The following is a 576,716-nucleotide window of genomic DNA, read 5'->3' as shown; positions in this document are numbered from 1 at the left end:
AGGTGAATTTGAGGTTGGCCTGGTTGTTATTGAGATTAGTAATAAAATCCTTAGCACTGTCATCATTTCCATGCCATATGATAAAAACATCATCAATAAATCTTAGCCACAACCTAACATGCATATCATATTGTTCTTGATGTTTCATCTTTAGGGTCTGCTCCTCCCACCAGCCAACCATAAAACAGGCATAGCTGGGGGAGAAGCAAGACTTCATCGCTACACCCCTCTGCTGTTTTTACATTTGCGTTCCAAACATAAAGTAATTGTTGTTAAGGCACCATTCAATGCTTTTCATGATGGTTTGGTTGTGTTCATAACACTCCGCTGGTTTGGTGTTGAGGAAGTGTTTGATATATATATATATCTATATATCAGACTGCACAGTACAGTTCAAAAGCAACAACACCACAAGTTTGGGATGAGCCACCTGATAATGATGAAGAATGTAGTACCCCCCGGGACATGAACAGCTTGTACGGGATTTTAACAGCGAAACGCCACGCCAAGGCGTTCTTCACCATTATCAGGCGGCTCATCCCGAACTCGTGGTGTCATTGCCTTTGAACTGTACTGTGCAGTCTTTGTACTTTGATTCAAGAACTTGTTGCTCACCGGGAACTACGCTTCTTTATGCTGTCTCAAATATAACAGTTTTTCTCTGCTCTGGATACAGTGATCCATACAGATTGAGTACCACAGACCATATGGGACCTTTTTACCAATATAGGCAGCGAGACTTTGTACTTAAAGGATTTTACTCACTTTATTCTGTTTACCATATTTGGAACAGATTTCGACTTGAACACCTTCAATTTGTACAGAAGCCTGGTTCTCTTTATACCGGTCTCTTTTCTACAATTCAGGAAACGTCGTGGAAGCATACGCCAATACAGTTTGCTATAGCCTTCAAAAAGTCGTCCCAAGACGAAACACGTGTCGGCTGTGAATATCTCTACGTCTATGTGTCAACTGTGATGAAGACCTGAAAATAAAAGACCTGTTTGATTTTGGACAATACTCGAGTTGTGCCATTTATATCACGTGTGCCTGACTTACTTTAGTCACTGTGATAACAAACTTTTGGGTTGTGCTCTGTCTAACAACGTTTTTCATCCAGATCTCTGTCAGGAAAGCGGCGCCTGGGGAGGATGAGTCAAGCAGGTCCCAGAGTTCGATGGCATGCCTGTGGACGGAGCGGGTGTTGAGCAGTATGCATCTGAGGTGGTTGTTGCCTGCTTTGGTGGGGGGGCAGGATGTGCTGGTGTACACTGGCTGGTGAAGTTGCAGTATCGGCAGGTGAATGGTCCGTGGGTGTGGGTAGATCCGCCGGTGTTGAGTGCATGGAGGAGGTTGGCGTTGTAGCGCCGACTGACGTCGTAGTGCTTGTGGGGGCAAGCGGTCCTGGCGCTGGTCACGGTCCGGTCACGGACGGGCGCAGAGGGGCTTGCCTTAGGCGCGCCCGCTGCGCGCGACCACGCAGCGGCCACCATTAAGTAGGGGAGGGGTCGGGACAGTAGGTAGGAAGGCAGGAAATGGGGCTGAGACAGGGTGGGGCCACAGGGAACAGTGGCAGTAGAGGGGAGAAGGGGAGAGATACAACACGAAACCCAAGTAGCAGGGTACTAAACAGCAGGATAGGGTTGAGACGCACCAGTCAAACAGTTTATACGCCTGAGTACTGAAGTAGAAGGGTGCAGCAGGGAAGGGTTGAGACGCACCGGTCAATCAGTTTATTGGCCTGAGTACTGAAGTAGAAGGGTGCAGCAGGGAAGGGTTGAGGCGCACTGGTCAAGCAGTTTATAGGACTGAGTACTGAAGTAGCAGGGTGCAGCAGGGAAGGGTTGAGGCGCACCAGTCAAGTGGTTTATAGGCCTGAGTACTGAAGTAGCAGGGGGCAGCAGGGAAGGGTTGAGGCTCACCGGTCAAGCGGTTTATAGGCCTGAGTACGGAAGTGTCAGGGTGCAGGAGGGAAGGGGTGAGGCGCACCGGCCATGTGTTTCATAGCCCTGAGTACTGAAGTAGCAGAGTGCAGCAGGGAAAAGTTGAGGCGCCCTGGTCAAGCAGTTTACCCCTAGGGTGTTGAAATATCTCTCTCGTATCACCCCGCCTTCATATATACCTCTAGTGTGTTAGAATGTCTTTCTCGTATCACCCTGTCCTTCATTTATACCTCTATTGTGTTAGAATGGCTCTCTCGTATCACCTTCTCCTTCATTTATACCCCTAAAGTGTTAGAATGTCTGTCTGGTAGCACTCCTCCTTCATTAATACCCCTAGGGTGTTAGACTGACTGTCTCGTATCACCCCTTCCTCCGTTTATACCCCTAGGGTGTTAGAATGTCTCTCTCGTATCACCCCCTCTTTCATTTCTACTCCTAGGGTGTTAGAATGTCTAGCTCATATGATCCAGCCTTCATTTATACCTCTAGGGTGTTAGAATGTCTCTCTCATATCACCCCGCTTTCATTTATACCCCTAGGGTGTTAGAATGTCTCACTTGTATCACCCCCTCCTTCATGTATACCCCTAGAGTGTTAGAATGTCTCTCTCATATCACCCCCTCTTTCATTTATACCCTTAGGGTTTTAGAATGTTTCTCTTGTATCACACCCCCTTCATTTATATCCCTAGGGTGTAAGAATGTCTCTCTAATATCAACCAATCCTTCATTTATACCCTAGGGTGTTAGAATGCCTATCTTGTATCACCCTTCCTTCATTTATATCCCTAGGGTGTTATAATGTCTCTCTCGTTTCACCCCCACCTTCAGTTATACGCCTAGGATGTTAGAATGTCTCTCTTGTGTCACCCTGTGCTTCATTTATACCCCTAGTGTGTTAGAATGTCTCTCTCATATCGCCTTCTCATTCATTTATACCCCTAAAGTGTTAGAATGTATCTCTTGTATCACCCCCTCTTTCATTATATCCTTAGGGTCTTAGAATGCCTATCTTGTATCACACCCGCCTTCATTTATATCCCTAGGGTATTAGAATGTCTCTCTCGTATCACCCTCTCCTTCATTCTCACCCCTAGGGTGGTAGAATGCCTATCTCGTATCACCCCTCCTTTATTTATATCCTTAGGGTGTTATAATGTCTCTCTCGTATCACCCTTCCTTCATTTATACCCCTAGTTTGTTAGAATGTCTCTCTCGTATCACCCTGCCTTCATTTATACCCCTAGGGTGTTAGAATGTCTCTCTTGTGTCACCCCACCTTCATTTATTATCCTAGGATGTTAGAATGTCTCTCTCACATCACCCCTTCTTCCTTTATACCCCTAGGGTGTAAGCATATCTCTCTCATATCACCCCATCTTTCATGTATACCCTTAGGGTGTTAAAATGTCTCTCTTGTATCATACCAGCCTTCATTTATACCCCTAGGGTGTTAGAATGTCTCTCTCCTATCACCCCGCTTTCATTTATACCTGTAGGATGTTGGAATGTCTCTCTCCTATCACCCCGCTTTCATTTATACCCCTAGGTTGTTAGAATGTCTCACTCGTATCACCCCTTCCTTCATGTATACCCCTAGAGTGTTAGAATATCTGTCTCGTATCACCCCCTCTTTCATTTATACCCTTAGGGTGTTAGAATGTCTAACTTTTATCACACTAGCTTTCATTTATACCCCTAGGGTGTTAGAATGTCTATTTCGTATTACCCCGCATTCATTTATACCCCTAGGGTGTTAGAATGTCTCTCTGGTATCACCTCTCCTTCTTGTATACCCCTAGGGTGTTAGAATGTCTCTCTCGTATCACCTCCACCTTCATTTATACCTGTAGTGTGTAGAATGTCTCTCTCGCATCACCCTGCCTTTATTTATATCCCTAGGTTGTTAGAATGTCTCACTCGTATCACCCCTTCCTTCATGTATACCCCTAGAGCAGAGGTCTTCAATCTGTGGGGCGCGACCCCCAGGGGGGTCGTGGAGTCCTTGGAAGGGGGTCGCAGATTCTGCAGAGTGCAGTTCCTGGCGGTGGGCTGATCGAGGGTGTTCATGGCAGAGGCCTAATTCACACCGAGGTGTGAAACATCAAAGCCTCATTAGCAAGTAAAAGGTATTCTAAAGACCTGTCAAGTACTCGGGTGTGGCTGTGTGTGTGTGTGTGTCCCTGAAGCCGTTTCGAGCTGGGGGAGGAGGAGAGGTGGGGGGGGGGGCGGAGGGGGGCTGGGGGAGCAGGCTGTAGTGTAGCCCTTTGAGGTCAACGCATATTGTGCGCCTGGAGCTGTGAGTCCCGTGACACGTCCCCCGCCCCCAGCAGGGAGGCACAGAGATGCCCTCCCATGATCGGGAAAGAAGGAAGAAGAGCAGAGAGATACTGACCACCCCCCCTCCCCCATGAGAGAGGCGCAGAAAAGGTGGGTGGATGAATGATGGGTGGATGGATGGATGTAAGGATGAAGGATGGATGGATGTGTGAAAAGGTGGGTGGATGAATGATGAATGGATGGATGAAAGGGTGGATGGAAGGATGAAAGGATGGATGAAAGGGTGGATGGATGAAAGGGTGGATGGATGAAAGGGTGGATGGATGGAAGGATGAAAGGGTAGATGGATGAAGGATGTATGGATGGATAAAAGGTTGTATGGATGGATAAAAGGTTGCATGGATGAATGATGGATGGATGGATGTGTGAATGATGGGTGAATGGATGGATGAAAGGGTGGATGGATGAAGGATGGATGTATGGATGGAAGGATGAAAGGGTGGACGGATGAAAGATGAATGGATGGATGAAAGGGTGGATGGAAGGATGAAAGGGTGGACTGATGAAGGATGGATGGATGGAAGGGTTGATGGATATATGGATGGATAAAAGGTTGCATGGACGAATGATGGATGTGTGAAAAGGTGGGGAGATGAATGATGGGTGGATGGATGGATGCAAGGATGGTCTGATGAAGGATGGATGGATGGATGGAAGGGTAGATGGATATATGGATGGATAAAAGGTTGCATGGATGAATGATGCATGGATGGATGTGTGAAAAGGTGGGGGGGATGAATGATGGGTGGATGGATGAAAGGGTGGATGGATGTATGGATGGATAAAAGGTTGCATGAATGAATGATGGATGGATGTGTGAAAAGGTGGGTGAATGAATGATGGGTGGATGGATGGAAGGGTGGATGGGTAAAGGATGGATGTATGGATGGAAGGATGAAGGAGTGGGTGGATGAAGGATGGATTTATGGAAGTAAGGATGAAAGGGTGGATGGGTGAAGGGTGGATGGGTGAAGGATAGATGGATGAAGGATAGATGTATGGATGTAAAGATGAAAGGGTGGACGGATGAAGCATGGATGGATGGATGGATAAAAGGTTGCATGGATGGATGAATGATGCATGGGTGGATGTGTGAAAAGGTGGGGGGATGAATGATGGGTGGATGGATGAAAGGGTGGGTGGATGGATGGATGAAAGGGTGGGTGGATGGATGTATGGATGATAGGGTGGCTGGATGAAGGATGGCTGTGTGGATGGGAGGATGGGAGGATGAAAAAGTGGATGGATGGATAAAAGGTTGCACGGATGAATGATGGATGGATAAAAGGTTGCATGGATGAATGATGAATGGATGTGTGAAAAGGTGGGTGGATGAATGATGGGTGGATGGATGGAAAGATGAAAGTGTGGATGGATGAAGGATGGATGGATGGATGGAAGGATGAAAGGATGGATGGATGTGTGAAAGTGTGGGTGGATGAATGATGGATGGATGTGATGAGGTCTAACAGGCACATTTATGGTTGTCAAAACATGATGATGAGGAGTACCAGTTTCTATAAACTTTTGTCGGAAGGGGGTCCTTACCCCTAAAAAGGTTTTACAAGGGGGTCTCCGCATCAAAAAATTTGAAGACCTCTGCCCTAGAGTGTTAGAATGTCTGTCTCGTATCACCCCCTCTTTCATTTATACCCTTAGGGTGTTAGAATGTCTATCTTTTATCACACCAGCTTTCATTTATACCCCTAGGGTGTTAGAATGTCTATTTCGTATTACCCCGCATTCATTTATACCTCTAGGGTGTTAGAATGTCTCTCTGGTATCACCCCTCCTTCTTGTACACCCCTAGGGTGTTAGAATGTCTCTCTCGTATCACCTCCACCTTCATTTATACCTGTAGTGTGTAGAAGGTCTCTCTCGCATCACCCTGCCTTTATTTATATCCCTAGGTTGTTCGTTTGTCGTTCTCGTATCACCCACCTTCATTTATACTCCTAGGGTGTTGGAATGTCTCTCACGTATCACCCCTCCTTCATTTATACCCGTAGGATGTTAAAATGTCCCACTCGTATCACCCCCTCCTACGTGTATACCCCTACAGTGTTAGAATGTCTCTCTCGTATCACCCCGCCTTCATTTGTACCTCTATGGTGTTGGAATGTCTCTCTCATATTACCCCGCCTTCATGTATACCCCTAGGGTGTTAGAATGTCTCACTCGTATCACACCCTCCTTCATGTATACCCCTAGGGTGTTAGAATGTCTCACTCGTATCACACCCTCCTTCATGTATACCCTAGAGTGTTAGAATGTGTCTCATATCATCCCCCTCTTTGATTTATACCCTTAGGGTGTTAGAATGTCTCTCTTGTATCACACCAGCCTTCCTTTATACCCCTAGGATGTTAGCATCTCTCTCTCGTATCAGCTCCACCTTCATTTATACCCCTAGGGTAATAGAATGTGTTTCTAATACCTCTCCTCACGCTCCTCCCTTACATTTAAACTCCTAAGGTACTTCAGTGGCTCTCTCATCCCTCCCCTCCTCTCTTCAACACTCTCCTGTCCTCTCTTCAACACTCTCCTGTTCGAAACACCTGCATCTCTCTTCGTTCAGATGTATCTCAATCCTGGCAGCTCCGCACAGCAAGGGGTGCTTTACAAGAGCACCTTTGGCCTATGCAGACAGGTAAGGTATGCTGGAACAGGGTACTAGCTGCCTTATTTTACCACAGGATTTAACATGTTCATGTGTTTTGAACTGCAGTAAAACCGAAGGCATTGCCACTAATGCGGCAAATATTAATGCTGATTAGTAAATATTTAATTGAAGCCTACACCATATCAACAGCCAACCCATGTTTTCAGGCGGACTCAGTGGATGGAGGCGTAAACTAAATTTCCTGCAAAAGAGCTTGAGTGTAAGCACTAGAACTAAGCTTTCAGTGATAACGCTGATAGGGTGGAAATATTCATGAGAAAAATTAAATACTACAGAAAGGAAGCTAAACTCCACGGACCATGTGTCAGTTTTCCAATTATTTTACCAACTCCGAAACTATAAGATAATTCAATATCACAAATTATTGTGTGTGTGGGGGGGGGGGGGGGTTGTATAGAAGGACTTTGAGAAATGTACTGATTTCAAACAACCTCAGTGTTATGGTGAATAAAACATAGGTACATATCAGTAATTACATTCAGTAGAAAAGAGAGCCTGGTCACCCTCCATGACCCCCTGGGATCACCTGCAGACCACACAACCCTCTGTCCTGGGGTCGTGTGCCAGTAGCAGGCAGAACATTTTAAATAACACAAACATGTGCATACCACAGGTTCAGTGTGTCCTGATTCTAGGGCGACTCTTCATAAAGGGAGTGAGGTGGCTATGTTCCATGTCAGGAAAGCTTCCTGTCTGCTGCACGTAACCGTGTTTTCCCCACATATTTTATTCTCTTCCTAATATCTAGAACGTAAGGTATCAACTGAAACTAAAATCTGTTAAATTTGGTCAGGTGTGGTGATGGGAATCTCCACTTTATGCTTGGAGAACTGAAAGTGGCTGTGGCATAGGCCTGGGGGTGACCTTCACCACAACTGTCTGGTTATAGAGATTTTTAGTTGTCATAACTCAACACCTACTACAATGTATGCTTTGTCAGTGAACTGCAGATGTTTTCCTATGATATAGTTTAGCAGCTCACTTTAATCTGACATTCTATCTTTTTTGGCACCCTTAAGAGTGTAACTTTACATTTTTACTTTTTTAAGTATTCCTAACAAACCCACACGAGATGGTTTGCAAATAGGTTTGTTTTTTGTAAGCTTTCTGGCCCACTTATTGATTACAAAGACGTTCTAAGCTATTGGTCAGAGCCTGATGGGTTCTTGAACTTGGAACCATTTTACTTAGCTTTCTTTCTTGCTTTGAGAGTATTTTGCCTTTCTGGGTGAGTCCACCGCCCCTGTTGAAGTAGATTTACCTTCCTCCCACAATGTTCTCAAACATAGTTCTCCCAATTTGAGAACTATGCAATGGCGCCACATTGAAAAATCTAATTTGTCTTTGACTAATGAGAGATTCTGTTGTTCTCAAACCGGCATTGTAGTTTGGAAATTGCAAAGAAAGTCTTGGTCAATCATGTTCAAAGTCATATTCGAAAATATGGGTAGCCAAGCTAACAGTTCTGATGTACATTAAATCCTCCACCTTTTACTTTAATGTCTTAGACACTATTGAAAAGATTTAGAGCCCCCCCTGCTGTACAAACCATAACTGCTCCCCCCTAAATGCATTGCTCATGACCTCTCACAAGATGTGACAAATTGCATCACAAATGACATTGATTACATAATTGGTGCCATTGCATATCACCTTAAATTTGGCACCAAGGATGAATTTATTGGTACAGTATTCATTCTTTATTTGGATATGTGCTTTTATGTAATGTTGTTGTGTTGATAAGTCCTGTTATTCAGTGGTACAGAGTATATATGCAGATGCGCTGAGTATAACATACTATATTCCTTACCATTGTTAAGTGTAGACAGTGGCCATGACTCATCAGAGGCGAAGCCTTGAGGGGTTTATGATGTCTATTCCCTGGATATGACATGAACAGCATATTACACTCCGATCGTCTTTATATATGATTTATGAAATGGTGTTTTTTCATGCATAGTTGTTTTTAAAAAGGCTGTTTGTCTAAGACCTGGATGCAAGGAGTTAAATTCATGCAGTGAGGTAAACTCATAGTTTACCAGCCTTGTGACTATTAGCAGAGTTGTTTCAATGTGTATGCCCAGACGTGGATTCCATGCTCACTGTGCCACTGGAACCAAGCTACACTGACTGATGATGAGCCAAATCAGGGAAAACTGGTCTTGGACGCTTGTTTTCAGGTTCAGGAAGGACCAGGCCCTGCAGTTCGGGCTGGACTATCCATACTGCAGCTGCGTCAAGACAATTTGCATCTGGCTGAGTCCAAATTGTGGTAGCATTGTGGGCAACAAGAATGATGAGTTGCAGTGCTACCCAGGGTGATTCTCAATTGTTGGACTTATTGCAAGCATCCCTTCACCACCTTTTGTGTATTTGATGTGCCGCCCTGAGTGGCAAGGGTATGCCCAGAGATGTTACCATGCTCACTGTGCCACTGGAACCAAGCTACACCCGACTGACAAGTCCCAACCAGGGCAAAACCAGTCTCAGGTTGCTTGTGTTCTGAATCAGGGTGGATCTGGCCTGGATGTTCGGGCTGGACTGGTCCTATTGGAGCACCGTCAAGACTGATTTGAATGTGGTTGGATTCAAACTGAGGTGGCATACTGGGAAAAAAAACAATGTCTTGTAATGCTACCCTAAGGGTGTCCCAGTGGTTCTACTTACTACTAGCATTCCTCCCATCACCTTTTGTGAGTTTGATATACCCACATGGAGGTGGCATACCTACAATGGTGTTCCTCAGACCTTCAGAATAATTGTTCCTCTTCTTCATTTCTGATTGATATTTTTACCTGCAGATTCATCACCTCATGAATCTCCCAAGGTGTCACACTGATTCCAGAAAAGTTGTAATAGCTTTCCTTCACCAGTAGGTGGCATCATGCCTCCCACTCAACATTGGTGTATCCCCTTACATGGCTTAATGGAACCGTATATGGAGTCACTCAGGTCTGACTTTTCCGTGCCATTTGATGAGGATCTGGAGTTGTCCGCTGTTCCAAATTCTTCTGAAAATTGATTGCTTTGCAGCACTTGTGGAACAATGTCATGAAAGGAAAAGTAAGGTTGCCATATAAGCCGCCCCTACCTCTCCTGCCATTACAGAGGTGCCTCTACAAATTCCCACATTACCTGTCCATGGACTCTGAACTCAGCCGCCACCATGTCCATTGCCAATTGTGACAGTTCGTTTTCGGCAATTGACAAGAACATAGTGGGAATTTCTTACACATCTGGAGGCACATTGAGCTTTAGCATTGGAGCCTGTTCAGATCCTACATCCAGGATCAGTAGATACTGGCAACCCTGCTTCCGAGGAAAGCTTCTGATTCAAAGTTCAGGATTTACCATATGGAGGATTCACCTTCATCCCAATGTCGGTCCCAGGACAGGTCTTTTGGATGGCTGATCCATTCCCCAATTTCAACTTCACCATCATTTTCAGACCCATGTCCTTCTTTGGTGGACATTAGTACAACATCAGTGCCAAGCTCAATTTCAGCTCTACATTTGGAGCTGTTGGCTCAACTTCCAGCTTTTCTAGCCCTTGATGATGACCCCGCTGTGGTGGTGGCTTTCACCCAGACTTTGCTGACTATGCTTCATCCTCCTCTGCCTCCCTCTCGTGCCTTTGGGCCCTAAGGTGCCTGTAGGTTTTTCAATAATGACTGAGTTTTACAATAATGACTCAGTAGCTCCCCGGAGTGCCGTTGGCACTCCGGGGAGCTACTAGTCTACTCGCGTTTAGGAAAGGCCTAAAAACCTGGCTGTTTGCCCTCTAGGTTTTTTTTCTGTTTTCTGCCTTCCACTTTGTTTTTATTACTGTGTTGTGTTATCCCGCTGCAGGTCTCATTATTAAAAGCGCCAGGACACTCTTTTTGAGTAGCCGTGCGCTATATAAAAATAAATATAACATAACATAACAGTTTGCTGCTTCTTTCCTATTGTTGTAGATCCCAGCAATACTTATAATGTAGCTTCAGCATCAGCCTCTGTTATTTGCCATCATTGGCCTCACTATCTGTTTTACGGCCTCCGTCTATGATAGCGGCTCTGATTCAGTGTTTGGCATATGTGGAGCAGTCCTACCTTGAACTTCCCAAGAATCTTGCTTGAGCCTTAAATCAAGAACTTTCTGCAATAAGGTGAATTAATAGTGAAGACACGCTCAGTGTAGGTAAGATGAAAGTAGTTTATTTACTACAAGAGAGGTCCCATACAGCCACTCCAACTGCCCTGCCCCTCCTCTTTAACCGTCTCCCAGTCTTCTCAGATTTCATTACACGCTGACCCATCAACATTTGAAATCACTATCCCTATGACATCTATTATATACATTAACCCATATATTACACACTTCTCTTTTACAAAAACAAATACTCATCTTAAAACAAATTGTACAACAAACCAAAAGAATAAATAAATACATTTCAAAGAAGGAGAGGAGAAAACACAACATTACTCTTCTTAAAGCAGTGGTTGAAGCACACACATTTAGTAGACCTTGATTTTCTTTCATAATCTTCCAAATAAACAGAAGCCCTGATATCTCGGTGAGACCTTCTCACCATGCTTCCATCATTGTTCTCCCCTTTTATATCTTGATTATCTAACACGTTATCTGTGATAACGATTCTTTGAAAAGAACAACCCTGTTAAGATTTCATATGCGAGAATCTTCTGTTTGCACTGCATTTGTGAAAATCTTTATATCTTTTATTGGTCTGGAGAGCTTAACTCTTCCCTCCTTACTGACTGGTGTCTTTATCATAACCCAGTCATCATCCTTCACTTCCGTCTTCTTAACAGACTTTCTTTTATCTTAGTCCTTCTTATGTTCTTTCACATTTTTGTTTCTCTCAGTCTCCAATCTTCATCTACAACCATTTTCCCCAATTTATGTTCCAGATCATTGACCCACATTGGTGCTACAAGCATATTCTGTTGCCTCCGCTTTCGAAATAACTTGAATGGGGTCTTTCCCATGGAAGAGTGTGGGGTAACTGTACTCTTCAACTCTTTTGCAAAGTTCCTCTTTCCACACCAAACCATTGTCTTTAGCCATATGTATGGTCTCCTTTAAAACCGTGTTAAAATGCTCCTCCATTCCATAGGTCTCGGGTGATATAGTGCACACTTTTTATGCTTAATGCCACACTCCCCTAAGGTCCTTTACATTTCTTTAGAAACCAACTGTACTCCATATCAGCAAGCAATAACTTTGATATGCCTTTGACACTAAACATGTCTTTCAAAACTCCCATCACATGCCTTGTTTCAGTACCTCTAGTAAAGAAAACTTCGTCCCATCTTGGGTGCATGTCCATCATGACCACTAAAAAAGTTTCACTCCCTTCTCTATGTACTAGACCAAGAATGTCTAAAGCAATTTCAGACCAGGTCCCAGCTGGGTGGTCTCTAACCACCATGGGTTGCACTCTCGGTTTCATAGTCTTCTCACTCAATGCAAAATGCATAAATTCTCTCACCATTCTTTCCACTTGAAGTTCCATCCAAACCACCAATAAGACAATCTAGGTCTCTCCTTAGTCTTTGGCATTCCTTGATGACCACTATGAGCCAGAGATATCAATTCTTCCCTAATAGTACTTAAGATACTAGCCTAGTGCCTCTGAACAACTATCCTTGGTTCTTTGACAACTCCTCCTTAAATCTCCAGAAATGTTTACTTTCCTCTCTTTCTTTACTCCTTGCACCCCATCCAGCTTTCAACAGTGACAGAACTTCTTGTATTATCTTATCAGTCCCCAATTCTGAAGGCCAACTTTCTTCTTAGACAATGGCGACACCAATTTTACAAACCATCTCGTGAAAAGTAATGTCACTATTCATGTTCTCACATTGCTCACCTAAATCAGGTGACATTATTCTTGACAATGTGTCAGCTATGTTGTTATCTACTCCTGCTGTGTATTTTATCTCAAAATCGTATTCGTGAGAGCTACCACCCATTAAGGAATTGTACTTGTGACAGCGTCTATTCCTTTCTTCCTAAATATGTCACACAATGGCTTATGGTCCGTCCTTATCTCAAACTCTCCACCTCACAAAAATGTTCTACTTTTTTTATGGCCCAGTACACCGCAAGTACTTTTCTCTCTATAACAAAGTACTGCACTTTGGCCCCTTCAAACTATGTTACATAAACAAGATAGTTATTTCTTAATTTCTTTCACCTTGCTGCAATACAGCTCCCAATCCCTTTAATCTTGAATCAGTAGTAAGAATCAATGTATTCTTGGGATCAAAAAGATCTCAATTTAGGAGACAAACTTAGTCTTGCTATTACTTCCTTACACTCAGCCTCACATAGATCATCCCATACAAATTCCAGACCCTTCTCATATTTGTACACATCTCAGTAAAACCTTTTACTAACTTGTTATAGTACTCTGCCATCACCGAGAATCACATCAGTTCTTTCTTATTAGATGGCGACTGTAAATTATGTATTGATTTAACCAAATCCTCCTTTGGAATAATCCCTTCTCCAGTGATGGTATGGGCCAAATAATCAATAAACTCCTTCCTTAATCTACATTTCTCAACTTCAACAGTGAGATTAAAGTATTTAAGTCTTCAAGCACTTATGTCACCATCAAGTCATGTTCAATTACATCGCTATCAAACACCAAAATATTGTCCTCATAGACCCTTCCTCCATTTAGACCCTTCAATACCTTTTCTAGAGGTCATTGAATGACTGACGCAACTGACACCAAACCAAAAGGCGGTACAAAAGGGGGTGGTGATGGACAGAGCATCTGAATCAATCAAACACTCAAACCCAGTCAAAAGATCTGGGTTTAATCCATCACCGTTCTTTAGCCCACTCTGCCACCCCAGTTCAGACATGGCTATATGCAATTCAGTCTGACCCTGTGCCTCATGGGAACAGTCCAGCCCGAACTGCCAAGCCATGTCTTCCCTGGACCGGAAACAAGCTTCCGAGGACCGGTTTCTGGCATTCCAGCCGTCTTCAGCCCGGCTTGCTTGAATCCAGTGGGAAAGTGAGCAAGGGACTCACGTCTGAGCATACCCTGCCACACTTATGGCGGCCAAAAGCGGTACAAAAGGGGGTGGTGATGGACGGAGCATCTGAATCAATCAAACACTCACACCCAGTCAAAAGATCTGGGTTTAATCCATCACCGTTTTTTAGCCCACTCTGCCACCCCAGTTCAGACATGGCTATATGCAAATCAGGCTGACCCTGTGCCTCATGGGAACAGTCCAGCCCGAACTGCCAAGCCATGTCTTCCCTGGACCGGAAACAAGCTTCCGAGGACCGGTTTCTGGCATTCCAGTTGTCTTCAGCCCGGCTTGCTTGAATCCAGTGGGAAAGTGAGCAAGGGACTCACGTCTGAGCATACCCTGCCACACTTATGGCGGCCAAAAGCGGTACAAAAGGGGGTGGTGATGGACGGAGCATCTGAATCAATCAAACACTCACACCCAGTCAAAAGATCTGGGTTTAATCCATCACTGTTCTTTAGCCCACTCTACCACCCCATTTCAGACATGTCTTTATGCAAATCAGTCTGACCCTGTGCCTCATGGGAACATTCCAGCCCGAACTGCCAAGCCATGTCTTCCCTGGACAGGAAACAAGCTTCCAAGGACCGGTTTCTGGCATTCCAGCCGTCTTCAGCCCGGCTTGCTTGAATCCAGTGGCAAAGTGAGCAAGGGACTCACGTCTGAGCATACCCTGCCAACTTATGGCGGCCAAAAGTGGTACAAAAGGGGGTGGTGATGGACGGAGCATCTGAACCAATCAAACACTCACACCCAGTCAACAGATCTGGGTTTAATCCATCACCGTTCTTTAGCCCACTCTGCCACCCCAGTTCAGACATGGCTATATGCAAATCAGTCTGACCCTGTGCCTCATGGGAACAGTCCAGCCCGAACTGCCAAGCCATGTCTTCCCTGAACCGGAAACAAGCTTCCGAGGACCGGTTTCTGGCATTCCAGCCATCTTCAGCCCGGCTTGCTTGAATCCAGTGGCAAAGTGAGCAAGGGACTCACGTCTGAGCATACCCTGCCACACTTATGGCGGCCAAAAGCGGTACAAAAGGGGTGGTGATGGATGGAGCATCTGAATCAATCAAACACTCACACCCAGTCAAAAGATCTGGGTTTAATCCATCACCGTTCTTTAAAAAACCTGTCTCATGCGTACCAACAATATCCGCCTCAAAAGTTTCTTTCAACATGCTTGAGGGAACATTATTGAGATCAAACATTAACCTCCAGTCCCTTTGATCAAAAAACTTAAGGAGCTGTTGCCTTTCTGTGACACATATATTTAAGTATTTGCATATCGTCGTTCCTACTCTATCAAACCCAGAAAATACCCATGGAGTTTAATTGGCGTTCCACCGTAAGGTCTAATATCCGGTGTCAGCAATTCGACTGTTCCTAGAGTTTGTCATTTTATAATTTCTTTGAGATAAGTATTATTTTTGCCCCAGAATCAAATAATACCTTGGTTTTCTCACCATACACACTTATGTTATCAACTGGACTGATATATTTATTACCACCAACCTGCAAAACAATTTGCCCACACTCAAAATCAGTGTTTTTATCGTTTTTATCAGCATCACCATCAATTTCATATACCTTCCCCTTCTATTTCTTTACTTGCACACACTGGCAAAATGTACCTTTTATTTTTTACAAAAAAGGGACCAGCCTTTTCATTAGCTAAATGTCTCATCTTTCCACATCTATAACATTTCCTTTGGAATTCACATTTTTTTCTGTTTTGAAATACTTTCCTTTTTCTTGTTTTTTCAAAGTGTTACTAGCAAAAGGTAGACTACCTCCCTTAGTCCCGTCTGTTTTTATTACCTCTACACACTTAATGGAGAGTTCAATTTTCTTAGCTATTAACAAGACCTCATCAAGACTCGGATTATCCTTTTGCCGTTGTTCTTCACACACCTTTTCAGTGTTGTAGTCTAGCATGAACTGATCCCTAATTCCTTCCTACCTACAGAGCTGTAAATTTACAAGAGAAAGCTAATCTTCTCAAATACTTTACATAGTTTTCCACTGATTCCCCTTCTTTTGTATTCCTTTTGCCAAAATGGTACCTTTCCAAGACGGTCCTTACTTTAGGAAGATAGTGTTTATCAAACTCTATTGTACCGAGTTAATATACATTAAGACCTATTGCATCCTCATCTGTAACATCTGGTAGATTATCAAACACCTCCTGACCTTCAGAGTCTAAACAATGCAATAACACAGCTGTCTTTCTTTCAGAGCTTAAATGTGCACCACATACCCTAGCAGACCTTTCAAAATCCTTTTTCTATTTCTGCCACTTTATTGGTGGCACTCCTGATTTAGTAAAAAAAACGAAGGGGCAGTTACATTTTGCGTTTCACAGGTATATCAATACCAATAAGAACGCCTCACAACAATAATAATAATGTAATATATGATAACCAAGTACAGTTCTGTTCTAATAAATGACAGTAAAAAAAGTTCCCACAAAATGACACTCCTGAAATTAAAAAAGTTATGGTTAACAAAATTAAGTAAACCAACTAATGGAATAAAATTAAGTGAACATGTAGTTCCAACTTGGTCGGTGCAGATTTGTAACAAAGAAAGTTCTTCAGTAAGCCTCTCCCCACACCCACCCGTCTAAAAAAAATGAGGTCGTTTCTCCACTTCAATAAAGTGCCAACGTTCCCTCGATGCTGAGAAAGAATGAGCGGTCTAGTTTATGCCCAACAGGAAGTGCCCCGGACAAGACACTGGAATGACGGTTTCTCCACATGTCTCAGCACTGCCTCACATCACGACAAGACTTGGAGCAGATGCTTGAAATCCGAACGTCAGGAGTTTCCATGCCAAAGGAAAGTAAAACTGTTGCTGCAGAAGAAGCACTGTACCAGGTAACACTTTCAGCGAAAAGCTTTGGGTAGAGGCGCAGGGCACACTGCTTCCACATGTGCACAAATGCTCGCACGCAGTTTCCTGTTCGTACACTTCACGACGCACTCCTTGAAGAAGTATATATTGATTTAGAAAATTATTACAGCCGCCGGCTTGCTCAACTAATAAGCGCCGCACTCCGGGGCAGATTTACAAGCCCCTTGCACCACTTTTGCGTCACTTTTGACATGAGAAAAGTGACGCAAAAGTGACGCAAGAGGCTTGTAAATCTGCCCCTCCGTTCTTCAACCAAATAATAATAATTCCAGGTCTTAAAAAGCGTGTTCACAGGGAAATGAATAGTTAATTCTCTCGACCAAAAAAAAAAAACTTAACGTTCAACCCCGCCAGTATCGTGGCAGTTAACTGTGGCCTCATGCAAAGGCCTGCTGTTTTTTTTTTAAACAGTAACTATACATGTAACGCAAATCAAATTTGTTCCTAGAAGTAGCTGAGCACATCCAGGTATCATAAAACAGAGTTACTCCTATCGGACTATAAGGTTGAAATGAACCTGGGTGAAATCCTCGCGCGCACAGATACTATCAAACCTCACAGTGTTGAGACCTTTCCGGCGCATCCCATCCTTATCGCCTGTGTAACAAGGTGAATTAATGGTAAAGTCTCGGTCAGCAGAGTTAGGATGAACGTAGGTTACTCACTACAAGAAAGGCCTCATCAACCGCCTTCCAGTCTCCGGTGATTCCATTCCACGCTGACCTATCAACATTCCTAATCAGTATCCCTACGACATCTATTATGTACATGCACCCATATATTACACTTTCATTTTCAAAAGATGGGCACTGAAGCAAAATCTTACTGTTCCTGTTCAGACTCTGGAGACGTCCCTTGTTTGGGCTATCAGGACCATTGTGAATTTGCTATTCATAAGGTTATTTCTGATAAGCCTTCATCAGTCCCTTCAGAGGACAGTCTGAGGCAGAGGGGAATGAGGTCCCAGAATTGCCTTTGCCATTTGTAGCAATTAAGGCTCATATTCTAACAGAAATACTTCATACTGGTACCTCAATGTTGGATACCTTGTTGCCTTATAATGAGACATTGTTAGAATCTGTCAGGTTCATATGGGTAAACCAGCTTCCACACGAGGAATTGACTGTGAGCTTGCTCTTCATCATAAAGTTGCCTCAGATAAACAAACATTTTTGTCTGGTCATCCATCAACCGGAAGTCTAAGGATCCAGGCTCCTGGATTTACAGGTTTTTGACACTGGCTTGTCTTCCTCCTCATGTAACACACACTTCTGTGTGTTACTCATTTGCCACACCATATGAAGGGCCACTTTGCTTAAGTAGTTCCGGCTCGTTTTGGAACTGCTAGACAGTTTCTTAGATCTGGTCTTGACACTGTGGATACAGTGGCCAAGCCATTGTACAACTCTGATCTCCTTCGGGAGGCATGCTAAGTTGAATTTGTTGGTCCTTAATGGAGATGTTCAGGCAAATGCTTAGATGACATTGCCCAGAGGCACACCTATACCCGATCATTGGGTTTGGAATCTGCTACAAGTGTGTCCCATTGGTGTACTGATAAGCTCAGAAACTTTACAGAGCTGAGGCATTACCAGCATCCCCAACACTCCCACGCTGGTCATCAGCTGCATCTACCTGCCTATGACTATGGGTGTTGCGGCGTCTTTTGAGGGCACCAAGACTTAAAGCAGCAGTTTTTACGCCTATCCTGTCAGGCCATTTTAAATGCCGCCTTGTGAAGGGAACATATCTGAGAGGAGGATGGCCCCCTTTTAGACACTGTGACAGTTCAGTCTGCTGGGACTTCGTCAGCTGCTCACCTTCTTGTCCATCTCTTGGTGCCACACAGTTCCTAGGCAGAGGGCTGTAGCAACAAGTCTTTAATCGTGAAGTAAACCCCTTTTCTTTAGGAGGGTCTCAAATGGTTCCTAACAGAGGTTGTGTCCTGTGTATGGGTATGGTTGATCTGGGACATTTGTACTTGATTTTTCAGTTTCTCTAGCTGAGGGTTGGCACTTACGTTCTGTCCTAAGATCAAACTGGTCCACGGTGGCTGCATTGAAGCTTCACGGCGTCTAGCAGTTGTTGCTAGCTCACAAATACCTATGTCCATGATTTGGATTGCAAAGGCAAGCTGGTGGGACCACAGTGCTTCCTGGGGCATTATACTTCATGAGCTGGCAGAGTTAGGACTCTGGGCCATCTCCTGTCAGCATACGATGTATAGCTCTTGTGTTGAATGCTTGTGACAGAGTATTTCAGTTTTTGTGTTAACTTTCCTTGCCCTAAGATGAATTGGTGCTTTAGGTTGCCACTGGCAATTTTACCTGGGCTGTGATAGATGCCAGAGTACGGATATTTTCCTTCATCCTGCAGGCGTTTGGTATATCAGTCTCTGTTTAAATCTGCAGCAGCACCCGTTGGTGTTTGTCCTTTCAACAACACTGTCGATTGGTTTTCTTTTGGTTTTTAAATCACTGGGAGTTCTCCTTCTGAGCAGCCCTTTTCTTCTGTCTACACAGCTTCGGCCCTCATCACTCTTATGTTGAAGGTGTTCATCTGAACAGGATAGGGGCTTTCATTGTGGCAAGAGTCAATGTATGTGATAACAAATGACAGTACTACCACCTGTTATTAGTCTCACGCTCCAGTCACCTAGGATTACCCCTTATTTGGAGGGTTGTTTTTTCCATTGATGCTTTGTCTGGTTTTCTTGCAACTGGGTAGGGGCAGACACTCCGTTGGGTGTTTTACGAGTCTCTTTGAATATGGGTCGACATCTTGCTACTGACTATATGCAAGCGGGGTGAGTGTTGTAATAGGTCGTGCCATTTGGAATGCCTACGTGGGGCATTCTTCTTCAAAGGCATGGCTATATGTCGCAACATCCTCCATGTTCCCATATCCTCAAGTTTTCTGGGGTGTCTTAATATCTGCCAAGAGTTGTGTTTACTGTTATGGGCCTTGCGGTGGGCTGCTTGACCCTAGTGTTGTAGTGTCCTCAATTCAAATCAAGTTGAGTGGCCTTGTTAGACTTTTTTCTGGGCTACGGGTTTTGTCGGTGTTCTACCTGTCTATCTTCAGCCTCATGCATCAGTGCTACTATTTTGGCATCTTAATGTTACTGCCTTTTGTCGGTTCCCATCTCTGAGAGGGAGGGAATGTACATTGGAAATATTCTGTTGGCCTCTACCTGGTGTTGCTAACCTCAGCAATGTTTTAGTTCACATGTATTTTTGAGTTGCTGACTACACTAGTAGCTAGCAGGTATTGTTGACCAATCTAAGGTCATTTTTACTACTGCATCATTCACATAAAAATGTCAATTATGGCATTGTTTCTAGGTTTATGTATAGAGTGGACACCTTAGTATCTTTTCTTAAACATTTTGGGGATATCTGATTACTTATCTTCGGTGTGTTTGTTCCTTCTGCATACTTTATAGACCTACAGATTCCTCACAACCTACATATCTTCCCATTCTGAGGAGTATTGTGTTTTTAATAAGGTTCCAAGTTAGTTTTGTCCACTGCAGTTCTTCAGTTTCGTCAATCTCATCACCGACTCTAAAGGAATGGGCATAATGGACAGTAACTGACGTCAGATCGCCATGGTGGCGCTTATGTGATATCATATCATGGGAGGCACCAGTGTTGAGTGGGTGCCATGGCACAAACTACCGGCACGGGAGAGCTATTTCAGCTTTTCTGGAACCAATCTAGCGCCTAGCCATATTCGTCAGGTGCTGAATCTGCAAGTAAAAGCATTGTTACCGACAGTACGTAATCTATTCTTTAAACTGGTGAAGGGAAGGAGGTGAAGATGGCATAGAAATGCAGTCAGACTAGGATCCAGTGCACAAGGATAACTTATACAAACCATCACATAGCCCCATCCTGGTAACGTGGGTTGCACACTCGTATTCCCAAAAGATACGTGGGTATTCCTGAAAAGAAAAAGCTCCTGCAACGCGAGAGGGGGTGCTCATTTTTTGGCAATTTACATTATTTTGGAAACCACTATTTTTGGCACACCATATAACCAAAATTAAAGCTATGGGTTACAAGCGCCACATGTCGCTAAGGTGGAGGTGGTGGGCTTGTGTTTTTTATTAATATAGTGCTTCATTTTGAAATGTTGCCTTCACTAAGCGCTGTAAATTACAGTAGCTACAATTACATGAATTGTTACTCAGTTTACCAACTTAAGAAGAATAAAAGGCTGCGTTTTCCTCTAACGTGATTTAAACGTGTGACCCCCGGCTGCAACAAATGCCAACTGCTGAAACTAAACTCTGCGCCACTTTGTCAACACACACACAAACCGCCGAAAGGGGCCTACAAATTGCACTTGCTGCTAGGTGGTGGTGGGGCAATAATGGGGCTCGTACCTCCTAAAGATCTTCCCCCGTCATGATCATGATATTGACTGGGTTTGGGGGGCTTATTTACAAGCCCCTGGCACGTCACTTTCCCCCATATTAAAAGTGACGCATCTGCGGCGGAAGGAGCTTGTGAAAAAGCCCCTAAGTGTTTTCTTGAGTATATATTGTAAAAAAAAAAAAAGAGCGCCAAGCCTCCGCGCGGGTTTGTCATGTCCATGGTGCGATAAATAAATAACGAGGAAACACAGAAATAGTCAAATTTGAGATTTCCTCTCAGTGATGGTGAAGAGAGAGCTTTTACGTCGGCCCCCGCTTTTTCCCTCAGTCGCGGCGCTAAAAAAAGCCAGCGGCGTTGCTATAGAAACGAGAACCCTATGTTGCAGGCGCGGAGGGTTGGGGGCGGGGGGGCAGGCGTCAAAGCTGAGGTGCGTAATGAGAGACGGAGGGCGACAGAAAGAGGAGTGGTACCGCTCTACCTCAACGTCTACCAGTCTAGGTCCAGAGAAAGTAGACGTAGTGGAGGCCATTCGGCAAGGGCTCTAACTCTGAGGTATGTAATGAGAGAGGTACTGAAAAGGTACCTACTGTACCTTGCTACCAACGTACCGAGAATACGCTTACTCCTTCCTTGTCCACTTGTCCCACACTGAGAGCCCCAACTCACTACAAATGAACCCAAGCTTCCCAGCCCCATATGCTGGGTAGCTGTGAGGCAGAATGCTGTGTGAGGAGGGAAGGACACGAGGGGAGTAGCTGCTGCTACCCGTCTTCTCCTCCACACTTTCCTCTCGGCCTCGTCAGCTGCTTTGCTAGGAACAGGCCTTGTTACTTAATTAAACTTTATTTTTCCTTACCTTTTCTCTCCACTTATTCCAGCCTAGATGCCTTCTGATGATTCTGAACTCGTGGCTAAGTTTCACTTTAACCTGAAATATCACTTTGTAGCTCACTAATGACTTTGGCCGTTATTGACAATCGAAAGATGCCCAAACTAGGGTGAGGTGGTGCTAAAGGAAAATAATAACTGAGAGAATTAGGTGACTAAACACGTTGTGATGTTTTTTTTTCTGGTGAAGACCAAGTAATTCGAGTCTGGTCTAATATTCAAAGTCTGAGCCAAAGTTTGGCGGTAGGATAGAACAAGCATTGGCATAGCCAATAGGTCTCGCCTTTGGGGCCTTGCAAGTGTTTAACCATGCAGCATATTGTCCTGGGTGCTGTGCCGCTAGGGATTGAATAGCTATACAATTACCAAACACTGGGTCATGTAGTCTGATTCAGGAATATTTTCCTGCCTGTGCCACTCGCTTCTTCTTCCTTGCTGGCATTTGGGAAATAAAAGCAACAACGGGAGGGAAGGTGGCGAAGGCGGGTAGATTGAAAGCAACTAAGGGAGGGTTAGAGAGAACTAAAAACAAATTTAAGAGGATGAGAGAAATTGAAAGTAGCAATGGGTGGATGGGGGGTAATTTATAAAATAATGATGAGAGGGTGGGAAGGGTTGTAAACATGGTTTCCAAAACTAATGTTTTCCAGCCTGCAGCAGATAACACCTTCATCAGGGCAACCTTGTGATTGGCAGATAGTGAATTACAATTAGTGCAGGGTATAGATTTTAGCATACAGTCACATTATAGCATTTATCTGTACATTATCAAAACTATAACGGTGAGAGGGTACATGTGCATCACTATAAAAATATGTGGTTAATATAAAAGGATCACAACCAAATTAAAACAAGCAAATGTGAGTTACAAATCATAAAGCCAATGGTAAGCAAAGGGCAGAAAGAATTCCTAGGGTAACTTTCTGAATGTCGCCAATATGGTTTTAGAAAACCAGACAGCTGTGCTGTCTGTTAGGCTTTGACCTAAAAAGAGTGTGGAAGACAGACGTAGAAAAGAAGGCTAGAAGGGTGAAAGAAACAGCAATGGAGAAGAGAGAAAAGAGATAGGTGAGTCAGAGGGAGTGAAGAGAATGATGTACCGAGAAGCAGAAAACCCAAAAGCAGAAAACCAAAAGCTTAAAGTCGCAGCGAAACAACGGCTTTTAAATAAAGTCCTCCCAACCAAAAAAATATATTACTAAATTCAGTGCTGTTGATATATATACCTTATTAAAAAAGGGACTGCACTGTATAGATGGTTTCAAGTTGTTGCCAGATACAATAAAAAAATGTATACTTTTAGGAAGCTTGCTATCACCGTGCTGCCTGAAAGCAAATAGCACAAGGAGCAACATGGTGATATTCTAGAAGAGAAAAAATGCAAGCCCCCCCCCCCAACCCTCCTCCCTATTGCCTGTAGTCCTTGGCTTATGACCATAAATAATTTGTGCTGAACACATATTTATCAACCCTTAAAAACAAGTTTGTATATTTCATTGCAGATGCTTGTTTACACTTTTTCCAGTGGAAACAGGGCTAACCCACACAAACAGGAAGTAAATATCAGTGAATGAGTAAATCCAATCCGTTGCCCGCTTGCTCCTCTCTTAGTTTGTTTGGATCAACATATTTTCCACTGATTTAGGTCCCCGCATTCAGTGCTGAGCCTGCCAGGCAGAAGGCAACTCTGTTCTCTCACACCAGGGGGCAAGGCATGGGCAGGACCTGTAGCTCCCGCAGTGCCTGTCGGGGGAGGGGGGCAATCTTTCCTATGATGGAGGGGGCCCCGAAAACACATATCCAGTGACAGTATAATCTGGCTAGATATGAAAAGTTGCCCTCTGCTGTCTAACTGCAGCCTGTGTGCGAAGTCCTCAGCAGTAAACAAATAAAACAACAAAGTTGCACAATTTTAATTTATTGTTGCAATATACGAGACCGGATGAGAAGGTGCCCATGTGACTCTCCCTGAGCATATCTGGGGGGAGAAAAAACAGAGAGTGAACCAATGGGGAAAAACAGGGGAATAGAAACTAAGAGGACAAGAAGGAAACCCCAACAGAGCAAGGAAAAGGAGAGAGGTTATAGTGTTGGGTGTGCATGCAATTGAAAGAGGGACAGATAGCAAAGCGAGCAACCTGATATGTTATAAAGCGACCAGGTGGGGAAAATGCTGAGCCAGAGGAGATGAGCAAGAGACCCGATATGTAAAACAGGGGAGATAACCAGTGCAACCAGGAAAAAGAGAAAAGGCGAATGAGGAGACCACCGTCAGAGAAGTGTGCGAGAGAGAAGTTAACAAGTATTTTGAAAAACAAATGGACCCAGCGCGCACCGCTGTTTAAAACAAGCCCAGCAGTGGTGCATGCGCGCACGCTCAGTCTGCTCATTTTCAAGCACAGCACTCGTGCTTGTGGCGTGCCCCTGCTTGCTCCCGCAAGGTGGATGCCGCCACAAGCACAAGTGTGTGCTTCAAAATGAGCAGAGCGACGGCTAAAGGTCCTCCTATGCAGCACATGCGCGCTGCGTAGGCGAGACCTAAAAAGTGTCTTCCACCAATTCTCGCTTTTATAATCTTCGGAATAGTGAATCAAAAGCCTGAGAAGGACAGTGAGGAGTGATATGAGCTCTAATGTCTGCAGGACCTTTACCAGAGAAGGCCTAGTGCCAGATACCCAGATTTACTAATATCACAAAAAGGACTCAAATCAATCAATCAAACAGCATTTGTACAGTACAATACTGTCATCCCTATGGGTATCTGGGCGCTTTGTCTCAGTCGAAGAGCCAGGCCTTGAGTCTCTTTCTGAAGTCTAAAATGAGAAAAACAAGGACCCCCTGGGTAGTGGTTACTGAAAACTCCTAGGGCAGGGTAATAAAATGTGTGTAAAAATTCCTAGGCAATCTTCATAGTAGACAACAAATAATATGAATCAAGTGATGATGGGAACAGGCAGACTATTAGAGAGGAACAAGCAAATTCATAAGTTAAAAATAAACATGTTTTTAATGTAATAAATAAAAATCATATAAAGAACAAGAATGTTCAAGTTATATGACAGTACAGTAAAATATACAATTAATACATCCAATAACATAATAAACAATCCTTATGCATAAAAAGACACCACATAATAATAAGTGGTGCCAACAGGGAAGTTGAAGAAACAATACTCGACGCGCGTTTCGGCGAAAACGCCTTCTTTAGGAGCCACCAATTAATTATCTGCAATTACATATAAAGAACAATTATACAAAACAGACAATAAGTTGGCTTTTCATTGTAGACATAGTTTACATATATTCACAATACAGCTTATAATAACAATACAGTGTTATTGAACAAGTATTAAAATCAAATGCTGCCTATAGCCAACAGTCACAGGACCCAAAATCCATATTTTGTGTCTACTCGTTGAATGATCAACACATATAAATTGTAACGTACTCCATTGTTCTGGTTGGAAAACACTAGCTTGGAAGGGTGTGTCTCTATACATATGAGACATTTTCTGATAACAAATACACAAGCTTGCTGATAACACATGCATTGATCAGGTATGAAGAAATACAATAATTTTATTAGAAGATAATATAAACTTACTAATAAGAACAGGAAAAAGCAACCTACTGATATCTTCAAATGGATGGCGAAAGCAAAATGGACCTATGAGACGAATGAATTGTGATTAAAATGCAGTACATGATAAAATGTCTCATTAATCTAAACCAGATAATGGCCTGTATGAAATGCTCATTGACAACAATGGTAAACAGAGACATAACTGATGTGTCAGCACACAGACATGTGGAAAACTGTTTCTATGTCTGAGACAAAAGGCACATTCTATTGTAAGAATATATCTGAGTGTAAAACATGATTTCCATTACTTTTTTTTTGGGAAGGATTTGGTAACATGAAAAATAAAAACAGAGCATAATGGAGTATACAAAGCATAAGATGCTATAATACAGGAAGAAAAACCTAAATACCTCTTAGGCTAGGTGCATAATGTCTTGATAGAAGGAATGCCGGGTAAAGATATAAATACGTCACGATTCTCATGGAAATGTGCTGATAGATTTCTGCAAGATACATAGTTATATCTATAATCAATAATAATGAGCAAATCCTGTGCACCGATTAAGACAAGTGTAGATATGATCCCGTCATGGCTGTGAAAGAAACTAATTACCTTGTATGTAAATTCACGATGTTGAATTCTTATTAAGCATGCCGTATAAATAAAGTAGCACGCGTAGACACTCTACTGAATCTGAAAGTAAATGAGAATAAGAAACGGAAGTCAAATATCTATTTTTATCTATTTTTTTGTATCTTGCAGTAATGGAAATCATGTTTTACAGTAGGTTGCTTTTTCCTGTTCTTATTAGTAAGTTTATATTATCTCCTAATAAAATTATTGTATTTCTTCATACCTGATCAATGCATGTGTTATCAGCAAGCTTGTGTATTTGTTATCAGAAAATGTCTCATATGTATAGAGACACACCCCTCCAAGCTAGTGTTTTCCAACCAGAACAATGGAGTACGTTACAATTTATATGTGTTGATCATTCAACGAGTAGACACAAAGTATGGATTTGGGGTCCTGTGACTGTTGGCTATAGGCAGCATTTGATTTTAATACTTGTTCAATAACACTGTATTGTTATTATAAGCTGTATTGTGAATATATGTAAACTATGTCTACAATGAAAGGCCAACTTATTGTCTGTTTTGTATAATTGTTCTTTATATGTAATTGCAGATAATTAATTGGTGGCTCCTGAAGAAGGCGTTTTCGCCGAAACGCGCGTCGAGTATTGTTTCTTCAACTTCCCTGTTGGCACCACTTATTATTATATGGTGTCTTTTTATGCATAAGGATTGTTTATTATGTTATTGGATGTATTAATTGTATATTTTACTGTACTGTCATATAACTTGAACATTCTTGTTCTTTATATGATTTTTATTTATTACATTAAAAACATGTTTATTTTTAACTTATGAATTTGCTTGTTCCTCTCTAATAGTCTGCCTGTTCCCATCATCACTTGATCCATATTATTTGTTGTCTACTATGAAGATTGCCTAGGAATTTTTACACACATTTTCTTTCTGAAGTCTGCCAGCCAGGGGGCTGAACGGAGTTGGAGGGGAAGGTCGTTCTAGGTCTTGGCAGCGATGTAATTGAAAGAGCGGCCCCAGCTGTGATGGATGCAGGGTGTGTGTGTGAAGGTGAGGGAAGAGGATCAACTGTGTCTCGAGGGTTGGTGAAAGTTCAGTCGCTGTAGGCAGGTCATAGGACGTGTTTGGCTGTGTAGGCATATGTGAGGATTTTGAACTGGCATCTCTTTTGGATGGGAAGCTAGCGGAGGTATCTCAGGTGATGGGGGCAATATGGATTCACTTGGGGAGATCCAGGATGAGTCTGAGTGCCGCATTCTGTATAGTCTGGAGTCTTCCGAGGACTTGGGTGGAAAAGCCAGCGTAGAGGGCGTTCCCATAGTCCAGGCTGCTGGTGACAAGGGCCTGAGTGGCAGTCTTTATGGTGTTGGTTGGGATCCATCAAAAGATTCTGCGGAGCATGCAAAGTGTTTGGAAGCAGGAGGAGGCGACTGCGTTGAATTGTCGTCTTATGGTCAGTTGGCTGTCGAGGATAATGCCGAGGTTGCGTGCATGGTCGATCAGTGTGGGTGTACGTCCGAGTTCTGCAGGCCACCAGCTGTGGTCCCATGTGAAGGTGTTCTTCATGAAGATCAGTACTTCAGTTTTGTCGGAGTTGAGTTGAAGGAAGTTGTCTCCTCCATTTAGCTACGTTGGTCAGGGCGTTGTAGAAGTTGGTTTTGGCGTTGGAGGGGTCCTCAGTGAGTGAGAGGATCAGTTGAGTGTCATCTGCGTAGGAGATTATGTTGAGTCTGTGGGATCTCACTACGTCTGCAAGGGGGTGATGTAGATGTTGAACATGGTGGAGCTGAGGGATAATCCTTGTGGTATGCTGCATATGAAGTCTTTGGGAAGGGAGGCAGTCAGATTCTCTATGTGCGTCCTGTAAGGAAACAGGCGATCCACTTGAGGGCGTCTTGCTGTATGCCTATGTTGTAGAGTCTGTTGATGAGGGGGGTTGTGGAAAATGGTGTTGAACGCAGTGGAGAGGATGAGGAGGATCAGGGTCACAGTTTCTCTGCAGTCAACAAGGGTTCTGATGTCGTCTGTAGTGGCAATCAGTGGGGTCTCAGTGCCGTGGTTGGCATAGAATCCTGATTGTGAGGTGTTGAGTAGGTGGTTTTGTTCCAGGAATTGGGTGAGCTGCTGGTTGATAGCTTTCTCTAGTACTTTGGGGAGCAGGGAGATCCGCCAATAATGTTTGAGATCGCTTGGGTAGGCGGAGGCTTTCTTTAGGAGGAGTCTGACGTCTGCGCGTTTTCATCGGTCCAGAAAGGTAGCTTTGGAGACGGAGGTGTTGAGGATGCTGGTGAGTTGTGTGCTCATTGGGTTCATTGTGAGGTTGTAGAGGTGGTTAGGCCAGGGATCGGTGGGCCCCCCATAGTGGATGGAAGACATGATGGCTGAGGTGGTCAGGGCGGTGAGCGGAGACCACGTGGTAATGTTTTGTCTGATCTTTGCAGGTTGGTTGAGGTCATTGAGGTTGAGGGTGGCAAATTGGATGTTGAAATTGTTGTAGATGGTAGATGGCGGCAACTGCAAGGTCCACCACCACTTCTTGTCCATGAACCTTGTTATACATAATAAAACATCTGTCCACATGGGACAGGGGCGCACCTATCAATAGTGCAGCAGGGACAATGACACATGGGCCTGTGGGTGTTAGGGGCCCACTGTAGCCAATTAAAACATTTTTTTACTACAAAATCAAGGGATGGGAGGCCCATTGTTTTTTCGTTTGCAATATGGCCCATAGTAACTTCGTTACATCGCTGTGGTAGGGGCAAGTTAAGCCCACACTGGCCCCAGGGATACTGTGTCCATTGTTTACCACAATGAACCGCTACCAGTAGGAATATTACGAGTGTAAGTGAAGTGTTATTTTGTGAGTGCTGGCATCTCACAAAAAGTGAAGGACTGGTCTCACACACCACCGGGTGTCATGCTTCATCATTGACCAGTCCTCGCCCTCTAAAAACTTAGTTTGATAGAAGGCGGGCATACACCTGACGACAGGGATGCACTTCTAAACTAAGTGGGGGCCCAAAGAAAAATGTGCAGTGAGTTAAAAAGCCATTATGGGTGTCTACTTAATTTTAATAGCGTCGACATCCATATGGTAGCTTAAAATAAAGTGATCGGTGCCATGGGGATATTAGTGTAACCCCACCGCTGTATGTGAGATCAACATGTTTCTGCCTGTAGGCCCAACTGGGTCCGCGGCATTCATCAGGATCATAGTATAAAGGGCTCTACTATTACCGAACTTGGGTGAGAGCGTTCAACTTGGTGGGGTGATCAATACTCACACTCCACTGTCTGTAATGATAGGTTTAAATGATTCATATGATGAGGTAAACTGCGCCTCATAGGAGGGAGAGCAGATGGACCCTTTAGGTCCTGGAATAGTAACTGCAGTGATCGCCGCCTTTCAGCCTAGGTCTTTATGCCTCCGCTCCTCCTCCTTGTGGTTACATATTGTGTCCATTCTCACAGAAAAAAGATGTACAAAATTGTGCACATTTCACAACCACCTAAACTGTTTCTGAAACTACCTAGACAAGCTACCCTGCCAGGGATAGCTCCTCTGTTGGGGCATGTGGGTTCCACTCGACAAAAACCCGCCCACTACTCTCTGGTTATGCTCCATAATCCCGCCACAGAATTGTAGATTGAGGCCAGTTAGGTGGCTTTCTTAAGCTGCAGACTGACAGCGCAGTCAGTCAACTTTATGGATAAGAGCGAGTGGCAGAGCAGAGGCCGAATGGTGTGCGCTGCTGCAGTTTTACACTACTGCACATGTCCATGGCTCAGACAGGGGTGAATAGTGATGCCGACATGCTGCTTCAGCGTAGGGTCTACAGAGACAGATTCTTTAATGGCTGGGGCCCTTATATTTGGAGGCATATTTACTAAGATTTCACGCTACGCAGTCCTACAAGGGAAGTTGCTGTGCTGCGTTGTGTGATAGGGAAGGAGTTGTACTGTGCCATATTTACAAAGATATGGCACAGTTCAACTCTCTCAGAGTGATGGCACAATTGTGGCTGCCTAGTGCCAACACAGGCCCTCTTGCGCTATGGCCACAGGGGTGCCTGCAATATGGGAAGTATTGTTTTTGAGGAGTAGGAGACACCTTCTTGCGTAAAACGAATCCTAAAAGGCATATTCTTTTAAGATGTGCTGAAGAATGCAGCACACATAGAAAGAGGAACTAATTAGGAGACATTAAGATCGTTTTCCTTGTTCCACCTCTCTCGAGTAGGCACCCATTTTGGCACAAACCCAGGTTTACTGCCTTTAGTTAATCTACGTTTGCGTCAAAATCCGTGTGTGGATGAGGGGCAACGCAAATGCTGCATCCATAGAACACTTCCTGGATGCAAGGTAATTCAAGGCAGCTCTATGCTCTGCTTTTTTGTTTATTAAACCATGCAGAGCCATGCAAATCAGGCTTTTCGTGGTGTAGTAAATCCCGAAATACATTGTGCGTTTGAGCTGCGTCTACAAAGTGACGCAACCCTGACGCAAAATGTTAGTAAATCTGGGCCTTGGTCTTGTCCTGTTGTCTTCCTGCAGTGTCCCCCTTGTGTCTTTGTCCGACACCTCATATGTCACGGCTTAGGGTAGGGTCATCCCTACCTGTGGTACATGAGTCAGCTCCTTTCTTCAATAGTTTTCGCTTCTTTCGGTTTCCCTAAGTATAAATGTTATAAAAAGAAGACAGGCGGCACACCAGCATCGTGTAGGTTAGGGTCTTTTATTGAGCAAAGACATAGGAAAACCCAACCATCAAGATCGGGACCAAACGGGCAACTGACAGCCGTTGGACCGAACACTGGACATGTCACCGAGTCAGGCAGCACGAGCTCAGCGCGCGACATAGGCAGCGACACAGAGCACAGGGTGAATATAACACATCTCTTTTCCTTAAACAGAGAATGAAAAGAATGCAACAGAACAAATTGGACAAAAGCTTATAGCAACCTTTTGCAAGGAAACAGGTGAAACACAAAGAAAAAACAATGCAGCATTGAATACACTTCTTTCTCTTGAGAATGCAGGACCAGGTAAAACAGGCCATTCAACCCCACATCCTCCCTTAAACAAACAAAATTACACATAGGGCCAGATGTAGGTAAGTAACATTTACCGAATCTTAATTACCGAAAATTACCGAATTTTACCGATTCGGTAATTAAGATTCGGTAAATGTGAGGGGTTGGTATGTAGGGAATCCAGATGTTCCCTTTTACCGAATCGGTAAAATTCGGTATTTACCGATTCGGTAAATACCGAATCGGTAAAGCCTATTGATTCCTATGGGCTTCAAAGCCCATAGGAATCAATAGGCTTTACCGATTCGGTATTTACCGAATCGGTAAATACCGAATTTCACAAGGGTGCAGGGGTTGTCACTTTGACACCCCCTGGCACCCCCTAAACAGGCGTGGGTGCCATGTGGCAGGCATACCTGCCCTAAGGGCAGGTCTGCCTGTCACATGGCATAGGTGTGCATGCACACATGTGCATGCACACCGGAATCGGTATTTTACCATGGATTTGTATTCCATGGTAAAATACCGATTCTGTAAGCCATGTGCAGGAGGTACATTGCCTACCTACATTGCATTTTCGGTAATTTTACCGAATCGGTAAATATTACCGAATCGGTAATTATTTTACCGATTCGGTACATATTACCGAATCGGTAAATTTACCGATTCGGTAATGATACCGATTCGGTAAAATTACCGAACATGTGCCCCTACATCTCAATAGCCCTTTACCGATCGGAAACGGCAGAAAATCGGTATTTTCGGCCGATTCCGATCGGTAAAGGGCTACCTACATCTGGCCCATAATCTTTTAAATAGGCAGGAGCAACCCTACGGCGAAGAGGTCTGCAAACCCCATCAGCAACAACATTCTTAGAGATTTGCACTGAAGGAACAGACTTAACCCTTTTCTGGTAAAGTGCCACCCGGCGGAGGTTCCACGTTTGGCCATTCTGCAACTTAATGTAGTTGCCAACTACCGACTTTACTTGGTAGGGCCCCCTAAATTTGTTGAACATCCTCTGATTACCGCCAGGTTTCACTTTTACCAGGTCCCCTTCAGCTATTTTGGTAGAGACACGTTTTCCCGGGATGTTGCCTCCCACCTTGTTTATTCTCTCATGTAACCAGGTAGGAATTAGTTTCGTACCCGCCGCCCTCCCCCTCATGAGCTCAAAGGGTGTTACGGACATGTTGCTATGAACCGTTGTGCGGTATGCCCACAGCATTTCTTTAATTTCCTTCTGTACTGAGCGGCCTGATGCTAAGGCAAGCTGCATAGTGCCCTTAACAAGTCTATTTACCCTCTCACAAAGTCCATTCCCTTGTGGGTTGTAGAGCGAAGTACGCAAATGCTTCAAGCCCAGAAATACAAAATAATCCTCCATAATGGCAGAGGTAAGCTGCGTTCCATTATCTGTTAAAACCATGGAGGGAATCCCCTCACGTCTAAATATCTCATCAAGTACCTTGACAGTGGACTCAGCAGTGATACTTTTCATGATGGCAACCTCCACCCACCTGGAAGTTGAATCCACCAATACCAAGGCGAATTTCTCATAATCTAATAGGTCATGAAAAGGACCTATGAAGTCAATGCAGACCTTCTGCCACACACCAAAGCGCCAGGATGCCCTTGGTGGTGACAGGCTGCGCTATATAAGTATACCACAATACAATACAATACACCATCGTCAGAAACAATTTTCCCCATGCCATCCTTACTTGCACAAACCTGTAACCTCTTTTCAGACTCCTTGCATAGCTGGCATTGCTCAACCCAACTCTTCACCTGTGCATCTACCCCCGGCCACCAGAAGTCAGCTTTGATGCGTTTACCAGTAAGGGTTTGGCCTAGATGGCCCTCATGCGCCAAGGCAATGATACGGGGTCTAAGGGATACCGGAGGTATATATTTTTCGCCCCGCACAAGAATATACTCGCCCTGTAAGGAAATCTCATCCTGTAACTGAACATAAGGCCTAAGAGCAGGTGAGACCGTACTTTGCCTTGACACCCCTTCCTTGCACATCTTAATTAAACCATCCATGACAAGATCTTTCCTCATTTCCTCAATCCATTCCCTCCTAGATATAGAACTGGGTAAATCACTTTCTAAGTCATCTAAAAACGCGACCACATTCTCGGTCACCAACTCTTTAGGCAGCTCTTTAGTGTCGGGTAATCTAGATAAACAGTCCGCAACACTGTTGCACCAACCAGGTAAGTATTCTACATTGCACGTGAACTCTTGGACACTAACAGCAAGTCTCGCTAACCTCCCTGAGCAATTTCTAATTCCCCCAGGGGCTAAAACCTTCAACAGAGGCTTGTGGTCCGTTCTGAGTGTGAACGTGATTCTCCATAAATACACTCTGAAGTACCGGGTTGCCCATGCAGCCGCCAATGCTTCACGCTCTATGACCGAGTAATTCCTTTCGGTCTCAGTCAGAGAACGCGAAGCAAATGCAACTGTGTTTTGTTTACCACCCCCTTTTTGTGTTAGGACCGCTCCAATCCCAACAGAGCTGGCGTCAACAGTGAGGATGGTGTGATATGACTGCACAAAACTTGAGAGAACGTTAGCATCTAAGATGTTTTGTTTGATCAATAAAAAGGCATTCCTCTGATCTGCACCCCAAGTGAAACCTTTCCCTTTCCGCATGATGATTCGCAAGGGTTCTACCTTTTCTGCAAAGTTTTTTACGAACTTCGCATAGTACTCAACCATGCCCATAAAAGACCTTAGTTTGTCTTTGTCATCAGGTTCAGACGCATTACATATTGCGCTTACAAGGTCTTTTTTGGGTTGTATACCAAGGCCAGACACGTGGTACCCCAGGTAATCTACTTCCTCAACAGCAAATACACATTTTTCCCTTCGCAATGTTAAACCAGCCCTTGAAAGAGCAGTGAGAACTTTATCTAGAATAACATTATGGTCATCAATGTTCAAACCATGAATCAGGATGTCGTCCTGGAAAAATACTACCCTTTCAATGTCTTTAAGGACATCTGTGATGATTCTTTGGAATGCACTTGCTGCCGAGCAGAGGCCAAAGGGAAGTCTCTTGAATTGGTATGTACCCTCCGGAGTGATGAATGATGTAAATTGCTTTGAGTCCGGATGAAGCTTTACCTGGTGGTATGCGCTGCGGAGGTCCAACTTTGAAAAGATCTTTCCTCCACCCAAACTCAGGACAATTTCGTTTATGTTTGGAAGTGGAAAGTTATCCATTATCACGGCTTTATTAAGACTCCGCATGTCCACACAGAAGCGCAAGGATTTGTCCGGTTTCTGTGTGATCACTACTGGACTCAACCACTGTGTGGCCTCCACAGGTTCGATTATGTCATCCTCCAATAACTGCTTGATAATCTTTCTGACCTCATCCCTTGCGGATAGGGGTATCTTCCTTGCGGTGTGTTTCACAGGTGCTACACTCTTCTTGGTTTTAATAACATGTTGGTAACCAATGGCCTCCCCCAATTTCTCATTGAAGATGTTTTCATGTTTTTTAAGAATGGCTTCTAGGTTCTCATGAACTATATTGCACACATTTTCTCCCTCCACACACATTACAGGTGGATCAGCTCTCGGGTTCACCCTTATATTAAGCTCATATTGGTGTAACCATCCCAAAATTGCAGGGCCATGTGGGGATACATAAACCTTTCCCTGATTAGCTCTCCCCTTAAACTTAATATTGGCCTCAAAGAATCCAAGGACACCAATGCTCACCCCTTGATAACCTCTTAGAGTGATGTCAGATTTCACTAAAACAGACTCGGTGCAAGATGAATTATATAATTTCTTTGGGATGATTGTGTAAAGCGACCCTGTATCCACCATTAAATTGACAACAATCCCATTCAACTCAAAATCTGCTTTAGGCCGAGATAGGACAACACCCTCTGTTAACTCCAGGCTGCCAGCAGACGTAATCATCATTACCTCCGCTTCATCATCAGTAGCTTCACTCTCAACCATAGCAACCTTTTTTGAGCTATTTGTTCTACACATTCGTGCATAATGCCCTTTCTTCCCACATTTTAAACAATCTCTAGACAAAGCCGTACAATTCTTTGAATCAGCTAAGTGAAAAGGGCTTCCACATCTATTACAAGACCGTGTGGTCTGTTTAAACTTGCTTGTTGTTCCACTTCTATTAAAAGAGGTTGTGGGTTTCCCCCCCTTATTTGTTTGTCTTCCTTGTATTAAACCTATGCTTTCTGAAGCATCTGCCTGCAAACTTGCAACTTCCTGACTACTTGTGTGTCCCAGTTGTATTCTTTTAAGCTCCTTCATGCACCTATCGCTTTCTTCAGCAACTTTAGCAATTGTAATTGCCTCAGTGAGGGTGGGGTTTTTAGCTGCCCACAACTTTTCTTGTGTTTTCTTGCTAAAACATTGTACAATTAATTGATCCCGAATCATCTCATCCTGTATGTTCCCAAACTGACATTTCACAGAGAGTTCTCTTAGCCTAGAGACAAATTCATCTATTGTTTCATTTTCCCGTTGAGGGGCAGTGTAAAATTTGTGCCTGTGCATTACTACATTCTCCTGCTGAGCAAACCTAGTATATAGTCTAAATAGAGCATCTTTGTAAACATCATCAATGTCAAGAGGCGGGTTCGGCAAGTATTTAAATACTCTTTGTCCCTCTTTCCCTAAGGCACCCAGTAACAAAGCTTTCTTCCTGATGGCAGAAAATTTTGTACCATCCAAGGCTATGATGTAATTCTCAAATGCCTCACACCAATCATCCCATTCCATGGATGGTTCACCTGGGGCACTTAGAAAAGGGACAGGGGCTTGAATGGCATTACTCACATTCATATTGAATACCCAAGAGTAACACTTACAGATATACTTAACACAAATCTCATAAAAACATAAATCAGAGAGGAAAATCACTCAGCAAGGTTCGTAATATCCCAATTTAAAGTGTGTGTGTCACTGTCGTTTATGTTGTAGATGCGTGACACACTGTGACAAGGTTGACTTTAAAGTGAGTGTGTCACTGTAAATTGGGCTTTTCTCCAAAATCGTCCGTCTTTAACGACAAACGTGTTTATTTAAAGTGCAGTTCCCTTTTGGTTGCGTGACACACGGTGACGAACTTGCTTAAAAGTGAGTGTGTCACTGTAGACTGAATTGCGCTGGTATCCGTTTAAAATGCACTTTCTTTGCTTGAGTGCGTTTCCCTTTTAAGTTGTTCCCCCCCAGTGGTGGGGCTCACTGGTACTGCCTTTCTGTTTAAAGTGATAATTTCCCCTTTAAGAGCAATGGCACCATGGGGGCGCTGTTGCCTGCGTTGACGGGCTGAAGACCAACAGTTAATGCTCCGTCACGCCTCATACGAAGACAGTTTACAGTTTCAGTTCCCTTCACAGTGAGCGATTACTCAACATACCTTCTCTTGAGGCTTACGTTATTGGTTTTAATTTCAATCCGCTTTCTCCGGTCTGTGAGTATTTCCTCTGGTCGGGTTTTCTTTCTCGCGTCGTCTTTTCCGCTAAACTCTGTTTTTTCTTTCTCGCGTTACCCTCCGCCTTCAACTGTCGCCAAAATGTTATAAAAAGAAGACAGGCGGCACACCAGCGTCGTGTAGGTTAGGGTCTTTTATTGAGCAAAGACGTAGGAAAACCCAACCATCAAGATCGGGACCAAACGGGCAACTGACAGCCGTTGGACCGAACACTGGACATGTCACCGAGTCAGGCAGCACGAGCTCAGCGCGCGACATAGGCAGCGACACAGAGCACAGGGTGAATATAACAATAAATGTATCTGTTTTTTGTATGTCAGAAATAGTTTCATCCGGCAGAAAGTGAAAGAAGTGAAAGCATCTCTATTTATAGACAACCAGTGCTTTAAATGGGCCAGTACTGTGCAGTATTGAGTACCAACACTTTTTTTATTTTGAGAGGGAGAGTACCTGCATTTTTTCAAGAGTGACGTAATACTTTTAATTGGAGAGTACCGGTACTTCTCTGACACAAGCAGGTACCTGCACTTCTATTTTTCAATTTCAAGTACTGTAGATAACGACATATTCTTTGACATGGCAAACAAGCATTTTATGCACCATGCTGAGGACCATCTATCTACTGCTGCACCTGCCTGTCTTTCCTTGCTTCCCTCTATTCCAATCTATCTGTCCTTTTGACTATACAGGAACATATTTGTCCTGCCTTCCCTCTGCATCCATCCATCCATCTATCCACAGAGAGATACAAAGGTAGGTGCAGGAAATGGTATGTGTGTACACCTCTCCACTTACTACATACCAATAACCATTGGATTATTGGATAAACTCAGTGAAAAGGCAGCCTTTTGCCAGATATTACATCAAACAAAACAACTCACTGCCTAAACAACAGGATTCAAACCAGGAAAAGCACAAAACCATCACTAATCAGTTTGCGACATGACGTCAAGTACTCCATTGATACTAACAGAAATGCTGCCATGCTCCAACTTAACTATTCAACAGAGTTTGATTCTACAGACCATTAACTACTAACCCAAAGACTAAGTCACAAAGATATTGTTATTGTTATTGTTATCGACATTTGTATAGCGCATGGCTACCCGGAAGCATCCTGCGCTGTGTAGATACGGGTGGTTGGGAAGAGCTCTAGATGAACAGCCAGGTTTTCAGATGTTTGCGGAATTTCAGGTAGTTGGGTTCACCACATAGCTGCAGAGGGAGAGTGTTCCATAGTCTGGAGGCGTTGAGTGAAAAGAGCCTGCCACCGCTTCTGGCCTTCTTAGTCCTGTGAATAGTTGCTAGTTGAAGTTCATTCGAGCGGAGTGCCCTATTTGCTCTGTAAGGTCGGATCATCACCCTGATGATTGGTGGTCCATGGTCGTTGATGGACTTGTGTGCTATGCAGAGTGCTTTAAAATGTACTCTCTGCTGCACAGGGAGCCAGTGGAGCGAGCGCAGTGCTGGTCTTGCTGAGCAGCGAGTGGTGGTATCAGTAAGCAGCCTTGCAGCACAATTCTGTATGACCTGTAATTTAGATATGATCTCCTTGGGGGCCCCTAGGTAGAGGGCATTGCCGTAGTCTAATCTGAATAAAATGAGGGCCTGGGTGACTAATCTTTTAGCGAGAGGGGGTAAGAGAGGGAGGACCTTACAAATAATTCTGAGAAGGCCGTAACATGAGGCAGCTGTCTTTCTTGCCTGGATTTAAAGGAGAGGTTCTGGTATTGCCATCTTCCTAGACTTTTTACTTTTTATTTCTGCTTGGGAGGGGGGAGGCTGAGGGGGGGGGGGGGGGGGGCAATGGACCCATCGAGACTGGCCAGAGTGTATTTGTGGAGAGGCTCTGTCGGTCACCCAGGATCATGAGTTCTGTCTTCTCCCCGTTGAGTTTCAGGTGGGAGAGACTCATCCAGTTTACTACCTCCTCCAGGCAGGGTTGGAGGCCCGTATCCTGTTGGCCGGGGTGTCTCAGTGCTACGACCGATTGGGTGTCATCCACATAGTTAACCACATGTATTCCAAATAAGGCTACTATATCCGCTAGTGGGGCCATATATGCATTAAAGAGGGTGGGACTAAGCTAGGAGCCCTGTGGTACTCCGCACCCTAATGACATGGTTCGTGAGGTGAGGTTGTTTTGAAAAGACCTGAAAAGATCTTCCATCTAAGAAGGATTGCAGCCATGTTAGTGCTGTTCCTGAAAATCCTGCTCTCCTAAGGTGGTGGATCAGGACACATTGATTAACTGTGTCGAACGCCGCACTTAGGTCTAGGAGGATGATTGCAGCTGTACCTCCAGCGTCCAGGATTTTCCTGGTTTCCTCCACTACTGATAGTATGGCGGTTTCTGTCCCCTGACCGGAACGGAAGCCCGTTTGAGAAGGGTGAAGGGCTCCGCTGCTTTCGAGGAAGGCCGAAAGTGCTCGGTTGGCATGTTTTTCTGCTATCTTGCTTATGCCCGGTAAAAGTGAAATGGGTCGGTAGTTGCCTAGATCCGCGGGATCTAGGTTGGATTTTTTTAGCAGGGCCCGAACCATTGCCCTTTTCCACTCGGGGGGAACCGTACCAGTGTCGAAGGAGGTATTGATAAGTTGAGTTGCCATAGGGTTGATGGTAGGTCCGACTAAAGCTAGGATGTTGGGGGGTGCGGGATCTGAGGGGGAGCCACTTTTTAATGATAATAGAGAGGAGAGGAAGGATTCCTGCGTAAGAGGTGGGAAAGTCCTTAATTCTGGTCTGTCCGATTGTATCCTAACAGAAGTGTCCATGCTAGACGTGTTAGTGTCCGAGTTTTCTTGAGGCAAGTGTTTGAGGATGTTCTGGATTTTAGTGGAGAAAAAGTTGTCCAGTTCGTTGCAACGGTGGCTGGTAGTGTCAGGGGGCCACGGGATCAGGGTTCTTCCTAAGTTTAGTGGCAATATGGAAGATTTCTCTGGAGAGTTACTGGCTGCTAGGATTTTGCCTTCGTAAAAGGAGGCCTTGGCCGCTCTAATTTCATTTTTTTATTGGCGTATTGATGCTCTATTTTTTGGTGGGAGAAAAATCTCTCCTCCATCACTCTGCTTTTTTACACTGTTGCCTTAAAGTGCGGAGTTTGGGGGTGTACCATTGGGAACGTGTGGGGCCCGTTTTCTTATGGGTAGATACTTTTGGGAGCGCCAGGTTGAGGACTGATATCCAGGGACAGTTTTCAACTGGATACACCCTTACCTTTAGGATAGATGCTAATTTGGCATATTACCACCATTCAGCTCCTCACACTTCACCAGGTGTTTAAATGCTCTACAGGGCCCAGCGTCTGTTCAGTGTGTACCTATGCCCTCTCCCTGATCCTGTGAGCTTCAAAGACCTTACCTGCTACAGCTGTGCTGACAACACATAGATCATGCTAAAACTGAACATACTATTGGAGGTTTAAGACAGCAAGCATTGGTGAATACCTAGGGGCAGAGGAACACTGGATGCTGTGCAGTAATTTTAAGCTTAAAACTGAAATACGCACCATCTGAGCCTCTCAAAATCATGACCCTACAGCATCCTGGTCTTCACAGATGGGACCATCACCACTCACATCAACTGAGATGAATAGCTTCCGCGTGATCATGGATTCAAACCTTTCACTCCAACCCCAAATCAAAAAAGTGATGGGATGCGTTTTCCCAGAGAGAATACTTCACAGTGTATTGCCTAACCCAGGGTTTAGCTGGAGAAATCACAAGTACTATATCAGTCGTAGCCTTCACCAATGACCTCTTCATAATAGCCTCAAAGAAATTAACACGCAAATTACAGAGGACAGGATACAGCAACAAGGCAGGTTCTAAACGCAGACAAACTCTAGACATCAATAGACAGGACCACATCACCACTGTGCTCAAGACCTTCAGTGACTATGAGATGCATAAACAACATCCTTCAAAGTCCTATACATTGCTCACTCAATGGTCCAGGGGACAGGGCCAACTTTCCGTCAATCTAAACAATGGGCTCATTTATGAGGCTATACCAACTCTTGCGCTGCCGAAACTTTTTTGATGTTCCGGTGGCGCAAAGTGCCATAGCATATTTATAAGGCTACGTAAAGCCACTTTACGTGGCTTTTCCTGGCCTTATATATATATGCCCCTTTCACGCAGAAAGCTGAGTGAAAGGGGCGTTCCATGGCTTTTGCTGTGGCTGTACCCCCGCAACACCCATGGAACCTGAAACATTCACAGATTTACGAGAAATCGTAAACCTGGGAATGCGTCAGAACCAAAATGTTTTAATTTCTCCTCGTGCTTTCCTTTTTCTATGTGTGCTGCGCAGCATACATAGAAAAAGTAAATCGCCTGAATTGATTGATTTTGTGTAATATTCCTTGCGGCGCTGCCATACGTCAAATCCGTATAAATGAGTCCCTCTGTCTATACAGCCAATAGAGAAACCTCAGATCCAGAATTACTCTGTTTCCTAATAGCATCCCTTTTCAAAGACGTGTAGTAGGAAGTTCCTTCTCAGCACAGACATCGCAACTCTTCAATACACTGGTAAAGAGAATAAGACACATCAACCACCATTCAGAAAATCAATAATGGCCTAGTTTGTCCCTAAAACGGGTCCCAAGAGACTCATTGTCCACAGAAACAGCATGCAACACTAACTCCGACATCCCCTTTGCACGTTGTCCTATGCCTACAATGTTCCTATATGCTACGACACCAAATCTGGAACATACTGCCATGTCTTCACACATGACACGAAAAACCCACCAATATCGGCACTGCCGCCTACCCTTTTCTCAAGACATACACTGCAAGAGGGGTGTCTAGTATCTACCTAAACGGCCAGTTGGCGAGGACTTTGTGACTCTGCAACAGGTAGGAAAGGGCTATAGACAGGATACAATACAATATGGTCTCTAAGCTCACAATTTATGGCAGACATCGAGGACATTACTTAATACATCTTTCCTTTTCTATTCCCTCCACCTTCAATCCCAGCCTGAGTCTCCTCGGGGTTGTAGCTTCGGGCCGCAGGAGGTGTTGAGGTGTGAGTGGGTCTGGGGGCCCTGAGCCAGGTGTGTTGTGTTCTGTGTTGCTATTTCTCATCTGGGCCAGGAATTAAAGACACATTAGTGACCTTTGATGTAAACGGAGAGCGAGTGGTGGAGATACCCATCTGGTGGCTGAATTTCAAATGTCTTAACCAGATATCCTGGAGTCATTAACTTGCCTTTTAGTTCACTAATGGCATTGTGGGTGGGTGGCGAGCTATGGACATTTCTAAAAACTATCACTTTTAATAAATGCCTATCTATGTAGTGATATCATTTAATGTACTAAGGGGAAACACTTCTGCATGTTAAAGAAATACACGTTCTTCTTAATTTTGAAGAGATTGTATCATAGTTTTCCATTATGTTTATTGCATGATATACAAGCCAAACTTTTTCATTTCATGGCTCATGTATGGACTCTTGAGGCCAAGCCAAATGTATGACTCTGCTCTGGCAAGTCTTGCCCTATTAATTTGCCTGCACACCCTCCTCTATCAATTCAATTTATTTAAATATGTTTTGGAACTCAGTTGAGATCCACATATAAACAGAACAACAAGAATCAACAAAAAATACAAATCAAAAAAGAAAATCATCAAAATACATTCCATTTATACAAAAATTGAAAAATAGGGATTATACCTATTAATATAATTCTAAAAAACATTTAAAAAAATAAAAAATTCTGTAACAGAACATTTCATTAGGAGGGATGAGAATGGCATTGAGGAAAGATTTAGCAGAAGAAATACCTAGCTTTAAGCATATTGGTCTCACCCACTTTCGACGATGGACCATTAGGGCAGGGCATATAAAAAGGATATGGGTGATATCCTGAGTTGAGCTATCAATGTTACATAGATTACATTTATCGGAGCAACCATGCCATCTAGCCAATAATTTATTTAAAGGGAGAAGATCATGTCTCAAGAGGAACCAAAAACCGCGTAAGCCATGAGGGAGAATCCAGGATGCATAAGGTTGTATTTGTTTGAATAAGTAGGAATTAACAACCTTAGTAACACCTTTCTTTGCAATACGGGCATCTCTATCCCTCTTAAAACTTAACTCCCATGTAGCTCGTTTTAATGACAACTTTAGCTGATGTGAAGATAATAGAAAAAGAGTTGATTCCTCCAGTTCTAATAATGTAACAGCCTTTCTGAAATTCTTTATAAGTAAAGAATATTCTTTCATAGGCCCCAATAATTCTTTTTTAATGAGGGATCTTAAAGTAGCCGGTTTGCCTTTGGCTAAATAAAAGACCCAACGTATTACTCCTGCTAGGGCCTGAACCCAACTACTTCGTATGCCCAATTCCAGTCTGAGGGATTCCACTGTACAGGCATTATTGACCGACAATAAATGTCGCAAGAGTCTACCCTCGACAGTATCTAGGAAACCCCATTGCCTCAAATCTATTAACTCAATGCCATAAAGCAGGGATGCTGGAATTTTTGCACGAAAGGCCTCCAGCAGATAGACAAAATGTCTTCTGCCGGTTGCTTTATAGAGGGCACTCAGTCCATTTCCCTGAGTCATGGCTTTCCTAATGTTACTGTCTATGTGAGCCTTGTCGCTCAAGTTACCACATATTATTTTCCCAAGGAAAACATAAAATTTTACAATTTCCAGTTTCTCACTCCCTAGAAACCAACTGAAATTACCCAATTTCGTTTTTTTCTTCCCTGTAATGCACATTACCTTGCTTTTGGACATGTAAATCTTCAAATGGTGGCGCTCAGCGAATAAATGCAAGGCATGCAGACGACTATTGAGACCCTTTGGAGTAAGGTCTAAAAGAAGTATGTCATCTGCATACATTAAACATGCAATCGGTTTATCTCCTAGAGTGGGGGCGATGCCTTCGCTCAGGGATAGGGTCTGGGGGAGATCGTAAACATAGAGAGAGAACAGCAAGGGGGCCAATAGACAACCCTGTTTAAGACCATTGGCAGAAGGAATTACTTGCGATAAGCCTCTCTCCCCACCCAATAATACTCTACACCACGTCTCAGAGTGGAGTTCCTGAACCAAATTCAACAGCCTTACTGGCATACCCAAAGTAAGTAATTTCTTCCACAACAGAGGACGGTCAACTTTATCGAAAGCCGTGGAGAAGTCTATGAAAGCGGCATAGACTCCCCCACCTCTGACCCTGATATATTTGTCCGTTATTACCTGTAGAGCCGTTGAATTATCCAGGGTACCATGGTGCTTTCGAAAACCTGTCTGTTCAAGGGGAAGTATATTTTCTTGGTCCACCCAATCATTTATTTGCTTTAAAAGGCATCTTGCAAATACTTTGCCGATTGCATCTAAGAGGGCAATTTGGTGATAGTTTTGGGGAGCATATCGGTCACCCCTTTTGAAAAGGGGCACTAAGATGCTCCCTTTCCATGAGGGGAGAATCTTTCCGCTAGAGAAACAAATGTTGAACACAGGGCATAACAATTTGCTCCATTTTTTTTTTTTCATTTTGGGTGAGGAGCCAAGATGGCGGACGGGACGGACGTCTGAGCTCCCGGCTCCGTAAGCCATCTGCTTTTGCCACGATATCCTGTCTTTAATCCTGGCTCACACCGTGTCAAAATGCCGAGACGAACGCGCAGAAGCTGCTTGCTTCCCATCGAGATCTCCGCCGCCTGAATTGGTGCAGGACTCACTGATTTCTTCGACCTCCGGAGCTGCCCGGGCAGCTATGCTGATCGCTACTGCCGGCCATTACGAGACCAAGCTGGTGGGACGAGCGGGGGTGGTGCCGCTGCCTACGGGAGTATGGCGATCTCGGCAATGGACTGGTTAGCTCTCTCCCGATGCAGAGTGACTCGCCTTGGCTGAGGTACGTCTGTATGCGAGTGTTGCCTCCAACGCGGCGCTTCCCCCTGCTCTGCTGCTTCTTGTCTGGACCTTCCCCATCTTGAGGCGAATTCCGGCTGTAGAACACTTGCATTGGTGGGAGAGGCAGGGAGACTCTCGTACTGTGCGAACCCCTTGCTGTGGGCTGCACTTCCACCGGCGATTTCAATGCCTGCTTCCCGGATGGTGTGATCGCCTCCCCTTTCATCACCGCGGATTACCGGAGTGGCAGCAATGGCGCTTGCCTTTCATGACGGGGGTCAGACTGCTCCGCCATCCCTGTTGCGCGCTGCCCTGCCTGCTCCCGGACTAGAGGCGGACCCCGGGACATCGCCGCCCGCTACGGATCGATTACTATCCCAGGGCTCCCTGACTTATAGGGACATTCTGCGCGCCCTTGCGGACTTGGGGACAACATGGCGGCGGAACGTCCAGGAGCTGACGGAGAAGATCGAGGGAGCTTCATCCTGTGTATCCCGACCGGGACTGGCTGTCCCCCCGCCACCCTTAATATTGTCTGGAAAGACTACAAAGTTGCAATCTGAGAGGGAAGAGGTGTGCAGTGTCCCTGGCTACAGTGTTGGTGGTCTTCTCCTTGGTGAGGCTCTTGATACAATGTTACCCCCCACTCTGGGAACTGTGACTCTGTCTCCACAACGGCTCTGTCCATCGACCTTCCAGTGCCTGACCCCCCCTAGAGTCTTTGCCTCTGGAGCCGTTTTTCTACAGTTGCGGAGACGGTGCTGTCCGGCGGCGGAGGGGGTGTTTTACAGACTTGTTGCTGGATCTGGTGGTGTTCGGGGACGCTCCTCTTCGTCTCCTGTGTTCCTTCCTTGCCTGGAGCGGCCATTTTACCCCTTTGTTCTACCCGGGGAATGCTCGCAGCGATGGCCAGCCCGGGCCGGAATTTGCCGTTCAGGACAGGGCTGAGTTTCTTTCTTGTGATTTGCTCTGATGGCGGAGACCCGGACTGAACTGTACCTTGATTAGCTGACTGCGTAGAATGTTCTCCTTTTTCCCCACTTCGATTTATAATTTCTATGTCCTGTCTTTATTCTGCAGTGGGGATTTTGATTGCTGAACTGACCTGTGACCCTGGAGATGGGTGATTAGAATTTTTCTTGGCTGTAATGTCTTTTGTATTTAGTGATACACGGTGTGGGAGTTGCACAGGGCTGTGTGAGTTCGGGAGACCTGCTTTTGGAAGGAAATTATGGCCCTCCCCCGGGGTTAGGGTTTTTTTTGGGAGGTTTAGATTAGACTTGTCTTTTCTGGCTCCCTATATCAATGGTGACTTTATATTTTCTTCTTTTTCTTTCTTTACTACCTCTGCTATATTTCGGGTTTATGGGGCGACAGACGCGCTGCTGGGGGGTGGGTAGGCCGTAGCCTTTGCATGCGTGTAGGGTGGGGGTTGTGGGATGGGTATTTTGTTTCTTTTTTGTTCCTATGGAGCCTTGTTATTTCTTCTAATTTATTTCTTCTTCTTTCTGTCTTGGGTGCGTGCTGACGTTACTGCCGGGTGGGTGGCGGCGAATGCTGATAGGGCCTTGAGTTTAATATCCTGGTAACGTACATCCTGGCCACCATTCTGCCTGGTGGATTTGTCCCCTGGGTTGCTGGGCTGTGTATGCCTGTGTTGATATCACCATCTTACGTCTTCATGGACCCTGTTCTTTCTTTTGTTTATGTTCGATTTATTGAAACGGAATAGTTGGACATCATCGTTTGCTATGAAAACTTTGAAAATTAACCTTCAGAACTCCTGAGACGTGACAGGAAGGGCTCTATAGTGTACCTGCTGAGTGCTTATTAATTATACTGCTGTACTGTTGCGTCACCGTCTTGCATGTAAATGTGCTCAATCGTATTTGTGGCCGGCCTGAAGGTTGTAGGCCACTATTTGTACTTTTCTAGATGCACCAATAAAGGTTTTCAAAAATTTAAAAAAAAATAAAAAAAATTGCTCCATTTTTCACTGCTTTGCTTTAAAACAGATATTGGAAGTTCATCCGGCCCCATTGCCCCAGATGAACGTATTTCCTTTACAGCTGTTACAATATCATTTTCAGATAAGAGATCTAAAGGCTGACCACTTACAAAAGAACCTATAGAGGGAACCACCGCTCCATTTTTTGCATGTAAGGATGTGACATAATCCACCCATGTTTGTTCTTCAATGGGGATAGGACGCGGTCTTGTGCTTGATCCACACCCCTCACCTATAAGCGACCAGAACTGTCTCATTTGTCCTTTAAAAGCTGCCTCTCTTAATTTTATCCAAATAGTATCCTGCCCTTCTTTCCGTAATTTCACTTTTAACCTTTTCCTCCTTCTTTTTAATAAACTTACTTTGTGTGATCCTTCTACCGATTTACACGAGTATTGTTCCCTCACTAGTTTATTTATCTCTATATTGAGTGAACGTAGGGGACAAGAGGGTATTACAAAACACCTTTTCTTATTTGGTTTTTTAGCCACCGAAATCACTGACTTCATTAGATCTTGAAAGCATACAATTTCAAAACTTTGCCACATAGCAAGGTCATCAATTGCGGCATCAAGAACACTCTCCAGATCTTGTTCAGCTTTAGTGTTCCAATAGCATCTTCCTGATTTCGCTCCAAAGCTTACCTGGGCACTATCAAGAGACCATTGGTCAGATTTTGGAGGATTTATATTCATAGAAGAAGAAAGTAATTTATGGTCGCTAAAGACCGTTTCAGTAACCCTAAGATCCTTTAATAGGGCAAAGGTGGAATTCTCAACTATTACGTAATCTAATATGGATTCTCCCTGATGAGATTTATGAGTAAAATTTGCAGGAGAATCTGAAGGGAGCCTTCCATTCGCTATAATCCCGTCCATAGCGGACAGTTCTATAAGATGTTTTTTCCCTCGCTTGTTTGTTTTAATATTCTCAGGAAGGAGGGCTTAGGGGATCTGAAGAGATTCTTCTTTATATTTATCGCGAAACAGACTCATGCTTAGATTAGAGATTTTGCAATTCAAATCCCCTACTAAAATTATATTAGGAGAAGGAGATTTCTCTCTAAGACTCTGAATATAGACGAAAACCTTTTTCAAAGTTGCATTAAAACTAACTTCAGGGGGAATATAGGCATTAATCAATACTAGGGGTTTAGATATCTTAATATTGTCATGGCTGAACAGTGTTACAGCTTGAAAAAGGTTACAAGGATCCAAATAATGGGAGTAATTCCATTTTATCCAATTGGATAAAAGACATGCAATTCCCCCTCTAGCGTGGCCTCTCCTGGAGGGAACAGCGCGACCCTCCAGAACAAAATAGTCCCTTCCTGTCTGAAGTGTCTCTGAATACCAAGTCTCCTGGAGACAGATCACACTGGCCTTTAGGGACATGAGGAATTGGATTTTTTTTGGACAATTCTTCAGCCCAGCACAATTCTAAGATAACAACAATATATTGTCGCTAAAGATGAGGATTGGAAGGGTACTTAATAGTCAATTTCTTTGAAAGAACGCCAGGTAACCAGTTCCAGCGAAAAGTTTCATCTTCAACCTTATCCTGAGAAGGGGGAATTGGTAGGATAGGGTAAGATACAAGACGAAGATCTTTTGATAAACAAATTCTCAAATCATCGAACCTTGCTGCTTCTTCTACATTATCAGGAGCTACCTGCAAGAGAGATAGGGAGGACCCAAGAGGCCTTAAGGATTTAAAGGGTCTAACAGAGGGGAGATTCCCCCAGAAAGGCATAACATCAATTCCTCTACTCTGAAAATCTGCTGACCGTTGTAAGATTAGGTTCACCACTAATTTGGAGTAAAATTTTACCCTTGTTAAATTTCCACCCTCTGTCTTCAAAATCCGTACTAAATCTATATCTGCTGTTAGTAGCAATTTCAAATTTGCTGATTCCTGGAAGTATTTAAGAAGCAATGATCTATTTAAAATACAATCAGCATAAAATAGAGGGAAGAAGTCCAGAGGGAAGGTATCAACGCTCTCCTCCATAGAAATTACAGGAGGATTTTGACGAACCGCTACTCCCTCCCTTTTAACGGAGTAGAGGTTGGCCAGAGGATTTAGAGTGGAGGTTGCATAGCCAATAGAAATGATCTCATTTTTTGGCGGAATTGGATTTAACAAATCCCCTTTAGCCTTAAGGGGCCCACCAGAAGAACAGGGAATTGATAGTAGAGAAACAGAACCCTGTGCTGTAGTAGGGGTAGGGGTATCCTCCGCTATTTTTACGTCCACACTTTCATCTTTTTGTACCAGCGGGGAAGCCTGAAATAATTCTTGATTTGAGACAATTTCCAAATTTTATTTCCAAAGAATCTTTCTCCGTCTATTTTTTTCAATTCTTCTAATTAGTCTCCTCTTTTTTGACCCCTTCTTTTTAACCTTCCCTAAATTCTCCTTTTTCCCATCTCCTTCCAGTTCAGAAGCCTCCTTATCACCTACATTATGCTGTTTAATAAAGATCGGAAAAAGTTCCTTTTCTTCCTTAGGATCCGTTTCATATAGATACTTTATTATTGGGGATGGTTCTATATCATCCTTTAACACCATTTCTTGTAAAACCTCTACTTCAGGTACTATATCAACTACACAATTTGAAATAGGGGTTTTCAGGGGAAGGACTAATTGTTTGCTATCATTAAGGGGATGGGAAAAATTCGGAAGTCCAATCTTTGACCCAGAATTTTCCTGCTCTACGAGATCTCCTCCCACGGTATCTAAATTTAGCGGTATTTCTTCTCAATTTTATCTTGTAATAAAACCTTCAGAATTTGGGTTACAGTTTCCAATACGCAATCAGAACCCCCAACAAATTTCTCCAATAATGATAGAATGGAAGAGAGCAAATATTCAAGAGAGGATAGACAATCAGAGACAGGTTTATCCACCCTAGGAGGAGGCATAGCGCTAATACCTGTTATATTGAGATAAGAGCGCGTTGAGATATTTAACTGAAAGATATTCGAGGGAGTGAAACAGCCCCAGACCTATTAATAAACGTTTTAACAAGTACAGTACTTTATACGGGGGTGGGCACAGCACAGCCTTCCTCAGCCTCTGAGGCCCCGCCCTTTGCCCGGGCTTAGCCCCGCGCTTTGACCCGCACGCGTCCCGCGTATGCGTCAATTGATGTCAATATAAAGCGGGAGGGGGGCGGGAAGAGGACCAGCTGCGGCGAGTCTTCAAGCGCAGCGCCCGCTGGTCCTCGCAGTCCCGCTGGGGTAAGAAGTCTCTGCACAGCTCCACAAATAGTCCTTTACGATGATGGCTTCGAGCGGCACCCGCGAAGCGAGAGTTGGTTGAGAGGCAGTGAGATAAAAGGCAGCAGTTAGACAGCAATACCGCTTCGTCCCTCCATATAAAAAACAATGCACAAGACTCCGCAGGACTCCAATTATTATCCAACCTCCATGACCCAGGGGGTACCATCTCCGGCCCCCTTCACCGCAACAGGGAGAGGCGTGACAAATGCGTGTGAGGAGCGAGGAATGAGGCTCAGATAGCAGCGTTTAAAAACTTGAACACCGCCGCCGATACTCTGTACTCCGTACTCCGTAGCACTCCGATGGCAGCATTTGAAAACTTGAGCACTGCTGCTGATACTCCGTAGCACTCAGTAGCGCTCCGGATCAGAGGAGCAAAGGGGGAGGAAAAGCCGCAAGAAGAGGCAAGTCGTAGGAACGGAGAACCGGCCGGTAGCCGACAGCCGACAGCCGAAAGCGTAATCCGCCTCCTGCTAAGCTCTCTGCTCCCTGCTCGCAGACGGCTCACCAGGACCGTGCTCGCTTGTCTTCTTGCGGTCTTCTTGCGGTCTCTAGCGGATTTGCGGTCTCGCGGGCTCGCTCAGGCACAAGCTCGCTCCGTAATGCAGCTGGGAACGCTCCGGGACTGCTCCGCTCCGCACGACTGCTCACGACTGCTCCCCAGCAATTCGCTGTAACTCGTTGGTAGCTCACTGCTGACCTCTACTGGTACAATGTACACCAACTGTAGCACCCTCCTCTATATAAATCTCGTTCTTAATACATGGGGCTGCCAGTCAGTTGCTAAAATGATTTGTAGAAGGTGAGGACTCGAAACATGGAGCCCTGCCCACTTGCACTGATATGACAATTCTACCATCAAGGGTTGTTGTAGTAGAGACGAGGAAGAGTGTATGCAGTGAAATAAGTGTTCAAAAGTCAGAGACTCCAGGTCATTGTGTTGAATGTGACCATAGTCATGAGTTCCTAGGGAGAACTACGAGGCCCAGGTGGGTGGACAGGTGCATTGACTCAGCGAAGGTGTTTGGGGTGTGACACACTTCAAATACATTCTTGATTTGGTAATTGGGTCTGGGGGCCCTGAGGTGGGTCTGCTATGTCTCTGGCAGTTTTTCTGGTAGTTTTCATTGCACAAAGAGGTTTTAAATTGTTCATTTTTTTGGATTGAATCTTAAATATGTGACCAGTTTATCAAAAAATAGTAAATCTGCACCTATATAAGTACTCCTTGAATGGGTGCAAATGTATTACTTTTTGGAATTCACAAACATTTGCAGTGGTTGGCTTGGCAAGCTGCACCAGTCTCAAGTTTCCAGGCATACTACTGGCAATCAAACACCCAAAAGGTGATGGGATAAATGCCTGCAAATAGTCTAACCAGTGGCAATCATTCAGGGTAACATTCCAACCCATCGTTTTCCGCCACTCTAGACAGAGGCCCACTTAATGCAAATCAGTTCTGACTTAGATCTTCAAGGAAAAGGTCAATTTCATACCCTGGCCATCTCACACTTTCACCATGCAGCTGCTTTTTTAGTTGGGAAATTTGAGATTCACCCCTCATGCCTCGCTCACGGAATCACACTGACTAGCCTATGCCGCTGAGTATCCACTTCGGTAGGTGCCACAACCATTTGAGCTGTTTTACTACAATCTAGGTTGGGAACCTGTGATATACAACAGTGGCGTAGCGTGGGGGCGCAAAATTCTTAGGGACATTTTTAGGGGCTCAGAACTTTAATAAGGGCACAACATTTTACAAGAAAAATGGAAGGATACTTGCCTTGCCCCAGGCGCCGGCAACCCACGCTATGCCGCTGACCTACAAGCTATGCAACAATCTCTTCAGCAAATGCAATAACACCCCCTCTCCCCAACCCCCAGACAGTTTACTGGGATCTAACATGGAAACTGTGACCTGGTGGTTAGACAGGGAACTCTGTAAAAAGTGCATTAACAGCCCTAAGATATTCTGTACCAGCGGCATTAACCCCCTCAGCTATTTTATATTGGAACCTGGGATTGGAGGCTGGGTCCTGAACGGTACGCATTGAACTCTGCAGCAGGGGCATTATCCTTCTGATATATCCAACAAGCACATCCCGAGTCCTGGTCTAATCCTCCCCAACACACTGAAAGTGTTATTCTTTACTGCACCCTCTCGTGGGTGTTAATGAGACAGAGGACGTGAAAAAAGCGGGTTTACCGTGAATTTGGGGACTCGATGATAATTAAAGTGGCAGTAGAGAATATAAGTGTATAATTTATGCCTCTGTCTCCTCATTAATGGCGCGTCTGACCTTTCAGACAGTCGTGTGTTCAGTCTGTGCCTCTCTGTGCTTTTGTTGCTCTAAATGTGGAGCACTGAGGGGGAGGAACAACCACTTTGGAACTGCCTCTGTCACAGCTTTCATCCAGTGAAACGGGGTAACTACGCACTCACACAAAGCTCATCGGGCCTTATTTATGAAGGACTTGCGCCGCCGGTGCGTCACTTTTAACATGGGAAAAAGTGACGCATCGGCGGCGCAAGTCCTTCATAAATAAGGCCCATCATGTGCAGATTTCAGGGCCCATGGTTCAAAGGTAAATACCGCTGTGTGACCTTGGCTATGCAGCTAGCGCTACACTTTGGACTAAAATAAAATTAGGACCAGTCCATTGAAATCAAAATAACCAAAGAACCCTTTAAGACCCGTAGCAGTATACAAGTGCGTTTTTCAACTCCTCTTACCACGTATTCATGGATAGCCTTGCTGACACGTGTTTTGCATGTTCTTGCACTTTTTAAAGGTTTTGTGTTCAAGTTTTTGGGACTTTATATTTCTTCAGTTTGGCTTAACTTACAACTGTTGCCGATTATCTAGACTTGTTCTTTTATCAGACGAGGGACCCCCAAGAGCTGAGCAGCAAGAGTGATGGCCCCATTTTCTTTGTAACTTTGGACACAAGCTGCATTTCAATGACGAGTAACAATGAGGACCAAACCCGTCCACACCTACCCCAGTGCTGATGCATGTGGGACTTGCCCTAGCAGGTAAGACTGCTGCCTTGGGGAATGCAGTTGTACTGATTTGATTATTATCTAATGCCAAATGTAAGCTAAAAAAGAAAGTGATGGAGGACTGGCTGCCTGTACCACCCCCAATGGTACGGAACCATGAACCCCGGCATTTTCATACATTTTTTGTTGTTGTTTCCATTATCCTGGTAATGTGTATATCTATGGTGACCAGACATGCAGGATTTAACAGGAGCCCCCCCCCCCAAAGAATCCCAATATTATGACAGGAGGCAGGTACTGATGGAGTGAAAATCACAAGTGTGACAAGAATCGGAGGGGAGACCAGGGGGAAATAAAATATGCTTTAAAAAATACTAAGGAGCAAAACCTCTGACCTCCTTATCAGAGACACTGCTCTGCGCCTCCGCTGTTGTGCCGCTGCCCCCTACACCTCTCCAGGTAAGTTTTCAAGGCCCTCCTCTACCAGCAGGCTCCTGCCTGCTCCCCATCCCTGGTTGTCCAGTGGGAGAGCCTTGCTCTTCTGCTGGTCCGCTATTGTGTGTCTCTGTGTTTGTGCATGTGTACTGTTTTTTGTCAGTCTTTTTTAATTATTGTGCCCTTGTGATTTTGATTTATGTATTCTTGTTACTTTTGCCTGTTTTGCCTGTTTTCCTGTCTTCTTGTTATTGTACCTGTGCCCTTTGTTCTCCATGCCTGTTTTCGCCTCCGTTTTCCAGCCCCTGCTATCCCCGCGGCCCCTCCCCCCAGCCGTTCCCCGCTCCCTCCTCCCAGGTGGGCTTCCCTACCCTTCCTTATTTAATGGCGACCACGCCGCAGGCGTGCCAAATGCTAGCCCATCTGCACCTGTCCACGACCGACCGCGACCAGCGCCAGAGAACCTGTGTGAGAAGTTGGCCTAGCATATGCTGTCCACTATTCTAGTGGGCACCTTGCACCAGTCCAAACGACCCTTATTGATGGTAGGATAAAGACAACCTTTATAGAAAGCTATCCTAGTGGTAGCTGTGGAGAGCAGCCTTCAGGCTAAGTCTTGGAGGAATGTAAAGCAGGTTGTTTTACCAGTCTATAATCTCGTGAATGATCAAATGAAAGATGAACCACACCAGGTATATATATATAAAATATATGTATTTATTGTAAACACATCCCACCGCTGTAGAACCTCTGGGGCCACCAGGAACCATCCAAGGTAGTGACACAGGGGACTCATGGGGGACCCGTGCAGTGTCTGAACACAGCCGCGAAACACCGTTAACTTCCATGAGGAAAGTTGCGGTTGGAATTTTAAAGATGAAGGACACTTAGAAGAGGACTTGGAGCAAACCCTTTTAGAATTAGGAGGTTCTAGAGTCAACACCCACGGGAGCACCAAAGTACTCGAGTTACCTCACCCAGGGAAACCGGGTGCATAGGTGTCTTTTCGTGTCGGGTTTCGTCGTCGATTTCAATGGCGATCTGCTGCAAAGAGCTGCTGGTGTCAGGAACCAGGCTAGTCAGGCGCAGGGGCGACGTTTCCAGGTCCGTTTTTGTCCCTGAGTGCAATCCGCCAGAGAAGAGCAGGCCAGGGTCGAGTCCAATATGGCCGCCACGCTGGCCCCAGAAGAACGGCAGGTCAGCATTCTAGGCATCCCAGAGATTCCAGAATGTACCGGTGAGATGCGCTGTAAAGTGCGCACTTCACCGGTACCGTCAGCGGAGCAGGAAGCAGGAGTCTTGTCGGAGCGTTTATTCGTTCAGGCGAGGAAGAGAGCAGCATTGTGAAGAGACCGTTTTCCGAGATTAAACTAACAAGTTTAATTAGTCGGAATTTCAGAGTTCAGGAGTTTCGAGGAACTGTGGAGTTTTCAACGACAAGTGGAGACAGCGAGAATACGTACTACAGTGAGGAGTTAATGGTGGGAGGTTGAACTATAGTTTTTTGAAGCAGATAGTAAGTGCCACAAAATCAGAAATTTTGGAATAAGAAAGAAGTTTTCAGAGAGAAAATAAAAGTAAATGATTTAGAGCGAGCAAACACTAAAACAGTCATAGTTATCAGCGAGGTAAAGGAATAGACTTACCTGAGTTAATACTTACACTGGCCAGGAGTCAGGTAGACTAGTTCAGTCCCGGAAAGTAGCGAACCTATTCACGAGAAAGAAAAGGAAGCAGAGTCAACGTTGAGGAACGAGAATAACACAGCAACTACAGACATTCAAGAAAAGATAATACTTACCAGAAAATAATCAGAACCCCCAACAAACGAAGCTTCAGTAAAACAGGCAGGTGAGAGGTCACTGAAGAGAGAAGAATAAATACATTAGTAAGGGTAGAAGATAGGAAGGGATAATAACCGAGTATAATATATTCCTTACAGAAAAGAAGTTGCCTTAAAAAGATAAAGAAAAGAATAGCTGAAGCAATAGAAGAGGACCACAGGCGCTCGCAGAATCGGGTAGGTTACAGTCAAGCGAGCAAGGTTGCAGAAGGAGATAAGGAGGGATCTTAGAATAAATTGTAATAACCCATTTAATTGCAGCTACTCAGAGACGAATCAGAAGAAGACCCAAGGGTTAGAAGAGAGAAGACATCGAGGGGTTCCAAGTAGCCGAAGAAGACGGGCGCAGTCTCTTCTCTGTCCAATTCCCCTTTCCACTTGGCCACGCGCTTAGTGAATAGCGTGGGCTGGGGGGATAGTCGCAGGGAATTGGGTAAATAGGCGTCATTCTGCTCCTGCGCAAGAAGACTGGAATTGCGAAGCTTCTCTGACAGCGGGCGACCAAGTGGGAAGTGTCCGGGTGGATCCAAGCCTGGATAAAGGAAGAGAAGAACCTGAAAGCAGAGGGGACAGAGTCTGGGTCACTTGCTAGTGACCAGGAAGGTGATGAGCGGATGCCCACCGATGTCGGGTGCTTGCAGGTGAAGAAGGTGAAGTTTGACTCTTCCGCCACGAGGACCAAGAGGTGTCAATGACAAACAGGTGCTGGATTCGAGCTGTCCCATGAAGGATGTCGAGTACTGCGGTGTCGGTTTCCAGATTGGACCCAACAAGCCTTGGCAATAGCAACCCACGCAGAAAACAGAGATTGACTTCGGTGCAGACCAGCAAGGTCTGAGGGACTCACCACTTGGTGGGGAGTCAGGGCATGTCTGGAGCAACCAGAGAAGCCCAATCAAAAGAAGAGTTACCTTCGTGGGGACCCACCAGTCGACGGACCAGGGATCGCGAAGGGGCCTCAAACAGAAATGCTAGAAGCAGGCTCACGTAACACTCGTGGAGTGTAGACCCACAATCTTCGGTGCAGATGGTGCTCTGGGCTTTGACTACAAGCAGCCCAATGCACAACTTCGGGAAAGCTTGGGAAGTTGATGCACTAGCATATGTGGATGGTGTCCAGGAGTTCTGGTCCCACGTTACTCGTGAGGACTGCAGGTCTCAGCTTTGCTGGGATCTCGTGTTGGCCTCTGAGAAGTCTGGAAGTCCGTGTCCTGAGTTGCAAATACTTCGGAGTCCGGCGGGAGCTTCGAAAATGCAGGCCGGCAACATGCTTTGTTGGTGCCTGTTTGAACAGGGGAGTCACTCCTTGACCCCAAAGGAGATTCTTTCGTCTTCTAGTTGTGTAGAATGTCGAAGTTCCAGGATATATGTATCAGAGTTTCGTCCAGGTGTAATCTAAAGTCCTGTTGCCAGGGGTCTTATACTGAAGAAAGGGCTTGGGCATATTCTGGGGACCCACCTATGTGAGGGTCTCGGGAGAGGGGTGGCTACTCCCCTTTCCCTTTGTCCTGTTTCGCACCAGAGCAGGGGCCGAGTGCCCTTGCAACCAGTTTGAACTGGGGTATGCACTGGGACACCAAGTGTGCCCCCAGCACTGTCTGAAAAGCATTCTCTGAATGCACCGACCCAGCGCCAATACACTAAAGCCTGTCTGGGAGATGGTTACACCTCCCTGTGACAGGAAACCTATTGTCCAGCCCTCCCCTGCCGGAGGAGTTTTGTCCAGCAGCAGGAGGTCAGACCTGTGTCTGTGGATGCAGCATCCATTTTGTGATGCAAGGGTTCTTTTAAACTATTACTGGTTAGGTTAGTGTGTACATGTCTCTCCCTCTAGAAGGGTGGAATTCTACCCCCGCTGCCAGGACTGGTGGGGGGGAATAGGATTTTAAAGTGTTTGACACCAAACACGACATGTTTCCATGCAGCCATTCCAAAGTAAGCATTTACCGCAAGGTTATAATGCACTTAAGAGTATATGGTCTGGCTGCATCACAGAACAGCTTCAGAAAATAGATTCCGAAAGCTGCAGAGGGGTCCTGCTCATGCATGGGCACCCTCTCACACAAAACCAAGCACTCTGTCTTCAGGATTGATAAGGCCTGCCATGGTAGTGACTGATAGGTTTATATGTGTCAGTGATTAAAGGTAGATATAGGTAACCTATCTCTTAGTAAGAGGTGCATGCACCACCTTACCCAGGCTGCAATAGCAGACCTGTGGTGTCATTTTGGAAGGCTTCACAGGGGTGGCATAATACATGCTTCGGCCCCTGGTAGTCCTCTGGGGTACCTATGCCCTTAGTACCTAAGGTACCATATACTAGTGACTCACAAGGGTAACCCAGTAACCAATCTGGAGTGTGCTTAAAGTACATGCAATCATTTTAGAGAGGAAGCAGCTAGGCTGGGGACCTGAATAGCAGGTTCCCAGCCTAACTAAGTCAAAAAAACATCAAAACACCAGGAAAAAAGTGGGAGCAGCCATGTAGTCAGATTCCACCTTCCTACACCGTGGTTCTCCGGACATCCACCGCTACGACTCAGCTGCCCTCCTCTCACTCAACCCCTGAAGGAACAACAACTGCCAGATGTCTACGCCGAACACCAGCCATGGCCAGCTCGCCTGCCGACACTGCTGTCAAACCTTCACCACCCTCCACACCCCCAGGGCCGCATTACCCACGCTGGACACCAGCAACCCGAAGCCCTGATGTGCATCCTCCACAACGGGGGAACAGTCACAATATCGAGAAAAAAAATATTGACTGGGCAGAATATCTAATTTTTTATATAGAATGGACAGAATATCGAATTGCAAAAATATACTGGTGCAGAATATCGAAATTCAGGTAAGAAATATCGATTTTTATAATGCCGAAGTTAGTAATATCGACAGTCATAATATAGTTGTTAAAAATATGTATTTTTTTTGGAATGTATGGTAATGAATTTTATGTTATTTAATTATTGCGTAATTTAATTCTGTAGCGGGTTGTGGGTTTATAGGGCAATAGGGTGGGAAGTAATTTAATTATAGTGAATTAAATATTAATTTTTAGGAATTATTAAATATTTTTAATTAAATTTTGCATTTTAGTTCTGCAGCTGGTTGTGAATTTATATGGGAATAGGATGGGAAGTAATTTAGTTGTAATTAAGTAAGTATTTATTTTTATTTATTGGTATTGATAATTAATTTCTTGTAAATTAATTATCAATTGGTAATTATTTTTTATTAATTGGTAATTAATTTTTATTAATTGATTAATTTATAATTATATATAATTGTATTATTTATTATTCAGAGTGGGTTTTGGGTTTATAGGGGAATAGTGTGGGAAGTAATTGAATTGTAATTAAATAATTATTGAAATTATTTTTGTGGATTGCTAATTAATTTACTGTTAATTATTAATTGTTTTTATTACTTAATAATTTTTGGTACTGAAAATAATTACATTAATTATTGATAGGTAATTAATTTTTAAGAAATAATATTTCTTGGTATTTGTAATTATTTAATTATTAAATACTTTGTAGTTGGTAATTAATTGTAAGTAATATTTTATTGGTATTGATAATTGATTTTTTTTAAAATTATTAAATCATTAACGCTTTTCCTACTGTTGCACTCACTGGTGTGGGAATAGTAATTTTTACCCCTACGCTATCCAAGGCTTTCCCTACTGTTGCACTCACTGGAGTGGGAATAGTAATTTTTACCCCTACACTATCCAACGCTTTCCCTACTGTTAAACTCTCTGGAGTGGGAACAGTAATTTTTACCCCTACGCTATCCAACGCTTTCCCCACTGTTGTACTCACTGGAGTGGTAATAGTAATTTTTACCCCTACGCTATCCAACGCTTTCCCTACTGTTGCACCCTCTGGAGTGGGAATTGTTTAATTTTTTTTACTTACCTTAATTATTTATGAATTTTAAGGTTATTTAAGTATTTTTAAGTATGTTTTACTTAATTTTATGTATTATTTCATTAATTTCACATTACTTTTAAGACATTTTAAAAATTCGATATTTTAACAAACTATTATTTACAACAATATTTTGGATTCAATATTTTTGTACTTACCTGTTTGTAGATCAATATTTTGTCACCAATATTTTTGCAGGTCGATATTTTGCTCCTCGACATTCTATCAGTGATTATCCAGTATTATGGGTATCTTTCATAGATTCACATGCCTGAATCATTCCCCGTCGTCGGGGTAGGAGTCCCCGGTAAATAACAATAGTAATGTCACATAGACATATACTTAGTACTAGGCCAGAGGCCTCACATTAGTAGCCTATCTAGGTCCTTATGTAAAAAGGACCAAACTTTGGCCAGGAGCCAATCAGCTACCATCACCCTTCTCACCTTCCTGGAAGGAGCCCTAGTCCCTCAGATTTTCTACTGCACGTCGTGCAGAGGAGTCTCCACTGAGCTCTGCTCAGGTTTTTTCCTACATCTTTGGTTTTTTGCCTACTATTTCTTCAGGTTCAGTTGGAAAAGGAGTATTGTTATTTAATATGTCTACTACTCCTAAAAAAGGACTTTTTAGGCCATGTGCCTCATGTAGTAAAATGAGGCTACACATAGAGGACAAGCATGAAGAATGTTTGTACTGCCTCTATCCACAGCATTCTGCCAAGGAATGTAAGATTTGTCGCACTCTCCCGGTCAAGACATTGAAAGACAGGGAAGGGCGACTGCTTCTGTGGCTCCAGAGACTGAAGGACAAAGACCAAGTCTCCTCAGGTGAGAGTGAGTGTTCCTTCAGAAGTTTCCACTCCTCTCCTAAAAGGCCTCGACAGACATCTCCAGGTCAGTCTGCTGTGCCTCCTCACAAGAAGCCAAAATCTGTGGAGGGTCATCCTAAGGTCAAGCCTTCTCTTCAGATGACAGCCTTCAAAAACCCTGCTGTGGTATCTTCTGGCCTGCCTGTGACGATGTCGACAGTATCCATTTCGACATCCACGGCGTCTACTTTCTCCATGGCTTCAACTACTACAACGTCGTCGACGATGGGTAGGTCAATACCTTCTGTTATTCCTCTCACAAAACCGTCGACGACGCTCCCGTCGACGTCTGCTTCATCGTCGACGAAGGCAAGGCTTCCAGCGTCGACGAAAAACCCATCGTCGACGTCGAGTTCATCGTCGACGAAGACTTCATCGTCGTCGAAGCCACCGTCGACGATTACACCGTCGACGTCGAGACCGTCGACGAAGACTTCCTCGTCGACGAAGACTACACCGTCGACGACGGCTCCGTCGACGAGGACACCGTCGACGACGGCACCGTCGACGAGGACACCGTCGACGACGACACCGTCGACGAGGACACCGTCGACGACGACACCGTCGTTGACGACACCGTCGATGAGGACACCGTCGACGACGACCCCATCGTCGATGAGCCCGTCGACGACGACACCGTCGACGAAGCCATCGTCGTCGACTTCTGCAGTGTCGACGCCGCCGTCGACGAGGGCATCGTCGTCGACGTCGACGAGGACATCATCGACGTCGATGCAGTCGACGATGAAAATGTATGATAAAATGTAAGCAATTGTAGACGCTCCATCAGACGCCACAATGAATCTACAATCAAAGGGCTCTCCATCACTGAAGTATTCCTATACCCATTTTAAGATGTCATCATGCATGGTGACACCAGAGATGACTTCACCTAGCAAAGTCCAGCAACTGCTGCCAACGCAGTTTCTAGAAGCAGAAGACCCTGACGTGGAGAACATGTTTCCCATAGCATCCAGTCCCTCTCATCTTAACATCAAGGTTCATGAGAGTTCAGACTGTGAAGATCTTGAAGAGGTGACAATTCAAGAAGAAGTTCGACAGCATACCACTGTTCAGCCTATGGTATGCCTTCCGGCGTCAATTGTCTCTGACCTACAGTTTCTGATTTCAGACTATAAGCAAAGATTTCCGTCTTCTGCTCCTGCTTCAGGAGTGCCAGCACAGCAGGAAGCTCCAACTCCTCAACATCGCCAGCGACCACCTCCGCTGGTTGTGCATCAGGAGCAAGAGAAATTGCCTCCTCAAATTTCTTCTGATGAGGATGAATATGAGGAAGAAATGAGACATGATGAAGTCCAAGATGAGGAAGGTGAAATACATGATGAGGATTCTGATGATAACGCCAACCTGGATCCGGCATCCCCAGAGCAAGTACAGGATGATTCACCCCCTGAAGATTTAGGGGGATTCCATAATATAGTAGGGAGAGCGGCTGCAAGATTCAACATCCAAATAGCTTCGGAAACGCAGGACTGTTTCCTCCATGACTTTAAGGAATCCTTCAAAAGATCTGTTCGATCCATCCCAGTAATCGATTATATATGGGAGCAAGGACTTAAGATTATGAAAAATCCTTCCTCTCTCATTCCAGTGCCGGCTAGACTTGAAAGGAAGTACAAAGCCCCGGACACTGCTCCCGCATGTTTAACTGGCCAGACTAAATATCACAGGCCACTCAGCAGAAGTCTAGCAACCCGTCAGCGGCAATAACAGCGCCTCCTGATAAAGAGGGGAGAAAACTTGATGCCATCGGCAAAAGATTTTCTTCTATGTCCGCCCTATCAGTCAGGGCTGCAAATTCTCTAGCATTACTAGGTCGCTACAATCGACAGATATGGGCAGATATAGCCCCATATCTAGAGGCAATCCCAGAAGACCAGAAAGAAGAGGTTAAGAAAATTTTGCTGGAGGGCGAACGCTCTGCCTCAGAAATGATCGATGTGGCCTTGGATATTGCTTCCACAGGATTTCGTCAACTGGCAGGAGCAGCGGTTTTGAGACGCCAGGGCTGGCTAAAAGCCACAGCATTCCGGCCTGATGTGCAAGCCAAAGTTCTAGACATGCCATTTGATGGAGAACTGCTCTTCGGTGAACATATCGATGATATGCTGCAAGGTATTAAGAAGGATACCGACACGGCGAAAGCCTTAGGCACCCTACAATACAAAACTAATTCCTTTCGAGGATCCAGAGGTAGAGGGCAGCAGAATCGAGGCAGCTATCAAGGTTACAAGTCCGCTTATAACTCTTCTCAGCAGTACATGCCTCAATATCAGCAGAGACAGCAACAAGGACGAGCTTCCTACAACAAGTCGTCCTTTCGAGGGAAAGGAGGAAAGAAGGATAATTACAGACGCCAATGACTGCTTTCTCCAGCATGCCTCCACCTCTTCTCCACAATTCGAAGTTGGAGGAAAAATTACCAACTTCCTTCAAAATTGGAAGCAAATTACAACAGATCGTTGGGTGCTGCAGTTAGTTCGCTTCGGACACACTTTGGAGTTTGTGGAACATCCTCTTCCGAACCCACCATGTCCTATGCAGCACAAGAATCTACGCCTGCTTCAACAGGAGCTCTCTCTAATGCTCCAGAAAAGAGCAGTGGAGAGAGTTCCTCAAGGTCAGAAGGGGAGAGGATTCTATTCCCGATTCTTCCTGGTCAGAAAAAAGGAGAAGAAGCAATGGAGACCAATACTGGATCTGAGAAACCTAAATATATACCTCAAGAAGCAGTCCTTCCGTATGGTTACCCTCCAGGAGGTATTACACCTACTCAATCCAAAAGACTATATGGTATCCTTAGACCTCCAGGATGCCTATTTTCATGTCCTCATTCACAAGAGTCATCGACAATTTCTGAGGTTTGCAGTGGCAGGCAGGCACTATCAGTTCAGAGTTTTACCATTCGGCCTGAAGTCAGCTCCACGCATCTTCACGAAGTGTCTGTCACCAGTAGCGGCATACCTTCGCCAGCATCATCACCAAGTCTTTCCCTACCTAGACGACTGGCTCATCAAAGCTCCGACTCGGTCAGGCGTAGCCAAGTCCTCTTCGGCCTGCCTTCATCTATTCAAAAATCTGGGCCTAACACTCAACCAGGAAAAGTCAACTCTCCAACCGTCACAACGTCTCAATTTCCTGGGAGCAACGTTGGATACACAACAAGAGAAAGCCTTTCCTTCCAGAGAACGTCAGGTCAAGCTGAAGACCCTGGCTGTCCACATTCAGGCCAAACAGAGAGTCAAAGTTCGACTATTCAAATCATTGCTAGGAATGATGTCTTCCAACATTTTTCTCATTCCTCACTGTCGCCTACACATGCGGCCTCTACAGGAAGCCTTAACAAATCAGTGGATCCAATCTACAGGGTCTTTGGACGACTGGATCAGGATCACTCAGGTCATGAAGAAAGCTCTGAGATGGTGGCTTCTGGGCGACAACTTAAACAAGGGTCTCCCTTTTCTTCTCCCAGTCTCTCCTCATGTGATAACCACAGACGCTTCACTGGAAGGATGGGGGGCGTTCCTGCAGGAACTGCAAGTACACGGTCAATGGTCAGTGGCAGAAAAACAACTCCACATCAATCTGCTAGAGTTGAGAGCAGTGCGCCTGGCACTTCGAGCATTTCTGCCCTGAATCAGGAACTCCCCAGTGCTTGTGAGGACGGACAACACCACCACAATGCACTACCTGAACAAGCAGGGGGGTACTCGATCCAGGACGTTGTCTCGAGAATCTCAGCAAATTTGGATCTGGCTGGTACAACACGACATTTCTCTGCAGGCAGAGTATGTCCCAGGAGTAGACAACACCCTGGCAGACTCGCTAAGCAGGCAGCGTTCACTTTGCCACGAGTGGGAGCTCGACCAGCAGACGCTCGACTCGGTGTTCTCCCGGTGGGGCAAACCTCACCTGGATCTCTTTGCGACGGAAGTGAACGCGAAATGCCAACATTACGCAAGCTGGCTTCCCCAGAAAAGGTCCCTAGGGAATGCCTTTTCGATGACATGGTGCAACGTCTTTGCTTACGCTTTTCCACCGTTTCCCCTGATCCCCAGGGTTCTCCGGAAACTGAAAGCAGAGAGTTGTACCATGATCCTGATAGCCCCAGCGTGGCCGCGCCAACACTGGTATACGGAGCTACACCTTCTATCGCTGGAACCTCCAATTCTTTTCAGGACATGCCCACATCTCCTCACAATGAACCAGGGACAAGTCCAGCATCCGGATCCAACATCTCTAAAATTATCAGCTTGGCTCCTGAGTTCAGAGAGTTCCAGGATTTAGATATTCCACAGGAATGCAGGGTCGTCTTAGCCCGGGCTCGGGCTGAAAGTACTAATAAGACGTATTCCCTCAAGTGGAAAAGGTTCTGTTTGTGGTGTAGAGCTCAGAATTTGCATCCGTTCACTTCTACTCCAGCACAAATTCTGCCCTACTTGCTCCACTTAGCCAATTCTGGACTGGCACACGCTTCAATAAAGGTTCACCTGGCGGCCATATCCAGGTTCAGACGATCTTCGTGTGGAGCTTCATTATGGACCAACAGACTAATCAAACAGTTTCTGAAGGGATTATTCAGATCTTTCCCTCCAGTTAGAGCACCTCCACCTACATGGCAACTAAATGTGGTACTAGCTCAACTAATGAAACACCCGTTTGAGCCAATCCACAGAGCAGATCTAAAATATTTGTAATGGAAAACAGCTCTATTGCTGGCGCTCACGTCAGCAAGGAGAGTGAGTGAACTGCAGGCTTTTTCTGTGCAAGACCCCTTCATCCAGTTCAAGAACGACAGGGTCATTCTACGGACTAACCCTAAGTTTATACCGAAGGTTCCGTCCTCTTTCCATCTCAACGAACCTATTGTCCTACGATCTTTCTTCCCGAATCCATCATCTGCGGCAGAAAGATCTCTTCACTCATTGGACCTCAAACGATGTCTCAAATTTTACCTTCACAGGACGGAGCAATTTCGAAAGTCCAACCAATTGTTTGTTGCATTTGGCAGACCCAGGAAAGGCTTAGCTTTAACAAAACAGAGCATTTCCAGATGGATTTCAGCGGCCATCGCCTTCTGTCACCAACAGGCGGGCCACCCTCTGCCTTCAAAAGCACGAGCACACTCCACTAGAGCGGTTTCCACCTCCATGGCGCTCTTTGCTGGGGTATCCATTGTCGACATTTGCAGAGCGGCGACATGGAAGACACCACATACGTTCACGAAGCACTACTGCTTGGACTCTGAACTTATGAAGGATGCAGCAGTGGGGCAGGCTGTCCTACGTCATCTATTTCATTAGTGGTGAGCCTTCTTCCTATCATCCCACCTTCCAGGTAATTTATCGCACATTTCTTATCAGGTTGTGAGTATCATGTAAACTGTGTAACAACTTATGATAAGATTACTATGTCTTTACAAATGTATTATGCGAAATGTGCTCATTATTGCTTGCTATTCTGATTCAGGCATCTGAATCTATGAAAGATACCCATAATACTGGATAAGAAATGCGTTACTTACCTGTAACAGCAGTTATCCAGTATTGGTATCTTTCATAGATTCACATGCAACCCACCCGCCTCCCCTGGAAGGGCTCACCTTCTCCCTCTCAGTAGGTACTACTTAGCACTGTGCTTACGAAAATCTGAGGCACTAGGGCTCCTTCCAGGAAGGTGAGAAGGGTGATGGTAGCTGATTGGCTCCTGGCCAAAGTTTGGTCCTTTTTACATAAGGACCTAGATAGGCTACTAATGTGAGGCCTCTGGCCTAGTACTAAGTATATGTCTATGTGACATTACTATTGTTATTTACCGGGGACTCCTACCCCGACGACGGGGAATGATTCAGGCATGTGAATCTATGAAAGATACCAATACTGGATAACTGCTGTTACAGGTAAGTAACGCATTTCTTCCTCCTCAAAGTGCATTCCCTGCACAGACACGCTGTAGAGATCAGGGACCTTCTGGACACTCTTGCCAGACGTTCCTTTCTTCACAGGAACTTGGACCAACTCCACCTCCTCCCCCAACATCACCACAGCCATCCCCGACAGATACAAGATCCTGGGGAAGGATCGCCCCAACCGCTCAGGAGGAGGACTGGCTATCGCACATAAGAGCTCCCTCCGACTCACCACCTCCAGCACGAGCGGCCACCCATGTCCACCACCGAACACCTTCAATTCCAGATCCAGACCAGCCCCAGAGCGACCTTGCGAGGCACCCTCGACTACAGACCTCCCGGACCTCAAACTGCGTTCCCCACTACCATCGCCGACCTCATCGCACCCCACGCCATTGCCTTCTTGGACTACATACTCATCGGAGACCTCAACTTCTACCTCAACAGCCTCTGCAACGCCAACTCCCCCACACTCCTGGACAACCCCGGACTGACACAACTCGTCACCACCCCCGCCCACAAGGCAGGACACACCCTCGACCCTATCTTTGCAGTAGGTAACAACATCCACTTCAGCCACACCACGCAACCCCCTGGACGGACCACCACTGTCTACACACCCTCCACCCTAAAATCTGCACTCCGCCCGCAACAAACAAACTGGAGCAAGGTCACTGAGGAGCACCTCAACTCCACCCTCAAACATGATTCCTCCCCCATCTCGACCGACACCAACTTTGCAGCCAAAGATCTTCACAGATGGAACACCAACTGTGCTGACAAGCCCGCTTCCCTCTGCAAATCCGGCAGACAGCGCCCCAAAAAGTTCACCTGGTTCACCGCCGATGTTCCGAAATCCAGATCCCCTGCAGACGTCTTGAGAAGAATTGGAGAAACACAAAAACTTCGGAAGATCGCACCACATACAAGAACGCCATGACAGAATACCACCAACTCATTAGATCCACCAAAAGGACCTTCATGCAGAACAAGATCCTCACCAACTCCAGCAACTCGAAGGAACTCTTCAGCATCATTCAGTAATTCACCAAACCCCCCAGCGAAACCTCGGATGTCACTCCCTCTCAGAACCTCTGCAACAAACTCGGCTCCTACTTCCATCTGAAAATCAAGTCCCGCTACGACAACTTCAATGATCATACACCTGACTCCGAAACCACCCCCTCCTCCGACAACACCAGCCAGCCCACCATCTACTCCTGGACCACAGTTACCACGAAGACACCACATTGACCATGAAAGGCATTCACTCAGGAACCCCCACAGACCTCTGCCCTCCGCACATCTTCTATAGAGCTGCCGCCGCATTCGCACCAGAGTTATGACGCAGAATCAACGCCTCCTTCAAAACCGGCACTTTCCCCGACAACTGGAAATGCGCAGAAGTCAAGCCCCTACTCAAGAAGCCCTCAGCAGATTCAACAGACCTCAGAAACTGCAGACCCATCTATCTCCTCCCTTTTGCGGCCAAAGTCACTAAGAAGACCGTCAACGTCCAACTAATGTAATTCATCGAATAGAACTCCATCCTTACCCCTCCCAATCCGGATTCCACAGCAACCACAGCACCGAGACCACCCTACTTGCTGTTACAGATGATATCCGCACTCTCCTCGACCAAGGCCACACCGCGGCTCTGATCCTACTCGAATACGCTCTGCAGCCTTTGACACCGTCTCCCACTGTACACTCACCGCCAGACTTCACGACACCTACATACAGGGAGCTGCCCTCGACTGTCTCTGCTCCTTTCTCACTGGCAGAGCCCAAAGAATCAGACTTCCACCCTTCCTCTCTGAACCCACAGAGATCAACTGCAGAGTACCCCAAGGATCATCGCTCAGACCTACGCTCTCCAAAATCTACATGGCCCCCTTCGCCACCATAGTCAGACAGCACGGACTCAGCATAGTATTATACGCCGATGACACCCAGCTCATCCTTTCCCTCACAAAGGACCCCACCACCACCAGACTCAGCTTCCAGGAAGGAATGAAGGACGTTGTATCCTGGATGAGCAACAACTGCCTGAAGCTTAACTCGGAGAAGACAAAAGTCCTCGTCCTCGGACCCTCCCCCTCTGCATGGGACAACACCTGGTGGCCCACCGCTCTCTGCAGCACTCCCACCCCCACAACCATGCCCGGAACAACTGCATCATACTCAACTCCTCACTCTCCATGACCCGACAGATCAACGCCGTCTCCTCCACCTCCACCTGCTTCCACACCCACTGCATCCTTAGCAAGACCTTCAAATGGATCCCCCCAAATCAAGAAAGATCATCACCCATCCACTCATAACCAGATAGTGACTTTCAAGATACTCACCCACACCTACAAATACATCCACAACACAGGACACCAATAGCTCAACGAAAGTATCTCCTTCCAAGTACCCAAGAGAAACCTCTGATCCGCCCACCTCACTCTCACTGAGGCCCCGCATATCCGCAAACCAAGAACAGTTGGAAAAGCCTTCTCCTACATCGCGGCTAAGACCTAGTACGAGCTCCTGATTGACATCAGATGCACCCCCATTCTATACATTTTCAGGAAGACCCTCAAGACCTGGCGCTTCAACTGTCCAGAGCTGCTCCCCCCATGGCCTTGATACCCTCACAGGTGAGTAGCGTACTTCACAATTCCCTGATTGATTGATTGAACAGACAGTCCTGTTTTGTTTTACCATCTGTCCCTGCAAATTGTAGTAAATTTAGCATGTCAGTTAATGCAGAGCAATGCATGTTTTCATTCGTCCCAGTGCAGAATAAGTTTACAGCCACCAACAGAAAATAAAGTATATAACACAAATGACATCATTCGAAAAACGTGCATTTATTTTCCTTTAGTGCATCATTATCTATGTTGGAAAATTGTAGTCCTACTTCTATGTTTGTGGAATGCCCTTTTTTTGGTTTTCAAGATTTGGGCACAATATATGTACTGGGTACTTTAATCTTCTATACGTAGTCATGTGTGCATTCTCCCTGCTCCCACATCACTTCAGAGAGAGTTTCTCAAACTCACAGGTCTGTGATGAGGTCACATAGGGCAGTCAAATCACATGAGTTAGTAAAGTTGCAAATACAGGTAGAGGCAGGTGCGCAACGCGGGAAACGACCTTAACAACGTGGTCAAAACACCGCAATACATTCACATCGCTGCTTTTACAACGCAAGTCGTTACCACGACTTGCACTGGAGTGCGCTCTAGACTAAGGAATAGTGTGATTTACTATTCCAACACCTTCCCTACTGTACGTCGGCTGGAGTTGGAATAGTGAATCATATTATTCCTAAGTCCAACACCCTACAGCTCAAGTCGTTGTAACATCAGCGATATAATGTACCGCGATCAAAATGATCGGGTGGTAACACCATACATCTGCGCAACGCTCATAGGGCTAAAAGGGCTTCAGCCCCCAATCCTCCCTCCCCCTCCACTTGGGCATGTGTCTCAGCCCGGACTGGTGCAGCTTGAGCTGCTGTGTGCTCGACTGGGCAGTGTCTGGAGTCTTATATCCGGCACACCCGAGTTTTTCAGAGTTCTTTAAAGACTATTTGTATCATTACATACCTTTGTAAACTGGTTACCTTGGCTTAGTTTTTTTCTGGTTTCAGTACCCGCTGGCCCCCACTCTGCCTATTCCTTACATTTGTATTTAACTTTTACTGCCGTAGTGTCACAGTGCATTTCATGAAAAGGAATATAAAGTAGGGATGACAAAATAAAAATGCCAGCCATGTGTTGTTTAAAGAGCCTACAAAGACCTCCTTTTGACACTAAATAGAGTTATAAATAAAAAAAGTGCGTATTCATTTGTAATGAGACTTTTCTTTCTTTGTTCCCTTTAATTATCATTAATCTATCGTTCAAGCAGCCCTAGAACATAAGAGTGCTTTCTATTTATATTTGCTGTTCGAAGCATGCACAGATAAGTGCTGAAGATACGGCTTTAGGTGACTTTATTTTCGTACCGTCTGAGCCACCAAAATAATGAGCTGGCAACCCTAATCCTAAGAATGGAGGTTTGTTGCAGGATCAGACATTATTTATAGGCATGGGCGTAAAAACCGTTCCGCTCGCGGATTTTGCGGATTTTCGGTAAATTCGCAATCCACGAGATTCGCGAATTTCCCTCAAAATCCGCGAGCGGAACGGATTGGGTCAAAATTTCAAACTGACTTTTGTAACTCTTTTAGAATGGCGCCGGCAAGCTGCCAGAGCCATTCTAAAATAGTTACAAAAGTCAGCTTCAACAGGAAGCTCTAATTGATAAAGTAAAGCAGGTGCTGCTCAAATTCAGTTACACAATCATTAATCACCCCAAAACTTGGGGTGATTAATGATTGTGTACCTTAATTTGACCTTCAACTCGAGCACCTGCTTTACTTTATCTATTAGTGCTTCCTGTTGAAGCTATTTGTAGCTATTTTAGAATGGCACTGGAAGCTTGCCGGCGCCATTCTAAGTGGGGCTGAGGGCAGAAGGGTACAAAAGTGGGACAGAGGGCAGAAGGGGACAAAAAATGAGTGGGGCAGAGGGCAGAAGGGCACAGAAACGAGTGGTACAGAAGGCAGATGGGCATAAAAAACGAGAGGGTGGCAGTGAATAACCAGGCAAAAAAAAAATTTGGGAAAATGCAAAGCGCCTCGCGAACACGCAAAGCGCCCCGCAAACACGCAAAAATAAAAAAATTCGCACGAATTTGTGAATTTTGCAGATTGCAAATTCGCAAATCCGCAAATTCACCAATGTATAAGGCCATGCCCTCCGTCACAAATGTAGAGGGACATGCCCTCGTCACCAATGCCTAGTGACATGCCCTTGTCACCAATGCATAGGGCCATGCCCTTGTCCCCAATGCATCGGGCCCTGCCCTCGTCACCCAATGCATTTGGCCATGCCCTCGTCACCAATGCATCGGGCCATGCCCTCCGTCACCAATGCATAGGGCCATGCCCTCCGTCACCAATGCATAGGGCCATGCCCTCCGTCACTAAATGTATAGGGCCATACCCTCAGTCAACGTCACCCCCGGGGCGTGCTTCCAGGCCGCGGAACGGGCTCCCACGAAGTATGACCGCACTGAAACGAGGCCGTGCCCTCTCTCTGGCTCCCAGGGCCCCCCCCTGTCAACACAAGGCCTGGGAAGTCGCCCAGCGCCTGCAGGCAGTCCGCCGAAACCGGCCGTCCCACCAGTGAGAAACCCTCCGGATGGTGCGTCCCACACCGGAGCCCGTCCGCCAGGAAAAAAAACCTGCCGCAGTGCCCCCAACACCCCCGTCACCTACCTACCCCGCTGCCCCCGACATGGCTTCGTCACCGTTCCGCGTCAGACCCCACCGCGCGTTGCGACCCCCCTGTCCTCCGGCGGGCGTGCTCCCTGACCTGGAGGCGAGCTCACTACGGAGAATGACCACACCGACACGGGACCGTGCGTCCTCTCTGGCCCCCAGGGAGAAGTCCTCCACACAGTGCGTCACCCCCTAGAGCCTGTCCGCCAGGAAAAATCCCACTGCAAAGAACGTACCTCTCACCCACGCACGACCCCCAAATGCCCCTGAAATGCCCGAGGCCTAACCGAGACGCTTCCCCTGCTCACGCCTCTAACGCCCGTACCGTCCGCCCGAGCCCCCGAAACCTGCACCTAGGCCGACACCCCACAAAGTAGTCCACACCTAAAAAATGCCCCATGCTCCCATAACGGCAAGAAAAGGATCCAGTACGCTCTGCAAAAAAAAAACCCGCCCTGCGAGATGGGTAGACTCCACCCCCTTCAGAAACCCCCAGGTTACCGACAAAGCTGCACCGGAGCCCAAATGAGGCCCGAACGACTCCCCTATCAATGCCCCCCATGTCCCTACATACAACTCCAGCCCCCCCCCCCCCCAGCCTTCCCCCCAGGCCGCCCCCAAGCAACGTGTAGTCCTCCAAGACACCATATCCCTCCCAGACCCCAAGACAATCTACCCCTGCACTTGGCCCCCCCATTCTAAATACCAATATGTGCCCAGCGTACTGGTATGTTGCTGCTTCCGTTATTGCCACCACCTATATTATACAAGTCACCTTTCACCTACCACAAGCCATGACTATTGCCTTTGTCAAAGTTGTTGTTTGGATAAGATAAATATACCCCATGCATACATAGCACCATGGCTTCGTAGTAATACCATTGAAAATGCTTCGGGTCTTGTGCGAGTGGTTGTGGCGTAATGGCCAGAGAGCTACTAACCTTGGAGCTCAGGAAGCAGGTTCGAGTCTCAGCATCAGCTCAAGGTACAGTGTTTCTGAGCAAATCACTTAATCGCCAGTGCCTACCAAAATTAAATGAATATGTCCTTGTTAATGCTCAGGGAAAGCCCTTCGAGTTTTACAATATATAACTGCAAACAAATACAAGTTACGTCAAACAGTGCACTGCTGCAGAGGTAAGATTTCTTTCCATTCAGAGATCTAGGCCGAAAATGTTGAGCCCGACAGGGGCCCGTCTCGGTACCTGCCTTTGAAGCATTGTCAGTGCTGGTTACCGGCCGGACCCGGCCCCCCTCAAAGCTGTGGGGGCACGTTGCCAACTGTGTGTTCTTTAGCCTGCGTCACTATACATTTCTGCACAGGAAGCAAAGGTGGGCGCTGGGGATGAGAACTGCTCATTGCCACTGAGGCGACCTGTCGACCCCCCAAACCAAACTACTCGTAGTACCATCGCGCCCCCGACGGAAACAAATCCAAATGGAATGGGCAGGAAGCAATACCGTATCCAGAGCCGGGGGTGCACCCCATTCTGCGATTGAAGGGGAGGGGGCGCATATTGTATTAAGCCCCTGGCCTAAATATCATCAATATACCTGTGGCGGGCACAAAACCCATGCAAGGGGCTTGCGGGAGTGATTTAAATGTGCGAGACCGCGGCAAACCGCAGAACTCACAGGGACGCGGCAAGATACACAACCCGCCGTCCGGGCCTAAACCCAGACAGGGTGTGGCCAGCCCGCCCTGTTGACAATCCGCAGCAAGTTGTTCGTGTTTATGTATCCCGCCTACACTCTGGCACACTTGCGGCCCGGCCACTGTCTTCAAAGGCGGTGTCTGTGACCCGCCTCGGGTAAATAAAAGGCACACTCTGCAAACAGGTGTTGGGAAATGAGCAGCTGCATTCGGGGCCCGGCGAGCAGAGCGCGGTGTCGGCTAGGGCCGCTACAAAGGGGAGATTCACAGAAACATCGCGGTAGTAAAGAAACGCCACTGTGTCCGACCGGTGTGTTGACTGTGTAGCCGCGGTTGTGGCGGTGATACCCGCAGTCATTTTGCGTTTCCTGTCGGATAAGTTGGTCAATCCCGTCTCCTAATTTCGCACTGGCAACCCCCCCCATTTCAGGGGCCGTCGCCGCGCTAAAAACACTAGCACAATGTCAATGGGGTCTAGCTTCCCTATGAACCACACGCGCCGGATTCAATTCTATAGTAAGCGCGTCCCCAGAATTTATATATATTGTTCGCGTTCTACATCTCTGCCTTAATCCTTCTGCGTGTCACCATGTATTATACACCGACCAGAAGCAGTGGCCAGTGCGAATGCTGTGATGCCGAAAAAAGCCGGGATTGCACATCATTCAAAGATAATCCCGCTCAGTGTCAGCGATCGGAAGAGCCACGTGCTGGAAGGAAGCAATACTCCGGCACCTTTTTGCACATCCCCAACCGTTGTTTGTATCTGTCTTTCAAATGTTCGGGCTGTGCTCAGAAAGGAAAGCGCTCGCCGTTTAGTCCACAGAAGGTGCACATATAAATGTGATAACTGAGTTCTCAGTATCCTGAACTGTTCGGTTGTGCTGTACTGCCGCCTTCCTTCTTCCAAAGTAACTCAGATTGTATACGCAACCGCTGACCTGAAATGCGGTCGAGCAGGTTTAAAAACGGCTTTAACAAAAGGACCATGTACGCGACGGAAAGGTTCCTCGGAGGCCTGGTTCATTGCGCCCCAACTACCCCCGCAGGCGATGCATAACCGGCGCTTGTGGGTCGTCTTTCAACGCGCCCCCCAGCAGGCATCCTCAGGACAGTGGCGCGCGCCACGCTAGGCCATGACCGTGCGAAGAGCGCGAAATGTGTGCCCGCGGCAGCGGAGCGCCGCTCTGCCGCCTCTGGCATGTGGCTGGCACCGCACCCTGTCTGCTGCCATGCGATGTAGTAATACGCACATGCGCTGTAGTAAACGCACATGTCAGCAACCCCCCCCCACCCCCACTTCCAGGGTGGCAAACCTCCCCCACACCCCTACCGATCCATGCTCCCGCCCGGGATTAGCCGCTGTAAACATGAAATACCTCCCCCCATTGGGAGCAGCAGGAAGGGCCCTCTAACTCATGCCTACACATCGCAACTTCTAATGCACAGGCACCTTAACACCCATTCCTCCCGTCTCTCCTACCACCAAGAAGTCCATACCCCCAGCGTACCATCCTAACATTTTTCACCCCTCAAGAAGCACATCAGTCTTTCCCCCCCCCCCCCTTGGCGGCCGTAGGGACCCTTCGGGTAGAGGCAGCTGGGACTCACCTAGTCCCACGTGGGAAACCGACCGCCCGCACCAGGCAGATCCGGTCCATCCGCTCGGCCGCGTGGAGCCGCATGCTGCTCTCCCGAGCTCTTCCTACATCCAGCGATGTGTCCAGCATACCTCCTGCCGCGGAGCGAAGTGTCCGGCCTGCCGGGAAAGTCTTGTTTCACCCAAGCCCGAAATGTCCCATTGTATCCACACACATTCCGAAAACCATTCTTCTGCAGGCTATCTACTCCTGCCATTTTGTGCCAATGGGTGATTTTGAAAATTTGTCCATGAAAAATTGTCCATCCGCCACCCCCCACCTGGCGGCCGAGACACCCCACCTAAAATGGTGTCTCTGCCGCGTCCCGGCCGGATACCAAAACCCAGCCTAAAAGGAGCCCAACCAAGCCCAACCCCCCAGCCCAAAAGCTACCAGTCAACCCAAAAACCCGTCCCCGGGCGGCGCCAGCTCCACCCCCCCCCTTTCCCCGGCCCCCAAATTCCCCCGGGCGGGGCAGGCCTCCCTTTGGTCAGCCGCCCCCCCAGGACCCCCATTAATAGAGCACTTGGGGCCAGATGTAGGTGTCCAAATACCGGTCGGAAACGGTCAAAAAATACCAATTTTCGGCCGTTTACGACCGGTATTTGGACATTGGTATGTAGGTGTAGCAAAAACATACAGGGCCAGATGTAGGTCGGTCGGTAACGGCCGAAAATCGGTATTTTCGGCCGTTACCGATCGGTAAATAGGTGATCGCTATGTAGGGGGCATTATTTTACCGAATCAGTAAAATTACCGATTCGGTAATTTTACCGATTCGGTAAAATAAAAAATCGGTAAATTTTCCGAATGTGAGCCACCCAGATGTAGGTGGGACTCTTCAGAGTCCCAAAGGCCTTACCGAATCGGTATTTTACCATCAAATCCAATTTGATGGTAAAATACTGATTCCGGTGTGCATGCACATGTGTGCATGCACACCTATGCCATGTGACAGGCAGACCTGCCCTTAGGGCATGTTTGCCTGCCACATGGCACCGAGCCTGTTTTGGGGGTGCCAGAGGGTGTCAAAGTGACACCCCCTGCACCCTTGTGAAATTCGGTATTTACCGATTCGGTAAATAGCGAATCGGTAATGCCCATTCATTCCTATGGGCTTCAAAGCCCATAGGAATGAATGGGCATTACCGATTCGGTATTTACCGAATCGGTAAATACAGAAATCAGCCGATTCGGTATTCCAGCACATCTGGAATACCTACATGTCCACCCCATGGTTTTACCGATTTTTAATTACCGAATCGGTAAAATTCAGTAATTGAAAATCGGTAAATCTATTTCACCTACATCGGGCCCACAGATTCTATAAATTTACCGAATCGGTAATTTTACCAAATCGGTAAAATTACAGAATCGGTAAATTTACTGATTCGGTAAATTTTACAGATTCTGTAAAATTACCGATCAGTAAAATTACAGAATCTGTAATTTATTATGTAGGTAGCACTTTATACAGTGCTACAGGGCCTTTAGAATTCGTTATTTACCACCTAATACCATTGGGTGGTAAATAACGAATTCCTGTGTACATGCACATCTGTGCATGTACACCTGTGCCATGTTACACACATGCATGCCCTTAGGGCATGTATGTGTGCCACATGGCACACAAGCCAGAAGACAGGGGTGTAACAGGGTGTCAAAGTGTCACCCTGTCCCCCTTGGCAATTCGGTATTTTTACCGATTCGGTAATTACCGAATCTGTATTTCCTATTGGTTCCTATGGGCTTCAAGGCCCAAGGAGCGCGAAAAAAGGGGCAATGAGGTGTTAAAACATTAAGTCTAATGATAAAGGATTAAAACAACTCTAATCTGGAAAGTCAGACAGAGGCAGGGACATGAACAAGGCAATTGCAAGATGACAGGGGTTCTACTGCTGGTATTGCCTTAATGCGCACAGCTCTGTGCGCCCCTCGGAAGACTGGCGCACTGGGCTTGGGCCCAGCTCGCCCACACTATACGCCGGCCCTGTTCACACCCTGACAGCGCAACAGCACAGGAAGACGTGTGGTTTGACAGCTAGAGCTCTCGACATTGGAACTGTCGCTCTGTCAGTTTTAGGTTGAGGTTGCAGCGCTAGAACAAAACTTGCCATTGTCTGTCTGAGCACCTAACGCACTTCAGCCAAGTTTGGCTCGTGTGTGCAGGGCACATTGGTCAATTTTTGCAGTTATATATAGCACAGACTTGGCAGGAGGGCATTAAAGTGATTTACATGAGAAGCACAAGTTCTACATGAACGCATAATTTTTTGTTTTTATGGCACAGGTGAAATCCCAGCGTGGGCTCAACATCCTGTGATCCAGGGCAAATCACTTAAATCTCCTTGTGCTATAAAAAAATAATAATCTACTTTCGAGTAAAACTTCTGCTTCTCAAGTTAATGCCCTTGGGCTAAGTTCACACTATATATAATTATAACAAACACCAATTACACCCTGCAGCTATGAGCAGAACTTGGCCAAGGGCACTGGGGCACTTTACATTGAAGAAAAAAATGCTGATAGTGTACAAGGCTACCTCAAAGCCACCTCCCTTAGACCCCCCTCCCCCACACACACGCCCCTCCCAGGCCCACCCCAATCAATTTGGTGAGTACCTGCACTTCTCTTTTTTAGGTCTCACCTGTCAATGCGCTTGCGCATTGAGCTTGCCATTGAGCTTGCGAGAATATAGGGGCTTATCCAGAGTTTAACTATCAGGCGATTCCATGCAGTGCCCGTGAAAAGCAAGCTTAATGCGCAAGCGCATTGGCAAAAAGCGTGTGCACATTAAAGCCACCAGCCTCCCTCCCACAGGCATTTGAAGCTGTGCGCTGCACTTCAAAGCCACCAGCCTCCCTCCCACAAGCTTCCCCCAGTGTGCGCTCTGTGAGAAGGTGGCCTGATATGCAGTGCTCACTATTCTAGTGAACACTATGTATCAGTCCAGCAACCCTTATTGATGATTGGTTGTAAGTCAACCTTATAGACCAGCTATCCTAGTAGCGTGGATACGAGCAGTCTAAGGCTAAAGACTCGAGAGGGCGCGTTAAGCCAGCTGTTTACCACACATATACCCCTTGAATACCAAGTGAAAGGACACCACACAAGTGTTATGAAAATAAACAGTTATTTATTTAAAGATCACAACAGCCCTGTACTCTTTATGAGGACAGGGTACTGAGCACAAACCAAAACTCTTACAAAAATACTTAAGTTAGCACAGTATATACAAATGCCCGAGGGGCACGGAAAACCATATACTCTGAAAGTGGAATGCGAAATTCCTAGCAGGTAAGTACAGTACTAATAGCTTTTGGAATCGCTAGGACTTGACTAGGGAATCGTTAGATTATGTCTAGGAGGCCTAGGGGACTCGGGTGCAGTGTGTGCACTCTCACGCGAGATGCGGGACAAAAGTCTATGGTAGCTAGGAATTAGAAAGTTAGTGTTCTCGGGCGAACCCGACCTGGTAGGGAGAAAACGAAAGTAGATTCTGACCCTTGGATAGTGAGGCTATGCTGGGGCACCGAAATGCCGAAGTTACCTAGCCCAGGGGCTGCAGCTGCATAGGTCTGAAAAGACGTCGGGAATCCTCGTAGACGGACCAGGAGCCGGAAGAAAAGATGCTGGCCGGTGACCAGTGAAGAAAGTTCAGTCGGATCCAAGCCTGGATCTTGAAGATAGATGACACCTGAAAGCAGAGGGGACCAAGTTCGAGACTACTAGCCAGTAGTCAGTGGGCACCAGGAGGGCACCGGATGGTAGCCACCTCGACTAGGTGAGTGGGTGACGCTTGACTCGAAGATCTCACGGACCAGGAGGCGTTGTCGGCGACCAGGATGGAGGATCGAGCTGTCCCACGAAGATAGAAGCTGTCGGCGTCGCTGGACCCAGGATTGGGCAACAAAGCCTTGGCAAATTCAAGCCCACGCGGTGGACCTAAAATGGCGTCTGGAGTGGACCAGGAGGGTCCGGGGTGCCTCTCTTGAAGAAGGAAGCAAAGGCCAGCCTGGAGCAACCAGACCAGCAGTCGTGAAGTCGTTGGGCGTCGTTCAGAGGGCCACAAGCCAGCCGGCTAGTAGCCAAACAACGCGGTGCACAGCAAACAGCAGAAGGGCCCCACGCAGATCGTGGAGATGCAGGGGGGCTGATCTTGGGTGCTGGAGCTGCGCAGGGTCGGGGCTTCTCGGACCCCAAAGCACTCACCAGTGGAGGACACGGTGGGCTTGCAGTAAAGATGTCGTGCAGTCTTGGCGATCGTCGGTCCCTTGAGGTCTCGTCGCACTCACGGTTCTCAGCTGGGCTGTAGAGGTGAGTAGAGGTCAGAGGGGCCAGGGAAGCCGGGTCTCGTCGAGCTGGGTCGTCGGATTCGTGATGAAGGACTTGCAGCAGACCGCAGTGTTCTTTAGGATGGTGCCTGCGGATGCAGGGTGACTACTCCTTAGCCACAAGGGAGAATCTTGAAGAAGAAATCGTGAAGTCCTTTCGAAGAAAGTGGTATCTTGATTCCAAAGATGATCTAATTTTAACAGGGGGCCCGCTCCCATCTTTATACTAAAAAAGGGGGCTGACCCGGTGACTAGGTCCTGCCTATGGGTGGGACTAGGTGGGGGGTGGTTACACCCCTCAGCCATGCCGGACTTCCCCAGGCCAGGGGCTGGTGTGCCCCTGGAACTGGTTCAGACCGGCCTATGCGTAGTGAGCACCGGGGTGCCACTCAGCAGTCACCTTCCTGTAAAGCCCTGCCTACCCAGGATACACAAAACCATGTCTGGGACGGTGCTAGCACCGCCCCTGACAGGAAACCCTTTGTCCAGGCTCCCCTCGCTGGAAGGACTCCCAGCTGCAGGGGGTCAGACTCGTGTCTGTGGTGGCAGCATCCATTTTGTGGAGCTGAGGCTTCAGTTAACTTTAACCGGGGTTCACAGTTACATACATGTCGTGTCCCTCTAGAAGGGTGGAATGCTAACCCCGTCGCCAGAATTGGCGAGGGGTTAGTATTCCAATTCGTATGACACCTTACTCGACATGTTTTGATAAAGCAATACCAAAGATAGCATTTAACCGCGAGGATTATAATGCACTTAAGAGTATATGGTATGCGATATCATGGAACAGCTATTAGGACTTGATTCCGCAAGCTGCAGACAGGCTCAGCTCATGCCAGAGCACCATCTCACACGATTCCAAGCACTCTGCCTTCAGGATGGTCAAGGCCTGCCATAGGAGTGACTGATAGGAATCTGTGTGTCCATTTTAGGGTTAGGTATAGGTATACTACACCTACAGCAAAGGGTGATTACACGACTTTGCCCCAGCTGTCATGCAGCCAGTTGTGTCAAATTTAGGAGGCCAGCCAGGGGTGGCATAATACATGCTGCAGCCCCTGGCAGCCCTGGGTACACCCATGCCCTGAGTTACAGGGTCTGATAGGGTGGCCCAGTACCAATTGGAAATGTACCTAGGGTACATGGAATCCATTTTAAAGAGAGAGCAGTAGGCCTGGGGTCCTGATTGGCAGGATCCCAGGTCGACTATGTCAAAAACCAGCTAAAACACAGGGCAAAAAGTTGGGGGCAACCATAGTCAGGAGGTACCTTCCTACACAACCCCCCCCCAAACGAAAGGAGATAAGGCTATCCTTGTCCAGGTAAGCCTCTATTACCTAAGTGGCCATATAAGGAAGGACCAGCTCTGGCTTGGTTTCCCCCTGTGTCATGGTCCACTAGGCAACCCCTCACCCTAAGGGTATCTGAGGGTCTCCACCATAGGGAATCTCTGTCTCTGGTGTGTCTTGGGAAAGTAAAAGGCTGATGCTGGGATGGAGTACTGAAGTGAGGCTCCTCTACCTTTGGGCTCAACTTCCTCCAATCACCATTCATCATGTGTGCCTTTCTTTCTTTAGCTGAGATGCACTGAGCTCTCAGGGTCAGCCTCTGGCTACCTAAAGCTGGAGGCTGAGTCCCTCTGTTTGGCTTACTGGAGGGACAGGTCAGGTCTGGGGTTTTTAGGGCCCATGTTTGGCTGTGCCCAACAGTGTCCAGCTGTGGGAGTTCCCTAACTACTTTTAAGGGGGATCCCTCAGGAGTCTGTTCTATTTTCACTTGGCTAGGTTTACCAGCTTCAGTGATCCTAATCTGCTGATTAAGGGGTTCTTTAGGACAGGGGGCCCTTTTGGGTCCACCACTGGCCTCCCTGATCTCTTCAGCCCTGGGCTGACTGAGGCAGGGTAGAGAGGTGCAGGTTACCTGCTCCAGACTGGGTCCCACCTGGGAAGGGTCCACTGCCATCAGGGGCTCTGCCAGGCTAGGCCTGACTACCTCTGGGGCAGTTCCTTCAACAGGGGTAGAGTCAGTTCCCTGAGGAGGCTGGCTCTCACCTAGTGTCTGGGAGGGGGAAGACTCTTCTTCCTCCTCAATGCTCTCTGTTTGAGTGGAGTGAGCCATTGTTTCAGGCTTCACAACCTCACTATCTGTTTGAGTAGAGGCTGAGACCATTTCAACCTTGCCAACCTTTTCAGGAGGGCACTCAGTTTGTGTTTGGGCTGTGACTGTCACAGCCCTCCTATCCTGTTCTGGAAAGTCTGTCTGAGCCTGGGCAGTGGCTACCACTGCCCTTCCAACCTTTTCAGGGAGGAATGGTGCTTGGACGGGGGCTGTAGCTATTACTGCCCCACTAACCTGTCTGGATAGGCCTATCATTCTGGAGTGAGTTTCTTGCTCCACCTCAGCCCATGCTGAGAGTTCCAGGTCATTCCCCAGTAAGCAATCTACAGGTAGGTTATCTGTCACTGCCACTCTCATGGGCCCTGTGACATTACCCCAACTGAGCTTGACTACTGCCATGGGATGCCTTCTCTTCACTCCATGAATGTCTGTCACCTGATAAGTAAAACCAGGGGTCAGTTGAGCAGAGGGGACCAGATGGTCACTCACCATGGTGAGGCTGGCCCCTGTGTCTCTGAATGCCTCAACTTTCTGACCATTCACTAAAACTTCTTGTCTATACTTTCCCAAAATGTGGGGTCCAGTAGTGAAGTTGGCAAACCCCATGCCAGTCTCACAGACAAGAGTGTGGTCAGGGAACCTGGCTAGGCCATAGTCCTCCTGATTGCCCAAAGTAATGCCCACCACATTCTTGGGGGCACTCCCACCACCTGGGGGATTACCACTAGTGGTAACAGGAGGTTTAGGAGTATTACCTGGGGGTATATTTCCCTTATTACCATTTTTAGGGCAACTGGCATCACTTTTGTAATGGCCCACCTGTTTACAGGTATGGCAATAAGGTTTCTTCTGTTCTGAAGGAGTGTTCTGGGACCCACCACCCTTGTTGGAGTTTTGGGGCCCTTGGGAAGTCTTCTCTTTGGATTTATCCCCACCCTTCTCTTGAGGCTTGGTTGATTCCTTTTTCTGGTCACCACCCTGGTTTTTAGGCCTAACCCTGGTTCTGACCCATTTGTCTGCCCTCTTACCCAATTCCTGTGGAGAGGTCAGATCAGAGTCTACCAGGTGCTGATGTAATAACTGGTTCTGACAATTATTTAAGATTTGCTCCCTCATAATTAGATTATACAATCCTTTAAAATCAGTAACCTTACTACCCAGTAGCCAGCCTTCAAAAGCCTTAGTGGCACAATCAACAAAGTCAGTCCAATCTTGAGACTGAGTTTTCTGGGTGTCTCTGAACAGCATCCTGTATTGTTCAGTGGTTAAACCAAACCCATCAACCAGTACATTCTTCAAGACTTGGTAATTGTTAGCATCCTCCACCCTTGTGGTGAGGAGCTTATCTCTACCTTTACCATCAAAGGAGAGCCACAAGATAGCTGCCCACTGACTTTGGGGAACACCCTGCACAGTGCAGGCTCTCTCCAAAGCAGTAATCCATTTGTGGATGTCATCCCCTTCTTTAAAGGGGGGCACTATCTTATTCAGGTGCTTTGTATCAAAACTCCTTTCCCTATTGCTAGGTTTATTGCTGCCACCAGTGGGAACTGTCCCACTCAATTGTTGCTCTCTAGCAAAGGCAAGTCTCTCTTTGGCCAGGGCAAGTTCTTCCCTTTCAATCCTTAGTTTGACTGCCCTTTCTTCAGCTTCATACACTCTCCTCTTAGGGGAAGACATTCCTCTGTGAGAAGAGTTGAGAGAGCCATTGGTTCGAAAGGATCTGCTAGAGCCTCTTGATAGAGACCTAACTCGTCCATTCCCAATGTTAAGCTGACCTGAGAGTGGGCCCAGGGGTCCCCCAGTACCAAGCTCATGTCTGCTTAAGTTGGACCTGCTTAGTCTGCTGACTTCTACCTGTCCCTTATCTGCCTCATCCCCTGATAACTCATCCTCATCCTCAGCAACATCTGCCTCAAGGAGGGGATGGATATCAAAGGGACCCTGTAAGGAGGGCAAACTTCCATCTGGATTAGAAGGGTCTGGGTTACCAGCCCTACTGGCATCATAAGCCTCTAGGAGACCAATCAGAAAGGAAGTGGTGGGGTTAGACCCCTGTTTTAGTTTCCTGAGAGTACACACTTGTCTCATCTCATGGAAGCTAAGAGCAGCATATTTAGAAGGGACCTGTGGAGGGTCCACTGACACAAGGGGATACTCAGAGTTTCCTCCTTTGTCTGACATGCTGCTTCTAGTGTGGTGTAAGTGATGCACCTACCTACACTATGTGTTTACCTACTGATCCCTTGCTAAGAGTTGCAGCCAAGGTGTGCTAAGCCTTGAGGAGCTACAACAGCTGGTTCAGTAGAACTCAGAGTATTCTAAGCTTTAGTTATATGTACCTAACAGTACTTATGTGATCTTTCAACAAGATATTCTTAGGATACGTGTGGTAAAACAACAGCAAGCTCAAATCCCAACCGCTGCTCACCAATGTGAGAAGGTGGCCTGATATGCAGTGCTCACTATTCTAGTGAACACTATGTATCAGTCCAGCAACCCTTATTGATGATTGGTTGTAAGTCAACCTTATAGACCAGCTATCCTAGTAGCGTGGATACGAGCAGTCTAAGGCTAAAGACTCGAGAGGGCGCGTTAAGCCAGCTGTTTACCACACATATACCCCTTGAATACCAAGTGAAAGGACACCACACAAGTGTTATGAAAATAAACAGTTATTTATTTAAAGATCACAACAGCCCTGTACTCTTTATGAGGACAGGGTACTGAGCACAAACCAAAACTCTTACAAAAATACTTAAGTTAGCACAGTATATACAAATGCCCGAGGGGCACGGAAAACCATATACTCTGAAAGTGGAATGCGAAATTCCTAGCAGGTAAGTACAGTACTAATAGCTTTTGGAATCGCTAGGACTTGACTAGGGAATCGTTAGATTATGTCTAGGAGGCCTAGGGGACTCGGGTGCAGTGTGTGCACTCTCACGCGAGATGCGGGACAAAAGTCTATGGTAGCTAGGAATTAGAAAGTTAGTGTTCTCGGGCGAACCCGACCTGGTAGGGAGAAAACGAAAGTAGATTCTGACCCTTGGATAGTGAGGCTATGCTGGGGCACCGAAATGCCGAAGTTACCTAGCCCAGGGGCTGCAGCTGCATAGGTCTGAAAAGACGTCGGGAATCCTCGTAGACGGACCAGGAGCCGGAAGAAAAGATGCTGGCCGGTGACCAGTGAAGAAAGTTCAGTCGGATCCAAGCCTGGATCTTGAAGATAGATGACACCTGAAAGCAGAGGGGACCAAGTTCGAGACTACTAGCCAGTAGTCAGTGGGCACCAGGAGGGCACCGGATGGTAGCCACCTCGACTAGGTGAGTGGGTGACGCTTGACTCGAAGATCTCACGGACCAGGAGGCGTTGTCGGCGACCAGGATGGAGGATCGAGCTGTCCCACGAAGATAGAAGCTGTCGGCGTCGCTGGACCCAGGATTGGGCAACAAAGCCTTGGCAAATTCAAGCCCACGCGGTGGACCTAAAATGGCGTCTGGAGTGGACCAGGAGGGTCCGGGGTGCCTCTCTTGAAGAAGGAAGCAAAGGCCAGCCTGGAGCAACCAGACCAGCAGTCGTGAAGTCGTTGGGCGTCGTTCAGAGGGCCACAAGCCAGCCGGCTAGTAGCCAAACAACGCGGTGCACAGCAAACAGCAGAAGGGCCCCACGCAGATCGTGGAGATGCAGGGGGGCTGATCTTGGGTGCTGGAGCTGCGCAGGGTCGGGGCTTCTCGGACCCCAAAGCACTCACCAGTGGAGGACACGGTGGGCTTGCAGTAAAGATGTCGTGCAGTCTTGGCGATCGTCGGTCCCTTGAGGTCTCGTCGCACTCACGGTTCTCAGCTGGGCTGTAGAGGTGAGTAGAGGTCAGAGGGGCCAGGGAAGCCGGGTCTCGTCGAGCTGGGTCGTCGGATTCGTGATGAAGGACTTGCAGCAGACCGCAGTGTTCTTTAGGATGGTGCCTGCGGATGCAGGGTGACTACTCCTTAGCCACAAGGGAGAATCTTGAAGAAGAAATCGTGAAGTCCTTTCGAAGAAAGTGGTATCTTGATTCCAAAGATGATCTAATTTTAACAGGGGGCCCGCTCCCATCTTTATACTAAAAAAGGGGGCTGACCCGGTGACTAGGTCCTGCCTATGGGCGGGACTAGGTGGGGGGTGGTTACACCCCTCAGCCATGCCGGACTTCCCCAGGCCAGGGGCTGGTGTGCCCCTGGAACTGGTTCAGACCGGCCTATGCGTAGTGAGCACCGGGGTGCCACTCAGCAGTCACCTTCCTGTAAAGCCCTGCCTACCCAGGATACACAAAACCATGTCTGGGACGGTGCTAGCACCGCCCCTGACAGGAAACCCTTTGTCCAGGCTCCCCTCGCTGGAAGGACTCCCAGCTGCAGGGGGTCAGACTCGTGTCTGTGGTGGCAGCATCCATTTTGTGGAGCTGAGGCTTCAGTTAACTTTAACCGGGGTTCACAGTTACATACATGTCGTGTCCCTCTAGAAGGGTGGAATGCTAACCCCGTCGCCAGAATTGGCGAGGGGTTAGTATTCCAATTCGTATGACACCTTACTCGACATGTTTTGATAAAGCAATACCAAAGATAGCATTTAACCGCGAGGATTATAATGCACTTAAGAGTATATGGTATGCGATATCATGGAACAGCTATTAGGACTTGATTCCGCAAGCTGCAGACAGGCTCAGCTCATGCCAGAGCACCATCTCACACGATTCCAAGCACTCTGCCTTCAGGATGGTCAAGGCCTGCCATAGGAGTGACTGATAGGAATCTGTGTGTCCATTTTAGGGTTAGGTATAGGTATACTACACCTACAGCAAAGGGTGATTACACGACTTTGCCCCAGCTGTCATGCAGCCAGTTGTGTCAAATTTAGGAGGCCAGCCAGGGGTGGCATAATACATGCTGCAGCCCCTGGCAGCCCTGGGTACACCCATGCCCTGAGTTACAGGGTCTGATAGGGTGGCCCAGTACCAATTGGAAATGTACCTAGGGTACATGGAATCCATTTTAAAGAGAGAGCAGTAGGCCTGGGGTCCTGATTGGCAGGATCCCAGGTCGACTATGTCAAAAACCAGCTAAAACACAGGGCAAAAAGTTGGGGGCAACCATAGTCAGGAGGTACCTTCCTACACGCTCTGCCTCTCCTCCCCTAATTATTCACTGCCACGGCCGGCCGGCCGTACTTTCACTTTCACCCCTCCCTCCTCCCAAACAACATCGAGTGGCCGGCCGGACGTACTTTCACCCACGTTCTTCAATTTTGATTACATTTTGTAATTGATTATGGCTAACTGCAACTTTCAAGCTAACTTCGGAGGTAAGAGTTTCAGCTTCAAAGAATGACTTTCACCGAGCCAGTTGAATTCAGCTCCAAGCAGTGTCTGTGAGCGAAATTTTAAGTTTGTGCGTTTATGAAAGCCACCTTCATGCCGAGTTTAGGGTTTGATTGGCTGCAACATTAACACAGGCAGACGGTGCATGTTTGAAATACTTTCTATAGCTAAACGAGCAATGTCGCCCAATGACTTGTCTGACTCTGTTTACTTGGCTGGGCCGAATTTGTACACAGTCACGGTAACCGCGTGTGTTGATGGCTTCTTGTTTTCACGGCCGCCATGCCGTGAGCTACATCAAAGGGTTGGCTCCCCGCCCCCTGCTTCACGGACGCTTCTCAGGCCACCAGCCTGCCCAATACTTTTTTTTGCCGCGCAGCCCCTCTTCTCCGTAATCAATGAGTCTATTGTTGGCTATAAAAGCGCTATATTAACAAAGCATGAGGCCGTCTTCCTCGCAGCCATTTTCCGATTGCACCATCACCTCCGTGATAACTATATATTACAGCTACACATACGCTGTATCAGTGTCGGGAATCGGTATTTCATTACCGCACCACGACTTCACGCCTCCAGTATTGTTGCCCATTCGGTGAATCTAGGAGCAGGAGCATATTACTGATAATTCATTTACCAACTCCTTTCTATTGCTCACCAGTATTACATGTCACGTTAACGTCACACATACGATGCAATGCCAGCTGCGATGTAAAATTTAGCAGAGCATCATATATTACATGAACACCCTGTTAATGTCTTAAACACACTGCAGGGCTAGCTATCATGGAAAGTTCAGTGCAGCATTCCTTTCTTCTGCTACTCTTGTGCAGGGAACTGAGGGCTGAACATACGCCATGCCGAAAAATCATTTCCGAGCAACATCTGGGGATGCTGTGCCGCACGTGCATTTAAACAAGTGTAATTTTAACTTGAATACAGTGTCTACAATACTTTTTCGACTGTATATGCATTAAACCATATTGTACAAAAGGCCTGGCCATATGATTTGTCAGCTTGAAAGTACCACGCGTACTGCATTATTTCAAACTTGATTGGTAAAGGTCCCTTTAAACAAACATCTAAACGATAGGTTTTAAAGGGCTGTAAGAATCATGCATTCCAATACAAATGCGGGTGGAGTCAGCATGCTCGGATTGGATAGCCAGAGCCCTCCATATAAGCAGCATAATGGTCTTTTTAGGTCGAGCTTGCTTGACATTTTGTACAGGGGCATTTCAAATTGCTACCCCTGTTTTCCATGGCTGCAAGCTTGCGTGCATGTGCGCGTGGCCAGCTTCCTCCATTTCACCGTGTTGCGCCCCTTTTCCCCACGCATTCCCAGCCCTTTGATGCTTCCGCCGCACTCCAATTGCTCCACTCTCCCGTGGCGTTTGTAATCCTCCCCCCTGTGTTGCCCCCTCACCCTCACACTGTGCTTGCGTCTTTGTTTGACTAATACACCCCAAAGCTTGCTGTAGTCGCTGTGTAAATTGTACTGCCTCACACTGAGCATGCCACTGCAAAGCACTTGGCTGCTCAGCAAAAATGTGCCTGCCAAACTTAGCATTATCCTAAATGTTTATTTACAGTGTAGCTTTATTGCGATATATAACACATATCTTAAAAAGCATTACAAAAGCACATATATATTTAAAACACAGTACAATGTCAAAAGTGCCCCCACGACCTTCTTGTGTACCAGCGATGCCTTTTGCAGGTGGGGTTGCCAGCTCATTGAATCACTTAAGCGGATGCCCAAGTAGTCGAATTCCTTTACTCTTTCGAGTGGGACAGGGTCCAAGGAAGGTGGGATGACAGTTTTCTTCCGGGCATTCAGAACCAGGAACTTGGTTTTGCTCACATTTATTGATAGACCCCTTGCGTCGCAGAAGTCCTTGAAGCCAGTAAGTAGGCGTTGCAGACCTACTGGTGTTTTTGAGATCAGGAGGGTATCGTCTGCAAAGAGGAGAGTTGGGATTTTCCTACCAGCCAGGGAAGGTGCGTCAGCAGGAAGTTTAAGGAGATGCTCCACCACTCCATTAACGTATAAAGAGAATAGAGTGGGGGCAAGCACGCAACCCTGGCGGACTTCCCTGTTCACAGGAATGCGAGATGTTTTTTGTCCCTGGTCTCCCCACCTGATCTGAGCGAAGTTGCCCTCGTGTAGTTTTATGAGCAAAGTTAGTAAGTGCTGAGGAATGGCCATTGTGTCCAGAACTCGCCACAGTTGGTCTCGTGGGACTAAATCGAACGCAGTTCGTAAGTCTATGAAGGCAAGGTACAAACTGCCCTTACCAAGGACAGCCACTTTCCAAATGATCATTAGGAGCCGAAATGTTTGCTCGATAGTGCCAGTCCCTGATCTGAACCCCGCCTGATAGTCCGACAAGATTTTCCCTTCCTCTATCCACTGTTGGATCCTCCCTAGGACTACTTTACCCGCTATCTTCTGAGTGGAATCAAGCAAGCTTATTGGGCGATAGTTCGCAGGGTCGTCCCGGATCCCTTTTTTAAAAATAGGAACGACCTCGCACCCTTCCATGAGTCCGGGAGGGACCCGCCCATCAGAACGTCATTTAGCAGTGCAGCGATTAAACTGCTCCACTCAGTTGTACTGACCTTTAGTAAGTCACCTGGGATCATTTGCAGTGTACTACCTGCATGGTAAATTTTCGGATTCAAGACTGAAGTGTATTCCGGAATATCATTTGTTTGACCTAATTTCTCTGCCTACACCCAGTTATGTTGTATTCACAACTTCTACAGTGTAATGTTGCGTGGCGGAATCCCCTTAATTCACAGTTCCTGACCCCAATTAAAATCTAGCCTGTAAGGTTCCCCGTTTCCATGAGGATTGCTTCCATTTATTTGCTTGTTTTTTTTTATTATGCATCAAGCTCCTAAACCAAACGTGCCTTCCTGGTATTTCATGGTGCTGGAGTCGATAACATGGTTCTCACTCTCTCCTCCTCTATCCCTCTCACTGCTCTCCTCTCTCTCTCCCTCTCTCACTCCACTCCCTCTCCTCTCCCTCCTTCCCTATCGTCCTCCCTCTCTCTCCCTCCCCTCACACTCTCACTCTCCCTCTCTCCGTCTACCTCTCTCACTTTCCCTCACTTCCCTCTCCCTCTCTCCTCTCTCACCCTCTCCCTCTCTCTCTCCTCTCACCCTCTCCCTCTTTCTCTCCTCTCTCCCTCTCTATCTCCTCTCTCCCTCTCTTTACCTTCCCCCTACTCTCCTTTTTCTCCCTCTCCCCATCTCCCCCTCTGCCTGCTTTCCTCTCTCTCACCCCCTCCCCTCTCTCTCCCCTCCGTCCATCGCTCTCGTCCTCCCCCTCTCTTCTTACCCTCCCTCTACCCTCTCTCCCTTTCCTCTCTCCCAGTCTCTGTCTCTCCTCTCTCCCCCTCTCTCTCTCCTCTCTCCCCCTCTCTCCCTCTCTTTACCCTCTCCCTCTCCCTGCTCTCCTTTTTCTCCCTCTCCCCATCTCCCACTCAGCACCACCACAGCATCACTCAGCACCACCACAGCACCACTCAGCACCACCACAGCACCACTCAGCACCACCACAGCACAACTCAGCACCACCACAGCATCACTCAGCACACCACCACAGCATCACTCGGCACCACCACAGCACCACTCAGCACCACCACTCAGCGCCACCACAGAACCACCACAGCACCACTCAGCATCACCACAGCACCACTCAGCACCACCACAGCATCACTCAGCACCACTCACCATCACCACATCACCACTCAGCATCACCCCAGCATCACTCAGCACCACCACAGCACCACTCAGTATCACCACATCATCACTCAGCGCTACCCCAGCATCACTCAGCACCACCACATTATCACTCAGCACCTCCACATTATCACTCAGCGCCACCCCAGCATCACTCAGTGCCACCCCAGCATCACTCAGCACCACCACAGCATCACTCAACGCAACCACAGCATTACTCAGCGCAACTACAGCATCACTCAGCGCAACCACAGCATCACTCAGCGCAACAACAGCATCACTCAGCACCACCACGCATCACTGGTTCAAATATGTTCTTTCAGTGTTTTAAGCTGTTTTCAAGCTTCATTACAAATCACAAAAAGATGTTAATATTTCACTTCTGTTCTTGAATTTTCGTCACAATAAAAAACACTGAACATAATCTTCACAAAAGTTAATTACAAAAGTTTAAGCTATTGCCATTACAAATTAAATAAATTATTTAAGTATTAATTATTTTAAAACATCAAAAACCATTGTTATTTGTAATATCAATACATCTAAGTCACGTAAATACAAAACATGTTGCATTACAAATGCTATAGGTGTCACATTTGCGAAAGTTATAACTATTGGCATTGTAAATGACAAAGCTATTAATTTAGCTATGTTAAAAAACAAAACATAAATAAAAAAAAGTCATTTATAAGACCAATAGCTCAAACTTTCCTAATGCGAGACCTATTGCATTTCCAATGCTTGTCTATTTAAAGCACTGATTCTGAATACCGAAAAGTTGTAAAGTTCGGTGACTTACAACTGGTTGTGATGGCAAGGCCCTGAACCTATACAAGGAACAAAAGATCTAACCCACTAGAGGCAGGTGAAACCTGGTGGGATTGGTGCACTGTGTGTCTCCTCTGCGGGTAGGTGCGCAGAGCTGGGGTAAAACTGGTGCTACTTCGAGGTAAACTGAGGTCTCTCCGCCAGAGCTCTCAAGTTCCCCGGGTCCATGCATCACCAACTCGTCTAGTTTAGGTTTTTACTTTGCATTTTCAGACAAGCCCATGCTAGTATGCAATGTGTGTGCCATGCATGTTGTGTGTTGTGTGTGCACTTGACATGCGAAGCAAGCCTGTTTTTCTGCCTCTGTGTGATTTGGAGCTTTGTATATGTCCTTACATTCTAATGCATCTGTGTGGTAAGTGCTTCTATTTATGAGCTGTACTTCCGGGTGACGCGTGACATGTCCCTTTTTTATGCTGCTGTATGAGTGTGTGTGTCACATGTCTAGGTGTGGCATGTCTCTATAGTGTGTGTCTATGTCTTTTGGGTGTCGTGACTGTATGAGGCATGTGCCGCCATGTGTCGTGTGACATGTCTCCGGACACCCTGTACCTATGTATTATGTATTTCATATACCTTTGTGCGACATGTTCGGCTCTTTACCGCTCTCCTTCTGTCACTCGACACTGAACCCTTGATGGACAGCGCCCCCTGCTGGCACCGTTCTTGCGCTTCATGTCGTGTGGAAAGGGTTGTTCACGACACCCCCAATGCCTGACACGTCCATGATGAGCCCCCAGTTCACCCACCCTACCACGTTCAAGGCTGAGACTTCCACCCCAGAGCGATCTATCAGCCACCGGGAGCTCTCCCGACACCTCACCTGCCAGGCAGCGCCGGAGGGACGGCATCCAGGAAAGTAGGTCAGCGCTGCCTCACTGCGAGGGGAGCGTGGGAGGGTGGGGGGATGCCTGACGGCAAAGAAAAGACGGATCACAGAGCTGCACTGAGGGAATAAAGGGCGAGGTGCACCCGAACTGGAAGCCCTGTCACTGGAGATGGCAGCAGGACCCCACGCGGCTGCCATTTTGAATAAGAAGGAACAAGGGACGGAGGCTTTCCTTCTGCCTGAGAGGGTTGAGTTCTGGATGTCTCTCTTCATATCAAGCAGATAGGAATCAGAACAGGGGCCTGAAAGTAACGGTGACAGAACATGGGCCTGAAAGTAAGGCTGCCAGACAAGGGCCTGGAAGTAAGGGTGCCAGAACAGGGGCCTGGAAGCATGGGAATCAGAACAGGGATCTGAAAGTAAGGGTGCCAAAGCAGGGGCCTGAAAGTAAGGGAATCAGAACAGAGGCCTGAAAGAAGGGTGCCAGAACACGGCCTGAAAGTAAGGTCACCGTAACAGCAGCCTGAAAGTAAGGCTGCCAGAACAGGGACCTGGAAGTAAGGCTGCCAGACAAGGGCCTGGAAGTAAGGGTGCCAGAACAGGGGCCTGGAAGCATGGGAATCAGAACAGGGACCTGAAAGTAAGGGTGCCAAAGCAGGGGCATGAAAGTAAGGGAATCAGAACAGAGGCCTGAAAGAAGGGTGCCAGAACACGGCCTGAAAGTAAGGTCACCGTAACAGCAGCCTGAAAGTAAGGCTGCCAGAACAGGGACCTGGAAGTAAGGCTGCCAGACAAGGGCCTGGAAGTGAGGGTGCCAGAACAGGGGCCTGGAAGTAAGGGTGCCAGAATAGGTGCCTGAAAGCATGGGAATCAGAACAGGAGCATGAAAATAAAGGTGCCAGAACGGGGACCTGAAAGTAAGGGTGCCAGAGCAGGCGCCTGAAAGTAAGAGAATCAGAACAGAGGCCTGAAAGAAGGGTGCCAGAACACGGCCTGAAAGTAAGGTCACCGTAACAGCAGCCTGAAAGTAAGGCTGCCAGAACAGGGACCTGGAAGTAAGGCTGCCAGACAAGGGCCTGGAAGTGAGGGTGCCAGAACAGGGGCCTGGAAGTAAGGGTGCCAGAATAGGTGCCTGAAAGCATGGGAATCAGAACAGGGGCATGAAAATAAAGGTGCCAGAACGGGGACCTGAAAGTAAGGGTGCCAGAGCAGGCGCCTGAAAGTAAGAGAATCAGAACAGAGGCCTGAAAGAAGGGTGTCAGAACACGGGCCTGAAAGTAAGGTCGCCGTAACAGCAGCCTGAAAGTAAGGCTGCCAGAACAGGGACCTGGATGTAATGGAATCAGAACAGAGGCCTAAAAGAAAGGAGCCAGAACACGGGCCTGAAAGTAAGGGTTCCATAACAGGGCCTGAAACTAGTAAGAGTGCCATAACAGGGGCCTGAAATAAGGGTGCCATAACAGGGGCCTGAAAGTAAGGGTGCCATAACAGGGGTCTGAAAGTAAGGGGGCCTGAAATAAGGGTGCCATAACAGGGGCCTGAAAGTAAGGGTGCCATAACAGGGGTCTGAAAGTAAGGGTGCCAGAATAGGCCTGAAAGTAAGGGTGCCAGAAAGGGGTCCTGGTAGCATGGGAATCAGAACAGGAGCCTCAAAGTAAGGGGGCAGAAGAGGGCACGGATACAGGCGAGCAACAGTCGGTTTGAAGCAAGGACAGAGCTAGAGACAAGTCATCTCAGTGGCTTTAGTGGAAGCAGGAAAGGGCCATTATTGTATGCATATCTATGAGGCCCACTGCTTTCTCTAGAGATTTCTTGAGGGAACTACCAGGTTACAAACGCCCTATTTGTTTCGCATTAGTAATCCTAGGAATTTCCTCTTGATAGTGCTGCAGTCCTGATCATAAATGTATACATAAGTTTACAGACAAGGGATCGATTGGCTTTCTTTTTGAGAGATCTCAGCCATTCATATACTCAAATGAGAATTCAATGTAGCATAACTTAATATTTTACTAAAATCACGTTTCTTGGAACGGAACAAAGTCTGCATATTGTGTTAGATGCAAGCATTTTTTTTATTTTTGAAAACACTGTTTTAAATTCATTTTTAAAACGATTTTTTCACAACTTATATCTCTTAGGGAGTCACAGTCACATTTTAAAAATTAAAAGCAACCTAGTCAGTAGTACACTTAATTTTATGTGGCACCACTTAAAACGATTTTATATCGTTTTAAAAAGACAGGAAATTAATTTATAGCGAAATCTACAATTTATCTTTTGCAATTATAGCCAAAACAATTTTTTCTTATTTATTTGTAATCTTTAAGCTTCCTGTTGTGGCGAGGCGGTATTATACTATTCTTTAGTACGAGTATGGAGCACACATTTTGATATTGTTTTGAGGGTCGAATAAACAAAATTCCTAATTCAGCTTTAGGCTCAGCCTTTGCTCGTGAGACATACTCGTCATTTGTGTTGGAACAGAATCCCTCAATAATTCCATTGTTCCAAGTTTATTTGCCTTGTATTCAAATGGTTCTGGTATCAACACGTCTTTTGTAAAAAAATGACTTCTCTGCTTGGAAATTGATCTGTTTTCATCGCCTGATTTATATGATCCAAAACCAAGAAGGACATCTATATAGAATATCCTTGGATTTATCAACAAAGGTAGACAGTGGTGTCTATGTCGAGATAGATACTGGCAAGCAGGGGCAGCTCCTCCGCTGTGGCTTAGGAGCGTCGCCCCACTGCTACTACCCAGCAGAGGCAACAGTGAAAAATCAAATGATGATAAAATATTTTTTTTAGCATTTTATTTTTCACTGTTGCCTTAGCTGGGTTGCTGAGTCACAGGGTGGTCTGGGGCTGGGCCATCCTGGGCTTTATCGAGGACGAGTAATTGGCACTGATAAGTGCGCTTGTCGATTGGCCAGCCATCTTAGGTCGGCCAAACCGACATGCGCACTTAGCGTTTCTGTGAGAGTCTGGCTTAGTATATGGTGTTCACTTATGTAAGTGTAGCACCCTGCACTAATCCAGACAATCCGTATGGTGATTTTAGTGGTCTTAGACAACCTTAGGAAGCTCTCTAAATGGGAGCTGTGGAGAGCAGCCTTCAGGCTTAGCTCAGAAGGAGTGTAAAGCAGCTTGTTTAACTAGTACTTAATCTTATGGTATGAGTTGAGTGAAAAAGAACCACACAGTGTAGTTATAAAAATAGGTATTTTATTACAAACACTCACTAATAACATGTATTATCTCCTACACGAAGATATAAACACAATACACACAATAATTAGGGAATAGAATAGGAGGAGACCAAACCATATACTAAAATAGTGGAATGCTAAACACAACTCAAGACAAGAATGGATACAGAAGACGTAAAAGAGCTGGGGACTCAAGGATCCACCCAAGGTGAGTATCTAGGAACCCCACGGTGTCGTGTGCACAGTGGGAACATGATAGCGTGCTCAATGTTAGCCAATGGGTAAGTCGCGGTTGCAGTTTTTAAGAAAAAGGACACTTCCCAGCAGACCCTGAAGACACCCCGTGGAAGATGGAAAGGTTGGAGAGCCACCCCACCCGTGGATACCCCAGGCACCGGGATACCTATACCAGGGAAGCCGGGTGCATAGGTGTCAAGTGACGTCGGAAACCACCGTAGACCGCAATGGAGGACTTCAGGATAGGGGCTGTTGGAGAAGAAGACGAAGGAGTCCGGTGGGACCCAAAGGTGGATTCAATGTGAAAAGAACCTGAAAGCAGAGGGGACAGACTCTATGCCACTCAGGAGTGACAAGGAGGCACGGAAGACGAATGCCCGCTAATGTCGGGGATGCAGGAGAGTTTGACGGTGCCCTTGAAGTTGTAGCCTGTGGCCCAAGCAACGCTGGGGAAGGCCAGGAGCCGTTTATGAGCTGTCCCACGTCGGATGTCGAGAGCCAGGGTTTCAGTGTCTGCCAGGGGCACCAACAAGCCTTGACAGCAACAAAGAACATAGACTATGAAAATGGTGTAGTGTCGGGACCAGCAAGGTCCAAGTGACTCACCACTAGCAGGTAAGTCGGAGCAGGCCACTAGCAAAGAGGGGAGAACACTGGAGCCAAGAGAAGACCCTCAAGAGGACCAATGGCCCGGAGGCACATGAGTCGCCAGAGGACCTCGAGCAGCTCAGCAAAAGTGATGGGCAACGGTGCAGAGGATGCAGTGCAGGTCAAGATCTTGGCTGCAGGTGATGCTTGAGGTAGGAGCTTCTTGGAGCCTGAAGATCTCTGGAGGGGAAGTCATCAAGCCTTGGCAACAGCAAGTCGACGCAGTGCATAGGGGTTCTGTTCCAGCTGTTCTGAGGAGGGAAACTGGCCTCAAACGTGGTGAAAAGACAGTGCAGGCCTTGAGGCAGTTGCAAAACCACCACCTGTGTTGCTGAGCCTTTCGGAGTCTGTGGGAGCCCAGGATCAGCAGACCGTCAGCTGCGTTGCGGTGCCTGCAGATACAGGGGAGTGACTTCTTCACTCCTAGGGAGATTCCTTCAGGTGTCTTTGGATGTCCACAGGCCAGGTGAAGAACCTGCACGGAGCATGGACCCAGACGTTGCAGAAGACCAGCAGGATGACGAGACCAGGAGCAGCAGGAATCTTCCCCATTACAGTCTCCGTTTCCAAAGCGAAGTCCAGTGAAGTCCAATGGGTCCAGATGGTCAAAGTTGATGTAGTATGTGATCTGAATTTTGTCCCACAACGAATCTAGGGACCCACCCACAGGTAAGCCTTAATTACCCTTAGGAAAGGGCTGGGACGATTCAGGGTCCTTCCCAGAGGGGGGGCTGGACAGTGGGGAGGATACTCCAATGTCCTTTGTCCAGTTTTGCGCCAGAGCAGGAACCAACGTCTCCCTGGACTGGTTTGAACTGGAGTATGCAAGGAGGGCACCAAATGTGCCCTTCAAAGCAGTCTCAGTGGTGCTGGCAAGCACCTCTACCCTGACCCAATACACTTAACCCTGTCTGGGAGATGATCACACCTCCATGTGACAGGATATCTATTGTACTGCCTTCCCCCTGCTCGAGCCTGGCTCAGCAGCAGGAGGGCAGAAACATGTCTCTGGTCAGCAGCAGCCCTAGCTTGCTGTCTGGTTCTGGAAGACTGGTACCGGGAGCACTGAAGGCCTCCCAGAGGAGATTTACAGTGCATGGAATCATACCTCCCACACCGTCTACAGTGTGTGGGTATGATTCCAGCATGTTTGATACCAAACTTGACAGGGTTCGTTAAAGCCATTTTGGAGATGGTCACCACGTAATGATGCATGAACACTCTATATATTATAATGGCTGGTGCACTTCCAAGCCGCGAGAATGGACCCCGAAGGTTGTAGGGGTCTTCTGCTCATGCAGGGGCATCCTCACACATAGGACCCAGCACCCTGCCTTCAGGATTGAAAGGCCAACCTTAAGGGTGACTTGTAGGTTTTAAGTGTAGTGACCTCAGATATAAGAAAACTTAAATCTATCGTAAGTGGTGCTAACTATTATAAAAAAGTTGCTTACAATTTATTACAAGTGTTGTATATATATAGCAACTCTACAAAATTAAAAACACATCGTACAATATAGCAATAAAATTTAAATAACATATTTGTTAAAAAAATGGGACAAAAAACACAGCAAATAAAATAATTCCAAGTCAGGAAACAACACAGTACTTTGATATATAAATAGGCAATATATATGCACACAGCTTTTACGCAAAATAAATTCTTGCTAGATAGTGGGAAAGCAGATATATGCATTTATCAGTTATCCGTGAAAGTTCCCATAAAAACTAGAGCATCCACGCGTTTCGGTGGGTCCAACGAAAATGACTCCCCACCTTCTTCAGGAAAGACAACTTCTTCCCACTTCGTATATTTAAAATTCTAATGAAAAAAATATTTTAAAAAATACATGTATATATTAAGATTTGCACTGATTTAGTTCAATGGCTACCACTACAAATTTAATCACAAACCATACTCTCACCCTTCTCTCATCATAAACCCAAACTTTATCTGACATTCCTCAATTGTTACACCCAGAAGTCACTCTATTTAAGACCATGCCTCGAAAAAGGAGTACTAATAATATTATAAATTGACTTCCTTTATAGAAACATCACATGGTATTGGTGTCTTTTCAATATAAACTTAATACCATAAGAAAGCGACCCCCTGCTCAAAACTGTACTATGGGCCAGATAATAAAGCTATAAAGATAGCTATCGCTATTTAAACAATGTTTGTTCATTGTGTATATAAGGTAAAGAGCTTGAGTATAATAACAAGACACTGGGGTCAAAAACCCTGAATAATTGCAGGAGTAAAAATTTGGTCTATTTACTTCTGTGCCCTTGTGGCCTCGGCTACGTGAAAGTAACGAGTAGAGAATTAAGAGTAAAAATTCAAGAACATAGGTCTGCTATTAAACCTAGGAAGGAAAATGCTCCTTTGGTGTCCCATTTTTTTAGATAAAGGATACAAAGAGAATGATTTTCGATGGTCATACTAGAAAGGGTGACCATCGGTAGAAGTGGGGGAAACCTTGAGACTAAGAAGAAGAACCGTGAACAATGGTTCATTTCCATCCTAGTTACTGTACGTAAGGGCCTTAACTCTAGAGAAGAATGAGAAACTCTAGCGGAAAATGATAAAGTCCCTGTGGCACGTTAGTTTAGTATTTAATGCTTTGTAGTCAGAGGTTCAGTTTCCTTGTTAACACAATGTGGATATTTATTTATTTATTTATTTATTTATTTATTTATTTATTTATATGTTCACAACTTACTTGTTTGCCCCTTAATTAATAAATATATAAAAATAATTTTTGAGAAACTGTTTTAAACCAAAATTAAATATTTTTCGTTTTCCTCCTAAATGTATATTTTTTTCTTTTGAAAAAATAGGCCTCCCCTAAAATATGTAGCCAGTGCTGGTTGCGGATCGATTTAGTGATTTGACAAGCTTTCTATTGGGAGATCGCGTAGGTTGCCAATGGTAGGATGGCGGGATCACATATGCAGTTGGTTATCTTTTGGCCTATGCCGTAGACCGCCAACCACAAAATGGTGGACGTATTTACTCCGAGTCACTTTTTTTGTGTTTTGTGCCACTACGGGAATATTTTCAAATATTTGGCAGTGTGGTGCTTAAAACAATGCTTTCACTCGGGTAGTCTTTTGAGTTTATCCGGCACTTTTGTTACTTTTCACGTTTAGTTAGGCTGTTATCTACGAGACAGACAGGCAAAGATGGCGCCTTCTTTTTAGAATCCGTATCACGTGATTTCGCCTTCACAGCTGTTTCTTATTGATGAATCAGAGTGTATGTTAATTCAGCTATATAATGCGCATTGAATTCGAGAGCTGGAGAGACGTGAACGGAGGAATTCCACCCCGTGTCGGACTCCCAGTTTATCCTCTACATTATCGAGATTCCGGGTAAGTTTGGAGACGCCAGACGCGTTTAGAAGGTGTAAGGATCTAGATTCTGGGCATTAGTTTATTTCTACGTGGCAAGGTGTAAGCGTAAATAGGGTATTGGGGCAAACGTCTTAATGTTGTCTACCGCGTCTTTGTTCTCAGAGAGAAATTATCATGAAATACGTGAGAACGAGGGAATATTCGTTTACTTGAGAATGAGGAAATATATGTTTACTGGAAAACAGCGACAGGGATTTTCAGTCTTTTACATTCTTACAGGTAAAATACGTGTTGGATGTATGGCTATACTTGTGCTCATAATATTGGGGATATAGTCTGGTGTTAACCTCCACGGTCCTCTTTTCTTTAGATTGATTACATCGCTCCATTTGGGCGGTATGAGAACTGCGGCCGTTTTTAACTTAGAAGGAGAAACTCGTTGGCCACTGCATTCGCTCCATTAAGACTGCGAAGGTACATTACTGGGAGTTTGCTATGAATGTGTCTGAGCGTATTTGGCAATGTAGGGAAACTGATTTCTGTTCCTTATTGTGCTTCTATTTTAGTTGAGAGTGGCGACAGCTTATGCTCTGCCAAAATGACTTAAATTATACACTTTTTGAAGGATTGAAAATATGAGGTACTTTTGCCCTATTTTTCTATCATGTTTAAATAACGATAGCTATCTTTATAGCTTTAATATCTGACCCATAGTACATTTTTGTGCAGGGGGTCGCTTTCATATGGTATTAAGTTTTTATTAAAAAGACACCAATACCATGGGATGTTTCTATATAAAAGGAGGTCAATTTATAATATTATTAGTACTCCTTTTTTGAGGCATAGTCTCAAATAGAGTGACTTCCGGGTGTAACAATTGAGGAATGTCAGATAAAGTGTGGAGTTATGATGAGAGAAGGGTGAGAGTATGGTTTGTGATTAAATTTGTAGTGTGAGCCATTGAACTAAGTCAGTCCAAATCTTAATATATACATGTATATTTTTTATATTTTTTCATTAGAATTTTAAATATGCAAAGTGGGAAGAAGTTGTCTTTCCTGAAGAAGGTGGGGAGTCATTTTCGTTGGACCCATTGAAACGCGTGGATGCTCTAGTTTTATGGGAACTATCACAGATAACTGATAAATGCAAATATCTGCTTTTCCACTATCTAGCAAGAATTTATTTTGCGTAAAAGCTGTGTGCATATATATTGCCTATTTATATATCAAAGTACCGTGTTGTTTCCTGACTTGGAATTATTTTTCTTGCTGTGTTTTTTGTCCCACTTTTTTAACAAATATGTTATTTAAATTTTATTGCGGTATTGTACAATGTGTTTTTAATGTTGTAGTGTTGCTATATATACAACACTTGTAATACATTGTAAGCAACTTTTTTATAATTGTTTTTTGCGCTGATTAGTTTCCTTGGTTCACATTGCAGTTGCCCGTGTGTGAGTTTAGCATGATCAGATGGTTGTTGTGGCTGACTGTATTACCGAATAGTTCAACGATTGCCAAGGGGATTCTTCTTGACACTAGTCTTCTGGTACCTTACCCCTGTGGTGATTTGGGTCCCTCTCTCTTTTTTCAAGTAAGTGGTGCTAGCGCCAGCTTACACAGGCTGCAATGGCAGGCCTGTAGTCACAATTTGAGTGGTCTCTCATGGGTGGCATAATACATGCTTCAGCCCATGGGAAACCTCTGGTGTACCCCTGCCCTGGTATTTTAGAACCATATACTCTGCACACTTTCAAAAAGTGCCTCAAGACCTGGCTCTTCGACTGATCAGGAGGTGCACCCTCTCCCCTCCCCCAGCGCCATGAGACCCTCACAGGTGAGTAGAACGCTTTACAAACCCTTAATTGATTGATATACTAGAGACTTATCTGGGTACACCAGTAGCCAATCTGGAGTGTACCTAAGTACTCACCATGTCCAATTTAGGTAGGAAGCACAGAGAGTGGGGTCCTGGTTTGCCGAATCCCAGTCAGACTAGTCAGAAAAACACAATGACACCAGCAAAAAGTGGGTTGACCATGAAAGCAAATCCTACTTACCTTCAGTTTCTCCAACCTGAGCTGTGTTGCACAGTCGGGTGGAGAACTCACAGGCTCTGTCTGAGCTTGGCAGCTCAGACCAATCCCAGCACTTCTCTCATGCTGGGTAATAGCATTCCCAGCATGAGAGCAGCGTCGGGATTGGCATCTGGGAGCCTGCGCAGTATGCAGCAGTGTGCGATTGGAAGAGGAGCAAGACGGCGGATGCCGCGTCAGGTAAGTGGTAATTGATTTTTCTTTTTGTTTGTATTTTTGTATTCCCCATGGTGTCCCCCTACCACGTTGCACTGGGAGCAGCGGCCGCATGCCTCTTTCACCTTCTTACAAGAATTCACCACAGTAATGTAACGAAACTTGAGGGGGTCCCCTTGCAAAGTACACAGAGGACTCCACCCACCAGTCAGCTCTTCGAACAGGGACATGCCGCACGTGCACAGTGCCGGAGGGGACCTCCCCCCGAAGCTCGAGGCCACCCCACACCACGGGGAATGTGGGGGTAATGTTACAACTGGATCACCATAGTCATGACCCTCCCCTCCCACTCCCTGCATTGTGACCTCTAAGTAGATTCAAAACAAGGAGACAAGTCAAGAAGGAATATGCATGGGGGACTGGGAATTGAAAGCAGCCCTGGCACATGTTGTCAGACCAGCCACCATACTGCATGGAGCGAGTGTACAAAGCGAGTGAGCCTGGCCACCTGAAGAAGGGTTTGGGGGGAAACATTTTGAACAAATTTGCAAACAGTGCATTTAACGACATATTTTACATTAAGGAATGCTATATTCTTGCTCATTACTTTCCCTTTAAGTGTACTGCTGTGGTCGCATGCCAGTGCATGAGACATGTTTATCTTTGAGAGTGTTCTGTGTTCCAGAGCTGGTTAGCTAAGATTATTAACTGTTGAAGTGGAGAGTACAGCCTGAACTAAGATACAGATGGATGTTATTCGTGCTGCTAATAAATCAAGACTTCTTTTATCTTAAATCTGACTGGATTATTACTACAATTTTGGCGACGAGGGAAATCACCACTTGCAGCACGGATTTATTTAAGTGGTGCTTTGAACCCATTTTATTCAATTTTCTTCAATTTCGAAAATTTTCCATGGTATGTACAACATTCTTTCTATGCATTTTGATTGTGCCAGCGGCTGTTATTTATCCATGTGCTTCGATTGCACCTGCAGCAGTATTCGTGATTTGTTTTTAGCTGTTTTTAATTGGATTGGATCGAATAAGGATTGAATAAGGATTGAAAATAAATTTTCACCGTTCCGCTAAATATTCTGTTTTCGATTTATTTTTCCTTCTGCTTTGTTTGCCCTTCTGCTCATTCTCGTAATTTTTGTGCTTTGAATTTAAACTTTTCAGCGCATTTCAACTTTATTTGTGACCACACATTCTGGTTTACTTTTAAAAAACTAGCTCGCGTCTTACCTGAGTTAGAATTCTCATACGCGATCTTCATGATGTCAACTGTACAGTCCTAATGCGCATGCATGAAGACGCTCATCACGCACGGCGTATTACGCATTACGTCCGGCAGCCATTTTCTTCAGGCTTGTAGTTACCATAGTTACATCAACGGAGTTCACAACAACGGAGACATCGTTTGTGGACATCAACTCCGATCGTACTTTCTTTTATAATATTAAGCAGAAATGAGCGTTCTGAGCAGAAGTAAGCATTTTATTTACTTTCTTTTATAATATTAAGTGGAAATTAGCGTTCTTAGCAGAAGTAAGCGTTGTATTCACATTTACCTACAAGTTAACACTCTCATTATTTTATGACTTTCCGTTTTGAAACTCTTTTATATATTCTCACCACGGATTTTCCATTCAATCCCCAAAGGAAAATTGTTTATTTATTTAGTATTTTAAAACTTGTTATTACATTTTATTCTATTTACAAGCAACATGCAGTGTGACCCTCCCGCCAAGTTTCTACAAACAAAAGGTGATCCACCTATGCCATGGACAAGGTGGAAAGAAGAGTTTGTAAATTACATAACAGCTATTGATGGTGAGAGGATGGGCGCGGAAAGAAAGAAAAGTATTCTTCTTCATTGTCTTGGTTCAGAAGGCCAAGACATTTTTAGATCTTTGCCCCAAGTTACTTCCAGCAATGAAGGTGGTGGAGATAATTTAAACCCTTATACTGAAGCTCTTGCAAGACTTGAAAAAAGATTTAAACCTAATTTAAGCATTGCACTCAAACGTTTCAAATTCTATACTAGAATGCAGAAAGAAGATGAATCTTTTGAAGATGTTTTGACCCCACTAAGATCTTTAAGCCTACATTGTAACTTTGGTACTATCACTGATGAAATGATACGAGATCAGATCATTGTTCATAACAAGTGTAAAAAAACTCAGGATAAACTATGGGTTATCAGTGATCCGAATTTAACCGAAACTATAGCTGTAGCTAAAGCACAAGAACAATCTGATTTATGGATGAATACCGTTAAAAGCAACGCTGAGAAGAAACAAGTTGATGAAGAAGTTTGTGTTGTAAAACATAAACAAGGGATTAAACAAGATTCTTCTTCCTTCAATAAGACAAAACAATTTTCTTCTCAGAGGTCTTTCAATCAGAATTTTCAAGGAATGTGTTTCAGATGTAATAAATGTCACATTGCTTCTTTTTCAGGTTGTCCAGCTTTAAAAAGGGAATTGATAGAATTCACTTTTCGAGGCTCTAATTACCCTATGATGACGTGTGAGTTAGCATCATATGACTAACTAACGCATTTACGTAAACGCACTTATGCTGAATTCATATTTTTACTTATTGCTTATATTCAAATGTATGCGTGACCATGTTAGTTTCTTAGCTTAGCTTGTGTGCCACCATTTTGTGTAACTCTCTGTGCCTGCGGGTTCTGCTCGCTCATGCCCCTCCCGCAGGAATACAGAAATATACTAAGACAGCAGTTTTCGTTTCTCGGCTTACTGTGGCCGAAACTAACAAGTTCCGCTATCTACAATGTTCTCATGCCCAGAGGCGCCGAAGCCTAGCTCCATGGCCTTGAGCAGAGATAATAATGTATCCCTCGCAGGTGCAGATGCCTGCTGTATGAGAGCATTGTTCACTGGTCTGGGGCTCAGTAGTTTTCCACAAGGGGCGTACCCTATTTACTGTATTGCATTATAATGTATTGGTGTGATGCAGAGAGTCAGTCCTCTCGTTCGCACTCCTAGGAGTGAGGTCGGACAGGGCCCTCTCATATGAGTGTTATTTGGCCTAATAAAGACTTTTGTTTATACTTCTCCACTGTCCGGCTGACTTCCTATAAGGTAATTATAGGTGAGTGCTGTAAGTCACTCGGGTGGATTTGAGCCACGCTTATCAGATGGCGCCCGAATAGGGACCCCGCGATAAGGATCTTTCTCACCCGTAAGTGGGTAGCAGAAGACCGGGGACCCGCTGGTCGGCACGGTGGGTCCGGGATCCCATTTGATGCCGAGCTTGGTTCTCGCAGCGCTGCCCCACCCTGCTGATCGGGAGAGGTCCCGGTTCGGATCTTACGCCGGGGTCCAGAAGGCGGAACTTGAAGCTGACCGTGTTGGTCCTGGCAGCCGGAGGTGGAGAACGGTAGAGGTCGGTGCCGCCAACGGAAGGTGAGTGGTCCACCTGTGATTGCTGCAGGAACAGGAGTGTTCCGGGAGACTAGAGTGTCTCCGATGGTTTGAGGAGCTGGTGTGCTCCTGGGGCTAGTGTGCTCCGGGGAACTCAGAGTACGAGTTGGTGCTCTGACAGACTTGACGGGGTTGGGGACGTATTTCGAGGTAATTGTTTGTAGCGATCCGACCGGATGGTACTGTGGTGACGGCGTGGCTCATTGTGGGTAGACTCTGGTGCGCTTGCCCTGAACTCCTAGTGTGGTGATTCAGTGGAGGTGTGATCCGGGTTTCCCGCGGTAAAGTGCGCAGTGATCCACAGTGCCGCACGGGTGGCGGATTTGTTCCCCTTCCTCAGAACAGTTAGTGTACTGTTCGGTCTGCGGTAGAGTCCAGGTTCCCCAGGACTTGGTCGACGGGCCTTGTCCCATTTGGTAACACGTGTTTGGAGATATTGTATATGTGTACGTGGTTCTCTGATGTACGTCTATATGTTTGTGTGTGAATGAACTCGAGTTGAGATTCAAGATAAAGTAAAGATGCCGTGTTTTAGCAAGTTGCGATGTTTTGGATGTTGTTGTCGACCCTCAGATACTAGACTGGCTGAGAGCCAACCTGCACCCCCTGAAGGGACACCGAGTTTTGATATGTATGTTAAACATGGACTGGTCCCGATTTTGTTTGGCACTTTGTGGCATCGATACACAGCTGATAATGTGGATTTGCAATGGCCTTTGACGGGTTCTTTTGATGAAGCTAAGTTGGATTATTTGCAGGACAAACTGTTTGCTAGGCGTAGCCGTCAGAGTATGTTTGACTCTTTGCGAATATGGCAGAAAGAGGTCAGGAAACGTAAGATGCGAGAGGAGAAAGAGGAGTATAAAAAGTCCACCCAGACTATGGCGCAGAAAGCGAGGGAACAGGTGGGGAATGAGAATGCATTACGCATGGAGCGCGCAGATAGACTTTGTAGGTTGAAGGAAAATAAAAGTTACGTAGTGAGAGAGGACGACCCAGATGAGATGGAGGACATTTTGAATGCCCGGCCCCCTCCCCCTTATGCCCCGCAGCCATTGTACCCCTCCTTGCCACTTTCGGCCCCTAGTAGTGCCGTTCCAGGTCTTTCGGCGAGTGCCCCCCAACAATCCTTGCCCTCGACACCCCTCGTTTCTCTACTCCAGACAACTTCACCTGCCCCCTCACCATTTTCCTTAGCACTCCCTACTGTCTCAGCTAGTACCACCCCCAGTCAGGAGATGCTAACACCGAGTCGCGGCGCAGGTAGCGGATTGCTTTCACAGGTGCGGAAGTTGCTTACACGTTCTACAGTTGGTTTAGATGAAAAAAGTATGGTAGCTAATCAGGCATGCCAATGGGCCAGGAATAATATCTATTCGTTCGAAGACATTTGGTCCACCATGAAAGATTTTGAGCCCTTGATGCAGCAGCACGCTTTGTGGCACATGGCTGGTGTATTGATACCGCTATGGGAGCAGGGATATGGAGGTGTGGCTCCGGCGGTTTTACGGGATATACAGGCTGGGGCGTACAGAACGAACACGGGGGTTGTCACGAGGACTAACCTGAACTCCTATGGTCTGTGGGGGCGATCAAGCGAGGGTCTTCAGAAGATAAGTTCCCAGCTCCCAATTGCCCCTGCACCCAGATTCCTCTGAGCCCAGGAACGAAAGGGAAAGGGGAAGTGGATGACAAACAAGAGAGGCTGCCACACCCTGGTGTCGTCTAGGTTTGGTTGAGTTGAGGACACCTGCAAAAGTAACCACAAATTAATACGTCCCTTCAAGGAGTGGAATTCAGCATTCACAATACACAGTCTAGCTACTTTACTCTTCTACGTTATCACTGTTTCGAGCTGTACCTGATAAGAGTGTGGAATGAGCTGCTCTCCTTGGTTGACTCAGAAGACAATGGAGAATGACGTCTTACTCTGCAAATGCCAGGACCTTCTTGGTGTGTGTGTGTGGATAAGGGTATAACCTATATGCGCATATATTATAACCCCTAAACACTTCTCCGACTGGATACAGTTCTAGGATGAAGTGGATACACCTGATGGATATGAGAAATCCCAACTGGAGGTCCGCAAGAACAATTCTTAAAGTCTCTGAGGGGAAGAGTTGAACGCTCTAATGAATTGAACAAACAAAGTCTCATATGACTCTTAGCACCAGAGTTCAAAGGTACGCTCATATGAAGAGTTCAAGTACTGGCCGCTGACGGAGAAGCTGAAGGAACTGAACTGGTACGATTACTGACGAGAACTGACTCAGCAACCAGTTCCACTTTAATCCAAAGAGTAATATATGTTTGACGTACTTGGTCGAGGAAAACCAAAACTGAAGGATCATCCGCTAGGAGCTGTCCGTAGCGGCTTACCTCACAACTGCTGAGGCGGAGGGTCAAAGCAGGACAAAAGCTGCGACTCCGGAATGACCCGAAACAGGCTGTGAGGAGCTGACAAAATCGAATCCTCTTCGGAATGACAAAGTCCAAAAGAACGGCAACCAGAATGAGAATCTGAGGAGACTCTCCGGAATGCTGCCGCTCGCTTCAGTATGACGGTTGAAGTGCGCAGTACTCAGGAATGGAGCGCACAAAATGGCCGCTCGAATCGTGAAAGGCTAGAACGCTAACCTTGCGCTAAAGCGGCACAGCGCTGCCTTGAACTGCCGGGTATACCGTTCTTGCCTCAATGAATTTCTGCACCCACAGGAACGGTAATACCATGGAAATTCTTTGAGTCTTATTCCTGGCAGTGGGGCACAGCGTGTAGACACCAGAGCGGGCTTGACAGTACCCCCCACCAAAACCCCCCTTCCAGGTTTCAAAGGGAACATCTTGTGGAAAGCTGTCACTAATCTGGGAGCATGCACGTTATCACTAGGCTCCCAAGATCTCTCCTCAGGACCATAACCTTTCCAATCTACTAAGTAGAACAATTTTCCCCTCTTAATCTTAGAATCAAGGATTCTTTTGACCTCAAACTCTTCAGAAGACTGGATCGAAATTGGTGCTGGAGGAGTTTCCTGCCTTAATTGGGGCGGACTTTTCTTGACCAACGAAACATGAAAAGTGGGATGGATTTTCATAGAGCTGGGGAGTGACACTCTAACACTGACAGGGTTTATCATCTTGACCACCGGGAAAGGGCCAACAAACCTCGGTTGGAACTTCTTAGTTCCCCCAAGCCTCATGTGTTTAGTAGAGATCCAGACCAACTCTCCCGCTTTAAACTGAGGACTGTCCCTTCTTTTACGATCAGCTGACCTTTTATAATTAGCTTTGGCTTTAGAAAGATTAGCAAAGGCCATCTGATAAGCTTGTTGCAAGTTTGATAGTACCTCTCGAGCCGCTGGGACCTCAACCTCAGCTTTTCCTACTCTCATGTTTGGATGCCTACCGGAGTTCAAAAAGAACGGGGAGAAACCTGTGGCTGAATGGACGGAATTATTGTACGCAAATTCCGCAGTACTGAGTAAGGAGGGCCAGTCGCCTTCCCGATCCATAAGGTACAAACGGAGGTATTGCTCCAAATCTTGGTTCACCCGCTCAGTCTGTCCATCCGTTTCCGGATGAAAACTGGTGGACAGGCGAGAATCCACCCCCATTCCTTTTAGAAAAGATCTCCAAAAACGGGACACAAATTGAGGTCCACGGTCCGAGATCACCACCTTGGGAATCCCATGTAACCTGACTACATGTTGGACAAACAACTCGGCTAGTTGAGGAGCTGTTGGTAGGGATTTTAGCGGAATGAAGTGACTCATCTTGGAAAACTGATCTACCACCACCCAAATAGTTGTGCTACCTTGACTGGAGGGGAGATCGACAATAAAATCCATGGAGATGGTATGCCAGGGGGAAGGGGCCACAGGGATGGGTTGGAGCAGGCCTTGTGGGAGTTGTCTCATGACTTTGCCTTTGACACATTGCTCACAAGTGGCTATGAACTGTCTTACCTGAGCTTCCATGCCAGGCCAAATGAATTCTCTCTTGATCAACTCCGAGGTCTTAGCGACTCCCTTGTGGCCGGCTAACAGATGGTCATGAAATTGCTGAATTATCCGGACTCGAAGATCTTCACTGGGAACAAACATCTTCCCTGACTGGTAAGGCTTCCCTTCTTTGACTTCTCGATCAGGACCTTCATTCACCCAATCTTCAAACTTCTGCTGTGAAAATTCCACCCGAATCTTGTTTTCCAAATCGTCTTCAACGGAGGTGGCCACAATCTTCTCGGTGGGAATAACAAAACCTTTTTCCTGATGCTCAGCTTCACTTCCAAATTCCAACCGGGACAAGGCGTCTGCTTTAGCATTAGCGGCTCCAGGCTTATAGGTTAGGACAAAGTCATAGTCTGCAAAGAATAGAGACCACCTTAGTTGTCGAGGGGTCAAGGTTCGAGCTGACTTCAAAAACTGGAGATTTCGGTGGTCTGTGAATACAGTAATGGGATGTTTGGCTCCCAGAAGATAATGTCGCCAGACCTGAAAGGTATCCTTCACTGCTAATAACTCTTTATCAGCAATTGAATAGTTAGTCTCTGCAGGGGTGAGTTTTCGTGAATGATAAGCAACTGGATGGAGCTGACCCGTGTTCTTGTGTCGCTGTGATAAAATTCCTCCTATAGCCAGATTCGAGGCATCTGCCTCCACGAAGAATGGAACATTTAAATCAGGATGCTGAAGGATCGGTGCGGTGGTGAATGCCTCCTTCAAAGATTGAAAGGCCTCTTCCGTCGCTGAATTCCACACAAATTTTTCGTTCTTCCGTAACAATTTAGTGATTGGGCTCACCTTGCTGGAAAAATCATGGATGAACCGTCTGTAGAAATTTGCAAATCCAAGGAAACTTTGTATCTCTTTGACGGATCGAGGAGCTGGCCAACCCTTGATGGCTTGCAATTTGGTGTCATCCATGAACACTCCTTCTGGAGACAGAATGAATCCCAGAAACTCTACCTTGGATGAGTGGAAGACACACTTCTCAAGCTTCACAAACAACTGATTTTCGAGTAATCTGTTCAGAATGGCTCGCACATGGTTTACATGTTCTTCTCGACTGTTTGAAAAAATCAAAATGTCGTCAATGTACACGACTGCGAAACGATCCAAATATTCCCGAAGGATGTCATTTACAAAATGCTGGAACGCAGCTGGGGCATTACAGAGCCCAAAAGGCATCACTTGGTATTCAAATAGTCCCAGCCGGGTGCGGAATGCCGTCTTCCATTCTTCTCCTTCTGCCATGCGAACCAAATGGTAAGCTCCTCTGAGATCGAGCTTTGTATAAATACATGCTTCCTTGACCTGGTCCAAAAGCTCCGAAATGAGGGGCAAAGGATAGCGATTCTTTTTTGTGACCAAATTGAGTGCTCGATAGTCAATGCAGGTCCGCAGAGATCCATCCTTCTTAGGAATAAAAAAGAGCGGAGACGACACTGGGGACTGGGATGGCCGTATAAATCCATTGGCTAAATGTTGCTCTATGTATTCCTTGAGGTGTTCGTTCTCTGGTTCTGAAAGGGCATAAATGCGACTGCACGGGAGTGCTGCTCCAGGCTCCAATTCTATGCGACAGTCGTAAACACGATGAGGAGGTAACTTCTGCGCCTCCTGTTCATTGAACACCTCCTTCAAGTCTAAATATTCTTCCGGAATCTCAGGTATCTCCAAGGAGCAAATTGTTTGGACTTGACCCGCCAGACTAGAGGACAGGGACTGCTGAAGTTCCCCCGGAGAGGATGCCTTACAGTGTTCTTGACAATATTCCGATGACATCTCCAGTGTGCGCTTGGCCCAATCGATCTTGGGATTATGTTCAGTGAGCCAAGGCAGACCAAGAATTAGCTGAAACTGCGGAGCGTCAATTAAATTAAATCGCACCAAACTCCGATGGCTCCCAGGACCAAATATGGTAATGGTCTCTGTATCTGCTACGATGGGCCCCGAAGACAGGTTTGTTCCGTCAACTGCTCGCACCAACTCCGGCTTTAATTTCTTCTCAAATCGAATTCCCAAGGCTTTAGCAAATTGAATATCGCAAAAGTTCCCAGTGGCTCCGGAATCAATCATGATTGAGACGTGATGGTGAACATCTTCTCCAAACTGGATCCTACTGGACAGAATGAGATGAGGTGCTGCACATTGTAAGGTGTTTGCCAAAGACTGCGATTTTGGGGCTGACTCTTGTGTCGCTTCCACCAGGGCAACCCCGTCTACTGGTGAAGCCGATCTTTTACCATCGTAGACTTCTTCTGTCTCTTAGGGCATTCACGAACAAAATGGCCCGGCAGACCACAATACATACACAGTTTTCCTGCTCGACGCTTCTCTCGTTCTTCCATACTGAGAGGACCCCGTACTGAGCCGATTTGCATTGGTTCCTCAGCCTGGGTGACTTCATGACTCTTACTGACCTCGGTTCGAGCTCGATCCAACCTTGGCGGGACTGACCTGAAATCCTTGCGTCTCTCACTCCGCCTCTCAAACTGGCGCTGATCGATGTGTAAGACTAAGTCGATCAACTCCGACAAATCCGTTGGTCTCTTAGGAATTTGAGCTAGACCATCCTTGAGCTCATCTTTAAGTCCTCTGTAAAAGATGGCGGCTCTCTTGGCCGCGGGCCAGCTGGTCTCGACAATGAGTTGATTGAATTGTGCTATGTAAGCAACCAACTCCTTATTGCCCTGCCTAAGATCCAGCAATTCGTTATCGGTGGCCTGTGAAATGGTTCTCCTATCGAAAATGCGTAAAAATTCTGCTTTGAAATCTTCAAACTTGTAGAGTACCGGATCGTTTGCTGATACCAAGGGTAGAGACCATGCTGCTGCATCTCCACTCAGATAAGACAGAACAAAAGCCACTTTGGACTGATCCTCCTTAAACAAAATGGGTTTGCACAAAAAATGCAACGAGCATTGTGTAAGAAAAATTTGGGCCTTATGTGGATCCCCTTGAAACCTCTCTGGAGGAGCTAATGGAATAGTGGGTGACATGGCATGTACCACTTGGGTTGTTAACTCTGAGGAAGATGAGGAAGAAGCAAAACTCTGAAACTTCGATCTTTCAAAACTGGGATTGGAACTAGTAGCTAACTCGTCTAATCTTTGCCGTAAATAACTAGTCTCCTGATTGGATTTCTTAATCTCCTCCTGAGTGTCGCTCAACTGTTTTTGCATTCCCTCCAGCACTGAGGTCAAAGCCTTCATATCCCAACCCTCAGTCATCTCGCCCAGACAGAAGGCACAATGTGTCTATCGGCACTTCAATCTGTCACGAGGACTAACCTGAACTCCTATGGTCTGTGGGGGCGATCAAGCGAGGGTCTTCAGAAGATAAGTTCCCAGCTCCCAATTGCCCCTGCACCCAGATTCCTCTGAGCCCAGGAACGAAAGGGAAAGGGGAAGTGGATGACAAACAAGAGAGGCTGCCACACCCTGGTGTCGTCTAGGTTTGGTTGAGTTGAGGACACCTGCAAAAGTAACCACAAATTAATACGTCCCTTCAAGGAGTGGAATTCAGCATTCACAATACACAGTCTAGCTACTTTACTCTTCTACGTTATCACTGTTTCGAGCTGTACCTGATAAGAGTGTGGAATGAGCTGCTCTCCTTGGTTGACTCAGAAGACAATGGAGAATGACGTCTTACTCTGCAAATGCCAGGACCTTCTTGGTGTGTGTGTGTGGATAAGGGTATAACCTATATGCGCATATATTATAACCCCTAAACACTTCTCCGACTGGATACAGTTCTAGGATGAAGTGGATACACCTGATGGATATGAGAAATCCCAACTGGAGGTCCGCAAGAACAATTCTTAAAGTCTCTGAGGGGAAGAGTTGAACGCTCTAATGAATTGAACAAACAAAGTCTCATATGACTCTTAGCACCAGAGTTCAAAGGTACGCTCATATGAAGAGTTCAAGTACTGGCCGCTGACGGAGAAGCTGAAGGAACTGAACTGGTACGATTACTGACGAGAACTGACTCAGCAACCAGTTCCACTTTAATCCAAAGAGTAATATATGTTTGACGTACTTGGTCGAGGAAAACCAAAACTGAAGGATCATCCGCTAGGAGCTGTCCGTAGCGGCTTACCTCACAACTGCTGAGGCGGAGGGTCAAAGCAGGACAAAAGCTGCGACTCCGGAATGACCCGAAACAGGCTGTGAGGAGCTGACAAAATCGAATCCTCTTCGGAATGACAAAGTCCAAAAGAACGGCAACCAGAATGAGAATCTGAGGAGACTCTCCGGAATGCTGCCGCTCGCTTCAGTATGACGGTTGAAGTGCGCAGTACTCAGGAATGGAGCGCACAAAATGGCCGCTCGAATCGTGAAAGGCTAGAACGCTAACCTTGCGCTAAAGCGGCACAGCGCTGCCTTGAACTGCCGGGTATACCGTTCTTGCCTCAATGAATTTCTGCACCCACAGGAACGGTAATACCATGGAAATTCTTTGAGTCTTATTCCTGGCAGTGGGGCACAGCGTGTAGACACCAGAGCGGGCTTGACAGGGGTGAAGGAAGTGATGAGTAGTTTGCGCGCGCTATTGCAATACAGGAACGAATTGCCCTCCGCTGGTACACCCCATTTCCCAGGTCTCCACCCAATGCGAGAGGTGCACCCTATTTTCCACCCTGAGGTCCCCGAGTTGTTAGACCCAGTCACGAAGGCTGTCACACGGAACAGAATTGATGCGCATTTTCAGGAGCAATGGGTGTATACGCCATGGAAGAGAAGTGAGGTGTTGTCATTGGCTCAGCTGCCGGATTCTAGAAAGAATCCGACTGCCTATTACAAAGAGCTTACAGAAGCGGCGTCTTCTACCGTGATGACGTTGGCCGATGTTGAATTGTTTTTCGGGCTTTTGGTCCCGGTTGATGTGTGGCGACAGGTGAAAGGTACGGATCATACGGAGGAGCTGGGAGGTACATGGCAGGAGTTGCAGGATTGGGACAAGGAGCGTAAGCCAGGGGAGAAGCCGAGGGCTGAGATATTAGCTTTGCCAGGACGCATTATTAAGTATATGCATTCTCTCATTCCCCCGAAAAAGGTAGATTGGGACAAATTGACGGCTTGCAAGCAGAAAAAGGATGAGGCGGTCTCAGATTTCTTTACGAGGTTTGAGGAAACGTTCATGGATTTTAGTGGGCAGGATGTGTCACAGGATGGAGGGTTACGGCTCTTCGTTAATAGGTTCGTCACTAATTTATTGCCTGAAATATCGGCTAGACTGCAAGCGTCCGAGAGCACGTGGACGACGTCCTCTCCTTCGGGAATACTAAGTATGGCGCAATATTACGAGCACAGGGAAAATGAAAATAAGGACAAGCAGGAAAAGAAGGCTAAAGATTTGAAGACGAGGGTTTTGTTGCAGCAAGTGGCAAGAGGCAGAGGAAGAGGTGCGGCGCTGAGTCGCGGAGGCGGTTTTGGCAGAGGGGAGAGTAGGGAAAGGCTGGGACAGAACCAATGCGCCAAGTGTAAGCAGGAAGGGCATTGGTGGCGAGACTGCCCGCTGCTCCAGTCAGGCACGGGACGAGGACGAGGACGGGGTAGTGGTGATTTTGGAAGACAAGCTGGGCGCTCAGAAGAAGGCGGGAGACGGGGAGGTAATTATTTTGACAACGGGGCAGATAGACAACAGTCACAGAGGAGCGGGGGCCAGTATTACAACGATGATTATTCAGTGGACGATTTGACAGGGTTCTCCCACAACTAGGACAGCGTAGGACAGAGCATGGGACCAGTACTTATGGAAGTTGATCAGAGGGGACCTTATGTCGAAGCCGACTTACTAGGGTCTCAACAGAAATTTCTAGTGGATACGGGTGCAATGAAAAGTTCAGTGGCTCGTTCTCGGGTCCCAGGGGCGGCTATGTCTGGCAAGAATAACATATCCGTGGGTTTCGCAGGAACTCCGGTGATTAGCCCCATTTCTAAACCTCTCACGTTAACGATTGGCCCTTTTACTGTTGATTCACCGTTTTTATTGACATCGAATTGTGGAGAAAATTTGCTGGGTTTAGATTTATTGAAGAGATTGCATGCCACCATTTATTGTTCTCCGGATGGCGTGTACCTTACTCTAGGCCCCAATGTTGCCCGCCCACTACAGTGCTTTTCAAAGGACGACCCGTTGCCACCTGAGTTTCGAGGCATACCCGACAGCTTGTGGGCTGAAGGTGGGAGCCAAATTGCCCAGAATTCCACAATACAGAATACCTAGAGAGGGTGAGAAGGCCTTGTTACAGATAATTCAAGAATTGATACAGTCTGGAGTTGTAGAAGAGACTGATTCGAATATATGTAACAGTCCTATTTTGCCTGTACTTAAAAGACGGTCACCTGATGCAACTGATAATACTCCTGATGTCTATAGATTTGTGATCGATTTGCGGCAGGTGAATAAAGTAGTGGAGCCACAGTATCCGGTGGTTTCGGACATCACTACGATATTAACAATGATCCCACCTTCGGCCAAATATTTCTCTGTCCTTGATTTGAAAAACGCTTTCTTCAGTATTCCAGTACATGAAGATAGCAGGTATCTCTTCGGATTCTCATTGGCTGGCCGAAGTTTCCGCTTCAAGAGAATTCCTCAGGGGTACACTGAGAGTCCTAGTATATACAGTCAGGCTCTAAAGGCACAATTGGATGATTTGGAACTTCCACCTGGCAACGTGATGTTGCAGTACGTGGATGATATCCTGATAGCATCGGATGACGAACAGGGTTGTCGGGATGCTACTGTGAAATTGTTACACCATTTGGCTAAAAGGGGGCATAAAGTGTCCCTTCCGAAATTTCAATACTGTCGAACGGAGGTCACCTACCTCGGTCACCTCCTTTCGAAAGCGGGGAGGAGATTGACGCCGGAGCGCATAAAAGCGATCACTAACATGCAAGTACCTAACACGCAGCGAGAGGTGCGCGCGTTCTTAGGTATAACATCGTATTGTCGTCAGTGGATACCTAACTATGCGTTACTAACAAAACCCCTATTGTATCTGACTACCAAAGAAGTGCGCGAACCCCTACCCTGGACCCCCGCATGTCAGGAAGCGTTTGAGTCACTAAAATCGTCTTTGTGTTCTGCGCCAGTGCTTGGAACACCTGATTACCAGAAGCCTTTTGTTCTTTATGTGCACGAGGCGGAAGGTTGCGCGTTGTCTGTCTTAACTCAGTGTTTTGGGGGGAAGCAGAGACCGTGTGCGTACTTCTCTGCAATGCTCGATAATGTGGCAAGAGCGCTGCCGAGCTGTCTGAGAGCCACGGCGGCTGCTGCGGTCTCTATAAGACAATCGGCAGGGCTCGTGCTGGGATCAGACCTCACAGTAATGGTACCGCATGCTGTGGATATTTTGCTGAACAGGACACAGACGCAGCATTTAACAAGCGCTCGTCTGACGGGTTACGAGATGACTCTTTTTGCGCCCCATGTAACAATTAAGAGGTGTGCCACATTGAACCCCGCCACCTTGTTACCTATCCCCACAGATACTGACACGAATGGTGACATACATGACTGTTTGTATAGGACTGAGGAGGAGACAAAGGGGAGGGTGGATCTGACAGACAGGCCCATGGAAGAACCAGACGGGGAACTGTATGTTGATGGATCCTGTTTTAAATTACCAGACGGGACATCGACAGCAGCATATGCAATAACAACATTACAGACGGTGGTAGAGACTTCTAGAATACCTTACAATTCCGCTCAGGCTGCTGAGATTATTGCCTTACTGAGGGCATGTGAGTTGAGTGAGGGGTTGGATGTGAACGTTTACACTGATAGCCAATACGCCTTTGGCGTGGTTCATAATTATGGGCGACTTTGGGCAGAACGGGGATTCTTGACCTCCCATGGACAGCGCATCCAACATGGTCCACTGATATTACGACTGTTAACGGCATTGACATTACCCAAACGATTGGCTGTGATAAAATGTAGCGCACACAAGACAATAGTGGACGATGTCGGGCGTGGCAACGCTTTTGCCGACGAGACAGCTAAAGAGACTGCTAGAGAAAAATTACCACGAATGTTTGTGGCAGGGCCAGCACGATGGGTCCGAGATATTCATATGTTCACAGACACGGTACAGAGTGTCAAGAACATACAGAGTAAGGTGACGGATGAGGAATTGAGAGCATGGAAGGATGGGCAGGGACGACTGGATGCGGATGAATGTTGGACAGATGTGACAGACAAGAGAAGATGGATGTTACCGAATGCGTATGTCCTTCCAGTAGTGACGATGGCACACGGGCCTGCCCATGTGAGTGCAAAGGGTATCTGCAAACTGTTAGACCCGGTGTGGAGCAATAAAAACATCTCTAAGATGGCCACCAATTTGGTTCGTCAATGTATGGTGTGTTTGAGACACAATCCTGGAAAGGGTACCCCTGTCCCAGCTGGAAATTTTGCACCCCCCTCTTTCCCTTTTGAGGTGATTCAGATGGATTACATCGAAATGGAAAGAGTCAACAACTTGAAGTACGTCCTTGTAGTCGTATGCGCCTTTAGTAGGTGGGTGGAGGCGTTCCCAACGAAAGACTGCACAGCTATGTCTACTGCAAAAATGTTGATAAAGGAGTATTTCTCCCGCTTCGGATTACCTAGGGTGATTTGGAGTGATAATGGCACGTCCTTTAATGCTGAATTAGTGAAAAATATATGCAAAGGCTTACACATCACCCAGAAGTTCCACTCGGCCTTGCATCCTCAGGCGGCAGGACTGGTGGAACGATTTAACGGGACGCTCAAGTTAAAAATGGCCAAAATATGTGAGAGTACAGGTCTCCGTTGGCCAGACGCACTTCCCTTAGCCTTGCTATCCACAAGAGTCACTGTAAATGCAAAAATGGGCGTCTCCCCGCATGAGGTGGTATTTGGCCGCCCGGCCAATATCTGGGGAGTGCCCCGACCAAAATGTTTTTCCGAAGTTCCTTACCCTCTGTTGACAGACTATCTGTATGCTTTGACTAAAGATCTTCGTTCTATTCATCAGCAGGTAGCAGACACTCTGAAGCCGTTGCCGGAGGGGCCTGGACACACCATCCACCCAGGGGATTGGGTCGTGGTGCGACGATACCAGCGGAAGTCCTGTTTGGAGCCTAGGTGGTCAGAGCCTCGTCAGGTGCTCCTTACAACGCGCACTGCACTACGAATTGACGGCAGAAAGGCGTGGACCCATGCCTCTCATGTGAAGAGGGTCCCGCTCCCGTTGCCCTATGATCAATGGGTACAAGATGGCATCGCTGACCAGGAGTTTGAACATATCCCGAGGTATGTTCCTTTCTCGGATGCTTCACTGATTGGAGAAGAGCGAAGCGGCATTGAAAATACTGTGAGCTCTACCACTCCTCTTGTTGCTAGCAAAGAGATACCGGAAAGTTCAGCATCTGCCACGGAGACACCTGCTTTGTTCTCCGACCCCGAAGTGCCAGGGAGTACTCGTTATAATTTGAGGCCCCGAAAGAAATAAGTGCAGTGCTGGAATATAATGGACTAAATACTGGAAGAAGGGCTTAGTGGACATTCTGAAAAAGAAGATTTAGTGGTAGGGATGGACTTGTAAGAGCCCTGGTGTTTAGCCGAAGATTGTGTTCTTTGAGACTATAGAGTGGTGCGGGGCCCAAATTAAGTGCTTCCCTTATTTCAAAGTATTGACCAAGCGACGTTGGAGTAGGTATGAACGGTAAAAGCCTGCCTGTGAGGCTTTGCAGGACACAGGGAGAAGATCCCTTTTTAAGGGTTGAAGAACCCCTCTGGCCGGTGAAGGATTGTCTGGGACTATTTTTTTAGTAACAGTGTGATTTTTATTTTTTCCTTTGATTTTTGATATTTTTGAACGATTATTGGAAATGTATCCCTTTGGGCGGCCAATTCCTGATGAGGAGCAGCCTTTTGCAGCTCCCCCGAGACGTGAGCCCGATTCCCCCTGGTTGGCCCTTCCCCGAAAGGGAAAGATTGTAGTGATAATAATTGTTTTAATTGCCTTTCTGGTGACTCTTGGAATACTGTTTTTCGTAGATAAACATTATCCCGTTCATACATTTGCACCCACACCTACTGCTGTACCGGAACATAAAATGTTAACAGTTGAATATGGTGAGAGAATGATACGTAAGAATTATAGGGATAACGTTTTTATTAAAACACTGCATCATGCACATGCCACTACCAACATGACAGATTGCTGGGTATGTGGGCTTTTGCCTTCTGCTGCCTATAAAAAAGATAGGTTCCTCGCTCTCCCTTTAACGCCAGTGAATAGCTGTGTGGGGTGGTATACTCTTATAGGTCTTGTTAAATATTTCCAGCAGCCAGATTCCTTGACTCCACTCCTGCAGAATAGGGGGTGGACAATGACAATGCGAGTGCGGCCTTTGCTTTCAGCTTCCCTTGGACGAATATACACTGACGGACGTTTTGACCAGACTTTTATACAGACATGTGAGAAAAAGTTGGGTCGCTTCTTGACACCTAATGATACTGATCGACTAAGGGATAGTTTCATGAAATTGAACGCCACTTTGTCTTATAGGCATCCCCCTAGGAGTAACGACAGCTCCAAAAGTTTGATACCCTTGGCTGTGGTGGGCCCTCCTCCATTTTTCTGTATAGAGGGAAGGGGTCCCATCAAGGTTGGAAATAGCTCTTGTAACGTGACTGCTTCAATACGCCTGCCCGTTAGCCCTTCCTTGATTGCCCCACCCAGTGTCTATTTTGTTTGCGGTGAAAATGGGTACTTATGGTTGCCCGAGGGTTGGGGTGGGGTGTGCTACCTGGATTATCTGATTCCTCCCGTGTATGTGGCTCCCTCTGATTACCACAGAACTCATCGACGATTCCCCAATACTCAAGAGCAGCCGCAGGGGCAGCGTAAAAGGAGGGACCTTCAGGTAGAGGACGTTGATCAGACAGATACCTCGTATCAGCAGTGGACTGACTTTTCTAAGGGTCTGCTTCCTTTCTGGGGTCCTATATTCAACAGTAGAGCTATCAGACGACTCTCTAGGGTAATGGAAAAGGTGGTTCTGGTTGAGGCTGACATTACGACTAACATCTCTGTTGAGGTTCAGGCTATGAGATTATTTACGATCCAGAATAGGATGGTCCTTGACGTCATATTAGCTGATAGGGGCGGGGCCTGCCGCGTCATCGGGACCTCTTGCTGTGTTTATATCCCTGACTCCGCCCCGACTGTTAACTTAGCAGTACAAAAATTGCATAGATTAGCGACTGAACTACACCAAGATAATGGAACATGGTCTCTCCAAGGGTGGCTCTGGGGTGCCTTTTCTTCCTGGGGCTGGAAAATACTGATGGGTTTGGTTGGAGTGGTGAGTGTAATTCTGTCATGTTGCCTTTGCATATATTGCCTTCCTCCATGTTGTTCAATGTGTGCTGCAAATATACGTCCGAAGAAGAAGTTACATGGTCAATATGCCACTTCTATGATTACTGAAATTCCTGCTGATGCAAGTTTTTTGATGTTTATTGCAGAAGATGTTCTCGACTGAGGTAGTACAGTTCTGCCCCTAGAATGGATGTCGGCACTACCTTTGGCAAATAAATGAGGCTATAGTTAGCCAATGATGCTAAAAGGAGGGTCTGATAGAATTCACTTTTCGAGGCTCTAATTACCCTATGATGACGTGTGAGTTAGCATCATATGACTAACTAACGCATTTACGTAAACGCACTTATGCTGAATTCATATTTTTACTTATTGCTTATATTCAAATGTATTGTATGCGTGACCATGTTAGTTTCTTAGCTTAGCTTGTGTGCCACCATTTTGTGTAACTCTCTGTGCCTGCGGGTTCTGCTCGCTCATGCCCCTCCCGCAGGAATACAGAAATATACTAAGACAGCAGTTTTCGTTTCTCGGCTTACTGTGGCCGAAACTAACAAGTTCCGCTATCTACAATGTTCTCATGCCCAGAGGCGCCGAAGCCTAGCTCCATGGCCTTGAGCAGAGATAATAATGTATCCCTCGCAGGTGCAGATGCCTGCTGTATGAGAGCATTGTTCACTGGTCTGGGGCTCAGTAGTTTTCCACAAGGGGCGTACCCTATTTACTGTATTGCATTATAATGTATTGGTGTGATGCAGAGAGTCAGTCCTCTCGTTCGCACTCCTAGGAGTGAGGTCGGACAGGGCCCTCTCATATGAGTGTTATTTGGCCTAATAAAGACTTTTGTTTATACTTCTCCACTGTCCGGCTGACTTCCTATAAGGTAATTATAGGTGAGTGCTGTAAGTCACTCGGGTGGATTTGAGCCACGCTTATCAGGAATGCAATTTTTGCAAAAGAATTGGACATTTTAGTAACATGTGCAGGGACAGACGTGCTCCAGTACAAAATAAACAACCAAGTATCTATTGTTTCTGAGGAGACTGTAAGCAACTCTAGGAATAGTGAATCTGTTATTGAATCTAACTATGAATCTGGTTTTGTAGTTTCAATTTTAAATAATCAATCAGATTTACAACGTAATTCACCAAAATGTGTTTTTACAATTTGCAATATTGATTTATTCCTTATGGTAGATTCTGGATCTCCATGGACTATAATTACTCAAGAGTATTATGAGAGTATGTTGTCTCATTCTACAAAGTTAGGCAATATTAATGAGTCCGATATTTCTGCTGTGAATTTTTCTGGTACAAAGATTGATATGATTGGATTTTTCAATGTTGAAATTCAATTTAGGAACAGGAAAGCTTTTATTAAGCTATATATTTCTGTTAAAGGAATCAATGTGTTGGGATGGTTTGACCAATGGAAGTTAGGCATTACTTTGAATCCCAGGGCAAAGGAACCGGTGTCTTTGTGTGATGATAGCTTGATGAATACCATTTCTGTAGTTGAGCTATCCAATGACCCCATTCTAAGTAGTAAAGGATGTGATCTTATCAAGCATGTTGATACAGTGTTTTGTGAAAAGCTAGGGAAACTCAAGAATTTTTCACATAACATTGTGTTAAAAAAGGATCATACACCGGGTATTCAAAAACTTAGATGTGTTCCCATCAACATTAGAGAAGAACTCAAGGCCATGTTAGATGATTTATTGAAGGAGGGGATTATTGAACCTATAGAATCATCAGAGTGGGTTTCTCCCATAGTTTTAGTGAGAAAACCTGACCAAAAATTAAGATTATGTGTGGACCTGAGAGCGTTGAATTCCAATATTGTTATTGATTGCCATCCTTTGCCAAATATATATGAGTTAGTGTCACTCTTTGATGGTGCAAAAATTTTCTCTACATTAGACTTAAGATCTGCCTACCATCAGATCGAATTAACAGAAGAGTCTAGAAAACTTAGGGCATTTATAACACCTCAGGGTCTTTTTCAATATGTACGCATGCCTTTCGGACTTGCGTCCGCTGCATCGGTTTTTCAAAGGGTCATGTTTCATATATTCAGAGATATAGATACATATGTAAAATGTTTTCAGGACGATTATTGGTGTTCTCAAAAAATACTAATGAACATAAACATCATTTGCAAGAGGTATGTAAGAGACTACAGAATAATGGTCTAACAGTGAAAGCACGTAAGTGCAAACTCTTTCAGGAGTCAGTGGAATATTTGCGACATACCTTATCAGGTAAAGGTGTGTTTCCAAAAAAATCCAATGTGGAAGCTATCACCAAAGCTCCAGTTCCAGAAAACAAGGATCAATTGTTATCCTTTTCTGGCATGTGTGAATACCACAGCAAGTTTGTAGAAAATGTTGCTAATAAAATGGAACCTTTGAGAAGATTGTTGAGACAGGGTGCAGAATATATTTGGTCTGATATTCAACAACAAGCATTTGATGAAGTTAAAAGAGACATTGTTAAAGCTCCAAATCTAAAACCTTTTAGAATTAACAAAGAATGTATCATCACAGTTGATGCCAGCTTGTATGGTTTGGGTGGAGTGTTATCTCAAAGGGAAGGCAGCGAGGAATGGAATGTAGCATTTGCGTCGAGAACATTAAATGAGTGTGAGCGTAAGTATTCCGTGATAGAAAAGGAATTGTTAGCGTGCGTTTGGGCCATTGAGCATTTTAGACTTTATGTTTGGGGATCAAAATTTACTCTAAGAACGGATCACAAGCCTTTAGTCAATATTTTATCTGTGGGAGGGGGATGGAATTCCACAGCCAGAATCGCGAGACTAACTTCTAGGTTGCAAGAATATAATTTTGTCACAATATATGTTCCTGGAAAAAAGAATGTTACGGCAGATTGTTTGTCACGTTTGCCATGCAAGGTGGAGAATGTCAGTGTAGTTGAGGAGTGTGATTGTGATGGTGATTTTGTTTTAGCTATTCAGGATGTGTTACAAGGGAAATTTAAGAACGTTTCTGAATCTGATTGGCAAGAATGTGTTAGAAAAGATTCCAGGTGGGAAGATTTAGTGAATTATATTCAGAATGGTTGGCCAAATAAAAACATTATCAAGTCAGAATTGATGCCATTTTACAATGTTTTGGATGAATTGGAATTGGATTGTGGTTTCATTTTCAGGTCTGGCAAATGTATACCGCCAGAGGGCATGCAGGACATCATTTTACAAATTGCGCATGACACACATCCTGGTATCTCATCCATGAAACGGTTGGTTCAATCTGTGTTTTGGTGGCCAGGTATTGACAGATTTGTTGACAGGACGGTTAGGGAGTGTCAAGAGTGTGTGTGTAAAGAAAGAATGCTAAAAGTGTATACTCCACCACTCAAAATAGTTAAATGGCCTTCGGAGCCATGGCACAAATTGCTTTTGATATATCGGGTCCTTTCAATATTTTACCTGAGTCTTCACGTTATGCCTTAGAGATAGTGGATTATCATTCCAAGTGGCCTGAGGTGAAGTTCGTCCCTAAGGCTACCACTGAAGCTGTCATTAATTTCTTCAAAGAGGTATTTACTAGAGAAGGATGTCCTTCTGTTTTGGTTTCTGACAATGGTGTTCAGTTGACATCTGGTGAAATGGCAATTTTCTTAAGAATTGTAACATTGTTCACAGATTAACTTCATTATACGAACTACATGAGAACGGCCAAGTTGAAAGATTTAATCGAGTTCTGAAGAATTTTGTGGTGGAATCAGTCAAATCTGGAGTATATTGGGTAAGTGCTTTGAGGGAAAGGCTATGAACTTACCGTATTACACCTCACACTATCACTGAGGTAAGTCCTTTTATGTTGTTCAAGAGTCGCAATCCAGCATCAAGAATGTTACCATGGTGGTTAAAGGAGCAATGCAATCAGTTTTTTGTGGACCAGGTTAATATGGAGGATGTTGCCAGACGTGTGGAGAGTAAGCAATTTAAGACTAAGGAGTGGTATGACAGAAAATGGAACACAAAATCTCAAGAATTTCAGGTGGGAGAGTGGGTGAGAATACTCAGACCGGGTTTGTTATCCAAAGGTTCCGATAAGTTTAGTGATCCCATTCAGGTCAAAAAAGTATTCTCTAATAGTGTCATGACACAGGATGGCAAATTTTGGAACGTTAAGAAATTAGCAAAATGTACTGTCATGAGTGATAAGAGAAACCCATCTAATAAGCAAAGTGAATTGTTTGGAGATGATTCTATTGCTCATAGAGTGAAAGATACCAAACGTGTAATCAATATTCCTAAAAGATATGTTAATTGACTTTATGTGTTAAGACTTTATCTTCATGTCTTAAGATATGTTATTTAGTTTTTTTTCTTAAGTTTCTTTTTCCTTTTTGGTTTTGTTTTGGTAATGAGGGAGATGTGTTATATTCTTGCTCATTACTTTCCCTTTAAGTGTACTGCTGTGGTCGCATGCCAGTGCATGAGACATGTTTATCTTTGAGAGTGTTCTGTGTTCCAGAGCTGGTTAGCTAAGATTATTAACTGTTGAAGTGGAGAGTACAGCCTGAACTAAGATACAGATGGATGTTATTTGTGCTGCTAATAAATCAAGACTTCTTTTATCTTAAATCTGACTGGATTATTACTACAAGGAATCTTGTCCAAAAATTGATGGATGGATGGAGACTAGCTGCGTTGCTCAATTAATAAATAGTTTGGCTGCTCTGGTTTTCAGTTTAGCATCTGCATTAAAATATCACCCTCAAAAAATACTACTATCACCAATCCTTATGAAACATGCTTAGACTGAATGTATTTAACACAGTGCACTGACATAGTGCCTCGAAGAATTAAACACAAAGGGGGTCATTAGCCCGACCCCCATCCTATCGTGAAATAGAACCGCCCGCCATAAGGGCAGGGATCCCGTGGGGGCCATTAGGGTGCGCCCGCCACAGTGGCGGGCACATCCTCCATTCCTGACATTGTGGCGGGCGGTGCACTCAGCATCGCCCGCTTCAATGCCAGGAAGGCATGTCGTGCACTTCCATGCACAACATGGCAGGCACCGCGTGGTTCCTGCCATGTTGTGCATGGAACTGCAGGGGGGGTACCATAGGTAACCCCCATGTGCACCCCCTCCCCCCGGAGTCCCTGGGGGCCTGCAACGGGCCCCTGCAGGCAGACTTCTCATGCCTTTCCGTGGCGGCAATGCCGCCACGGAAAGGCATGTCCCAGCACGCATCCAAATATGTCTGTCGGTGTCTAACAGACACTGCTACCATATTGAACCCTTTTCCGCCCGGTCGACGTGTCGACAGGGCGGAAAAAGGGCAGACGGTCTTTCCGTCTGCCGCAGACCCCCCAGCCATTGTAATATTGCGTGGGGTCTTTGCTGAGAGGATGGCGGGCGGATCAAAGTGGCCCAAAGTGTTAAGCTTTGATCTGAAATTAAATAGAATTATCGAGGGCCACATTAAAGGTTTGGGTCTCCTCAGCGATTTAGAAAAATGAACTTAATTTCCTCGCGCTCCACGCCGCTATGAGGAAAATGCACATTTACACCTGTCTATCACCAGTAGCTAGAAGGGAGATGTAAAACACTATGAGATGTTTGATCAGGAAGAAATTAAGTAATTTGAGCTTTTTAAGAAACAATTTTTTTGGGCTCTTAGGGTCGAAACACTTGTACAGCTGCGACACTGGTTTCATGACTCAAACAAGGGGAAAACCGGAAACTGACAGCTTTTGAGAAATACCTGCTTACCTGTAGTAGTGAACAACTTGCCCTCTCTCTCATTTATGAGATACTCAATAATAGGGAGGGGGCAGGGGGGGGGGGGGGGGGTGAAACTTCCATTTGAACGGGCATGGGAAAAAGAATTGCAGATAATTCTAAATGAGAATCAATGGCAAGAAATATTCCCATGTACAGATAACTTTGCCACTCATGTAGGGAGAAAGGAAATAATTTTAAAGGTAGAGTACAGATGGCATTATACCCCTTTAAGGTTGGCGAATATGGAGTATACCAGGGAGGGGCAAATTGCCGGGCGGGACGTACAGACAAGGAGCAATGACACGCACCCTCTGGTCGTTTCATCAGGTCCAACCCTTCTGGGGAATAACAACAGATACAATTGAAGAAATAACAGAATCAGGGATGGCACATGCCCACAGGTGGTACTGGTTCTACTGGGGAGACGGCAGGTGATCTATTCGCCACATGACATAAAAGAACAGCTTTGCGCCTTTGTATAATTGATGGTGAAACACAGTCCTGATGCTCTGGAGGGGGCATTTATAGACTATCTCTTGTGGATTCTAAGGATTGAGGAAATGTCAAAGACGGCCCAATGAAAAGAAAAATCTTTTAGGAAACTGTGGGGTATGCTGCTGGAGTTTTTTGGTAGACTTTAGGTAACTGCTGCGCCCCAAGAGACGCAGATCGCTTAATAATCTAAAAGGTTCTAAACATGGGGGGTACTACTTAATTACCAATGGAGAAAAATTGGCTCTTGGGCTGCTGAAGTAAGTCTCATTGTAACAGCCAGAAGTAGTGCAGGAAACAACGGCATTGATGCGAGTGGTAGGGGGATGGTAGTGGGGGTGGGTGTAGAGGAGAGTGACTATACGATGCATGGGGGGACAAAGGTATGGGAGAAATGGAAATGTTATAATAGTTCCTGAAAATGTAATAAAAATGTATTTCGACCTAAAACAGGACAGAGAAAGAGATAACCATGTACTGACCGAGCTGCGCACGTGTAACCAAGAAACCTTGCATCAATCCCTGCTTCCACATGCCACATTGTGTGATCCTAGCTAGCTAATTTTGTTTTACAGCGCCTCCTTTTCCTTCAACATCAAATGGGAGTTCCTTGAAATACATCAATTTGGGGTGTACGCTGCACAAAGCAAAAGACTGCAATGCTACTCCATCTATAGTAACACCCATGGCCACATATAAGGCGCAAAAGACAGCTGACTTTCCTCTTAGTTCACTAATAGCATCTTCGTCGGGGCCGTGGCAGTGGGGGCATGAATATTTCTAAGTTCATGATTAGAATATATAACTTCTAACAATTGCCACTCAATACAATGGTATAATTTAATACACTAACAATAAATGTGTTGCACAGATCACATTATAAATAAATACACTGTTTTGAACTTTGAAGAGTCATTAATATATATGTAAGGGACTCTCTGAGCCAAGCAACTGCAGACCCCTCACCCTCTTCCTGAAGCTGTTCTGCTCATGGCAACCATTCAGGAAACAGAAACCACCTAAATTGAATGGCAAATCATTTTGAAGCACACTTTCAAACCATTTGTTTTGCATTAATTATTTTTAAAAAAAATGTTTTAAATCTTTTTATTAAAACATCAACAATAAATAAACATCAGGTGACAATTTAAACCGTTACAGGCTTCATCCTTTCTTTCCATACATCAGGAGATACAATACAGAATAGTGAAAGTGGATCAAGGGGACTCGTGCACCTCTTTGTCATCTTGGCTCATCAGGAGCTCACAGATCTCCCCACGGTAGTGGTTCCAAGCCTCCCAAACTTTCCCCCACTTTGCAGGACACCCCTTACCCCCTATATACTGCGCGTTCTCGAAACATGCACCAATCCAAGTCTTCCGCCCATTTCTCTACTTGGGGCGACTGGCTTGCCCCCCACAGCTGAGCAATATTAAGCTTCGCTATCATATATGCCAATGTCACCCACTGCTTTCTGTGCGTATTCGGATCTGTGGGCTTCCAGACATTTAGGGTACATCTGCGGGCCTCCGGCCTCATCTCCACCCCAGGACCTTCCGCATCTTATCGTGGATCTTCTCCCAGTATGTCTGTACCCCTGTGCAGTGCCACAAAATATGCATGAACGTTCCAAGTTCCCCGCATCCCCTCCTGCACACCCCACCTTCCGAACGGCCCATATCGATCAGACTTGGTCCCGTAACATATGACCTGTGTAAAATCTTTAATTGCACCAGCCTGAGCCGCATCTGTATCGCCACCACTTGTGGAGAGGAGACCGCCTCCCTCCAGTCCTCCTTATCGAATTCCAGCCCATCCTCATTCCAGCACGCTTTAATAAGTACCAGTGGAACCTCCATGTTATTTATGAGTTTCCTGTAAATTAAAGAGATGGTCTTTTCAGGGAGGTGACCATCCAACACCCGGTCTTCAAGGGGGGATGCGTCGGGAAACAATGTCTCTTTGGGAATATGTGTACGCAGTGCATGACTGATCTGAAGGTAGCAGTAGTGTTCCCGGTCGTGAAAGTGGTACTGCTGCTGAAGAGATTGAAATGTGTGGACCGTGACCCCTCCCCAGACATCCTTAATCTGTATGATCCCAATGATGTCCCATTAATCGAAACCCTTAGACTTCCACAGACTGTCCAATTTCTCCGAGCTCCACAGCGGGGGGGCGAGTGTAAGCTTCCCCTCCCACTTCAGATATCTGTTAGTCGCATACCACACCTGAACAGTGTGTGCTGTGGGTCCCGCTAGGGGGAATCGACAGGGCTTGTCATAGAGCGCTACCCAGAAGGGAGAGCGGCAGCACCTTCCAGCGCGCCACATCTCCCCTTAGGCGAGTAAGGGGGGGGCCCAGATTGTTGGCAAATCGTAGTTTCGGTTCAAGCGTTACGTAAATGCCGAAGTATTTAAACCCTACTGGCTCAATCCGTATCGGGCAAGTATGAGGAAGTATCGGCGAATCCCCCCTGAGTACATAAAGAACTGATTTTGACCAATTAATTGCGAAGCCTGAGTATCTACTAAAAATCGCAAGCACATCTAGGAAACATATCAGCGATCCCCTCGGATTAGTGAGATAAAGCAAGATATTGTCCGCATATAAAGAGATCTTGTCCTCCCAGTCCAGCGTCCAGCGCAGACAACGAATCGATCAATCCCACCAAACCCAAGCCGAGTGCAGCTCCAGGGCAAAAAGGAGCGGGGACAGGGGACAACCCTGTCTTGTACCCCTGCCATGGGGGAAGTCGGAGGATTTCTGATTGTTAACAACAACTCTGGCCAGAGGAGCCGCATATAGGCGACGCATCCAAGTAATAAACTCAGACCCAAAACCCATCTTTCCCAACACTGCAAATAGGTATTGCCATTCAACCCTATCAAAAGCCATAGTGGCATCCAAGGATACCAGTACCGCTGGCTCCTGGATCGTGGGTGACCTGCCCATCACCCCATGTAGGCGGCGCGAATTGAGGGCTGTATTGCGACGTGGCATGAAACCGGACTGGTCCGCATGTGTCAGGGAAGTGATAACTTTGACCAGCCTTGTCGCCAACAGCTTCACCAAGACCTTAGGCTCCGCATTCAATAAAGAGATGGGCCTGTAAGACAAACAACTAGTTTTGGATTTGTCAGCCTTGTGTATCACTACAACGTTGGCCACTTGCTGGTCATATGGGAGCAGTCCCTCTTCTCTGCTCTCCTCATACATAGAGCGGAGGAATGGAGCAAGACGGTTGGTGCTCAACTTATACAGCTCTATGGGAATTCCGTTCGGACCCGTGGCCTTCCCTGATTGCATACCCCTTATGGCCTGCGCCACTTCGTCGTCCGTAAGTGGCGAGTCTAGATATTTCCTGTTATCTTCTGAGAGTTCAGGTAATTGGATGTCTCTAATCATTGCTGTATTCTCAGCCTCTGTATACCTCTCCTCAGAGGTGTATATCCCTCTACAGTACTCTGCAAAACTATCTGCCACTGCATGCGGGTCTGTAATTTTACAGGCATCATCATTCAACAACTCCGGTACCAGCGCAATGCCCACTCTCCCTTCTCAAGCCAGGCTATTAGCTTTGTGCTCATACACTTTACTCTGCATCTCCTCATTCTGTTCTTTGGCCTTGTCTCTGGCGAGGCTCTGAACTCATCCTGCAGCAGTTTTAACTGGAGCAGACCCTTCGGTGTGGCTGCCTGGACCACTTCTCTTTCCAATCTCAACACTTCCTCTTCCGCCTTTTCCAAGTCTGCCAATCGTTCCTTCTTCTTCTAGGCTATCAGGGACAGGGCCTCCCCCCGGACCACTGTTTTATATGCTTCCCACAGAGTCTGAGCTGAATCCACCGTTTCCCTGTTTTCCTGAAAATACCTGTCTGTGACCTCTAATTTATTCCTTCTTAGTGGCGGGGTCTTTCAGATGCCAAGCACTATTGGGGGCAATTCTGCCTATATTAAAATAGTCTATCTCCAATTGGAGCCAAACCGGAGCGTGGCCCGAGATGTCTCTCCCTGAATGCTGCACCTTCCGAAAATGTTGTGAGCCTGAGCCGCTGGTACTAGCATGTAATCTATCCTAGACAGGCTATGGCGTGCAGCGGAAACATGCGTGTAGTGTATCCCATTCGGATTGCGCAACCGCCAACTATCCACCAGCCCCGTCGTCTCGAGAAAGTCTGGGAACTACCTCTGTGCAAGCGGCAGCACCCGGGCGGGTTGTCGATCCACCTCACTGTCCATGACTGCATTAAAGTCACCTACCATCACTAGGAGGCATAAAGGTAGAGTATGTTTCAGAGTGCAGACCTGGCGGGATATAAATGGAAACAAGGGTAAACATCCTCCCCTCCCACTGCCCTGATATTCCAATGTATCTGCCTCTCTTGTCAAACCAGGTAGCCTGAACAGTCAGAGGAAAGGAGTTTTTATTCAAGATACCAACCCCCCTTGACCCTGAAGTGAACCCCGCATGCGCCACCAACTTATAGCCCCCTTTATGCAAAGCCATGCAACGGTTCCCAATGAGATGCGTCTCCTGCAGCAGCGCCACATCTGGGGAGTGCCTTCGGATAAATTGGCTTACCATCCCTCTCTTAATCTTGTCCCCTAGGGCATTTACATTCCAGCTAAGCACACTTATCCCTGATCCCTGTCTAACTTTTGACATTGTGTTGGTATGAAAACAATACACTCACATCCTTGTCACCTGATGAGAACAAAACCGAACAAAACACAGACAATCCCTTGAACCCCCCCATCACCTGACATTAACCAAACTAAACCAATCACAAACAATCCCTTGGACATCAGATTCACAATATCCCTCACCCCCGCACCAACTCCCTGCACCCCTGCTCATGGCTTCTGCCCATCCCCAACTGGCAGTGTGCCTGTCGCCCATAAACTAAACTACTAACTAACTAAAAGTAGAAAGGAGGAGGAAACGAGAACCCCGTCTCCCCCCACCCCATTGAAAAACTACCTCACTCTGTGTCCTTGACAGTACGCAGCTCGGGACCAAAACAAACAAAGTACACGTGGTTCAAGCCCACTACCTGACAAATGTCAAAAGCCCCAAATAGTCTGTGGTCGCCGTCATTCCTGCTCCTCCAGTCCACCACCTCCATCACGGTCTTGCCGCTCCGATCCGCTCGGGGGACGATTTTCTAACCAGTCTGACGTCACCTCTGGATTATTGAGAAACCAAACCCTCCCTTCGGCCTCCACTCTCAACCGGGCGGGGAACATCATTGCATGCTTCAGACCTCAATCTCTGAGCTTCTTCTTCACTCCGAGGAAACTTTGACGCTGTTTCTGGACTGCTTGGGTGAAATCCAGGAAAAAGGAGATAGTACAGTTTTCATATTTAAGGGGGCCTTCCGACCGAGAGGCCTCCAGGATAGCGTCCCTGTCCCTGAAGTTTAACACCCTTGCAATCATTGGGCGAGGAGGGGACCCAGGTCTGGGCCTCCCCCGGCACTCTATGCGCTCGTTCAATCGTAAAGAAGTTACCCAGTCCCTTGGGCTTAAGATGATTGAGGATTATGTCTTCGACGAACAGGTCCATGGCCGGGCCCTTGGCCTTCTCGGGAACGCCAATAATATGGACATTATTACGGCGAGCCCTTCCCTCATAGTCGTCCAACTTCCGATTGGTCAGTACGCTGGAGGCTTTAAGGTCTTGCACTTCCTGTTGGAGCTGTGCCACGTCATCTGTTAGGATGGCGGTCTTAATATCTAGAGACTTGACTTTTTCACATGTATTGGTAAGATCCGCCCGTATGAGATTGACCTTGATGGTAACAGTGTCCAGTTTGTGGTCCAGCATCTCCATCTTTTGTCCCAGGGAAGACTTGACACAGTCTATCGCCGCCATCACATCAAGTAGCATTGGTTCAGCTGGCTGGCCAGAAGAATCTCCTCCGATCGACTGAATCCGTCTTGAATCCGGCTGTGACCCCCGAGGCATCGTATAGAGATCCAGTTTATTAGACTGGACTTGTCGTTACTCCTTGGAGGTACTTGACTGCTGTCTGTCAACCTCGGGCTTAGATGCCATTGTAGATGCCACTTCAATGGATCCCTGGCCACACTACTCCGCCCAGGCACAGCAATGGAGCACAGCTTCCTCCGGTTGGATACCAACGAGCAACTGAACAGCACCACCAAATGGCCCGGGCCCCAGAACGGACCACCAGACAGGCCCAGTTGCAAGGCCGCTGTCGCCGAGAATCACCTGGACCCCCGGAACTCCGATCCTGGGCCACAGGGGACCCACCGGCACAGACAGGCGCAGCTGCGCCCACGCAGGACAGCTGCGTGAAGGGCCAGACCCAGCCAGCTGACCGCCACGCCCAACGAAGGATGTTCAGGGGCGTCCGCAATGTCTCACCCTCAGAAGGGGACAGCTCTGCAATCCAAGTGCACAAAAGAAGTAGTCCAAGGAGAGGGAGTGGAGCGCTCCTCCACTCATCCAGTATCCAGATGGAGCCACTCCACCACCTCCGCCGTACACGGTGACCTTTGCTCACTCAAGGATCCAGGAGTTTGGGGGCCCACCAGGTCAGTGACCAGAGATATGCGCAGGTCTCACCCGCGGGGCCCCCAGCCGCCAACAGCCTGCATACATTCAGGGCTGGGCACTCAGGCAACAGCCCTCACTCTGAGGACCAGTAAGCTGGTACACTGCCCCCTCAAGCGCTCCACAACCAAAAGGGCACCTCTGGTAGACGGAGGTGGGGCTCGCCTCACCACCGATGATCCCTGGGCCAAGGCAGACAAACGGGCGCCCACCACAGGCCACACAAGCTAGGGGCATCAGACATTGCACAGCGCTGCTCCTGGGCCGTCAGCCCCTGCCAATTCGTCTCCCCTGCTCCTCCGGGAGCCAGCTGTTCTGGTTACCTTCGGCGGGGGGGGGGGGGGGGGGGCACCCGCAATCCCCAGCAACACCGCCGCTCCGCTCACACAGTCCCGGGCGGGGGAGCAATCCACCGCTCACTATGCCGCCACAGCTCCTCTGATATCGTGGGCAGTAGACAAACACTACCGGGGCCCGACCGACGACTTCCGGTCTGCGTCCCCAGTGTTGTTGTCCTAGCGGCCGCCCCCCTCGCCAACTCGAGTCCCCGGCTCCAGACAGGAGCCAGGCCTCAATCAGCAAGAGGCATAGCTCCGCCCCCGATGCCCCAGGGGGCCGGAGTGGCTGGAAAGTGCACCGCTAACCCTCCGCTAACGAGCGGCAGGGTCTACGACCGGGATGACCTTCAGGGTGTTAGGGTAGGGGGACAGGTACGGCAGAGCTGGATTTTCACGCGGCCATCTTGGTCCAACGTGAAGCTCCTCCCCTGCATTGTTTATTTTTAAAACACCAAAGCACTGCAGGCAAGAAACCCAGTCGGTCCGTCCCCAGCAACAAAACCAGTCCCCACCATGCCGATACCATCGGGAAAACGACTGGTGCCTTGTAACTCCAGTCCTTGCCTGGGTACTTTGAGGTAGCTGGATAAGGAGACATAGGAGCCACCTTGAATCCACCAATTGCATCATGTAGAACTGTCTGCTAAAGTGCACAGCCATCTTAGAATGTTTTCTCTATAAAGAGCACCTGCAAAAAGCATGCATCGCTCCCCGTGCGGGTGCCCCTTAACTTACATCAAAAGTCACATCCCCGTGGATAGCAGTAAAAGCTGCTTTGGCTCAGAGATAATCCGTACTTCACTTACCAGAAGGGAAACCCCATGGTTGTGTAGCTTTCAAGGCACTTGACTGGTGGGGCAATTTCACCACAGGCGACTCTGAGTCTAGGTGGTTAACTAGCTTCAAGGAAGCCGATTTAACAATGAATGGGGATGTCACACACCCTTTGACCTCAATGACCGCAAGATCACATGACATCGTATGATCTTTGACCCCCGAATCGTCCTACAAAAGGATGTCACATGGCTTTAACCCTGGCAACCTAACAATAATTGATATAGCTGAAGTTTCATAATAAGCGCATGATTAATATAACAAACCCAACACAGATAAATGCCTATTTCCAGTAACACCGAAATTTAATTAGGGTGCTGACATGATATGCCAGGAGACAGAATTCTCATTTCTCTTTACATTACATGGAAAAAGCATGTGTTTATTTGAACAGGAGGATATAGTGCCACAAAACAGAGCGATATTGCGAACCTTCATTATTTATAACACAAACTGACATGATTTAATTATTCACCTAGTGTACACCTCAATGAGAAATGTATTGATAAATATAAGGAGAGTCAAACGGGAAATAAAAAAAACTGTTGTTGAATTCATCTGCATTAATTGACATGGAATATATGTTTAGTATGAAATGTGTTATTGGCCTAAATTATTCATTATCAATACATTTTTATTCTGCTCATTTGTAAACACATGATTTTAATATATGTTATATATATTTTATATATATTTTAATATATTCATATTAATAAACATGCCAACAACTTGTTTAGAAATGTGTTCGTTTTTTATTTCATGTTTTATTTAATCAGAAGTGTGCTCACTGTAATGCTGAATGTATTCATTTTGCACAACCTAAAGGGTATTGTTCAGTCCCAGTGGAGGCTGTAGAAAGTAAGCACTGCTCATAAAGAATCTGTGTACTTTCTGTTCTTGGCACGAAAGTAGCAGCTGTGACCCCTGGCGATCCGTGAGTCCTTATAATAATGATAATCCAAGCAACATTTCAGATTTCTTTTCACATGCAAGTGTTTTCTCTGTTTTAGTGGTGCAAGGGCTAGGGAATAAGTAAAGGAGATAGATGGTGTGCTTAATATAAAAGATTGAGAGTACAATTAAGTAGGCAGGAAAGTGCTGGCGAAAGCATTACAATGCCCCGGAAAAAACTGGAAACACTCCTATAAATTCGCTCTAGCCAAATATAAAAATCTCCTCATCAAAGAAAAAACGAATCACTACACTTATATGATTGAAGCCTCTCCAGCTTCACTGAGGAACTCTTTCAGGTGGCCACAAAGCTCACCTCCGCCCCCTTATATAACACTGTGGCTATTCATAGACAACTGTTCTGTGACACCCTAGCCTTCACCTTTAAAGACAACGTAAACCAAATCTTCAATAAATTCGACAACTCCCATGCTGTGGCCTTCAATGACCAGATACCTCAGATGGATCGGGATTACCATCTTCTTTCTGAAATCTCTCCCACCTCTCGTAACCAAGTGGCTTCCCTTCTGATCAGAGCAAAAACACGACCCTTTCACTCCAGGATATTCAAGCTTGCACCTGAACTGATTACCACCAACCTCTCAGACATTTTTGAAACCATGTTCTCCACTGAATTGTTCCCCTCCTGATGGAAACAAACTGCCATTCTCCACCTAAAAAAAAAAAACTGTATCAGCTTAACTGACGCCAATAATTACCGCTCCATCTCACGTCTTCCCCTCCCTGCCAAAATTGTGGAAAAAATCATGAACCTGGAACTCGCCAAATGTATTGAAGAAAGCCTCTTACTGGACCCACCCTAGTTTGGTTTCAGACCATGGTAAAGCACATAAACAGCCCTTATAAAAGCCACGGAGAGGATAAGGTCTGTCTTAGACAAAGGGGGAATCTCCTACCCTCATTCTCCTCGACCTATCTGCCGCCTTTGATACAGTGGATCATATTAGTTTGATCAACCACCTAGCCATTATAGGGGTCAAGACAAGGCCCTGTCCCTGCTAACCTCCTTCCTCTCAAATGTTGGCCTTGGGCCAATTTGAATCCTCACCTTTTACTCTGCCTCGCGAGGCACCACAGGGGTCCTTGTTGAGCCCCACTCAATCCAATAACTTTTTATATGTTTTTATGAACTGTATAATTAATTAAAATCATTACAGTAGAAACAATCAATGTAAAAAGCTAAAAACAATGTTTTCGAACCTCAGTGCTGAGTAAAATTTAACACCCCTCCCGGAGTCCCACATAGTCTTTCCCCGGCATATAAGGACGTGTTCTTGGAGCCCCCGTTTGTGCCCTGAAGATAATCCACATTACGGAGCTCTTGAACTGCCCTCTGTGGCACACTATGTGTCTCTCGAGGGGCGATGCTCTCGTCGAGAGCATGCGAGAGGAACACTGTTGGTGCATCATTAAGAAAACCGATCAGCTTTCCTCCAAGGAGATTACCATGCTCTTCCCCAGGGCTTCGCTGCTTTTGTTGTCGACTTTTAAGGCTATCCTGATTTGGTGGCTTAATTTCGCCAATCTCGCCAGTGCTATGGTGTTGGTGGTTGAAAAACACAGGGCTGATGCTCCGCTGCACGCCTTTATACCTTTGTTGATACAGATTGGGCAAAGGAATCGCCGACGTTCGTTGTTGAAGTTGGGGCAGTAGCATAGAAGATGCAGCCAGGATTCCCTCTTGTAGGGGCACAGTCTACAGGTTGTGGATTCCCCTCTTCGCATGCTATAACATCACGTACTATTACAATGCGATGTTTACATCGCAAGTCATTACACCGACTTAGGACTTAAGAATAGTATTAATTACTATTCCTACTCCAGTTTGCACAACAGTAGGGAAGGTGTTGGAATTTATTTCCAATACCTGAGCGCCCCTAGTGCAAGTTGTTGTAATGACTTGTGATGTAATTGCCAGAACCGGCCCTGGCAAAGTGCTCGGCCGGTCCCCCTAGTCCCCCTATTACCCCCCCTCCCCCAGGGAGGGAGGCGGGGCGCGACCGCGCCCTGTGCCATACCGTCCACCCAGCACTGGAATGTTGAACGTTTATGTTTTCTTTTTTATGCGTACTAAATGCTCTGTTCTATAAAGTTTGTTCGGTTGTTCTTTGCTTTTCATTAGCTTTGGATAGGCTTTTATCTCTGTACCTTAAATATTCTTACTTTACATACTGCCTGTGATTATTCTGCCCTATGTATTCATGCTTCCACAGTGCCACATTCATTATATGGAATTGTTTGCGGCACGTTCTACCTCTGGCAGTTGTAGGAAGTCTCTTGCCTGGCCTGCTCTCTAATCGTGGGTCAATTTTACTGGAATTAAACTTTTATAGAAACCTACCTGCTTGTCTGTGATTGTCTGCGTACCACAGAGATCTTAATGTCTGACAGCCCTGTGAAAACAGTAGATAATGACCAAATAGTGCATTAATAACTGGGCGGATAACCAAGTATAATGCAAAAGTACCCTTCCCAGATGCATTACCTATTAAGTGTTTTTAGAACTTCTATACTCTAACTTCACACCTTTTACTTTCACTTTCCTTTGACGTGCATTGATCTCTCGGTCATTCGCTGTGTCAAGTAGGGGCCGGAACATGTCCCTCCTCTAGCTGGTGAGGCTGTGATGTAGGCGTAACCTGGCTCTGCTTCTAGCCATCAGCACCCCCTCTGCTTAACTGGGCCGCAAGAGCATGGATTGCCCCGCGTGGTACGTGGGCTGATTCAGAAGAATGGCAACTGGCTTCTCGCTCGGGGCCAGTACCACCATCCTGGTTGTGACCACAGGTAGCACCTCCTCAGGTGGAGGGGGCTTTTCCTTTGGAGCGGTGGCGCCGAAGCAAGGAGATTCATTGAATCTATCATATAGTTTCCTGTGTTTCGAAGATAGATAACCCAAGGCTATTCAATGCTGAAGTACGAAACCAGGGCGAATCCCTTTGCATCACTTTGGGATATGCACTGAGAAGCAAAGGAAATAGCATTCTTACCGGTATTCAAGGGCATGGGTATTGCAGCATTTCCTGATAAAAAAGAGTGGTGTGTATACACACCCACACACAGAAATATATATATATTGCACGTGTGCACTGCACGTTGTTTATCAGTGCAACAGACCAGCTGAATGCCTACCCTCGCAGCACTCCGCAGAATCTCGCAGAGTTTCGAGGTAACTTCACGGAATTTCACAGAGTAAAACTCCGCAAGTTCCGTCCACCCCAACTAAAAACACTCTTTGAAAGGCCTTAATTAGATGATCCTAGTTTAAAAACTAGTAACGCAGCACACCTCCAGCAAAAATCAGTTCGCAGAAAAACAGAAGGCAGGCAGCACTGCATGGGGTGAAACTTGTCAGAGAGAAGTGTGCATGGCTCTTTGGCCACACTAATACTGTAACTGGAGAATGTCTTCCTGCACTGTCCACAAGGCGGCAGTGAAGCAGGCAAGCAGCAGCAACCCGGGAAGGGAATTCCGTGCCCTGAACAATAAAATTGGAGAAATGGGGAATGGCATTAGAGACATGGTGGAAACCAACAGGGAGACATCCAAACACATTGGTGACTTAGCTGCAGGAATGCATGAAATGAGCACTTCTATTACCCTGCTGTGCTCTAAACTGGACAGCCTTGACCAAACACGGCGCAGGGACGCCCGTGTTACCAATAGAGCAATAAATCGCCTAGCCACTGCCATGCAGGAAAGCCTGAGTCAGAACACAGCTGAGGTCACAAGGGGCATGGCTAGGATCACCACTGCCCTCGAGGCAATGATTATATCCAACACTGCAGTGGATCCAGCCCTGGATGCGGCTGAGGGAGATGATAGCAGCAGCCGCAGCCGCATGTCTAGCGCTGTGCTTCACCCACGTAGGAGCAGAAGGTGTCCAGCTGAGCCTTCAGGCAATGAGGGAGGCAGTGAGCAACACCCCAGTGGGTCTGGGAAGCGTCTGCGCAAATAACTTGGCCGTTGTGGGTGATGTAACCCAGGACATGTTTTCCCCATCTTTCATTTGTTTGATTTATTGCACTCATGTGGATTGACGTTGTGACTACATAAACATACGTTGGTTCCATACACTGCCTGTCTGTGACTCATTACTTACTCAGAAGTAGTTGTTTGTAATTTCATCACGTTTGTATCTGCCGTCACTTGGTGTTGTCACTCCAGCAGGTTGTCTTTCAGGCACAGCATTGTCGTCATCATGATCCTCGTAGTCAGACAACTCCACCTCAGTTCCCTTCCTCACAGCCAAATTGTGCAACATGGCACAGACAGCAATTATCTTGCAGCAGGTGATGGGGTTATACTGCCTTGCACCTCCGCTCTTGTGAAGGCATCTGAATCTGCTCTTCCAGATGCCAAAGGTCCGTTCTACCACATTCTGTGTACTTTTGTGGGCCCGGTTATACCTCCTTTGGCTGGGTGTTGAGGGGTTGAGGTAGGGAGTGAGGATAAATGAACGTAGGGCATATGCACTGTCTCCTACATGGGAAAAGGGAATACATTACTCACATGCATAATTGTAATTAGTACTGCAATAGGTGTGGATGGGGATGCACACTGTCTCTTACCTAAGAGGTATCCTTCGCCAAATTCCCCTGCAGACAGCGGTGCATAGATGCCGCTGTTCTGGAAGATATAGGAGTTGTGGGTACTCCCGGGGAATTTCGCTATAATGTCAGTGAGGACACACTTGGCATTGCAGATGACCTGAACATTGATGGTGTGTGTGGACTTCCTATTCCTGTAGATGTATTCCGTGGCAGCAGGGGGACAGATGGGGATATGTGTGCCATCAATGCATCCGATGATATGGGGAAATCTGGCCATCTGGTAGAAATCAGATTTGGTTTGAACCAGTTCAGCATGAGTGGATGGAAAAGAAATGTAATGCTCCATCCTCTGCAACTGTGGCGATTCTGAATTCCCGAGGGCGGAATTCCAGATATGCAGTGAAAACGGGAAGAGTTCTGCCAACTACAAGTCCCAGACTGCCCTGGGGTTTCCTCGTGGGACATAAGCCCTTCCTCTCCAAGGGGAAGGTGCTTGTCAATTAACCTGTTGGAGAATCAAGGAAGGGCGGATGGTGTTCCCCGCCGGATCCCAGCGTGAAGATTACAGCCTTTTTGGAAGCCTGTTTGTCCTGGACTCGAGTGCTTGAATACCGGCTGGTATTGTAACCATTTTCTGATTGTTCGTGAGGAAAGCGCGGGCTCGCCTTTTCTCTACTTGTACTGAGATCCTTGAAAACTGGATACATTGTTTCTGCTCGTTAGCTAGTGTAGCCGCGGTATCATTGTGAGGCGCGAGACGCTTCTATTCGACCCGCGAGAACAGTAAAAGCGTGTCAATTTCTGTAACGCGACCGGATTCCGGACGCGCTCAGGGAAAAACGCTTTTAGTAGTAAGGTTCTTTTTGTGTAAATAAGCAGATACTGAACTAAGAAGTATAATCGCCTGCTCTTTTTCTCCGAGACATTTGCAGTGCTATAAAAGCCAACATTATCTTTTCTTTGTGCCGGAGACACTTAATCTGGTTGTGGATAATTCAGCCCCAGTATTGTGAAGGAAACAATACTAGGGAGCACGAGGGAAAGAGAAGTGACTTTCTTGAATGGGACTAGTGCTGTGGAGAGGCACGTGTTTTGGTATTAGCCTCCTGAACCTGCATTGTTTGGAGTTTCTGATTTTGGCATAAGTGATAAAAGACTGGGATTACACTGGAATATAAAGGAAGGGAATAGAGGAATCCTGGTGAGTGAAGGAAAGGCACGTGCTCAATACAGAAAACAGGGGTCATTGAGTATATGAGTAATTGTGTGTTTTGTCATCCCACTTGCAGCCTTGAAGGTATACTAGACCCAGCCCAGAGAGTGAATCAAGTCCCTGAGAGAAGTCGGGGGAACACACCTTCATCCTCTTTCCCTTTTTTCCTCTGGGGCGCGGAGTCTGACAGAGTATTTAATATTCTCTGCTGGGTTTCATGCTGTGAGGAAATAAGGGACTTAGCATCAGATATAGTCTCTGCTTGGCCTCAGGAAAAGGTTAGTGGTGTTCTTGGTTCTTGCGCTACTGCCATTCACGACAGATTGACAAGCCCAAGTGTACAAGCCCGGCCTAGACGATGAATATAGAAAGTGTGTTGAATTCTGTGGTAGAGAGCCTTGCGGCTCTGCAACAGGAGGTCACTACTTCTAGAACTGAGAATCAGGTGTTATATAAGGAAGTGAGTGTACTTCGGAAAGAAGTGGCAGGGTTAGCACGTAAAAACACGGGAGGGGCGTCTTATATTAAGCCAGCCACGTTGCAACCCCCTACATCTACGGTTACTCAGGGAGCTGAAGGAGGGGGGTTCTCTCTGTCTTCCCCAGACACTTCCCCACCTTCTGACACTGTACCCACAGTTCATGTGATACAAAACACTGGTATTCCTTTAGCGCCCTCTGAAAGGTTCTACGGGGATCCCCGTAAGTTCGAGACTTACTTGAATCAGTGTAGGTTGCACTTCCTGTGCAAACCGGGGGTGTTTCAAGAGGATGCTGCAAAAACGGCGTTCATGATGTCGTATATGGGAGGCAATGCATCCAGTTGGACGATTCCCTTGGTGGAGAGAAATGATCCTGTGCTACACAATTTTGAGGACTTTTGTTTAGAACTACGAAGGCTTTTTGATCGGAAGCTACATATGTTGTCCTTGGATAGAGAACTATTAACATTGCGCCAAGGGTCTCAAGATTTGCTTTCCTACATCACATTGTTTAATCGACTAGTGGTTGAAACAGAGTGGCCCACCGCAAAAAGAATATCCATCTTCTATCAAGGGCTAAGAGGGGAGCTTAAAGACGTGTTAGCCCAGGTAGTACAGCTCCCTTCAACCTGTGAGGCACTGATCGACTTGACAGTCCAATTAGATCACCGACTCCTGGAGAGAAGGGGTGATCGGAACAGAGGAGAAGGACGTTTCTTCTATCCCCGGTTCAAGAGTACCACAGAGGAGCATCCGAAAATGCCTGATGGGGTAGAGCCTATGCAGATCGGAGGTATACGGGGACCCCTCTCTAAGGAAGAGAAGGAGAAGAGAAGAAGACTGAAGCAATGCCTGTATTGTGGCAAAGGAGGCCATTTCATTAAGGATTGTAGAGCGAGAAACGCCTTGCCGGGAAGATCCCAAGGGCCACCTAACCAAGCGATGATTCAATCAGAACGACCGGCGGAAAACTAGAAAGCCCAAATCAGGAAGAGGTCTCTGCCTTGGGTTGTCAAATACAAACGATCTCACCAATGCTTGCGAACACCTTGCATCCCGCTGTAGCTCATATGAATCTGAAGGTCACCCTGTGGGTCAATTCTCGTGAAGCCATGGAGATCGATGCGTTACTTGATTCCGGTGCTACCGGCAACAACATCGATCAAGAATACGCTATGAAGATAGGAATCATCTGCGAGAAGAAGGACAAACCGGAGCTAGTGAAGGCCGTAGATGGTACTGTCTTGTAATCAGGTCCTGTGTCCTATCATACTCGTGCATTATTGATGCAGACGAACCAGAATCACCAGGAACATATACAATTCGATCTGATTGATGCTCCTCAATTCCGGCTCATCCTAGGAATGCCATGGTTGTTCTTCACGATCCTAAGGTCAGTTGGGCTGCGCGTACCATCACTCTGTCATCGGACTATTGTAAAGAGAATTGTAGACAAGCTTTGCCTGACCAGGAAAAGAAAAACATCACGCCTTCTGTGTGTTTAGCAACAGAGTGTACCAGAGGACATTATTGTTGCGCCACTGTTCTTCCTGAAGAATACAAGTCTTATCGATCTTTGTTCGATAAACAAAAGGCAACGGAGTTACCTCCACATCGGGTGTACGATTGCCGTATCGAGCTCATTCCGGGAGCAGACATACCGTGTAGTCGAGTATATGCCCTGACTGAAAAGGAGACGCGGTATTTGAGAAACTACCTCGATGAGAATTTGGCTACAGGATTTATTCGGCATTCAACATCTCCTGCCTCATCCCCTATGTTTTTCATCCCGAAGAAGGACTGCGACGAGTTACGACCATGTATCGATTACAGATCCATCAATAGAATGACCATAAAGAATCGATATCCGCTCCCTCTTATACCGGTGCTTTTGGATCAATTGAAGGGTGCCCGTTTCTTTACCAAGCTCGATCTTAGAGGGGCGTATTGTAGGAAGGTACCTCCTGACTATGGTTGCCCCCAACTTTTTGCCCTGTGTTTTAGCTGGTTTTTGACATAGTCGACCTGGGATCCTGCCAATCAGGACCCCAGGCCTACTGCTCTCTCTGTAAAATGGATTCCATGTACCCTAGGTGCATTTCCAATTGGTACTGGGCCACCTTATCAGACCCTGTAACTCAGGGCATAGGTGTACCCAGGGCTGCCAGGGGCTACAGCATGTATTATGCCACCCCTGGCTGGCCTCCTAAATTTGACACAACTGGCTGCATGACAGCTGGGGCAAAGTCGTGTAATCACCCTTTGCTGTAGGTGTAGTATATCTATACCTAACCCTAAAATGGACACACAGATTCCTATCAGTCACTCCTATGGCAGGCCTTGACAATCCTGAAGGCAGAGTGCTTGGAATCGTGTGAGATGGTGCTCTGGCATGAGCTGAGCCTGTCTGCAGCTTGCGGAACCAAGTCCTAATAGCTGGTCCATGATATCGCATACCATATACTCTTAAGTGCATTATAATCCTCGCGGTTAAATGCTATCTTTGGTATTGCTTTATCAAAACATGTCGAGTAAGGTGTCATACGAATTGGAATACTAACCCCTCGCCAATTCTGGCGACGGGGTTAGCATTCCACCCTTCTAGAGGGACACGACATGTATGTAACTGTGAACCCCGGTTAAAGTTAACTAAACCTCAGCTCCACAAAATGGATCCTGCCACCACAGACACGAGTCTGACCTCCTGCTGCTGGGAGTCCTTCCAGCGAGGGAGGCTTGGACAAAGGGTTTCCTGTCAGGGGCGGTGCTAGCACCGTCCCAGACATGGTTTTGTGTATCCTGGGTAGGCAGGGCTTTACAGGAATGTGACTGCTGAGTGGCAACCCGGTGCTCACTACGCATAGGCCGGTCTGAACCAGTTCCAGGGGCACACCAGCCCCTGGCCTGGGGAAAGTCCGGCATGGCAGAGGGGTGTAACCACCCCCCTCCTAGTCCCACCCATAGGCAGGACCTAGTCACCGGGTCAGCCCCCTTTTTTAGTATAAAGATGGGAGCGGGCCCCCTGTTCAAATTAGATCATCTTTGGAATCAAGACACGACTTTCTTCGAAAGGACATCAAGATTTCTTCTTCAAGATTCTCCCTTGTGGCTAAGGAGTAGTCACCCTGCATCAAGCGGGCACCATCCTAAGAACACTGCGGTCTGCTGCAAGTCCTTCTTCACGAATCCGACGACCCAGCTCGACGAGACCCGGCTTCCCTGGCACCTCTGACCTCTACTCACCTCTACAGCAAAGCTGAGAACCGTGAGTGCGACGAGACCTCGAGGGACCGACGATCGCCAAGACTGCACGACTTCTTTGTAACAAGCCCACCGAGTCTTCCACTGGTGAGTGCTTCGGGGTCCGAGAAGCCCCAACCCTGAGCAGCTCCAGCACCGAAGATCAGCCCTCCAGCATCTCCACGATCTGCGTGGGGCCCTTCTGCTTTTGCTTGCTCACTGCGCTGTGTGGCTACTAGCCGGCTGGCTTGTGGCCTTCTTCACGACGCCCGACGACATCACTGCTGCTGGTCTGGTTGCTCCAGACTGGCCCTTGCTTCCTTCTTCAAGAGAGGCACCCCGGACCCTCCTGGTCCACTCCAGACGCCATTTTAAGTCCACCGCGTGGGCTTGAATTTGCCAAAGGCTTTGTTGCCCAATCCTGGGTCCAGCGACGCCGACAGCTTCATCCATCGTGGGACAGATCGCTCCTCCATCCTGGTCGCCGACAACGCCTCCTGGTCCGTGAGATCTGCGGTCACAGCGTCACCCACTCACCTTGTCGAGGTGGCTACCATCCGGTGCCCTCCTGGTGCCCACTGACTACTGGCTAGTAGTCTCGAACTTGGTCCCCTCTGCTTTCAGGTGTCATCTTCCTTCGATCCAGGCTTGGATCCATCGAACTTTCTTCACTGGTCGCCTGCCAGCAACTTCTTTCTTCCAGGCTCCTGGTCCGTCTACGAGGATTCCCGACGCCTTTTGAGACCTATGCAGCTGCAGCCCCTGGGCTAGGTAACTTCGGCATTTCGGTGCCCCAGCATAGCCTCACTATGCAAGGGTCAGGATCCACTTTCGTTTTCTCCCTACCAGGTCGGGTTCGCCCGAGAACACTAACTTTGTCATTACTAGCTACCATAGACTTTGTCCCGCATCACGCGTGAGAGTGCACACTCTGCACCCGAGTCCCCTGGGTCTCCTAGAAGTAATCTAACGATTCTATAGTCAAGTCCTAGCGATTCCAAAAGCTATTAGTACTGTACTTACCTGCTAGTAATTTCGCATTCCACTTTCAGAGTATATGGTTTTCCGTGCCCCCCGGGCATTTGTATATACTGTGCTAACTTAAGTATTTTCATAAGAGTTTTGTTTTGTGCTTAGTACCCTGTCCTCATAAAGAGTACAGGGCTGTTGTGATTCTTAATAAATATCTTGTTTATTTTCATAACACTTGTGTGGTGTCCTTTCACTGGGTATTCAAGGGGTATATGTGTGGTATAACAGCTGGCTTAACACGCCCTCTCGAGTCTTTAGCCTTAGACTGCTCATATCCACGCTACTAGGATAGCTGGTCTATAAGGTTGACTTACAACCAATCATCAATAAGGGTTGCTGGACTGATACATAGTGTTCACTAGAATAGTGAGCACTGCATATCAGGCCACCTTCTCACATTGGTGAGCAGCGGTTGGGATTTGAGCTTGCTGTTGTTTTACCACGCGTATCCTAAGAATATCTTGTTGAAAGATCACATAAGTACTGTTAGGTACATATAACTTAGCTTAGAATACTCTGAGTTCTACTGAACCAGCTGTTGCAGCTCCTCAAGGCTTAGCACACCTTGGCTGCAACTCTAAGCAAGGGATCAGTAGGTAAACACATAGTGTAGGTAGGTGCATCACTTACACCACACTAGAATCAGCATGTCAGACAAAGGAGGAAACTCTGAGTATCCCCTTGTGTTAGTGGACCCTCCACAGGTCCTTACTTCAAAATATGCTGCTCTTAGCTTCCATGAGATGAGACAAGTGTGTACCCTCAGGAAGCTAAAACAGGGGTCTAACCCCACAACCTCCTTTCTGATTGGTCTCTTAGAGGCTTATGATGCCAGTAGGGCTGGTAACCCAGACCCTTCTAATCCAGATGGGAGTTTGCCCTCCTTACAGGGACCCTTTGATAGCCAGGACCATCCCCTCCAGGAAGCAGATGATGCTGAGGATGAGGATGAGGACCAGTTGTCTGGGGATGAGGCAGATAAGGGACAGGTAGAAGTCAGTAGACTAACCAGGTCCAACTTAAGCAGACATGAGCTTGGTACTGGGGGACCCCTGGGCCCACTCTCAGGTCAGCTTAACATTGGGAATGGACGAGTTAGGTCTCTATCAAGAGGCTCTAACAGATCCCTTCGAACCAATGGCTCTCTCAACTCTTCTCACAGAGGGATGTCTTCCCCTAAGAGGAGAGTGTATGAAGCTGAAGAAAGGGCAATCAAACTGAGGATTGAAAGGGAAGAACTTGCCCTGGCCAAAGAGAGACTTGCCCTTGCTAGAGAGCAAGAATTATGTGGGCTACAGCCCACTGGTGGCAGCAATAAGCCTAGCAATAGGGAAAGGAGTTTTGATACAAAGCACCTGAATAAGATAGTGCCCCCCTTTAAAGAAGGGGATGACATCCACAAATGGATTACTGCTTTGGAGAGAGCCTGCACTGTGCAGGGTGTTCCCCAAAGTCAGTGGGCAGCTATCTTGTGGCTCTCCTTTGATGGTAAAGGTAGAGATAAGCTTCTCACTACTAGAGTTGAGGATGCTAACAATTACCAAATCTTGAAGAATACACTGGTTGATGGGTTTGGTTTAACCACTGAACAATACAGGATGCTGTTCAGAGACACCCAAAAAACTCAGTCTCAAGATGGACTGACTTTGTTGATTGTGCCACTAAGGCTTTTGAAGGCTGGCTACTGGGTAGTAAGGTTACTGATTTTAAAGGATTGTATAATCTAATTATGAGGGAGCAAATCTTAAATAATTGTCAGAACCAGTTATTACACCAGCACCTGGTAGACTCTGATCTGACCTCTCCACAGGAATTGGGTAAGAGGGTAGACAAATGGGTCAGAACCAGGGTCAGGCCTAAAAACCAGGGTGGTGACCAAAAAAAGGAATCAACCAAGCCTCAAGAGAAGGGTGGGGATAAATCCACAGAGAAGACTTCCCAAGGGCCCCAAAACTCCAACAAGGGTGGTGGGTCCCAGAACACTCCTTCAGAACAGAAGAAACCTTATTGCCATACCTGTAAACAGGTGGGTCATTACAAAAGTGATGCCAGTTGCCCTAAAAATGGTAATAAGGGAAATATACCCCCAGGTAATACTCCTAAACCTCCTGTTACCACTAGTGGTAATCCCCCAGGTGGTGGGAGTGCCCCCAAGAATGTGGTGGGCATTACTTTGGGCCATCAGGAGGACTATGGCCTAGCCAGGTTCCCTGACCACACTCTTGTCTGTGAGACTGGCATGGGGTTTGCCAACTTCACTACTGGACCCCACCTTTTGGGGAAGTATAGACAAGAGGTTTTAGTGAATGGTCAGAAGGTTGAGGCATTCAGAGACACAGGGGCCAGCATCACCATGGTGATTGACCATCTGGTCCCCTCTGCTCAACTGACCCCTGGTTTTACTTATCAGGTGACAGACATTCATGGAGTGAAGAGAAGGCATCCCATGGCAGTAGTCAAGCTCAGCTGGGGTAATGTCACAGGGCCCATGAGAGTGGCAGTGACAGATAACCTACCTGTAGATTGCTTACTGGGGAATGACCTGGAACTCTCAGCATGGGCTGAGGTGGAGCAAGAAACTCACTCCAGAATGATAGGCCTATCCAGACAGGTTAGTGGGGCAGTAATAGCTACAGCCCCAGTCCAAGCACCATTCCTCCCTGAAAAGGTTGGAAGGGCAGTGGTAGCCACTGCCCAGGCTCAGACAGACTTTCCAGAACAGGATAGGAGGGCTGTGACAGTCACAGCCCAAACACAAACTGAGTGCCCTCCTGAAAAGGTTGGCAAGGTTGAAATGGTCTCAGCCTCTACTCAAACAGATAGTGAGGTTGTGAAGCCTGAAACAAGGGATCACTCCACTCAAACAGAGAGCATTGAGGAGGAAGAAGAGTCTCCCCCCTCCCAGACACTAGGTGAGAGCCAGCCTCCTCAGGGAACTGACTCTACCCCTGTTGAAGGAACTGCCCCAGAGGTAGTCAGGCCTAGCCTGGCAGAGCCCCTGATGGCAGTGGACCCTTCCCAGGTGGGACCCAGTCTGGAGCAGGTAACCTGCACCTCTCTACCCTGCCTCAGTCAGCCCAGGGCTGAAGAGATCAGGGAGGCCAGTGGTGGACCCAAAAGGGCCCCCTGTCCAAAAGAACCCCGTAATCAGCAGATTAGGATCACTGAAGCTGGTAAACCTAGCCAAGTGAAAATAGAACAGACTCCTGAGGGATCCCCCTTAAAAGTAGTTAGGGAACTCCCACAGCTGGACACTGTTGGGCACAGCCAAACATGGGGCCTAAAAACCCCAGACCTGACCTGTCCCTCCAGTAAGCCAAACAGAGGGACTCAGCCTCCAGCTTTAGGTAGCCAGAGGCTGACCCTGAGAGCTCAGTGCATCTCAGCTAAAGAAAGAAAGGCACACATGATGAATGGTGATTGGAGGAAGTTGAGCCCAAAGGTAGAGGAGCCTCACTTCAGTACTCCATCCCAGCATCAGCCTTCTTCTTTCCCAAGACACACCAAAGGTAGAGATTCCCTATGGTGGAGACCCTCAGATACCCTTAGGGTGAGGGGTTGCCTAGTGGACCATGACACAGGGGGAAACCAAGCCAGAGCTGGTCCTTCCTTATATGGCCACTTAGGTAATAGAGGCTTACCTGAACAAGGATAGCCTTATCTCCTTTCGTTTGGGGGGGGGGGGGGGGGTTGTGTAGGAAGGTACCTCCTGACTATGGTTGCCCCCAACTTTTTGCCCTGTGTTTTAGCTGGTTTTTGACATAGTCGACCTGGGATCCTGCCAATCAGGACCCCAGGCCTACTGCTCTCTCTGTAAAATGGATTCCATGTACCCTAGGTGCATTTCCAATTGGTACTGGGCCACCTTATCAGACCCTGTAACTCAGGGCATAGGTGTACCCAGGGCTGCCAGGGGCTACAGCATGCATTATGCCACCCCTGGCTGGCCTCCTAAATTTGACACAACTGGCTGCATGACAGCTGGGGCAAAGTCGTGTAATCACCCTTTGCTGTAGGTGTAGTATATCTATACCTAACCCTAAAATGGACACACAGATTCCTATCAGTCACTCCTATGGCAGGCCTTGACAATCCTGAAGGCAGAGTGCTTGGAATCGTGTGAGATGGTGCTCTGGCATGAGCTGAGCCTGTCTGCAGCTTGCGGAACCAAGTCCTAATAGCTGTTCCATGATATCGCATACCATATACTCTTAAGTGCATTATAATCCTCGCGGTTAAATGCTATCTTTGGTATTGCTTTATCAAAACATGTCGAGTAAGGTGTCATACGAATTGGAATACTAACCCCTCGCCAATTCTGGCGACGGGGTTAGCATTCCACCCTTCTAGAGGGACACGACATGTATGTAACTGTGAACCCCGGTTAAAGTTAACTAAAGCCTCAGCTCCACAAAATGGATGCTGCCACCACAGACACGAGTCTGACCTCCTGCTGCTGGGAGTCCTTCCAGCGAGGGAGGCTTGGACAAAGGGTTTCCTGTCAGGGGCGGTGCTAGCACCGTCCCAGACATGGTTTTGTGTATCCTGGGTAGGCAGGGCTTTACAGGAAGGTGACTGCTGAGTGGCACCCCGGTGCTCACTACGCATAGGCCGGTCTGAACCAGTTCCAGGGGCACACCAGCCCCTGGCCTGGGGAAAGTCCGGCATGGCAGAGGGGTGTAACCACCCCCCTCCTAGTCCCACCCATAGGCAGGACCTAGTCACCGGGTCAGCCCCCTTTTTTAGTATAAAGATTGGAGCGGGCCCCCTGTTCAAATTAGATCATCTTTGGAATCAAGACACGAATTTCTTCGAAAGGACATCAAGATTTCTTCTTCAATATTCTCCCTTGTGGCTAAGGAGTAGTCACCCCGCATCAAGCGGGCACCATCCTAAGAACACTGCGGTCTGCTGCAAGTCCTTCTTCACGAATCCGACGACCCAGCTCGACGAGACCCGGCTTCCCTGGCACCTCTGACCTCTACTCACCTCTACAGCAAAGCTGAGAACCGTGAGTGCGACGAGACCTCGAGGGACCGACGATCGCCAAGACTGCACGACTTCTTTGTAACAAGCCCACCGAGTCTTCCACTGGTGAGTGCTTTGGGGTCCGAGAAGCCCCAACCCTGAGCAGCTCCAGCACCGAAGATCAGCCCTCCAGCATCTCCACGATCTGCGTGGGGCCCTTCTGCTTTTGCGTGCTCACTGCGCTGTGTGGCTACTAGCCGGCTGGCTTGTGGCCTTCTTCACGACGCCCGACGACATCACTGCTGCTGGTCTGGTTGCTCCAGACTGGCCCTTGCTTCCTTCTTCAAGAGAGGCACCCCGGACCCTCCTGGTCCACTCCAGACGCCATTTTAAGTCCACCGCGTGGGCTTGAATTTGCCAAAGGCTTTGTTGCCCAATCCTGGGTCCAGCGACGCCGACAGCTTCATCCATCGTGGGACAGATCGCTCCTCCATCCTGGTCGCCGACAACGCCTCCTGGTCCGTGAGATCTGCGGTCACAGCGTCACCCACTCACCTTGTCGAGGTGGCTACCATCCGGTGCCCTCCTGGTGCCCACTGACTACTGGCTAGTAGTCTCGAACTTGGTCCCCTCTGCTTTCAGGTGTCATCTTCCTTCGATCCAGGCTTGGATCCATCGAACTTTCTTCACTGGTCGCCTGCCAGCAACTTCTTTCTTCCAGGCTCCTGGTCCGTCTACGAGGATTCCCGACGCCTTTTGAGACCTATGCAGCTGCAGCCCCTGGGCTAGGTAACTTCGGCATTTCGGTGCCCCAGCATAGCCTCACTATCCAAGGGTCAGGATCCACTTTCGTTTTCTCCCTACCAGGTCGGGTTCGCCCGAGAACACTAACTTTGTCATTACTAGCTACCATAGACTTTGTCCCGCATCACGCGTGAGAGTGCACACTCTGCACCCGAGTCCCCTGGGTCTCCTAGAAGTAATCTAACGATTCTATAGTCAAGTCCTAGCGATTCCAAAAGCTATTAGTACTGTACTTACCTGCTAGTAATTTCGCATTCCACTTTCAGAGTATATGGTTTTCCGTGCCGCCCGGGCATTTGTATATACTGTGCTAACTTAATTATTTTCATAAGAGTTTTGTTTTGTGCTTAGTACCCTGTCCTCATAAAGAGTACAGGGCTGTTGTGATTCTTAATAAATATCTTGTTTATTTTCATAACACTTGTGTGGTGTCCTTTCACTGGGTATTCAAGGGGTATATGTGTGGTATAACAGCTGGCTTAACACGCCCTCTCGAGTCTTTAGCCTTAGACTGCTCATATCCACGCTACTAGGATAGCTGGTCTATAAGGTTGACTTACAACCAATCATCAATAAGGGTTGCTGGACTGATACATAGTGTTCACTAGAATAGTGAGCACTGCATATCAGGCCACCTTCTCACACGTATCATCTGGTCAGAGTCCAGAAGGGAGATGAGTGGAAGACGGCGTTTCGAACAAAGTTTGGGTTGTTCGAATATAGAGTGATGCCCTTCGGGCTTTGTAACGCCCCTGCCGCTTTCCAGTATTTCATGGATGAAGTGTTAAGAGGTTGTCTGGAAACATTTTGTATTGTGTATATTGATGACATTTTGATCTATTCATCGACACTTACTGAGCATGTGGAGCATGTGAAGATCGTACTCAGTAAGTTGCAGCATAATTCCTTGTACGCGAAGCTCGAAAAATGCCTGTTTCATGTCACGGAGGTTGCATTCCTTGGATATATCATCAATGCAAAAGGATTTCAAATGGACTCTAGTAAGATCAAGGCTATTATCGGATGGAGTACTCCTCAAAATGTTAAATCAGTTCAGAGTTTCCTTGGCTTTGCCAATTATTACAGACGATTTATCAAAGATTTCTCAAAGATAATCCATCCAATCTCCAGCTTGTTGAGAAAAAATACTCCGTTTGTATGGAACCAGGAGGCTGCTATCTCATTCCAGTTTTTGAAAGATCAGTTTACCCGAGCTCCCATCCTTCGCCATCCGGATCCTCAAATACCCTTTGTGCTGGAAACGGATGCTTCGCAATATGCGATAGGGGGTATTCTATCACAACGCCATCCGGACACTGGTCAATTGCATCCTGTTGCCTTTTTCTCCAAGAAACTTACGCCTTGCGAGATTAACTATTCCATTTCGGATAAAGAACTCCTGGCAATAAAAAGGGCATGTGAGGAATGGCGTCACTACCTATTGGGAGCTGTTCACACGGTTGAAATCTACACAGACCATCGAAATCTTCTATTCTTGAAAACAGCGAAGGCGCTTACGCCTCGGCAATTGAGATGGACATTATTCTTCTCAGATTATGATTTTGTTATCAAGTATAGACCTGGGCCACAGAATGGTAAAGCGGACGCCCTGTCTCACATAGGTGAAACTGAAGACCAGTTTGCAGGGACCGCAGAAGAACCCCCGCTAATCCTGAAAGAAACATGTGGTCGACTACCCTCAATAGCCTTGTTGGCTACACAGGACTTTTTGGACGATGTGAGAGTAGCTCTTGCGGAGTCGGACGTACAAGAATGGATACAAGAAGATCCTGAACATCGAATGGAAAAAGACGATCTTGCCTACCATGGGTCCGCTATCTATGTCCCCTCTGAGATCTTGCAACTACAAGTCTTGAAATGGATACACGACTCCCCTCTTGGAGGCCATTTGGGTATCTACAAGACTATTGCTGGTGTGGAACGTGAGTTCTGGTGGTCCAACCTTAGGGATGATGTGAGACAGTATATCAAAAACTGTACTGTTTGCATGCAAGGGAAATCCGTCCATGTCAAACCCATGGGACTTCTGAGACCTCTGCCTGTTCCTCCTAAACCCTGGCACACTTTGTCTATGGACTTCATAGTAGAAATGCCACCCTGTAATGATAAGACCGTGATCCTAGTGGTCGTCGACCATTTGACAAAGATGGGTCATTTCATTCCGTTGACGAGTCTTCCCACTTCAGCTGAACTGGCGCAGGTGTTTCTGCAACATATCGTTCGAGCACATGGCATTCCTTGCGTGCTCATTACGGATAGGGGAACTCAATTTACTTCCCGATTTTGGAAGGCTCTTTGTAAGACCATGGACGTCGATGCTCGACTCTCTTCCTCCTATCACCCCCAGACTGATGGCAAAACGGAACGTCTGAAACAGACGTTGGAACAGTATCTTCGCTGCTTTGCTCTGCAAAACGGTATGGACTGGACTATGTTAATTTGGATGGCTGAGTTTGCCTATAATAATGCCATTCACTCCACCTTGGGTTGTTCTCCTTTCTTTTGTTTGTATGGTTATCATCCTAATGCACTTCCCTTTGAGGTGCCCGTGCATTCTCCTGTACCCAGCATTCATGAACATCATGCCCATCTCAAAGCGGTGCTGGTAGCGGCACGGAACAGCTTGGCAAGTGCTCAGTCTTCCCAGAAACGCTTTGCTGATAGGAGGAGATCGCCAGCTCCTGATTACGGGGTGGGAGACAGGGTGTGGCTTTCCACTAGGCACATACATTTAAAAGGGGAAAACAAGCTGAAACCTAAGTATGTGGGGCCTTACAGCATAGTGGAGGTTATTAACCCTGTAGCTATGAGGTTGTCCCTCCCTGATACCTGGAAAATACATCCTGTATTTCATGTTTCCCTCCTCCTTCCTTGTCCAGCTAGTGCTAGAATTCTGGATAGGCCACTTCCTATTGACATTGATGGGCAGGAGGAATATGAGGTGCAGGCTATCCTTGACTCCCGGATGGTTAGGGGTAGGATCCAATACTTGATAGGGTGGAAGGGATACGGACCTGAGGAGAGGACATGGGAGCCTTTGGCTAATCTGAATTGTCCTGAGTTGGTCGCTCAATTCCATGAAAGATATCCTGGGAAGCCTGGGCGACCGCCGGGACGGCTGTCCTCGAGAGGGGGTTCTGTGGCGATTCTGAATTCCCGAGGGCGGAATTCCAGATATGCAGTGAAAACGGGAAGAGTTCTGCCAACTACAAGTCCCAGACTGCCCTGGGGTTTCCTCGTGGGACATAAGCCCTTCCTCTCCAAGGGGAAGGTGCTTGTCAATTAACCTGTTGGAGAATCAAGGAAGGGCGGATGGTGTTCCCCGCCGGATCCCAGCGTGAAGATTACAGCCTTTTTGGAAGCCTGTTTGTCCTGGACTCGAGTGCTTGAATACCGGCTGGTATTGTAACCATTTTCTGATTGTTCGTGAGGAAAGCGCGGGCTCGCCTTTTCTCTACTTGTACTGAGATCCTTGAAAACTGGATACATTGTTTCTGCTCGTTAGCTAGTGTAGCCGCGGTATCATTGTGAGGCGCGAGACGCTTCTATTCGACCCGCGAGAAAAGTAAAAGCGTGTCAATTTCTGTAACGCGACCGGATTCCGGACGCGCTCAGGGAAAAACGCTTTTAGTTTGTAGTAAGGTTCTTTTTGTGTAAATAAGCAGATACTGAACTAAGAAGTATAATCGCCTGCTCTTTTTCTCCGAGACATTTGCAGTGCTATAAAAGCCAACATTATCTTTTCTTTGTGCCGGAGACACTTAATCTGGTTGTGGATAATTCAGCCCCAGTATTGTGAAGGAAATAATACTAGGGAGCACGAGGGAAAGAGAAGTGACTTTCTTGAATGGGACTAGTGCTGTGGAGAGGCACGTGTTTTGGTATTAGCCTCCTGAACCTGCATTGTTTGGAGTTTCTGATTTTGGCATAAGTGATAAAAGACTGGGATTACACTGGAATGGATCACTGAAATAATATCGACTGACAAAATATCGACTTGCCAAAATATCGTGGACAAAATATCGACAGTCAAAATATCGAGTTTGTATCTACAAACAGGTAAGTACAAAAATATCGAGTACAAAATATCGTTAACAAAAATATAGATGTAAAAAATATCGACTTTATTAAAAACAGTGTTAAATTAAATTAATATTAAATTTTAATTACTAAAATATACTTAAAACGACTTAAATTAAATTATAATAATAAAATAATAAATGAAAATAATAAAAATAATTTTTTTAAATCTTATTTGTTGACCCTGAACCCTAAAAATACCCCTTTACCCAAAAACCCAAAACTGACCCTGAACCCTAAAAATACCCCTTTACCCAAAAACCCAAAACTGACCCTGAACCCTAAAAATACCCCTTTACCCATGACCTGAAAACTGACCCTGAACCCTAAAAATACCCCTTTACCCATGACCTGAAAACTGACCCTGAACCCTAAAAATACCCCTTTACCCATGAACTGAAAACTGACCATGAACCCTAAAAATACCCCTTTACCCATGACCTGAAAACTGACCCTGAACCCTAAAAATACCCCTTTACCCATGACCTGAAAACTGACCCTGAACCCTAAAAATACCCCTTTACCCATGACCTGAAAACTGACCCTGAACCCAAAAAATACCCCTTTACCCATGACCTGAAAACTGACCCTGAACCCTAAAAATACCCCTTTACCCATGACCTGAAAACTGACCCTGAACCCTAAAAATACCCCTTTACCCATGAACTGAAAACTGACCCTGAACCCTAAAAATACCCCTTTACCCATGAACTGAAAACTGACCCTGAACCCTAAAAATACCCCTTTACCCATGAACTGAAAACTGACCCTGAACCCTAAAAATGCTCCTTTACCCAAAATGTATCAATATTATTTAATTACCAATTAATTATTAATTAACAATAACAATAAAGTAAATATATTACAACATTAGGTGTAATTATTTTAATAATTAATATTATTTTATCAAAATTAATTACTTAAAAATAACACAAAATTATATATATAAAAAATGTACTCTAATTAATGTAATTAACTAATTACAATTAATTAATTAACAATTATTTACTAATACAGAATATATTCAAAATTATATTAATTAATTAACTAATTAATATTAATTAATTATCAATTAATTATTAATTAAAAATATTAACAAACATATATTAATTAATTAATTATTATTAAATTACTTCCCACCCTATTCCCCTATAAACCCACAACCCGCTACAGAATTACATTACGCAATTATTATCAAAACAAAATTCATGTAATAAAATATTTTATAACATTAATACACACTATTCACACATATTATTACATAAAAATACACTATAAAATATTATATATTATTAAAAAATCGATATTTTTGCTATCTATATTTTATACAGTCGATATTACTTCACTTACCTGAAAAACGATATTTTTGTAGTCGATATTATGTCCAGTCGATATTTTGTCCAGTCTATATTTAAAACTCGATATTATGTCCAGTCGATATTTTGGAGTCGATATTTTGTCTCTATACCCACTGGAATATAAAGGAAGGGAATAGAGGAATCCTGGTGAGTGAAGGAAAGGCACGTGCTCAATACAGAAAACAGGGGTCATTGAGTATATGAGTAATTGTGTGTTTTGTCATCCCACTTGCAGCCTTGAAGGTATACTAGACCCAGCCCAGAGAGTGAATCAAGTCCCTGAGAGAAGTCGGGGGAACACACCTTCATCCTCTTTCCCTTTTTTCCTCTGGGGCGCGGAGTCTGACAGAGTATTTAATATTCTCTGCTGGGTTTCATGCTGTGAGGAAATAAGGGACTTAGCATCAGATATCGTCTCTGCTTGGCCTCAGGAAAAGGTTAGTGGTGTTCTTGGTTCTTGCGCTACTGCCATTCACGACAGATTGACAAGCCCAAGTGTACAAGCCCGGCCTAGACGATGAATATAGAAAGTGTGTTGAATTCTGTGGTAGAGAGCCTTGCGGCTCTGCAACAGGAGGTCACTACTTCTAGAACTGAGAATCAGGTGTTATATAAGGAAGTGAGTGTACTTCGGAAAGAAGTGGCAGGGTTAGCACGTAAAAACACGGGAGGGGCGTCTTATATTAAGCCAGCCACGTTGCAACCCCCTACATCTACGGTTACTCAGGGAGCTGAAGGAGGGGGGTTCTCTCTGTCTTCCCCAGACACTTCCCCACCTTCTGACACTGTACCCACAGTTCATGTGATACAAAACACTGGTATTCCTTTAGCGCCCTCTGAAAGGTTCTACGGGGATCCCCGTAAGTTCGAGACTTACTTGAATCAGTGTAGGTTGCACTTCCTGTGCAAACCGGGGGTGTTTCAAGAGGATGCTGCAAAAACGGCGTTCATGATGTCGTATATGGGAGGCAATGCATCCAGTTGGACGATTCCCTTGGTGGAGAGAAATGATCCTGTGCTACACAATTTTGAGGACTTTTGTTTAGAACTACGAAGGCTTTTTGATCGGAAGCTACATATGTTGTCCTTGGATAGAGAACTATTAACATTGCGCCAAGGGTCTCAAGATTTGCTTTCCTACATCACATTGTTTAATCGACTAGTGGTTGAAACAGAGTGGCCCACCGCAAAAAGAATATCCATCTTCTATCAAGGGCTAAGAGGGGAGCTTAAAGACGTGTTAGCCCAGGTAGTACAGCTCCCTTCAACCTGTGAGGAACTGATCGACTTGACAGTCCAATTAGATCACCGACTCCTGGAGAGAAGGGGTGATCGGAACAGAGGAGAAGGACGTTTCTTCTATCCCCGGTTCAAGAGTACCACAGAGGAGCATCCGAAAATGCCTGATGGGGTAGAGCCTATGCAGATCGGAGGTATACAGGGACCCCTCTCTAAGGAAGAGAAGGAGAAGAGAAGAAGACTGAAGCAATGCCTGTATTGTGGCAAAGGAGGCCATTTCATTAAGGATTGTAGAGCGAGAAACGCCTTGCCGGGAAGATCCCAAGGGCCACCTAACCAAGCGATGATTCAATCAGAACGACCGGCGGAAAACTAGAAAGCCCAAATCAGGAAGAGGTCTCTGCCTTGGGTTGTCAAATACAAACGATCTCACCAATGCTTGCGAACACCTTGCATCCCGCTGTAGCTCATATGAATCTGAAGGTCACCCTGTGGGTCAATTCTCGTGAAGCCATGGAGATCGATGCGTTACTTGAATCCGGTGCTACCGGCAACTACATCGATCAAGAATACGCTATGAAGATAGGAATCATCTGCGAGAAGAAGGACAAACCGGAGCTAGTGAAGGCCGTAGAGGGTACTGTCTTGTAATCAGGTCCTGTGTCCTATCATACTCGTGCATTATTGATGCAGACGAACCAGAATCACCAGGAACATATACAATTCGATCTGATTGATGCTCCTCAATTCCGGCTCATCCTAGGAATGCCATGGTTGACCCTTCACGATCCTAAGGTCAGTTGGGCTGCGCGTACCATCACTCGGTCATCGGACTATTGTAAAGAGAATTGTAGACAAGCTTTGCCTGACCAGGAAAAGAAAAACATCACGCCTTCTGTGTGTTTAGCAACAGAGTGTACCAGAGGACATTATTGTTGCGCCACTGTTCTTCCTGAAGAATACAAGTCTTATCGATCTTTGTTCGATAAACAAAAGGCAACGGAGTTACCTCCACATCGGGTGTACGATTGCTGTATCGAGCTCATTCCGGGAGCAGACATACCGTGTAGTCGAGTATATGCCCTGACTGAAAAGGAGACGCGGTATTTGAGAAACTACCTCGATGAGAATTTGGCTACAGGATTTATTCGGCATTCAACATCTCCTGCCTCATCCCCTATGTTTTTCATCCCGAAGAAGGACTGCGACGAGTTACGACCATGTATCGATTACAGATCCATCAATAGAATGACCATAAAGAATCGATATCCGCTCCCTCTTATACCGGTGCTTTTGGATCAATTGAAGGGTGCCCGTTTCTTTACCAAGCTCGATCTTAGAGGGGCGTATTGTAGGAAGGTACCTCCTGACTATGGTTGCCCCCAACTTTTTGCCCTGTGTTTTAGCTGGTTTTTGACATAGTCGACCTGGGATCCTGCCAATCAGGACCCCAGGCCTACTGCTCTCTCTGTAAAATGGATTCCATGTACCCTAGGTGCATTTCCAATTGGTACTGGGCCACCTTATCAGACCCTGTAACTCAGGGCATAGGTGTACCCAGGGCTGCCAGGGGCTACAGCATGTATTATGCCACCCCTGGCTGGCCTCCTAAATTTGACACAACTGGCTGCATGACAGCTGGGGCAAAGTCGTGTAATCACCCTTTGCTGTAGGTGTAGTATATCTATACCTAACCCTAAAATGGACACACAGATTCCTATCAGTCACTCCTATGGCAGGCCTTGACAATCCTGAAGGCAGAGTGCTTGGAATCGTGTGAGATGGTGCTCTGGCATGAGCTGAGCCTGTCTGCAGCTTGCGGAACCAAGTCCTAATAGCTGTTCCATGATATCGCATACCATATACTCTTAAGTGCATTATAATCCTCGCGGTTAAATGCTATCTTTGGTATTGCTTTATCAAAACATGTCGAGTAAGGTGTCATACGAATTGGAATACTAACCCCTCGCCAATTCTGGCGACGGGGTTAGCATTCCACCCTTCTAGAGGGACACGACATGTATGTAACTGTGAACCCCGGTTAAAGTTAACTAAACCTCAGCTCCACAAAATGGATGCTGCCACCACAGACACGAGTCTGACCTCCTGCTGCTGGGAGTCCTTCCAGCGAGGGAGGCTTGGACAAAGGGTTTCCTGTCAGGGGCGGTGCTAGCACCATCCCAGACATGGTTTTGTGTATCCTGGGTAGGCAGGGCTTTACAGGAAGGTGACTGCTGAGTGGCACCCCGGTGCTCACTACGCATAGGCCGGTCTGAACCAGTTCCAGGGGCACACCAGCCCCTGGCCTGGGGAAAGTCCGGCATGGCAGAGGGGTGTAACCACCCCCCTCCTAGTCCCACCCATAGGCAGGACCTAGTCACCGGGTCAGCCCCCTTTTTTAGTATAAAGATGGGAGCGGGCCCCCTGTTCAAATTAGATCATCTTTGGAATCAAGACACGACTTTCTTCGAAAGGACATCAAGATTTCTTCTTCAAGATTCTCCCTTGTGGCTAAAGAGTAGTCACCCTGCATCAAGCGGGCACCACCCTAAGAACACTGCGATCTGCTGCAAGTCCTTCTTCACGAATCCGATGACCCAGCTCGACGAGACCCGGCTTCCCTGGCACCTCTGACCTCTACTCACCTCTACAGCAAAGCTGAGAACCGTGAGTGCGACGAGACCTCGAGGGACCGACGATCGCCAAGGCTGCACGACTTCTTTGTAACAAGCCCACTGAGTCTTCCACTGGTGAGTGCTTTGGGGTCCGAGAAGCCCCAACCCTGAGCAGCTCCAGCACCGAAGATCAGCCCTCCAGCATCTCCACGATCTGCGTGGGGCCCTTCTGCTTTTGCGTGCTCACTGCGCTGTGTGGCTACTAGCCGGCTGGCTTGTGGCCTTCTTCACGACGCCCGACGACATCACTGCTGCTGGTCTGGTTGCTCCAGACTGGCCCTTGCTTCCTTCTTCAAGAGAGGCACCCCGGACCCTCCTGGTCCACTCCAGACGCCATTTTAAGTCCACCGCGTGGGCTTGAATTTGCCAAAGGCTTTGTTGCCCAATCCTGGGTCCAGCGACGCCGACAGCTTCATCCATCGTGGGACAGATCGCTCCTCCATCCTGGTCGCCGACAACGCCTCCTGGTCCGTGAGATCTGCGGTCACAGCGTCACCCACTCACCTTGTCGAGGTGGCTACCATCCGGTGCCCTCCTGGTGCCCACTGACTACTGGCTAGTAGTCTAGAACTTGGTCCCCTCTGCTTTCAGGTGTCATCTTCCTTCGATCCAGGCTTGGATCCATCGAACTTTCTTCACTGGTCGCCTGCCAGCAACTTCTTTCTTCCAGGCTCCTGGTCCGTCTACGAGGATTCCCGACGCCTTTTGAGACCTATGCAGCTGCAGCCCCTGGGCTAGGTAACTTCGGCATTTCGGTGCCCCAGCATAGCCTCACTATGCAAGGGTCAGGATCCACTTTCGTTTTCTCCCTACCAGGTCGGGTTCGCCCGAGAACACTAACTTTGTCATTACTAGCTACCATAGACTTTGTCCCGCATCACGCGTGAGAGTGCACACTCTGCACCCGAGTCCCCTGGGTCTCCTAGAAGTAATCTAACGATTCTATAGTCAAGTCCTAGCGATTCCAAAAGCTATTAGTACTGTACTTACCTGCTAGTAATTTCGCATTCCACTTTCAGAGTATATGGTTTTCCGTGCCCCCCGGGCATTTGTATATACTGTGCTAACTTAAGTATTTTCATAAGAGTTTTGTTTTGTGCTTAGTACCCTGTCCTCATAAAGAGTACAGGGCTGTTGTGATTCTTAATAAATATCTTGTTTATTTTCATAACACTTGTGTGGTGTCCTTTCACTGGGTATTCAAGGGGTATATGTGTGGTATAACAGCTGGCTTAACACGCCCTCTCGAGTCTTTAGCCTTAGACTGCTCATATCCACGCTACTAGGATAGCTGGTCTATAAGGTTGACTTACAACCAATCATCAATAAGGGTTGCTGGACTGATACATAGTGTTCACTAGAATAGTGAGCACTGCATATCAGGCCACCTTCTCACATTGGTGAGCAGCGGTTGGGATTTGAGCTTGCTGTTGTTTTACCACGCGTATCCTAAGAATATCTTGTTGAAAGATCACATAAGTACTGTTAGGTACATATAACTTAGCTTAGAATACTCTGAGTTCTACTGAACCAGCTGTTGCAGCTCCTCAAGGCTTAGCACACCTTGGCTGCAACTCTTAGCAAGGGATCAGTAGGTAAACACATAGTGTAGGTAGGTGCATCACTTACACCACACTAGAATCAGCATGTCAGACAAAGGAGGAAACTCTGAGTATCCCCTTGTGTTAGTGGACCCTCCACAGGTCCTTACTTCAAAATATGCTGCTCTTAGCTTCCATGAGATGAGACAAGTGTGTACCCTCAGGAAGCTAAAACAGGGGTCTAACCCCACAACCTCCTTTCTGATTGGTCTCTTAGAGGCTTTTGATGCCAGTAGGGCTGGTAACCCAGACCCTTCTAATCCAGATGGGAGTTTGCCCTCCTTACAGGGACCCTTTGATAGCCAGGACCATCCCCTCCAGGAAGCAGATGATGCTGAGGATGAGGATGAGGACCAGTTGTCTGGGGATGAGGCAGATAAGGGACAGGTAGAAGTCAGTAGACTAACCAGGTCCAACTTAAGCAGACATGAGCTTGGTACTGGGGGACCCCTGGGCCCACTCTCAGGTCAGCTTAACATTGGGAATGGACGAGTTAGGTCTCTATCAAGAGGCTCTAACAGATCCCTTCGAACCAATGGCTCTCTCAACTCTTCTCACAGAGGGATGTCTTCCCCTAAGAGGAGAGTGTATGAAGCTGAAGAAAGGGCAATCAAACTGAGGATTGAAAGGGAAGAACTTGCCCTGGCCAAAGAGAGACTTGCCCTTGCTAGAGAGCAAGAATTATGTGGGCTACAGCCCACTGGTGGCAGCAATAAACCTAGCAATAGGGAAAGGAGTTTTGATACAAAGCACCTGAATAAGATAGTGCCCCCCTTTAAAGAAGGGGAAGACATCCACAAATGGATTACTGCTTTGGAGAGAGCCTGCACTGTGCAGGGTGTTCCCCAAAGTCAGTGGGCAGCTATCTTGTGGCTCTCCTTTGATGGTAAAGGTAGAGATAAGCTTCTCACTACTAGAGTTGAGGATGCTAACAATTACCAAATCTTGAAGAATACACTGGTTGATGGGTTTGGTTTAACCACTGAACAATACAGGATGCTGTTCAGAGACACCCAGAAAACTCAGTCTCAAGATTGGACTGACTTTGTTGATTGTGCCACTAAGGCTTTTGAAGGCTGGCTACTGGGTAGTAAGGTTACTGATTTTAAAGGATTGTATAATCTAATTTTGAGGGAGCAAATCTTAAATAATTGTCAGAACCAGTTATTACACCAGCACCTGGTAGACTCTGATCTCACCTCTCCACAGGAATTGGGTAAGAGGGCAGACAAATGGGTCAGAACCAGGGTCAGGCCTAAAAACCAGGGTGGTGACCAGAAAAAGGAATCAACCAAGCCTCAAGAGAAGGGTGGGGATAAATCCACAGAGAAGACTTCCCAAGGGCCCCAAAACTCCAACAAGGGTGGTGGGTCCCAGAACACTCCTTCAGAACAGAAGAAACCTTATTGCCATACCTGTAAACAGGTGGGTCATTACAAAAGTGATGCCAGTTGCCCTAAAAATGGTAATAAGGGAAATATACCCCCAGGTAATACTCCTAAACCTCCTGTTACCACTAGTGGTAATCCCCCAGGTGGTGGGAGTGCCCCCAAGAATGTGGTGGGCATTACTTTGGGCCATCAGGAGGACTATGGCCTAGCCAGGTTCCCTGACCACACTCTTGTCTGTGAGACTGGCATGGGGTTTGCCAACTTCACTACTGGACCCCACCTTTTGGGGAAGTATAGACAAGAGGTTTTAGTGAATGGTCAGAAGGTTGAGGCATTCAGAGACACAGGGGCCAGCATCACCATGGTGATTGACCATCTGGTCCCCTCTGCTCAACTGACCCCTGGTTTTACTTATCAGGTGACAGACATTCATGGAGTGAAGAGAAGGCATCCCATGGCAGTAGTCAAGCTCAGCTGGGGTAATGTCACAGGGCCCATGAGAGTGGCAGTGACAGATAACCTACCTGTAGATTGCTTACTGGGGAATGACCTGGAACTCTCAGCATGGGCTGAGGTGGAGCAAGAAACTCACTCCAGAATGATAGGCCTATCCAGACAGGTTAGTGGGGCAGTAATAGCTACAGCCCCAGTCCAAGCACCATTCCTCCCTGAAAAGGTTGGAAGGGCAGTGGTAGCCACTGCCCAGGCTCAGACAGACTTTCCAGAACAGGATAGGAGGGCTGTGACAGTCACAGCCCAAACACAATCTGAGTGCCCTCCTGAAAAGGTTGGCAAGGTTGAAATGGTCTCAGCCTCTACTCAAACAGATAGTGAGGTTGTGAAGCCTGAAACAAGGGATCACTCCACTCAAACAGAGAGCATTGAGGAGGAAGAAGAGTCTCCCCCCTCCCAGACACTAGGTGAGAGCCAGCCTCCTCAGGGAACTGACTCTACCCCTGTTGAAGGAACTGCCCCAGAGGTAGTCAGGCCTAGCCTGGCAGAGCCCCTGATGGCAGTGGACCCTTCCCAGGTGGGACCCAGTCTGGAGCAGGTAACCTGCACCTCTCTACCCTGCCTCAGTCAGCCCAGGGCTGAAGAGATCAGGGAGGCCAGTGGTGGACCCAAAAGGGCCCCCTGTCCAAAAGAACCCCTTAACCAGCAGATTAGGATCACTGAAGCTGGTAAACCTAGCCAAGTGAAAATAGAACAGACTCCTGAGGGATCCCCCTTAAAAGTAGTTAGGGAACTCCCACAGCTGGACACTGTTGGGCACAGCCAAACATGGGGCCTAAAAACCCCAGACCTGACCTGTCCCTCCAGTAAGCCAAACAGAGGGACTCAGCCTCCAGCTTTAGGTAGCCAGAGGCTGACCCTGAGAGCTCAGTGCATCTCAGCTAAAGAAAGAAAGGCACACATGATGAATGGTGATTGGAGGAAGTTGAGCCCAAAGGTAGAGGAGCCTCACTTCAGTACTCCATCCCAGCATCAGCCTTCTTCTTTCCCAAGACACACCAAAGGTAGAGATTCCCTATGGTGGAGACCCTCAGATACCCTTAGGGTGAGGGGTTGCCTAGTGGACCATGACACAGGGGGAAACCAAGCCAGAGCTGGTCCTTCCTTATATGGCCACTTAGGTAATAGAGGCTTACCTGAACAAGGATAGCCTTATCTCCTTTCGTTTGGGGGGGGGGGTTGTGTAGGAAGGTACCTCCTGACTATGGTTGCCCCCAACTTTTTGCCCTGTGTTTTAGCTGGTTTTTGACATAGTCGACCTGGGATCCTGCCAATCAGGACCCCAGGCCTACTGCTCTCTCTGTAAAATGGATTCCATGTACCCTAGGTGCATTTCCAATTGGTACTGGGCCACCTTATCAGACCCTGTAACTCAGGGCATAGGTGTACCCAGGGCTGCCAGGGGCTACAGCATGTATTATGCCACCCCTGGCTGGCCTCCTAAATTTGACACAACTGGCTGCATGACAGCTGGGGCAAAGTCGTGTAATCACCCTTTGCTGTAGGTGTAGTATATCTATACCTAACCCTAAAATGGACACACAGATTCCTATCGGTCACTCCTATGGCAGGCCTTGACAATCCTGAAGGCAGAGTGCTTGGAATCGTGTGAGATGGTGCTCTGGCATGAGCTGAGCCTGTCTGCAGCTTGCGGTACCAAGTCCTAATAGCTGTTCCATGATATCGCATACCATATACTCTTAAGTGCATTATAATCCTCGCGGTTAAATGCTATCTTTGGTAATGCTTTATCAAAACATGTCGAGTAAGGTGTCATACGAATTGGAATACTAACCCCTCGCCAATTCTGGCGACGGGGTTAGCATTCCACCCTTCTAGAGGGACACGACATGTATGTAACTGTGAACCCCGGTTAAAGTTAACTAAACCTCAGCTCCACAAAATGGATGCTGCCACCACAGACACGAGTCTGACCTCCTGCTGCTGGGAGTCCTTCCAGCGAGGGAGGCTTGGACAAAGGGTTTCCTGTCAGGGGCGGTGCTAGCACCATCCCAGACATGGTTTTGTGTATCCTGGGTAGGCAGGGCTTTACAGGAAGGTGACTGCTGAGTGGCACCCCGGTGCTCACTACGCATAGGCCGGTCTGAACCAGTTCCAGGGGCACACCAGCCCCTGGCCTGGGGAAAGTCCGGCATGGCAGAGGGGTGTAACCACCCCCCTCCTAGTCCCACCCATAGGCAGGACCTAGTCACCGGGTCAGCCCCCTTTTTTAGTATAAAGATGGGAGCGGGCCCCCTGTTCAAATTAGATCATCTTTGGAATCAAGACACGACTTTCTTCGAAAGGACATCAAGATTTCTTCTTCAAGATTCTCCCTTGTGGCTAAAGAGTAGTCACCCTGCATCAAGCGGGCACCACCCTAAGAACACTGCGATCTGCTGCAAGTCCTTCTTCACGAATCCGATGACCCAGCTCGACGAGACCCGGCTTCCCTGGCACCTCTGACCTCTACTCACCTCTACAGCAAAGCTGAGAACCGTGAGTGCGACGAGACCTCGAGGGACCGACGATCGCCAAGGCTGCACGACTTCTTTGTAACAAGCCCACTGAGTCTTCCACTGGTGAGTGCTTTGGGGTCCGAGAAGCCCCAACCCTGAGCAGCTCCAGCACCGAAGATCAGCCCTCCAGCATCTCCACGATCTGCGTGGGGCCCTTCTGCTTTTGCGTGCTCACTGCGCTGTGTGGCTACTAGCCGGCTGGCTTGTGGCCTTCTTCACGACGCCCGACGACATCACTGCTGCTGGTCTGGTTGCTCCAGACTGGCCCTTGCTTCCTTCTTCAAGAGAGGCACCCCGGACCCTCCTGGTCCACTCCAGACGCCATTTTAAGTCCACCGCGTGGGCTTGAATTTGCCAAAGGCTTTGTTGCCCAATCCTGGGTCCAGCGACGCCGACAGCTTCATCCATCGTGGGACAGATCGCTCCTCCATCCTGGTCGCCGACAACGCCTCCTGGTCCGTGAGATCTGCGGTCACAGCGTCACCCACTCACCTTGTCGAGGTGGCTACCATCCGGTGCCCTCCTGGTGCCCACTGACTACTGGCTAGTAGTCTAGAACTTGGTCCCCTCTGCTTTCAGGTGTCATCTTCCTTCGATCCAGGCTTGGATCCATCGAACTTTCTTCACTGGTCGCCTGCCAGCAACTTCTTTCTTCCAGGCTCCTGGTCCGTCTACGAGGATTCCCGACGCCTTTTGAGACCTATGCAGCTGCAGCCCCTGGGCTAGGTAACTTCGGCATTTCGGTGCCCCAGCATAGCCTCACTATGCAAGGGTCAGGATCCACTTTCGTTTTCTCCCTACCAGGTCGGGTTCGCCCGAGAACACTAACTTTGTCATTACTAGCTACCATAGACTTTGTCCCGCATCACGCGTGAGAGTGCACACTCTGCACCCGAGTCCCCTGGGTCTCCTAGAAGTAATCTAACGATTCTATAGTCAAGTCCTAGCGATTCCAAAAGCTATTAGTACTGTACTTACCTGCTAGTAATTTCGCATTCCACTTTCAGAGTATATGGTTTTCCGTGCCCCCCGGGCATTTGTATATACTGTGCTAACTTAAGTATTTTCATAAGAGTTTTGTTTTGTGCTTAGTACCCTGTCCTCATAAAGAGTACAGGGCTGTTGTGATTCTTAATAAATATCTTGTTTATTTTCATAACACTTGTGTGGTGTCCTTTCACTGGGTATTCAAGGGGTATATGTGTGGTATAACAGCTGGCTTAACACGCCCTCTCGAGTCTTTAGCCTTAGACTGCTCATATCCACGCTACTAGGATAGCTGGTCTATAAGGTTGACTTACAACCAATCATCAATAAGGGTTGCTGGACTGATACATAGTGTTCACTAGAATAGTGAGCACTGCATATCAGGCCACCTTCTCACATTGGTGAGCAGCGGTTGGGATTTGAGCTTGCTGTTGTTTTACCACGCGTATCCTAAGAATATCTTGTTGAAAGATCACATAAGTACTGTTAGGTACATATAACTTAGCTTAGAATACTCTGAGTTCTACTGAACCAGCTGTTGCAGCTCCTCAAGGCTTAGCACACCTTGGCTGCAACTCTTAGCAAGGGATCAGTAGGTAAACACATAGTGTAGGTAGGTGCATCACTTACACCACACTAGAATCAGCATGTCAGACAAAGGAGGAAACTCTGAGTATCCCCTTGTGTTAGTGGACCCTCCACAGGTCCTTACTTCAAAATATGCTGCTCTTAGCTTCCATGAGATGAGACAAGTGTGTACCCTCAGGAAGCTAAAACAGGGGTCTAACCCCACAACCTCCTTTCTGATTGGTCTCTTAGAGGCTTTTGATGCCAGTAGGGCTGGTAACCCAGACCCTTCTAATCCAGATGGGAGTTTGCCCTCCTTACAGGGACCCTTTGATAGCCAGGACCATCCCCTCCAGGAAGCAGATGATGCTGAGGATGAGGATGAGGACCAGTTGTCTGGGGATGAGGCAGATAAGGGACAGGTAGAAGTCAGTAGACTAACCAGGTCCAACTTAAGCAGACATGAGCTTGGTACTGGGGGACCCCTGGGCCCACTCTCAGGTCAGCTTAACATTGGGAATGGACGAGTTAGGTCTCTATCAAGAGGCTCTAACAGATCCCTTCGAACCAATGGCTCTCTCAACTCTTCTCACAGAGGGATGTGTTCCCCTAAGAGGAGAGTGTATGAAGCTGAAGAAAGGGCAATCAAACTGAGGATTGAAAGGGAAGAACTTGCCCTGGCCAAAGAGAGACTTGCCCTTGCTAGAGAGCAAGAATTATGTGGGCTACAGCCCACTGGTGGCAGCAATAAACCTAGCAATAGGGAAAGGAGTTTTGATACAAAGCACCTGAATAAGATAGTGCCCCCCTTTAAAGAAGGGGATGACATCCACAAATGGATTACTGCTTTGGAGAGAGCCTGCACTGTGCAGGGTGTTCCCCAAAGTCAGTGGGCAGCTATCTTGTGGCTCTCCTTTGATGGTAAAGGTAGAGATAAGCTTCTCACTACTAGAGTTGAGGATGCTAACAATTACCAAATCTTGAAGAATACACTGGTTGATGGGTTTGGTTTAACCACTGAACAATACAGGATGCTGTTCAGAGACACCCAGAAAACTCAGTCTCAAGATTGGACTGACTTTGTTGATTGTGCCACTAAGGCTTTTGAAGGCTGGCTACTGGGTAGTAAGGTTACTGATTTTAAAGGATTGTATAATCTAATTTTGAGGGAGCAAATCTTAAATAATTGTCAGAACCAGTTATTACACCAGCACCTGGTAGACTCTGATCTCACCTCTCCACAGGAATTGGGTAAGAGGGCAGACAAATGGGTCAGAACCAGGGTCAGGCCTAAAAACCAGGGTGGTGACCAGAAAAAGGAATCAACCAAGCCTCAAGAGAAGGGTGGGGATAAATCCACAGAGAAGACTTCCCAAGGGCCCCAAAACTCCAACAAGGGTGTGGGTCCCAGAACACTCCTTCAGAACAGAAGAAACCTTATTGCCATACCTGTAAACAGGTGGGTCATTACAAAAGTGATGCCAGTTGCCCTAAAAATGGTAATAAGGGAAATATACCCCCAGGTAATACTCCTAAACCTCCTGTTACCACTAGTGGTAATCCCCCAGGTGGTGGGAGTGCCCCCAAGAATGTGGTGGGCATTACTTTGGGCCATCAGGAGGACTATGGCCTAGCCAGGTTCCCTGACCACACTCTTGTCTGTGAGACTGGCATGGGGTTTGCCAACTTCACTACTGGACCCCACCTTTTGGGGAAGTATAGACAAGAGGTTTTAGTGAATGGTCAGAAGGTTGAGGCATTCAGAGACACAGGGGCCAGCATCACCATGGTGATTGACCATCTGGTCCCCTCTGCTCAACTGACCCCTGGTTTTACTTATCAGGTGACAGACATTCATGGAGTGAAGAGAAGGCATCCCATGGCAGTAGTCAAGCTCAGCTGGGGTAATGTCACAGGGCCCATGAGAGTGGCAGTGACAGATAACCTACCTGTAGATTGCTTACTGGGGAATGACCTGGAACTCTCAGCATGGGCTGAGGTGGAGCAAGAAACTCACTCCAGAATGATAGGCCTATCCAGACAGGTTAGTGGGGCAGTAATAGCTACAGCCCCAGTCCAAGCACCATTCCTCCCTGAAAAGGTTGGAAGGGCAGTGGTAGCCACTGCCCAGGCTCAGACAGACTTTCCAGAACAGGATAGGAGGGCTGTGACAGTCACAGCCCAAACACAATCTGAGTGCCCTCCTGAAAAGGTTGGCAAGGTTGAAATGGTCTCAGCCTCTACTCAAACAGATAGTGAGGTTGTGAAGCCTGAAACAAGGGATCACTCCACTCAAACAGAGAGCATTGAGGAGGAAGAAGAGTCTCCCCCCTCCCAGACACTAGGTGAGAGCCAGCCTCCTCAGGGAACTGACTCTACCCCTGTTGAAGGAACTGCCCCAGAGGTAGTCAGGCCTAGCCTGGCAGAGCCCCTGATGGCAGTGGACCCTTCCCAGGTGGGACCCAGTCTGGAGCAGGTAACCTGCACCTCTCTACCCTGCCTCAGTCAGCCCAGGGCTGAAGAGATCAGGGAGGCCAGTGGTGGACCCAAAAGGGCCCCCTGTCCAAAAGAACCCCTTAACCAGCAGATTAGGATCACTGAAGCTGGTAAACCTAGCCAAGTGAAAATAGAACAGACTCCTGAGGGATCCCCCTTAAAAGTAGTTAGGGAACTCCCACAGCTGGACACTGTTGGGCACAGCCAAACATGGGGCCTAAAAACCCCAGACCTGACCTGTCCCTCCAGTAAGCCAAACAGAGGGACTCAGCCTCCAGCTTTAGGTAGCCAGAGGCTGACCCTGAGAGCTCAGTGCATCTCAGCTAAAGAAAGAAAGGCACACATGATGAATGGTGATTGGAGGAAGTTGAGCCCAAAGGTAGAGGAGCCTCACTTCAGTACTCCATCCCAGCATCAGCCTTCTTCTTTCCCAAGACACACCAAAGGTAGAGATTCCCTATGGTGGAGACCCTCAGATACCCTTAGGGTGAGGGGTTGCCTAGTGGACCATGACACAGGGGGAAACCAAGCCAGAGCTGGTCCTTCCTTATATGGCCACTTAGGTAATAGAGGCTTACCTGAACAAGGATAGCCTTATCTCCTTTCGTTTGGGGGGGGGGGGTTGTGTAGGAAGGTACCTCCTGACTATGGTTGCCCCCAACTTTTTGCCCTGTGTTTTAGCTGGTTTTTGACATAGTCGACCTGGGATCCTGCCAATCAGGACCCCAGGCCTACTGCTCTCTCTGTAAAATGGATTCCATGTACCCTAGGTGCATTTCCAATTGGTACTGGGCCACCTTATCAGACCCTGTAACTCAGGGCATAGGTGTACCCAGGGCTGCCAGGGGCTACAGCATGTATTATGCCACCCCTGGCTGGCCTCCTAAATTTGACACAACTGGCTGCATGACAGCTGGGGCAAAGTCGTGTAATCACCCTTTGCTGTAGGTGTAGTATATCTATACCTAACCCTAAAATGGACACACAGATTCCTATCGGTCACTCCTATGGCAGGCCTTGACAATCCTGAAGGCAGAGTGCTTGGAATCGTGTGAGATGGTGCTCTGGCATGAGCTGAGCCTGTCTGCAGCTTGCGGTACCAAGTCCTAATAGCTGTTCCATGATATCGCATACCATATACTCTTAAGTGCATTATAATCCTCGCGGTTAAATGCTATCTTTGGTAATGCTTTATCAAAACATGTCGAGTAAGGTGTCATACGAATTGGAATACTAACCCCTCGCCAATTCTGGCGACGGGGTTAGCATTCCACCCTTCTAGAGGGACACAACATGTTTATAACTGTGAACCCCGGTTAAAGTTAACTAAAGCCTCAGCTCCACAAAATGGATGCTGCCACCACAGACACGAGTCTGACCTCCTGCTGCTGGGAGTCCTTCCAGCGAGGGAGGCTTAGACAAAGGGTTTCCTGTCAGGGGCGGTGCTAGCACCGTCCCAGACATGGTTTTGTGTATCCTGGGTAGGCAGGGCTTTACAGGAAGGTGACTGCTGAGTGGCACCCCGGTGCTCACTACGCATAGGCCGGTCTGAACCAGTTCCAGGGGCACACCAGCCCCTGGCCTGGGGAAAGTCCGGCATGGCAGAGGGGTGTAACCACCCCCCTCCTAGTCCCACCCATAGGCAGGACCTAGTCACCGGGTCAGCCCCCTTTTTTAGTATAAAGATGGGAGCGGGCCCCCTGTTCAAATTAGATCATCTTTGGAATCAAGACACGACTTTCTTCGAAAGGACATCAAGATTTCTTCTTCAAGATTCTCCCTTGTGGCTAAGGAGTAGTCACCCCGCATCAAGCGGGCACCATCCTAAGAACACTGCGGTCTGCTGCAAGTCCTTCTTCACGAATCCGACGACCCAGCTCAACGAGACCCGGCTTCCCTGGCACCTCTGACCTCTACTCACCTCTACAGCAAAGCTGAGAACCGTGAGTGCGACGAGACCTCGAGGGACCGACGATCGCCAAGACTGCACGACTTCTTTGTAACAAGCCCACCGAGTCTTCCACTGGTGAGTGCTTTGGGGTCCGAGAAGCCCCAACCCTGAGCAGCTCCAGCACCGAAGATCAGCCCTCCAGCATCTCCACGATCTGCGTGGGGCCCTTCTGCTTTTGCGTGCTCACTGCGCTGTGTGGCTACTAGCCGGCTGGCTTGTGGCCTTCTTCACGACGCCCGACGACATCACTGCTGCTGGTCTGGTTGCTCCAGACTGGCCCTTGCTTCCTTCTTCAAGAGAGGCACCCCGGACCCTCCTGGGCCACTCCAGACGCCATTTTAAGTCCACCGCGTGGGCTTGAATTTGCCAAAGGCTTTGTTGCCCAATCCTGGGTCCAGCGACGCCGACAGCTTCATCCATCGTGGGACAGATCGCTCCTCCATCCTGGTCGCCGACAACGTCTCCTGGTCCGTGAGATCTGCGGTCACAGCGTCACCCACTCACCTTGTCGAGGTGGCTACCATCCGGTGCCCTCCTGGTGCCCACTGACTACTGGCTAGTAGTCTCGAACTTGGTCCCCTCTGCTTTCAGGTGTCATCTTCCTTCGATCCAGGCTTGGATCCATCGAACTTTCTTCACTGGTCGCCTGCCAGCAACTTCTTTCTTCCAGGCTCCTGGTCCGTCTACGAGGATTCCCGACGCCTTTTGAGACCTATGCAGCTGCAGCCCCTGGGCTAGGTAACTTCGGCATTTCGGTGCCCCAGCATAGCCTCACTATCCAAGGGTCAGGATCCACTTTCGTTTTCTCCCTACCAGGTCGGGTTCGCCCGAGAACACTAACTTTGTCATTACTAGCTACCATAGACTTTGTCCCGCATCACGCGTGAGAGTGCACACTCTGCACCCGAGTCCCCTGGGTCTCCTAGAAGTAATCTAACGATTCTATAGTCAAGTCCTAGCGATTCCAAAAGCTATTAGTACTGTACTTACCTGCTAGTAATTTCGCATTCCACTTTCAGAGTATATGGTTTTCCGTGCCCCCCGGGCATTTGTATATACTGTGCTAACTTAATTATTTTCATAAGAGTTTTGTTTTGTGCTTAGTACCCTGTCCTCATAAAGAGTACAGGGCTGTTGTGATTCTTAATAAATATCTTGTTTATTTTCATAACACTTGTGTGGTGTCCTTTCACTGGGTATTCAAGGGGTATATGTGTGGTATAACAGCTGGCTTAACACGCCCTCTCGAGTCTTTAGCCTTAGACTGCTCATATCCACGCTACTAGGATAGCTGGTCTATAAGGTTGACTTACAACCAATCATCAATAAGGGTTGCTGGACTGATACATAGTGTTCACTAGAATAGTGAGCACTGCATATCAGGCCACCTTCTCACACGTATCATCTGGTCAGAGTCCAGAAGGGAGATGAGTGGAAGACGGCGTTTCGAACAAAGTTTGGGTTGTTCGAATATAGAGTGATGCCCTTCGGGCTTTGTAACGCCCCTGCCGCTTTCCAGTATTTCATGGATGAAGTGTTAAGAGGTTGTCTGGAAACATTTTGTATCGTGTATATTGATGACATTTTGATCTATTCATCGACACTTACTGAGCATGTGGAGCATGTGAAGATCGTACTCAGTAAGTTGCAGCATAATTCCTTGTACGCGAAGCTCGAAAAATGCCTGTTTCATGTCACGGAGGTTGCATTCCTTGGATATATCATCAATGCAAAAGGATTTCAAATGGACTCTAGTAAGATCAAGGCTATTATCGGATGGAGTACTCCTCAAAATGTTAAATCAGTTCAGAGTTTCCTTGGCTTTGCCAATTATTACAGACGATTTATCAAAGATTTCTCAAAGATAATCCATCCAATCTCCAGCTTGTTGAGAAAAAATACTCCGTTTGTATGGAACCAGGAGGCTGCTATCTCATTCCAGTTTTTGAAAGATCAGTTTACCCGAGCTCCCATCCTTCGCCATCCGGATCCTCAAATACCCTTTGTGCTGGAAACGGATGCTTCGCAATATGCGATAGGGGGTATTCTATCACAACGCCATCCGGACACTGGTCAATTGCATCCTGTTGCCTTTTTCTCCAAGAAACTGACGCCTTGCGAGATTAACTATTCCATTTCGGATAAAGAACTCCTGGCAATAAAAAGGGCATGTGAGGAATGGCGTCACTACCTATTGGGAGCTGTTCACACGGTTGAAATCTACACAGACCATCGAAATCTTCTATTCTTGAAAACAGCGAAGGCGCTTACGCCTCGGCAATTTAGATGGACATTATTCTTCTCAGATTATGATTTTGCTATCAAGTATAGACCTGGGCCACAGAATGGTAAAGCGGACGCCCTGTCTCGCATAGGTGAAACTGAAGACCAGTTTGCAGGGACCGCAGAAGAACCCCCGCTAATCCTGAAAGAAACATGTGGTCGACTACCCTCAATAGCCTTGTTGGCTACACAGGACTTTTTGAACGATGTGAGAGTAGCTCTTGCGGAGTCGGACGTACAAGAATGGATACAAGAAGATCCTGAACATCGAATGGAAAAAGACGATCTTGCCTACCATGGGTCCGCTATCTATGTCCCCTCTGAGATCTTGCAACTACAAGTCTTGAAATGGATACACGACTCCCCTCTTGGAGGCCATTTGGGTATCTACAAGACTATTGCTGGTGTGAAACGTGAGTTCCGGTGGTCCAACCTTAGGGAGGATGTGAGACAGTATATCAAAAACTGTACTGTTTGCATGCAAGGGAAATCCGTCCATGTCAAACCCATGGGACTTCTGAGACCTCTGCCTGTTCCTCCTAAACCCTGGCACACTTTGTCTATGGACTTCATAGTAGAAATGCCACCCTGTAATGATAAGACCGTGATCCTAGTGGTCGTCGACCATTTGACAAAGATGGGTCATTTCATTCCGTTGACGAGTCTTCCCACTTCAGCTGAACTGGCGCAGGTGTTTCTGCAACATATCGTTCGAGCACATGGCATTCCTTGCGTGCTCATTACGGATAGGGGAACTCAATTTACTTCCCGATTTTGGAAGGCTCTTTGTAAGACCATGGACGTCGATGCTCGACTCTCTTCCTCCTATCACCCCCAGACTGATGGCAAAACGGAACGTCTGAAACAGACGTTGGAACAGTATCTTCGCTGCTTTGCTCTGCAAAACGGTATGGACTGGACTATGTTAATTTGGATGGCTGAGTTTGCCTATAATAATGCCATTCACTCCACCTTGGGTTGTTCTCCTTTCTTTTGTTTGTATGGTTATCATCCTAATGTACTTCCCTTTGAGGTGCCCGTGCATTCTCCTGTACCCAGCATTCATGAACATCATGCCCATCTCAAAGCGGTGCTGGTAGCGGCACGGAACAGCTTGGCAAGTGCTCAGTCTTCCCAGAAACGCTTTGCTGATAGGAGGAGATCGCCAGCTCCTGATTACGGGGTGGGAGACAGGGTGTGGCTTTCCACTAGGCACATACATTTAAAAGGGGAAAACAAGCTGAAACCTAAGTATGTGGGGCCTTACAGCATAGTGGAGGTTATTAACCCTGTAGCTATGAGGTTGTCCCTCCCTGATACCTGGAAAATACATCCTGTATTTCATGTTTCCCTCCTCCTTCCTTGTCCAGCTAGTGCTAGAATTCTGGATAGGCCACTTCCTATTGACATTGATGGGCAGGAGGAATATGAGGTGCAGGCTATCCTTGACTCCCGGATGGTTAGGGGTAGGATCCAATACTTGATAGGGTGGAAGGGATACGGACCTGAGGAGAGGACACGGGAGCCTTTGGCTAATCTGAATTGTCCTGAGTTGGTCGCTCAATTCCATGAAAGATATCCTGGGAAGCCTGGACGACCGCCGGGACGGCTGTCCTCGAGAGGGGGTTCTGTGGCGATTCTGAATTCCCGAGGGCGGAATTCCAGATATGCAGTGAAAACGGGAAGAGTTCTGCCAACTACAAGTCCCAGACTGCCCTGGGGTTTCCTCGTGGGACATAAGCCCTTCCTCTCCAAGGGGAAGGTGCTTGTCAATTAACCTGTTGGAGAATCAAGGAAGGGCGGATGGTGTTCCCCGCCGGATCCCAGCGTGAAGATTACAGCCTTTTTGGAAGCCTGTTTGTCCTGGACTCGAGTGCTTGAATACCGGCTGGTATTGTAACCATTTTCTGATTGTTCGTGAGGAAAGCGCGGGCTCGCCTTTTCTCTACTTGTACTGAGATCCTTGAAAACTGGATACATTGTTTCTGCTCGTTAGCTAGTGTAGCCGCGGTATCATTGTGAGGCGCGAGACGCTTCTATTCGACCCGCAAGAAAAGTAAAAGCATGTCAATTTCTGTAACGCGACCGGATTCCGGACGCGCTCAGGGAAAAACGCTTTTAGTTTGTAGTAAGGTTCTTTTTGTGTAAATAAGCAGATACTGAACTAAGAAGTATAATCGCCTGCTCTTTTTCTCCGAGACATTTGCAGTGCTATAAAAGCCAACATTATCTTTTCTTTGTGCCGGAGACACTTAATCTGGTTGTGGATAATTCAACCCCAGTATTGTGAAGGAAACAATACTAGGGAGCACGAGGGAAAGAGAAGTGACTTTCTTGAATGGGACTAGTGCTGTGGAGAGGCACGTGTTTTGGTATTAGCCTCCTGAACCTGCATTGTTTGGAGTTTCTGATTTTGGCATAAGTGATAAAAGACTGGGATTACACTGGAATATAAAGGAAGGGAATAGAGGAATCCTGGTGAGTGAAGGAAAGGCACGTGCTCAATACAGAAAACAGGGGTCATTGAGTATATGAGTAATTGTGTGTTTTGTCATCCCACTTGCAGCCTTGAAGGTATACTAGACCCAGCCCAGAGAGTGAATCAAGTCCCTGAGAGAAGTCGGGGGAACACACCTTCATCCTCTTTCCCTTTTTTCCTCTGGGGCGCGGAGTCTGACAGAGTATTTAATATTCTCTGCTGGGTTTCATGCGGTGAGGAAATAAGGGACTTAGCATCAGATATCGTCTCTGCTTGGCCTCAGGAAAAGGTTAGTGGTGTTCTTGGTTCTTGCGCTACTGCCATTCACGACAGCAACATGGCGTCAATGAATTTGTGAAAAATCCTTGACAGGCTGCTTTGGGTCACACCACCCACCGCAGCAACCACACTCTGGTAGCTCCCAGACGCGAGCAGGTGGAGGCTGCACAGCACCTGTACATGGGGTGGTATTGCATGTGCCCTTGGGGTAGTGTGCTGCAGCAGTGGTTGGAGGTCACTGATTAGGTCCTTGATGGTGTCTGGATCCAACCTGTACCTCTGCAGTATCTCTGCCTCTGTGAGCATGAACAGGGTCACCCTCTGCCTGTGGACCTGCTCCTGTCTCTGCCATTCCCTCTCTCCTTCCTCCTGTAGCCGTAGCCGTCTTGCGATGACATAAAATGCCGCCATTGTGCAAACAGCATTGCATTTTGGGACTATTTTTATAGGCTGCACCTGGTTACCACCTGATTTGAATCCATGGTAAATACCGACTCAGAAATACCGATTTTGGAGCAAAATCGGTATTTCTGAGCTTTCCTACATCTCAATCTTCACTTTTTTCGGATTTTTCTTTACTGATTCGGTTTATTTCCGATTCGGTAAGTTTACCGATTCGGAGATATTACCGAATCGGTAATTTTTCCGAATCGGTATGTTAACGATTCGGTATACTTTCCGATTCGTTAAATGTTCCGATTCGGTATTTTACCGATTCGCTACATTTAACAATTCGGAAAATTTACCGATTTCGCACGATTTCAGACACCTACATACCGATCACTCTGTACCGGTCGGTAACGGCCGAATATACCGATTTTCAGGCACGGGCCACTGCTGAGGAATAGTTCAGCAGGACCCTCGGAGTAGGCACTGAATGATGACTAAGATGTAAGGTGTGGGTACTGGTGGCACAAAGTTCACTAGCACCCTTAGGTCCTTTTATGATGATGATGAGTTCAGCGGCTCCATCCAAACACGTTAATGGTGACAAATAGCTGAGCAGCACCCTAAGAGTACGTTTCTGAAGCTGGATACTTTAGCAGCTCCGCCAGCCATATTTACTGAGGACTATCTCAGCAGCACATTCATAGCAGTTACTGATGACGACTAGTTCAGCAGTGCCATTAGAGTAGGTTTATGATTATGATAAGTTAAGCAGTACTGTCAATGCATGCTGCTGATGGGGTTAATTCAGAAGCACCATAAGCACACGTTTCATATGTACATTTCGAAGTGATGTGACCACAGGGTCCTGGCGATGACAGCTTTACTAGTTATCAGTGAAGCCCTCAGCAACACCATCAGCACAGTGCCCTAAAGATTAACAGTGCAGTGCCCGTATTAGCTCAAGTTTCAGATGATGATAAATAGGCCAGCTTATTGATGATCATCAGTTCAATGGCACCACCACCACCGTTTTATATTCTGAAATAATTTAGTAGCATCATCAACACAAGTTCCACAAGATGTCATCAAAAATACCCATCAACAGCTCACAACTCAATTGCACCTCATTCTACCAACAAGGTGCTTTGGCAAGGAGAGGAAAAGCAGATGCCACAAGCTTCTAAGGGGTGGGGGGGAGCTGTGCCAGGTCAGGTTTTCTTTCAAAACCACCAGCGTTAACCTACCTGACCGTTACCGGCTTCTGAAGATGTTTTCGAGGGAACAGCAATGTCCATCTGATGAATGATTTAGTAGCGCCATCAATCCAGGTTGCCGATTACGAACAGTTCCTTCAGCAGCCCCATCAGCAGATGCACTCTCAGTGCAGGTTAACGATGACAAATGCCACAATAACACTTATTAATGGGGGAAACATTAAGTTGAGTGAGTGTTGCTTGTTCCTGCTTATAAACACCCCATCTCCTTTGTAGACAGTTGTTTATACGTTGGTTCAGGAATAGTTCATCAGCAGTCTATGCTCAGGTTGACGATAATGATTTCCCAGCATTGTTAATTGACAGGATGAGTAGGCCTGCAGCATTGATCAACCCTAGAATCCTATGATTGCTGGTCAATGTTGTCTTCCCGGGTTGGCAGTTCGGGCTGAACTTTTCCCATGATGCACAGGGTCAGACTAGTTTGCATATGACCGTGTCTGAACTGGGGTGGCAGAGTGGGCTAAAGAACGGTGATGGATTAAACCCAGATCTGTTGACTGGGTGTGAGTGTTTGATTGGTTCCGATGCTCCGTCCTTCACCACCCCCTTTTGTACCGCTTTGTTCGCCATAAGTTGGCAGGGTATGCTCAGACGTGAGTCCCTGCTCACTTTGCCACTGGATTCAAGCAAGCCTGGCTGAAGACGGCTGTAATGCCATAAACTGATCCTAGGAAGCTTGTTTAGGTCCGGGGAATGCATGGCTTGGCAGGTCGGGCTGGACTGTTCCCATGAGGCACATGGTCAGACTGATTTGCATATGGCCATGTCTGAAATGGGGTGGCAGAGTGGGCTAAAGAACGGTGATGGATTAAACCCAGCTCTGTTGACTGGGTGTGAATGTTTGGTTGGTTCAGATGCTCCGTCCATCACCACCCCCTTTTGTACTGCATAGTTTCTTAATAGTTAATCTCTAGTAACCTGTGCTGGTGGAGCTGCTGAACTCCCCAGCAGCCACCACCCCACTCCAATCCCCTATAAGGGTTGGAAGTGCATAACTCGGACAGCGGCAGGCAGATCTTGGGAACTGAGATTTCAGAACGGAGTTGGTGAAGACACCCTCTCGCGATCTTTCTGTCCCTCCCCTCTGCTGTCTCGGCCTGGTGACCTAACGCCCCAACCCGCTATAGGATTTAGGTTGAGATCCTTCCCTCCTATTTCACGCCACTCGTTGCCCCCTCTGTTTCCTCTCACACATTCTGTTCTGCTCCTCAACCTCTCACATCTGACATCCCTGCTCCCTAGATCACCCCCTCAGGTCCCATATCCCTCTCTTACCTACCCTTTCCGGTCTCCCCTTTCTTCTTACTCCCCTCTCCCCTGGCATCTTTCGTACACTTCGCGTGTTGAGATCGCCCCCTGCCCCTGTGCCCCCAGAGATCCTGGCTGGAAGTCTGCAATCGCCGGAGTCAATCAGAGAACAGAGCTCTTCGGCGAGGCTACAGATAATCAATAGCTCTGTCTGCCAAGTCTGCTGCCACCTGTACACCCCTCACTGCTCCTGTCTGGAGACGGGGGCTGACGGCTCACTATCGGGCTCCCACAGGCTCCCCGCGCCACCTCACAGCCCGCAGTACAGTCCCCCAGAGGCCCGCAGTGAATGACGGCTGTAAACAGACCTCCTACTGAAGGCACGATTCTCACAGGTTACTGAGATCTTAAAGACGGAATCATCCGAGGCCAGAGTTAGCAATATTACAGGATCATGCTTCAGAATGCAGTACTGTCCCTCAAGTTTCAGAGATGCTACACACAACAGAGGCATCTCACAGGCTGCCAAGATCTTACAGGCCGCGGACTCAGATAGCAGTTTTAATCACAGGTTCAGAAATCTTAGCCTAAAGCCTCATACACCAAGCTAGCATACAGGCTACAGAGATCTTACAGATGCAGGCCTTGGAGAGTAGAGCTTCTTCTCTGGTTACAGAGATATTATAGACTCAGGCTTCAGACTACAGACCTAGCAATATTACAGCCTCAGGCCCGATACACCAAGGTATCGTACAGGTTACAGATGTCGCACAGATGCTTGCCTCGTAGAGTTAGACCTGCTCCTCTGGTTACAGAGTCAAATTATTTTTATTTCAATGAATCTAACCCATAAACATTTACAGATCAATGCAAAATAACATTTTAAAAAGATAGAATCACGGCTGCCTGGGCCAAGGCCTTTCGGGTACAGAAATTTAGCATAGAGGGTAATGTGGAAGATCTCTCTGAACAAGCACCTCAAACATCTGATGTTGTTGCGCCCAGTTTTCCATACAAAAGTGCAGAGGATTTAGTGCACACCGCGCTGTAAAGTGCAAGGGTAAACCGTCATGGTGGTCTGCCGCTACTGGCCCTGCCATTCCCTCATGTTCTCCTGTTCGAGAATCCTGTTGGGCGTACACCTCTGACATTTTATGTTATCACTTCCGTGCTTGCAAGCTGGAATGTAGAGGTATTAGTGCAAACCATACTGTAAAGTGCAAGGGTAAACAGTCATGGAGGTCTGCAACTACTGACCCTACCATTCCCTTATATTCTCCTGTTTAAGAATCCTGTTGGGCGTACACCTCTGACATCTTATGTTATCACTTCCGTGCTTCAAAGCTGTAATGTAGAGGTGTTGGTGCAAACCGTGCTGCAATGTGCAAGGGTAAACAGTCATGGAGGTCTGCAACTACTGGCCCTACTACTCCCTTATGTTCTCCTGCTTGAGAATCCTGTTGAGCGTACACCTCTGACATCTTATGTTATCGCTTCCGTGCTTGTAAGCTGGAATCTAGAGGTGTTAGTGCAAACCACGCTGTAAAGTTCAAGGGTAAACAGTCATAGCGGTCTGCCGCTACTGGCCCTACCACTCTCTTATGTTCTCCTGCTTGAAAATCCTGTTGGGTGCAAACCTCAGACATCTTATGTTATCACTTCCGTGCTTCCAAGCTAGAATGTAGAGGTGTTGGTGCAAACTGGTAAACACCCCTTACAATAAATCCATCACCATGCATGCAATTACAAAGTGGTTGTTACAATGACAGCTTTGTAACAACGCATATCATTACCCCACAAGTCGTAACAATGGCATGCGGAGGGGGGAGAAGGTGTTGGATTCAAAATCCAACACCTTCCCTACTGTCTGCACAGACTGGAGTTGGAATTTTAAATTATACTATTCCAACATCCAGCGCCCCCCTCTGCAAGTAGTTGTTACCACTTGCAGGGTAATCGTATGCGTTGTAATTGCATGCGGAGTGAAGGCATGGGTAATAAGGAGGCATATTTGTGCAAACCATGCAGTAAGGTGCAAGGGTAAACAGTCATGGAGGGCTGCCAATACTGGCCCTACCATTCCCTTATGTTCTCCTGCTTGAGAATCCTGTTGGGAAGTGCACCTCTGACATCTTATGTTATCACTTCCGTGCTTCCAAGCTGGAATGTACAGGTGTTTGTGCTAACCGTGCTGTAAAGTGCACAGGTAAACAGTCATGGAGGTCTGCCGCTTCTGGCCCTGTCATTGCCTCATGTTTTTTTATTTCTTTTCATTTATAAAGTTTTATATAGCTCTAGCTAGACCTGTGGGTATCAGAGCGCTTTACATACACAAAGGAAAAATTGCATAACATCGCAGGACATGTGGATGCATAAAGATAAAAGCAAAGACTTCTGTATCCGGTAAAGGGAGAATGACGCAGGTGGTTGACACAGTCAGATAATCACCATCCTTGAGGGTCAGAGTGATGGGGGGGGGGGTCCATTAGGTTATTGATGCCTAGGTTGGTTGACTTGGTCGGTAAAGTATTGTTGAGGAGAAGTGTTTTTAGGTCCTTTTTGAAGCAAGAGAAGGAGGGGTTGCATCTGAGGTAGATAGGGAGTGTGTTGTTCTCCTTCTTGAAAATCCTGTTGGGCGTGCACCTCCGACATCTTATGTTATCACTTCCGTGCTACCAAGCTGGAATGTAGAGGTGTTAGTTCCAAACAGCGCTGTAAAGTGCAAAGGTAAAATTATAATACCCTGATGCCGGTGAGGCATACAGTCTCACTCCCTTTTCCGGTCTAGAATGTACAAATGAATGCAGGCCAGCCTCTAAGGAGCATGGATTAAGAGTTGTGGTTAGCCAGCCCGTGCTGGCAGCTAAATTAGAGGTTGTCGTGACCTGACAGTATGGGCAACGGACAGTAGGGCGTTAGGACCCTGTGGGTCCTCAGGCAGGGTGACCAGGCCACCGGACACCAGATCCGGTGACGACACGGGGAAGGGGACAGACGATGACCAGGACAGGGACGAGTAAGGACGTGCTGACGGGACGCTGTATGATGTGCAAATAAAAGGAATACCTGACTAACCTGTGTCCTGTGTTTTGGTGTGCCGCCCAGCAAACGGCATGAACACGACAACTGGCGACGAGGGTCAAGAGACGGATCGACGCGTGTCCACCGAGGCGCCATCGGAAATAAAGGAACGCCGAAGGATGCGCAAATAGTGTGACTTAAATGGAAAAGGAGAAGAAACATTGGCATACACCTCGACAGCCTCCGAGAGCAAATCCAGCCGACCACGGTACGCGCTGAAAACAAGAGCGCGACTAGAAACTAGTGGAGCGAGCTCTCGCGAGATGTGTGGAAGAGGCTGGCGCAGGCCGTCGCGAGAGTATCAAGAGCACCGGCGGCCATACTTGAATGGGGCGAGTTAAGAGAACAGCGCTGAGAACAGCGGTGGGCCGGCCCCGGCGAAAAGGATGCAGAGATGCTGACTCGTTACGAGTGGTTGGCTGTGCGTTAGGGGAGACCTACGTGTACACGGCCAAGTGATCTCGTATGTCTGTGTCAGCCAGGGCCCAGGCTTGAGGACATCTAGAATACAGCAGTGACTGGATAATTGATGAGAGCATCATTGACTGTTGATGCGAAATGAAAATAATAACGACAAACGAAAAAAAAGAGAAGAGAAACTATATTTAAGTGGCGGCCATCTTGTGAACAGGCAATGCAATTGTGACCGCGAAAGTGCACGAAAAAGGTGGCGGCCATCTTGGATGAGGAACGAAGGACAAAAAGAATGGAGCGGCCATTTTAAGGCCAAATAATGTCGGAAAGGAAGGAAATGAAAAGAACATAAAGACAAACTAAGGAGACGAAATAAGGACGGAAAGAACAAAGATCTGGAGCTTGCTAGCTGGAGAGAAGAGCCAGAGAAGTGACAGGGCAGCTGCAGGTTACCGCAGTTTGAACTCACCCAGCGAAAGACAGTTGTGGCAAGGGGTGTAGCTGCTACAAGAAGACTTTTATGATAAACATTTATGAATGGGACATTCAAGAAAAGAGCAAAGGGAAACAACTGAACAGACATTTCAAAGCCAGGCAAAGGGCAAATAAGAAGAAGAGCATAAGACAAGGTGAATTAAGGAGAACGCGAATAATAAAAAAGGAACAGAGAAGAAAAGACAGAAAGAAAACGAAAATAAGAATGGAAAAGGTCTGAAAAGAGAAAGAAAATAAAAGTTTGAGTGAAGAATAAAGGATAAATAAAGTGAAAAAGTGCGCACAAGTGACAAAGGGCAACAAGAGAAAGAAAGAAGACAGTGCAATAAGAAAAAGGAAAACAATAAGTGAAAGGAAGAGAAAGGACATAAGGAAAAAGACAAATCGACAAGGAGAAAAGAAGAAAATAAAGAGTAAGAAAGAAGACAAAGAGAAAAAGAAGAAAATAAAGAGGAAGAAAGAAGATAAAGAGATAAGAAGAAAATAAAGAGAAAAGAAGAAGAAAAGAAGAAAGAAGATAAAGAGATAAGAAGAAAATATAGAGAAAAGAAGAAAAAAAGATAAAGAGAAAAGAAGAAAATAAAGAGGAAGAAAGAAGATAAAGAGATAAGAAGAAAATAAAGAAGAAGAAAGAAGATAAAGAGATAAGAAGAAAATAAAGAGAAAAGAGAAAGGAAGAGAGAAAAGAGGACAAAGAAAAAAGACAAAAGGAAAGCAAAAAAAAAAAAAAAAAAAAAAAGGGAAGGAAGAAGAAGACTAGAAAAGCCCAGAAGAGGCCGAATAAAAAAAAAAAAAAAGGACGAATAAGAAAGAAGTAAAAATAAAAGAAAAGCCAGAGATAAGGCCAAATAGAGGAAAGGACAGAAAAAGAGAAATAACAAGGAAAAGAGGGACAAAGATCACCAAAGAAACAGAAAAGAGAAAAGGAGAACATAGAAGAAAAGAAAACAAAGGAAAGACACAAAGACAAAGAAAATAAAATGGATAAAAAGGAGCAACGTGACAGGACTTTGGCGCAGGAGAAACAGCAACAAAAGGAAAGGATAAAGACATACAATGAGCAGAGCGGACAGGCGCTACCAAGGAAGATCAAGGCAAGGGACACTGCACGGCCAGGACCAAAGGTGGTGAGACAGAAAGAAACAAGGTCGATATTAAGACAACCGGTTCTCCAAGGATTCACTGGCGGTGACGAAAGTGAAAGGATTGATGATAATGGCTGTCTCCGACCGACAACAAACAACAAGGAAAAGATAGCGTGTCAAGGAGCTAAAGGCGGATGAAAGAAAAATGGCAGTGGCAACTGCAGCCACATAGAAGGAGGAAGATAGAGGACAAGGAAGCGATGGAGACACTAGATCACGAAGGACATTCAGTAAATAGCAGAGACTAATTGAAGAGATGTAGAGTGACAAGCTCTCTCTCTCTCTCTCTCTCTCTCTCTCTCTCTCTCTCTCTCTCTCTCTCTCTCTCTCTCTCTCTCTCTCTCCCTCTCTCTCGTTCACCTCCATCAATATAACTGTGAATGGGGACTATGGTAAATGTGTCACGAACATTTGTTTGCAACAAGGGGGGAGATGTCGTGACCTGACAGTATGGGCAACGGACAGTAGGGCGTTAGGACCCTGTGGGTCCTCAGGCAGGGTGACCAGGCCACCGGACACCAGATCCGGTGACGACACGGGGAAGGGGACAGACGATGACCAGGACAGGGACGAGTAAGGACGTGCTGACGGGACGCTGTATGATGTGCAAATAAAAGGAATACCTGACTAACCTGTGTCCTGTGTTTTGGTGTGCCGCCCAGCAAACGGCATGAACACGACAGAGGTTACACTGGATACTGGGTGACTGTCAGCCCTACAGCTGTCAGCATCCTGCTTGCTTAAAACACGAATTTTATAAAGGATGCAATCACTTGGGGGGCGTCCCCTTTCAGAGAGAAGAGTAATGCATAACCACACGATCTAATGCCATGTTAGTTGATACCATTCTGCAGCGGAAATTTGTGTTCATCTGTGAGTCAGACTTTCTTCCTGTTGATGGCAGAGTCTGCACTTAGTTGTAGAAGGTCTAGGTGGCCATTTAGGCAGTCGGTCAATCACTGAAAACAACCTAAACCGTAGACGGAGCAGCTTGATTTTGTAAAAGTTTTTGTGTAAAGCTGTTAGGTAAAATTGTGGGTGGGCTATTTTTAGGAGTTAATGGACATCATTGTGTGGCTTCTTTTGCTGAATTTTTGTTTGTCCCTATTCCATGAGACCTTCTTTATTTTTTCATTTAAGGCTAATTTAAAAGAATTATGGGGAGGGCCTGTTCCCATAGCTGGGTTGCTTCTTTCCATATCAGGGAGCGCAATGTTGCCTGGTCTAAATTCCTTAATAGTGACGTGTACTTCGTTGTAGAGCTTTTTTGAACTGCTTCTTGGTTAATTAGGCCAAATCCAACCGGATTTGAGACAGAGATGGATTTTGAGGAAGGTGGAATAAAAGACGGAATACCTTGCCTAGTGCAGAGTTAAACAAGCATCTGCAATGCAATAGGTCTTGCATTTACGCAAGTTTGAGCTATTGGCATTGTAAAAGAAAATGCCTTTGTTTAAGTTTTGGTTTTTAAAACATAAATAAAAGGCATTGTCATTTACAGTGCCAATAGCTTAAACTCTCGCAAATGCAAGACTTATTGCATTCCAAATGCGTGAAGGCATCTCTGAGATGCCCCCTTCTGTCTCTCATGGCCCCTGAAGAGCTCCCCATTTACTAAGAGTTAAATAAACAAGTCGGTAGGCCCAACTGCGCATGAGAGACCCTCTTGCAGAAAAAGAAACTCATTAAAGAAAATAGTGCTTACTGACTAAAGAAGCCGTACTGTGTAACAACCGAAGTAAAAGGGCCGGGCAGTCCTCATGGGAGGTTACAAATGAAGACAAGGCGGTACTAAGGAGGGACTATCAATCCTAATAACGAATCGGAAGCCAGCATTTACGAAGGACAATGACACAAGCTAATGACAAATGTGGATGGAAAGTGGGTGGGGCTTCAAGTACATACTCAAATACAGCATGGCTCGCAGAGCAGTGCATGCGCCGCCTAGGCTCAACCTAAAATGGACTCAAACTTTCCCGTAAAAGCTTCTGTTCCTAAGCTAATTGTTGGAATCAATTTGGCCTTTATGACTGTAAGAAGAGGAGACAACGTTGGACTGTGCAGTTTACGTGGCAAGAATTAAATTGCTGAAATCAAAGAAGCGATCCTTGGCTTCTCTGAATTCAGATATAAATGGTCAGGCAGGTAGACTTGCAGCCAGACTCTGAGTTATATATAGTTTGTGTTTCTGGAGACGGGATTTCCACCTAGAGACCAGCTACCTTTCTTTTTGATCTTTCGTCTAAGCAACACAAGCTGAGTTTTTGCCAGCTTGACAGCCATTTTCTTTTCAGTGCAGTAGGTGTGCAATTTGTTTAATAACCTCTGCAATCCTATTCCGGTCAAAATGATGAGAACAACATCATTCACATATTGCAATGAAGACACATGGCATTGGCCAGACTCTGCCAGTGAGATTTGGCTGCACCAGGTGTGTGCTTAGATCTGAGGTGAAGAAATTGAAAAGCACCGGGGCAAGGGCACACCTTTGCTTCAGATCCCTCTTGATTGAGAATTTGGATGACAGACCATGATTCAGGCCAAGTTTGACCTTTGCCCAATTATTGAAATATAATAGTTGAATGACACGTAGCAGCTTGGTGGGGATATTCCAGCCTTCCACCTTTCTCCTGAGAGGGTTTCCAGTTACGTGGTCAAAGGTCTTTGTGAAATCTATGAAACAGGTGTACAACAGTTGTTTTTGAAGTGAACCTGTTACCTCTGGTTACAGAGATATTACAGGTTTAGGCTTTAAAAATCCTATCCTATATATTAAAATTGTTTTGCTGGGATTGACCTCAGCATGCAGAACTAACCCACAGATCACTGGGGTCTGGCATGCTAGCCTCAGGCAGCAGATCTGTCCCACAGGTTACCCAGAGTTTACAGATGCAGGCCTCAAGCAACTGAACCGTCCCAAAAAGTATGGAGATGTAACCGGATATGTAACCGTCTCAAGCCTCAGACTGCAGAGCCATCTCATAGGTTCAGCACAGAAAACCCATATGCTGGGCACATCTTTCAGACTGGGGCTTCAACAATATGGCTGTTGTGCAGGTTACATGGTTCGCACATGCTCTTCCCTAAAGCAAAATACCAGACCCTGGCTTTACAGAGATCTTTCGGCTCAGGCCTAAGAAAGCAGGGCTGCACATGGGTAAAACAGCTCTCAGTGCCTCTAACCCCAGATAGCAGAACAATTGCTCAGGTTCAGATATCTTACTGACTCAGGCCGCAAACAGAAGACCGATCCTAACCAGTTACAGGGATCATAGAGGCTCAGGTTGAGTAGCAAGGCTATTCCTTGAGTTGAGACAAATGTAAAAAAATTAAATCCCCTTTGGACAGTTAACAAACACATATATTCATTCCACAGTTACAGAAAACCTAAGTTCACACAATATATTGAACAGAGAGGAAATGCAAAAAAAATTCAGTTAAAAATTCTAATACAATTTATTTAGACAAAGTTAAATACAATATAGGTTTTCTAAAATACATTAATAAAAACCTATAACACATACAGTGCAGATAAAACAATATCAATGAACACAAAACTAAACAAGCATTTGCAATGCAATAGGTCTCGTATTAGGAAAGTTTGAGCTCTTGGCATTGTACATGACAAATTTTTTATTTAGGTTTTGTTTTTGAAAATAGCGAAATTAATAGCTTTGTCATTTACCATGCCAATAGTTATAACTTTCGCAAATGTGACACCTATAGCATTTGTAATTCAATATGTGTTGTATTTACGTGACTTACATGTATTGATATTACAAATAACAATGGTTTATATTTTTTCTTAATAATTAATACTTAAATAAAAGTTATTGTAATTTATAATGGCAATAGCTTAAACTTTTGTAAATAACTTTTGTGAAGATTATGTTCAGTGTATTTTATTGTGACGAAAATCCAAGAACATATGTCAAATATTAACATCTTTTTCTTACATTTGTAATAAAGCTTGAAACATTGAGATAACATTTTTGAACCAGTTGTTGAATGGTTGCACAGATTGATGCTGTGGTCGAGCTCAGTGATGTTGTGGTGCCACAGAGTGATGCTGTGGTGGTGCTGAGTGATGCTGTATGCTATGCTATGTTTTGTTTTGCTATCCTATGTTTTGTTTTGTTATGCTATGCTATGCTGTTTTGTTATGCTATGCTATGTTTTGTTATGCTATGCTATGCTATGTTTTGCTATGCTATGCTATGTTATGCTATGCTATGTTTTGTTATGCTATGCTTTGTTATGCAATGCTATGTTTTGCTCTGCTATGCTTTGCTATGCTATGCTATGTTTTGTTGTGTTTTATTATGCTATGCTTGTTTTGCTATGCTATGATTTGTTATTCTATGCTATGTTTTGCTGTGTTTGGTATGCTATACTGTGTTTTGCTATGCTATTATATGTTTTGTTATGTTTTGTTAAGCCATGCTATGTTTTGTTGTGTTTTGTTATGCTATGCTATGTCTTGTTGTGTTTTGCTAGGCTATGCTTTGTTATGAGAAGTTTTGTTATGCTATGCTTTGTTATGCTATGCTTTGTTTTGGTATGCTATGTTTTGTTATGCTATGCTTTGTTATTCTATGTTTTGTTATGCTATGTTTTGTTATGCTACGCTAAGCTTTCTTTTGTTATGCTATGCTATGTTGTGTTTTGTTATGCTATGCTATGTTGTGTTTTGTTATGCTATGCTATGCTTTGTTATGTATGCTATGGTTTGTTGTGTTTTGCTATGTTTTGTTTTGCTATGTTTTGTTATGCTATGCTTTGTTATGCTATGCTTTGTTATGCTATGCTTTGTTGTGTTTTGCTATGTTTTGTTTTGCAATGCTATGCTTTGTTATACTATTCTATGTTTTGTTATGCTATGTTTTGTTATCCTATGGTATGTTTGTTGTGTTTTGTTATGCTATGCTTTGTTATGCTATGCTATGTTTTCCTATCCTATGCTTTGTTTTGTTATGCTATGCTATGTTTTGTTATGCTATGCTGGTGAGGGTGAGTGAGGGTGGGTGGGTGAGGGTAGGTGAGTGGGTTAGGGTGGGTGAGTGAGTGAGATATATTCTTACAGCGCCACGAAAGGCAATAGCGGGTCAGCAAGACTCTGTTTTAACAATTGTGTGCACTATCTGTTGTATTACAAAAATGATAAATGAACGTGCCCGGAAAGCATAGGTTAAAAAAAAATACCCAGTTGCCTTTTCAGGTGACTGTAACAGATTCCTCCCCTCCTGTTTGTGGCCTTTTTGGAGCAATACATACTTGTATTTGCGAAAGGAGATGGAGCCCTTTTTAGGTTTTGCCTAGCCAATGCTTACAAAGTAAGCATTCGCTAGAAAAAACCTAATGAGTATAGTATAGGGGTTGGAATACGCCCCAGTCATCCATTGGTTAGCTCCATAAATGGAGGCTAGCCATTGGAAGACTGGCCTGTCCGTCAATGCAGGACCAGATTCGGGGGCGTTCCCGAGAATTTTTGGCTTTTGGCGACGTCAGCCGAAAGCCAGTTCTCGGGCACGCCCCCGGATCTGGGCCGGCATTGGAAACACCGGAAGAAGATGTCCGGCCCGCCGCCTGGTTGTGGGCGGGGCCGGGAGGACGTGGTTTCCGCTTTCCCCTTCCTTGGAGAAGCCATTTCCTGCCTTGCCGGTCTCCCGTGTTGTGAGGGAGACCGGAGATGCTGCCCGCAGCGAGATCCGCCCGAAGGAAGCAGCCGGGTGCCTCCAGCCAGGGCCGCGCTGGGATTGGCCCAGCCGGCCGAGCCTTTGCCACGTCTCTCCTGCGCTCTCAGCGCTTCCGGTCACCTTCCCCGTGATGCCCTCACAACAGTCGGGGATCTCTGGTGACGAGTTCGCCACACTCGCCACAAGCGGGGTAGGCAGCAGTCACGCGAGGGCCCAGGGGCTGGCAGGAGGACTTGCCCGGCGGTAGCGCCTCTTCTCGAGGGGCACAGGCGCGCGTCCAATCCGTGCGCGGCTCTCGAGACGAGCCCCTGATGACGCCGCAAGCCTCTCCGGTCCTCGGCCAATAGGAGCGCGGCTCCTTCGCGGTGGACCAATGGCAGCGCGTCCTTCTCAGGCGAGCCTCCCTGAGCGAGCCAATCCCAGCGCGGCCGCTCCGATGCTGCTCACGGGTCCCGGGCCGCTGGCGGTGTGTTTGCTTGCATATTACCCTGCTTCTGATGTTGATCTCACCAAGGTGGACGCCCATGGCCAACTCAAAGTGTCCACAAATGATCACACAGAGCACCAAGATTCCCTCTTTAACCTGTACGAGTAGACGAGAGGATCGTTGCCATGAGATGCTGCAGGTAAAGGTGAGCTAGATGATGACTCTGCCTCGCAAGCAAACTCCCTCCCTTTGCCCAGAGTGACTTGCTTCAACTCTGCAGGACAAGCTGATGTTGCCCTTTCTTGGTAACTACTAGATCAGGCCAGCGGGCAAAAACCAAGCCCACTACTTTTCTCAGTGGCCTGCAACCCAGTTGCGGGGTTCAACTCACAATTCATGGCTATGTAGGAGTCCAGTGAAGTGCTTGTTTGATTCCTAGCCTGATCCAGAGCTTGAAGAAACTCCTGACTGGTCTTTGTGTCCCCTTTGCTCTGCAGCCATAGGTAAGAACCCATTCTGTTTCCTTCAGTATTACAGCGTTTCCTTCCTGGATGTGGAGACATTGACCCAATATAACCAGCAACTATTGAGTTTAAATAGCTATAACTTTTGAGTTTTGAAGATACTTTGAAAACCCTAACCCAAAATTGGAAGGCAGAGCAGATTTCCTGGAAAAAATATATTGAAAGAAAACATGGAATATCTTCCCACAGGTCGTCTATAGGACATTGTATTGGGATTGTAATTTTACCTGTGATCTCGTTCAACTGTTGATCCACAACAGTGTAGCAGGAGGTATAGTTGTTGGTGGCAGTCTTGGTACTCATTTAGGATAGTGTTATTTGCTTCCTAAGAAAGATGCTGTGATTCATGTAATTAAGACCACTCAATCACAAACAGCAGTTAACATGCTCATTAAAATAATTAGGAATCGTATTTGTGGATGCTCAATGATATTGCTACTTTGTATTAATTGCTGATGTGCTGTGGTTTTAATGAGCGTGTTGCTTTATATTATTTGTTTTTACTTTAGGTGCCACCAACTCGAAGAGTGCCACTGTGTTTTCAAGGTGAAACATTATAATAGAGGTGAAAGTAGAGCTTTACGGCGACAAGTGAAATGCATGTAAAGAATGCCAACATCTATTGCTGACATTTCTGCTTACCGGCATCAGGATCTCAATTAGAACTGAAGTTCCATGGGTCTCTTAAACACAAGTGCATTCACATTTTAGCCTCTTGCACTCTTACACGTAGGTACATTTTCAGAACAAAGAAAAGGGCGTGACAGTTATTTATTGAGGAGAAAAGATAATGGGCCAGAAGGTGTGTGGGGGGGCTCAGTGTGGGTGTGTGTGGAGGGCTCTCTGTGGGTGTGTGTGGGGGGCTTTGTGTGGCTGTGTGTGTGGGGGGCTTTGTGTGGCTGTGTGTGTGGGGCTCTGTGTGGCTGTGTGTGTGTGGGGGGGCTCTGTGTGTGTTTGGGGGGGCTCCCTGTGGGTGTTTGTGTGTGTCATTTGCGAGAGATAAAGCTAGTGGCATTGTAAATGACAATGCCATTTATTTATGTTAAAAAAACATAAATAAAAATAATGTCAAGAGCAATGCCAATAGCTCTAACTTTAACAAAGGCAAAACCATTGCATTGTAAATGCTTGTTATTACTCATATCTTGACTTCTGTTTACATTTTGGATACCTTTCTATGATGTTATTTCAGTTGGAGAAGCAGTGCTGTGCCCTGTTGAGACTGTTTTGCTCTGCCAGTGAGCGCTAGACAGATGTTAACAGCTCGATGTGTAAAAATCAACTACTGGTGAAGATCTGCAGCTACACTATTTTAATAAATGTATGTGGTTGGGAAGTAGCGTGTTAGACAGCGATGCTCGTTCTCTAGCTATTGGGGTCAAGCTGGCTCTCCCACGGGAGGGGTGGATGGAAACCATGGCAGGGTAGGTGTGAGAACTTAAAACAATGATGGGAGAGTGGATTAGAATTGTAAACAATGGGAGGGCGAGGAGAACTGATAACGACAGGAGTGTGAAGATTGAAGTCAGTCTGCTATAAACTCATCTCAAGCATTTGGTGAAAGGGAGGGACCATGTGAAAATAACTGGTGATCACGTGAAGTGGTCCAATATATTCGGATCAAATTTGCACTATATAAAGCTGCAAAATAAATGTTCTAAAAGCACTGCCAATGTTTTTCTAATGAGTTGGGAGGACAGTAAGAAACGATGGAAGGCTATTTGGGAAAAGGACGGGCAGCAGAAGGGGGAGGGAAACAGCAAGTTGGGGGAAAGGCAAGGAATAGCGGGAGGAAGGGGATTGTGTGCAGGAGAAACACAAATACAAGAGAGAAGTGTGATTACGTATGTGGTATTCAAACAATTGACCTGCTTGAATATGCCAGGCAACAACCACAAGTTAATAGCCTCCCATTTCCCCCCCTCCAAGGTTGTGCTAGTTAAACTAGGGCGAGGGGAGCCAGGCAAATACGTTGTAATTAAATAAATCATGTGCCCCGCGTCCCAAAGGGCGCATTTAAAAAACATCAGGAAAATTAAAGATGGTGAAGTGATTTGCTGTCCTCCCCTCCGACAAGGATAAACTAGGGCGAGGGGAGGAACATTGGTTGAATAAACGCACAAGCTCCTGCCATGGATGTTTCTTCTCAATGAGAAGCCAGATCAACTTAACAAGGAGGGGGCTGCTGGGGGGGCTAACAAGATCAGGCGGGCGAGTGGGCGGTGAGAGAAGGTCAGGGAGCCCCGGGGGTAGTGGGAGAGAGCGTTTCGGACGCAGCTAGGAAAACAGTGCATCACAGGGAATGGAAATGGAAGGGCATACGTAAAGGAAGAGATCAAGTAAGGGAGGGAGTGGGGAGGCATGCTAGCAATACAGCAGCAGATGCAGTGGTACCGGGCCCACTGAAACGGCTCTAACCCGCTTGTAATGCCCGCTCTATTTAAATCTGCGTAACTACGGCTGCATTTTCTTTTTTTTAAACCACAAACGGAGTGGGCGGGGCTTGGTTGCACCAGGTTTTGCAGCAGCCATACTGGCCACAGGTAGAAGATGGGTTGATAAGGGATAAAGTAACATTGAAAAGCGAGGAAACTGGAAGACGAATGCTGCGAGGAGGACCGCGAATAAGCAATCAAAAAGATAGGGAAGAATACAAAATACACAGCTCCAGTCAGGCGTGCACGGAGCAAAAGAGGAAAACAAACCGTTTTGTCAGAGAGCCCAAACTGCTGATCGGCCCCCTGTGTGGCGGGGGGAGTAGGGACAAGCTGCGGCCGTGAATAAGTGACGGCGGGGGGGGCGGCAGCGGAAGCCTTTAGCTGGGGAAGTAGAAGGGAGGCATGGCCGTGCAGCAGGGGGCGGAGCGGGAAGAGCTGCTGGTGTGGGAGGGTGATTGATGGGGGGGGGGAAGCAGATCCCTTTGAAGCTGCTGCCTGCTTGTGGGGACTGGGAGGAAGGGTGACGATATGGGAGGAGAGATGCTGGCCTGAGGCAGAGCGCACCATATGGAGAGGGAGGGGGGTGGGCCGAGTGCAGGAGAAATGCTGCTGGCAGGGGGAAGCCTGTGGGGAAATGCAAGCTCGTGCACGAAGGAGCTTGTGGTCACGTGATTTCATGTGAACTGTTGAGAATCCTACTCATAAAAAAGTGGATGGATAGGAAAAGGTCTCTCTACGAGACCTAAAAACGGGAATACAGCTAAGGAAAAATAATTCCTATTATAAAGGGAAAATACAGAAGTCTACAAGAGATCAGTCCTGATTAATATCACAATTTTTCCGTCAGGATTATTGTCTCAATGGACTTAGAGTAATGATCCCTTGCTAGAGCATCGACGCGTTTCGGTGGGCCATAAAATAAGCAGCCAACACCTTCTTCAGGAAAGTAATAATATGTTCATTCCCATTAAACCATAATCTTTGATTCAATGTTCAGAAAATGGAGCATATGCCTCCGAGTGCCTCACAATGTTCTAAAAGTCACGCATGGCGTTTTTGTTGAAAAACCGGACAGAATTCTTATAAGTAAAGTATCCAATGCACGAGAAATACTGCTTCGTGGGGGAACAAAGTAGTGGATTTTATTCAATACCAGGCCCAATATTCAGCCAGAGACGACACAGCGTTCTCCGAGATTTCGTCATATGGGGCAAAGCACCTCCAACAATTCCAATTCCAACTCCAATTTCCGAGGCGCGTTTCGGCGCTATACCACTGCCTTCTTCTGGGGAATCGAGCCACAGCTTCCTGAGGGTGATGAGAACAATGTCTATATTATAATTCTCTTTAGCTTGACAATTGCTGCAATCAATATAACAACAGTAACAATGTAGATTTAAAGAAATAGGCTAGCATGACAGTAAGACATAATGATTTAAAAAAACAAGCACTGGCGTTGCCAATAGGTCTCGCAGTAGGAAAGTTGGAGCTATTACAATTGCAAATAACAATGCCTTTTATTTTTTTTTTCATTTTAAAAACATAAAGGGCTTTGTCATTTACAAAACCAATAGCTCCAACTTTCCTACTGCGAGACCTATTGTGCACTGCACAGTGTGGGTGAAAGTGGCACTGCGTGTGTGTGAGTGGCTTTGAGTGAGTTGCGTTGCGTGGGTGAGTGGTGTTGCATGTGTGAGTGGCGTTGCGTGTGTGAGTTGCGTTGCGTGGGTGAGTTGCGTTGCGTGGGTGAGTGGCATTGCATGGGTGAGAGTGGCGTTGCGTGTGTGAGAGGGGCGTTGCGTGTGTGAGAGTGGGCTTGCGTGGGTGTGAGTGGCGTTGTGTGTCCTTAGTCATCAAGACACAATTTGCAGGGTGTGGGCTTTCCTCCAGCAACCTAATGCGTTTTTGGGCATTGTAATGCTGGTTAATTTCAACTGAACCAATTGAAACTACTGGTGGCTCAGGACTTGAAGCGGGCATCCATGGTGATATTACCCATCTGGTAACCTTTTTTCATTCTAATCGCTTTTGAACAGACTGATTTATAGTGCATAGGGAAGCAGGGGTGTAGCTACAAATAGTGCAGCAGGTGCTGTGGCACCGGTACCCAAGGGACCACTGAACCATAGCTATACCCTAGCTGAACCATGGCGATAGTTGTATACCTTCTCTCCTTGCACCAGGGCCCATAGCACCTTTGATACGCCACTGTAGTGCAGAGATGGTGTATGTTTGTGTGTATAGTGTGTTATATCTCAAGGGGACAGTCGCGTTTGAACGGAATGTGTGATTTTTCTCCGGTTGTGTTTTTTTCAGCGGGTTGCTGATTGTGCAAGGAGACAGCTGGTTTGGAAGGGGCGTGAGGGCGTTTGGGAAGGGTGCGTCTGTCCGCAGTGGGTGCGGTTCAGCCCTGTGACTACAGGGGCAGTGGTGCATGGTGATGAGGGTCGTGGGAATCCGGCAGTTCTTCTAGAAAAGAGGGCGAGGGGAAGCATGGTGCGGAGAGGGCATGACCTTTGAAAAGATGGATGGTGTGAGTGATGTCTGACTCTGACGCTGGAGTAAATGGCCACTCTAGCTGAAAGCAGCCACAGACGGGGAGGGGCTCTTGGGATTTGAAAAGGTGAGAGGTTGTCAAAATGTAAGAAGGAAAGTGAAAATTCAGATTTTCGAACAACCTTAAATCAACTCTTGTTTGCCCTCCTGTTTCTTAGTTAGGGTCCATAGCACCAAGAGGTCCCATTCAGGGCGCTGTATCGCGCTGCAAAATTGCTGGTGGAACAGAGGCTTTCGAAAGTGACCCTGAGAGACTGTGGGTGGAGGAGGTAGGGCGTCGACGAGGGAGGCTGTGATGACAAACACTGTGGCGATGGCGAGAGACATTCTGGCGGCATGGGTGGAGGTGCGAGTTGAGGTGCGAGGACCTTTGGAGATTGGGGGCAGAGACTGTGGCGCTGTTGAGATGGCTGTGGTGGTCGTGGGTAGGCTGTGAGTAGTAGCGTTGGAGGGTGAGGGGAGAACTTGGGCTTCGGTGGTGGGGAGACGCTGGGGGCAGGAGAAGACGAGAGCGGGGTTAGTGGAAAGTGGGAGCGGTGGTTTTGGGGCAGGGGTTGGAGAAGTGGTGGGGTGTGCGAGGAGAGCGAAAGTGGGGTAGCTAGGAATGGTAGGGGAGCGGGTCGGGTGGCGAGATGTATCGAGCGCCAAGAAGCAGTGGTTAGGAGAGGTGGTGGAAGAAGAGCAAAGCAGAAGCCATGTGACGGAGCTGGGTTGTGTTGTTGGGACAGGCTCGGCAGTGTATGAAGGGAGAGGTCGGGGTTGGAGTGGGAGAGGCTGCTGCAGTGCATTGTTTGAATAGCACAGAATGAAAACAAGGCTGTGTTTGCGGGGAGAGAGAGGGGAGGTGCTGGTGTGGGAGGTGCTGGTGTGAGAGGAGTGCTGATAGGGCAAGGCTGTGTTTGCGAAGCAAATTAAATGGAAGTAAACCAGACGGCAAGGCTGTGATTGCTTGGAGAGAGAGGGGAGGTGCTGGTGTGGGAGGGGGAAGGTGCTGTCGAAAGTGACCCCGAGAGACTGTGGGTGGAGGAGGTAGGGCGTCGGCGAGGGAAGCTGTGATGACAAACACTGTGGCGATGGCGAGAGACATTCTGGCGGCATTAAGCGGGGCTGTGGCATGACGCACAACGTTGCCCCCACTGCTGACTATGATGAGGGGCCACTGAGTCTTCCGTTTCTCATAGTGTTAATTGTGCGTGTGCTGCGTGGGGGCTCCTTACTGTTTGCCCCTTCCTCGGCCGGCCTCACCCCCGGGCCTAGTTTAACCTCCTGGGTTTTGGCTATGTTGGGGGGAGCCTGGAGCGTGATGAAGGCTGGGGGGGGGGTGCTTTTGCTGGGGAAAGTGATATGCCCGGTCGATAATTTGAGACTTTTGATAAATCGGGCATGAGTATGGCACTTGACATGGCGCCGGCGTGTGCCGTGGGTGGAGGTGCGAGTTGAGGTGCGAGGACCTTTGGAGATTGGGGGCAGAGACTGTGGCGCTGTTGAGATGGCTGTGGTGGTCGTGGGTAGGCTGTGAGTAGTAGCGTTGGAGGGTGAGGGGAGAACTTGGGCTTCGGTGGTGGGGAGACGCTGGGGGCAGGAGAAGACGAGAGCGGGGTTAGTGGAAAGTGGGAGCGGTGGTTTTGGGGCAGGGGTTGGAGAAGTGTTGGGGTGTGCGAGGAGAGCGAAAGTGGGGTAGCTAGGAATGGTAGGAGAGGGGGTCGGGTGGCGAGATGTATCGAGCGCCAAGAAGCAGTGGTTAGGAGAGGTGGTGGAAGAAGAGCAAAGAAGAAGCCATGTGACGGAGCTGGGTTGTGTTGTTGGGACAGGCTCGGCAGTGCGGCAAGGCTGTGATTGCGTGGAGAGAGAGGGGAAGTGCTGGTGTGGGAGGGGGGAGATGCTGGTGTGGGAGGAGTGCTGCTAGGGAAAGGCTGTGATTGCGTGGAGAGAGAGGGGAGGTGCTGGTGTGGGAGGGGGGAGTTGCTGGTGTGGGAGGAGTGCTGCTAGGGGAGGAGAAGCCTGATGCCGGATGGGGGCGGGAGAGCCTGGGAATGCGAGAGGCTGGGCTTGCGAGAGGCTGGGCTTGCATGCGATGCGCGTGCATGTACACGTGAACTGCATGAAAACCGCGGGGCTGAAAGCCCTTAGTTTGACGATGTTTTCGCCACTTGAATTCTTGCTCCGCTCGATGCGCTTGCGCACATCGATAGGTCGTGAGACCTAAAAACCATGAAGTGCCTTGAAAGGAAAAAGTGAATACATTTTGATGATGCCTAATATAGCATAGAAAAATGGTGAGGGCAACCCTAGAGCCTCATCGTGACTGATGAAGCTCAAAACAGTTGTGTTATTAGAAATAGATGGGGTGAATATAAAATAAGAAGAAGATAATAAATGAAAAGGATTATAGTGCAATGGTGAGGTGAAAATCGAAAGTCAGAGGATCACTATTACAGAAAAGAGATAAACCAGAAGAAATTTAGTTAAGATACGTGGATCTATAAAGGCCAGCGAGTTTTGGAAATTTAAAACTCTTCTAATCTCTCGAATATAGGAGCGATCGTTATTCTACAAAAAAAGTGGTATTTTAAATGAATAGGGTAGGTATGTAAAAAGGTGTGACTCAAGTATTTTAATATGGGTCACTGGTCTGAAGATAAATGTATGTTTGCTAACCTGAAACTGAAGTAGGGGGCTACCTCAGTAAATTCTGTAGAAGTTCAGGTACTTCTTAATTGGAATCTGTAGGTGTACTTCTGTTTTATATTATATTGATGTACTTGTACATTTCTCCGATAGGATAAAGCTGTGAGGCAGTTTCTAAAATATATAAACAATGAATATACAAGAAGGTATTTAATGTTCATGATGGCCATGATACCTGTTATATTGTCAAGCTCTCTAGTCACTAAATACATAGAGAGGCTGAACGACATGTATTTAAACAAGCATTTGCAATGCAATAGGTCTCGCATTTGTTAAAGTTGGAGCTATTGGCATTGTAAATGACAATGCCTTTTATTCATTTGTTTTGAAAACCTGCAATCTGCAAATAAGCTTGCACCTTGTATTTATAGTCCTTGCTTACGAGAAGCAAGGCTTGCAGTAAAGGAGACTGCCAGCCTTGCTTCTCATAAGCAAGGACTAGAAGTACAAAGTGCTTGCTTAGGCACAGCTTCCAGGTTTTCAAACGCCTAAATAAAAGGCATGGTCATTTACAATGCCAATAGCTCAAACTCTCGCAAATGCGAGACCTATTGCATTGCAAATGCTTCTCACTTTTGTCAGTGCATACACATCTGTAACACAAGTTAAATTACATCTACAAGCAGGCATAACTATTGGCTTTGTCAACGGTTGTTCCTGCACAAATAAGTAAAAAAAAGTAAGGCTTTGCTGTAGAAAGAGTAAAAATGGTGTAATGCTTGCAGGGAAGGTTGTATGAGCGAAGGAGATAGGCACGGCGCACTACAGAAGTGTAGGTGTGGCTGGTTCAAAGATGGTGAAGTAAGGTAACTGGTTTCAAGGTGCTCCGACAGGAGACGCAACTGTTCAAGTGCGTCCTGAATCCAAGAAGTTGAGTGCGCTACAAAGATGTAGGCGCATCCCTGTGGTGGGCACACTTATGGGGGTTCTGTGTGTTAAATAACACCCTAGATTCCAAGTAAGTTCAAAAGCAAGTTCCAAGTTGAAACGTGGTGAGGTTTATTTTAAAGTAATTTCCTCTCAATTTTCATTACTGTTTCGATTTAAACATCAGATCATCAATTAAGTCTTCATCATAGAGTTAGAATGGCTCAGATGCATTTCGGACTAACATAGTCCTTTCTCAAGGAGCACTGCAACAGAGGGAGAACATGACCCAAATCAAAAATATAGCTAAACAAGCATAACTAATAGACATGAGTGGAAGGGTGGGTCAACCACATGCTACCCATTATTCATAACACGAAGGTGATATGGTTTCCAGGATTATAAACGGGGTGATAAACCAAAGGGTGCTCGTGGGGTCAAAGGAACAAGAAAGTGCACTGTGAACGGTGAACTGACAAGAGTATCCTATAATCGGAGGAAGGTGTTGGGCGTATGTGAAACGAAAACGTGCCGGCAGTGTCAAGGGGGCCGGTACGTGATGGTGTAGAAGGTAACAAAAATCCTCAATGAGGCTTACGTGGTTATTATCGCTAGGGTGGCGGAGGCTGTCGAAAGAAGGGGGGAAAGGAGCGTTAAACCCAGGGCGGGTTGTGCGGTAATCAAGAAGTAAACCGGAGAGACCGGTGGAGGGACTTACGATAAGGGATGGTGATGTCCGCGAACGGGATGCCAGTTCAGGAGTTCGAAACGCCGCGGAGTGAACGCGGGGTTCTAGAAATCAAAAACGGAGGGTGGAAAATAAAAAAGGACTGCGAGAAAGGTGAGCCGATAACGCGGCCATCTTGGAACGGGAAAAAGTGGATACCGAGTGGGTTAGGAGAAAGGCAATAAACGTTATACAGTTTATACATACAGCAGAAAACATCGTACAATGCATCAATGATATGCCACTGGGGCATTATAAATAACAACTGAGTTCAGTCCGGTCATTAAGACCGAATGGTTTCTGAGCTTGCAGTCTATATATCCAGGATGTTTCTCTTTGTAAGAGAACTTTATTGTTGTCACGTCCTTCGGTTCTGGGGACAATTTCAAGAACCATATATTTTAGTTGGGCCACATTATGGTTAGCCTCATTGAAGTGGGTGGCTACGCTAGACTTGGTGTTCTTGGTGCGAATATTAGACTTATGCTCGTTCAGGCGAGTCTTTATCTTCCTGCTCGTCTTGCCCACATAGATCTTGCCGCATGGGCACTTTAAGAGGTAAATGAGGTTGGAGGAGTCACATGTGGCATCCACGTTAAGCTTGATATTGAAGCCTCTCATGGGGTGATTGATGTTATTTCCCTGAATAATGTTATTGCAGTTGTTGCAGTGGTAACACGGGCATGTACCTGTGTGTTGATCAGAGCCAGTATTGAAAGTGGTTTTGGATAGGATTTCTTTAATGTTCATAGGTCGTGTGTATGCGAAAATGGGGGGTTCCTTGAAAAGATCATCAAAGTCTGGTTCAGATGCCAAAATTCGCCAATGTTTCAAAATGATGTTCATGTACTGTTTGCTGGAAGTGGAGTATCTGGATACGAGGACCATCCTCTGTGAGTCTGTTTTGGGAATACTCCGAAGGGTGTCAGGGCGAGGCGTCGCAACTGTTCTTTTGATTGCTTCCTTTAATATTTCATCAAGGTAACCCCTATTTCGGAATCTTGACGCCATGGTTTGAATTTGGTTCAATCTGGTGTCAGGGTCAGAAACTATGCGAGTCACTCTCAACATTTGGCTGTAGGGTAGGTGTCTTTTCAGGGAGTTCCTGGTGGAAACTACTATATAGTAAAGTGTTATTCCGGTCCGTCGGTTTCCGGAATAGATCAGTCTGAATTCCCTCGGGGGTGATCTTGACTAAGACGTCCAAGAAAGTGATTTCTTGGTGGTTGACGTTCCATGTGAACTCTATCCGGTCATCTTTGGTGTTGAGGTTGGTAAGGGCAAGTTCGAGGTTCTCCTGTGAATTCTTCCAAATGAAGAACAGATCATCTATGTAGCGCACATAGAGTTTGAGGTTGTCGGTCCAGGTTTTATCTCCATAAATGTGGTTGGATTCAAAGTTACCCATATACAGGTTCGCGTAGGTGGGAGCCGCACAATTGCCCATGGCCATCCCGGACATTTGAAGGTACCATTTCTGCTCATGGGTGAAATAACTGTGGTATAGGGTAAATATCATCAGCTCAAGAATGAGGGATTTCATGGGATCGTTGATGTCGGATTGAAGTAGAGCTTGTTCCACTGCAACAATCCCACCTTCGTGGGGGATGGAGGTGTACAAGCTTTTAACATCTGCTGTGCATAGGATTAACTTCTCATTTTCGTTGATTTGTATAGAAGACAGTTTATTGATAAACTCTGTGGTGTCTTTTATGTAGCTTTGTAGACGTGAGACCATGGGTTGTAAGTAGCGGTCTATGAATTTTCCTGTTGGCTCATGTATCGATCCTCGAGTGGAAACGAATGGGCGGAACGGGGGATCCATCAGATTCTTATGTATCTTCGGAAGCATAGTGATGGTGGGGCTTCTGGGATGCTCTACTGACAGGTATTTCTTAGTCCTCTCATCGATGATGTCATCAGATGCCGCTTTATCGATGATTGCTGCAAGTTCTGTTTTAAACTCCCTAGTGGGATTCCCTTCTAGGAGTAAATAAACATTGGGGTCCGTGACATGTTCAGCGATCCGTTGGTCATACAATTGCGTGTTGAGGATGACAAGGGCACCCCCCTTGTCTGCTTTCAAGCATTTGATGGATGGATTCCTGGCTATGTTCTTGAGGGTTTCCAAATCCTTGTTGGTGATGTTTTTGTGAGATTGCTTTCGATAGTTGATTTTGGCGATATCTTGTTTCACCAAGGTCTCGAAGGTATCGATGCTCTTGTGGCTTGCGGGAGGCATGAAAGAGCTGAAGGGTCGTAAGCCCAACAATAAGTCTGGTTTTGGATCTTTAGGAGGTTCTAGGATTTTTTCAAAGAAATGTTTTAGTCGTAATTTTCTTGTAAGTTTAAAAGTACTGACTTCCAGTTCAAGTAAATTCGTGTTGTTTGTGGGAACGAATGACATTCCCTTTTGTAGGATCTTGGTTTCATAGTTCGTCAACAGTGTGTCAGAGATGTTAATCACTAACGATTCCTCTTTTGTTTCGGTTTGGTTTTGGGGGGTTGTTGTTGGGTACCTTGGTTGTCTTTTTCCTGCCCTTTTGCCCCGTCTGGGTCGTCGGTTCTGTCTGGGCTTACCTCTAAAAAAGGCTCCGTGATGGTTGATTCAACGTTGAGTGTTGAGGGTGTTTCCCTGGGTGTAGTCATAGAAGACGAGGCTCCAGTTGGTGTTCTCTTTGTTGGACGGTTGGAAGTGTCGCTTCCAGAGGATGAAGTGTCAGTGTTAGGGTTAAAGGGTTTATTCCTACGACGTTGGGCGTAAACATCCGCCCACGTGTATACCTCCCCTAACTTGTAGTCCAAGGTGTCCCGACGAAATTTTCGAATTTTGCGGTCATTAATCTCCTTGGTGTGTCTCTCTAGTTGTTTCTGAATGTCCTCGAGGGTTGCGGTCAGTTCTTCAGGTGAAATGGAGTCTTTGAGCTCGTTCTCAATGGTGGTTATTTCTTGTGTTAGTTCGGTGAGAATTCCTGAAAGCTCCTCCACAATTAGTAGTATAAGATCCAGGCTGCATTTGTTGAGGATAACACTTTACTATATAGTAGTTTCCACCAGAACTCCCTGAAGAACTGACCGCAACTCTCGAGGACATTCAGAAACAACTAGAGAGACACACCAAGGAGATTAATGACCGCAAAATTCGAAAATTTCGTCGGGACACCTTGGACTACAAGGTAGGGGAGGTATACACGTGGGCGGATGTTTACGCCCAACGTCGTAGGAATAAACCCTTTAACCCTAACACTGACACTTCATCCTCTGGAAGCGACACTTCCAACCGTCCAACCAAGAGAACACCAACTGGAGCCTCGTCTTCTATGACTATACCCAGGGAAACACCCTCAACACTCAACGTTGAATCAACCATCACGGAGCCTTTTTTAGAGGTAAGCCCAGACAGAACCGACGACCCAGACGGGGCAAAAGGGCAGGAAAAAGACAACCAAGGTACCCAACAACAACCCCCCAAAACCAAACCGAAACAAAAGAGGAATCGTTAGTGATTAACATCTCTGACACACTGTTGACGAACTATGAAACCAAGATCCTACAAAAGGGAATGTCATTCGTTCCCACAAACAACACGAATTTACTTGAACTGGAAGTCAGTACTTTTAAACTTACAAGAAAATTACGACTAAAACATTTCTTTGAAAAAATCCTAGAACCTCCTAAAGATCCAAAACAAGACTTATTGTTGGACTTACGACCCGTCAGCTCTTTCATGCCTCCCGCAAGCCACAAGAGCATCGATACCTTCGAGACCTTGGTGAAACAAGATATCGCCAAAATCAACTATCGAAAGCAATCTCACAAAAACATCACCAACAAGGATTTGGATACCCTCAAGAACATAGCCAGGAATCCATCCATCAAATGCTTGAAAGCAGACAAGGGGGGTGCCCTTGTCATCCTCAACACGCAATTGTATGACCAACGGATCGCTGAACATGTCACGGACCCCAATGTTTATTTACTCCTAGAAGGGAATCCCACTAGGGAGTTTAAAACAGAACTTGCAGCAATCATCGATAAAGCGGCATCTGATGACATCATCGATGAGAGGACTAAGAAATACCTGTCAGTAGAGCATCCCAGAAGCCCCACCATCACTATGCTTCCGAAAATACACAAGAATCTGATGGATCCCCCGTTCCGCCCAATCGTTTCCACTCGAGGATCGATACATGAGCCAACAGGAAAATTCATAGACCGCTACTTACAACCCATGGTCTCACGTCTACAAAGCTACATAAAAGACACCACAGAGTTTATCAATAAACTGTCTTCTATACAAATCAACGAAAATGAGAAGTTAATCCTATGCACAGCAGATGTTAAAAGCTTGTACACCTCCATTCCCCACGAAGGTGGGATTGTTGCAGTGGAACAAGCTCTACTTCAATCCGACATCAACGATCCCATGAAATCCCTCATTCTTGAGCTGATGATATTTACCCTATACCACAGTTATTTCACCCATGAGCAGAAATGGTACCTTCAAATGTCCGGGATGGCCATGGGCAATTGTGCGGCTCCCACCTACGCGAACCTGTATATGGGTAACTTTGAATCCAACCACATTTATGGAGATAAAACCTGGACCGACAACCTCAAACTCTATGTGCGCTACATAGATGATCTGTTCTTCATTTGGAAGAATTCACAGGAGAACCTCGAACTTGCCCTTACCAACCTCAACACCAAAGATGACCGGATAGAGTTCACATGGAACGTCAACCACCAAGAAATCACTTTCTTGGACGTCTTAGTCAAGATCACCCCGAGGGAATTCAGACTGATCTATTCCGGAAACCGACGGACCGGAATAACACTTTACTATATAGTAGTTTCCACCAGAACTCCCTGAAAAGACACCTACCCTACAGCCAAATGTTGAGAGTGACTCGCATACTTTCTGACCCTAACACCAGATTGAACCAAATTCAAACCATGGCGTCAAGATTCCGAAATAGGGGTTACCCTGATGAAATATTAAAGGAAGCAATCAAAAGAACAGTTGCGACGCCTCGCCCTGACACCCTTCGGAGTATTCCCAAAACAGACTCACAGAGGATGGTCCTCGTATCCAGATACTCCACTTCCAGCAAACAGTACAAGAACATCATTTTGAAACATTGGGAATTTTGGCATCTGAACCAGACTTTGATGATCTTTTCAAGGAACCCCCCATTTTCGCATACACACGACCTATGAACATTAAAGAAATCCTATCCAAAACCACTTTCAATACTGGCTCTGATCAACACACAGGTACACGCCCGTGTTACAACTGCAACAACTGCAATAACATTATTCAGGGAAATAACATCAATCACCCCATGAGAGGCTTCAATATCAAGCTTAACGTGGATGCCACATGTGACTCCTCCAACCTCATTTACCTCTTAAAGTGCCCATGCGGCAAGATCTATGTGGGCAAGACGAGCAGGAAGATAAAGACTCGCCTGAACGAGCATAAGTCTAATATTCGCACCAAGAACACCAAGTCTAGCGTAGCCACCCACTTCAATGAGGCTAACCATAATGTGGCCCAACTAAAATATATGGTTCTTGAAATTGTCCCCAGAACCGAAGGACGTGACAACAATAAAGTTCTCTTGCAAAGAGAAACATCCTGGATATATAGACTGCAAGCTCAGAAACCATTCGGTCTTAATGACCGGACTGAACTCAGTTGTTATTTATAATGCCCCAGTGGCATATCATTGATGCATTGTACGATGTTTTCTGCTGTATGTATAAACTGTATAACGTTTATTGCCTTTCTCCTAACCCACTCGGTATCCACTTTTTCCCGTTCCAAGATGGCCGCGTTATCGGCTCACCTTTCTCGCAGTCCTTTTTTATTTTCCACCCTCCGTTTTTTATTTCTAGAACCCCGCGTTCACTCCGCGGCATTTCGAACTCCTGAACTGGCCTCCCGTTCGCGGACATCACCATCCCTTATCGTAAGTCCCTCCACCGGTCTCTCCGGTTAATTCTTGATTACCGCACAACCCGCCCTGGGTTTAACGCTCCTTTCCCCCCTTCTTTCGACAGCCTCCGCCACCCTGGCGATAATAACCACGTAAGCCTCATTGAGGATTTTCGTTACCTTCTACACCATCACGTACCAGCCACCTTGACACTGCTGGCACGTTTTCGTTTCACATACGCCCAACACCTTCCTCCGATTATAGGATACTCTTGTCAGTTCACCGATCACAGTGCACTTTCTTGTTCCTTTGACCCCACGAGCACCCTTTGGTTTATCACCCCGTTTATAATCCTGGAAACCATATCACCTTCGTGTTATGAATAATGGGTAGCATGTGGTTGACCCACCCTTCCACTCATGTCTATTAGTTATGCTTGTTTAGCTATATTTTTGATTTGGGTCATGTTCTCCCTCTGTTGCAGTGCTCCTTGAGAAAGGACTATGTTAGTCCGAAATGCATCGGAGCCATTCTAACTCTATGATGAAGACTTAATTGATGATCTGATGTTTAAATCGAAACAATAATGAAAATTGAGAGGAAATTACTTTAAAATAAACCTCACCACGTTTCAACTTGGAACTTGCTTTTGAACTTACTTGGAATCTAGGGTGTTATTTAACACACAGAACCCCCATAAGTGTGCCCACCACAGGGATGCGCCTACATCTTTGTAGTGCAGGGAAGGTTGTAGCATAAATCTAAATTTGCCGACTTTGGAGTTTGCAGGAAGCAGGTTCTAATCACAGCGTTGGCTCCCAATTCAGTGATTGTGGAGAAGCTTCTGATTCCCGTTCCTACGGAAATAAACATTGACGTTGTTTTTGTGTAAAGTAACTAGTGCCTATGTTAAACGCTTTAATACATTAGGTCTTAGTGAGCGTTATCTTAAATCTCCAAAATGAAAAAACTGTTCAAACATTGAACTGCTGCAGATTTATTGTTGGCCCTAGGGTGAAGGACAAAATGGAGACTCTGATCGGCACCAGTATTAGCAACGGCTTAGATCCGGCTTATTTAAAGCCCTGTGTGAAATGTAGTGCTACTAATGCTAAACATCTAGTTTTTACCCCAGGGTGACGTTAAAAACGGAGAGCCCGATTGGCATCCGTTGCAGCACCCGCTTGGATCTGGCCCACTTAAAGCCATAAGCAAAGTGTAGTACTATTAATGTTTAGGGCTGGTAGAAAGTGGGGTTGCAGAATCCCTTTCAGGCTAATGGTGTTGCACGTCTAGTTAGCAGAAAAGTGATTCTATATGTTTCTGCAGCACTTGAGCAAAATCAAAAAGTGAAATGACACCTAAAAGCAGGAGGCATAGCATTGGCTCATAAAAAATACATAAACGTTGCGTTTTATAAAATGTAACTAGTGGCTATGTAAAACAGTGAAATACATTTGGACTGAGTTTGCGAAATATATACAATATATATAAAATCCAAATGATATTTAAACCCTGACCTGCTGCATAGTTAAAATCTTGTTTTTCCCCGAGGGGGATGGTAAAAACGAAGAGCCCGATCGGCACCCTTTGCAGCACCCGTTTGGACCCGGCACACTTAAAGCCAGAAGTTAAGTGAAGTGCTAAAAGTGTTTGAACTTGTCAATAACATACATAATTAATAAAGGGCGCAGATTGAAAGACTTACGCAAAAAATTAGGTTTTAGTAAAGTGTGCCGCCGAACTGGTATTTTTTACTTGTATCAATGCATCCACATATGTAACACAAGTTAAATTACATCTACAAGCAGGAATAACTATTGTCTTTGTCAATGGTTTTTACTGCATAAATAAGTAAAAAAAAGTAAGGCTTTGCTGTAGAAAGAGTAAAAATGGTGTAATGCTTGCAGGGAAGGTTGTAGCATAAAGCTAAATTTGCCGACTTTGGAGTTTGCAGGAAGCTGGTTCGAATTACAGCGTTGGCTCACAATTCAGTGATTGTGGACAAGCTTCTGATTCCCGTGCCTACGGAAATAAACATTGACGTTGGTTTTGTGTAAAGTAACTAGTGCCTATGTTAAACGCTTTTATACATTAGGGGATAGTGAGCGTTATCTTAAATCTCCAAAATTAAAAAAAACTGTTCAAACATTGAAGTGCTGCAGATTTATGCATTTATTGTTGGCCCTAGGGTGAAGGACAAAATGAAGACCCTGATCGGCACCGGTATTAGCACCGGCTTAGATCCGGCTTATTCAAAGCCCTGTGTGAAGTGTAGTGCTGATAATGCTAAAAATCTCGTTTTTACCCCAGGGAGACGTTAAAAACGGAGAGACCGATTGGCATCCGTTGCAGCACCCGCTTGGATCTGGCCTACTTAAAGCCGTAAGCAAAGTGTAGTACTATTAATGTTTAGGGCGGGTAGAAAGTGGGGGTGCTGAATCCCTTTCAGGCTAATGGTGTTGCGCGTCTAGTCAGCAGCAAAGTGATTCTATATGTTTCTTTAGCACTTGAACAAAATCAAAAAGTGAAATGACACCTAAAAGCAGGAGGCATAGCATTGGCTCATAAAAAATACATAAACGTTGCGTTTTGTATAATGTAACTAGTGGCTATGTAAAACGGTGAAATACACTTGGACTGAGTTTGCGCTATATACAATCGTCCAAAATCCAAATGATATTTAAACCCTGACCTGCTGCATAGTTAAAATCTTGTTTTTCCCCAAGGGTGACAGTAAAAACAAAGAGCCCGACCGGCACCCTTTGCAGCACCCGCTTGGACCCGGCACACTTAAAGCCGGAAGTTAAGTGAAGTGCTTGAAGCCCATAGGAATCAATGGGAAATACCGATTCGGAATTTACAGAATTGGTAAATTCCGACTCCTGCAAGGGTGCAGGGGGTGTCACTTTGACACCCTCTAGCACCCCAAGTACAGGCTTGTGTGACATGTGGCACACATACATGCCCTAAGGGCTTGTCTGTGTGTCACATGGCACAGGTGTGCATGCACAGATGTGCATGCACACCTGAATTCAGTATTTTACCACACAATAGGATTGTGTGGTAAAATACCGACACTTAAGGGCCTGTGGAACTCTTAGGAGTGTCAGCTACATATGGATTTACCAATGCGGTAAATATACTGATTCAGTATTTTACTGAATCGGTATATTTACCGAATCGGTAAAATTACCGAATCGGTAAAATTACCGATTCGGTAGGCCCCCTACATCTGAAAAGCCTAATACCGGTCGAAAATGGCCAAAATCGGCCGTTTCCGGACGGTATTAGGGTTACTACATCTGGCCCCAAGTCTTAGTGAGCGTTATCTTAAATCTCCAAAATGAAAAAAACTGTTCAAACATTGAACTGCTGCCGATTACTGTTGATGAAATGCTTAAGACGATCAGTTGGCACCGAACCCCGGTGGTAACAGTGAATGTAGACTATGTTAAGCAATTTTTTTCCAACAATGAAATGGCTAATAGGGGACGAAATCCACCATAACTCTGGGGCCAAGAGCAGGGCATATTCCAGAATGGACACCCCCTGAGCCCGAATGATAAAAAGAGACACGGCCTGGCGGCCGTGAAAGTGAAAGTACGGCTGTGGACAGCAACAGCAGGGGTGAATAATTAGGGGGGAGGAGAAATGCCTGAGGCCGAGCGCACGCTGGTGGAATCTTCAGATGCCTGTGGGAGGGAGGCTTATGGACGCGCTTCCCGCATGAGTGCACCTCACGAACTGTACGAAATCAGTGATGGTTTAAGACCTTGGTTTGCCCACTATACTCTCGTCTATTATCCCTTGCGGGATAATAGGCAAGACCTAAAAAGGGAATGAGGAGTTTTACATGATAGATAGTGAATGCCCACCAGGAAAGGTCTTCTGTTGAGCATTAATGGTTCCGGCAGGCCAATAGTGTCTGGAGACTCTGATAATTTTCCTGTAGGTAGAAAATTCAGTGATTTTTAGAGTGGTGACAAAGTCCAATTTCAAAATGGATAAGCACTTAAAATATGCTGGAAATAGTCATGTGGCACCAAAGAGAGTAAGTAATCCAGTCGGGCAGCTTTATCCTGCTGCATTGCTGTGAACTGTGCTCCATTGAGGTCCGCCTGGCAAGGTCGAGCCGTGGGGCGATCAGGACACACCCACTGGCCGACTGAGTGGCCGGCATAATCGCCGAGAGGAGAGGAAGCCAAAATACGGTCTTCACGACGGATGCCCCCTGCTTGATGGGAGCGGCTGAATGCAGCGGTAAGCCGAGTGGGCCCTCCCTACGAGACGCTGAAGCCCCGCTGGGAGCCAGGGGAAGGGCAGGCTCCCCTCGCTGCAGCCCCCGCTACTGAGTCCGATGCTTGTGGGAGAGGCGGGCTTGAATCTCGGTGAAAGCGCCTGACCACTGCGGGCCCTGAGAATACCCGTGTAGGCGACCCCTTCCTCCGGCTTGCTGCGGCGTAAGGCTGGCACCTCCCTCGGGGTTGGGACACTTGTGTGGCATCTGCTGGGATTCGATATCGGCCCGCTACGGACTGAACCGGCATGAGATCAGACCGGCACTACTGATACATGACGCCCTGTGTGCGGCCCGACGGGGCCTGGGCTTCCCTCCCTGTGGTCTCTGCCACCTGCCGATCTATAAGGCACCATGGAGGTGAAGAATCGAGGGGGGCACAATCCATAGAGCCTCTGCATCTTCTGCCTGGCCCCTGTCTCCCTCACCAGAGAGGACTGGAATGCACGGCGTGCCTGGATCCCGAGACTGGGTGTGAGGTGTGCCTGGATCTCGAGACTGGGTGTGAGCTGAGAGGTTCCGGCCAACACAAGAGTGGACGATGCTACCACCAGAAGAATTTGCCCTGAACCAACACCAGATCCTGATACACTGGGGTTTGTACTTGCTGGACCAGAGTCCGTGGTGAAGAGTGAGCCCTTGCGCAGAGCGGTGAGAGGATCGAAGCGACATAAAGGCCTAACACAGGACAGTCACAGGTACGGACACTGAGCAATACATTGGGAGCAGCTTGAGACCTACAATGGGGAGCGCACCTTGATGGGGAAGTTGGCCCCCTAGCGCTTGAAAGCGTGCAGTACACTAGCAGGGAACACTGAGTTGGAGTTCAGCCACAATTACACCCCTAGAATCCTGCAAGAGTCTGCCGTGAGCAGATCCCGATCGGAGTACTATTGGCTGCCTCACCATAACTTGGATATAGTCTGTCAGAAATGAGAAGCATTGCAGCTGAGGGTGTGGCTGCACCAGGCCACGGAGGGGTGAGCCTGGATTCCGGTCATTTACTGTGCACTACGTATATTGCCCACACCAAAAGCAGGGCTGAACGTTGGAGACGTATACTTTATAACTTGCAACCAAACTGAGTATCCGGTCTATAGTAGCTAGTCTGGACAATCACGGTGTGCAGGAAACAACCTTTACAACGCAGTCATTAGATCACACTACCTTTACATAACAGTCATTACATCACAGCATCCTTTACATCGCATGTTATTACAACACAGCCATCACATTGCATGCCACTACAACGCATGTTATTACAATGCATGTCACTACAACGCAGGCATTACATTGCAAGTCATAACAACGCATACCATTACAACGCATAGTACCCTTACACTATCCGACCCTTACCCTACTGTTGAACTCACTAGAGTTAGAATAGTAATTTTTACCCCTACAGTATATAACACTTACCCTACTGTTGCACTCACTGGAGTTAGAATGGTAATTTTTACTCCTGCACTATCCAACACTTACCCTACTGTTGCAGTCACTGGAGTTAGAATAGTAATTATTACCCCTATACTATCCAACACTTACTTTAAATGCAATGTAATGGTATGCACTGTAAAGGTAAAGTGCGATGTAATGGCATGCTATGTAAAATAATGCGTTGTAAAGGATGTTGCGATGTGAAAACTGCGTTGCAAAGGCATGCATTGTAAATGTATGCGTTGTAACATCATACATCCACGGTAAGGAAACAAAAGCAGCCAGCTGTCGAATCGCTAACTTTGTGTCAGAGGCGGGCCCAGGGAAAGGAATCAGCTAGACATCATGGGGCGCCCCAAAGGGAAAGTACCAGAGGCAGCAGCTAACAATACGCAGCATATGGAAGACCCGAAACACACTACGTTCCCACCCTCGCCCACCTGCAAACCGCCCACAAATGAAGAGACACCTCTGGATAAGCTAGATCTAATACTACAAGAAGTCAGGGAGTTAAGAAAGGCCATAGAGCAGCAGATCGGCTCACTCATGTCCGGTTTCATGCTGCTTAAGGCTGATCATACTAAACTTGCAGCCAAAGTGAAGGACAACAGTGTTGTACTGGAAGAGATCCTACATCAGCACAAGGAGCACACGTCACAAATTCACCTATTGCAAAGACAAGCCACTGGCCTGCAAGACAGAGTTGAAGACGCAGAAGGTAGAGCCTGGTGGAACAATGTGTGCATTATCGGACTTCCGGAACGCAGTGAGGGCTCCAACGCCGCCAACTTTATGGAACAATGGTTCCATGAGCATGTGGCCCCAGACAGATTATCCGATACTTCTGTGTGGAAAGGGTCCACAGGATTCCCACTGGAAGACCCAAGGTGGGTGCCACACCGAGGCCACTGATAGCCAGGATCCTAAATTATAGGGATCGAGACGTTCTGCTTTAGAAAGCGTGGGCGCAGCCCCAGATACAATTTGAAAATTGCCGAATATCACTGTACCCTGACTTTCCCCTCATGCTCCAACGAGAAAGATCCTCCTTTCCGGCAGTCAAAAAGAAACTATGGGCTATGGACCTTCAATATGCGCACTCATTCCCCCGCCCGACTGAAAATCATTCATCACCAAAAGACTTATTTCTTTGAAAGTCCAGAAGATGTAGAGGAATGGCTGGAGATTATGGATCCAGCCTTGCAGCCCCATACCACTTCCCAAAGTCTACCAAGCAGCCCCACTGAACGCAAGGTTGGCGGTCACGCCTCAATGTGAAGACTGCCCACAAACTGCAGGTAACCAGCCCCACTCAAGAGCAAGTGCAGCGGAGCAAAGATGAAGCATTGGCGACAGCAAACACGTTTAGAGGCTGTCCCCTACACACAACCTCTGAATCCTCAGAGGGCAGCACTATGTGCTCGGACTCTGAGAGCAGCCTAACCTTATTCCCCACGGTGACGCCTCAGACAGCAGACGATCTAGGGGTCTGAGGAGCCATTAGAGAAGTTGCCTTGATTGATCATAAGGATATAAAGTTCGATGGAGATGGCACATCATTTCTTATTCCTGTATATCCGTTTATGTGGTTTGAATGGCAATGCAACAACATTATTATTAGTGCTGGGCCCAGCTGAGCTCATATATGTATTTGTTCACACCATTGGTGACATGAGCGACAACCCCTACTTGCTTATGCACCATGTAATTGCAGCACAGTTAAACATGTTCTGTTTTTAGTTTGGACCGACTTAGTTCACCGGCTGGGTCTAGTATTTGGAGTTCAGAGGGTGTTCAGGGGTTCTGACATAATACTGTTGACATGTCCTAATTTATGGTCTTCATCCTACGATCTTGGCACACGTACCACAAATGCTTTGTTCCTTTAACTTAATCACTTGGAATGTTCGGGGTCTAGGTTCAGTGCAGAAGAGACATAGTGTATATGCACAGTTGATCAGATGAAAGGCGCAGAGAGTGTTTCTGCAGGAATCACACCTTACAGAGTTGGAAGTAGGGAAAATGCATACGAAATGGAAGGGGTAGATATTCTCTACTAATTACTCTTCCTTCGCCACAGGGGTGACAATTTGGATCATGGTTTGGGGTCCCGTTTGTTGAGCTAGAAAGGCGTATAGACGCACAGACTAGGTACATATTCCTCCATGGGACACTTGACGGATCACACATCATGCTGGGTAATCACTATGACCCAAACTTCGATCAGGATAAATTCTTTGTGGGGCTAAACACAATACTAGTGGATTGGAAGGCATACCCGTGGATTGTAGGGGGTGACTGCAACGCGGTCATGGATATTAGACTTTACCGCTCACACTCCATGGAGCGGGAACTGACAAACAGGTGGAGACCCTTTGTGGATGGGTCGATGGGTGGGCACTGAGAGATGTGTGGAGACTGAGGAACTTGGTAAACAAGGAATACTCCTACTCCCCAGTCCACCATCCTCACACAAGAATTGACAGAACTTTATGCTCTCTTCCCATAGCCACGCAAGTGACACACGCCACATATTTAGCACCACATCTCCAGACGTCGCCTTCCTCACGTCACGGAAACTTGGATGAACGCCTCCTCAGCGCCCGACATCGCCATCGCCATCCTGGACGGATACAAGATCACCCGGAGGGACCGCGTCAACCAGACAGGAGGAGGCATCGTCATCGTCCACAAGAACACCATCCGCATCATGACCAACTCCGACGACACCCTCACAGCCGCCGAACATCTTCACTTCCAGAAACACACCGACCCCAAGACCACACTCAGAGGCACCCTCATCTACATACCCCCAGGACCCCGCACACAATTCAGCGAAGACATCGCAGACTTCATCAGCCCACACGCCCTCCCCTCCGCTGACTACATCCTCCTAGGGGACCTCAACTTCCACCTGGAGAACAACAACGACAACAACACCACCACCCTGCTGGACAACCTCGCCAACCTCGGACTTAAGCAACTGGTGAACACCCCCACCCACTATGCCGGACACACGCTTGAACCCAGTCTTCTCCTCCAGCAAGTACATCTCCTTCAGCCACTCCACCGGACTCCACTGGACAGACCACAGCTGCGTCCACTTTAGCTTCAGAAGGACCACGACTCACCACCACCCGCAACAGGTTCCCTGCAGGAGCTGGAACAAGATCACCACCGACCAGCTCACCACATCACTGAACCAGAACCCTCCCGCCAGCTCAACAGACCCCAACCAAGCAGCCAACAACCTCACACAGTGGATCACCAACTGCGCTGACGACTTCGCACCTCTGAAAAACCATCCCAGCAGGCCCAGCAGCAAGAAATCCTCCTGGTTCAACGACGACCTCAAGAACTCCAAGAAGAACTGCCGTACCCTCGAGAAAGCCTGGCGAATAAACCCGACTACAGACAACATGACCGCCCTCAAGCACGCCACCCGCAAACACCACCAGCTGATCCACACCACCAAGAAGACAGCATTCAAGGAACGACTAGACAACAACACGCACAACAGCAAGGAACTCTTCAGCATCGTCAAATAGCTCTAAAACCCCAAAGCCGGAAACAACGACATCACTCCCTCACAAGACCTCTGCGACTCACTCGCCTCGTTCTTCCACAGCAAGATCGCAGACATACAAAACAGCTTCGGCGCACAGACCACGCACCCAACCACCAAACTGACACCCCCACCACCACCCTCCTCACCTGGACCCCGGTCAGCACCGAAGACACCATCCACACGATGAACACCATCCACTCCGGATCACCAACCGACCCATGCCCCCACCACGTCTTCAACAAGGCCGACTCCGTCATCGCACCCCTACTCCGGAACATCATCAACTGCTCCTTCAACACGGCCACCTTCCCGGAGAGCTGGAAGCATGCCGAACTCAGCGCCCTCCTGAAGAAACCATCAGCAGACCCCACCGACCTCAAGAACTACCACCCCCTCTCACTCCTCCCGTTTCCTGCCAAAGTCATCGAGAAGACTGTCAACAGACAGCTTGCCGCCTTCCTCGAGACAAACGGATCCCTCAACCACTCGCAGTCTGGCTTCCGAGCCAACCACAGCACCGAGACCGCCCTCATTGCAGCCACTGACGACATCCGAGCCCTGCTCGACAATGGGGAAACAGCGGCCCTCATCCTCCTGGACCTCTCCGCAGCGTTCGATACTGTCTGCCACCGCACCCTAGTGCAGCGCCTCAACAACATCGGAATCCAAGAGAAGGCACTATAGTGGATCATCTCGTTCCTCGCCGGAAGAACCCAGAGAGTCCGCCTCCCCGTTCAGATTCGAGGCCACCGAAGTCATCTGCGGCGTGCCTCAAGGATCATCACTCTGCCCCACCCTCTTCAACGTCTACATGAGCCTCCTCGCAGCCAACGCACGCCAACACAGCCTCAACATCATCTCCTACGCCGACGACACCCAGCTGATCCTCTCCCTCACCAACGACCCAGCCACCGCCAGAACCAACCTACACGAAGGGATGAAAGACGTAGCCGAGTGGATGATGAACAGCCGCCTGAAACTGAACTCGGACAAGACGGAAGTCCTCATCCTTGGATCATCACCCTCTGCCTGGGACGACTCCTGGTGGCCCCCTGCCCTGGGCAGCGCACCCAAACCAACGGACCACGCACGCAACCTGGGCTTCATCCTGGACTCCTCCCTCTCGATGACCAGACAAGTCAACGCCGTCTCATCATCATGTTTTAACATCCTACGCATGCTCCGAAAGATCTTCCGATGGATCCCCACCAAAACCAGGAAGACGGTCACCCAGGCACTCGTCACCAGCCGACTGGACTACAGAAACACCCTCTACACCGGAACCACAGCCAAACTGCAGAAAAGACTCCAACGCATCCAGAACGCCTCCGCACGACTCATCCTGGACATCCCGCGACACAGCCACATCTCCGGACACCTGAGAGACCTGCACTGGCTCCCCGTCAGCAAGAGAATCACGTTCCGACTCCTCACCCACGCACACAAGGCCCTCCACGACCTGTGCCCCAGGTACCTCAAAAACCGCCTGACCTTCTACACTCCCACCCGCCAGCTACGATCGACCAGCCACGCCCTCGACGCCATTCAACGCATTCGAAGAGCCACCATGGGAGGAAGATCCTTCTCCTACCTGGCAGGCAAGACTTGGAACTCCCTCCCCATCCACCTCCGTCTGGCCCAAGACCACCTCTCCTTCAGGAAGCAACTCAAGGCCTGGCTGTTTGAGCAGTAGCGGACCCCCCCCCCCAAGCGCCTTGAGACCCTCCGAGTGAGTAGCGCGCTATACAAATTCTTGATTGATTGATTGAGCAAAAACCGTTTCGGACCATAATCCTTTAGAAATTACAATCACATGGGGCAGAATCCCCACTTCTGTCCCTACATGGAAGCTGTGGCCTCAGTTGTTAGAAGATACTGCATTTTGCTCCACCTTGTCCAATACCACCACAAACTACTTCTCAGAGAATGGTAACACTGCGTATCTTAATTGAATGGGATGCGCTCAAAACAGTTATACGGGGCACTGCGATCAGCGCTACGGTGGGTGCAAGGCAAGAGGTACATAAAAGCCTGCAAGCGGTAGACAGCAAAATGAATGGGTTAGAACAGGAAGCGGTGAGCGGCCCCGTGAAACAGGCTCCCTTGCAAGAGGCGGGTGTCCAAAATGTGCAGCTGTTAGAGACCCTCTGGGTTATAGATGACAGGGCATACACCAAGTTAAAGCATACAAAAGCAGACATTGCGGCGAAGATACTAAGGGAGGATCCCCGACTATTATAATTAGTGAAATTACCACACCAGGGGGAGACACAGTAAACACTCAGCAAGATATAAACGATACCTTCTGTACATATTACGCCACACTCTACGGTGAAGCAAGCCCGCAAATAGATGCATTCTTAGCTGATTTACCCTACCCTCAGCTCACTGCAGAAGCACAAAAGTCTTTAGCAGGCCCTATCACAAGAACCGAAATAAAAGCTGCCATCAAGGGGCTCCCACGGAACAAGGCGCCGGGGCTGGACGGCTTACCAGTGGAGTTTTTTTATACCTATGCTGAGGCTTTAATTCCCCAATTGGAGAACCTTTATACCAAATCACCAGCACTGGGTCACCTCCCCCGTACTACCACACAGGCTTTAGTAGTTTCCCTTCCCAAGCAGGGGAGGGATATGTCAGACATATCGGGGTACCGCCCGTTATCACTGTTGGCTACAGAGTATAAAATACTAAGTAAAATCCTTTCGAATAGGCTCCTTCCCTACTTAAGTAAGCTCATACATATAGACCAATGTGGGTTTCAGCCAGCGCGCAGCATGTCCTTAAACATTAGGAGATTGCATCACATCATGGCAACTACCCCTTAGCATTATGTAAATGCTGGTTGTGTCTTGTTGGACCTGAGGCAAGCGTTCGATACGCTCACATGGGAATATATGTTGAAGGTGATCCAGCGGCCCTAAAGAAATTCTGTCTCAACAAAACTACCTAACACCATGATACTCACCATTAATCATAAACTCTTCACAAGGCCCATAAATAATTGAGACAAGTATTGGCCAGCTGAATCATGTGACCAAATTAATCGGAACTATACACAAAACTATTTACATTAATATACAACTGCAGTTTATCTTTATCATGTTTATAAAAATGAAAACATTTAATTAAGTCACCTAGGTAAACAAGACCAGCTTGTCATTTCAAAATCAATTTTATTAACTTTATTTTCAAATAAAGAGCATTTTTAATTATGAAATCATTTTTATTAGCATTTAATAAGCATCATCTTATTAAATAAAGGCACATTAGACTGTCAGTTCAAACCGAATCAGCATGAGAAGTATTTAAGCAGAAAGAATCTCATTCCCTAGACCCTTTTTCCCTGACTAAACTTAATAAAACCTAAAAGAAAAAGACATTAGTTCAATTTCCCTTGCGTGAGTCAAAAGTCCGACAGCATCTCACACCCTTCAGGATTCAGGAACGAGCCAGACAAGCTCCTCCCAAGGGGCCAAGTTTTATACCTTTTCTGTATCTAAAACTAACTAAAAGAATACTTTTTTAAAGACATCCAGCGCTTTCATTGGCTGACAGCCGTCAGTCCACATGAGATCATTGCGTTTTCATTCCAAAATCGTGCCTTTCTAAAACGTCTTTGTCTATTGTCTACAAGCAACAGTAGCTTCCGAGGTTATTGCAACAACTTATTAAATCACAGTTCGCTGCTTCCTCAGCTTGGCTTTTCTGCCGCATCCTGTCCTTGGAATTTATTCAACACAGAGCACATCCTGCACAGTTCCTCATATTTGTTTACTGACGATTATGAATGTGACAAACTTTTTTCATTCTTTTGCTCTGCTCGGCTCATCACAACAGGATTCCAAACACCCATTTAAAGCTAGGCCTCAGGCCTCTTTTTCGAAGAACTAGTATGCAAAGAAACACAAAACATTAATTAATTTGAGTAATGAAAGTCGTTCTGTTACTCACCCCCTTTACTAATGTTAACCCATTAGTTTATGTTATCTAGCTTTAAGCACGATTAAGCAGCTTTCATAAAAACCTTCTTCTCATGGGTCTCAGGATTCTCCACGAGCCTTTTCCACATCTGGTTTGAATTAGTACAAATCATGCATAAACTCATTAATATTATTAATTCATTATGGAAGTTTAACTTCGCGAGTCAAAACGCATTTATTTCAAAAACTCGCTTCATCAACTCCCTCATCTGGTGATTTTTAAATCACCAAACAATACCCCAAAATTTTACCAAAATTTCAACTTTTGAAGACAACATATTTTGAACACTCTCAGTGTTAGTATTTCTAAACTCCTGTCTCAGCAGTTTGTCTGCAACTCTCATATTGTGCTTTCCGAAATTCTTCCATTTCTATCTCCTTCTCCTGTGCCTTTCTGAGTTTGTAAATCCTTCTCTTTTCCCTCACATGCTTCTTTCTCTTGTGAATCATGCAACTAATTTTAACAAAAGAGTCACTATAACTATGATTATTACAGGATAAAGTATTTTGCCAATGATTGAACTGCCAATTTCTCGAAACTATTTTCCAATTGCCTCAAACCTTTTGCTTAGACGTTCTGAAAAATTGTCATTTTCCATGGGTTCTATTTCTGAGTAAAATACAGTGATATTTTTGATAAGCATCTCTATATTCTGGCTCTTGTCTGGGATATAAGTACAGCAATGCTGGACATGTAAAATCCCACAAACTCCTCCTTCTTTTGCTAGCTGAATGTCTAATGCAAGACGGTTCTGCATAACCGTGCTTCTTGTGGCAACAAGTTCTGTGTTAACTCATCGAAAACTACTTGCAGTATCTGTTGACAATCTGTCTACAATTGTGGAAACCTTTCTGATTTTGATTGCATTCAGGGTTATTCCCACCATAGGAATTATTGCACCAAATATGTCACCCATGATTTCTGAAAAACTTTCTCTCCTGTACCTGTTCAGGTGTTTGCCAATTTCGAATGAACCTTCTGCATTTCTGTCCACATGAAACTTTTTGGGAAAAACCAAACCAAGGTAGCACGTCCCATACCAATGGTCTGGGAGGCTAAAGTAAGCTGTGTTCCCATAAACAAAATAAATTCCAGGAAAAATTGGATCTTTGCCACCTTTAAAACCCCATCCCCCTATGATACAATATATATCCTCGCATTGACTAGCTCCCACAAAATAATTATCATATAATGTGTTATCTCTCCTAATACAGAATTTCCCACTAACAGGATCATCTATGTGAATAGCAGCATAACTATTTCCACCATTAAGCTTCTCATCCTCGAGCTGCCAAAATCTGGATTTAGTTTGTTTCAGCATCTCATTTCTCTTATAAATCGCCCTTCTCTCCTCAACCAACTTCAGAAAAGGTTTTTCCTCATCTCTCATTTTGCATGTTAAATTGATCTTGTAAGCATATTCATAGGTAAGTTCATTAGTCACTAAAAAGAATTCCCTCATCTGTTTAGTAGGTCTAACTTTGTCTCAGCTATTTACAACTTTCAGGTTAGCAAAAATTGCGTCATAGTCTGAGTAATAGTACTCCAGACGACCTGTTTGATAGAACAAGCTACCTATAACACTGCATGTAATGACATAAGTAAGGGGAAGCATGTTATACTTAACCCCCTCTGAAACTGAAGCAGGAAGCTTCACACAGACGTAACAATCCTTCACATACATGACTTTTACATATTCTGACAAGAGTCTTGAAAAAGAATTAGTAGAAAAATCACCAACAGATCTATCTTGGTGGATCTCTGGTTTATGCTCAATAACTCTATTAGTTCTGCCTGCAACATCATGAACAGCTTGTTTAGATTTAGCTTTGCTTGTCATGTTAGCCTTATAATCCTCTTTATCTATGCCAAAAGGAAAGATGACTGCCAAAATTAACCAAACCAAGATTATTAGAATCACACAAATAGAAGACATTTTACAGCATCTTCTAAAAATAGCACACCTTGAATTGTCAGTATTAGGCATCTTTATTATTTTTTTTTTACAAAGTTTTTACTTAAATCAAAAAAAGTTTTTACTTAAATCAAATTCAAAACCAAAAATTTTAAAATAGTACTTATACCTCCCCTTTTTAGTTTTTTTTAGTAACCCTCTAACAGCTTTTCTTCGACCTTGCGTCTTACATCAAATGTGTTTTTCCAGCTAACACAATTTCTTCGACCTTGTGTCACCTAACACAATTTCTTCAGCCTTATGCCAAAAATAAATCGCCACCTAAAAGAAAACTACTCTAATCAATGTCACTGGTTTCTTCCAAATCCTTCTGATACTACTACTGATTTCCACTACTGGTGGTATAATAATGTAGGTCCATTCAGGGGACTTGTACTTTTGGTTTGGCTTTAATGGTCTTTTTCCCCTACTGCTAATCACTTCAATTTTCTTTCCTGCTTGACTTTTCTTATCAGAGTCACTCTTTTGACTTTATATCTCATTAATCTGCTCCTTTGACTTGTTCACCAATTTGAATTTTAGATTTTCTCTTGGCCAATTATCTCCTTTTCTTATGAATTTCTTCTTAGGCTCAGTTTCGTTACATTCAGCTTTCCAAGCTCTTTTTCTGAATTTTCTTATTTCAGACTCTTCATCACTCTCATCTGAATCTGTCGCGGAGATTTAAAATTTATGTCTAGGATCTTCTTTACTCGGCAGCTTCACTCCGTTAGGAACATCATCCTTGTAGCTGGTTCTCGGTAATTTGTCTTCTTCTTCTTCCGGAATTACTTCTAACTTCCCAGTTTCAGAATTCTTGTTCCTGCTTTCAGAGTTCTCAATCTGCTTTTCAATACTCTCCTGATCTTAATTCTCTCTTGACTCAGATTCTTTTTCTGTTTCTTTTTCTAGAACATGTTCATCATTTTCTGAATCTAGAATCACAATCTCTAGATCCTTTTCATTCAGTGCCTGATCCGCATCAGAATCTTCCAGATGTCGACCTTCTTGTCGATCTTCAGAATCTGGATTCTCTTCAGGTTCTTCTTCAGAGTCTGAATCAGTTGTTGTGTCACTATCCTCATCAGGATTATCTGGAGGTGGTACACGAATAGTGTGACTTGCATGCACCCACCTTTTCAAACCTTTGCATTTAACTGCATTTGTTGTGACTAGTATCACCTGTCTTGCTTTCTGCCACCTGGGTACTAAACAGTTTCTTCTTCGATGAACTTTTGTCCTCACCCAGTCACCTGGTAACAAATCATGAGCTTAGTCCTTTTCTTTTGAAATCACATCAGTTCCCACCTGATGGAATACAGAAGTTACCACATCAGATAAGTTCTTACAGTATTCCATAATTGCACTTTCATTGATACTTAGAACTTTTCCAACTGGTATAAATGCTTGTCTCATTACTCTCCCCATAAGTATGTAATGAGGACTTAGACCTGTCTTTTTATCTGGTGTGTTTCTCAAAGACATTAAGACAAGTGGAAGTGCATCTGTCCACTTCATTCCTGTAGCTAAGCACATTTTTGCTATTCTATTTTTAATTGTCCCATTAATTTGTTCTACAACACCTGATGCTTCTGGTCTGTATGCACAGTGTAGCTTTTGTTTTATGTTCAGAGCTTCACAAATCAATTGTAGCAATCTGTTTTCAAAGTGTGTGCCATGATCACTTTCAACTGTGACTGGAAATCCATGCCTCGGTATGATCTCCCTTAAGAGCAATTTTGCCACAGTAACTGAGTCATTGTGACGAGTTGGGAACGCTTCCACCCATCTTGAAAACAGACAGACAATCACAAGGACATATCTTAGTTTATTGTGGGGTGGCATGTCAATGAAATCCATTTGCAACCTGGTAAAAGGACCACCCTCCCGTCCTATGGTTCCCATGCTCACAACTGTTTTTCTGTTTGGATTGATCTGTTGGCAGATCAAAAATCTCTTGCAAAGGGATTCTGCAATAATCCTAAATTTTGGATTATACCATGTCTGTCTGAACATCCTAATCATAGAGTCTCTTCCTAAATGTCCTGGACCATGGTACATCCGTGCCATGTCAGCAATCATGTAATTTGGCATTACAGGTCTGTCATCTTTGTAAACCCAAACCTCATCTTCCTCCCTCTGTCTGTACCCTTCTTTCAGCCATGTGTTTTTCTCATCATCATCTGCCTCGTCTTGTAGATCTTTCACTCTCTGCCATCTTTCAACTACAGATATTAGCATGAGAGAGTTCAGAACATGTTCATTGTCTTTTTCCCGATTAATTGAAAAATTGTTTTTCGCACAGTAACGTGCAATTTCATCAGCAAAAGAATTACCTTTAGTAATATAGTCTTCACCCTTTTTATGAGCTGCACATTTCACAACAGCAATTTTTTCTGGTAACTGAATGCCATCAATCAATCTTTTGATCAATTTTGCATTCCTGATCGGTGTTCCCCCAGAAGTTAAATAACCTCTTTGAGACCAAAGCTGGCCATAGTCATGGACTACCCCATATCCATACTGACTATCAGTCACTATGGTAACCTTTTTTCCTTTTGCTCTTTCACATGCACAAATTAAATCAATTAATTCTGCAACTTGAGCTGAACGAATTCCTTCAAGAGATGAACCTTCAGCTACTCCTGCAACTGTGCAGACTGAATATGCTGCTCTCAGAATGCACTCATCTGTTCTTAGGCAGGAGCCATCAACAAAGTAAACAAAGTCTGACTCTGGCAAGGGCACATCTTTTTTGTCTTTTCTAGGTTTGGTACAGTATTCTAAAACATCCAAGCACTCATGATCAACATCAGTCTCATTTTTTATTTCAGTAATAACACCATCAGGCAACAATGTGGAAGGGTTTAAATTCACACATCTTGCTATCGAGACATTATCTGATCCCAGAATAACCTTTTCATATTTGGTCAATCTGTTACTTGATAAGTGCTGTGTCTTGCTTCTTGTAAGAAGAGTTTCAACTGAATGAGGTACATACACTTTTACAGGAAACCCCATTATGATTCCTTCACTCTGCTCAATGCTTACACTTGTTGCAGCCACTGCTTTTAAGCAACCTGGCAATGATTTTGCAACAGTATCAAGAACAGCTGAAAAGTAAGCTATTGGCTTTCTCAGTTTTCTATGTCTCTGAATCAGAACTGATAATGCACAACCTTCCCTTTCACTGCAGTACAGCTCAAATTCTTTGTCATAGTCTGGCATCCCCAATGCTGGAGCTTCACACAGACTTTTCTTTAGCTACTCAAAAGCCTCTAACTCCGTTTTTGTCAGAATAATCGGGTCTTTTTTGTCTTCTTTTGTCAGTCTCTGCAGTGGTTTCGCAATTACTGAAAATCCACTAATCCATTGACGACAATAACCTACCATTCCTAGAAACATTCTGACCTGTCTCTGTGTTGTTGGAGGTTGTATTGCTCAAATCATTTTTATTCTCTCAACTGTGACCTGTCTGATTCCCTTTGCAATTCTGTGACCAAGGTATTTTACTTCTTGCTTGGAAAACTGTAATTTTGCAGGTGACACTTTATGTCCCTAATCTGCCAATCGATTCAAAAGTGTAATGGTGTCTGTTACACAATTTTCTTGTGTTTTTGCAGCCACTAGAAGATCATCAATGTACTGGACCAATGTTGATTTTCCAGGCAAATCTAGATCTTCCAAAGATTTCTTTAACAACTGATTAAAGATAGATAGACTCTCAGTATACCCATGAGGGATACAACACCATGCTAAGATGCGATCTTGGAATCTGAACGCAAAAATTTGTTGGGTCTCTGGATGCAGTGGAACTGTAAAGAAAGCATTACACAGGTCTATGACCGTGTACCATTCTGCATCATGCGGAATCTGATATAGAATTACCGCTGGGTTTGGTACAACTGGGCAACAAGGAACAACTATTTGATTAACCTTTCTTAGGTCCTGAACTATTCTGTAAGTTCCGTTTGGCTTTTTGATTCCCATAATCGGTGAATTACATGGACTGCTCTCAATTTCTTTTAAAACACCTTGTTTTATGAATTTCTCAATCACAGGTATGACACCCTCAATAGTTTCAGCTTTCATTTTGTACTGAGGAATGTTTGGAAAACCTATTCCTTGCTTTACAGTAATTTTTACTGGGTCCACATGTTTAATTAAACCCATTTCATCTCCAGATAAATCCCAGATTTTTGGATTAATTGCCTCTTTCAACTCTTCAGGTAAATTGTTTTTAGCAAAAGCAGGAAACAGTTTATATTCTTCTTCAACCATTAGCATTTTTAATTTGTACAGACCATCTTCTTCTAAAGTTTGGAGCTCAATACCATCCGGTGAGCAATATATTTTACAGTTCATCTTACATAAAATATCCCTCCCTAACAGGTTAACAGGACTGCTGTTACAGACTACAAATCTGTGTTTATCTTTGTAATTTCCAATTTGAATTTTAACTGGTTCTGGTAAATCTGTTTTAATCTGTTGATTTGCTACACCTACTACTTGGATGGACTCACCAGAGAGAGGAAGGTTTTCAATTTCCACTGATCTAACAGTAGAACGGGTAGCACCAGTGTCCACAAGAAAAGTGATTTCTACATCATTCACTTTACCATTTACAAATGGACCTGACTGATCTCCCTCAAGAGTGGCTCCAAGCACACACTCTTCTTCCTCTCTCAGGCACTGTCATTAGTAATCCTCTGAGTCACTGCCTTAATTTACCTTTAACCAAAATTGTTGAGAAACTTTTGACACATTCACTCTTTGTGATCTATTTACCTGCTCACCTCCGCAGAATCCAGTCTCAGGACTGAACCTTTGCACGTTCACACAATTTGGAAGTGGCGGTTGTGGAATTTGTCTCTGCTGATTCAATTGGCTCTGCTGATTCACTATCTGTCGCTGTAGCTGTTGCTGCTGACTTATTTAATTTAACTGTCGCTGTAGCTGTTGCTGCTGATTTATCTCATTCTGCATCTGTGGATTTAATGATGTATTTTTAAAATTTCTGGGCGGATTCTTACACTCACGCTTCCAGTGTCCAATCTCACCGCAATTAAAACATGGGAGCTTCTGCTTAAGCTCTTCAATATTTACATTAAATTTCGGTTTGTTAAAGTTCCCCTTAAATTTGCCTTGATTCTGCTGAACATTTTTATTTTCTAAGGTTGCTATTTGCTGTTCAGCTACCTCCACTTGTGCCCACATTGCCTTTTCCTTAAGCTTCTTCTGCTTTGCATCTATCTCATCACTGCAGTATTTTGCTTTTCTCAGAATGTCATCAACTGTAAGTGATTGCCAGCCGACAATTCCGTTTCTAATCATCTCACCAATTTCAGGTCTCAAGCCATAAACAAACCTGTATATGAAATGGCTCATGTCCTTTTCACTTAATTTTTCGTAACCACTGTATTGTTTAAATACCAGCAGTAATCTTTCATAAAATGAATGTACTGATTCTTTTGGTTCCTGATTTGTTCTGTCAATTTTAACCCAATCTACTTCTTTTGAAGGAATCTTGTTTTTCAACCACACAATTACCTTGTCATAGAAATCCATGACATCAGCTGAAGGAGCACCTGTTATTTTATTTCGAGCTGGTTCTACTTTAGGCCAACCTACAGAAATTTTACATTGTCCAAAGATCTGATGGGACAACAATGTCAAAGAATCCATCAAGATCAATCCACAGAACTTTTGAAACCTTAATGAATCTGTCTACCTGACGATACCATTATTCTGGCTTCTCTCTCAGCCGAGGAAAATCATTGGTAAAGAGTAAAATGTCCTGCCTTGTCCATGGAACATGAACATAACCTCCGCCAGCTATTTCCCTCATAGGAAACTCATTTACAACTTCCCCTCTTTCTCTTTTTTCTCCTTCTCCTTTCTTTGTCCATTTCACTCTCCATTTACTTAATTCACCTAATCTTTTTAGAAACACAATTAATTCTTTTACATGGGTTATCCTTGCTGTGGTATTTAAATTTTCTATATCTTTTTCAGAAAAATCCACTCTGTAATTTTTTTGCAATTGTTTCTGTCTACTCAAATCTATGTCTAAATCAGCAGCCACTTCTTCAAATTGATCGTATTTATTTTTCGTTTTCCATTGTATACTCTTACAGATAAATAACAATTCATCATCCTGATATTGCTTTAAACAGTCAGTTCCAATTGTGCCAATAATTAATTCCTCTAAATCTGCTTTCAATTTTGCGACATCAAGTTGTTTAGATTTAAGGACTTGTGGGGTTAATGGAGTCCGTGTTAAATCTATTTTGTTCATGCTTCTTTCTGAAGATCCAGAATCAGATCCTGCAACAGATGGTATCTGACCATTTGACAAACTTTGATTAAAAGTCAAATCTGGCATTGTTTTTTCTCGATGAATTTCTGATAATTCTGAATAAAATTTTTCAGCCACTTCCTGATTTTCCGCATTTAATGGAACAGTCAGAGCTGAGTGTCTATTTTCTCCTTGATCAAAAACCGGTCCAACAGGACCAATTGTTACTGGTACTGTTACTGCTTCCATCCCTTTTGTTAATTGCCGTATTAATTCCTCTTTTGCTCTTAAATATTCTGAAATATTTGGTATATTTTCAAGTCCCTCTGCTCTCTTTTCATTTCTCGGGAATTCATTTTTCTGCTCTGGAATCTCTGGATTATTTATGTTTTCTCTTGGAGTATTAGATTTACTTCTCGACCTTACTCTTTCAGGTAACCTTACAAATTTAGGTGAATTTTCATCAGCTTCTCTATGAGGTGCACTAGGAGAGGTTCCTGAAGAAACTCTCGGGGTAGACTGTGAACAATTTAGCTGATAGGGTGGCGGATTACGATTTGTAATAAAAATTTCTTCTAAAACCGCATCATCTAACTCTTCATCAAGATGACCTCTCTTTCGAGTATTCTTTTGACCTGATGTTTCAGTAACCATCTCTCTTACTGGATACAAACCATCATACATGTCTGCTTTTCTCCAACGACGCACTCTATCCTGATGAGTTTCCCTATTTATGTCTAATTTTGGGCCTCTTGATATGCCTCTGTTTTCTCGTTCAAGTTCCATCATTTCAACTTCCCATTCAACTAAAGCTTCAAATTGAGTAGGTCTAGGCTTTGGCATAAGAGCCATCATTTTTTCTCTCAGGTTGTTCTAAACTTTAACATTAAATGATCCATCTTCCGGCTATGCTAATACACCATCATCTTTGGTATATTGCATCCAATTTTCAAACCAAAGAACAGTATGATAACCATATTCACCTTCCATATATGCTGCAGGTGTTTTGTACTTATGAAGTAAATTTCCACCACGCGTTTCAATTTTCTTATCGGGGCTGAATAAATTTTTCAAATTCTGAAACCATGATGGCTTCTTTTCCTCCTTTCCATACCAATAACTCATGTTTTAAAACTATTTTGTTTAATTTGGAAAAGATTGTAAGTATTTCTTTGTTGTTCCACTACTCTAGCCAATCCGTGCGCGAAACTCACCAACAAGTCAATCAGGTTAAGCCACGTCACTACCTTGCTCAACCAATGGTAGTACTGTTTTCAGAAAGGACCAATCAACTAACAGCTCATTTCGGTCACGTGAACCAATCAGTGCGCTTGCTGTGACGTATGTCAACCAATCGCAGCGCGAACCCTGTGACGTATACTGCCGCTGCAGCTTCGCTGTCTCCGCTCCGCAAACTCACCCCTCCTTTACAAAATATTTTCACAGCGCCATTTTAAAACAATTCTTTTCAATGAAATTCAATTAGTAACAACAGAAAAACCAACCATTTGTCTGTTTCGCTAAACAAAGTGATAGTTTTTTATGAATCATTCGAGTTCTCACTGTCGTGAAATAGACGACGCTATTTTCACAAAATCATTTATACACATTCAAACGGAAAACCCTGACCATGTATACATGAAATCTTCAGCAGGACTTTAACCTACCAATAGAAATCCTCAATCGCCAGTAAGAATAGACGACGCTTCCTTACCCTTCACTCAAGCTTGGAAAAAATCCTACTACTCTTTTCACAGCGATTTTTAAAACAGGTTCCTAGTCCCTATACTCAAAGCTACGATTTCATAGGCAATCCTCACTATATATTCAACCTGTCATACCTAAAATCCCTAAACTTGTGCTGTATGTCCACAACACTAGTGATGTGTCAATATCACTAATTTGAAACAGAACAAATGAACTGTGTAACTTCACCTGTTACACTGCTCTGCCGGCAACTTAACCAGGAATTTTCACACTGCTAGAAAAAACCTTTCGACTACATATAACAACTGAACAAACTTAACATGTGTTAAACATGTATCCTATGTATCTACATGTAGCATGTCAGTTACCATAGTAACCATCCTCTGCTACCAGAGAATTGATCCAGCGGCCCTAAAGAGATTCTGTCTCAACAAAACTACCTAACACCAGGATACTCACCATTAATCATAAACTCTTCACAAGGCCCATAAATAATTGAGACAAGTATTGGCCAGCTGAATCATGTGACCTAATTAATCGGAACTATACACAAAACTATTTACATTATTATACAACTGCTGTTTATCTTTATCATGTTTATAAAAATGAAAACATTTAATCAAGTCACCTAGGTAATGGATCACCTGATGGTAACTAGACTCAGAATAAACAAGACCAGCTTGTCATTTCAAAATCTATTTTATTAACTTTATTTTCAAATAAAGATCATTTTTAATTATGAAATCTTTTTTATTAGCATTTAATAAGCATCATCTTATTAAATAAAGGCACATTAGACTGTCAGTTCAAAACGCATCAGCATGAGAAGTATTTAAGCAGAAAGAATCTCATTCCCTAGACCCTATTCCCTGACTAAACTTAATAGAACCTAAAAGCAAAAGACATTAGTTCAATTTCCCTTACGTGAGTCAAAAGTCCGACAGCATCTCACGCCCTTCAGGATTCAGGAACGAGCCAGACAAGCTCCTCCCAAGGGGCCAAGTTTTATACCTTTTCTCTATCTAAAACTAACTAAAAGAATACTTTTTTAAAGACATCCAGCGCTTTCATTGGCTGACAGCCGTCAGTCCACATGAGATCATTGCTTTTTCATTCCAAAATCGTGCCTTTCTAAAACGTCTGTGTCTATTGTCCACAAGCGACATTAGCTTCCGAGGTTATTGCAACAACTTATTAAATAACAGTTCGCTGCTTCCTCAGCTTGGCTTTTCTGCCGCATCCTGTCCTTGGAATTTATTCAACACGAAGCACATCCTGCACAGTTTTTGTTTACTGAGGATTATGAATGTGACAAACCTTTTTCATTCTTTTGCTGTGCTCGGCTCATCACAACAGGATTCCAAACACCCATTTAAAGCTAGGCCTCAGGCCTCTTTTTCGAAGAACTAGTATGCAAAGAAACACAAAACATTAATTAATTTGAGTAATGAAAGTCGTTCTGTTACTCACCCCCTTTACTAATGTTAACCAATCTAATTTATTATCCGGTAGAAAAAGCAATTGCCAATTGCTTTTTCTACTGGATAATAAATTAGATTGTAAATAGGTAGAAAAGCTCCTGCAATTGTTGTATAGAGAATTTTTGTAGATCAATTTATTTGTATGTTCTCTTACAACTTTGTATATCTATCATGTACCCTTGTAACAAATATTAAATCCGAATACTCTTTCATATACACCCTTTCTTTTGCTCTCTTTTTTCTCAAAAAGATCACTGTTCAGTGACAAACAGAAATTGACTTAAAAAGAAATTTGTCACAGTTGTTGTGCATTAACGGCATCAAATATATCAGGTCGTACAATTGTAGATATTTAAAATAATATTTGAAACATTAAGACAATTAAAACCCTTAAAGGTCTAATTACCATAACATATCTATTGCCCAAACCCTCACGGGTATATTGGGTTGCTTACTTTTGTGTACCTTAAGCACGATTAAGCAGCTTTCATAAAAACCTTCTTCTCATGGGCCTAAGGATTCTCCATAAGCCTTCGCCACATAAAAGACACGACATAGACGAAAGCACATTTAAAATAAGCACATGCCATTATTTAAACAGCCGCAATTAATGTTGACAAAACAAATAGACAACGTTAGTTTATTATTTTTCAACGTACTCCCAAATGCAACAAAGAGCACATAATGTTAATCCCCATATGTTCGTGTGAATGCATATTAAACTAGGTTGAATTAGTACAAATCATGCATAAACTTATTAATATTATTAATTCATTATGGAAGTTTAACTTTGCGAGTCAAAACGCATTTTATTTCAAAAACTCGCTTCATCAAAGGCAATAGGGAAATTTGGCCTGCCACCCGATTCCCTCCGATGGTTGCGTCTGCTATACGAGGCCCCCACTGCGAGAGTCCACACAGGTGAAGATTTATCATGCGAGTATTGGGCTCGCAGCGGTGCTCGTTGTCCCCACTGCTATTTGTACTCCCGCTGGAACCACTGGCACTTAAGCTACGTCAGGAGTCTAATCAACTCGGAATACTGATCGGCAACTCCACACAACTGATATCTACATATGCAGATGACATAATTATTTATGCACGGGATCTAATGGGAGTGCTAGACCCCATCCCCAGAATCTTCTCCTGGTTTGAACTCATATCTGGCCTCGCCATTATTTAAGCAAAACAGTTGCCTTCTTTTTCTGAGAACATACCTGTCTCGAGGAGATTAGCTTTGGACCATACTCCCTGCCAGTGGCGCAACACACTTTTAAGTATCTTGATATACATATATACCGGTCTCATGCTGACAAGCTGGAAGGCAACCTAACTAGGGCGATTAGGGCAATACGCTTGAAAGTTTCCTTCTGGATTACGCTGCCTCTCTCAGCAATGGGCCGTATGGCGGTGTCAAAAATGGTGATCCTCTCTCGGCTTCTATATTATTTTACTAATTTACTGATCATAGTACCTCCTTCTACATTCCACATCTTTGATGCTATTCTCCTGGCTCTCATATGGGGGGCTGGACGGCGAAGGGTGAGCCTTAAAAAACTGCAGATAAGACAAGCAGAGGGGGGCTAGGGGTACCACATGTTAGAGCATACTATTATGCCTGCCAACTACAATAGCTGTCCTACTGGACTACAGGCTGCAACCTGCAAGAGATTGGTTATACCATGCATAATATTGACTGGGGAACCCTGCACACATTATTGCTGCCGCAGTGTAAAATTCCCTGAACGTGCAGCCTCCACTACATACAGCACTTCTGTGAGGGAAGAAAGCACTGCAATACACGTCCAGTTGCCCCCCATAAGCAGGGAACATTCCACTACTAGGGATCCCAATTCTTAGTGGAATACTTACTGGGCTTACTGGGCGCAGGATCGGGGCCTGGTGTGATGGAGGGGTTGGCACGGTAGGGGCACTATTCAATAACGGAATTTTAAAGAACCATGAGAATTTTGTAAGGGAAACAGGGGTGCCAAACCACCTATACCTGCTGCATGCCGAAGTATCGCAATATGTAAGAAAACACTGCCCCCCCCCAAAGAGAGGAACCCCAGACACACGAATTAGTAAAAACCCTATACTACACGCTGCAATGCCACTCACCAAACTACGAGCCAAATGGATAGAAGATATTGGTTGGGAGTTATCCGATAGGGGGTGGGCTGATATATTGGAATACCCTAAAAAGTGACTTGAAAGGCTAAATTAAAATTATTCAATGCATGGTTCTACATAGGGCCTACTTCACGCCACGCCGCCTGCAGCGTATGTTCCCAAATACACAACATCACTGCCCCGGTGCCAGCTGGCAGAGGCAGAGAATGCCCACATTTTATAGTTATGCCCTCGACTGCGAGGATTCTGGGAGGGGGGGGCGGTTTGCCATCACACAGAGGCAGACACACACCTACGCGTTGAGGACTCAATAGCGGAGTGTCTGTTAGGCCTCCGTAAATGCACAACCCAGCAGAAATCCAAGCTCCGATTTCTGGATCTTGCCCTAATCATAGCCAAACGGTCCATAACTATGAAATGGAAGTCTGCAAAACCCCCTTCTACCTTACATGGCTCAGTGAAATGCTGAGATGGGGTGTGGCTGAAAGTGCTGCAATACCCCGAGAGGAGATTAGGGGACTGCGGAAAAACAAGATATCCATAGAGTGGGATATCATGCTAGAAGCTTTAAAAGGCATGGACCTAGATCCCATAACATGTACCCTGCAAACACAACAGACCACTGCATAGTTGGTACACACAGGCCTGCAGTTTATGACAGGGAAAGCTAGAACCACGCTCAAAACAGTTAGAGACATCCGGCTTGACAGATTAAGATTAAACTACTCATATACATTGATAAATTGCCAAAACGAGGGGGGAGGAGGGAAGACCTGTTGTCATTAGTTAACAGCTTTACACTCAAACTTGCAAATTGTTCAAAAAGAGATGTTTGCACTGGATACATGCATGTCAAACGACACCTGTCAAAATGCAGTGACAGGTTATATAGCACGTGTATTTAAATATTGTACAACACTAAGTCAGAAGGTAATGTATTGTTTATCTGAGCATAAGAGATGTACTGAACGTAAAAGGAAAATCAATAACGTTTTTTTTTTAAAGTCCTCAGAAAAGGAAGTGAGAATAGTAGTGGTCCAAGTATGTTAGTAGAATTTAACCACAACTGCTGCCATTTTTAAAGGGTTGGATGTGAGACAACCTGAGATGGTTGTATTTGGGTCATATCGTAAATTGACCGTGGAAATCATCTTAAAATAGGCCTAATTTCGGTGCAGTTTAAAAAAGCTAGAAAACATAGTAAAGGCTGTTTGTGTGGAAATACTAGCAAGTAGGCGACATACCGAAGTATGTTAGGCAAATGGGGGAGGGGGTTACAGTCGTTGTAATGTAGGTTGATCATTTGTTACACTAGGCTCAACAGTAGTGAACATACTAATGGTTGTGAAACCACAATACCAGAGTTCAATTTTTTTGATATTTGTCTGAGGTGTTTTATACAGCTCTTATATCGCCAGGCATTGTTTTCCAAATTCCCACTTAACCGAAGTCGGCGATCCAAGGCAGATCAATTTAGCCCCGTTAACTCCATTACCATATCCTTCAATTTTGTGAGGATTATATGAAAAAGGGAAATAGGAGTATAAAATACAGTCGCGTAGCAAGGATGCCAAGGACTTTCATCCAAGCAAGAAAAATGCCCCTTTGGCAGCTGTTGAGGTAGCAAAATACAGCAATTATCAGTGTTCAATGGGCCCCTCACAGAGCTGGGCCTGACCTACTGCACCTGCTGCGCCAATGGAAGCTACGCATCTGATTAAGTAGTGTACTAATGACTGAGCAATCACCTACTGGCAGGTGGCACGTTGATTACTCCAAGTGGCAATGATTGGACAGGAAATATTTAATCTTTTTATAAACATGTCATTTTGCTATACCGCTTAATGATGACACAAAATTGGTGAAGACCATAAATGCCAGTCCGGCACCACGTGAGGTACGTGAGATGCCCGTGCCCTGATACTTTGGGGCATATTTACAAGACCCTAGTGCCACCGGACTGTACATTTGTTTGATGCTCAAGTGGCACTGTGTGCTGGCCCATGTTTGCAAAGCACACAAAGTCACTTTACACATGTATATATGACCCTCTTTCATGCAGTACTCTGCGTCGAAGCGGTGTGTCATGGGTGTTGCTGTGGGTATTCCTCCGCAACACCCATTGCTTTTTGACAACGTCCCAGATTTACAAGTATTTGTAAATCTGAGGCAGCACCAAAGACTAATGCCTTTCCAGGGGAGGCGTTAAAGTGGCTCAACGAGGAGAAATGAAACTCTTATTTCTCCTCGCAGCACACATGGAAGGAGCAGATCACCATTATTTAATTAAAAAAAAAAATCTTTTTATTAAACTAATGTCAGATGCATTATACAGCACATTTCCGGCCATCAGTTGGAAATACATACACAATACATAAAAACGCCATTATTTATTGTTTTTGTGCAGGAAGGTCTCCCTTTCTGCACAAACACAATCATCTTTGCAATGCAGGCAGGGTGTCTGCGTTGAGGCGACTGCTGTTTGCGCTCCGGCGTAGGGGAGTGCACAGGGGTGTGCTGTATTCTTGTAAATACGGCGCATTCCAGCATTTTTGAAATGACGCAGCCCGGCGCAGAAAAATTGCTTGTGGCGCCAGGCTGTGCCATTTCATTGTAAATATGCCCCTGTGCATCAAGGCACTGATGCCAAAATACCACCCCAGAGGAGGATGGAAAAGTCTGGTGCACTGACCACACCAATCAACATTTCTTGCTTCATTCTGCTCTCATGGGGGACCGAGCCTCAGTTTGAGCGTGCAAACCAGTTCGCATCATTTTTGTTCTATGCAAGATGAAACAAGAACTGACAAAATCGAAAGATATGTGAAGCAATCTGTCATAAATTAATGGAGCAAAGAAAGTAAAAGCTTAAGTAGGTTTAATAGACAGGAAAGAAACACAACCAACACCTTGCCAAGCATGTGCTGCAGGGCTAAATGCACTGCTTAATTTGTAAAAGAAGGAGTGTAGGTGCCCAAAGCTCTGCTTAGAAGTCATCACCTGGTGAAAATTAAATGTCAGCTTGTCGAATACCAAGTCTGCTTGGTCTTCAATCCACATCATGCCTCTTTAACGAACTACTAGACAGTCGCTGCTCCATTTTCTCACTTTTGCAGGTGTCTGCTTTCTCTTATTGCGACTGGTTTTCCTGCTTTTTTCTTTATCCTGATTTCCACCTCGCATATTTTTCTCTCTCTCGCTCTCTTGGGACACATCCGATCAGGAAGTGCCAGTCCCCAAAAATGAGTACTGTGGCCCCACTGACAACTACTGGCTCAAATTAAGCACCTGCTAACTGCCAGGCATTGGAATTTCCCCATATTAGCACAAACAGCATTCTAAGGAGCGATACACTATTGAGGTGCAGGGTAAAAAGAAAGACAAGAGAGGGTGGAATAGGTGAAAATACCGTAGGTACAAGAGGGTAAACAGTAAAAAATGGAAAAGCAATCCAAACTAGGATAATATGTGGAAAATAATTGTTGGAAATGGCCCTTTTTGCAGGGTGGTCGCCAAACTTTTAGCTTTTTCCTCCTATTTTTTCCTGACCTGTGTTTGTTGGCTGTAGGACATTGGGCACTTTACCACTGCAGATCAGCGCTGAAGTGCACATGCTCTCTGTGTAAATTGTTATTTTGATTGGTTCTCCCTGATTGGCATATTTGTTTTACCAGTAGGTCTCTAGTAAGGTGCACTGAGTGTGCCAGGGCTGGTAGATCAACTGCTACTAGTGGACTTGCAGCACTGATTGTGCCACCCACATGAGGAGCCCTGAAAAGAGGCCTCAGGCCTGCCACCGCGGTGCCTGTGCGCAGTTTGTTAACTGCCATGTCGACTTGGCAAGTGCACCCACTTGCCAAGCCCCAACCTTCCCTTTCCTTACATATAGGTCACCCCTATGGTAGGCACAAGGATCCCCCCGGGCCGGGTGCAGTGTATGTGAAAGGTAGGACATTACTGATGTGTGTAACATGTCCTGTTAGTGAAATATTGCCAATTTCGTTTTTCACTATTGAAATGCTATCCTGCCCCATAGGACAGAATCGGGAATGCTTTGTAAAAAAAAACAAGCATATCTTCCCATGGGGATAAGATAGAAAAATGTAGATTTGTCACAGCCTGCTGGGCAGAAAATCTGGATTTTATTAAGGACACAGAGGCTAATATTATGCAAATCTCCTTTATTACCACAGCTCAGCAGCAATAATGGAATAGAACTTTGTGAACATTCTGAAGAGATGACAAGTCCCTCTCTGACCAGGTATCTTCCTTCTTGTCAAGCTGCGAAGAAAGATGTCCAACATGAAGAAAGGAACAGGATTCCAACGAGTAAACTTTCAACTTCTAATCCAGTAGATTCTTATTCTGAAAGAAGAAGAATACATTTCCGAGACATTGTTCAAATAAAAGGGTGGGTTACATAACAGATTAAAAAATAGAGGCGGATAATATTAGCCTCCGTGTCCTTAATAAAATCCAGATTTTCTACCCAGCAGGCTGTGAAAAATCTAAATTTTATGGCACGACACGGAGGCCATATTATGCAAGTTCAAAGTGCATTAAGAACATTATCAATCACATTAGAGATTGGTCTAAAATAACAAGATCTAAACATAGTATCATTAGACCAGTCTGCCGCCTAAAGAATTTCTTGTAAACCACCACCAAGGAAATAGGCTTTAGAAGCAGAAGCGCCCCTAAGGGAATGAGCTCCAAAGATGGAGGTGTTCACACCACTTTCGCACATAACTTCTTTCACCCATCTGGCTAGAGTTGGAGAAGAAACTCCTTTATGGGGAAGTCTAAAGGAAATCAACAATTGAGTCTCATTTGATCTTAGATTGGCAGTCCTCCTCTCATACTCTTTCAGACATTTAACCACACAGAGTCTTTCATTCTGAGGAAAAAAGGGGTAGAAGATAGAGGAAGCTAAAGTTTTAGTTCTTCTCTTAAGGTAGAAACATACACCTTCTGGTTGAAAGGATCTGCTAGAAATATCTAGAGCTTTGACATCGGAGGTTCTTCTAAAAGATACCAGACATAATAAAACAGTAAGTTTGAAAGAGATACGTTTTAAAGAGAGGGAGGAGTTCTCTCCCCAAGATGATAAGGTTCGGAGTACCAGTGTTACATCCCAAAGGGCGGTATATTTAGCGGTTGGTGGATTAATGACTCATGCTTCTCATAATTTTTTTAGTAAGCAAGTTCTGTCCGACGGAGAGACCATCAATGAGGGAATGACCTGCAGAAATTGCAGATCTATAGACATTCACGGTTCTATAAGAGAGTTCTGAAGTAAAGAGTTCAGAAAGGTAGTTGATAACATGAACTAGATCAACTGAAACGGGATTGTGATCTTGTTGAAGACACCAGCGAACCCATTTGCTCCATGCCAGTCGATATGCTTTCCTTGTACCTTGAGCCCACGACTCAGAAATGAGTCTGAAAGCATTTGGCGAAAGCCCAGGGATTTGCCATTGTCTCCTGAAATCCTCCAGGCCGTCAGAGTTAGAAGACCCTGATCCACAAGGGGATGGACGTCTCCCTCTGGACCCGAGAGTATTTCCCTGAAGGAGGGTATAGGAATTGGAAAGCCTATGCTCATTTCCCGAATGATTGGAAACCAGGCTTGGGACCTCCAAAGAGGAGCTATTACAGTTGTAATGTTGTGGTAGCGTCGAGCATGAAGGAGAAGCCGAGGAAGCAATGCAAATGGCGGGAAGGCATAAGGTTTCAGACCTCTCCAATCTTGTAGAAAGGCATCTACATTCTGAGCTTGAGGGTCCGGTCTCCAACTGAAGAATTTCTTCAGTTGTGTGTTCAGACGGTCCGCAAAAAGGTCTGTCCTGTATGGACCCCATATTGTTTGAATGGCTAGAAAGGTTTGTCTGTCTAGTCTCCAGTTGCTTGAATCTCTGAAATTCCTGGAGTACCAGTCTGCGACACCATTGCTCAGGCCTGGAATGTGTTCCGCTATAACCGAAATACCTTTGTTCAAGCAATATTCCCAAAAACTCTTTGCAAGGTCCGTCAGGCCCTTGGAATGTGGACCGCCCAATTTGTTGACATAACGGACTGCCGAAACATTGTCCATGCGTAATTTCACACAGCATTTCGCTGTTTTGGGTGTAAAACAGCGAATCGCAAATGAACCTGCCAGTAATTCTAAGCAGTTGATATGCAATCTCTTCTCTTGAGTGGTCCAACGACCGCCTGTGGAGTATTTCCCACATCTCGCTCCCCATCCTTCCAAGCTCGCATCTGATTCTATTATCAGATCCGGTTGTTCCCCAAAAATGGCTCTGCCGTTCCATGCTTCCGCATTCCTGAGCCACCAAAGGAGTTCCGTCTTCGATTCCTGATTTAGAAAAATCATATGGGAATATGAATGGTTTGATCTTAGAGCACTTGCCTTTAGTCTTTGAAGTGCCCGATAATGGAGGGGTCCCGGGAAGATAGCTTGGATCGTTTAAGAAAGGAGGCCAATGATTCTTGCTAGTACTCTCAGAGGGAAGGTCTCTTTCGCAAAAGCCTTCCTCAACTCCTTCCTCACTTTCCTGACTTTTTCGGAGGGTAATTTCAGTTCCGCCTTGAGAGTGTCTACCGTAAAGCCTAGGAACTGCGTTTGTTGGTTGGGAATAGTACAAGATTTCTTGGTGTTTATGATGAAACCCAGATGTTCCAAAACTTGAATTGTAAGGTTGGTGTGGAGAGATGCAGTCTCTTTCGATTGGGCCATTATAAGGATGTCGTCTAAGTATATGATCAGTCTTACTCCTCTCCCCCTGAGCCAGGCGGTTACAGGGCGTAATACCTTGGTGAAACACCATGGGGCGAACGATAGACCGAACGGGAGACTGCAGAATTGGTAAAGTTTTCCTAACCAAGTGAATTGGAGGAATTTCTGGTGAGGTTCCCAGATGGGAATTGTTAAGTAAGCATCTTTCAGGTCTAACCTCGTGAGCCAGTCCCCTTTCCTCAAAATGTCTCTTAGGAGGTGTATACCCTCCATTTTGAAATGTTGGTAAACTACCCAACGATTTAAGTCTTTTAGGTTTATTACGGGTCTTTGTTCTTTGTTCTTCTTCTCTACTAGAAAAACATTGCTGAGGAAACCTTTTGTTTCCGTCTCGACTATTGCCCCTTTCTGTAACAGTTCTTGTACTTCTTTGGAGACTAGGTCTCGGTCTTTGAGAGAGAAAGTGATCTCGTGAGGGCGACATGTTTGAAAGGGAATACCCAGAAAGTCTATTTTGTAACCCTTTACTGTATCTAAGACCCAATTGTCTTGTGTTACTAAGTTCCAGTTCCCAGCAAATTGGCGTAGTCTCCCTCCCACCCTTGGAGGGATATCTGAATGGTCTTTCAAGGTTCCTACCTAAAGAAAAGGAACGTTGTCTCCGCTCGCCTCTGAAGGTGCGTCCTCGGTTTCTCTGTCTTTGTGGAAAGAATTGGGAGCCGTAGTTGTTGGAGAATCTTCCTCCGCGGGTGTTAAAGGGTCTTGAAGGTTGAGTTCCGCGGCCGGGGAAACGACCCCGTATTCTCCCGGCCCTGGCAAAAACTCTATCATTGAATACTTTTTTAATTTCTTTTTGCGATTTTTGAATTGAGCTGAAGGCGCTCACATACTTAGCCATTTCTTTTATGAAGTCCTCACCAAAGAGGAGACCTTGTGAGTCAGCACCTCTGTCTTTCTTGGCTAATTCAATGAGTTTAGGATCTATCTTAAGTAAGACTCCTTTTCTCCTTTCGGTGGAGATGGCAGTATTAGCATTGCCAACAAGGCATATCGCTCTTTGCACCCATTCTCGTAGCTCCTTGACATCAATTTAGTTATTCCCTACGTATGCAGATTCTGTCATTTTGAATATTTCAGTAAGAGGTCCTATTACATCAAGAAGGCGATCTTGACATGATTTTAGTCCTTTGTCTAGACCTTTCCTTGGGTCCCTGTTGTTTTTGGCTATAAAGGCCACAACCTTAGGGTCCAACTCTGGGGTCATTGCGATTTTATTTGGTAGGGATGGGCGTGGGCATTCAGATCTGAGTCTAGATCTGACTTCTTAGGGTATTTCCCTCCTAAGCCAGAATGACAGGTAGTCAACGATATGTTGCAAGGGGGTCCATTCTGGAGAGAGTGGGTGCTTAATTAGAAGGGGATCAAAAATTTCTTCCCCGAATGGGTCTAGAGGCATACTGTTAGAGCCTGAGGCCTTAGAAGCTCCTTCTAAGCTTCCGCTTTGTCTAACATTCTCATCCTCCACATCTGTATTAAATCCTGATGAGCATGATAGCTCAATTTCTTCTTCACAGCTTTCGTCGCTGTTGATGTGGATAGGAAATTCTGGGCCTATATCTTGCCCATCTGGGGTGCCCGAGGCACCAGTCTGGTCAGCGCCCCTAGGGCCTGTAGAAATAGAGCTCTTTAGCTTCTTTGCGCCTTTCTTGGGTTGAGTCGGGATAATAGCCCTCTTTTTACTACTTTTAGATACCCCATTGGTCTTACTAGTAGAGGGTGCAGAGGATAAATTGGAAAGGGAGTCCAATTTTTTATTAATAGCGTCGTCAATTGAGCCTAGGGCTTTCTCTAGAGCCTTATTGACGAGATCCTCTAGCTTTTGGTCGAGAGATGGGGATGTAGACATTGTTAATAATTATGCCTCTTGTTAATAGGTATCCCCTCTGTTAATAGGTATACCTCTCCTTTTCTCTTTTTTTTAATAAGTTTTATAATTAAGAAGAAAAACGAGCTAGTTAATCGGAAAAATTACCGATTAAAATCGCGAAGTTAGGGTGTTGTCCGAATGCAGCTGATCGTGAGGAAAAGACCGTTGTCGTATGCCTAATGCCGAAGGAAATGGTTGTCAGGTACACAAAATGGTTGCCACGCACGTTGCGACGTGCGTGGTTCCCGTTAAGGTGCTTTCCTCTAAAGCACGTCACTGTTCATGTCGCGGAGAAGGCTGATCCCGGAGAGGGGAAATGGAGCGGTGGGGGCAACTACGAACGAAGGTAGGATCCGAGTAAGAGCACGTGAGATGTAATCATTTAAAAGTATAAACGATACCGCTGATCCCGGAGAGGGGAAATGGAGCGGTGGGGGCAACTACGAGCGAAGGCAGCGCGAGGCTGTCCGGCGCGTGAGATGTAATCATTTAAAAGTTTAAACGATACCGCATGAGGAAAAAAGGGTGGCACAGTCAAAACTGCTTGCATCGATAGCTCGCATAGCGATCTCTGCTCGTATAGCGATCTCAGGGCAAAACAGCCCATGAAGCATACATATTTTAGGGACTATAGCGATTTAAAATAAGAGCGGTTTGAGGACAATTAAACAACAGAAAAAGAGAGAAGTCTCAAAACTGAAGTCCCAAAACTAGAATCAGTAAATTGGGAAAGAATACAGAATCACTGCTGATAAGAGGAAATTAAATCATGCCTAAAACAGATAAACACAACCTTATCACAGGTGGACCGTCATGTTAATATTATATTAACCTTTAAACATTCAAGCATTCGGCATACGTTATAAGTAAGGCTAAATTATAGGTTATGGTACTAAGCTTGGAGAGATAGTACTTATCTTTCTGAGCAGCAGCAACAAAGAAGGAAGATACCTGGTCAGAAAGGGACTTGTCATCTCTTCAGAATGTTCACAAAGTTCTATTCCATTATTACTGCTGAGCTGTGGTAATAAAGGAGATTTGCATAATATGGCCTCCGTGTCGTGCCATAAAATTGAGTTCGGTATCCTTGAACTCAGGATTTAATAACACATATTTTAGTAAAGATGGTTTTTAAATTGTGTGTTTGAAAATACCACTTTTTAGAAAGTTGCAATTTTTTGTTCAACCATCCTGTATGCCTCTGCCTATTTGTGGATTGACTGTCTGGCTTTGGAGTACAGGGGCTGGGAAGGTGCTGTGGCTCCAGGAGTCTGGATGAGTCAGCACTAGGATGAATAGTCCAGACCTGCATTTGGAGTGGTGGGAGGAGTAGCACCTGTACCTGAATAGGGATTTGCCTGCCTTCCACAATGCTGGGTCCGCCCCCCTGTGGTGTGTCTGGTGCCAAGGCTCACACTGACAATGGATGTTGTTGGGCACTTGCAGCGTGCCCCCAGAACTGGTTTGAATTGGGCTCAGAGCTCTTTGCACAAAGAGAACTAAGACATTTTCGGGTATAAGTATCAGACCTAAAATCCCTGAACTTTAGATCATTCTGGAATTTAAGAGGAACCTTTGCCAAGAAGAAGAGCTGGAGAGACTGAGAAGAAGTGCTGCCCTTGCTGTGTGTCTGGGGTTGACCTGCAGTTCCTGTTTCTGCCAAGGAAAGGAGAAGGAGTTTGCTGTGTGCTGTGTCCCCTGCTTGAAGGAGATCTCCAAGGGCCTGAAGTGAGCTGGCCTCCTGTTCAGAAGTCTCAGGGACACAAAGACTTCACCCCCAGCTCACATGAACTCTGCTGCTGTGAGTTCTAGCCTGCCAAGAGGTGCCTCTGGAGGTTGTTGCTGCTGTTTGGAGCTGGAAGAAAGAAGAAACTCAAAGGACTACAGAAATCGACGCATCGAGGGTTCGTGGCTGAAGTGGACCAATGCAGAGCCGCTCGCCGCCGCCACATCGATTACCGGCGCATCCCCGGAGTTCCACACATCATACCGGTGAGGCAAGTTCTTACGACGCATCACCTGCAAACTGCAACCGTCCCAAAGTATTGATGCATCACTCCCCATACAGACCGGATTCAACGCAACTCATCTTCTGCGTGCCACAGAACTGTCGCATCGCCTCCCCAAGGTCTCAGGAGTGTCGCATCTCTTTGTTTACCAACTCTGGGGCTGTTTGGCTTTGGAACTTTGACGCATCTACAGGTACTTTGGTGAAAAGTTGCGCATCCATAGTTTTCTATGGTACAACTATATATAGCTAAAAGGATAGAGGAAGCAGATAACTCCTGCAAAGAGATCTTTAAGATTGTTAAAGAGTTTATCTCTCCCTCCTGCTGTACTCCCACGTCTGTCTTCTCGGAACCATGGATTACGGAGCTTGCAGAATTTTTCACTAATAAAATTCGTACCATCCAGTCGGCCTTGCAAGGAGCTCATAACATCTCGGATTCCGGCTCTGTGGCCGACGACTCTCTTAATCCCTGGTTACACTCATCTGCATCGGACACGGATACCTCGGGTCCTACCCTTGACTTCTTTCCTGTTTTAGAGCTTCATGCCTCGCTGGACCTCTTGTCCAACTTGAAATCTGGCTCTCCACTTGACCCTTGCCCCGCCAAGTGTCTTGCGACCTTGGCTCCTGCTCTTAATTCTATCATCAACCCTATTATCAACTCATCCCTGAGCACGGGTAAAGTCCCCACATCTTGGAAGCAGGCCCTAGTCCTTCCCCTTATTAAAAAGCCGAATGCAGATGCCAAATTGCATTCCAACTACAGGCCAATCTCGTTGCTGCCCGCTTTGGCCAAAATAGCGGGAAAGCATGTACACACCACCCTAGCCAACTTTCTAGAGGTCAATTCCTTGTTACATCAGTCACAGTCCGGGTTTAGATCTAACCTGAGTACAGAAACCGCTCTACTCGAGGTGACCGAGGCTGTGAAGGAAACTCTGGACAGGGGTGGAAAGGCCTTGCTCATCATGCTTGATCTGTCGGCGGCCTTCGACACTGTTCCCCACGAACTTCTCCTGACAAGACTCTGGGAGATTGGCCTGAGGGGAACGGTGTTCGAATGGTTTCAATCTTTCTTGGCCGACCGCAGACAAACGATCTGGGCTCCCCCTTTCTCCACCCCTATGCCGCAGCTTGAGGTGGGGGTCCCGCAGGGCTCCATACTCAGCCCCTCTCTTTTTAACATCTTCATGACACCTTTAGCGGCGCGAGTAGAGGAGCTAGGGGCTCAGATCGTCTCCTATGCGGATGATACACAGCTCCTGTTCACTTGTGACAGGGGCTGTGACTTCGACGGAGCGGCCATCCGGAAGTGTCTGGAGTTTGTGTTTGATTGGTTCGGGAAAAGCGGCCTCAAATGCAACTCAGACAAATCCAAGATATTGTTTTTTGGTTGTCCTGCCGACCCGAGATGGAAGCACTGGTGGCCTTTGGCCATGTTCCCCCCTGCCAGCGATTCTGTTACAGCTAAGAATCTGGGTATGCTGGTTGATAACACCCTCTCCTTCAAGGCCCAGGTAGCTGGCCTGACGGGGAAGTGCTTCGCCATCCTAAGGATGTTGAGAAAGTTTCTGCCGTACCTATCTTTGGAGCACAAGAAGATTACGGTGCAGGCCTTGATAGGCTCACGCCTAGACTATGCCAACATCCTTTATCTGGGTCTTCCTGAATATCTGCTGACCCGCCTGCAGGTAGTCCAAAATTTGGCAGCCAGGGCAATCTTTGGTCTTACCAGAAGAGCCAGGGCCAGCAACCTCCTTGTTACTCTGCATTGGCTGCCGATTCATAAGCGCATCTCCTTTAAGACCTTAACCACAGCTTTTAAGGCGCTACACAATTTCGGCGCTGGCTATTTGCAGAGAAGGGTCAACTTCTATCTCCCATCTAGACCCTTGAGGTCGGCTGCCCAGGCCAATGCAATCGTGCCGGCAGTGAGACGTGTTCGCTGTGGAGGTCGCTCTTTTAGTTACCTGGCCCCCCGTCTTTGGAACACTCTGCCCTTGACGTTGCGAACGTGCTCCAATCTGTCTACCTTTAGAAAGGGACTTAAAACTCATCTTTTTGCCCTGTAAGTTGTTCCTGTTGATTCTTAGTGCCGCTTTGGCTGTCTTGTTAGTTGCTGGTATTTGTGTGTAATGATCTATAGCGCCGGGACGCTCTTCGGAGCAGCTGAGCGCTTTACAAAACCCCCAGTAACATTAACATTAACATAACAAGTTCTTGAAACGTTTTGAACGTTATAATTTTAACTGTGTATGTGGATTTTTTGTCCTTTTGGTCTTATTTAGTTTAGATAAAGATATTTAATTTTTCTAAACTGGTGTGGTGTCCTTTTGTGGTGTTTTCACTGTGTTACTGTGTGTGTTGGTACAAATACTTTGCACATTATAGCTATCAGGTTTCGGCAATATTATTCGGAACTGTATACCTCTCACAGCGGTGGCACTGAAGCAGAAATCTTGGACTACCTAACACATGTAAAGCTACCCTAGCTAACAAACAAACATTGTGAATATCTTATGCGACCTCTGGAGGTAGATGAAATCACCATGGCTCTGTCAGACATGAAATCAGGTAGCGCACCTGGAGTGGATGGCCTCACTGTAACTTTCTACAAAGCCTTCAAGGACTTCTTAGTGCTGCAGTTGGCCACACTCTTTGACGAAATGTGTGTGTCAGGGGTGATGCCCCCCTCGATGAGAGAGGCGATTATTGTCGCGATATTGAAGCCGGACAAACTTCCGGACGAGTGGGCGTCCTATCGCTTACTCTCGTTGATTATTGTGGACACTAACATTTTTGAAAAAATACTGGCAAATGGGTTAGTCCCTCTGGTTCCGCTGCTGGTCATTCTGGAGCAGGCGGGCTTCATTCCAAGTAGAAATTTAACATACAATTTGAGAACGGTATTTGGTAAGATACAGCACACTCGATCGGAGGTGAAGGCGGTGGCAGTTTTCCTCGACATGGAGAAGGCCTTTGACTCTGTCGAATGGCCCATCATGCAACAGGTCCTGACGAGGATGGGGCTGGGGAGTGGCTTTTTACGGCTGATATGGGTGTTATATAACTCTCCCACAGCTAGAGTCAAAATTGGCAATCTGGTGACGGATACTATATGTGTGACTAGAGGCACGCAGCAAGGTTGCCCGCTGTCACCTATATTATACGCATTGGTGGCCGAGCCTTTAGCTTGCGTGCTAAGTGAATACCACAGATATAGGGGTATAAGATTTCCGGGTTACGAGTTGAATGTATCCACCTATGCGGACGATACGCTGCTGTATGTGCGAGACCCAGAATGTAATCTCTCCCAGTATTATGAAAATTAGTGAGATTTGGAGTGGTGTCTGGACTCCGTGTTAATGGCCAAAGTCTATAATATTCCCCCTCACACCAGCCACGTCCCCATTCGAGTCTGACTACCCATTGCGGTGGTCGATGGAATCATTGAAATACCTAGGTATCAAAATCGACACTGACTCTGAGGTGGTATTCAGGGAAAACTACGGGGTGGCGTTCAGCAAATTCGAAGACGCGGTGGAAAGTTGGATTCAGCTGCCACTGTCCTTGCTGGTTAGAGTTTCCATTATAAAAATAGTAATATTGCCCTGTTTTTTATTCCTATTTACTAACATACCTCTGGTTCTCCCTAGCTCCTTTTTTCGTCGGCTTACTGCGCTGATGATTAAAAAGCGCGGGTTAGATGGAACGTGCTTACATTACCATACCATATGGGTGGGCTGGGTGCGCCAGACCTGGACCTATACTACAGGGCAGCACAGAGTGCACATGGGTACTATTGGATGCACAGCTCCTCAGAAACGCCCTCTGTACGCATAGAGAAGGTAGTGGCTTCCCCTCTCCCAATTTCAGCTCTGCTGTTTACGCCTGCGGATCGTAGGATAGGGATCCTTGACTCAGTGAATGCTACAAAACATGTCTGGCATCACCTGCTAAAGCTGCAGGCGGGTGCTATCTTGTACACTCCGTCAGCACCGCTGGATTGGTGTCACTGGCTATCCCCGTGCAGAGAAAAGGGAGTTACGCGAGCTCTGAACACAATAGGAGCGCAGACAATAGGGAACCTGTTTGAGGGAGGCACAGTAAAGACCTGGGAGGAAATGGGGACCGGAAATTCCAAAGTAACCCTCCTCACTAAGTTTCAGTTCCACAGAACAAGGCAAGTGGTGCTAAATATCCTGGGTACGGATTTGTCAGAGCCACCAGAGCTGGCCTCCCTAACCTATGTCATTGAAACTGACTTGCCGACCCGGATAGTGTCTAAAATCTACAAGCTGACCATGAGCTACAGGGAGAACCATTACACTAAAGCTCGCCTGGCCTGGCAGAGAGATTTGGGCAGAGATATATATTACACAATGCGGAAATACTGCTGCAACAGCACAAAGCGCGTTTTTTTAAATGGTAGACCTAGATTGATTCAGTTTTAAGTATCTCAATACGGTCTATTACACTCCAGAGAGATTATGCAGATACGAGCTGAGGGATGGGGTGGATCGCGAAAGCTGCAGTGCTTAGCCGGCTTATTTTTATCACTTGGCCTGGCTTAGTCCGGGGATATCCACATTTTGGGATTTAGTCTTTAGGGAGTTGGGACAGGTAATTGATGTGCTACATTCCCCCGGGCCTGTATTGGCCCTGTTGGGTTACTCCAAGTCAGTACCAAGAGGGGTCCGCAGGTTGGTTGACATGGGCTTGGTGCTAGCTAGGTACAGGGTAGAGATGGGTTGGTCGCGAGGCCCGGTCCCCACGATAGCTCACTGGTCGAGAGACATGTTGTACTGTAGCATACAAACTGAGACCTTCAGTGACCTTCTCCCACCACGTAGCAGACCTAAGAACTTCTGGGAGTTGTACAAAACATATAAGGCAACTAGAGACGGGGATTCTTCATCGGTTGACGCAGCTGACCGAGACGGGAGGGGGAGCGGCCCTGCTGAACAGTAGCTTGGGGGCTGGCCTGGTGTTCTCAAAATCTCATGGTGCAGTGTGCTGATATGGTGTGGGGACTATGTTTGACAACTGTGGGATCCTATTGCAAGTGAGTGGAAGATAGTTGAGTTGGGCACAGGCCGCAGTGGGGGTGGATCAATAACATTATGTCATCAGACATCCACTGCCTTCTAATCTGTTGTACTGTGATGTATGTTGACTGATTACCAAATGTCGTTGTAATTGCTATATGGAAAGTACTAATAGGCATATGCATCAAAATTCGGTATTCCTAGTCCTTATTAGCGAAAAATAAGGAATCGCTAATAAGGACATGCAAACCGCGATGCATCAAGAAAATCGGTAATAATTACCGAATTGCTACAAAATCGTTATTCAACAGCGAAACTACGATCGCGAGACAACAAATTAAAGATTAGCAAATACCGAATTAGCAAATACCGAATCGGTAATTGTGATTTGGGTATTTGCGAACTCGCAAAAAGACGCGACGCATCGGAAGCAGGCTGATGACATCACAACCAGGAACTTGGACAGCCCATGCGCCATTCAGTGCCCTGAGGAGCTCAGAGGAGGAGGCAGAGCACAGGAGCTGAGGAGCTACACAGAACCAGCAGCAATCAGGACCTGCCAAGCATTTGATAATGTAGAAGGAAGCACCCCAGCAGGGAAAGGACACACCCAGGAAGAGAAAGCGCAAGTTCTCTGATAAGGAACTTGAAATACTCATTGAGGGTGTCAGCAGCAAGCATGAGAGGCTGTTTGGGAAGCTGTTCCTGAAGGTGCCTGAGGCAGAAAAAAGAAAGATGTGGCTGCGCAGCAAGGACAGGGGCAATGCTGTAGGAGTCACCCACCGCAGCATTGACGATTTAAAGAAACGGTGGTATGACCCCCGTAAAAGGGCAAAGGAGAAGATTGCTGAAAGGGTCAAGGATGCAGCAGGCACAGGTGGGGGTTCATCCAATGTGACACCAAACACAACCCTGGAGGACCTTGTGGAGTCAACAATTGAACCCGAAGCTGTTGTGGGGGTCACCCAACTGGACACCTCTGGTGCTGCGGAAGGAGGAAGGAGGACAAGGTAAGATGCATGCCAGCGTAGATATGCAGCGTGTTGTCAATACCTGCCCACTCCCCCATGCCAGACACAGTGCACATGTAGCCGTGCCTAAAGCACATACCTTCACCAGAGTGTTGCATCATGGGAGTTGTAGTCATAACATGAATGAGTGCATGTTTGACCCCAGAGGTGAATGATATGAAAACAGCAGCAAAGGGCCAAATGTCAGTCCGAATATGTACTTTATATAGACAAAATATTGCAATACCCACATATAATGACAAATTAATAACACTGCACTGTTTCACACACAGATGCATCCCCCATGAAATCTGATGACAGCGGCCGCCTCGTCATCTCTGAGACCCCAGTGGTGACCGATGCCGAGTGCCCATGGGGACATGAAGCCATGTCCTCCCCTTCACCACCACAGCGAACAACACCTCCACCACCGCCATCAGTGCGGACAAGAACACCACCTCCACCACCGCCATCAGTGCGGACAAGAACACCACCTCCACCACCGCCATCAGTGTGGACAAGAACACCACCTCCACCACCACCAGTGCGAACAACTCCGCTGAGCCGCAGGGCAGATGTCCCATCCCTGCATGAGATGGAGATGGAGCAGAGTCCAGCAGACCCAAATGTCCCACGGCAGGCTGTCATCACTCCAACCACCCGAACAGCAGCACGTCAGCATGTCAGACAGAGGGCCGGGCCCCTGGGTAGGGCTGCAGCGAGACCAGTGGATCCGGCAGATGTGAACGAAGTCGTTGAGACCCGATGCTGCGTGTCCAGCGCCTGCAGGGGAGACACATGGGTGCAAATAATCTTACCATGACAAAACTGTCCAACAGAATTGTCACCATGACTGACGCTGTGCGTGACCTCACCACAGCCGTAGCTGAGGGCAACAATGACATTAAGCTATGCCTGCAGGAACTGACACATGCTGTTGTTGAAGGCCAAAAAAGTGAGCACCGGAGGCACAGGCAGAACATGCTCCATACAAATTCCACTATTAGGGCCATCACTAAGCTGTGCAACAGCACTGCTGTGCTCTCCCGCAGGTCCGTGTCCCTGCAGGTTGACTTAGGGCATTATTGTGGGGATGTAGCAGGGCCCTCGAGAGAGTGACCACTGCAGTGGAGCATCTGCAGTCTGGAACTGTCAGTGTCAGCAGTGTGGGAGTGGATGAGGGGAGTGAGGCTGCCTCAAGTGTCAGCAGCGTCTCCTTGCCAGAGGCCAGCGGGAGGAGGCGCAATGGGCGCAGCGCAACAGCCACAGACACTCATTGTGGAGATGTGGAGGAGTCACGGGACAGGAGACTGGGGGTACGTGGCAAATGCAAGTAGCCATGTGGCAATGGCTCCCTATCCATGGTGACGTAACCATGGGCCAACTATAGTGCCACATGCAGCACCCGTGTTGACAACGGACAATTTAAGTTTTGCATTTATTTCAGCTGTATCATGTTTGTGTTACATTTCTCTGCACCAGTCAGGTGTTCATGTCCATTAAACCCTTGCAAACCAGATCATGTTGTCAAGGCTCTTACCTGTCTCAGAAATGATGCTGTGTTATATATGTCTGCCTCCGTTGCCCTTCTGCTGTGTTGGGCACATGTGCCTGTTGGTGTTGGGGGGGGGTTGCTGTGCACGTAGTGCATCCTCTCCGTCCACCTCTATGGGTATCCCCCTACGGGTGGCGATGTTGTGCAGGATGGCACAGACAGCTATGATCTCGCAGCAGGTCACTGGGTCGTACTGCAAGGCACCTCCTGCCTTGTGCAGTATTCGGAAGCGACTCTTTAGGATGCCGAATGTACGCTCCACCACATTCCTTGTGCTGATGTGTGCTCTGTTGTAGCGCTGCTCTTGAGGTGTTGCTGGGTTGAGGTAGGGAGTGAGTAGATACTCACGCAAGGTGTAAGCGCTGTCACCTGCAGGATGGGGAGAGAATGGTCAGCAGCATGAATGCAATGATACATGTGGGGATGCAGTAAATGATGATGCATCAATATGTACCTAGTAGGTGTCCCTCTCCAAAATCACAGTTGATCAGGCGCCTGTGGATGCCACTGTGACGGAAGACATATGCGTTGTGTGTGCTCCCTGGGAATTGGGCTACGAGGTCCGTTATGATGTGCTTTGCATTGCACACGACCTGCACATTGATGGAATGATATGACTTCCGGTTGCAGAAGAAGTATTCGATGGCTGAGGGAGGACAGATGGGGACATGCGTGCAGTCAACACACCCTATCACATGCGGGAATTGTGCCACCTGGTAGGGGGGTTGTGGGGAAGGTGATGTGGCGATGTATGAATGTCAGCATGGCCTCTAGGAACCGGTGGAAGAAGCGTGATAGTGCGCTTTGCGACACGCCTCCGGCCTCTGCTATTACCCCCTGGAAGCTTCCAGACGCCAACAGGTGCAAGCTGCATAGGACCTGGACATGGGCTGGTATGGCGTTGGTCCTACGGGTCTGGTGCTGCAGTATTGGTTCCAGATCTGCTATTAGGCGCATGATCATGGCACGGTTGAGTCTGTACTCATCGTACACCTGTTCCTCTGTCTGCCCCAGCAATGTGATGCGCACCCTGAAGACCCTGTCCTGGATCATACTCCTGCGCTGAGCCTGGGCGTTGATCCTCCTCTTCCTAGCAAGCACGTAGGGGGGCAGCCATTTTTGTAGGCTTACAGGGTTTCCAGGGGCATTTTTAAAGGGTTACTGATTGCCAGCACCTGGAAAAGATTCATTCCTTCAAATAACTTTACCTCCAGTTTGAGATTCCCCTTATTTTGCTCATGCTAAATTGCGATTTTGGGCATTTTCGGTATTTGCGATTTTTCATGCATTCTATTGCGATTCTTTATTAGCGATTCGGTATTTCCGAGGTCAGCTTTGGTGTTCGTTATTTCCGATTGTCTGAGTTGCGATTTGGTAATTTACAGAGGGGATTTTTTCGCGATTCTTAAATTTATTTACCGATTTGGGGTTGATGCATTGCATTTTCTGGTTTTGCGTTCGTATCGGCCTGTTTTACCGATTCGCTATTTTACCGGGAGGTATTTTGCTTGATGCATCTGCCAGTAAGTCTCTTGAATGTTCTGTAAAACCTAATAAAGTACTTTAACAAAACAAAATACTTTACACATTTCCTTTGGGATAAGCCTGTCTGCTCATGCAAAGCTAACAGGGGTGTGAGCAGGGGTTATCTAAAGTGTGTATCCCCCTTACCCTGACTAGTAGCGAGGGTCCCTATTTGGACAAAGATACCTATCTCTGCTAACGAGAGACACACATTTCTAACAAGAATATAACACACCACCCCCTTAATATAAACAAGATGAAATACAGGGATATGTCATCTAAGATATCTCCATTGCCAAGCAAGAGTTATATGGAACCTTTGAATTCATTTGCCAGATTTCATAATTGATATAATCATAATCAAATTAGGCAAATATCTAGATAGGGCATTGACTTTGTCCTTCCTAACCAAAGGAACCTTTGACAATCTGTACAGGGTCCAGATCTGTTCATTTTCCGATTCTACCACATTATACCCTATAGTTACAATTTTTCCTGGAGTCCAGAATACAGATATTTTACTTCCAGGTATTTCAGGTGTTTTGATTTGTACCGTCTCCTACCTTCAAATCCCATACTTACCTCATGTAACTGTTCATTGCTTTGTTTATAGTCTTTCTGGTGTGAATGTATTGAATTCATAGCCACTGCCCTCTTGACACTAATGGGACTCCCACCAAATACCAATGTCGGGGAAAGTTTGGCCCCTGTGTGCCTACCCTTAAGAGAAACAAAAGGAGAAACACCTGTTAGGTGTGGTGTAATATAACCATATCCTGTCTTGAAGAGACATCTATAAAAGTACTACCCCCATGAGATACACAATAGTGACAATGTTTTTAGAAAACTTAATATTTTATAGGTAAGCCAATAAAAATAATTGAGCTCTCCTGTGTTTTTTTATAACAGGTTTATATAAACTCCATCTTTTGAAATGGTGTAAGTATGTGACAGATCCCCACTTGTGGCATTTTCCCCTCTTGATTGTTAAACAAGCATTTCTCTGTCTTCTGAGTCCTTCTCTAAAAATAGATTAGTGACTATAGTGACTCTTTGTAGCATTGCCATAAATCAACATGTCATCCTGAAAGTAAAGCACATTCAGGAGGCCTTCTAGGGTGTGTTCTTGGATGTGTTGAAAAGATCAAGAGGCTAGCCCAAACAGCATCCTACAACTCTATACAATCCTAGCGACGTTATTAAGGTTGTTAGAGATCTTGATTCCGGATGGAGAGCAATCTGGTGGTGGACTGAGATAGGACAATAGCGCTAAAATGACTTGTTTCCCCAAACAAGCCGCACATCTCATTCAATTTGGGAAGGGGATGCAGTCAACCAAAATACTTGAATTAAGATCTTCACATACATTCAAACTTCTTTATCTTTGCTTTGGTGGCCAGCACTATTGGAGATAATCACTCAAAACACTCACTTGTGTCAGCAGCCCCTTGGTATAAGGGTTTGTTATCCCATTCTTGTTGCTTGTGAAGTTCTCCACCATAAATGAATGAGCCGAAGTAAGTAAAAGAATGAGTAAATTAAACAGGCAAGAAAATCACACCTTACAAAACATATGCCTCTGTGCACATGCAATAAATTGGAAAAATGTAATTGCACACGTGCAACAATATCTCGGGAGCCCACAGGTTCCAATCGGCATTCCCAGTGCCTCTACGCCTACCAACTGGACTGCGTGGTAGTTCGTTGGAGGCTTCTTCCTCCAACCAGGCCCGGGGGCCTCCGTCGAGGTTCCACCCTGCTCTGTGAGCCTAGTCAATGTCCCTTTCCCAAAGTAAGGACTCTCCCTACTGCGTGTCCCTCAAGCAGCTGCCCGCGATCTGGGGGGGAGGCGCAAACACCGATTTGCGCCCCCAAACTCGGAGCAACACAAAAGCGACAGGGCGGTCTCGGTTGTCGAGGAGAAAGGGAAGCCGACACCTTGCTCCCCCTCCTCTACCCTGGCTCAAAATGGGTAATGCTCCCGCCTTAAAGCGACCGGAGCTTACTGCAAGGAAGCTCAGCCCCACTCATCATTCCTTGGGGGCTGATCGAGTTAAGTTGCAGCCGCCTCGCCACCGATGACTCAGGCTCCTGTACTCCTCTCCTGCACCTGGCTGTCTGGAGCACAATCCTGATTCGTCCCGCCCATAGCCAGACGTACACCTTGCCTGACTTGTGGCGGCCTTCCTGTAGCAGCAGGCCTTGTCCCCAAAAGAACGTCAGCGATAACAAGGTGGGTTAAACCTGCGGGGCTCTCCACTTCCTCACGGTCATGCGTCCTCTGCCTGACTTCCGGTTTGCGACTGCTGGCGTCGGGTCCGCCACAGGAGCCCTCTCCTCTGGATCAGAAAACATCTGGGTAAGCGCCCGCAATGCTCCTGCAATTGAGGCACAGCGAAGAGGGGCAACCTGCAGCACCCTCCTCTCTCTTAGTTCTAGGGACAGATCAAAGCGTCCACCACACCGTGTCTGGCTCATGTTGCTGCCGGACTCACAGAAGCATGAGTCCAACTGCAGAGATGGTCAAGGTGTCCCGTATCTAGGTCCCTTTCTTTAGAGCGCTGGGGACCCAGGCACAGGGAGTTCAGGCAGGTCAGCACAAAGGGACCCTAAGCAGAGGGGCAGTCCCTCCAGCCTCCCCAGCAGGCGGCGGCTTGGTCCCAAATGGCGTTTCTTCCTGTCTGTCCATCAGCCTGCCGGCCACAAGTACCAAGTAAGCACCACAGCTCAAAGCAGGTACAGCACACATGGGGGTCACAGCCCCAAAATGTACACCACATAACGTCTTTGTCCTGCCCTGGCACAGGGCCCTGTACCTAGTCCAAACCAGTTCTGGGGGCACTTATCAAGTGCACAACACTCCCCATTGTCAGTGTAGGTTCAGGCCCCAGATTCCCCACATGGGGGCGGAGCCAGCATTGTGGAAGGTAGGCACAGCCCTCTTCAGGTTTAGGAGCTACTCCTCCCACCACTCCAAATATAGATACAGGTCATTCCGCCTAGCGCCGACTCCCCCAGACTCTCTGGAGCCACTGCAACTCCCCAACCCCTGTCATCCAGAGCCAGACATGCAATACACAACAGGCAGGCACAAAGACACATAGCACCCAGAAATGCCCACTTCTAAAAGTGTCATTTATAAAATAGTGATAATAAATCTGCGAACCCCATTACGCAGCATTTATCGCAACTATTCCAAACATACCAAACTGGATCATGCTACTCCTCTAATTTCAGGAATTACCACTGAAACGTATATCAGGGAATCCCCAATGCATTCCTATGAGAAGGCAGCCTCAAAGTAGTGAGAAACCAAATAGGTTGTTTGTCACTACCTTGACATGCCACAAACATGTCCTACCTTTTACCTATACCGCAACCTGCCCATAGGGCTATCAAGGGCCTACCTTAGGGGTGACTGAGGTGTAGTAAAAGGGAAGTCACAGACGTAGCAACCACTTTATGTGCCACATCACAGCGGCAGTGTTGGAAGTGGGGGTCCTTATCTCTTACCGCCGCCACCAAATGCTGGAGGCGGGAGTCCCCGACCCCTCGCTTCAACATTAGGCTACGTAAGGACACTGCGCCCAATGGGAACAGTCCAGCCAGAACTGCCAGGCCAGGTCCTCCCTGGACTGGAAACAAGCATCCTAGGACCGGTTTCGGGCTTTCAGCCCTCATCAGCCAGGATAGCTTTACTCCAGTGGCATGGAGAGCATGGGACCCACGTGTGGGCATTTCCGTCCCACTTGGGGTGACAAATGCAAAAAGAACAGTTGATGGACAGAGCGAAGAACAATGTCATACATTCACCCCAGTTCAGAGATCTGGGCCTATTTCCATAGTTTTTGCTCACCATGCTATTCCAGTTTGGACCCAGCCATATGCAAATCAGTCTTGACCCTGTGCCCAATGGGAACAGTCCAGCCCGAACTGCCAGGCCAGGTTTTCACTGGACTGGAAACCAGCATCCTAGGATCGGTTTCGGGCATTGAGCCCTCATCAGCCAGGATAGCTTGATTCCAGTGGCATGGAGAGCATGGGACCCACGTCTGGGCATTTCTGTCCCACTCTGGGTGACAAATGCAAAAGGAACAATTGATGGACAGAATGAAGAACAATGTCATACATTCACCCCAGTACAGATATCTGGGCCTAAATCCATTGTTTTTGCTCACCATGCCATTCCAGTTTGGACCCAGCCATATTCAAATCAGTCTTGACCCTGTGCCCAAGGGGAACAGTCCAGCCCGAACTGCCAGGCCAGGTGCTCCCTGGATTGGAAACAAGCATCCTAGGACCGGTTTTGGGCTTTCAGCCCTAATCAGCCAGGATCGCTTGACTCTAGCGGCATGGAGAGCACGGAATCCACGTCTGGACATACCCCTCTCCCACTCGGGGTGACAAATACAAAAAGAACAATTGATGTACAGAATGCAGAACAATGTCATACATTCACCACATTACAGGAAGAAACAAAGCAATGCGTCACACTACAACCCTGTACTGTGCAATGAAGAAATAATGCACTGCGCAACGTTATCATCAGACACTGTGCAATGAAGAAATAATGCAATGCACCACGTTACAACCAGGTAATCTGTTTGGGAAAAATTATGCAGTTCGTAGCGCACCAAGCATGTAGTTCGTCAGGCACAAATGAGGTCAGGTGTCATACGATAGTTCGTTAGCAGCAATAATGCAAAGTGTAATACAACAGTTTAGGTGCTCAATTAACAGTGCCCCAATATGGATCAATGATGAGACAAAAGTACTGCTTCCCACTTCGGCCCCAGTACTGTCCCTCCTTGGGTCAGCACAGGTCCAGATCCGAGCCAAAGCAAGAGGCTCGCGCAGCTGACAGAAGCAAGAGGCCGAGAGAATGTCCTTCCGGGCCCGCACCCCACCCCAGGTGGTGATCCACGTTACCTTTGGGGTGCGACCCCACTCTCCTCTCCGACTTCAGCGACTTGGTCCTTGATCCAGAACTCCGTCACGGGGTGCGGCAAGCTCGGGCTGGCTGCTCAGCTCCTCTGGGGCTCCCGGTCCAGGCCGTGGGTGTTTTACTCCGAGGGCCTAATTACTTGCCCCTCCTTCCGGTGGTCTCAGTGAACACCAAGACCCGCCCTCAGCACTGTGTAGACTTTACTTCAAATTCGGTGCACACCCTACCCGGGCACTCCTCACCAGCGCCTCAGGTTGCACCTCAACAAGCACACTGCGGTCTGAGACTCGCCTCTTCTCTGGTGCTCACGATGACCCGGCGCTCTTCACCAACGCCTCTGCTTGCACCTCGATACGTACCCTGCACGTCCAAGTCTCTCCTATTCTCCTGGTGCACGCGATGTCCAGGCGCTTTTCACCAATGCCCTGGCTGCACCACAACACTCACTCTGCACGTCCGAGTCTCACTTCTTCCGGTGCACACGATGACAAGGCTCTCCTTACCAATGCCCTGAGTGCACCACGACACGCACTCTGCGTGTCTGAGACTCACTTCTTCTCCCTGTGCACACAACGACCAGGCGCTCCTCACCATCGCCTTGGCCTGCACTACGAAACGCACTGAGCGCATCTGAGACTCAGCTTACTCCTGCATGCCCACGATCACAAGGCACAACTTCTGAGGGTCTCAAGCTGCAAAAGCATGCGCACACCGCGTTGCTTGGGACTTCTCCAGAAACTTTTATGATCCTGTGTTTCCAAACAGGGAACAAACTCACCTTGGGCCCTTGGGGTTACAAGACACAGCACAAAGCACAGTCTTCTTCAAGCAGGGGGACCAGGCGCATCCAAGCACAGTCTCAGCAGCCTCTCCCTTGGTTAGAACAGCAAACTGCAGACCAGCCCCAGATCATGAAGCAAGGATTGGTCTTTCCACAGCAGTCTCTTCAGTTGGTCCTTCTTTAGCAGAGGTTCCTCTTGAGCACAGAATGGGTCCAAGCCTTTTCAGTTTGAATCCATTTCTGTTTCATTCGAACGTTCAGGGGTTTCAGCTCCCTTAATGTCTTTGAAGTTCGTTTGTTTTCTGGGGTCCCTGACCCCTCCCTAAATCAGTTCTGGGTGTCTCCCTGCCAGTGTCACCTCTCTCTCTTTGATACTGGGGGTCTGGATCCTTAATCACTCAGCAGGAGATGGGTCAATTGGTTTCTAGCACCAGCTTAGGCCTTTTCACCTCCAGAGCTTCTCCTCCCCCTACTCTCCAGATGCAGGGCAGCCTGGTGCCATATCAACCCCTCCCTGGATCAAGACCTCTCCCAGCTCCTCTCACCTTTCAGATCCAGACAGACAATCCGCATTTCAGCAGAGACACACGGAAAGGCTTAGAGCACAAAACTCTGCCACTTTCTAAAAGAGTGGTTTCTGAACACACAGTGACAAAACCACCTTCACAAAAAGATATGTTATGACACTGTGAATTCATACATACTACACTTCACCTCTCCATTATAAACTGACAGGAAACTAGGCTAACAAACACAACACCCAGCCTCCCCCATTCTGTCCTATGGGCAGGATGGCTTTTCAGTAGTGAAAAACAAAATAGAGTGTTTTTCACTGTCAGGACATTACACACCCCTTAGTATATATCCTGACTTTTACCTACACGGCACTCTGCCCAGGAATTACCCGGGACCTACGACAGGAGTGCCCAATGTGTATGTAAAAGGAAAAGTCAGGCCTGACAAGTGGTTGCACTTGTCAGGACAACATGCTAACTTAGTAAACTGTGCGCAGGCCCTACACTGCAGGCCTGAGTTCCCTTCTCTGTGCGCCTTTGCAATACTAGCCCTGGCACATTCAGTGCATATCACTAGGGACTTTACTAGTAAGGCAAACATACCAATCATGGCCAACCAATCACCATTACATTTTACATAGGGAACACTTGTACTTTGACACTGATCAGCACTGGCAAAGTACCCCAAGCATCTAAAAGCAAAGTAGGCAGAGGCAAAAAGTCAGGGGTAATCATGCCAAGATATGCTAGGTCTAACACGCTTCCCCTCTAGCTGAAAAGTGGGGGGAACTGACCACCCTCATGGAATTTCTCATCACTAAGGCAGAAAAATCTGGACAGACCATCAGCATTTCCCGGACGGTGTTCCACCGTGAAGTCCATCCCATGTAGGGAGATGGACCACCTCAACAGCTTCGGACCACCTCAACAGCTTCGGATTCTCACCCCTCAACTGCATCAACCATCTGAGGGGCCTGTAGTCGGTCTGAACCAAGAAGTAGGTCCCAAACAAGAGGGCCTTAGCTTCTTCAGCACCCAGACCACAGCAAAAGCTTCCCTTTCAATTGCACTCCACCTCTGTTCCCTGGGCAGTAGCCTTCTGCTAATGTAAGCTACCAGTTGGTCCAAGCCCTTGTTGTTCAATTGTGAGAGCACAGCTCCCACCCCATTCTCTGAAGCATCTGTCTGCACTATAAACTCCTTGGAAAAATCTGGCACCCGTAACACAGGTGCGGTACACATAGCAGTCTTCAGGACATCAAAGGCGGTCTGGCAGTCATCGGTCCATACCACCTTCTTGGGCTGTTTCTTGGATGTCAGTTCCGTCAAGGGGGCAACGAGGGTGCCATACCCCTTCATGAACTGCCTGTAATACCCAGTGAGTCCTAGAAAGGCCCTCACTCCTGTCTGGGTCTTGGGGGGGTTCCGAAGCCAGGATGGTATCAATCTTCGCCTGTAGGGACCCCTCCAGGTGTCCTAAGTACACCATAAACTCCTGCCCTCTGTGGCACTTATTTGCCTTGATAGTTAGGCACGCCGTTTGCAAGGCCTTCAATACTTCAGAGGTGTTGCAAATGTTCCTCCCACCTGGATCTGAACACTGCAATGTCGTCCAGGTAAGCGGCGCTGAATTCCTCTAGCCCGCTCAGCACCTGGTTAACCAGTCTCTGGAAGGTGGCACGGGCGTTATTCAACCCAAAGGGCGTAACCATGATCTGGTAGTGCACCTCTGGCGCTGAGAACGCTGACCTCTCCTTGGCCCCCTCGGTCAAGGCAATCTGCCAGTACCCAGATGTCAAATCAAATGTACTGAGGTACCAGGCAGCTCTTAGCCCATCCACTAGCTCATCAGCTCTGGGGATGGGGTGCGCGTCAGTCTTCGTGACCTCATTGAGTCCACAGTAGTCCACACAGAACCTAAGTTCGGGAGTGGCACCCGGTGCAGCAGCTTTTGGTACCAGGACCACTGGGCTGGCCCAGGGGCCGCTGAATGGCTCAATCGCCCCTAACGCCCGGATCTTGGAAACCTCATCCTTGATGCTGTCCCTGACCTTATCAATTACCCTGTAAAATGTTTGTTTCACAGGCATACTGTGTCCAGTGTCCACAACATGGACGCACTAATGGGTGACTCCGGGGGTCAGGGAGAATAGAGAGGCGAACTGACCCACTATCTGGCAACAGTTCCTCTGCTGTTACGGGGTCAGGGTAGGCGAGAGGTACACCCAATCCACTGGCCCATCCTTCTCCTTTGCTAACAGGAGGTCAGGAAGAGGTTCACTTTCCTCTTCCGCCCTGTCATCTGTAGCCAAGAGCATGATCACCTCAGATTTCTCAAAGTGTGGTTTGAGGCGGTTCATATGGAGGACCCTCAAAGGATTCCTAGGAGACTGTAAGTCCACCAGGTAAGTCACTTCGCTCCTGCGCTCCACTACCTCATAAGAACCAGTCCATTTGTCCTGGAACGCATACGGCTCCACTGGCGCCATCACCCACACTTCCTGACCAGGTTGAAACTCAACCAGAGTGGCATTCTAGTTGTATCACCGTTTCATATCCTCCTGGCTGGCTTCCAGGTTCGCCTGAGCGAGCTGCTTGAAACACCTAGTTTGGTTCCTGAAGGCCAGCATGTAGCTGTATACATTCTGGGGAGGGTTTATTGGGAGCCTTCTCCCAGCCCTCCTTCACCAAACTCAGGGGTCTTCTGACCGAGTGCCCATACAGGAGCTGAAAGGTACTGAACCCCAATGACTTCTGTGGCACCTCCCTTTAGACAAACAGCAGGCATTGCAGGAGGACATCCCACTTACGCCTCATGGTTTCCTCCAGACCCATAATCATGCCATTCATGGTCCGGTTAAACCTCTCAACCAGACCATTATCCTGGGGGTGGTAAGGTGTGGTGAACTTATAAGTTACGCCGCACTCCTTTTTACAGAGATTTGATATACCTTGATATGAAATTAGTACCCCTGTTGGACACCACCTATCTGGGGAATCCCACATGAGAGAAAATCCCCATCAATGCACGGACCACCACAGGGACTGTCACCGTCCGGAGAGAGATAGCTTCTGGGTACCGGGTGGCATGGTCCTCCAAAATCAAGATTAACCTGTTGCCCATGGCAGTCTTGAAATCCAGAGGCCCCACAATGGCAATGCCCACCCTCTCAAAGGGTGTGCTGACCATAGGGAAAGGTTGGAGGGGAGCTTTTTGCTTCCTTCCACTCTTACCACTCGCCTGACAAGTCTGAGAGGTCCTGCAATGAGTATCAGAACTCTTGCGCATCTGGGGCCAGTAGAAGTGGGTGACAAGCCGCTCAAAGGTCTTGTCCTGCCCCAAATGTCCCGCCAAAGGTACATCATGAGCCAACCCCAATAGGAAGGCTTTGAAGCACTGGGGTACCACCAGCGCCCAGGCTGACCCAGACTTAGCCACCTTTGGCTCACTATACAGGAAATCATTTTCCCAGTAAATCAAGTGTGATCCTGACTGATCACCTGCTGCCTGGTTTACTGCCTACTGTCGCAAACCTACAAGAAAAGGGCACTTCTTCTGCTCGTCACACAGAATTCGCCCCGCTTCTTCTCTTACTGGCAGGCACCTTGGCCACTGTTTCTGGCTCCAGGTTCTCTTGAATACCTTTACTGGCTACCATAGACCGAGTGGTCACACAAGTCCACTCAGATAGATCCAACATCTCCAAATGCGCCTGGCTCTCCACCTCCTTCCAGGGGGAACTCTCCAGGTCATTCCTTGGCAGACAGTCTACAGGCATGGACAGACTTACAAAAACCTTCAAGGAACCTGAGACCCCCTCCCCATTCAAAGGGAACCACCGCCACCTTGCAGAGGCGCACTGAATTGTCTGCTGACATTACTGGGTGAAACACATCGGGAATTACTTGCTCTTCAGACACTCACTGACACCGGACAGATGTCAAACTGGCACCAGTGTCCCTCAGAGCTTCCACCCTCCGTCCATTAATGGTCTCCTGCTGCCTGTACTTTTTAGTGTTATCAGGCAGAGGGATTCCCTGGACCATCTCTTGATCTCCTAAGGAGACCAGGGTCATAACTGCTTGCTCCTCACCATTCCAAGGACTCTATTTCTCCCCCAACGCTACACTCACTAAACCAGGTGTTGGAGCACCAGTGGGTGCAGCTGACTTTTTGGGGCATTTAGGGGAAATATGACCCACTTCTTTACAGAAGTTACACGTAGGAGGACCTCTGGCTCCTTCTTGCCCTTTAAGAGCCAGGCCCTCTTGGCCTTGGGAGACTGGGACCCTTTCTTGGGGGAACTACTTTGGGGCCCTTTAGGGGACTCCTTCTAGTTACCCTTGTCCTCCCCCACCTTCGGCAGGGGACCCTACATACTCTTGGCAGTGGTATTTCCAATCCCCTTGTGGACCTGGGTACTAGTCCAGCGTTCTGCGTCCTCAGCAAGCTTACAGGGGTTGGTCAGCTTATTATCCAAGAGATGCTGGCGCAGTTTTGGAACACACTGACTACTCACGTGCTCCCAACTGTTTAAATTGCATAGGCCTTTAACATCATTGACCTTGCTGCCCAGCATCCAACCCTCAAGTGCCCGGGTGTACTCATTCACACATTCTACCCAAGTACGGGATTCCAATTTCTTGGAGGTCCTGAACTTCTGCCGGTATTGTTCAGGAGTGAGCCTATGCCAGAGACATAAAGCCTCACTCATGTTGGCGTAGGTCAGGGTTCCTGCCCTCTCTAAAGGTGATAGAACGTCCCTCCCCGAAGCCTCAAAGTGTTTCCATAGGCCCGCCCCCCAATGCTTTTCAGGCACCTCATTCATTCTTAGTGCGATCTCATATGCTGTGAACCACTATAAATGTCATCACCCCTCTGGTATTCTTGCACTAAATCCTTGGGAATGTACACCTTTCCTACTGGCACTGGTGGTGCGCTGCCATCATTCGAACTGGGCTCTGCTTGTCTACCTTTAATGCTCAGTTCCGTCACGCTTAATTCATGAGCGAAGAGAATCTGTTTCTATTCCAAAGTGAGAGCGTTCCTGCTCTCCTCTGCTTGAGTTTTAAGTTTTAACACCTGCAACTCATGCACCCTGATCCTGCGGTTTTCCTCCAACTCCTCTGGTGAAAAACTCCTCCCTGAATGGCTACTACCAGCCCCTGCGGCTGATCCCTCCACTGGCAAATCCTGTGGACCAAATCCATTCCCTGGGTCATCCTCATCTACTTCACCATCACCTGTCTCCTGAGCCTCTTTGGCTTCCCACCAGGCCCTCAAGGCCACCTGCCACTCTCCCTTCTTGATGTTACTATTCATGGGACATCCCAAAGCCCAGCAGAATTTCCTCAACTGGTCAACCTTGTAAGTAAACAGTGCCTCAATGTCAAACTCTTATTCCTCAGCCTCACCGGCTATCTGCCTCTCCCCCTGAGCCATGATGTGTGGATTAAAGGTTGCTCAACAATAGAAGCACAAAATCAAAAACAATATGTTGTTGTGTCGTGGTCTGCAATCAATTTATGATGCGGAAAAAGGAACAAGGAAGCTCTAACAGTCAGAAGGGACCAAGGGTAGTAGTTTGTAAGAAGAGACAGTGGTCCCTTACAAGGTAAGTCAGTATAATGCCACAATTTCACAATCAAGATTGGATCTATTGGTCTCTCAATTGACAATTCAAAGATTTTATTCACAAATAATTAAAACGAAACATTAAATGAAAAAGGTGAGTGAGCACGACGTGACAGGGTATTGGGAAATCAGCCGATTTCCTTACCACAGGCAAGTGACTTTCAAAGTGAAAAAATGTAAATAAGCAAAAGTCACAATCAAAAATACATCTTATACTCCACAATTATAATTGCAGTTTAGAGTTTAAGATGCAAGTGTCAATGATGTTTCGATCCGCAACAGGGTTGGGGGATCATCATCAGGACCAAACAATAGAGTAAGTGCCTGGGAAGTTGCTCGTAGCTAACAATAGAAGAAGTAATTGTTGTGGTTGTAGCGCGAATCTCGTTGGGGAATGGTCAAGCGGCAGAGCAAATTAGGAGGGATAGATGGCACAATCCTGTCACGAAGGGAAAGTCACAAGGGTCCAGGCAAGGAGATGGTAGCGGGACGTCCCCAGTTTATGATGAACACCAATTACTGTGAGTGTTTTGCATATATGCGTTTAATTTACATTAGAAACGAATCCCACCGCTCTGCTGCCAAATGTTGGAAGTGGGGGTCCTTATCGCTTACTGTCGCCACCAAATGCTGGAGGCGGGAGTCCCCAATCCCTCGTTTAACGTTAGGCTAAGTAAGGACACCATCTGAGATAGCCCTGCTCACCCCCTTAGTAGCTTGGCACGAGCAGCCAGGCTTATCTCTAAGGCACGAGTGTACAGTATGTACAAGCACGCACACAGCTACCCAATGATGTCACCACAAATAGACTCCACACGAGTTTTTATAAAATTAGTATAATCTTTATATAAGAAGTTATGCGATATGACCACATGATACAAAATCTATATACAAGAATGGGCAGTATTCTTTCCAGTGGGTTGGTGGGTTTTTTAATCCCAACCACCACTTCTAACCAATAGCTAAGCTCACTTCTAACCGTTTTCAAAAGGTTAGGCCAGTCGTATTACTAGAATCACATATGTTGCAAAAAGAAAACAAATACTGCAATGCGTATCGATATTCTCTTGTACTGTGCAACAGAAAAACAATGCCGTACATAGCTCCACAGTCATGTACTTTGCAATAGAAGGAATAATGCAATGCTTATCACTACCAGCATGCCCTGTACAAGGAATAAACAAAGCAATGTGACACGCTACAATCCTGTACTGTGCTATGAAGAAATAATGCACTGCACCACGTTATTATCAGATACTATACAATGATGAAATAATGCAATGCGCCACGTTACAATCAGGTAATCTGCAAGGGAAAAATAACGCAGTGCGTAGCGCACCAAGCATGTAGTTCGTCAGGCACAAATGAGTTCGGGCACCATACGATAGTTTGTTGGCAGCAATAATGCAAAGTGTAATACTACAGTTTAGGTGCTCCGTTAACAGTGCCCCCAATATGGATCAACGATGACACAAAAGTACTGCTTCCCACTCGGGCCCTACTACTGCCCCTCCTTGGATCAGCACGGGCCGAGCCGAAGCAACAGGCTTGCGCAGCTGACAGAAGCGAGAGGCCAAGAGAGTTTCCCTCCGGGCCCGCATCCCACCCCAGATGGTGATCCACGTTACCTGGGGGGGCGCGAACCCACTCTACTCTCCGACTTCAGTGACTTGGGCCTTGATCCAGAACTCCGTCACAGGGTGCGGCAAGCTCGGGCCGGCAGCTCAGTTCCTCCGGGGCTGTCGCCCTCAGCACTGTGGAGAATTTACTTCAAATTTGGTGCACACCCTACCCAGGCACTCCTCACCAGTGCCTCAGGTTGCACCTTATATTTACAACAAGGGGTGGTGAGGGACAGAGTCTCTGAATTAAACAGAATACTCTCACCCAGTCAAGAGATCAGGGCTAGATCCAACACCGTTTTTTAGCTCACTGCACCATCCCAGTTTCAGAACCTGGCTGTATGCAAATTAGTCTGTTCCTGTCCCAGTGCATGATGGGAACAGGGCAAACCAAACTACAAAAGCCAATTCTTACACTGGGAAGGAAACAAGCTACCGGGGACCGGTTTCTGGCATTTCAGCCTCTTCGGCCCGGCTTGCTTGAATCCTGATGGTGCAATGAGCAAGGGACTCACATCTGAGTATACCCTTCCACGCTTAGGGTGGACAAAAATATTTACAACAAGGGGTGGTGAGGGACAGAGTCTCTGAATTAAACAGAATACTCTCACCCAGTCAAGAGATCAGGGCTAGATCCAACACCGTTTTTTAGCTCACTGCACCATCCCAGTTTCAGAACCTGGCTGTATGCAAATTAGTCTGTTCCTGTCCCAGTGCATGATGGGAACAGGGCAAACCAAACTACAAAAGCCAATTCTTACACTGGGAAGGAAACAATCTACCGGGGACCGGTTTCTGGCATTTCAGCCTCTTCGGCCCGGCTTGCTTGAATCCTGATGGTGCAATGAGCAAGGGACTCACATCTGAGTATACCCTTCCACGCTTAGGGTGGACAAAAATATTTACAACAAGGGGTGGTGAGGGACAGAGTCTCTGAATTAAACAGAATACTCTCACCCAGTCAAGAGATCAGGGCTAGATCCAACACCGTTTTTTAGCTCACTGCACCATCCCAGTTTCAGAACCTGGCTGTATGCAAATTAGTCTGTTCCTGTCCCAGTGCATGATGGGAACAGGGCAAACCAAACTACAAAAGCCAATTCTTACACTGGGAAGGAAACAAGCTACCGGGGACCGGTTTCTGGCATTTCAGCCTCTTCGGCCCGGCTTGCTTGAATCCTGATGGTGCAATGAGCAAGGGACTCACATCTGAGTATACCCTTCCACGCTTAGGGTGGACAAAAATATTTACAACAAGGGGTGGTGAGGGACAGAGTCTCTGAATTAAACAGAATACTCTCACCCAGTCAAGAGATCAGGGCTAGATCCAACACCGTTTTTTAGCTCACTGCACCATCCCAGTTTCAGAACCTGGCTGTATGCAAATTAGTCTGTTCCTGTCCCAGTGCATGATGGGAACAGGGCAAACCAAACTACAAAAGCCAATTCTTACACTGGGAAGGAAACAAGCTACCGGGGACCGGTTTCTGGCATTTCAGCCTCTTCGGCCCGGCTTGCTTGAATCCTGATGGTGCAATGAGCAAGGGACTCACATCTGAGTATACCCTTCCACGCTTAGGGTGGACAAAAATATTTACAACAAGGGGTGGTGAGGGACAGAGTCTCTGAATTAAACAGAATACTCTCACCCAGTCAAGAGATCAGGGCTAGATCCAACACCGTTTTTTAGCTCACTGCACCATCCCAGTTTCAGAACCTGGCTGTATGCAAATTAGTCTGTTCCTGTCCCAGTGCATGATGGGAACAGGGCAAACCAAACTACAAAAGCCAATTCTTACACTGGGAAGGAAACAAGCTACCGGGGACCGGTTTCTGGCATTTCAGCCTCTTCGGCCCGGCTTGCTTGAATCCTGATGGTGCAATGAGCAAGGGACTCACATCTGAGTATACCCTTCCACGCTTAGGGTGGACAAAAATATTTACAACAAGGGGTGGTGAGGGACAGAGTCTCTGAATTAAACAGAATACTCTCACCCAGTCAAGAGATCAGGGCTAGATCCAACACCGTTTTTTAGCTCACTGCACCATCCCAGTTTCAGAACCTGGCTGTATGCAAATTAGTCTGTTCCTGTCCCAGTGCATGATGGGAACAGGGCAAACCAAACTACAAAAGCCAATTCTTACACTGGGAAGGAAACAAGCTACCGGGGACCGGTTTCTGGCATTTCAGCCTCTTCGGCCCGGCTTGCTTGAATCCTGATGGTGCAATGAGCAAGGGACTCACATCTGAGTATACCCTTCCACGCTTAGGGTGGACAAAAATATTTTCAACAAGGGGTGGTGAGGGACAGAGTCTCTGAATTAAACAGAATACTCTCACCCAGTCAAGAGATCAGGGCTAGATCCAACACCGTTTTTTAGCTCACTGCACCATCCCAGTTTCAGAACCTGGCTGTATGCAAATTAGTCTGTTCCTGTCCCAGTGCATGATGGGAACAGGGCAAACCAAACTACAAAAGCCAATTCTTACACTGGGAAGGAAACAAGCTACCGGGGACCGGTTTCTGGCATTTCAGCCTCTTCGGCCCGGCTTGCTTGAATCCTGATGGTGCAATGAGCAAGGGACTCACATCTGAGTATACCTTTCCACGCTTAGGGTGGACAAAAATATTTACAACAAGGGGTGGTGAGGGACAGAGTCTCTGAATTAAACAGAATACTCTCACCCAGTCAAGAGATCAGGGCTAGATCCAACACCGTTTTTTAGCTCACTGCACCATCCCAGTTTCAGAACCTGGCTGTATGCAAATTAGTCTGTTCCTGTCCCAGTGCATGATGGGAACAGGGCAAACCAAACTACAAAAGCCAATTCTTACACTGGGAAGGCACCTTGACATGCACACTGCGTGTCCGAGACTTGCCTCTTCTCTGGTGCTCACGATGACCCGTCGCTCTTCACCAGCGCCTCTGCTTGCACCTCAACACGCACTCTGCGCATACGAGTCTCTCCTCTTCTTCCGGTGCACACGATGTCCAGGCGCTCTTCACCAATGCCCTGGCTGCAGAACGACATGCACTCTGAGCGTCTGAGTCTCACCTCTTCTCCCGGTGCACACGATTAACAGGCGCTCCTCACCAACGCCCTGGCTGCACCACGCATGCACTCTGCGCGTCTGAGACTCACTTCTTCTTTCAGTGTACACGATGACCAGGCACTCCTCACCAACGCCTTGGCCTGCACCACATAACACACCCAGCGCGTCTGAGACTCAGCTTGCTCCTGCGTGCCCATGATCACAAGGCCCAACTTCTGAGGCGAGCCACGCAGGGGTGATAATCCTGGTATGTTGAGCATCACACAACCCAGCAGGCGATTTTGGCCACCATAACAATGATTGTAAAATACCCCCGTTTACACATAATGGTGGCGGTTGATTCATTTGCATGGTGGTAACTACTGACTGGCAAATTATATAACAACCTTGAGTTTGGTGCACATTGTGTATAGGTTTTATAAAAATTGTCTAGAAATGAACCATAAAGTGAGGGTGAAATACAGTATTTTTAGCAAAAGTTGCCCGCACTATGATGGCCGACGGCGTTTTTGAACATTTTAACCTGTTCTAAGATGGCCGTCAGATCTGTGGATAGTGGTGTGAATCTCGCGCTGGACGGGATTTGCAGGGCGCAGAGGCAGGTATTAAGACACGCCTGATCGGCGTCCCTGTGTGGCACTGAATAAGGGCCCGGCTACAACCGGTAGCGGTAAGCGCGCTGTGATTAGGAACTGTTTGGGGGCCACGAGCGAGGAGGAAGATGGATCTCGCCCGCGACGTGCCCAGTTTAATTAAATGATAACGTGCCATGCTCCCCTTGTGATTTACTGGCTAAAGTAACTCGGCTGTATTTTTTAAGCAGAGTCTTTCAAGTGAAGGGATAATCAGGACTCGCCCCGCGCTGCGTGCTGTTTATGTGACTATAAACGCGCTATGCTCTCCTTACGAACTACTGGCTAAATAATTTGGCTGGTTGTTTTAAGGAGAAGTACTGACAGCGACAGTTTGGTAAACTGTTTGGTTTTAAAATATCAAGGGGCCGTGAACTTTATTTTAGCATCTGAGTGAGGACAGGGCAATGACAACTTGCAGGAGAGTGCACATTTGCTATTGAAAATAGGGGCATAATATGTATATGCACATCATAAAAGTGGGGCAACTTTCACATTGTGTCCTTCAGCTACTCATTGGACGCGAACAGCATTGAATGCAGAATGTGAGGTAGCTAGATAGACTGTAATAATTAAAAAAAAAAAGAAAAAATTGTTTTTAGGTGATAGGACCTTTGGGCACTCACTGTGGGGAAACGCAATCGATTGACGCATATCAGACTTCCCCTTCCTACCATGCATGGTTGCAGGTATATATGATGGGCACAACCGGATGGTAGGTAATAGATGATTTTAGAGTGATAACACATTAGATCAGTGTTAAGCAGAGTGTGTTCACAGATGGCGATTCATCTTGTTTTTATACCATCATAGGTTTGATGTGAGCCTACCATGAGATTTTAATTTGGAACCCCAGCAGCCCTGAAAAAGTTGCCTGAAATTCCTCATGGCCAATGAAACATGTCGGCGCAATTGATTATAGTTTGATTGGAACCATTTTTAGTTTGGGAAGCTAGCAGCATTAAATAAAGGTAGTTTCAGCTATGTAGCTTCACCAAGTTTTAGTTGTGAGGATTCTATGCCTATATCCTCTTGGGGTCCATTGGGCGTACATGCTAGGAGCATGTTATGACACTTAGGTTTTGAGTTTTGCCTGATTTCATGGGTTAAGGTTTTGTTAAATAACACATACACACATGTTTCTTTAAACAGTAAAGTTGGCAACCGATGATGATAAGTGGACTTGCTGACGAGTACCAGCTAGCAGTCCCCTTGGTGTTATGACCGTGAAGTGCCTCCTTTCCTCTCCACACTTTTTTCTTACACATTGGGTGGATTATGATGGTATAAACATTTTTAGAATTTGGATACACCACAGCTTAGGGGCCTAGTTAGGCCCATGAGGGAGCGATAACGTTTTTTAGTAACCCCTCCATTGCTGGATATACAGTGTTGGGTGTATTGTTTGGTGATCAGTCCTATTGTTGATTGGTAACACGTTGAGTGGGGGGGGGGCGGCTTGATCCCCTCTTCTTCCCCCTGTAGCTCCTATTGTTTGGATGACAACTTCTGAGGGTCCCAAGCTGCAAACGCTTGTGCACACCGCGTTGCTAGGGACTTCCCCAGAAACTTTTATGATCCTGTATTTCCAAACATGGAGCCAGCTCACCTCAGGCCCTTGGGGTTACAAGACACAGTACAAAGCACAGTCTTCTTCAAGCAGGGGGACCCAGCGCCTCCAAGCACGTTCCCAACAGCCTCTCCCTTGGTTAGAACAGCATACTGCAGACCAGCCCCAGATCACGAAGCAAGGATTGATCTTTCCACAGCAGTCTCTTCAGTTGCTCCTTCTTTAGCAGAGGTTCCTCTTGACCACAGAATGAGTCCAAGCCTTTTTAGTCTCAATCCTTTTCTGTTTCATTCCAACCTTCAGGGGTTTCAGCTCTCATAGTTGTACCCCTTAATGTCTTTGAAGTTTGTTTGTGCTCAGGGGTCTCTGACCCCTCCCTAAATCAGTTCTGGGTGTCTCCCTCCCAGTGTCACCTCTCTCCCTTTGATACTTGGGGTCTGGATCCTTAATCACTCAGCAGGAGATGGGCCAATTGGTATATAGCACCAGCCCAGGCTCTTTCACCTCTTGAGCTTCTCCTTCCCCTACTCTCCAGATGCAGTGCAGCCTGGTGCCATTCCAACCCCTCCCTGGGTCAAGACCTGTCACAGCTCCTCTCACCTTTCAGATCCAGACAGACAATCCACATTTCAGCAGAGACACACAGAAATGCTTAGAGCACAAAACTCAGCCATTTTGTAAAAGAGTGGTTTCTGAACACACAGTGACAAAACTGGTTTCTGAACACACAGTGACAAAACCACTTTCACAGAAAGATGTTTTATGACACTGTGAGTTCATGCATACTAAACTTCACCTCTCCATTATAAACTAACAGGAAACTAGGCTAACAAACACAACACCCAGCCGTCCTCCTTCTGTCCTACGGGCAGGATGGCCTTTCAGCAGTCAAAAACAAAATGGAGTGTTTTCACTGTCAGGACATAACACACACCTTAGTATATATACACTGCCTTTTACCTAAACAGCACCCTGCCCAGGGATTATCCGGGACCTATCACAGGGGTGCACAATGTGTATGTCAAAGGGAAAGTCAGGCCTGAAAAGTGGTTGCACTTGTCAGGACAACATGCTAACTTAGTATACCGCGCGCAGGCCCTATACTGCTGGCCTGAGTTCCCTTCTCCACGCGCCTTTGCATTACTAGCCCTGGCACACACAGTGCACATCACTAGGGACTTTACTAGTAAGGCAAACATACCAATCATGGCCAACCAATCACCATTACATTTTACATAGGGAACCCTTGTACTTTGACACTGATCAGCACTGGCAAAGTACCCCAAGCATCAAAAGCAAAGTAGGCAGAGGCAAAAAGTCAGGGGTAATCATGCCAAGATATGCTAGGTCTAACAGGCAGTAAATGTGCTTGAAGACCCTGCAATGGCAGAGGCCTGAGACAGGTTTGAAAGGCTACTTTGGTGGGTGGCGCAAGCAGTGCTGCAAGCCCACCAGTAGCATTTAATGTACTGGCCCCAGTTATATGAGGTACCACTTTACAAGGGACTGATAGGTAAATTAAATACGCCAAACAGATGTAGACCAATCTTACCAATTTTACCATAGCCAGCACATGCACTTTAACACTGATAAGCAGTGATAAAGTTTCCAGAGTCCTAAAACCACCAACACCAGGTCAGAAAAAATACCAGGAGGAAGGCAAAAAGTTCTGGGATAACACTGCAAAAAGGGCCAAGTCCAACACATATAGAAACGCTTTTTAGTTTTAATGTATATCACAGTGCTATATGATTTTTATTGGTACAAAGAAAGTTTTCCCATAAGAAGAGCACTGATTGTGTTGCTAATAAATTTGATACTGTTTGATACATCTGCACAAAACTTTTTTGTTTTAAATGTTAATCTCCATAGGAAACATAGTCCTCCGATAGAGAAAAAACGGCTAAACAGAATTACACCAAATTTGGCAAAACGTTATTTTGCATTTAAAGAGGTAGTTTGGCTAAGCTTGTGGGGGTTAAAAAAGTAGTTCTATCTGTATGGTTGGTCCCGCAGGAGTTCAGCCGTACAGTAAATTTGAAAAAATAGGGCTGTCAAATTGATCGAGGAAACTTCTTCTCTCACCTGCTCTTTCGATACCAACTGCGCACGCCATTACAGGATAGGGTGTCTATATAATTTGAAATAAATAGGATATAAGGGTAAATGGAAGGGGCACTCTTACATATGATATCCAGCCAGTGCCGGCCGCCAAAGGAAAAGCTCTTTTTTGGTTTGTTAAAATACTTTTTCACAGTTTGACAAATCTTCTCGAAACTTTAAAGAAATGTTCATCCACCTCATCTCCTTCGTGGAAAGTTTTAGGGTGACCCAATCAATCAAGATGGGGCAGAGAAAAAGAGGGGGTCCAAAAACACATTTTGCCTGTTCATTTTTCCATAGGAAAATTAGACACAGCTACAGCCAAACGGTGAATGAAATTACATCAAATTTGGCAGAAAGTAAGATTTTGGTCCAGCAAGTATGTTTTTGGTGATTTAGATCAATTTTTCTGTAGTTTTCGTGAACTTAAGGTTAAAAATATATAGAGTATCTGCCGAGCAGACAGATCTTAAGATAAGAATTGATTGGCTGTCACATCATAAACAAAGATGTGGCTGCAGCCATTTTAGGACTCAGAGACTCAGTCCCATGTCCTAGAACGAAGTAAAAAAAGAACTATATGGGGGGCAGGGTGGAGATACCCTGTCACTCTAGGCCTGATGAGAGAGAGGGTCTCACCCCCAGGGGCTAAAAACCGTCTTTTTAAAAATCGGTGCCATGATTGCACCACGGATCTGGCAATGAACCACGGATCCACAGTGCTAATTTTTAAAAAGGCAGTGGTCTCCCGTTTTTATTTACAGACTCCCTGGAGTGGGAAGAGGTCGGTCAAGATGGCACATAGTTTTCTTTGGGGAGAGGGGCATGTGGTCTCCGTCCCTAAGCCTCTACGAGGCCTCTGGGCACTTCATACACCGGGGCCATATTTTATAATAGGGGATGGGGAACGGGACCCCCTCTCCAAACTTCTATCAAGCCCCTGGGAACCCATACCCCTTGGCTGTTTTCAATATGAGGGGGGTGCAGCAAAGTTAGTACGCCAGCTCCTGCCACTTCTATGGGTGCTGGCTGGGGAGCCAGTAGAGGCTCAGGGAACTGCAGGGCTTCCCAAATAATCCCCAATGAAGCCTGAATTGTTCGTTACCGGGGTGGGCACTGGGGAGTACCCACCCAAAAAGTAAATATTTCTGGCTCCCACCAAAGTGGTGGCTAGGGGGAGAAACAAGACCCCCGCAGCCCTCAACGAACCCTGGATTGTGGGGGACTCTGGTGGGCACCAACCCAAAAATGAAGTTTTTGCTACTACATGAGACTGGTGAGATAGCTGAGGCTGTCCCCTGGCCATTTTTTAAAAAACAATGATAAGCATGCGAAAATATGTGTGGAGGGGGTAGGCAGAATGAAATTAGAGCTGTAGAATTTAATATATAAATAGTAAAAATGAAGCTAATATGTTCAAACTTCAAGAAAGGAAGGCTGAGAGGTGACCCAGTTGTGCTAGTTATATACTTATGAGGGAGTGGTTTATTTAAGGTAATGAATACTGATAAAGAAGGGAAAGTTTTGAAAGTAGATTACTAGACATTCAGAGGAGATAAGAGGAAAAATTGATGGATGTCTTGTCTGTGACTTCCTGCGCCCCTGCCCCATTTAGAGGGCGGGGTTGCTGGATGTTTCTAAGGACCCTGCCTTTTGGAAATCCGTCTTGCTTGGGATCCGCTAGCTGATATGGTGTTGAAGGGCCCGCCTGAAGATGGCAGGGCTTTCACCACTATGTTAGATTTCATTTTCCTGCATCACACTGCCAGGGGTGACTGTACTGGACAGGCATAAAAAGAAATATCCTCCACGTTCTATGAGAAAATTCCCTGGCCTTCATCTAGAGACATTGTTTATTTTTGTTTCCTATAAGCAAACTACCACTTTGGCGGTTTATCTTTGGAAATCAAAAAGAGAAATGCCATTTGACCCGCCAGACCACAGCCGTTCAGTCAGCATTTTAACATTTTTGCTGGAGTGGCTCTTGCCATAGCGTTGGGGCAGCAAAGCTGTTGTTCCACCACTCCAGCTTTAGAGGCTTTTTTTACATTTCCAGTGCTTCGCTCTTCGAAGAACCGCCATCTAAGGATTTGAGAGACAGAGGATGCAGGAGCTCCAGATCACTGGTCCAATCTTGCTATTTAAGGAAGAGGAAGCACTTGGCTCCAGGTCACTGGGACAAGCTGGTCCAGTTCTTTTTTTTAAAGGAACGGTGTCCTCAGAACTGCAAGTTAGGACCACATTCTGGCCCAGGTAGGAGGAGCACGCTAGTTCAATAGGGGCAAGGATGTCCAGTCCTTGTATGTAGCGCAGGGGAAGCACCACGCTCCAGGTCACTAGGTCAGATTGGTACAGGCTTGGTCTTAAAGAGAGGGTTGGCATTGAGCTCAGTTACCATGACATCCTAGTCCAGTCCAGGTACTAGAGGCCGGGGGACCACAGAGCTTCAGATCACTTTGAGCGGCTGTTCAGTACTGGTGTTAAAAGCGGTGTGAGGACGAAGCCCCTTGTCACTTGGACGGGCAGGGCATCTTGACCACCCTTGCATGCTAGATGTCCTGATTGGAAAGTACAGAAGTGGCCACTACATAGTCTGTGTTGGGATTTTGAGGCCCTTTGAGTGCATTGGTCCAAGGTCATCCTGGTTAATAGCAGGCGCGGCCCGTGCAGGTAAGAGCGGTGGGGCTGGGTGGGGGGGGGGGGGGGGGGGTTCGACAGACGATGACAAGGTGAAATTAATGATTTATTTAATTTCCCCTTGTCGTTGTCTGTCGAAATCCCCAACCCCACCACTCTTGCCTGCACGGGCCTCGACTGATTATTAGGTAGATCTGACTATGAGCTGGACCACCAGTGCGGTGACAGAGCTGCCAACATGTGGAACCTGATAAGAGGGAGATTTAGAGAATAAAAATCCTACTTAACTTCCAATGAAGCATGTGAACTTTGAAGCATGCAAACGCTATAATAACACAGTCTATAAAAACTATCATTGTTGGCATGTAGTCTGTGACTCTCAGGGCCTATTGGACCCTTTACTGTACGACCTAGAGGCTATCCCCCTGCCTTCAAGAACCATCTTTATCTGCCGCCTCAGGCATTGCAGTGCAAGAATAAGCACGATCTCTGTCCTCTAATCATTGGGTCCTATCCTGCAATGGGTGGTGCTATCTTCTCAAGTCTTTAACTTCTGGGAATTCCATAGGTCGGGGAGGGCCTTCCTCCATCAGGGTCCCTCGGTGAGGGTCCCCACCTCAACCTATATTGGGTCATTTGTCCCCAAGTTGGGACCTTCAGCAAAATTTGACTTAGTGGAAAATGATAGTCATGTCAATCGACACTAACGCATCAATATCACAATGTTGTTTTACCTACATCTGTATGGGCATAGAGAGCAGATGAACTGCTGGCGATAAATAAGTTGCAGTAGCTAGGCTTCTGCACTGCGTTATACTGAATGCAGAAAGCAATCAGAACCACCTTTCACTCAATAACATGGGACTCCAAATGCCTTTTTCCACGGAGTTCACTCTGTTCCTACATCTGTGTCCTAGCACAGTTTTACCCCACAAACTGGCAACATTTCCCAGAAAGTATCCGTCGATGCTGGATATAGATCTGCCCTTTTCTTATGAGTTAACTTTAAAACCTTGTTCCTCGTGATTTTGATACGGGATGGATGTCGCCAATCTCTTTACCCCTGCAACAACTTAATAGAAGTGTGAAAGTAATAGGGTTGCGATCATGTGTGGGGGGTGGGGGTGGACTATGAGCTCATGACCTCAGCAGCCATCTTGGGAGGGTGTGAACCAGTTTGATAAATCACTATTACTGTTATATGAATGAACTAACTACGCACGGGCTTCATAGGCCTATGTATCAGCAATTAGAAGCTTACATTTAGATGAGCCAACACCCTCATGGTTTAAAGCTGAGGGCAGATAACACATAATCTCACCTTGTGCTCATAAATTCAAAAAACAAGGACAGCCAGAAATGGGAATATATGTTTGTCACCTCTCCTTTTTTTCTTTTGTCTTTCAAAGGTCCCTCTCCTTCTCTTCCATCCTCCGCATGCCTCCTCTCTCACAGCAGAACTTACTCTGACACATGCATGTTTGTCCTAAAAAAAACAAGTGGGGGAACTCTCCAAGTTAGGTGGTGTTACAGGAAGTGACATCACGACAGGAAGTGACATTACATGTGCAGCAGATCTATCATTTGCACGTATTGCAAGATTTAACAATTGAAGCTGCTCAGTGCTTAAGCCTGTTACTTAAGGTCCCTGTATAGAGGAATTAACAGCCCAAATGTGGATGAAGTTTGGTGTACACCTACATTAGTAAAGACATTAAGTGCTTGGGGTCCAACATTCCTGGAGACTAGTGTTGTGGAAGATATCTATTCATTTTAAAGTGCAACATTTGTAACATACAGAAACACCAAAACCCATCCTTGCACCAGCAGAGATCCACAATCAGTGGGTAAAAGAAGAACTAAAATTACAACAGCCACAGAGGTACACACATAATTATCCAAGAGTGTCAATATTTGTGAAACTGAGGCAAATTAGACATAAACCACGGAGAGAGAGGAATGATAGCCATTAAGCTAATGACAAGAACAGAATCTTCTTCATCCTAGCCTACTTCCAAAACTCACCAGAAGGGTGTCTCAGCGAGTCAATTACTCAGTCAAGATACACAGTAATCTGAGGTTTACTAGTTCAAATCATGGCAAAAACCAACTAACCCTCCCTTCCGGTGATCTGAGTACCTTTCGCGTGGGTAATATTACTGATACGTGCTATTTACAGCACTTAGTAAGAGAGAGTGGACATGGGGACTTCCCACCACCCACAAACAGACTAAGCACACCCACACCGCCAGGAGGTGATTGCAGTATTAATACAACCTACGGAATGCTATCCAATGGGTAATTCCAACACTTCTAAACAGAAGCTTAAATAGACTGCCAGCAGCACCCAGATGCCAAGTAGTAGGCAAATAATGCGCTATACAAAAACCATTAAGAAGCAGGATTTCGTATAGAGAAGTGAGAACATGGCAGGTGGATGCAAGAAAAGCATCCCCTTTGCGTAGGGAACGGCCCTCTGGGCACAACTTAAAGGATCATCCGATCTTCTAACTTTACAACATATAGTTTAAATCATACTTTTCCAAATCATAGATTTTCAAACTTTGTTTGTGGAGTTCATCAAGTTTGTTTTTTAATGCTTCTTTTCCATAAATCTTGATGTTTAATATCACATCCAAGATATTTCTGTATTCACATATGTTTCACATCCATAGAGACACTTAAAGTAGCATGTTCCTAATGCATTTCGTGCCCATGACAGGCACTTCGTCAAGGGAATCTGTTGGTGTATAACATAATTACAATGAGGATCCATTAAATTACCCAACTGTTAAACAACATTACAGTCTTGAAAACAAACAGTATCATATCATTGTCGCCACAGTGATAAACATTACAATGATTCATTTCATAACGTACATTACACCATGTGTGATTCTTCATAAAAATGCCAAAAATTAAAGTAAAGCAAATCGAGTTTTGCCGCGAGTTTTTCTGAAACAAAAGTCATGTGAAATTCTATGTAGTGTGACTTCTCGTGGTTGTTAAGGTACATAATGCCTGTAACGGTGATACGGCTATTGTGAGAAGCATAACCGAGTGACTCGCTGTTCTCGTCACTTGTTTTCAACCATGCTATGTGATAACGTAATCAAAGCGTGTGGCCGGTAGGTGTGTCACTTTCCCTTTTTTTTTTTTTATAAAAACGAAACGAAGTTAAACGCTAGCAACCTAGCTCTTTCGTGCGTTTCTTAAACGAAACAAAGTTAAACGCTAGCAACCCAGCTCTTTCGTACATTTCTTACCGCTCAGCGTGTTGTTTGGTCTCCCCAGTGTTTTCCGAACAGGTTAGCGTGTGTTGTATAGCAAGTCTAAGGATGTGCCGGGTGTATATCAGGTGGTTGCGTCTAGTGAAAGGGTTGACGGACTAGTGAAAAACGGCGTGAAAAAGGTTCAGCCATTTTGTAATGGGTTGAAAACTATATCCTACAATATAATTCTGTATGAATGAGTGTTCCCCAGTTAATAGAAACTGAATGGCGAAGTTGTGAGGTGATTAGAGCACTGAGAAAAAATGTGCTTATATAAAATCATAAATGCAATTAAAATGGAAACCAACGTGTCAAAATCAATGTATAGTATCACAGTGTATTACTGTTGTTTTAAGGTTCACAGGTAACATGAGAGTTCCAAACGGTCATTTAGCCCATGGGGCCTCAAGGAATCCAGTCTATAAATCCATTGAGTTTCTTTTTGTAATAATCGTCTATTCACATCCTGATTGTCAGTGTTATGTATGGTTTCAAGTACCATAAACTTCAGTTGTGAAATATTGTGTCTCTGGTCATTGAAATGTGCAGCAACGGTTGATTTTTCATTCTTCGTCCTTATATTACTCTTATGTTCAGTTACTCGTGTTTTTATCTTTCTTGTGGTTTTGCCCACGTAGACCAATCCACATGGGCATTTGAGCAAATAGATCAAATTCATTGAATCACAAGTTGCTGTTACTTTTAGACGTAATGGAGTTCCACGTCTAGGATGATTGATCGTAGTCCCCTTGATGATAGCGTGGCAATTGTTGCAGTTATGGCATGGGATTGTGCCCTTGAACGTTTCTTGATTTGTTGTCATGGTGCGTTTTTTTATCAGATCTTGAATATTTCTGCTACGGGTATATGCAAATCTTGGATTGTTTTGGAAAATTCCCTTGAAATCAGGTTCTCCTGATAAAATTAACCAATGTTTTAGGAAATATTGTTTGTATGCATGACTTTTAGTGGACAATGTCGATACTACAACTGAACGTTTCTCTGTGGATTTGAATGAAGTTGTAAGTAGCTCTGAACGTGTTTTCATTTTACATTTGTTTTCTGCAATCTCCAAGACCTTGGGAGGGTATCCTCTCTCTTTGAATCGTTGAATCATGTTATGTATTTGTAGTTGTGATTCCTCAGGTGCTGATAGAATCCTTTTTACTCTATACAGCTGAGATATAGGTAAGTTGTTCTTAAGAGAGTTCTGATGGAAGCTACCATAGTTCAATAGATTGTTCCGGTCTGTGGATTTCTTGTACAAGGTTGTCCTGATTTCGTTTTGATCAATCTGGATTAGTACATCAAGAAAAGCAATAGTCTTTTGGTCTATCTGATATGTAAATTGAATCCGGTCATTGATTTTATTCAAATCCTCTAATTGTTGTAATAGTACTTGTTTGGGACCCTGCCATAGGACAAAGATATCATCTATGTATCTGTAGAATGCTCTAGCATGTTTCTTTCATTGCTTTTGATTCAGAATATGATTTGTTTCAAAGTTTATCATGAAAATATTCGCGTAGCACGGTGCTGCGCAATTTCCCATGCTAGTTCCTGTGAGTTGTAAAAAAGGTTGTTCTTGCCACTTGAAGTAACTTTGGTACAGTGTGAAATTCAGTAATTCCATTAAAAAGACTTGAAATTTTTGATCCATCGATGATTGGAGTAGTATCGTTTCAGTTGCTTCTATCCCAAGGTTGTGTGGAATAGACGTATATAACGCCTGAACGTCTATGGTACATAGCCATGTCTCGTAATCCTCTTGAATAGTAATTTCTTTCAACTTGATCAAAAAGTCTGTGGTATCCTTAATGTATGTTTGAGCTTTGAACACAAAATCTTTGGAGTGTAAGTCAAGAAATTGGCCCACTGGTTCGTGTATGCTACCTCTCGTATTCACGATGGGACGCATTGGAGGTCGGTGTAAGTCTTTGTGGATTTTTGGAAGCATTTGTATAGATGGAATAGATGGAAATTGTTTGGTTTGAAAGTTCTTGGTTTTGAGGGTGATCGTGCCCTCATCTAATGCTCTTTGTAAAATCTCAGTAAGATTGGTTTGAAATTCTTTGGTGGGATCATTAGTCAGAAGGGCATAAGTTTCGGTGTCGTTCACATGTGCATTCACTTGTGCAATATAGAAACTAGTATCCATCACCACTAGGGCTCCCCCTTTATCCGCTTTCTGGATAGTGATCTCTGGTTTCTCTGATAATTTTTTCAAAATGTTGAATTCTTTCTTAGACAAATTTTGCAATTTCGACCGATGTCTGAATTCCATTTTGTTAATGTCATGTAAAACCAGTGATTCAAACGTATCTAAGGATTTGTTGCTGATTGGCGCTTGGAATGTACTTTTGGATTTCAAATGTTTCAATTGAGGATCAGGTTCTTTGTTTGTATCAGAAATGATGATGTTCTCAAAAAAATGGCGTAGCCTTAAATTACGCATAAATTTGTACAGACTGATGTTCAATTCCAACTTGTCTGTGTGATGAGTCGGAACATATGATGTTCCCTTCTGTAACACATTCATTTCATTTTTGTTAAGCTGATAGGAGGAAATGTTGATCACCAATCGTTTATCTACTTCTTCTTCCTGTTGGTTTTGCTGCTCTGTATAGGAGCTTTCAGAGCTGACGTTGATGGTCCGCTTTCTTTTACCCCGCCGGGGTCTCCGTGGTCTGTTGGGCCCTCTTCTAAAAAAGGAACACCATTATTTACAACTCACAGGAACTAGCATGGGAAATTGCGCAGCACCGTGCTACGCGAATATTTTCATGATAAACTTTGAAACAAATTATATTCTGAATCAAAAACAATGGAAGAAACATGCTAGAGCATTCTACAGATACATAGATGATATCTTTGTCCTATGGCAGGGTCCCAAACAAGTACTATTACAACAATTAGAGGATTTGAATAAAATCAATGACCGGATTCAATTTACATATCAGATAGACCAAAAGACTATTGCTTTTCTTGATGTACTAATCCAGATTGATCAAAACGAAATCAGGACAACCTTGTACAGGAAATCCACAGACCGGAACACTCTATTGCACTATGGTGGCTTCCATCAGAACTCTCTTAAGAACAACTTACCCATATCTCAGCTGTATAGAGTAAAAAGGATTGTATCAGCACCTGGGGAATCACAACTACAAATTCATAACATGATTCAATGATTCAAAGAGAGAGGATACCCTCCCAAGGTCTTGGAGATTGCAGAAAACAAATGTAAAATGAAAACACGTTCAGAGCTACTTACAACTTCATTCAAATCCACAGAGAAACGTTCAGTTGTAGTATCGACATTGTCCACTAAAAGTCATGCATACAAACAATATTTCCTTAAACATTGGTTAATTTTATCAGGAGAACCTGATTTCAAGGGAATTTTCCAAAACAATCCAAGATTTGCATATACCCGTAGCAGAAATATTCAAGATCTGATAAAAAAACGCACCATGACAACGAATCAAGAAACGTTCAAGGGCACAATCCCATGCCATAACTGCAACAATTGCCTCGCTATCATCAAGGGGACTACGATCAATCATCCTAGATGTGGAACTCCAATACGTCTAAAAGTAACAGCAACTTGTGATTCCATGAATTTGATCTATTTGCTCAAATGCCCATGTGGATTGGTCTACGTTGGCAAAACCACAAGAAAGATAAAAACACGAGTAACTGAACATAAGAGTAATATAAGGACGAAGAATGAAAAATCAACCGTTGCTGCACATTTCAATGAACAGAGACACAATATTTCACAACTGAAGTTTATGGTACTTGAAACCATACATAACACTGACAATCAGGATGTGAATAGACGATTATTACAAAAAGAAACTCAATGGATTTATAGACTGGATTCCTTGAGGCCCCATGGGCTAAATGACCGTTTGGAACTCTCATGTTACCTGTGAACCTTACAAACAACAGTAATACACTGTGATACTATACATTGATTTTGACACGTTGGTTTCCATTTTAATTGCATTTATGATTTTATATAAGCACATTGTTTCTCACTGCACCATCAGGATTCAAGCAAGCCGGGCCGAAGAAGGCTGAAATGCCAGAAACCGGTCCCCGGTAGCTTGTCTCCTTTCTGGTGAAGAATTGGCTTGGTAGTTTAGTCTGCCCTGTTCCCATGATGCACTGGGCCAGGGACAGACTGATTTGCATATAGCCAGGTTCTGAGCTGGGATGGTGCAGTGAGATAAATAACGGTGATGGATCAAGCCCTGATCTTTGGACTGGGTAAGAGTGGTCTGCTTAATTCAGACACTCTGTTCATCACCACCCCCTTTTTTGAATCGTTTTTGGCCACTATAGGTGTGGCAGAGTATACTCAGACATGAGTTCCTTTCTCACTGCACCATCAGGATTCAAGCAAGCCGGGCCGAAGAAGGCTGAAATGCCAGAAACCGGTCCCCGGTAGCTTGTCTCCTTTCTGGTGAAGAATTGGCTTGGTAGTTTAGTCTGCCCTGTTCCCATGATGCACTGGGCCAGGGACAGACTGATTTGCATATAGCCAGGTTCTGAGCTGGGATGGTGCAGTGAGATAAATAACAGTGATGGATCAAGCCCTGATCTTTGGACTGGGTAAGAGTGGTCTGCTTAATTCAGACACTCTGTTCATCACCACCCCCTTTTCTGAATCGATTTTATATAAGCACATTGTTTCTCAGTGCTCTAATCACCTCACAACTTCGCCATTCAGTTTCTATTAACTGGGGAACACTCATTCATACAGAATTATATTGTAGGATATAGTTTTCAACCCATTACAAAATGGCTGAACCTTTTTCACGCCGTTTTTCACTAGTCCGTCAACCCTTTCACTAGACGCAACCACCTGATATACACCCGGCATAACTTAGACTTGCTATACAACACACGCTAACCTGTTCCGAAAACTCTGGGGAGACCAAACAACACGCTGAGCGGTAAGAAATGTACGAAAGAGCTGGGTTGCTAGCGTTTAACTTTGTTTCGTTTAAGAAACGCACGAAAGAGCTGGGTTGCTAGAGTTTAACTTTGTTTCGTTTTTATAAAAAAAATAAAAAAAAGGGAAAGTGACACACCTACCGGCCACACGCTTTGATTATGTTATCACATAGCATGGTTGAAAACAAGTGACGAGAACAGCGAGTCACTCGGTTATGCTTCTCACAATAGCCGTATCACCGTTACAGGAATTATGTACCTTAACAACCACGAGAAGTCACACTACTTAGAATTTCACATAACTTTTGTTTTAGAACAACTCGCGGCAAAACTCGACTTGCTTTACTTTAATTTTTGGCATTTTTATGAAGAATCACACGTGTAATGCACGTTATGAAATGAATCATTGTAATGTTTATCACTGTGGCGACAATGACATGAAACTGTTTGTTTTCAAGACTGTATTGTTGTTTAACAGTTGGGTAATGTAATGGATCCTCATTGTAAATATGTTATACACCAATAGATTCCCCTGATGAAGTGCCTGTCATGGGCACGAAATGCATTGGGAACATGCTACTTTAAGTGTCTCTATGGATGTGAAACATATGTGAATACAGAAATATCTTGGATGTGATATTAAACATCAAGATTTATGGAAACACACAAAGGGGACGCTTTTCTTGCATTTATAAACCACACCTACTGTTCGACCAGGTGATACCTCCGTGGCACACAACAAACTTTTGTCTTTGATACAATTGCCTGTGCCCAGTCTACCAAGATTGTGAATTAAACATGGCAGTTGGGCCACTGTGAAAGCTGATTTTTGCCTCACGGCTGCCTTCTCTCTCCTCTACAACAACCAATACATGACAAGGAAGTTTAAACCACTGCTCGGGCAATGTCGGTTTGTCACTTGTAACAACACCAACAGCGTGAACAAAATGCAAGATCTTCCAAAGTGCAGCACTGTTTGGCTTTGAATCTGCACTTGCTGGTGTATCAGGTAGGATTCTAAAAAAAAGCAGCCAAGAGACGTGACGGCCGCAAACGTCAAGGAGATATTTACTGGCGGCTGTGGGGCTTGTGTAAACAAAACGATGTAACACTATTGACCAACACACAACGCATTTCCTGTTCATTGATATCGTGCATGGCGAAGGGCCCCGGAGCCGAAACCCTGTACTGGGAGCAGGCGCAGCCTCCCCCTTGTGTGTGGCAGCCTGGGCTGAGACAGCTTCCCGGGCACACACACAGCCGCACCCAAGTACTTTACAGGTCTTTGAAAGACCATTTACTTGTTAATTAGGCTTTGTTGGTTTTTCGCCCCTTTCTAGAGCCACTGCATCTCCACTCTACCTCGGCTGGAAGAATTAGCCCCCTCCTCCCCCGACATTTTTTCTTAGCATCCCCCCCCCAAAAAAAAATGTGTCTCTAGTTGCGCCTCTGACTGGGAGCAAGGATAACCATACTAGGATTAAAATCCCGTAGACGGGAGTGTTGAAACTACCCGTAGCCAGCCCTGTCGTTGAGAGATCGACAGGTAAGTCAACGGCCACCATCTAAGAAAGTTAGGGGTGGCCGAGAGGGCAAGTGACGTCATCATTGAAAGCTCAGCTTTTGAGCAGGGGGGATGGGGTTCACCCGGTAAAATAAGTGGGGGTTGCCGTCCACCCACGTGGTACCCCGACTCGTGCCCTACATGTTTGCCTGTACTCTATTTCATCAAATTTCCCATAACTAATTTACAAGGTCCCTCCTCCTTCCACTGAATGTCATACCTATGCAACCTAACAATACCTAATCTCCTCTACCTCCATTATTAATCCCACCATCCATTGGCATGAGCTCACACTCTCCCCACGGATGTATGACGGTACGACGCGTACCGTCACAACGCGTGCTTTTACAACGCTAACACCAGTCCCCGTGGACACTAGGGAAGGTTTTCGAATAGTAAATATACTATTCTTAATCCTCTAGCGCCCTCCAGCGCAAGTCGTGGTTACGACTTGCGTTGTAACGGACGCGTTGTAAAAGCACTGCTGAGTAAAATCCGCGTCATAAAGGATGTTCCCCCTCTCCCCTCTAATGATCGCAACCAACCACTATTACTTTATTCTACCATAAATAATCTTAAACGACTGCATAGAAAGGAACAGTACCTAATCACACTGGATTTACCAATAACCGTGGGTTCCGAAGCAGTATGCTGCCCAGATTAAAGCGCTTCTACGTCTCTTCAGGGATAGTAAACCCTATATAAATGCAATTGCAATAAATTGGATAGACATTGACTCTTTCTACGACACATGCAGAATACCTTCACTCAGACCGCTTTGTTCAACATGATTTAAGCCACTGCACGTTCAACTTCAATCAGATGCCCAGAACATACAGTTAAATCACTTTTACTGGAACACATACCATGATTAATGACTTCACATTACCACGTCCCCAGGTAATGCATCAGTTGGACAGTTTGCTTGTATAACCAGGACGTTTTATGTGGTATTAGATAAAGGTTTTGTCAGGTGCTGGTCGGGGTTATACCAATGTTTGGAGCAGGGTCGTCACACGGGGAGGGCGGCTGAATCTCTCTGCCACGCACCATGTGCTATTTGAGGCCCTGGCTACTGTTTTAACATGTATTTAAATAATGAAAACAGGTCTGGTCTGTTCCTTGGTGATGAAGCTAACGAGGCCACAACTCATAGAGGCGCAAAATACTGTGTTTTCCCCGCCCCAGCATACCTCTCCTTAATTACGAACTGCTGAATGAATTGAAGAGGAAAGAGGGCCCCACAAAATGCTCGGCCCCCGGCTCCACAAAAGCTTCTGCCACGCCTGGCTTGAAGATGTGATAATGCACCTGTGCGTGCACGTTCACAATAATATACTGTCTGAATACAGAAGGTCAGACGCAAGGGTCACCATCAACCAGCAGCTACAGTTGGTAAAGTCGCCACAGGCATCAACAGCCACAAACAGACACAGGAAAGCAGAGTGAGCACAGGCGCAAACTACATAACCGCACAGCGCGATGAGGTCAGTATTGGAACACAACAGGCACAGTTGGCCAAAAGAAAGTAAGCCCCCCCCCCCCCCCCCCCCCCCCACACACACACACTTTGCCAGCCTTGAACTGGCTTACTTGGCTCTTTTAAAATCAAGTTTTATCATATCTTGGTAGATCTTCGACCAGAATCCAAGTTCACACTCCATCATCTTGATTACTTTTATATTAGCATTTATTGATGTTTTTTTATCATTTTTCAACGTTTGCATCATCACAAATTCAATGCTTTCGTTACATTTTGCAGTTCTGAATCTTGAATTTATATATATCAATGGCAATGTCTTTCTTGTACATCCCATACGCGTTTCAAAGCAATTGTCCCATATTCAGGAGAGCATAATTAGACTCAAGACACAGCCTTCGAACTCTGGTGTTCGCTGCGTCGCCTCAACATTTCTCCGAACACCGGTAAGCTTTATGGACATGCAAGTAATCTATTGACAAAACCCTGTGAATTATCGGACTTTTTATGTTAAGGCCAAGAAAACAAATTTGGAATACTAATAAGAGTTGGTAGTTCCCTCTCTAAAGTATAAACTCAAAATAGCAGGTACACTACGAATTTGTGCCCAGACTAATTTGAGAACGGTACAAACTATTCCTTTGAGTTTGAAAGCAAAGAGATGAGTAGCCGTGTTGAGAAGAATACAGAGGATTTTACACAAAATCCTATTCAACTTCCATCTTGCACTCATTCCAGAATTGCAAAACAAAAAAAAGTGATGGAATTTGTCTCCGATAAAGGAGGCAGCCCTAAAGAAAGGTAGAGTCTGCAAGGCATCAAAATCCACAGGAACAGTCACCACCAATTTTACCAGTCACAGCTTCGTCAATAGCTTCACACAGGCCAACATACCCGAATCTGGAGGAAATTTTAAGGCAAAACATCGCGTTACTCACCTTTGGTAATGCTCATTGAGGTGTATACTCTATCTAACCACAGATACCTCACCTTTAGAATACCCCTATGCCAGCATTGTTCTGTCTCGGAAGTGATGAACAGAGCCGATTAAAAGCAACATTACACTAGCACTGACATGAGTTTTTTACCCTGTTCGCACCCTTGGGTGCAGAGACCAACACTAATCAGCGATACCAGTGTGCGGATTCCTAGATTAAGGCCTTTCTTGATCGGAAAGGAGACCATTCCACAGAACGGGGAGGAAGGAGGGCAGTGAGGAATCTGTGATTAGACAGAGTGTCCATCAGCAAGAGCCTTACCAAAAGTAAGTAACTTGTTCTTCTTATGGATACTGCTGACCTCATATTCCTCACCCTCAGAATAGATATCAAAACAGAACCCCCAAGGTGGTGAATCTTTGGAGTGGCTCGGAGCGAAAAGTACTGGTAGACAGAACAAGCATAATGCCCTCCCCATTGGACCTGGCTGTCAAAGCAGTAGTGGTCCATTAATGTGTGTACTGACACCCACGTCACAGCCTGACATATGTCAAGTAAAGATACTCCTTGTGTTAGAGCAGTGGTATAAGCCTTGGCGGAATGGATATTTAAACGCTCCGGAGTTTGCTTCTTGGCCCGTGCATAGCAGATCTTCTTGCAGAGAACTATCCACCTTGATAAGGTCCTTTTCTGCACTTTCTTGCCCTTTTTCACCAAGAAACCCAGAAAGAGCTGATCGTCCCCTCGATAGTCTTTAGTGCAGTCTTTTAGTGTCCAGCCAATTGAGGTTCTCCTCCTCCTTCAAGGTGTAAAATAGAGCAAAGAACATTGGGAAAGAGATGGATTGTAAATATGAAAAGGAATATGGTCTTTTGTGCTGAATTTGGTTGGGGAGGGTGACGGACCTGAGGCCCCTGGCAACCCTTGTGGCGGTAAAGAGACCTTAGGACAGTGACATGGACTCGCAGAATTGACGGGAGGCCGCCGTGCGTACTCCCTAGGCCAGCAATGAGGGGGCAGACAGTAAGCTCTCCGCAGCGAGAGGAGGATGTAGCCACCGGCTGGGGAGGCTAGGGCGACCGGTACGAGCCTCCTGGGTTCTTGGGCAGCCTGGTGGTTGAGGGGTGGGCCCCGGAGATGGCAGACAAGGACCAGAGGGTTGGGGCCCATCACTTAGGGGCGCAGGTGGGTTGCGCCTTGCGTGGAATGCCAGAAGATCCCTTAATGCTGGGAGGAAAAGGATCTTACACAAGAACTTTGGAATGTCATTATTAAAAATGTATCAGTGATTTTAATAATGAAAAATAAATGTTTGTCATGTTTATGAGATATGTTTATAAAACACGGCCGTTTTACACCCACCCAATCTCTGTGGATGATTTACATGTGGGTGTAGGGTGCCTGGGCGGGCGGGGAGCAGGCTGGGGGTTCCGGGTCCTATGGGAAAATGGCGGCACCCGGAGGATGCACCAAGAGAGTTGGAGTTCGCTGGCGGATCACTGACACAATATCAAAGACAACAATATTGTGATACAAAGATATTGTGTCAAACATATTGATTACAAAAATATTGTGTCCCTATACTTATAATGTTAAGTACCAAAATATAGAAACAAATTACATTTCACATCAATATCATTAAAAATCATACAAAAATATAGATTTTTAATATATATATGTATAGTTTAAAATTTTACATCTTAAATATTTAAATGTCTAACAATAACATCATGTACATAAAAAAAATATTTAATACTATATAAAATATATACTTATATAAAGACACACATACACACACATATATAGATATAGATATATATATATATATAAAGCTCCAGAAACACCAAACACACGAGTCACTCTGAAAGCGGGTGCCAGTAACGCGGTGGTGTTCGCGTTCACAAATGCAAGCTCCGATTTCCTCAAAGATACCCAGCCGGGTTAGAAGGAAAACCAGCACTCACGAGAGCAGCAGCAGTAATTTCAGCAAAAAAGTTTTATTTTTCGAACAAACGCGTTTCGGGAATGGAATCCCTTCGTCAGTGTTAACATCGGAAAGCATTGTGCGGCACCCTTATCTATGTTTGCAAACATTATTGACACAAACAACGGACTTAGGTAGTCACACGTAAAATGCACGCACTCTTGGAATTGTGGGACACCCCCGCGCCGCACGGCCACCAGCTGCTGCGTGTGCTCCAGTGCCTGCCTCTGCCTCAGCGCCGGCCTCGCTGCCGCCTGATCGCTCCCCTTGGTTTTGACCTACATTTGTGCTTGTTTCTCTGTGTGCCGTATGAGCGTTTGTTATTCTGTTTTTCCTCCGTTTTTGTCCTGCATTTGTGCCTGTTTCTTTTCGCCGTTTTTCTTCGGGTTTTGCCCTCCATCGCTACATTTGTGCTTGTCTCCTTCCTGTTTGCCCGCCTACCTCGCCGCCCCCCGCTCTCCCTCCCCGCTCCCGCTTCCCGCCACCGCCATTAGCCCCGCCCCTTTCTCTTCTGTTCCCTCCCCGCTCCCGCCTCCCAGCTGCTCCGCCCACCCGCGCACTTGGCCTTAAATGGCGACCGTGCGAACGCGCAGCGGTCACGCGCAGCGGGCGCGCCGATTGTGCGCCGAAGCCCGTCTGCGCCCGTCCGCGACCGGATCGCGACCAGCGCCAGGACCCCTGGCCCCCGAAGACCCCGACCGACCCGCCTGACGTACTCCGCCGCCTCCCTCATCGCACTCAACACCGGCCGACTCCCAGAATGCCATCAAGCCACTCCACGACGTACCCACGGACCTTTCAGCTGCCACGCCTGCAAATTCTCCTGCATCCGGACCTGCCTCACACCAGCACCCGCCAAATCGAACACCAACAGCACCCACCTCAAGTGCATCCTGCTCAACACCCGCTCCGTCCACAGACACGCCATCGAACTCTGGAACCTCCTTGACGCCACAGCCCCTGACGTTGCCTTCCTCACGGAGACTTGGATGAACGCCTCTTCAGCTCCCGACATCGCCATCGCTATCCCAGAGGGCTACAAGATCGTCCGGAGGGACCGCAACGCCAACCAGATGGGAGGAGGCATCGCCATCATCCACAGGAACACCATCCGTCTAACGACCAGCACCGACAACGCCCTGACCACCGCCGAACACCTGCATTTCCAGATCCACACCAACCCGAACACCACCCTCAGAGGCACCCTGATCTACCGACCCCCTGGACCACGCACACAATTCAGCGAGGACATCGCCGACTTCGTCAGCCCGCTTGCCCTCCCCTCCTCTGACTACATCCTCCTGGGGGACCTCAACTTCCACCTGGAGAACAACAACGACCGCAACACCAGCACCCTGCTCGACAACCTCGCCAACCTTGGACTCAAGCAGCTGGTGAGCACCCCCACCCACCTCGCCGGACACACACTCGACGCAGTCTTCTCTTCCAGCACAGACATCGACGTCAGCCACGCCACAGAGCTTCAATGGACGGACCACAGCTGCGTCCACTTCACCTTCAAGAGAACGACGACCCACCACCACCAGCAACAGACCGCCCGCAGAAGCTGGAACAAGGTCACAGCAGACCAGCTCGCCACCTCCCTGAGCCAGCCCCCTCCTGCCAGCTCAGAGGACCCCAGCCAGGCCGCCGACAACCTCACGAAGTGGATCAGCAGCTGCGCGGATGAGCTCGCCCCGCTGAGAACCCCGCCCAGCAGACCCGGCAGCAAGAAAGCCCCATGGTTCACCGACGAACTCAAGAGCTCCAAGAAGAACTGCCGAGCCCTCGAGAAAGTCTGGAGAAGGGAACCTACACCGGACAACAGGACCTCCTTCAAGCTTGCCACCCGCAAGCACCACCAGCTGATCCGCGCCGCCAAGAAAACAGCATTCAAGGAACGGCTGGACAACAACGCACACAACTGCAAGGAACTCTTCAACATCGTGAAAGAGCTTTCCAACCCCAGCGCAGGAAACAACGACATCACCCCATCGCAAGACCTCTGCAACTCACTCGCTTCATACTTCCACAACAAGATCGCGGACATACACAACAGCTTCAACAACCAACCAACGCACACCATGACCGAACAATCACCCCCCACCACCACCCTCCACGCCTGGACCCCGATCAGCACCGAAGACACCATCCGCACGATGAACTCCATCCACTCCGGATCACCGACCGACCCCTGCCCTCACCACGTCTTCAACAAGGCCGACGCTGTCATCGCTCCCCACCTGCGAGACATCATCAACACATCCTTCGACACCGCCACCTTCCCTGAGAGCTGGAAACACACCGAACTCAGCGCTCTACTCAAGAAACCAACAGCGGACCCCACCGAACTCAAGAACTACCGCCCCATCTCGCTCCTCCCGTTTCCAGCCAAAGTCATCGAGAAGACCGTCAACAAGCAGATGGCCGCCTTCCTCGAGACGAACGGATCCCTCGACCCCTCACAGTCCGGCTTCCGAGCCAATCACAGCACCGAGACCGCCCTCATCGCCGCCACCGATGACATCCGAGCCCTGATGGACAATGGAGAAACAGCGGCCCTCATCCTCCTAGACCTCTCCGCGGCATTCGACACGGTCTGCCACCGCACCCTAGTACAGCGCCTCAGCAACATCGGAATCCAGGACAAGGCGCTGGAATGGATCACCTCCTTCCTCGACGGAAGAACACAGAGAGTCCGCCTACCACCGTACAAGTCAGAGGCCTCCGAAGTCATCTGCGGCGTCCCTCAAGGATCATCTCTGAGCCCCACCCTCTTCAACGTCTACATGAGCCCCCTCGCGGCCATCGTACGCAAACACAACCTCAGCATAATCTCCTACGCCGACGACACCCAGCTGATCCTCTCCCTGACCAACGACCCCGCCTCCGCCAGAGCCAACCTGCACGAAGGGATGAAAGAGGTAGCCGAGTGGATGACGACCAGCCGCCTGAAACTGAACTCAGACAAGACGGAGGTCCTCATCCTGGGCTCTTCCCCCTCCGCCTGGGACGACTCCTGGTGGCCTCCCGCCCTGGGCACCGCACCCAAACCGACAGACCATGCACGCAACCTGGGCTTCATCCTGGACTCCTCCCTCTCCATGACCAGGCAGGTCAACAACGTCTCCTCGGCGTGCTTCAACATCCTACGCATGCTACGGAAGATCTTCCGGTGGATCCCCACCGAGACCAGGAAGACCGTCACCCAGGCCCTCGTCACCAGCCGACTGGACTACAGCAACGCCCTCTACGCCGGTACCACCGCCAAGCTCCAGAAGAGACTCCAGCGGATCCAGAATGCCTCAGCCAGACTCATCCTCGACATCCCACGAACCAGCCACATCACCCGACATCTGAGAGACCTTCACTGGCTCCCCGTCAACAAAAGAATCACCTTCCGCCTCCTCACCCACGCACACAAAGCCCTACACGACCAAGGCCCGCGCTACCTCAACAGCCGGATCAACTTCTACGCTCCCAAACGCCACCTCCGATCAGCCAACCACGCCCTCGCCGCCATCCCCCGCATCCGAAGAGCGACTACAGGAGGAAGGTCCTTCTCCCACCTGGCCGCCAAGACCTGGAACTCCCTCCCTCCCGACCTGCGCCTGACCCAAGACCACCTCTCCTTCAGGAAGAAGCTGAAGACCTGGCTGTTCGAGCAGTAGCGGCACCCCCTCCCCCCCCCCCCCAGCGCCTTGAGACCCTACGGGTATGTAGCGCGCTCTATAAATGTCATTGATTGATTGATTGATTGGAATGTGTTAGTATTTCACAAATAACCATAGAGAGGTATCGCGTTCTTGCATCTGTGTATGAGTCATTTCAAACAAACCACCGTTTCTTAGACATAATGCACATTAAAGCAACAATCATCATGAAACGGTTGCTTGATAAACAATTACGCCGTGGATCGGCTACCCATAACTTCATCTTTCAAAAATCATGTCCTAACTATTAAGTGGGCACAATTAACCACAAAGCATGTCTCTGCGAAAAAATAGCGTTGTGCAACACAATGCTCAATCTATGCTAGTATTGCATAATTGAATTGTTGTATTAAACAAAATCTAGCCGTGGATCGGCAATTGCAGCCAAACAAATGGCCGCTAAAATCTCAGAGTAATGCTATAAGAAATGACAAACGTTTTATACAGTCACTATGGTAATCAAAAATTCCATTTGAGTACATCCTCAATTGAAACTCAGAATTCACATCACACTTATGTCTAGAATGTAAAACAAACTATCATGCATTCTAAACATATATCATTCAGCCCAAATGAGATGACAATTCTTCCCCCACTTTCAGTCTCGGACCAGCTAACCATTGTCAATCTATAGCAGAGACAATTAACATCAACGGAGGAGTCTGTTCTAAAGCTGGGACTCACTTTTTGTACAAGTTCATTCGAAAAGTCAAATTGCATAAGTTCTTCAAGACCAAACCAACTGTCAAGGAAGCAAAACATCTAAGAAACAACAAAAAAGACACCAACCTCTTATGCGGAAATGATCTCACTGCTTGTGAGGTTTTACAAAATCTAAGACGAGAAGGCGACATGGAACTTAACATAACAAGCAACTCTTTGACACAAAGATTGGCTGGTGTTAACATTGACCAAGAAGCACCTAAAAGTGATTTCAAACTTGCTTCCAGATTCGTCCCCCAAACTGCCATGGATGCTATCGACATCTTTTCGGGTTTCTGAGTTTCAATTGAGGATGTACTCAAATGCAATTTTTGATTACCATAGTGACTGTATAAAACGTTTGTAATTTCTTATAGCATTACTCTGAGATTTTAGCGGCCATTTGTTTGGCTGCAATTGCCGATCCACGGCTAGATTTTGTTTAATACAACAATTCAATTATGCGGTACTAGCATAGAATGAGCATTGTGTTGCACGATGCTATTTTTTCGCAGAGACATGCTTTGTGGTTAATTGTGCCTACTTAATAGTTAGGACATGATTTTTGAAAGATGAAGTTATGGGTAGCCGATCCACGGTGTAATTGTTTATCAAGCAACCGTTTCATGATAATTGTTGCTTTAATGTGCATTATGTCTAAGAAACAGTGGTTTGTTTGAAATGACTCATACACAGATGCAAGAACGCGATACCTCTCTATGGTTATTTGTGAAATACTAACACATTCCAAGAGTGCGTGCATTTTACGTGTGACTACCTAAGTCCGTTGTTTGTGTCAATAATGTTTGCAAACATAGATAAGGGTGCCGCACAATGCTTTCCGATGTTAACACTGACGAAGGGATTCCATTCCCGAAACGCGTTTGTTCGAAAAATACAACTTTTTTGCTGAAATTACTGCTGCTGCTCTCGTGAGTGCTGGTTTTCCTTCTAACCCGGCTGGGTATCTTTGAGGAAATTGGAGCTTGCAGATATATATATATATATACACAAAACAGCACTCCTTCCGAACAGCTGGCACCCATGGGCCGTGGCACTCACACCAGCGGAGCAAGCCGGCAAGATTCATGCAGAAAAGTCACCAAGTACGTGTGCTCTCAGATTAAAGTAAACACCATCCAAATCGATATGCAGCTGGGTTTATTCCACCACAAAATGTTTCAACTGCATCCGTAGCCTTGATCACGTGAATGAGTGCACAAACAAAAAGTGCCATCTTATAACATCAGACAGTATATCACAAATATCAAACATAGAGGTTGGACATAAGTGTGTAAATGAGGCCGCCATATTGGAGTATATACAAAGCAAAATGCAAGAACATGTCTGCAAACCTCTCTAAGCACAGAAAAAAGTTAAACACATATGTGGTTACTGCATAGACACTATGAATTGTGATTAGCAAGTCAGCATGATCATAGCGTAAATCATGTTAATATTCTACAATCATTGTAACCCGTGCCCGTGCTGCAACGTCTAATGGTAAGTGGCCACGAAGCAAAATGTATGTATGTATGTATAGGCATTTATATAGCGCACTACTTACCCGGAGGGTCCCAAGGCGCTTCGACCGCTGCGAAACCCTTCCTGGCTTCCCTGAGAGATGGTCCCTTAATGGGTATCTCCAGGGTGAGACCAGGCATCCCCGGCGGTCTGGTGGGGCCGTTAGTGAAGATGAGGCAAGCTAATGCCCAGAGTTGCCGAGTGTGATCGCTGATCAGAGTGGGCACCGAGGCGAGAGAATTATTGAGTCCGCTGACCCTGGTCCAGAAATCTGCCGCGCCGGGAATCGAACCCTGGTCCCGGGCCGTCCTCTGCTCTCGGGTCTGCCGCCTCTAACCAGTGAGCCACACTACTTCACAGTCCACGCTAATCCTTTGATATAAGAAAAGCGCATGAGGAGCTCAGTAATAATCTAAAGCAAAAGTAAACCAGTTAATCACAATCAGCGCTATCTGTGTGTCCCTGAACTCGCGCACAGGTGCTGAGTAAGCATCAGGAAAACCACGTGTGTGTATGCACAGCAGTCAAGTTGGCAAAGTGCCCCTGTCATGGCGCCACAATCTAAAAAATGCCCAGACAGCCCAAAATCATAGCTAGGTGCCTGTATTTACTTTAATCTGAGAGCACACGTACTTGGTGACTTTTCTGCATATATCTATACTACTATAATAAAGGAAGAACTTTCAGCCTTTGAGGCGGGTAAACTCGGGAACCACAGCGCCAATCCACACACCCGATACACCGTTGGAATCGTCAGGGTGTGTAGATGGTTATAGGCTATATAAATGTAAAAAATAAACGTTATTTAAAATATTTACAGTAAAAAAAAAGTAGTCCCTCCGAAGTAGCGCCGGCTGCGACGTGCGTGCTCACGTCAGGAGCGTGGGGAGGAGCGGCGTCCAGGAGTGGGACGAGGAGTGGCGGACATGGCGCGGGGGAAGAGCGGTGACGTGAGGAGCAGCGGACAGGCCAGCGGCGGTGCGAGCAGCGGACAGGCTGGAGGAGGGTGGCTGAGGTAAGGGAGCGGCAGACATGGCGCGGGGGAGGAGCGGTGACGTGAGGAGCAGCGGACAGGCCAGCGGCGGTGCGAGCAGCGGACAGGCGAGAGGAGCGGCAGCTGAGGTAAGGGGACCCATGTCGGGGCAGGCGGGGGACGGGCTGGGCGGGGGCTCGGGCTGCAGGAGAAAAGAGAATGATCCTGTGTTTTTATGGTGAAACAGCAATCATTAACACACCTCCAGGCCAAAAAGATTAGCTATGATGTAAGCTTTCCCAGCCAATGTACACTCTGTAGAACGGATTGGTCAGCTGTACACCTCTGCAAAGAAGAACAGACATATTTAAAGCAGTATGTCAGCAGCGGACAGGCGGGAGGAGCGGCGGCTGAGGTAAGGGGACCCATGTCGGGGCAGGCGGGGGTCGGGGCAGGCGGGGGACGGGCCGGGCGGGGGCCCGGGCTGCTGGACAATGTCGGGGCGGGCGGGGGGCGGGGAAGCCTGTTGCTCCCGGACAAGGTCGGGACGGGCTGCTAGTATACATATATATATATATAACCAGTTGCGACCGACATTAATTATGTGGGGGGAGTGGGAGTCGTGTGGGGAGGGGTGGTTTAATTTAATAATACATAAATAAATAAAAAACGTACCTGTCCTCCGGCCGGTCTTCTCGGCTCCTGCTCCTGATCTCCTACATCCGTCAGAAACAGGAAGCAGGCATCCTCCCTCCCCTCCCTTAAGCCAATCACAACCCTGCAATGACAGCATTGTGATTGGTGGGGACGCTGCCCAGCCAGGGGCTTACGGGGAGACTATGTTCTCCATGCAGGCTGCATTGCAGCCTGCATGGAGATAGGGCAGAGTGTGGATGATTGGTTTGGGCGGTCTGAGAGGGCTGACCAAACAGTCATTGTGCCCTCAGGAGTGGGCACACCACTCCTCCCCTGCTCAAAGAGCAGCCCTGTCCGCCCGCAACTAAACATAAAATGGTAATAACAGGAAGTTATTTTCATTTTATGTTTCTGCTTCTCGCACTGCGAGAAAGCAGTGGGGTGATGCTCCTCTGCCCTAGTGGAGGAGCCGCCCTGTATATAACGTAACACTATTATTAAAAATTGATTTTTTTACATTATATTATATTGTACATTTTTGGTGTTATTTAGCTAAAAAATGTATATGTGTGTGTGGTCACAGGCGGCACACTGTAACTGCTGGTGCAATCTCTGTGATATGACCACTATCCCCGCGATATTTTCATACAAAATTAACAACTCTTCAAAATCACTTATGTTTAATTGGCAACAGCAACTTCACCAAAACTCTACCAACGCATTTCAACCATTGTCTTGCTTCCGGTAGCTGAGTGGTGTTTACAAATTACGCTATGTGCTCACATGCCTTTCATGCCCCTGGCTTATTGGTATTGATAGTCTCATCACTGTCGACCTTCTAATCATTGCTGGATTGGTGAAATCACACAGTTTGTGATTGAGCAAAACCCCTGCTTTCAGCATCTAACCTGTGTTTATTCAATTCAAATGATCTTTATTCGGATTTAGTACATCCATAAAAGTACATACAGAGTGAAAGTGCATTAGAAAAACATAAAAAAGATTCATACAAAATTAAAAACCAATGATCCAATTAGGTTAAGCAGCAAGATGACTTAAAGTGCAAAATATAATGTACAAAGTACATGATACATAATACTAAGGAATATTAATCGGTCAAAGTCCACAGTTACCCACTATAGAAGTATCTCCTACACATGTTCAATATGATCACAGTTTAGTAGCTGGTACACAAATTCATAAACTAGCATAGTGATATTATCCATTATCCGAGTTCCATACTTGCCCTCGATTTCACACAGGCCTTTATGAAACAACTAACAGAATAAATAACATCATCAGTATGCAGCATTTGCAGAAATTGCAAAGCAGGAATAGAGTCACGTAGATTATATTTACGTAAGATTGGTCTTAAATATTGACAGGTATACAATTTATAGTGGCCGCAAAAGAAGAAATAGTGTAGTAAGTTTTGTCGCCCACCTTGAGAACAGGGGCAATCTAGTTCTTCTAAGTTTTTATTGTAGCCAATAGGAAAGCTAAGCAAATAAACTAAGCTTCCCTCCCGGAACCTGAATAAAAGACTCCGATTCCATCTACCTATCGGCATTGTCAGATATCTAATAAAATTATTAAGGTTGTCAGCATCTAAATCACAAATGCGTAAATATTTACAGACCACTGGTTTACTACATTCTGATCTCATCCTTTCCTCAGTATATAGCTCCAAAAGTGCCCGTTTAACACTGTTTTTGTGAGCGGGTACAATTGAGTCAGGGGAACTAAATAAAGATCCTAGTCCCACCTGCTGTAGACTATTTTTAACTGCATTTAGCCAAGGTATGTGGTGAGATCTATCACTAGACAAACAGTCAGATATAATACTACGAGTCAATGTTGCTGCTGGATTTAACCAGATTTTGATCCAAAATAGGGCAGGCCTTGACTTAATAAAATCAACAATATATGGCAGCCTCAATTCATTATGACAGATCAAGGTGGGAGCACAAGGAACTCCCCCTAACACCCTCCTGCAGAATCTATTTTCCTCCACCTGGAGGGCCGAACTGTTGCAATATCCCCATACTTCTGCACCGTAAGTCCCTGTTGGTCGACATTGGGTACGGTAAATGGTGAGAAGAGGGGTAACAACATCAGCCAATTTTGGTTGGCGAAGGGATAGGATCGAATTAATTGATTTGCCAATTTTGTTGCTTGCAAAGGCAGCATGTTGCTGCCATGAGCCTGAGTTAGAGAATAACAACCTTAAATAGGTAAAAGTACTGGTGCATTTTAAAATGTTATTACCCGATTTAATGGATGCAATGTTATACTTCTTTGGTCCGCAATTCATTATAAAAGATTTTTTAAAATTAGTATTTAACCCAAGGTCGGACAAAACCAGAAATTAAAGTGCGTAATGCATTCGGTGTACGCCCCATCAATACAGCGTCATCCGCATAAAGTAGAGTAGTGATGGGGGAACCGTTTATTATGGGGACATCCTTAATAATCTCACTCAAAGTGTTGCTTAACCTGTTAATATATAAAATAAAAAGCAGTGGGGCGAGTACGCAGCCCTGTCTGACTCCTCTACTGATAGGAATATCGTCAGACAGATCACCTTCATTATTAATTCGTACTCGTGCTTTTAAATCCCTATGTAAATAGGAAAGAAAGTATACCAGTGAATCGTCTAAACCATAATCGAGCAAAAGTGACCACAACCTAGAACGGTTAACAAAATCAAACGCAGAACTCAAATCCATAAAACCTAAATAAAGAGGGGATTTTTTAACAGTGATATATTTGGCCATAATCAGGTTTAGATTTAAGCATTGTTCAATAGTGCCCACCTTACTTCTAAAACCCAATTGACTAAAATGGAGAATGTTGTTATCTTCTGCCCAATCCCTTATCCGTCTGAAAATTACTCTTCCCAAAACTTTTAACGTATTGTCGATCAGTGAGATCGGGCGATAGCAGGCGGGATCCGACCTATCGCCTTTTTTGAAAATGGGCACATAGCAGGCGGGATCCGACCTATCGCCTTTTGTTCTTAACGAGGAGTGTTGACTTTAATCTTTGTAACAAACTGAATTGTCATTATAATATGCTGCCCACACTTACCTTCATTTTGACTGTTCCCACATGCACTATAAACACTCAGTTCATGAAATATAATTCCTTTCACCAGCAGCAATTCCATTTTCAAAGAAGGTATTGACAGAAATCATCGGTTTCTCTGTAAGTCATACCAAAGTGATTTATGAAGCCCCCAGGCCCCCACCAAATAAAGGGTTGCATTGACACAAAGGCCAATTTAGCCAAGGACACACACTTACCAATTCCATGAGGCTGTCATTGGCATATTGCAAGGTGCAGAGATCCCAAGGCATATTAGAAGTCCAGGCCTATCCGGGCTGCTCCAGTCTTCCAGTGTTAGTATTTGTAGGAGGCTGGCTCAGTATACGGTGCACACTTATTTAAGTGATGCACCTTGCACTAATCCAGGCAACCCTTATGGTGATTTTAGTGGTCTTGGATAACCTTTTGAAAGCACTCAATGTGGTAGCTGTGAATAACAGCCTTCAGGCTTATCTTGAAGGAGTGTTAAGCAGCTTTTTTTACCAATTTAATCATGTAGTGTAGGTTAAACGAGAAAAAGAACCACCCAGTGTATACAAAAAAGTTGTCTATTTATCACACAACACTCACTAACACATTGGTATATCTCCTACCTGGCGATATCAACAAAAATACACAATAATACTTTAATTGCAGTATGGTACACAGAACAAAATTCAGTGGTCTCCAGGGAGAGACCAAACCATATACTAAGAAAGTGGAATGCGAACTGCGACTAAAGTTGGGACTTGGACCAGGAAGTCAATGGGGAAGTCGCGGTTGCAGTTTCTAAGAAGGACCCTTCCCAGTGAACCCTTAAGAAACCACGTGGAAAACAGAAGGTTGGAGAGTGACCCCACCTGTAGATACCCCAGGAACTAGGATACCTACACCAGGGAAGCTGGGTGATAGGTGCGAAGTGATGCCGTAAACTGCTGTAGACCACCATAGAGGACTTCAGGAAAGATGCAGCTAAAATAAACTGTGCAAGAGTCCAGTGGAATCTAAGGGTGGATGCTCAAAGAGGAGACCCTGTAAGCAGAGGGGACAGAGTCTATGCCACTTGGAGTTGACCAGGAGGCACAGAACAGCAATGTTCACCAATGTCAGATGCCTCAGCAGTGTTAACCGTGACCTTGTCACAGCAGCTGTGAGGACCAGGCAATGCTAAGGGAGGCCAGGAGCCATGCACGAGCTGCACCATTTTAGAAGTCGAGAACCAGGGGGTCAGTGTCGGGCAGGAGCGCCAACAAGCCTCGACAGCTGCCACTGGCATGGACAGTGAAGAAGTAGCAACCTTGGGATCAGCAAAGTCCAAGGGACTCAACACAAGCAGGAGAGTCAGAGCAGGCCTGAGCAAGCAGGAGAGCCCACTGGAGCAGAAGAAAACCCTCAAGAGGACCCACAGGCTGAAAGCACATAAGTCAGAAGAGAACCTCCCGCAGCGCACCAAGAAGGAAGGCGCACGGAGGAGAGGATGTGGTGAGGATGCTGTACTTGGCAGGAAGAGATGCTGGTGACTGCAGCTTATTGTAACCTGAAGATCTCTGGAGTGCAGAGCCACGAAGCTTTGGCAGCGGCAAGTCAACGTGGTACACAGGGGTTTGGTACCAGCAGTTCAGACAATGGATACTGGCCTCAAAGTTGCAGAGAGGACAGGTCAGGCCTCAAGGGAGCTGCAGAACCACCACCTGTGTTGCTGAGGCTTTCGAAGTCCATTGGACATCAGGAGCAGCAGACCAATCACCTTGTTTGTGGGGCCTGCAGATGCAGGTGAGTGACTCTTTCACTCCAAGGGCCATCTCTGTTAAGTTGTGATAATACTGCACCTACCCCTATTTCAGAAGCATATGTTTGAACAATGAAGGTTTTGGACTAATCAGTACATTGCAGGATGGGAGCAGAGGACATGGTCAGCTTCAGGTCAGCAAATGCCTTTTGACAGCTAACTCTCCACTGAACTTTCTCGGGTATCCTTCTGGAGGTGAGATTATTAAGGGGAGTCCCTATGGATCCAAAGCTCTTATCAAACCTCCTGTAGAACTCACTCAGGCCCAAGAAAGCTCTGACCTAAGCCTGGGTAGTGGGAACAACCCAGTCCATTATGGTCTGGAGTTTGCTCTCTAATGGCTGAGCCTGACCTCCACCTACAAGGTGGCCCAAGTATACAACCTTGCTCTACCTTATCTGGCACTTTGTGGCCTTGAAAGCGAGGCCTGCCTTTTGCAGGGCCTCCATTACATACAAGAGGTGGACCAGGTGATCCCGCCAGGTTTAGCTAAAGACAGACATTTCATCTAGATATGCTGCACTATAGTCTTCTAAAACTGTTAGGATTTTGTTCACCGCCCTCTGAAATGTGGTATGTGCATTCTTCAAGCTAAAAGGCATCACAATAAATTGATAATGCCCACTAGGGATTGAAAATGCTGTTTATCAGTCAGTCCATCTGCCCTGGGAATTGGATGGGCATCAGTCCTAGTGACTGCATTGAGACCTCTATAGTCTACACAAAACCTCATCTCTCTCTTACCATCTTGGGTGTGAGGTTTTGACACAAGGACTAGCCGGGATCTATCCAAAGGTTCAATGACCCCCAACTCCAGCATCTTTTGGACTTCTGTCCTGATGCAATCTCTGACATGGTCAGGCTGTCTGTAGATTTTACTCTTTATAGGCAGACTGGCACCTGTGTCCACTTCATGGGTACACCGGGTGGTTTGACCTAGAGTCAGAGAAAACAAGTTGGGAAACTGATTGAGGACTTGACTACAATCAGCTTGCTGCTGGTCAGTGAGGCTGCCTGCCAAGGCTACTCCATCAACTGACCAATCAACAGTGTCCTGAGAGAGGATATCAGGAAGAGGCTCACTCTCTTCTTCCTGTCCCTTATCAGTTGCCATGAGCAAGCTCATGCTAGCCCTGTCAATAAAAGGCTTCAGGTGGTTCACACAAAGAACTCTGTGAGGACTTCTTGAAGTGCCTAAGTCCACCAGATAGGTGGCCTCACCTTTGTTCTCAAGGAGAGTGTGGGCGCCACTCCACTTGTCCGGGAGAGCTACTGGGGCCACATGCTCCAACACCCACACTTTCTGTCCTGACTGGTAAACAGTCAGTACAACCTTTTGGTCATGCCAAGCTTTCTGAAGCTCCTGGCTGGCCTCAAGGTTTTTGCTGGCCTTCTTCACATGCTCAGCCATACGTGAACACAGGCAAAGGACATTGTCCACTATGTCCTGTTTAGGGAGTTTGGAAGGTTGCTCCCAGCCCTCCTTAACCAGACACAATGGACCCCTAACTGGATGTCCAAGCAGAAGTTCAAATGGGCTGTAGCCCACCTATTCTGAGGAACCTCTCTGTAGGCAAAGAGAAGGCAGGGCAGTAAGACATCCCATTTTCACTTCAGCTTTTCTGGAAGTCCCTTGATCATACCATTTAGGGACTTAATAAACCTTTCAACAAGTCCATTGCATTGTGGCTGGTAGGATGTGGTAAACGTATAGTTCACACCACACGGTTTCCACATAGCAGTGATATAACTAGATATGAAGTTTGTACCTCTGTCTGACAGACCTACTTAGGAAACCCCACTATGAAAAAGACTCCCAGAAGGGACCTAGCCACCACAAGAGCCTTAGTGATCCTAAGGGGAATAGCTTCTGGATACCTAGTGGTATGGTCGACCACCAGTAGGATGTAACTAGGTCCAGATGCTGTTGGAGGGTTTAAGGGACCATCAATGTCTATCCCTACCCTCTCAAAGGGAACCCCAATCACTGAGAGGGGAAGTAAGGGAGCTTTTGTAGTGCCACCCGACTTACCACTGGCTTGGCAAGTGACACAGGAGCAACAAAACTCCTTGATATCTCCAGACATGTGGGGCCAGTGAAAGTGAGGGACCACTCTGTCCCAAGTCTTGCTTTGCCCAAGATGTCCTGCAAAAGGGATGTCATGTGATGGGGATAAAAGAACACCCCATAATTTCTGAGGTATGACTAACTTACTGGTGGCACCAGGCTTGGGGTCTTTACTTTCCGAAACAGGAGCCCATTACCGAATAGATTTAATTGGACCCACTGATATTCCTTACCTACTCATCAGCAGCTTGCATTCTTATTTGTTCAAAAGAGGGGCAGGATTTCTGCTCCAGACTCAAGTCTGTCCTGCAAGGGCCCCATGCCCCAAAGAACTCTGCCTTGTCAGGCCCAAGTTCCTCTGGGACAGTTCCTTCATAGGGGCTGAGGTCATCTCCCTCAGGAGACTGATCCTCCCTGGAAGTCTGAGAGGAGGATAATTCCTTACCATTCCTTCTCCTTCTTTTAGGAGCTGGCTACTCCATCCGGGATCCAGAGCACCCTCAGTGCCTAACTGTTTGGCCTGAGCCCTGGGAGGAGCAAATACACTGGCAAAGATTCCCATCATTTCTGCATTTGTCCTGAACTCTGATAGAGCGCGCAGGTCACCCGACTCAGATTACCATACTCACCTGGGCCCATAAACAACATATGATGAGATTTAATCAGGTAACCTGAGCACTTATTCTAATCAGTGATTTATAAATTTCATTAGGACCTATACCATTGACTTACCAATCCTTGTCATCGGTACCTAAAGTCCTAGGGGATCAAAAGGTGTTATAATAATAGGTAGAATAAGAACATTTGTAATCATAAAATAACAAAACACAATAGAGACCTGGCCTGCAAACTAGAACCGCTACACGTGAACCTAATGTCAGTCAATAGCTGCCACAATTATATGTGCTGCTAAGGTGGTGTATCCTCCACTATCTGTCCTAAAAGGTCCCAAGTTCTATATAAAGATAAAAATGTAATTAAAACTTGTTCCCACGTTGTGCAACCCCATGTGAACTAACTGGAAAACGTTTTGTGCAAGTGAGTCCCAATAGTGCCAGAAAAAATGTGAGAAATGGTATGGAGTGCCTCACGGAAACAACACCATGGGAGTCTTAACTGGTTGGTACTCACCAGTGGACTCAGGTTCTCATCATTAGCACATCCATACCGTAAAGAAAAATGAAAAGAAACAATATGTGATGGTGATGGCAAAGTGCACGTGTGCAATAGTACCAGTAGTGAGTGTACTAATTGCGTGTACTAAAGTGATACTATGAACACTGAAAACACTGACCCCATAAAGAAGATCCTGTCAAATAGGGACCCCTTTATGTTATTAAAAACGAGCTACAACCAACACTAGCTAGCCGCCTTTATTCTCTGCTGTGGGTTTGCTCACATTAAAAGGACACTCTGTTGCCTCCTTGTATCATAGAGGGCCAACATGTTTCATTGCCGGTAGATTTAAAGGCAAATTCTTAGGGGCATGGGTCAGTCCAACCATTCTCTTTTTCTTTCGCACTCGTGTATATACCTAGGGAACACATTTAAATATACAGACAACACAGTTAAAATCACACACTGGCAAGTCTCCTGTGGTACAGATAAGATACTGGACCATTAGACATTCAACCATGTCCCATATATTTACAGCTTGGGTGCTCATTCTAACCATACCGGTGACCTCCTTTTTCCTTTAGTATCACTGTTGCGGATCTCTCCCCTGCTACTGTGGTTAGCCTGCGGGAAAAGGCGTATATATATATGAGTTTTGTTATGTTCATGTCTGGAGTTGGCAATGTGCCCCCATTTGAAACCTAAAAGGTATGTTTTCGCATTGGACTAATTGACCTGCCGGACCTGATAGGCTCAATTCTACACCCGGTCGTGGGGCCTCTACGTGTTCCCCTATGCTGCGCTCACTCAAGGATGTAGTTACGTGAGTATTCGCGAGCCAGTGTCCCTGTGGGCCTTCCTCGTCTCTCCCATGTCCCTACAGAATTATAGGCTGGTAAAAATTGTCGGCAAAGATATTTAATATTCAGGGATATAGGCCGGTGACTCAAAAGGGTAAAGACCTATTTTGTTGTTGCTACCTGATGAATGAGCTCGGCTGCTGTTAAGATGCTGATACCCCACCCCCTACTCCTTACCCGGGGCGCACTGGTGCTGCGCAGTCGCTCGTCCACACTGTCGCGGCCGCTGTTGCGTCTTTTTAACGGGCATCGCGGCGCATGAATGCAGTAGAGCAGGCCCCATCTTAACAATGTGTTTGTTAAATGGCTAAAAGTAGGGATTTGTGTGAATAAACTGCATAGCACCCCGGCTGATTAAAAACTAGGACAACGTTATGAGGTTTTCTGTGCACATCGCTTTAATATTCAATGCGTTCAGACTGCCATGGAAATATTCCACGATTCTAAGTGTCCCCCAACTGGGATATCACTCTGAAGGGAAATCCAGAAATGTAGTTATTCTGGTATATTTCCAGGTTGACACCACCATCAGCGAACCTGTGTATCCCACCTTGAGGCCCTCACTCATTACTGTGCATGTTAGGATTGCCTGATATGTAGGTGGGAGCTATCTACGGGGAGCCAAAAGCAGATGTTAATTTGAAGGCTGTCCCAATGTAGGCCAATAGATTTATATTAATAGCCAATTCGGTTCCATTCAATGGTGTCATTAAGCCCCTCGTTGTCTGTGCCCTCCTGGTAGATCCAGCGTGCTTCCTTAGTGGCCAATCTGACATCCATATTGAATTTGTCCCCAGTCAAATTTTCCAGTATGGTCCATTTGAAACTCTTGTAATGATGATTCTGTTGTACAAAATGTTGGACCAGTTTGGTTGTCAGTTTTCTAGCTTTCAAAGTACTAAGGTGTTCCTGCATTCTAATTTTCACTGTGCGAGTGGTAAGACCTATATAATGGAGTTGGCACGGGCATGTAAGTCTGTATACAACATTAGTTGTATTACAATTACTGAGATTGTTTAAATGCTAGATCTTTCCATTATTCAATGTCACATGTTTCACTGGTTCGGTTAGTTCACATACCGAACATCCCCCACAAGGATAGTGCCCTTTAGGTAGGTCTGTATCTCTGCTGGTACTGGTAGGGTGCGTGTGTACCAATTTGTCACGAAGATTGCTGGAACGCTTGAAGGCAAATCTAGGAGGTGGCATTTTGATGTTAGCAGTATTAAGAATGTGCCAATGCTTCCTAATGATCCCCCGGATTTTCGTCGACAGAGGATCATAGGTAGTCATTACAGAAATACATTTGTTGGTATCATGTTTATCCCTTTCTAGAAGGGCTGATCTGGGGGTGTTGAGTGCTCTCTTTCTAGCCTGTTTGATCACCTTCGTTGGATATGCCCGCTGCTCCAGGTTCACCGACAGGTCATCCGATTGTTCCACAAATTTTTCAGCCTCTGAACAGTTCCTGCGGTAACGCAGGAACTGTCCCACCGGCAAGTTGTCACGGAGCGCGCGGGGGTGAAACGAATTGTAATGCAACAGCGAATTATTGTCTGTTGGCTTCTGATGGACAGTTGTCATGAAAAGAGAGAAGGAAACAGTACAATGACATACCCACATTGAATATTTACCTAGAATGGTGTGAAGAACTAACCCTGGCCACGGGTCAGTTTAAAGGACAGAACCCCGAAAGGGCAGGCACCATAAAGGCAAGCAGGTGCAGATCAGAATCAGGACAGGTAAGGCCAAATTGGATCAGGTCAGGACCACCAAGGGCTAAGACCAGCACCCGCAGTTAAAGTTGCAAAGCCTGCATTACTCCCTCTCTGTAGCTAACAGCCAGAACCTGGTAAGAGTTATCGATCTCTCCGACAAAGTGCTTTGTCAGCACTTCAGCTCTCAAACCCCGATCTGGGTTTCAAACCTTCTGACAGAGGGCTTCGCCAGCACCTCTGCTCCCGATCACATATTGAGTGCGTTGGGTCAGTGACAGGTCAGCTATTCGGACAAGTCGGACAAATTAACTAGCTAAGCCTACTCTAGTTATACTATTTTCCAGGTCAGTGTACCACCCCCCAATGTTGCAAGTGTAAGGATCCCCAATTTTGATTAGCCAAGAAGAGAGGAGAGGTCATATGTCAGAGTTCTCACTTGTGCTTGACCACAATACGCAGTACCAGTATGACGCAAGTTACCAATTCACTCCTGAGGCTCCCTCAGCCACACACAATTATAAGTGTGAAAGCCAATCGAGCTCCACTGGGGAAAGGGGATGGGATAGAGAAGAGACTGCCACATAATCTTCTTAGCGTTGTCAATTCTTCAGACTTCTGCTTTCTATTGTTTTTTCTTCTTCTAGGGCTGCTTGAGTTGTGCTGCAAAAGAAATATTATTACTTAAACTATCCTTCTTTCTATTCTTAGCTTTTTCATGAAACTCTGTCTCTTCTATCCTACCTGCCCCTTGTATGGCCTTTGCTTCTCTTCTTTTTCTTTATTCTTTCTGGAATTCTAATTCCTTCTTTTCTGTGTGCTGCAAACTGTAATGTAATAAGATGTTATTTTCCTTTAATTCTCTAACCCTCTCTAACTTTTTGTTTGTTTGTTGTTTTTTACAGGAAAACCTCACCTATGGTCCTGCGGCTTAAGCTTCACTTTGGATTCTGACTGGTTGGTAAGTAATAATGTAACCACCTGAGTCTGTGTAGCTTTTTATCTTAAAATGGTTTATAATGGGTGTCTTATCTCCTTAAGTGTGAAACGAAATATAATTACATACAATATGTCCTTGCAACTCAAACTACTCGGATTTTCTCTCTATGTACAACTTCAATGTGAAACTAAAATCTCAGCTCTATTCTCCCTCGCTATCTTTTCTTTTTAAATGCTCCTAAAAAATAAACAACGCACACTGGAGGTCCACTCAATCGCCCCCACACTCTGGCTGGTTACATAGGCTGTGGACGATATTAGGGATGAAAAAGTTATCACTGGCAAAGACAGGACGGGGCGAAGAGTTCGCTGCTCTTTGGCGGCCATTCCTGACCCTACTTACAGGCGAATTCAGGGAGCTAAGTTGCCCCCAATACCTGCGCTTACTGCGACTAGCAGACACTCCAATTGAAGAAGCCGAAGCCCAGCCGCGGAAGCGGAAGACCACACCCAGGGTTTAACATACATTCCTGTACCCAGGGCAGAGGACTATCTTCTTATACTTGGTTTTTCTTTTTCCTTTTTCTGGCTTTGCTTAACTGGACAAGGAGGGGACGAGGGAGGGAGGGGGAGGGGGTGGAATCCGAGACCCATGCTTCCCACTACAGGGACCCTGTCCCGTGGACACTGCTTTTATTTCTATTGTGTTACGAATGATAGAAGCTCCCTGTACGTGGCTCAGTACTGATGTACCGATTGACGAATGTGGTCTCTTTGTTTTTTCTGTTCTGATGAAAATAATAAAAGATTTAAACCATGAAAAATAAACAACACAAGAAGCGCGCTGACCATGTGTTCTTACTCGAGTGCACAATGATTACAACAGCGCTTCCCAATTTTCTCCTCAGGAAATGCTTAAACAAATATCAGAACGGGCTTACTTGAAAACAGCGGTTCTCTTATCTCTCTCGCTCTCCAAAAAACAGCTCGGAATTAAATTTTCTCCTCTGCAAAACTAAACACGGTGCATATATTCCCTAAACTTCGCGACTCCCCTAACCAACGTTTTCCTTCCGTCATCCCTCAGGTGAAGTGCGCCACTTCTCATGTGCTTCACCTGCTTCTCGCAATTTTGGGCTGAAGACTAGACTGCTAACCTTCTTCCCATCTGAGTAAACCTTGGTAGCCATCTTGCATGTTCCGCGATATCGTCTCTGTACAGTCATTAGTGTTCCTTGACATTTTCAGAGCTTGCCTGTGGTAAGCACATTTACTGATTGCCTTTTAACCCCTGATCTAGCATTCCTGACATCATCTCACCATACCAAAATAAAACTTTTCTTGATATTAAAATTAACGTTCCCACCCATAACTTTATTTTCCCATGCACTTTTATTCCACCCGGCAATGAATGTATCAATCAGTAACAATAGCGTTCAGTATTCTACAGTCCAGTTTCCTCTCCTGGGGTTGAAAGTTCACGCTCCCAGGCACATCTTCTAGTGTACTGTAAGCTTGGCTGTGGTTCAGTGACGAATGACTTAATCTCCTTCTGGAGTTTGACATGCGCAGTGTGGGTTTTCAAGATGGAGTAATAGCACCTCCCAAGCCCAAGATTATCGTTACATGAAAAAATAGAAAGAAACTGTTTTAGAACACAGAATAAATGAATGCACTGTATACCACTTATCTATACTCTATTCCCATTACTTCATTTTTTTAACTATTGCGTTAGAGTTAAGCAGAACGAACAGCTTAGCAAAAGTAGCAGTGCAAGCTTCTTGCATGTGAGGACATGGAGCAGCCATCTTAGTTCTAGTGCCCAGAAGCAAAAGATTCCCTCCAAAAGCAGAGAGTACGTCATGTCACGTGAGTGTGACAGACGCATGCGCAGTAAGAAATCCCGCGTGGCAGCGGCCATAATAATGCAAGCGGATTATCGGTAGTAAAAGCACATATGCAAGCTTCACTTAGATGTCATGTAATGCAATATTAATAGGACAAACATGTTGATTAGTACATTAACGTTATGTCGAGAGAACTGAATACAAGCAAGTCGCATTACGGGTGAATACTTGCTCCATCAATCCCCTCTTTGATGATATTGTATATCATCACCAATTAATAAAACAGATGCCAACTTTTCACATTTCACAAAGCTCAATTTCTTCAAACTTTCTATTTTGTTTCTTTTCATTGTTTGTGTGAAAGTTTTTCACTTTCTTGTATATATTCTAATTCAACTCTTCTAATTCAAGCTCATCAATATTTCTCTTTTTCCCTCTCTTATTTGCTGTATATGTCTATTTGTGCTTCCGACATTTGCAACAAATATTATCCCTAAAATCAGTAAGCCTATTCCCACCATTGGCATCAGTATTCTACCTGCTAAACTTTTTCCTACATTAGAAAGCCAACTACCTACAGAGGAGAGAACATAAGTAAGTCTCTTCCATGCACTATCAACCTTCAGTGGTTTAAGCTCTTTTTCCAAAGTAGTGATATTTCTTACATACCTCTTAATTTCAACACTCTTGTCAGGTATGCAAGTGCAACAATGTTGCGCTTTCAACATTCTGCAGACTCCGCCCTCTTTTGCTAATAATGTATCAAGAGCAAGTCGATTTTGTAAAACCATTGATCTGATCGCAACCAATTCGGTATTGACCATTGAAAACCCTCCAGCAGTATCAGTCGATAAACGATCCACTACTGTTGACAATTTGCGAATTCTTAGCGTATTCAGAGCCACTCCCACTGTAGGTATCAATGCACTAAATATATCACCTACTATTTCTCCAAAACTAGCTCTTTCGCTACGTATTAATCCATTAGTTTCTTCATTGTTTCCAGTGATTTTGTTTACATGATATATCTTTGGGAATAATAATCTAAAATAACAGCTCCCATACCAATGATCTGACAGTTTGTAATAAGCCTTGTTTCCGCATATAAAATAAATTCCCGGAAACACAGGTTCAGTTCCATCTTTGAAACCCCAACCCCCAATTACCTTATAATTATGTTCACATTCACTGGAACGAATGAATATATTGTTCTAATAACTAGTTCTTTCCCTGTGGAGACAGAGTTTCCCCTTCTTTTCGAAATCCAGCAACATAGCAGCATGAGTCTTGGCATTTGGGGTGAACCCTCTATTTTCAGCCCATTTAGGAATTTTATGATTTTCATCATTTGCCTTTCTTTGGAAATTCTCTCTCCTTTTCTCAACCATATTCAAAAATATTTTCTCTTTTTCTCGTAATAAGCATGTTAAATTATTCTTGTGTGCTTCAGCTACATCTATTGTACCTATAGTTAGAAAGTATTCACGCATATAACGTGTTACATCACTCTTAGTATGTACAGGATTCAGGTTACTACGTATAGGAAGTTCAGAAAATATCACATCTGAATTAGAATAGTAATACTGCAAAGGTCCTTTCTTATAGAATAAACTAGCTAAAATACTACACGAAATTCCATATGTTAGTGGTAAATGATGGTAAGTCACACCTTCGGCTACCGAAGTAGGTAACTTCATACAAACATAGCAATCTTCTATTTCCATAGCTTCTACATAGTGTACTAATTTTTTTGCAGATGCATTTAAGTGAGTTCTGTTTTTAATTCCAGTATAATGTAGTCCTTCCTCATCTGATGCTTCTAAATCTACCTTCTGTTGTTTAATGCTAAGTGCTTTCTCTTGTGTATATATTCTTCTAGGTGTATCTATCGTTTGTAGTTCATTAGTATTATTCTTCATGTCTCTACTCATTATGTAAGGAATAGCTATTGTCAGTCCTAACCATACTATGAGATCTATCGCTATACTACATGTGCATATTCTACAGCATGTTTTTAAATAGTTTCTTTTCGGTCTTCCATTAACAGTATGATCATCCATTTCTGACCAAGGAGACTTAACCCTCTTTGTAGCTTTTACACAGTCTTTTACCCTGTGAAATTTTAAAGTGGGTCTCACTTCTCCGTCAGTCTGATTAGCAATCAATTCATCATCACTTTCGTCACTTATTTCAAAGTTTTCGAAATCTTTAAGGACGATGTAAGTCCATTCAGGACCTCTGAATTTGTTATTCAGTCTTTTCAGTCGTGGACTTCTCCTTCTTGATTATACTGTAGATTGTTCGGGTTGACTTTGTATTTCATTTACTTGTTCTGGTTCTTCATTTATTGTCTTTAGACGAAATCTCAGTCTTTTGACAAACCTAGGCCACTTATCTCCTTTTCTGAGCGTTTTAGCTGGCACTGTTCTCTGGTCTTCTTCCAGTGCTCTTTTGTTTTCATTCAGTTGTGGCACATCTATTTCAATGCTGCCTTCTGTATCCCTCTCTATCTGACTAGGTCCAGGTCTTATTTCTGTTTCTTCTGCCTGGTTACTAATCTGGCCTTGTTCAGGTTTCTGCTGAATTTGATTTTGATTTGATTCACCTTCTTCTTCCTGAACACACTTTTCTACTCCTATCTGGTCCAGGTCAAGCTCTTCGAACCCTTGATTTTCTTCTGCCTGAGCTCTTGCCCTATTACCTATCTGTCCCTCCTCCGACTCAAAAGTTCTTGGTGGAGTGTCATTTGTCTGAGTATTCTGATCTTTCCTTATCTGTTCCTCCTCAGAATTACTGTTAGCTTGGATTTCTGTAATCTGAGTACGTTCTTCTAGTCCTATCTCATCCTCACTATCACTCTGACTGTCCAGATAAGTTTGACTTCTGGTTCTCACGTATTCTGCAGGTATGTCAACTACTGGAATCCAATCATCTTGACTGGTGCATGGTTGTTCCTCTTCAGCTACTTCAGGATCGATATCTTGAGACCCCTCAGCTGCACAACCTTCAGCTTCAGTTTCATCAGGTTCAGTCACTCTTTTTGTGTGACTGGCATGGATCCAGTGTGGAACTCCTTCGCACTTTACAGCTGTGGTGGTAACTAAATTTACTTGTCGTGGTTTTCCCCACCTGGGTGCAAGTCAAGATTTTTGAGTATGTTTATTTAGCACTACCCGATCACCTGGGTTCAGGTTATGTGCTGGAGTTGCTTGTCTGGCGACAAGGTCTTCCCTAACCTGGTGAGAGATAGAATGCACTTGGTCAGCCAGTTCTTTGCAGTACTCCAGTACTAAATCATCAGATATATTTATCAGCTTGTGTCCTGGCACCCATGCTTGCCTTATTGCTCTTCCCATTAGTATTTCATGAGGACTCAAGCCTGTGTTCCGGTCTGGAATATTTCTGAGTCCTATCAGAACAAGAGGTAAAGCATCTGGCCACTCTAATCGGGTAGATTCATACATCTTTCCCAATCTCGACTTGATTGTGCCATTCAGTTGTTCTACCACTCCAGAATCCTCTGGGCGGTATGCACAGTGCAGCTTTTGCTTAACGTTGAATGCTTCACAGATTAGGCCAATTATTTAATTATTAAAATGGCAGCCTCGGTCTGATTCAATTGTTACTGGAAAAACGAACCTAGGTATGAGTCTACTGAGTAGGAGCCTGGCTACAGTGATGCTATCATTCCTACGTGTGGGGTAAGCTTCCACCCATTTTGAAAATAGGCAAACAATGACAAGAATGTATTTTAGTCGTCGACAAGGTGGTAACTGAATGAAATCAATCTGCAATCGTATGAAGTGACCCTCTGCCTTCCCAATCTTTCCTGGTAACACTACAGTTTTCTTTCCAGGATTCATTTGTTGACAAATTAAACATCTATGGCAAAGTGCTTCTGCTATGTTCCTGAATTTTGCATTGAACCATGACTGTCTGAACAAACGTATCATGGCATCTCTCCCCAAATTGGAATCTCCGTGGAACATCCTAGCCATAGGAGAAAGCAAACAGTCTGGTGAAACAGGCCTTCCATCAAGGTAAACAATGACACCATCTTCAACCCTTCTCCGACAACCTATCTTTCTCCACTCTTCCTTTTCTTTTGGTTCTGCTTCATTTTGCAAGTCTCTCACTTCTTCCCACGTTCTCACACCTTCAAGCAACATAAGTTGGCAGCTGTTTCCACCCACTTCAATTTTCTTGTTTATACCCGTTTCAAATTTGGCTCAATGCTGGGATAACTGGTCAGCATCTCTGTTGCCAGCTGTCACTTTGTCATTTCTAGATTGGTGAGCAGCACACTTGACCACCGCCACTTCTTTTGGCAATTGGATTGCTTCAAGCAAATCTTTTACATAATGACCATTTTAATAGGAGTTCCTGAAGAAGTCAGAAACTCCCTTTGCATCCATAATAGGACAAAGTCGTGCACAACTCCGTAACCATACTGGCTATCAGTGTAAATGGTTACTATCCAGTATTTCCCAAATTTGCAGGCTTTTGTTAAAACAACCAATTTGGCTACTTGTGCATACTTGACTCCAGGTAAATAGGATGCTTTAACTGGACCCCCCAATGTGCACACTGCATAGGCAGCACTCAAACCTCCTTCCTCATGTCTCATGCATGAGCCATCTACAAATAGCTCATATTCAGAATCAATTAATGGCTCTTCTCTTATGTCAGGACGTGGTTTTGTACTGTATTCAATAAGGTCGATACAATCATGTTCGACTTCTCCCTTCACTTCTGCAAAGTGTGAATCGGGTAGCAGTGTTGTTGGGTTCAGAATATTACATCTGGCAATGATGACGTTTCCTGCACCTACAATAATTCGCTCATACTTAGTCAGCCGACTAGGAGTGAGGTACTGAGTCTTAGGGGCACATGCATCAAGCTGTTTAGGAATCGCAAACGGTGCGATTCGGTAAAATCGGCCGTTTGCGATTCCTAAATACCTTTTTAGTATGCATCAAGCATTTTTGGAAAAATCGCAATTTTTAGCGAATTCCAAAAATGCGATTGCTCTTAAGGAATCGCAAATTTGCGATTCCTTAAAAGCAATGCATGATTAATTTAAAAATTACGAATTTGCATTTAGGGGGGCAAATTACCACGAGGGTGAACCTCGTGGTAATTTGCGAAAAAGGTTTAAAATGCTCAAATTAGCATTTTAAACACTGTCATGTTACAGACACACATGTCCTTAGGACATGTGTGTGTGAAACATCCATTTAAAAATGCATTTCAGGGGTGCAGGGAGGGGTTTTTTGGACCCCCCCTTGCACCCATGGAATGCATTAACATTTTGCGAATTCCAATTTGCGAATTCGCAATTCCCATTAATTTCTATGGGCCTTTTGGCCCATAGGAATCAATGGGAATTGCGAAATCGCAAATTGGAATTCACATAATATTTGCGATTCGGTAAAAAATTTGATTTTTACCAAATCGCAAAAATTATGCGATTACATTGATGCATTCTGTTTTGCGATTCCTTATTTGCGATTCCCTATTTTTCGCAAATAAGGAATCGCAAAACCTTACATTGACGCATGTGGCCCTAAGTCCTTGTTAACAAAATCACAACTGCATGTGGAACATACACTGTCACTGGATGTCCCATAATGATGGGCTTACTCTGCTCAAAGCTCATGCAGGTTGCAGCTACTGCTTTCAGGCATCCTGGCAATGTAGATGCCACTGGGTCTAATGTGGAAGAAATATATGCCACAGGACGTCTCATCAGATCGTGAGTTTGGGTCAGAACTGAAAGCGCACAATTATCTTGTGTAATGCAGAATAGTGCAACATCTTTTGAATAGTCAGGCATCCCTAATGCTGGAGCTGTACACAAACATTCTCGTAATTTCAAGAAAGCAGTCATACTTTCGTCATCCCATTCTACTGGGTCTTTTGCTCTTTTCTTTGTCATTTGTATCAATGGTTTTACTAGGACTGCAAATCCCACAATCCATTGCCTGAAATAACCTACAACTCCGAGAAACATTCTGATTTCTTTCTGAGTTTGAGGTAGATTCATGTTTTTGATTATTCTGATTCTTTCTGAGGTAACCATTCTGACACCTCTTTCTATCTGGTGCCCCAGATATTTCACTGATGTGGTGCAAAATTGCAACTTTTCAGGTGACACCTTATGTCCTCTTTCACCTACATGATTCAGTAAAGCAATGGTATCAACAACACAGACATTTGGAGTTTTAGACGCCACCAATAGGTCGTCTATATACTGGACCAGGACTGACTGTCCAGGCAGCACCAAAGACTTAAGGCACTTTTTAAAAATTTGATAAAAAATCGAGGACTTTCTGTATACCCCTGAGGAAAGCAGTTCCAGACGTACACATGACTGTCGAATTCAAAAGAAAAAAGAAATCTGCTATCTGGGTGCAATGGAATCGAGAAACATGAGTGACACAAATCTATTACAGTGAACCATCCAGCTTCCCACGGTATCTGATACAGAATTACTGCAGGATTTGAATCAACTGGACAGCATGGAACAACAATGTTATTGATTTTTCGGAGGTCCTGTACGACCCTATACTTCCCACTTGGCTTCTTTATGCCAATTATGGGCGAATTACATGGCCTGCTCATTATTTCTTGTAAAATGCCTGCTTCAACCAAACGCTTTATTTGTGGGCTCATTTTGTACTGTTGAGTATTTGGGTAAACTGCACCTTCTTTTACTGTCACTTTTATTGGATAAACATTTGCCATTAATCCTAAATCCTTTCCAGTAAAATCCCACACATTAGGATTTACAGCATGCTGTAATTCTCCTGGTAAATCTTCTATAGTTAACTTTTTATTCTCTGTTTCTTGTTTTGCTAACATTAGTTTATAAATTCCGTCTTCGTCTGGGGTTTGAATTTCAACACCAATTGGGGTCCAAAAGATGGTTCAATTCATTTTGAACAACAAATCTCTGCCTAACAGGTTTACTGGACTTGATTCACACACAAGAAATCTGTGCATTTCTTTAACATTTTATTGCCTATTCTAATTTTCATTGGTTCTGTAACTGGAGTACTAATTTGTTTATTAGAAACGCCCACTACTTTGATCGCTTCTCACGTGAGAGGGGTAGGTTTGGAAAGTCTGCTGTTCTCAAAGTAGAACGGGTAGCACCAGTGTCCAATAGAAAGGTGACATTATTTCCTTTAACCTTTCCTTCAATGTATGGACCTGACTGATCTACCGGCAAGGAGGCGCCAAGTACGCACTCCTCGTCCTCCCCTCTCAGGCACCGTCAGTATGTGTCCTCACTGAAAAACGTATCACTCAAAAGAAATTGTGATGTTGCTGTGTCTCTCCTTTCACTTCCCTCCCAATTTGTGGTATCCACACTCTGGTGTGCTTTGCTCCTAAAATTTGGCATAGGTGCAAGGGGTAACTGGTTTTGTATTACCTGCTGCTGTTGTTTCCGTGGCACCTCATTCTGCGTCTGTGGATTCAAATCATTAGTTTGCATGTTACCATTTTGCTCAGCCTTACACTCGTTCAGGGACAGGGAAACTTCTTTTTGGCTTCTTCTCTATTGAATTTTTGCCTTGGCTTACCCCCATTACCATCACCCTGAGTCTGGTTATTGTTTATTTGGCTCAATTGAAGCTCCTGTTGCTCTGCTAATTTCACTTGTGCCCACATTACTTTTTCCTTTAATTCTTTTAGTTTATTGTTGAGTTCATCTTCACAATATTTTGCATATTTAAGGATTTCATCAATCGACTTGGCCTGCCAGCAAATTTTATGATTTTTAATCCATTGTAAAATTTCTGGCCTTAATCCTGACACAAACCGATAAATGAAATGCGTCATGTCTTTCATGTTCATATTATCTAAACCACTATACTGTTTGAATACTTGTAACAGACGTTCATAATATGCATGCACAGATTCATCTTTATTCTGAGTGGTTCTATCTATCCTAGTCCAATCTGTGTCTTTTACAGACACCTTCCCTTTGAGGTAGAGTATTACCTGGTTGTATTTTTTCATAACTTCATCAGAAGGTACCCCTGTCTTCGGATCTCTAGGGTACTCATCACTAGGCCAATCAATATCAATTTTACATTCTGTCCAAAAATCTACAGGAACAACAATGTCAAATAATTCATCTAAATCTTTCAAAAGACACTTCGAAACCTTCACAAATCTCTCAAATTGTCTGTACCACTCTACAGGTTTCTCGCAAAGTTTGGGGAAGACATTTGTAAATGACAAAAAATACTGTCTGGACCATGGGACATGTACATAACCTCCACCTGGTACCTCTCTGATGAGACATAACCTTACCACCTTGTCTGCTTCTTTTAACACATATTCGGATGCAGTTTGTTTTGATCGGGCCTCTTCTTTTTTCTTTGCCCACCTACTTTTCCATTTTTCTATGTCACCCCATTTCTGCAATAATGCCATAAGTTCCCTAATTTGTACTTTCCTACTTGACACATTAATATTTTCCAAATCTTTGTCAGAAAATTCAGCTCGATATGGTTTCTGTAACACTTTAGATTTGCCAATGTCAATTCCCATATTAGCTGCCATATCCATTAACTTTTCATGAAACACTCTTGTATTTCATTTAATACTTTTGCATATGAACAACAATTCATCTTTACTGAATGTATTTAATCTGTCCAATCCCAAAATTCCAGCCTTCATTTCTTCTAATTCGACTCTTAATTTAAATATATCCAATACTTTTTGCTGTGACTTTGGTGTCTCTATTTCTATTGTCCATCTCTCTATTTCTTCTGGGGTTACTACTGTGGCACTTCTTGTATCTGAGGATGTCTCCATTTGTACTTCTCTAGAATTTATAGGAGTGGTTTTCCTGACCGAGTCACTCACTGGTTCTCTTATTGGCAAATCCATCAAGGAAATCACTGACTCACATTCACTCGCTTGATCATCAATTATTAAAGGTTCTTTTCTTGGCTGAACTGCAGGTGTAGTCAGAACGAGAGTTTTAGCACTAGCCTGCTTATCTCCGTACAAAGGAACAACTGGGCCAATAGTTACCGGAATTGTTAGGGCTTCAGGACTTGTATTTGATTGGGAAATATTCTTAATCAACTCACTTCTTTGTTTATTTAATGATTCTCTTTCCCTGTCTTGTAGTACTTTTTCTAACAAAGTCTCATGTACCACTTGCGGAATCATAGGTGGTTTTAGAAACGGAGCATTTGGATTAATTGTGCTTGGTTCCTCATTATAAGGTGGTGGATTTTTCATTAATAAATCCTCCAAATAATCATCATCCGATTTACCACTAGTCATTAAATGTTTCGTTTTCTCAGTCCTTTTACTCCCTGTAGGTTCTTCTAAAGTTATTACAGGATATAATCCTTCCACTAACATGGACTGTCTCCATTGTTTTATTTGTTGGTCTCTTGTCTCTTTTGGAAATCTAGGATAAAACGTACTCCAATTCCTGTTACTTCTGGGTCTATCTCGCTCAAAAGCCTCAGTTTCTTATTCCTCCAATGCCTCATACTGCGTTAATCTAGGTCTGGGATCTAATTAATTCATTCTCAAATTGTACAAAACTCTGCCATTAAACGTACCATTTTCTGGAAATTCTAAAACACCATCATCTTTTGGGAACTCCATCCAATTGTGTAACCACACACAAGTGTGATAGCCCCTTTTGACCATCATGTATGATGCGGGCGTATTTGGTGGTGGAATAATAATCCCTTCTCTTGTTTTAATTGTTTTATCTTTCTTGAAATAATTCTTAAATCTTTTAATGAATGACATTTTTCTTTTCTCTCCTAACATGATATAAGGTCTTCCTCTTATATACCCTAGATATTACCTATCGGGTCTACCTCCCACAATGGGACCTCCGTGCCACATATCATTTAAACGCAAATCTGTTTAGGATAACTCTCAATTTGTTTACAAAATTACTTCAGATACCAGCATGTGTCTTATTTTTCAGTGACCAATCAAAATTTAGAATTCAAATAAATTCAACCAATAGTTGTGCTGCTTTTCTCGTGAGACTAGTTCTCACGCTCCTGTACTCACCCCTCCTTTACAATTACTAACTCAGCTACACACCCGCTGTCTCAACCAATACCAGTGCGGCTCTGAGTGATGTCAGCGCAGCTCTGTGACTGACTCCCTCCTTTGCAAGGTAATACGAAAACTTATTTTCTTTCCTTTTTTAGCACAGATTTTATTATTTGACAACTTAAAAACATTCGCCACTGTACCTGAGTGACTAAATTAAAGGAAAAATGTATTTCACTCACTACGAGTAAATCCCTTCCGCTTACTCTTCATATACTTCAAGTAGAGCCCTTCCGTCTACCCTTCGCGCAAGCATTAGAGAGCCTGTTACTTCTTCAGACTCATCCCTTCTGGGATATCCTAAGGCCAAAGTTTCACCAGAGAACCCCGTTGCTACCAATCAAGCTCAGACGAACCTGCTACTCCTTCCGTATGACCCTTACTAGGTGATATCACACAAAAAGGATTGCTAGCGAACTCTTTGCTATCATTTATTAACACATTCATACAGAAAATCCCTAAATAGTGCTTCCGGTTTTACCTAACCATGCACTTATTTCCTACAGGTAAGTGACCTCACTGCAGTGTGGCTTTCATTTACCACCCGCTATTCTGCCCCCGGGGATTCCAGACAAAACATATAACAGGTACGAACCATTTTGGTTAATACATAAATCAATACAATCAATAATACGATTTCAAATATGCAAAAATATTTTTCATTAACCAACGAACTACCTATCTTAACTAAACCCTAACCATCTTGCTGCTACGAAAAGAAATGCTGATAGAGCGCGCAGTTCACCTGACTCAGATTACCATACTCACCGGGCCCATAAACAACATACGATGAGATTTAATCCGGTAACCTGTGCACTTACTCTAATCAGTGATTTATAAATTTCATTAGGACCTCTACCATTGACTTACCAATCCTTGTCATCGGTACCTAAAGTCCTAAGGGATCAAAAGGTGTTAGAATAATAGGTAGAATAATAACATTCCTACTCATAAAATAACCACAACTCTGGAAAAAGTTTGAACTCTTTATCTAAATTTCTTAAAAGTCTTAATCCAAATATTAATCATCAGAAATTTTTCAATCAGGAAAATAATGATTAGAATGAAAATGTGCAGTGATTTTATAAAGCAGTCTTTATGCATTTGACATTAGGGTGAGAAGAGAGAAGGAAACAGTACAATGACATACCCACATTGAAAATTTACCTAGAGTGGTGTGAAGAACTAACCATGGCCATGGGTCAGTTTGAAGGACAGAACCCCGAAAGTGCAGGCACCATAAAGGAAAGCAGGTGCAGATCAGAATCAGGACAGGTAAGGCCAAACTGGATCAGGACAGGACCACCAAGGGCTAAGACCAGCACCCGCAGTTAAAATTTACAACGCCTGCGTTACTCCCTCTGTGAAGCTAACAGCTAGAACCCGGTAAGAGTTATCAATCTCTCCAACAAAGTGCTTCGTCAGCACTTCAGCTCTCAAACCCCGATCTGGGTTTCGAACCTTCTGACAGAGGTCTTCGCGGGCACCTCTGCTCCCGTTCACCTATTGAGTGCGTTGAGTCAGTGACAGGTCAGTTATTCGGACAAGTCGGACAAATTAACTAGCGAAGCCTACTCTAGTTATACTATTTTCCAGGTCAGTGTACCACCCCCCAATGTTGCAAGTGTAAGGATCCCCAATTTTGATTGGACAAGAAGAGAGGAGAGGTCATCACACCATACCAAAATGAAACTTTTCTTGATGATATTAAAATTAACGTTCCCGCCCATAACTTTATTTTCCAATGCTCTTTTATTCCACCCCGCAATGAATGTATCAATCAGTAACAATAGCGTTTAGTATTGTACAGTGCAGATTCCTCTCCTGGGGTTGAAAGTTCACGCTCTCAGGCACATCTTCTAGTGTACTGTAAGCTTGGTTGTGGTTCAATGGCGAATGACTTAATCTCCTTCTGGAGTTTGACATGCGCAGTGTGGGTTTTCAAGATGGGGTAATAGCACCTCCCAGGCCCAAGATTATCGTTACATGAAAAAATAGAAAGAAACTGGTTTAGAACACAGAATAAATGAATGCACTGTATACCACTTATCTATACTCTATTCCCATTACTTTCTTTTTTAACTATTGCGCTAGAATTAAGCAATAACGAACAGCTTAGCCAAAGACGCAGTACAAGCTTCTTGCATGTGAGGACATGGAGCAGCCATCTTAGTTCTAGTGCGCAGAAGCAAAAGATTCCCTCCAAAAGCAGAGAGTACGTCATGTCTTGTGAGTGTGACAGACGCGTGTGCAGTAAGAAATCCCGCGTAGCAGCGGCCATATTAATGCAAGTGGATTATCGTTAGTAAAAGCACATATGCAAGCTGCACTTAGATGTCATGTAATGCAATATTAATAGGACAAACATGTTGATTAGTACATTAACGTTATGTCGAGAGAACTGAATACAAGCAATTCACATTACGGGCGAATACTTGCTCCATCAACTCCACTTCCGTTTCTAAGTCATTGCCCAACAGACAATCTACAGGTAGGTCTGGGGAAAACGCAACTCTTGTAGGGCCAGTTGCCCGTCCCCAGCTGAGATTTACAACTGCCAAGGAATGATCAGTCCTGACATTGCTTGTGTTGGTCACCTGGTAAATTTGACCAAGTCTGATCTGTCCAGGAGACACAAGTTTCTCTGTCATGATAGTGACCCTGGCCCCTATATTCCTGTATACCACCGCTTCTTGACCATTAACAGGGGCTGCTGCCTTTATTTGTCTAAGTTAGTGGGACTTACAAGTAAAGTTTCAAGTTCCATGCCACTGTCACAGACAAGAACAGCCTGAGTGGGTGTTCTGACTAGGCCAGAATCCACCTCAGAGCCCAAGGTTAACCTACTAATCCCTGGGGGGGCACTACTACTACTTGTATCGGTGCTAGGGGCGCAAGTTGCCTTAGGAGCAGCCGTAGTTGTTTCTTTGATGTTAGCTTTAGAGCAATTGGCATCCCTTTCTCTATTGCCTTTCTCCATACACAGGTTAACACCAAGGTTTCTTGCCAGAGAAAGAGGAGTTTTGGGTCTGTAGTGCTGGAGGCACTCCTATGGTTTGAAACAACATGATGACCTTCGACTGCCATAATTTTAATTGCCTTTTGGTGTTTTATTTTGCCCTAGCCTGAATGTACGACATAATTTCCCTTCATGTACATGTTTCCCTTTAAGATTTATTTTGTGTAATCTCTTTGCAGTTTTAAAGTGGGAGCTGTCACAGGGTAGAATAGCCTTGCCAGGAACAGAACGTGTGGGGTGTGCATTTGAAAGCATGAGAGAGAGAGAGAGAGGGGGGGGGGGAGAGAGAGAGAGTGAGTGGAATGTACTTCTTGGTCTCAAAGTGCAGTGTGATGAGCAGTGGTGCACAAATGTGCATTGTGTTGTACATTGAGAGATGAGGTATGTGATACAATAGGCAGGGGTGCACAAATGTCCATTGTGTTGTACATTGGGAAGTATTATAAAGTTCTTACTATTGGCTTTGACATGCCCTCTTCCATCTTGAATTCTGACTCCTATCTTGCTTGAGCTTTTTGTGCGCACAGGCAGGCCCCCAGATTCCCCAAATTGTTTAGGTTATTCATGTTCAAGGTTTCTTTGTTATTGTTGAATGTACTTCCGGAAGACTTTTGTAAGCTTTGTTAAGATAAAGGCTGGGACACATGAAAATACAGAAAGAATGTGAGAAGTCCTTTGCCCTGGAATGCTTGCATGGAAAGTGGCCAATTCCAATAAGTTTCCTTGGCGCAGAGGGAAAGCCTCTCAGAACCTTCTAGGGTGCTTTGAGATTATAAAGCTGAGGTTTTTTTGTGTTCAAATCATTTTTTTTAACAAAGAGACACAAACAGAAAGGAATAAATAATAAAAGCAATACATACATGACATGAGCTTACATCTGTTGTCTTAGAGAAAAAAAATAAGTACATAAGGAAGGACGATGCAATTTCCAATATGCGCAAGTGTGTACATGATGTCCTGCAAAGTAAAACAAAACCCAAGATTGACAGGATATGTCAACAGCTGTTACATGTGTAACCAGTGGATGTTACGTACAGAATATCTACATTCAGGTCTCTGATGTGTCAAATAGAGCTTGCTTAAAGTGATACAGTACAATGATATCAGTACATAAGGATCAGTAATAACTCATCTTGAATACCATGCATGGTACCTAGTAATCCATCTCATCATGAAGCGTTGTACACATAGGGTCGCACCATAGGCCTATACCATGCCTCATGGAGGGTCAAACGAAAATGATGAAGCGTCTAGGGATTTCCAAAGTTTCTTATGTAGGACCCACCAGGGGGAAGAATGCAGTGCAGGGATGTCAGCACCTCGTAAAAAGGATAACCATTCCTGCCAGATCTTAAAGGACACCTCCGAGGCGTTCTTCCATTTACATAAGATAACTTTACAGGCTAGAGTGAGTAGTAGGTCAAGCAGATAGCAGTCATAATCATTACCTAGATTTGGGTCCAGGAAACCCAAAAGGACATATGTAAATTCCTGTGCAGGCTGTATAGTAAAAATGTGCTCTATGCAGTCAAAGATTTTCCCCCAATACAGCTTCAGGGAGGGACATTTAAAAAGCATGTGAGCCAGGTCCCCAACAGATGAATCACAGTTCCAGCAATTAGGGCTGTCTCACAAGTGAAGTTTATAGGGCTTGTCCAGTGTCCAATACACTCCAATATACAAGCTGAGGTTTTTTGACTTAGAAACCGGGATTGTTCGAGCCTGAATGGTGGACGCATCGTCAGTGCAGGCATCTGGTTGCTGAGTCTCCTGACCTCGGCTGTGAATCCTCCAGTCTGGAGTGGGCCAGGAAGAAGTTTGCACCAGGTGAAGTGTTTGATTTTTGATTGTTGCCATTGTGATGTGTGGCGGTTTGCGTACATATTCAGTTTCCAGTGTCTATAATCATCTAAGGTGATTTCTTTGAGAATTGATTTTGTGATGTGTTAGTGAGTCTGAGTACACATCCAAGTTAATCATCAGATGTATTTAGTGTATATATAATTCTGATTTCTTGCAGGACGTCCAGTATTATCTGCTGCTTGTGTTTATTAGTGTGTTATTATTGCCTATATATTTACATTTATATATACGTACATACATACATTTGGATGTTGTTCATGTGACATCTGGAAAAGCCTTTCTGTTAGATAGCATTGCCTCAATAATACAAAAAGCCTTATTCTAAGAATAGTTTTTGATGTGCTTCATTTTATAAAGTGAAATTCCTTTCCAGGGGTGTTGTGTAATGTGTATTGCTTGTCGTGTTTGAGCCACAGTGTGGGAGAGTGGTATTCTGTATTACCTGGAAGTGCTAAGCAAGACAGGGACCAGTCCCCAGAGGAAGATTTTTGGGGACTTTGTGAACTCTTTACCTTCTTTACTTTTCTCCCCACCCTTCTCGTGCACCTTAGAAGAATCTTGCTTCTTCTGGTCACCACCACCACCATGAAATTTTTGTTTGGCGATTGTGCAGACCCATTTGTCTGCCTCCTTTCCCAATTCTTGGGGAGAGGTCAGATCAGAGTCCACCAGGTATTGGTGCTGTTGCTGATTTTGACAATTATTAAGGATGTGCTCCCTCATCAATAAATTGTACAGTCCCTCATAGTCCTGTGCATTACTTCCATGAAGCCAGACGTCCAGAGCCTTAATAGCAATGTCTGCAAAATCAACCTAGTATTGGGTGTGTGCCTTCTGTGTGTCCCTAAACTGAATATTGTATTGCTCAATGGTTAAACCAAACCCATCTATGTGGGCACTCTTCAAGGCTATGTAGTTGTCAACATCTTCGTCCCTGACAGTGAGATGCTTGTCTCTACCTTTGTTAACAAAGGAGAGCCTTGGGATAGCTGTCCACTGCCCTTTGAGTGACCTACTGAAATTTACAAGCTCTCTCAAAGGCAGTAATCCATTTACAGATATCACCCCCCTTCTGGTAAGGAGGGACTATCCTGCCCAGGTTCCTAGTATCAAAGGAAGTCTCCCTGGCCCTAGGTTCTCTAGTGCTGCCACCATAGGACCCTAGTCCCACATTCTTCCTAGCCCTCTGAACTTCTAGGGTCTCATTATCAAGGGTCAGCTGCTCCTTCTTGAGTCTGAGCTTGGCTCTCAAGCTTGAGCAGGCAGTATTTTCTTTCTAAGGAGTCCTCCCTCTGACTAGAGATGGAGGACCCTATGGAATTGTTAGCGGCAATGGGACTTACATAGGAGGACCTAGACCTCCTCAGGACTCTTTTCATCCTCCCAGGAGGAATAAAGGGGGACTTACCTCTAGGGGCTCCTTCTGTACCACCTATACTATTCCCTGGGGGATCAGAGCTCACCAGTGTGAAGTCATCAGATTCCTCCTGGTAATGCTCAGAAGTGGGGTCATTGGGGTAAGCCACCCAGACTCTTCTTCAAGAGGACCACCCAACCCAAAGTTATCCTGCCCTTCTGGCCTATCAGGATTTTGAAATTGATACTGCAGGAGCATCTCTACGAGTTGCTCTTCGTTAGGATTACTACTTGTCTTTAGCTATCTAGATGCAGTCAAGGTCCCGAGTTCCTGGAACCTAAGACCAATGTACCTAGAGGGCGGAGACCCACTGGCCTTCCCAACTAAAGGCATGGTAACTAGGTGTAGTGTGATGTTGCACCTACCTACCCTAGTGAAAACTAAACCTCCAGCGATTGATTGGAGAAAGGGTTGTTTACTTTCAATTCCTGTTATTCCAGAGATGATCGAATGAATGAAGTCTGGTATTATACCAAAAACAGTTTGAAAGCCTGTGACAAGGCCGGAGGAGACAGTGTTAAAAAAGTGTTCCAGAGCTTAAGTGTCTGATGTGTTGAAAATTGTGTAACAATTCACAAAGTGTAATGGGAGGTTTATATTTAAAAGGGACCCAGCCTCGATCAAAACAATCCCTCCAACAACCAACCTATTTCCCTACTACCCTGGCTCAGTAAACTTCTTGAGAAGTATGTCAACTCTGTCCTGACACACTTCTTGGAATCAAACAACACACTTGATTCCACACAGACGGGTTTTCGACCCCTTCATGGAACCGAAACTGCCTTGATCGCAGTGACGGAGGAAGCAAGAAGGATCCTAGACAGCGGCGGGTCAGCGGCCATCGTCCTACTCGACCTTAGTGCCGCCTTCGACACTGTAAATCACAATACTCTACTCCACCACCTAGGCAGGATAGGAATCTCAGGAACGGCACTCAACTGGCTGAGATCCTTTCTTACAGATAGATCTTTTCAGGTATTTGAGAAAGACTTCACCTCCTCTAGCAAACCCCTTAACTGTGGATTGCCTCAGGGCTCCTCCCTGAGCCCCACTCTTTTTAATGTTTACCTCAGCACTCTGGCTGATGTTGTCCGCCCCTTTGGAGTGAAAATTGTCACCTATGCGGACACCACACAGCTGGTGTTAGCGTTAGATCCACCTCTCAATTCCCACCACAGCTTATATAAATGTTTGGAAGCAGTCGCCGCTTGGATGTCGGGCTCCTGCTTAAAACTAAACGGGGATAAAACAGAGGTCATGCTCTTGGGAAACAACATCACCAAATCCATCGACACCATCTGACCCCTCTGCCTAGGCAGTCCCCCGCAACCCAAAGAACAAATCAAGAGTCTGGCTTGACCGAACTCTCACTTTTAACTACCAAGCAACCAAGCTTGCTGCCACATGCTTTGGGCTCCTAAGGCTACTTCGCAAAATCCTCCCTCTTCTCCGGTTCCACTCGAGACGGGTCATGGTCCAAGGATTGATTCTATCCCGCCTTGACTGCGGAAACGCCCTATACCTTGGGGCCCCACAGTCCACGCTCAATAGACTCCAAATCATCCAAAACTGTGCCGCCAGGACCCTTCTCGATATCCCACGTCGAGTCTCAGTCAAAGACCGACTGAGCTCCCTGTGAAATCAAGGATCGAATTCAAGAGCATGTGTATTTCTCTCCGCTCTTACTGGGGAACAGGTCCTGCTATCAACCGCCCCCTGGTAAATGCCTATCATCCCAATCGCCTCCTCAGATCTGGGACCTCCCATCTAACCACAGTGCCACGAATCAGAAGAGCCAGGTGTGGAGGCCGGTCGCTCTCCTACAACCTAGCCAAAATCTGGAACGCTCACCCCCCTCTCAATCAGATCAGAGCCCAAACTACTTACCTTCCGAAAGCTCCTTAAAACTTGGCTTTTTAATAAAGCATCTGTTTAATAATTGTTCTGGAAAACCTTCTAAGTCTAGCGTACTCCGCTTAGCCTAAACCTCTGCAGCGCTGGGACACCTCTGGGTAGCCATCGCGCTATACAAATTTTCTTTTCATTTAATTTCATTTCACTGTATTCTATTTGAAGATCGTGCTATCTGCTGTCGACAAATTTCTTTTGCAGAAGTGAAGGACACTTCTGTTTGAAACAAAAGTGCTTTCAGTTTGCTCAGTTTATGTTATGTTATGTTATGTTAAAAATACTTTTAATGCACGCTTACACCAAACGGTTTTATGGCGCTGTGAACAGGGAAGAAGCAGAAAGTCAGCAGTGAAGGTTAATGGACAGATAATGTGACTGTTCATAGGCTTGGCGGAACAATAACGTTTTCAGGAGAGATCTAAAGTGGGTATAGGAAGTAGTTGATCTCAGGTGCAAAGGGAGTGAGTTCCAGCAGGAGGGGGCAAGAAAAGAGAATCTGAGGCCACTATGTTTCTTGCGGTAGGGGTTGTGAGAAGAGCCAGGTGGGAGGAACGAAGATTACGAGACGAAAGATAGCAGTGAAGCAGGGAGGAAATAAAGGCTGGGCCAAGGCCAGCCAGTGCTTTAAAAGTGATGCAGCCTAGTTTAAAGTTACTGCGTTTATCCACTGGAAGCCAGTGGAGAATTTTGAGCAAAGGACGGACATGATGGTGTCTCGGTTGATGAAAAATTAGTCTAGCAGCCTGGTTTTGAACCAGCTGCAGACGGCGAAGCAGGTAAGCGGGGATGCCAACGTAGAGTGAGTTGGCATAGTCAATACGAGAGATGACTAGGGCCAGGAGAACCAGGGTTGGAGCCTCTGTAGTTAAAAATCTGGAGATCTTACGTATTTTGCGGAGGTGGAAAAAGCAGGAGGATACCACTGCACCAATCTGGGACTTCATGGAAAGGTCTTTATGAATTATGACCCCCAGGCTTTTTGCCGATTCAGCAGGGCAGGGAGGGGAACCAAGACGGGGGGCCAAAAATTTGAATTCCATGGGTTGGAAGTACCTCCGGTCAAGATCAACTCGGTCTTGTCGGGATTGAGTTTTAGATGATTAGCCTCCATCCAATTACTGATGAGGCACATGGTGGACTGGAAATTGTGGATTGAGTGGTCTGAAGAGTCAATATCGAAAACCAGCTGGATGTCATCTGCATAGTTAAAAGCAATGACCTTGCTTCTACGTAGGGACCGAATGAGGGGAGTCAGGTACAAATTAAAAAGAAGGGGGGAGAGGGAGGATCCCTGGGGGACACCACATGTCAGCTTAACTTTTCCGCAGAGAAGTTAGAGAGTCGGACGGCCTGCTGTCGGTTGCTGAGAAAAGAGCAGATCCACCTGAGGGCCGGCCCCTGGATGCCGGCATCCCCGACACGGTCGATTAAGATGTCATGGTCGACCGTGTCGAAGGTAGCCGACAAATCCAGGAGCACTAAGGCCTGGCTGGTCTTATGATCCGCTCCCCTCCTAAGTTCCTCCATGACTGAGAGGATGACTGACTCAGTCAAATGAGCTGGCCTAAAGCCAGCTTGTTGCGGGTCAAGGAACTGAGAGCGTTCAAGGAATGAACTAAGGAAGTTAGTGACGTGGGCCTCAAGCACCTTACTGAGATAAGAGAGCAACAAAATGGGGTGAAAGTTGCTCATTAAGGAAGGGTCCGCATTAGGTTTCTTCAGAATGGAAACCACTTCAGCTATCTTAAAGAAGTCGGGGACCACGCCAAGTTTAAGAGAGTTATTGAAGAGTGCCAGAGGGGGTTTGGGACAAGTAGTGAAAACGTCTCGTAGGATGTGAGGAGGACAACAATCTGTGTGGGAGCCAGAGCCTTCCTTTTTTAGAAGAGCAAAGAACTCATCCTCAGATATCAAGGGTATCTGGTCCACTATATAAGAGTTTCTAATAGTAGGTACAGGAATAGAAGGTGGTGTGCAAGAAGGGATGCTACGTTTAATTTAATTAAATCTGTTTTCAAAGTAGGTGTTGAAGGCCAAGTTGAACTTTGGGAGTTACTTTGTGTGGGTGGGAATAGACATTGCCACAGGAAGTTACTCGGTTTGAAACAGTAAGGACATGTGGTATGCCAGCTCACATTCCGTAGCAGTCCATGTTATTAAGAAGCAGATAACTGCCGTTAGAAAGCTGTGTGAATGTTGGTCTGATTGTGGTGTGATTTTAAGAAAGCACGCAAGATTGGGGGCTGTAAGCTTAGAAGCGTTGTGCAGTTGGACATTCTTGCATGGTAATGAATGACTGCCATTGTGGTTGCACTTTTCACCTGTGAGAAAAACTTCTGTGTCCTCTTTAAGACTGCAATAGGTAAATGGGAGAAACCACTGCTCGTGAATAAATGTGCTACCTTATGTAATCACATACAACATGACAAACAACATGTACACCTAGCAGACACAACAACACTACGTACTGTGGGAACCGTGGCTAGCCAAGTACACAAACCAAACATGGCATGGCACCTCTGCAACACCATGCAGAATGTGGGGAGAGATGGGAGCAAAGTATGGGCGAAGGTGGCAAGTGATTCTTGATTATAAAAGTATACAATGCAAAGTGTTGATGAGATGTGCCGGACAGACTTGAGTATGCAGAGCACAGACATGTACATGTCAACATACACTGATGGTCTATTGAGTGAAGTGGACAGTGGACGCAACCATGATAGTACAATCAATATGGAAGATTATGAAAATATAGCACGTACGTGCCCTCCCCCCCAAATCTTTAGCGTAGTTGGCTTGCTTGGCGTACGCAAGGCTAGCGTAGGGGTATGAATAAAAGGCACATTTCTCTGGGTGTGGTTCTCTTCCGGAATGGCGAACGTGACTGCCTCGTCTGCGCAGCTTACACCGCCACAAGGCTGACGCGTGAGCGAAGGTGGCAGCGTGAATGATGCTCTCAGACTGCTAATACCCAGAAACCGTCATGGCCGCTGCGACGCACATATGCCCCACATTTCACCTTTCGACAACGCCGTATGTAAAAGAGGGCCCACCACGTGCCGGCAGAAGCTCCTGGGCTGAAGTCTGTGATCTCAGAAGGCTCCTGAGATAAACGCTGGCTACCGTGACACAGGCACACAGTGCCCAGCCTAAGGCCCATCACCATGGAGTGCTCTGTATAATACTAACACAGTAGTCCAACAGGTACCAACACTGGAACGGTGTCTTGATCCCACAATGGACGATGTTAGAACTGCATCTGAGAGTGGAGCTGAAGGTACTCCCTTCAACCAGGTGCAACCAACTCTAGGTCCCAACAGTGGAATGGTGTCTTGATCCCACAATGGACTATGTTAGAACTGCATCTGAGAGTGGAGATGAAGGTAGTCCCTTCGACCAGGTGCAACCAGCTCTAGGTCCCAGCAGTGGAACGGTGTCTTGATCCTACAATGGACGATGTCCGATATTACCTGCTGTTTGGTTTTCATACAACTCCCTCCGTTGAGGTGCATCACACTCTGTGCTTCCGTAGCTAACTGCTGCACATGATTATTGGGCTTGGCCGAATGCAGTCGCTGGACTACACCGCGGTACAGCAAGTCCGAACAGTGAAACAGGGTCTTGATTCTATGATTGAGGATGTCAGAAGTTAAAGTCTGTGATGATTTCTGTGTACCCTCTCCGATCAGGTGCAACCAACTCCGTGCTTCCGAATCTGACGGGACGTGGCTGTGAGGCGTTATTGATCACTGCCTCTGGCCTACACTGCGGTCAGCAGGGCTCACAATTCAGATCTAGTGGTGATTGTTTAATTACAGAAACCAGTAGGCAACTAACTACAACATCTATTGAAATATTGAAATATACACAACATCCTTTTAGTATCCTTGCTTGAAGAAATTTTTTTAGATGAGTTATAGGTTTACTACAATGACCAAATTCTTCTTGGTAGTGGAAAAGAACACTGAATAACAGTCTACACCGTGGACAGCAGAGATCGCAATTCGAATTGTTTTGATTTATTTATTGCATACTTTTTGTAATTTATGTTGTATTTTGTGAAGAGGAAGTGAGAAAAAGTATTCATGGATGTCTATGCTGACTACTGCCTTCAATTTACACTGCAGACAGCAGTGTTCACAATTCAGTTTGAGTAGCTATTGTAGATGACGCAGTCCTGTAGGCAAAAGACATTGCTCCAGTACGCTCTGTCATTTACAACCTCCAGACGCTTGAAATTACCCGCGCCAGGTTATTTGAATTCAATAAAGCCGTGTATCGGCCAGTAAGCCGCATAGGCCAGTGATAAAGTAACCATAAAGCCGTGGATCGGCATTACACCAGCCAATGTTTTACATATCACACCGAACATATACTATTTTCAATACTCATATAATCTTTCATTATTGACAGGAGCGGTTATCCCCTTTGTTGTTTTCTTTCTTGTAACCCTTATAGCATATAATCATACAGAGGTCAGGATTAAAAAAACTTTTCAAAATGTCAATGAGCAACAAGTTAGCAAATATGTTACATTTTTCAAAATAATAACTGATCCACAATGCAAACAATAGTCTCATATTTCATTTTCCCAAATGTACTGTCATTTCTTCACCACTGTTCATGCCCTGGGGAGTCTTGGTATCTAGATCTATGATGTAGCGTGATTCTAATCTTCTCAGCTTGAGAAGTCTGTCACCTCCTCTTGGTTGTGGAGGTACATGATCTACACCCCAATACTGCAATAGATCCCTATTGCTGTTGTGTGTTTGGGCAAAATGCCGAGCAACCGGGTAAGTTACATCCCGATTCGTTATAGCCCGTTGATGTTCTAAGATCCGCAGTTTAACACTCTTAATCGTGCTGCCAATATATTTTAAGCCACAGGGGCAAGATAGGCAATAAACAGCGAAGGGAGTTGAACAGGTTATAAACTTATTAATCTCCCTACTTCTGGATAGTCCCGGCACCTTGTAAGTAAGTACTCTATGACTATTTTCACATGCTCTACATTTCCCACAGGGGAAGAAACCCCTCATTTCTTTCAATGTTCCACTACTCTTGGGTTTAGATGGCATAAGATGGCTCTGGACTATTTTGTCTTTAATGGATTTCAATTTCCGGAATGTGATTAATGGACGACCAGGGACGTCCCTACCAATTACTGGGTCAGTTTGCAATATGCGCCAATTTTTTGTTAGTGTTTTCCGTAAGAAATTGGCATCATCAGAAAAAGTTGTTATCATGCGGAATTTGTCAACAGTGGAAGTCAATTTCCTAGTGTTTTCCTTGGGCAGTAGTAGCTTATCTCTAGGAATCTTAGCTACTTTGTTGTAGGTTTTCTCTAAGAGGTTGCTTTCATACCCTCTAATTTTGAACCTTTTAATACATTCCTCTGCCTCCCTGATGAAGTCACAGTCCTGTCAACAATTGCGTCGAATCCGCAGCAATTCTCCATACGGTATGCTGCGAACTAGACTAGGGGGATGACTACTTAAAGAGAGTAATACGCTGTTCCCCGCGGTGGGCTTTCTATACAAAGCTGTATTTAGTTTATTTCCACCATTGTTGAAGAGCCTAAGATCGAGATAATGTACCTCCCTGTTGCTGATCTCACTGGTAAATTTTAAATCCAGGTTATTCTTAACTCCAGCTCCAATTGTACCACAAATCCCGGGGCACTCGTGGGCGGGTGCTTCAACGCGCTGGTACTGCGCGTCATGTATCAAGCTCACAACTTCGCTCTCTCTCCGACAAAGTAGAAGCACTCCAAGGTAGGTAATCAAAACATTTTAATCCAGCAGCAAAACAGACGCGTTTCGGACGTCCAGTCAATTTGTTCTTTAAAAATTGTAGTAAAACATTTTTAGCCGTGTATCGGCTTAGACCGCCCATTGCACTATTTTCTCATATATTATCTTTGTTATGGGGTGTTCTCTCGATTGGGCTCAGCAGTGAAACTGATTATATATATGCCATAAATGACAAACATGGTTTGTAAACCATGTCAGCTTAAATGGTATCGTTCATGTTGTTATCTTGCCGTGTATTGGCAATTGCAGCCCGATGGCTGCATGGAGTTGCACTTGCCTCGTCCCTCTCAGAGGACACCCCTCATGCACATGATTTGAGTTAACCGTTATATGTTCAAAACCTAACAGACATAAATAGTCACCACCCACCACAGATATTCAACATTTTCCATATTTTTTGTTTGTGTATCATTACTCAGTTCATATTCAGTTATTTCAAAAGTCACATCATCCAATTCATCCATTGTACAAATTAACAAAGCGAATAACTCATCCTAGATGAGTTGCCATTTCCTCTCCCATGTTAAGGCCTCCTGGCGCCTTGGTCTCGAGATCAACAATGAAACGGGATTCAAGTCTTCTGAGAGTCAAAAGTCTGTTCCCTCCCCTTGGGCTTTCCGGGACAAAGTCTAAACAGAAAAATCTCAACAAATCCCTGTTGCTATTGTGCTTGATTGCAAAATATCGAGCAACAGGGTAGGTGAAATCCTTGTTCATAATCGCTCTCATGTGTTCTAAGACTCGCAATTTTACAGGGTTGATTGTACTTCCAACATATTTTAGTTGGCAGGGACACATAAGGCAATATACGGCATGGTCTGTCAGGCAGGACATAAACTTATTGATCTTTCTTCCACCACGACACCCCCTCACTTGATAGGTTAGTGTGCGTTTACTGAAGGCACACGCTTTACACTTCCCACAAGGGAAGAAACCCCTTGCGTCCTTTAGCGTACCTTTGATGTTGCGTATAGGTTCCAGATAGCTATGAACCATTTGGTCTTTTAAAGATCTAGCTTTCCTAAAGGTAAGTTGTGGGGTTGAAGGTATATCCGGTCCCACTCTGTGATCCGTTTTCAGAATATGCCAGTGTTTGGTCATAATTGTCCTGAGTTTAGCGGAATTCGCCGAATAGGTGGTTACCATGCGAAATTTTCCATCTACAATAGGTCTTACTTTCTTTACAAACAAAGTACTTCGTGGTAATTTCTTTACACGACTCAGAGTGTCAAGTAGAAAATTCAGTTTGTATCCCCTTTCTAAAAATCTGTCCATGCTATCAGAAATTGCTGAATTGAAGTCTTCCTCATGGGTACAGTTCCGTTTTAACCTAAGGTACTCCCCATAGGGAATGCTATTGATCAATTTGCGTGGGTGACTGCTCGTTGCAAAAGGAACGCTGTTCCCCGCTGTTGGTTTGCGGTAGAGGGAAGTGGAGATTTTTCCTTCCTTTATTGTCACCTGTAAATCCAAGTAATTGACTTGTGTCTCACGCACATCCCCGGTAAATCTGAGGTTACAGACATTCTGATAGAGCAACTCAATATACTCTTTTGCCTCATCAATGGACCCATTCCATACCAGGAACAGGTCATCAATATACCTGTACCAGGTCACCACTTTGTTGTTCCATGTGGCGTTTGCGGGACCCCAGGCTTCCTGCTCCTCCCACCAGCCCACGAATAAATTTGCGTAGCTGGGGGCGAAGCAGGAACCCATCGCAGTCCCCGACTGTTGCCTATATAGGACCACCTGAAAGAGAAAGATGTTATTATTTAGACAAAAGTTAACTAGTTCGAGTAACATTTTGTTATGCATTGCATATTTTAATGGCTTCTTTCTCAGGAAGTAATCAACAGCATTGAGTCCTTGTCCATGCTCTATGCATGTATATAGGCTTGTTATATTGAGCGTTGCCATTACATAGGTTGGTTGCCATGCCAAGTTTTCAATTTTTTCAATGAACTCTGTAGTGTCTCGTATATAGGACTTCAATTCCAAAACAAATTCGAACAGATAATGATCTAAAAATTTAGAAAGGTTTTCTGTCAGTCCGCCAATGGAGGAAATGATTGGTCTCCCTGGGGGTTTATCAATGTTCTTATGAACTTTTGGCAGATGGTAGAATGTAGGTAGAATAGGGTTGGTGGTTTTCAAAAACAAATATTCTTCCAATTCCAACATCTGTTTACAATGCCATTTCCTCAAAAGTTCATGTAAGGTCTCAATGCTTATAAGATATTCCTTTTTGTCAATCTCTGCATAACAGTGTGCATCCTGTAGTTGGCGTCTAGCTTCCTCCACATAACTTTCACGTGACATAATCACGATGTTGCCCCCTTTGTCGGAGGGTTTGCAAATGATGGATTTATCGTCTGCCAAGGTCTTTATCGCCATTCTCTGTTTTTTAGTGATGTTGAAGTTATCCATTGATCCTTGGTTCGTTGTTCTCATGGCCATCAGATCCCTGATGACAGCGTCAGAGAATGTGTCAATGGCATCCGTTGTAGTTTGTGGTACTAATTTAGAAGGTAATTTGAGACCACTGTTAGGAACATCTTGATCAACACCAACGTGCGCTAGTCTCTGGGTGAGAGTAGTGTTAGAGACACTTGTTTCACAGTCATTTCCTTGGCGCAAGTTTTCTAGGAGCTCACATGCCGTTAAATCATTGACAGTTAAGAGATCAGTCCCCTTCTTATTGCCACGTAAATATTTAGCCTATTTGGCTGTTGGTTTCACTTTAAAATATTTGTGCAACTTGACCTTCCTGATGAATTTATAAAGGTCAATCCTTGTTTGGGTATATTCCAGATGCACGTTTGGGCAAAAGGTAAGTCCAGGTTTTAAAACAGACTCCTCGCACAGGGATAGAACTCTCTTCGAAAGATTGACAATAGTTAAGGAATCTTGTTTCTCCATCTGTTTACTCTCCTGCTTCTTGTTGTGCGCGAGGCTGTACTGCTCTTTCCTTTGCCTCTTCCTCTTCCAGCCACCTCGTCTTGTTTGTCTGCCTCTTCCGCTGGCTTGTTTTTTCCACCCCTTAACCAACTGTGCCTGATAACTTTGAACTCCTGATGAAAAGGAGTCTTATCTGGTGAGTCGAAGGGGCCTGCCACTTCATCTCCAGAGACTTCACTCACAATGACATCAGAATCCGAGGTTTCTATTCTTGATTCGGAAGTTGCCCTAGGCATTCGATTTTTCTTTGCCAGGTCTTTTCGTGGCTGATCATATTTTTTGGCAAAGGTTAGTACCCTGCCCATCGCATAATCACGCTCATCCCGATCAAATTTCTCCTGCTTCCTCATTTTGATTTTTAACTCATATTTTTGTAGTCTCTTTTTCATGGCCGAACGCAGTTGATCTTGTTCATCCTTGTCTGGGTTCTTGAGTATTTCTTCTTCTAATGCCTCTATTTCCTTGACCGTCTTGTCCCGGTCACTCCAGGCAAATTGCACTAGAATCTCCAGCATTCCTTTACAGGATAAGGCAATATGAGCGGCCCAGGCTTCCAGCAGGAGAGGGTTGGGATTTTCGTAGACAGGGACGGTGAATATTCGCAGCCCCCTGGGCACTCGCTGTACTTCGATGTAGCCCTGAAGTGATGTTCCCTCTCACCACTTCCGGAGTTCTCTTTAATAAAGTTTCTCTAATTTTTGGAATTGTGTGACTAAGGTCCATTTGACCTCTCCAGTTGCTGCGGGTGGTGGTTTCGTTATGTCTGGGTTCTTGTTTTTGAACATATCCCCTGCTGGTCCCATCATGCCTTGCGGTATTACTCACCTGAGTGCTATCAGTGACATTTTGATAATAAAGGTGGGATTTCCTTTGCAAATTGCTGGTGTTCCTCATTGTGTGTGCAAACCGCTCAGAGGAAGGGAGACATCCCGAAACACGTAGGCGGCATGAGTGTGGGAAGATGTTTAGAAGCAGCCACCCCGTTCGAGGCCAAGACTTCCAGCGAGTGTAAACCATCCGGTGCGGCAACCTTTCTTTCCATAAACGTGTGGCCAAGCCCAGGCCACGGTTTGCACCACCACGAGAACTCAGTGGGTCTGCAGCTACGGTACCACCATGGCAGTGCGGAGCTGGAGGGGCCTTTTCACATGGAGAGGAGCCATGATCATTGTTGGTCCCACGATTTTATTTTAATTTTCACAACGAGGACGCTGGCGTCCACTTGGAGATGCTAAACTACAGGACTCAAAATCCCATCATGCCTTGCGGTATTACTCACCTGAGTGCTATCAGTGACATTTTTGAAAATAAAGGTGGGATTTCCTTTGCAAATTGCTGGTTTTCCTCATTGTGTGTGCAAGCCGCTCAGAGGAAGGGAGACCTCCCGAAACGCGTAGGCGGCATGAGTGTGGGGAGATGTTTTTAAGCAGCCACCCCGTTCGAGGCCAAGACTTCCAGCGAGTTTAAACCATCCGGTGCGGCAACCTTTCTTTCCATATATATATATATATATATATACATACATATATATATATATATATATATATATATATATATATATATATATATATATTGCCACAGCTTCTTCTTTCCACATGGAGTAGATCAAAGGACACGGCACAGCAACAGATGGTTTTAGCGTTCTTTTATTTACACACCAGTGCAAAAAGTAACGTGCATCAAAAGGACGGTCTACGCGTTTCGGCTCCTGCCTTCCACTGGACCATAGAGTCCCTAGGTCTAGACCTTGTTTAAATAGTGTGCATAGTGTAAGTACCCTCTACCATTTCCATGGTCATCCAGACCAACCCACCCAGCATTGTATATACATGGCCAGTACATGTTTGAAGTTATATATACTAATATATACAATTAACGTAAAGTACTCTAGTGGTAATCCAGAATTATACATTTATATATACAATTATATATTTACACGGTTGTTCTGTTCCATTATACATATTAGTGTTCAAAATTAATGTGAAGTACCATTAATCAACCGAGCCGATAATTATAAATAAAGTATTAACAACAATTATTTACAGTCAGATCCATCTAAGCATTTATGGTATTAAATCATACCTTTCCTCTGAATTACTCAAAATGAGGACAAAATTAAATCAGAGTTAGTGATGGCCTGAAATCATATGACAATCCATTCGCAAAACTTAGGAGGGAACAAGTTTTTGAGTTTTTGAAGGTTGGGAAATTGCTGCAATAATCTAAATAAAGTATCATATGGACATTGAAAAAAGGGGACTAAGTAATGCATATTGTCATTCTCTAGGTATAACACAACCTCTCATCTGTAATTACATGCACTATTTCGACAATTCTTCCCATGCATATATATATATATATATATATATATATATATATATATATATATATATATATATATATATATATATATATGGGAAAATTTAAAAATATTAACAAATCAGCTGCAAAACGACTAAAACTATTATGAGTTTAAAAAAAAAAATAAACTCATAATATATTATTACAAAAATAAACAAATAATAATACTAGATATATTAAAATAATATTAAGACAAGGATTGAAGTCTGAGAAAAGGTATACTGTTCGCACACCAGTTTATGCAACACTAGTGGAAGCGTAGGCTTTCAGAGAGATTACATTTACTATTCCCACAGCAGACAGGTCACGCCGCGCCACTGGGACTTCAAAGGGTTGTCATTAGTTTTACTAATTTTATGTCAGATTTGGGTCTTACTATCAATCCTTCTAAGACGTTTGTAATGAACTGTGGGGCAGGTTGTAATAAGACTAGAACACCTTTTATTGACGAGAAGCGGATTGAATGCACAAAAACCTTTTCTTATTTAACAATTTTATTTGACCATACAGGGTCCTGGACCCAGCAAGTTAAGGCTAGGAGGTTACTGTTTATAAAGGCTCTGACTGCGTTATCAAATGTTAGCAGAAAATTGGGCAGACGGCCGCCGGTAGAACTGCTACATATATACAAGGCAAAACGCATAGCAATCACCTCTTTTGGAGCGTGCATCTGGGGGTATGCAGACGTAAGTTCAATACAGACTGCTGAAAATATGTTCTTTAGGTTTCTGCTGACAGTTCCAAACAGCACCTCCACTTACATTACCCATACGGAATTAGGTATGCCATATATAGAGGACATTATACAAATTCAGCCAGTCCTCCTGTGGCACAGGATCTGGACCTCTGACCAAACTGTGCTCAATCGTCAGATATTAGCTGACAGCCTTGGGTTGGATGGGGTGAAGCATATTAGATGGCTAGAATATGTTAAAACTTTCTTATTCAACCGAAGCCACCAGGAATATTATAATGATCCTACTACCATGTGTAAGATATCCAGGCAAGATCTTAAAAATTGCTGCCTGCATTTATTAAGTGAAATTAGAACGATAACTTAAATAAAAAAATTAACGGTTCTAGCCCACCATTTCACCATGACGACCTTAACAAATCAGCCATATATTAGTTTGACTACAGGCGACTATGATAGATTTTTATTAATGCGTTTTCGCCTGGGTATTTTACACAGATCGTTACACTTCCCAGAATTAAACGATTGGTCGAGAGTGTTAAACAAATGTATCTGTGATGATGTATCTGTACAGTCGACCCATCACGTATTTATTCTTCTGTAAATTTTATTCTGTCCCAAGAAGAAGGTGGATAGTTTCTGTATTGAGAGTATTTGGTCTGAGACAATGTCATCCGGCATTTGAGGTCCTACAATCCTTAGAAACAGAATTTGTCATCGCCTCTGTGACAGTTTCCTTAAAAGATGTTTTTTTAAATGTAGAAAATCTATTATGATGTGATTTTATGACAAGTATGATTATGTGCCCAGTCCCTTCTTATTCTGTAATTATGTTATGATTGTATTTTAATAATTTTTAAGGAAATTTTAATTATGCAGATATTGTAATGTGCTTTTATGGTTATCTTGTAAGTAACCGAATAAAGTGTGTTTGACTTGACTTGACTATTCCCACTCCAGTCTGTGCAACATTAGAGCAAGCCTTGGACTTCGGAGGGGTAAGATTTCCTATTCCTACTCAAACCAGTGCAACATTAGGGAAGGCGTTGGACTTTGGAGGGATAAGATTTACTATTTACATTCCAGTCTGGGCAACAGTAGGGAAACTGTTGGACTTCGGAGGGGTTACATTTGCTATTCCCCCCAGAGCCCAAATGTGCCACCTTGCATATTCGATGAGCAAGATGCAGCATGCCAGGAGGCCCAGAACCCTCACAGCCACTCTCACGAGACATCAGGCTCATAACCTGAATGCCCTGAACTTACTGTGGTGGAGGGTACTGTACAGGCCCAAAACTGCACAATATCCAGGATGGCTCCAATTAAAGACAGTCTTGGTGTTGGAGTCAGGTGTGACATCAGCACATTGATCATGAACCCCAACAATGTCAGGAGGTTCGCCGTCGTCTGAAAGTGCTCTACAACAGACTCTGGTGAGCCCATTTTCAATATACAGTTGTTTAGACAGGGCAAAACAGGGATCCCCAATCTCTGAAGGTGTGCATCAACCAACACCTCACTTTTGTGAACCTCTGATATGCACTGGTGAGACTGAAGGCGAGCAGGGTAGTTTGAAAGTGCTCCTGGCCCATCTTGAACCACAAGTACTGTGTGTGGTACTGCAGGACGGCTATATGAAAGTAAGCGTCCGGCAGGTCAAAAGCCATCATACAGTTGCCTGGTTCCATGGCAGACAGAATGCAGGCCAGTGTGAGCATCTTGAATTTGCCATTCTTCAAGAAGAACTTCAGAGGGCAAGATCTAAAACAGGTTGAAGGCATCCATGCTTCTTCAGCACAAGGAAGTAACAATAGCAACAATCAGTCCCTATTTCCTGGGCTCAGACCCTATCAATGGGGCTTTTGGTCAACACACCCTACACTTCTTGGAGCAAGATGGATAAGTGCTCCTCTGAGAGAGGCTTTCATGTTGGTGGAAGGTGCGTTGGGTCAAAAAGGAATGGCAGGGCTTAGCCTCCTTGCATCATCTAGAGGACCCACCTGTCGGAGGATATGTTTGCCACCATTGAAATATCTGATCCTGCCTCCGACAGAGTGGTCATGGGTCACTACGGGCAAACTAAAGCGACTTGGAAGGGAAGGGTAGAGGAATGGGAAATTCACTACTCCTGATGGTCTGGGAGCTGTATGCTTTATCCCCAGCCCTGAAAGGACTGGGTTGCCTGTTTTGGGTGTGGTGAGCCTTGGCAGGATGGTACGTCAATCCTTTGGAGTAGCCCTGAAAGGCAAGAAACATTTGAGGATATCGTCTCACAGGGATAGAAAGACCTAGGGAACACGCTGTGGCGTGACTTTCTTTAAAGCATTTCAATGCCAAATCAACTTTCTCAAAAAACAGATGAGACCCATGGAACAGCATGCCCATTAAAGAGGCTTGAACGTCCTTAGAGAAGCCAATAGATTTCATCCAAGCATGACGCCAAAGCACCACACTATGGCCAACTGCTCTCCCCATGCATTCAGTTGAATCTATTTCGGTATGGATGATGTACTTTGCTGAGTCCTGACCATCCTGGATGGTTTTAATCAAATTCGGATCCTTGGGGACCGCCGGCAAGATCTCACCAACCATGTCCCATGAAGCATGGGTACTTTTTTCCAGCAAGCAGCTGGCACTAACTGATCGGAGGAAAAGGGCTACTTTACAAAAGTCTCAAAACCTTTTATCTTTCTGTCACAAGAAATCATGGCCAGAAAATTGGGGTTCACCCTACTGGTGAAAGCTTGAACCACCTAACTCTCTAGCTTACGGTGCTGTATCAAAAAATCAGGGTTGGGGCATATCTAAGATGGCGGCTGAGAGCGGCAGAAACTCGTTGCTCTGCCCTAAGCTTTGGGGGGAATCATACAAAGCTGCTGGTGTTCGTATGGCCTGTGGTCTGCTGCAGTGTGGAGAAGCCGCGTGGTCTGAGATCTGAACTAATAGTGAACCACGAGCCATCTTAAAACAATCCTGATGACCAGCCTGCCATCCCCATCACATTGCAGCTGCACTGCGATCTCGAGACACAAAGCAACGCTGCTGAATCATGGATCTCCCTCTGCCATAAACTGTGGGAGGACCAGGCGTCACGGAGCGCCCAGAACCAGACAGCAGAATGGTGAACTACAGATGCACCTTGAAGATTTAGAGAGCAGATCTCATAGTTGGAATATAGGGATGATTAAAGGAGTTCTTCTTCAGGCAGGCTAGCAGGACCTGTAGAAATATGTCATTGGTGTCTTCTGCCATGTTCTCCCCAACCTGGCTGCAAAAGAAATCGTACAAGACCACACACACAGAGCCGGTCGCACCGCCACTGTACCTGGCCAATATCAGGATAGCCTTACTTGAGTCCACAACTATCACCTGAAAGAAGCCGTTATATCAGCAGTGAGATATCAAGGTTCGATCTCTTTTGAGGGTACGAAGGTCTGGCCCTGCCAAGATGTATTCCCCGCAATGCTTCATTGACACCGCACTCATAAGGCTGCAAGCTTTCTACATGAACAGGGGATTAAATATAACTAGGGACAGCCCTTTCACTTGATCACCATCTGAGACGGAGAAACATGCATTAAACGCACCATGGACGAGGCAAGCTCCATTCTGGGTCTGCACGCCCTCCGGGGAGACTCAGACCACGAGGTCCAGCCTCAAGAATTCTTGCACCACAAGACGTCCAGCAGAAAAAATGCACAACAAGAAAGGCGCCCTCAAGATGACCCAAGATGAGAGCTACCCGGAACGTAGGGCGCTTCTCCAGTAACACTACACAATGTCAACCGGGAGCTAACATCAGACCAACCTTCAATGGTATTCCTCAAAGCCTTAACACCTGAAGTAGCATGCAAGATGGACATATCGAAACCTGTGGTTAGACCACTGAACCACCTGACCCACAGACACTGATAGCCCACCTAACCAGTTCATAGAGCCAGGACGGAGAAGCAGGCACACACACTGTCAGTGACACACCCTATCTAGCGGCCCACATCATGACCCCCCATCTTCAGACTCTCTTAGGACTTCAAAGGAGATGCTTTCCCTTAGTTTGCCCCCCCCTCCACCCAGGAGGTCCCATCCATTACTGACGTACCATACAGGAGTGGACTTCCCCCAGTGCACATCACACCCATGGCCACCCATGAGCACCTAATGCACCAAACACATTTACCTCTCCAGGATGGTCAAAGTATTGAGCCTTAATGTCAGGTGCCTTAATGCCCTAGCAGAACGGCTGGTCCTCCTATCCCTATTGGAAGACTCCGACTGTGATATTGCTTTCCCAGAGGAACTGCACCTTCTCAAAAAATGATTGGAAAATACTTGTTTCCTTTGGTTTGACAGACAATACTTCTCCCCACGACCCAGTAAGAAAGCAGGAGTAGCTGTCCTGTTAGCAAACATCCTGAATAATGCTGAATAATGCTCAGGATAGGTAGACCCAGAATAAGGATCAATCTGGGAATTTTACAAACGCAGGATTGCAATGGCTGCAGGACATAGGCCTAACTGATGCCTGAAGCTCCAAATACCCCTTATCTAGGGCCTATGCTTATTTCTTGGCTTCCCACCACACTTATGCCCAGATCGATTATTTCCTAGTCTGCCCCTGCATACTGTCAGTCATAGGCCAAATAGACATAGAGATGGTGTCGCTGTCTGATCACTCTCTCATCATGATAACATTTCACATACCAGGTCACACCACCCCTCGTCGCCAAAGGCGACTTAACGATAAATTACTTGCATATAACTCCACCAAGAAAGAGGTCCAGTAGGCCATTCAACAATCACTTCAAATCAACAACTCACCAACTACCCCTGTCATCCTGGTATGGGAATCACTGAAAACAGTCCTATAAGGAACATTTATGGCTATCACCGCAAAACTTAATAAAGAGAAATGGGACAAAAGAGCTACTCTAGAAGCCAATGAGAAGGCTCTAGAGGAACCTCTACAACAGGCTCATCCACACATGGGCACTCACAAGACACGTAGGCAACTGACACTGACCAGGAAACAGCTCAAAGCACTAAATCAGGATAGAGCTGAATACACTCTCCTACGTAATGCTACAGGAATGTAAAGACCCAGTTCCAATATTTGACCCATCACCTGGCTTAATTCAAGAGTCCATCAGCCCACCCTTACTGGCGGAACATCGTCATCTGGAGCTCAAGGAGATTCAGGTCTAGAACCACAGCCCTGAGCCATTCTGGCCCTGCTGGGTACCTGACCTCATGCTCCTAAACGACTCATGCCAAGGTGAAAGTTCAAACCGTATGTCCTCTGGTGTGGTGCAGTGCTAAAGTGTGTGAAAATTTAAAAATAGCTACTTGGACAAAAAATGTATATTTATTAGGAATTGTCCAAGTACCATATTTAAAATAACCTGATAGTATGTGAAATAATGACTATCTCCTGGCTATAACTAGTGCGGTCGACATGTTTCAGCCATACTGGTCAACTGACCCGGCTTTCTTCAGGACCTAGATGTTTGTATGATACAAGCTACTGCAGGAAAAGTTTGTAACAAGTGAAAAAAATATATTTAAAGAATATTGAGGTAAAGTTGTGGCCTTCGCCACCCTACCCGACATGCAAAATATGTATTTGCAGATAAGAGCTGCCTCTTCTTTCCTAGAAGAAAAAAGTGTGGGTCAAAGTATGCTCAAAAATACAAGAAAAGGAGTCTAACATAGTGTAACATCAGATATTCACATGCCGTGGTGCTGTTGTGCACCACACAATAAAAACCCAAATCGTAGCTTATTAAAAACCAGTCACATTTATCATTTTTGTAAAGACTGATTATTCACTTACCCAGCTTTATGTGGGAGGAAGGCCTCACCTCACCCGGCTGACTGCTCGGAGAAGGAAGCCCCGCTCTGTTTACAGACAAAGTAAGACAATGAGATTGCTCAGTGATGCCACTCTGTCTAAATACTTTGTATAATGTTAAACATTCTAGAAACCAAGATCAAAGGAACCCAAAAGTACTCAGCTCCAGATAGAATTAAAAATACAGGAAGGCAGAAAAGCCCCTTGTCTTTCAGTGAAAAAGCCTCTTTATTTGTTGAGCGATTCTCTCCTCTTTACCTGTCCGTTGGTGCACCGACGGACAGGTAAAGAGGAGAGAATCGCTCTGAGTGTGTGCCTATGACTAATACTGGAACCTTTGTCCTTCATCTTTTTCTCTGGCACTGGCAGGGTGGGTCTTGGCTATATTGTCTTTTCTCTGCCTCATATCGACAAATTACTTGCCTTTACAGCTTACTAATCTTATGAACAAATAAAGAGGCTTTTGTATGGAGAGAGATCCACTATGTATCTTAAAAGAAAGGTCTCACTGAAAGACAAGGGGCTTTTCTGCCGTCCTGTATTTTTAATTCTATCTGGAGCTGAGTACTTTTGGGTTCCTTTGATGTCCAGGGGTTGATATCAGCTCCAAGTTGGAGGTAATTCTGCTGGAGAGTTTGAGTAAAACTTTCCACATTAAACCCGGACCATTTCCTGCATGCGACTTGCGGGCAAGTCCTGACGTGGAGGGGTCTAGCCAAGGGTGTGGAAAAAAGCCACCAAGTAGTGGTCCGACCAATGAACCACAATGGGAGATTCTACTTAGATCTTGGACCAGTTGGAGAAAATGGGGTCAAGTATATGGCCCATCTGATGTGTGGGGAGATTAGTTTTAAGATTTAACTGCAGAGACGTTAGTTCCTGACATAGGGACTGCGCTTCAGCATACGTGTTTGAGTCGAAGTGTAAATTGAGATCACCTAATAAAATCAGGTTATTATAGCGCAGCGCTGGCTGGACCACAGTCTCCACGAGACTCGAGATGAAATTGGCCGCCGGGCCAGGGGGCCGATAGATCAAAAAAAACGGTTAGCGCTTAATCATCAACCCTGCAATGGTTAAGGGGATAGCCTCACAGCTCTCAATATTGGCAGCTTTAATAGTGCATTTTAATGAGAGTTTATATATTACAGATATCCCACCGCCACATTTGGTAGGGCGATTGTGCCTTAGGATACCAAAATCTTTAGGGAGAGCTTCTAAGATCTCAGGGGCTGAAGACTCATTCAGCCAAGTTTCAGCAAGAAACCAGGCATCCGGTTCTTTTTCGACAAGGCAATCATAGATTTATTTTTTATGGTCGCTGAGCGACCTGCAGTTATTAAGTAAGAAGTTGAGTTTATGCTTTTTAACCAGGGAGTCCTTCATCAGCATCTGATTGAACGGGCAGTGGGAACATAGCACTTGGCCTGTCTCCAAAGATAAGGTGTGGCAACAGGCTTCCATAGTCAGCGGGCTAGCTCTTTAAGTCGATCAGCCGTATATCAAAGAGGCTGCTCGTTGGTAAAACTGGCAGGGATTCTGGCCCCTTGCCCCAGCCAGACGTGAACAGGCGCAGACACCTCCGGGGGCGTGGCCAAAGCAAGCCAATCCGAGGCAGCGTGGAGTGAAGTGAGATGACTCTCCGTGCCCTGCACTCAGTGTCAGGTGAAGTCAAGGCCAAGGTTGAGAGCGAAATGTGGCAGGTAAGGTATGGGGAGTGGAGTCAAGCAACTCAGGAAAGACCCCACAGTCTGTTCCTCATACCGCCCCATGCCATTATTATATGTCGATGCCAAACTCTTCACCGGCATCTTGGCCGCCCGCCTAAATCCGTACCTGCAATGATTGGTCGACCCTGACCAAGCGGCTTTGCCTCCGAAAGTGAATGCAGCTACAACACTAAACGCCTTCTCCACATTATAGATAAAACCACCTGATCATGTTCCTTTCCATTAACACCGAGAAGGCATTCAACCGTGTTCTCTGGCTATTCTTTCAGCAGGTCATGGTGGCGGTAGGACTGGGGCCACAGTTCCTAAAGTGGGCGTGGAGTGGCTATGCAAATCCCACCACCAAAGTGCGAGTTAACAGCTTCACGTCCAGGCCACTAAGGACAAATGCAGTTATCTGGGTGATCCCCTTCAGGAACATAAAAAAGCTCTCTACGCTGACGTCATGATTTACCTGAAACTATCTTAATCTTCCCTCCCACTTCTCATGATAGAGTTTGATTCCTTCAGAAGGGTCTCAGAATTTAAAATGAACATCGAAAATGAACAGGCCCAAGTAGAATGCCACTTTGCTTTTCGCTGGGCGACTAATGGGGTGTCCTGCCTAGGACTTAATATACTCCCCACCATGCTAGAGACTTTGCAGACTTCCTTGCTAAACAATCAGGGACCTGCTGGGCTGGAGAACCAGAGCTATTTCCTGGATAGGTAGTATAGCATCAGTATAAATGACACTACTACCCGAGATATTATATGTATTGCAGATCTTCCCCCTAAACCCACCTCCACAGGCATTAGGTATACTGCAGCACATGATGGAAGTCTACATCTGAAATGGTAATCGGCCCTCATGGCCAGAAAACTAGCATACCTATCTATAGCTGACTGAGGCCTGGTTATCCCTCACCTCACTACTATCTGGCAGTGCAACTCAGGTACATGTTTGAATCAGTAAAACAAATATTCCCTTGGGTTATGGATGGAACAGGATGCAAGGTTCAACTCACAACTAGGTTGTACGTCACAAGGAGCACATTATACAATTTGTCAAGGAAAATCCCACCTAATATTCGAAACAATGGCTAAATAGCACTGAAGTTTTACAAAGATCTTTTATTATTAAAAAACTGGTTACAATGTTAAAATGTCAATACACTTCCTATCAATCACAGTTTTATGCAAAACAATTCATAAAAGCAATAAATGTAAAATCCCCAAATACAATCAGTTTACATAATATACTATGATATAAAAAGAGAACAATGGTTAGACAATATACTTTGTCTTTCAAAAGAACATATCCTATGGGACAGTTTAGAAACCTGGCCAGAATACACTCATTTTCGTAGGTCCAAATTTTCCCTTGGATTATGTACAATGATGCATCGACGTGTTTCGATGGGTATGATTATTATTCCGTCTTTATCAAGACAATAGTTAGTTCGTTTCTCTCTGTTTTCATTATTGTATAGCTTGGTTTACATGCCCTCTTGAGTCAAACTTTATAAGTGTGTTCAGTTCTTCTATGGATTAAAACTGTTTTCTATTCGATTTCTCTTCAGTTTAATGCAGATACTCTGTTTAGTGCGTTCGGTGTACTTATACGTTCTAACGTCCTTTTAGCCAACCCAAGGGGTCGCTCCAATACCCTGCCGAGTGGCTACTGTATTTAAATGCCTTAATTATGTATTCACTTTCTTGTACACTCTCCCGTGTCTGTTCACGAGGGTAGAGGGGCTTTTTGATTCTACACCTCCTCTAACTTGTGGCACTCTTAAACTGCAGAGAATCACCGAGCGAGTAAAGAAATGTTTGACTCAAACGGCTCACTCCCAGAAAAAACATTGGTGATTCATTGACCAATCCATAGCTGGGGCACACATATGGAAGGTTCCTTGACTACCTACAATGCACCGCTCAGTTGGGGTATAGATCTCACGTATCACACAGACGACTATGGCAACATGGGACAGGGTTATAGTGGCTAAAGGATTGAATACCCTAATTTCTCCATTAGCACCCATCATGGAGAACCCAGGGTTACTTCCAGCCTACACCTGCCCAGAGTTCCACACGTGACAAACAGCCAACTGCAAAGAAATTGGTGATCTTGTTGACCACATGGGGATTCTCGACTTTCCTCAACTCCAATCGGTGAGCAGCCATCACAACGCAGGCATTCCCACGCGCTGCCATTACGAGGCTGCTTTTACAACGCAAGTCGTTTCAACGAGTTGCGCTGGAGGGCGTTGTTGGAAAAGGAATAATTTAATTTTCTATTCCAACACCTTCCCTACTGTAACGTAGGCTGGAATTGGAATAGAAAATTAAACTATTCCACTATCCAGCGTTTACAGCGCAAGTCGTTGTAACGACTTGCGTTGTAAAAACAGCGTTGTATTGGCCCCGGGGTAAAAGCCCGCGTTGTAATGTCATACAACCTTCCAATCCAACTACAGCCTCCATTTTGCTTTTTGTTTAAATATCTTTATTGGTCTTTTTTAATTTTTTATGTGTTACAGAGTTAGATTTACAATATACAGTGAAGTATATTTTTTTTTCCAGAAGGCATTTACTGGTAAAACGTTGTGTGCTACTCCCTGTTCGCACTACTACGCTGCATTTCCCAATCTATATCATATCGCCTGTGTCATGTGCTATCACGTTCAGTTTTAACCGATCCATTTGTAGCTGGCACTCAAGGCAGTAGCGCACACAGGAGATATTAATGCATGGTCATTTCAACACTTCAGTGAGGGGATTTTCCAAATAAAAGAGAAGAGGATAAAGGAATGCACCAATAAGATATATATTATCCAATCTGCCAAAATTCATAAACATCATAAAGAAATTGCCGTCGAAAAAACCCAAATAGAATAAACTTATCATGACTGGGTATGGAAATGTGCATCCTGTACATGACAATACTGCGGCTCGCCAAGGTGGGGTTTAGACCCATGCGGGTGTTAAATGTCAGTGCCTTGTAAGTGGATGGTCAGGGGACTCTCCCATAGCGGGCTTTGGCAACTGTAGGTTTCATAATGGTTCTCGCTGCTAACTACAAATACCACATCTCCTGTGGCTCATGATCTCTAGTGTACGAGTTGTGTATCGGCAGGCTGGACGTCAGCATCTTCCCTGTTCCCTTCGTTCTTGAAGGCTGTGAGTATTGTGTCCCAGTATTGCGCAATGGGGTATTTGCGGAGCTCCTCTGTTTCCTCTCTATGCAATGTTGTACTTTCCGCCTGCTCCCATATTGTGAGTGATCTCTTCCAGCTGATTGTCTCTAGGGGATCTGTATGATTCCACCTCTTTGTAATTAAGTGCTTCGCCACTATCAACCCCAGGTCTCTAAATCGTGGCGTGACTTTGTTCTTCTTGGACCTGGCATAAATCCCTAATATGCAAATTTCACATGTAAGCGGCAGGGATGTGACAGTGCAGAGTGCAAGGGCTATGGCTGCGTCTTGCCAGTAAATTTGAGGGAAGTGAAGGACTATAGCACGTGGAGCAAGTCCATGTTAAGCTGCCGACATCCCAGGCATGCAGAAGTGGCAATTTTGAAATATCTGTTTATGTCATCGGGTGAAAGGTACGCTCTCTGTATAATGTACGTTTGAATTCAGAACTTCTCTGGATATATGAAGAACCAGCTAGGAAGTGTCCCACTCCTTATCAGTCCAGGGCTGGCCTCTGTCCGCCTCCCAGCAGGTGCAGAGATTAGCATTGGTTTCAGCGTGTGTGTGAGTAAAGCTGCCACCAACCAGTGTACTATATGTGATTCAGCCCCCATTACATGTACATACTGTATTAGCAGATGCGTCGGTAGCTCAGCCATTAGATCTCCCCAGAAGGCAGAAAGGGCCCTTGTGAGGTAAGTGTGCAATAAGAAATGCCCTGCAGGCAAGTCAGCGTCTTCCCCCAATGCCTCAAAAGTTAATATTGTACCATCCCTGCATAAGTCACCCAGGGTGTCTATACCTGCTGTATGCCAATGTGTAAGAGCCACTTCAGAGGTGCCCGCCTTCCCCCTAGTTGCCCCAAGAGTGTCAATATCGTAGCATACGCGATAGTCGCGTAAGTGAGATGCAAGCTCCTCCTGTAGCACCTATACACCAATCTTAAGTGTAATTGGGATGGCTGTGGAGGTTTGGCAGTGGGATGGAATAAATGATAAATTTGGGATTGAGTCCCTGACTGCTGCGAGGTAGCTGGGCTGCTACGTAGTACAGCTCCATGTTGCGGGCTGCCTACCCTCCTAGCTGGTAGGGTGTGTAGTTTCCACAGTGCTACTCGGGTCTGATTTTGTTCCATATTAAGTCACGGAACAGACGCTCCAATTCACGGAAGACCTTTGTTGGGACATAAATTGGGAGATTCGAGAAGTAATATAATAATTAGGGAAGGACAATCATCTTCAGCAGGGTAATGCGGCTCATAACATTCGATGGAAGTGACTTCCAAAATTGTACTTGGGCTCTAACAGCCGGGATCGCTCTCGTCAAATTGCCCTCCAACAAATCAGCAGGTGTCCGATATATGAAGACACCAAGATAGCGGAAGGTGTCGGGGTACCATGGAAGAAGTGAGTCGTTAAGGAGCACATCCGTTTTAATTGTTTCTGCACTAAAGAGATAAACCCCCAACTTGGCCCAGTTAACCTGGAGACCCGACATCGCTTCAAAGACCCTGAGCATGTCTGCTATGGACGAGTGAATGTCTGTAATGTTGCGCACATACAATAGTAAATCATCGGCATATAGAGCAACGGCATGCATCCCATCCCCTAACTGTATTCTCCACGCCTCACCACCGCCGCGTAGTAGCATCGCCAACTACAGCCTCAATGACATGGAATACTGGCACTACACAGCAGACAGACATTGGGTTACCCAACCCAGACTCTGCCCCCACAACTTTAGACTGCTAATGAAATTTGTAAAATAGCTATTGACAAAAGCTGATAATAAATGCCTGCTCTCCAATTTATATAACTTATTGAACACTCCCATGGACACTGGCATTGTCCCAGCCCAGAGACACTGAAAAACTGAACTGGAATGCACCTTTACACCTCAGGAATGGCCCGACATCCTCCACAGAACTCGTGGCTCATCCTTCAATGCAGTAGGGAAAGAATCTCTGTTGAAAATCACACAATATTGGTACCTTGCCCCAGCCAGACTTACAAGGTGGAGGCCCACCACCACAGACACCTGCTAGAGACACTGCAGCCAGGGAGGCACCCTCACACACCTTCTCTGGAGAGGCCCCAACGTTAAGAGATATTGGGAAGAGGTGCTCAAAGACATTGATGAGATTTTTAGACTGACATTCCCCGCATCCTCAGCTACACACTGCTGCGACTCCCAAACCAGTTGACCTACCCACTCATCTCTAACAGGGGGAAAGCAATCGCATTGGTCCTCTGTGCGTCCAGACAAGTGATCACATCTAAATGAGGCACAGACATCACACCAGCCCAACTGGCTACATAAATTATGGTGCACTGTATCCAAGGAAAGGCTCATGGTCTCCCTAGAACACAAACTGCCACGTTCCTACAAAATGTGGCATCCATGCAGCCTCTTCCTGGCTCAAGACTTTAGAGGGCTCACTTACCCCACTTCCTTTAGCTCCACTGGGAGGCGAGAACCAATAAAACCACTGAACAGACTTTACTCATATCTGCCCGGATGGCCCTTGAGTTCATCTACAAACTTTCCACCAGTTCACATCCCCCGTCTAGGCAATTGGGAACTCCTCCCTCCTCACCTTAGTTGCCCTCCCTCCCCCCTTTTCCCCCACATTTTGATTTTCCTATCCTCTACCCCGGTTTGCCCCTCCCCTTATTACTCTGCGCCTCTGGATGTAGGTGAGTATATGTGTTCCATAAAACTTTAATAAAGAGATTTGAACAAAAAAAGTCAGATTGCTTGGCCCAGGTCTGTGAAGTCTGGCAAACGACCTATTCACTGGAGGATAGGAACAGTGTTTGGGCCAAATGCTCATGATGGTGTCAGTTAGGGATTCATTAAATGGGGGTAAATGGTTCTGATGAAGATCATCCTGGTTGCAAAACTTCAGTTGGTGCGTTTGTTTTGATTTCCATTGGTGGCAGCTGAAATCTAAAGCCTCAGCTGCCCTTCTCATTATCATGGCAAAGAAAGCCCTCTCTTCTGTTGGTGGTCCTGGTGAAAATACAACCCAGAGTCTGTTGAAGTGTTCAACCCACTGGTATCTTGCCGGAAAAACACAGAGAGTCCGCCTCCCCCCGTTTCGATCCGATGCCACCGAAGTCATCTGTGGCGTACCGCAAGGATCATCACTCAGCCCCACCCTCTTCAACGTCTACATGAGACCCCATGCAGCCATCGCACGCCAACACAACCTCAACATCATCTCCTACGCCGACAACACCCAACTGATCCTCTCCCCAACCAGTGACCCCGCCAACGCCAGAACTAGCCTACACGAAGGGATGAAAGACGTCGCCGAGTGGATGAAGAACAGCCGCCTGAAACTGAACTCAGACAAGACGGAAGTCTTCATCCTGGGACCATCGCCCTCCGCCTGGGACGACACCTGGTGGCCCCCGGCCCTAGGCAGCGCACCCAAGCCAACAGACCACGCACGCAACCTGGGCTTCATCCTGGACTCCTCCCTCTCGATGACCAGACAAGTCAACGCCGTCTCCTCATCATGCTTCAACACCCTACGCATGCTCCGTAAGATCTTCCGATGGATCCCGACCGAAACCAGGAAGACGGTCACCCAGGCACTCGTCACAAGCTGACTGGACTACGGAAACACCCTCTACGCCGGAACCACAGCCAAGCTACAGAAAAGACTCCAACGCATCCAGAACGCCTCCGCCCGACTCATCTTGGACATCCCCCGACGCAGCCACATCCCCGGACACCTGAGGGACCTGCACTGGCTCCCCGTCAGCAAGAGAATCACGTTCAGACTCCTCACCCACGCACACAAGTCCCTCCACGACCTGGGCCCTAAGTACCTCAACGACCGCTTGACCTTCTACACGCCCACCCGCCAGCTACGTTCGACAAGCCTCGCCTTCGCCCTCGCCGCCGTACCACGCATCCGAAGAGCCACCGCCGGAGGAAGATCCTTCTCCTACCTGGCGGCCAAGACATGGAACTCCCTCCCCACCCACTTCCGGCTGACTCAGGACCATCTCGCCTTCAGGAGACAACTCAAGACCTGGCTGTTCGAGCAATAGCAGACCCCCCTTCCCCCAAGCGTCTTGAGACCCTCCGGGTGAGTAGTGCGCTATACAAATGCTATGATTGATTGATTGATTGATTGATTGATTGTAACACCAGATATAAACTATCACCATCATTATGTTAGAGAAAAACTCTCCCTCATCACAATTGTCATCCCCAAAAGCTGGGTGGCTCTGATCGGAGTCGCGATCGAAATGTTGTTGGACCTCGGTCAGGCCAAGATGGATTCAGCTCGGAGTCAGACAGTACCATAGGAATGAGAAAAAAAGCTGGGAGCGAGCTCTGGATCCACATAGGAGGGCACAGAAAGAAAGAAACTGACATCAGCTCGCAAGTGTGGTGCTTATATGTGGCTTAGTTCATCACTTCCAGAGTGAAATGAAGTCTGCATGGAGACACACAATACCACCTACCAGCACACTGGAGTAATGCTCTTTACATCTTCCAAATACAGTCTTCCCTCTGGGGATATTCTAAAGGTGAGGAAACTGCGATAAGAAATATCCGTCAGAAATTATTTTAGTTAAGCTTTCCCCATCTGGAATTGTCCCCAGATTAATGCAAGGCAGTGGAGAAAATAAATTGCGACCATTTTTATTTTTTAAATCTCCTTCTTTCCGGCTTAGAGATGTTGACATTTATGTAGATGTGTTTAGCTCTTCGGAAATATTATACTAGAGCTTCTCATTTTCCCAAACAGAGAGTACAGAACCTCTGAATTCAGGAATGAGTGTTTGCTAGATCTACCCATAGCTTGTGAAAGATAGCATTGAAGGACAAAATGAAGATCTGTTGACCTATGCCACTCGCCATATGCAATAACCTGGCATGTTTCACATCAGCTTCCATTGGGCATAACTGCCGCTCTCAGTTTTGCAAAAACCTGGCATGTGTCAGGTCAGCTTCTATTGGGCATAACTGCCACTCGCCATATGCAATAACCTGGCATGTTTCACATCAGCTTCCATTGGGCATAACTGCCACTCGCAGTTGTGCAGTAACCTGGCATGTGTCAGAACAGCTTCCATTGGGTATAACTGCCGCTCGCTGTTGTGCAATAACCTGGCATTTGTAAGATCAGCTTCCATTGGGCATAACTGCCGCTCTCAGTTTTGCAATAACCTGGCATACGTCAGATCAGCTTCCACTGGGCATAACTGCCGCTCGCAGTTGTGCAATAACCTGGCATGTGTCAGGACAGCTTCTATTGGGCATAACTGCCGCTTGCAGTTGTGCAATAACCTGGCATGTGTCAGAACATCTTCCATTGGGCATAACTGCCACTCAGAGTTGTGCAATAACCTGGCATGGGACAGGTCAGCTTCTATTGGGCATAACTGCCGCTCGCAGTTGTGCAATAACCTGGCATGTGTCAGGTCAGCTTCTATTGGGCATAACTGCCACTCAGAGTTGTGCAATAACCTGGCATGTGTCAGAACAGCTCGCATTGGGCATAACTGCCACTCAGAGTTGTGCAATAACCTGGCATGTGTCAGAACAGCTCGCATTGGGCATAACTGCTGCTCGCAGTTGTGCAAATACATGGCATGTGTCAGATCAGCTCCACCTAATTTAATTATTTCACAAGTTTCAAAAACGCTGTTTCATAGACAGCTGGACTTTCACAGTAACTAATTTCACCAGACATTCTCAAGAAGGCATTCCGGTACAAGCCACTGAGCATGCTTTAAGTGGATGTACCAAATAACATCCACACAGGAAGCTTCCATGCTGAAGAGCACATAGTGATGTCATTGCTTTATTTACATCTCTGGAAACATAACGGAAAGGATTAGCTAATTGCATGGCCATGGAAACCCCGGTATATAGAGTGAGAGGGTGTCCACAAACATTTTTAAAAATCGGGGGATATATCCACAGAATTGAAATTTAAGGCCTGATTTTAGAGTTTGGTGTGTGACTTACACCATCACAAACATAGGGTCACTTTTTTTTATGCAGCAGTGGCAGAATCAGTCTGCCACACTGCTCCATATCTACAAACTGACGCATTGGGCCAATGTGTCCGTATGTAAAGTCCAAATAAAAATACAACAACAGCGCCCACACCAACCAGAATCTCAAAGCAATTTAAAGGTCAAAACAAATAGATTTCAGTTTTGTCCGGGTACTTTTATTTATACCCCTTCCAATTTCCACAATTCTTTTTATAAACTTTTATCTTCTTTATGAATGAAAAGAGAAACATATACACATTCAGAGCTATTTACACAAATATATACAACACATATACCAGCTACAATACTTCACTTTAGTAAACAAAATAAATACAGTATATACATCCTACATGCAATACAAACAATATATATTCGTACAAAACAATCAATATTCGAAAACTTAATCATAGACAAAGTCAAAGAAAGGAGACAAAGTCACCAAATGGTCAACAGTTTTTTAGAGCTAGCAGCCGCTAGTTCATCCAATCAATGGTATTAATTGCTCCTTAAGCTTGTGCCATGTATGTAAAGTCCAGCGTCACAATATACCTGTATGCAATGTAGGCTTTCTCACATAAAAAAAAGCCTCGTAGAAGTGGTGCAGTGCGTCATTCTACGACTTGGCTGCATCAAAATCCTTATCCCTGCTCAGACCAGGTGTAAGGATTGATACAGGGCTTTTATATGGGACTCCCCTGTGTGTTCTTATGCATTGCTGGCGTTGCGTCAGTTTTACGACCAATTCCAGCAATGTGTCACTTTTGCGCCAACAGATGCGTCAAAATGTCCTTGCGCCATGGAGCCTAGTATTGTAAAGACAGCACATCAGTGGTGTTGCAAGAACAATTGGCCCAGGCTCAAGGAAACTGCCGCATCAATGCTGAAGTGTCAGTTTCTTGTAAATGAGGCCCATAGCGGATATCCCGTATATCTGCCACGGTTATAACAGAGTATCCCTTTCTCCAAACTATAAATGAGGCCCATAATCTTCGGATTGAGGTTGGACATGCATAATGTGTGTGCATGCTGAATTAACTCAAAGACCTAAAAGATTTGTTTCTCGATCTTATTTTCTTCTCACTGTTTTTCTTTTGTTTTACTACAGATAAATGTGTTTGCTATGCTGTTTTCAACAGACATTTTCCCTTTTCTTATAAGATGCACCTTTCCAGCGCCAACCAAACACAACACTTACTGTGAAATAGCTGCATGTGTGTTAAATGATCCAGCAATGCCATCTCGGGGTGCTGGTGACATTCACAATGCACTCTGCCAGGATTCATTTGGCGATTGAGACAGTTAGGCCTCTTTGACTTGGAGAAATGTCTTGGTCCCTCTACCTTGCCCCTTTGATAAACAGCCGTGCTCATCCCTGTTGGCACTGTCTCTTAGCAACGCGCCATCGCTCATGAGGAAAGCACGCATTCGCTTGAACACCGTATTAAACCAATTTTTGAACCTCCGTGTGAATAAAACAGACACAAAATGAAATAGAATTTTTGAAATCTTTCTGTGCAAGAACGCAGGAATAATTCAATACTCGCTGGGATTTGAACACGTTAGAAAGAGGCCTTCGGGCTTGACCGGTACAGAGGCTTTTACAGCTGTTCTACAAATTCAATAAAACCCAGTAGGTCTAGGGACAGCCAAATATTGGCTTCTAGTTAGCACCGTTCCAAAAAGAGAAATCAAAGTGAGGAGGCAGCGTGCCTAATATGGCTGCCTGAAGTTAGCTTTGAAGTCAAAGTGTAACAAGCATTGATAAACCCAATAGGTCTGGCTCTGGCTGACAGCTTTTCTGCTTTGTCAGTGCTTGTTTTCTCATGGTTTTTGTAAAAGTTTATGGTTTGAGAACTTTCGGGTCCTCGCCAATATAAGAATAAAAAGTGGTTAAAAGTAAAAATATTTTTAGTTCTCAAAAAGCACTCATTGCCTTAGTAGTCCGTGGCACCGAAGAGAACTACTTTGCATGTGGATGTGCTTCTTGAGAAAGGGAAGTTGTCACTCACAGTGAAGTTGGACAATGGGTCAAGTGTACAGTGCCACATAAAACCATAGAAACTCAGCAGTTATAGTTATCTCAAGAAATTAGGGGGTATATGTAACAATGAAATGTCGGAGCCCAGAGCTGCTCCGAATTTGGCAGTGCCGCGCTCTGACATTTCTAAAATGTAGGGATGCGCCGTATTTACAACAATAAGCCGCACCCCTGTGTTTTCCCTAGCGCTGGAGCTAAAATTAGCTGCCTAGGGCCAACACAGGCAATCTTACACCATAGTGTAAGGGTGGCTGCATTGCAGGAAATTATTGCTTACATGCAGGAAGGTCTCCCTTCCTGCACTAAACCATCCATAAAGGCAACATGTTACTTCTATGTGTGCTGCATTCTGCAGCACACATAGAAGTGGCAAATGGTGCTGCGTTCTTCAGCACACATAGAAGTGGCAAATCCTCGTTATTTTAAGAGTTTTTATGTACACCTTCCTGCACATAAACAATCATTAATGGGGTTTTGCTCTAAAATCCTGCACACATAGAGAAAGCAAACACGAGGAGAAATAAAAGTATTACACCTCGTTTCGCCATTCTAACACCTGCTCTTGCATGCTGATTGTTTTTGGCGCTGCCTCAAATTTATACCTCCTTGTAAATCTGGGGCACCGTCAACAAGCAATGGGTGTTGCGGTGGAATGCCCACAGCAACACCCATTGCATACCCCTTTCACGCAGATACCTGTGTGAAAGGCTACCATATTTACAAAGCTGCGCTAAGTTACAAAAAGAGGCTTAACACCGCTTTGTGAATATGGAGAAGGGCATAGTGCCACCAGAAAATTGCTAAATGTGACATTCTTGTGGAGCTATCCCCTTGTAAATATACCCCTGTAACTCCTGTCCTGAGGTAAGTGTAACTTGCGCCTCCACCATGGACAGTTTTCTCATCAATAATTTTTTAAGAAAATGTTGCAGTGATATTATCAAGATGTCATAGAAGAGGTTATGACTGATGTAATATGTGGGGTAATTAGCAGTGCATGGTGAGGGCGCAAGCTATACTTAGCTTAAGGCGGTACAAAAGGGGGTGGTGATGGCGGAGCATCTAAATCAATCAAACACTCACGCCCAGTCAAAAGATCTGGGTTTACTCCATCACCGTTCTTTAGCCCACTCTGCCACCCCAGTTCAGACATGGCTATATGCAAATCAGTCTGACCCTGTGCCTCATGGGAACAGTCCAGCCCGAACTGCCAAGCCATGTCTTCCCTGGACCGGAAACAAGCTTCCGAGGACCGGTTTCTGGCATTCCAGCCGTCTTCAGCCCGGCTTGCTTGAATCCAGTGGCAAAGTGAGCAAGGGACTCACGTCTGAGCATATCCTGACACACTTATGGCGGCCAAAAGCGGTACAAAAGGGGGTGGTGATGGACGGAGCATCTGAATCAATCAAACACTCACACCCAGTCAAAAGATCTGGGTTTAATCCATCACCGTTCTTTAGCCCACTCTGCCACCCCTGTTCAGACATGGCTATATGCAAATCAGTCTGACCCTGTGCCTCATGGGCACAGTCCAGCCCGAACTACTAAGCCATGTCTTCCCTGGACCGGAAACAAGCTTGTGAGAGATATTTGTCTTCAATTTTGAAGAAGAAGGGAAGACATCGTTCTGACTTCTGGTGACATCTTCTTTGTTTTAAGTGTGTTTGGGGCAGATTCGGCACATGCTCATCCGTATGTTGCTGTGATGCAGAGGTGATTATTTCCTAATTTAACATACTTGATTGGGAGCTGGTCGGTGTGCTTAGCTCCATAGAAGTTCACACTGATAAGGAGAGACTGCATTGTTTTATTTGCACTCGTAATTGTGAATCTCATTGAGCAAACTGAGCGTAAGATACTAATTTTAAGGAAGTTGAAAGGTCAAGGAAGCTCAATTTTAAAATTACAGTTTAATGCACACATTTTAAAAATCAAATATCAACATTTGAATTTACCGCATTGTGTTGGAGATTCTCTTCTTCTCAGTGACTGGAGGCTGCGCATGTAGTGATGTCCTTGCGCTCTCGACTCTAGTGACGCTGCCTTGGCCAGAGCGTCACGGCGCAGCATCACTACGCAAAGATGTGGCGTGACCTGTCATCAGAGCATCCTGACGTCAAGAGTCAATTTGAGCACTGAAACCGCTCTGCTGGAAGTCACCGAGGCCATCAAGGAAACACTGGACCAGGGAGTGAAAGCCATGTTGGTAATGCTTGATCTCTCAACGGCTTTTGACACCGTCCCTCATGACCGTCTCCTGGCCAGACTCTGGGAGATAGGTCTACGGGGGCCGGTGTTCAGCTGGTTTAGGTCCTTTCTAGCCAACCAACAACAAACAATCTGGGCTCCTCCATTCTCTGCTACAATGCCGCCATTGGAGGTGGGAGTTCCTCAGGGATCTATTTTGAGCCCAACTCTCTTTAACATCTATATGACCCCTTTGGCGGCACTGGCAGAGGCTCACGGGGCTCAGATTGTGTCGTACGCTGACGACACGCAACTTCCGTTCACGTGCGACAGAGACTCAGACTTTGTTGGTGTGAATATCAGGAGTTGCCTTGAAGCGGTTTTTAACTGGTTTGGCCAGAACAGCCTTAAATGCAACTCCGACAAGTCGGAAGTGCTCTTTTTTGGATGCCCCTCGGACCCCAGGTGGAAAGACTGCTGGCCTGCTGCCATGTTTCCCCCTGTAAGCGACTCTGAGGCCGCTAAAAACCTGGGAATTTAGGTTGACAACTGCCTCTCGCTCAAAACCCAGGTACTAGGATTGGTGGGTAAATGTTTTGCCATCCTAAAGATGATTAGGAAATGTCTGCCCCTTCTGTCAATGGACCATAGAAGAGAAACAGTTCAGGCCCTGATAGGTTCGCGTCGCGACTATTCTAACGTGTTGTATCTGGGCCTGCCCGAGTTCCTCCTGGCTCGCTTACAAGTCGTCCAGAACTCTGCTGCTCGTGCCATCTTTGGCCTTAATAGGAGAGCCAGCGCCAGTGACCTGCTCAAAACCTTTCACTGGCTCCCTATCCGAAAGCGTATTGTGTTCAAAACGCTAACAATGGCTTTCAAAGCATTGCATGGCATGGACGCCAGGTATCTCCAGAAACGGATGTCATTCTATCTTTCTTCCAGATCACTCAGATCTTCTACTCAGGCCCTGGCCATTGTTCCAGCGATTCGACGTGCCCGGCGCGGTGGACGCTCTTTTAAACGCCTTGCACCGCAGTTATGGAAAGCTCTTCCGCTTTCACTCAGAACCAACGGCAATTTGCTGGCTTTTAGGAAAAATCTTAAAACTTTGCTTTTTGATCAGTAAGTTCCTTTCTCTCGCTCTATTCCCTTGCCGATGAGGATCCTACGCGCCGGGACACTCCTCGGAGTAGCTGAGCGCTATAAAAATCTCCCCATAACATAACATAACATAACAAGAGTAGCAGCCATCTTGCCTTCAGCATTCCGCAATCCTAGACGGAATGATGAGACTTTCATTTTAATATGCTAGTAAAATTTGAAGTACATTACAGCGAAAGCGACTCGCAAGCTTAAGATATTAATTGAGGTAACTCTTATTTTCTGTGAGTCATCTATTTTGCTGCGACTCGCACGCTTTGTACTGAAATATTAAATTGACAGCGATTCGCACGCTTTCATACAGAAACATTTTATCATCTTGCCAGTTGCATTATAAATTATTTAATATTTTGCACATGATTCTCACGCTATACCTTGGCTTTTGATTTCCTTATTATAACTTTCTACAGCAACTTGCACGCTTCAACACCTTTAATAATAATATCTCAGCGTGTCGAATTCTTTACATGCGTGATTATAAAATTACAGCAGATACTCTTAACTTAAGATTTATTCTCAGTATATTTCTTACTGATATTGTTTCTTTGCCTTACATACACTTTAATAATATTATACTTATAGTATCTTATATTATATTTTATGGTGTACATGCTTATCTGAACTAGGCTTTACTTATTTTATTTTTGTATTCAGATATTGGAACTTTACTTAAAGAGTGTATTTTTAAATTTGACATTGACATTCATATGCATAACAACATAGTCACATAGCGTTACCAGAATTACAGGGGTTGACATATTATTTTGAGATTATTCCTTTCTCCCTCTTTATTTTAAAATATCTGTGTAGATTTTACGTGTTCGAAGTCATGCAGAATGTTACTGCAGCACATTTCTTTTTAGAAAGTCCTGGGGAACCTCCTATTAAGTGGAAAGAAAATGGAAAAGTGTATTTGAACGCTATGCCAAAGTATGTGGTAATTCGCTGAGCGCTGAAAGGGAAACTGCTTTATTACTGCATTGTCTTGGCTCTGAAGGGCAGGATGTATTTGATCATCTTCCAGAATTACCAACTTCTGAGTCTAATAGTCTCAATGAATATGAAATTAGTATTCGTAAACTTGACATACATTATCTTCCCAAGATCAGCACCATTTTAGAGAGGTACAACTTTGGGAAAAGAGTACAAAAGGAAGATGAAACTATAGAAACATATTTAACTGATTTAAGAAAGCTAGCATTGTCATGTAAATTTGAAGGTTTAACGGATGAACATATTCGAGACCAATTCATGTTAGGGTGCAATATGGATAAAGTTAGGGAAGATTTGTGGCTACGTGATGAACCAACTCTTGATGAGGTAATCTTAGTTGCGAAAAGGATTGAACATTCTTTGAAATGCATAGCCATTATTAAAAAAATAGAGTAAGTGAGAATAATGTACAATTTGTAAAGTGAAAGGGCAGAGTAACATGTTGGGAAAAGTTCAGGATGTTAAAAGTAAAGTACATATAAAAGATGGTGCAAAGAAGGATAAGCATAGTGGTGGTTATGTAGTTTTGAAATGTTTCAGATGTGCCAAAATTCGGCACCTAGCTATCAATAAGAAGTGCCCTACTCTTGGAAATACCTGTAACAAATATAAAAAGAAGGGGCATTTCTCATCTGTTTGCAAAAGTAAATTAACCCCGAGAGTAAAAAAAATTGAAGTTTACAATCACGAAGATAGTAATTCTAGTCCTGAAGAATATGAATGTGGACAAATTGTATCTGCAGTGAGCAATGAGACATCTACAAAATCTAAGTCATGTCCATTTGATGTGATCAAAGTGGATGGTTGCAATACACATGTTTTATTTAATCCTGGTGCGAAAATAACCATCACCTCTAATGATTTTTATGTAAACAAATTGAAAGATAAGATCAAGATATTTAAACCTGATATCATTCCATTAGCTTACGGTGGTGAGCCTATCAAACTGCATGGTTATTTTCATGGTCTGATAGAATATAAAGATAGGATGACTTCAGGAAAAATCTATATTTCAAAAATGGGTGACAGCATTATAAGCTGGATTTATCAAGGAGAGATGGGGTTATTTTTAGATCCAAATTCAAATCCCCAGATTTTGTTAAGGGATATGAGTCAAGGAGTGGAGAAAGTTATAAATGTTGATTTAGCCAACTCTCCTCAAAAAGAATTTCCAAGGGTTTTTAGGGATGATCTTGGGAGGCTCAAGGGTTACAAACATAGGATTAAGCTTAAGGATAACTTCATTCCAGTATCTTGCAAGCTGAGAAGCGAACCAATTGCTGTGAAGGAAGACATGAAAAAAGAGATTAATAAATTAAAAGATAATGGGATCATAGAGGTGGTGGAAGGCACGGAAAGGCTTGCTCCAGTGGTCGCTGCACGCAAACCTAATTGTGACCTTCGTCTATGCGTAGACTTGCGCCAATTAAATAAGTGTGTAATTGTAAACAGGTATCCTTTACCCAACATTAATGAATTGCTGATGTTGTTAGGTGGAGCAAGAGTATTTAGCACCATAGACTTAACTTCGGCCTGTCATCAGGTAGAACTAGAAGAGGCATGTAGGGATTTCACAGCGTTCAGAACTCCATTTGGAACTTACAGATTCAACAAAATGCCTTTTGGGCTAATTTCTGCCTCATCGGTTTGCCAGCGTGTTATGGAAGGGGTTTTAAAAGGTTTGGAAGGTGTGTGTATCTATCAGGATGATGTGCTCATATATGGAAATGATGTTAACCAACACAATGATCGCCTCAGATTTGTCTTAGGAAGATTGAGTGATAGTAACTTGACTATTAAGCTAGAAAAATGTACATTTGGATCTGATTCACTTAATTATTTAGGTCATAACATTTCCGGGAATGGTATCAGACCAAAAGAGGATTTGATTGAGGTCATTAATAATATGTCTGCTCCTACCTGTAAGGAAGAGCTTATGAGTTTCTTGGGCATGATTGAATATTACGCCAAATTTGTAAAAGGATTTGCTGATATGACCTCAAACTTGAGATCGTTATTAAGGAAAGGAAAGTGTTTTATATGGTCAAAGGAGTGTCAAGATGAATTTTTGAAGATTAAGAATAAACTTTGTTGTGCGCCTTTTCTCAAAAGTTTTGATTCTAAGTGTAAATCTATATTAACCACTGATGCTGTTAAGAAAGGTTTAGGGGCGGTGTTGCAACAAGTTGGTTCTGATGGGGAAAGTACTGTGATGTTTCTTTCAAGAAGTTTGAAAGATACGGAAAGTCGTTATTCATTGGTGGAGCATGAGTGCTTGGCCATTTATTGGGCTATAAAAAACTTAGGAAGTTTTTATAGGGCTTTGAATTCGAAGTTGGATCAGTACATAAACCATTAGTTGAGAGTTTTGAAAAGAAGGGTTTGGATCTTATTTCAAGTCGAATTACTAAATGGATTATCGGTCTACAGGAGTATTCATTCAAAATCAAATACATTCCTGGTGTGAATAATAAGATTGCTGACACGTTATCTCGCCTGGTACCTTCATAGTGTTGTTGTTGAGTGATGTTGAAGCAGAATATGATTGGGTGTGTGCTCTTGACTTCGATCATATATCTAAAGAAAAATGGATTGAGGAAGTTGAATCCGACAGCACAATTAAAGAAGTCATGGATTTGATTAGGGAGAAATGAGAGAATTTCAAGAAAGGGACTGGTAATTCTAAACCTTTTTGGTGTGTGAGAGATGAGTTGAGTGTTGATGAGAACATTTTCTTTAGGGGTACCAAACTTGTTCCTCCTCTTAGTATTAGAAAAGATATAATTCACTTAGCTCATCAAAGTCACCCTGGAATTACTAAAACTAAAGAAAGGATACGTTCTTCGTATTGGTGGGCAGGGATGGATAAAATGGACCGGAACCTGAGAGTCACAAGCGAGAGCAACCACAGGTTGACCAGCGGTGCAGTGTTCAGCCGAGAGGAGATCCCCAAATGATGAAGCATGCCATTTCGGTGGGTGATGGGAATCCATCCTCTCAAATTAGACCTTTTTTTGTGACTATCTCCTGGTTCATGCACTATGGAATGATGGTCTGTCCTGGTGCTCTCTCAGGGCACCAACCACACTATGGTTGAGGGCGGCAGGGGGAGCCCCATGAACCCTGCGGTAGCAGCTGGCTCCCTGCAACCAGTGGGAGCCGGTATTGCTCATGCCGACATGGAGCAACTAACAATGCTGCTCCCTGTGGGCGGCAACAATATTTTCCTGCCTGCCTCAGTGCAGGCAGTGAAATAGGTGAAAAGCCGCTCCCAGTGGGCGGTAGCATTTTCCCTGCACTCGTCCGCTGGGAGTGGACTTAGTGTTTGCTCCCGCTTGGTGAGAATTTTAAAACTGCTCCCCCAAGCGAGAGCAACCACAGGTTTACCTGCCCCTGCCAGTCCAGCCAGGGAAATCGCTATGTCCTGGGGGTAGGCACCCCGAGACATAGCATATGAGTCGGCCCTGGAGATGAGTCCCCAGGGCCCTTGTTGGCTCAGGGAGGTGTAGCAAATCAAACAAGGTAGCAACAAGGCCCCCTGGTTCAACAATGACTTTAAGAACTCCAAGAAACTATGCCGTACTCTCGAAAAAACATGGAGAAAAAACCCAACCACTGACAACCTGACCACCTTCAAGGCAGCCACCCGCAAACACCACCAATTGATCCGATCCACCAAGAAATCAGCATTCAAGGATCGACTCGACAACAACGCCCACAACAGCAAGGAACTATTCAACATCGTCAAAGAATTTACCAACCCCACCGCCGGCACGAAAGACATCACTCCCTCCCAAGACCTCTGCGACTCCTTATCCTCTTTCTTCTACAACAAAATCGCCGACATACATAACAGCTTTATGAACATTTCGAAAGGACAGCCCTCCACTCCAAACCCGAACCGCCCTCTAACAACCTTAGCACATGGAACCCAATCACCACTGAAGACACCATCCGCCTAATGAACTTCATCCATTCAGGTTTGCCAACCGACCCCTGTCCCCACCAGATCGTCAACAAAGCAGACTCCATCATCGCACCCCATCTCCGTGATGTTATCAACTGCTCCTTCAACTCCGCTACCTTCCCAGAAAGCTGGAAACACGCCGAACTCAGTGCCCTCTTGAAGAAACCCACAGCTGACCCCTCTGAACTTAAGAACTACCGCCCCATTTCCCTCCTCCCATTCCCTGCCAAAGTCATTGAGAAAGCCGTTAATAGCCAGCTCGCCGCCTTCCTGGAATCAAACAACTCCCTCGAACCCTCACAGTCCGCTTTAGAGCCAAACACAGCACCGAAAACGCCCTCATTGCAGCAACAGATGACATCCGAACGCTTTTGGACAACGGAGAAACAGTTGCCCTCATCCTACTCGACCTCTCCGCCGCCTTCGACACAGTCTGTCATAGCACCCTCATTCAACGCCTCAGCAACTTCGGAATACAAGGAAAAGCCTTGGACTGGATCATCTCGTTCCTCGCCGGGAGAACACAGAGAGTCCGACTAGCCCCCATTCAAATCGGAGGCCACCGAAGTCATCTGCGGAGTCCCACAAGGATCATCACTCAGTCCCACCCTCTTCAACGTTTACATGAGTCCCCTCGCATCCATCGCGCGACAACACAACCTCAACATCATCTCCTACGCTGACGACACCCAGCTGATCCTTTCCCTCACCAAAGACCCTAACACCGCCAAAACCAATCTTCATGAAGGCATGAAAGAAGTAGCCGAATGAATGAAAAACAGCCGCCTAAAACTTAACTCAGACAAAACGGAAGTTCTCATCCTAGGATCCTCACCCTCTGCCTGGGACGACTCTTGGTGGCCATCGGCCCTGGGCACAGCACCCACACCTACAGACCACGCACGCAACCTGGGCTTCATCCTAGACTCCTCCCTCTCGATGACCAGACAAGTTAACGCCGTCTCATCCTCTTGCTTCAACGTACTCCGTATGCTCAAAAAAATCTTCCGTTGGATCCCCACCGAAACAAGAAAGACAGTCACCCACACACTGGTCACCAGCCGTCTGGACTAAGGTAACACCCTCTACGCCGGAACCACAGCCAAAGTACAGAAAAAACTCCAACGCATCCAAAACACATCTGCCAGACTAATATTGGACATCCCTCGCCAAGCTCACATTACCGGCCACCTGAAAGACCTCCACTGGCTTCCCGTCAACAAGAGAATAGAGTTCCGTCTCCTCACCCACAAGGCCCACAAGGCCCTCTACAAACTAGGACCCGAATGCCTCAACACACGACTGTCCTTCTACACACCCACCCGCCAACTACGATCCTCCAACCAAGCGCTTGCCGCAGTTCCGCGCATCCACAGATCCACCATGGGAGGAAGATCCTTGTCCTACCTGGCGGCCAAGACCTGGAACTCTATCCCCACTCACCTCCGCCTTACACAGAACCACATTTCCTTCAGAAAGGAACTTAAAACCTGGCTATTTGATAAATAATTCACCCCCTCTCACAAGCGCCTTGAGACCCTATGGGTGAGTAGTGCGCTATACGAATTTCTGAACTTGAACTTGAACTTTGTAATTGCGACTGGGCCCCGGACGATGGGATCCCTGGAGCCAAAATCGACCCGGAGAGGGAGGTTGCGTGCCCCTCCCCCTTTGGGGGTCACGCGTCCGGTCCTCCGCTCTGTCCAGATATTTATGTATTGTTCCCCCAGGGACCTGACCCACCCTGGTGGTGTACTAAAAAAATAACTGCGGGAGACCTTGCTTACTTTGTTTCTATACATTTTGCCACAGATCCTCCGTGAATTTGCGACAATTAAAAAAAATAAACCATTTTGGCCCCAGGCAGGATCCTCACCACCAGCACAAGGTGTTTAGGTATTCCTGCCCTGCAGCCTTGTGTTTACTTTTGCCTTTTTTCTTGAGACTTGGACCAAGTACCAAGTCCCAAGATATCTTCCCCCACTTCCTGGTTGAAGTGGTGGCAGCCAATCAGATATCATTTTGAGATCTGTCGGATCCGTGGACGATTCGTGTCTCAAGTTACACATACATCTATTTTTTTATTTACTCAAAAACGACTGAACAGATTTACATCAAATTACAAAAAGCACTCTTTCTGGGCCAAGATCTGGCTTTCTACTAGATTTGGCTTAATTTCATTCGCTGGTTCAGGCTGCAGTCATGTCTAAAATCCCTATGGAAAATAACATGGGGAAAAAGCGTTTGGGAAGCCCCCTTTTTCTTGACCCACAATTAACGAAACACCTCAAGACTTTCCAGAAAACAGATGAAGTCAGGCACAGCCCTTGCAGGTAGAAGCTGTGAGGCGGTGTAGGGGGATCCGAAAGACGATGATGAGGGAAATGTAATTATTTATTTAATTTTCCCTCTGAAGAGCTAACTATAACTTGAGCCCCCACCATGCACTGCTTATGACCTCACATATTATATCACGCATGACATGTTCTATGACATCTCTGATGACATCTTAAATGACATTATTGATGACATCACTAATGACACGATCCAAGCTTCTTTTGTACACATTGCTCCTTAAACAGGTATAGCATTAGAACTCTAAAAGCAGGCTAGAAAGCCTTAAGCCAACCCCCCTTCGTTTGTCTCAGTCCAGGCTGCTGCAGCTAGAGCTGCTGTGAGCTCTGCTGGGCAGTGTCTGGTGTCTTATCTCCACCACACCCAAGTTTTTCCCATATCTTTAAAAGACCTATTACATCTCTTTGGAACTGGTTAATGGGGCTTTGTTTGTTTTGTTCACTGGTTTCAGTACCCCTTGGGTCCCCACTCTGCCTATTCGCTATTCCTTACATTGTATTTTATTTTTACTGCCACAGTAGGCTAATTTATTTAGTGAAAAGGCATCTCACGAGTAGGGATGCCACCTTTCGATTAGAAACATACTGGCCATTTGTTGTTGTTTAAAGAGCCTGCAAAGGCCTCGCTTTGAAACTACAGAGAGCTGAAATAAAATGGTATATATTCATTTGTAACATGACTTTTCTGCCTTGGTTTCATTTTGTTTGATTAAATCTGAACTGTAATTATTAGTCATGGAGCATTAATGCATCCCTAGAACACATTCGTAAATGCTTTCTATTTGTTTTTGCTGTTTGAAGTATGCTCAGATAAGTGCTAAAAATACCCGCTTAAGGTGATTTTGCCTATTTTTGTACTGACTAGGACATCAAAATACCAGTGGTGCAGGTAGAAATCCAATCTACTGGCAACCCTAATCAGGAGACTGAAAGTTTGTTGCAGGATCAACACATTATTTATTTCCTTCACACTCCATCCCTGATTGATCCCATAATAGCAATCGTTTTACATACCTGAAACCCTACCCCAGCCATGCAATGCTGAGTTACTCCAGGTGTCTGGAGATACAACTCACTCTTCATTCTCATCACTCACCAGTCACTTTCATGCTCACCCTGCACTCACAGCGATTATACTGCACTCACACTGCTCACCAAGCACTCACGCCATTCACCATCCTCCTAATCTGCACTCACATGAGCACACCTCTCACCTTGCATGCACATTGCACTCCACTCACTTGTCACTTTCACCCTACACTCACAGTGATCCCACTGCACTCATGCTGTTACCCTACGCTCACTCTGTTCATCCTCCTCTTACCCTGTGCTCACACAAGCACACCACTTACCTTACATTCACAGTGATCACACTGTACTCATGCCCCTCGCCGTGAACTCACACCGTTCTCCCTCCACTTATCCAGCGGTCACATGAGCACACCGCTCACCGTGCACTCACAGTAATCACACTGTGCTTACACCACTCACCATACACTCATGATTTTCACCTTGCACTTATACAGAGCACTACTCACCCTGCACTCATGTGACACTTCACTCACCTGTCACTCTCACTACTCACTTTGCAATCTCACTCAACAAGCATATCAGTCACCTTGCATTAATTCCTCCCACTCTGCACTTTCACCTGCACCCAAACTCGTATGTCACATTGCTCACCCTGCAGTTACTCCTCTCATCCTACTCTCACTCTGTCACATCGCTCACTGTGCAATCACCTAGGCACTCCAGTCACTCATACAGCTCACCTTTCACTCACATCTTCACTCGCATCTTCACTCACCCTGGAGTCGCTCCGCTCACCTAGCACTTCTCTTCTCACCCTCCACTCACACGGGCAAACATCTTAGACGGACATCATACAGGCACTCTGTTCATCCTGCCTGCACACAGGGACAATAGTCTGCTGGAACTCTTAGGGACACACCATTCACTGTGCACTAACTCCTGTCACTACGTACTGACCTGTCACTCTCACAGATCACCCTTCACTCTCTCATCCGGCACTACACACAGGCACACCACCCACCCTGCATTTACACTGCTTTCACAACCCTGGACTCACTCCTCGCATTCTGCACACACTCTTCTCACCCAACACTCACATGAGCCCTCCTCTCACACTGCATTCATGCAGCTCACCTCATCACATTTTTCTCCCTACACTTGCATCATTGGCGGTGCACTTACTCACAGTTTTCACCATCACCCAGCATTTACATGAGCACACCTCTTACTATGCACATATAAAATTTACACAACTCTCATATTTCTACAAAAGCAACCACAGAATACCTGCTCTTTCCGTGGTACTAGATGCCTACTTAATTTCATCTTCAACAAAGTGGCTGGTGCAAGAGGGGAGAGTGGACTTAGAACGTGAGATGACATAAGGAGGGAGACTAGGGCTGAGTCTTTGGGGTATGGTGCTGAATTGAGGTTTGTGTGACACCTTCAGCTATTCCTGGCTTTCCATTCGCCACAATGCTTTATTCCAGGACCCGGTGTTTTTTTACATTGTAAGTCTTGTCAAAAAAACTCCAAAATGCAAAGTGCAACTGGATGAAATCCACCGTTGCCGAAGAAGTCAAGTATTTCATAAGATCAGTTGGATGCTGTGATATTACATGTTAGAACGTGGATTAGTTCCTTTCCATTACTGTAACTGCTGGATACATACTTGAAACCAAATATAAGCCTCATACAGCTACTTTAAGGAAGTGTACTTTTCATTCACATCATACTTGTAACAAACATCGACAACCAATATATTATTATTTTAGAATAGCGTATAGAGAATATGTTTTTATTAAGTTTCACTAAATGTCAAGGCAGATACGGGAGAAGCAGCAGGGCAAGCTTTTCTAACACAATAAAAGCAGATTAACTAATGAAAGTGTGAGTGGCAGTGTGTCTGTGTGAGGGTGATAAAGGGCAAAGGTACGAAAAAGTGCAAGATATATAGTGGGAATGTGTGTGTGTTTATGAGTGTATGTATGTTCTGCGTGCAAGTGAGCTGCTGGTCTCACATACTGGAGGTTATTCTTGCCTTATGGACAAGGGCACTAATAACCTATGGCAAACTGCAGGCCCTGACATGCTTCTCTGAAGACACCATTATTGGCTGTGGGGACTTGAACTGTCTAACTGAGAAAGCCGCTAACTCATACCCAGCGGCAGGGACACAAAACACGCACCACCACACCTGGCCGAAGGCCCTGACATGAGGCCTGTAAGTCTTAGCATATGAGGTGCATTCATAGCAAAATGTTGGAACTGATATTTGAGGTAACTCTTCTCATAAGATTTCCTGTACTCATTTTATAAGGGGTGTCAATGGCAAATTGCTGACCCTTCTATACTGAAAGGAATTTTTAGATGTACCCATGACTGTGGCTGCAGCATCCATGGTAAATTTCTTGCACTGTCATATTGAATGTACTCCTTGGCATAAGGGACTCACCTACGAAAAAATTATGACCTTGGTATAGTGGAAGTAATTTCTGACTCAAGACATTTGAAAAAAATTAGAACTACTCCTAGGAAAGGCAAGGCTTTTGCAAGCTGGAATTTGGGGGAAGTATCACATCCCACCAATTACATAGATCTTTTTCTTCATATAATGGTTATGTGGTTAGCTCAGACCCCATTTCTGGAAATGATTGTCCTGCCCCATTGCTGGGAGCAGTACTCACTTTAGGGCAGTGCGACTGGTGCAGCACTATAAAAAAATAAAAAATACATCAGAGAGAGAGGCTACAGAGAGATGAGTTGCACCGTTGGAGAGTGGTAATGAGGGAATTTGTGGAAAAGGAGGTACTGTTGTAACGGCCACCACCATCACTTGAGTCGGCCTGGCTGGGAGTCTTAGCCCCCCCCTCCCTGAAGTTCTGATCTAGTTGCGCTCCTCTCTGAAAGTAAGTACAAAATAGCTCAGAAGAATATGAGGCATCATTAATGCCATCACAGAAACAACTCCCTTAGATGTAGAAAGCATGTATTATGTGCCACATTGAACCTATACCATACACTTCACAGGTTTGATAGTTCACAGTAATGTTCAGCCACAGATACATGGGAAACCCTCATTGCATATAGTGTGCAATTTGTATACAACTATTCAGGGATAGCCAAGTTCATAAAAAAGTGAACGTCTGTTCCAAAACAAGTGCCCTACTATGGACAGCTTTTATCTGTATCAAACCCCTGACAGTCACCAAACTTACATTGAGAAATGAAGTTAATGTGATTAGAGAAGTGGGTACTGTAAACATATTCACTCTATGGAGAGAGTTTACTCTGTACCACACTGTTTGTAGACAGTGATCTCATGAGGAATACTCTACAGAGTTTTACATAGTATCTACTAAGAACAGTCTACACTCTATGCAACACTTGGCAAAAACAAACACTATTCACATAATACCTTGGTTGCGGCGCAAATTCCGCTGCAGTGCTGAACATTCCAATCGCGGACGTGGCTCGGACGGCCCCCAGGCCATCGTGCGCACATGCCCACTGTGACTCATGATGGTCAGGAGCTGTCATGAGCATGGAAGGGTTTAAAATAAGCAATGTCTGAAAGTGCTGAAGTTTACACTACCTGCAGCCTTTACACTGTAGTGAAAACTTTACAGGTGGGGATGGGCTCCCAGGGACATAGCATGTGAGCTTGCCCCAGGGGATGTGGTCCCTAGGGCCATTAATGGCTCAGGGAGGAGAGCCATGTGGGCCCACTCCCCATTTATAGAAGGTTTAGCCCCATGGTGGTCTCCGTTAGGCCTTAAGAGGCTCAGGGAATGGGCCATGCGGTCCTCTCTCCATTTTCAATAATTTTGCAGATATGTTTTTTTGTTTTTGGCCCCAGGTGGGTCCCTCTATGCCTTCTCAATGGGGCCTAGAGGGTCAGGGTATCCCTATCCTTCACCCTTATATTATATACCTCCAAGGGATACACAAGATGTGGTAGTTTGTATATTGTGCCAGAGAACAAACATTGCTTTGTAATCAACAAAGACTGCAGCAAGTGTGGTGGCAAGGGCCATTTTTGTGCCTGGAGTACAATAATAATAAAGTTGGAGTGGTTAGTGATGGTAAGGAGAGTCGAGACATACACAACAGTGTACTGAGTGTTGATGAGACAAGTGCTGAATCAGGATGAGGGGTAAGAAGGAGCGATGTCTAGACCAAAGGCATTGTTTTTGGACAAATGGTGGTAGATTCATTAGAAAATCTTTGGCCTAATGTAACCTTATTACCAGATGATTTATGTCTTGGTGGGTATCAAAGTGAAACCATAGATATCTTTGGGTGCATGCCAGCTACAATTGGATTTGAGAAACATGAAGTGGAAGGCAAAGTCTATGTAGCTGTGGATGGACCACCTATATTAGGATGGATGCACCAATTTGAATATTATGATAAATCCCAGAGCACCCAATCAGGTAAGGGTTGTGGAAGATTTGAGTGTGAAGGATATTTTAAGTGATGCAAGAAATGTGTGTTGTGAGAAACCTCGATGCCTCAAAGGGTATGTACATAACATTGTACTTAAACATGATGCTGCTCCGAAACAACATAAAGCGAGAAGAGTTCCATTGGTTGTAAGAAAGGAAGAAAGAAAAATATTAAATGAGATGCTGGAGAGAGGTATCATTGAGCCAGTAGAAGCATCTGCATGGATTTCACCTGATGTTATCACGCAAAAGGCAGCTGGCTGATTAAAGTCCTGTGTGGATCATAGCTCTTTAAACCAAAATATTGTAGTCAACACATTACACTGCCAAATATTAACTCATTTGAAAGGTGGAAAATATTTTTTGAAATTAAAATTTAAAAGTGCATACCATCAAATCCATTTGCATTAAGAGTCCAAGTCACTAATAGCATTTATCACAATAGAAGGCACTTTTCGTTCCACCCGTATGCATTTTGACTTGGACTCAGTGCTAGTGTATTCCAGAGAATGATGGCTGAGAACTTTAAGGGTATGGAGAATATTGTCTATTTCTCGGATTATATTTTAGTGTTTGGTGAAACATTTGAACGACACAACTTGGTGCTGAGACAAATTTTGCGTAACTTGGGTGAGTCAGGTTTAACCTTGAGTCAAGGGAAATGTAAATTTCTAGTGGAACAGATAAAGTATTGGGGTATACCATTTCAGCGGAATGTATAACATCTAAACGTAGCCTTTTGGATGCCATTACGCTTGCACCATCACCAACAGATAAGGACCAGTTACAATTGTTTATAGGACGTATTGAGTACTATGCTAAGTTTTTGAAAGGCTTTGAAGATAAGACCGGGGTGTTAAAGTAATTGTTAAGAAAGGGGAGAAAGTTTTCTGGGGAGAGGAACAACAAAAGTGCTTTGAAATTATAAAGGCTGAAAATTGTAATGATGCCATTTTGGTGCCAATTAATACTAGATTCAAGTCCATTCTCACAGTGGATGCCAATGATACAGGTTTTGGGGCGTAGCTGTCTCAGATTCATTATAAAAAAAGAAAGAACAGTAGCATTTGCATCTCGTTCCCTCATTCTGTCCGAGGTAAATTATTCTGTCATTGAACAGGGAGCTGCATTGGGAGCACACTATTTCATTTTGAGAACGTATCATAGACCTTTGATGAGAAACTTGTTGCCTGGTGGCACTTGCAAAGGGTCCACAAGGTTAGCCAGGTTGGCTGCCAGACTACTAGAGTATCGCTATACTCTGGAGTTTATTCACATTGGGAAACATTCTCAAGCTGATTGTTTCTCACGTTTGCCTTTAAATTGTTAGTCAGTGAATGGACTTGCAGTGAGCGCGCGTGAGAATGAAGGAGTGTCGCTTCTGTGCAAGATTTGGCGTACTGTGGTTTGGGTGCTTTGACGTGTCAAGAGAGGGAACGTGAAATGATTCTGACCTTGTCTTGAAAGAAGTAATGAAAATAATCCATGTTGGTGCTCTGTGGGAAACTGAAACTACCTTGTCAGTGAGACCTTTTGCCAAGGTATTAAATGAGTTGTCTGTTTGTGGACAGAATGTGGTTTTGTGGGGTGAGCGTTTAGTACCTCCCATTGGACTGAGATTCGAATTGTTTAATTTAGCCCATGAGAGCCATTCAGGACAATCCATGACGAAAAAAAAACTTAAAAGGGAACTTTGGTGGCTTGGTTTGTACAACTTAGTGTCTGTAAAGAGAGTGAGAAGAGGTTTAAAGTAGGTAACAAATCAGTTGCACATCATACCGAAGATCCACAGTTGTTGTGGCACACTTTTTGGATTTCATTTGCCCTTTGTCCAGCATGAGGCATGAGATGAAGTTTGCCTTGGTAATGGGTGATGTTCATTCTAAATGGTTGATTGTGAAGTTTTTGAATGAGATAACGACCAGGAGTACCATATGTGCTTTGGAAGCTATGCTTGCTGAGGGAGGAGAGCCTTCCATTCTTATTACGAATAATGGCACCCAACTCATTTAAAGAGAGATGTCAAGATTTTTGAAGTTTAGTGGGGTTAAGCATAATTGTTTCTCACTGGACAATCCCCAAGGAAATGGTTTAGCCGAGCAAGAAAATAGATTAGTCAAAGCGACTACCTAGATGGCACTGGCTAATAATTGTGATGTTAAGAAAATTGTGTCTGATATAGTGTGAGTGTATAGCTCCACTGTGAATAGTGTGAAATGGAAGTATCCATTCCAAGAGATGCAAGGACTTGTGTTAGGGACTGAATTAGTTCCTCCTTGGTTGAATGATTTGCTTTCTTCTGATAGAAGGCATTCTGATTCCAAGGAGGGGAGGATGTATATTAGGGTCAATGTAGGAGATTGGGTTAAAATCAGGTCAGGGCGTACACACGGTGGATTGACTACATTTAATGTCCCCTTTGGATCCTTCATATTGGTACGTTCTCTGCTTGTCTTGAAAATGGAGAAAGGTGGAATTTCAGGAATGTGGCACTGTAACAGAGAGGTGGTGTGTGAGAAAGACAGAGTGAGGGGTGTTCTGGAGTGATGTTAATGGGATATGAGGAATTGTAGGATGTGAATCATGATCCTTCTAGGTGTGTAGGGAGTGATGTGAGAAGTTAAATTGTGGAAGATACAAGTATTGTGAGAGAACATAGAGAATGGAGACTTCCATCTTATCTTCATGATTATGTCAGAAGAATACCTTTGTTTTGTTATATTGCAGAACATTATTTCTCCAGTTTAAGAGGAGTTTAAGTTGAGAGATTACCTTCTTATCTCTGTCAAACTTTAATCATTTGATTACTGTATTTTGTTATTTGTGTTTTCTTTTTTTGTTTAATAATAAATATTTGAAATATTAAATGAAGGGAAGTGGATGTGTTGTTATAGTCATGGTGAAGTTTATCATTCCATGTAGAGAATATTTGTATGTTAGCATTTCAGGCTGGCCATGGTCCTGGCAGCCTTGGGATTATCACACTTGGGTTTTGTGCTACAAATTATTTGGATGTGAGCATTCCAAATATTCTCTACATGCAATGATAAACTTCGCCAGAACAACATAAATTATTTCATAGAACAAATCATGAGTATGAGAAAGAACTGCCTTCTCTCTCCAGCGGTAGGGACTTCTGGGTAACGCTAACTGATTATCTTCGCACTCATCAAGATGTACCTATGTCACCAAAAGACTGAACCATTGTTAGAAGACCGATCACACCGTGAACTGATGTAAAAATGCTGTACTGACCAACTGATTCTACTTTTATGCCCGAAATGTTTTGGTTTGTAAGTTTATGTGTATGCAATGTACAAAAAAAGCAATATATAAAATAAAATCTGAACATATCATGAGTGATGTAATATGTGAGGTCATGAGCAATGCATGGCGGGGCACAAGTTATAGTTATCTTGCATCAGTGTGGGCAGAGAAACAGAACACAAATCTTCTCCTAGCTGGCAGGAGCATTTTAAAAGCTCCCACCGCTGGTGTTTGCTCCTGTTTGGCGGAAAATTAAAAATGCTCTCAACAAACGGAAACAAACACGTTTCCCTGCCCACGATTATGCAGACAGGGAAACTTCTCTGTCCCTGGGGTGGGATCACCAGGACACAGTAAGTGAGCCATCCCTATGGGATGGGGTCCCGGGACCATTAAAGACTCGGGGGTACAAGGTCCCCCTTCCTTTTAATTAAAGTAATGATCCTGGGGATGGGGACCCCAAGCATCCTGAGGCTCGGAGAGGGTGGGCACTTATACATTGGGCCCTGGGGTATATATAGCGTTCACAAAGGCTTGGAGCAGCCGAAACGCATCAGTACGGACAAGATTAAATAAAGGATTCATGTTTAATTACATTGCCTGGAGTGCCCATCTCTGCTTTTTTTGTGAAAAGATGGTTTTGAATTATATATATATATATATTTCAACTAAAGCATTTCCACAAAGCTCTCGGCTCCCTAAGGTAGCACATGCCCGGGTGTGGACCCTTTTAACATCCTCAGCAAATGTTTCCAAAATCCAAAGAAAGAAGGCACGCGCACTCCCAGCAGGTATGTTGCATATATTGATTTAATGAACAGCACACTCTGTGCGTTTCAACACCGGAAGTGTCTTGTTCACGAGTAAGAAGCGGGAGTCATAAAATGATTTAAATATAACCATTAGTGAAAAAACGTAGAAAAAAGACATGGCATTAAAAGTGATTTTGGTGGCCACCTTAGAATGTATCCTTATCATTTAGTGATAGCTGTAAATATACACATATACTTAAAATAAGTTATGTTATCAAAAAAAGGAAAAACAAAGTAAAGCATAATGAATAAGGAAAATTAACCCAAAATTCAAAGGTGATGGTGCCAGTTTGCACAAGCACAAATACATAGTGGGGCCAAATTTACTTATGTCCGAGTGCATGTCAAAGCCCAAGTGGGTAATTTGCAAAGTGGAGTATCTTACTGCCCAAGTGGGCAAAATATACTGATGGTATATATAGGAAGCTTACTGGAAAGTAAATATCACTGGTCTGAAATTCAAGATATGAGTCACAGTTTTATAAGACCAGCAACAGATAACGAAAAAAATCCAAAAACAAATAACAGAAAGATCCGGGGCAAGTGGGCATATTGAACTTCATAATCACATAGGCTAATAACATTAATGCTTTAGAACTCTAATCCATCCGAAAAATACAATTAAATATCTGTTAACTAAAACAAAATTGCTGTCTTAATGCGTTCAACCAAATAATAAATTTTTTCCGTGCACACTGCTTCTAAGTATTCCAGTATTCATTGTTATTCCAATCTGCAACTCCACCTGAATGTATTGCATTGTAAAATTAGTTTGCATCCTTAGCTCAAAATAGATCTCCTGCCAATCCGCAGTCCCCACCTATTGCCACGTGTGACCTGTGGGAAAGGATAGTAATAAAACACATACAAATTCTGATAGAACTCCATTGGGCTATACAGAAGCAAACAGAATGTTGCTTAATAAATATGGTTTAACCTAAGTGAACAAATAACTCTTCATCCATATTTAAACCAATAAGGTACATAATATTAAATCTAATAAGGGACCGAATTCTGTCTCCTCAACGTATATTGGGAGGGTTCCGATTAGAACCAAAATATTTAAGAAGTTTGCTGTTGCTATCATGGTGCTCCTTGAAATGTCTGGCAACAGGATATTGTCTGTCTTGCTTAGTGATCGCTCAATACACGCTTTTTGACCATATGTATGGTACTACCAATGTAAAATAAATTACATGTGCCTTTCAAGGCATAAAAACAGAAATCAGAGTTACAGGAAAGGCCTACATGAATGGTAAAACACTCCCTAAATTCAATAAACAAAAAGGATTGCACTTTCCTACTAGCTCTACATGCTTTGCAATTAAAGCAAGGTACGAAGCTCGAAATGCAGATGGTACCATGCTGGCTTTGGGCTTTTGTAATCATATTTTTGCAAAGCATGTCCTTGAACCTTAAATTACGTCTGTAAGTGACACTAGGAAGGGTAGATACATATTTAACAATGCTCTCTTCGGTTTGAAGTGCAGGCCAGTATTTGGTCAATATTTTACTGATTGTACCAGCTTGGTTACTGAAGGTGGTGATCACCCTGATCTGTTCATTCTCATCTTCAGGAATCTTACGCTCAACCACCAATGTCTCTGGTCTCTTAATGCCTTCATCTTTCCTCACTGCTATGGCCAATGTCTGCTCATCATACCCCCTAGAATAGAATCTTTCCAACATTATAATATTTTGTTTTTCAAAAGCGTCATCATTACTACAATTTCACCGAACCCTGATAAGTTCAACAAAGGGGATACTGCGTATCAAGCTCTTAGGATGACCACTAGTGGCATGAAGTATACTATTTCCTACAGTGCTTTTGCGAAAAAGCTTAGTATTAAAACATGAATTGTAAACCTCCAATTGGAGGTCTAGAAATTAAAAAGACATATTGCGGATTTTGCTGGTGCGTTTTAGAATCAATTCATTTTTGTTGAGATTTTCCGCAAAGGAGTAAGCCAGAAGTTCTGATCCACGGCAGATGACAAATATGTCATCCAAATACCAGGCCCATAGCACCACCTTGTCCTCATAGGATTGAAGTGATGCAACGACCTGTTCCTCCCACCAGCCAATGTACACACACGCATAACTGGGGGCAAAACAGGTCCCCATCGTGGTGCTCTGGGTTTGGTGGTAAAATTGTCTGTCAAATACAAAATAAATATTTTGCCCTCCGTTTTGCCTTTCCTGCTCGTTTTCTGCCCTCTGTTTTGCCTTTTTCAGTAATTGGAGATGGGGCCGTGCGGACCACCTCCTTGTGCCGATTATGGCTTGGGGACCCCATACCCCAGGGCCTGGCCTCTTGCTCCTGGGTGTCCTGAAACCTACCTAGGACACCCAGAGCAGTACAAGGGAGTCAGCTTGGGGAGTCGGAATGCCCCCGTGGTCCCTGCCGGCTCCCCACCTATGCCAGAGCATCTGTTTCCCTGAGCGCTCAACAGCAGGCAGGAAAACTGATGAAAACTTTGCTCCCAGCAAGCAGGAGCAGTTTGACAGCTACCGCTTGCTGGGAGCGGAGTTAGTGTTTGCTCTTGCTTGGTGGGAGCCATCACAGCTCCCGCCAAGTTAGAGGAAACTGCTATCTCCCAAGGGTGGGCACCTCAGGAGATAGCAGGAGCCAGCCTTGGGGTTGGCGGTCCCCAGAGCCATTATTGGCTCCAGGAGGAGGTGCCGCACAGCCCCTCTCCTTTCTGTTTCCATGGGCTGGCCCTGGGAAGGTGGTTGTCCCCATGCAGCTTCTCTCCCACTATTATTGTACACAGGCCATGGGAAGTGGTCGTTCTTCAGGGCGTAGGGTGTCTGTACAGCCCCCACACTAATTTATCCTTTACAGGGGAGGTAGCAGTCCTGGGGTTTCAAACAGCTCCATGAAAGGGGGTCGAGACGGTCCCCCTCCCATATGTAAATGAAGCACATACTTTATATACTTAAGAGGAAGTACCCTTGTTTGGTGGAGATTCACCTCTTTTTAGTGCTGTTGTCTTCTCTATAGGAACGTTCATGTTATCACAGGTTTCTGGATGAAGATAAACGAGGAACGTTCACATTGCCAAAATGCACACAAGGTTGCAGGAAACATTTCCTCATTGTCCACATGCAGCTGTAGTGTACAATATCCACTAGACATTTATCCAATGAGATAGAACTTACTAATTAACCAGTGGTTAAGTCAAGTCAAAACCACTTTATTTGATTAATTAAAATCATAAAAGTACACATAAAAAACATATATCATAAAATGCATTAGGGTGAGACGAGAATATTAAAAAGCAACAAAATATCTCAATTAAAACAATTTCATGATTATTTCAGAATCCAATAAAATTCGTATTTCAATCATTGCTGGGCATCGTGATTTCCTAATCTGTTCAGCAGCTACAAGAAAATTTGCGATATTAAAAATATTCCTGGGGTTATCCAATAATTGCAGATACAGTAAGGCTGGTTTAACCTTTAAAAAGCCCTTGACTCTCAGAAGTGGAATTATGAACTTCTTTCTGATGTCAGTATAAAAATCACAAAATAATGTAAAGTGCGTAGTGTCCTGAATTGAGCTGCAATCTCAATTACAGAGTGCTGCATCCTCTGGTTTGCTTGAACCTTGAAAATCCCCAATAAAAAGTGAATCAGGTTGAAACAAAATCTAGTCAGTAACCAGCGGTGGAAGGGCTTTGTAACTATTCTTAGGTAGGGCTCTATAGATGGTGATATAATTAATAAAAAATGGGCCCCAACCAGACGTTTTTTTAATTCCTCACCCTCCCGTTCCTGCTCCCTTAAACTCAGGAAGTGCTCTTTAACCCACTTGATATCAGCTTTCACAATTCCTTTCGGGGCTTGAAAAATTTCTGGGCGCCCAAGTTTCATGAACATGGCCTTAATATAAGACAGCCACTGTATATCATTAGCTCTTTCTAAGATGACACAATCTTTTAAGATCTGGTGGTTTAAAGTAAGTTCAGGGTTCAACCACGTTTCTATCCAACAAATTAGGGGGGCCATGCTCACCAAATCAGACACATATCTCATCCTCAGCTCCTGATGGGTAGCAAAAGTTGGAGTCGATGGGGGGATGGGCAAGAGTGAGCGAAAAAAATTATTTTCAACCTTCTGGACCCCTTCTACTTGCTTATACCCCCAAATTGTTGCTCCATATGTCGCTATTGCCAGACATTTCGCCTTGTAGATAGAAAGGATGGCCATCAGGGCTTACCTCCTAATCGCCGTGCGAAACTGAGTAGGGCTGATGAAGATCTTCCTACAGCATTTTTTTTTGCTATGAGCTGGGGAGCCCAGGAACATCTGTCATCGAACAGGACCCCCAGATATGTCAAAACCTTCACCCTTATGACCTCTGCCCCATTACAATAAAAGGTTCTAACTTTATTCTTGCGTAGCCCCATGCATGGTCAGAACATGCGATTTAGCAATATTAACTACCAGATCCAGAGAGTTCATAAACTCCCCGAAGGAGTTCAGTAGTCTCTGAAGACCTAACGGAGTACGGGCTAGTAGGACAGCATCGTCCGCCTATAGGAGAACCGGAATGGTGCTGTTCCCTACACGCGGAACGTCCAAGCTAGCATTATCCAAGGTTTTAGCTATGGCATTTATATATAGTGTAAAAAGTAAAAGGGCCAGGATGCACCCTTGACGGACCCCTCTACCGGATTTAAAGTGTCTTGTGCAATTGCCTCTTGGGCCACCTTAACGAACACAAACAGGTCCCGGGGCAAATCTGCTAAAAAATATACCAAACAAGGGTCAATACCTAAGTCAAGCAAAATGGACCATAGCCTCGATCTGTTCACCAGATCAATGGCTGTAGATAGATCCATAAAGCCCAAATAAATAGACCCCTTGGAAGCTACAGTATACTTGTTTATTAATAAATACAGATTAAGGCACTGGTCCAGGGTGCTTCTGCCTGAGCTGAAACCGTATTGGAGATTGGACAGGATCTCATTTTCTGTGACCCACTCTGACACCTTGGTCAAGATCACTTTACCCAAGATTTTAAAGGAAGAGTCTATTAATGAAATGGGCCTGTAGCACCTAGGATCCCCTCTCTGCCCTTTTTTAAAAACAGGGATGATGATAGAGTGGGACCATGAAACAGGAAACCCCTGGACAACTGTGGAGTTAAAAACATTAGTTAAAATGTTGGCCCAGAATTTAACATTGCCCTTATAAAGGTCGGCAGGGACCCCGTCTGGGCCAGGAGCCTTATTGCTTGCGGATTCATTTATTGCCCTCTCAACATCTTCCTCATTAAAAACAAGTGGGGGCAAAGGAATACTGCTGTCGGGGGCCTCAGACATTAAAGCGTCCCATGCCTCTGTTTTAATTTCATTTTTACGGGTCTTGACCGTTAATTTATATTCTTTTCTAAGCCTAGCTATAAGGACCTTATCCCTAGGTTTAGATTTCAGTGCTTTTACTAAATTTTGATGGGCCCTAGAACATTTAGAGTCAAACCATCTTTTTCCTTGTTTTGGTTTAGACCTAGAGGTGATGGTTAAGTCTGTGGCAACCTGTCTACAGATGGCTTCAAAGGCTGTAATTATTGTACCCTCCGAAGTAGAACAATCAGCACATTTTGTGATGTCATCTTTAACCTTCAAACTAAGGCTAGCAAGAAAGTGATCAAGGACTACTTTCGCCCATTTTAACTTCCTCCCTTGATCTTTGGTTATCACAGTAATAGACCCCCCAGTTTTAACTGAGGCATCTAAAAGGTAGAAGCCTTTATCCAACTCTAGGATAACCGGGTTATGATCACTGAGGGGAGAGCATGTGAAATTATAAAAAATTACATGCCCTAAAAGTGCAGGGGAGATGAATATATAATCAATAACCGTCTCACTGTCCCTTGCCTTAAACGTTACGACCCTCTCACTGATGTAAAAAAAACCTGGCTCCTAAAGATCAGCACATAAAAGAAGTTCTTCAAGAGCCTCCCCTTTAGAGGTGTGTTCAAAGTGAGGTGGCGATGAATAAGAAGGACCATGAATTTCATTGATTTGACAATTAAAATTACACAAATGAATATTAAAATCACCCATAAGAATGATAAGAACATAAGCAGTTTGCTGCGCTTTATATGTTTCTAAAAACCGTGTCAGATAACAAAGGTGCTCATTGCCATACTCACTTTCCCCGGAATTATAAAAATTGATTATCAGTGTTTTGGGATAATTCGAAGTGGTAAGTTCGGCTATTAGGCAGTTAGGAGAAGTTGACTCTAACATCATTACTGAACCCTTTAATCTTACAGAGAAAAGGAACATCAGCCCTCCCTTAGCTCTACCCGCCGACGTTGGGCGGGCAGGCCGAAAATAAGATTTGAAGCCGTCAACCCAAAAATTACTCTCCTTGTCCCATGTCTCTTGCAGAGCTATGATATCACAGTCTCTAATAAGCTTTAGCCAGTTCCGGTCAACCCTTTTAGACCGGAGCCCTGCGATGTTCCAGCTCATTAGCCTAAATTTAACACCCACCTCTGCAATGGCGTTAAATAGATTAGGGACAGGGAGTCGAGAGGTAGTAACTAAGGGCTCTAGTCAATCATTCTCATCTAACCGAGACAAAGGGTAAAACCTATTAGATAGGGCTAGTGTCTCCTTTCTCTGGGTTACCTGAATACAGGGTGCTTTGAGTGGTAAAGAGACTCTGGGACTAACCCAATCGAAATGATGTTCTATGTCGTTATGGTTTGGGGTGCTATAGGGGGCCCGAACTAAACTCCTACATGTCTGTTCTGGACGAGATCTTATGTCTACGTTTGAACACCGAGGAGGGGGGTAGAAGAAGCCCAGTGGTAGGGCCCTGATTCTTCCTTCCTCCCTCTTCACATCTGAGGCATCCCACAACAAACGGACAGCAACATGAGGTTCATTAAAATTAACAATAACACAGTCCCCTTTAACCCTTTGCCCGCGGCCGAAATTCCGCTCCTGTGCGGCACATTCCGATCACGGGCGTAGTCGTGACGGCTCCCGGCTGTCATCAGCACACAAGCACTGTGTGCCAATTCGGACGGGAGCCGTCACCAGCACGCAAGGGGTTAACTTCCTTTTAGGGGCTTCCTAACCACCCGACCCGCCTGGCCATTATGATACTGGAGGAAATTTCAGTGTCGCCAGAACAATTAAGGTTGCACCATTTTTTAGTTACTGATATCAAGGCTTCTGTTGATTCTACCTCTCCAGCCACCAATGGAGGGACCCTTTCAAGAATGGCAACCAGCGGGGCTGCTTCAGTGGGGAGATTAATATTGGGTTGGGTGACTATTTTACTCCTAACCCGTTGACCAATGGGTTTCCCACTACACCTAAATTGAGCGGGATTACTTCGTGTCACAGGATTCCTTGCTGGGCTCCTCTGCAGCTCCCTATTCCCAATACGATCATAACGTCCGCTTGTTGTGGTGGGCCCAAGCACGGAATTCTCTTCCAGTTGAAAGTACTCCAGCTTGGAAGACATTTTGTGTAAAACTGGGGATTCTTGTTGGATAAACAAGTAGATGAGGTTCAGTTCTGGCTCTGATGCTCATTTAACAGACATTAAACCTCAATGGAAAGCACTTATTAATATAAATGTAGCAGGCGCCCCAGTTAAAGCTCCACTTCTGTAAAGGATAAATGAAACGATCATAACTTCCTGGGCTTGGTGAAGGCAAAGTAAGAGTGTTTTATTGGTAATTCCACATTAAAAAATGTTCTGAGATTGCATTGTTTATATATCAGAGCGCAATCATGTTCTCCCTTTAAATGTCTACAGTATTCAAAAGTAAAAAATCATCTGGAGGCATCTCCCATTTGGCTGTGCCCCAACCACCTTAGTAGTATGCAGAGGACTCCTCGCCGTTTGCCAGTTTGATGGGCAGTTTACTAAAAGTTCCCCAGCACGTTTCCTACTGACTTTGGTGACGCCTTCTTGATGCCGAAGAATATGAGGACATCTCCACCAAACAAAGAAACACCTATTTTAAATAGTTCATAGGAAGTACCCTTTTTTGTGGGGATTCACCTCTTTGTAGTCTTGTCATCTTCTCTATAGGGGAATTTATGTTATTACAGATTTCTGGAAGAAGACGCGTGTAAGACAATCACATTGCTTAAATTAAACACACAGAAGGTCACTAGAGATATTTCCTCTTGGTCCATTACACAGATGTAGTGTAGAATATGCACTAGACATTTACCCAACAAGTTAGCATTTATTAATTAACCAGTAGGAAGTGCTCCAGTTGGGTAGATATTGTGTGCAAAACTGTGGACTCATGGTGGATAAAGGGGCAGGTGAGGTTCACTCACACAGCTACTGACACACCCACATAGACACTCAGACACCCACTCACACACCCAGTCTGCCACTCTCACATCCACTCACAGATGCACACAGCCACTCACACATCCTTAAAACTACTCAAATACCCACTAATACACTCATACAGCCACACACATACCCACTCAGCGATCTATATAGCCACTCACACCCAGTCACAGACCCACTCACTGACCTATACAGCTAGTCACACACCCACTTTCAAAGGTTACAGGTTAAAGTTAGGATTTTACTTTTAAAACCTTTGAAATTAAAAAAAAAACAAGGGTTACAGGGTTGATATAGTTTGGAAATAACACTAAAAAACCTTAGAAATTCACTGAAAAAAACAAAGGTTACAAAGTTGTTATAGCTAGGGAACAGAATTTTCAAAAACCTTAGACGTTCACTGAAAAAAAACCAAAGGTTACAGGGATGTTTTAGTTGGGCTCAAATGTCACTTGTACAAAACCATAGATATTCAGCAGTTATAGTTATTATAGTTACCTGAGCTAACCATGACTTATACCCCCTCAATGCACTGCTTATGACCCCACATATTACATCACTCATGACATGTACAATGACATCACTAATGACATCTCAAATGACATCACTGATGATATCATCCCCAGAACCACTCACACACTCACACAACCACTCACATACCCGTTCACATACCCGTACAACTACTGACACACACACACTCACTCACTCACTCATGCAGCTACCAACAGAGCTATTCCCTTACCTATACAGCCACTCACAAATCTATTCACTCACCCACAAAACCACTTGCATACCCATTCACACATCGATACAAACATTCACAGGCACACTCACTACCTATACTGCCACTCACACAGATACTTACTGTGTAAAACAGCCACTCACACACCCACTCACTTAACCATACACCCACTCAAACAGCTACTCACTCACCTATAGAGCCATTCACACAGCCCCTCTGTCACCCATACAGCTACCCACACACACACACTCAACTACCTATATTGCCACTCATACACCCACTCACTCACCAATACAGCCGTTCACAAAACTCATTACAATCCTCAGTCGGCTGACACCAATCAACCATGTACCAATTCATTAAAATATGAAAAAGATAATCTACTCACACACCCACGCACCCACCAATACAGTCACTCACACAACCATTCACTCACCCACACAACTTACATATTCATTCATATATCCATATAACCACTCACACTCCCACTTACTCAACCATACAGCCATTCACACACACACTGACTTTACAAAACAGCTGTTCACATACTCACTCACTTACCCATAGATCCACTCAAACAGCCACTCACTCACCCATACACCCACTTACACACCCAGTCACTCACCCATAGAGCCACTCACAAAGGCACTTATCCACCCATACTTTTACTCACACACCCACTTATTCAACCAAACAGCCACTCACACACCCATACTTCCAACCAGATACCCATTCACAAATGGATAGAGCTAATCACATAGCCACTCAGACGACATATCTTAGAAATAGTATCAATCATTAGTAGTATAGCAAGAATAGTTAGCTTATAATGTAGCTTACTAAATATCTTTAAGTCTCAGAAACGTTTATGAAGCACTCACTCACTGGATGATGCCATCAGTGATGCCATTTGAGATGTCATCAATGATGTCACTGACCATGTCACAAACATCGGAATATTCAGATATTGACACTACAATATTGTAGGACAAAATATTGAAAATGCATTGAGCTTATGTAAAATGACCAAATATCAAAACCAAAAATATTGTTAATACAAATATCGCACACATACGATGTCGATGATAAAATATATCTTAACCAATATTAACAACTTAAAATATCAACAACCCACTATATCAACATTAAAAACCAAAAATATACATATAAATACAACTTTTAACACATTACAAACCACTACAATACCCCCAAAAAATAAATTTCAAATACACATATCAGAACACTAGAAACCAAAACCAATCAGCTAAATCACACAAACAATGAATTACTGTAAAACATGGACATTTTTCACTAGCTTGCTTCTTGCACCTGAATGAAATGAAAGAAGTGAACCACACTGCCAAAATAATTACAGACAAAATCACTTAAAAAGTAAGTAAAATAAATGTTTTCCTCTAACTACCAAGTCCCAACTTGTTTAAACAACTACTCCAAAATTAATCCAGGATGTTCTGTTCTTTGTTAAAACACAGACCCAAGAAGATCACAACAAAGGTGAGATATTTCAAATAAAAGAAAATAGCAGGAAGCCAAAACACAAACCCCAAAAAAACAGAAGAATGCTTCAACAAGGAAGGATTTTACAAAAACGCAAATAGCTGTAACTAAACTAATAATATAGCACACAATACATGATAAAGACTGTTTCTTTTTTTTATTTAACACAGACTACATGTCCGAAGAAAAAAGACCTACTGTTTCACGAAAATGAACACCCTAGCTAACATACCTAGGCTACACCTTCAGCCAAAAACAGAGAATATATGAACAAAGCCACTTAAAATGCACAAAATACAACTTGAACGGTTGCAATGGGAGGGTATTTTCTGCAAATGAGGACGTAGAAAACACCACTGAGCATAACAAGATCCCAAGAAAGCTTATACAAGTTCTAGTGCTCCAGGTGGAACAGTACTAAAAGACTATGCACACAAAAATTCAAATCACTGCATAAAACAACTGCCGTCTGTGCCTAACTTAAAAAAACATAGCTAGAAATAGACACTCTGGCAAAATAACAAACGCAACCCCTAAACACTTTGCAGAAATAGACATCCCAGGCAACCAACTCAGTGTCCATACAAAAGATAATTTCATACTATATGACAATAAAAATAATGAAAAATGTGTAAGTTTGCTACCGAACAAAACCTGCAAAAGTTAAAACAATGGCCCATATGGCTAATGGGTGGCACATTTAAAACTTGTCCACCAACTTTCTACCAACTATATACCATGCATGGATAGCTACATATAATATAGCAATAATATTTACTTTACTACCCAATAAACTATCAACCACCTATTTAGAAATGTTTAATATAATTAAAGAAAAATGTAATAATTGGTGGAATGTACACAAAAGCTCCTAAATATGGAATTCAAAACAAACAATGGAGTAGAAGGTTGACACAACTCATTTCAATCCACAGATCGGCAGACACCAATCAACCATGGGCCCGTCATTGTTCGAAGGTAATCCCCTTTCCGGTAACAATAAAGTCAGGGAAGAATGGGAGAAATTGAGTAATCTAAAAAAGAAACACATAAGAATTGCCCTGCATGGGGCTCTTATGTCTGAATACTATCAGTCTGGAGCCTCACCTGCAAGTCTAATAGTGAGAATCGAACCGCGGATCTTCCTTGATGATAAACAGTTCCGACGTGATTGGAGCTTTATCGCTAATAAATGTACCAGGGATTGGTTAATTTTGATAATAAGCACAGCTCAGAGATTAAGTGAAGAGGTACTTAAAGAGATCGTAGAACTTGAGGAGGCCATTAGTCGGGACAGTAGTTTTACTGACGCAAAAGAACATCTACAAAAAATTAAAGACGACCTGGATGAGTATAAACAATATATGATAACTCAGAAAATAAGGGGACTACAACGTAATTTACAACGCTATACACATGAGTGGGCTTTCCCCTACGTCAACGACTCATACTACGAACCCGCACAAGAACAACAACAGCCACAGCAATTCGGAGGAGGGAGAAGAGGCAGAGGAGCCAGATTTCAACCACAAAGGCGAACACCTGCAAACTGGACATTCGATAACACGTCCAGTGAGGACGAGCCTGAGCCAGGACCCAGTACCAGCAGAGTAAGATTTAACCAACCTGAATCTTCCAACACTGATCTGAGTACACTGTTGCGTAATTTTTTAGAACAGGGACAAGCATCCAACAAGGGTCCGGGACAACAAGGGAAAGGAAAAGGACGCGGCAATCGGCTCCCGCAACAATGGCAAACATTTTCCCCACGACAGACACGGAGCAGGGGAAAGAAGCCACTTTGAAGAGCATTGTGGTTAATTTGTCCGACCATCAATTAACAATGGAGGAAGAGCGTGTACTTAACAAAGGGCTGGGATTTGTTCCCACCCCGATCCATGATGCTTTCAAATGCCGCACTGAGTTTCATGAGACCATGCGAAAAATTAAACTGAAGAAATTCTTCGCGAAACAACCATCTGAGGAGAATAAAGGCTTTAACACCAATTTAAAAAAACCCTCGACTTTTTGTCCCCCGACGGGGGCAATAGGCCCTGAAGTGGCAGTATTTGAGGCCAAAGTTTTAGAGGAAATTGGGAAAATAGAAAATAACAACAAATCAAATGGATTCAAAAATATGACGAGAAGTGATTGGGAGGCAACGAAGTCCCTCCAGAGGAATGATAACATAACTATAAAAAGCGCCGATAAAGGCGGAGCCGTCGTCATATTAAATACCTGCGATTACGAGGCTGAAGTACGACGTCTACTCAATGTGAGAGCTAACTATCAACCTCTCACTAAAGACCCCACTCCAGATTTGATGAAAATGATAACCGACCTTGTGGGGACTGCAAAGGAGAAGAAGTGGATAAGTGCAAAGGAGGCTGAGTTCCTCATTAACACCAACCCCAGGACCCCCGCCTTCTATATCCTTCCGAAGATACACAAGCCGGCCCGGCCTCCGCCGGGCCGGCCGATTGTATCTGGAATCCAATCCATCCTGGAGCCTTTATCTCAGTTCGCTGACTACTTTCTTCGCGAATCAGTGGTAACCCAGAAATCCTATGTCAAGGACACTATGGACATCTTAAAGGTCCTAGACCAAATGACATTTGATCCTGTTAGAGAATACATTGTGACTATCGACATAGAGTCCTTGTACTCTTGTATTCCTCAGGATGCCGCACTAGTGGCTACATCAAGAGCATTGGCCACACAGGAATGGTTTTACGATGCCCCCCAAAGCTTTGTGTTGCAGTGTGTGGAAATCGCTCTCACAAGGAACTTTTTTTGCTATAAAGACGACCTTTTCCTACAAGTGACGGGAACGTCTATGGGGGCGACAATGGCACCTAGCCTTGCCTGTATCTACGTGGGCCAATTTGAGGAGCACATCATCGAATCTGACATCAATCCCTTCAGAGGCCATATACGCCTCTGGAGGCGATATATTGATGATGTGCTCCTCCTTTGGACAGGGGAAGAGGCAGCCCTGGTCGAATTTTTAAATTGGCTGAACATTCAAGATATGAGCCTTCGGTTTACCTGGAATTATCATCACACAAATGCGGTCTATCTTGATCTGGACATCGAGGCATGTGGAGGGGGCTTTCGAACAAGTGTGCATCAAAAGCCCACCGATAGAAATTCACTACTATCATACCGGTCATACCATCCGAGAGCATTAAGGGATAATCTCCCTGTGGGACAATTTCTCAGGTACAGGCGAAATTGCTCATCCACTGAACTATATAAGGAACAGGCAGGAGTTCTGAGTTCGAAATTGGAAGCCCGTGACTACCCACGGAGAGTAGTCAAACAAGCTCAAAAGAGAGCCTTGAATACACCCAGAGCAGTCTTGTTAGAGACACGAGTCAAAGAAAAGTCAGACTGTCTACCTGTGGTAATGACCTATGATCCCATGGCCACAAAGATCCGCCAATCTATTAGGAAACACTGGTCTCTACTTTCAACAGCGGATTTCAAGATGCCACCACCACGTTTTGCCTTTCGAAGAGCAAGTAATTTGAAAGACAAACTGGTTCACACCAGAAGTATTGGACGACCAGAAGCCGAGAACACTACTATCCCTAAAGGACACTTCCCTTGTGGGAGTTGTTCAGTATGCCCCTTGACAAAGAAAACCACCACCGTGACTCTTCAATCTGGAAAAACTTGGTCGCTGAATCACTTTAGTAACTGCAACACAACCAACGTGGTATATAGACTAAGATGTGAGTGTGGATTGGAATACATCGGACTTACCACACGTAAGATCAAACTCCGCATCCAAGAGCATGTCAGTACAATAAGGATTGGAAAACTGACTACCAAGCTAGTGCAACATTGCCACCGCAATAAACACACTTTTACGTGGGTAGTGTTGGAGAGAGTGATGGGCGATGCGCAATCTGTGGAAAGACGCTTAATTACTAAGGAGGCACGCTGGATATATCAAGAGCAAAGTGAACAGAAAGGGCTGAACGAACTACTGGAATGGAACAAGTTGCGTTAAACCATCTGAGTAGCTGTCTCTGAGCGCAGTAGTCTGCTGTCCCCCTAACTCCTGGTACCTCTCCATCTTAAATTAAAAGTAAATTACCTTTGTGAATTAACATTTATTGAAGGTATACATAAAATTGTAACATCTACATTTAAGATTGAGATATGTATAACACCTTCTCTGATGAGGCTGAATATATGATATGTCCACATTAGTAAGATTGAGATATATATAACATCTTATCTGCTTAGGCTGAACAGGTGATATGTCCACATTAATTAATAACAGATTGCCAGCCCTGTTAAATTATGGTGGGCAACTAGTATTAAGTCCATCTCGACTAATTCAGTGTTGACAGTCTTACATCACCCATAGACTTTACTAACATGGCAACCGCTCTGATAAAACTATGTCTTAAATCGGATGGCTCTGCAATAACAACTCCAGAATACCCTGTAATTCAGCATAGTTCGCCAACAGCTAACACCGAAATTATTTATTAATAAAGTGTACGTTTAGGCGAACTACTTCCTTCGTACACCGAAAGTGTAGTTATGTGCAGATTCGCCACTTGTACATTTTACATTAAAATATAGGCGCATATTAAAAGGTTATACATGCTATGCCCCCCAATCCTATCTAACATCAGACATAGGGGTCCGTTTACATATGGCCGCGTTCTTCTCATGAAGACCGGCACTCTAGTAGCATAGAAGCTATCTAACTCTAGGGACCAATCAGAGCACTTGAATACCGGCAGCCGGGTTCCGCGTCACCTGACACCGCGGACCAATCGCAGTGCGCGAAAATCGGCACTGACGCCGGTAAATGATCAGGGGAGCACTCGGTCGGCGTTCGAGTGTTGAGAGGACGCCGACCGTTACTCTGTCACCGGTAACCTTTAGTTTATTTAGGTCCAGGCTGTGTTTACTTCACAAGGTAGGAAATGGCTCCAATACCTAGATCACTGAGTGTGCTGTGGTTTTTTCCTTTCAGTATTTTTCTCTAACGGGGAGATAGGACCATGCTCACCTAAGGGGGCTGGATTCCGATTTTTCATGACTTCATGACTGGTATGAGAGGCAAAACTGCGTGCAGGGTAATAATGACATTTATTTATTTACCAATACAGCATGGTGGTTTGACATATAGCTTGGTATGCAGAACACAGGGAGGGATACCAGGTGACCACATATCTGTTTGTTTGTGTTACAGCACCCAAGAATCAGTGTCTCTTGCAGTGGCATTTAAAGTGAATTGCCCTGAAGAAATTGCCTGATAGAAACCAAGGCAATGAAACATGTCGGCTGTAAGTAGAGTGTGAATCGATAGGTAGTATTCACTCTCTCCTTTTTTAGTATATGTGTGTTTACTGTCTGCAACAAAGAAAGGAACGAAAGTAAAGTTTATTGTCCTAGTTGCACAGTGACTTATATGTTAAATTAGAGTTAGTAAATGTTTTTACATACCTCGGGGTGGAGATATCAAGCAAACTTGGATGGTCAAGACACATAGAGAAGGCGGTGTTGAAACATCAGCAAAATCTCAGGAGCCCTTAGGGTCGAGCAAGTAAAATCCAAAATCAGGCCTATAAAACCTGTTCTTATGGTTTATGACGCAAAGGCCCTGGGCGCAACCCTTTATGGGGCTGAAGTCTGGGGGCTTTGAGAGTCTTACCATCCTTCAAAGATCTGAGAACAGGTTTGTGAGAGGGATAACTAGTCTTCCCCAAAGTACCCCACTAATACCGCTTGGCCTTGATCTAGGCAGAAGATCGCTTAGTGACCGTGCCCGACTGAGGCCTATCCTCTATTGGAGACGGCTATGGACAACCATGGAAATAAGACACTACGCTGAGGGGTTCCTAGCATTAGCCAAATCAGATGTTTTTCGTAAAATTAAATGGCTAAAAATGCTAAGGGACGTCCTTGCTGAGCTTGGGCTCTCCAAACTATGGGAAAACCCCCTCGGGGAAGTATTCCCTAGTAAATCCAGTATCAAAGAAATATACTGGGACCACATTGACCAAAAACTTTGGAGGAGCGCAACATCGGAATCCATGGGGGGTAGATTTATGGAAATTAAACAAAGACCATCCCTTGAAAAATATTGGGACAGTATAACTGTCCCATTAGACAGGAAATTATTTTTCCAGTTAAGGGCAGGCTCTCTCCCCCTGAGGTGTTTGACGTCCAGCTGGAGAACTAGTAGTGGTTTGTGCTGCCCGTCATGTGGGGCTCCCAATGAAAGCATCGCACATTTTCTTTTTTTATGCGAGGCCTATGCAAATCCAAGAAAATCTTGGTTGGCTCCAGTATGTAGGAATCTTGGTGTCCGAAGTGGTGTTGAGGGGTTGAGAATTATTTGTTCCTCCACTGAAATGTCCATCGTAGTTGGAACAGCAAAATATTTGGGGTGGGCATGGTCCATAAGGAGGAGGGCTCTATCCTCTAATGTGTTTTGAATTTTGCATTTCCCCTTGTTTGACTTATCCTTGCAAACATCTACTGGGAGATATATATGAATTTTAACTATAAAATGCGGCTAATATGTATGGTATGAGTTTTTATTGTATAAACTTTGGGAATGGTCCGTAATGCGGAGGTTTCTATATCTCAACATGCATCTAGTTTCCGCATATTATGAAAAAGCTATTTTATTCTAAGTGGTAACAATTTTAATGCTTATGTATTATGTATTTCAATTATAAATTTATTGTAACAGAATGTATGAAGTTTTTTTAAAAAAATGTATGAATTTTATGTCTGTGCTTTTATGAGTGTATAACTCGAATAAAGCTTTTTCAAATCAAGTTAAATGTTACATGTTGTTAGTTGTGTCACATATAAGTTGTGTCCACTGCACCATCCACTGTCTTTTTTATTTTTGGGGTTTGAGACACGTTTTCGTTATAGCCTGATGGCACCAATGATGAGAACAGGGCCATCCTGGTGAGTACCAACCAGGGGTCCCATTGGTGGTGCGCCCGTGAGGTGCCATCTCGCTTTTCACACATTTTTTTGTCTGTGCTGTCTTGTTTGTATAGATCAGAGAGGTTGTTGTTTTAAAGAGGCAGTAGATTGAAACATTTGGATCATCTTGAGATTAAAGAGATCCCTTGGGTAACGAATGTCGACCATTGATGTTTACAGTCCAATAAGTGAATATTGCCACAAGAACTAGGACTGGTGTTGTTGATTACCAATCAACCATGTACCAATTCCTTGAGATACTTAAAAAAAAACACACTGTGGCAGTGGCATCCTCTATTCCCAGCATTGTGGCGGGCGTGCTCACAGCACCGCCTGTCACAATGCTGGGAATGCACTATGTACATTGTCATGCACAAGGTGAAAGGTACAGCGCAGTGCCTGCCACGTTGTCCATGACAATGTAGGGAGGTACCATAGGTACCCCCCATGTGCACACCTCACCCCCCAATACCTTGGGGACCCGCAAGGGGTCCCCGAAAGCAGACTCTGCATGACTTTCCATGGTGGGGTCTCCGCCATGGAAAGCCATGCACCACTGCCCATGCTAACATGGATGGCGGTGTCTAGCAGACACTGCCACCATGTCTAGCTCCTTTCCCTCCGGTCGACTGGTCGACCGGCGGACGGTCTTTCCGTCCGCTGGGGTCCCCCTCCGCCATACTAATATGGCGGGGGAAATGGGTGGCTTGCGGGGTATGATGTAGGGTGGATCGCCACCACCATGCAGGCAGTGGTGATCCGCCCCACATCCTAATAGACACCTTAGTGCCTAATTACGAATTTGGCGGTCCATCGGCCTGACAAACCTGCGGTGGAAGTGCAGTGGTCCGCCACACTAGCGAGCTCACTACCGTATTACGAGTACAGCTGTCAGATCACCATAGGACTGCCACAATCCGTGATCCCCGACGGTGGCACAGAGGTCTGAGGCCACAATATGCTGGTGGTGCAGCTGTGGCACCTCCAAGCATATTACGAGTTTCCTCATCCCCAGTGGTCTTGTGGAGGTGATCACACCATGAAAATGCTGGTGGTGAGGAAACCCAGGGGGCCTGTAGGGCCCCCTGTTGCCTCAGGGCCTGGGGGTGCATGCAGGGGGGCATATGTTGTGCCCCCCAGTGTGCATATACCCCAGTTCCTGCACAACTTAGAATGCACCATTCCATGCTGTGCAGGAACGGGCTTGGTGTTCACATTGTGGTGCCTTTCTAAGGTTCACTTCCTTGGACTGCCTGCAAAACCACGAAGGTACTCCTAATCTGGCAGGCAGTGGCAGTGGCAGTGGTAGTGTGGGAGCGTGGCGCTGGCATGGCAGCCCGCTCCCACACCGCCAAACTCAATATAAGGCCCTTAGACTCTACTACACCAACAAAACACCCCAACTTTTTAAATGTCAGTAAATAAAACAAATTATGCAAAATAAAAAAACCTACATTAAGCAGAGTGTACATAAATACATTTAAAACGTCATAATCCAAGCAAAATGAAACATAATTATATCAATAAAACATACAAATAAAACACTTCCACCCACATATTGCAATATTGTAAATAATACTTAACTTCATTGGCAGTAGGGAGCCTTTAGAATCCCATCACTCCAATATAAATCTACAAATGATAACTTTTTTTAATGAACCCAAGATAGAATTGTAAAAAATACTGCCTTAAAAAGTATACCTTAATACAGTTGTAAACATTGCAAAAAATCTGGAAACATCTCAAAATCAAAAGAACAGACCAAAAACGTTGTTTAAGAAATGAGTTATGGTGGTATTTCTAATAATGCTGAAATGCATCATTATGGAACTACAAAAGGAAAAAGAAAGTGGCCGAAGGAATAGACACATACCCTAAAGTCCCATCAAGGGCAGCTACCCAGCACTTTATCAGATGCCTCACCAGCAGACACATACCCTATATTTACTGGGGGGGGGGGGGGGGGGGGAATCCTATACCCTGTGGAACTAAAAACGATCATGTAATTGTGAGGAAGAAGAAGCAGAGAAGGATTTTTCAGAAAGGGACATCGTAGAGTGAGGTTTGATTGGATATAGGAAGGAGAAAATAAGGGTAATGGGGGGAAAGATATGGTTTCTATGTCATCAGGTGACATTTGCCCCAATTTGTAGGAGGGCCTTTAGCCCCTTCTTCACATACCCCTTTCCCCCCTTCTTCCCCATCTGTTCTTCCCACCTCCTAGCATTCCTAATTCAATGGTTACCTGAGCATCTGGGATATTGACTCCGTGAGCAGAGCTTTATCAATCACTTGCGCAGAATGCACCAGCACATTCTGAAAATGTTTGGAAGAACCCCCTAGTGGCACAAAGACTGCATAGAGGCAGAACCAATTTGTGACACTCTTGAATTGGACTTCTTTGAGAGATTTGATATTTCATCTAGGTCTCCACTGAATAGATCAGGCTTATTAGATATTTTTTATTTGATTCTGCCGTTGCGATTACTTATCTCTGGAAATATGATTTTTGTGAATCCCATGATGAGACCTATAGTAATTATTTTACCCGTGTTGAATTTGGATCCCTGGAAGTGGCTAGAATGATTATGAGCAATGCTGAGGGCTTGCACAAAATGTCTCAAAGAGTGTCTGGGAATTGTTTTGCTGGTCCACTTCTGACAGTTCATCATACCCTACCGCAAGCAATTCAAAGAGGTGCTAGGCAGTTCATAGTCACGATGAACAAGGGAGAGAGAGTAGTGCATGAAAGACCCAAAAGGAGCATCAGTGATAGACAAAGTGAACCTGACCTCCAAGGGTACAGTCCTTGGGCATGGCTTCTAGCAGCTCTACCAAGCAATAATGTTGCTCACAGGGCAACAATTGCCCTGGAATGTAGGGGGGCGGTTTAGCACGATATTTTCCACTGGTTCATCCAGTCATAAGGAGAGATTACCCAATAGGTCAATGGGGAAAAGAGAATCCAACACACTGAGAATTATTAGCTGGAATGTATATGGTTTATTGACCAAAGTTGAGGATATGGAATGGCTGGCTTTTATTCGATCCAATGATATATGTCGCTTCCATGAGACATGCACAATCGCTGAAATCCACTTGGAGGGCTGTTACACATACTATTCTCCTGCAATTAAAAAAAATATGGGTTGCCCATTGGGCGGCCTAGGGATATGGGTGTCCTCCAAATTATCTAGCTTTATGAGTCTTATCGTCCCTATATATATCATGAACAATAGAGTGCATATTAAATTTTGTGGAAACCACTTAATGGAAGAGGTCGTGGATGCCCTGAATGTCTATGTACTGCCAGGGAGGAAGGGTAGTGGTAAACCTGTGGTGGACTCTCTTGAGAAATCAATCTTAGGGGCCAGAGCAGCATGTAGTAAATTATCACAGCATACTATACTAGTATGTGGAGATTTTAATACTCCATTGACAGGCAACACAGAAGGAAGTGCACTCCCCAAGGAATATCTTCTGTGGGGTTTACCTAAAGCATTTATGGAAAATGACAGGATGAGCAAGGCAGCTCAGGCTCAGGTCGATGTTCTTGTCTTGTGGCATAAGACACCTGAACAGCTGTGCCACTTCCGACACCCCTGCAAATGTGAGCTTCCATGGTAGCAGAGGTTCGTTCATTTTAGATTCCATTTTAATTAATATCGAATCCTGGCCAGCGCTGAAGGATAAATGGGTCATACCCTGCCCAGACAGCGACCATAATCCACTTGTCTCATTCTTTTATGTCTGACTTAAATTGGAAGATTCCTCTCCTGAACGAGAATTCAAGCTAGGAGGTTTTAGGAGGGCGTTCAAGTGTAATCCTAATTATTTGTGCAAGATTTGAGAAATTCAATGCAGTCTAGCATTGAGGAGCAGTTAATGAAGGGGGGCGAATAGTCTGATGATAAAAGAATACTGGCCATATTTGAACAAACTATTGAAGAGATCTCACCCTTTATGATGACTTCTAAGAGTGTGGAATATGTGAGTGCTAATAATCACATTGGTAGTTAGCTTGACCATGAACGTTGGACAAGAAAGAAGGAGCTATCAAATGCCTTGGTAAGGCACCACGACAGCGCAGTCTCGGATTGCACTTTTATTAGAAAGAGAGGGGAATATAAAGAATTGATCTGGGAAGAAGCTTGTAATGAGACTTAAGAACTGGGACAGAGGCAAATAGGCGGCTAGGCAAAATATTTATAGGGACTTCTGGTCACTTATTACATGGGGATATGACCAGTGCAGGGATAAGAAGGTCATGTGCATAGGGGCGCAGGAATGGGTTACGCTTTTTTCCAGCCTTTATGCCTCTACTAGGCAGTTGAACTGTTCCCAACACGGTACATCTATGCTTAAGTAACCACTCCTAGGAGCAGATGGAAGGGTTTTCACCAAATCAGAGGTTAAAGAAGTCATTCTACAACAAAGGCCTAATGAAGCCCCCAGCCCCGATTTTATCCCCATAGATTTCTGAAAAGCTGATCTTTTATTATGGGTTTTGATTTTTAACAAGGCTCTGTAATTTGCGTATTTCCATTTTATTCCATACGGACGATGTCGTCCTGCTTCCTTTTGTCAAGCTTTTGATGCATACATTGATTAAGGTCTTCCTTGACTATTGTGCAAGGAAACATTTGACTATCAATGTTTCTAAAATTACATTTGTGATATTGAAGCCAAGCATTGAGTTAAAGTGTGATGTGTCTGCGAACAGTAAGATTTTGGAACAGGTACATTATTTTAACTATCTTGGGGATGCAGTACAACACCAAACTGGCTTGGGAACAGCACAGGAAAAAAGCACCTGCAATACTAAAGCAGGCAGCAGCCACAGTCATTAGATGTAAGCAAAGAATGGGCGGCAGGCACTGAGTTCATTGCTACATGTACAAAGGCCGTACAGAAGCAATATAAGGAGCAGAAATCTGGGGTTATATAGATTCATATATACTCAAGAAAATTGAGAACAGGTTTCTAAAAGCAATATTAAGTTGGGTCCGGACACGCCTCTAGCTGTATCCTATTTGGAATTGGGCATTAAACCTATTTCCAAAATCATTGTCTTAGCTCCAATAACTTATTGGGTTCGTCTGCAGAGAAACCGACTAGCAGGCATTTAATTGGAGGCCATAAGGGAGGTAACCTATTACCCGGGACGGCCCAGGATGCCATGGTAGACTCATATTCGCAGCACTTTAGCGCTGCTGAAACTCAATATCATTTACGAGGATCCCACTTTAATTAATTGGAAAACAATAACCAGGATTAGGGATGGCACATTGGCAGCATAAAAACGAAAAGATATATGAGTCTAGTAAGAATGGAACCCTGGTACATGGATTTGTAAAGCACAACATTGTTGTTGGGTTTGAACCTTGTCTGGATTTCATTTACCCTGAGGTACAGCACTTATTCTATATAGCGTTCCGCCTGGGAATCCTTTCTTTGAATGCCTATGTTGCCAAAAGGAGTAATGCCATGGGGTTCGATGAACTGTGTCATTGTTCCAGTGAGGAAATTGAAAATATCACTTATTTTATGTTATTCTGCCCTATAAAGTGAGCACGTGCATGAAATGACTTACCCCCTTATTTTCCCCCTACAGTGTTTCAAATTAGACAGACACCTTAGCTCTCTGTTATGAGACAGACCATTCAGGGAGCTGAGCGGAAATGTTACTGATTTTTAACTTGTAGTGTTTTAGCATTTATTATTCTAAGTTTTAATATTTTTTACACTATTATACTAGCTGAAAAAAGTGGTTGCCCCAGCTGGGATCTCTAAATTACTTCTTGTTTTGAAGAGGATTTTAATGATGTGAATTATTATCAGACGACATGCTGAAGCCCCTCTGACAGCAAATGCTCCAAACTCAAAATAAAAAGAAAATAATAAAATCTTATACATGTGATAAAAACAAAATGGCATCATACTAGAAATAGAAAATAGACTAAACATCCATAGAGATGAATGGAATTAAAATAAAAGTATACAATCTCATTTACAAAAATGTTGAATACCAAAAAATGGAAGAAAATGCTAAATATACATTTTTTTTCAATATTAAATACAAAATTAAATACCAAAGTTATGTGAATTGTATATACGAACAATGTTCAATTCTATGAGTAAATTAATAACGGGAAAGTAAAATAATGTATCTAAAATTGAAAAAAAATGTAAATTAAACAGTGTTAATACATTGTCTAAAACATAACCATGTTTGAAAATTGTTCCACATATCAAAAAAAGATATGTTTATAAAAAATACAAATGCATAAACAATGTTTAACTGTTATGAAAATTATTAATACATATGTAAATCTTATCAGTACATTTACAGTACATACCTATATGATTCATGACACTTAAAAACATATTTCATTTCATAAAGACATTTATAAAAATGTATTAAAAATTAATTTTACTTGAGAAGTAAATAAATATTGAAATCAAACTTTTTTGTTTAATTAGAAATAAAGCAAAAATGAAATACCACATTATAAAATGTATATTGGATTTATTCACTATATTACTACAAAATCTATGTTTAACAGCAACCTTAGCTACATTGGGGAAAATGTTGGACATTAACAGGTTTCGAATTACTATTACCCCTTGAACATAAGCTACATTGGGCAAAGTGTTGCACATTGAGGGGTTCAGATTTACTATTAGCTCTCCAATCTACACTAAATTAGGGAATGTTTTGCACATTTATGGATTTACATTCACTATTCCCACTGCATTGTAAACTACGCTGGGGAAAGTGTTGGACATTGAGGGATTCAGATTTATTATTCCCACTCCAATCTAAGCTATATTAGCGAACATGTTCGACATTAAGGGGTTCAGAGTTAATATTCCCACTCCAACTTAAGCTACACTGGTGAAAGTGTTGGACATTGAGGGGTTCGGATTTACTGTTTCCACTCCAGTGTAAGTTACATTGGGGAACGTGGTGTGAGGTATTAAAGGGGTTACAATTTACTTTTCCCCCTCCGATGTAAGCTACTTTGGGAAAAGGTTAATGAGACAGAATATTGAGGCGAAAAAATTCGAACTACATTAATACAGAGTTCGAAATATTGTGGAAAGGAAATATTGAGTGGAAGAATAATATTGTCAAGAATATCGATTTGAAGGTAAGTAATATCAATTTTAAAAATATAGAAATCATTAATATTGTTTGCAAAGATATAGTTTAAAATATCGATTTTTTAATTAGTGTTATGTATTTGAGTATATATTTTAAATGTATGTCGTAATTTTTTTGTATAAGTATTGTTTATGTTTTTTAATATATCTACTAAATTTCTAGTAGTTATTACATTTAATTTAATTACATTTTGCGTCTTTTAGTTCCGTAGTGGGTTTATAGGGGAATAGAGTGGTAAATAATTTAATTATAATAAATTAATGATTATTTTTTATTTAATTATATTTATTTAATTGATACTGTTAATTATGCTTTTAATTTTGTGGGTAAATGTTATCTGTGGGTTGTGGAGTTTATAGGGGTAAAAGGTGGAAAGTAATGTATTTTCAATTAATTAATAATTAGCTTTTAATTAATATTAATTAATTGATCATTAATTATGGTAATTATGTAATTATTTAGTTGCGGATTGTGGGGCTAACAGGTAAAGGGTGAGAAGTAATTATATTTCATTAATAATTAGTTGTTAATTAATATTAATTAATTAATTAATTGATAATGCAGTATGGTAATTGTATATTTCTGTTAGGTGTGGGTTGTGGGGTTTAAAGGGGCGAAGGGTGGGAAGTAATTTATTTTTAATTAATTAATAATTGATAATTAATGTTAATTAATTATTGATAATTATGTAATTGTTTAATTACTTTTTTGGGTGTGTGGGTTTTGGGTTTATAGGGGTAAAGGGTGGGGAGTAAATTAATTTTACTTCATTTATAATTAGCTGTCATTGCCTCTACCTTCCTGACTCATGCCGCATCCTGCAAGAGGATTCCATCCCCCATCGTGCCTCGCGGCTGGAAGCCGCCAACAATTGCGGAACTCGCCTGGATGCGCATAAAGTGACCTCAAGGCTCCCGCTGTGCGGGACGTCCATCGGTGCCTCTACCTTCCTGCCTCACGCTGCATCCTGCAAGGGGACTCCATCCCCCATCATGCCTTGCGGTTAAAAGCCACCGACAATCACAGAATGCACCCGGAGGCGCATAAAGTGAGCTTGGGGCTCCCGCTGTGCGCGACGCCCGTGGACCAAGCCCAAGGTCAAGGGCTGGCTCGGCCTTGCCCATCATTGCGAGGAAGAGGCAGGGCAGGGCCACCCCCCTTTTAACTGGCATTAGGTTCCTAGTTTACTTAAAGACACTGGACACATGGTGGCTGCTGTGGACTAGTGCAGGTACTGTCTAAACGGACGAGCCCTGGAATATTGGGGCTTTATGTATTGACTAAAAAATCTTTTTTTTAACCTTTTTATTTTGCTCATTTGTTTGTGTGGTTGTCATAAGGGTGGCCTTTGGGTCTTTTTTGAGGGATCAAGGGGCCTGAGTCTAGGGGGAGGGTATTCTGGACTTAATTTGCTTAGTTTGAAACAAAGAGTTGGAATGGGGAAAAGAAAATTCATAGAGGGCAGTGGTGGTGGGGGAGGGGTTGGGCGGGGCAATAAAGGAAAAAAGGCCAGGAAGACACAGAAACATGCAGGGAGTAACTGTGTATTAGACAGGATAGACACTCTTATTAGCGAGTGTGAGGAGATACTAGTAGTTGCTTCAACCACTCAGGTACCTAATGCTAAAACCCCACAACCCCCCACCCAATTTGCTAGTACAATAAACCTCACCATGTCCTGCCAAATAGCTATTCCTGCCATGTTCCGCAAATCATCTAGGAAAGGGGGCTCAGATCTATGTGGGGAGGGAAATCCAGTTGCAGCGAGGAACAGTCAATCCCCTAATAAGTCCCCTGGAAGTGACTCACAAACGTTAGGATCTGATATCCCGTGCTCCAAGGTTTCCCCCGCAGGAAGAGTTGCTTGAGGGGGACACAGAAACAGGGCCTCAGTGCTCGCCTTCTTTCTCATACACTTCCTCCCCTAACACGTACCCTAGAGCTAGGCCAAAGCCCTACTACCGATTCTCAGGAAACACTAGGGGGTCTATTATGATGGCGACCCGCGATAACTCCCCACCCGATCGCCATTTACTCCTGTCATATTACCATGGTGGAGGGTACCTTGGCGGAAAGTCTGTCCGTCACTTTTCCACCCTATCGGCAATCCGCACGATTGCCAGCTGGGCAGAAAAGGCCCACAATATGGTGGCGGTGCCTTGAAGGCACCGCCATCCATATTATGATGCCTGCGGTGGGTATGCCTTTCCATAGTGGAGACGCCACCATGGAAAGGCATACAGTAAATCACTTTGGTGGCCTGTTGTGGGCCCCTGGGGGGGGGGGGGTGGGTCATTGCTCTTGGGGGTACCTAGGGTACCCTCCTTCATTGCCACGCACAAGGTGGCAGGCACCCCGCAGTGCCTGTCACGTTGCGCATGGCAATGCACAACATGCCACTTTAACATTGCGGCTGGTGCTGCTTACAGCACTGCCCGCCGCAGTGATAAAGATGCTGGCTGCGTCCGCCAGGGTGGCGGTTGTATCCCAATTGGCCCCGCGGGCCGCCGCACGTCTGGCGGGCGGTCCCGCCTGCCATCGTAATGGGGCCCTGTGTCTTAGTAATACTCTTAGACTAGAGATTAAGAATATGAGTGCTATGATTGAGGATCTCACGTCCATGGTTAATCAGCTATTGAATAAGAACTTCTTCTACCCCTCTCGACTCGTGTATACTGACCCTACATCCCGTCAGGCGATCTGCCCAGAGCATGAGGTATCTATTGCAAGCAAGCCCCCAATCATAAATCCTTTATCCAGCTAGCCCCTGCTGCCACGACTTGTATAGTTGCGCCAGTACCACTCAGGCCTGAGCGCCCAATAGTCTCTAGTCTTGGTCAATGCAAGGCAAATTGTAACAGTGTATTCCCAAAGCAGGCACACACACTTGCCACTAGAACCACCCAATTATCCCTGACACATCGTTCTCCACAAAATTTAAATACACAACTGCATGCTCAGACCAACCCTAATTCATAAAGTCTACATGGTTAACGTACCCAAGTATGACTTAAGTAAGGGCCCCGAAAACGCTGATTCTCTGACCAATAAGGTCATACATTGGATACGCCATGTTAGAGGCTGCCATTCTGTAATTCGGGAAGACATTTCAAGGGCCTACAGACTCACCTCCCGAGCTCAACCACTAGATTGCATCGAGTTTACACTGAATGGGGGTGATGTGGCTGAAAATGTCCTCGCCCTGGAATATCGCACTGGTCCCCCAGAGGGTTCCTATATTCAATTTAGACGGTACTTACCGAACTGCACATGCCATCAAACATTAGAACAAACATTGCCTCAGTTAAGGGGATGTTCTTCCCTTGAGGCTAATGATTGACTGTATAGTAATGCCCGAAATCAATCAGACGGTCTTCCTGTTTCCCCTGTGTATAGGGAAACCCCTCCTTTATTCTCTTCTGGTACACAGTCCTCTTGTTTTTATCCCAGTTGAGAGGCCAGTAACTCTTGGGTTGTATCCCCTTTACCGGTAGGATCGCCAGTAGGATCACCGGGTCTTAGTGGTGAATTCATTAACAGCCCAAATGGCCAAAGGCTAGGTCCTCCTACTACCGATGGGATATCCACGCTATCCTGGAAAGTAGCAGGATTGAAGACGAATGTCACCTCTCCCGATTGATTCACCTTTATTGAACCTTTTGATGTCTGTCTCTTTCAGGAAACCTGGCTAACCGACCCCCTCTGTTGCTCAGGTTATTTAAAGTATTACATTCCTGCATTTGTGGGGTTAAGGGTCGACCTTCAGGGGGTCTGGAGTCTGGGTGCCGCAAGCTACCGGCTTTGTCATCCAGGTCCTCGAAACACAGAGCAGTGATATTCTTGCGGTCAGATTGACACAAGGGCACAAAGGGCAAGAAGTCGGAAGTTATAGCAGCGCTCGATGACTTATTAGACCTTCATACACATGGCTGAAATATCCGGATAGCGGGAGATTTTTAATGTGACTTTTGAGTGCCTTACCTCCGAGCATTGTGACTGTACTGTAGATGGCGATGAGAATTGGGGGATCCCAAAGTCAGATCTGCCACCTATAAAAAAATGGTCTGATGTGGCCATTCAGCTCAACGACACATACCTGGAGAAGGGACTCTGGGCGGCTAACGGCAGATCCCTAGCCGACAGGCATGAAGCTAATAGCTTTAATAATGGCCACTGTGCTAGTCTTATAGATTATTTATTATGCCCTTGCGGCTGTGGCATGCCCTAAGGGATATGGTAGTGAGATAAAGGCCAGAGAATTACCACAACCCCCTGTGTGCGACTCTTGATTTGTTACCACATCGGGAACACACGCAAACAGGGAGTAATTTGCTTACCCGTGATGTTGTCTCAACAAACAATATGAGACGCTTAAAATGGGTTAATATACTTGAGCATGCCAAAGTTCTAGCTTTGATATCCCTGGACGTTGAAGGGGCGATCACTGAGTTGGAAGTATGCGTGGCAAATTCAACGGCCCTAGAGTCGGTGACTGGCACCCATGTTAGGTTTTTTGCCAAGCTACGTACCCATTTCATTAGACACCAGAAGGCCAAGGGTGTTCATTCTTTATAAGGACTGTAAAGAGGTGCGTAGGCAACTGGGAGACATGATTAAAGAGGGGAATCCCGGCAACATAGGGTACTAAGGCAGAATTATCAAAGAGCACAAGCGAAGGCCAAAATATCCTGGGATGAGGCTAGGTGGCAGGACCTTAAACTAGCATGTGTCAATAAAAATCCTAAACAGTTCTGGAGCATAGTATAGTGGGATAGGGGTGGCGAGCCGACCCAGCCGCAAAACCATGTATCACAGGACCAATGGGTCACTCACTTCAAGCCTCAATATGCATGTAGTGCAGATGAGGGGAAGGTAGAGAAGCCCCTGTGCCGGTGCTACTTAGGTACAATTTTTGATTAGGCTGATGTTAGTATGGCCTTGGGGTCAGTAATGGGAGGTAAAGCACCGGGCCCAGGCGGTATCCCGGACGATATATTTCTGCATGAAAAATCGAAATGGTGCGATACATTGTGATGTTGGCTAATGCAATCGCTCATGGTGCTCCAGATCCTGATTCTTGGAAAGGGGCTGAGATCATCCTTGTTTTTAAAAAGGGAGTAAAATGCATGGAGCATCACTGGGCCCTAACCGTGGTCTGCCGCCTGCCCGAACTGGGTTGTTGGCTTACAGGCTGTGTAAGATATTTACATTGTGTGCCAGGTTGGTCAGTAGACCATGAAAGGGTAGTGATGTACCATGGTATGTTTTTGTGTTTTGTTTTAATAAAAAAAAAAGGAGGGGTAAAATCCTAGCCTGGTAATTATAGGCCCATTAGCCTAATAGATTCACTCCAAAAGATAATGGGTCGTTTAGTTTTAAATAAAGTGCAGGTATGGTTGGGAGAGACAGATATTTTATCTCCACTACAGGCAGGCTTCAGGGCATGCACCAGTACAATTGACCAGGTATTTCGATTCATCATGCCTTACTCGAAGACGGTGGTCTTGAACAAGGGCAGCCTTTATGCTGCCTTTGTAGATCTTAAATCAGCTTACGACCTTGTCTCCCGTAGTAAACCATGGTCTGTACTTCAAGAGATGGGTATGTCTCCGGATTTGATAACCTTTATTGTTAGACTTCAAGAAGATAGCTTTGCCCAAATTCGGTGGGGAGCTCAGGGCAAAGTTACCACTCCCTTTCCTATAAAGAGAGGTGTGCAACCCCAAGCCCCAATGCCTAGTACCTGGGCCACGAGCATCATCGTCCCAATTTACAAAAAGGGGATAGATCGGAACCTATTAACTGTAGACCTATTTCTTTGCTCGATAATACACTAAAGATCTTGGGCAGAGTTTTCTATAATAGGGTCTTAAAATGGACATAGCAAAGCGGTATATTAGAGCCATGTCAACTGTGCTTTCGAAGTAAGGTTGGAACAACCGAACAGTGTTTAAATCTTAATTTGGTTAGTAAATATACCATCGCCCGATCTTCCCCAGTTTATTTGGCCTTTATGGATTTATCATCCGCTTTCGATTTAGTTAATCGGTCTAAGCTCTGGTCTATTTTATTGGACTATGGTTTGGATGAGTCCTTGGTACATTTTTTGGCATACCTTCACACAGATCTTAAGGCACAAGTCAGGATTGGTGTGGGTGGTGAGGTTTCGGGAGCCATCAGGGACGCAGGGGAGTCAGACAGGGGTGCGTTTTAGCACCCCTGCTTTTTATTATTTATATTAATGGGCTGAGCAATTCTCTGAAATTGTCAACTCCAGACGTCCCGATAATTAACGGCAAACTGCTACCGGTACTCCTATACGCAGATGATGCGGCCGCATGCCAAATTCTCTGCGCACTTTGGTTAAGACCTTTGTTGAGTACATGGACGGTCTGGACCTACGTGTTAACTTTAAAAAAACCTTCATCATGTCATGTGAACCAGGGAAACGCCAGCTTAACTCTTTACTGGTAGGGAATGATAGACTAATGTCTACTGGCACTTTTCCCTATCTAGGGATGGTCTTTGCTGCGAACGGCTCGTGGACTGGGCATTTGGCCCACTCCACGAGCAAGTTCTCAAAGGCCATTAATTCTATTTTTCTCTCCTGCCGTTTCTGGCGAAAGTTCTCGAGCGCCATGTTACTTCTGCCTTGAGCTCTTTCGTGGAGAAGAATGGGGTCCTTGCCCCCCGCCAGGCTGGGTTTCGCCCCGCACACTCTACGGAGTCCGTAGTACTTTCGGTCCTTGACAACCTCAGGGAGGGTATGGACACCAATCAACCTCAGGACTTAGTCCTCCTCGATCTCTCAGCCGCTTTTGACACGGTGGATCATTCCATCCTGCTCTCCCGTGTCAGGGCGGCGGGGATCAGGGGTACGGCTCTGGTCTGGCTGTCCTCCTTCCTGAGGGACCGCACCCAGGCTGTCCGCCTGGGTGACTTCACTGCGGACTTCCGTAATGTTCAGTGCGGGGTTCCCCAAGGCTCCTCCCTTTCCCCCCTCTTATTCAACCTATACATTTCCCCTCTTATTTTTTCACTGCAACAAATGGAGGTCGCCGTATTTAATTATGCGGACGACCTCCAGCTTGTCTTTAACCTCTCTTCTTCCCCTGACTCTGCTCTCAACTTTCAAACCATCATGATCCACATCCGGGACTGGATGAACCACAATCATCTCAAGCTCAACCCAGACAAAACTGAGCTGGTGTTGACGGGTGGTTCACCCAGCCCCTGGTCCCCCTTCTTCTGGCCCCCTTCCCTTGGCCCCCCGCCTGCCCCCTCGACCTCAGTAAAAACTCTTGGCATCAAGCTTAACTCCCAACTCACCCTTCACTCCCAGGTCAGCTCTGTGGTTTCCTCTTCCTTTCTGGCACTGCGCACCATACGCAAGGTGTCCCGTTTTTTTTCATTTGATGCACTTAAACTGATTACCCTTGCCATGGTCGTGTCCCGCCTGGATTACGGCAACGCCCTATATGCAGGTATCCCTGCATATAGTCTTCGGCGGTTGCAGCAGATCCAAAACCAGGCGGCGCGCCATGTGTTTAAACTCCCTAAATCCCATCATGTCACTCCCCTTCTGAAATCCCTCCACTGGCTCCCGGTCTGTGCCCGTGTCCAGTTCAAGCTTGCCTCTATCACTTTTCAGGCTCGACTGGGCACGGCCCCGGCTTTCATTTCATCCGAAATTATTCCCTATGTTCCCACTAGGGAACTGCGGTCCTCTACCCAATCACTTCTCACGGTCCCACGGTTCCGGAGGAAGAAATGGGGAGGCTCTAAGTTCGCGACCCTCGCCCCGATTTTCTGGAACTCACTGCCTTTGGAGCTCAGAGCCTCTACCTCGTACCTACTGTTCCGGAAACAGCTTAAGGCTCATCTTTTTGCAAAATTTCTTAACTAAACTCCCCCAGCTTCTCCCCCCAGGTTTAGCCATCTGTCAGTCTAGCGCCATGAAACCGCTGGTGTACGTGCGCTCTATAAATATTTTTAAATAGAAAAATAAATAGAAATAGAAATTTTAAGTTTCCCCCGCCCAAAGAAAGCAGGTGCTATTTCAACTATTTTAAAAAAATGTAAATTGCAATCCGTTCCAATAGCTACATATGGGGCTGAGATATGGGGGTTGGTGAAGAGTCACTGCATCCAGCAGGAAGAAAATCGGTTTTGTAGAAAGCTGCTGGGTGTTCCAATCTCTACCTCCCAGTATATCTGCCATAGGGAACTTAACCTAAATTTTATTTGCGATTTTATTAGTGCTCGTCCTGCTCTATTCTGGTTCTCAGTTTGGAGGCCTCTATTACAATACTGGCCCGCTCCTCATTAGCTCAAAGGCTGAACAAGTGGAAAAAAAGGTTTTATTCTTGTGGTAGAGAAATTATTTGGCTTCTATCCACAGTTTTACACAAAGTTGTGATGTTCAATCTGGCAATATTGCCAGCATGTGTGTGTGTATGTACGTGTCACCACCTTACTACATGTGTGTCCTCCCATCCAAGCGTGAAAAAAAGGGGGAGGGGAGGTTGACAGTGTCTCACGGAAGCAACACCAAGGAGAGGATTGTATCAGACTGGTACTCGCCTGATTCCTCACTTCTCATCATCGACTACTGTCAACCTTTCAAAGAAAATTGGGAGAAAAATCAACATAAAGAAAGTGCGTATAGGTCCAACAACCATGTGGTGTTGTGAGTGCTAGAAACCCAGTGTGATATTTTTGTGCCCAATTACGTGAAAAAACAAAATACCACGCTAAAAAGAGTGGAACTAACTAGCAACTCACAGTTTTATTCTGTGCTGTTAGTTCACTCTGATTAAAAGTCAACTTTTTTTAGCGTGGTATTTTGTTTTTTCACGTAATTGGGCACAAAAATATCACACTGGGTTTCTAGCACTCACAACACCACATGGTTGTTGGACCTATACGCACTTTCTTTATGTTGATTTTTCTCCCAATTTTCTTTGAAAGGTTGACAGTAGTCGATGATGAGAAGTGAGGAATCAGGCGAGTACCAGTCTGATACAATCCTCTCCTTGGTGTTGCTTCCGTGAGACACTGTCAACCTCCCCTCCCCCTTTTTTTCACGCTTGGATGGGAGGACACACATGTAGTAAGGTGGTGACACATACATACACACACACATGCTGGCAATATTGCCAGATTGAACATCACAACTTTGTGTAAAACTGTGGATAGAAGCTAAATAATTTCTCTACCACAAGAATAAAACCTTTTTTTCCACTTGTTCAGCCTTTGAGCTAATGAGGAGCGGGCCAGTATTGTAATAGAGACTTTTGAGTGGGGGGCGGCCTGTCTCTGTTTCCCCCTTGGCTCCTGTTTTTGTGAGAGTCTCAGTTTGGAGGAACAAATCTGCACCCTTAACGCAAGAAATTATAAGTGATTGCCTTAAATGTGAGAGAGGAATGGACATTCCCTGGCTCTCGGAGGTCTATCAGAGTCTATGTAGCATTGATAAAGGCAGTCTCTTTTTAGACCCAAGCAGAGCCAACTCACTTCACAAGAATGAGTTGAAAAACACACTTTATACACTTTATAACTCAGAAAGGATCAGTATGGAATCTAAGAAATCTTCCGTATTAAGTTATATGAGCAAAGAATTGTATAGGAACCCTCCACCAATATACCTTACCTTGCCAATGGCTAATCGGGAAAGGAGCCTCCTATTCCGGTTGAGAGCAGGAACTGTTAAATTTTTGTTATGTTTCCCTCTTGGCTATCGGTCAAACTTCGTAAATATACCATGCCCCTGTGATGGGGTGAGCGTACAAACTGATTTGCATTGTTTCTTTTTTTGTAAATACTATTTAAAATATGTGAAATGGCTTTTAACCCCATTTTTTAAAAACAGAGACCTGTTTCTTTGGAAAAATCCTACCAGATGTTGCTCTCTTTAGAAAATGAAGAAATAGTCTTCCACACTTGCATTTTTTAGAGAATCGCCACCCGAGCCCGTAAGACGATGAACAATCCCTGACTTTGTAAAATCTGTATGGAAAGCTTGCCAAATCGTTTGATGTTTTATTATGGTGTATCAAATGAACTGTCTAATATTTTTAATAAGGATTTTATAACATTACTGTAAATGTGTTTGATTGTGCTTTTATGAATTCTTGGAATTCGAATAAAGATTTATGAACTGAACTGACTCCCACACTATTCTCTTTATTTATAAATGGTATTGCAGATTTTTTAGCTTCCACCCCTACAGATGCCCCTGCCCTTGCAGGTGTTAAAATCCCTATTTTAATGTTCGCGGACAACACGTTGATCATCTCAAAAACACCAAGTGGCCTGCAGTAAACCTTCAACCTCTTCAAAGAGTTTTGTTGATTAAGGGGCTTGGAAATCAACGTGTCGAAAACTACATTTATGTTTTTAACCCAAATAAAGTTTTTAAAGGCGGCATTTTGCTGAATAACCGGCCCTCAGAGCAAGTTACAGACTTTATTTATCTGGGGGTCACCCTACAAAGAGACCTGAGCTTGAAGCGGCAACTCGATTTGGCTTCATTAAAACACAGGCAACAGGCCAGTGTCTTGCTATCTGTGTTTAGCTCTTCTTTTACAAAACCAGTAAGCAGGGCGCTCCAAATATATGACTTGAAAGTGGTCATCTCTGCCTTATACGGAGCCGAGCTTTGGGGTTTTGGAACCTCTCACAACTAGCAATAGAAGAAAACAGGTTCCCACGCAAGATCACTAGCCTCCCACAAACCACTGCAGGAAATCCACTGCTATACGACCTAGGTAAGAAGACACTGGCCAATATAGCAAGACTGCGCCCCTTGCTTTAATGGCGGAGAATCCGGTGTACCCCAGAACTGGCCAATTATGTTGCAGGCCTCAGAGACCTAATCAGCGCTGATTGTTTCCATAAGATTAAATGGTTGCGGGGTATTAGAGCTTCCCTGATCAGTCTTGGTATGGCCCCTCTATAGATAAATCCGGCAGGCACTCCGTTCCCCTCTAAAGTGGTTTTAAAAGCTAAATATTGGGAATGGGTGGGCCAAGGCACTTACAGTAATTGTGACACTTCCTCCCTTACAGGGAGTTTTTTTGCTGTTAAACCAACACCGAGTTTTGAGCATTACTGGGACACTATTACCAAGCCCCATGATCGGAAGCTTTACTTCCAATTCATGGTGGGTTCATTGCCAATAAGATCATTCACAGCAAGATGGGGAAATCCAGAAGTTGACTCCTGCCCCATCTGACTCACTCACTCGGAGTCTTTAGATCACTTTTGTTTTGCTTGCCGACCCTTTGCTGCCCCACTCCGAGTATGGCTGATGCCAATTTGTAAATCTCTAGGCACCAGAAGGAATGAGGTAGCCCTGAGACTGTTACACTCTGATACATCTAGTTCCATTGTTATTGCCTTGGCAAAGTTTATGAGTTGGGCTTGGGCCATTAAATCGCATGTTTTCTCTTCAGGCTGATGGTGGCTCCTATTGTTTTTTCCATTGTATGAATTGTAGGTGCTGGGCACATGTAGGGTGGCCTGTGTTATAGCTGATGATGAATTGAACTATGCTAACAAGGTTTTTATAGTTTTATCAACCTCGATCACATTTGTAATTGTGTTCTTTGTATTGTGCTTATGACTAATTTTAACTTTTTAAAACAAATTTATGTATTATGTAGTATGCTTTGATGGCATATCTGTTGAATAAAGCTATTTTGGATTGGATAATTAGTTGTTAAATACTATTAGTTATTTAATTGAAAATTAATTTAATTAAATAATTAATGTTTTTAAAGTTATATTTTAGGTGCAGGTTGTGGGGATTATAGGGGTAAAGGGTGGGAAGTTAATTATTTTAATGAATTATAATTTGTTTTTTTATTGATAATATTTGTTTAATTGATAATTAATTATGTTAATTATGCAAAGACAAATGTTTTACATAGGGGCATGGGGTGGAAAAGAAATCAATTTTAAGCAATTAATAATTGTAATAAAATTAATAATTTTGTTTTGTGTTTTCTGTGGGTATATTGTGGGAAGTAAATAGATTATATTTAATTTCTAAATAAAAATATTTATTTGTATGAAAATCATTTTTATATTTTATTTATAATAATATTTGGGGATATTTGTGATATGTATTTAACATTATAATATGTTTTGATTATTTTTATATATATATTTGTTTTCATCATATTTAGATTTTTTTTATTTACCTATTTTTTAAAATATTTTTATTTTGTTGAAGATATTTTGTTTGTTTTTAATGTTGACCTGACTGGAGTGGGAATAGTAAATGTGACCCCTCCACTATCCAACACTTTCCTTCCGCAATCCAGCGCTTTCCCTACTGTTGCACTGACTGAAGCGGGAAGAATACATTTTATCCCTCCGCTATCCAACACTTTCCCTACTGTTGCACTCACTGGAGTGGAAGTAGTAAATTTGACCCCTCCGCTATCCAACACTTTCCTAACTTTTGCATTTACTGGAGTGGGAATAGTAAATTTTACCCCTCCGCAATCCAACTCTTTCCCGACTGTTGTGCTGTCTGGAGTGGGAATAGTAGATTTTACCCCTCTGCAATCCAACACTTTCCCTACTGTTGCACTGATTGGAGTGGGAATAGCTTTTTCTTGTGTTAAATATAAATGTTATTGCTGTGTTAAGTGTGGTGGGAATAGTAAATTGCAGTATTTTGTAATGTATATTTTATGTCATTTTATATTTATTGTAGTTAGAATAGTAATTCTTATTTTTGTGTGGTGTAAAATATTTTGTTAATGTTGGGTTGTTTTTGGTGGGAGTAATTATGTTCATGTTTATTTAGTTGAAAAATATTTTCTTTTTAATGTGGTGGGAAGTGTATAGATATTTATTTTAATTTGTAATAATGTATTTTATATTGCAATTTATATAATTATGTGTTTGATTTATAATAATAACATAATTTGCAACTTATTTTTCATACAATTGTAAAATATGTGTTTTGTATTTTTATTTTAAATTAAATTGATACTCTTTTTACTATTTTATGTTTTTGGTATATTTAAATATGTTTACATATATTTTTGATAATATTATGCTATTTAGGATTCTTTAAATTATATTGCTAATTAAAATATTAGTTTATCTGTTTTATATATGTATAATTATATATATATATATGAATGTGTGTTTACATTTTTTAAAGAAGTTTATTTGTTGTGTTTGTTCAAATTTACATTTAATCATATATTTTTTATAAATTAAAGTTAGAATTTAACTTATGCCTATTTTCATATGTTAAATGATATATATATTTTAAATTCGATATTTAATACAACTAAATTATTGTAAACTATATTTGTATTTCGATATTTTTGTCCTTACCTGTTTAAGTATAGGGAGTCAATATTTTTGCCTTCTATATTTTTACCCCAGTTTTTTACATCTTTATTTTTGTGGTGGATATTCTGTCAGTGAACCGGGAACAGTGTTAGACATTGAGGGGTTCAGCTTTACTTTTCCAACTCTAATATAAGCTACATTGGGGAATGTGTGGGGCATTAAGGGGATAGAGTTTACTATCCACACTCTGATGTAAGCTACATGAAACATCCTAGCTTCAAAGTAAAGCTCCGCTTCTTTCCTTAACATGTTTTGAACCATTACTAAAGATACCAGGAATGTTCTGAAAGAAAACCCTGTAACTTACATCTACTGTCTGGGACTCTCCCTCTAAGCCCCCATCTTAGGTCACTAAATTTTAACCAATACAAAATAGAGTCCAGTGCAGCCACAGTCATACGTACCACATGCTCTCTATATGTTTCATGAACACACGCAAGTGATGTACATTCTCCTGAAATTCATGTCCCACATGGATGACCGAAGATTCAGTGGACTGATAAAACAATTTTAAAAACGAGGGAAAGGCCAGTAAGTCGCTCTCCCAAGCAAGTGGCAGGTAAAAAGGATGATGTGCTACTGTACTCATTTCGCTGCCACTATTGTCAGTCCTACACAATCTGGTGAAGGGACAGTAGTCCCAATGTTCACTTGGTCTGTCCCTCTGACCACAGAGCCCTGCTCTGGGTCTCACTCTGCATCATGAAAAGTCGACAGTCCACACACATGGTCATTGTGTGTAATTTTACAAAAGAATTGAGAGGTGCACTCGATAAAGTCAGCAACGCCAAAAAAAGGTTCATTGATTTTGTAACTCTTCTGTTCTTTCTTTAATGTGTTCTTTATTTTCTTTTAAAATACACAGGCACAGCCAACGCGTTTCATTCCCTTTCGTGCATTGGGAATTTTGTCAGGGCTGCAAAAAGATTGTAACATGCATAAGCATTTTTTTGCCTTGTGTTTGAATGTACATAACATTAGATTACATCCTATACAAAATTAGATAAAATAGACTAGTGAATACACCAATAGACCTAGTCATCTTAAAAATAAATGTCGAGTGACACATTTGCTAATTCACCGTAGAAGCACGTACACCCTCACCGGTACACTGCTACCACAATGCAAGTCCCAACCATGTGACTCGGCATGAATTGATTTCACCGACCCGTGTCAATTGGGGAGAAAAAGGCACCCAAGAAAACTTGTGTGATCGTACCAAGTGTAGTACTTACTAAAGACCAAAACCAAAGATTTAAGTGTGAAGTGAAACATAGGTTGTCTCCGATATAAAATATAAGACCCGCAAAGTGTGTGGTCAGATTGACCGTGATCAAAATATGAGTAAAGCGTCAGCGTAGTAGTCCTATCGTCGCAAACACCTCAGAGGGCAAAGGGGGATAGAATATGGTCGCAAAGATCCCCCACAACCACCATGATATGTGTCCAAGGAAATTTGATCATTTTTGGGCTCACCATACAGATGAAGGGTCATTCAAATACGATAGTCCAAGGTTTGATCGCACCTACAATAGTGGTGCTAAAGGATCAGTAATAGCAATACGATCCCAAATATTCCTAAAAGTAAAATATGATAGTATAATATATTGGCGTCGTTTCGGCCATAGTTAGTACAAAATTTAATTTAAGGACCGGTTCTAAACAAGTAAATGTCTACCAAAGGAAGAGCCAACAATAAAGGGAAGTTATTCCCTGGCAGACTATTTGTTGGTGCACAGGGAACAGGATCATGGGATAGTCTTTACCTGGATAGAATTGACGTCATGTTCCAGGCGAAGTATCAGCTGTGATGTCACACGTTTGCCGCAATATCACGTGGAAAAAGTGAACGAGTGTATAACCTGTCCCCCTGCATATAATACATACATATGTGTCATATAACGTAGGACTCTTTAAAATAGATAAATGCATTTGATGAGTAATGCGTTATACCAGAGGTGTTTATTATATAAAAACTCCTCTAGGAGTTCAATAGATACTCATAATATAGTACCATGTCTGCAAGGTGTAGAGACACCCTGTGTGTTCGAGTCACCTCAAATGGAAAATTTCAGTAAAAACTGTATACAAAAGTATATCGCTAAACGTTTCTTTTAGACACAGAGACAATTTATATCATTTGTATCATAATATAGTACCATGTCTGCAAAGTGTAGAGACACCCTGTGTGTCCGAGTCATCTCAAATGGGAAGTTTCAGTAAAGACTGTATACAAAAGTATATCGCTAAACGTTTCTTTTAGACACAGAGACAATTTATATATTAACACTGGTTGGTGGCCCATAACACTTCTTTTTAGACACAATAATATCTACACTGCGTGATCCAAGATTCATGTGGGGGAGTGATAACTAACCGAAGGTCAATATGATAATCAGTTCCCCCCTCCCACTGATGTAACCAGAGGTGACTCAGTCTCGATCGACTTCCCCCCGTTCTAATAGACAAGCATAATCATTTCCTGGGCTCAGGAAGCCCCCTACATTATATATTGATGGCTTCTACGTATCGGACTGTAGTACCTTATAAGATCGACGTAAAGAGAGGGGGGTGGTATACGCTGGTTACCAGGTGGCGTTCGGACACGTTGCGATGGTATTTTTCGGGTGCGGGACCTAAATGAAAACAAACAAACGGTCTGTGGTAAATGTATAGAGTACCTCACTGGTATATGTGTAAATAGATCAGCACCAAATTTTTAACAACATGTTTCAGGCTTTAAAGAGGAATGTTTTCCTCACTTACATGACGATATGTTTATTAATTGGCCGTAATTCAGGAGAGGACGGCCGCGTCTATTTGGTTGCATAGAATCAATTCCCTGGAATCGTATAAATAAATGATGCAGCTATATAGCAGAATCTGTCGATCGGTGCTCAAATGGTACTGATCATGACGCTTTATATCAAGCTGGTTCTAGGAAGCATGAGTTGATAGTGAAAAAGTCTAAAGAAGCCATGGCGGCCATCTTTAAGGGCATAATTAGAACGCGAAGGGTATTGAAGTTCTGTTCTGCGATAGATATGTCCTTTCTTCCAGAATAAAATCAAAACAATAGTGACAAGTAAGAAAACCAGTGTCAGCTTATCCCAAACAGAAGTGAGGAACGATAGAAATGTGATCAGAAAGGAATTTTCGATCTATATACAGATATCAGTGAAGAGAAGTGAAAGGGAATAGAATCAAGCAAAAACATTTTTAAAACAAGGGAAATACCCATATGTTGAGTCTATGCTACACATGTGCAAGAAGCAAATTACATAAGGGGGTCATTAGATCGGTGCATTGAAAACAGTTGAAAGATCATCAATTTTAACACACAGTGGACATTTGCATATTGGGAGAATCTTTCCAGACCATTTACAATAAAAGAGCATTTATGTTCGGCTCAACCCTCCACTTATCCCTGAAAATGTGATTAATCCAAAAAAGGGGTATACATATTTCACAGAATTTTTTTTTTTACCAATATTTTTACTTTTATTTTTAATTCTTGTTGGCAATTCAAGTGACGCAGATGTAATAGGAATAAGGAATATAACAGGGGCAGTGGCATTATTGTCTCATCCGAGAAAATAATGAAGCTCTTTATCAGTATTATGCCCCTTTTGCGTTGCTCGCAAGCGGCAGATCCACTTAGCTTCCCTCTGTCTGACTGCCAGTTCTCGGTCATCCCCTCTTTTGTCCTGTGGTACATGGTCTATTCCATGAAACCAAAAAGAGGTGTCCCCAGGATGTTTTTCGTCATAGTGTAAACTCACTGGATAACGTTTATCTTTGCCCATGATTGCCCTCCGATGTTCCTGAATTCGCAGTTTTAAAGGGCGGAGAGTGCTCCCCACATAGATAATGTTACAGCTGCACCCCAGTACATAGACCACGTGTGTGGTGTTACAATTGATGAAGCTATTTATCTTATACTTCTTAGGTGTGTTGTATGTGAAGTCAGTGATTTTATTTAGACCCGAGTCACAGACAATACATGACCCACATGTGAAGAAACCAAAAGGTTTAGGTGGAAGCCATATTTCGCGTGGGGTGGTTATGTAGCTTTGACATAAATTGTCCCTAAGGGATCTTCCCTTCCTGTAGGAAATGAGTGGTCTCGTTGGTAAAAGATCTCGTAGACCAGGGGCATTCTTTAAAACGTCCCAGTGTTTTCTAAGTACATTGTGAACCTTATTGCTGTTAGAATTGTATTGGGTCGTGAAGGTGATACTACGATCCTTTTTAGTGAAGGTATCATGATGTTTAGTCAATAAGGTATCTTCCCTGCGTAGATTCCTCACTTTTTGAATAGCAGCGTCCACCACTTTCTGGTTGTAGCCTCTCTTAAGGAATCTGTTTTTTGCCATGTCTAGATTTTGGGCATAGGTATTTTCTTCGCTGCAATTTCTGCGTAGCCTCACCATCTCACCATATGGTATGTTATTAATTACCGACTGGGGGTGAGCACTGCCCGCATGTAGTACCGCATTGCATGAGGTTTCCTTCCTATACAAACCGCTTTGTATCACACCTTCCTTGACATAAAAACGAATGTCAAGAAAGTTGATGGTTTCTTTGTTGTGTGTCATGGTAAGTTTCACATTGTATTTGTTATTATTTAGATACATGTGAAATTGTTGTAGGGACTCCGTTGAACCAGACCAAAGGACAATGATATCGTCAATGTACCTCCCCCAGAACACAATATGTTTGGTCCAGGGGGAGGCACGTTTATTCCAGGCATGCATCTTTTCGAATTGACCCATGACCCATGAACAGACAGGCATACGAAGGTCTGCTGCTGTGTGCTTTGGATAGTCATTGTGTGTGTTGAGCTGGAGGTCAAAAACACAACAGCTTTCTAAGGAAAATTATAGACAGGACCACACACTCTCCAGAGCCATGCAGGAGACCTTTTTGCATCGTATGATTTGGCATGGGACCCCTAAGCTTGTCTGCACAAAGGTTTTTCTAGGAACTCAATGGCAGAAAGCCCGGGGAGGGTGAAGGAGGCGCTTGGCTTAGTGCACTAGGCAGGCAGTCCCTGCTACAAACTCCCAGGGTAACACCCAGGTTAAAAAGCTAGAAGGTTCTGCAACAACAGCGTTCTTTTACAGGTAAATCTGGTGCATGTTATAGTGACAACACTGACACATGTTACTTGAAGAATTCATCTATGTATTCCACAATGACCTAGGCGTGGTTCTCTTGGGACAGCCAGCCACCCAGCTGGCCAGAGTAGAACCCACACTGCACACAAACGTTGCACAGAATATTAAGGCAGCATAATTCTATGGAATCATAAAGGTATAGCATGTCTTCCCGTCTTGTAATAACATGAGTGGCCAACCTATGTAACCAAAGGTAACACAACAAATCAAATCCAAAACCGAGTTAGCGTATAGAACTGACAAATAACATAACTTACAATTAGCAAACAATTCATTGTATAACGGTCGTAATGCCCCTGACCCATAACACTCTACTCACACACATAGTTCACCAGCCAAAGAATGATCTTATTGCTTCCTCACCTTCGGCTCTTATTGCTTCCTCGCCTTCACACAGTTCTCCCCTTCCTCCCCTGCTTCCACCACGTCCTTCTATGCCAATACCATCTCCTCCACCTTCTCGCACAAAAACATGCCTATTCCTTCCTGTCACTCCTGATCTTGCTTCACACATCTCCTCATGACTCATCATTATAAACCCACAACAAATGTAATCTCCTCCATTCCTCTCCCTGTTGCACTTGCTGCCTCTCTGGTATCTTTCAACCCTTCTGCAGTTCCATTATTTCAAATTTCCAGAACAAACAACCCCCCTTTAACACCCTTCACTTGCTAAGGTCCTTGAAACTTCTTGAGTCCAATACCCACTTAACCTGACCCTCAACCAACTCATACCCACTCTTGCACAGCCTCCTTTGCTCTCTATCTTACCACTTCCACCTCCAACCAACAAGCTCCTCAACCATGCTGGTAAAAACTTGACCCTTGCCTGTCTCAATCTCATTACCTTGCAGGGACCCTTACCTTACAATAGACTATGGTGAGATGTACCCATACTCTGTCCACTGCTCAGTGCCAACTGTAAGGCATCCTTAATCATCCTAATTACTCTCTTTACAACCACAATGGATTTGACAGTGTCTTTCTGAATAATTCCACTCCAGATGTGAACTGACTACCTTTATTAATAAATACCATTCTTTCTGACAGACCTCCTTCAATGCCATAATGGTAGTTGTTGTGGAAATCTCAGCCACTCAATATCCGCAACCACATAGCAATGAATCTGCAACAAACCTCCCACCAGTCCAGTGAATTTCAAATGTATTCTCCTCCATAGACTTCCTTGGTCTTTAATGTGTACTTCACAACCACCACCACCGTTTAACCTCTTCTCACACTCTTTGCACTCCAGACTTTGTGCAACCTTTCTCATGATAGGGCCATATATACCTGACCACCTCAAATTCTGCTGATTGTGGTCAGGACTAAATGACCTTCATGTGCCAGATGCATTATCTTTTTTCCCACACTCTCAGCCAGTACAAAGTGATTGCCATGCATTAGCAAACCTCCCCCCAATACCAACAGATCATCCCAAATATTGACATTTGGTCTCAAAGCAACCTGAACTGTCATTTCTCATACTCCACCTTTCGACACCACACAGCACACTTTTCACAAAACCTCATCCTTGGCAACTGCACTCTCTCACTCTCTCTGCATATCACAATACCACATCCTACCATAACATCTTCAATGCTAGAAACAATCTCCCGAGCTAAGCCAACCACCCTTTCTCTCTCACAGGTTCTAACAGAATCACCATTTATCTCCTCCCAACTTACCGGTAACTTCGACAACCAGTGCCCTTGTTTGTTTTGCCAACCAGGGATTTGCTAAATCTTGTATTCGTATTCTTGCAGCTGATATTCTAAACTTGGTTGCTTGCTGTTTCCTTGTCAGCTCCACCTGGTAATAATACTCTCACAGGCGGTGTATGATCTTTGTGGAGCGTAACGTCTAAAGCCCAAATGTGCGTTCTAAAATACTTGGTACCCCATGCTGCTGTCAGTGCCTTTTTCACAATTACTAAATAGTTCCTTAGTGAAATGGTAAGCAAAAGGGATATGAATGCCATGTTTTTTCAACTTGGGATAAGGCAGTCCTAATGCCTACAGCAATCCCATCGACCATCAAAAGGATTTCTTAACATCAAATGGGATTAACATGTCAGCTTTGTTACTTACTATATCATTCTTGATGTTTACAAAACCCACCTGTTGTATCCAAGCATTCCCAAATCTCTTGCCCTTGCACAACAATACCCTTATATATTCAGTCTTCTACGTGAAGTCTTTAACAAACTGTACTTAATACTCAGTGAGTCCCATAAATGATCTCAGTTGGTCTTTGTCCTTCAGTGATAGAGTCAGTCTTTTTGATTCCACCCCTTCTGCCAAAATAGGTATTCCCAAATACGCAACTTCTCTCCAAAGTTTGCATTTATCCTTCCTCAAAGCCAAGCCTGCTTTTCCTCATCTGTCCAACACTTGTTTTAAAACAAGGCAGGCTTCCTCTACACTCTCCTCAAACACTAAAATATCATGCTAAATGAATACAACATATGCTATTCCTTCAAAGACCCCTGCCATAATGTGTTGAAAAACTCTTGCAGCTGAAGACAAGCTTCCTTGAAGACAACCTTGGACCACATATATCCTAACATATGAACTTCACCACCCTGGTATCTGCCTGGCCATACGTCATGAGTTCTACATTTCTCCCATTCATGCCAAAGCCTTAGGTGCGTTCTTTCGGCCAATATCTGATTTGCATGTCATCCACACACAACCTTCTTTCAATCTTTTCACTCTCCACATCTGATGCTGTTGCTATCCTATCCACAGTATTCTCGTTATACAAGGCTATGAAATATCCCGTCCTTCGACATTTCCTACGCTCTTCTCTAATGCCAAACAGCGTTTACATTCTGATCATTGAAAGTTGCTTCCACATCTTTGACACCCTTTGAATCCCTGTCTTGCTGACATGGATGCGTTTTACTCCCTTTTTACGATGTACTAGTTGTACCAGCTTATGACCCCTCTTTCTGAAATGTTTGCCTTCTACATTCACATAATATTCATCCTTCTTGATCACTGCTGTCTCTCCCACTTCCTGGTGTCCCTGTTTTCTGTTTCTCTCCAGCAGTAACCCAATTCCTCCAACCTTTTTATCTATTTCAATAACATCCTTCAGTGTGGGGTTCCTAGCTACTTATAACCTCGAATGCATTCTTTAACTCGAGCAATGAACTATCAGACATGTTTTATAACTATGTCTGTCATCGTTCTAAATTGACACTTCATAAATAGTTCACAGTCCTTGACTACAAAGTTCCCAATAGATTCTCCTGGTCTCTGTGGTTCAGTGTTAAATGTGTGTCTATTCACTGATAGGAAGATGTTGTTAGCAAATCTTGTCTTGAGCATTTTTTTACTCTAAATGCATATCTGCAATAGTTAGTTTATTCCCCTCAAGTGTGATAGGTAGGTACGTATATGTATGTTGACTCTCGGTGTTGAAAGCACTCAATAATATCTTGATGTCCTGAGTACCTTATGTTTTCAACTAATTTTCTAAAATGCCCACCCATTCTTCCCACTTAACAGGAGGTTTGCCAGCTTCTGCCATGAATCATTCAGGGGGAATAACTTCAGTGTCCTCCTTGATTACACACAATATCGTTTTGTGTCCTTATGTATTAAATGTATACTGAGAGTTGTGCCACACTATAGTGTGTCTAGTTTTTCTCTCAACTTTATCTCCTTGTAAATTGTAGGGTTTCAACACATACATGTGTCAGTCTTATTGTATGCCCACAATTTTACCCAACAAGTTGGTCTCAGAAACGGTCAAGGTCTTTCTGTCCTGCTTCAATGTATTTGTAAGGAAAGCTCCTTACCTTGGCCGCTCGCGATGGACCAACTCTCTGCGGGCTCCCGATCGTGTTGCCTTGTTCTGATCGGTAGGAGTCCATCAGCAGTGGGGCATCTCAGCCACAATCTCGTCTTCCTTCCTTGCATGCCAGACTGGAGTGCATAAGGCATTCTGGGGCGAGTCATTCCTGTGTGCTGGCTGCCATCCGTGTAAAACCGCATGCAGAGGAAAGATATGCACCCAATGGCGTCTTAAGGGTTCATTCGTTTTTTGTGGTTGCCTGCCCTTCTTATTTATACTTTCACATATGTTTTTTTTCTTAAAATCTGAACTGAATCTATTATGCTTGTATTCTTTTTTTTATCTACGTGTGCCTTGTATATTCCCTATGTATAATGGCCAAAATAAATTTGTATTACATCACATCCTGTTTGGGACTATATAAGGGAAGTGGAGTTGAGTCCAGTTGCGTCTAAATTGCATGCATGTGCCGTTTGCGATTTCTTAATTGCGAAAATTAAGGAATCGCAATAAGAAATCACAAACGGTTATGCACCAATAAATCGCATTTTTTTGCGATTTCTTAAATTTCCTTAATTGCGATTCACAATTTGCGAATCGCAATTAAGGAATCCCTTCCCATTGATTCCTATGGGCCTAGAGGCCCATAGGAATCAATGGGAAGTCATTTTCAATTTTCAATTCGCAATTTGCAAATCGCAAATGCAAAATGTAATTTCAAGGGTGCAGGGGGGGGTCCAAAGGACCCCCCCCCTGCACCCTTGAAATATAACTTTAAGTGCATTTTTCACACACACATGCCCCAAGGGCATGTGTGTGTGTAAAATGACACTTTCAAAAATGCACTTTTGTAAATTTTTGAAAGTTTTCGCAAATTACCATGAAGGTCAACTTCATGGTAATTTACCTCTCCCTATTTGCGAATTCGCAAATTTAAAATGTTCATGCATTGCATTTAAGAAATCTTAAATTGCGATTTCTTAAAGGCAATCGCAATTTTAGAAATCGCAACATGATTGCGATTTCTAAAATTGCGAAAAACATGATGCATCCCAATTTTGTCAATTGCATTCGCAAACGGACGAAAATTGCGATTCACACCGTTTGCGAATGCAATTGACAATGATGCATGTGTCTAAATCAAATGCAGGACAGGACACTTGTAACTACGTTACATTAGGTTTCTTTAGATAACCCTCATAAACGCTATGTTAGTTGTTGTTGCGGTTTATATCGTTTTTCCGCTCCACATAAGCGTTGTGGCATTGATCATTGGGTCATTTAATGTGCTATATGCCAGCCTTGAGGTTCCGTGACGATCGTAAGTGGTGTTTTTGACTCGCACGAATATGGTCGAGTCTGGTATCTATGAACCGCAAATGACGAGTTTAGTGGGTGTACGCAGTTTCGCTATGCTAACCTAAACCGTTCGTCTGTTTCATGGGTTTCTATATCTGTACCCACGGGTTCCATCTTAGATACGGCATCCATTTTGTCTCTTGCCCTCAAGTAGCCAGCGAACGGACGCTGTCCGCTTCGCGACCCTGGGATTCCCAAGACTTTTGCGGAAGACACGTTTCCTTTGAAAGTGTCTTTATGATGAGGGGAATGATACTGTAAGGCAGATGGCCCCGCTCGAGGCTCATCTTGCTGTGCCAGTCTATTGTCTCAGCGATGCATCTCATTAGGCGCGTCCCTTTGATGCTTGCAACTCGTGTTTCCCGATACCACCCCTTTTACACCCTTTCCGATCTCCCCACTGTTTCTGCCTTCCTTTGCACCTGTTTCTGTTCCTTCTTCGATCTGTTTACTGCCGAATGGAATGTACTAATGGTGGGAAGATGGGTTTTTACAGTTGGGAACCACCAAATGTTTCCGTACTTATGTTCCGGGCCCTGAATACATGAAGGCAACCCCTCCTGGCGTTTATTATGGGAACCAAGCTGTAAACCTTTGTGTACCATGTTAACCTATGAGAGAAATGTGTATAAAAGGAGCGACCCACAGTAGCAATTTGAAGCAGGCTCCGCGAACCTACATGCTATGTACTTCTCGTGACTTCTGTGTTCCCTGCAGTAATAAACCTCGAATCTTTGACGCCGAAGGAAGTGTCCCGTGTCTCTGTTATTTGTACGCCGGAACAGGTTACCCACGAAGGTTTCAGGTGTTGTCCCCTGGCACCGCTGGGTCTTAAGAAAACCCAGTCCTTCAGCCTCAAGCCTGAGGCAACCTCTGGTGTGGTGTAGTAGTGTCCAGAGATGTGCACAGATACCCCCTTAGTGAAGGTTCATACTTAAAAAACAAAAATACATCCAAAAGACTCCCTTTATTACACTAGGGTACGTTTTGTTATTAAAATAAATGGGTATGTTCTTTGATCAAGTTACTGGATCTTCACATATCACTTTATACACAGAGTCAACATGTTTCTGCTCCTTATGGCCCAGCCGGGTCTATGGAGCATTCACCAGGACAAAACACAATAAAATTCTACTCACACCTTTTGTGCAGTGTCCAGGGCCGTTTCTACCATTAGGCAGGCCTAGGCGGCCGCCTAGGGCGGCTAAAGGTGGAAGGCGGCCGGCCGCCACTGCAAATAAATGAAACCTCAACAGTCAGGAAGCACTTACAGATATAAATGAAGCAGGTGCTTGCCTGAGTAGAAGCTCACATTCAGCAACGAGTTAATCAGCCCAAAAAATTATTGCGCTCGCTTGTGGCTGGGCTGGTGTGCTTTCTCCCCATATCTTATCTATCATCAAAAATTAGCTGCGATCCTTCCATGACTGTCTCGAGTGCTGTGCAATCCCAGTGACGTTCCCGTGAGGCCATGTAACGTGCCTTCAATTCCACCGTTGACGTGACGTTCGGCGCCACAGGCGGAGGCTGTGTGCGTGCGGCCGGCAAGAGGCATAGAGAGAGAGAGTTCCCGCTGCTGCCTGCAGGCTTGCTTATCAGGTACCAGGGGAGACTTGGGTGGGATCTGGGTCGGCTGTGGCAGGCAGGTAGATGTAAAAAAAATATAGGGGGCTAAAGGCCTGGTCAGTTACTTATAACCTGGCCCAGACTAAGAATTAATAAGTGAGCAAGCAGTAAGTTGAGCGCAGCTGTGTTGTCTGTCTGGAGCTGAGAGGGGTTTGAAGTGCTTGCAGGGCCGGGTCATTCCAGGCACGCCATTAAACCATAGCTGCCAAAACTCTAACGAAAGAAGAGTTTTGCACAGGTGGAAGAGGAGCCCTTGGGATATGTATCATGAGTTCCCAGGATTTTTTAGGCATACCTCTGAGACAGTTTGCGAATAGAAAAGATAAGTACTTTTAGCTGGAAATGTAAATATCTGCCCATATTTTTATGTTATTATTATGACTAGGGCCTAACATGTGATTCAATCAGTTATGATGATAAAAGGGCTATAATAGAGTTAATATATTAGGATTACACCAATTGCAGAGATAATTAAACATCATTCTATACCTGGGATGGCTGATTTCTTGTTAATGCTATGTGTGATGTGACTTGCATAATTTCAGTGTAATTATGAGTGACATTTCAGGGACTATGAGTGACACTTTCTGGCAAGCAACATAAAGATGAGGGGAGGGAAGCACATAAATATCAGAAATTGCACTAATTTCAGTAACGAGAAACACTAAGAAGACTTTAAACATACTGCACAGTCAGGTCAAAGGACCACATATTGAAGGGCACTAATCTAGTACTCTTGCAGATACTCGGGTGGGGGTGGCAAAACTTACTTTACTTAACTCTCTGTTCTTGGTGATCTGATCTTAAACAGGCAGCCATAGCGCTGTGTGTCTGGCCTCGCCCATTGACTCTGCATTAGCAGGCTAAGGGCTGCCTCGTGCCACCTCCCACAGCAATCATTTTCGGTTTGCCACCAGGCCCGGACTGTCCGTAGGTGCGCCGCACGGGTGGGGTCCGGTTTTGAGCCCCTGGGGGCCGATTTTGTTAAAGGGCCTTTAACAAAATCGGTCAAAAACCGGCCCTGGCAAAGAGCTCGGCGGCTGGCCGAGCACTTTACCAGGGCCAGTTTTGGTTCCCAGTCCGGCCCCGTTTGCCACCGGTGCCCGTGAATTCAGGCAGCTTGTCAGCGTCTTCTCCTAGCAGCCACTGCAAACGAACAGACGCGTGCTAGAGGTAAACAGCTAGATGGTCTTGGTCGACATAGCTGTGGAATAGATAAAGGGTGCTGGGTGCCTGCTTTGCAATAACCTTATTGTGCCTGAGCTAGTGCCATGGCCAAAGGCCTGCATTTCCTGGACAACATTGCTGTCGAGATCACAGGCAGCATTTCAGCATTAGGCTGAGGTTGTCTCCACACCTGGAGGTGAAGGATCTATGTAAAAGGTAGGGCCGATTTCAACCGATAACCTTTAAGTATTGCCCGGCGTTAGCCGCCTCTCATACCACTCGAAATTATCAAACAAAGAGGCAGGCTGGAAGGCAGGAAACAGAAGTTTATTCCGACGGACATGAACACATCAAATCAGACAACAGGGTATCTTCTCGAGGTGCTCTAACCGCATCTCTGAGGCCTGGCCTCTTATACACAGGTTTATGGTCTTTATTACAGTTTATTACATATGGCACATTCTTGCAAATACTTTGAAGTACGGAAAGACATCCTCGGAATCCCCGCTTCAAGCCCGTTCCCACACACATTTACAGTAGAAGTCCCCACCCCGATCTCAGTAGGTAATGACTGTCGCGCAGCTGGACATTCCGCCGATTCCCGGAATGTGTGCAGCTGATCGGATCTCATGGGGTGGGGGCTTTGATCAGTCGTAGATCCTTTGAAGAGGGGCAGCTTCCTACTGTAGGGGGCAATAAACTGCATCCGCAGGGCCAGGGGGTGGCCTGGGATCGAGCCGGACAATCGGGCACAAAGGAAGGGTGTTCATCAAAGGATGTGTGATCATGAAAGGGACGGAGGGAGGTGTTAGCCGGTTACGGGATGTGGCTCCGAGGCAGGGTCGCTGAAGGGGAGGTTTATGGCCCAAGCATGTGAGAGCGGGGTCTGTCAGTGCGCGGGGGATGCTTGCAAGGTCAGAGGGAGAGAGAGAGAGACGTGCTGGCTATCGGCAGTGGGCAGAGAGGCCATGGCATTCAAAATGGCTGCTACTTACGCGCACATATGAGCCTGAAAAGGGACAAGATGGCGCCGATACTGTTGGTGTCGCAAACTAGATTTTAACAGTCCTCCCTTTTCAACATATCTAGCCAGTTTGTCAATCTATGTCTAGCCCCATCATATTACGGATTTCTACTTCATACAAAGCTTTCATGCGTTCAGCTTCGAAGTCCAGAGTCTTAGGGCAGATACAGTTAGCAAAAAGTGAGCACAGGGGTGGCAAGCATTGAACACCCAGACAGAATCCGCATATTACGACAATCGGTATTAATATGATCATAAACAACCTCCACCCTCAGTCCTTTACAGCACTCCAGAACCAACTCCCAAGCGACCATTCTTCTTGCTCTTGATGAACTTCTGAGGAAAGTCTGTGGAGGTGTTCAATGGCTTTGTAAACTGAGGGTGAATTGTCCGGTATGTAGGTGCAACAGCTGGACCCAATGATACGGCATGCTCCTCCGCGATCCGCTAGAACCACATCTAGAACAAGGCGGTTCTGAAGAGCCACCAGGCGGACCGCCTGAAGCTCGGCTGTATTGTTTGTGAGGATCTCCAAAATTAGAGAGTCTCCCAGGGACCAGAAAGGACTGGGTAATAAGAACTATATCAAAATATTTCCTTTCTGTGTATTGATCTTTCAATTGGTGACCATACGGCCTACACACTTAAATTGTTGTCACTTTATATTTACCATCTTATGATTACTAATGGAACGCCACACATCAATATTATTCTTTATAACTCTCAAAGTTTTATTTATATTTTTTTTGTGAAGAAATTCTTTTTTTAAAATCAAGAACATATTACATTGGTACACCTTATGGATACAGCTATATTTATAAAAAGTGTGCTCTGTTACAATTTTATCCACTATCTAACAAATCCAAATTACGGTATCTACTGCAGAGTCACACATCAATTTAAGAATCCTGGTGTGATCAAATTAAATGCATTATACAAACAAGTTATACACAGTAAAAAGTCCCATTGTCGACGCGTTTCGGTGCGTAGATATACATTTGGTGCTACAAATGTATATCTACGCACCGAAACGCGTCGACAATGGGACTTTTTACTGTGTATAACTTGTTTGTATAATGCATTTAATTTGATCACACCAGGATTCTTAAATTGATGTGTGACTCTGCAGTAGATACCGTAATTTGGATTTGTTAGATAGTGGATAAAATTGTAACAGAGCACACTTTTTATAAATATAGCTGTATCCATAAGGTGTACCAATGTAATATGTTCTTGATTTAAAAAAATTTCTTCACAAAAAAATATATAAATAAAACTTTGAGAGTTTTAAAGAATAATATTGATGTGTGGCGTTCCATTAGTAATCATAAGATGGTAAATATAATGTGACAACAATTTAAGTGTGTAGGCCGTATGGTCACCAATTGAAAGATCAATACACAGAAAGGAAATATTTTGATATAGTTGTTTGTGAGGATGCCAGCTGTAATGTTCATTGTCGTTTCAACTGCCTGGGTCAAATGTCGGATGGCACGGCTGTTCGCCATCGGACCCCAAAGTGGCACAAGTCCCTTCATTGCGTCCAGGAACTGTGCTCGGTGGAGTCGGCTTGCTCAATGTCTTTTGCTCGCTTTTGTCGATGGTGGTTTGCTGGAGCCACATAGGTCAGAGGAAGGATGAAGGCAATGTAACAGGTACCCCCCCAGCCTTTGGGGAGCCAGGTGTAGGCTTTCGTACCACAAACAAAGTACATGTTCGGAGAAGTGACAAAGGAGGGTGGGTCAGTTGAGTCCAAAGTTCTGGTGATGCGGCAAGCGCTGTGGCCTACCAGCTGTGTCCCAAGGCCTTCGATGCATACAAGGCCCGAGACATTGACGACAGATAGGGCCACAATCAGGGTGGCAGCTGTTCGTTTCCGGAGGTAGGAAAAAGTGGGTCTGGCTGGGTTGTTGAACACCTGCATTTCAATCAGTTCTTTGGCAGGGATGTCCATATGAATAGAGGCGTTGGATGTCAGAGGGCTAAAGGGAGCAGCAGTTCTTCCTGTTTTGTTCAGCCAGACACCATGATAAAAGTGTGACACAGTTTTGCTGCAAGTGGCATTATCCCTGTAGCTTTCTTGCAAGAGGATCAGCCAAGCAAGGCAGGAACCATGAACGGAGAAAGGTGAAGGGATGAAGGGGATGGAATGTCCAGTGGCATGTGGTAACAACCCACAGATCCAGCAATTTGTGGCATTGGCGGCAAGGTTGTGTTGGTGCAGCAACTGCACGAAGGAGTTGTTCCAGAACTCCTTACGTCTTTCTCGGAGTTGAGGTGAAAGAGAGACCAGGTAGTGTTCTTTCATGGTGGTAGGCTGTGCAGTAGTTAGAAATGTCTTATGAGCTGGTGCGCTCTCTTTCACAATACAGAGGGTGGTCATGAGAAGGAGGCAAAAGAGAAGGGCTATAAAGAGGGCAATAGTCTTTGAGCTGTGAATTTTGTCAGTCTTTGGGTTTCTGAAGTGGGTCTTCGGATGTCCGGTTGCTTCCATCATCTTCGTGTCGGGTGCTTCCATCATCTTCGTATCGAGCGCTTCCATCATCTTCAAGGGGCTCGGTAGCGGGCAGAACCACAAACTTCGTTTGGCTTCTCTCCTGGCAGCCTTAGTAGTGTTAGGCCACCGCTCTGAGAATTGTAACTTAGTCAGTGGTCTGCTTAGCCAAAGCTCCCTCCTTTCGTCGCAGGTTATACCCTTCTCTGGATGGCACAGTAGGATCGGGAAATTCTGCCAATTCAAGTGTCTCTGTCTCAGGGTAACAGCTCAGGGATGGTCGGTCTTTGTTCAGGAGCTCTTCTTGGGTAGCCACGTCTTCGGTCGTCGTCAAGGCTGAGGAGATCTTCTTACAGTGGTGTGCATGCAGCCAATTTTTCTTCCCTTCCACTCAAAGAGCTGTTCGGGTGGTGATCAAGACTTGCCAGGGACCTGTCCACCGGGGTTCCAGACTCTTTGCTCGTTGGAAATTTCGTATCAGTACAAAATCTCCGGGTTGGATGTTGTGTCCGGGACCACTGGAAGCATCAGGGATGGTCTGCAGCACCTGTTGATGGATAACAGACAGTGTCTTAGTCAGATTGTACAAATAGACATTAGGACGTCGTGGACGTCGTGAATGGATGTCCATTTTGGTGCGGACCAAATGCTCATAGGTCGGCCGAAAACGACCTCGTAAGGGTCAAATGGTGTTTGGTGGGGGTGGAACGCATTGATAGCAATGCCAGTGGGAGAGCGTCTGGCCATTTCAGTCCTGTGGTAGCCACTATCTTAGCTAGTTTGAGCTTCAGCGTGGCGTTATGTCGCTCAACTAGTCCAGCAGATTGGGGGTAGAAGACTGTGTGGAATTTTTGTTTTACACCCAACCCCTTCAGGATGAGTTGGATAACCTCAGCTAGGAAGTGGGGGCCATTGTCACTCCACAAAATTCGACAAAGGCCATAGCGAGGGAAGAATTCCTTCAGTAATACCTTTGCAGCAGCAATGGCAGTGTTGTTGCGAGTTGGATAGGCTTCCACCCACTTGCTAAATGCGCACACGACAACAAGTACATACTTCAGACCTTGGCATCTTTCAAGCTGGATGTCGTCCATCTGAAGGACTTCAAATGGGTGATTGGGGACCCCAAACCCTACAGTTCCTTTCCCAGGGTTGTGTTGCAGGCATATCAGACATTGTTGGACCAGACGTTTAGCTGAGTCTGTAATCTTGTCATTGTGCCAAACTTTGGAGACAAGTTCGGCCATAGGGGCAGATCCTATGTGTGCAGGGGAGTGTGCCATGGTCAGTATGGGGATCAGGTATGAATTGGGTAGCAACCATTTGTTCGTGTCTTTTGTCCGCCAGCAGCCTTCATCGTCTTTTAGTCCCACCCGTGCCCATTCAGTTAATTCATTTGGTGAGCTGGCCATCTGGATGTCCCTAATAGTTTCCCTAGCGTCCGTCCATTTTTCTGCTTGTGACCTGGTCACATACATGTGTGTCGTTGTCCTATTCTCGGCCGTGGCCCGGGCAGTGATGTCGGCCAGTGCATTCCCCTGCCCAATGATGTCCGTCACCTTTTTGTGTGCCTGGCATTTGATTACAGCAAGTTGTTTGGGAAGGAGGACCGCTTCAGTCAGGGCAGAGACTAGGTCTCCGTGTAGGATGGGTGTGCCGTGTGAGGTCCGGAATCCCCTCTCCTTCCACAGGAGCCCAAAATGATGAACCACCCCGAAGGCATACTGGCTGTCGGTGTAAATATTTGCTGTTGTTCCTGTTGCTAGGATACACGCTTGTGTGAGGGCAATCAGTTCTGCTGCCTGTGCAGATCGTTGTGTGATGCGGGCTGTCTCTACTACAGTTCGAGCTGTGGTAACTGCATAAGCAGCTGAGGTGGTGCCGTCGGGGAGTTTGATGCAAGAGCCATCCACCCACAGCTCTCCGTCAGGTTCTGGAAAGGCAGTGTCTCGGAGGTCGATCCTACTCCTAGTCTGTTCGCCCGTGAGGGTCACACAGTCATGTATAGGGGACACATTGGGGTCGTTCTCAGGTAGGGGCAACAGAGTGGCCGGATTCAGCGTGGTACATCTTTTCAGTGTGATATAGGGTGCAAGCAGAGTCAGTTCGTACCCAGTCAGTCGTGCACTAGTCAGATGTTGCGTCTTAGTCTGGTTCAGGAGAGTGTCGACCGCATGGGGTACTAACACCGTGAGGGGGTTCGAGAGCACGATCCCCTCACTTTGTCGGATAGAGACAGCAGCAGCAGCTACGGCTCGAAGGCAGGCGGGCAGAGCTCTGGCTACGGGGTCAAGAGTGGCAGAGAAGTAGGCACATAGGCGTTGCTTGGGGCCAATGGACTGAGTCAGGACAGACAAAGCTCACCCGCCCTTTCGTGAGTGTAGAGGGAGAAGGGCTTCGTGTAATCGGGGGTTCCTAGGACTGGTGCAGAACAAAGGGCGTCTCGTAGTTCTTTGAAGGAGGATTGGCATTCAGGGGTCAAAGAGAGCGGGAAGGGGACATCTTTAGCCAGCAGGGAAAGTAGTGGTTTCACAATGAGGCTGAAATTTGGCAACCACTGTCGGCAGAAGGAGGTGAGGCCTAGCAGGGAGCGGACTTGTTTCTGGGTCTTAGGGACAGGGGTTTCTAGAATGGCCTGAATTCGATCGGGTGTAAGCTTTCTCCCGTCTTTGGACAAGAGGTGGCCTAGATAAGTGACTTGTGGTTGGCAGAATTGCAACTTCTTCTTGGAGACCTTGTGGCCATTTTCCGCGAGGAAGTGCAGGAGTTTGGATGGTGGCTGTGACTACAAGTGGAGTGGTGTCGGCCGCCAAAAGGATATCATCGACGTACTGTATCAACACCACTCCATTGGGTAACTGGGCTGCGTCCAGTTGTCTCTTGAGGGCCTGGCTATAGATGCTGGGACTTTCAGTGTAGCCTTGGGGTGCTCTACAGAATCTATATGAGCGGGCTTTTAAGGTGAAGCCGAAGAGGTATCGGCTGTCTGGGTGGATGGGGATAGAGAAGAATGCGTTCTTGAGGTCGATTACAGTGAAGGTGGTGGCGGTGGAAGGAATCAGAGTCAGAATGGTGGTGATGTCTGAAACTACGGGGTACTGAGGTACAACTACTTTGTTGACCTCTCGTAGGTCGATGATGAAGCGGTACGCTTTCTCATCTCCCTCACCCTGCTTCTTTACAATGGGTGGGATAGGGCTGTTGCAAACATTGCTAACTACTTCCTCTACCACTCCTGCATCTATCAGGGACTGGATAATCTTTACCAATGCCTTCTTGCCCTCAGGCGATATCCGATAAAGTGGAGGTTTTGGGAGTATTGCGTCCTGTCGAACAGTTATGTGCACTGGGTCGATCATCATACGCCCTACGTCCGAGTCAGTTTTGGCCCACAGATATAGAGGTAGAGTGTCAAGCAGGGACAGGTCGGCATCAGTGATGGAAAACATACGTCGGGTGGGACAAAGTCTGAGCAGGGTCGGGTTGTCGTACAAAAAGACTCGAACTTCGTCTTGCGAACACCTAATAGTAGCTCGCAAATGCTTCAATAAGTCAACCACCATAATGGCATCGGGGGTGTTGGATGAGAGCAAAAACGTTGTGTCAGTGGAGTTATTTTCCAAGTCAAAGGAGATCGGTGTGGACAAGGGATTAGTGGAGGGCATTCCATCAAAACCTATTGATGTTACGTGTGAGCCAGACAAGGGCGCCCTTGGAATCAGTCGTTTAGATAACGCACTACATGTTGCGCCAGTGTCTACCAAAAATGGAGACTTCGTACCCAGGACCTTAGCGGTGACATAAGGACCTTGCTGGTCAACATAGAGCTCGACTGGATCCCTCCCTTGCCCTTGGCAGTCCTATGCGAAGTCGTGGGTGTCGTCGCAGTCAGACTGTTGGTACTGGTTCTGTCGGAGACGGTCAAATGTGTTCGGTCTGCCTGGCCTGTCGTTGTTGGTGTCGTTCGTGTACCCTCGTCCCTGTCCTCTATTTCTTAGCCCACCCGCTACATCTCTTGTGTCCCTATTTTTGTTCATTTCTAACAGGACCGGACACTGGGATTTCCAATGACCAAATCCTTTGCAAAATGCACACTGATTCTCGTCGATGTCTTTACGTCCAGCGTAGGGTGCGGGTGTGCTCCCTTCCTATAGTCACTCCCTGCAACTGTGCGATCATCACCCTTTCCTTCAGATCCTTTTTCTTTTTCTCAGTCGCCCTATCATTCTCGTTCTTCTGATGCTCATAATACTGGGCCCTCTGAAGGATAGCCGCAGGTTTGGAGGCCGCCCAACTACTCTCGCTAGTCTGTAGTTTCTGTGAGCCCTCCTGTGACAGACCTTTAACATAATTCTGGACAAACAGATGATGTCCGGTTGCAGTGGTCATGTCCTGGCCACTGTAATCGGAAAACACCGTCTCAAACCAGGAGAAGTATTCTGATACGTCTTCCTCGGGTTTCTGGCGGCAGGCCGTTACTATCGACCAGTCCACCTTCTTTTCTGGGATCAGGGTCTTCAATTTCTGGACAATCTTGTCTGGGAGTTCTAAAATGGATTTCAAAGGTTTCTGTCCAGGCTCTCGTTGTCTGTCTATGCCATCGAGTTGTGACCAGGTATGTCCGAACAGCTCAAGGTGGTCGACTTTTCGGATTTGCTTCCACACATCAGCTGGCAGACATAACCCGAAAAACAAATCAATGTCAGCTAGGGTCATAATCGTTGAACCTAAGGCTGTACCTAATTCAGTGTAAAAGGCAGTGGGGTTCTTCCGTAAATCGGGCAGGGATTTTCGGAACGTCAAGATATCTTGTCGATCCCATGGTTGGTAGACCCAGTTATAAACTACCCTCCCTCTCGCATCTTGATGGTTAATGTCATCGTGCGTCCCCTGACCTCGTGGGGGAACCCAGTAGGGAGCGGCCTCCTTTATAGGCATCATTGTGTCAATTTTTTCTGTTCAGGGTTCGGTCACTACATAAGTCGTAGTTTTAGCTTCTAACCTCTGTTCAGTGAGGTGGCGGAAAACTTCAAGCGTACGCGTGAAGAGGTCCATCACGTCACACTCGCCTTCATCCCCAATGTCAATTTTCCTATACAGAGTCGTTAGGCTCTCAGAACCTTTGTCTTGGTATCGGTTCTCATAGGCATTGAGGGTGTGATAACAAAATCGCACAGCAAAGTGTCGTCTGTGGCTATCGGCATATGAATTGTACATATCCGTTACGTATTCCTCGCTCTCCTTCCGTTCCACCAGTGTCCTTACTATCTTATCGATCCCTGCTCGTTCATCCTTGCTCAACCGGTTCATTCTAGTGGAATCTTTCTTTCGGGTCTCAGGGTTGTCTAATGTTGCCGCTTGTGCTGCGTTGTGTACGAGGGGTTCGGCCGGCGCGGAGGTCGTGAGGACCGAGGCCCTGGCACTATTCTCACCTGTGTTTCGGAGTTGCGGGTGCTGTACTAAGGGTTGGGAAGGGGCGTATGGAGGGGGCATGTAGATGATTGGAGGACCCAGTAAAAAATCATCATTCGCTCGTTGTTTCGAGGGTAACTCAGGGTGGAGTGTAGAGGGTGTTCTAACGGGACACTGGCCCGATGTTTCGGACTCTTGCTTCTGCTTGGCTTCCTCTCTCTCCTTTATCTCTTCCTCTAACTTTTTGGCAGCTAGGTAAGCTGCTTTTCGTGACTCTTTCTCTAATCTGGCTTCGTTTCTCTTTTTCCGTTGTTCTGTTTCTTTGCGCCACATGCCGAGACTATCAAGCATAGTGGGCGTTGTCTTATTGTTAAGAAGGGCTGTTTCTAGCACGTTTATTTTATCGTCATTGAAGGATCCTATTAGTGGCCACTGACTTTCCTGATCCTTTCTCGTATATTTATGCCATAGCTTACTATAAGCTACAGCGACTAATCCATACTTGGTGAACATGTCTTTATTAGGGGTGCCTTCCAGTGGAGCTGGATGGTTCATCTTTAATAGGCGGTCCGGGCTGAACCAACTACCAATCAGTGGGGAGAAGATAGGCATGACATATTACAAAGGGGGACAAAGGTCCGCACTACCTATCCTTCACTACTTGCAAAGACTAGACAGAATATTTATATTCTACGTTATTTGCAAACAGAGAATATCTCAAAAGAACCAACTTCGAACAATCAATGTTCGGACAATCAATCAATCAGTGGGGAGAAAAATAGGCACGACAGATTACAACGGGGGACAAAAGTCCGCATTACCTACCCTTCACTATCTGCAAAGGAAGAGAGAATATTTCTATTCTTCCCCGTTTGCAGGCCAAGAATGTCTCAAAAACAATCAATGAGCAATACTAGTATTTTCAAACAATCAAACAATCGTTTCGCAATTTGTCATGTTACATGACCTTACCCGGACCGCATGGACAGTTTTTCGTCTTCCGCTTCCAGCGCCCGATCGTCCTCTATTCTCCGTAATTACCGCAGCACTCCTGATGGTTCCCAGTCAGGACCGTAGATCACTCGAGAGAGGTCTGCTCGGAACCGGTGAAGTTCGGATGATCGGCTGCCAGACGAGGGTCTATCGGGCAGGTGCACTCCCGATCGATGCAGTTGTTCACTCTGTCGTCAGGACCTCTCCCACTGGATCCACGTGTCGCTGATGGGCCCAACTTTGGGCGCCAATTGTAAAAGGTAGGGCCAATTTCAACCGATAACTTTTAAGTATTGCCCGGCGTTAGCCGCCTCTCATACCACTCAAAATTATCAAACAAAGAGGCAGGCGCTGGAGACTGGAAGGCAGGAAACAGAAGTTTATTCCGACGGAGCAGAACACATCAAATCAGACAACAGGGTATCTTCTCGAGGTGCTCTAACCGCATCTCTGAGGCCTGGCCTCTTATACACAGGTTTATGGTCTTTATTACAGTTTATTACATGCGGCACATTGTTGCAAATACTTTGAAGTACGGAAAGACATCCTCGGAATCCCCGCTTCAAGCCCGTTCCCACACACATTTGCAGTAGAAGTCCCCACCCCGATCTCAGTAGGTAATGACTGTCGCGCAGCTGGACATTCCGCCGGTTCCCGGAATGTGTGCGGCTGATCGGATCTCATGGGGTGGGGGCTTTGATCAGTCGTAGATCCTTTGAAGAGGGGCAGCTTCCTACTGTAGGAGGCAATAAACTGCATCCGCAGGGCCAGGTGGTGGCCTGGGATCGAGCCGGACAATCGGGCACAGAGGAAGGGGGTTCAGTGCGCGGGGGATGCTTGCGAGGTCAGAGGGAGAGAGAGAGAGACGCGCTGGCTATCGGCAGTGGGCAGAGAGGCCATGGCATTCAAAATGGGTGCTACTTACGCGCACATATGAGCCTGAAAAGGGACAAGATGGCGCCAATAATGTTGATGTCGCAAACTAGACTTTAACATCTAGAGAGTGTATTGTAGTGCAAACCAGGGCAGGGTCTGAGAATATATTGTTATGGTGCCCGCTGCCTCTGTTCCAGACATTGAGGCCCCTGGGTCACTCTTGTATTTGACTCAGGGTCATTGTCAGAGCCACAGGTGGAAGTTCAAACAAACACAGGAAGAGTGTCCTACTCTACTGGGCCTATGCATGGTGGTCAAAAAACAAGTTGCCACTGGAGTGGTTAGCAGTCAAATCTTGGTCTGGGAGGAGGGTGTACCGTACAGAAAACCTATAGAACCAGAACAGGTGTAAGTACCTGTTTGGGTAGCTCTAGAGGCACACAGAAACGTTATCTTGTTTCTAGCTCATAAGTTACTTTCAGCTAAACAGACAAAGGACAGGTTAGATCTATTGTTCTACTAGCCAGGTATGACCAGCATCTAAAGTGAGTGGCAAGACTAGAGGGCATTCCAAGGCTCCTTCATTGCCTCTACCATTGATTGATGTCCCATGTGAGATGATGGACACAGGCCATAAGTGTGTCTAAGGTGTGGTGGAGCATTCGAATATGTACTCTGAGGTGGTGCCTCTGAGATGATGGCGAGGGCCTTCTTGCACTCATCTTCATGGTTGGATTTTCAAAGAATGTGATAACCTGTCAAGGAACAAATTTTACCTTTTCACCTTTGAGGGAATGTGAGAGCAAGCTAGAGTGATTTACTGCAATGATGTGTGCCAACCAACACCAATGTGTTAGTGCAATGCTTCAAAAAGACCCAAAAGACCATAATAGAAACTCTATCAAAGCAGGAAATAATTGAGGCTTCTAGCCTGGATGACGGGGGGAGAGAGTGATGGTAGTAAAAGGGAGTGGGCGGCACTTTTCAATTCTCGCCTAGGGCGGCAAAACACCTAGAAACGGCCCTGGCAGTGGTCTTTTTGTTACCTTAATAGTGTGAATTTTCTCGTGCTCAGGGGAGCTGGACTCAAAGTCCCAGGCCGCAAAGAAAGCGAATTAAGCGTCTAGTACTGGCTCTGCCCCTGGATGATGCATGTGCCCGATAGTGTATTCTCTGCATTCTCCTGATTGTGTAGTTATTCTGATTCTCTGCCCCTTGCTGCTTGGCCTGGTCATCATGAAGTTTTTTTCTGGTCTTCCGTGTTTTACTTCCTGCTGAATTTATTTTCTGCTGCATTGCTAAATTCCTAGTTACAATCCTGGATCCGGTACAGCTTTGGAGATAAAATTCATATCTCCGAACCAAGAAGACACTCCAGCTGTCACCTAGAAGGCCAGCTCTTGACAGGTTAAGACACCTACGAATTCAAGATATGGATTAGATTCAAGAAATGACTCAGGTCCAAGAGTTACTGGCAGCAGTAAACATCTTCACATGCAGGTAAAAAATCTGACCATTTAAAATGCCTCATTACATCAGTTGCTATTCTTCAAAGGGCTTTTTGGATCCTCTCCCAGCCAGCTTGGCAGAGTTGAAGTTTGATGTTAATCCAAGGAAACTGAAACCTTTTTTGGACACCTGTCAGGCCAATTTCACGCATCCCATTTATGCAACTGATAGATCAAAGGTGGTCTTTGTTGTCAGTATTACCACAGGAAATGCCTTGGTTTGAACAATGCCCCTAGTTTCGGAAACCAGTCTACTTCTGGGAAAATTCCCAGCTTTTCTTAGGAAATTAAAATAAATGTTCGACCATCAAGACCTAAAGTTCTGAGATTAAGAGGGCATTTTTGAGCTCAGCCAATATTCCATGGATCATCATACCTATATGTCCAAATTCAAAGCTTAGCAAGGGAAATTGATTGAAATGGCTCGTCCCTCTTTACCCTGTTTTAAAAAGGCTTAAAAGATGAACAAAAAAGACGAATTTATAAGAGTTGCTAGACCCACTTCTCTACAAGATGTTAACTAACAGAACATTTAGATGGACAGTCATTTCAAGGAAAGACAAATGGAATAGTGAAAACAATCCTCATTAAAAACTCATTAAAAACTAGCACGAAAACAATGTTAAAGATTCCTTATAAGTCAACCTATTTAGAAGTTGAACCCATGCAGCTGGGTTTCACTATGGGTGTCTTAACTGAGAAAGAAAAGACAAAGGGCACCAGTACGATGACGGGCGGACTTTGTCCGCCCTCCACCGAAACAGGATGCAGGGCCGCCCACCAGGGGTGCGGCGGTTCCGCTGTGCTGATTACGATGCGCCCACTGCACTTCCAGGCGCATCTCGCATATTTTACATTGCGGCGGGAGGTGCTGTAAGCAGAACCCGCCGCAATGTAAAAACTGCATGGGTTGAATTTGCATACACAACGTGACAGGCACTGCGCGGTGCCTGCCACCTTGTGCATGCAAATGTTGGGGGTACCATGGGTACCAACCAAGTGCATCCACCCACCCCCCCCAACCCCCTGGGGGCCCATAAAGGGCCCCCAAAGAAAAGACTGCATGCCTTTCCATGGCTGAGTCTCTGCCATGGAAAGGCAATTCACAGTCATCATCCTAATATGGTTGGCGGTGCCTGCAAGGCACCGCCACCATATTGCTGGCCTTTTCTGCCCGGTAGGTAATCGGGCGGATTGCCTACCAGCGGAAAACCGGCAGACAGTCTTTCTGTCCGCCTGAGTCCCCACCGCCATCGTAATATTGCGTGGCAAAATTTTAGGTGGGCGGAGGAGAATGGCTGGCGGATCGCCATTGCCATATGGACGGTGGTGATCTGCCCGCCATTCGGTGGTGATCTTCCCGCCATCCTAATGGGCCCCAAAGTGTGACTTTATTGTGTGGTCAGAAAGATCATCTTTTAGGGGTACACAGACAAAATATCGATTTTTAAATATCGATATACAAAAATATCGAAGTTTAAATATCGATGGGACAAAATATCGAAGGTAAGTAATATCGACAGTCTTAATATCGATATTAGTATGATATCAGTAATATCGAAGTTTTAAATATCGATGTCAATAATATCGAAATAAATAACTTCGATGTTACTAATATCAATTTTTAAATAAATTTAGTGTATATTATATTGTATTTATTATGTTTTATTATTTATTTTTAATGTAATTTAATTAAATATTGTCTTTTACTACTGTAGCGGGTTGTGGGTTTATAGGGGAATAGGGTGGGAAGTAATTTAATTATGTTAAATTAATTATTAATTAGTAGGAATTATTAATTAATTAATTGTGAAATAATTTTTAATTAATTGATTAATTGATAAATATGTTCTGTAGCGGGTTATGGGTTTATAGGGGAATAGGGTGGGAAGTAATTTAATAATAATTAATTAATTGATATATGTTTGTACATATTTAATTAGTAATTAATTGGTAATTAATTTATATTAATTAGTTAATTAATTAATATAATTTTGTACATATTTATAATTATTAATTAGTTGGTAATTAATTAATATTAATTATTTAATCACATTAATTATAGTAATTTTTTTATATAAATTTTTTTGTTATTCTTAATTAATTAATTGGGAAAAATAATATTAATTATTAAATTAAATTAATTACAGCTAATGTGATAATATATTTACTTTATTGTTATTGTTAATTAATAATTAATTGGTAATTAAATAATATTAATTATTTTGGGTAAAGGAGTATTTTTAGGGTTCAGGGTCAGTTTTCAGTTTTTGGGTAAAGTGGTATTTTTAGGGTTCTGGGTCAGTTTTTAGTTTTTGGGTAAAGGGGTATTTTTAGGGTTCAGGGTCAGTTTTCAGTTCATGGGTAAAGGGGTATTTTTAGGGTTCAGGGTCAGTTTTCAGTTTTTGGGTAAAGGGGCATTTTTAGGGTTCAGGGTCAGTTTTCAGTTTTTGGGTAAAGGGGTATTTTTAGGGTTCAGGGTCAGTTTTCAGTTTTTGGGTAAAGGGGTATTTTTAGGGATAAGGGTCAGTTTTCAGTTTTTGGGTAAAGGGGTATTTTTAGGTTTCAGGGTCAGTTTGGGGTTTTTGGGGTACAGGGATATTTTTAGGGTTCAGGGTCAGTTTTGGGTTTTTGGGGTACAGGCGTAGAGGGTAAAACCAAAAAAATATTACATTAAATCAAATAAATAACATTAAAAAAAATAAAATTACATTAAATTATTAAGTGTTTTATTTATTTTAAATGTATATGTATTAGTTTTAATTTTGTTTTAATATTTTTATTTAATATTTGTAAAATTATATGTATTTTAAAAATATTTTTACATTATTATTAATACATTTAAAAAAACGATATTTTTGATTCCGATATTTTTGTACTACGATATTATTTTTTCGATATTTTTGTACTTACCTTAATGAAGATAGGATTCCGATATTTTTGATGTCGATATTTTTGCTCCGATATTTTTGCATTTCGATATTCTGTCTGACGATATTATGTCAGACATTCTCTTTTAGGTTCTTGTCTTGTACGCCCTGGTCGCCTTCCTGTAAAGTCAGAAAACTAGGAAGCTCACCCCTAGTACAGGCAATACAGGCGAATAACAATCAATCCGCCCTCACCCCTGAAATCTGTTCAAAATACATAAATGTGGAGTTAAGAATAATAAATCTATACTTCTCTTCAAGCACTTACCTTTCAATATTTTGATCTTCAATATTTTGCCTATGATATTAAGGTATCATAATATTCCCTATTCAATATTCCAGACTACAAACAACCTTAAGACTTTTGAGGGTTACAAAGTTAGATGAAATAATTATATGAAATATCATAATATTCCCTATTCAATATTCCAGACTACAAACAACCTTAAGACTTTTGAGGGTTACAAAGTTAGATGAAATAATTATATTAAGGTATCATAATATTCCCTATTCAATATTCCAGACTAAAAGCAACCTTAAGACTTTTGAGGGTTACAAAGTAGATGAAATAATGCTTTTGAATCAGCACCATTTATAACAAAGAAGCAGCATACACACACTTGCACAGTCATAGGCGCCTCTCTCCTATGTGACAGTTTTCCTTCACACTCTCAAATCTTCTCTTCACTTGCATCTCATACAAGGAGGTGTATAGCATCTATTTTAGGACATCCTCATGCAGCTATCTCAGTTTACTCAGTTCAACTCTACAGATAAACATAGCTTCACGTTCACAGCAATACAGTAGGATCACCCTATACCATCCATTCACAACACCAAAACACCTCTCACAAAAGCAACTATATTCTCTTGCTCCTCCAGCCACACGCATTAAGGCCTTTTATGATTAAGACTTCTATGTCCCACTCATTATCACCCCACTAACTGGTAAGATGCAGTGTTTCATAACATGATAAGAGCACAACTCTGCCTCTATAGGAGTCGAATCTCCAAAATGCCGGGGGTAGCAGAAGTGACATCACATACACTTTGACCTTAATAACATCACAGGAATTTACATATATTGAACCGTGACTCTGATTTTCCCAAGAAGACATGTCACGTGACCCCAACATCACACTCACAATCTCTTACACTCCCTTACACTCATTCTTTTACAAATTCACTCACTTTAATTTCCTCGTGATATCACTCCTCCTCAGTCATACTTACTGACAGTCAGGTCCAGGTTTACTAACACTCTGCATTCTGTTTGTGTCACTTTTGTGAGGCAGACCTGGTGCAAAGTGTTAGGGTGGGATATACTATCCAAAAGTAACACAAAATTGCGCTGTGCACTGCTTTGCGTTAATTTGGGTCAAGTCTCTACATACATTGATAGAGAGGAATTTGTGCTAAAATCTTACAACTACTCAAGGCAGGAATGAAGAGGAGAAATGTTTTTATTTCCCCTCGTTTTTTCAACTTTGCATGTGCTACATCGTACAGCACACATACAAAGTGAGAAACGTCTTAAGGCATAGTTGTTATACTAGAGCAGGGGTCTCCAAACCGGTCCTGGAGGGCCTGATCCATGCCAGATTTTTAAAGTTACTACATATATCCCAATGGGGATATCCCAAAAATCTGGCACACACACACACTTGCACTACGGCGCAGTGGTGTGTGCATTGACGCTTTGCTGCCAAAAGTGCCCCAGCAAACAGGGAGAGAAACAATGCACGATTTCTCAGTAGATATGGTGCATTTTTTCTCTCCCTTTGACGCAAGACAGCACCGCATCATTGGTTCAAAGTTGCCTTGCGTCAAAGAATAGTAAAGTTGGGCCTCAATTTCACACAATCTAAATCTTTACCTGTCACTGACTCGCACTCACTTTTACTCATACACACATACTTACATATACAGACTCATGCTCCCACATACAGACACATGCTCAAAAGTACACATGTTCTTATCTCACTGAAACACTCACCCGCAAGCTCGCACACAACATATATTTGAAAATATGTTTGCTTACTACAGCTGTGAAAAAAGGTTCTGTGCCATTTAAGTGTGCTGAAAGTTTTTTTTCACTAATAGTGAATAATACATTATTTACCATTAGTATAAAAGTAAAATGTGCTGAAAATGTGGAATGCAGAGCTGCCCTTGTGTTCTTGGCACTCATTTTGCCACCGCTGAGGCCAGGGGTCACAAAGCCAGTGCAAGAGCTCACAGGGGCAAGCCTCCTGGTGACTCCTAAATGTCCTCCATGTCTGCCTTCACACATGACAGGAATATACCTCTCACATAAATTACTATAAGAACCGGCCTCCTTTCAACCAACTATGCCCAATGGAGCAGTGCGCTACTGTCCACTAACAGCGTTGGTACTGTAGCAAGGTAAGAATCACTGCATTAACACAAATACAGAACAATGCCTTACATATGTTGCAAATTACTGATTTAACATGCATGATAATTGCTTTGGAACTTCAAACAGCAGCAAAAGTTTAATGTAAATGTATATCATTTAATTTCACTTTAACAGGGGTGGACCTGGGCAAGGGAAAGGTTTATGGAAAGCCCTAGTGGCTTGGCAGGGTAGGGGACAGGTAAGCTGTAGACACGGTGGGAAGCATTTTCTAAAAGAACTTCCATCAGTCCTGTCCATTGCTACACAAGGATTGGGTAAGGCGCCTGGTCTCGACAAAATTCCTGGAGACCTTTTTAAAGATCAAATTGCGGTTTGGGCCCCTTATCTGTACCTCTTATAGAATGCTATAATGCAGGTTGCCACCTTACCCAATACTTAGGTGGGCGCTGAGATTATTCCGGTGTTAAAAAAAGGTTCTCCACTTCTCCAGGTCAATTACCGTCCGATCAGTCTGATCGACGTTAGTCAAAAAAAAAAAATTTGTCGTATCATTTTGGATCGGCTTCAGTTTCGGATGGAGATTCTCAGCCCTTTTCAGGCCGGTTTTAGGGAAAAGACCTCCACGGTTGACCGGTTATTAAGACTCCAGCTTCTTTACTGGAAGACCGTGAGAAGAGAGGGTGTCAGCCTCTACTTAATTTTTGACGACCTCAAAACGGCCTTTGATCTAGTCCCACGCAAAATCCTTTGGGCTGTTTTGGAAGACTTGGGGGTTCCGGCTTACCTTCTCAATATCATCAAGAGACTCCATTTTAACAACTATGTGCAGATTAGGAGTGGTAAATGGGGTAGTCTGACACCCAAAATTCCAGTCAACAGGGGAGTCAGACAAGGGTGTGTGTTGGCGCCCACCCTTTTTTGTCTCCTCGTCAATGCCCTGATCTCCCACCTTAAGGGGGTCAAAGATATCGATGCCCCCAAATTGAACAATGAACAGGTGGTGGCATTGATGTTTGCACATGACACCGTCTTATTGTCCAAATCATCTATGGGTATACAACGGGCTCTGGATAGTTTTATTAACTTCTGCCATCTTAGGGGGTTATTAATTAATGTCCAAAAAACCACGTTTATTATCTGTAACCCACCAAAGACTAGATGCTCTAATCTCTCCCTTAATGGCACAGCTTTGGATAGGGTAACAGTCTTTGAATATCTTGGTATTACCCTCACGGATAAAATTGACTGGGCACCCCAACTTGCAAAGGCCAAACTTAGATTAGTTCAGACCACAGGTGGCATTTTGAAAATCCATCGAGAATCCACCTTTAAGCCAGTGGCTCCCATCATAGAAATTTATAAAGCCCAAGCTCGGGGAGCAATTTTATATGGGGCTGAACTCTGGGGCCATTGCTTGGTGGATGGCATTAGCAAAGCTGAAAACCAATTCCTAAGATCACTCCTGGCACTTCCATCCAGCACCCCATTGATCTCGATGCGATTGGACCTCAGCATAACACCTGTTCAAGAGGTAGTCGCACTACGCTCTATAATTTATTGGCGCAGACTATGGGTAACCTCCGAACTATTATCTTTTAGACGAGCATCAGAAGAGGTCTTGGGTCTCCCTGGTTCTGAGAAACTGCCATGGTTTGCCTTTTTAAAAAGGGAAAGTAAGAGACTGGATATACCTGGACTATGGTCTAACTCAGCTGTGGTTTGTGCGCAACTGTCTCGTGCAGAGTTAGTCAACCTTGACCGTCGGTCAAGGATCTTGGCTACCCTTGGCAGCTCTTCCTTGGGTCCACTCACTGTCAAGTTCCTTAATTTCAAAGATGATTATTTAATTGAGCCTTTTCTTGACGAGATTTTACCTATCTCAGCGAGGAAATTTTACCTGCATTTCGGATATGGTACTCTTCCTCTTAGGATCTTCTCCCATAAATGGTCTACTTCTAAATTAATTAACTGCCCTGCGTGTGGAGCCAAAGAGGAGTCTGAGTCCCACGCTTTCTTTTTTTGTCCTAGTTACAAAAACATACGGCATCATTTGCTCATCCACCTTTGTAAAAACTTGAGGTTCAGATCCCACCAAGAGGCTCTCAGGATTTTGAAAAGTAATGCTTTTCAAAACCTGAGAGCCAAAACCAACCACCTAAAATGCATCCTGCTCAACACCCGCTCAATCCTCAGACATGCCATCGACCTTTGGAATCTACTAGACACCATCTCACCAGACGTCGCATTCCTAACAGAAACATGGATGAACGCATCATCAGCCCCAGACATCACCATTGCCATCCCAGAAGGATACAAGATCATCCGTAAGGACCGCGTCAAGAATACAGGAGGAGGCATCGCCATCGTCCACAAGAATTCCATTCACATCTCAACCAGCTCAGATGACAACCTTGCCAGCGCCGAGCACCTCCACTTCCAGATCCACACCGACCCCAAAACCACACTTAGAGGCACCCTTCTCTACCGGCCCCCGGGCCCCCGGGCGCACTTCAATGACGATATCACTGAATTCATCACCCCACACGCCCTCCTCTCCGAGGACTACATCCTATTGGGAGACCTCAATTTTCACCTGGAAAAGAGCAATGACAACAGCGCCACCACCCTTCTGGACAACCTCGCAAACCTCGGACTTAAACAACTTGTCACTTCCCCCACCCACATTGCAGGTCACACACTCGACCCTATCTTCACCTCCAGCAAATACGTCTCTTTCAGCCACACCACAGCTCTTCACTGGACGGACCACAGCTGCGTTCACTTTCTCTACAATAAGCCCACAATCCACTACCACCCTCAACCCACCCTGCGTAGAAATTGGAACAAACTCACCATCGACCAGATCTCCTCATCGCTCCTCCAAATCCCCCCTGTCCACTCCTCAAACCCCGACCAAGCAGCCATTAACTTCACCCAATGGCTATCCAAAAGCGCCGACATCCTAGCACCATTGAAAAAACATCAAAACAAACTAAGCAGCAAGAAGGCCTCCTGGTTCAACGATGATCTTAAGAAATCCAAGAAACTCTGCCGCTCCCTCGAGAAAGCATGGAAAAAAGACCCAAACTCCAACACCAGAGACGCCTTCAAAAACGCCACCCGCATACACCACCAACTAATCCGGTCTGCCAAGAAAGCCACCTTCAAAGACCGACTAGATAACAACGCCCACAATAGCAAGGAGTTATTCAACATCGTCAAAGAATTTACCAACCCATCAGCCAACTCCAACGACATCACCCCCTCTCAAGCCCTCTGCAACTCCCTAGCCTCCTTCTTCCACAACAAAATTGCAGACATCCACAACAGCTTCGACAACCGACCCGAAGACCTACCCACCCAACCTTCTGCGGGACCTTCTCCCCCCTTGAACATCCTTAACGACTGGAACCCAATCTCCACTGAGGACACCATCCGCCTGATGAACTCCATCCACTCAGGATCCCCAACTGACCCATGCCCTCACCACATCTTCAACAAAGCAGACTCCATCATAGCACCACGCCTCCGAGACATCATCAACTGCTCCCTCAACTCTGCCACCTTCCCGGAAAGCTGGAAACACGCAGAACTCAGCGCCCTTCTGAAGAAATTCACAGCTGACCCCACCGAACTCAAAAACTACCGCCCCATCTCGCACCTTCCTTTCCCGGCCAAAGTCATCGAGAAAGCTGTCAACAACCAGCTCGCTGCCTTCCTCGAAGCCAACAAATCCCTCGACTCCTCACAGTCCGGTTTCCGAGCCAAACACAGTACTGAGACCGCACTCATCGCAGCAACAGATGACATTCGAACCCTACTGGACAATGGAGAAACAGTCGCCCTCATCCTCCTTGACCTCTCCGCAGCCTTCGACACAGTCTGCCATAGCACCCTATTACAGCGCCTCAGCAACATCGGAATCCAAGGAAAAGCTCTGGAATGGATCACCTCTTTCCTCACCGGAAGAACTCAAAGAGTCCGATTCCCTCCATTCAAATCAGAGGCCTCTGAAGTCATCTGCGGCGTGCCGCAAGGATCATCACTCAGCCCCACCCTCTTCAACGTATACATGAGCCCCCTCGCAACCATCGTTCGCCAACACAATCTCAACATCATCTCCTACGCTGACGACACCCAACTGATCCTCTCACTCACCAAGAACCCCAACACCGCCAAAAACAACTTACACGAAGGAATGAAAGAAGTAGCCGATTGGATGAAGCACAGCCGTCTGAAACTGAATTCAGACAAAACAGAAGTCCTAATCTTAGGTACATCCCCCTCCGCCTGGGACGACTCTTGGTGGCCAGAGGCCCTTGGAAAAGCACCCATCCCGACGGACCACGCACGGAACCTGGGCGTCATCCTGGACTCCTCACTCTCAATGACCAGACAAGTCAACGCTGTCTCATCATCCTGCTTCAACATTCTTCGCATGCTCAAAAAAACTTTTCGCTGGATCCCCACCGAAACTAGAAAAACGGTCACCCACGCACTTGTCACGAGTCGCCTGGACTACGGAAACACCCTATACGCCGGTACCACCGCAAAACTCCAGAAAAAACTCCAACGCATCCAGAACACCTCAGCCAGGCTCATACTTGATATCCCGCGTAAAGAACACATCTCTGGTCACCTGAAAAACCTCCACTGGCTCCCCGTAAATAAGAGAATTACCTTCCGCCTATTAACCCACGCACACAAAGCACTTTACGAACTTGGACCCGAATGCCTCAATACATGATTGTCCTTCTACACCCCCTCCCGTCATCTACGATCCTCCAACCAAGCCCTGGCCACTGTTCCCCGCATCAACAAAGCCACCATGGGAGGTAGATCCTTCTCCTACCTGGCAGCCAAGACCTGGAACTCTCTTCCCACTCACCTTCGGCTTACTCAGAACCACCTAGCATTCAGAAAGCAACTTAAAATTCGGATATTCGACAAGTAATTTCCCCACTTCCTCAAGCGCCTTGAGACCCTATGGGTATGTAGCGCGCTATATAAATTTCTGACTTGACTTGACTTGACTCCCGTTGTATTTTCAGTCCCCCCTTTTTTTGATGCTATGTGGCGCAGGAGAAGATCTTTTTTGTATTAACTGTTTGTACCTTGTGGAATTTACTTATGAATTTACCAAGTATTTATGCTGTACTTTTTTAATGTATTTATATTTTTATAATCATTGTTCTTTGTTCAAGTTTTAATTTGTCATGAATGCCTGCTATGCATCTTTTATGGTCTTCCGACTGAAATAAAGATTACTTGACTGACTGACTATATCATTTAATTTCACTTTAACAGGGGTGGACCTGGGCAAGGGAAAGGTTTTTGGAAAGCCCTAGTGGCTTGGCAGGGTAAGGGACAGGTCAGCTGTAGAAACGGTGGGAAGCATTTTCTAAAAGGGGTTCCATCAGTCCTGTCCATTGCTACACAAGGATTCCACCATTTAACATCCTTTCGACATTCCATAAGTCTGATCGGATGGGCTGAACTTGCACACTCTAGACCACTTTCTTTCTGGTAGTCCACTAGAATGTGAAGAAATACTGGGTGAGGGGGCCTGCCTTAAGCATTGATGCATGGTGTCTGATGCAAAAAGAACAGATGATGGATGGAATTCTGAACAAATCAAACATTCATCCCCAGTCACAGATCTGGGTTGAATCCATCATTTTACAGCTTGCCATGCCATTCCAGTTTGGACCTAGCCATATGCAAATTGGTCTTGACCTTGCTCCCCAAGGGAACAGGCCAGGTCCTCCCTGTACCAGAAACAAGTATTCTGAGCCCGGTTTCCTTGGTATCACTTCTCATCAGCTAGCCTAGCAAGCCCCTCATGTCTTGGCATACCCTTCCCACTTAGAGAGACAAATGCAAAAAGAACCGATGATGTACGAAATGCTGAACAAAACAGCATTCCGTCATCAATTGGTATTTTTGCACGGTGTCTGACAGCACAGACAAAATATTAATATGGGCAGTGTGGAATGACCTGCCACTACACAAAAGAGCCTCCTCCTCATGTCTTGACTTCCGCAAGAAGTCCTGGCATTTCTCATCGTCCCACTAGCCCTAGGTGTGACTAGATTCACATCTGCTCACTGCCAAGATTCCCTTCCAGGTGATAGTGCACTCTACAAATCTGCATAACATAACAGGTGGTGCATGACGGTTCAGGTGCCTTGCTATCCCACTTCCTAAAACAATGACACTCTGGGCAATAGGTCAACCTCATGGGGACTGGAGTTGCATTGAAGTATACAATAAAGTGATGGGTGGAATGCTTGAATACACCTCAGCCACTGGTAATTACTTGGCACTACTTCCCAATTCGTTGTTATTTTCCCCCCCAGGCACCTTTGTTTGGACCCAGCCATATGCAAATTAGTCTTGACCCTGCTCCAATGGGGACAGTCCAGCCTGCACTGCCAGACCAAGTTCTCCCTTAACCAGAAAACAAGCTACCCAAGCCAGTTTCAGCCTGATTTGGGCTCTTCAGACGGTTGTAGTTGGTTCCAGTGGCACAGTGAGCATGGACACACATCTCGGTATAGCTGTTGCACTTAGGGCATTTTACTCAAGTATACAAATAAAGTGATGGGTTGAACGCTTGAATCATTCTTAGCTGCAGGTAAGTACTCTGGGTTGTATTCCAGTCTATCGTTATTTTGCAGACCATGGCACCTCAGTTTAGACACAGCCATATAAAAATCAATCTGGACCATGCTTAAATAGTTCTTTGTGTACTTCATATGGGCGCAGGAGGGCAGTTTTCATGCAATCGCCTACCTGCTTTGAAGGAAACACATTATGTAAGGTTGTTGTGTACTGTACTGCAGTTGTGGCCCAGTCTACAAATGTTTGCAATCTCAGTTCATCAATCAGTCGCTTTCTCATGATAAGAGGCTTCCTGCAGACATGATACTATGCAATTTCAACAAGATAAGCCTCGTGGACATTGTGTCCCAATGACATTCCTTGACATTCTCCTATCAGCGACCGGAATCACTAAAAAGTTGTAATTTCCACAGAACGTTATATAGAAGTATACAAAGACCACCAACCAATGACACTGGTGTATGTCTAAATAGCTTCATATCTGTTTTTCTCCCAGTATCCTAAGGTCCTTTCTAATCCAGATCTGGTGGTCTATTTTACTTCTGGAATCCTGGGCCAGTCATTTGTGTTACTGTTGGTCTCATAAGACCATGGCCTCTTCCTGACTTGGCCACCCCTTTTGCTTTTTGAGTGTGAAGAATAGCTTCTTTCAAACCTAGTCACCCATTTGCTCTTGGTTATTAAATCCCTCACTTCTTCCTCAACTAGTCATAAATTTTATTCTCTGGCCCTCATTACATGTTAAGGGCTAAAGTCTGTTCCTTCTGCTAATAAATGTTTGCACAGGAGTTGGAATTACCGGCCGGATGTACTAATATTACAGTCGCAAAAAGCGGTCCCAAATTGTGCAAGATATTTTTGAGCTGACGTATGTACTAATAGGTCAGTTTGCAAAATAAAGATTCAGAATTGGTTGCAATTCAACTTATCTGCATGAGGTAAGTCAATAGTTGCAACTCACTCCGAATAAAGGCTATGTCAGGTATAGTGGCCTGATATGGTAGGTAGATCACCATATATGTGACTGCCTTTCAATAAAGTAAGCCTTTTCTTTTAAATACAGCTAGTTCTCCTTGAAGGAAATGGGACAGCTTTTTAAATAAAGGTTTACTTATTCTTTTTAAGTTTGTTTAAGAGTTAGCAGTGGTCCCCTAGACCCCTATCTTCTCCCAAACAAACTTTTTCCAACATTCGAAAGGACTCCTGAGGGAATGTAAAATGCAAAACATTCAGAATCTAAGGGCATATTTACAAGGGCATTGAGCTGCCGGAGCGCCATTTTTCAGGTCACTCCGGTGGCGCAATGCCCTGATCCATATTTACAAAGCGGCGTTAAGCCAATTTGTGTGGCTTAACGCAGCTTTGTAACTATTGTAGTCTTTCGCGCAGGTATCTGTGTGAAAGGGGCGTGCAATAGGTGTTGCTGTGGGCATTGCACTGCAACACCCATTGCTTTTTGACACTGAATATCAGACGTAAGATTGGAGCAACGAGGAGAAATACTTTTATTTCTCCTCGTTTTTGCTCTTTCTAGGTGTGCTTCAACGGATCATGGCACGGAGCATGACGGTCTGAATTGTTATGCGGCGTGGCACAGGAGCCGAGCAATATCGAATTTACCCTGGGTACAGGAGGGATCAGTTCTAACGCAAGACACACACGGAACCTGATAGCGTTATTGTAAATATCAACAACCATAGAAGAACAAATCTAGATAATAAGCCCTGAGGAAGACCACGGAAGTTGGACGAAACGCGTTGGATGTTTGGCTGTTTTAACTAAAATTTCTAAGAGAAGAATAAACACATTTTGTGATTACAAGTATTGGATGGACTTAATCACTTTCGAACTTTGGAATTGGTGGTGCAATCCACATTTGTGATTGATTAAACATTGGTCTCGGTGACTGCTGTCTGGAAACAGCGGGAGCGGTGGAGGTGCACACTAAATGAGTTTAATACTCAAAAGATTGGACTCATTGTGCGTTACATGAACATTGTTGTGCAGATGTTTGGCTTGCTCTTTTGCCTTGGTATTGTATAGACAACATTATAGCTTATTAAATAAAACACAAAAGAAGGTTTTGTACAGTGCGCATCTTGAAGTCTTGTATTTTAGGTCCTCTTATAAGTGATAATGTAGAAATAGGAGGCAAAGTGAAATAAAACAATTGCCTAGCATCACACTATTTGGTCAAGTGGGGAAGCTGGAATTGATCACAAATTTTCTCGTTTCACAATGTACACTTCAGTCTTTACCTGTATATGCTTCCCTTACACTATGCCCACCTTCCACTCCCAAACCTTCCCTATCCCCCACCCGACTGCCATCCTGCTAGGATCAATGTGGCCCTCTGCCACATCTATGGCTAAACCTTTTACACCCCTTGAAAATGTTTGCGAGTACCCATGCTCTAGACTATTAAGACTCTCACTTTTCCTGAGCCTGTCGTCCATTTTGCACTTACTAACATGTTAATTGATTTGTTTTTGAATCCTAGACCATCACATTTTAAGGAGATTGTTGCACTTTTGGTCTTCACTGGTCAGCCCTACACTTAATCCTGAGACAGTCATCAATGATGCTCTAGGCCTTCCAATAGCCCTAATTTCCTTGACTTATGCTTCCATTTTGCTCTGTAACTCCTAAGACCACTGCTTCTTCTTGTCTCTGAACTTGGTGCTTCCCAAAGCCCTGGTCTATGGTTCCAGATTCCTGTTTGAGGGCCCTAGATGTGGCGCCCTCTAGAGCTAAGCTCGAGATTTCCAGCAGAAGTTTATCCATCCACTCTGCAGCAGGAGCAGTGGCACTGGAGCCTATTGGTGTGAGACGCCCAATTCAGCACGGTTTGTAGTTTTTGTGACTACCAGACTATGAGGTGGGGGGCATTCCATAGGGCTGATTGTGCCTTTGCTACACCACATAGGGCAAATGTACTAATTTCTGGCACAATGCAGTTCTGCACACAAATTTGTTGCAGTGCGTCCATGAGAACGATAAGAACAGCGCCATATCTACAAAGCCATGGCACCGTGCTTTCCCCCAGCGCTGGCACACCTTTGGCTGCCATGTGCCAGTGCAGACACCCGACACCATAGTAGAAGAGTGTGTTTTCCGTAACGCATAGGTTTTGTACTGGGCTGCTCTTGACTGCAAAGACACTCACTTTATCTTTACTTGGGCATCCATTTTGCTCATGCCATCTATGTCCCATGCTTTCTCTTGAGCCTGTTGTTCGTTACTCATAAGATGGTTACATGTTCTTAATGTTGGTTGCCCCTGCTTTTGACTCATAAGGCCACCGCTTGTTTCAACAACAGTTGCCCATTTTGCTCTGAACTACGGAGGCCCTCAATTCATGAGCTGGTCGACCATTTTGCTCTTGACTAATAAGCCTCTCACTTGTTTCTTCCCGAGCCAGACGTCCATTTTGCTCCATCATTCAAACACACCCGCCCACTTACGGCAAGCGGGGTCAGCCTTTGAGAAGGCCCCCACCTGATGCTGAGACGGTCGACTCGTGCCTTCACAACCCGCTGGGCCAATTGAGTCATGGCAACAGAACACAGGCCGGGAGAAGCTGGCGCGCACTCTCCGCTGCGCGAGCGATTGAAATATTAAAGGTCGTTACTGAAAGATTGCTCTCGGGAGGCCCGCGCTTCCAAAAGCTGTTCTGCCTAATCTGAGGAGATGAAAGAGAGCGCGCGCGCGCGAGAGAGAGAAGCGAGAGATGATGCGCCCGACCTGACAACTCGGTCTCGCCGGCACCACCCTTGACCCTGCGGGATACCCAGCACAACTTCAACCCGTAAAAGCATCCGGTGTAACCCTTTGCCCTACACAGACACCTGCTGCACAGCTTCAGCTCCGCTTGGAAACACGGTTCACATCCTCAGCATTCAACTATAATGCATCCTTCCTCAGCCCCTCATGGGCAACAGGTGCACACTTAGATGTGTATGGGCAACTAGTGCACACCGTCTTGCATGGGCAATTGATATGCAAAGGGCCCCTTCTAGGATTTTTTGGGGCACAAACTGAAAGGGAGTGTGCGAGGCCTGTCTAATTTGCATACGTGACATATTCAGGGCTCCAGAAGCTGCTTTGTTCAGATTTCTTCTGGGCCACAGCAGCTCCTCTCAGCCACCTACAAGCACCCTTTGCAGGCCATTTCGGGCTGAAGGTGTGAGAATTGCTTGAGGGCTGAGAGTGAACCCTGTGGGGCAGTAAAGTGCTAATGGTGTGTTAAACTTATGCGGGGCCCCATACTGGTAGGCTGAGTGGGAGGCCCTGGGCAGCTGCCCACACTGCCCATGCCTAGCGCTGGCCCTGGATATACTCCTGCTATACATCCTAAGCACAGGATGTAGCCATGAGGGCATAAGAAGGGTCTAAGTTAAAAGTATTGGTGCTTTTTTGGCTGGCAGGGCCAGCTTCGGGCAAACGGGGTTAAGAAAATATAATTCCAAATTGTGCATCTGTAAACAGATTACAAAAGTAATATTGTGAGCTTACAAGACTTCGGTACAAGGAAGTTACCCTATTGAATTGTTTTAGTAATTTGGTGCATTTTTGAACACTTTAGGATAGTCATAGTCACTAAGCTGCGGATGACATCAGAGCCATACGAGACCAGGGGGGGACAGCACTCCTGGTACTGCTGGATCTTTCGGCGGCCTTCGACACGGTCGACCACAAGATCTTAGTCGACCGTGTCGAACGACTGGGGGTCCAGAAAACTGCTCTGGACCTGCTTGTATCGTTTCTGGCCAATAGATCACAAGCAGTATCTCTAGGACCCTACCAATCATCGAAGGTGTCTCTGCCGTGTGGGGTCCCTCAAGGCTCATCCCTGAGTCCGACACTATTTAATATCTACGTGTCGGACCTTGCAAATGTCATCAAAGCATTTGGGATGAGCCTGACCTCCTACGCCGATGACACCCAATTGGTACTGGCTATCAAAGGGGACGGGGAGGAAGTGGCCAATCGATTCACGAGAGGAATGATGGCAATAGGTGACTGGATGGCCACGAATTGTCTGAAACTCAATTCAGAAAAAACTGAAGTGGTCATCTTCGGTCACCTCTCCCCGGGCTGGTCACCTGTCTGGTGGCCACCATCTTTCGGTCCCCCGCCCAGTCCAGCTAGCAGAGTGAGAAATCTAGGCGTCATCTTCGATGCTGGCCTCAATTTTATGGCACATGCGAATAAAACTGCGGCTTCAGCTCATATGAAATTGAGAATGATTAGGAAAATACTACCTTTCCTACCGAACACGGCCGGGAAAACACTGGTCAGCTCACTAGTCCTGTCCTCCTTGGACTATTGTAACGCTCTATTCTTAAATGCCCAAGTCCGAGTGACAAATAAGATGCAGTCAATCCAAAATGCAGCCGCACGAATGCTGGCTGGGATCCCCAAGTTCGCACCAGTTACAAACATCATTAGGGATCTCCATTGGCTCCCGATACGCAGCCGTATCAAATTCAAATCGCTGTGTATTGTTTACAAGTCACTCAATAATCAAGGTCCCCACTTTCTCAAACAGAATCTTCTCCATCATGTCCCAACCCGATCTCTTTGTTCCTCTATTCAGAACTTCTTGGCTGTGCCTTGCACTAGAACAGTCACCTGGGGCGACAGGCGTTTCCTGGTTGCCGCCCCTAGACTCTGGAACACCCTTCCTGCACACATCCGAGCAAGTCCCTCCCTGTTCACATTCCGCAAACAGCTAAAGACGTGGTTATTTGACCAATAGCCTTGTATATCTTCTTTACCCCAGTTGCTGATCCATCCCTTAACTAGCGCCGAGACGCCCACGGGTATTCGCCGCGCTCTACAAATGTCAACAAATAAATAAATAAATAAGCAAATCTTTGTAGGCGTTGAAGACGAGGCCTTTGGAGGGCACTTAAAACCCCCAATGTCTTTAGGGAATCATACATTTGGAGAGTCTGAGTTCCCTTTAAACTCTAAGATCTCAATTCACAAACTGCATTTTGTGGTGTGAACAGTAGTACTACCCATTTACTACAGTAGTATTATTCATTTTCTACAACATGCAGTTCACAAAAATACAGACAGAGGCCTCCCCCTTTTCTGTGTTGTGTACATGTGTTGTGTTGATGTGGTAGGGTTCAAATGGGAGATGCAAAGAGGGGGGAATAGATGGGGGTTCTACATTCCAAATACACCATGTTGTAATTCTGGTGAGAATACAGGAGAATCAATATTTGTACAGGGTAGCGTTTAAATGCAATCAAGTCAGCTTTGGAGTAAGTCAAGTACTACATATGGCTAACCTCTGGAAAAACATTACACTCTCTTAGAAATCAAGTGAAAAGGGAAATTATAAATACACGACATACAAACTAATGTTGTAATTGATTTAATTAGGCTAACATTTAAAATGATATATATTTTAAGTGATTAAAACATTACATTCCAAATTTGTCATTATTTTGAAAGGTAATAATACACTTTATTCACAAATACTAAATATTTAAACTTTGTTAAAACATTTTTTTAATTAATTAAATAGAAATTAGCTAACTTTTAACCAAATTTATAAACTATTAAATAAAAATCTAATGTCAGTGAAGGAGAGTGATTCTTTTTTAAAATTATTGTTTAAAAATTAATATTTACTAGCTGTTAACTGCGCCATTGGGTTTAAATTGTTCAGTATTGCTCTCTCGACTTGTAGCCATACCGGTGTGTATCCATTAGGAGGTGATATCCAGTAAGACCTGCTGACCGTGGCAGTAAAAATGGTCCTAGCCAATTGGAAAGACACAAGTAGGTGCGGATAACATTGCACTACAGAACTCACTCAACCAGGGGGATGTGGAAGTAACTCGATACATACCTAGACTCCTACGAACCCCCATGAAACCATTTTCTCCCGACAACACACCCCCTGTTCCCCCCCTCAATGTGCGGTAGGGCGAACGAGATGGAGAGCTTATACCATGGCCCTACGGGCGATGGGTGGGCTGACTTGGCTACCAATCTCGCCACAAGCAAGCCAGTGAGGTGACGGCTTTGTCACGTGGCAATAAGTCTTATTAGTCTCATTACTACAGAACCTTTCTTGCATCCTCCTTTCACCACTTTCTCTCCTGCTTCTTTCTATCACCTTTTTCCTGATTTTCAGCAAGTCAAGTCAGAGGGGGTTAGCTAAACATGTATTTCAAAGTGCCTGTAAACACTGCTCTACAAACTACGTTTGGCTAACCCTGTAACAGAAATGCTAATGTCTTTGCTTGTAAAATTAGTAAAATACTTTGAAATAAAAAAAATTAAAAAAATTATATTTACACATTTAGATAATATATTAACATTATTTTACCATTTAATATGCATTACTTCGAGAAGGTAATGTGCTGTTGCAGTATACCTTTTTATTTCCAGATTAATAATTCATGTTTAATTTGTTTACATTTATATTACACAGTTAAATATTTTTACTGTTTAAAAATAAACTTTTAAAAGTTTCCCTATACTTTACCAGAAGAGGATCTCCATCACTTTGACGTTGATGTCCATCCCTGTGGGGGACATAGCTGCCAACTAGGCGGAACATGACTTATTTTATAAGAGGTTCCACATCCTCATTCTACGCGGGTGGAGATAGACTTCAGTGTAAATCTTTACTCAGAAATGGTGAGTAGCAAAGAAATGGAGAGTTACACAAAGGTGTAGTAGTAAATATATGTGTGAGTAAATATGCGTCTATATTTACAGTTGTGACTTGGGCCCTGAATGTGGCTCTACTTCACAATCTGCCTTGATAATCAATTTGCAAATCCTTGCAAGTGGCACCTCCCAAAGCTCGGGCCCTGCATAAAGCCCCTCTCAATGGGACCTTGACCTATTGTTTCCTACAGAACTGGATGTGGTGACTTTCGAAGCCCTGGTCTTAGTATTTGCCGCTACCGACTCAAGTGCCCCGAACTTGGCAGAGCACAAAGCTCTGATTGAGAGTAGTTGATGTGATACCTCCCTGAGCCATTGTCTATGGCTTTGGACCTGGTGTCTCCCAAATCCCCGGACAATGGCTACATATTCCTGAATGAGATGCTCCCTAAACCTAAAAACGAGAGAGGTTTACAGCAGGAGTGTAGCTATCCACAGTGCAGCAGGTGCAATGGCACCAGAGCCCACAGCTGTAATGTGCCCAATTCAGTACAGTTAGTAGCTCTTTTTTTTAACTACCAAACCATGAAATGGAGCAAGGGGAGATTTCCATGCTTACACTGGGGCCTTCTGCATCTTTGCTACATCACAGAGACAGCTCTACTAGTTTTTGGAACAATGCAGTGTTGCAACCAAAGCTGCTGCATTGCATCAGAGGGAAAGACAAATACAGCACGGTATATACAAAGAAATGGCACTGTGCTTTCCACCATTGCTGGCGTATTTTTAAGAGCCATGTGCCAATGCATACACACTTGTATCATAGAGCAAGAGTGTGCATGTTTTGTCAAGCATAGGCTTTGTACTGGAAGGGGGCTTTCTAGAACAAAAACTATGCTTTAATTATTTTCCCACTTGTAGTGTGCCGTACAGTGCAGCACACCTTCAACATTTATTTTAGAAAAGAAAACGTGTCTCATACCTTACGCCTACCTTGAGGAGACATAAGCTTTTGGCCCAAATCCCTGTCCACCAATGCTAGTAGATAGGGATTTGTGGCAAGACACATGGCAATCCTCACCAACTCCAGCAACTCAAAGGAACTCTTTAGCATCATCCAGCAATTCACCAAACCTCCAGCGAAGCCACGGATGTCGCACCCTCCCAGGACCTCTGGCTTGGCTCCTACTTCCACCTGAACATCAAGGCCCTCTATGACAACTTCAAAGAACAGACTCCAGAAACCATCCTCACCCCAGCGACAACAGCCATCCCACCATCCCCGCCTGGAACCAGGTCACCACCGAAGATACCACCACGACCACGAAGAGCACTCACTCAGGAGCTCCAGGGACCTCTGCCTGCCACACATGTTCCACAGAGCTGCCGCTGCCATAGCGCCCAAGCTACGACGCACCATCAACGCCACCTTCAAATCAGGCATTTTCCCCGATGACTGGAAACGCGCAAAAGTCAAGCCCCTCCTCAAGAAACACTCTGCAGACCCGATGGACCTCAAACACTACCGACCCATCTCTCTCCTTCCCTTTGCAGCCAAAGTCACAGAGAAGATCCTCAGCGCCCTGCTGACAGACTTCATCGAAGAAAACACTATCCTTGACTCTTCCCAATCCGGGTTTTGCAGTAACCACAGCACTGAGACTGCCCTCCTCGCCACCACAGACAACATTCGCATGCTCCTCGACCAAGGCCACACCGCGGTCCTCACCCTTCAGGACCGCTCCACAGCCTTCAACACCCTTCCCCACCGCACTCTTGCAGCCAGACTCCACACACCGTCATACAGTGAACCGCCCTCGACTGGCACCGTCCTTTCCTCGCCGGCAGAACTCAAAAGATCAGACTCCTGCCTTTCCTCTCCGAACCCACAGAGATCAACTGCGGAGTACCCCAAGGATCATCGCTCATTCCCACACTCTTTAACATGTACATGGCCCCCTCGCCGCCATCGTCAGACAGCATGGACTCAGCATAGTATCTTACGCCGACGACACTCAACTCATCCTCTCCCTCACGAAGGACCCCGTAGCCACCAGAGTCAGCTTCCAGGAAACGACATTGCAACTTGGATAAGCAGCATCTGCCTGAAGCTCAACTCGGAGAAGACAGAAGTCCTCATCCTCAGACCCACCCCCTCAGCCTGGGACAACACCTGGTGGCCCAACACCCTCTGCAACCCGCCCACCCCCACAGACCACGCCCGGAACCTCTGCATCATACTCGACTCTTCCCTCACCATGACCCGCCAGATCAACGCTGTCACCTCCACCTGCTACAACACCCCCGCATCCTTCGCAATAACTTCCAGTTGGTTCCCACCCGAATTCAGAAGGACCATCACCCACGCGCTCATAACAAGCAGACTGGACTATTGAAAAGCTCTCTACGCTTGAATCAACAAATCCCTGCTACGCAAATGCCAAACCACCTAGAACACAGCAACCAGACTCTTCCTCAGCATCCTACGACATGAGCACATCACCCAACTCCTGTGAGACCTCCATTTGCTCCCCGGCTAACATTCAAGCTACTCACCCACGCCTACAAATCTCTCCACAACACTGGACCCAAATACCTCAACGAAAGAGTCTCCTTCCACGTACCCAAAAGAAACCTCCACTCCGCCGACCTCGCCCTAGCAGAAACTCACGCATCCGCAGAACCAGAGTGGGGGTAAGAGCCTCCTCCTACATCACGGCCAAGGTCTGGAACGAGCTCCCGGTCAACATCAGGCGCTCCCCTACCCTGCACACCTTCAGGAAAAGCCTCAAGACCTGACTCTTCGGCTAACTCAGAGCTGCACCCCCCCAGCGACTTGAGACCCTCACAGGTGAGTAGCACACTTTAAAATTCCCTGATTTATTGATTGATTGACGGGAACACCCATGTACCTCCCATGGAACACCCACTTGACACAAAGTAGTGCAAAGTAGCATATTGTTACTTTAGGCATCTTTCTAACACAAATCACGATTTCTGTTGGAAAGTCAATTCAAACAGTATATGATGCACTGGGATTATGTCACTTTTGTGACATAAATCCGGCACAAAGTTTTGATAAATGTATTCTCTGATTACCAGGGGATGTGGTGCTTTCCAGAGCTAACTGTGAGAGCCCTGGATGTGGTGCCTTTCAGAGCTACTTTGAGGGCCTTGGGTGTGATGTCTTCCAGAGCCCACGTCCATGTTTCCTGTATCCAGGAGGGGACATTTCCTGAACTTATCCTAGTCTCTTGCATGTGGGGAAGAGTGCTGGACTTTTCCCCGGCCATTTCGCGAATCCTTGGCCCACACTGAATGATAAAAGAAAGAGGGCTACTCTAACCTGCGAGACTGGGGGGTGGAGGGGTGTCATTGGTTGAAACATCCAGCAACACTGGCTATACAGGTATACGTATACAGGAGAACTTTGCATCTGCAGAGTAAATACACTTTTCATTCTTTTGAGGTCGGTAATATGTGTACCATTAAAATTTGCAATAGTAACACCTGTAACTTAAGGCCAGATGTACGACCTGCCAAATAGCGCCTCGCAATTTGCATCGCATTTGCGACTCGAAATTTGTGAGGCGCTATTTGGCATGTACAGTGTGTTTAACACTGTTTGTGATGCCCAGTGAGGTCGCAAATTGCGAGGCTCATAAATATTAATGAATGAGCCTCTCGCAATTTGCTAGCCCATTGGGAATAACAGCCCATCCCAGGGATGATGGCCTGCTGGGCTCAGCAGACCACCATGTCTGGGACTGCTTTTAAATAAAGCAGCTTTTAAAAAAAATGCAGCCCGTTTTATTAAAAGGAAAACGGGAAGTATTTCAAAAAGAAAAAAATGAAACGTTTTCGTTTCATTTTTTAAGGGCAGGCAGTGTGGTCCCTGGGACCACTGCCTGCCCTTAAAAAATGTTATTGCATGCTTTTGCAAAGTGAAGGTGTCCCCTGGGGACCCCTTCCCATTTGCGAATGCATTACCACCTACTTAAAGTAGGTAGTAATTTGCGAGTGTTTTGCGAGTGCAATTGCGGTCGCAAAACATTGGTACATAGCTTTGTGGTCGCGATTAGAAATGGAACGCCCCTCCCTAATAGCGAGTCGCAAAACAGTATTTAGCGAGTTGCAATTTATTTGCGAGTCACAAAATACTGTTTGTACATGGGCCCGTGCACGCTAAAAAGTGTCATACATCTGGCCCTTAGAGCTGCAAGACTAACTACTAGGCCTTTACAAACTACAATATGCTACTTTGATGCAAAGGAGCATGCTATATATAACCTGATTCAAATCTGTGGTGCTACTTAAAAAACAGATAATTAAGATTTAATTCGTAGCGAGTTAATGTTAAAAAACTGTATCTTGTATGGCAATGTCTCCTGTTGAAATTTAGCAGCCTAACCTGCGCACTTTTCTGGATACAAATATTTAGGTTTATCTACATTTGTGATTGATGCCGTATTCATGAACATTGTTGCTACTAAAAATGAGTAAAACTTCAGGAAAGCAAATCGGGTTACTGCATATATCATGCTTTGCGACCATCTGAAGTTACGTGGAACTTTCAATGCATGCTATAGACATATCTTAAATCGGGTATATGAGCATTAAACCATGTATGTGACGGCAGTACCAGACCAGTCCCATGTGATTATGCACCCCAGGCATATCAAGGAGGCCTCTGTCCCTCATCAAGGTTTCACCTCATTGAATACATTTGTAGAAATAAAAATTGGAGTTTATTTACTGTAGCAAGTTTTTCGTTATTTTCCTGATCTAGCACTTATAGTTTTTTTTTTTAAGTTTTTTTTTTTCTTCTTTGAGGACAGTTCCTGCGATATCTTCAAACCTTAACAGTATTGGATATATCTTGTGACGCCATTAGTGTCAGTGGTCATGGGATCCCTGAGATATCATTTGGATGAAAGGGCACATGACATCACTTGTTTCGCTGCCATTTTGGTGAGCCCCGGCCACGAGAGACAGGTGCATAAAGAGAGGCAGGTCTACACAGACAGAGGAAGCCATTTTCAGGTGCAGCAAAAAGAGAGAGCTGCAGCAGGGGGAGTGGTGAGAGAGAGCGCGATAGAGAGAGACAGGTACAGCCAGGAAGAAGTGGAGCCAGAGAAAGGCGTAGGCAGAGACGGTTGCAGTTAGGCACAGGTCAGTGCTTTAGACGGACATTTATCAGTTCTGGTATTCAGCATCCAATGAACATGCTTGCTACTGAAAAAATGCCGGTAATCTCCCATAACATTTATTGTAGCAGTGCTGAGCAGTGCAGGTGCTCTCCCTTTCATATTAAAGAAGTGCGGGTACTCCGTACCGGACAGCCCCTGCCCATTTAAATCTCACTGGCACAAGTGCAACAAGCGGCCGGTGCGGTAGAGCCAGGTGCCGGAGAGCACGGTGCAGAGGCAGCCGCAGCCAGAGGGGCAGCCACACACAGGTCAGTCAAAGAGAGGAATTCAAGGAGAGACGGGCAGAAATGCACCAACGGATTCAGAGACAGCTACAGAGATGGAAAGGTGCAAGCAGAGACAAGAGCACGGACGTACAGGGACTGCCAGAGAGTGGTTTGGGGCGCAACATTTGCATGTATAGACAAGACCAGCCTGGGACACAATTGGAGAGCTAAACAGGTGATGGCAGGGGTAGTCTGAGAGGTGCAGTGAAGCTGGTGCGCCCAGAGAGAGGTGCAGGAGGAGACGGCCTTAGCCAGAGAAAGATGCATATGGGGACAAACTGGTGCAGCCATATGCCGCCCATAGACCGAGAACAGTGCTACTGTGTGGCAATTGCAAAGGATTCTGCTGGAGCTGGCATTTACTGCCATCTAGTGGTGTTTAATCGATCACACACAGTTCTAATTTTTGTGCAACCATTCGTGTTACTTATTAGCTCTTTCCCAGGCCAGCGCTTCCCATAGAGTAACCTTAGCTATCCTGTATTTATATCGAGAGAGCTCTCAGTCTCAACCCTCCATTATGTCCGTCAAGAAACGCGACCACCTGTGCAAAGAACCATAGCCCTCTCGCATCTGTGTTAAAACCCTACTCAGGCCCGGCTCCAGGAATTTTTATTTGGGTGGGCCAATGGTGCATTCGGGTGGGCCACTGACCTAGTCGCGGCCGGCATGACTCGTGGAGGGAGGGAGAGGGGGGAGAGGGGCAGGGGGGTCACGCGGGTGAGTTTAATTTAATTATATATTTTTTTTTTAAATGTAGCTTACCGGTCCCACGTCTTCTCGGCTCCTGCCCAGGATGCAAGCAGCCAGGCTCCCTCCCCAATGGTGCATAATTCCAATGGCACTGGTTACATCAATACACCCCAGCAGGCACCAGTTAATGGCTGTGCTGTCTTAACAAATAAACTATGGCGTAAACATTTTCAGTTTCGCTGGTTTTGATTGAAAGGGCTTTCTTTTTTTTCCAGGGAAGGAGTACATGATCAAACATTTCGTCTCTCAGAAAAACCATAACAGCTTCTGGGGTGGCCCTCCTTTGACTGAGGTAACTTAAAAGTTGCACTGCGGTGGCACTAGGGCCCAGGAAACTCGCTGGAAAGGGCATCTGCTGACAAAGCATATACATTAAATGCCACATCTCAAAGAGAAAGGTAAGGTGGGGGTTGGCTTCTGGTTCAATTCTGAGTTTGAGATGAGAGGTTGGTAGAGCAGTGAGGATGCCTTGCCTGGCCAGAATGAGTTGGAGTCGGGCCAGCCATCCACTGCAAGGAGGGAGGGAGTAAAACCCTGTTTATTGCCCCATCACTTCCTGTTCCAAGGGGAGTGAAATTCTGGCCCGCAGTAGCAGCATATCCCATGGTGAGGCCTCACTGTCATACCCTAAGGCAGTGGTCTTCAAACTTTTTTGCAAGGAGCCCCCCAAAGCAAAATGTTTTTAAGTCGGGGACCCCTGCAAAACTGTATTCCAAGGATCGGGAAACAGGAGAGACAGGGCTTAGCGCAAAGGCAGAGCTTTTGAGATCATATCATGGATCTTTTTTGTAGCTCATAATCCACAGTAAATGTGAAACATATGATAGGGAAAATCATGAAACCATAGCAGAAATTGACAAAAAACTGTTCTCTCCATAATTTGATTCTTGTGATCCCCTCGCACTCCTGGGGCCTAATGGATTTGCACTTTCAGCCCTCTACCTCCTCTGCCTCTTTTACAACTTACTGACCATGGCTATCACTCCAATCTTGAAACAGGTTATATATCCCTTTTTTGGTTTTACGTAGGGAGGACCCGGCCCAAGGGCATTGGGAAACTTTAAATAACTACCATTTACATTACACAAACACAAGTTCATAATAATTTATTATGTATCTTTTTTTTATTTTAGGCACTGGACTATTAAGTGATTTGAGTTGAGCTGACAGGAGGACCTGAATTAGGTTCCCAAGTAGGAAGCTCTTGCCATTAGGATACAACTCCTCCCTTTTAGAAATAATGAGCTCCAACGTGCTGCCCCCACCTTTTCACAGTAAAGGTGCTCTCATCTCTCTGTGAAACGCCCTTCGCAAAGCTGAACTGGTCACCTTTCTTTTGCTTTTTGCTATATTTGGGTATTAAACGAGCATTAATGAAGTGAAATCAATGCCCAGATAGTTTTTACCAAATGTAAAAATGACAAACTAACAAAGTAGATGCATGACAAAATGTTCTGTATAACCCCACATCATTTTCCTTTTCTTGCCACATAATTTAGTCAACCCTTCCACATGATTTGGTCCTCCCCTGCCGCATAATTCCAGTGACCCTGGCTTTAATAGGCCTCTCATGACACTGGACCCTATGCAACTGGTTAAGCAACACACATAAAAGCAGCCGAGGAGCTGATATATGCTTTATGTGATGCCAGAGTGCTTTTTACCACAGGTATGGAACGAGTAGCTCTATTAATACACTAGTTACTATTTCCCACTGTGAAACCCAGGATTTAAATCGGAGACTCTCTAGTCAGACACAGAAATCTGCAGTGAATGCTTTATATAACGTAGGTTTATAACGTAAGAGTATATTTTCCCAAAATTTGTTTCATTTGTTTTGTTTTTTCATTTACTGCGTGTGCGCGTTTTTTATATATGCAATTATGTGAAGATGAAAAAATTACATAGTTATTAGCATATTTTGTTTAACCTTGAGCCCCGTCTCCCTACTCACTGACAGTGCCCCAGGAAACACTCAGGATTACAGGTGCAAACTTTTTATGCTGTTAACTTCTGCATATAAAAAAAGACAGCCTGTGAACTCACCAGATAAACGTCGACCCTTCCAGGCTATCTTCATTTTCAATTCCTTCCTTGCAGACACAGTTGTGCCCCTCTGGGAATGCAGCCACGGACCCCCAGGGAGGTGTGCACCACTGTTTGAAGACATGTGCCCTAAGGCCAGGGCCGGAGCTCCCACCACATGCTGTGACTGCTGGCTTTGGCCCATTGTCATTCTACATGAGGCAATGGGCCGCGATAATCTGTGCTGGGCTGCGCAGAGGCTGTAGCAGCCTCTTGACTTTGGATCAGGAGAGCCAGCCTGAACACTGGTGGGGGGAAAAAACGGCTCACATCAAGCCTAGGGCCAAGGCTCATGTTTGGGTGGGCCAGGCTCATGTTTGGGTGGGCCTGGCCCACCCGGCCCACCCTCTAGAACCGGGCCTGACCCTACTCCTCCTGTATCTGGGCCAATAGGCATTGGCCCTCATGCACACGAGTCAGTATCCCTCAGCACTCCTGTGCATGCGCCAAGAATTAGCACTTCTATGGCTGTGTCAGAACCCTCAGCCCATCATGTACACGCGTCACGCACCCCTCGCCCTCGCCCACCCCTTACCCGTGTCAAGGACCCTTTGCCACCCCTTACCTTTGTAAAGAACCTTCTTGTGTCTGTGTCAAGAACGGTTGTATGACAGGATATCGACCACAAGCATATTGTCGTACAAAACTATTGTTAAAGTATCAGCAACCAAAATATAAACTTTACACAGAGGCGCAACTAGAGCCAAATTTCGGGGGGGTGGGCGCTAAGAAAAAATGTCGGGGGGGCCGAACCTTTAATCAGTAGGCAGAGTGGAGCTGCAGGGGCTCTTAGAAGGGGTGAAACAACTAAGAGGCCTAATTAAAATTCAAATGGTCTTTTTATAGACCTGTGAAACGTTCGGGTGCGGCTCTGTGTGTCCCCGGGATCTGTCTCATCCCGGGCTGCCACACACGACGGGGGGGGGGGGGGGCTGCTGAAGCCCAGTAAGTCCAATGAGTGTTGCACGCCTGCATATAGTATAGAGTACAAAAAATATCAACTATCAAAATACTGAGGTCCAAAATATAGACATTATACTGGTAAGCGTATGTATTCAGTTTATATCATCATCATTTAAAGTACATTTTGCATTCTTTTTTAAAACATGTTATATATTTAACCCGTTGGCTGCTTCGAACGTTCTGCGCCAGTGCTGAACGTTCGAAGAAACGGGTGGGGCCGCGTCAGCCAATGGACGTGCGCATCACTACCGAGGTAGTGCTCGCAACGACCGTCGGCCGACGGCAGCAGACAACGGGTTAATATATATATTAACGGCGAAAACCCATCAGTGAGTGAACTGACTGGGGGGGTGTGTTCGTTTTCGCTTTGCTCTGTAGCGGGGCGGAGGCGGCGTTCAGACTGTGTGAGGCGGTGATCTCCCGTTAGTGAACGAACCCTTGGGAAGAGTAGCTGGGGGCGTAAGCGGAAATAGAAAAGCGGTAAAAAAGTAACGAAGAACGGCATATCAACGCAAAAAAACGCAATACACTTTTAATCCACACTCTAGCATACGCACATAAAGTGCGAGTTAATTAACCATTTGAAATACCCGGAAAGGAGACAGGGAAGTAAGGAGATAGCATCGCTGGCCCAGAAAGACTTGTGCAATCCTTAAAGGGGCAGAGCAGTATTTCGAGACCCTAATGAACACAGAGTGTTCATTAGGAACAACAGGCAAACAGGAAATCAGCCAACCTCATAACTAAGGGGCAGACATCCTGAAACAATTTACACAAGCAAAAGGCACACCTGACAAAGGAACGCAACATCAACAAGTAATACATTAATTCAACCTTGCACAGTGAAAAATGGCAGACAAGTCCAGAAGTCGCCAAATGAGGGCGAGCGAGTTACTGAATGATGACAACCTGCCAACTACAAGCACTAAATCAAAAGGAAATGTGGAGGAAACAGTAAAAGACAGAACAGTCTGGACCATAGTGAGAGAGTTACAACAACAACGGATTCTAGAGATAAATAAATGGCGGGAGAAGACCACTCTAGAAAAATACATCGAATATAAAAGAATCCCACGTGGACTAAGAATCCTTATAATGCAAACTCTGAATGATTTGGATATGGACCATATCAAACTATGGCAAACTGATACAAACGAATGTTCCTTCAAATTAATGAGGACTCTTATCATTCATGCTGAAAGAAAACTGGAAAAAATTACAAATATAATCACGGCATTAGAAACTAAACTTGCAGACATCCCCCACATCAGAAGAGAACAAGGAGACCATTGAGAATATGGAGAAGAAGGTAGCCAAACACGAAATGGAGGTGGAAAAACGTAAGGCCAACAAATTCACTAGGGATAGGTTGGATTACACCAATGGGCGAATATACACATTCGCCCGTAAATACGACACTATGAGGAGTCATGTGGCAATGGACAAAAATGCAGGCACAGTCACTGAAAGCACAGAAGAGGTGGATAGCTCCGAGGTGAGCTCTAATGAAGGAGAATCGAACAGCACACCGCTGGATTTTCGGGGGAAGATACAGTTGGCACGTATGGTCACGCGACAGAGGGGAAGAGGCAGACTGAATACGTGGGGAAAGGAACAAAGACCACCGAAAAAAAAACCTACAAACCCACAACCAGAAGGGGCGGAAAGAGAAACCAAACCAAAAAGAGGCAAAGGAAAGCAAAAGTAGCAACAAAGAAACTGACAATATCCGATAACATAGTTATAAATTTATCTAGTAGAGAGTTATCGGACATTCAATTGAAACTTTTGAACAGAGGTCTTTCGTATTGCCCAATGAAGAACATGAATGTACCAAACACACGTATTGACCTGTACAAATTTTGCCGCAAAGTTAAATTAAAGAAATACTTTGCCGAAAAAGATCCTAGAAAAGTACATGCCTCCAAAACGAAGGAAGCATTGTCCACTGTCAAACAAAAGGACTTATCGGCCATTATAACTTTAACATCAATCAAAGAGACTCCTTCAGTAAGTCAAACTGACAATACAATATCACCACAAATGGAGATTGACTTTTGTGATACAATGGGAATAACCACAAACCCAGGAGGAGACAGTGGGTTGAAGAAACGTTCAAGATTTTGTCCACAGCTCCCACCCGGCAACAAGGTGGATCTGTTCCACGAATTAATGGTGGAAGAGATAACGAAGATTACGGACAAATCTCTCAACAACGTGAAGAGAAAACAAAATCTCTCCCCAAAAGAATACAAAGCAATGTCCGAATTAAAAGATGATCCGACAATAATAACAAAATCATCGGACAAAGGTGGTAACCTCGTTGTGGCAGGATGTGGCAGCCTACATTTTAGAAGCCAATAGGCAACTTGACAACCAAGAACATTATGAACAACTAAAGAGGAATCCAATGGAAGAATGGACCAGTGAATACCACTCTTTGTTGTTAGGTTGGAAAGAGAGAGGCCTAATTGACTTCGACGAATATTGTTATTTAAAAACGGACAGTCCAATGATCGCCACAATATACTTTTTACCAAAAGTTCATAAATCCCTCATACAACCTCCAGGAAGACCGATTGTGAGCTCCATAGGATCATTATTAGAATCAACATCAAGATTCATAAATATATTTTTTATGAACTATGTGACGGCACTACCTTCTTTCCTGAGAGACACAATGGACTTTCTAAAAAAGATCTCTGAGACTGAATGGAAACCGAGGTATTTCATGGCAACCATAGACGTTGCTTCTCTCTACACCTCAATACGCCATGAGGATGATGTGAAAACTGTCAAAAATGCACTTGGAGCACGCTCAGTAAGCCTGTTGGAACATTCAGCAATGCTGTTGTATATGCTCAACTACTGCCTGACACATAACGCTTTCCTGTTCTTGGGGAAGATGGACCTCCAAAAGCAGGGGACCGCAATGGGAACATCTTTTGCGCCCACAAACGCTAACCTCCTGATGGGGGCCTGGGAGAGTGAGGTAGTGAGGAAAGAAAAAGAAAATGGATCTAGAATAAAATTTTGGTGTCGTTTCATAGATGACTTATTCATCATATGGGACGGAGACAATGACTCACTTCATTCATTTATCGATACCTTGGAAAAAAATGAATATAATCTACATTTCACTTCAACCACCAGTGCCACAAATCTCATCTTTCTAGATGTGGAGATATTTGTAAAGAATAGCAAATTGTGCTCCAAGATCCATAGGAAACCAACATCATGCAACAGCATCCTCCACGCTAATAGTGGACATCCTGTGAAACTAAAGTGGAGCATTCCATATGGACAGATGCTACGGGTAAAAATAAACTTCTCAGAACAAATGGATCTAGAAGATGAAATAGAGAAAATGACCCATCGGTTCTTGGAGAGGGGATATCCGGAGGAGGTGATATTCTCTGCAAAATCGAGGATGGCTTAGAAAAAGAGAGTGGACCTACTGGTACCAAGAAACAAGAGAATTGAAAACATCACCGATAATGAAACTGATCAAGAGATCGAAGTGACAAGATTGATTATTGATTTTGACAACCAAAGTGGAGAAATGAAAAGAGCATTAAAAAAACATTGGAAAATTCTGCTCCTAGATGAAACATTGAAAAGCAACTTAACATCATATCCTAGCATCGCTTATCGGAAAACCTCATCTCTTGGAGATATTTTGACACAAAGCCATCTTGAGTTGAAAGAAACAAACACACCAACCTTGCTAACAACTCTAGGATTCTGGAAATGCTTCAAATGTAAGGCATGCGACCATGGCATAAATATCAAGGAATACAAACTTCAAAATGACAAAACAGAAAAAATAAAGGATCACATCACATGTGAATCAAAGTGTGTGGTTTACTGATTACAATGCCCCTGTGAAAAATCATATATCGGGAGCACGATTAATAAATTGAAACTAAGAATTTTGCAACATCTACGGGCAATCAAGAACAAAGACCCTAGCTACCCGATGGCCACACATTTTGCCAAGTATCATCAAAGCAACCCAGATTTACTCAAATATTCAGATATCAAATTGAGTAAAATCTCAGAAAGGGATGTAGATCAAACAATACAACTTCGAAAACTTGAATCTAGAATGATACTGGGAATGGAAACAGAGGTCCCATATGGACATAACTTGGATGCCGAACTGTTTGTACACCTGTAGATAAAGGAGATGAAATGGTGGAGAAATGAGAGACTTGATTCATAATCAGAGAATTGTAAATATATGTAAATAGATGTGATGAGGCAATGAACTGGACAATAAGATGTAGCATATCAGCCATATCTCAAAGCATAAATATCGTTGCATCCCAGGTTTAAGGAACTGTTAATCATGAATCATGTTAGAGTAATTAAATATACCAAATGAAATGGACAACCATGAAATAAGATGGGATATAGGGGTTATAAGGAGATGAATTCGTAGATGTAACTACTTGTACTTCACAGAAATCATAAGAATTCATTCTCACTTTCTATCTAAATCAGCTCTAAGAATGGTACTAATATGATTGTACAGAATTATGAAACACTAAACATACTGCTTGGATAAATTAGTATAATTGTAAATATTGTACATACATAACCTGAAAGGTATGATCCTGCTGAATAGGACTAGAAATGCACCCCCTGACTCTCAAACAAGCAATGGAAAGGTCAATACCTTGATATTTCAATCGAAAGTACTTTACATAATATAATCGAAAATTGTTTGATTCATGATTGGATAAAAACATAACAGGATGCTAATAATTGAACAATGTAAATAATGTATATATTATACCTTTGCTTTGGGTTTCTTCAAACAATTAGAGTACTTTACTTAAATGTTGAAACGAAATAATGTATGCATAATGGCTGTCCTTAGAAGCCGGTAATACTGTGCAAGGTTGTTGGTCTAGATGACCATGGAAAGGGAAAAGGGTACTTACACTGAGCACTTAAATCAGGTCTAGACCCAGGGACTTTATGGTCCAGTGGAAGGCTAGGAGTAGCTGAAACGCGTAGGCCGTCCGTTATTTGATGCATGCTTAACTTTGCACATGGTGTGTAAATAAAACTTTTGAGAAACTGACCTGTAGCTGTGCCGTGACTTCAGCCCTGATAATTGTGGTGAGAAGAGACGAAGCAATATATATATGAATAATATATAAACAATAATTTGCTAAAATAATTATTAAATATGCATTGCAATAAATGTACTGTACAAATAAAAGGAATCTAAAAGTAAGGTATAATATTGATTTATGTTATATAATTAAAAAAATTACAAGCAAGTGTAATAATCATATGAAACAGTGTGTAACATATAGTTTACATTTATTAAACCATCATCAATCATTTTTGAAAAATGTTACAAAATGAAATATTTTTTTAAATGCTGAAAAGTATATACAAGAAAAGAAAGAAAGAACAGAAAGAAAAATAACACCAAATTTACTATCTAAACTCCAGTCTACAATTGTGAAAAGTGCATAGATGGGAGAGCTTTGATTTACTATTGTAACACCACTCTAATACACATGGGAGAACGTGCATATATAGCCAGGATGTTTCAGGTATACAATTGTAACTCCAGTCAAAAAACACTTGGAATGTGCAATTAGAAGGTCCAGATTTACGATTTGAACTATAGTCTAAGTAGCATTAGAAAAATGGACACATTGGACGGGGGAGATTTACTATTCTAACTCCAAACACTAAGGAAAGTATTTACAAGGGATAAGGGTAGGTTTACTTTTCTAACTCTAACAAATACTGCAAGAAATGGATACATGCTGATTACTTTTACTATCCTAAATAGAATTAAAAAATATTGTGGAAAGTGCATACATTAGGGGTTGGAGCAGATTTATTCTAACTCCAGTCTAACAAACAGGGAATGTGGATACATTGGGGGTGGCACTCAAGTCTACTATTCTAATTTCAAGCATTGGATGTGTGTTAAAACATGGGGGGAGGGGGTACATACTTGGGAGGGAGAGTAGATTTACTATTGTAAGTCCAGTCTAGAAAACACTGAAAAAGGCACGGTCATTGGGGGTGGTAAGATTTCTATTCCAACTCCATTCTAACAAACATTGTGGAAAGTGCCTACGTTTGGAGTCGGGGAGGCAATCTAGATTATTCATTCTAATTCCAGTCTCACAAACACTAGGGAAAATGTATACATTGGGTGGGAGCAATGTTCCCTCTAATTTTGTGTGTAGCAGTGGAGGGTCTCTGTGCGCTGCAACTATCGCTATGTGCACCAGGAACCAGACCACGCGCATGTGCAGTGCCAAATGTCACTCCAAACGTTTACTCAAAAAAGTAAAAAGATGGTGCATTTTCACACATACAGCGCCACGTTAAGGGTCTTCAGGTTTCTTTCTTTTTTTAAACCAAGACTGGTTTTAAGGTTTATGTATGGTCATGTGCATTGTAATCTTTTCTCATCAACTGTTTTTTGTCAATTTTGTTAATGTACATTCCCTGTTTGAATTGTGATATCTCCCCTGTTCCGAACATATGTGAATAACTATGCTCAATTAAAAAATAATGAATAATTGAGTAGGCAAATACTCTAAACCATAGGATTGTTTCTTGGTTTTCCATATGATAATTGCATAACATGAATGTGATGACTAGATTCTCTTTGTTTTTCTAATAGTAGGCCCTTTCTAGTTGTCATTTAGGGCCATACCCCCTTTGATATAAAAACTTTCTAAAACTGGCATTTTCAGAGTTGTGACCTAAAATATGAATTTACCATTGAAGAGGATTTCAAATTAAAATTATGCAGAGACCAAACAAGGCATTCCTACCTGCTCCAAAACAAAATAAACCACGTATTAAATATAATTAGGTAACCCAATGTTGTCCTATGGGAGAGGTTGGCCTTGAAATAGTGAACATTGGATTTGGAGGTCTTTCACTACCTGGGCACGTAAAACGTAAAAATATATATCCACCTTTTTGAATACCACACTTCCTGCCTTCTGTGATGTTTAGGGTCTACCTAAGAGTGATATATGCATTAAAAAGGAGGGTGGTTTTGTCCAGGCACAATGTTTATATTGCCAAATCAAAGGAGAGAGAGAGGACTAGGTAAGCTAGTCCGTATCCCCAGGATTATATGTAGATATCAATAAGGACTAGCTAAGTAGTGAGAGGAAGACTCAATTAGGTATGTGTGCTAGTAAACCATTTGGTTTGTTCATGAAGCCCTCATCCACCAACCTAGTTGGTGGCATGCTTCATCATCGGGCCCACCGCAATGACACCGAATGTGTCCCGGGTGTGCTACAATGCCAGAAATACTGCGGAGCTGGTATGGTTGCTGAGTGTGCGGTGTAATGAGTGAGTAAGTGAAGGTGTAAAAGCTATACATTGGGTCCCAGTACCCGAGGGTAAATAGATAAACTTTAATCACTGGGCCCCTGTTAGCAACTAAAAGGCAGTCGGACGTGCTGGAGTGCGGATTATGACCTCCTGCGTTCTGTGTGGTCTACATGTTTTAGCCAGGCCTTTTGAAACTGGCTTTCCTCAGGACCATTGAGTATGTGAAAAAAGTGCAAGTAAATAATAAAATACTAAATTATAGGGATTGTGTTGTTTTTTTAATAAATGTGTTGCACTCCCTAAGGTGCGTTATATGTTAGAGGGGGATTCCCTCTTTCTTTACTACACATAAAACATATAGGACATAGACAGACGTACAGGGTAGAGTCATATTAGCATAGTATGCTGATTGCACAACATTTGCCGGCTGGTAAAGTGTGTGTTCGACCTATATGAGGCTAAAGTGTGGTCATGTCAATGACATAACTGGCGTGGGTTTTTATCATTTGAAACGATTGTTGTGGTGGTGGGCTAAACAGCGGATATTAGCAGGGTGAGGTACAGGTAAGTAAAGTACATTATCCTCACACAGGCTAGCGGTCTGTAAAAGCCTCCTCGGGTCACTTGGCAGAGAAAAAGACCCTGAAAAAAGTTTAGGAAAGCGTGCGGTTAAATCCGACCTGTAGGGAAAAAGATTTTCAGCAGCTTACCCCATTCGTAGCAGTCGTTTGGTGGATTTACTCACGGAATTGCCGGTCTGGATCCTCCCTGGACCTGTCGTCCTTCTGCGGTGCCCGAGTGAAATGAAGGGGCCGCCGGCTGGGTTTAAATAACCTGTCTGATTGTCTGCACCTGGGTATTGGTAAAAATAGAAGAAGGTGCGGGCCCGTGCTGGGTGCCTAGTCATCCTGCTGCAGTGCGCATGGGAGTGTGAGCAGTGACTCTCACGTATGTGCGCCGCCGGTGAGAAACCGCTAAAAGAGTCCTTCTGTGTAGGCGCATGCGTTTTAATGCGCTTGAAGCTACTGATGGCAATGTCGAAGGGCAAAGTTACTTCGATTAAAAGATCAACGTTAATGTGCTTTGGGCAATATTGGGTTTACAAAATTATTTGGAATCACATATCATTAATAAAATGTCAGTGTAATTGCATGGTGCTTACATGCATATTATAGCGCTGGCCAAATGGCTGAATATGTGGCTAAGTTGGGGTGCACTGGACACTGAGAAGGTTAGGAAGTTGGAAGGACCACGTGGCATGGTGTGTTGCTTTTATAATTTAAGGGGACTCAGCTGGGAACTGTGAGTGTGCTATGCTGTTACTCAGGGTGTGAGTACTCATGGGGTGAGAGAGTTCCACGGGATGGAGTCATTCAAGCCCTCTGTGTGGGTAGAGAGGCGGTGTATCCAGCAGTGTTCCTTCATGAGGAGGTTCTTTTCATTTGTTTCCGTAAAAACATAAGCAAACTGGCAGACCATTTCCTGTCTCACAACCACACCCCCAATGACTTCACATGGACTGTCATTGAGCAGTTTGAAGTAATGGAAACAAATGAAAAGAACCTCCTCATGAAGGAACACTGCTGGATACACCGCCTCTCTACCCACACAGAGGGCTTGAATGACTCCATCCCGTGGAACTCTCTCACCCCATGAGTACTCACACCCTGAGTAACAGCATAGCACACTCACAGTTCCCAGCTGAGTCCCCTTAAATTATGAGACCAACACACCATGCCACGTGGTCCTTCCAACTTCCTAACCTTCTCAGTGTCCAGTGCACCCCAGCTTAGCTACCTATTCAGCCATTTGGCCAGCGCTATAATATGCATGTAAGCACCATGCAATTACACTGACATTTTATTAATGATATGTGATTCCAAATAATTTTGTAAACCCAATATTGCCCAAAGCACAATAACGCTGATCTTTCAATCGAACTAACTTTGCCCTTCAACATTGCCAGCAGTAGCTTCAAGCACATTAAAACGCATGCGCATACACAGAAGGACTCTTTGAGCGGTTTCTCACCGGCGGCGCACATACGTGAGAGTCACTGCTCACACTCCCATGCGCACCGCAGCAGTATGACTAGGCACCCAACACGAGCCCGCACCTTCTTCTATTTTTACCAATACCCAGGTGCAGACAATCAGACAGGTTATTTAAACCCAGCCGGCGGCCCCTTTATTTCACTCGGGCACCGCAGAAGGACGACAGGTCCAAGGAGGATCCAGACCGGCAATTCCGTGAGTAAATCCACCAAACGACCGCTACGAATGGGGTAAGCTGCTGAAATCTTTTTCCCTACAGGTCGGATTTAACCGCACGCTTTCCTAAGCTTTTTTCAGGGTCTTTTTCTCTGCCAAGTGACCCAAGGATGCTTTTACAGACCACTAGCCTGTGTGAGGATAATGTACTTTACTTACTTGTACCTCACCCTGCTAATATCCGCTGTTTAGCCCACCACCACAACAATCGTTTCAAATGATAAAAGCCCAAGCCAGTTATGTCATTGACATGACCACACTTTAGCCTCATATAGGTCGAGCACACACATTACCAGCCAGCAAATGTTGTGCAATCAGCATACTATGCTAATATGACTCTACCCTCTACGTCTGTCTATGTCCTATATGTTTTATGTGTAGTAAAGCAAGAGGGAATCCCCCTCTAACATATAACGCACCTTAGGGAGTGCGATACATTTATTAAAAAGCAACACAATCACTATAATTTAGTATTTTATGATTTACTTGCACTTTTTTCACATACTCAATGGTCCTGAGGAAAGCCAGTTTCAAAAGGCCTGGCTGAAACATGTAGTCCACACAGGACGCAGGAGGTCATAATCCGTTCTCCAGCACGTCCGACGGCCTTTTAGTTGCTAACAGGGGCCCAGTGATTAGAGTTTATCTATTTACCCTCGGGTACTGGGACCCACTGTATAGCTTTTAAACCTTCACTTACTCACTCATTACACCTCACACTCAGCAATCATACCAGCTCCACAGTATTTCTGGCGTTGTAGCACACCCAGGACACATTCGGTGTCACTGTGGTGGACCCGAAGATGAAGCATGCCACCTACTAGGTTGGTGGGTGAGGGCTTCATGAACAAACCAAATGGTTTACTAGCACACGTACCTAATTGAGTCTTCCTCGCACAATGTTTATATTGGCAGTTTGAAACTGCACATATAGGCTACTATGGCTGAGCTGAGCCATATTTTAAAGGGCAACATAACTGGGTGGTTCAATAAGTTCTGCAGGCCCACTCTTTGCATATAACTGACCAGCCATGGGTATACGGTAACTTTACTAGGGATTTACAATTAAATTAAAAAGTGCCATTTGGGTGTAAGATAGTTTTACCATGCTTACAAGCACTTTAGCAGTAGAAAGTTTACAGAGTTCTAGAACCAACAAAAACGAATTCAGCGAAACAGGAGGAATGAAGGTAAAACTATTGGGGAAAACCACACCAAGGGTGCCAGATGTAACAGGAAGGATATGATTTGACTAGCATTAGAGATGTGCAGACAATTCTCAAGTCATCCCATCCGGTTCCGCCCAAATCCTTCTGCACCTTATCCCTGCGCTGCTCCCCTACCCCACCTCCCCCACCGCTGCTCAAAGAAGCTCAAATGAGCAATAAGACTGTGCAGGAGGATGGGCAGTGTCCGAAGGAACAGAGTGTGTGTGTGTGTGTGTGTGTTGGGGGGGCGCAGAGAGCACCAAAGGAGGCTCAAAGGATTGGAAGACCAAAAGCTGCACATGAGTAAGGGGAGAAAGAAACAGAGACTTTAAGGGTAGGCGGAGATAAAAACGAGTGCTAGGGCTGGAAAAACAAGGAACAGGAGGTAAACTGCGTGACCTGAGCCAGTAACTGGGTGCTCTAGACAGACTAGGTCAGTGCGACCCATCACAATGAATGCACTGTCCCCAGCAAACTCGCACCTGCCCCTAGAGAAGCACATTAATTAAAACCAGACCTACTATTTGAAGCAGACAGCCACTTGGCGGAGTTTAATCCAGAACTAGCCTTTGATTCCCCCGAGGGGAGAGACTACACCTCCCCCCTTGTGCAAGTAAATAGAGTGCTATATTAAAGGGGCATGGTACTCGTGCGCAATGGGCCCAGATGATATACCAATAGCTATAGTCAAACAAGATAGCTCAGGATAGACACAATTGCTTTGTCCAGTATTGTCTTACTGCTATATACATGGGACTATTCCATCGTCGTGGAAGGGAAGTATTGTGCTCCCATTATATAAAAAGGGTCCCAAAAAGTCTCCTGCCAGCTTTAGGCAGAACGCATTATTGGATGCGACCCGAAAATTGTTTGCCAAGAGAACATTTTTGCACCTCCAGGATTGAGCTGTCGGAAACTGCTTTGTCACTGCAGAGCAAGCCTTGTTCCGCACAGTGGTACCCTAGACAACATTACCGCTCTGCAAACTAATAAAAAAATACCCAATAAAAAGGGTATGGCCTTATATGCAGCCTTTTTTGATATCTCCACGGCTTTCGTTCGGGGACACTGGAGATCCGCATGCACCTGCCCAGATTAACCTTCACATTGCATTCCCCCACCTGGACACAGGTCCTTATGGGAGGTACCTAGAGCCTGTCAAGTAAAGTAGAGACTCTTAACTTGCTGAAGCAAGGGTGCCCACTGGCTCCTCTCCACGTCAGTGGTTCCCAAACTGTGCGGCGTGGCTCCCTGGGGAGCCTTCAAACCTAGCATGGGGAGCCTCGCACCAAGCACTAATGCATTTAATGTTGAAGGGTTTGTTGGCTTCCATTAAACTAATTAGACTTCAACGCATGATTTCGATAATTTGTAAGTGATATGCCTAAAGCTGTAATCGTAGTGCTTAATCGATGGCATGTCGAGAGAGACGACCTCCATATTTCACTGGATCCCCACGTTCCAACACTCCCAAAGTAAGCAGAAGATCCACACACATTTCCAGACAGGCCTGCTCTCTCCTTGAGCATGGTGAAGTAAAACACCATACATGGCATAATGGCAACATCTGGAAGCAAAAAAGAGGGACGATTCAATTTTTTTTTAAAAAGGAGGAATTTATTTTACTTGCATTGATTTGGGGTAATTTTAGGGAGAAGACAGCAAAAATAAAGCTGTATGTGGTTTAAAAAATCGTGAGGCAGCCTGCTGCAACAGTTGTGTTGGCACGTGTGACATGAGTGGAAGTGCATGCAAATATTATTCAAGAGCAGAAACTTTGGCAAAGGGGTCTAAGTGCATGGGGTGCCATTTAGCAGTGTAAGTGGGATAAAAAAAGTCTGAGATGGTACTCTAAAAGAGGCATACGCAAAGAAGTGTAACTAGGAATATTTTATTAGAATCGCTGCCTTAGTAATACAAAACACTCTGCGTACATGATTATAATGCGTTCATCAGCTTCATCCCAATTTTTTTCAGGGAGAAAAATGCTAGTAGTCCTGATGCCAGGCTTACATCTACCCCACAGTCCAAACAAAGTAACAGTGCGGGCCACGGGTTGACAACATTATGTTATCATATGCATTTCATGTGAATAATGCTGCTTGCTTCAGACACGTAGACCCGGCCCTGATAATGAAGTGCTGGTGCTAAGCACCGGCACAAATTAAGCACTGAGAGTTAGCAATAATCGTCCTGCCCTAGAAAGAGCAAAGCAGTCCACCATTTTCGATCTTTGCACCATTCTGTGGACCTGATTCAGAAGTGAATGGTCACAGGAAGTCTTCCACTTTCTGGAGAAAGATCTAAATCTGGAGGATAATCCCTTGTGAGAATTTACTTAGCAACAATAGGGGGAGGAAATTCCACCAGTGGATTCTCCTATGGACTCAGCCCATCCTATGGAAATTGAAAGATTTTCCACCACCACCGAACTATATATCAAACCCATGTTAATCTCAGTTAATCGCAGCCCCTTCACGAGCTGCGATTAATATGGATACTTAAATAAAAGCACTCAATCTGCGCGCAGCCTTGCTTTACCACCAAACCAATACAGCAAGTATGCAAACAAGGCAGATTAGCCTAAAAACACACGCTGTGTTTTGAAACTTGCTGTATTGTTCTGATAGTAAAGCGAAGCTGCTGGGGAGATTGAGTGCTTTTGTTTAAATATCCATGTTAATCGCAGCTCGCGAAGGGGCTGCAATTAACATAGATGCCTAAATAATGGCAGACAATCTCCCCCGCAGCCTCGCGTTACAAATAAAACATTACAGCAAACAGTGCGTGCGTTTCAGGGCAATCGAAAAATCCCACGCAAGTGGCCAAATCAAAATACTTATCTCCACAATCTGGAAATGCCTGTTTTTTGCGCCGCACGCCTTTTAAAAGCGGCGGTGGCACGAATACTCTTGTGGGTTGTGCCTTCTGTGCACGCTCCATACACGGCACTGCGCGCTCGGGGGTAGAGAAGCGTGCGCGGCCCGCAACTCATTGGGAACAGTGGGTGGGAGTAGTCATTACTACTCTAACTTCAGTACAACAAACATTGGGGAAAGAGTGTACTTTGAAGAGTACACATTCACTACTGCCACATTCTGTATATACTCATTTAACATTATTTAAAATGTCAATAAACACTTTAAGACACCTAGATTTCAATTACAAATCTTGCAAATTAAAAACACTAATTAAAATACATTTAAAACATGTATAAATGCACTCTTAAAAAAATTCAAAATATTACATGAAATATTTTTTTCAATAAACATTATTTCTCAAATACACAAACCAAAAATAAGCTTTCATAATGAAAACATATTTAAAAGAAACAAGAAAAAGTAGTATACATTTGACATTTTACATACCTATGCAGTAAGGCCCTCTTAAACCTACTTTGGTTCTCCTTTTAGTTTTACATTTTACACATTTTAGCTGACTTTATTTTAGATATATTGCATATGCACAATATTATTCTAGGAAGACGTTGTACATGCTGCCTTGTTTTTAGAAAAGCCTTTTCTGTTACATTGTCTGTACATTTTGTTCAAGGCTAAGAACAGAACACAATATCTTAGTATTTGCGTTGCCCACTCGCAGGCAGCTTCTAACATCTAGACATATCATTGTATAAGAGCTGTACCTCTAACACAGTAGTTGTATTATTTAAACAGTGCACTGTCCCATTACAGGTCAGAGGAGCACTACAGCCATGATGGACCTGGACCCAATGCTGTGTTCGACATACAGTTCTACTAACAATGATCTTCTGTCCTGATCCTGCAGAGAGGGACTACCAATCCAACTCCAGACCACGTCATTCAGGTATGGGTCACAGGCTAACTTTAGAGATCAGGCAGAGGGCACACACACGACATGCCCTATCACAAAGGCAATCTGAGACTAAAGTCTAACTTTTGTATCTTTACGTCCACAGTCAGGCTGTAATCTCCACACCACGTACTTTCAGGCTCATGCTTTACTCTCCGGCTCTGGCCATACTCTCCTGCTCGGGACGGATGAAGTGCTATCTGAAAATAATATTTTACAAGAAGGAACATTAGGAACGTGTTATAAATGGTAGAGGAGGTCATGAAAATCCGTTTGGGCAGGGAAAAGGGTGTGGCCGGACATTACATTATTTTCCAGAAAGGTTTCCTCCTTTGCATCATGGTACATGCAGTCCATGATTTGCGCTCCACTCAGTGTTGACTGTAGTGTCCCACTACAGTCAGCACTGAGGGAAGCTCAAATCATTGACAGCTTAACACTGAGGGGAGTGCAAATCGTGGACTGCATATACCATGATGTAAAGGAGCAAACTTTTCTGGGATGTAGTGTCCGGCCACACCCTTTTCTCTTCCCAAACTGATTTTCATGACCTCTACTATTTATCACACGTTCCTAATGTTCCGTTTTGTAAAACATTATATTCCGGACCATTGATTACACTTCATACGGGCCGAGCCAGAGAGTACGGCTCGAGCCAGAGAGTACAGCCCTAGCAGGAGAGTACGGCCCGGGTGCTGTGAGTATGGCCCTGGTGCGGAGATTCCAGCTCAACAGCGGATGTAAAGATATGACTCTTAAGTGATCTCTGTGAATACCAAAAGTTGTAAAGTTAGACTTCTGTCTCATATTGCCTTTGTGAATTGGGCCCAATATGTTGAACACAACATTTTGGTAAAAAATCCTTCTGACTTGCTGAAAGGTATAGGGAAGTCAAAGATGCTAATACAGACAGGGACAGTCTATATAACACTGAGACCAATGTTAGCAGCTGCCTTACAGCACCACTACAAATGGCCACAAGATTACAACATAAGTTCTCAATGCTAGGGCATAGGCAGGACCACTGGAATTATGCGGCTAGGGAGGACCAAATAATGTGACAGAGTTGACTGATCTATGTGGCTAAAGAAAGGCAAACTGGAATGTCTAATACAGCATATTCGGTGGCAATGTTCATTATTTTTCATTTTAATAGACATTAATTGGGTTTAGGTAAAGGTCTTTCCTCATTAGTACTAGTTTAACACATGGATAGAGCAACCAGCAACTCAAAGGTGACCCATTAACCTTGCTAAGGGTTTGCAACTGAGCAGGAAACGATTTCATTGGAATACACGAGGGACTGAACATAGTCATTCTTATGACCTAGAAGCTTTTTTTGGTAACATTGTCAATTTATGCAGTAGATTGTGGATTATGTAACTTGTGCGGTAACGTATTGATAATGTGGTAAATGCCACAGGTTCACAATTTATAAATTCCATTAGCCACAGGCCTAAGGTGCACTGAAACAACATAGAGGTATTTTTCACCAGCTAATCCTTTTAACTGTGGTATAGAAAGGCTCAATCTGTAAAGAGGTATGGGGACGAGTAAACAGATCACAAAGGCTGACCTACTTTCCTGAGAGGGTAAGAGATGGATGTAAAGACCATTGAAAATCAGCTTAGCAGCAGGCTGAAGAGAGACAGAGGGCGGTAGTGTTGTGCTCTTTGGGGTCAAGCATGTACTAAAAACAGATAGTTCCAGACACAGTACCAATTCAAATATTTGCTTATCAATAAGAATTCGTTCACACCTAATCCTACTGTTTTCCAAATAACTAACACAAATGTAGACATATTGGTACAATCTGAAAACTGTTTTGTAGGGCAAACCCTGACATTCTTTGTAATGAAACACATGACAATGGAGACAGCATGATTTCATCCTTTGCTCTTCAGAGCAAGAAGCTTGAACCATAGTCATTAGGCCATAGCCAGCATTCTACTTTTGCAGCTGAAAGAAGTCAAAAGTAGTTTTAGTTGTTGGTGCCTGGCATATATATAAAAAAAACAGACTGATTGGCAATTAAAATATGTTCTTATCATTAAAAATTACATATCTAATCCTACTAATCTCTCATTAACAAACACAATTTTAGGGGGCGTGGCTAGCCGGCCGAGATGACAGACGCCCTTTAAAATTCAAGATAAACCAGTTTGATACAAACTATTGCTGTTTAATTCTTACATTAGAACCAGATGGTCGAAAAGACACGTGGTATATTGAGAAGAATTGCATATGCACTTTAACCACTGAGTATTCCAAGTAAAGACAAAGGCACAAAGACAAAAGACTTAGCCTGTACCATGAATTACCCAACAAATATAAGAATTAAAGGAAGTGTAGAAGGGGCTAGAAATTAATTATAATTCTTTCAATTTTTACTTACAGATCACATGCAGTCATAGCCCGGAGGAGAACCCCAAGAATAATATTGGGGCTTGAAACGTGTTGGCATCACTCACCATTTGGGGAACATATGTAGATTATTAGGATCCATTCTAAGGGAATGGTTTTAAAATCCCTAACCTTAGGCGCCTGAAAATTTGTTGCCAGTGGGCAGCAAAATTCACAGGGCTTGTCCAATTGAAAAACAGCTCAAGATTTTTGTTGCTGTGTTTTAGAAATTGATGACTAGTTCAAAATTGTAATACATTTTTCACTAATTCTTTGTGTATATGTATTGTTTGCTATGTGTTTGCATTTGATTATGGTTTTAGTTTGAATGTATGTTTACTGTGAAAACAAACAGTGTTTTCCCTGTTTCTGGCACAAAAGACAAAAATTAAATGGTCTATAAAAAGTATAGAATGATGATTAAATAAATACTAAAGACCAATGTAATCAGTGATTGGTCTGAGTTTGTTCAAGTAGAAAACAGCATTAAACGTGACAGCTAGATAAAATGTTCTTCTAATTTTATAGGCCCTATCTAGTCATCTGTTTTAGGGCCGACCCCTTTTGACAAAGTATGGGTCTCAGTTGGGGCATCCGCAATTAGCTGGATGGGGACATTCCCCGCCTTGAGGGGTTTCTCCTTTGGATGGAGTTGGAAGCGGTGGAGGATTCGAGGCACAAGCGGCGGTTGGACGAGGCTCGACGGGAACATGCGGAGCTGATGGCGCGACTGCGCTGCCTCAACTACGTGGCTCACTCTGCTCGTATTTATGCCACAGGGGACCGAGCGGGTCGCCTATTGGTAGGGCAGATTCGTCAAGAGCAGGAGCAGCGCCCGACCCTTTTCTTATGCTCAACATCGAGCCAGCTACTTCACACTCAGGAGGAGATACACCTGGAACTGACCAGGCACTACAAGGAGCTATACAAGTCTGTTGTCAGGGCGGAACCATTTATGTTGGTGTCTTTCATCACTACTGTCTCCCTGCCCGTCATTACACCATTGCAGTGGATAAGAACTTGCAGAACCAATCACGCTTTCCAAGGTCCAAGCAGCCATCAGGGCACTGGCACAGGGAAGGCGCTTGCACTGGATGGCCTACCAGCAGAGGACTACAAAGCATACGCAACAGTGCTAGCCGCTCGCCTGTTGGTTCTCTACAACGCATCATTGGAGAAGTCTACCCTGCCGGTCTCTCTGCGTGAGTCGCTGCTAGTTTCACTGCCCAGACCGGACAGAGACCCCGAACAGTTGGGCTCAAACCGGCAGCTGGCATTTCTAAACACTAATTATAAATGACACAGGGAGCAAAGAAATGATGGATTTAGGCCCAGAGCTCTGCACTGGGGTGAATATTTGACACTGATCAGCATTCTGTCCATCAATTGTTATTTTTGCATTTGTCACCCCGAATGGGATGGGTATGCAAAGACATGGGTCTTGTGCTCTCCTTTCCACTGGAGTCAAGCTAGCCTGGCTGATGAGGGGTGATGCCCGAAACTGGTCCCAGGATGGTTGTTTCCGGTCCCGGGAGTGCCTGGCCTGGCAGTTCAGGCTGGACTTTTCCCATGGGGAACAGGGTCTAGAATGATTTGCATATGGGTGGCTCTAAACTAGAATGGCATGGGGAGCAAAAAAACAATGGATTTAGGCACCGATCTTTGTACTGGGGTGAATGTTTGACATTGATTAGCATTCTGTCCATCAATTGTTCTTTTTGCATATAAAATCCTGGCCAAAATACTGTCTGATTACCTGGTTCCCATGGGCCCTCTCCTGGTACACCCGGACCAGAATGGGTTGGTCCCATCTTGCAACACATCACTCTACTTGTGCCGCTTCTTTCAGGTGGCCAGGTATTTGTCGGGGTGCTGGCCGTACTCGGAGTGTCTGGTACTCAATCTGGAGAAGGGGTTCAACATATTGGAGTGAAGCTTTTTATTCTTGACCCTCTCCCGCTATGGGCTGAGAACACGTTTCCTCGGTCTTTTGCAGCTCTTATATACCCTGCCCACAGCCAGGGTCCGGAGGGTGCCTTTGGTGTACGAACCTCTGGCCATTGGTCGTGGCACCAAGCAAGGCTGCCCATTGTCACCGTGTAGGAAAGTAGGATCTGCTTTCATGGTTACCCCTATGTTTTGCTGTTTTCTGACTAGTCTGACTGGGATCCTGCTAATCTGGACTCCAGTCACTGCGCTCTCCCCTAAAATTTACTTTGGTAAGTACTTTGGTACCTTCCCATTTGGCCACTGGTGTACCCTTCTAAGTCCCTAGTAAATGGTACTAAGATACCCAGGACATAGGTTCACCAGGGTACTCCCTCGGACTGCAGCATGTATTATGCCACCCATTAGATACCGCTCAAACTGTGACTATAGGCCTACCATTGCAGACTGTGTGAGCTGGTGCTAGCACCACTCACAACAGATGTAAGCTTGCTCCACTTAAAACCTATAAGTCATCCCTAAGGCAGGCCTTTCAATCCTGAAGGCAGGGTGCTTGGTTATAAGTGTGAGGGTACCCAGCATGAGCGGAACACCCCCTAGAAACTCAGGAGTCTATTCTCCAGGCTTTGTAAGTGCGGTCAGCAATTTTATACATATAGTGGACATCAAGTCAATTATAAGATGGCTAACTATATATTGGTTGCACTGAAACTGTTAATTTTTGGTATCAAACATGTTGGAATCCTACCCCAACCCCAATTCCGGAGTTGGATGTAGGATCCCATGTACTTGGGGGCTCCTCTAGGGAGCCCCCCCTGTATTCCCGCTACCAGCCTTTCAGGGTCCAACAGGAAGCTGGTGCTGCTGCCGACCTCAGACATGATTCTGCCCTCCTGCTGCTGAGCTGAGCTCAAGCAGGGGAAGGGGAAGGTAGAACAATAGGTTTCCTGCCAAAAGACAGAACGTAGTAGTGTATTGGGCTGGTGTGGGGCACTTGCCAGCGCCACCAGACTTCTTTGAAGGGCACATTTGGTGCCCTCCTTACATACTCCTGTTGGAACCAGGTCAGAAAGCCATTGGCTCCTGCTCTTGCTTGAAACTGGACAAAGGACTTGTGAGTATCCGCTCCTCTGCCATGCCCCTCCTCTGGGAGGGATTCCCAAATCATCCCAACCCTTTCATTGGGGTACTTGAGGGCTTACCTGTGGGTGGGTCTTCAGATTCGTCGTGGGACAAGATTCAGATCCAAAACCACTTCTACTTCTACTCTGGGCGCTTCAGACTTCACTTTGGGAACCAAGACTGCATCAATGAAGAATCCTGCTGCTCCTGGTCTTGTTGTCCTGCCAGTCTTCTGTGTTGTCTGTGCCTGGCTTCATCCAGGTTCTTCTCCAGGCCTATGGGCATCAAGAACACCAAAAGTAATCTCCCTTGGAGTGAAGGAGTCACTCCCCTGCATCTGCAGGCACCACAACTAAGCTGACCATTCTTCTGCTCCTGATGTCCCACAGACTTCGAAAGGCTCAGCAACACAGCTAGTGGTTCTGCAACTCCCTCGAGGCCTGCACTGTCTTCTCAGCAAGTTTGATGCCAGTATCCTTTGTCAGAACTGCCAGAACAGCACCCCAGTGCACCGCATTGCCTTTCTGTTGCCAAGGCTTGTTGACTCTGTCCTCCAGAGATCTTTGGGCTACCAGAAGCTCCAGCCTCCAGCATCTCTTCCTGCCAAGATCTTCATCCTCACCGCATCCTCTACACCGTGGGCCTGCATCTTTGGTGAGCTGCTCAAGGTCCTTTTGCCACTTCTGTGCCTTCGACCTGTAGGTTCTCTTGAGGTTCTTCTTTGGCTTCAGTGGGCTCCCCTGCTTGCTCGGGCCTGCTCTGACTCTCCTGCATTTGGTGAGTCCCCTGGAGATTGCTGGCCCAAACGCTGCACTGTCTTCATTTACCATGTCTGTTGCTGCTGCCAAGGCATATTGGTGCTCCCGCCAGACACCGACCTTCTGGTTCTCGACTTCAGATGTGGAACAGCTCTTGAATGGCTCCTGGTCTTCCACAGCATCGCCTGGTCCTTACAGCTGCAGCGACACGGTCACCATCATCACTCCTGCATCGTCCGTCATCGATGGTCATTGGTCTTCCGTGCCTCCTGGTCACATCCGAGTGGCATAGACTTTATCCCCTATGCTTGTAGGCACTGCTATTCAGGAATCCATCCTTGGATTCTACTGTACTCTTTCAACTTCTTCACCAGCGGCATCTTTACTGAAGTCCTCCATTTTGGTCTACAGCGGTTTTCCCACGTCACTTCACACCTATGCACCCTACTTCCATGGTGTAGGTATCCTGGTTCCTGGGATATCCACAGGTGTGGTGACTCTCCAACCTTCTGTCTTTCACAGGGTTTATTCAGGGACCACTGGGAAGGGTCCTTCCTCTTAAAATCTGCAACCACAACTTTCCCATTAACTTGCAGTGAGTATGCAGCTGTGTTTCCACTCCACACACAGCCTCCATGGGGTTCCTGGGTACTTACCTTGAGTGGTTCCTTGGGTCCCCAACTTTTCTGAGCCTTCTGGGTCAAGTCTCAACTTCGGTGCAATTCACATTCCACTTATGGTTTGGTCTCCCCCTGGAGACCAATGTGTATTTGTGCTTACTTATCTGTTTCCTTTTGAAATATTGTGTGTATTGTATTGATATCTCCTGGTAGGAGATATACCAATGTGTTAGTGAGTGTGTGTAATAAATATAACTATTTTTATAACTACACTGTGTGGTTCTTTTTCGAGCTTTCTATGGTTGTCTAAGACCACTAAAATCACCATAACACCCCAACAAAATAGGTGTTCACGGATCAAGGCTGTGTGTTGGCACCTTTATTTTTTAATCTGTATACTGTTGGCTTAGGCAATTCTTTAACATCTGCCAACTTGCTTACCCCAAAAATTGGGGGGACTAGACTGTTTCTAATGCAGTACGCAGATGACATGGTTCTCATGGACCAGACACGAAAGGGACTGAAAAAAGCATTTGATGCGTTAAGTAAGTACAACAATGCTAACAAACTAGTGGCCAATGCCAACAAAACAAAGGTTGCGATTTTTTACATTTTGGCTAACAAATTCAAGCAACAATGGAGGCTGGGCAATCTGAAAATCAGTACCATGTCCAAGTAAAATTATTAAGGGGTGGGGTTTACGAGCAAGGCCAGGCCCAACCATCATATCACTTCCATAGAAACAAAGGCCATGGCTCTGATTTAAGATATGTGCAAACTTAACGCAAAAATGTACAGCCCATCTACTGCAGCAATACGAAAGGTGATAAAAGCCAAGTTACTCCCCTCAATTTCATATGGAGAACTGGCCTGTCCAGAGGTATTGGCAAACACCATGGAAATTGCTCATTGTTATGCTTTCAAAAGGATTTTTCAAATCCCCTGCCATACCCGAAATGCATCGGTAGAACTGGAGTTCGGATTAAATAAACAATCCTATAAAAACTGAGCTTCTATCATCCGACACTACCGCAGAATCTGTGCAGCTCCCCTAAATACAATAACAGACATCCTGAAGCAAATCTTCACAGAAGATAACAATTCCTGGTCAGAGTACTTGCTGACTGCCTGTACCAAACTAAACCTTGATATGACAAACTGGAGCACTTTTATCCATCAACTTGGGATCTTAAAAACAGTGTTGAGGAAACAAGTTAGACTATTATCTAGGCAAGAAGATATGTGTCTCACTGAAACCTCTGAAAGCAACTTCCGGGTTATAATTAAATCCTACAAGGACAAATAATGTCAGCCTTATTTAAAATCAATGTTAATTTTTTTAATAATTTGGCTCATGTTGCTTCCAATAAACGATATTAACGCCTGCTGGAAACTCTTTGAGCCAGTTACTGCATGTAGACTGGGCAATTTAAACGATGAATCTCTGGCCCATTTCCTCTGCATATACCCAAACCCGAACAATGCATACCGCACTTCATTAAAACCCCTGTTTTTAAAATATGGCATCTGCACCTGCGCAGAAGCAATGGAACTTTTTTTAAACTTAGAAATCCTAATGGAATTGGCAAGGCTAGCCACATTTGCACGTCAACTTCAAAAGTTATTAATGGAAATCCATGCATATATTGATGAACACTGAAGGAACTCAATGTAGTTTCAAGATGACCTACAAACCCTAGTTTTATTGGTTGGACTCATGAATCCTTTTAATCGCGTTCGTATGAAATGTACCAAATGAAACAACATTTGATAATGTGATAATTTTAGCAAGAACACGCAACGTTTTTTGTAACAATTTTTATTAATTGAAACAAATTTTAAAAAATCGATTCACCATGGATTAGTGCAGGGTGCTTCACTTGGAAAAGTGACCACCATCTACTTAGTCAGCCTCCTACACACCACTCTTGGCTATAGAGCCACTAGTGGTGGCACTCCGGAATAGTGGAACAGAGTGAGGGATACTCTTGGAGGACGGGATGCACGCGACTTCCCTCTACGCAGATGACCTGCTATTCTATGTCCGGGACATAAGAGAGCCCTGCAATGATATATCGAGGAGGATTCACCACATCTGCTTCCCTATCCGGTCTGCATGTATGTGAATTGGATGAAGTCTTGTTTGTAGCCTTCAATCCGTCTGTCCCGGACCCTAGGCTGGACGCTATTTGTCCGTCATTTTAACCAGCACCGGTCGGCCCCACCCTAAAGCCGGCACAGCTTGTCCCCACCCCCCTTCTTGACTCCGAGGCTGTTCCAAAGCTTAGATACTCAGCAGCATTGGAGAGGCACAGCGGGGTGGTAACCCTCACACCTTCAGCCCTTGTTGAGCTGTTAAGAGGTGCTTGAAGGTGACTGAGAGGAGGGGCTGCAGGTTCAGGAGCAGGGCATCCATTCAGATGCAAACAGCCCTGAATGCCTTAGGTCTCTGCAATTTAGACCTCACACATTCCATTTCTACCCAGGGCCCCAAACATCCTAGACTCGGCCAGATTACACTGAGGCAGCAGTGGTTCTCCTCACAGAATTTATTTACTGTCACTAAATTGTAAATAAGCCTCGGTTCTTCAAACATGCAGTCTATAATGTAATAAAATAAAGAAATGGCACAATCGTATCCACACTGATTAACAAAGTATGGAGGACAATCAGTTCAATCAGTTCTCTTAGAGTATCTCCTGTAAGTACAGTACATCACAGTGGGGGATGGCATTTTGGGTGGAAGGGTAGCTGAATGATGGATGAGGGGAAAGATGGATGAGGGGGAAGGATGGATGGAGGGAGGGGATGGATGGATGAGGGGAAGGATAAATGGATGGGAAGGATGGATGGATGAGGGGAAGGATGGAGGATGTACGAAATGAAGGATGGATGAGGGGAAGGATGGATGAGGGGAAGGATGATGGATGGAGGGAGGGGAAGGATGGATGGATGAGGGGAAGGATAAATGGATGGGAAGGATGGATGAGGGGAAGGATGGAGGATGTACGAAATGAAGGATGGATGAGGGGAAGGATGGATGGATGAGGGGAAGGATGGATGAGGGGATGGATGGAGGGGAAGGATGGATGGATGGATGGGTGGGTGGGTGAAAGAATGGAAGGATGATGAGGGGAAGGATGGATGGATGATGAAGGGGAGGATGGATGGATGATGAGGGGAAGGATGGATGGATGATGAGGGGGTGGGTGAAAGGATGGATGATGAGGGGATGGATGGATGGATGGATGGATGATGAGGGGGTGGGGGAAAGGATGGATGGATGATGAGGGGAAGGATGGATGGATGGAAGATGAGTGGGTGGGTGGAAGGATGGATGGATGATGAGGGGAAGGATGGATGGATGATGAGGGGAAGGATGGATGGATGATGTGGGGAAGGATGGATGGATGGATGGATGATGAGTGGGTGGGTGATAGGATGGATGGATGGAGAGTGGGTGGGTGAAAGGATGTATGATGAGTGGGTGGGTGAAAGGATGGATGGATGATGAGTGGGTGGGTGAAATGATGGATGGATGGATGAGTGGATGGATGGATGAGTGGGTGGATGGTGGGTGGGTGAAAGGATGGATGAGTGGATGGGTGGTGGGTGAAAGGATGGATGAGTGGATGTGTGGGTGGGTGGATGGTTGGGTGGATGATGGGTGTGTGGGAGGGTGGATGAGTGAAATGATGGATGGATTGATAAGTGCAAGGGTGAATGAATGACGTATGAGTGAAAGGGTGGGTGTAAGGATGGATGAGAAAGTGAAATGGAGGGTAGATGGACAAAAGGATGAATAGATGTGTGAAGGAGTGAAATGATAGATGGATGAGTGATAGGGTCAATTGATGGATTCATGAGTGGATGAGTAGATAGATGGGTGGGTGGGTGGGTGGAAGGATGGATGGATTTTGAGGGGATGGATGGATGGATGATGAGGGGAAGGATGGATGGATGAGTAGGGGAAGGATGGATTGATGGATGGATGATGAGTGGGTGGGTGAAAGGATGGACGGATGGAGAGTAGGTGGGTGAAAGGATGGATGATGAGTCGGTGTGTGAAAGGATGGATGGATGGATGGATGATGAGTGGGTGGGTGAAAGGATGGATGGGTGGTGGGTGAAAGGATGGATGAGTGGATGGGTGGTGGGTGAAAGGATGGATGAGTGGATGGGTGGTGGGTGAAAGGATGGATGAGTGGGTGGGTGGGTGGATGGTGGGTGGGTGGGAGGGTGGATGAGTGAAATGATGGATGGATTGATGGATTGATAAGTGCAAGGGTGAATGAATGGACGTATGAGTGAAAGGGTGGGTGCAAGGATGGATGAGAAGAGTGAAATGGAGGGTAGATGGACAAAAGGATGAATAGATGTGTGAAGGAGTGAAATGATAGATGGATGAGTGATAGGGTCAATGGATGGATTCATGAGTGGATGAGTAGATGGATGGGTGGATGGATGGATGGAAGGACGGATGGCTAAGTGAAATGGTCGATGGAGAGAGAAAGGGAGGATGGATGGATGACTAAAAGAGTGGATGGGTGGAAGGATTAGTAAGTGAAAGGATGGCTGGATTGGTGAAAGGGTAAATGGCTGGTTGGATGAGTGAATGGATGGATGGTATGAAGAGTGGATGGATAAGTGTATAGATGGATAGGGTGAAAGGGTGGATGGATGGATAATGGATGGATGAGTGAAAGAATGGAAGAAGGGATGGATGAGTGAAATGATAGATGGAAGGATACATGATGGATAGATTTGCAAATGGTTGAATATGTTTGGAAATGGCTGGGCTTACTTATATACTATTGCGCAACCTCGGTTGTGTCTGTAAAACTTACCTATTGTCTAGAAGTTTTGTCCTGAATTTTGACCTCCTGTCCTGAATTTGTGTCCTGAATTTTGACCCTTTGTCCTGAATTTTTACACTCACCGTCCTGAATTTGCACCAATGCCAGTTGGTCACCCTATGTGCGCATGGCTATCGATGACGAGGCCCAGGCGCTGACCGAGGGTCCAGAGGGAGATCTGTGGAGTTCCATGATACCCCAGGGGCTTAGTGAACAAGTGGCACGGCCAGGGCACAAGTCCTATAAAAAGAAGTAGGGGGACTGGCAATATGCAAATGACCTCATGACGTCACGTGCTGACCGTGTCCCGCTATCTGAAAATTACACCGGACACGTTCAGCTTGTTTCTGTGGGACCAAGCTTCTTGGCAGGGGGGACAGCATCCACCCTGTGAAAAGAGTGGGGGGACGCCGTCCACCCACGTGTACCCCCGACTTGAGCCCTGGGCAAGCCCCTTGCATGAGGCCGGGTAACACATCAATCATTAAGAAAGGTAGATCCCGACACTCCACATGCTTTGGAGACGTTGTAATCTTGGAGAGCGTTGAAGCGACGGAGACCCGGGTTGGGCAAGTTTACTGGTTCATACCCCGACCCCGACCCCACCCCTCTAAGCCCCCTTCCCCCAGGCCAACGTGCCTTACACAGATGCAGGAGCCATTGACATTCAATGTAGTAACTGTCCCTGTATGCCTCGTACCGATTCTTAACAAGGGCCCCCTGTAGTGCAGGCCCGAAATACATCTGGCGTTTGTAATATGCAATGTTGCTTAATTGTTTAGATGCTTTTTATCTAAGTCTCGAAGCTTGTTAATGGTTTGTGTTAATGCATGTAAAGCACATGTTATCACCCCAGAAAAACAATAAAAGAAATGTAAACAAGCACTGGTTATATTGGTGCAGTTTCAAAACCATTGAATGAACTTTGACATCATTCTTTGTAATGGAAAAGTCCTTTTAGCATACACATGAGCGTGAGGAAAGCAGGATTTGGGGCATTACTCTTCAGACTTAGAGTTTTAGACTGTAATCATTAGGCCACAATCAGAATTATATTTTTGGAATGTAGCCACTTTGTTGGCGGCAACCACATCCATTGGAATATTAGTTTTGGACAATGGACATCTATCCGAAATAACAGACAGTCATTGTGACCCTAGTACCTCTGCTGCTGAATTCTAGATTTGTACCTGTGCTGATGGTCATTAGGTGTTCAGTGCAGGTGACCCTCATACAGGAGAGTCTTAACTCTCCTGTACCTACACTCCTGAACCCTAGGTCTACTGTAAATATGCAAGTGCACCTCCGCTGCTCTGTGTGTACCTTTGATGGTGACCTTGTGCCCTCCAGTAACTGTGGTGATGACCTCTAGGTATACTGTATCTGTACCTGTGCTCATACACCCTAGGCCTCCTGTACCTGAGTGGGTGACCCTTATTTCCTATATGCTGGTGTCCCTTAATAGGCCTGGATGGAGTATGCAGTGTTTTGCGAGACCAGAAAACTCTGCCGCGCTAGGCAGAGTGCTTTACGTCATTGCAGTTCGAACTGATTATTAGCACCTAGTGTTTTTCTCACGCTGTAAAATCAGCACAAATGGTACCACGTGCAGCACAAGAGGGCGTTGCTTCCTTCTGTAGCTCAAATAAATGTTCTACTCGAACAGCAGCTTCGTCAACACGAACGGAAGGTTTCTCAACACGAGTGGTGGCGACCATCTTCGACTGCCTGCATTGAGAAATCTTGCCAGTAGGTGCCCTGGGGCTAGATTTACTCACTCGCCAACTTAACGCTGGCGACTGAGTGGAAAACTGTTCCGCAGAGTTTTCGGAACTCTGCATGATACGTGGAGTAGGTAAAACTCAGCAAACTGCACACATGGAGCAGAATTTCACACCCAGGCCTATCCCTCATCCCTTCCCTGCTGGAGACCCTTGACCTTCTTTTGCTGGTGACCCTTGGCCCTCTTGTACCCTTGCTGATGAAAATTAGCCCTCTAGTACCTGTGCTGGTGAACCATAGCACTCCTGTACCTGTGCTAGTGAAACACAGCCCTCCTGTACCTGTGTTAGTAGCCATTGACCAGCTGTACCTCTGCAGATGACTATTAGTCCAGCCTACTAACTAACCACTATGCATCCCACATCTGTGCTGGGGACCCCTAGTTCTACTGTATGTGTGCTGGTGAACCTTGACCTCCTGGACATTTACATGTGATGTTGAACCTTAGGCCTCTGGTATATGTACTGACGAACATCCACTGGCTGGTTTGAGTGACCCCTAACCCTCCCATACATATGCTAGTGACCCTTAGCACTGCTATACTTGTTCTGGGGACCCTTAGACCTCATGTTTCTTAAAAGACAACCCCATTCTTCATATCTGCACCATATCCAGTTACGGATCACAAGGGAGTCCCAATCTTTAGATCAAAGACTCTTCACAACAACCTCTTCTGGGCATTCTGAAAGCTTCCCTGGAAATTGATTCTGCACATTGCTTATCACTGGCTTTGTGGTTTGTACCTCACAGTTGCTTGCTCTCTCCTTGTTGGCTTTATTTGTTTTAGAAAGTCCAGCTTGAGTTCGTCCTTCGGTGGAGCATCGCCTGCTCACTGTATCTTTCCAAGTACTCGCTTTCTCTAAAGAGGCCTTTAAATCTTGTTCTTATCTTGTCACATTTGCTGAGCATTCAAAGACAGAGGTCAAATGTCAGGCATATCTTCAGAGGGAGCTTGGTGTTTACTTTTCTTTCTTTTACTTCAAAGTGAGAGAATTTATGTGACAATCCTGCTAGATTCTCATGTGAGAGGAGAGGCTGTAGGACGCTATGTTTTTCTTGCACACAACAAAGATGAACTATGCTTGTATTTCAGAATATATTAGAACTAGGCAAGTACAAATGAAGCACATGTTTTGTAATTCCGAAGTGTGGTAGAAACAAATATTTGAATACGATTTAAATACATCAATACACTAGGGGCCTAATTCACAATTGGCCTCAACACTCATGGCGGAGGCACAATTGGGAGTATCCCTCCTTCGGACGGAATCTCCGGAATGAGAATCCTCATTTCGGAGATTCCTCCACAAGTGAAGAAACTCCCCCACCACTGCAAGGCCTCCACCTTGATAATTCACATTGCTGAGATTTCACCCTGAGTGTGGAGACTCCCCCACGATAGTGGGGCCTCTGCCATGAGTGCAGAGGCCCTTTGTGAATCAGATCCACATGATGATATTTCTACACATTATCATTTGTGTGCAGTAAAACTGTATGTCTGTGCAAATGTAATGGTCATTTCAATTGAAAATGTGTTTCCTGTAATGGCAGTTTACTACCACTCCACACTACATGCCTCCACTCTACAACACTTAGCTTCACTCTAAGCCCCTCCACTCAATGCCACACCACTACATTCCACGACACTCCATTCTACGACATGCTTCACAATTCTATGACACTCCATGTCACTCCACTCCATGATACGCTACTCCACGCTACAACATGCCACTTCAGTCTACGCCCTCCATTCTATGCCACTCCACTCTACTTTACGCCACTCTACTCTAGGCCCCTCCACTCTACGCCCCTTCACTCCACACCACTTACTTCACTTCAATCTACCTCACTCCACTCCACTTCACCTAACTCCACTCCACCCCACCCCATTCCACCCCACGTCACTGCACCCCACTCAACTCCAATCTGCCCACTTTACTTCAATCTAATCTACTCTACTCCAATCTACCCCATGCTTCTCCACTACAATGTACCCTAATCTACCCCACTCCAGTCTACCCTACAATACCCCACTACAACCCTCCCCAATTCACCCCAATCTTCCCCAATACAATCTACTGCAATCAAACCCACTACAATCTACCCCAATCTACCTCCACTCTACCCTACTCCATGCCACTGATATTTAGCCATGCTGAACAGTAGCCACACTGGTGTACAACATGGCTAAAACACATTGCCAAAACCAATAGCTATCACATATGCGAGATTTATTAGTTTTGCCAATGCTTGCCCTCTCTGACAACACCAATGACAACAAATGTTAACTGATTCCTCTCACCCTCCGACCTCTAAGTACCACAGGGATTGTTGTTTTACTTTCCAGGTTACAGGTGAAAACAGATACTTCAAAAACATCTACTGCCAAATATCAATGAAACATAAATATCTCCCTCTAAAAACTGTGCCCTGTTTTAATCCCTGAATTTAACCAAAGTGACTTCCTACACATTTTATGGGTTTATTTACTCCTCTGACAGTAGTCTGAACATATATATAGTGGCATGTGGTTGGTATATACATACACTCCCCTCTTCCTGGGTACCCCATCATTCAGAGATGTCATCTCGCCCTCTGGCTAGTCTTACCACCTTTACACTAACTCTCTTCATCCTGTATTATTACTCTTCAATATCAGTTTTATTAATAAACATAGGCTTAAAAAATTATCCAAACATCGACCATAAAAATAAATATATCTTCACTGTCGATATCTGGGCAATTTTTAAAGCCGGTGTTTTTTGGATCACTGTATTTATTAATAAACAACATCAGTTTTAACCATAAACATAAGGTTAAAAATGTGCCCAAATATCGACCATAAATATATCTGTATATGTTTACTGAAAAAAAAATGCTAAAGAAACTTTATAGTTAAGTGAAAATGTCAGTTAAAATATAGCGTTTTAAATTAACAAAGTCATTGAAATTCACCAGTTCTAGTTATCTCAAGTAACTGTAACTCATGCTCGAAAGTAACTATAACTCATGTCCTAAAGTAACTATAACTTACGCCCCTGCCATGCACAGTGGTGTCATCAATGATGTTATTTCAGATGTTGCAGTCATGGTATCAGTGATGTCATAGAACATGACATGAGTAATTTAACTTAGGAGGTAATTAGCAGTGTCTAGTGAGGGCACGAGTTATTGTTACTTATATACGTATGGCCAATATTTGTACAATTTTTTAAGCCTATGTTTATTGGTAAAACTGATATTGCTTATTAATAAAAAGAGGGATGTTGAAGGGTGAGAACAATGATTGTAGAAGTGGTAAGAGAAGCTAGAGAGCATGATGAAGTCTCTGAATGATATGGTACACAGGGAGACAAGGAGAGGGCATAGTACTGATCCTTAGGAGATACCTATCGAAAGTGAGTAGAGGTAGAAACGAGAAAGACCAGAAGGAAGGCACCTCCCTCCATCCCCTTCAGCGCTTAGCCGGAGTCTGGTCTGCTAAAGTCGAGCACTACCCTACATGGCCCCTGATGGCCAAACATCTGTGTTCAAAAGCAGCACTTCCACCCACAGCCCTGCAGGGACAGACTTCCATGCTGAGGCCATCACCTCCCTCCATGCTCCGTGCTCCTCAGTGCAGAGTCTGAGCCCGCTCTTCTAAATTCCAGCACTACCCTGCACGGTCTTCGAAATTCCAGCTCTACCCTACACGGTCCCTGATGGCCAAACATATGTGCTCAGAGGCAGCACTTCCACCCATGCAGGGAAGGCTTCCCTGCTGAAGTCCAGCACTTGATCTATGCTATTGAGCCTCTTAGGCTAGAGGCTGCTCCTTCCATTCTCCTGAGACTCTGAGCACACAGGACTCGCTGCTGAAGGTTATGACCTCACTCCGCGCCCCTGAGACCTCAGGAGTCTGCCAAGCCAGGGAAAGCCACCCCAGATCAAGCCATGTCTCAGGTGGTCCGAGACCCAGGCTGACTTATTCTTTGAAAGCAACAATTCCTGTATTTATTTCTAGTTCTGGCACTGACGACACGTTTAGGCAGCAAAGATCGCTTATGCCTCACGGTATGGAGATTGCCGCCATTTTATGACAAGTGCAGAGGCTGCACAGTGCCGCACCTTACCCTGGAACCATGAATCCTGGTGTGGGGAGACATTGAAACCTGTGTGTGAGAGAGGGATGAAGCAGGCCCAATTCCAGGGATTACAAGTCGGAAAGTGGGGGGAGCTTGTGTCTTCATTTCTCAGATATTCTTCTTCTCTCCAGTCCTGGACTCCTGTGAAACTCCACTTGTGACTACTTCCTTCCATCTCTTCTGTCCCAGGTGAGGCCTCGCACTATACTCCATCCCTGTATGTCTAGTCTCCCATGTGATGTTAATTCTCTACTCCTTCCCTATTTCTTCCCTCTGTTAGATCCCACTCTTTATTCCTTCCTCATCCCTCTCTGTCCTCTTTGATGCCTTACTGGTTACTCCTTCTCTCCCTGTTTTCCCTCTAATTTGAGGACTCACTCCACCTTTTGCCTCCACCTCTTCCCTCCAATGTAAGGCTCCTCTCAACCCCTCCATTTCTCTCCATCTCCTGTGAGGCCTTGCTCTCTACTTTTCGCTTTTGTCTTTCACTCTCTTCAGAGAGGCCTCCCTCTCCACACCTTTCCATCATCTCTCACCCTCCCTTGGAAAGCCTTGTTCACTATCCACCACACTCTTCTATGAGCTCCCACTATTTCTTTTACCTCTTTAACTCTTCGACTCACCTATTCGCCCCACTCTCTCTCCCCCTAGTCCTTACCTTCCTTTTCTCTATGCTTCGTTACCTCCTTCCCGCCACTTTCTTCTCACTCCCTCTCTATTTACCCCTATCTGCCATCACTGTTAGACACTTTCCAAATATCAATCGGCGCTCTCAGTCGATCGAAGGCCCGAGCCTGAGAACCAAGGCCAGGTTATCACATTTCCCGGCCACAGATTAAGGGCAAACATTGGCTGTCATGGAGACAGTGGAAGAGCATCTGCGGTCTCTGACTTTGAGACACAGGGCTCTGATCTCATGCCCTAGCTCTTTCGCCTGCCACTTTGAGATACAGGGCTCTGATATCATGTCCTAGCTCCTTTGCTTGTCACTTTAAGGTACAGGGCGCAGATATCATGTCCTAGCTCCTTCGTTTTTCAATTTGAGACACAGTGCTGTGATCTCATGCCCTAGTTCCTTTGTTTGTCACTTTGAGACACAGGGCCCTAATCTCATGCTCTAGCTCCTTCGTCTGTCACTTTGAGACACAGGTCTCTAATCTCATGCCCTGGCTCCTTTCTCTGTCACTTTGGAACACAGGGCTCTAATCTCATGTCCTAGCTCCTTCAATGTCACTTTGGGACACAGGGTTCTAATCTCATGTTCTATAGCTCCTTCTTTGTCACTTTGGGACACAGGACTCTGATCTCATGTCCTAGTTCCTTCGTTTGTCACTTTGGGATGCAGAGCTCTGATCTCATGCTCTAGCTCCTTTTGTGTTACTTTGAGACACAGGGCTCTGATCTCATGCCCTAGCTCTTTTGCTTTTCACCCTGAGACACAGAGCTCTGATCTTATGCCCTAGCTCCTTTTGTGTTACTTTGAGACACAGGGCTCTGATCTCATGCCCTAGCTCTTTTGCTTGTCACTTTGAGACACAGGGCTCTGATCGCATGCCCTAGCTCTTTTGCTTGTCACTTTGAGACACAGGGCTCGGATCTCATGTCCTAGTTCCTTCGTTTGTCACTTTGAGACACAGGGCCCTGAGCTCATGCCCTAGCTCCTTCGTCTGTCACTTTGAGACACAGAGCTCTGATCTTATGCCCTAGCTCCTTTTGTGTTACTTTGAGACACAGGGCTCTGATCTCATGCCCTAGCTCTTTTGCTTGTCACTTTGAGACACAGGGCTCTGATCGCATGCCCTAGCTCTTTTGCTTGTCACTTTGAGACACAGGGCTCGGATCTTATGTCCTAGTTCCTTCGTTTGTCACTTTGAGACACAGGGCCCTGAGCTCATGCCCTAGCTCCTTCGTCTGTCACTTTGAGACACAGAGCTCTGATCTTATGCCCTAGCTCCTTTTGTGTTACTTTGAGACACAGGGCTCTGATCTCATGCCCTAGCTCTTTTGCTTGTCACTTTGAGACACAGGGCTCTGATCGCATGCCCTAGCTCTTTTGCTTGTCACTTTGAGACACAGGGCTCGGATCTCATGTCCTAGTTCCTTCGTTTGTCACTTTGAGACACAGGGCCCTGAGCTCATGCCCTAGCTCCTTCGTCTGTCACTTTGAGACACAGAGCTCTGATCTTATGCCCTAGCTCCTTTTGTGTTACTTTGAGACACAGAGCTCTGATCTCATGCCCTAGCTCTTTTGCTTGTCACTTTGAGACACAGGGCTCTGATCGCATGCCCTAGCTCTTTTGCTTGTCACTTTGAGACACAGGGCTCGGATCTCATGCCCTAGTTCCTTCGTTTGTCACTTTGAGACACAGGGCCCTGAGCTCATGCCCTAGCTCCTTCGTCGGTCACTTTGAGACACAGAGCTCTGATCTCATGCCCTAGCTCCTTTGCTTGTTACTTTGAGACACAGAGCTCTGATCTCATGCCCTAGCTCCTTTGCTTGTCACTTTGAGACACAGGGCTCTGATCGCATGCCCTAGCTCTTTTGCTTGTCACTTTGAGACACAGGGTTCGGATCTCATGTCCTAGTTCCTTCGTTTGTCACTTTGAGACACAGGGCCCTGAGCTCATGCCCTAGCTCCTTCGTCTGTCACTTTGAGACACAGAGCTCTGATCTCATGCCCTAGCTCCTTTGCTTGTCACTTTGAGACACAGGGCCCTGAGCTCATGCCCTAGCTCCTTCGTCTGTCACTTTGAGACTCAGAGCTCTGATCTCATGCCCTAGCTCCTTTGCTTGTCACTTTGAGACACAGGGCTCTGATCTCATGCCCCAGCTCCTTCGTTTTCCCTCTGAGGAACTGGGGGCAATTTCCTGTTTGGAAGGTGCCAGGCAGCCTTTGTAGAATTGTGTGCTTTCTGCAAGGGTTTTGGAAAAGCAGGAAAGTGGCGCTCGAGCAGGGTAGCGTTGTGATACAATGAGTAAATGAAAGAACAAAAAGTTTCACGGTGCAACCAGGTCACGGGAAGACCCGTAACCCCTGTATACAGTGTGGGCCAAGACCCACACAAACAAATTCAAATCCCGGGCACACGTATATGTATACAGTTAGCACGTTTGTAGTGTTCAATTTATACAGAAATCACAAGAGAGATCGACACCGGTAGTTCCATGTATTGAACAATGTTTATGCAAGTTTTAGAGTTTGTCAAAGCAAAACTCCCGCCAACACATGTTTCGTCAACAGGTAGTTACCTGTGACTTTTCAGGGCTGGGAACAATACAAAATGAATAATCACATCTATGGTCAAGTGTCACACATTTTTAAGTGAAACCAGTAGGGTGACATAACAAGACACCCATTTAACGGTGGAAACCCTAATGAAACTTATTTACAACCAAGGACAAGCCAAGCATAAGGAAGAAAAAAGCGTGGTGACATAAAGTAGTTGCTTGGTAATGCAAACGAAACGGACACCTGACATGCACGGGAAGGCAGGCAATGGGAGATAAACTACCTGTTAGCGAAACACATGTCGGCTGGCGTTTTGCTTTGACGAACTCTAAAACTTGCATAAACATCGTTCAATACATGGAACTACCGGTGTCGATCTCTTTTGATTTCTTATTAATTGAAGACTACAAACGTACTAACTGTATACCTATACGTGTGCCCGGGACTTGGTTTTGAGCCTTTGTAGAATGAATGTCTCCCTGAATACTCTCCTGGCCCATCAACCTCTGTTTCATGACTTTACTTTGGAAACATGTCTTTCTTGGTCAGAAGGAAATGCTTTTCTAAAATAAATGGGGACTAATTATAATCTGAGGGGGCAAAAGGCAATGGTAAAAAAAGCATCCAATTAGAGCTCCGAACAAATATACAACTAATTCCCAAAGAACACATCTAGACAAGTCTCTATCATGCGCACTAGACACCATGTTTCAGTTTCAACCCAGGCTTTTCCATGAAGCCATGTTTCATTTGCCATAGTGTCTTTTTCAATACCATGTTTGACCTTGATGCCATGTTTTCTGAGCAACACCTTTGCCTTCATGAGGTATTCCACTCAAGGTTGCACTTCTGTCTCAACGCTGAATTACTTTCAATTCAGCATTTCTCTTGATGCCACATTTAGCTTCAGGCTGTGTCTCTTCCAGTGCCAATTTTGATGTCTCTCTAAGCGACATTATCTCCCAATGTCACGTTTAATGGCAAGTCCATATTTCATTATCATTGCCATATTTTGGCTTCAGAGTTAGATTCCAATCAGTGAATCGTGACTTAAAATTTGGATCTCAACATTGGGTTCTGGTCTCTCTTTTTGACTCTATCTCTGTTACTATGTAAATTTGACCTGTCCAATTCCTAAGAACCCTCATATGCTTTGTGTGGGAACTTTTTCAGGGTTCCAGTACAGACAGGGGTTATTGGGCTCTGATTGTGTCAATAAGAACCTTCTATCACTGATGTCCTGGGGTTTAACCTTACTATTGAGCCCAAAACTAAGCCCCAAATCAATCAATCAATCAGGATTTATGAAATATGGCTAATGACCCAATAAGGTATACAGGTGGTTGCAGGCCCCGGTGGCTTATTCGAACAGCCATGTCTTGAGGGCCATTCAGAATTCCTGAAGCGAGGCGATGGTCTGGATGTGATTGGGGAGGCTGTTCCAGGTCAAATATATCCCTTTAGCACTTGACCCTCAGGGTAGTGAAGTTGAGCAATCTACGGATTACTCAGGAAAGTGGTGTGGGGTTAAAGGCTCAGAACTCAATCATCTGAACGATACAAGTTGCTATCTCAATATCTAGTTAGTCCTTAATCTTAGAAAAGATGTGCTTTACTCAAAACACATATGACATGACGTGTACAGAATATCAAAGAAGACAGAAAATTATACTGGGTGGTTACTGATTACTTCTAGTGCTTTGAAGTGACAGTCCAAACTATCCCAATGCTGAAACGTTTTTGCCACTTCTTGTGCAACACTTCTCAATCTTACTCAGTAGCTCTTCATTGCAGAGGCATTGGGGTGTGATAAGTCTCTGGTGAGGCTGACCAGGTTATGGACCAGATTCCCTCTCTTAATTTCCCTCAGTTTCACAATAATATTGTTATCTGTTTGTTTGTGGTATTTAACACAGGGACTACATATTTATTGTAATCGGGAGGTGGCGCCACACTATATGGTTTGCACCACATGCCTACAGAGTGCAGGCAGTAGCGATTTATCCCAAGCCCTGCTGAAAGATGCGGTTTTCTGCGACAGTTTGCTGTAACTGATAAGTGGAGGCAGCACCACCACCATTCGAGGAGGCTGCTAAGGACTGCAGTCGCGGCTCGTATGACTTGCGGGTAGGGGGTGGGTATGGGGGGATCGCGCTGGGGTTCGTGCGGGGGGGGGGGGGCAATTATGAAAAAAAGTACCTGACCGGGTCCCACGCCGCCTCCACTCCTGGCCAGGTCCCGAGTTTGGCATTTTCCTGCTGCTTTCCAGGAACAGGAGCAGGCATCCTCCCTCCCTCCCCTAAGCCAATCACAACACTGCAAAGGCAGCATTGTGATTGGTGCGGACGGCGCCCAGTCAGGCGCCTGTAGCGTGGCCATTTTTTCTATATAGGCTGTATGCAGCCTACATAGAGAAAATGCAGACTGCGCATGACTGGTTTGGTCGGTCCCAGAGGACCGACCAAACAGCCAGGGACAACAGCGCAAGCCACTCCTCCCTGACCCATCCACCTGCCCCAACCAGGCATACTGTTCTGCTTTCTCGCAGCGCGAGAAGCAGAAACATAAAATGGTATTTAAAATACAATTTTATGTTTCTGCTTCTCACACTGCGAGGAAGCACTGGGCCGACGCTCCTTTGCCCTAATGGAGAAGCCGCCCCTGCTATAGAGTGGCTTTTCTTGAGGTGAATAATATGTGCTTGTGGTTCAGCAGATCTTGGGACTCTGGTTCTTCCCCAGGCCAATACACATAACCCAATGTAGGAAATGGGACCCCCGGCCGGCCAGGGCTTGCGCCACAGCCAGTCAGAGACCGCCACTCCTATGAAAAGTCGACCCCTGCTCGCCCTCTGGGTAACGCGGCGCGGGCAGCCAGGCCTATCTCGGAGGACATGTGAAGCATTTGCGCACGCACCCACCAACAACAACATCCCCGGCCTCCCACAAAAGGAACTCCACACCAGATATATATATAAAAATAGTCTTTGTATTAAGCAGGACACATAGGAACATACATTGTACAAGGTGCCAGGGGCACGGGCAGGGGCTACAGGGAAGAAGGTACAGCACAGGGCCAAGGGACCACTGCCAGGAATCACATACAGGGGACATCTGGCATTCAGAGGGGGGTGAAGGAGGTCAAGGTACACAACATACAGGAGCACCGGTAGAGGTGCAACATAGAATACTTGTAGGGATCACCTTAGTCTTAGTCCATAGCCATCCACAGGCCAGCGGGCCTTTCTGGGGCAAGGGGCCCAGAAGTCTCGATGTTCATGGCAGGGAGCCCGGGGCAAACCTAAATGTAGCAGTTGCCCACTAAGTGCTGGGCAACTGAGGGACATCGTGTGGGCCTCGCCGACCCTGGGGACAAGGAGTGCCAACTGGTGGAGCCACTCGGGCTCGAGAACGAGGGGGCATTGGCACGGTGGAGCCTCTCGGGCTCTGGGGTTGAGGGGGGGGGGCCACAGGTGGAGCCTCGCAGGGCTCGAGAGATGAAGGGGGCCCAAGGCGGAGCCTCGCCGGGCTCGGAGGTAAAAGGGGCCAAAGGGGGAGCCTCGCCGGGCTCGGAGATGAGGGGGGCCAAGAGGGAGCCTCTCAGGGGCTCAAGGAAGGAGGAGCCTTATGCGGAGCATCGTGGGAGTCCTTCCGGACTCTGGGACCCAGGGAGGAGGCCTCGCGGACCCACAGCACTCCCCCGGGCAGAGGAGCGTCCGCACTCACCGGCTGTTAGAGGCGGCGGCTCTACGGGGTCTCAGCTCCTCTCCTCGAGGCTCCTCGGTGCGTCGATGGCAGCGCTCCTCCCTCGGGAAGATCGATAGACTGCCGGGGGGCGCCTGGGGAAGCCCTCCGGGCCGGGCCAATCCCTGCGCGGCCCAGCAATGACGTCGCCGGAGTCCCGGCGGCCGGGACCAATGAGCAGGCAGCCTGCTTTCTCCGGGGCCGCCAATGGCAGCGCGGCCCTGGATAGGGAGGCGGGCGCCGGGCCTCACCGGCGGAATCCGGCAGCGGCGGTGACGATCTCGGAGCAATGCCGGGTGGGCACCGGTTCGGGGTAGAAGGGACGGAAATCGAGGTGGGCACTCGATGGGCACAGCGCAGAGTCCCTGTGCAGGGTAGGCACCTGTCAGGGGGGTATGCTCAGCAAGTAGCGGCATGGACCGTCGGGGAAAGAAGAATAAGGCGCTACCCCAAGCGCTAGGTCAAGATGACATGCTCCCACGCGCTCGCCGGTCCGAACCAGCGCTCCCAGTGCAGGTAGCGGGGATACAGTGTCCTTAAGCCCCACAGGTCAGAGAGACAGCAAGGTCCAGCAAAGAGTCCAGGAACTCAGGGGGAGCACAGCAGCTCCTGGCAGGGAAAAGGCCATCAGCAGTCCAGGAGTAGGGCAGGGCTCAGGGAGGCAAGCCAACCCTGAGCCCAAGCAGCAGCAGCCCCTGGTAGATTCAAGTTGAGAACAAGAACAAGTCCAGAGTGTCACAGCACCCTTTTTATACACACATTCTTGGTCTGAAGGGGCAGGCAGGGGGAGAACCAGCTGGAACTGGTTATGGGGTGATTCTTTACACTGGCCAGGCTAGGAACATCAGCCGCACCCCAGGGGGTGGAGCCAGCATTGTCTGGGGAAAACCCAGCCTCATTCATGACACTCAAACCAGACAGTCAATCCACAAGCAGACCCAGGCTCACTCCTCCCCTCACATCAGTATGCTAAACACTCCATTCACCACCGGGGCAGACCCTCCCAGATCCCGGGAGCCAGGCTCACCAGCCAGCCCCGGCCAATCATACGCCAGGCACATATTCCACAAATATGCCAACTTCCAAAAGGGGGACTTCTACACTAGACACACTCATACCTCATATACCGTTGCGCAGCATTCAATCTCACGAGTTCATACATACCAGACTTGACCCTGCACACCCTACGCATCGGGAACTCCAGAGGACTCATCCATTCCCCATGCATTCCTATGGAAGGGTAGGTCGCTCTCTCCTCACACTCACTCAGAGGGGAAATCACCATCCCCAGGTTACATATACCATAAAAACTTCAGGGGCGGACCTGCCAGATGGGCCACGTCCAACACATGCCCCTCCCAGCCCAAACGCAGGGTAGACCAATCACTACCGTGATGGACTTCCCTGCTGCAGGGCGATAGAACATGGACGTGGCTCGCGCTACCGAGCCACCCTCCAGTTCGACGCCTACCTGGGCCGATAGACACACACAGGCTAAAAATTAAGAAAAATAAAAAAATAAAAAAAAAATAATAAAGACATAGGTCCAACCAGGCTACCCCCCCTGGCACGCCTTAGTTGTCCGTGACTAGGACCAGGCCCTAGGCCACCCAGATACCACTGGTCCCTGCAAATCCGAAGTGGGGGGTGGTAACCCCGGGCCCACAATAGCCCTTCTCCACTCCCTTTCTCAGGGTAGCCACGACTACCACTGTTCCTTCCACCTAGGGTCCACACCCTCAGGCTTGCCAGAGGTCACGGGCAAGAATGCCCCACCCTACCTCTTCTTCTGAGGTTCCGCGTTCTCCCAGGAGAAACACCCTCAGAACACACTTTCCTAACAGTCTTGGAACTTCCTCCCTCCACTGGTCTTCCACCTGGGAACTAAGCGTTCAGCTCTCCCCAAGGCAAGCCGCGGCCGAGCCAGCAGGTCTTCCTTGTCCGGGATACAACTCAACATAAATTCAACAAAACGAGCCGCGGCAGTACTAGCCGGTCTCAAGGTTCAGCTCTCCCCAAGGCAAGCCGCGGCCGAGCCAGCAGGTCTTCCTTGTCCGGGATACAACTAACATGAATTCAACAAAACGAGCCGCGGCAGTACTAGCCGGTCTCAAGGTTCAGCTCTCCCCAAGGCAAGCCGCGGCCGAGCCAGCAGGTCTTCCTTGTCCGGGATACAACTACCATAACTTTAACAAAACGAGCTGCAGCAGCGCCAGCAGGTCTCAAGGTTCAGCTCTCCCCAAGGCAAGCCGCGGCCGAGCCAGCAGGTCTTCCTTGTCCGGGATACAACTTAACATAAATTCAGCCAGGGCGACACCTGACGCCTAAACCACATTCAGCGGGGTACGGAACGCATGATGCATCAAACACAATCATCAGGATAAGGAAGGACAAGATTAACGTTGATTCAGCAAGCTCCCCATCCCAGAGAACTTATACTCCATTACTCAGCATACCTCAACATTCATGCACATACCGTTCCCTAGACTGGTAGGACAGTTTTCCACCGCCCCTGATTCCTCAACCTGACCCTCGGGGCACAGGTACCATTACTCTAGGGCAGGGACAAGGACCATACATATTTGAACACAATTTTGCAACCACCACTGGATCCCACCCTTCTGGTGAATCCAGAAAACCATATTACACTAGGGAGATGATTTACCCTCCCAAGCTAGGGACACCTAACTCTCAGCATACATGTACATTTTTTTCTACAGAACAGATATTTAAGTAACCCTTAAAACTTTCCACAGGACGGGTATTTCTAACAATCTTTAACATTTTTCACAGACATTTTTAGCAACCTGACCTGACCCTATGTGGCACAGGTACCATTATTCTAAGGAATGGACAGGGACCATATACATTGAACCTAATTATGCTGCCACCACTGGATCCCACCCTTCCGGTGAGTTCCAGAAAACACATTGTACTAGGGAGTTGATCTACCCTCCCTAGCTAGGGCCATCTAACCAGAACACATCTTTCATAGGACGGACATTTACGTAAACTCTTAAAACAATAATCTCTTTTCTTTGCGACCATTTACAATACAGAGTTTTGTAGGGAGGCCAGTTATCATTGTGGTACTGCGCAAACACAAGTCCGGATCCCACAGCTAGCCACCAGTGTAGGAAATGGGACCCCCGGCCGGCCAGGGCTTGCGCCACAGCCAGTCAGAGACCGCCACTCCTATGAAAAGTCGACCCCTGCTCGCCCTCTGGGTAACGCGGCGCGGGCAGCCAGGCCTATCTCGGAGGACATGTGAAGCATTTGCGCACGCACCCACCAACAACAACATCCCCGGCCTCCCACAAAAGGAACTCCACACCAGATATATATATAAAAATAGTCTTTGTATTAAGCAGGACACATAGGAACATACATTGTACAAGGTGCCAGGGGCACGGGCAGGGGCTACAGGGAAGAAGGTACAGCACAGGGCCAAGGGACCACTGCCAGGAATCACATACAGGGGACATCTGGCATTCAGAGGGGGGTGAAGGAGGTCAAGGTACACAACATACAGGAGCACCGGTAGAGGTGCAACATAGAATACTTGTAGGGATCACCTTAGTCTTAGTCCATAGCCATCCACAGGCCAGCGGGCCTTTCTGGGGCAAGGGGCCCAGAAGTCTCGATGTTCATGGCAGGGAGCCCGGGGCAAACCTAAACGTAGCAGTTGCCCACTAAGTGCTGGGCAACTGAGGGACATCGTGTGGGCCTCGCCGACCCTGGGGACAAGGAGTGCCAACTGGTGGAGCCACTCGGGCTCGAGAACGAGGGGGCATTGGCACGGTGGAGCCTCTCGGGCTCTGGGGTTGAGGGGGGGGGCCACAGGTGGAGCCTCGCAGGGCTCGAGAGATGAAGGGGGCCCAAGGCGGAGCCTCGCCGGGCTCGGAGGTAAAAGGGGCCAAAGGGGGAGCCTCGCCGGGCTCGGAGATGAGGGGGGCCAAGAGGGAGCCTCTCAGGGGCTCAAGGAAGGAGGAGCCGTATGCGGAGCATCGTGGGAGTCCTTCCGGACTCTGGGACCCAGGGAGGAGGCCTCGCGGACCCACAGCACTCCCCCGGGCAGAGGAGCGTCCGCACTCACCGGCTGTTAGAGGCGGCGGCTCTACGGGGTCTCAGCTCCTCTCCTCGAGGCTCCTCGGTGCGTCGATGGCAGCGCTCCTCCCTCGGGAAGATCGATAGACTGCCGGGGGGCGCCTGGGGAAGCCCTCCGGGCCGGGCCAATCCCTGCGCGGCCCAGCAATGACGTCGCCGGAGTCCCGGCGGCCGGGACCAATGAGCAGGCAGCCTGCTTTCTCCGGGGCCGCCAATGGCAGCGCGGCCCTGGATAGGGAGGCGGGCGCCGGGCCTCACCGGCGGAATCCGGCAGCGGCGGTGACGATCTCGGAGCAATGCCGGGTGGGCACCGGTTCGGGGTAGAAGGGACGGAAATCGAGGTGGGCACTCGATGGGCACAGCGCAGAGTCCCTGTGCAGGGTAGGCACCTGTCAGGGGGGTATGCCCAGCAAGTAGCGGCATGGACCGTCGGGGAAAGAAGAATAAGGCGCTACCCCAAGCGCTAGGTCAAGATGACATGCTCCCACGCGCTCGCCGGTCCGAACCAGCGCTCCCAGTGCAGGTAGCGGGGATACAGTGTCCTTAAGCCCCACAGGTCAGAGAGACAGCAAGGTCCAGCAAAGAGTCCAGGAACTCAGGGGGAGCACAGCAGCTCCTGGCAGGGAAAAGGCCATCAGCAGTCCAGGAGTAGGGCAGGGCTCAGGGAGGCAAGCCAACCCTGAGCCCAAGCAGCAGCAGCCCCTGGTAGATTCAAGTTGAGAACAAGAACAAGTCCAGAGTGTCACAGCACCCTTTTTATACACACATTCTTGGTCTGAAGGGGCAGGCAGGGGGAGAACCAGCTGGAACTGGTTATGGGGTGATTCTTTACACTGGCCAGGCTAGGAACATCAGCCGCACCCCAGGGGGTGGAGCCAGCATTGTCTGGGGAAAACCCAGCCTCATTCATGACACTCAAACCAGACAGTCAATCCACAAGCAGACCCAGGCTCACTCCTCCCCTCACATCAGTATGCTAAACACTCCATTCACCACCGGGGCAGACCCTCCCAGATCCCGGGAGCCAGGCTCACCAGCCAGCCCCGGCCAATCATACGCCAGGCACATATTCCACAAATATGCCAACTTCCAAAAGGGGGACTTCTACACTAGACACACTCATACCTCATATACCGTTGCGCAGCATTCAATCTCACGAGTTCATACATACCAGACTTGACCCTGCACACCCTACGCATCGGGAACTACCGAGGACTCATCCATTCCCCATGCATTCCTATGGAAGGGTAGGTCGCTCTCTCCTCACACTCACTCAGAGGGGAAATCACCATCCCCAGGTTACATATACCATAAAAACTTCAGGGGCGGACCTGCCAGATGGGCCACGTCCAACACCCAACAACCAAGCAAGCTAGGTGCACAACACTCTTGCAACAATGAGTACTTAGATCATCGTGCAGGCCTTTGGGATGATATGTTTCTCCTCTGGCAATCTTGTTTTGTGGGAACTGAAGCCTACAGTCCTAGTTTCTTTCAAAGCCTGGCGATTTCTTGCTAATTGATGTGACAATGGAACTTAGTCAGGCTTGAGTTCCTCTGTACCCTCTGGCCACAAGGGTACACACAGTCTGCTCACACTGCAGGGACACTTCTGGACTCCTGGACTTTACCATCTTAGAGCAGTACAGGTCCTCCCTAAATTGCAGCAGTGGGTGTCTTCATTTCATCTTCGCTCCTTTATGACCCCTCTCCATCTCAGCAGCATCTCCCTAGTGTGGAGAAATTGGATACTGGTAGAGAAATCTTGGCACACTAACTCAAAGTTTGTGTCCCATCTTTATACTAAAGTTACAGACACAGTAATTGTGTATTCCAGCAGTCATCCCTGAAAACATTTCTTGGCTCTTCTGCCCCTTTTGCTCATTCCACTAAGACTAATTCAGCCAAATTATTTGTTATAAGGTACTAGCAGGAAGGTGCGGTGAATTTGGGAGTCTCCTGTCAGGAGAAACCCAAAGCAAGGGTAAAAAAGAAAGAGAGTATTCCCCACTTACCTACCTCTTAACATGAGGAGGTAGGCTTTCCAGTGAACAATGGACAAGGAAAGTGCAGGAGAAAGTCCCTAAGCTTTCAAGCTGCACTCTGACTCCTCTCCTCCTCACCCAAAATCTGACTCATTAAAACGGATCCTTGTACTGGAGTTCCCATCTGCTATTTTGGCTCTCTCCAACCACCATCTTAAGTATTACTTAGTTGTAGCAAATACAAAATGGGTTCCAGCGTTGCACCGATCAAAGATGTCACACACTCTCCACACTCATATATTACCTATATATACAGCATGGCACTCACTTGACACAGCTATGTCCCAGCAGGATGGCCAAAGGACCCAGTTACAGGGGACTAGTAGACTAATTAAAAAATACAGGAGAGGACAATAAGCATCCCTCCCAGGCAAGGTCAGGCAAAAAAGCTTATCTTGCCAATTTAATCGTTATCTTATGTAGGCCAGCGTGCTAACAATAGCCATGCTAAGTTTCAGGGGTTTCAAAAGGTGCACCTATCATAACTGCAGGACCCCGCTCGGGGTCTCAATCCATGTCACTTAAAATACCTCTAGCACACTGGCATATTGGTTGTGGGTGTTGAGGTGGGTGGAAGGAGGCGGGGCTAAACTTGCTACTATGAAGATGAATGTACAAAAATATAATTCCCTTGAACAGAACTAAATGAACAAGGCTCTAAGGTCAAAAAACAATAACAAGATTCACTAATGTAAAAAGAATTCTTAACAATTTATTGAAAATACAAATATTAAAAAAGTGGACAATGCAATTAACACCCAGTGTGCTTATTTTATTCTACTGGTGAGCAGTGCTCTGTGTCCCAGGTTAGGAAGAGGGATATGGTATTGTTACCTAATGGGAAAAGCTGTGTGTGGTCAGATCTTTTTGTTGCTGGGTCTGAATGAGACCTGATCTGAAAGGGACGTTAATAATGGTAAGTGGAGAAAAATTAAAAGATAAGTCAGTAAATATTCGATGTCTTATCAGCGTATTACCTTAGTGGCACAGGGCCCGTCAAACAAGGAAAAAGATCCACAGGTTATTGGCAGAAAAATAAGCACACTGGGTGTTAATTTGAAGTCATCACTTGGTTTTCTATACCTTTCAAACTCTCTTTACCTCCCTTACACTGAGGCTCCTCTCTGCTGCATTTTTCAAATTTTTCAAATTTTTCACCTTACATAGATCTTAGTCTTTTAAGGTTCCTTGTGCTATAATCTGAGCAGTTGGTGTGAATAACTTAGAAAATACTAATTTAATGCCAAATATGCATTTATAGGATGTCAAAGAATGTAAATATCTACATAAATAGTATCTGTATATTTATATATGTTTCCTTCATTTTCAGAAAAGGAATAAACTGTGCAATGCCCCTGTTGTTTTAACCTGTTTAAAGAATATGCCTATATGTTACCCTGTCCTGTGTTCTCCTTGGCCCTGAGGAAGGTGACGCCGTCACCGAAACGTACGTCGGCCCAGCTTCCATCAATTTGGACATAGTTTGGTCATATCCACACAGACCAATCTTTAACTGGCAGGACCACTTTCTCTAGGTTCTTTATGTAATCTATCAAGTACACCTTGTGGGTCTCCTTGTCTTATTGTGTCTAGTTTGTTTCCCAATGTTTGTTAGCAATGTTTTTTAATAACTGTTATGGTATGTATGGTATGCAAGTGTGTATGCAAGAATGTTTGGATCAAATAGAAAGTTAGGGGCATTCTTTTCTCAAGTCAATTTGTTTCACTCTGCACTTTTTCTAATTATATAAATTGTCTTCTGAAAAATGGTGAATCTTTGCCTATTATGCTAACTGATAAAATGAAATGTACAGTTGCATAAAAACTTTCAAATCAATATAAATTACATATATATATAAAAAAATAAATAAAACATATGTTTTGATAATATTTTCAAGTGTTAGCTTCTCTCTTTGACATTCTCTCCTGTACAAAGTTTGTTTGGATTTATTCCTTGTTAGAAAGCAATATAGGTCATATCTAGAGGTACTTCGTATATGTTGTTTGCTTTTGTCTCCCCCCTCTGGACCTAAATTTATCTGGGAGAACTCTCTTACTTTACTTGATTGCTGCTGGAGCCCCATTGTCCTCTTTTGGGTTCTGGTGGTGGTGTTTGATGTCCTCATTTTCACCGTATTGTGGGAGTCATCCGAGGTACCTCACTCATCATTTATTGATATATGTTGTTACAGACGATTTAAGGCGAATGATACATTCATCTTCAAGAATTGGTAATTCTATGTAGTAATAACCAATGAATTGCTTCTTCAAGCCTTTGATCTGTGGCTTGTCATCTTGAGCAGGTTTCCGCGTGTTTTCTTCGATTTCTTGTCACTCATTTGAGGAGAGTGTGACATTTACCTTGACACGCTGTAACGCAAAATCACTGAATAAGTAGGTGATAAAATTCAACTCGCGGAAGCCTCTTCTCTACGCTTGAAGATGCCACTGGCAACGAGAGCTTGTAGTGGTAATAGATTTTCTGTACATCTCTCTCTGACAGCCAAAGAACTGTCACCTTTTTTCTAAGGGAGGTGTCCTAGATCACTGAGTTTCTGACTTTCAACCCACGGTTCTAGTGAGAGACAGGCTGGTAGGTCCTCGACTATCTGCTGTGGTTACCTTCTTCAGAGATTCACAGGCCCAGTCCCCACCTGTAGAGTCCAACATAGCTATCTACTGATCAAAGCAGTGCCCACAGTGTCCACAAAGAACGTAAGAGCAAGAGGAGTATTGATGCCAATCAGACTCAAAAGATGGGCACATTACTTCTCCTTAAGTGGAGGCGCAACTTAGAAGGGCTTTGCAGAAGGAGTGCACCGATGCCCTTTCATACTGAAGCAGAATTCCGCAGGAGCATTTAGGACCTGATTAAGAGTTTGGAGGTGTGGGAGCGGACTGCCACGGCGGTGTCCCACTCCTACACTGCCAAACTTGACTGCCGCCCAGCCTCCTGTCAGATTAGGAGTTTTCTCCTGGTCTGGGAGGCAGTCCTTTGGCGGTCCCATGGCGGTGCCTTTTAGAAAGTCACCACAATGGGAGCGCCAAAGCCCATTCCTGCATGGCATGGACTGTGAAGTCCATGCCATGCAGGAACAGGGGGTGCATGCACACACCCTTGCATGCATCCCCAGGCCTTCAGGCAACGGGGGGCCTTGTAGGACACCCTTTGTTTCCTCACTGCCACCCTTTTTTTGGGCTCACCCCCGTAAAAAGGGTGGAAGTGAGGAAACTCGCTGCTACACCGCCAACATATTGCGGCCTCACACTGCTGCAACACTGCCAAAGGATCACAGATTCCCAGCAATTGCTACCTTTGGCGGTCTGACTGCCAAACTCATAATAGGGCAGTCAGACCGTCGGTCAGGGCCGGACTAGCCGTTGTGGGCACCGGGCCGTTTTTGTTACAGGAGCGTTTTTGCAAAATCGGCCCGTTACAAAATCTGCCAAAAACCAGCCCCGGCAAAGAGCTCGGACGCACCCCCAACGCCACCCAGTCGTGCATCCCCCCCCCCCCCCCCCGTCCCCCCCTTTCCCAGTCCGGCCCTGCCGGCGGTGCCAGCATCACCACTGTGATTGACCGCTGTAGTCATTATCAGGCCCCTAATCTTTTCATAGCATCGCTGCTCTTCCACTTTCGGTGAGTGAGTCCTGAGTCAACCCAACATAACCGCGGCTGGCCATGTGTGAACCATTAACAAGATGCTTGTCAGTGACCATAAAAAGCGCTGTGCATGCAATGAGTCTCAGGATTGCCTACTCAGTGACAACCCTATGCTACTCGTTCTTTCCCTATCGCAGTTTGCTGCCAGATGCTTCTGCTCCTCTGAACTGATGCTTGCTGAGTTAGTGGCTAGTTCTGGGAAACCAGTCGTTATATGTGAAGTACTCGGCTACCCCTGCTGTGAGGTTCACTCTATGCAAATGCAATAATAATAACAATCCTGCATATTTTCTTAGTCCCCTAAAGGCCTTAGACAAACACTGTGATCCTCTAGGCTGAAGTGTAAGAAGCTATTCCCACACACAGTCGGTAGGCTGGGCTGCATCGGCCAGCTGTGAAAGCAGCACAGTGATCAGGCGCCAGGCTTAGCCAAACTGATAACACAAGCCCATCAGAGAGAGGAAAATGTAGGCTGAAGTTCGAAAGTAGAATTAAATAGAATGCAGCTTAACAGATAAAATAAAATTACCAGTTACAGATATATAACACGCTTCATAAATCTACACTTAGAGGTGAACACAATCCCCCAAAATTCTTCGAAACGAGTACGTTTAAGGGAGAGTGACCAGCAACTGCTGTAAGCCCCAGGCACAAAGACAGAAACAGAACCAAACTACTTGTGTTGGAAGGCGTGCACGACAGCTATTTATAACAATATTGTGCCTGATTGATGCCTGGAGCTATCTTTTTTTTTTGTTGTAAAGAGGAAATCACCTCTAATGTACCCACAACTTGGCAGAGGTCATTTTGATACCAAATTCTCCACCGGAGAAGAATCCTCCACAAATTGGAGGCTCTTCCTTCACCTCACAACTGCAAAGGCAATTATAACCACAACAAAAATGGCAAAGTCTGCCATTTTCAAAATTAGGTACTATTCAGAGGAAAAACTCCAGATTCATAACAGATCGGGTACAGTTAAAATGCTCTTGAAGCTCCGAGCATTCACTACAAAGCAAAGTATCTGGGGGACCATGTAACCCGGGGATTTCAATGCAGGACAGTAACACATCTTGTCCTTGCACCCCACTTTGCCCCTCCCTCTCCACGCACAAGTCATTCCTACTAAAGCGATCTGCATCCAACACTGTAGGATCCGATGGGAGGACTTAAGTGAAAAGTCGAGGTGGGACCTCATTCCCTCATTCCTTCCCATGCCATGCCCAGGTGAGTTGCATCTCTCCAAGAACCATGCGTGGTAGCACTGAAAAGGTGTAGGGTGGCCCTGCTTTGCCACCGTTTGCTGTGGTCAGCAATCATCTTGGGGCTTTCAGAAAATGTACGTATATATTTAAAATGAACGCAACCCTATGTGCACAAAGGCAGCAGTAAACGGAGGTATGTACCAGGTCAAATGAGATTGGAGTCCCCCATAAGCCTTTTTGTCGTGTGCACATTTCACTTATCCACTGGTCTCAGACAGTACTTTTACCTCTAACATACCCTCTGATCTAACACTACAAAGACCAGCATTCATGTACTCCATAGGGAATATACTGGCTCAGAGAGATACAATTCTTTCAACTCAGGCCGACACATGGTGTGGGACTAGACAATTCACGGACAGGTGCTGCACGCATGCGCACCTCTGCAGCAGAGAAGCATGGGCATGCGCAGTGAAAAGAAGCGGCGAGTATTCCCGCTTTAGTAGAAAGGGGCCCTGTTGAGAGAAGGATGTTCATGCCCTTGAACATGCAGGCCTTTCTTTTTTTTGTGGGGGCCAAATGCTATGTTACCACAGATGTGGAAGATGCGAGGTTCACTGCTGTTGCGCCTCGTGCTTGCAGTGCAGAAGTCTTTTGTCTAGTTCAGGGAGTTTTACATCCAAACAAATAATCATTACCATTGGTTCGTCGTGATTGTATGTTGGGGGAGCCAGCTACGAGCATACTAAAACCACTCACATAAGATACAAGGAGGAGGAGGTCTGGAAGAGTTTCCACCAACCCTGTGATACCATTGCCAAATGATACTAAAAATATGCTGCAACCATTACTACTACTACCACTACCACAACCACTACTAACACTACGACTGATGGTACTACTCGCACTTCTGCCACATTTACCCTACTTCTTCTGCTACAGGTACGACCACTAATATAAGCACTACTAAGGCTGGTCTGACTTATATTACACTGCTGGCGATCAACAGACTAGAAGAAGATGTCTCTTCCCGCTAATACACCATGGAATGTAAACAGGCTGGATGAAAGACCATGGTGTAGCCATCAATGATGCATCAGGTGGGGGCGTGGCCAAGTTGCAGACCAAGATGGTCGCACGGCTCTGAAGCTCCATGGGCCGTTCTGGCAATCATTACATTTCCCACACTCCAGTACGGCTGCTAATCAAGAAACGGACACAGATGCTCTTATGAATGGTTCCGGATCCAGATGAGCCCAGCAGCGACAAAATCGGAGCTCTGATCCCGGAGGTACGCAGCCGAGGCAGATCGAGCCCCAGACTCACAATGGCAGCGGAGTAGGCGTTTGGAGATGCGGCTGAGCGAAACTGCAGAGGGGGCGAATTGTGCAGACTGACTGGCAGACTGGGCGCAGTGAGTTGGTGGGGCGCAGGTCGGGCATTCGGCAGTAAGTAACAAGTTGTGCGCATCACAGTTCGGGCGGAGGCCCATTCGGCCTCCTGCTGTCTGCGTAGTGAGCTTCCCCCCAGAGGTGCGCGGTACACGCAGGGACAGGGCCTCCGTGTTTACACTAGTAGCGGCCCCAGGGCTTCCATACGCAACATAGTAATCGCTCACGGGGTTGCTCCGGTCCCATTCCTGCCTGCGCCTGATCGCTGCCCTGCCCTACCCCCCTCCCCCCCAGGGCTGCTCTCACCGGCTGCATCCTCCAGACGCGCTGAGGCTCTGCTATTTGCATGCTGCCTCCCTCCTGCTATGGGCATTTCACAATTAGTTACCAGCATTAGAAGCTCTCTGTTTGTGTTCACCAGCCTAGCGCCCTGAGGACCTTCAGCCCACCTGACATCGGGCTTGGAGAATTTCAGCTATTAAACTGCTCAGTGTGTGGGGAGTGTAGATCCCCCACAGCCTGATAACGCCACATGCTCCTGGTCGGTGCTGGTGACAGTGGGGCTCCAAAGCGCCATTCTGACACGTAAGCACCGCGCTCTACTTGCCAGCTATGCAGAGTGCGACATCACCTACTTCTCCCTGCTTGTTATAGGCATCCTTGCCGACACCTGTTTTTCTTGCTGGAGCTGCGGCATGGGCCGCAAAGATCCAAAAAGACGGATCCTTCCCTTTGAAAACATCACAGAGACTGCCCCGGAGGAGTCTATCACGATGGTGGAAGGCGGAGGACAACACTAGCCAAATAGGCTCACTCCTGCACGAGATGAGAGCGGGATTCAAGGCACTTGATGTGCGATTTGACACTCTAGACAAGCATATTGCTGACACGGGCTCTAAGATCCAGGCACACAACAGGTGCCTCGTACGTGGTTGAATCCTGCACTTCTGACTTGGAAGACGGAACGGCACAATTACTTAAGCAACTTGAACGCGTAGAACGTATCCTCAAAGATGTCACCATCAAGAACGAAGATTTGGTAGCACGCAGTCACCGAAATAACGTTCGAATCATAGGTGTACCCAAATCGACTGCTGCTGGCCGTATGGACACCTTTGTAGAGACGAATTTGATTGACCTCTTGGTAGAGACTCCTTCACCCCGGGCTTGGTGGTGGAAGGCGCTCATCGTTCGTTGAGTCCCAGGCCCAATCCAGGTTGTCCACTCAGGCCCATCATCGCACGCCTCATGAACTTCAGGGCCCGGGACACCGCTCTCCGTCTGTCTCGTTAATGTAGCCAAACTATATGGCAGGGCTCCAAACTGTCATTGTATCCAGACTTCACCATCATGTTCCAGGAGGCACGACGCAAGTATAATGGAGTCAAAGCCACACTCAGAAATCTAACCCTGAAGTATGGAATGCTATACCCCGCTCGATGGCGAGTGGAGAACAATGGGCGGGCCCGCATATTCGACAGTCCCACAGAGGTGCAGGAGTTCTGCCACACACACAAACAGCCTGGTGAAGAAAGTAGACTCTCTCCACCACAAAGTGGCTCAGATGCACGTATTGAACTTTTCTCCGGATCAGGAACTGGTTGAACTCTTTCTTAGGCCTTTCTTCATATGGATGTCTGGTAACATTGGGATTTTTGTATGTTATATACATATTTCCTAATTGCCATACGGCGGTAGAGGCGTTGCAACCCCCCTATTGGTGTTTACTGTGGATTTGTTCTGTAAATTACGAATGTACCTTGTTTGGGCTCTTAGCATTATTCTGACGATTCAATTGGTACTATGGCTTTCTTTGATAATGTTGGTATTGCCTCTCTTGTTGGATGTGGAGGTGGGGAGGGGGTGAAGTTTTTTTGTTTTTGTTTTTGTTGAGATGCACTTGGTCAGCTTTGCTTTTGAATGCAGTCATGAATAGTATGAATATGCGTTTGCTTTTATTCAAACTTCTTCTTTTATTACCCACATGGCCCAGTTAGGACACATCTCCTGTCCCACAGATTTATCGCTGATGACATGGAATATTCGAGGCCTAAACAATACACGTAAGAGACAACAAGTATTGCATTATTTACTCCGCCATAGGGTGGACATTGCCTTCCTGCAAGAGACCCATTTTCCAACAACTGATCAATCCCGCTTTGCCACTAGCTGGGAGGCCCATAGATATTTCGCGAATTTGAGCAATTACGCTAGAGGCACTGCCATTCTTATACACAAAGGGTCCCGTTTAGCCTCCACTCTACTATCCATGATATTGAAGGTAGATATATAATTGTGGTCGGCACATTAATGGGACATAAAATAGCGATGATATGTTTTTATGGCCCTAACAACAATGCCCCTGACTTTTAGTACTCCATGCTCTCTCAGCTTTTGAAGCTTGGCTCTGTGTCTTTTCTGTTGGGGGTGATTTTAACATTGCTCCAGATCAGGCTTTGGATAGCACTTCACGGGCGCCCAATCCCAAGCTGCGCGCGCGTGGGGCTCTCCATTCCTTGCGCGAGCTATCCTTAATAGACATAGGTCGAGCACGTAACCCACAACACACTGACATTACACATTATACCAGTTGTCACAACACCTGGACGGGTATTGATTATTGGTTGACCTCCCCCACTCTATCTGGCTGGTGTCACTCAATACGGATCCTCCCTTGGACATATTCTGATCACTCCCCTGTATTATTGGCATTGAAAGTCCCCCGTCCTAAGGGTTTTGAAAGGCAATGGCGGTTCCCTAGTCGTGCCTTGGTCGATGATCTATTCCAACACAAAATTTGGGAGGCTATTGAGGAATACTTTGCCATAAACACTGGCTCAGTCAACTTCGCAGCAACGTTATGGAAGGGCTTTAAAGCATTCATAAGGGGTGTATGTATTTCCAAACATGCTGGAGTTCTTCGTGATTTGTGTGGAATTTTAGCCAGCTTAGAATGCGAACTAGCAGTATTAGACTCCAGGCAGTTGCACGCGCAAAACCCCGAAGTCAAACAACAACGGATGACCCTGCTCACAGAATACAGAGATACTGTGGAGCAAGAGATCCTATTCATGGGGAAATACCATAATGCAAAGCAGTATTGCGAGGGCGAGCGTCCGGGACGTGTACTAGCACAGGTGATCAGACCTCCATACAGTAAGGCATATGTTCCCAATTTACAAACTTCGATGGGACAACAACTTACAGATACTCTTGAAATCCAAAAGAAATTTCTGTCCCATTTTAAAGCTTTATACACCTCCAGAGTTGGACAAGACCACACCGAGCAGGAATCTTATCTATCAGAGATCGCGCTTGTCTACCTTGAGAAGTATATGCAAGACTTCCTGACGGAGCCCATCCCGGAGGCAGACATCAAGGAAGCCATAAACGATCTGAGATCGGCCTGGACGGCTTCACAGGCAAATTTTACGAGGTTTTTAAGGACCTATTGATGCCACAACTCCTGGAGATATATGCGGACGCCTTGGAGAGACAAGTCTCACCACCCACTCTCCGCGAAGCGGTTATAATTCTCCTCCCCAAACCTGGTAAGGATCCCCTGCTCTGCGGCTCATACCGGCCCCTTTCGCTATTGAACCCAGACTACAAAATTCTGGCCAAAGTTCTTGCATGCCGTCTCTCCGTCTTAATAAAATTCATAATCTCCCCGGCACAATCTGGTTTTATCCCACATCGCTCTACAGCTTTCAATTTACAAACCTTATTCTCTACCTTGCACAGGAAAAAGTCCTGAGGTGCCAGCGGCCGCGATTTTACATGACACTGAAAAGGCCTTTGATTCACTGGAATGGACATTTTTTCTGTCCATTATGCAGCGTATGGGAATGCCATTTGGTTTTGTTGCTACCACGGCACTGCTGTATAGCCAGCCCACAGCTCGGCTCAGATTAAACATTACCCTTTCTGAACCCTTCACACTATTGCGAGGCACAAGGCCGGGCTGCCCACTCTCATATTTATTATTTATATTGGCCATGGACCTAGTGATTCAGCATTTTCAAGAAGAACACCTCCATAGAGGCCTACAATTTAACACAGGCCCATTGTTAGTATCGCTATATGCAGACAATACAATTCTTTATGTTTGAAACTTGCATACAAACTTAGATCCCCTCATCTGTGAAATACTCCGCCTTGGCGTGTATTCCGGCCTCGGCATCAACTGGCACAAGTCTGGGATTTTGCCCCTCACAACCAGCACGAAGCATTGGGAACTTGAGTGCCCACTAGAGTGGTGCATGGACTCGATAAAATATTTGGGTATACACATTCACCTCGACACTGAACAGGTTATCCGCCTTAACTACGGCCAGGCGATGCACGCCTTAGAGGCACTGTTGTAAATGAATCTTGGACCCTAGTGTCATTTTCCAGATTCATGCCCTTATATAGGTATACTTTATCCATATCCTTATATAGGCATAGAAATCACTACCATATTTGGCCTAAGCCATACAGCCCAAATACGGCATGGCTACTTCCACTAAGTTCCGAGAAACAACAACAATTTCTTGGAAAAACCTTCCTTCAGCATCTAGGGACTTCCCCCTGCTTGAATATTAAGTTCTCCAAGAACTCCTGGCGTTTTCCAAGAATTTAGCCTTTGAGTGACGTTATTAAGTCCAAACATGTGTCAAACTCGGCACCTTCAAGGTATAAATATGCCTAGGTTTGCCCAGACAAACACACGGTGGTTTGGAGCAGATCGACTATCTACTTGCCCGACTTCCTGCAGCAGCAAGTGCCGAAGGAAGCCGACCCTCAAACTGACGCACTAAGAGAGATGCTGTCTTTTCTCTTGCAGAGAAATCCAGCTCCAGTGTTTCCGGCTTACCCTTGTGGGTATCTGGAAAATTGAGTCCTGAGAGAGAGATACAAGACCTCCTTCATTCTAAAACCAAGGTACGGAGCTGATTAGACCTCTTAGAGAATTCTTGGAATAGATTCCTGGCAGAGAACTACTAAACTCAAGCTACTCCTCACTTACTTCTTCCCTCATACTAGACTTAGGTTAGGTACACTGGGGTAAGCGTATTTTAAAAGCACCAGTTGAGCACTTTTAGTCATTAAGTCATTATTTATTACTATATGTATTTTATACATTTTATGCACTTTTATGGCTTAGAAACCATATCATGCTTTTACAGTACTACTTTATAATATTGTGTGTATTATATGCCTTGTACTTTGTAACCAGTATTACAATTGTAGCAGTCCATTTCCAATGCTTGAGAAAGAAAACTGTTCAATAAATACTTTTATTGAAAACGCCCGTCTCTCTATTTCTCTGCATCTCTGGTGAAACGAAGCATGCACGATTGACTGAGTAAAATAGTTATCTATTGTTTCCGCGACTGTAGAGATTGATTTCCTATTCTTGGGAAACAAAGTTGTCATGTTTATGCGGTTGTCAGAAACTAATCCCTTCTTGTGAATTCAAGAAAGTTTCTAGTGACCTCTGAGCTAGCTGGCACTCACTATTAAGTTTAATATATTCGGTAGAGACCTAGTCGACCTCAGTCCTACGTCTAAACTATAGTATATATTATTCCAATGCGCAGAGACTATTGGGAATATAGGAACTACACTACATGGCGCCCAACGTTTTTTAAGGCGATAATTTAACGCTAAATACTAGAGTAACTCAGTCGTGCTTTTCACACAGACCCCTTTTTCCCGTAAAAAACTCCAATAGACGTCTGGAGTGGGTAAAAGGATAATATCCGCCAGAACTGAGTAGGACGAAAATCCTATGTATTCGTTTTTGGTTTATTCAACGTTGATGGATACAGTGTTCCAAAATATTGTGCACCTAATCTTTGTTTCCGTGAAATTTTGCTCTGCAAAAACTTTCAGTCGTTAAAATGTCGGTAAGTGACGATGAAAGGGAGAGAGCTAGAATAGCAGCTCAAGCAGTTTTAGATGACACAAATCTCCAACAACATGACGCGGATGCAATAATTATCCCGGTAAATGTAAGAAAAACCATAACTATAAAACTTATAGAAAAAGGGGTATCATCAAGAGGTGGTAAAGTAATCATTGTTATAGAGGCACAAGAATATCGGCAGACAGAGGTATTCTATTCATGGATTCTATTTCCTGCAGCAAATGCAGTAACACACGAATTCCACTACTACAAATTAGAGGAACCTCCAGCGGAATACGTTCCTTTCGAGGACGTTGAAATTCCATTAACTTACCAGGAGCATCAGCTCTGGTTTAAAGGCGCCCTACAACATCAAAATCACATTACCAGGCTCGGTCCACTAGGTAGACCAGGAGCAGCATGGCCGGTACTAGCCAGCTACACGCCACATCCTGACATTAACGGAATGACAGGTCCAGAACTGTTAGCTCAGCTGAAACAGTTAATTAAAATACACAGACAATTGGTTCAATATGTCATGCAGACTTTAACGGTCCAACCAGCTATAACAATTCCTCAGCACATCCCTCACCAGGGGAACACAAATAAAATAACACCACAGACTATACAATCAGTCATTGGCAAATTACCAGCAAAGAGGGAACAAATTCTGTTCTGGTTAGTTAAAAAAAATTCTCAGATAGAGGCAGTATTTCCTGATAGTACACCTCATGAGAAACACAGAATTCTGACAATCTGTTTACCAATGGAGATAGCACCACATGTGGAGGACTGTGACACTTGGGGTACAGTCTTTGCTTCGATCTATACAAAAACACATGGTGTACCGTCTATGGCGGTAGTACCAGACGTTCTGAAGCAGATTCAAAATGAATACGGTCCAGAACCGGCCTTAAATCTAGGTATGAAATTACTGAAAGATTTCAAATAGGTCTCAGCTATATTATTAGCTAACATTAAAAGTGAAGCAGCATCCGTGGCAATCCGCCAAAAGTTATAAGAAACAGATATAACAGATCAACCATATGAGCTTGCTAGAATTATTGAAAAATCATATGAAGGATTAGGAAGAGATAGTTTGGGTGGGAAACCAGTAAAACCTGAATTAACAGAAAATCCTGAAAAGGTGTTTATTAAAAATAATCTCACTACTCCTAAAAAGAAGTGGGAAAATACTAAACAGACTCTTCCTAGAGAGAAACATTCTCAGTCCAGAGGAAGATCTCCCAAAGGATCACTGACATAATATCGAGGGACAGAATATCGACCATCAAAAATATCGTTGAAAAAATATCAACAGACAAAATATCGAGTTTCTATCTACAAACAGGTAAGTACAAAAATATTGAGTTAAAAATATCGTTTACTAAAATATAGTTTATAAAAATATCGACTTTATTAAAAACAACGTTAAATTAAATTAATATTAAAAATGAAGTACTAAAATATACTTAAAAATACTTCAATTAACTTATAATAATTAAATAAATAATGAAAGTTATATTTGTTAAAACATATATATATAGTAACAAAATATAATTAAATAATATCCAATATTATTAACGTACAATAGCGGAAGTGTAAAAATTACTATTCCCACTCCAAAGAGTGCAAACGTAGGGAAAGCGTTGGAGAGCTTAGGGGTTAAAATTACTATTCCCACTCCAGTGGGTGCAACAGTAGGGAAAGCGTTAGATAGCTTAGGGGTTAAAATTACTATTCCCACTCCAGTGGGTGCAACAGTAGGGAAAGCGTTGGATAGCGTAGGGGTAAAAATTAATATTCCCACTCCAGTGGGTGCAACAGTAGGGAAAGCGTTGGATAGCGTAAGGGTAAAAATTACTATTCCCACTCCAAAGAGTGCAACAGTAGGGAAAGCGTTGGATATCGTAGGGGTTAAAATTTACTATTTCCACTCCAGTGGGTGCAACAGTAGGGAAAGCGTTGGATAGCGTAGAGGTAAAATGTACTATTCCCACTCCAGTGGGTGCAACAGTAGGGAAAGGGTTGGATAGCGTAGGGTTAAAAATTACTATTCCCACTCCAGTGAGTGTAACAGTAGGGAAAGCGTTGGGTAGCGTAGGGGTAAAAATGACTATTCCCACTCCAGTGGGTGCAACAGTAGAGAAAGCGTTGGATAACGTAGAAGTAAAATTTACTATTCCCACCCCAGTGGGTACAACAGTAGGGAAAGCTTTGTATAGCGTAGAGGTCAAAATTACTATTCCCACTCCAAAGAGTGCAACAGTAGGGAAAGCTTTGGATAGCGTAAGGGTTAAAATTACTATTCCCACTCCAGAGAATACAACATTAGGGAAAGTAAATACTTCATATATTATTTAAAAAATTACAAATCAATATCTATAAAAAATTATTTAAAACTAATTACCAATTTTATGTAATAGAATAATTAATGTATTAAAATTACTAATTAACAATAATTATTACAATTAGTTACCTATTAATACAAATTAATTACAAATTAACAATTAATTATTCAATAATTTAAAATTAATTAACAATTAATTAGAATTAAATACAATTAAATAAATGTAATTATTTATAAATTAATTACTTCCCACACTATTCCCCTATAAACCCACAACCCGCTACAGAAAATAAATTATTAAAATTAACATAATTAGCAATTAATCAATTAAATTAAATTAATTGGCAATTATATTTGAATTAATTACCCATAACAACTTAAATAATAATTAATTCTAAATAAATACCAATAAATAATTTTACATATTTAATTAATTATATTTTAATTACTTCCCACCCAATTCCCCTATAAACCCACAACCCGCTACAGAAAATAAATTAGTAAATTTTACATAATTACCAATTAATCAATTAATTAAAATTAATTACCAATTAAAATGTAATTAATTAACAAATATAAATTTATTAACAATTAATTGAAAATTAATACCAATAAATAAATTTACATATTTAATTAATTATAATTAAATTACTTCCCACCCTATTCCCCTATAAACCCACAACCCGCTACAGAGTTAAATTACGCAAAAATTATAAAAACAAAATTCACTAATTAAAATTAATTATAACATAAATACACACTTTTCATACATATTATAACATAAAAAAACACTATAAAAATTAGATATTAATAAAAAATCGATATTTTTAACAATCTATATTATATACGATATTTTAACTAGCTATATTTTTAACAGTCGATATTACATCACTTACCTTAAAAACGATATTTTTGATATCTATATTCTGTCCTGTCGATATTTTGTCCAATCGATACTTACAACTCAATATTATGTTCAATCAATATTTTGGACTCGATATTATGTCTGTGCACCCTCCCCATAGGGGAGGTAGGTCTCCCCAACGGGAGCCCTCTGAAAAAAGGTATAACCTTAGGAATAGGGATAATTTGAAAAAACCTGACAGATATCAAGATAATGATACACGTCCCTCTCGATCTTTTCAGACTTCCTCGCAGAAATCGGAAAGAAGAGGACGGTCAGAACACAAGGAAGAACGCGCCAAGTCCAAAGACAAAGAACCCGTTCACCAAAGTAAAAAAGCTCAATTTCCTAAAAAGAAGGTAGCAAGCATTAAAAATCAGACATGCCGAGGATCTTGAGGACACAACTCAAGAACTGGGAGTGGGCTCAAACAATGCTAGACAGCGCAGCAGAAGTCACCATAGTTTGCAGGATCCTGAAGGATCATCTGGAGACAGTGGACTTGAATGAATGCATTCAGGTTGAAACTGCCGACACCAGGGTTAGTGTACCCCACAAGCTATATGAAGTAATAGTCCGGATGGAGGGGGACATAGCTAGAAAAATAAGAGGACTCTTTTGGGAGAAGCTCTCTAAGGGCTATGACATTCTTCTAGCTGAACAAGACTGGCCACCTGAATTTGTCAGGGAGTGCCCACATGTCGAAGAGATAATTATGCCACCCTTCTCAAATCATATTCCAATTCACATAAAATACACATATGCCAGAAAATGGGCTGTGGCCCAAGCTCCAGCATTATATAAAAATCACGTAGGATGGGATGAAGATTCTCCTCACCATAAAATCCAGTTAAAAAATCAACCTGCTGCACAAAGGCAGTACCCAGTTAAGCAAGAAGATAAAAAACACGTCAGGGAGATCTTAGATCAACTTGAATATCAAGGGGCGATTGAAACATGCACCTCACAAATGAACAATCCTTTGTTTCCTGTGTCCAAACCAGACAATTCATATTGTCTAGTTTTGGACTACAGACACTTAAACTCCTGTTGCAAAACATTTGCAGTACAAAATGCACATAGTACAGCACTGATGAATACCATTGTGCGCAAAAAATATAAATCAACATTAGATATTTCAAATGGGTTTTTCTGTCAAAAGATTGCAACTGAAAGCAGGCATCTGACCGCTTCCTCAATTATGGGGACACAGCGGCAATTTTGCCGTCTCCCCCAGGGATTCAAGAATAGTCCAGGGTTATTTTCAGGCAGGGTAACAGAGTTACTACAAACGTACGATGATGAGGCATTATCTTATGTCGATGACATCTATCTTACAGATGATGACTTGGACAGGCACTTGAAAAGAGTGAACACCATAATACTTGGGTTTGCATCTGAAGGGTATAAATTCAATTTCAAGAAATCACGAATTGCCCACCTCAACGTCCTATTTCTAGGATACGAGTAATCAAGTGAAGACAAAAGCCTGGCAGCAAACTTTCTAGAGAAATGTGCGCTGCTTCAAGCTCCAAAAACGCTGAAATACTTGCAGTCCAGTCTAGGTTTCCTGAATTTTGGAAGAACTTACATTCTGAATTACGCAGAAAGGGTTAAACCTCTCTACGAACTAATAAAACCTGATTTCAAACCAACAAATTGGACTCAAACACACACAGAAATTCTGCGTTCAGTCCAAACAGACCTGTTAATAAAAACACAGTTACAGACACGCAAAAACGTGCGCAATCTTGTGATCCGAATCATCCCAGGGAGATGCGGATTCACGTACCTGGCCTTTAATGAAGGAGAAACGGTACCAATAGCATACAAATCACACTTGTACACACAAGCTGAAATGAAGTTCACTTCTACTGAGAAAATTCTGACAGCGGTTCCAACTGCAGTAGCAAAAGAGAGAGCTCTCGCACAGGGTAAACGCATAATGATTGTTACACCTGTACCTGCCTTAGAGGCAGTGACGAAAGCAAGCATTCCAAATGCTAAGGCTTTACATCCAAGATGGATACAATGGGTTAATTCTCTTGCTGCAACAGACGTTGAATACATTTTTGACCCCAGCTTGAAAACACAAGAATGTCTCCAATACGAACACGAATGTCCTCTGCCGACCGAAATTCTGCCTCTAGAACATTGCGGCTGTATAATATATACAGACGGATCAGCACAGCCCGCTATTGGAAGTAAACAAGCCTATAGTGCTGCGTGCCCGATTGTTAAAGGTCGCTGGCACGAAGGCAAATTCAGACCTATGGTCACTAAAACTCAATCACTCGGAGACTGTACAGCTCAGCGAGCTGAACTACAGGCTTTCAAGATGGCGCTTGAAAATACCGATAGTGAATTCCCCACAAAAATAGTGTGCGATTCATATTTATGCGTTGAATCATATAACGAAAATTTTCAGAACTGGGTTAAAAACAGGTTAAAAAATTCAAAAGTTGGCACGATTAAGCATAAAACGCTTTGGGAACAAGTAGTTCTTTTACAGAAAGAACTACAAAAGACTCACATGATACATACACTGAGTCATCAGCGTGATGGTGTTCACGTTGCAGGGAATTCATTGGCTGATGAAGCCGCGAAGGCAGCTGTGCAAACGGCTTCCGTAGCTACAATCGCTCGCTCAAAAAGAGTAATAGATGGTGAAACGCTATTAGCAGTAAAAGCCTCAATGGATGGCAATCATGCAGCGTTGCCTCTAAACTATCCACTCACTTATACATACATAATTGATGCAAACTCAGTTCCTTTTGCTCAAATCCCCGGAGTGGGGGACAGAGTAATTCCAAACAGGAAGCAGAGAGCTTACTTTGTTCAAGAAGCACATATGGGAGAGGGTCTGACACATCAAGGGATCTTGAAATCTCTTATAGAGTTAGAAGAGATGTACTGGTGGCCAGGAATGAGCATCCAAGTTTAGGAATTTGGAATAAACTGTGATACCTGTTACAGATATCATAGCTTTGACAACCACCAGATACCTGACTACAGTGTAGCCCGCCCAGTTCAGATACCACTGTTAGACAGCATTCAGCTGTCTACACGCATACGTCCCTACAGACAGATGCCATCCCACATCTGCTAGGACAAGATTTATTTGGTTATGGCCCCAGCGCTCGGCTGACGCCAGAACTGGTATAAAGGATTTGCGAGTCTTTATCGGCACATACGCAATTGGCACGCTACATTCTGACCAGGGTCCTGCATTGAGCTCTCGAGCTTACAAGGAGGCTATGGTTAGCTTGGGCGTTGCATTGCCGTATTCTAGTCCCTTCCATCCGGAGGGTAATGCGGTAGTGGAAAGAAAAAAACGTGACATAAAGCAATCCATAACAGCTAAGGTATTAGGTTCGGGTGATGGGTGGGTCAAACATTTAATAAGTGTCCAACGTAGTCTTAACAATCTGCCAAGAAATTTCCTGGGGGAAACACTCCTTATGAATTACTGTTTGGTACTAGAATGATAATCGAGGACCTCGATTGTCAAACTTCAGTGGTGGAACAAAAACCCTTTGATGTCAAAGATCGCTTGGCTGTTTTACAGGACTTAAATGAAACAAGAAGAAGTCTGAGTAACACAACACAAAAGCCAACAGCTACTGAAGAAAAACCACCTGTCCCAGCAAGACCTGTCTGGATTCCAAAGATTGGGGATCTAGTCAGGGTAAAGATAGCGGTGAAGAAGGAATTTGGGCCTTCTTACAGAAAAGCAGTACCTGTCTTGGCAATCCAAGGAACAAGATCAGTAGTACTACCGCCCCTAAGCTGGTAAAAAGGAGAACCCAGTCATGTCCATTGACCTGGTCAAATCACAATCATGTGGCCAATAATAAGTAGTAGGCCCAGTGGACTCCCAAGATGTAGCAGAAGACCAAATCTTGCTACTATCCAAGAGTTTCAGACTGAAAGACTTATCACGTTTTATAAACCTACAGTACGAAAAGAAGGGCTATGCAACAAAGCCATGGAACTCGTGCCTCTTGAGACTCAAACAGTTCGTCAAGAAACACCTGTCTACAATGATGTAGCCTCTGACTATACCAAGATGACAAAGGAAGAAGCAACTCCAAAGATTAATTACAATCCTGATGCAATTCCAACAATTGACAGAACTACCTCTGGCTATTTCATCAACTTTGATACATTTTCTGAGGATCCAAGTGAACCTGAAGAAACGCCAGCAAATAAAACTCTCAAAGAAAAAACAACAGAACTCTTTCATCAACTTGAGAAAATATATCTGGTTTCACCATGGATTGAATTTTGGACTGGTTTAGCTGCTATGGCTGATTTTAGTTTTAAGCTTGGGACAAATGATAGATGGAAAATACAGTACAATGGGCACAGCTAGTCAGAAAAACAACTTGGTCCTAAAACCTCACAAATCATCCCATCGTGAAAAGAGAGACCAGTCATCAGTAAACATCACAGCCATTCCTATACCTGGTGGTATAGCATGGGATAGAACTGATTATGACATTTAAGGCCCGTTGGAGCTGTTGAAGATTCCACACCAGTTCAAGGTTTCTTTAAGTGACTTTGTATCACCCAGTGCATTTTCTGATGATTGAGACTTTGAGACTATTAATAATATGATGTCAGACTTAGAAATGTCTGCAAAATTTACAGAGCATGACTATTTAGAAGGGTTATCAGATTATGAACACATGTATTGTTTTATTCACTATGGTCACCACTATTTGCACAAATCTGCAAGTCCTAGGAATGTTTTTACTTATAAGCAATGGGAACATTGTCCCACGCCACCAAAAGGCAGCTCAAAAACATTTAATGAAAAGTTTTCATACTTCTCAGTGTTTAATGTTACAAATCCAGAACCATTTTATTTAAAAAATGTAAATAAGAGAGGAATGAAAACAATGTTGACCAACACTAAACAAATGTATTCTGCAAACTTTTATGCTCAGCTATCTACATTAGGTTTCAACTTTTGGAAAGACACCATTGAGACAAAAACTGTCTGGGGCATGAAAGACTGGCAGGTACAAGGTTTAGAAGCCTTGTTCAGAGCCTGCATTATACCAGAACAAATAATGTTTTGAATGACACTGTTCAACAGACTTCTTGTCTTGGCCTGGCTAAGATAAAAGATTTAAATAAACCGTCTATACCTAAAGCCACGTCTGAGAGTAATGACACTACAGAAAATGAGGTAGACGTACCATATATTTTAACACAAAACAGAACTAATCCTGATTGGAAAAAATGGTTAATCTGGCCCACAGACACCAATAACTGTCATGATAGATTCCTGAACAAAACACAGGGGTTAAAACTGAACAAGCCAGATCCAAGATACTCCCAGAGATAACATCCAGGGATAGTAACAACTTATAGTGTAGGAAAACTATGCCTTGAGTGGCTAAAGACATCCACACTTCCGGAAATCAAACAACACTTATCTTTACTTAAAAAGCAATGATTTGCGAGATTTCTTATTGGGGCCTCGCAAACCATGGCAAAAACGTTTCATATACGCCTGTATATAGACTGCGTACAACGAAGCTTGGAAAATAACGCAAATGGAAACTACAGAAAGAATACGAGAAATTGATTGTATTAATTTAGAGAAAGCTCTCTCCGTAGTGGACAATGGGTTAACGACTCTGTACTCCAGAATATATTCATTGGACAGCATTGTATCCTCTGTAATTGATATAATTGAGCAGGACTTGCTAATGTTACAACATTGCCAATCTCAATTACGTCCAATAATGCAGTTAGGCTGGACGTTGCAAAATCTTCGTTCAGGCTACGTACCATGGCGTCTAATCAACACAACGTCATTGTTTGCTGTGTTTAACCTTACAGATTAACAAATCTCTTTGGCGCAAAGAGGAGTAGACTATATGGTGCTGAGCATTGAAAAACTGGAAAGATTACCATTGACAGTTTCTGAGAAGCCTGTCATTGAATGGATAATTCATGGCACCATCATGATACCAGTGACGATTTTTCAATTTCAGTATTGTCTACAGCATATACCAGCGGGCCTGTATGAAAGGTTGGGTAAAGAATACATTAAGTCAACATGGACTTTACCTTACACACACAAATGTTGGAACAAGGGAAAGAGGTATTCCTTAGTGGTAAAAATTGGAAGAACTCACTAAGTGGTACACTTTTGTGCAAAGATATTAATTTACACAGAGCCTGAAACGGTTCTGCAAATCACCTCTCTTGCCATCTGCACAGTACTCCCTCCACTGTGATAGAACCTATTTTCAGGCAGCTATTCTATGGCAGTTACGTTATGTTGAATGATCACAGCTGCTGTGACATGATGCCAGGAAAACTTTATCTCGTTAGTGTGTCGTCCATGGTCACTTGTTGTATGCAAGTATTGTATCCAACACACAAGACAGACAGTGGGATGGCTTTATGGCCTTCACTGAATATCTCTTCTATACAAATTGATACTTTAAGCAGAATAAAAGCCATTCTTTTGCAAAAATCTGTGCCACTGACCTCGTCTAGAGAAACGTATGATCTGCAAGTTGCGAGGACATCTGCAGAGATACATGCATTATTATCAACAAACTGCCCAGTACATTTCGCAGAAATGTTAAGTCAAATCTTAAACATGTCTGATACCAGTGGCATCGCACATGTATTTAAGACGATTTTTTCGGGACTGTTAACACCATTTGAAGCAGTCCTCTGCATTTTTCCAAATTTCGTGCGGTGGCCTGCCTCTCATCTTGGGACTCAAGGCAGGAATTCTATTTTTATTTTTTCTGCTCCGATATGGCAAGTCCGGTAACCAACGATACCCAGACAACCATGGAAGGGACCCTCCTTGCCATGAGGTATCGTGAAGGGATTACACAGATTCTTGGCTTGGCTTGTTTAAGAGATCTGAACACAACCTGGTTTCTTTCGTTCAGACCAATCTGGCAAGATTGCATCTTACCTGTTCTACGATGCCTGCTTTGCGGAGAGGGATGCGTGTTGGACATCTGTCTTACACTTCCATAAGTCCTGCCATCGGATGTCGACGCCTTGCTAGGTCCTGTAACGACTCATGCATTGTGTTGTCCCCAATGGCTACCAATTCTGATGACGGCATTCATTGATGTCTCACCAGTAAGTCTAACTGAGGGTGAGATAAGAGGATCAACAGGCACACAGGTACTATCTGATATGAACACTGCTAATGGGGCACCTGGCACTGACGGCAATGCTTCTCATCTGTGCACATTTGATCTGCTTGATCAAGTAGTTCCACTTCCATCTACTGTGGTAAACAATTTCTTTGCCAACCTAGACAATCTGATGTTTTCTCCTGACACCGAGAAAACTTTTGTTTCATGCACTTCCCTGAACTCTGAAATTTGGCCTTCAAACTTTGAAAACAAAGACTTCTAACTTTGGAACTCTATTTTTTCACAACCAATTGATTTTTTCTCTCCAAAACATTGAACTTTTTTGGCACAGACTAATCTGCTTAAAGTAGAACTATTCTTAGAGAACAAAAAATTATTTTCCCTTTTGAACACTGCCTAGAGAAAATATTTGGCCTTATCCTCATATAACATGTTATGTTATGAAATGGTCTCGACCTTTCTTTCTGTATTTAAGAGACATTTTCATAAATGTAATTTCATGATTCATTCAGTTTGCATATTTAGATACCATACTCTATGCTTAGAATGACATCACTTCCTTAAAATGCATATTGAAGAAATGCTTAATATTTTTTTCTTTTGTACAACCATTTCAAGTGCATTTTTGATGCATTTTGGTGTGGGATTGTAAACACTAGCTTTAGAAATGTTCAGTGCTTATTAGGTTAGCTTTATTGAACTGAAGATCGTGGAGTGGGTGTTGTAAATGAATCTAGGACCCTAGTGTAATTTTCCCGATTCATGCCCTTATATAGGTATACTTTATCATATCCTTATATAGGCATAGAAATCACTACCATATTTGGCCTAAGCCATACAGCCCAAATACGGCATGGTTACTTCCACTAAGTTCCGAGAATCAACAACAATTTCTTGGAAAAACCTGCCTTAAGCAGCTAGAGACTCTCCCCTGCTTGAATATTAAGTTCTCCAAGAACTCCTGGCGTTTTTCAAGAATTTAGCCTTTGAGTGACGTTATTAAGTCCAAACATGCGTCAAACTCGGCACCTTCAAGGCATAAATATGCCTAGGTTTGCCCAGACAAACACACAGCGGTTTGGAGCAGATCGACTATCTACTTGCCCGACGCCCTGCAGCAGCAAGTGCCGAAGGAAGCCGACCCTCCAACTGACGTACTGAGAGAGACTCTTACTTTTCTCTTGCCGAAAAATCCAGCTGCAGTGTTTCCGGCTTACCGTTGCAGGTATCTGGGAAATCGAGTCCTGAGAGAGAGATACAAGACCTCCGTCATTCTAAAACCAAGGTACAGAGCTGATTAGACCTCTTAGAGAATTCTTGGAATAGATTCCTGGCAGAGAACTACTAAACTTGAGCTACTCCACACTTACTTCTTCCCTCGTACTAGACTTAGGTTAGGTACACCGGGGTAGGCGTATTTTAGAAGCACCAGCTAAGTACTTTTAGTCATTATTTATTATTGTATGTATTTTATACTTTTTATGCACTTTTATGGCTTAGAAACCTAAGTACAGTACTACTTTATAATACTGTGTGTATTATATGCCTTGTACTTTGTAACCAGTATTACGATTGTAGCAGTTCATTTCCAATGCTTGAGAAAGAAGACTGTTCAATAAATACTTTTATTGAAAACGCCCGTCTCTCTATTTCTCTGCATCTCTGGTGAAACAAAGCGTGCACGATTGACTGAGTAAAATAGTTATCTATTTATTTATTTATTTAAAGTTTTCTATAGCGCGAACAAGACCCTTGGGTATCAGAGCGCTTAACATGACAATAATATATGAAATTACAATAGAGAAGTTCGATAGGTGTGCTTCCTCTCATGCTACATGAAAGGAAGATAACAAAGAGGTAAAATAGGTAATGTACAATACAACTTGATTTCTTATTCTTGGGAAACAAAGTTGTCATGTTTATGCAGTTGTCAGAAACAAATCCCTTCTTGTGAATTCGAGATAGTTTCTAGTGACCTCTGAGCTAGCTGGCACTCACTATTAAGTTTAATATATTCGGTAGATACCTAGTCGACCTCAGTCCTACGTCTAAACTTCAGTATATATTATTCCAATGCACAGAGCCTATTGGGAATATAAGAACTACACTACAGCACAGTTAGATAAATGGCCCAAACTACCTGTTAGAAATGGGGTAGCCAATTCTACGGGGGGTAGCATGGTGCAGAGCAGGCAGGCCAAACTCCTGAGGACATGTGTGAAGCATCCACGCAGTACGCACACCAGGCACAGCACAAAAAGAGACACAAAACCGGTTTGGATGAAAAAGAATAACTCTTGTATTGTCTCCAACCTGCAACGGAAATCACAGTAATCACAATGGGGCGCCAACTGGCGCCAGGGCAATGTATACCAGGGGGATTATTTACAGGGAAAATGGGAAAAGCAAGGTGAGTCGATTAGTTGCAATGCTGACATAGAAAAACATGAACATTTGGCATAACCTTATGTAGGTACATGTCACCAGCATCAGTCAAAGAGTGGACAATCTCTTAGGCCTATAAACTCCCTACACCTCCTAGGCACAAAGCATGCGATCGTAGAGACATACCTTTGGTATGGAACCCATCAGACATAATCAGCGCTGTAGGCAAAACCAGGTTGAGATGGGGAAACACTATGCGTAAAACCTACATTAGCCTGTTAGCCTGACCACATGTTACATGGGGCGTAAGCATTAGCACTGGGCCCAAACCTGTGGGCATACCCATTTCAACGACGGGGGCTCAACAGGATCCATAAAGCAGTACTGCCTAGGACACTTCAGCACAGAACATTTCTTCAACCCCCCACCAATGTACCACAGTCCCTGTCCATGAGGATCCTTAAAACACATGAACTCCAACTTATAGGGCCCCTCCAAGATAGGGACACTGCTCCCTGCTACAGGGCAGGGTAACAAGAACTCTCCCCTAGCCAGGGGGGATATTATGCCCCAAAATAGCACAAGGGTCGCAGGGTACTTTAGTGGTCTAACACAGTGGTAACTGCAGCAGTCTCCTCCATATAGTCTGGCCCTACGTTGCAGGTGCCCGTTGCCATACGGGGCACCTGAAAGGGCAACACTGTTCCTGGGGGCGGGCACCGACCCTGTGCCCCGACACCCCCCCAACCCCCACGACAGGGCCCCTCTCACCGGCTCCTGTCGTCCTCGCCTAGGCTCCGGAAAATCTGGGCTGGTGCTGCGGGGCTCTCCCTTCCAACCGGGGGCCCCACGGGTTACTGGCAGCACTCTCACGAAGGGGAGAAGGCGAGGTCGGCTCCCGCTCTGCCCGGGCTTCCTCCGGTCCTGTGGTCGTCGCGCGGGCAATCTTCCTGCTCCGCTCCAGCGCAGGGGCACCGACCGGCAGGGTGGGCACTCGCTTCGGTCCCAATTCACGAACGGGGCTCCCTCTTCACCACGGGAGCCCTGCAACACCTCCTGCTGGCTTCTTCCGGCTTCCCGGCCTCGCTAGCAATCCGTGCGCGGCACCTGGGGGGTGTGGCGACGGCCTCCAATCACAGCTCGGCCGTCAGCGGAATGAAGCAGCAACAGCCAATCCGTGTCTGGCAGGCTGGGGGCACGGCCGGTGACGTGGCCGCGCCCCAGCCAAGTGATACCATACTCCTTCGCTTCACCAGGCCCGGCGCGGGTCTCCTCAATGCTGCGGCGACCCTCTCCTGGCTCCGGGGGCCGCCGCGGGGAACCAGGCACTAGCGGCACTCGCTTGGTCAGCGACACTAAGGTCGCGGCGGTGACTCGGGCCTTCAGGCGCACTTCAGGGCAGCGCCTCTTCGGTGGCCGGACCGGGCCCGCAGCTGTGATCGCGGTAAGGGTCCCACTTATTCTTTACCCCCGGCGCGCGGTGATTTCCACGACAACGAGGGGTAGGCTCCCTCTAGACAAAAGTGCCCATGCGGGGTTGGCTCCCACTGATTCAGCAGTCGGCCGTTCTCCCGGGCCGCAGCAGTGCTTCCAGGCAGCAATCCTGCGGGGTGGGCACCCTCGGCGCTCCCAACAAAATAGTTCCTCTGGGCCACACAGCGCTTAGGTGAAGCAGAGCTTCAGGGGCAACAACCGCTTATAGAGCGACAGTGCTTGGAGGCACAACGCTCACTGAGGCACAGCGCTTCTTGCTGTCCCTGGCAGTATAGCGCTTGACAGGGTCTGCTCTTCTTGGCACAGCACTTCGAGCACACAGCACTTTTTGGATTACCCAGTTCTTTTAACACAGCGCTTAGGGGGGCTGACAGTGCCAGTAGCAAGCCCCAGGGTAAGGCTCCTCACCTCCTGGGGGGGTCCAGTCCCAATACAGCGCTCTCTTCTGCTTCAGGGGCTTTTAGGCGCAGCACTTGCGTGGTGCAAGGTCCCAGTAGCCTCAGGGACCTAGGCTGGCGCTCCTTTCTTCTCCAGGGGCCAGGGAACAGAGCAGCAGGCACTACTGGGCCAGGTCAGCAGTTAGTGGGAACTCATCAAAACAGGGCCGTAGGCCTTCACCATCCTCCGCTGTAGCATGGCCCTCCTCCTATACAGCAGCCTGAACTCCTGCAGTGGGGCTTCCACTAGCCCTGGGGACATCAGAGGGGTTCTAGTTAGGTGCAGGGTCCAGCACACAGGCCCAAGTGGTGGTATCCCCTGGCAGCAGGTCCCCGCACGTTCCTGTCCCTGCCCTGTCTGAGCACATGGCGGCACATCCCCCTTATTTATATGCCCCTCACCCCACCTTCCAGGCAGTGCCAGAAGCTTCTACAATTCTCAGGGGAACTGGTTCTAACTGGCTCAGGGGAAGGAGTAGAGCACCCTGGGTGCCAGGCTTTCCCTCCAAATGCTGGGGTGTCTGGGTACCGAACAACTAGACCGCTAACCTACTGCAGTCAGGTGCCACAACACATAGCCATGGCATCCATTTTAAATACAGCATGTTACCAGGGTACATTTACACAATGGGGGTTAATAAGTGCACACACCATTGTGTGATATTTTCACATTAAACAGGGCATCTCAAACCACACATGGCCTATACAACTTTCTTGTTTATGGAGGCAGGACGCACACCTGTAGCTTCAATGTTTTTCAATCTTTATTCAATTCCTATCATTGCATGCGTGCAACTTCACTGAAGTGCCATGCCCAGTAGCGCTAAGGTACTAACTTCAATAGAGGTGGGACTGCATCCAGTCTCCAGTGAATGCACAGCGAGTATGCCGATTTCGGCTAATCTTAATCCATTATTTTAATTCTTGTCCTTTTATCCATTTCATCAAAATCCTTTGAACCATGTTTTATCGATATTTTTACGGGGCCACACGCTGCGTGTACACGTTATTTCCAAATTTCTACTGCTCATGGTGTCACATCTGACTTTTTCCAAGAACATGAAAGATACGTGAATTCATGTAAGGCAGTGTTTATTTCAATAAAATCACCCAATGCATTTCGGGCTGCTCGCCCTTCTTCGGGGGTCACTGTGGAATAATCATAAAATCATACAATTAGTGTGCTGTTAACTTGACTTCTCAACTGATACAACAACATGAGTACTGTGTGTGGGTAATCACCCGGTCTAGAAACAATTCATAGTGGAATAAATGAACCGGCACTATGTTTCTCCCATCAAACCTTAATAATCTGCTTTACAATCCAACGGCTTATAATATCATTATGCTCCTTCTAACCTCCCATCACATTTCTCTATTGGGAATCTACTTCAACAAACGGTGCTAAAGAGATGTGACTCGTGTTATACTGTCAACAATCCTTCCTAGTGAACCCTCCCGGAGAAACTAATTATTATCACGTTCTGATGTTTTTCACAATTCTACTGGCGGTGAGAACACCTTTCTGTCTAAATTCAAACAGTTAAGAATTATATAAGAGCAATGCCCGTGTTCTTAAAGTACGTTGATGTAATCTCAAGTGTCCTATACCTGCCATTCATCTTTAAAAGCACACCGTTTCCCTCATCGTTCTTTCCAATCCCTCTTCCGCCTCCAACAATCCTTCTGCATTTTTAACTCGTCCCGATGGCCCTAATTGGTTCATCCTGTCGACTTTCCCGCTCTCACTATGTAACTAATGATGCCTATAATTTTTCGGGACTCCCTTTCCCATAATCCCCCATGAGGACAACATCAACTCCTGGATATCACAAACCCGATTAACCCCACAGTCTATCTGGAATAAATTAAAACATGTTTTTGTGTCCGTTAAAGTCACAGTCATTGTAGATGCACTGTCTTCTCCCAGAACCACTACGTTGATTCTCTGCGTGTGGACTCGACAACTCCTCCCATGCTTCTTTTTCTTTTAATTCCCGCGGGTGCAGTCCTGGTTTCGGGCAAAAGTTAAGATGCTTGTTTATGGAGGCTGGATGCACACCTGTAGCTTCAATGTTTTTCAATCTTTATTCAATTCCTATCATTGCATGCGTGCAACTTCACTGAAGTGCCATGCCCAGTAGCGCTAGGGTACTAACTTCAATAGAGGTGGGACTGCATCCAGTTCCCAGTGAATGCACAGCGAGTATGCCGATTTCGGCTAATCTTAATCCATTATTTTAATTCTTGTCCTTTTTATCCAGTTCATCAAAATCCTTTGAACCATGTTTTATCAATATTTTTACGGGGCCATACGCTGCGTGTACACGTTATTTCCAAATTTCTACTGCTCATGGTGTCACATCTGACTTTTTCCAAGTACATGAAAGATACGTGAATTCATGTAAGGCAGTGTTTATTTCAATAAAATCACCCAATGCATTTCGGGCTGCACGTCCTTCTTCGGGGGTCACTGTGGAATAATCATAAAATCATACAATTAGTGTGCTGTTAACTTGACTTCTCAACTGCTACAACAACATGAGTACTGTGTGTGGGTAATCACCCGGTCTAGAAACAATTCATAGTGGAATAAATGACCCAGCACTTTGTTTCTCCCATCAAACCTTAATAATCTGCTTTACAATAGTTGGATTCACTGCTGCAAGGCCTGTTTCTCCCATAGGTTAGCATTGAAGCTGCCTTGTAACATTTTACAATTGTAACTTTCAATTGGGACAGGATAGGAAAAGTTTGGTGTCTTTTACTTGCAATTTAAAAACACATCTTTTAGGAAAGTTGGTTTTTAAATTGCAAGTCTTAAAATGACACTTAAAAAGTTGGCAATTTCTTACTTTAACTGTTCTGTGCCTTCTGCCTGTTTCTGGAATACACATCGTGGTTAGGTGAAAGCTGGGCATTGTTCATTACCTCCCTCGAGACAGTCACACACAAAGGGAGCTGAGGTGTGCTGCGCACATCCTTATGGCCTATCACCAGGCTGATGGGTCTTCCTGAGCTAGAGTGAGAAGAAGGAGCTGACACTAGCACCTGTAAACATGTGGGCCTGTCCCCACATAAAGGCTTGCATTACCCCCCCCCCCCCTCCCCGCCCGTAGTGAAGGCAGGGTCTTGTGCACTGCAAAGACCTTCCTTTGAAGCGCTCTACTTAAAAGCCTAAAATGGGTATAAGTACTGGGCCTCTGACAAAATATACTCAGAGCACTTCTGGAACTGGGGGCATTCTGCCAAGAAGAAGCACTGCTGTGCTACCAGGATGGACTGCCACTTTGATGCTTGCTTTGCCTGTTGTCCTGTTGCTTCTTGCCTGTGAGTGAGAGGACAGGACTTGACACTCTACATCCTGCATCTCTAAAGGTTCTCCAAGGGCTTGCCTCCAGTTTCTGAAGTCTCAGGGATATTGCAGACTTCCCCTGCATCTTGCTACCAGCACCCGTGGACTTCTGCTGTGAGTCCTGCTCTGCCAAGGGGTGCCAAATCCACCCCTAAGCCACTGGACGTGAGTGTTTGTTGTTGCAACCCAGGAAACTAACGCATCAACAATGATGCGGCGATCAGAACCGGTGCATTTTTCTGCAATATTGACGCATCCCCACTGCCTCCACCAAAGCCGAGGACACCGCTCACTGACTGCGCAACACAATGACCATGACTTACAACGCAGCCCCGACTTTCCCAATGCAGTGCCTCTGCATCACTACTGCTGCACTAGCCTAGGACACCACATTGCCGTCTCTGCGACGCACCGTCCACTGACTTCGACACATTCGTGGTCATGTGCGGCTTCGTGCCAACACACCACTTGTGTGCTGCACTCCTCGCCTTCAACCCAGAGGTTCAACATCGACACATCTGCCCGACGCACATCTCCGCTTGACGGATCGACGACATTGCCCATCTTCGGAAACGATGCATCTCACCGTCAACAGCAACGCATTCCCTTCTTTGCTCAACACATCGTCCCCGAGCTTCGACGCAACCAAGTACTGTCAGTAGATCTGTGTGATTCCTGGATTCGACAAACGCTCCATTGCAGTCGGACTGAACTTTTGGATTTGCCCCGGTCAAGCATGACCATATAGCCCCAGCTGGGGCTATTGATTTCTAAGCTCTGCAATTTTGTTCAATCTTGCAAAATTCATAACTGGACTTGAGTATGTTGGATTTAACATGTTGATCTTGTTTTACTCAGATAATTATTATCTATTTTTCTAAACATGTGTGGAGTAATTTTGTGGTGTTTTCACTGTGTCTGTGTATGTGTGTGTGTGTGTGCACAAATACTTTACACATTGCCTTAGTTTAGCCTGATTGCTCTCTGCAAAGCTGCCAGATGGTGAGCACATGTAAACTTTAGGTGTGTACTACACTTACCCTGACTAGGATTGTGGTTCCTGCTTGAACCGGGTGCATACATCTGCCAACCAGAAGCCCAATTTTTAACAGTGTAAAATGTGCCAGGACATCTCAGGAATGCCATGAGCTCCTCTCCTTCAGAAAGGGGCTGTAGACCTGGCTATTCTCTGAATAAACATTTTACCTATGGAACCAATGGGACAGCATTCAGTGCCAGGACACCCTTGGGCATAAGTGCGCTTTAGAAGCTTCATTAACATAACATAACATAACATAACATAGTTTCGCTTTTTGTAATTATGCAAACTTTCAGACAAATTAAGAAAACAGCAAAACTTACATTTAACGCTATGTCGTTATGTCGCACATAACATGATCAGCAGGTACCCACGTACTGTTCATTAGATTGGCTCCCATGCTGCCGCAATAGGATTTTTCCGCAATGGACAAATTTCACTGTGGGGACTAATCATTGGCGGCTCCTCCGCTAAGGCGGAGCAGCGTCGCCCCACTGCTCTGCGAGCAATGTAAAAAGGAAAAGGATAGTAAGTAACGTTATTATCATTTTCGTTTTCCTTCCTCCTCGGGTGCGGGCGGGGTGGGTGAGCCAGGCTGGCCAGGGACTAGTGAAGCACACTCTAAAGTGCACATGACGTTTGACTGGCCTAACATAGCCAGTACAACCATCATGCGCACTTTGCATCTTGCACCAGGCTGCATTACACGGGCGGGTGAGGAACATGCCAAGCCTTCAAGCCCCTGATAGAGCACCGAACCATGACGCTCAGACCAATCACAACGCTTCTTAAGGCAGGACTGGGGCTCCTGGGAGGCTGGTACCTTCCTGTTGGCGCGGAGGAAACGGAGCAGAGGTGTCCACCCAGCGGCATTCAGGTGAGTGTATTTATATTATTCGTCCCTCTGCCTCCCCCCTGCGTAGTACCGGCCGCTACTGGGACTAATGGCGTCATGTTGGGCATTTCGTATAAAACGTGTAACACGAAATGCTGGAAATTATGAGATTACATTTTCATAACGGAAAATTAGCCTAGACCTATGTTTTAGCTGTGTAAGGCAGCAGGTTTTCTGGGTCTCTCGTTGCTGCCTGGTGCGCAAGTGTCCTTAGGCGCCTTGTCTCTTATGGAGCCTGAAGGTGACTTCCGCGCCTCATAAATTCACAGTCCATCGCGCCCCTCTGCACAGGCTTAATTGATCTCCTTTATTGATCGATTTTCTCTCGAGTATGAAGCCTGATCCCCAGATCCGAATACTTTGGGTCTCGAGGGACTCGAATACGTTGTCTCCCCCCAGAAAGTAGGCCGCAGCTCTCCCTCGGCTGCGGTTTATCAGCTGCTTCTGCGCCGCCTGCTCTGAAAACATTCCAGAAGCGTACGTGGGCACGTGCGCAGCGTGATGACTGGCGGGGAGTGGGACCGAACAGGAACACACCAGTTCTAACCAGAAGTATTGACTCCGCCAGGTGCACGAAAGTCCGCCAATTATTGGGAACACAAGCCCTCTGCGTAGACTTGCACTACTGTGCGCGAAACCCATTACCCCCGTGAATTAGGGCAATGCGGCAGTGACTCTGAAGCTGGAAACAACTGCAACAATTCCACTGGTAAATTATTCATAGGTTCGGCGTTTGTCCTCGAATGCATATTTCTGCTCCCTAAACAAGCAGAAAACGTCATGTTTTATTACAACCATGTTTGAGAAAGGCCACCCCTGCATTTGGCGAGAGTTTCCTTCCTGAGTGCTTGCGCTGTTTTGCATTCGGTAATCCTTTATTTTTCTCTGTGACTAAGCCCTGGATTTTATGCTTGTCAGAGCATTACCACCGTCCCACGCTTATTTTATGTTGGGTATGTTCATGGGAGGAATGAATTTTCTTGTATTTACTTATGCCACTCGCAAACCAAGTGGTGCATGCTTGGTGGTCTTAAATCGATGTTGAGGGGTTAAAAAAGAGGGGGCCAGGCCAACAACTCCTGTGTTAACAGGCTCGCAAATCCTATACTGTTCAAAAAAGAAGAGCCTGAGAGAGAAGAAAAAGCAACAAGGTCAAGTCAAATACAAGATAGCCCTTGGTGTACATCACATATCAGATCAAGATTTATTTATGGGCCCCCCACAATGGTGACTATAAATTAGACAGATGCAGTGTGCCTCTGTAACTCATTAAAACTCATTTTAACTAATTTTTTAACGTTTTTCCTTTTACGAGAACACAGAGTCCTAGATGTGTACTACACACAGTTTAGTACTTAAGGTTCATACTTATATTATAGACGTTTTTTCATACAATCTTTGGGTGTTGGTTTCATTCCATACACTTAGGAAAGTGCTGATAACGAGAGTGTGAACAAGTTGTCGAGAAACTACCAATCACTCCTTTGTAAGGTTTATATGATGCATGGGATCTGCGGAAATTTTTAAAGGTAACACATGTGGGTGGTTCATAAGTAGGCACTAGAACCTTCCCCGCTCAATAGGAAGTAGTGGAGGCCCATAAATAAATCTTTATTTGTTGTGTGATGTGCACCAAGGGCTGTGTTGCACATCTATAGCTAATGTAAATGTACAAGGACTGAGGAGACTCAATCAGTACTTCAGGGTAGAAGAAGTTGAGGGTGGTTTGATCTGCAGTAGACGCAAGTTACTCAGGGAGTTAACAGATGATGTTTAATTGTCGAACAGCAAAGAATACACATTTCTATCAACTAAGAATGAAAGAAACGTGGTAAAGGTTTTTATTAATGAACTGAAATAGCACCCCTAGGAGAAGTTACTTACAACCTTCATCTGTGTTTTATCACATTGTTGTGCATGCCCCTAGCAACACCGTATTGTTGGGTACCAGGTTTTTGCAATCAACATTCTTCATCACCCTTGGGAGAAAATTGGAAATTGATCCCTGCTTCGGCATCTTGTTCACTACACAGACTATGGAACTGTTACCTGCCCTATCAGTACTAAGGACCTCGTCACCTTGATGGAAGTTAGCAAGCTCTGAATTCTTGCGCTCAACGCAGAGCTGAGCTTAAAAAAAAAAAAACACACATGACTCGTCGACTGTTACACAGATGTGGTTATTGGTCTTTATTGATATGCAATAATGTACTCCGGGAACAGCCAAAGTAACTTGCTAGAGTACATCCACTACTGCCAGCTCCAAGGCACCTTTGTATTAGTAACTCCTGACAACCTCAAACTACCCCCACATTTGTGCCAAAAACTTTACGATTTTTGAGAATGGGTGACTAGTTCAACATCCACAGCCTGATATTTACAGATAGGGTTTACTTTATCGAGGTTTCCATGTAAGGCGAAGATCAAGGCTTACTTGGCATCTAAGGAGTACTGTCTTGCGGAAAGATTTAAAAACCTGGGTTCCTCAAGCCTTGTAATCATCACACAAGAACAAGACTCCTACAGTAATTTGTGAAGTAAATTAAATGACTGAAAAACTGCCTCGAGTTGTATATGGGAGTGCTGCTGACAGAGACCCTTCACTTTGAAGTGAGACAGAAGCAATAACGTAGTTAAGAGTGAATCAGGGAGTTACACATTATTTCAGCTTCAGAATCTTTTTTTTCATAGAAGCAAACGATTCATTCTCATGATAATTTCAAATGTCTATGTCAACAACGCATGCCCAGGTGTGGAAAATACACTGAGAGTCCATAAGGTTTGAGTACCATTCATGTGGAGCATGGTGGAGTCCGCTTAGCGCGGATGGCTTTCTCCATCTTCATCTGGACAGCAGTAAGAAGAATGGCTGTTAGCCAATAGCAGGAGGATGATTAGCAGTATGCCTGGCAACCTAGAATAATTGTTCATAGAGAGGAGTTAAGAATGCTAAATATATATTTACCTTATATACACTTACCTTGGTGATACAGTGGTAGTCTGATGAAAGTACATAGTAGGAAATCTGCCATTTTAAAAATGTTCGATTGGGAGCCAAAACTTTACACCACAGTGGCTTTATGGATAAGGGGTAGAGCCGCTTTGGAGAGAAACCCCCTGGTTGTACTTTCATCAGTGCCTATCACTTCGGCAAAGGTTTTACCCTTCAAACATGGGTACGGGGGAAGTTGTTGAAGCCCACATATTTAGAGTGACCAGATTTTAAAAACCAAAAATTGGGACATTTCCCAAAAATAGAAGGACTACAATTATACAGTATTTGAGCGCCACAGAATGACAGCTGACATTAACACAGAAATTCAGAATAAGTACTAGGAAAATATATAAAATAATTTTTAAAACCAATAAAATACCTGTTCGTTGAATTGCTCTCTTGTAATCTTTGCTAATTCGCCCTGCTTTGGAATAGATAGAAACGTGGCTACCACTGTTTTCAGTCAATCCTCTCTCTAAAAACCATCATAATTCTTCTGCTCACTAAGCCACTCCAGTATAGACCTAAGCCATATGCAGATCAGTCTTGACCCTGTATTCCATAAAGAGCAGTGCACTTGAACAAAAACTTTTCAGTCTCTTTGTATTTTCTTTAAATCCTTTATTATCCAATCCGAACAATGCAGATTAAAGGTATCCTTCCCTTTGTCTACATACATGGTTATTGGTACGCTGAGCAGACTTGATGCTGAGCTTAAGGTATACTATCACAGTACGGTTACTTATTCTTCCATTTTGTGAACCGACTACGGACAATGATTATTGAGTCCTTGTAGTTGGATTAAAGAGCCCTGAAGAAGTTCTCATGGCTTGCTGCCGAAAAGAACGAAACGCTTTGGCTGCTTCGTAGTAAAAATTTGTTTGGATTTGATAATAAAGGATTGAAAGAAAATACAAAGAGACTGAAAGGTTTTTTGCTCAAGTGCTCTACTCTTTATGGAATATAGGTTTTGAATCTGTGAACAGTGGCACCGAAGGGCAACGGGTGCTGAGAAGTGTGCACAAACTATTACTCTAATATGATTGCAGTACACCTGTGAAGTGCTTTGCTACAAGTCCGTTTGCCAAGTTCTTTTGTGCTGGATTCAGTCTTGACCCTGTGCCTCATGTGAACAGTCCAGCCCGAACTGCCAGGCCAGGTCCTCCCTGGACCAGAAACAATCATCCTGGGACCGGTTTCAGAGTTTCACTCCTCATCAGTCAGGCTAGCTTGATTCCAGCGGCAAAGTGAGCAAGGGACCCACGCCTGGGCTTACCCTGTCCACATAGGGCAACCAGAGTAAACACAATAGAATGATGGACGGAGTGCTGAAACTTTTCAGACGGTCACCCCCAGTCACAGATCTGGGTTTAATCTATCTTAATTATTTTTCTCACTAAGCCATCCCAGTTTAGACCTAGCCATATGCTGATCAGGATTGAACCTGTGCCTCATGGGAACAGTGCAGTCCGAACTGCCAGGCCAGGTCCTCTCTGGACTGGAAACAAGCATTCTGGGACCAGTTTCGGAGTTTCACTCCTCATTAACCAGGTTAGCTTGAATCCAGTGGCAAAGTGAGCAAGGGACCCATGTCTGGGCAGACCCTGGCAACTTAGGGCGAATATAGCAAACACCATAAGATGATGGATGAAGTGCTGAAACTTTTTAGACACTCAACCCCGGTCACAGATCTGAGTTTAATCTATCATAATTCTTCTGCTCACTAAGCCACCCCAGTTTATACCTAGCCGTATGCAGATCAGTATTGACCATGTGACTCATGGGAGCAGTCCAGTCCGAACTGCCAGGCCAGGTCCTCCATGGACTGGAAACAAGCATCATGGGCCTACCCTGTCCAATTAGGGCGAACATATAAAACACAAAAATATGATGGACAGAGTGCAGAAATTTTTCAGACGCTCACCCCCAGTCACAGATCAAGGTTTCATCCATCATAATTCTTCTGCCGAGAGGTGGACTTAACGGGTAGGCTTTGAGCAATTTCAGTGGCATTCTGTTGAAGATTAGTATTGCGTTTGGGTATAAACTAAGATTGGGTCGGTTTCTTTTGATTGCAGACTATTTTTTGAGATTGAATGCAATGAGTAGCAGATGCTAGAGGACTGGGACACATATTGTATTTACACCACGCCAGAGTAATGAGACTACGAGGTAAGATTTAAATAACATTAGGCTTAATAATAAAAGCTGAATACGGAATATACCTTTCTAATAGAATCATCATATATTTTAGATCGAGACGGACATATTACATTTAAATAACAGGAACTTAGAGCTATTCAAGGACCTCGGTTGGTGATACACCATCACTGAGGTAGGGAACTGCTTGGGAATATTTTAATTGTTGAAAAAAATTTACACATAATCTGACCTTGCCCTGCCTGATTGCTCAATAAGAGATGTTCTATTTTATTTTTTGGCACAATAGGAATTCAATATTAGAAGTTTTGAGGTAATTGCGTCTAATGACGTGGCTTTATATTGTTTTTTCACATGGGTTTTATAAAATATAAGTGCACTGTGGTCTCAGTAGGAACTTTTAGACAAGATGGTCACAAACACGAAATGATTCGCATGAAATAATGATACTCTAATTAATTACCAATTGTCAATATGTGATGTGGATTGATGATTACTTAGTGTTATTTAAGGTGGAGTGTCATTATTTTTTCATCTGATTATAATGCTGTATATATTTATCACGCACGTTTAAGAGATTAGATTAGAAACTGATGCACAAGGTTGTTGGCAGTAAGGGTTCTGCAACATTTATCTAATAGCGCTTCAAAATGTGATTGTAAAAGCGCATTTTGTATTATTTCCAGCCCTGAGGTAGCCGGTTGGTTATTCTTACCACGGGGAAACACGTTGGCACAAGGGATTGGAGTTGATGAAAATTAAAAACAAAAAGAGCATCAAGAGCCCAACCGATCATTGCTGTTGTTTTTTCGATTGATACTTTTTTCAATTGGAATGTGATAATCAGAGTGCTCCGAACATTGTTGAAACCCAGTTTAGACCTAGCCATGTGCAGATCAGTATTGAACCTGTGCCTTATGGGAATAGTCCAGCCCGAACTGCCAGGCCTGGTCCTCCCTGGACTGGAAACAAACATTCTGGGACCAGTTTCGAAGTTTCACTCCTCATTAGCAAGGTTAACTTGAATCCAGTGGCAAAGTGAGCAAGGGACCCAGGTCTGGCCATACCCTGGCAATTTAGGGCAAACATAGCAAACACCATAAGATGATGGATGGACTACTGAAACTTTTCAGGCACTCAACCACAGTCACAGATCTGGGTTTAATCTATCATAATTCTTCTGCTCACTAAGCAACCCCAGTTTAGACCTAGCCATATGCAGATCAGTCTTGATCCTGTGCCTCATAGGAACAGTCCAGCCCGAACTGCCAGGCCAGTTCCTCTCTGGACCGGAAACAAGCATCCTGGGACTGGTTTCGGAGTTTCACGCCTTATCAGCCAGGCTAGCTTGTATCCAGTGGCAAAGTGAACAAGGGACCCACATCTGGGCATACCCTGGCCACTTAGGGCGAACATAGCAAACACAATAGGATGATGGATGGAGTGCTGAAACCTTTCAGACACTCACCCCCAGTCACAGATCTAGTTTTAATCTATCAAAATTCTTCTGCTCACTAAGTCACCACAGTTTAGACCTAGCCACATGCATATCAGTCTTGACCCTGTGCATCATGGCAACAGTCGAGCCCAAACTGCCAGGCCCTCCCTGGACTGGAAACAAGCATCCTGGGACCGGTTTAGAAGTTTTACTCCTCATCAGCCCGTCTAGTATGAATCCAGTGGCAAAGTGAGCAAGGGACCCACGTCTGGGCAGACCCTGGCCACTTACGGAGAACATAGCAAAGACAATAAGATGATGGATGGAGTGCTGAAACTTTTCAGACACTCAACCCTAGTCACAGATCTGGGTTTAATCCATCATAATTCTTCTGCTCAGTAAGCCACCCCAGTTTAGACTTAGCCATATGCAGATCCATCTTGACCCTGTGCCTCATGGGAACAGTCAAGCCCAAACTGCCATCCCAGGTCCTCCCTGGACTAGAAACAAGCATCACGGGACCGGTTTTGGAGTTTCAGTCCTCAGCAGCCAGGCTAGCTTGAATCCAGTTTCAAAGTGAGCAAGGGACCCACGTCTGGGCATACCCTGGCCCCTTAGGGCAAACATAGTAAACACAATAAGATGATGGACCGTGTGCTGAAATGTTTCAGACACTCACCCCCAGTTACAGATCTAGGTTTAATCCATCATAATTCTTCGGCTCACTAAGCCACCCCAGTTTAGATCTAGCCATATGCAGAGCAGTCTTGACCCTGTGCCTCATGTGAATAGTCCAGGCCGAACTGAAAGGGCCTTCCCTGGACCTGAAACAAGCATCCTGGGACCAGTTTCAGAGTTTCCCTCCTCAACAGCCAGGCTAGCTTAAATCCAGTGGCAAAGTGAGCAAGGGACCCATGTCTAGGCAGACCCTGGCCACTTAGGGCGAACATAGCAATCACAATACGATGATGGATGGAGTGATTAAACTTTTCAGACACTCAACCCTAGTCACAGATCTGGGTTTAATGGGTTTAATCCATCATAATTCTTCTGCTCAGTAAGCCACCCCAGCTTAGACCTAGCCATATGCAGATCAATCTTGACCCTGTGCCTCATGGGAACAGTACGCCCGAACTGCCAGGCCAGGTCCACCCTTGACCGGAAACAAGCATCCTGGGACCGGTTTCGGAGTTTCACTACTCATCAGCCAAGCTAGCCTGGCCACTAGGATGTTTGGTTCGAGTCCAGGGAGGACCTGGCCTTTTGCAGTTTGGGCTGTACTGTTCCCATTGGGAGAAGGGTCAAGACTGATTTGCATATGACTGGGTTCAAACTGGAATGACATGCGGAGCAAAAACAAATAATGGATTTAGGCCCATATCTTTGTACTGGGGTGAATGTATGATATTGTTCTGCATTCTAGCCATCAATTGTTCTTCTTGCATTTGTCACCCCGAGTGGGATGGGTTTGCTCCGTCCGGGGGTCCCGTGCACTCCATGCCACTGGAGTCAAGCTATCCTGGCTGATGAGGGGTGAAACTCTGAAACCGGTCCTAGGATGCTTGTTTCCAGTCTAGGGAGGACCTGTCCTTGTTCTTTTTGCATTTGTCACCCCGAGTGGGATTGGTATACCCAGATGTGGGTCCCGTGCTCTCCATGCCACTGGAGTCAAGCTATCCTGGCTGGTGAGGGGTGAAACCCCGAAACCGGTCCTAAGATGCTTGTTTCCAGTCCAGGGAGAACTTGGCCTGGCAGTTTGCGCTGGAATGTTCCCATTGGGCGCAGGGTCAAGACTGATTTGCAAATGGCTGGGTTCAAACTGGAATGGCATGGGGAGCAAAAAACGATGGATTTAGGCCTAGATCTTTGTACTGGGGTGAATGTATGACATTGTTCGGCATTCGGTCCATCAATTGTTCTTTTTGCATTTGTCACCCTGAGTGGGACAGGTATGCCCAAATGTGGGTCCCATGCTCTCCATGCCACTGGAGTCAAGCTATCATGGTTTGTGAGGGGCAAAACCCCGAAACCGGTCCTAGGATGCTTGTTTCCAGTCCAGGGAGGACCTGACCTGGCAGTTCGGGCGGAACTGTTCCCATTGGGCGCAGGGTGAAGACTGATTTGCATATGACTGGGTTCAAACTGGAATGGCATGGGGAGAAAAAACCGATGGATTTAGGCCAATATCTTTGTACTGGCGTGATTGTATGACATTGTTCTGCATTCTGTCCATCAATTGTTCTTTTTGCTTTTCTCACCCCGAGTGGGACGGGTATTCCCAGACACTGGAGTCAAGCTATCCTGGCTGATGAGGGTTGAAACCCCGAAACCGGTCCTAGGATGCTTGTTTCCAGTCCAGGGAGGACCTGGTCTGGCAGTTCAGGCTGGACTGTTCCCAGTGCTTAATTTGAGCCGGAGCTTTCCGGTGCTGAGCACCAGCACTTAATTGGTTTCCGGTGCTTGGCACCGGCACCTCATTGTCAGCACCACACTTAGGGCAGTCTGCCACAAGGTGGCGCTGCTCATGTAATTTAGGGATGAGCAGTATAATATTTGTTTAGGAAAATAATATACTTTAAACAGTTACCAATACTGGCCTCCTCAGTCATTCCTTTAGCTTTGGGAACCTGGAATAATCTGAACTGTCGCATTTATATGCAAGTGAGATGGTTAGTAGTTGTTTTGGCAGCAATGACAGGGGGGATGGGTGGTGCAAGCTGCAGTGGCCGCCTGGTCAGAGCCCTGGCACTTAATATTTTACAAATTAAACACTGACTGTTCCCATTGGGCTCAGGGTCAAGACTGATTTTCATATGCGTGTGTTCAAACTGGAATGGCATGGGGAGCAAAAAAAGTGATGGATTTACTCCCAGATCTTTGTACTGGGGTGATTGTGTGACAGTGTTCTGCATTCTATCCATCTTTTGTTCTTTTTCCAGAGTGAACTCCGCCAGGGCCAGGGATGGTGGTGGATTTGGTTGGGTCAAGTTAACTCTAAACGTTGGCAGAGTTGATGGAAGACTCTAATGAAGTTCTGCCAGCTTGGGGACAGGGACCACCCAATAGTTTGTTTTTAAACCATCCAAGGGCGAGTGTTTTGGGTGTATTTTCTGCTACTATCCGCTATTATAACAGGCCTTTAGCAGTGGCGGCTGGTGACATTTGAACCTGGTGAGGCGGAAAATGATTTCCGCACTGTAGCTCGCGAGCGCGGCGCGCGTGCCCGAACCCCTCCCTACATAATAATGTATACTTTTTAGCCACTTCGCCTACCCTCAAACACACAAAAGATGTAAATACCTGTAAATAATTTGCACTCATTCGGCAGTTAGGAAAGCAAAAATGAGGCACACTTTTTTGTAACTCTGAAGTGTGATGAAAACAAGCATTTAAATAGGATCAAAATAAACCAAGACACTTTATTTGGTGACACACAATTGATATAGAATCACTGAAACCAGTTTACCACACATTATCATCTGAGTGCAATGTAGTTGTATCAGTAAAACAGTATGCCTGTGCAAATGTATTGCCCATTTCAATAAAACATGTGCTGTCACTAAATGACAGTGCGCTACAACAATGCCATAGTTGCATTTTCGTAAAAATCTCCCGCTTCAGGTCCTTGAATCTAGATGGGTCACGTAAGCTTGTCATTCTAAAAACTTGCCTGTGGTTCTAAAATGTTTGGGAAGCACTGCTTTGGAGAGCAGAGCTTCTCAGCTGTGCATCGAGAAATTAACTCTTGGGTGTTCTGCACAGGATCACACAATGTGATTACACAGGGAGGCTTGGATTAAAACGCACATCTCCACGGTCGACAATTTAGACATCCCTGCATGTTTTATTGGTATTTTCTGTGGTCATCTTAAGCTGCCGCATGCATCTCCCACAATAAATAAATACCTTGCCAATATAGTTCAAGAACAAAATACAATTTTATTTCCATATATCATAAATGCTTAGTAAATATAATCACATAGCCCTCTATAAAGTCAGGCTCTGGGTAACGGTAGGCTTAGAAAGCGTAACCACTGGGTTGGATGACGGGCATATTATGTTCAGAATAATGTGGCCTCGGCAGGGAGGGGGGCGCGCGCGCCGTGTCTCTCAAGCACGTTTCCAAATGAGGAAACGTGCTTGAGAGACACGGCGCGCGCGCGCCCCCCCCCCCGCCCCCCGAGGCCACATTATGAATGCAACAAAATGCCCACTGCCCTGGCCTGCCCAGGAACCTACCTTTGTAGGCGCGCATGAGAGACAGAATCGCGCCAATCGCCATGGCTGCTTTGGGTTCTCAGCCCGGCCCCAGCCCTGTACATAAACCCCTGGCAAGTGCACCACGTCCTGGGGGGAACAAGAGTCGCGACTCGCTGCACTACAAAACATCATGATCAAACCTGCCATAGGAAGCGCTGTATTTAAAAAACAATCTTACAGACCGAATGATGCATTGCCAGATGCCCAAACCTGCCATGGCACTCTCAGGGGTACAGCTGTGGGGGATGGATCATGGGTAATACTTAATGGGGTCGGGTGGGAGTTTGAAATATTTCAAAAAGGTGGTAATACCGTAATCACCACCATCACCATTGTGGCTCACCTCAGTAGTTCTCGTTGTTGTTACAGTACGGTAACGATAACGGTAGTAGTAGTCCAGCTCCACGAGTCCACGACCACGAGCCTCGAGGCAGGAAGAGTAGAGTTACCATCAGCCAGGACAGGAGGAGCACGCACACCACGTTTGAAGCGGGCCGGGCAACACTGTGTGGGACAGTGGCTGCGGGTTCGGGGTGAGAGTCACTAAGGGGGTGAGTGACGTCACGTCATGCCGGACGTCATCACCAGGCAGGTCATGATTGGTTGGAGCAGCCAAACTCCCCGCCCCATTAGGAGGCCGGGGGCTGCGGCATGAGACAACCCCCAGTTTCCAAAGGGGGGGCTACTGCGCATGTTCCCGCCGGGCAGTAAAATGACCTGTCCGGCTGTGGGAAAGAGTACACGCGCACTAGCGCGTCTGCACAGCCTCCCCAACCCCCCACCCCTTTTCCTGATGGTTTCTGGTCCGGCCCGGTGACCGGCCGGCCAGAAACTACTTGCTGAATATTGTTTGAGTTCAGGCACACTGGCGGTCCCGGATGGCGGCAGTGCGCATTGGGAGGGCAACGCCCCAACGCCCCAATGGACGCACCGTTAGACATTGCTTTTTCTGCTCCCAGCACGTTGGTCTGTTCAGCACAAAAGACCCGATTCTCCATTAAAACTAAGCAGCGGCTTCTCTTTCTGAGCAAAAAACGCGTAAATCTAACACTCGAGCAATCACGGCGGTGACAGCCACGACGTGAAACAGCGATATGTTTGCCGATCCCTGAATTAATGGGCTGCTTCACAGAACACAAAGCCTGCCCCATAACAATGATTGAGTCCTCGTCGCAGACCAGAATCTAAATGAACCAGGTTTTAATACCTCCTATTGGACTTAGTAGCACACAAAAACAGGTGATTAAAGCGACACAATGCATCAACATTCAAATTCCCACTGACTCCTTCGCATCGCGGGCCGGGGAAGGGCAGTCAGTGCCTTTGTCGACTTGCAGCATATTCACCTTGGATACTCTGGAAGTGAGAGTACTGGAAGAGATGCTGAGTTTGCAAATTTGTAGATTTTAAAAAAAGCATTAAGGAGGAGGTTAGCAAATGTAATGACTTGTAAAGCAATCACTGGTTTTGCAAACTGGGCAATGGTTATTTATCTACTTACATTTCCTTTGGAAACGTGTCACAGGGAGAAAAAGGGAACAAATAGGAAAGGAAGCATCCGCCCAAACGTGGTGATGAAATGTTTGTAATAAAGTTTAATTAAAACATGCATAACATTTTAACAGAATAGAATGGGTGCTTCCTAGCTGGTAGGTATCTTTTGATAATCTAGAGCTATTATAGACCCTTTATTAGTTTTAATTCCTATCAAAGGAAAGAAAATATCACGAGTCCAGTGACATCGATTCAGTACACTAATAACTGTAAAATATAAAAAAAGAATAAATAATGGAAATAATATAGCATTGCCAAAGTAAATAACTGGCTCTCCACCCTTGTCACTGAACTACGCTTTATTTTAGGCTGATGGGCAAATGTGATTAGGCAAAATGCCATCACTGACAGTGCAAAAGGGCGAATGGATAAAGTGGTATGACCCACTGCTATACGGTGGATGGTGTGCGGGCAAAGTCAAATGTGAGTGAAAGTTAAACAAACCAATGAATGAGGAGGGCTAACCTAGAGTCCCACTATGTATAGTTAAGGAATGTATTTATGGTTACATGTTGCTCCTAACAGTACTAAAGCTATCTCTACAGCAGACCTACAAATGAGCGGCAATCTCTTTAGACTGCCAACAAATGCCATCCAACAGTGTTTCTCATCTAGAATTATTCATGTGCCACTGCCATGGGTAATATACGGTAGGTCCTGCATATATGCCGCCAAGTAAGCATATCAAAAGAAAATGTGCCTTAGAATGACTAGAATGACAAGACAGAAAGATGGTAAGAAGTTTTGGAAGCTGTTAGCTATGGTGAATGATAAAAGTCAAGGAGGGATTGACATGACCGTGGCACAGGTGGATTAGAGAAGCAACAACCTGGAATTACATGGCTCAAATACAGGGATCTCTGAACCTTTCAATATATTTCGAAAATCAGGTATCTAAGGTATTTCAGTGGACTGTATTCAACAATTAATTGTGGGCTTAAAGATGTCAAAGACTTGGGCTTCAATGGCATTCTTTTAGCCGGGAAGTATCCTTTACAACGCAACTTTTACCACGCAGTGCCTTTACATTGCAACTTTTACAACGCAAACCATTACAACGCATTGCGCTGGGGGGCGCTCTAGGATAGGGAATAGATTTAATTTACTATCCAACACCTTCCCTACTATCCACGGGGACTGGAGTTGGAATAGTAAATTAAACTATTCACTATCCAGAACCCCTTAACACTATGCGTTGTAAAGGCATGCGTTGTAAAACTTGCGGTGTAAAAGCATGCAATGTAAAAGCATGCGTTGTGATTTTATACATCCCTTTTAGCCATATAGTTAAAATATGATCTATTGTTTGCGGCTGAGGCATGTATCCATAATTCAAAAATATGTATAGTAGGGAACAATTCAAGACTCTTAGGGGTAGATTTACGAGATTGTCACACAGTGCATCAGCCGCAAATGCTGCGCTACACTGCATGAGAAGGAGAGAGCAGGAGAGTGTATGCCAGAAGTTTGTTCAGTTCACACACAGTGAATCTTTGATTTTTTTTTAAATCTGCAAAATGCTTCTCCCCAAAGTGAAAGAACTGTCGCATTTCTGTGTTAAGGTATGCTGATGGTTTCGTTTTGCTGGACTGCTCCTCACTTGTTTAGCCAAACCCAAGAAAATGGCCTTTAGGAGTAGTGGGGGTAAACAGTATGGGTTTGTCAATGGAACAGGACTGAAGTGGTACAAAACTATGTTTAACCGGGCATCAAGATTAAATCTACTCTTCCTCGGAATGCACAGTTGTAGTGATTAGGGAGTTAGGTGGTTCCCCTCTAATGAAGGGGCTGAATCGTGTTAATCTTTGACAAAGGTTTTCTAGCGCTAAATAAACGCTATTCCCTGGATATTATGAGCTGGCATATACTAGCGAATGCACCTGTAACTTAAAATATTATTGACACCAATGAGTTGTGCAAATGATTTAAACATGGAAGCTGCACACCACCAGTCACAAAGAGACAGAAACTTAGAAGGATTGCTATGAAAGCTGATGGAGTGGCTATGAATTATGTATGTGTCTGGCTTACGCCAAACCTCAGGCTAACCTTCTTGTCCCATTTGCGCATTATTTTGAAAAATAACCTTTGAAACCTTACTAGCCGAAAGCCACGGAAACATGTTAGTATTTCAGACAGCATTTTTAGAAGGCCTGTCCGTGCTTCCATCAAAGAAAACAAGTATACGTTCCATTGTTTGTTGACTAGAGAAACCAAAGTCGGCGCCATCTTGCTACCCACATGCACTTGTCTCGTACCCCAGTAATTCCTTATGGGGCTTGTGAGAAACACTCCACAATAGAAAATCCTACTTCTGCATTTTCATTATGCCCGAAACAACTCGAGGATGGGAAGTGTTCCAGGAGGGCTTGGCCAATTGCCAAGAAGGGAGAACGTGAGCTGAGTGAGCTCCGTTCCGAACCCCGACACTTGACAAATAATCCTAGCTTCTACTGGACCTCAGTCAAGACCTACAAAGATAAGTTTATGGGAGCTGAATGGTTCTACTACTGATGGCTGCCTCCCGGAGAGCCTGGCCCAAGTGAAAGCTGTAATTTGAGCTGCTGTTCTGGTCCACACGGGGAAGGCAAGAAGACGCTGGGAGGAGCCTCTGACTGCCGAAGAGGGAGCTGATCAGCCTCTGCGCTGCCGCTGCGAGAGTTGCAGCCCCTCTGCTATTCATAAGCACTGGGTAGTGAAGAGAACCACAACGGCTACGCAAGGATAGCGAGCCTCCAAACCGGGGTGTCCGCTACCTGGCATATCGAGGTACTAGGAAAGTATGGCCGTAGAAACAAGATGGCGGAGGGCGGCGACTGTCGGATCCGACTGTTTGCCTGTTAACAGGTGGCAGATACTGCGCAGAAAGACTACTGGTTGTCCTTGCAGCTACTGACCCCGAGAGGAGGCGCAGACGACTGGCCTTGTAAGAGAACACGGAGAGCTTCCGAAAAGGGGAGTCCTTCACCGAAACGCAACATTTAATAAATGCGTCACGGCGAGGGAGTCCATGCTTAGTTCGAACACATTGCACAGAGGCATATAGAACACCACGATTGCCGCCGTGGACGTCCCGGCGGCTGGTGGTGGAAAAGTGAGCGGAACCCTGTGGTGTTCCAGTGGGGCTGTGACCACCGGCGACGTCAGGCTGAGGAACTGTGTACGTCGTCGAGGAGAACGACTTTTAGTAGATGAGTCACGGAGCTGGAGGCAATATTTGTTTCAGGAAAACCTGCACAGAGGCATAGTGGGGCAATAAGACTGACGCTGTGAATGTCCCGGCAGCTGATTCCGGATGGAAACATGTGACGGGCCCAGTGGAGACACAGAGGGACTGTGAACACAGGCCATACCAGTGTGAGAGTCTGTGGACATCGTAGTGAACGGGGATGCTACCAGCGGTGCATTCGAAAACATACAGACATTGGGAGGCTTGCATACAGCGTTCCGCGGTGGGGGAACTATTGACTACATTTTGTGCTGGCGGAGACAGGAACCAGGTGTCTGGAAATTGCTGGTCAGAGATGGAGCTGGTGCTGCGTGACACCCTAGAAGAGGCAAAGGTACTAGCTTATATTATCAGAAGTCTAACAGAGCCTTCAGTACTGCATTTGCGCCAAGAACGTATGCATCCGTAGTGTACCTGGTGAGTGGGCTGCGGGGGCCTTGCTGAGGAGTGTGGCTAGAGGATACTGGAGGTGAATATTTCATTGCTTGAGCTGGGGTTTAACCTGCCAATGAGAAATCCACACTGTAGAAGAAATGTACGCTGAGGGGGTCCCCAAACTGAACATACTGGAACAGAGGAGCATACCTGGCCGTCGAGGCCCCATGGGGCGCCCTAGAACCAAGCAAACTGACCAAACGTCTCATGAAGACACGCACTCTACATCAGGCGGTGAACCCTCAAATAGCTCTGATACTGACATGGTGCCACATATGGGGACTGATCAACATGCGGCCAAACTGGACTTAATTCTAAAAGAAATACGGGATTCACGGGTAGCAATGTAAATGTAATGTAATGTAAATGTAAATTGATACTTGTATAGCGCACTACTCACCCGCAAGGGTCTCAAGGCGCTTGTACGAATACCGCTGTGGAACCCGTCCTGGCTTTCTCTGTGAGGCGTCCACTCCTGGGCACCCCCAGGGTGAAGGCCAAGCATCCTTTAGCGTTGTGGGGGCCATTGTGGAGATTAAGCAAGCTATTGCCCAGAGTTGCAGAGTAGGACTCCATGATTAGAATAGGCACCGAGGCGAGAATTATCAGGTCCGTGAAATTTTGAGCCCAAGACTCGCCGAGGCGGGGAATTGAACCCTGGTCCCAGGCTAGACCTCTCCATCAGGGTCTGCCGCTCTAACCATTGAGCCACACTTCTCCACTCCAATCGAAACACAGATGGGGATGCTATCTACTAATCTCAACTTGTTGCAAGCGGACCATACAAAAACTAGCGGATAAAGTAAAGTCAAATAAGCCGACATTGCATGACCTGATACCGCAACAAACTATGCATACCTCTCACCTTGAACAATTCCAATGTCAACTAAAGGGATTACAAGACAGGATAGATGACACAGAGGGGAGATTCCGACACAAAAATGTTCTAATCCTTGGAATTCCGGAATGCAGCGAGGGGTCTAATCCTACCCAGTTTGTGTTATGTTATGTTATGTTATGTTATGTTATGTTATGTTATGTTATGTTATGTTATGTTATGTTATGTTAAATGGGACTTTTATAGCGCAACGGCTACTCCAAGGAGTGTCCCGGCGCCTTTGTGGAACTTTGTGGAACAATGGATACGAGAACATGTGGTTAAAGAGGGGCTGACGGAGCTATACAGTGTGGAAAGAGCTCACCGGGTGCCGCCTAGACCTCCACAGCCGGGGCGCTGCCAAGACCACTGATAGCACGCATCCTGAATTATAAAGACCGTGACACGATCTTGCAGGCTGCTAGAAAGAACGCCCCTATTCGCTTTGAGGACAAAACGATCTCCCTGTATCCAGATTTCACTCTGGCGGTGCAGAAAGCCAGGGCTACTTTCCAGGAGGTTAAGCGGACCTTAAGAACATGCCTTTTGAAATATGCTTTGCTTTTTCCGGCCCGCTTGAAAGTTATCTACGGACAAAAATCTATTCTTTTTGATAATCCTGAAGAGGTAGCAGACTGGTTGGAGATAACATTCACACGATGGCCTCGCAAACCTCACAGCCATCAGGCCAAATGAGACGACCTCTTACGCAACTGGATGCCACGGACAGAATGGTAGAGGACAGGCGCACCATTGAAACAACCAACATAAATCCATCTCAGGATCAGAAAACAGGCAGTCAAAAAGAGGCTCTTTTGAAGCCAGCGGCGCTGGCTGCACTTGATGCCCAGAATGCAGTGATTTCGACTCAATCCTCAGATGCGGCTACAGTCCGTTCGGACTCCGAGACTAGTTTAACACTGTTCCCGTCGATCACCGCACAGATTGCAAGAGAATACTAGAATTGTAATACAGGGCCTGCCTGGATTGGTAACTTATATGGTACTATGTATTATGTTCCACACTGATTGACTTTTCTAGAAGGTATGGTTGATGATAACTGTAAAGAGGGAATGTGTTGACATATTAAGTTCATTCATATTGCGTGCAGAGTAATGTCTGTTCGGAGCGGGGCAATTGTAGCCCCCCCTTAGCGACGGCACTATGGCATTTCTTGTTTAAAGTTCAGGTTAAACTTTTCTTTCAAGTTTGGTCCTCTGTTGTTTCCCGGGGGAACTTAGTGGCATATTACCAAGCAATAGCGATAATTATCGCTATTGCTTGGTTAGAAACAAAAATTTACCGCAGCGCTGCGGCGATTTTTACCGCAAATAAACCTTGGTATTACCAAGGTTTAACGCAAATGCGGTAAAAATTGCCGCAAAGCATGAATATCGCTGAAAAGTCAGCGATATTCATGCATTAGCGAGCTAATGCTCTTAGCCATGTTATCCACCTCCCATTGGATAACATGGCTAAGAACTGCTCAGGGCAGGTGTTAGCTTTTGGAGATATTCCCGCTTAGCGCAAATATCTCCAAAAGTTGGTAATAGGAGATAGCGATCTTAGCGACTGTTTTCAGTCTCTAACATCTTGGCACGCCCACTTTGCATCTCATTAGTGATAAATATCACTGACATGCAAAGTGGGGCCCAAGATGGTCGCTATCTCCTACTAGCTGTCGCTAACTGGTGTTAGCGGCAGCTAGGTAATAGGGAGATAATTTTATCTCCGCTTTCTTGGCTTTTAAAGCCAAAAAAGCGGAGATAAACCCCCTTGATAATATGCCCCTTGTATTGGGGAGTTTAGATAGCTATACATGCTAGGCTTTCCTACATATGATACCAGATAGGCGTAGTAGTTCACATGCTCCGCAGCAAAAGTATTTTTTGACTGCTGATGGCGTCACTTAATAAATATGCATACTGTACCTGGAATGTACGGGGAATGGGATTGGTCCACAAAAGGCACCGAATACTAGCGCAATTGAACGGAAGGAAAATTATTATAGCTTTCCTACAGGAAACTCACGTTAATCATGATAAAGCGCTTAAGTTGCAGCGGAAATGGAGGGGACAATTGTTTTTCACGTCCTATTCAGCATTTGCACGAGGGGCAGCGATCTGGGTTAGGAATAAAACCCCCTTTAGGCTACTGGAGCAGAAAATAGATCTACATGGCATATATGTATTTATCCATGGCTTACTGGATGGGGCACACATAGTTATTGGGAGTGTATATGCCCCGAACACTGACCAAGATAGATATTTGGAAACCCTTAGTATGGCATTTGCGGACTGGATTGATTATCTTTGTGATTGAGCGCAGGTTCACCTGCCCGTCTTACCATACTCATCTGGGCCCATAAAAAACTACATACGCAATTGAACAGGTAAAGCTACACTCAAATCAAATTGTTTGTTTTACCATTCAGGACCTATTTCATTTGACTTACCAATCCCAGTCACGGTACCTAGTGTCCTAAGGGATCAAGGGAAAATAGGTAGTAAAATAACATTTGCACTCATATAATAACCACAGACTCGGGAAAGGTTTACAGTCTTTATCTAATGTAAATTATTAAATGTCAGTGTCCATACTACATTAATTGAAACTTGATCAACCAACAAGAAATATTATTAAGGTAAGATGAAATGAGAAACTTTCATTAAGCATTGAAACATAGGGAGGGTAGAAAAAGGAAAACAGTACAATGACGAACCCACATTAGTTATATTTACCTAGAATGGTGTGATGATCAACCATGGCCACGGGCTGGATCAAAGGACAGAACCCCAAAGTGCAGCTGCCAGCAGGAAAGAGTAGGTGCAAACCAGAATCAGGACAGGTACAGACCAAATTGGATCAGGACAGGACCACCTCAGGCTAAGACCGGCACCCACAGCTAACGTGCTACGCCTGAGTTGCACCTTCTCTGCAGCCAACAGCCAAACCCCGATTGGGTCTTCGAATCTCCCTTCACAGTAACCCCGATTGGGTTATCGATTCTTCTGACAGAGTGCTCCGCCTAAACCTCTGTTGTCAATCGCCTATTGAGTGCGTTGGGTCAGTGACAGATCAGCTATTCTGACAAATCGGACAAATTAACTAACTAAGCCTACTCTAGTTACACTATTTTCCAGGGCAGTGTACCACCCCCCAATGTTGCAAGTGTAAGGATCCCCAATTTTGATTGGACAAAAGGATGAGAGGTCATCACACCATACCTAAATGAAACTTTTCTTCTGAATATTTAAATTAGCGTTCCCGCCCATCAATTTATTTTCCCATGCGTTTTTATTCCACCTAACAATTGAATGTTCTTATACAAAATACAATGTTAACAGTTTGTCTTCCGCTTGGGGTCATCAGGTTAGGTTCCCAGGCGCATCTCAGTCAAGACTGTCCTTGGCATTCATTCAATGCCATGACTCGAATGTTTCTGGATCCTGGTGCGCATGTGCGGATGTGGGTTTCAAAATGGAGTTACAGATACATCACAAGCCCAAACACGAGCTAGTAGCAAAGTAGAAAAGAAACAGTTTTAGAACAAAGAATAAATGAATGTTCGGTATACCACTTATCTCTACTCTATTCCCATTATTTTATTTTAGCTATTGCGTTTAGTGTTTAGGCAGAACAAATAGCTTAGCAAAAGCAGCAGTGCAAGCTTCATGCATGCTGTAACACAAAGCAGCCATCTTAGTTCTAGTGCGCAGAAGCAAAAGTTTCCCTCCAAGCAAGGTAGTACGTCATGTCACGTGAGTATGACAGACGCATGCGCAGTAGGAAATCCCGCGTAGCAGCAGCCATTTTAATGCAAGCAAATTATTTGTTAGTAAAAACACATTTGAAAGCTTCCCCTAGATGCTAGATATGTCACGTAATGCAATATTAATTAGACAAGACATGTTAATTAGTACGTAATGAGTTATTTGAGAGGGTTGAGTACAAGCAAGTCGCTTTACGTGCAAATCCTTGCTCCATCACTTGGGTGATGGGAGGTAATTTCAATGCGGTATTAGATCTAGATCTGGATAGATCGCACCCTCCATTGCATGCAACTGAATGTAAAAACAAACAGAGGCACTCAAGGGATGGGCGGAGGAATGGGAACTGATAGATACTTGGCGACTGATGAACCCGAGCCATAGAAATATTCATTTTATTCCCCACCACACAGATTGCATACACGCATAAAAATAATTTTATGCTCCGGGGCTATACTTGGTTTTGGTAACAAGACAAAATATCGATTTCAAAATATAGAATTACCAAAATATCGAAATCCAAATGTAGAATGGACAAAATATGGAATGAACAGAATATAGTGGTCAAAAATATCGAATTGAAGGTAAGTAATATAATATTGATTTTTCAAAATATAGAAAGTCAAAATGTCGAAGTATATAATATAGGTATTAAAATATATCGAATTTTTAATAATATTGAATTTTTTAAAGTGTTTTGTATGTTAGTATATGTGTGAAAAGTGTATATTATTTTTGTAATTTATTTTAAATAATGAATTTTATGTTATTTAATTTTTGCGTAATTTAATTCTGTAGTGGGTTGTGGGTTTATAGGGGAATAGGGTGGGAAGTAATTTAATTATATTAAATTAAATATTAATTTATAGAAATTACTAATTATTTTTTATTTTTTATTTAATTTTGCGTTTTAGTTCTGCAGCGGGTTGTGGGTTTATAGTGGAATAGGGTGGGAAGTAATTTAATTGTAATTAAGTAAATACCTTTTATTTATTTATTGGTATTGATTTTTTATTCATTGTTAATTAATTGTTAATTGGTAATTAATTTGTATTAATTGGTAATTCATTTGTATTAATTTATTAATTGATAATTACGATAATTGCATTAATTTATTTTCTGTAGCGGATTGTGGGTTTATAGGGGAATGGGGTGGGAAGTAATTTAATTGTAATTAATTACATCTTAAAAATTATTTATGTGTATTGATAATTAATTCATTGTTAATTAATTATTAATTGGTATTCATCTTTACTATTATTCATTTTTGTTATTGAAAATTAATTAGTTGCCAATTAATTATGAATAGGTAATTAATTTTTTTAATAACTGATATGTATTTGTATTTATAATTGATTAATTATTACATATTAAATTGACAATTCATTTTAATTCATTTTTTATTGGTATTGATATTTAATTTATTTTTATTATTATATTAAATCATTACTTTCCTTCTGTTAAATTCACTAGAGTGGGAATAGTAATTTTCACCCCTACGCTATCCAACGCTTTCCCTACTGTTGCACTCTCTGGAGGGGGAATAATAATTTTTACCCCTACGCTATCCAACGCTTTCCCTACTGTTGCACTCTCTGGAGTGGGAATAGTAATTTTTACCCTTCCGCTATCCAAAGCTTTCCCTACTGTTGCACTATCTGGAGTGGGAATAGTAATTTTTACCCCTACGCTATCGAACGCTTTCCTTACTGTTGCACTCTCTGGAGTGGGAATAGTAATTTTTACCCTCCCGCTATCCAACGCTTTCCCTACTGTTGCATTCACTGGAGTGGGATTAGTAATTTTTACCCTCTCGCTATCCAACAGTTTCCCTACTGTTGCACTCACTGGAGTGGGAATAGTATTTTTGACCCTCCCGCTATCCAAATCTTTCCCTACTGTTGCACTCTCTGGAGTGGGAATAGTAATTTTTACCCCCTACGCTATCCAACACTTTCCATACTGTTGCACTCTCTGGAGGGGGAATAGTAATTTTTACCCCTACGCTATCCAACACTTTCCCTACTGTTGCACTCACTGGAGTGGTAATAGTAAATGTTACCCTCCATTAGCCCACGGTAAAAATATTGTATATTTATTGTAATATTGTGTTAATATATATATATATATATATATATATATATATATATATATATATATATATATATATATATATATATATATATATATATATATATATATATATATATATATATATATATAAAAACCAAAGTTCCGGTAAAGAACCAGTCCCGCTCACGAGTGGGTCAGAGTGGGGTTCCCGGTCACCCAATATATCCAGCAAAATACTCCATTTACACGAACAGACGTATCCAACACACAAAGAGTTGCTGTGCGTAATTTTAATCAGCAGGAAAACAACGCGTTTCGCCTTGCGGCTTGATCACGTTTGCCTGTGGAGACCAAACAATTGTCCTTTTAAAGTTTCATTTGACATAAAAATCGGACTAACACCCGTGTGAATAAGAATAGGTACCAATATGGCGGACATGTTTAAGGAGCATATAAACAATAAGCATATATGCATGAAATACATTTCACATTGTTAACTTTCTTTTTTTAAATGTCCAGAATCTCTGTTTACAATTTCTAGTGTTGTTTCAGTTGACCATAATTATCGTACAAATGTTCTGCGAATACAACAAAAATGTATAAATGATCCCCGTTTTTTTGTGATAATTGTTATATACATAAACAGTCTTATGGGTCCATAAATGCTGTGAAGGTTCTTAATTCTGATATGAGGTCACAAACCAAACAGTTAAATATGCACGGATGTATTCCCGTCAGGTATAATAAAGTTTGAATGTTTTCAATTGGACAACACTTTTTCATCAGAACAACACAATTTGTCCTATTGATCCAAGTCCCGCCCCAGTGGGCAAAGTCATATTCTCAGTTGTCTCGCCCAAGTGGCCTATTACCAAATCAAACAGGACTTGTCTTCCAGCATCCCTGTCCGCATGCAATATTACAATTGATACTTGCAAATAGTGCCTGTTTATACGAATTTTCATTCATGTCCAAAAAAGTGAATGGGTGAATATTTTGTGAGTCCAAGCCCAAGTGGGCAAATTCATGACACCCTTAGTTGCCTAGGATTTGGTTATCCCCAATAAGAGCTCTCCAACATAGAAATTCTGGAAAAGATTTGCCTAAATGTTTAAGCAACCACTAGATCTTCATCAATCAGATAAGTTAAGCTCCTTAGTCCTAGTCACACCATTTCATCTAGGCACCTATAAGATAAAAACATACATGAAGAAGTTTTAAAAAAAGACCATGAAGGTCCATCTGCAGACATAATGGCATTTCAGTAATATATACTACATTAA

Source organism: Lissotriton vulgaris, chromosome 1_1, assembly GCF_964263255.1.
Source record: "Lissotriton vulgaris chromosome 1_1, aLisVul1.2, whole genome shotgun sequence".
NCBI lineage: Eukaryota > Metazoa > Chordata > Amphibia > Caudata > Salamandridae > Lissotriton > Lissotriton vulgaris.
This window is presented reverse-complemented; position numbering follows the sequence as displayed.